The following is a 490,120-nucleotide window of genomic DNA, read 5'->3' as shown; positions in this document are numbered from 1 at the left end:
GACCCCGGGGTCAGCGTTTTTTTCCAATCCCCCCTCCACTGTTTTGGCTGCCAGTTGTTTGCTGGCCGATTTACCACATTAAAAGTGATCAATAACTGTTTTCCAACGGGTTTGGAGGTGGATGAGGCAAAAAAGAGGCAGCTTGGTGTCGGCTCCCAAAACGGGAATTTCCTTGACCCCGGGGTCAGCGTTTTTTTCCAATCCACTGTTTTGGCTGCCAGTTGTTTGCTGGCCGATTTACCACATTAAAAGTGATCAATAACTGTTTTCCAACGGGGTTTGGAGGTGGATGAGGCAAAAAAGAGGCAGTTTGGTGTCGGCTCCCAAAACGGGAATTTCCTTGACCCCGGGGTCAGGGTTTTTTTCCAATCCACTGTTTTGGCTGCCAGTTGTTTGCTGGCCGATTTACCACATTAAAAGTGATCAATAACTGTTTTCCAACGGGTTTGGAGGTGGATGAGGCAAAAAAGAGGCAGTTTGGTGTCGGCTCCCAAAACGGGAATTTCCTTGACCCCGGGGTCAGCGTTTTTTTCCAATCCCCCCTCCACTGTTTTGGCTGCCAGTTGTTTGCTGGCCGATTTACCACATTAAAAGTGATCAATAACTGTTTTCCAACGGGTTTGGAGGTGGATGAGGCAAAAAAGAGGCAGTTTGGTGTCGGCTCCCAAAACGGGAATTTCCTTGACCCCGGGGTCAGCGTTTTTTTCCAATCCCCCCTCCACTGTTTTGGCTGCCAGTTGTTTGCTGGCCGATTTACCACATTAAAAGTGATCAATAACTGTTTTCCAACGGGTTTGGAGGTGGATGAGGCAAAAAAGAGGCAGTTTGGTGTCGGCTCCCAAAACGGGAATTTCCTTGACCCCGGGGTCAGCGTTTTTTTCCAATCCACTGTTTTGGCTGCCAGTTGTTTGCTGGCCGATTTACCACATTAAAAGTGATCAATAACTGTTTTCCAACGGGTTTGGAGGTGGATGAGGCAAAAAAGAGGCAGTTTGGTGTCGGCTCCCAAAACGGGAATTTCCTTGACCCCGGGGTCAGCGTTTTTTTTCCAATCCCCCCTCCACTGTTTTGGCTGCCAGTTGTTTGCTGGCCGATTTACCACATTAAAAGTGATCAATAACTGTTTTCCAACGGGTTTGGAGGTGGATGAGGCAAAAAAGAGGCAGTTTGGTGTCGGCTCCCAAAACGGGAATTTCCTTGACCCCGGGGTCAGCGTTTTTTTCCAATCCACTGTTTTGGCTGCCAGTTGTTTGCTGGCCGATTTACCACATTAAAAGTGATCAATAACTGTTTTCCAACGGGTTTGGAGGTGGATGAGGCAAAAAAGAGGCAGTTTGGTGTCGGCTCCCAAAACGGGAATTTCCTTGACCCCGGGGTCAGCGTTTTTTTCCAATCCACTGTTTTGGCTGCCAGTTGTTTGCTGGCCGATTTACCACATTAAAAGTGATCAATAACTGTTTTCCAACGGGTTTGGAGGTGGATGAGGCAAAAAAGAGGCAGTTTGGTGTCGGCTCCCAAAACGGGAATTTCCTTGACCCCGGGGTCAGCGTTTTTTTCCAATCCCCCCTCCACTGTTTTGGCTGCCAGTTGTTTGCTGGCCGATTTACCACATTAAAAGTGATCAATAACTGTTTTCCAACGGGTTTGGAGGTGGATGAGGCAAAAAAGAGGCAGTTTGGTGTCGGCTCCCAAAACGGGAATTTCCTTGACCCCGGGGTCAGCGTTTTTTTCCAATCCCCCCTCCACTGTTTTGGCTGCCAGTTGTTTGCTGGCCGATTTACCACATTAAAAGTGATCAATAACTGTTTTCCAACAGGTTTGGAGGTGGATGAGGCAAAAAAGAGGCAGTTTGGTGTCGGCTCCCAAAACGGGAATTTCCTTGACCCCGGGGTCAGCGTTTTTTTCCAATCCACTGTTTTGGCTGCCAGTTGTTTGCTGGCCGATTTACCACATTAAAAGTGATCAATAACTGTTTTCCAACGGGTTTGGAGGTGGATGAGGCAAAAAAGAGGCAGTTTGGTGTCGGCTCCCAAAACGGGAATTTCCTTGACCCCGGGGTCAGCGTTTTTTTCCAATCCACTGTTTTGGCTGCCAGTTGTTTGCTGGCCGATTTACCACATTAAAAGTGATCAATAACTGTTTTCCAACGGGTTTGGAGGTGGATGAGGCAAAAAAGAGGCAGTTTGGTGTCGGCTCCCAAAACGGGAATTTCCTTGACCCCGGGGTCAGCGTTTTTTTCCAATCCACTGTTTTGGCTGCCAGTTGTTTGCTGGCCGATTTACCACATTAAAAGTGATCAATAACTGTTTTCCAACGGGTTTGGAGGTGGATGAGGCAAAAAAGAGGCAGTTTGCTGTCGGCTCCCAAAACGGGAATTTCCTTGACCCCGGGGTCAGCGTTTTTTTCCAATCCCCCCTCCACTGTTTTGGCTGCCAGTTGTTTGCTGGCCGATTTACCACATTAAAAGTGATCAATAACTGTTTTCCAACGGGTTTGGAGGTGGATGAGGCAAAAAAGAGGCAGCTTGGTGTCGGCTCCCAAAACGGGAATTTCCTTGACCCCGGGGTCAGCGTTTTTTTCCAATCCACTGTTTTGGCTGCCAGTTGTTTGCTGGCCGATTTACCACATTAAAAGTGATCAATAACTGTTTTCCAACGGGTTTGGAGGTGGATGAGGCAAAAAAGAGGCAGTTTGGTGTCGGCTCCCAAAACGGGAATTTCCTTGACCCCGGGGTCAGGGTTTTTTTCCAATCCACTGTTTTGGCTGCCAGTTGTTTGCTGGCCGATTTACCACATTAAAAGTGATCAATAACTGTTTTCCAACGGGTTTGGAGGTGGATGAGGCAAAAAAGAGGCAGTTTGGTGTCGGCTCCCAAAACGGGAATTTCCTTGACCCCGGGGTCAGCGTTTTTTTCCAATCCCCCCTCCACTGTTTTGGCTGCCAGTTGTTTGCTGGCCGATTTACCACATTAAAAGTGATCAATAACTGTTTTCCAACGGGTTTGGAGGTGGATGAGGCAAAAAAGAGGCAGTTTGGTGTCGGCTCCCAAAACGGGAATTTCCTTGACCCCGGGGTCAGCGTTTTTTTCCAATCCCCCCTCCACTGTTTTGGCTGCCAGTTGTTTGCTGGCCGATTTACCACATTAAAAGTGATCAATAACTGTTTTCCAACGGGTTTGGAGGTGGATGAGGCAAAAAAGAGGCAGTTTGGTGTCGGCTCCCAAAACGGGAATTTCCTTGACCCCGGGGTCAGCGTTTTTTTCCAATCCCCCCTCCACTGTTTTGGCTGCCAGTTGTTTGCTGGCCGATTTACCACATTAAAAGTGATCAATAACTGTTTTCCAACGGGTTTGGAGGTGGATGAGGCAAAAAAGAGGCAGCTTGGTGTCGGCTCCCAAAACGGGAATTTCCTTGACCCCGGGGTCAGCGTTTTTTTCCAATCCCCCCTCCACTGTTTTGGCTGCCAGTTGTTTGCTGGCCGATTTACCACATTAAAAGTGATCAATAACTGTTTTCCAATGGGCTTGGAGGTGGATGAGGCAAAAAAGAGGCAGTTTGGTGTCGGCTCCCAAAACGGGAATTTCCTTGACCCCGGGGTCAGCGTTTTTTTCCAATCCACTGTTTTGGCTGCCAGTTGTTTGCTGGCCGATTTACCACATTAAAAGTGATCAATAACTGTTTTCCAACGGGTTTGGAGGTGGATGAGGCAAAAAAGAGGCAGTTTGGTGTCGGCTCCCAAAACGGGAATTTCCTTGACCCCGGGGTCAGCGTTTTTTTCCAATCCACTGTTTTGGCTGCCAGTTGTTTGCTGGCCGATTTACCACATTAAAAGTGATCAATAACTGTTTTCCAACGGGTTTGGAGGTGGATGAGGCAAAAAAGAGGCAGTTTGGTGTCGGCTCCCAAAACGGGAATTTCCTTGACCCCGGGGTCAGCGTTTTTTTCCAATCCCCCCTCCACTGTTTTGGCTGCCAGTTGTTTGCTGGCCGATTTACCACATTAAAAGTGATCAATAACTGTTTTCCAACGGGTTTGGAGGTGGATGAGGCAAAAAAGAGGCAGTTTGGTGTCGGCTCCCAAAACGGGAATTTCCTTGACCCCGGGGTCAGCGTTTTTTTTCCAATCCCCCCTCCACTGTTTTGGCTGCCAGTTGTTTGCTGGCCGATTTACCACATTAAAAGTGATCAATAACTGTTTTCCAACGGGTTTGGAGGTGGATGAGGCAAAAAAGAGGCAGCTTGGTGTCGGCTCCCAAAACGGGAATTTCCTTGACCCCGGGGTCAGCGTTTTTTTCCAATCCCCCCTCCACTGTTTTGGCTGCCAGTTGTTTGCTGGCCGATTTACCACATTAAAAGTGATCAATAACTGTTTTCCAATGGGCTTGGAGGTGGATGAGGCAAAAAAGAGGCAGTTTGGTGTCGGCTCCCAAAACGGGAATTTCCTTGACCCCGGGGTCAGCGTTTTTTTCCAATCCACTGTTTTGGCTGCCAGTTGTTTGCTGGCCGATTTACCACATTAAAAGTGATCAATAACTGTTTTCCAACGGGTTTGGAGGTGGATGAGGCAAAAAAGAGGCAGTTTGGTGTCGGCTCCCAAAACGGGAATTTCCTTGACCCCGGGGTCAGCGTTTTTTTCCAATCCACTGTTTTGGCTGCCAGTTGTTTGCTGGCCGATTTACCACATTAAAAGTGATCAATAACTGTTTTCCAACGGGTTTGGAGGTGGATGAGGCAAAAAAGAGGCAGTTTGCTGTCGGCTCCCAAAACGGGAATTTCCTTGACCCCGGGGTCAGCGTTTTTTTCCAATCCCCCCTCCACTGTTTTGGCTGCCAGTTGTTTGCTGGCCGATTTACCACATTAAAAGTGATCAATAACTGTTTTCCAACGGGTTTGGAGGTGGATGAGGCAAAAAAGAGGCAGTTTGGTGTCGGCTCCCAAAACGGGAATTTCCTTGACCCCGGGGTCAGCGTTTTTTTCCAATCCACTGTTTTGGCTGCCAGTTGTTTGCTGGCCGATTTACCACATTAAAAGTGATCAATAACTGTTTTCCAACGGGTTTGGAGGTGGATGAGGCAAAAAAGAGGCAGTTTGGTGTCGGCTCCCAAAACGGGAATTTCCTTGACCCCGGGGTCAGCGTTTTTTTCCAATCCACTGTTTTGGCTGCCAGTTGTTTGCTGGCCGATTTACCACATTAAAAGTGATCAATAACTGTTTTCCAACGGGTTTGGAGGTGGATGAGGCAAAAAAGAGGCAGTTTGGTGTCGGCTCCCAAAACGGGAATTTCCTTGACCCCGGGGTCAGCGTTTTTTTCCAATCCACTGTTTTGGCTGCCAGTTGTTTGCTGGCCGATTTACCACATTAAAAGTGATCAATAACTGTTTTCCAACGGGTTTGGAGGTGGATGAGGCAAAAAAGAGGCAGTTTGCTGTCGGCTCCCAAAACGGGAATTTCCTTGACCCCGGGGTCAGCGTTTTTTTCCAATCCCCCCTCCACTGTTTTGGCTGCCAGTTGTTTGCTGGCCGATTTACCACATTAAAAGTGATCAATAACTGTTTTCCAACGGGTTTGGAGGTGGATGAGGCAAAAAAGAGGCAGTTTGGTGTCGGCTCCCAAAACGGGAATTTCCTTGACCCCGGGGTCAGCGTTTTTTTCCAATCCCCCCTCCACTGTTTTGGCCTGCCAGTTGTTTGCTGGCCGATTTACCACATTAAAAGTGATCAATAACTGTTTTCCAACGGGTTTGGAGGTGGATGAGGCAAAAAAGAGGCAGTTTGGTGTCGGCTCCCAAAACGGGAATTTCCTTGACCCCGGGGTCAGCGTTTTTTTTCCAATCCCACTGTTTTGGCTGCCAGTTGTTTGCTGGCCGATTTACCACATTAAAAGTGATCAATAACTGTTTTCCAACGGGTTTGGAGGTGGATGAGGCAAAAAAGAGGCAGTTTGGTGTCGGCTCCCAAAACGGGAATTTCCTTGACCCCGGGGTCAGCGTTTTTTTTCCAATCCCCCCTCCACTGTTTTGGCCTGCCAGTTGTTTGCTGGCCGATTTACCACATTAAAAGTGATCAATAACTGTTTTCCAACGGGTTTGGAGGTGGATGAGGCAAAAAAGAGGCAGTTTGGTGTCGGCTCCCAAAACGGGAATTTCCTTGACCCCGGGGTCAGCGTTTTTTTCCAATCCCCCCTCCACTGTTTTGGCTGCCAGTTGTTTGCTGGCCGATTTACCACATTAAAAGTGATCAATAACTGTTTTCCAACGGGTTTGGAGGTGGATGAGGCAAAAAAGAGGCAGTTTGGTGTCGGCTCCCAAAACGGGAATTTCCTTGACCCCGGGGTCAGCGTTTTTTTCCAATCCCCCCTCCACTGTTTTGGCTGCCAGTTGTTTGCTGGCCGATTTACCACATTAAAAGTGATCAATAACTGTTTTCCAACGGGTTTGGAGGTGGATGAGGCAAAAAAGAGGCAGTTTGGTGTCGGCTCCCAAAACGGGAATTTCCTTGACCCCGGGGTCAGCGTTTTTTTCCAATCCCCCCTCCACTGTTTTGGCTGCCAGTTGTTTGCTGGCCGATTTACCACATTAAAAGTGATCAATAACTGTTTTCCAACGGGTTTGGAGGTGGATGAGGCAAAAAAGAGGCAGTTTGGTGTCGGCTCCCAAAACGGGAATTTCCTTGACCCCGGGGTCAGCGTTTTTTTCCAATCCCCCCTCCACTGTTTTGGCTGCCAGTTGTTTGCTGGCCGATTTACCACATTAAAAGTGATCAATAACTGTTTTCCAACGGGTTTGGAGGTGGATGAGGCAAAAAAGAGGCAGTTTGGTGTCGGCTCCCAAAACGGGAATTTCCTTGACCCCGGGGTCAGCGTTTTTTTCCAATCCCCCCTCCACTGTTTTGGCTGCCAGTTGTTTGCTGGCCGATTTACCACATTAAAAGTGATCAATAACTGTTTTCCAACGGGTTTGGAGGTGGATGAGGCAAAAAAGAGGCAGTTTGGTGTCGGCTCCCAAAACGGGAATTTCCTTGACCCCGGGGTCAGCGTTTTTTTCCAATCCACTGTTTTGGCTGCCAGTTGTTTGCTGGCCGATTTACCACATTAAAAGTGATCAATAACTGTTTTCCAACGGGTTTGGAGGTGGATGAGGCAAAAAAGAGGCAGTTTGGTGTCGGCTCCCAAAACGGGAATTTCCTTGACCCCGGGGTCAGCGTTTTTTTCCAATCCCCCCTCCACTGTTTTGCCTGCCAGTTGTTTGCTGGCCGATTTACCACATTAAAAGTGATCAATAACTGTTTTCCAACGGGTTTGGAGGTGGATGAGGCAAAAAAGAGGCAGTTTGGTGTCGGCTCCCAAAACGGGAATTTCCTTGACCCCGGGGTCAGCGTTTTTTTCCAATCCCCCCTCCACTGTTTTGGCTGCCAGTTGTTTGCTGGCCGATTTACCACATTAAAAGTGATCAATAACTGTTTTCCAACGGGTTTGGAGGTGGATGAGGCAAAAAAGAGGCAGTTTGGTGTCGGCTCCCAAAACGGGAATTTCCTTGACCCCGGGGTCAGCGTTTTTTTCCAATCCACTGTCTTGGCTGCCAGTTGTTTGCTGGCCGATTTACCACATTAAAAGTGATCAATAACTGTTTTCCAACGGGTTTGGAGGTGGATGAGGCAAAAAAGAGGCAGTTTGCTGTCGGCTCCCAAAACGGGAATTTCCTTGACCCCGGGGTCAGCGTTTTTTTCCAATCCCCCCTCCACTGTTTTGGCTGCCAGTTGTTTGCTGGCCGATTTACCACATTAAAAGTGATCAATAACTGTTTTCCAACGGGTTTGGAGGTGGATGAGGCAAAAAAGAGGCAGCTTGGTGTCGGCTCCCAAAACGGGAATTTCCTTGACCCCGGGGTCAGCGTTTTTTTCCAATCCACTGTTTTGGCTGCCAGTTGTTTGCTGGCCGATTTACCACATTAAAAGTGATCAATAACTGTTTTCCAACGGGTTTGGAGGTGGATGAGGCAAAAAAGAGGCAGTTTGGTGTCGGCTCCCAAAACGGGAATTTCCTTGACCCCGGGGTCAGCGTTTTTTTCCAATCCACTGTTTTGGCTGCCAGTTGTTTGCTGGCCGATTTACCACATTAAAAGTGATCAATAACTGTTTTCCAACGGGTTTGGAGGTGGATGAGGCAAAAAAGAGGCAGTTTGGTGTCGGCTCCCAAAACGGGAATTTCCTTGACCCCGGGGTCAGCGTTTTTTTCCAATCCACTGTTTTGGCTGCCAGTTGTTTGCTGGCCGATTTACCACATTAAAAGTGATCAATAACTGTTTTCCAACGGGTTTGGAGGTGGATGAGGCAAAAAAGAGGCAGTTTGGTGTCGGCTCCCAAAACGGGAATTTCCTTGACCCCGGGGTCAGCGTTTTTTTCCAATCCACTGTTTTGGCTGCCAGTTGTTTGCTGGCCGATTTACCACATTAAAAGTGATCAATAACTGTTTTCCAACGGGTTTGGAGGTGGATGAGGCAAAAAAGAGGCAGTTTGGTGTCGGCTCCCAAAACGGGAATTTCCTTGACCCCGGGGTCAGCGTTTTTTTCCAATCCCCCCTCCACTGTTTTGGCTGCCAGTTGTTTGCTGGCCGATTTACCACATTAAAAGTGATCAATAACTGTTTTCCAACGGGTTTGGAGGTGGATGAGGCAAAAAAGAGGCAGTTTGGTGTCGGCTCCCAAAACGGGAATTTCCTTGACCCCGGGGTCAGCGTTTTTTTCCAATCCACTGTTTTGGCTGCCAGTTGTTTGCTGGCCGATTTACCACATTAAAAGTGATCAATAACTGTTTTCCAACGGGTTTGGAGGTGGATGAGGCAAAAAAGAGGCAGTTTGGTGTCGGCTCCCAAAACGGGAATTTCCTTGACCCCGGGGTCAGCGTTTTTTTCCAATCCCCCCTCCACTGTTTTGGCTGCCAGTTGTTTGCTGGCCGATTTACCACATTAAAAGTGATCAATAACTGTTTTCCAACGGGTTTGGAGGTGGATGAGGCAAAAAAGAGGCAGTTTGGTGTCGGCTCCCAAAACGGGAATTTCCTTGACCCCGGGGTCAGCGTTTTTTTCCAATCCCCCCTCCACTGTTTTGGCTGCCAGTTGTTTGCTGGCCGATTTACCACATTAAAAGTGATCAATAACTGTTTTCCAACGGGTTTGGAGGTGGATGAGGCAAAAAAGAGGCAGTTTGGTGTCGGCTCCCAAAACGGGAATTTCCTTGACCCCGGGGTCAGCGTTTTTTTCCAATCCCCCCTCCACTGTTTTGCCTGCCAGTTGTTTGCTGGCCGATTTACCACATTAAAAGTGATCAATAACTGTTTTCCAACGGGTTTGGAGGTGGATGAGGCAAAAAAGAGGCAGTTTGGTGTCGGCTCCCAAAACGGGAATTTCCTTGACCCCGGGGTCAGCGTTTTTTTCCAATCCACTGTTTTGGCTGCCAGTTGTTTGCTGGCCGATTTACCACATTAAAAGTGATCAATAACTGTTTTCCAACGGGTTTGGAGGTGGATGAGGCAAAAAAGAGGCAGTTTGGTGTCGGCTCCCAAAACGGGAATTTCCTTGACCCCGGGGTCAGCGTTTTTTTCCAATCCACTGTTTTGGCTGCCAGTTGTTTGCTGGCCGATTTACCACATTAAAAGTGATCAATAACTGTTTTCCAACGGGTTTGGAGGTGGATGAGGCAAAAAAGAGGCAGTTTGGTGTCGGCTCCCAAAACGGGAATTTCCTTGACCCCGGGGTCAGCGTTTTTTTCCAATCCACTGTTTTGGCTGCCAGTTGTTTGCTGGCCGATTTACCACATTAAAAGTGATCAATAACTGTTTTCCAACGGGTTTGGAGGTGGATGAGGCAAAAAAGAGGCAGTTTGGTGTCGGCTCCCAAAACGGGAATTTCCTTGACCCCGGGGTCAGCGTTTTTTTCCAATCCCCCCTCCACTGTTTTGGCTGCCAGTTGTTTGCTGGCCGATTTACCACATTAAAAGTGATCAATAACTGTTTTCCAACGGGTTTGGAGGTGGATGAGGCAAAAAAGAGGCAGTTTGGTGTCGGCTCCCAAAACGGGAATTTCCTTGACCCCGGGGTCAGCGTTTTTTTCCAATCCACTGTTTTGGCTGCCAGTTGTTTGCTGGCCGATTTACCACATTAAAAGTGATCAATAACTGTTTTCCAACGGGTTTGGAGGTGGATGAGGCAAAAAAGAGGCAGTTTGGTGTCGGCTCCCAAAACGGGAATTTCCTTGACCCCGGGGTCAGCGTTTTTTTCCAATCCACTGTTTTGGCTGCCAGTTGTTTGCTGGCCGATTTACCACATTAAAAGTGATCAATAACTGTTTTCCAACGGGTTTGGAGGTGGATGAGGCAAAAAAGAGGCAGTTTGGTGTCGGCTCCCAAAACGGGAATTTCCTTGACCCCGGGGTCAGCGTTTTTTTCCAATCCCCCCTCCACTGTTTTGGCTGCCAGTTGTTTGCTGGCCGATTTACCACATTAAAAGTGATCAATAACTGTTTTCCAACGGGTTTGGAGGTGGATGAGGCAAAAAAGAGGCAGTTTGGTGTCGGCTCCCAAAACGGGAATTTCCTTGACCCCGGGGTCAGCGTTTTTTTCCAATCCCCCCTCCACTGTTTTGGCTGCCAGTTGTTTGCTGGCCGATTTACCACATTAAAAGTGATCAATAACTGTTTTCCAACGGGTTTGGAGGTGGATGAGGCAAAAAAGAGGCAGTTTGGTGTCGGCTCCCAAAACGGGAATTTCCTTGACCCCGGGGTCAGCGTTTTTTTCCAATCCACTGTTTTGGCTGCCAGTTGTTTGCTGGCCGATTTACCACATTAAAAGTGATCAATAACTGTTTTCCAACGGGTTTGGAGGTGGATGAGGCAAAAAAGAGGCAGTTTGGTGTCGGCTCCCAAAACGGGAATTTCCTTGACCCCGGGGTCAGCGTTTTTTTCCAATCCACTGTTTTGGCTGCCAGTTGTTTGCTGGCCGATTTACCACATTAAAAGTGATCAATAACTGTTTTCCAACGGGTTTGGAGGTGGATGAGGCAAAAAAGAGGCAGTTTGGTGTCGGCTCCCAAAACGGGAATTTCCTTGACCCCGGGGTCAGCGTTTTTTTCCAATCCACTGTTTTGGCTGCCAGTTGTTTGCTGGCCGATTTACCACATTAAAAGTGATCAATAACTGTTTTCCAACGGGTTTGGAGGTGGATGAGGCAAAAAAGAGGCAGTTTGGTGTCGGCTCCCAAAACGGGAATTTCCTTGACCCCGGGGTCAGCGTTTTTTTCCAATCCCCCCTCCACTGTTTTGGCTGCCAGTTGTTTGCTGGCCGATTTACCACATTAAAAGTGATCAATAACTGTTTTCCAACGGGTTTGGAGGTGGATGAGGCAAAAAAGAGGCAGTTTGGTGTCGGCTCCCAAAACGGGAATTTCCTTGACCCCGGGGTCAGCGTTTTTTTCCAATCCACTGTTTTGGCTGCCAGTTGTTTGCTGGCCGATTTACCACATTAAAAGTGATCAATAACTGTTTTCCAACGGGTTTGGAGGTGGATGAGGCAAAAAAGAGGCAGTTTGGTGTCGGCTCCCAAAACGGGAATTTCCTTGACCCCGGGGTCAGCGTTTTTTTCCAATCCCCCCTCCACTGTTTTGGCTGCCAGTTGTTTGCTGGCCGATTTACCACATTAAAAGTGATCAATAACTGTTTTCCAACGGGTTTGGAGGTGGATGAGGCAAAAAAGAGGCAGTTTGGTGTCGGCTCCCAAAACGGGAATTTCCTTGACCCCGGGGTCAGCGTTTTTTTCCAATCCCCCCTCCACTGTTTTGGCTGCCAGTTGTTTGCTGGCCGATTTACCACATTAAAAGTGATCAATAACTGTTTTCCAACGGGTTTGGAGGTGGATGAGGCAAAAAAGAGGCAGTTTGGTGTCGGCTCCCAAAACGGGAATTTCCTTGACCCCGGGGTCAGCGTTTTTTTCCAATCCCCCCTCCACTGTTTTGGCTGCCAGTTGTTTGCTGGCCGATTTACCACATTAAAAGTGATCAATAACTGTTTCCCAACGGGTTTGGAGGTGGATGAGGCAAAAAAGAGGCAGTTTGGTGTCGGCTCCCAAAACGGGAATTTCCTTGACCCCGGGGTCAGCGTTTTTTTCCAATCCACTGTTTTGGCTGCCAGTTGTTTGCTGGCCGATTTACCACATTAAAAGTGATCAATAACTGTTTTCCAACGGGTTTGGAGGTGGATGAGGCAAAAAAGAGGCAGTTTGGTGTCGGCTCCCAAAACGGGAATTTCCTTGACCCCGGGGTCAGCGTTTTTTTCCAATCCCCCCTCCACTGTTTTGGCTGCCAGTTGTTTGCTGGCCGATTTACCACATTAAAAGTGATCAATAACTGTTTTCCAACGGGTTTGGAGGTGGATGAGGCAAAAAAGAGGCAGTTTGGTGTCGGCTCCCAAAACGGGAATTTCCTTGACCCCGGGGTCAGCGTTTTTTTCCAATCCACTGTTTTGGCTGCCAGTTGTTTGCTGGCCGATTTACCACATTAAAAGTGATCAATAACTGTTTTCCAACGGGTTTGGAGGTGGATGAGGCAAAAAAGAGGCAGTTTGCTGTCGGCTCCCAAAACGGGAATTTCCTTGACCCCGGGGTCAGCGTTTTTTTCCAATCCCCCCTCCACTGTTTTGGCTGCCAGTTGTTTGCTGGCCGATTTACCACATTAAAAGTGATCAATAACTGTTTTCCAACGGGTTTGGAGGTGGATGAGGCAAAAAAGAGGCAGCTTGGTGTCGGCTCCCAAAACGGGAATTTCCTTGACCCCGGGGTCAGCGTTTTTTTCCAATCCACTGTTTTGGCTGCCAGTTGTTTGCTGGCCGATTTACCACATTAAAAGTGATCAATAACTGTTTTCCAACGGGTTTGGAGGTGGATGAGGCAAAAAAGAGGCAGTTTGGTGTCGGCTCCCAAAACGGGAATTTCCTTGACCCCGGGGTCAGCGTTTTTTTCCAATCCACTGTTTTGGCTGCCAGTTGTTTGCTGGCCGATTTACCACATTAAAAGTGATCAATAACTGTTTTCCAACGGGTTTGGAGGTGGATGAGGCAAAAAAGAGGCAGTTTGGTGTCGGCTCCCAAAACGGGAATTTCCTTGACCCCGGGGTCAGCGTTTTTTTCCAATCCACTGTTTTGGCTGCCAGTTGTTTGCTGGCCGATTTACCACATTAAAAGTGATCAATAACTGTTTTCCAACGGGTTTGGAGGTGGATGAGGCAAAAAAGAGGCAGTTTGGTGTCGGCTCCCAAAACGGGAATTTCCTTGACCCCGGGGTCAGCGTTTTTTTCCAATCCCCCCTCCACTGTTTTGGCTGCCAGTTGTTTGCTGGCCGATTTACCACATTAAAAGTGATCAATAACTGTTTTCCAACGGGTTTGGAGGTGGATGAGGCAAAAAAGAGGCAGTTTGGTGTCGGCTCCCAAAACGGGAATTTCCTTGACCCCGGGGTCAGCGTTTTTTTCCAATCCCCCCTCCACTGTTTTGGCTGCCAGTTGTTTGCTGGCCGATTTACCACATTAAAAGTGATCAATAACTGTTTTCCAACGGGTTTGGAGGTGGATGAGGCAAAAAAGAGGCAGTTTGGTGTCGGCTCCCAAAACGGGAATTTCCTTGACCCCGGGGTCAGCGTTTTTTTCCAATCCCCCCTCCACTGTTTTGCCTGCCAGTTGTTTGCTGGCCGATTTACCACATTAAAAGTGATCAATAACTGTTTTCCAACGGGTTTGGAGGTGGATGAGGCAAAAAAGAGGCAGTTTGGTGTCGGCTCCCAAAACGGGAATTTCCTTGACCCCGGGGTCAGCGTTTTTTTCCAATCCCCCCTCCACTGTTTTGGCTGCCAGTTGTTTGCTGGCCGATTTACCACATTAAAAGTGATCAATAACTGTTTTCCAACGGGTTTGGAGGTGGATGAGGCAAAAAAGAGGCAGTTTGGTGTCGGCTCCCAAAACGGGAATTTCCTTGACCCCGGGGTCAGCGTTTTTTTCCAATCCACTGTTTTGGCTGCCAGTTGTTTGCTGGCCGATTTACCACATTAAAAGTGATCAATAACTGTTTTCCAACGGGTTTGGAGGTGGATGAGGCAAAAAAGAGGCAGTTTGGTGTCGGCTCCCAAAACGGGAATTTCCTTGACCCCGGGGTCAGCGTTTTTTTCCAATCCCCCCTCCACTGTTTTGCCTGCCAGTTGTTTGCTGGCCGATTTACCACATTAAAAGTGATCAATAACTGTTTTCCAACGGGTTTGGAGGTGGATGAGGCAAAAAAGAGGCAGTTTGGTGTCGGCTCCCAAAACGGGAATTTCCTTGACCCCGGGGTCAGCGTTTTTTTCCAATCCCCCCTCCACTGTTTTGGCTGCCAGTTGTTTGCTGGCCGATTTACCACATTAAAAGTGATCAATAACTGTTTTCCAACGGGTTTGGAGGTGGATGAGGCAAAAAAGAGGCAGTTTGGTGTCGGCTCCCAAAACGGGAATTTCCTTGACCCCGGGGTCAGCGTTTTTTTCCAATCCACTGTTTTGGCTGCCAGTTGTTTGCTGGCCGATTTACCACATTAAAAGTGATCAATAACTGTTTTCCAACGGGTTTGGAGGTGGATGAGGCAAAAAAGAGGCAGTTTGGTGTCGGCTCCCAAAACGGGAATTTCCTTGACCCCGGGGTCAGCGTTTTTTTCCAATCCCCCCTCCACTGTTTTGGCTGCCAGTTGTTTGCTGGCCGATTTACCACATTAAAAGTGATCAATAACTGTTTTCCAACGGGTTTGGAGGTGGATGAGGCAAAAAAGAGGCAGTTTGGTGTCGGCTCCCAAAACGGGAATTTCCTTGACCCCGGGGTCAGCGTTTTTTTCCAATCCCCCCTCCACTGTTTTGGCTGCCAGTTGTTTGCTGGCCGATTTACCACATTAAAAGTGATCAATAACTGTTTTCCAACGGGTTTGGAGGTGGATGAGGCAAAAAAGAGGCAGTTTGGTGTCGGCTCCCAAAACGGGAATTTCCTTGACCCCGGGGTCAGCGTTTTTTTCCAATCCACTGTTTTGGCTGCCAGTTGTTTGCTGGCCGATTTACCACATTAAAAGTGATCAATAACTGTTTTCCAACGGGTTTGGAGGTGGATGAGGCAAAAAAGAGGCAGTTTGGTGTCGGATCCCAAAACGGGAATTTCCTTGGTCAGCGTTTTTTTCCAATCCCCCCTCCACTGTTTTGGCTGCCAGTTGTTTGCTGGCCGATTTACCACATTAAAAGTGATCAATAACTGTTTTCCAACGGGTTTGGAGGTGGATGAGGCAAAAAAGAGGCAGTTTGGTGTCGGCTCCCAAAACGGGAATTTCCTTGACCCCGGGGTCAGCGTTTTTTTCCAATCCCCCCTCCACTGTTTTGGCTGCCAGTTGTTTGCTGGCCGATTTACCACATTAAAAGTGATCAATAACTGTTTTCCAACGGGTTTGGAGGTGGATGAGGCAAAAAAGAGGCAGTTTGGTGTCGGCTCCCAAAACGGGAATTTCCTTGACCCCGGGGTCAGCGTTTTTTTCCAATCCCCCCTCCACTGTTTTGCCTGCCAGTTGTTTGCTGGCCGATTTACCACATTAAAAGTGATCAATAACTGTTTTCCAACGGGTTTGGAGGTGGATGAGGCAAAAAAGAGGCAGTTTGGTGTCGGCTCCCAAAACGGGAATTTCCTTGACCCCGGGGTCAGCGTTTTTTTCCAATCCCCCCTCCACTGTTTTGGCTGCCAGTTGTTTGCTGGCCGATTTACCACATTAAAAGTGATCAATAACTGTTTTCCAACGGGTTTGGAGGTGGATGAGGCAAAAAAGAGGCAGTTTGGTGTCGGCTCCCAAAACGGGAATTTCCTTGACCCCGGGGTCAGCGTTTTTTTCCAATCCACTGTTTTGGCTGCCAGTTGTTTGCTGGCCGATTTACCACATTAAAAGTGATCAATAACTGTTTTCCAACGGGTTTGGAGGTGGATGAGGCAAAAAAGAGGCAGTTTGGTGTCGGCTCCCAAAACGGGAATTTCCTTGACCCCGGGGTCAGCGTTTTTTTCCAATCCCCCCTCCACTGTTTTGGCTGCCAGTTGTTTGCTGGCCGATTTACCACATTAAAAGTGATCAATAACTGTTTTCCAACGGGTTTGGAGGTGGATGAGGCAAAAAAGAGGCAGTTTGGTGTCGGCTCCCAAAACGGGAATTTCCTTGACCCCGGGGTCAGCGTTTTTTTCCAATCCCCCCTCCACTGTTTTGGCTGCCAGTTGTTTGCTGGCCGATTTACCACATTAAAAGTGATCAATAACTGTTTTCCAACGGGTTTGGAGGTGGATGAGGCAAAAAAGAGGCAGTTTGGTGTCGGCTCCCAAAACGGGAATTTCCTTGACCCCGGGGTCAGCGTTTTTTTCCAATCCCCCCTCCTCCACTGTTTTGGCTGCCAGTTGTTTGCTGGCCGATTTACCACATTAAAAGTGATCAATAACTGTTTTCCAACGGGTTTGGAGGTGGATGAGGCAAAAAAGAGGCAGTTTGGTGTCGGCTCCCAAAACAGGAATTTCCTTGACCCCGGGGTCAGCGTTTTTTTCCAATCCCCCCTCCTCCACTGTTTTGGCTGCCAGTTGTTTGCTGGCCGATTTACCACATTAAAAGTGATCAATAACTGTTTTCCAACGGGTTTGGAGGTGGATGAGGCAAAAAAGAGGCAGTTTGGTGTCGGATCCCAAAACGGGAATTTCCTTGGTCAGCGTTTTTTTCCAATCCCCCCTCCACTGTTTTGGCTGCCAGTTGTTTGCTGGCCGATTTACCACATTAAAAGTGATCAATAACTGTTTTCCAACGGGTTTGGGGGTGGATGAGGCAAAAAAGAGGCAGTTTGATGCTGGTGCTGGTGCTGGTGCTGGGGGGGTGGGGAGATAGATGGAAATACTTGGTGTTACAATATTAAAGTAAAAGTCACCACCACCATGAATACAAACAAATAAATAAGCAAAATAAAGATAAAATTTACAAAATGTTGCAGGTAAAAAAATAAATACAAAGGCGATGTACATCACCTCTAGTGTATTAAAGTTAGCAATATAGCGCACTTCAAGTGAGTGGCCCAGCCCTTTGTATGTTTTTCTGTATGTGGTCTTAAGTGAAAAAAGTTTGGACACCCCTGCTGTAGTCCCTTCATGCCACACACAGAACATATAGATAGAGATAAGATTAACAATATATAAGCAACAGCTATATACACTGTTGCCCATAAAGTTGGAATAATTGTTCAATACCCCCAATTTTGTTAAAGCCTGTTGTTTGTTTTTGGAAATTGCATCTGGATGAATGTAAACAGCAGCAACAAGATGTTGGTGATGATATTGTCTTAATCTTCACATTAAAATTTTGAAATCTTGGAAAGGTTTGCCGTCAATTTCGACTGCGTTTGAGCAGCAGGCAGCATTGACTTAAACACAGAGTCTGCCTCCCCTCATCCTGCCAGAGTCCCGTGCTCCGTTGGCTCAGAGCACGATCCGCCCATCAAGTGTAGTAACGTTAGTGTGATCCAGGCCGTTAAGATGAAGCCAAGTGTATGTAAAGATGTGGGCACAACAGTAGGAACCGCCTGTTGGAACGGCTTGCTGGTGGTGAAGATAGCTGTAGAATGAAATTAGACCAGATAAACACTTTATTTTTTGGGGGGTTTTTCAGGTTGAAATTTTGATTTACATTATAGTATGTCATGAACCATGTTTTAAATCTGTATATACTGCTTACAAATACTAAATGGGGGGATTGGGGTTCTACCTCCTTAATTCTGAACATGATCATAATGCCACAAAGTTGAGCTGACAGTAGACAAGTCTCCTTCATAGAACTACACATATCTGAGACTAAAAACAGGGAACATGATTTGGAAAAACTGCTTACTGTCTCTATGGTTACCCCAAGAGCTCTGTAACCATGGTTTGTAATTATCTGTATTGCAAGCAAGATTGAAACACAGCCTTGCACAGTTATATTTCTTGTAATAAACCCACACTACGTATTGTATTAAAACAAAACATCTACCATTAAAATAGCATTTTTTTTCTGAATTGGAAAGAAACCTTGACAGAAATTCAACCTCGTATATGCAGGTTAGCCCCACTGCAGGGGATTCAGTTTGGTCTTCTTTATAGGTGAGGCTGAAATCAAGAGTGATAAGAGGTTGTTTGCAGTTTATGTTTGAGAGCCTCGCAGAAAATAAGCTGGCAGTGCTATACTGCTCTAACAACTAGTGATTCCCAACCTGCAGACTTGAGCAGGTGACAGAGATGAGTGCTGAGGCTGAAATAAATTGCAGAGCTGTCAACTAGAATAAACCACAGAGCTTACTGGCAAACTGTCCCCAGTGCAGAATCTGCTCTGTGCATACTGTAAGACTTACATCACTGTGGATGAAAATATAAAATGTCTTTCCTGGAGTCTTCCCTGGATAATAGCTCTGTCTGATGCAAAACTATTTTTCAGTTATATGTTTCAGTATCTGTTTTTCGCATAAACCGAGACTGAGAGCTTCATGATTTCCAAGAATTTGTAGATTGGTTCAATACCAAATAGAAATCCCAGCAGTTAAATTATTTTAAGAAAGTCTCCTCTGCTAAATAAACAGTGGAAAAAGCAAAACCGAGCAGCCTTCCGAGGAAGTAAATGACAGCCACTTACATTCGGTGCAATGCAGTAATCCACCAGTAAATTACAGCCAAATGGCAGTCTGCGGTGAAGTTAGAAAGCATTTTACTTTGTTGTTTGGAGCAAATTGTTTTGATAGATTGTTGTCTGAAAAAAGTGTTGGAGGGGTAAACAATGGCTAAAGATAAACACGGAAAAAGAACAGAATGGAGCTTTTCCCTGGAGAATCACAGTTTTCACTAAGCATCTCTTAATACAAATCAGAGAATTGCTTAGAGAGCACAAATGGACAAAGAATGGCTGCTCTTCAAAATGTTTAATTCTGTGTGCAACATAACCCTTAAAAATGTTATTTTGACAATGAAATGGACAGATGGCTATAGAGAGTGCACTGCAGTAGTGCACGTCATACAGTCAAGATTTGAAGGATGTGTTTGTTAGATGCCCATACACTATATGCGGTCACATGCAGGGTAGGGTACTGTTGAGGCGGTGCTTGAAAGGCAAGTGTGCAATAAATAATGAAAATAAAATCAGAGTATTAAAATTAGAAATGGGAATATAAAGAAATAAACTTCAATGCAGAATTTATTTAGTGTTCAAATGCCACAGTGTATATTAGTCTGGTTTGTACGTGGGCAGTGCAATTTGTCTGTATACAGCATAATAAAGTGAAATGTACACATATCACAGATGGAAGGCAAACTTTGCAATAAACCTCTGCACATCATTGTGAGCATAAAAGGCTGAGCGTGTACAGAGGTCAGAGTTCACCTGCCTGATGGTCTGAGTCTCTATCTGGCTTTGCTGAGGTTCAGTAAGAGGCTGCTAGCACCAATCATTTCTGCTGACTCCATATAATGAGAATTAAACTGAAGAGCGAATAAGTCTTTTAAAATTACAGACACTTTTGCAGCATCCAGAGACAAAATGTAGGTAAGAGTCCTCTCTTTCTTTTACATTTGTAAGTGGACCTGTTATCAAGTATTCAATAAACTGTCATTCAGTCAGCTCATGCAGCATGAGATACATTATACAGCTATGGCTTAAACCAGTAAGTTATCCGCTGAGACTCACCAATTGGTCACAGCCTACGGTTTGACAAGCACATACTTATAGTATAAAATAAAATTCATTACGCATGTGGTTACAGTTTTTTAATCTTTAAAGGGTATAAGTGAATATTTTTCTTTGGAGGGAACCCTGGCTTTTTGAGATTAGGCTCCTTACAGCTCCAAAGGAATTTTAAATTTGAAAAAGTTGCATGCACTAAGTGACTGCAGTCTCCCATACACACTGCTATCAGGGAATACCTTTGTTCTCAAAGGTATCTGAGCTTAGGCCACAACTTTTTCCTCCAGGCCTGAAGTCAGAAAAGAGGATTTAAAGTTTTGTTCAAAGTTGATGTGTGCAGAGGCTCTTTTCTTGAGAAAATAGGAAATAAATAGGATCCAGTACACTTATTCTCTTTCCAATATGTGCAGTGCTTACATAGCATGATGCATTTGTGTAGAATTATTTACACGGTTACAAATTTGGCAATTCATATGCATTACTACGGGCAAGTCAGCACAGTTAACATTCAAACCATTACTTAAATCTCTGAGAATGATCAAGTTTGACTACCATGCTGGGAATGTTTCTCTTACAAGTCTCAGTCAAAATCATTATTTCTACCTTAGAGCAGACACATAATGCATAGCAGCGACAGGTATTGATCTGTGGGTACGGAATGCTGTTATACTGAAAAAGACCAAGAAGTGTATTACAGGATAGCAATTCAAACAGACTTTAGTGAACATCAGTGAGGAATTTTGACTATTTTTTTGCATGTAAGCCATGTTAAAAAGCTAAACATGGAGACAAAGTATAGTCCTGTGTATAGAATCCAAAAATGTTCAACAATAAATAAACAAATAAGATATTATAAATAAGTAATCATATGAATAGATGATATTGTAATCATGCAAAATATATAAATTAGCCAACAATTTGTAAAATATATAGAAAGAAATTCAGTTCAAAGAAATTCAACTCATTATTATGAAATAATACTTCATCATTTATTTTTTAGGAGGTTAGGGGAAAATCAAAGTCAAGCAATGAAATTAAGTCCCTTCAATGTAACAAATGAGAAACCTTTATTTTAAAAGGTTCAACAATGGAGGTGTGAACAATACGGCCCAAAAAAAATCAATAATCCTTACACAATTTGGTTAAGGCTGGCAAGGACCATATTGTTGAAGGATGTAAATGTAAGACCCAGAGGGATATAATAATTGCAAACACTAAAGTGCTGGATTAGTCATCAATTCAATGCATATAATTGTGCATAGGCAATGAATAATAACCTATAATTATATATATATATAATTCTCAATGCAATATGAAGACACAAAGGCATAAATAATAAAATCAATCCTAAATATTTGGTAAAAATGGAAAAGAACAACTGTATTACCTAAAAGCAGTAATTCTCACATGAATAATGTGTCCCACAATGAGTCACACAGTTGCTGTGAGGCAAGCACTGCATTAACACTATTCAACAGAAAAACTATTAAACTCCAATGTTTATTCTGTTCTTTGATTTTTTTTTTAATTCATCCACACTCTGACTGATCGACCCAATAATTACCAAAAGTCTATGCTATACACAGAGCTGTTTTATTTATCTTTTTCTTTGATTTCACCGGGTCAAAATTCATGTCAAGTCAAGCTTTTACGCTGTCAAGTCCTATCGAAACGGACCTCACATAAGAGAAAATATGTGATGATTGAATGACACTTTTAAGAGCCCTTTTCACTTTCCTTCCTTCCGTCTTCTAATAAAACATGTAACTAGAGCATATTGAGGTGAGGACACAGTTCTAAAATAATAGCGCACAAAATTATTAGCTTACTAAAAACCCCCTGAGAGAAAATCACATCTTACCGTGCTGTGGCCACTGGTGCAGCAATGAAAGTATGGAAATAATTGTCTTTGCAACAGAAACGTAATATTATGGTAAATGGTAAAGCGCCTTTCTTGTCTTTTCGACCACTCACAGTGCTTATATGAACATAATTACATAATGATCCTTTCATCTTATCTAATTTCATAAATGAATATGCTACGTACAATATTGGTGATATATCCAGTCCTGCACATGGAGACCTGCTCACCACAGACAGTACCGAGTCTCTGACTGGCACCAGAGGGTGGGCAGGGAACAGAGGAGATTCACAGCTTAGGGAAAAGTAAAGAGGACTCTCCTTGTAACTGACTTTTTTATAATATGAGCAGGCTTGTCATTTCCTGACGATTGACTTTGTATGCTGAAATGTATGAGCTGTAGCTGATTCATGTTTCCTGGTACTGCTGGCTTACTACCTAGCCAGGTAGGTGAGCATCTGCAGCTTACATCACAGCAGATAAATACATTCTTGAATCCATTACTTAAGTCTTATACTATTCTTTTGTGTTTTTGGTTAGGAAATGCTAAAAACATAGACACCACCCTTGAGGTTTGCTCTTATTAGAGCGCCATGCACACAGAGTGGAGAGCAGAGGCGTACTGCTTTGGAGCTTAAGACAAGAAAATCTCAAAGACATTTAAATACATGAAGCAACACAAAGAAGATCTTTAAATCACTGTCAACCACAGAGATGTGCTTGCAGGTAAACACTGCATCACAGCATATTATGTGAGCTAAAGATGACAGCTGTATAATAGACAGTAAAATTACATACAAGCTTAAATCACTGCAGACAGAGGTAGTGATTGAGCTCTTCTTCATGGATTTTTTCAGTAATTGTTGTTCATCTGTGTAGTGTGCAGCTGATGGTCATATTCTCAGAGAGTGGATACAATGAAACGTGTGCAAAAGCCTCCTTTTTGATGAGGATGTCAGAGCTGTTGATTAAAGTCCAAGTTCAATTAAATTTCATTTTTTTGTCTGCTACAGTTCAAATATACAGTATGCATACTCTTGTTGTTGCTGTTGTATCGGATTGCATTATTTTCTAGGTGTTCGTGTTCACTCGTCCGTCCTCTGTTGTGTGATGTAGCTGACTGAAAACATGAAGGTGCCATCAAAGTGCAGTTTAATGTGGAAAAAATCACTGTTAATAGAGCTTTTTTCAGCAAATTACAGCTTCAGTGGTGACCTGTGTGCCTGCTGCTTGGACCTCGAGCTGCTCTGTGAGAAAAACACAGCCACAGGCGCAAACACCAACACACAGAGGAGAAACACGCATGAGCTTTCATCTTTCCATGTCCCTTGCAGACACGACAACTGTGGTCAAACCCAGGAGGGGTTCAGGTTTTCATCTGTCCCAAGGGGCTTCTGCTCCAACTGAAAAAGAAGAGCTCGGTGTTTGATACAAACAGACTCTGTAGACAAAGCCAGAAGATTTCTTTTAAACTGTAAAAAGAAATGAAATAGAGATACATGATATAAATCTGAGTCTGTGTATCATTGGTTCATTCAGTTTTTGAATTCAACCTGGAAAAGAACAGAAACAGGCTAGGATTCTTTTTTCATAGGCTTCAAAAAAGGAGAATGGAAAAAAGCCAAACACTGTCCTTGCTGTGGCAGACAGAGAAAAATGATCAGACATTTGAATTCATTACTGAAGAAAATGAGTGTTTATGACCAAAACCACCACCAGGAACCAAATTAACCTCGCTATTTGGGTGACAAGTGATGACAGAGGGCCTGTTGTCTGTGTAATAATTATACATCTTTTATTGGACCAAATGAAATGCCAAATGACTACGTGCTTGTCATCATCATCTCCTGCAATGCCAAGTTAAAGAGGACTGCAAACTCCTGTATCTACAGTATCTTTCACATTTTGGCTTAGTTTGTTTGTGATGAATAGCCAGCTCCATTTTATGCTAAACACTGCAACCAGTTGTGTTTTAGGAATCACCCCAAGGAGATCAGGCACTGGTTAACATTCGCAGGGCTCGGAAGAATTTTTTACACTATAGCAAGATTAAGCTTAACCACAATTTAATGGAAAACCACAAGGGAGCTAATAGTGTACTTTATCCATAATAAGCCTTGCAGCAGGATACAGCATGGTAACCGTGACAAACTACAGGGAGGCTGAGCGGACACCGCTCCAGACTAAGAGAGCATTTAGTCATTCTGAGACGTATACAACTTTTACAAGTTAAGTAAAAAAAAAAAAAGAAGAGTGTTTTGCCTTTGGGGATCGTGAATGGAGAAGACTCTACAGGAAATGAGCGGATAACCAAAGAAAAAAAGGGATAACATGCAACACACGTACTAAGCCAATTGCCACCAGGTTGTCCAAACAATTTATTAAACCATGAGCATGTAAAATGATACTTCTTCAGTTTTAGCGTGTTTAAAAATGCATGAATAAGAGAGTTTAGAGGGAATGTGACACTTTCTATTTGTATTTACTGCTTGAAAATAAAATTAACAAGACAGAAATTTCCTACAATAATCTTCAGTGTTCCTTGGCTGACAAGTTTCACTGTATCGAACAAAGAAGCTATTTACTTTTTACAAAGTCATGTCTATATAGCGTACTCTATTGTATATTTAATGGGGTGTAGTGTGTGTATAGCTGTCTGCTATATTTTATTTTTTATAATCTGATACTGTCTCTCTGAGGTGGGCAAAATTCTGATCCTACACATAGCGGTTTTGAGGAAAGGACAACATCAAATGGAAAATAAATTCATAAAGGTCAGTACCATGTAGTGAAAAGGGCTTTTACCAGATGCTCATTATAAACCAGAATGCTTGGCTGTTGCAGATTCAGCCCCTTGTGTTTAACAATGCGCCTGAGGAAGTGGATATAGCAACGAGGATGCACTACAGACCATCAAGACACTGGGATGAGCACAGAAAACAGATAATAAGCATAACCCCAGATGAACAGTGCTGTAGCGCTGCGTGGAAGACGCCACAGCAGAGATCTCAGACAGGCTGCAGAGGCAGTGATGCCTCGGGATGGAGGTGGAGGTGGTGCCTGCAAACAAGTGTTACTCACTAGGGGGATGAACAGGACAGAATATATTGGGTCCATACTATCTAGATGACTGAAAGAGGGAGTTAAGACGATGGCTGGTGTTCTTATTTACTGGAGGTAAAGCCCAGGGGAACTCAGAAGACCCATCATCAGAGCAGTGGCAGCAGAAAAGTAATTAGACCTTTCCCTGAGAGCATTTCCTTTAATTGGAATTGTTCAAGAGTGACACAGTAGTCAGAGGTCAGAGGGAGGGTGAAAGAGAGCTAATCAAAAGAAGTGAAAGACAAAGGTTAAGAAAATAGTTTTCGTGTTAAACAAACCCAGGCATCATGGAAAAATAGATAATTGTATTGATTAGTGTAGCATATAATGCAATTTTTCATGCACTGAAGCTTATCTTGAACTTGTTTTTAAATGTCAGTGGTCCATCAGTAATTCAGCTTAGAATTTATGCATAATTATGCAAAAGTACATACTCTAAGGATGCAATCGAATTACCAGAATTTAAAATTTCGAAATAAATAAATAACATTTTCTAAAAAAACAAAGTACGATAAGGCTGATAGAGGAGATCAGATTGTACATTGGTGATTGGTGCCAAACCTAAGAAGTAACATTAAGCAATGTCACTTGCCATTCAGACCCATATTATTCTAATATCTAAGAATTTCTTTTGTAAGTTATGTGTGTTTGTCATTTCATTTTTGTGTGCACAGAGAGACATTTCAAATTGATCCTTGTTTGATTTTGACCAAAAGCTTACAACATCTCCAGCCTCCCTCTACCCTAAATCTGGCAGTGTCATGTTTTATGCTCAGCTTTTTGATGAGTAATCTCTTTATGGAAGTTTTAAATGAAGGCAGTGAAGTGCCACCGTACTTGAGGTGCTGAGTCACAGCCAGGCTTCTGTGTAAATGCCACTGATTCAAACACCAATAATTTCAAATAACTTATGTGTGCCCTGTGCAGGTTTAAATGGCCTCATCACTCATTCTTAGTCCCAGGCCAGACCCTCCTCTCTTACATCACTTCCACAGTACAAAACCTAATCAGAGACAGTCATTTATCCTGCTGAAGGAATATGACCGCCATTACTGGATTGAAAGTGCTGTGTGTGCAGGTACACCACACACTCATATATAATGCCTATCAAACTTCTCATTAATATTGTGAAGCTATTTCTAGCCTCCCTCCTGGGGTTATTATTCCAACGCTCACAGAAGAGCGCCACATGCTTTGTTTGGCAGGTAAGGTTGGAGATGATGACCTAAGATAGTGAATGCAAAGCAAATTTTGGAAAAAGTTTTGGCCTTCTCATGCCGGATTATAAAAACAAATGACATCATGAAAGCCAATTGATGACAATGGTGTGAATCTCATGGTAGCTATTCATACGTCCTATCCTTTTATTATCAACGGCGGATCACTTGCACAAACTTGAAATGACCACAACACCATGCTGCCTCTCCTCAATAATGAAAACCATTTCCATTTACTGCAGACTGTTCCGTCACATATAATTGTGCTTTCGGTTGTAGCTGCAGATTAAACAGATGTCAGGCAGTTGCTCTGGCAAAAAAAAATCTAGTTTGACATTTTCCATTTGTTGGCTCAGTGCCTTAAACCCTGACTCCACTGGGGGCCTTCTTTTGATGCAGGCAGATGGGAACAGGAGACTGCAGATAGAAGAATATAAGTTGCAGTAGCATGAAATGCTTAATATGGATCATTAATTAAGGAATAACCTCTGCACCACTTACTGGTTTTGTCTGTTGCTTGTGTTTTTTTAACATATGCACTCTCTTTTTCTTAATTAGAATAGCTGTGTAGTGTGCGTAAAAACATTAAACCATCCCCATGAGAAGTAGGACGCCTTCCCTGCACAGGCATTAAGTATTTGAATCCAGAAATTGAAACAATCTCATTGGTGTGTGGCGACAGATGCACAGAGAATTCCTGATGCTAAGCAGATATGAACAGCACTGTCAATACGAGGGTGCTGGCCTGAGTATGGAAAAGGAAAGTAAGCCCTTTTGTTTTTAAAGAATTGTAAAGTCTGGTCAGTCTGAATGCCAAGGCTGGCTGCTGGCTGCAACAGATGTGTGTACGAGGCAATAAGATTGAGGACCCAAACACAGACGCTGAGGCAGAACAGGTTGAAGAAAAAGGACTTTACCAAATCAATTTTCAAATTAATAGTCTTTGAATACGGTCAGGCATGAGAAGACAGACCTAACAAGCAAACAAACCCAGAGGGGCAAAGCAGACAGGCAGGTCATAAGCAGGTAGCAGATAGCAGGCAAAAAGATCTGGAAATGAAAACCAGGTACAGCTGACCTGGAGCACAAGTGTAAAACATGATGAGGTGGCAAAGGGAAAGAGGTGGTAAGCAGGGTGGGATGATTTGGTAATGTGAACCAGGATTGGTGGGAAAGTCAGTGGGCATCTGGTGGAAAGGTGAGGAATTGCTGGTCTGGGAAGTTTCCCAGAAATGCGTGGGCCTGGGGAAAGAGAAAATTGGCTGGAGGCAGGGACATGGGGGCTGACTGAGCAAAGTAACAATAACTGAGGGCAACGGACAGCAGCTATCAGCAGGGCAGGAAAGGTCTGGTGGGCAACCTGAATACTTAACAACTATGGAGCAGAACTATGGATCTTAATTCCCCTGTTTTCCCAAGATACATTCACCAAACTCATTACCAAGTATTCATCTTTGAAGTATTGTCTCTTGAAACATATAGTCTTAAAGTATTTCTAAACCATTTATAATATTTATCCGGGCTAAGCTTACAGTGGAAGGAGGATCAGCAGCCACGGGCTCCTGTATTTTTGAGGTGGAGTGGGAATTCCCAGCCCACATGGGATATATAATCCCTGCAGTAGGTTCTAGATCTGTTCCAAGGTCTCCTCACAGTTTTTCTTATCAGTGAAATACCTGATTGGTGTCATCCTGATCAGACCAGCCCATCTCATACTAGTAACTGTTCTTGATGATTTTTATGATTATCAACTACAAGTCACCTTTCCCTTATTGATCAAGTGATTCAGGGGTCTCACCTTAACATACTCGCAATGACACCAGAAAATAAATTCAACAAGGAACATGAGGTAGAAGTTGACACTTTAGCCAGCATAGGTTACCACTGCACTGCTACATTTAATCAGTGAAATTCAGCAGGTGTCTAAAAAGGAGGAAAGACAAACAGACAGCTGAGTACACACTGCCACACTAAGCAGGACCAATACACTCAGAAGAGCCTTATGTAAGCAGCACACACTGTCACACAGACAGCAGTCAGACAGTGAGTGTAATGATGCAGCAAAAGTCTGGGTTCCTAACAGTTGGCGGCTATATTAATGCTGTGTGTAGTGTAGGAGGTAAGAAAGAGGCCGTCAGTGTCATACTAGACAGGCAAAGGGTTGGTTATATGACAGTGAAAATGAACTGCTTTTGAGGTTGTGGTTTGAAGATTTTCAGTTTTGAAGAATTAGCTGGAGGAAGTTGGCTCCGGAGATATGGAGCTTGGCAGAAAAATGCTCTATTGACTCTTTATTTTTCCTCTTGATTCTTGACACAGCAGGAAAAATGAGATCCTGTGAGGACCTGAGGGGACAGAGAGGTCAGATAAATAGAATGGGGAGCACCTGCAGTGATTTACACTCTCCTTAAGTGTTTTTAGATGAAATCTAGCTTGATATGATGGTAAAGGTGTTCAATCCATGAATGAACAAATCTTCACGCTGAACTGACTGCATGGAACCATTATTCACCGATCAAAGCAGTAGCTTTTTGCACTGAAGCTTCCCTCATACGTGACAGGAAGTGCAGTTACACTATGAGCTTAACAGTGACTCATACAGGGATGAAAAGAATGTTTAAATATTTTAAATGTAAAATAACTGTTCTCACATAAAAGTCAAAAGTAGTCAATGGGAAAAACGGACTTTGAGTGGACATTACTGTGTTACATTTTCCAAGGGGAAACTTTTTTTCAACACAATCACTAATTGGTGGTAAAAAAAACAAACAAATGATAGTCAGTGACAATGAACTTTAATAAGAACTGAACCAGTTGATGTACGTAACAATGCGTTTGATATCTTTATATTTTGTATCTTTAATTATTATTCTTGCAGCAGAATGTTTTTGTGAGTTTTTAATAATGGACGTTTTGATATTGCCAGATCGTAACCCGTCCGACACACAAAGAACACACTGAGGAGGAGAGGCTGGGATCTTTGTTTTAAATCCCCCACTCCTAAAGCATAACAGGCATCCTTTTAGTATTTGTTTCAAACTTTTATCAGGTTGTTGTTGTTGTTTTTAAAGAGTTTTATATCATTTTACCTGTGCCCATACATCACGAGCTACACCCTCTGGATGTAGACCACCTTTCTTTCAACCTGACCCTAATGCTCTATGATTTGCAACTGTGGGGCTGTCTGGGTAATGAAACTGTAATGTGACATCTCTCAAATAAAATCTTTGCAGTTTGCAGTGGACAGAACTTTGTACATACGGTACATTACTGTGCTGAATTCATTCAAGGACGGACACATCTATACAATCACCAAACCCATTCATGCTCAGCAAGAACTTGCTATACCAGGACCTTGATGAAAATCAGCAGAAAGTCTCCAGAAGATGACAATGCAGACTGAGACATTACAATCATGTCAAATATGGAGACAAAATGACACTCAGACAAGGTTCATCATTATGAAGACAGGATTATTACTTGTTAACCACAGTGCAGCCTCGCAAACACGTCATCATTAATTTTACCTAGAAGAAGCTACCAAACAAAATAAGGTTTCCTTTTAGTTGAATAGTTATTTTCGGAGGAAGCTGAAAATAAGATAATCTCTTGTTTTATTTTCAGCTTCCTTTCAGCTTGCAAAAATGCAAAATACCAGCGGCAGCAAAATGGAAACTTGCAGAAAACGAGGCGAATGCATTGCTTTTACTGTATGCAGCCCAGTGGATCCAGGCAGGAAAAGATACATGGATATGAAAAATGAGAGGATCTACTCCAAAATGGATTCAGCAAATCCTCCTCTGTTTTGCACTGAAGTAGAGGTCCGTACCGAGGCCAGAAACAAGCCAGTGCTACAATACTGAAATATACATTTGTTGAACTGATACATAGATGCTTTACGGAGGGGAGCAGGCAAACACAGAGGATCATTTCATGAAATAGGGTCAACAAAGTCGGGGTGTTTCTGTGATAGCAGCCCACTGAAAACTGTTAGGCAGCAAAAGTGGGACGAATCGGAGAGACGTGAATCACTAACACTATGTTTGTCTGTAAAGAAGAACAAATAATGATCATAATGAATAAATATGAGCAACACCAAATTCTATCAGCAAAAAGTAATAGCGGATGCTGTCAAGCTCCAAGAAGATAGCTGAAGGAAAACTGCATGTGTAAGTAAATAGGCTTATCACTGCCAGGTCATTAGAGCACTGCAGGGATTTTTCCATTAATACAGTATGATGTCTTCACACTGAGGCAGTAGAAGGATTTTCAGTTCACAAAGCTTTGCCTTGCTCTGTGTCCCCTACAGGCGACGCTGATAGAATATGAGTGCAATCTACTGCTTCAGACACTGTCGGGACTCCGATGGAGGAACAGTAAAATTCATTCAGTAAAGATACTCAAACAGTATATTTCTCTTTTATGGTCTGAACAAACATTTATATTTGTTAGTGTATCATAATGTTCCCTGCTTCATTCACATTTCCATCATTTCATCATTTCCCACAGTGTTCAGGGCATTTTACGTACTTTGATCCCCACAGCCTGAGCAGGTTAGCTTAGCTTCAAACTTTCAAACTGAGTCATTGTCGTGAGACAGAAAAGCCAGGGCTAAGCCCAACTTTAGCTTGGTAACCCTCTAATCCCGCTTCGTGAGAAAGGCCCTTGAAAACAAAATCTTAATGTCACATCTAATCCGAGAAGGCTCCATCCCCCAAAGTTCTTTTCAACTAAGCTTCTTCATGTACCCTCTTGCAGTGCAAAGTTGAACTTGTGAGCGGAATATCTCTTTTCATCTTCCATAACCCTCGCTTTCACTTGTGTGCTTTACTTAGATGTTTACAAACTGTGGTTGCAAATTAGCAACAGCTTGTAGTGTATATACATACATATGCCTTACAGGACAAAAGGCTTGTCAAAGGATATGAATGCATGGAGAAAAACAAACCTTGAAATATGATAGACACAGTAAAAAACTAAAATAAGAACAATGAATGGTAAAACTGCTGTGAAACAACATCCTGCAGAGTTGCATTTCAACATGAGGACAAAGACTCTGAAATAAATCCTGATTTTATTTTACTCTCAGGTCAACAGAAGATTACACCATTGTATCCCAGAAATGAAAGTGAAGTTATTTGATCAATTTGCTTTCTACTCTGTGTCATTTTAAACTTAGACATATCCCACTGTCACACTGACTACTTAAGGTCAGTCTGTTGTGTGCAGGCTCCAGCTGTTACAATAGACAATGGCTCTTAGTGGAACCACACCACTGACCTCTAACTCAACTTTTCCAGCACACAAAGTCTTCTCTGTTTCTTTATCAGTTCACACAGAGTCATACTCTGTCCTCATTAACATACCAAAATGCCTGAGACACGTGAGATACACCTGCTCTCCTCTAATCTCACTCAGCACAGGTGTAGTAACATGATGCAGATCAGATTAGTCTCGTGTCTGTATTATATGTGCTCTTATCTAACACAGGTGTGCTATTTACAGTTATTATTTAGTGAAGCTGTGCAGTGCTTCTGTTTTAATTCCCCTGCACGCAGTCATATGTGAACAAGTTTCCCCTGTTTTAGGTGAATTTCAGTTGATTGACTTATCACAGCATGCTGTCACGCTAAATTATGATGCTAAACTAAAACCTCCCAAACATCTGCATGCTAGCATGGTCATTGTGAGTGTATAAGTGTGGTGGTGTCAGCATTTAGCTCAGAGCACTTCTGTGCTTAAATGCCGCCTCACAGAGCTGCTAGCATGACTGTAGACTCTTGTGTCCTATTTACATCATTGTGCTGATGCTGACCAGACATTCAGCCATTATGCCTCGAAACTGACATATCTATATTTGATATATTCTATCAGGCCCAGCTCACAGTGTGACATGCGATGAACCTGAAGGATCACGATTATCACACAGTAAATAGGGAGCTTTAAGAGGGAAATGTGAGACACATGTACATAAAGTATTCATGTAGATGATTTCTACATTTTAGCAAGAGGAGCAGAAAAAAAGGGAGTGAAAATGTACAAACTTTATATTGATATTTCAATTCTACAGCGTCATTTCAAAGCAAGATGATGGCTGTTCCCTTCATGACTTACTGGGATTTGCTGCTTTTTCTATTCAAGTGTTGCATCTGTGTGGACTTGTGCAAAGCCCCTCTGCTCTTATCTCCACCCTGAGCCCGGGATAAAACAGGACAGGACTTGCCATCTTAAGTTGGCCTTTTTTAGGTAGTTTGGCTCCTTGCCTACATCCTATGCTGACCTGGAAATGAAAAGCGCGGAGTGAGGGCTCTAGAGAGATGACAGAGCCGTGTCCCTGTCCTCCTGACAGAGCTGATCTTTAATGCCGCTTTGCCTCTCCTTAGCTGTCAATCAGTTCTCCCTCCAACCGATAACTGGCTGTTCTTGGCTTCTCCTAATTGTGTCTCTTAAGCTTAAGTTTGTCATAACATATTGGTGCATGGCATCGCAGCGGTTATGAGCATGGACAGCCTTGACTGCTCTGACAGCTTGGTGCTTTCCAAGCTTATGCCTCAGATGCCCTGTAGTGAAATTGAAGTTTTTTTTTTTCTTCATCCTTGTCCAGCAACATATTTTTCAGAGCAGAGGACAGAAAAGTGAGAACGCCTCCTCCATCATCATGCGGTGTCACAGCAGTCCAGCTTAGATGTAGCGTTTGCACAGCATGGCTGCCTCTCTCTGTGGTCTCTGGCATTTAGGAATCTCTTTTCCCTGGGAAATGTTCACATTAACAGGGGGCTTAATAACACATTAAGCTAGAAGGGAAATAGGTGTCATTAGCGTGAAAAGAATGAAGCTGGAAATAACCTGCATATTAGATATAGGTAGTTGAATAGATAGATATTTAAATGGATGATTTGAGAGCAAGGTGTGCCATATGGAAACTTCAACAGCATCAGTGGCTAATTCCCACAGCTCATAAGCCTCTCAATTACTGTGGAAATATTAATATGGATACTGCCTCTCTCAACCTGCCAGAAATTACAAACTAAAACTAATTAATTAGCGGAGACAGAAACCTGTCTTTCTGAATTGACATTATGTCTACCAAATTGTATGCAGATTACATGACACCTACCAGATAATGACTTTCTGAAATATCATGAGCACTCTGGAAAACACACAGAGGAGCCTAAAATACTGAATTTTCCAGCATCAACAGAGATCAAGAAACTGAGAAATCACTAAATGATAATGGAATGAGGACTGAGATCAGTGACATATTTAAACAAAAATATCTATTTAAGTACTTTAAAAAAGTGATTAACTAAATTGCATTCCACTTATAGCTTAACAAATTTCCTTATAAACTAACTGAACATAAACCTCTGAGAGCTATTTATTTATTTATTTTGGTCTGACACCCCAATCAGCAGTTTTACAAAATGAGAAATGAGACAAAAAAGTAAAATTAAATCAATTTGAGGCAATGGTTAAGGTTTGGTTAGGTTTGGGCACTAAAACAACATTGTTAGGTTTAGGGAAAGATCATGGTTTCAGTTAAAATTACTTTGTTAAGGTAAGGGGAGTTTAATTGTCATGTTGATGATAAACAACTGGTTAAGGTTCGGGGCTGATTGTGTGATTGGGGAAAAAACAGATAATACTGACTCTCATTTGGAAACGGGAAACGAACAGTGATATTCCATGTTTAAGATGTTTTGTTGACCCATCCAAACACCCCAATATCCTCTCCCAGGAGCGACAGAGAAGGAAGTTATATATAGAACCTTTAGGCATGTCCCTTTGCACAGGGGCGCAGGTCTAATAACTGGTTTAAGAGATTGGACAGGATAAGTTTCAGCATCAGCAACTCGACTTGCTGTGCTTACAGTGCAGAACAAGAACTAAACTACTGATATCGTTGGGTTTACGACCTGTGAGTCATGTAGTCTCTCAGGATTCGGCTTCTGACTGAACATCTGATAAAATTGTTTGTCCTGATTATTAACTTGTCTTTTGGCGTGCAGCTGTCTCATCCTTGAGGTGATAAACTAGTTTCAGTGCCCTTGCTCAGACTCTTTATCTGTATCTCTGTATAGAGGTTGCTCTTACCTCAGTTTCTCTCCATAATCTGAATAATCACAAACATGCATATTAAACTCTAAATTTCAGAGCGTTATCACTGAGAGTAATTATCTGGCTTAGTCCCATTATGGATGTATTTAGGGTGTTATCTTGCTTTCTGCCCAGTGCCCAGTTTGTACTGACTGCTGGCCAGTTTGGACTTCAGCCACACATACCTGAAAAAGGAAAGGACAACAGTTTAATCAGTGTGTGATGTCCTCACAATGGACAAGAAAAAAAAAACAGTAATTGCATAGTTGAATATATATTCAACATATTGAATAGTGACAAAGTCATCATGATGAAGGCAACATAATGAGATAGAAAAATGTGTGAAATAGCTCATCTCTGGCTCTTTTTTTGACTGCTTTTACTTTCAAAAGGGACAGGATCATTCTGTGTGCTCTATAATACATAAACTCAATGATAAACCTGAAGGGCTTGTCCTTACACTAATATCATTTTCAATATGCACACTGCCCTTGAGCCATATCATACACACAATAGATATAATATTGGTGTTTGCTGCAAGGATGACACTCAGCCGTACTTCCCCACTGACCTTAATAGCACAAATCAATCTGACACTCTCTGCAGCTGTCCCAGAAATTCAAATTTAACAATAAAGAAAAAAGTCCTGATGAGATATTAAGACTGGACTGAACCATGAAACCAAATGCACATCTCAACACAGAGGAGTTCAAAATAAAAGTATTTAATGAAAAAAAATTTTTGAAGGAAAAGTTCAACTGAAACACAAGAATCCAAAAAGACAAAGCACAAAGAAAATATGACTCAAAGGTCATTTAAACAAAAAAAAGGGGGGGATTGACAAAACGCTGGAAAATTTGACAAAATGAACTGGACAAACAGAGCTGTGGACTATACATACACACACAAGGTAAGTGAGCACAGGTGGAAACAATCACACAGGCGGGAAAACACACAAAGGCTGGAAGTGAAGCTAACAAGCGAGACTGAAACGTAAACTACAATGTAAAACGGGAAGACATTAAACAACATAGACAAGACTAAACTAAATAAAACAACTTTACAGAATTTACGAGATATGACATGAGAGGCCAAATAAGCTGATCTCAACAATTACTGAACAGGTGTAATTGTTATAATATTTGGTATGGACATTAATGGACCTAAAATCATTATTTTTCATTTTGTTGACCCCTATACTTTCCATGTTGTAGTTTTGAAACTACCAGCTGGATTTCCATGACATTTGTTGCGACTATTCATGGTTTTCTTTCGTCTAAACAATGGATTGCGTTGAATTGAGTTATTTTACTCAGTTATAAGATAAACTCTTTCCGATTCCAAAGACTACATAAGAATTCCTCTTGCAGCACCCTCGGGTCAAAGAAACACGATTTGTTGAGGGCACTAATGCTCCCACTGGGAATAAACCCATTTGTTTTTTATGATTCTACAGCCTCTGGCACTATTCTCAGAGCAAAATTTACATTTCTTGCTGCACGTAGTCATAACAGTGAGCAATAAAGACTGCAATGTTGCAGGACATAAGTCTCTGTGTCTTGTTTTTTTTTTTTGTTTATTGCAACAATATTTTAACCACTGTGCTTTATTATCTGAACGAGAGGACATCTACAGTGTAGTGCGGTCATATTTATTAAATCCGATTTAAAACTAAAATATACAATATGTGCTGCACTGTCCTCATTCTGTCTTTGTGTTTCTCCACAATACATATCAAGACGAGACAAAAGTGTTGAACATTTCAGGCAATAAATCATACAAAAAATGTTGTTACGGCCAAAGACTACAAGGTGTACCTACTTACCTTCCCAACTATCCACCTGTCTATCGTGTTTCTATTATTCTGTTCAATCTGTCTATTCCTTGGATGAATTTAATATCTGTCTGTTTCTTCAAATGTCTGAGCCAAAATTTGGTTCAAAAAATCTCGGCTATGACTTCATATTGGTCCAACATTCCAAATATGAGCGAAGACTGTGAAGCATTAAGCAGGTATCCATGGCTTCTGGTCAGCTGAGATTGAACAGCCACGGAGCTGTCAGTCAACCAATAAAGTCAAGGGAAGTGACCGTGTCCATCTGAATATTGTCCTCCAGCGTGGGCTCCTCAGCTCAGACGAAGAAGTTAACACCAACTCGTCCTCCTGGATGATGAACACAACAGGTCAGACAAGGTGGAATTGGTTTGAGTGTGCTGTTGGCTTGAAAACTTTAAGACCTTGCACAGAAAATCCAACTTTTCCTGCACTTTTTTTGATTATATAAGAAGTAAGGCATGAGCCAGGATTTGATAAACACAGCTTTGTGTTTTCCTTTCTAAAGCAGATAGTGCATATATTATTAATCCTTCCACAGCCTTCATAACTGCAGAGGTCTTGCAAACTCTTTGGGCAATTTTCACATACTGTTATTAAAAAGAAACTAATAATAAAAGAGGCTTCTGTTTCAACCCGTGTTCATTTATTTTTTGACCATTTGGGGCAGCTCAGCTTGATGCAGTATCAACTCGGATGCCAACCAATGTTAGCAAACCGTTGCCCACTGTATTTGTACTTCATGTAAACACATTTCAACAACATTAACATCAATATTAACAATAATTTAGAGTTTTCTTTCTTACTACCTGGCAAATGCAGGACCAATACCCGCTCTCCTTTTAGCTCTATTTTGGTCTCCACAAACTCATACGTCCACCTATTTGTCGCTGACTGCCTGTCTGCAGTTTGATGTTGAATAGGCAGGGTATGCTGGCTGTTGTGGTATTAAAAAAATGCTGATGAGAGCTATGAGAATGAACCAGAAGAGTAAAGTTGAGGGCCTAAGGAATCAGCGAAAAGTTTCTAAAATTAAAGTTTCAAAAATTCTCTGTAAGTTTGTTGAGTACAACTGACCTCTGTCACATAATAATTGTTTGTTTTGTATTTTGTCAGTTTATCAAGTCTCAGAGTCTACAACCATGCTAGCAGCTCTGTGAGGCTGTACTTGGTCACAGTGGTGCTGAAATACTAATGTTAGCATGCTACCATGCTCAGAATGACACCACTAATCTGATGCTAAGCAGGCATACTATATTTACCATTTCAGTGTGTTGGCACAAAAGCCAAAATACTGTTATCAACTTACTTTTAAATGTACTGTCATAAACCAAACTATTGAATAAATCAATATTTTTACCTGAAGATATCCCAAATGAAAAGTTAAGGGATCACAATCATCCTGAGTGGGACATTAATTTGTGTAACATGTTAATCTCATGTCTATACACAATTTTGCCCCAATCCATCCAGTAGATGTCTGAAATTCTACAGTATACAGTAAGTGAAAGGATGGGGCTAGAGGAAAGGTCAAGCGTCACCAAAAATCATAAGGATCCATCATGTGGGAATTACGTTACAAAGTACCATTGTAACAGATTCAATAGATGCTGAAACATGTCAGTCTGGATCAAAATGTTGGACTGATAGTCTGACTGCCCTGCAGCTAGAATAGATAAAAATATTGTTTAGCACAACTTTAAAGAAAAATTGTTGATAATTGAAATCATTAAGTTCTGTTGGTTGTTTGCCTGTTAAATCTGGCATAGCAAAACTTTAAGGACACCTTAAGGAGAGAAAGGTAAAGTGTGTGGTGTCACTTTCAGTGAGTGAGCTGAATTTTGACCGCATTGTATAAAAGGAACTGACAAGATAATTAACATTCTTCAAAAAGTACATTTTTCAGGAACAGGGATGGGCTTACAACATATTGATCAAAAGAATTAAATATACCATCATCCTGGTAATCGAGAAAAGCTTGCTCTGGCCATATCTGTCTACCAGGAGCTTTAATTATGATATGTCAGACAGAAACTATCACACTAGAGACAGAAAAACTCATTATGGGAGCGGGTGAACACTGAATGTCGCTGGTGAGTGTAACATATATACACATTGTAAGGTAGTTGGTAGCTGTGTAGCCAACCTTCTGTTAACCTAGTGTTACCTTAGCCGCCTCGCTAATGTCCATTCATACAAAGTATGAGGGCAAGCATCCTTCAGGTGGTGCTCATGGTGAAAAACTAATGTCGGACAAATACATACAGTCCCTGACAAAAGTCTTGTCGCTTACCGAAGTTGTTGGAACAACAAATAATAACTTGACTTGTAGTTTATCAATTGGAATCTGAAATGGCTTTGGATCATTTCATTGAGTTTTATCATTTAATTAAAACAGAAAGGTCAGATTTGGCTTGGACAAAAGTCTTGTCGCATACAAAAAAAATGGCATATTGGCATATTTGGCATATTGTGAGAGGTCAGGTTGCACTTCAGATGAAGGTCTGGTGTGCTGGGGTTCTTTTTATACACACCTGGGAATGTGTTAATTACAGTATTTGTCACAGGTGAAGCTCTAATCTGTGATTGGTTGAATCATTTAAAGGCACGACAAGACTTCTGTCCAAGCCAAATCTGACCTTTCTGTTCTAATTAAATGATAAAACTCAATGAATGATACAAAACCTTATTTTGATACAATACACATAATCCAGAGGCCTTTCCCTTTCATATAGGCCATTTCAGATTCCAATTGATAAACTACAAGTCAAGTTATTATTTGTTGTTCCAACAACTTCGGTAAGCGACAAGACTTTTGTCAGGGACTGTACAAATAGGTAATAAAAAGCAAAGGGCTGATGCTCCCAGCGCACCCAAACACCCTGCCATTGCTTTTCTGGCCCATACCGTACAAACCCTCCATAAAGCATCGGCAGGCTGTAGCCTTTCCTATAATTTATCACACTACGTGGTAGCAGAGGGGACCTCCACATACTGATAATTTGACTACTGTGTTACACCTGTAACATCAATAATATTGGATGAGATTAATGCAGAGGCCATAAAGGATTGTTGTGCTGAAGATATCTGCATAATCAATATGACCTGTGAGGGAAATATGATTGCATTGCACTTTTTCAAACAAACTTTAAGCATTTGTTTTTATATGACATGAAAGAAGCATATGATATGAAACAAAATCTCTAGATCTAGTCTAGATAAGTAAACACATAGTTCAAGGTATCATTGGTAGCTTTACAGCCAGGAGAAATATCCCTCAGTAAAAATCCACTGCGCTGTCATGAAACCGTCTGACCAAAACTTGACCAAAACAAAACAAAACAAAAACACTGAATGGGACTTTGAACCAAGCACAATTTTAAAAAATCAACCAAGACTAACATTCTTGTCAAAAATGAACACTGATTTTCTATGTCACTGCATCACTCAAAACTTTAATGCAGTTAAAGTCAAATGGGTTTTTCCAGATGACTGCAAACACTGCTAATTGTCACACTATTTCTTACCCGGCCATTTGTTTCCCCAAATTAATTAGCTCTATTGAGGTAAATTGTCCAGGCTCAGCCAGGCTGTGCTGTCTGTTAGGGAGCTATGGGTGAATGGGAAATGGTTTGGAGCGGGGGAAAAAAGCAGGGAAAACCGAACAATAGAATCCCTGAATGCAATTAAGCAAAAGAATTAGGAGTCTGTGCCGTGAAAAAGAAATGTCCTGCCTCGGTAGATCCTCTTGTTCATGGAAGGAAAAAGAACTTTGGTGTACAGATAAAGTAAAGCCTTTCATTCCTCTGTGCTGGGAGCTTCTGGTGTCCAAAAACTGAATAGAATTTCAGACTTCATTTTCATGCTAGAGCTGTGAACTCAGTGTGCATGATATTAAGAACACCCTCCTCAGTCAGTGGTACTATATTTTCCTCCCAAGAAAGCAGGTGCTATTTGAAACAATGTTCCACATGGATGCCAGCAAACACTGACCCTTGTGCCTTTCAGGTTCCTGCTAAATTTGCTCATTGTGGGTCTCCACCTCCATCCACTGATATGTCAAACTGATTGCACGCAAAGGAAATCACTCGCATGGTAATTGAACTGTTCCTGGAAAATGTAATCCTTGGGGAATGAGGAATTATCAGATTTACACATGAGGCTCTCTCATATTGAAATGCGGCTAATTAGTGATGATGTTATGATATGATGTTACATTTAAATGTGTCTCAGCACAATGTGTGCAACAAAGACACACACTTTACACATTATTATCACCAGTCAGTCAGTGATGCTCTGTCACAATCTGCTGTGCCAGTCTGCTGCTGCTGGTAATTTTCCACTCTCTGACCTACTTACCTGACCACACCTTCCAATCAGTGGCAATCACCCTCACCTGGTTCCCCAGCTGCACTCACCTGCAATCACCTGCCTTTTTAAGGTTCAGCAGTAGACTCCCTCAGAGCCAGATTGTCTTAGCTCCATGCCTGACCTTCTAGCACTCCTGTTTGAACTGATTTCCTGGTTTCGGCCCTGTTTGCCCCTGACTACAGCTCCTCGTCTCTGCCCTGGTAATTACCTCAGCCTTCTGTTCCTGACCACGAGCTACGCCTGTGTCCTTCCTGTCTTCTGTCTGCCTGCTGACTACCTGACCTCCCGCCTGTCACCGATTCTCCGCCTGTCTGCTCCATTTGGGTTTGTTTGCTTCGCTGTCTGCCTGCCTGTTGCTGACCTCGGTTCTGGATTTAACTACAAGCCTAGCCTGTCCCTCTCTGGTCCAGTTGCCTCCCATCTACCCAGCCAGCAGTTAATCATCTGCTCTTCCATTAACTGTGCTGCTATTGGGTCCTGCAAACACCCCGTTACATGCTCCTCGTGATAAATGTATGTACCAAGTTTCCCTTGACTTTAACAAACATAATCCTAGAAAATGGGTCAGTTGCATCTGTGTTTTTGTTTGTTTGTTTTTGACAGACCTGCTAAAAAAACATATGACCAAGACATGCACTACTCACAAAAAGTTAGGGATATTCGGCTTTCAGGTGAAATTTCAGGATGAACCTAAAATGCATTCTAACCTTTCCAGGTGAACTTAATGTGACCTTTTCTAAACTTTTGAATGCACATGTCCAACTGTTCAGTGTTTCAGTACTTTTTGCATAAGTTGCTGTTCTCTAACAAGGTTAGACAACAGGTTTGATCCATGAATCGACCAATACATTTCCTGCTTCAGTTAGAATTGGTATTTAAACAGTCCTCCTCATCATGCTGTTCACATTCTGACATCATGAGACCAAGATGACACCTAACAATTGATCAGCAGCACCTCGCCATTGCGAGGCTTCAAACAGGAAGTCCTCAGACGGAAGTTTTCACTGAGCTTAGAGGGTCACAGTGTCATCAGGAGGTTGTAACAGTGATACGGAGTGACTGGAAGAGTCACAGAAAGGAGAGGAGTGGACGTCCTTTAGCCACATCCCAATTTATTGAGACACCGAAAATTTTTTGTTGTGGTATACCCACCACTGTTAGCTTTTCTTCAAATAAATTGTTTAAGATGAAGAAATTACCATAGCATGCTTCTACTTAAATGCCCTACTTTCATGATATATGGAAAATGTAAAAAGTTAATGCGACAGTGATATTATATTTCACCTGAAAGCCGAATACTTTTTGTGAGTAGTGTATTTCATGCTATAGAAATTACATTATGGCACAAGAAAAACAAAAACAGTTTTCATTATTTTAAATCACAGCATGGTTTACTCCATTATACTCTATAAAATTGAATTGCACTGCGCTGCAACATAGTCAACACTCACATTAAGGACTGCAAAATTTCCCAGGTGAACCAGACAAACAGGAAACAAAAACAAACTTGAGGTTTAGAAAAATAAACTGAGGTAGTGGGGGCGTTTTGCAGCATTAGTCACCTACACTGTTTGTGCTGGATAGCTGTGTACTGTATGTGCTCTGTGCCTGGTCGCTTCAGCTTATGTTTATATTTCAGGGCTGAACGACGCAAATATTGTGCATTATGCACAACTTGTCCCTTATTTTTAAGAGATTTGGGGTGATCCAGGGAAAGAATAACAGTGTCCTGAGACTGAATGGAAAACTGTATGTGCATATGCTTTTGTCTAGTTTTTTTTTTTCATTATTTGTTGTTTTTTTTTTTTTTTTTTTTTGTAGCTGATGTAAACAAGAACGCATCAAAACAAAACTATCTGCGCTGTGACAAAATTACGATATAATGTTGTGTGGGCTCCAGGGTACAAATGAGGTGTTTGGGGGGGAAACAGCTTGGGATTATTTGGTTTCCAATTACAGAGCGAACAAAAAAAGCATAGCCTGGGGGGAAAATACTGTAAACAAGGAGAGGACTAACACAGTAATCAAGTTCTGCTGCGGAAGTTACGGGAAACAATAAGCTTGCTGACAATGCTGATTAGTTATAAAAGATATGAATAATTAAAGGTCAATGGCCTTTAATTGATGTTCACTCTGTGGATTACTGACTTTGATCAATGACATTTTTCTTTAGAATCATCTGAAGTGGTGCAGAAATAGTGGTTGGCTGAGGGACAATATTTACTGGAAAAACAAATGTATTTAATTGACTAAAAAACATTCAGGAAAAGTTAAGGCACAACTTTCAAAGCCCTCTTTCCAAAGTTGGGAGGAAATCACAGTAAGGCACCAGTCTTCTCAGGTTTTCATCTTCTTTTGTCGCTGTTGCACATCATCATTAATTCATCTTACTTTTGTTCTCGCTTAGCAGATATGACACATTTCAAGCAGAGAAGCAGATGTACAAGCTGATTGATGTGATTTGTAGAACAGAAGGATGCCATGCGTTGAACATTATATCACACAGTTTTGCATAGTTAGTCAGCTGGAGTAAGACAGATGTTGTCAGGAAACGGGATGAATGATCTCTTCTTGTTTTCCTCCGTGTTTGTAATTTAGAAATAGCGTTGACATTAATTGTTTGATTCCGTCAGAGGATGAAAACACCTTTAAAGGCAGGGTATTTAACATTGGGGAAACTGGCACGAGGAAGGGATTTTTGAAAGTATCCAATAAAAAAAAAAAAAAAATCCCAAACCTCCTCAGGCTTTTTCCAAAGCCACTCCCCAAAAACATATGAACAAGCACCGCCTTACTATGGCTGGAGAATGAGTCCATGATAGCAAAGGGAAGACGGGCCGTGTTTGTTCTGTACACAACCTGACCACCTCTCTCAGCCTTTTCATTCTGACAAATAAACTCTCTTTATTCTATCAAACATAAGCAAAATAGCTATCACCAACGTTAGCTTAAGCTTTTAATGCTCACTTGGCTCAGAGCCACACTGCCCATGTCTACATGTGTGTGACGGCGCACACAGTGGCTGCTGCAGCGCTGCTGTCTGCCAGCCAGCCAATGTTTTTACATTGAGTTTGCCTTTTGTTCAGTTAAAGAATACATTTGTTGAGGCTGTGATTGAAACCTATAATCTGATATAACAGACTGGATGTTAAGATATATACACCATGTGTTGATCGCGAAGTTTCTTTTGAACGTATTATTGAAAGCATTTCATTATTCATCAGTCAGGGGAAGTTCAGAAAATTTGGGAGGCTGTTATGTCTCGTCAAGTTTTGTTAGACTCAGTGGATGTGCTTAATGCTGGGTAACTCACAGTAGCCCGCACTGATCGGTGCGTAGGTAGGCAGGTAGGCCAGCCAATCATTTCATTTGACATGCTTGTTACTGGCCAGTGACAGATTGGATTTTTTTTTTTTTTGTCATGCTATTTAATTCATTGATTGCTGTTGCGCTATGCTTCCAAAAAACTTGCATACTCTGCCTTTAGATAAATCTTTGACTGTCTGCTGTAAATACCATTTATATTCTGGAGCCCAGTGAACTTAATGAACCTGAGCCCCAAAATCCCCTGCCAACACGCAGTACATGCCAGTTTGATTGGCTCTGCTAAATGAGATGTATCTGTGTATTATATGCCCACAACTCTGCATTGTTAGCCTTGAAGTAAAATGAGGCATGCACACTAGGATATATCATTCACTGGTAACTTTATTGCTTTGTTTTCCTTTTCATGGTTTTGCAGGAACAGCAGGCAGCAGTGTAGCATGCACTATTTATGAAAAGTTATTAGTAGTCCTGACAGCTTTCACTCCGTGACTTTGTTTTCTCTCTTTGTTTAGTGTCATGACAAAGTGCTGAGCATTGACCCTGCTGTGTTAGAGGCACAGAGAAATTCTGCAACACGAGCGCAGACATACATACAGAGGTCTGTTTTGTAAATCTTTTCTGTGCTATGACCAGTATTATTTAGTGACACTGATGAGCAAAGAGCACACCATTAACTAAGATGAAAATATGAATGATTTAGCATGAAGTGAATGAGCAATGATTAGTGGGAATGGTGGCGCAGAATAGGGAGGGCTTTGGGAAGGAGAAAGTGCGGCTTTTGGGAATCGCAAGCCCCACCTGGGACCATATGAGACATGAGAGAAGGGGAGAATGAGGGAAACAGGCTTGCAGGTCAGGATGTCCTTCATGGACATATGACAGGAAGAGGAGTGTTTCAGATGAGGTCTTGCTCTTGACCTTGAACTCCATTTCCATGACAGAAGCTTCAGTTAAAGCAACATAATCACCAAAACCAGGTAATAAATCCCACATCAAAGTAGCATCTATACATTTGCCGCAAGTCTTTCTCGATCACTCTGGTGTTATGATTACATGAAATGTATTAACAAGAGAGTCTGAAATTCATGTTTGCTGCATCAGTGGTTGACTGAGCCCATTATATGGAGGGTAGCCAGCCGATACCTACCAGTCATTACCAGTGTAGGTGGAAAACAACTGTGCTTGCTCTTTCGTTAGATCCGGTGTTCTCCTCTGTGCACTTTTATCTATATCAAAAAGCTTACAAACAAAAAGAAATTTTAATTAGGTTTCACTGACAAATTATCTCTCTAAAAAAAATAACAAACTGTATATTAGAGGACATAGCAGGCTCCAGGTGACCAGTATGTGTGAAAATTATGAACCTTTTTAATAAGATTCATTTAATAAAAAGCCACTGTAGAATACTATTAGGTGTGAGAGCCGTGCATAAGCAATTTTTGTAGCCAGAGTCTATGTGTTTGTGTTATTTGCTTGTTCAGTTGTTTGACCTCTGATAATAGCGTGTGACTTTTCCAATAACCTTTGCATTTGATGTAAAATCACATGCTGAACACAGTCAGTCAGCACAAAGCTTAAAGGACATCCTCTGTGAGGGGCTGAGCTTTAATACCCTTCACTTAGAGGATTAAAGAGGGTGCGTGGGTGGGGGTGCAGTCAGGTAAGTGAGACTGGGGTTCAGAGCGGTCCACACCTGAACAAAACACTGGTCGGTCAGACACGGGGTACTGGGCGGTAACATACTGCATGATCAGCCCTGGTGGAGTATCAGAGCTCACTGGAGCAGTAACATAAGATCCATTGAGATGCTGTTTGATAGTGAAGTTGGCCACAGAGAAAAGCGGCTGTCTTTTTTTTTTTTTTTTTTTTGTTCACATTTTTTATAGTTTTTCTAAACGTCTAACCTTTTTATTTTGAGTATGACTACTAAGTTATTGCATTTCTTGAAAAGACAGAATTCTTCATAATCTCTATTTATGGCATGTTTATTATGGTGGACTATATTTAAATTATTTCTTCATTTTGAAAGGAAGCATCAATTGTTTTTAAAATGAGCTATTTTTTGTCACTCTGTTACATATTGTTTTTAGGTAAGAGTGTATATTGATGTACGAGCACCTCTCAGCAGATTGTGGTGCTGAAAGTAGCTTAAAATGCTCGTGCTTATCAGGCTCTCGTGTCCTTCCAACCACAACAACAACAACATGGCGTTTAGTATCAGCAATTATACATGAACATAATGGAGTGTCTACTGTCCTCTACATCTGTTGCCACTTGGAGAATGACAAGTTGATTTATGGGGCTTGAAGGAACACTAATAAATTTAAGTGGATAAGATACACTCCTTAAGGTCATTGTCCAGTGATTCACATACATCTGCTCACCGACTGTAAATCTAATTAATACATGCAGGATGCGAAGCAATAATCAGCAAATGATCATTAAGAGCCTAACAACTGCCAACATTGTTATAGTCATTCTCATGTGTGCCTTATTTATAATCTTTAAATTTGGCTATCGGCTCCCTGGGGGCTTAAAAACTTGCCTTAATAGACAGTTTCCAGTTATTTAAACATTATTTAACTTATCAATTTACACAACTTAGTAATTGTACATAAATGCATCTTTAAAAAAACACAAACATGCTAATTCTTCTATATCTTATTTCTTACTGATAGCAAACATGAAATTGAGTTTATGGAAAAAAACCTTTACAAATGAGTTTCAATAGTGAATGGCTCTGATAAAGAATGGATATAATTAAACATACAGTAATTGGGCAAAACCAGAGTAGAATAGAGGTCTTAACTGAAAGACTGTAGTGTCAAAATGAAAATGTAGCTTTACAATTATTGTGCTGTCTTAATCAGAGCTTAAGCAGAGCACACACACATTTGTTTTAATGATTTGTTGATAAAAGCAAAAGAGAGATTTTTCACTATTCAGGTTTTTTATTTGGCTTTGACGTGTTTTCTAGTGCAAAAAGAACTGCAAAATTGGTAATAATTCTCTGTAGGTGAAGAATCCCTTTTACACACAAGTGGTCATATGATCCATTGTTAGTATAAAAGTAGTATTATTGTCGCTTTAAGAAAAACACTGGGAGAACAAAAACTTGAGCAACCAATTGCCTCTGGGATTAACAGCCTCTTTTATTTGCTGTTAGAGGCGTCCTTGGCGCCTACCTGATTTTAGGCTCTACTGATTCCTCCATGATACACAAAACTGTCCTCCTCACCCTCTGCTCTCAGAGGTTGTCCTTCATTTGGTGCATCCCTTTAGCAGACACACCACCCCCTGTACCTCTCCCACTTGGTCCTCGAGGAAACCAGATCTAATTTAGTCCCAAAATGAAACCGTCACCTGTGGTCACCGCTGACTTCTTCAGTTTAACTGATGCACCAGCAGCTGGAGAGATTCTATTGACCGGTCATGGGAAACTAAGACCCTCCACTTTGCTCAGCAAAATGCCTCAGACTCCTTCCTGCAGAGGCTATTAGCTCTCTGATCAGAGTGTAAAGACGGACCGGCTTTATCAAGGCTGAGGCTGTTAAATAGAGCCGGCCTGTGGGTTGCAGGTTTCACTGATGATGCTACTGAACGTGCTCAAGCTGTGTGAAACACCCGTAGTGACCCAGCAGGGAGCCCACGGGGAGAAACTATCCAGCCAGCTCAGCATGTATACCAAGCAGGCACCATTACATCCCATTTGCAAACATAGGCATTTGGATTTGATGCTGTTATCTGAGGGAGCCAATTTAATTTTACTGCTCACTATGCCTCAAGGACGATATAGTTAGTTTGTCTCCGTGAATGCCTTTGTGGTGCTCCTGCATCGCTGTTTCTGTACTGTCATTTGTGTTTTTTTTTTTTCTCCTTACTTTTTTTTTAACCCTAACGAGCCAGCAATATCTTCAGCATGTTAGCATGTGAATCATTTCAAAGCCTGTTCTTTTCCTACAGGAAACACCGATCTTGTATTCCCTCTTGTCATTGTATGATGAGACTTTAATGATCGGTGGGAAGAAATTCTCAGTCAGCCTTTAGATATAGATTAGAAAGATAGATATAATACAAAGATTCATAGAACACCTCCTAGACTGAAATATTCTAATTTCATTGGTAGTGCAGCTTGGGTACGTGCTACAACAGATATACAAAATCTAAATCTACAGAATTCATTAGTTACTGAAATCACAAGGTGTCATTTTACAGAAGTGAAAATGCATTTTGGGAGACACATAAATGCCATACCACTTAAATCATGCTTTTTATCAACACTATGAGGAAATGTTTGCACTGTGTTTAGTGATTGCTCTTTGCACTTTGAACTGCAAGTCACAAAATGTTCTTACTGAGCGTCTGTGCATTTAACAACATATCTAATACGTTTAATTTGTGTGCATCAAAACACAAGATAACTGGGAAAACAAATCATTAGTAGGCCCATATACACATAGATACTAGGAGACGGGGTTGTGAATCACACCAGAGGAGTGTTTGATTTGGTTCATTTGGACTTGAACTAAGCCTGACTGACTTTGCAGTTTACAGATCTATGCACACATTAACAGCAGATAATACCCTGGCAGCAGAGTAGCAGGAAATGTGTTTTCTTCTCTTGTGCTTTGTGGCTAAAATAGAAAGAAAGCTGTTTTGACATTGCTGATGTTGAACCTACGCAACATAAAGATGTGAATCATGGGAGCTCACAGGTTCAGACAGTGACTTTAGATGTCCCTGGAAATGCATGTTTCTGAGGTGTGGAGCAGCTTTGTTTGTCACGACTTCAGACTATAGAAGGAATTCAAAGGTAGCTTACCTAGCTTCTGAGAAAAATCTCTTCGCTGAATTGAGGACATTATAATGCTCTTTATTTCCTCCAATGTTGTCTTAGACAGCAGCAAAGTTGGGTTACTTCTATTTTCTGCCACTCTTGATGTAACAACTTCATATTAAATATTAATCTGTAAAGTAACAGTGACCTGGATGAGGACACCCACAACAACACATCCGACCTCATTACAAGATATTCATATTAAACTTTGTTTTCACGTGTGAGAATTATGTTGCACTTCACCTGTCATGATGAGGACACTGTACTGGATCATTTACAATTCATTGTCACAACTACCCTGATGAACTTCATTACGTTTTGCCTCAGCGGGCATCTGCCTTTTGCGTGTTTGCGTTGTTTTTTTATATACTTCTGTTTAATTACATCACAAGCCCAACCAATTATAGAATTTTAGTAGAAGCAGAACTTTACCTACTTCCAAGGTGCATGGACGTGTAAAAGTCTGAGGAGGTGAGAACTCCAGCAACACTTGACATATACAGAAAAACTTTGCTGGCCTTCGTCAGGGTCATCACTTTACAAAGAATATGTAAATTGGGTGGTATGAAGCAGAAAAAAAAAAAAAATGTATATGAAAGACAACCAACCATATACATCCACACACATAGACAATAGGACACCTACACAGATGAGCTGGGTATATGGTCATGGGGCTTCAGGCCCATCACACTCCCAGACTTGCAGAGAGGCCAGAAGAGTGCCCACTAAGTAACTCGGATGACACCTTTGTCCACCCACATATTTTGTGCAAGATTTAGTGATAATTTTCAGACTAGCCATTTTGATTAAATACTGTCACGGGAGAAAAACCACAGGTGAGGCAACGTTACGGGTGGTTTAACATTATAGGTCAAATAATAAAATAAGCCATGACAGAGAGCCAGCATAGAAAATACCAGCTCACCTAAATAGAATGTAGTCATTTTTAATCAATTACACCTGTTCTTGTCCTGCTTTGACAGGTCCATATGAATGGATGTTAATAGATGGAGAAATGTTTTGACCCCTGACCCAACAAATCCTCCAAATGCAATGAAAAAATGTTATTTGTCTATGCTCTCTAGAACGACACATCAGTGACACTCCAGTCAGCAGGACAACAACATTTTTATGTTCCCTCCAAGTAGTATTCATTTATTGTATTGCATTACTAGAAATATAATTGCATCACTAATTTAAGTGTAAGTATTCTGGCATGGAAATCGGTTGAACAGTTAGGCTGGCAGTGAGAACCAGCGGGTATGAAAAACGATACAAGTGTGTGATGCCAAGATTTGAATTGAATTAATGTATGCCTTAGCAGGTCAGACATACCTTTGCTCACAGATTCATCTTTTTCTCTTCTTAGAGCTCATAATGAAGACAAATGAAGAGCAAGGCTTGTTATTTAATGTTCCTGTTGCCTTAGAGTTACACCCTCTGATAATAAATTCAAAACTGAACACTGATTGCAATTAATGGGGTTCTGCAAACATGTAAGGAAGACAGCCTATTTGTTTTTCCTATAAATAGCCACAAAATACTCTTTGTTACCTCCCAGTGTCCTCTGATGTGCTAACGGGTGACTTTGGATGGTCGTTTCTCTCCAGCTTACTGTACATTTGAGCCAAGTGAGCACCTTATTCATCTTATTTCTGCAGACTGAACATCTGTGCCGTACTGTATGCTGAACAGTCAAGCAACATATGCTCGCCATATTGTTTGTCAGGTGTGAACGATTAACTGTACATGATAGGCTGATGCTGAATTAGCAAAGAAAAGAACAAAGTCAGTGTCTGGCTATAAAGCCTCTTTCAAGGCCTTCTGAAGTGTCTGTGTCTGCTGTGATTTATGGAGTAATGCTGTTTTCTGCAGCCTGTAGTGTTTATGAGCACACAGGAAGTGAAAAAACAACTGTGATGCATGGCCTTGTAATAACTAGACTTTTTTTCATCAGTTTGGTCATCAGAGTGTTATTTATAAAAGCATACAAAAATTCTTAATTGCATTATTCATGTGGATCTTACCCTGCAACCATGCAAAATCTGAATCTCTTGAGACAGTGGTGCATGGCACACGTAAATGTGCATGTGCGTGTGTGTAGTGGATGTTGTTCATGATCCAGTTTAAGATAAAGTATAAAGTAAATTATGCTTGCTATTTTAAGCTATTAGTGTGGTCAGAGCTATTTTAAGTACGCTAAGCAGCGCCTTATCTCTGAGTTTAGTTGTGTTTTATATCGACAAAGCACAGTTCACACACTGACTTCATAGCCATGTCTAATGAAAGGAAGCAGTGCGCTCTCGGTTTACAGTTCTAACAGAGGCAAAGGTTAGCTACTCGACCCCCCCCCCCGCCCCCCTAGTAACAAAGGAAATGAAGGAAAGAAACAGAAGGAAGCTGGAGATCGAGCCTCTAATCAAAACTGTGCATGGATGTGTAATTCTACCAGCTGGGTGTGGAGAGCTCTTCCCTGCTAGCCCTGATGCCAGAGACATGCTAACCTGCACTGACCTGAGGGGGGAAAGATTCACACGTTGATTCATTTTACTTTTATGTTCTTTAGCTTAATGAAAATCTGAATCAAAACTAGGCCAGCGGCCACTCACTCTCTCTTTCTTTCTCTTCCTCCCTTCCCATCTTCTCTTCCCCCTGTCTCTCGCTGCGTTCCTTTGAAGTGTAAATCAGATTCTACTGATGTATGAAAGCAAAGTGCAGACTGTATACACCAGAGACCATTTTACTGCACTGGGGGCATGCGGGGTGCAACCAGATGTAAGTATCTTTTTCACCCAGCGTATAGGTCAATAATGCTTTATATAGCTGTGTGTGTGTATATGTGTGTTGTATGTAAAGCCTCATACCAAAGGAACTGCCTATTAAAATGTATGAGGCTACACAGACACGAGAGTCACATTTTTCACAGATAGTTCTGCTGTTTGCAGCAGAGGGCAAAAACACAGTAACTATCAAGTGTCAAGTACTTTTTGTCAGGTGCTCTTACCTCCACAATATGATCCTTTCAAGTGAGTTTGAGTTTTGTGCTTTTGTTCCCTCAGTACAATCAGCCAGTGTTGCCTTTCGGGATTTAGAATAAATCGATCTTACAGTTGAGTGAAAAGAAGCAGAATCTATTATAATGGAGCTCTAACTTTCAAAATATGAGAAAAGTTCACCTGATGTTAAGTTCGGTCTTTTGTATACAGCCCATCACTTACCTTACACCCCTGTGACTTGTGCTTCCCTTCACTTACATCTCCTCCAATGTGATTCATAGGCATCTAATAAAGAAATCAATAAGATAAAGGATAATGACTTCCACCCGTATCAAATCTTGCATAAAGCATTAACATCAGCAGACTATCAGAGGCAGAGCAGAAAGTAACACTGAGCCAGACAGCAGTTTGACACGCAAGACAAAAGCCATGGACTCTGAACAACAACCCACATTAGCTTTCCCACTAAAGTCTGCTTCTTATCTAACAAACATGAGCACACATCTTGTCCTGCACTTTAGCTTGTTGAACGCCGGGCCAACATTCACTGAGGAAAAGCGCATTGCTCACAGTTTGCAGGTTGGATTGCTCATTAGCTGCTGAGGAGCACATTAAACAGCATGTAAATGTATCTGAAAATGTCACTTTAGTCCATTTTAGTTGCTGCAGTGGTCCTTACTCTATAATACCATGAACAGCACGCTGTCTGCCCACGACATGAAGGCTACAGAGCAAATTTGTTTACTTTGTCTTTTGTTCCCTAAGGTGTAACACCAGGATTCTGGCAGCAAGCCAGCTGCTGTCAATCAAAACACCTACACGCCCCTCTGGCGAGCTGAGACCAAAAACAGCATTTCCCCAAAAACCTTTTTCCTTCCTTTTATTAAAAAAAAAAAAAACTATTAACAATACATTTAGAAAACACATTGACATTATTTTTGGCTTCCAAAAGGGAGCGATTCCACCTGGACTTTAACAGCAGCTGAAAATCTCTCTGCTTCTCTCCTCTCTGCAGTCATGTACCAAACATTTTCTATCAACTTCACAGTGGAATATGTTTTTACTGAATCTTTAATTAAGCCAACCACATAGTATTTTCTATTTCACCAATATAGTCACATTCCGTCACAGATCAACATTTGACAGACAATAAAGCATTCAACATTATGTTAATCACTTTATACAATAATAAACAGTAATGTTTTATTGCTGAGGTGTTGCTTATTGTACAGGTATTGGCAGAACGGTCACATTTCAACTTAATGCTTGTTAGCTTATAGATGGCTGACATATCCTGATATAGCGTTAAGTATCCATTCAGTCTGTATCTATAGCTGTAGTAGGTTTTGTTTCAGCATCAACTGCAGCTGTTTAACATGCATCAGCAGTGGTAGCAGTACCACGTGTTCTTACGCTATGAAAGACTTCGATTTATATGTGAAAGCTGTGCAGTCAGCATATCTAACCATGCCTGCAATTGATTCATCACTGTCTTTGAATATCAGCACATTGTATCTTTGCATTTGCTGTGATTCAGGGATCGTGATATATGCCTGAGCAGCAACTAATGATTTAAATTCCAATAAATTAATATCACTTATTCAACATGCAGTACCATTTCTGTCTTGGAGGACTTTGATCGTGACCTCATTTATTTAGTTCTGAGTTCTTATGTTTCTAAATCCTGGCTTTGAGATAGAATTTCCCATTTATTTTCGCATCCAGGAGCTGGAGCCACACACACACGCACATGTTGGGTCGCAACTGCTAAAAGACTTTTTCTGACTCAAAAGTCTTGAACTCATTACTAAGTCAGACACCCACAGCAAAGAGATATCACCTTTGATATCAGTCAACTCTTTAAGTGGATTTGCTGCATGATTTTCTGCTTGTTGCACCTCATATTTCAGGAGCTCTTTTTGAAACAAACTGAGGTTCAGCATGAAATGTTTAGTCTTGTTAAGAATAGCAAATCTTTCCTGGCTTAAAAGCTTATAAACAAGAGGATTTATAACAGATTAATTTTTTCAACAAAACTCGTATTATCAGGATTAAACTTAAAGCGCCCACGGGTGAGTACAACAAAAGGACACACACAGTGTTTAAATTAGTGTAGGATGAAGACACATACTTTGTTCATTTACTGTAGTGATGACAAACAGAAACCATTCTGTATATTACAGTATTAAAAGCAAATATACAAAGAATATTCATTTTAAGGTGACTGGATGTGAGCAAAAACTGTCCTTAATTGACTTGAAAATGATCCAAGGCCTCATGATGCTACACAAAGGCTTTCACCATGACCATGAAAGGATTTACTCATCTTCACCCACGACAAAACATACAGTAGAGGCTTTGGGATTCCCATTTTGTGTGACATGTCTTTATACTCGATGTCAAATACTGGATGCTGCTTGACTCTGCTGGCCAGTTCACTTCAATCCTGCATGACAGATGTAAATCTGAAAGTAAAATGGAGAAAGTTGGGCAAGAAAAAGATATTTAATGCTGGGCATTAGATCCATTGTTATCATGGTCAGTAATGATGAGTTCATTTCTGCTCTTTAATCACTGAGTAGAAGGCAACCAGACTGAAATACTGAATGCAGGTTATGAATATATGATCAAAAAATGCTTCATCTTCTCGAAATATGAATATAAATGTGCTATCCAACAACTATGACAGACAAAAAGAATTTTATTAGTATTCACATTATGATGGTTGAATAATTTGTTCAATTGAGTTCCCTAACCCCCTACTGCTATTAGAGTTTAGGCTTAACATTAGCAACTGTGTCAGCTATTAGATTTTGGGAGGTTTACACTCCAGTAAACTCAGAGTCTAACATCAGTCTAATCTTTTGTCTTTATAATATTTTAGAAATTATCTAGCTAGCTTTGGCAAATAAAATCTGTAAGCAACACCTTTCATTTCAGTCTGCAAATTCAATGATCGCTGGCTAGAAATAAGTGAATGTTCTGTGTTCCTTTGTCTAAAATCCAGATCATTGTTTCAAACACAACAAAGACTTATAGGCGTTAATTCTGCCACTGTGGTTATCTTGAGGTGTATACATTTTGAAAAAACAGAAAGCTTGTAGCATGGTGTAGCAACAGTAAATAAGGTGGGCAGGCTTAGAGGGGAGTCAGTTTATCTTATCTTAACTGGATGGAGAAATGTTGTTAACATGTGCAGTATTGTTTTATTTAGATGAGTTGATGACACTGCAGTAAAAAAATGAAATTAGAAGTTTTGATAAATGTTTCCACAGACGCATTCTGTCGTTCATATTCTGTTCACCGTCACAAGGTGTATTTTAATGTTGTGATAATGAAGGATGAGGTGAATCATCACAGCATAACTAATCAGACAAAAGAGGAGTAGAAACAATGTATTTGGAGGTCATGTCAGTGGCCATTTTTTTCTGGTTCATTTTGTTGTTTTTCTTTATGTTTTCTCCCATTTTCAGTTTTTTATTTCAGCATATTCGACAAGATTGGTGAGTACGATAAAGATAAAAATACAGGGACAGCAGTTATGGTTATGCTTACTTTTCTTCGTGCTGTGGTTAAGCTTACTGTCTCCTACCTTAAGCACAGACAGTGATAACCTTTCTTGACTCCTTCCTGCCGGCATTAGAGAGCCCCCGTAGCTTCATTTTAAGGGCACCAAACTGAGCATGTGAACTCTATTTTCTATTTCCTCTCAAAGCCCAGGTGAGTTTGTCTACATTTCTCCTTCGATATTCTGCCAAAACCGACTGCTGCTACTCTTCACCCTCCCTGCAATCACTTTCTGGTACATCAGTTAATTTTTCTATATCAAAAAAACACTTCAGTGCATTCATCTTGCAAAATTATTTCTCCCCAGCTGAGAAAATTCGAACCAGTCCCCTCATTGGTTCCTATCTGGGTTTGGATTTTCATTTTCAACAATTTTCTGAGGTCATTCATTCTGCAAATACTTACCAAAATTAAAGACACAGGTCTTGTTTTCACCATTTAAGGCTCTGTGCCTTCTTAAGACCTGTGGTTTTATTTTTAAAAAGATGTACTGCTGCTGCTGCTGATGTACAGGCAGCCTGCAGAGCACAACATGCCATTGCCACTCAGAGCTCTGATCTCCAAATGCACACAGAGATCAGATTAAAATTGTGAAGATTAAAATTGTTCTTAGTGAAAGTATGCAATACTTCAAATGAGATTTCACCAGGTGGACACAGCTTTGTCTGTGACATTGGAAAATAAGAAGTTTTTCTTCACTGCTTGTGCAGGTTGAAGACTAGCAGTGTCAGGGAGACAAGGCTGGGCTCCAGTGTGTGGACACATGTCATGAATTACCTGTGCAGTCTAACACAATCTTGTACAGCGGTCTTGCAGCAACCACTGCAATGTAGAGCCTGAAATCAACAATCTCTGTGTGCACAGTTCTGTTCAGGTACATTACTGTTAGCTGTTGAAACAGGCAGGTTTACTGGCCTCCTGAAGTTATGTAGTTTATGTAATGTAGGTGAGAACTGACAATTAACTCCATTTCATGTTTTATTTATGATTATATGATGATTTAGGGGCTAAGCTTTTTTTTGTAAAACACCCTTAATTTCTCCTCTAAATATAAGAAACACAAGCTGTGTTTTAAGGGACCTTTTTTGTGGCTTTATTTCTAGAGCTTGACAGAGGGCAGCGTCCTTTGTTTGCAATGTAAGAAGTTATGTTCGTGTCTGAGAAATGTTTTAAAACTGCAACAGTACTTTTGGGTGTCTTATAAATCCACAGCAAATAACAAACAAACTAAGAGCAAATGACTTGAAATGTGAATATGTGTGTTTTGTCCCCACCTGCTCCTCTGAGCGCTGTATCATATAATTCAATCCCATATAATCATCACAAAGTAGAATTCACCAGTCAGCCCCTCTCTACTCTCCACAAAAGATAACATTATACTGTAAGATTCAAAAACTTTGTTGAGTTGGATTACATTAGATTGCGCAGGTACTTGTGATAGCGTGTCCACCTCTGAGTCTTGTTCTTTGTTTGCTGCCTTGCATTTCACCGGTTTCATCATGTGTTACAGCACCTCATTTTGTCATGTGAACAATTTTGATTAGATAGATCGAGAAAGGTTGTGAGAAGTCCTTCGAGACATACGTGTGATGAAAGGCTCTATAAATAATTGCACTTCAACTTAATGTGATTCTCATCTCACAACCCCTGTGTGAGGAAATATAGTTTTGCAGCTACTTACCGTAATATGTGGGCTTATTTAAAAGTACAAATATTCAGAACACTTAAGTGTGGGGATAAAAAAAAAAAGCAGACAAAGGGGTTTATTTTTGCATAAATCTATACATCCGCAGTACATGTCTGTGTGTAGATTACATGGGTGCAACACAGAAGTATCTGATTACATATATATATGTAAATCTATATATGTAATTAGATACTTTGTATGTGGATAAATCTGTAGATATTGGTTGTGTTTACAGCATGATGTAAGTCACAGAATGGCCTCATTTGTCTTTTAGATATAGAGACCCAAATGAATTGACCTTTTTCAGGCTCTCGTACAACAATCAGCAATGTGCTCCGGTTAAACATGAATTAATTGAAAGTGATCCTGTGTCTCAGGGGAAATTTCCTTTTTCTTGTCGGCCTCCCACCGACTGGGACTTAAGAGAGCGAAGGGTCAGCCTCCCACACACCATATGAAGGGTGGATTTGTGTCAACCATTTCCACCATTTAATGGGGGGATTGTGAGACAGTCAAGGTGGCAGCCTCAGAACAGCACCTTCTGAAGCTGGTCGGGATTCGGAGGCTTTTTCAAACCTCAATGTGGAGAACATTTTTATCAGCAAAGTCTCTATAAATTATAGTAGTTAATAAAAAGGGGACATTTCAGGAAAGGGTTTAAAAGTTGATATCAAATTTATTACACTCATTTACTTTCATCTTTCCTGTGTTGTTAAGGCCTCATGCTTACGTGGCGAGTGTGATGTTTGTTGATTAATGGTTGCCGTATCCACAGCTGAGGAACACACAGCGGTAGTGTCTTTGTCTGTGGGAGCTCACAGTGATGATTATGGGATAACCTCTCACACGGGGTAATTAATCAGCCCTGTAGAAGACCATTTGCCCCAACTACATGTGACAGCTGCTTGGCAGGGTGGATCACCGAGTGGAAGGATCGTAGGTCCCTGATACTACCCTCAAAGTGTCCCTGAGGCTGGCTCCAGTTCAAAGGAAATCAATAGAAGTTTCAGCTCTAAGACCTGCAGGTGTTTATGGTTTGTCAATTAAATATGTGCATGGCTTTGAGGTCATCTTCATGACAACACTCTGTGCTACTGGGACATCCAGCGATTGTTCTCTCAAGGACAAGTTTTGTTCTTCAGTTTTTGTTTTTCCCCTTAAGCAGAGGAGAGGGTCATAAACAACACAGTGAAAACCAGATGTGAAACTACTCACCAACGACACTCGCACTGTTAGTTATTTAACGAGCCACTGTAATCTTTGAATTGGTCTTCCAATGTGACTTAGCTGGGATATAATTTTCTCATTATCATTTCAAACCACTTTGTCTGTATTCATCTCCTCACTGTGCAGCGTGAAGTCTGAGAAGCATCACAGACAATTTGAACCCGGTGGAGGGAACTATCCCTGGATTAGATTAGAACAATTTAAGGTTCCTCAGATTTCAATGAAATATTTCTCTAGGTCACATTTCAAATGTACTCTTTAGTTGATCTGATCATGACAATATGGTAATGTAACTGTTATTTTCTTGATTAATGTGCTGGCTAATAAAAAGTCAAGAAGTTGGGAAAAATTCCCATCACAATATTCCAGAGTTGAAACAATCAATTGATTGATCCGGTAGTCAATTGACAGAAAAATAATGGCCATTTATTTTCATAATCAATGCATCATTTCATTTAATTTTCTGGGAAAAACACCAAATACTGACTGGCTCCAGCTTCTATGAGGTGAGGATTTTCTGCTCTTCTCTGTTTAGTATCAATGTAAACTGATTTTTCTGTTTTGGAGAAAAAACAAGACGTCCCCTGAGTTCTCACTTGACTGATGTACATTTTTGACAATCTTTCTGATGTTTTATAGAATGATTGATAATAAAAAAATAATCCAACCAGCAATCCAAAACCCAAAGATATTCAGTTTACAGAGCTGTAAAACAGCAGAAAATCTTCACTTGAGAAACTTATCCTGGGACATGTGCTTTTAATCTTTTTAAATATTTAATCAACTATCAACTAAGTTTGCAAATTACTTTCCTGTCAAATAACTGATCAATTAACAATTAACGGTTTTAGGTCTAACAGACTTACACAAGTTCATACTCAGCATTTCAACCTTTTATAATTGACCTTCAGTAAAGGAAAATGTGCACCAACGACTGCAACAGGAGCGAACAAGATCCCGCAAACAGTTTATTGATTTTCTATAGAATCTCATGGTTTAAGACAAGATCAAATGAGCAAAACAAGCGAGAAAACATCTTTTCATCATGTGCACGTAACCAGCAAATAGGAAAGCCTTCACGTATTGAAAACTAAAATAACTACCTATTTGCACTCTGGCAGATCTGTTAGCTGAGATGAATGGACTCGCTCCTGCACTGATTATCTCACAGCCACAGCACAGCATTCCTGCTGCAGAGCAGACAGGACAGAGGAGGTGGTCTGTCATTAGATCTGGATCATTAAGGAAAGGCTACGCATGTGACATCAATGCTCTTGAACTGACAAAATAAATGAGAGACAATAATTAATGCCAAAGCATGTTTTTAATGTGAAGAGATAGATGTGCTTTGGAGTTCAGGAACCTGGTTTAAAGATTTTGTCTGTTTTAAATGGTAGCACCAAATCTCAGCTGTCAATTCACTGATTCTGTCCTGCAATTCTGTCTAATCGAGGCGTATGATGGCAGTCGGCCATAGAGAAAATGATTCAATTACCTTTTGTTCTGAAAAGGCACTGACTATTGATAGAAATGCAAAGAATATTGATAGTACTGCAAAGAAGAAGTTTGTCAGTGTTTCTTTCCCTATCATACTGTCACCCAGAACACATATAGGGTATCAGGTGTCAGAATAATACCATTTATCAAAAATAAGTGATATATTACGTTGCTCTAGTATTAATTTTTTCATTACTGAATATATTTTTTTCACTCTGGCAGCCGTCTGTGTTGCGGCTGTGTTGCAGATTGGATGACAAAAGCTGTTATTAGCAAACAATCATCTAGCAAAAGAAAACACTGTCAAAACACAATCAAGTGTCAGCAAAAGACCCGACACTCATCCAGATACTGCCGTTTCCATGAGTTTCCATTTGAAGGATCCTCAGTTACATGTAAACGCCAGATTTCCATTAACAAACGAAATTATTTGATGCTCTCGGTGAGTAGGAGGGCGATTTGCAAGAAATGGCGTGTCAACCAGCCTCAGATACAAAGAGGAGAAAAATAGAGAAACAGCTGTCAGATGCACAAAATCCAGAGGCTCTGCTGTACAGAGCATATTAAGCTCCTGCGCACACAGTATGAGAAACAGTGCGTGGAGAGTGAGCATGGGCAGAACCCTCTTCACAATGGGAACATTTTAAGCTTTTCCCCCCTTTTTTTGCTGTGCCATTTAAAGAGCCTGTATTCTCCTCAAAAAATGCTGAAATTCAAATCTTCAAATAGGCCTTGACACCTTTAAAAGGAAATTTGCGCATTTTAAAACCTGCCATTCATTTCATGCCACAAAAAGGGGGACCTATACAGGAGCAGTAACAATGCAGTGTTCATCCTTTGAGCAGGTCTGCTGTAATTAGTCTTCCTGCTATCTTTTCCTGCACAGGTCTAATTACAGCAGCATGTGAGAGTGCAACCTCTTCCCTGCATCCTGCTTGTCTCATAGTGAGCTGGACCAGAGCCAGACCTATAGCATGACCCCACCACACCTTGGTTTCTCATTAAGACCCGTTGTCTCTATCTCGTGGCTCGATCCAGTATTACAGCATGGGCTCCAATTCACCATCGTTTCATTGCCCAAACACCAAAAGTGTTTTTTAGTCGTGCGTGAGACTATGAACAAATAATCAACAACTCTCACTGATCCTGCGCCTCGGATAGACGTGTTTCCCTGCTCTTGGGGAGAAATTACGCATCATGTGTGCAGTGTGGGGTCGGTGCGGCGCAAATATGTCGCCGTTTGGACAGAAATAGGTTAGAACTGTCAGAAATGTTCTGGATGTCCGGTCAGATCCACTTTCGCTGAGAATCAGTGCGCAGCGGGGACGCGTGCAGCAGGGGCGGCTGTCAGTCCTCACCATCCCTCCCATTGGCTGCTGCAGGATGCTCCGTGCCTCTCCTGTTTCCTTGATCCTCAAATGCAACTGGAGCCGACGGAGGTTTTCAATGGAGCGACAGAGGGAACCTTCACCTGTAGATGTTTTACATTAACCTGCGTCTCACCATCGCTCCAAAAACCCACACGGCACTTTTGAAGTGAAGCCTCCGCGCTTCGGATAGTGCATCGCTGCACAGTCGCTGGAAATAACTTCATTGTTCCAGGTTTTTTTTTTTTTTGGTTTATTTTTTTCTTGCGGGCGCCTGTCGCCCTGTCCTCCGGTTTGACGGGATACTGCAGGCTGCATGGAGGGATGTCGGCATGGCTTGCACCAGGAGAACCAAAACTTTGGTGTCCACATGCGTAATCCTGAGCGGCATGACCAACATTGTTTGCCTGCTCTACGTCGGATGGGTTACTAATTACATCGCCAACATTTACATCAAAGTCCCGATGCCTTTACCGGAGAGAAAGTTAGAGGGGGACAAAAGAGGTGATACTCTCCGGATCATGGAGAGGCTGGATCGGCTGGAGAATGTGGTCAACCAACACATACAAGGTAAAGCGTCCATCATTTAAATTTGAGAAAACTGAACTGCCTTTACCTGCACCTCCACCACCTGGGCTCCATTTAAAGAAACTTATATTAGGCGAATAGCTTCACTTTTATTCCACTACATCGTCTGTTTTTGGAAATGGATACAGCAGGAACTTCTTTTGTCTGCTGAAGATCAGGTTATTTGGAGGGTGCGATAGAGGTCAGAGGACTGTTATGAAATGATTAGTCCAGTGAGGATGTTTTATAATGGCACTACATAAGCACAAGCAAAATAATTAATTGCAGGTAGGCTGCAAAATAAGAATACCTGTCATAAATGAATAAATGTAATTTAAAGTGCACGGCATTGCTCTCCTGATTAACAGACAGTGAAGGAATCTTATGTGTCATTCATTAATACAGTTAAATACGTGCTTGTGCAATCATCAAGGTTAATTTGAATGTTGGCTACACTGAAAACAGATGTGTATTCTGTAGGAAAATACACAACATGAAGCTCCTCATATCATGAGCTGTGCTCCATCTGAAAATGTAGTGTGTAGTGCATCCACAATGAGAGCCGAAATCCAAGAAGGTGTTTAGTAGAAGAATTCTACATGGAAATAGAGTTAGGACACTGAACTGTATCATTCAGACTCCATGCTGGAGTACGTATGAGTATAATTGCAGGGAAGTTAATTGTCTGATCTGTTGATTCACTCATCCTTCAGGTACCTCTTATTTCATCAAAGTTAGTTGGGAAGATTCGTGAACTTTGAAAAACTGAAACTTCACCTCCTGATACATTATTTAACACAAACTTGTTCCCCACTTTGAAGAATGTCTGGAATCCTTTTTCTCAAATTCCTTCAAGCCTTTCCTCCACTCCTGGCGTACAGTTACTTTACACTTGATCACACACAGTTAATTTCTCTCCACTCTGTGTCTTTAAAGGAGCTATTCTTGTCATCACAGGGGGGCTCATTTTGGGCAGGTCCCAATTTGAAATGGCACAGAACTGGTGCAGAAGTGAAATGCAGACAGAAATGTACTCATGCTGCTGTGAGCAATAAAGGCTCTGTGCTAAGCTTGGATAAACATTCCTCCTGGAGGCAGGTCTCCATTTCAACTTGGCACCCATAGGCATCTGTGGGGCGGAGTTTTGTTCAGGTGCCCCCAGTGACTTACCTCCAAAGTGCACGTTCCAACTATTTCTGTTACTCTGACAGAAACGATAATTTCATGCTGGATTTGCGCTAAAAAATCAGCATGCCAGGGAACACTTCTACAGTGATTTTCCACTTCAGCAAGCCTTCATCTAAAATTAAAGATAAATATCAAAAAGATTACTCATAAACATATATAATTTTCACAAATCTATGCCTTCAGGAGTCAAGAGGCTAATGTGTGCTTCATTACATTTTGCTAAATACGCTCATTCGCTTTTTCGCTGAATGCTAGATGAGAAGGTTGAAATTCCTCTCATTTCTATTTGGTAAATATGCAGCCACAGTCAGCAGCCACTGAGATTAGTTCAACAAAAAAGGGGACTGCAGCACACCTGGCTCTGTCTAAATGTGTCTGCAGCATCTCTAAAGGTCACTAATTAACACGTTATATCTCGGAAGTTGCTGCACCCAGCCAAGAATTAGTCCCAGACATACTGTAAACCCCAGTAAAAGTCCTGCTTGCTGTTTTCACATTTCTGTTTTGGATGGATTTAACAAACAAGCTGTAACTTGTCAATTAGTGAGCTTTAAAGGTACTGCTGGGTGGATCTTCTACCTTTGGACAGAGCCAGGCGAGCCGTTTCCCCTGGTTGCCATTCTTTGTGAGCTACACTAACCCGCTGACTAATTGTAGCTTCGTGTATCACTGCAGTAAAGAGTGGCATCAATCTTCTCATCCTATTTCCCATAATGTCAAACTCATCCTTGAAGAACTAACTGTGGCTCTTTATCTTTTTATGCTTCTTTTAAAACTAGGACAGTCGTTCTGTAATTAGTTTAAAAAAAACATTTTCATTTTCATTTTTTGCACTCATATTTTCATGAGCTCATGCACAGTCAGCTGACATCATTATTAGCTTCTTTGGGTATTTTGCCCTCATTTCAGTGAATGGATGTGTTCTCAGGCTCCTGACATACACTGCAGGGACTTGACAGAGATCACACTAATACCAAAAGTAAGTCACTGCGCTTGAGTTTGGGGGCGCACCATCATTGTTGACAACAGAACCTGTTTGGGCTTATGCTGGGGGAGACTGGTAATGTCCTACATTCGTAACAACAAAAACTGTTCCAACAAAATGACCTGTCACTTTAAGTATGAGCCATATTGTCTGGATTTCCTTGATAATTGCTCTGAATGCATCGGCTGCAAATATAGACCCATAATCTCATTCTGTAAGTGGCCGACGGCATCAGCAGTCTGTGAGCTTTGGGCAGAGCCAGAGTCATTAGTGCGCCTTCGACATCTCTAAAAATACATTTCCTTCTTATATCACGGAGTGAGACAAGTGTAGAAATGGTATATTCTAACTCCTGCATTCTTTAATTCAGCACTGTGACTTTCACACTTGAGAGGGTCCCGATGCACTGTACAACCACATGCAGTCTTTTAGTGCACCGTAAAGACCAGCGTTAGCTCCCACACCACAGAACATTACTGCACAAGAAAATGAAACATTTACTGCAGCTGACTCACTGTGGACAGTCAAGAGAGATGTCTTTGGTGTCAGCTTCCCACTCTGGGATGAGACTGAAATATTTCACTCCTCTAACTGTGTGATGTGATGAAGTGGCCTGCTAGCAGGACAAAGCAACGTGGCAACTGCACATTAACTGGCTGAACTCTTTCTTGCATTAAGTACAGTCAGCCGAGGAGAATTTATTGGATAGTTGGACTGAGCAGGTTCACACATGCCCACCATGAGGGCTGTTTGCTGCCAAAACCAAACTGCCAGCAGTAGTGACAGTCTACAGTACTGAAGACCCGGTCAGGTTATACTTCAGAATGTCCTGTGGAAAAGCATGGCTATGTTACTGTGCATACGTTTAAATACTTTTAGTTATTTATATTTCTGCACTCAGTTGCCAGTTTATTAGGCACACCAAGCTAAAACTAATGAGTCTAATACGGCACCCCTGCAATGTTATGATGTCCTAATGTTTAGTTTTTGCAGAAACTGTTTTTCAGGTGAGGTGTAAACTCAACTGTATGGTCATTGTGGAGGATAGTTTGTGGTGCTGTTGAACTGTACTGTTTTATATTGGCTGGTGTTTCTATTATTTTGTCCCCATTTATATCAACAAGGGTAAGCTAAATAACAGAAATGCCTCACTGTGTAATGCAACACAGTTCAACAGCACCACAAGAAGAGTTTCAACAAAGATGAACATTATAAGCTTCCTTATGGTAGGGCCCTGCATGGACCTAAAACTCCAGCACCAGTCCGACACCAATATCACTTTAAGCAATCTCCGGTGCGTGCAAACACACACACACACACACCACTAAGATGTACATTTTTCATCTGCCTCAAACATACCAGTGCTACCGGTGCCACCAACAATCATGCCCTCAACTATTAATACTGACTTTCCATTACAGAGAAGCATAAGCATGAAGTATAAAATACAGCCAAGCTACGTGATCCAGCAGTAAATAAAAGATTTACGGCCTACTTGCAGCTTTTCCCGAAGCGGTAGGAACTTTAAGGAACCCACTGCTTCAACCTCTTCCTGATGCTCTGCATCGTCAACAGAAGCTCAGAACTATATAATCAATATCACAATATTTCAAGCAGTGGCTGATGTGTGCTCTGGTGCGCATATACGGGCACAATGAAAGGAGAGAAATGAGCCTGAGTCCAACCCGAGTCCGGTCTATTGCAAAAAACAAAGTGGCCCGAGGCCGGCCCCAGTTGACTCAGTGCGTCGTCGGGACTTGACGGGCTTGCAGACTCCTACATGGAGGTAGGATTTGTTGCAGGGCTGTTGTATTAGACTGCATTAGTTTTAGTGAGGTGTCCTAATAAACTGTCAGTGTACATAGCTTGTTTTTGCCTTGTCACTAAATAGTGTTTCTCAGTGACGCAGCAGTGATGAGCCGTTACAGTTATTATTATTAAAGCCATGTTAAGCTGAAGTAAATATAGGCTGCAACAAACAAATGTGTTTTCTTGATTTATCGTTAGTCTATGAAATGTTAAAAAAGTGAATAATGACATTCACCATTTGTCAGAGCCTCGTATTTCCTTGTTTTTGTTTATATTTTTGTTTGTTTATTTTTCTTAACTTACAGGACAAAATATTCAGTTTACAAAAAAACATCAATGTGTCGCATTTTAGAAGCTAAAACCAAAATGTATTTGGTATTTGTGTTTAACTGGGAGTCGTTGAATGTAATTGAACTGAATAAAGTTGATGCGATTATTATATGTTAACAAAATAAAACTATATATGTAAATCCTGATAATAGTGCTATTGTCAGTGCAGGATTTATAGTGTTAGAAAACAAAACCTATAACAGAAGCAAATGTGTCCGAATGTATGTTGTGCTGTTTTGACAGAGGCCTGTTTAATTAGGACGTTGTTCATGAAAAGGCAGCTTGTTCCACGGCTTGCTTCAACCTCCGAGGATGTGTATTACCAGCGTGTAGTCTGACTGAATGGCCACGAGGGCTGCGAGAGCCAGTCATTAACAGAGTGCTGATTTAGCTCAAATGATAGCGACAGTTCCCAAAATGGCTTCAAGCAAATCCACCCGTCAAGTCAACTGAGCAGCTCAGTAAATCAGTGTTTTCCTTGATGCTCAGACGACAGTTATATTTGGGTGTTTATCTAATGTGATATTCCAGAGCAACAATGGGTGCAGCAGTAGAATAAATGAATGAGGAGGAGAAAGGTGAAAGCACACGTGTACACATGGATGTATGCAGGTGTTTGTGTGCATGCTTGTGCATGCAGGCTGTGGTATGCAGCACAAAGCACAAGTTGCACTCACACATACTTCCAGTTCCTTTCAAGCGCTTAGTCCTTTGGGGGAAAGAACAGTTAAAAGACTCTTTTGATTCAGTTTTAGAGGAAGGCCACCACGTTTCTTATTAAATAAATGCCCTTTTTATTAGTATTCTTATTTCTTTTGACTGTGGTATTGAATGATAATGTTATATCATCCTATCAGATATAAGATGTCTGAATGGGCGTCGTGAAGGTATTAAATCCAAAGTTATCAAGGGACAATCAGTGTATATTGGCTGAAATATCTCCACTAGTGACAGAAATAGGTGAAAACCACATGCAGGGACCTACAGTATTTACTGGCAGCGTTGATCTCGACTGTTCTCGCTCTGCCGTGTACCTTAAACTAGTTTTCATCTGGCTACAGAGAGAGCTCTAGAGAGCTTATTTTCTTTCTTTCTTACTTTTTCTCACAGATACAGCATGATGGTAGATTTATTCCTAGGTGGTGATGATTATTTTGTCATTTTGTTTTCAGTTTTAAAAGATAACTATATGTGAGCCTGTTTATATGCTCCGCTGACATGGGAAATTCACCAAAAGTAAGAAAGAAGGGAGTTGCCCTTCCCTTAATAAAGTTGTTAATTTTTTGGTGCTTACGTCTATGGGGGCACATTAAAATCAGCCTGACGGCTCTGAGAGTGTTTGTGGGCATGAAGCGAGTGGCTAATTAAGGCAAATGAGGGGCAGGTGTGCTGGCAGGTGATGGTCAGGTGACCGGGGATCGGCAGGAACAGATGAGGACTAACTGCTGGGTGCAGAGTGAAGCATCCTGGGTATGAGGATAGCTTAGAACTGGTGGGGGAGGTTGATGGACAGAAAAACACAAAAGTATATTGATGGAGCGCGTTGGTAGCCAAATGGTCACAGCACATGGTTTGATTCCAGCTGGCAACCTTTGTTGCGTGTCATACCCCTGTCTCCCTGTCCTCTGTTTCCTGTCTGCCTCCTCACACTGACTGATCAATAAAGCAAAAATGTCTTAAAAACAGTACATTAAGATGAAGGTTTACAAGTAGTTGAAGAAATTATTTTAACTATAGTATTGCTGCAGTTGAGTCACAATACAGTATCTTTATAAATTCTATGTCTACAAAGATAATGTTATAATGTTCATTGACACTGTCAGAGAGACATTTATGTTATCATAGTTTACAGGCGTATCGAACTGGACAGCAATATATTGCGAGGTGTTTCTAATGTTTTGCACATTGCATTTATGAACAGAAAATTTAAAAGTAAAAAATGTAAATTTAAATGAAAGTTTATTTACAATGCAGTTCAACACAACACCAACACTACCGATGACCTCAGTAATAAATGTATAGTTGAACCTCAAGGATATGTAGAATACATGTTGGTGAGTAGCACTGTACGGAAACACAACTTTTGCCACAGGGCACCTTTATTTTAGTGTGCTAGCTTGCCAATATTCGGTAATTTTCACAATATAATACGGCTGAGGCTGAAGGAAATGTCTTTAATTTTCCCTTAATTTTAAGATGTACTAAGTTGGTTACTTTACATTTGAAAAATAAACTTGTCACTGTGGTTTCTAAGTTACTGCAAAAACATCTTTGGCATTTCTGTACTGAAGTTTCACATGACACCCCAACATATATGGATCTGTTGTAATCATATATCTTTTATTATCAGATATTAGCAATTATCGGCTAATATCGACTGGCTTTTATCAATGTGGCTCTACTGTAAAAAGATAATGTATGAAAAATATTTGTTGAGGAATATTCTAGTCTTGCTGGGTTGGCAGAATTTCATGCCTTATTCACTAAGCAGCAGGGTAGGACACAGGGCACATTTAGAGAGACACTGAGCTGTATGCAAATTTGAGTTCTATAAAAGGCCCTAAAGGTTTTTTGTGAATTCATCAGTGTACAGTAATAGTGACTCTCAGGATTGGCATCCACTGAAAAGGAAGTTAAAAGAAAAGGCTTTGGTGTTCTTCACAACTGATGAAGATGAAATTCATGTAACAATGGTGTCCACTGTTGTGGAAATTTCTAGGAGATGAAGTCTGCTGCATGGAGTTCTTGTGCGCATTTATTTTTGCAAAAAGGAACAGCTGTTACAGAGACAGTCATGCAGTCAAAACAGTTCTGAAAACAGTGCTCCCTGAGTTTCTATCTGCATTGCTTTTTATGAGGTGAGGACCTGTAGGCTCGGGGGTTTGGCTTGTGGACCCTGGGATATGCAAGACAATACACGTCCTGTTGATCAGACGTTACTTTGACACCCCTTTGTTTCATACCTCACTGGGATGCATCCTGAAAGACCAAATGTTTTAACACCTCTTTCTTCTGTGGTCTGGTTGGGACACACCCTGGTGGATCAAACTGTGAATTTACATTTCTTTGTCTTCTGACATGCAAATTCCCATCACACCACAAACATGCTAAAGATTTATCACAAGTCTGATTCATCTGTCAGCACTTGCAGTTTGCAGCCTGTAGGCAGGGATGCTGACAGTGTGCGAGAGAGAGAGTCTGTGGTGAGGAGTGGGAATATAAAACCGGAATCGAGAGGATATTGAAATACAGGGATATGAATGCACTGGAGAATGTTTGGTAATGAAAACAATTAATTATTCTCGCTCCAGAGGGCAAAATCATCATGAAGAGAATAAATTAGACGCGTAAAAGCCTCTTACAAGAGTGTCGATTCAAAGGTCGTCCCCTGACAATTTCTCCTAAATAGATCAGTTCACGATAGCAAATGTTCTCTGTGTAGCGTTTTCCCCACTGATTTCCTGCAGCCACAACAAAAGTATGAAGACAACCCATGTAAGTCAGACTGATTCAGTAAAAGTCTGACTGATCTAGTTTATGATAACCAACTTTTGTATATACCGATAAATGTACTGATATGAACTTTTCAGCTTGGAGTTGCTTAAAGCAACACCATAAATATAAAATATAACTTACAGCTACATTAAATAATTTTTGACCAGTAGGGGACAAAAAGTCAGGTTGCCAGGCTAGCTGTTTCCCCCTGTTTCTAGTCTTTGTGCTAAGCTAAGCTAACTGACTGCTGAACTATTACTTTTAGCGTACAAATGGACCATTTGTAAGAAAATAACAAAACTAAAAAAATCCACCGTGCCGCATGTGGTAGAGCTCCAGCATACAGCAAGTTGTGATACATTCATGGTGAGACAGTTCCAAAAATTATTTTGGTGTCTGTCTCAGATAACTACTACACCTCTGTAATTAAAAAAAAAACCCTTAGATGTAATCTATTTTCCTGGGGTGTCCAACAGCCTGAAAGACTCTACATCATATTTTCTCTCCTGGAAGGACATGACAGAGGACACTTTAGCACCTTTTGTTACACATTGGACCACTGCAGAGGACACTTTATATTTTTTCATCTACCATAGGGGTATTCAAGAGGGCACTTAGGGGGCATTTTTTTCCAGCATCTGAGCACAACCTGCAGCCCCTTCCTCCCTCCCCGGTCTGACAGTAGTTTCTCTTTTCTGAGTCAACACCAGCTCTGCCAGTGTGATCTAATCTGTCAGAGCACATTTTGAAATCCAATGAATGTTTTTTGACAGCGTAATATATTTGCCTATTCTTGGAGTTAAGCTGCAGATGGACAATGTTTAGTGCAGACATACAAAATCTGCAGCTCTGACCACTTTTATGCCAAAGTAATATTATTATTATTATTATATTAAGCAATTCCTTCAAAGAATGATGTCAGAATGTGAATGAACCAAGTAACAGGACTTTTTAACAGAAAATACATTAACAAAATGAATTGTCTATATATACATACATACAGTATATATGTTTGTGTAAAATTGGATCACAGTGTTGTAGTAGAATCGATTATGGTTATCAGCTTTCCATATTGAGATATTGATCAGTGGTGTAATGAACATGAATGTATATTTATTGTAAATCGAATGAGAGAGCTCCTTATTTGCAATAAAAAGCCATTATAAGACTGATAGCTTAGCAAATCAATTCTGATGACATAAATTTAATACAAACCAAAGTCACTTTACTACCTAACCCATCACAATTTCATTCTCATAAGAGTCTTAAATGTTAACTGACTATGGTCGCTTCATATACTTTCATACATATATACTTTCACCTACATCAGTGATTAATTTATTTAGTTGAGAAATTGGTTAAAAATGGCCATCACTATTTCCTAAAGCCTAAGGTGACGTGAAATGGATAATTAGACTGACCAAAGGTCAAAACTCCCCAAAAATCCAGTGAACTATTACATAAGACATAAACAAATTCAGAAATTTAATGAGCTGGAAGGTAATATTGGGTATTTCTTGATAAGCAATTAAAATGATTGATTACCAGAGTAGTTGAGCAGTCATTTTCTGTTGATCGACTAATTAACTCAATGACTTCTCTATACACAGTCCTAGAAAAGTGAGGCAAATTGTGACAAAAACAGGGCCCTGTTTCCTGATAACAATCAATCTCAGAAGTTAAGAGATTCACTCAAATTTCTGTTGTGCAGACTTTCTGTTGTCAGTCTTTGATGGTAAAGATGATGTTGAGAACACTTTTAAGTGACTTCACATCCTTAACTTAGCTGTACTTGATAGTAAAAATACATAAATCACAAAGTGTAAGTGTTGAAAAGGGCACAGACAAAAATGCTTATTCTTTGGGTTGAAAACAAAGCGTAATGTGCAGGCAATATGTGTGGCAACATGTGCACCATAAATAAAAAAGAGGTGGAACCTGAAAATATCCCATCAGTAAAGTTTCATAGTTATATGAGGTGAGAAGAGGGAGAGGACGACGGCGACAACAGATCGTTGCACAAGCGATTGTTGAATTCATTTGTGTGTATTAGTTTTATTTTCTTATTTTCAAATTTTAACATTATCATTACAATATTATTTTGCATTAAACATCACTTAACAAAGCACATTAGCATGCAGGACAAATAAATAAACTGAAAAATTCACAAAAACACTAAAAACTTCAATAAACTGTGTAGTTTTAGGTTTCGCCTGCAGGTTATGATTTTATTAAGATGCTCCTGGCCTCCTATGAGAGAATAAGAGGATTGTTAATATGATCATTTCTAACAGTGTAATTTAAAATGCTTTGGGGGAACACTTCTTAAACTTCAGAATGCTCGTAGTGCTGATTTTACAATCAACTTAGCCGTAAAAAAAGAAACTTGGCCCTGGTCTTTGCTGCTGCTGGTGTGCTCAGTGTCTGTCTGGCTATTTGTGCTCAGCCACCATCACCCAGCTGCCAGCTGCTTGGATTTGCGTTTGGAGACCATGTGGACAACCATGCAGTGTGCGTCCTGCATGGCAAATTTGTAATGTGCAGCTTGTGCGTGCAGTCAGAAGACAAAGGCAATCTGTTCACACCCCAACCAAAAACAAGAAAAAATTCAGTAAAATTCTTCTAACTAACCTCACAAACCTGACTGCTACTAGAAACAGCATTTTTCATGCTTTAGATTTAAGCTGCATTTTCTCCTCTCAGCAGATCCTTATGTCAACATGACAGTGGGCTTTAGCTGTCAGTATTCGATTTGTCTTTATTGAGTCAGCTATTGCTGATGTGAGGTTATGATGGGGGAGGGTGGAGATGGATTACAGGGCAAGACTCAATGAGACAGAAGTGAATTACTGAGGCTGCGAAACGAGATTCATCAATGCTAACTATAATTTAGATCTTCTATCAAAATACATTTTCCCAGCCTTCACTCATCATTAACCCATTGCTGATACAGAAAAATGGCGTACTGTAGTCATCTACTGCAAAGCATTGCATTTTAAATCTAGAAAAAAAAACAGTGGATGTTTATTCCATCAAAAAGGTTGCTTCTAAGGGCCTCTCAAACCTCTGATTCCCCAGCATTTTTGAATGCATCACCAATGTAAATTTTCATCTTTACAGCTTATCAGATTTAAGCTCTGTCCACTTAGAACAAGTATTACTCAGTCTCCTCCTGTCATGTGCAATAATTGCAGACGTTGTCTGTGTTCTTTATCCTGTGTAAATCTGCTGGGTTTGTAATCTGTAAGATAAAAAAAATGAAGCTGTGTTTGGACAGGATTTGTCTCCCAAATAGGTCAGGTGATTTTAATATTTCATGTACTTAACAGAGTGCAGAGTGCGTGTGTGTTTGATATGTCTTGCACTGCCCCTCCAATAATTACATTCCTAATTAATTGCTTCCTTTTTACAGAGAGTACGTTGCACAGCCCACACAGATTACTTGAAGCTTACTAAATCCAGTCACACTTCTATCATCAATCATATCTTTTCTTATCATTTGCACAATCCTCTCCAAAAATGCATATGCAATAAAGACAGAAGCACTCCTCACCGCTGACAGACAGTGTGCTTCACATCACAAGCCGACTGAGAAAATGTGCCACCAGCAAGGTGCAAAAGTAAATCTTGTCGTTAATCACATGATCTCCCCAGCTAATTTTATTCAAGGTTGATTTGGGCTTTGTGCAGCTATTGTATAATCACTAATCACATTGTATTTTCTTTCTTTCCAAGCATGAATCACATCCCTCATCATGCTTGGACTCATATGTTCAATCATATGTTACAGTACATTTTACACGAGAGCTGGTGCAAGGCAGCAGAGAAGGGACCCAAATGTAGGCAATCCAGGCAGACAAGAAGAAATTGGTGACTTTTTGGACAAAGTGAAGATACACAAGCTTGTAGGCAGGCAGGTACAGGTTTCAGGGTTAAGGGTTGCAGGGCTCAGAGGAGGCAGGCAGGCAGGTTCAATTGGCTGGACAGCAAAAGCATAAGCAATGTCCTTATTTCACAAAACACATTCTTTCAAAGGGTTTAAAAGTGGGTGTGTTTTGTCTTCTAGAAATGTGGACTTTTTTTGACATGCATCTCTACCACAGCCTTACAAATTGTTGACTAGTCTTTTTGTTTATAAGGCACAGTGCTGGACATAAACAGGCAAGAGGCATGCATGTTCCGAATGCACTGCAGACATCTTCATAGAAAGCTCCTAAAACCTGAATGATATCGGCATATCCCACATGTGTTAATTGCCTATGGCCTAATTCAGAAAATCTAAACAGACTATGCTGTTTACATGACCCATAGTGAGTACAGAAAACTTTTATATTCGAAAATATCAGTGGAATATGAGCATATGATGCATTCAGTCATTGACTATCTGGCAGAATGAGTAGAAATGGGTTGGTTGTATACTGCACGACTAATGAGTCTGGTGTTTGGGACAGGTGAAAAAGTCTGAGGGCATCTGGTAGAGGATGGCACTGAAGGGGTTTGGGGGAAGTGGAAATGTGGCTGCAGGGAGGGACAGAAAGGCAGACTGTGACAATATACAGGCCCAAACATGTGAAGACATCAAACATCATCCATTCATCAGCTGACATTGGGCAAGAGGCGGGGTATACCCTGGACTGGTCGCCAGCCAATCGGTTTCAAACCTGCCAGCCAGCGGAATCGAACCTGGAACCTTCTTGCTGTGAATATTGGCAAACCTCCTCTGACATTCATGCAATCCTCTCTGTAAAGGCTGTAACTTAGCCTTGGTCCTTGGTCGCAGATATAAAGTGGAAAGCTACCTTAATACTTTGTTTTCATCCCAGAGTGAAATGCCTGAGTAAACGGCAAATATAAATGACTAGTTTAACTGAAGGCTTCACTGTTTTTTTCATATGGCTCTAACCACTAAAAGTTCAAGGCTTCTCTTCTAAATCAAATTAACAAAGGGAGAAAACTGCTTTCAGACAGACAGACAGCATTTTCAAAACATAAAAGCCAATAGAAAATACACAAAAAACAAGTTTAGAAATGATTTTTAAGAACATTGCTCAATGAACTCTCATAATCATTTTCATTTTACATTGGTTACAGACAGATTCACAGTAGGGAAATAGGGTCAATACATCCAACTTGCCTACTTTATGAAAAACATACACCTTTTTATTACCTTTACTAAAATGTTAAATAGTTCATATGTAGGGCTGCTATGGTTATGTACGCACAATAAAAAATCAACATCTGAGCAAAGTATCGAATTGGCCAGTGCTTTATCCTCTTTGCTCTTTGTCTTGTCTGAAAGTCTTTACATAAGCATCCACAGCGAGATCTAGCTCGAGTACTCTTGAGGTTTTTACGGCTCTGCTAGGGTTTAAATCACTGAGAACAACTTGAAGTCACGTTCACCAAATGAAGAGGTTGTAAAAGTATTTTATTCCCAAATTCTCTAACCATTCAACTGTCTGCTCTGAATGAAATTTAAGACTCTGTACAGGTCGCTGTTGAATAGCATCTAAGGATCTGTTAAATGTGAGTTTCTCCATTTTCCCCATGTGAGTGTCTCCATGACTCAGCTGTCGCCTGCTGTTTCTAAAGCATGTGTGTCAGATGCCTCACGTTCATGTCAGCCTGTAAGTGAAACTACTGTATAAATCAGAATTCCTTTAATAAAGGAATAAGGTGTCTATTTACCTGTTAATGCTATGTAGATGCGTGATTTAGAGCTGAAATGCTCAGTCAATTAATTATGCTGTAGACTGAAAATTTATCTGCAACAATTTTGAAAATAGATCAATAATGAATTGCCAAAACATGCTGGTTCCTGCCTCTCAGATGCACAGATTTACTATTTATCCTCTCTCCAATATGACTGTAAACTGAATATATTATTTGGGTTTTGTTGGTTCACACAAAAAAGTAGTCATTTTTTACTCCAGAAACTTTTGAAATGAAAGAAAACATTGGATTGATTAATTTGATGCATTCATTGTCATCATATGAATCCATGCTGAAAACAATCAAATGCAGCTCCAGTGTTGCTGCAAACAGACAACTCTTTTGTCATAAAGAAAGGCGTTTTTTAATGGAGCACCTTTAAATACTAAGACACTAAAGACACATTCACTTGTCTGCTTTCTATATTAAAAACAACATTTTCCTTTTAAAACACCACTTTCATATGATGTCACTGTATGGTTTAAGTTCTGCCATCCAAAATCTGACAGATTTGCTGGTATTTATTTAGTTAGTTTATTAGTCATTTGTTTGTTTTCTACATTAAGAAATACAACTGTTGTAATATATTTTACATATAACATATAAATTACCATGAATTTACATAAAGATGATTTAGATATAAATAGAGGGATGGAAAGACTACCTTAAGATAATAAAGAAAAGAAGAATGCTGCTGTCTGTATTGTTTCTGAATCCCTCTTTGTTCTTGATTAACAATAGTGTCTGTACACAAATGATTTTGGTTTAATTGTGAAGCAGTTAGTGTCTTAAGTTCTTCACCAGCCGCCGCACTCTTCTTGCCTCTTCCTGGTGCAAGCCATCAAATATTCACAAATGCCTCAAAAATGCAAATGTTAAGCATAAAAGTAGGTGCAATCCATTTAAAGGAGCTTGGTTTGTATTTGCATAGGGATGTCTCAGCTGAATTGTACACTGATGAGAACAACAATTGATGCATCGCAGCAATTTCTTTACAACATCTTCAGTTCCCATCTGTAGTCCTCTGAAGGAAGATGTGGTGTGTTTGTTGCTGTCAGAAACGTGTAGGCCAACTGTGTAGTGTATGTGGTCCTGAAAGATGTGGTTTGTGGTTTGCCCCTTGTATATTATTAGTCACATTTTCAAATAACATGAAAGAAAATGTTCCACCTTTTTATTCCATTTCTTTTTTCATTCATTAAGTAACGAAATTCGATCTTTAATTGCAAAATCAAATGGGGTTTAATATACTTAAATGCTGATATTCAAACTAAAACTGCTCGATGTGCCCTTTTTTCTTGGATCTTCTGACAAAGCATGATGGGGAGATACAAGCGGCGCTTTGTCAGTTTGGTAAAGAGGGCAGTGGCTGCCATCAGCAACCAGCCAGCAGCCATTCGGTCTGCTTGGCTTGAGGTGCAAACTAGCTCTGTGTAAAAACTCCACTGTCATGTGCTTTTGTGGGGCATCTGCTGTGTGGTGATAAGGATAAGGACTGAGCTGTTTCACTTTCTGCAATACAGCATGGAGTTTTTGAACTAATTATATATCTTGTTGTATTGTTGCAGGAATTAATGTTAGATAAAATTCTCCCCCCCAACCTATACGTTTTGCAGCAGAGTCATGACTCATGATAGTGTGAGTACGGAACAGAATGTAAAAGCCTTTTTTCAAAGTGATGTGCGAAACGTAAGACCACATCTGCAATGCTCTGATTACAGAGCTGAAAAACAGAGCAACTAAACCTTCATATCTCTGCACTGAGGGCTCGCTTTCCAAGTGCCTCTGAATCAGCAGCCTCAGGTTCAACAGATGGACTCTCTGGACTTCTCAGCATCACTGTGGCTCTATGAGCTGAAATGCTGATTGGTGCCTCCTGGGAAGAACATTTACTGTTGGTTGGAGGGTGCATTTTGCGTGTTGCACTGGAACAGCCCGCCACACAACCAGAACATTTAGCTACCTATTCTGTGTTGTGAAGACAATAGAGACATTATGTTCTCTTTGGTATATTTTAGGATGATGCGGAAGAAAAATCAGGATATATAGATATATCCTTTATGTTTGTTCTCACCTTTTACACATCATCGGCCCCCAACCTATTGCTTTAATTTCAACGGCCAAACAGGCCTTTAACCAGCTGGGGACTGGTGTTGTTTGCCGTCAGTCTGTTCCATTTGTGATATGACTTCCTGAATTTATACAATGGAAACTCCTTAAGCAAGCTAGGCTAACTAACTTTTGCTAGCCTCCAGCTCCAGAGTGGAATCCAAACTGAGCAGCAGGTTGGGTCCTCTCAGATGTTGAATGCAGTAAAGGGTACATAAGCAGTGCTATGTGGGCTTGTTGAGAAAGGGGAAAAAAATTTAGAATATGCACCAATGATATGCTGTTCACAGTAGTGCTTCGCTAAAGTTACGGCACATCTTCTGACAGAGGTGGTTCTCATATGTCAAATATGTCAGAATAAATAAATAAATACATTAAAAAATACATAAATAAATGCACAATAGCTGCAGTCTCATTAGTTTCTATTTCCTTACAAAGAGTGAGGTGAATTAAAATCTCACTTCAACTTTGACATGGTTACTGCATCCCTTCCCCAAATAAGATAAACTCTTTTGTAACAGACTCACAACCTCTATGATATTTCTGGTAGTTTCACTCGTTTGTTTATCACTGGCAGCCTTTTTTCACTACAGGCTTGGTAAACCTCATTACTGGCCCTTAGCTTGTTTCTTTACCCTTAACGGCTGATGTGAAAGGAGCAACACATTTAGCCAGCACGTTTTGCAAATGGAGACAGCCCGAAGCTATTTTCTCATGAGTGAGTACACCAGTTCATACTTTCTTGTGGGCCTTGAGGTTTTATATGACTCAGGTTAATGACACCTATGATAATAAAATGCATTTTATTTCATGTCAGATCCGATTTTATCAGTTTCTTTATTTTCTATTTTAGACATTTCTTTATTGTGTTTTATCCCTATTTTGTATTATTCAGTTGTACAAGGCTGACCAAGTAGCGTGGACACAAAACCTGGAAAAAAAGGTCTAGTGTATTTCTTTACAAGTGGAAGCTGTCATTCCTCTGCAGTAATATGTACAGTGCATGCCTGGTGGAAAAAAAACAAAAAAAAAAAAAAAAAAAAAAAAAAATATATATATATATTTGTTTGTTTTTATATAGTTTGTGATGTATTTTTCAACCTACATCACCATTTTTGTCTACTTTTTCTCACCAACAATTCAGCGATGCATGGTGATTCAGATACTGACATATCCATCAACAATGGAGCATTGTTGGGAAGTTGTATTCAGTGTCGTCGAGTCATCAAGAGCTGAGATTTCTATTCCAGCCAATCGCTGCTCCGTCTGACTTTTTGACGTGTGCACCCTCAGTGACAAACACGGGACAAGTAAAAGACATGAGCCTGTGTTGTAACTGTTAAGGAATTCTCCATTGCACACATGCAACATACCAATACTGTCACCTTTAAAACATTCAACGTAAACTGTACCCATTACAAAAAGTGTATTTTTGCTGTTAGAGGTTTAATTTGTGCAGAATTTTTGGGTTAGATTGGATTCAATTGGATTTAGATTCTGTTTCTGAACCTTCAGTCCACGATTCTGTCTTTGATTTCCACAGCTCTTAATTAACATGATGCCATGTTTATTTCTACATGAAAGTGATAAAACAGAGGAAAGAGGAGAAAATTAAAGCACACACACACTCGCACTCACACACACACACACACACACACCCAGATGAAATAAAAAGAAACCTCAAAGGGCTCATTAAAACAATCTCTCCAATAAAGTCAAGGGCAAATAACAAATGAGGACACGGACTGAACTGGAAACTAAGTGTGGCAGATGTCAACAAGGAGAAACCTGTTCACGTTTTGTCTCCATAAGCTGTATATTTAAGTAATGTAAGCAAAGGAGATACGAATAGAGCTCAATGCTGCTTATATAGTGAAAGTCTTATCCCTTGAAAGTCTTATCCCTTTTCTGATCAGTGTAGTGTGGAATGGAAAAGAAGTAAAGGATCATAGATAAGATAAACATCAATGTATTGTTGAAAAGTCTGAATGTGTGGTTGTTTTTTGGTTGAATTTTGCGGCTCCTGGATCTGACAACAACTTCACGTTGGTTTTTATCCCTCCTCCACAGTTGGCTCTGCAGTTTGACCCACAGGTCATTTCTCCTCCTTTGAAAAGAGAAGGAGAAATCTTTATTGATATCGTTGTCCAGGCCTTCGGCTAACTTGCAGATGTTGAGAATGGATAGTCAGTTATCAAACCTTAAGAGCTTGACAATTATTTTTGTGAGCAGATCTGCCCCATGAGCCCATTTCTACTCCCCAGCATTTGTCTCACTTTCTCTCACTTCACTCTTGTCAGCGTTTCCAGCACCAATAATGGCACTTGCTCTGCTGGTTTTAACCCACAGCATTGACACATCTTATTCATTATTGTTACACAGATGCTTTTTCTGGCTTTGTTTACCCAGAAAGGCGCAAATGTCTGCTTTTCATACTTCTTCAAAAATTGCACACAAAAGGTTTCATTTATGTTTTCATGGGAAATATAATTGCTGCCTGGGTTTTATGTTCTGTGGCTATGCTTTTTTCTCCAGTGAACAAGGTGCTTGAAGTCTGTGAGTTGTAGACAGGTGGTCTGGTGGATGTCAGGCGCAGGAGGAGATAATCCTTGGCTTAAGGTTTGGGAAAGACTGTTTTTGATCAAATATCAATAAAGAAAACACAGCACAGTTTCCTTTATGGCACTGTTGATTTGCTGTGTGAGAGGTTAAACACAACTCCAACAAAGTTTGATCATGCTTTAGTTGCTGTGAGCAGATATGATATTCCAAGAGCAGATATTTTACAAAAATACAAATATGTTCAAATATCCACATTTTGCAATTTAGTAGTGTGATTAAGTGGAATTAGGTTTCCTCAAAAATATTTTCTGTTGCAAATTAGTAGTATATAAACATCATTTTTAAAACACAGAGTTGGTGTTTGTGTGAGGGGGCTGATGGTGCAGTGAGAGAACGGGATCTGTAGTATTTTACGCTTAAGGCTCCATCCTGTCACACTGCTGTCACGGCCACACTTCGATAATATTTGTTAGTCCTTTTGCAAATTCATCATGTGCCATACGTCAATCATCAGGCACACAAACAGTCAACTGACAGCCACTATGACAACAGCACCAACAATAAACAAACACCTCAGCATAGTCAGATCTGTGCACAGCATAACACCAAGGTGCTCTACATGTTATAGGGTAACTGTTTGTTATGCACACGTGTACATTTAAAACGGCCATTAGAGACCTGGTTACTTATACATGGCTAGAAGGATATTTATAGTTAGAACAGTTCAGAAATGGTATGAGGCTGATGTGCCAAACATCTAACAACAGAAAACTCAATCAAAGTTTCTCTTGTTCAGTTCCTATTCATGGTGGTATAGTGGTGAGTGTGAATGGCATATTCTTGTATAAAACCTCAGCACAAACCCCTGGAGAGGAGCAGCTTTGTGAATAGAGACTCACAAAAGCTGTGGTTGTTAAGTGACCTGTGCCTTATTTCACTCAAAACTCCCTGAGTGAAAAATCAAGGATTTCTCCACCTGAATAATTGATACATGCCCCATACCAGCCATCAAGAGGCCATGATCAAAAACAAAACATAAAATAAAATACTGGATGTCTGCGTCTGCCATCCAAATCGATGGAGACTTCATTAATACAGAGCAGAGACTTCTGTTTCTACAGGCAGCGGGTAAGAAAAAGACAAACTCTACAGCGTTTCAAAGATTCAGTTACTGCTTGTCAGTGAAATATTAAACATCATATGTCAGAAACTTTCACTTATCTTAAGATCTTTTTCTATTCATTAAAAAGATCTCTTTATGGAGCGGTACCATTGCAGGTTAACATTTTTGTGGCTGGAATAATTTACATTGCTAGAAATCCATGGAATCATATAACTAGCAGAAGTGGAGTAGTAGTCATTACTATATTTTCAGTAGTGTATAATCACTTGAAACTAACAATAAACTTAGAATGAGCCCTTTATATCCACTTACAGAGCAGCTTCTCATTCATGGGGTCCGCCATATTGTTTCTACAGTAGCCAAGAAGGAACAAAGAAGGGCTTTCTGCTTTTTTACATTGAATGGGCAGCTTGAATTTGGGGGTGCGAATACACTGATCGGAAGATGGAGCAGAAGAAAGAAGAGGAGTAGCATTTTGTGTTGTGACAAATGAAGCATCATACTTATTATCTAGCACAGGAAAAAGCAAGGGAGTGTGAATACTTGTCGGCCATTGTAGCTTCTCTACGTGCTTAAAAAGGAAGGGGTGAGGCGAGGGGTTTTCAGTTGGTTGCCACTAATGTCTACACAGTGGAGAACTTAGTAATCCCTCTGTTGAATGCGTTTAGTCCGTCTGTAATACCAAAGGTTAGATCATTTATGACAATTTAACAGTCACTGACAGACCTTGACATATTGCTCTTATAAAAAATTTGTATTTTAATTAGATGAACTGGCTGCCAAGAGCGCTTTGATATTGATTCATGTACAGTTGCTCAACCAAGTGTTCATTTGCTAAACCTTGTAGCTTAATCTTATGGATCAAGACCATTATGGACCAAATTCAAAAAAGGGAAAGGGATACAAAAAGTGTTTTCCCTTTCAATCTGTCACACACACACACACACACACACACACACACACATGGAAACACAAACATTTTGGTTTATAGCCACATTTACATGCATGGCTCTAAGGATGGCAATGTCATTTGGTAACTGAAATATTTCTACAAATATTGGGTGGATTGCTATAAAATTTTCTACAGACATTCATGATCCCCAGAGGCTTAATCTCACATACTTTGGTGATCCTCTGTTTTCCTTTAGTACCACCAGCAGGTAAAAGTTGCCACTTATTTTGACCAACTCTTCAACATCTATTCAGATGGATTGGCAGAAAATGTTATACACGTATTCATGGATCCTAAACAATGTGTCCTAATGATCCTGGTGGTTGACATTTGGGGTTTGAGTGAAATAGGAGTGAAATGCCATGAAATTTGTTACAGACATTCATGTCGCCCTCATGATTAACTATAATAATATTGGTGATCCCCTGACTTTTCCTCTCAGGTTAAAATTTCCAACTCCAACACTTTGGTTTAGATACCTGTGAAATTAATGACATTCCCATCAGCCTCAGTTGTGCATGTTGTTAAGCAAATGTTAACATGCTAACACACTAAACTAAGATGGTAATCATGATTAATATTACCTGCTAAACATCAGCGTGCTAGCATTGCCAATGTGAGCATGTTAGTTTGCCGCTGTCCACATTCTTCTTAGGGCTGAAATCTCATATCCCACTATTGGTCATTTTCTGTCCAGACAACGATATGTATAACAATATAGCACATTTCCTGTAATTTCAATGAATAAATAGCTTTTGTTAAATGACCACATGGAAAGGCCTTTACTGTTTGACATGATTGTGTGTAAATGTGGTTTGTGATATTTGAGTCTGTTGTTGGGACCACTTTTACAACAGGGCTGTACAACAGGAGAAGCCCCTCTTTTAGGAAGGATCTCCTTCTTTTGTCTTGGCTGTGCCACTTTCACTTTCCTCTGAGTTTGTTTGTGTTTCCTTTATGCAAATATCCTGCCTGCATCCCTGCTGTGTTTAAGAACTCATCCAAATGAGGGAAAATATCACTCTATAGATTGTGATTAGCTACATAATGAAGTGAAATAAATGGGAGCATGATTTGAAACGATCAATGTTTTTCTGTCATTATATGATATATATGGCCATATTGTACAGCCCCAAGATCAGTTTGATGGGAAATTATTGGAAAAATAGGTCTTAGGGGTTATACTTTAAAATATCATTGCTAGTAAACAGAAAGATAGATGTGATGTTCTAAGTGATAGATTAATGGTTGTGCTCTCCCTGTACTTTCTCAATGCCGTAGGCCATCAGTTTATTTTTCTGCTCCCAGGTGAATGCTCTGAAACATTTTTGATATAAATCCTACTCTGATGAGTGCTTTTCTGAGAAGAGGCTACACCTCAGACTCCAGTTTATGAAGAAAACAACCCCCTGTAAAGGACAAATAACGTAAAGCACAAGGCACAGATAAAACCTCGGAGATAAAAGCTGAAAAGCTACTCTCAAGAAGCATTTTTTTTCCCCCACTCAGTTCCAAAGCAGTCAGAACTGATAGGAGGTCATAGAAAAGGCCTCTCAGATGACTGAATTTAATGGAATAACAAATCTAGCTTTTCAAGTTGAACAGTGGGAATGAGAGATGTGGCACAGGAGCAAAATGTCCAAAGCTTGAAATCAAATAATGCCAGCACTGTCTCGTAATATCTGCTGTTGTTCAAAAGACGGAAAGTATTGCAGCTAGTTGCTCAGAATTTGTTGCCGTTAATGACATTGAATTTCTAGAGGAGATTCCTTCTCCTAAAGGATGAAAAAGCTGAACGAAAGCCTTTGTACCCCTCTGAAGGGCACGGGTGATTTCAACGCTTTAATGAGGAGAAATGAACAAAAGGGGTAGAGATGACAAAGGCCGCTGCAAGTAAACACGACCCTCCTCCTAAATTCTGCCACTGCATATCCACTCTTGGGAATAAACAAAGAAAGACAATGCCACACACCCCTCTACTCTTTCAAGAGGAAATGTCAGTGTGACGTGCCAGCTACTGATGCGTCCTAATGAGAGGATTTCCCCCTCCTCCAGACCCATTCGCAGGGTCCCATACAGCACCTATACAGTGATGTACCCTGTAAACAGACTAATTGGCTATTAGTTGTTTTTAACTGTCAGGAAAGTGGGGGACTTCTAGTGAGAGAAGAGCAATAAGATAGTATAAACTGTTACTGTGCAACTAAGCACAACTAACCATGGTCAGTGTATAAGAGTGTGTGTGTGTATGAAATAATACACACACTTCATTATACACACTTACATGAGAGTGTAGGTGGATTTTTAGGCCTTTTGATGGCAAGAGTTCCAAGTGTTAGGTCATTTATTTTTTTTTTAAACAATATTTTATTGAGTTTTACAAATAAGAACATACAAAAAACAATAACCACAGCAATAGTTATAATGTATAAGTGTACTATACAACAATTCTAAAGATAAAGATAAAAAGAATAGTAATAATAATAATAATAAAATAATAATAATAACAATAATACAAATATACAGTAGTAACGGAAGTAAATAAAAAAACAAACAACTGAAAAAGCAGCAGCAGTGGTAACTTGAAGACCTCAAGTTATAACAACATTCTCATCCTCCAGAAATTCCAAATTCTTCCAACTTCCAGATTTGGAAGACGAAGGCCACCTCTCTCATATGGCAAGTAAAGCAACTTCAATCGCAGCCTAACTTTTTTATTATTCCAAATGAATTTAGCGAGAATGTTGTTAATTTTATCAAAAAAACACTTGGGAAGTGGGAGTGGGATTGATTGAAAAAGGTACACGAACTTTGGCAATACATCCATTTTTATTATAGTAATACGGCCAATCATTGAAATTGGCATTACTGTCAAGCGATTTAATGTATTTGTTATGTTTTCTGTTAGCGAGTCATAATTTGAAGATACAATAGTTTGGATTTCGGGTGTAATTTTAACACCTAAGTAAGTAAAGCCATTTTTTGCATTGGTAAATGGTGTCTTTATAGTTGGTGTCAGACATTCACTTTTATTTAGAAATAATATTGATGACTTAGAGAAATTTGTTTTATATCCAGAGAACTCTCCAAATTTTTGAATTAATTCAATTAGATTGGGAATACTATCCTTAAGCCTGGTCAGAAAAAGCATAACGTCAGCGGCATACAAAGATATCCTATGTTCTTGTTCGCCTATCTGGATGCCCGCGAGGCCATCGTGGGCCCTGACAGCCATAGCAAGAGGTTCAATAGCTAAAGTGAACAGAATCGGTGATAGTGGACAGCCTTGTCGGGTTGAACGCTGCAGGTGGAATGGTTTTGAGACAACAGTGTTGGTCAGAATCTCTGCTACTGGGTTTGTATAGAGAACGTGAATCCATCTAAGGAATCCCTCTCCAAATCCGAATCGTGGAAGCAATTTAAAAGCGCCATTCTAATCTGTCAAAGGCCTGTTGGGCATCTAATGACAGTACCGCTGTATCTTCATCACCAGCTTTTTCATGTAATATATTAAGGACTCTTCTGATGTTATGGAAACCTTGACGATTTCTTACAAACCCATTTTGATCGTTATGTATAAGTTTAGGAAGGTGTGGATCCAATCTTCTTGCTAGCATTTTACAAAGTATTTTAGTGTCACTACATTGGCCTAAATGATGAGCACTCTGTGGATGGTTTTCCTGGTTTTTGGATAAGAGTTGTCATAGCTAGTCTCATAGTGGGTGGAAGAGTTCCTTCCTGGAAGCATTCTTTAAACATATAGTGTTGGGTCATTTGATATGTAGCCCAAACCTCCTTACTTTGTTTTTGCTCTGTCAACAAGCAGCTTCACAAGCAGGGTGTCAGCTTTTTAAACCTGCATTAATTGATTCTTTTTTTGCCACTTCGGGGCAGCGCAACAATATTTAAATACAACACTGTCATGTCATCGTATTATTAAGTTCATAAAACATGAATAAACATGTTAGGCCTGTTTACACATCCAGCAGATGCAGAGCTGTATTAGCATTTGTTTGGAGTTTTTTGAGCCACCCGTTGAGTCCAGTCCACTGTATTATAGCTCTGTTCCACCAACTCCTGGGAGAAATAACTGGCTATTTAGCTGCTAAATGCTTCACAGTGTTAACCAGCAAGTCGCTAACTTTGTGTCCTGTTATTCTGGTCAGGTAGCATAATGTGCAGAGGTAATAAGTAAAATAGGTCCAGTTAGAGAAAATTCCCTCAAGGAAAGATCTGGACATCATAATGTCTGACTTGCATTATGATTTAGGGCCATAAAGACTCATTAGGTACAGCCAGCTAAAATGAATGTAGTCTAATTCAACAGCCCTATAAAAAATCCTCCCTTCATCAATGCTCAGTTTTTGTTGAAACTGTTTTAGAGAGGTGCAGATTCACTGTATGGTCATTTTGGAGGCTGTAGTTTGTGGTGCTGTTGAACTGCACCGTGTAATACAGAGAATTGTTTCTGCTTCTATTCTCAATCAATCAATCAATCTTTATTTATATAGCGCCAATTCATAACAGTGTTATCTCAAGATGCTTTACATAAAGAGCAGGTAAGACCAAACTCAACGATTCAGGAATTCAAAATTAAGGATTCCCCCACATGAGCAAGCATCAGATATTCTATTAGGCAACAGTGGCAGGAAAAACTCCCCTTTAACAGGAAGAAACCTCGAACAGAATCAGGCTCAGATGTGGGCGGCTTTCTACCCTCATTGACAAACATGGGCTGGACAAAATAATAGAAATACCTACAAAACAGTTCAGTTTAACAGAACCAAAGGCAACATCCTCCAAAATAACCATACAGTGAATCTGCAGCTCTCTTAAACAGTTTCAACAAAAATTGGTCATATTGGGCTGATAGATCGTTTATTTTCTGTGCCTTCACAGTGAATTGGAGTAGGTGTGTTTGCTCAAAAGATTTGTGCTTTGTCTCATTGTGGCGCTTTACGATGCCACTTTTGATAATAACCTCGACCTCAAAACTTATGAGACACCCTGATTTTGAACAGTTGGAAGAGACAGTCCATCCTTGACTATAAGCCACTTTCGTTGTCCACTTTCCTGTTTTTAGAGCATGCCATGAGAAACTACTTTTCTCTGACTCACCTCTTTCTCCAACTGTTGTCTCTCATGTCTCCTATGTGTGTATTTGACTCACAGATTTGATTGGTTGAGTAGCATCCTATTATATAACATTGTGGTTTAGAGCACAAGCAAAATAGTCTCTGAGTTTCCTGGGCCGCTAAACCAGTGCCATAACGGCTAGAAAATCTGTGCCAGTTAGAATAGAAACGCTCTGTCAACATTTGATAATCTTCAATAATTTATTAGTTATAGGTCTGGGTCCGGATAGGACGGCAAAGATAAGCAAACAAACTGTGTTGTTTGTAATGAATACTGCAATTTGACATTAAGGAAGAAATTGCAGGCCAATTAAGTGCAATAAATAAATAAAACTATGCAGTGGTGTTGATTTCATTCCTGACGAATACACTCAGGACTGACAGGCAGCCTGCATCAATGTGTCCTTTTTGTTTATACTCAGTTTGTCTGATTTGAGGTACGTATGCTCATACCCAACCAACAAAGGAGTTAATTAATTTTTTTAAACTTTCCAGTTGCAGTAACAATAAGAATAGTAGCTGCATGCAGATAATGAGCAGTTACAGTATATGAATGTCTGTATATGAAATAGAGCGTATGCACTGAGGCTCAGTTCCCCTCAGTCTCAAGTCTAGACTGGACGAGCTGGGAGGTGTTTTCATGAATATCTAAGACTCTCGCTGCCTGGCTGTTTAGAAAGCTGAGATATGATTTGGAAGCAGGTGATGTTGTGATCAATTAAATCTTTGAATTAATTAGTAGCCTATCAGCAATATTTCCTACCACCTGCAGCTAAGATGGTACAGGCAACAATGGAGCAAGTTTAATCATAAACTGATGAAACCCTCTCTATGTCCCTGTAAGATAAGTTTTATCACAACAGTATTTCTGAACTGAAACACACTTGAACCTCCTCTTCACCTGCTAATATGTCAAGTAGAGTCACAAACACAGCAAGCTGTACATTTAGACAAGTATATGAGGGCCGTGGGAGGGAAGTCATTTGTGTCAAGCTGTTACAAAATGCAAATTGTTGTATTTTTCTATGAACTACTCTTATGTGAGTACTCTGAGGGGAACACAACTTGATGAAGTGGAGTCATGTAGCTGTAAGTTTCTGTTGCTGTTAAAAGAACAGTCACCACAGTGTTACACAGCCCCATCATTGCTGCCCTCTGCATATATTTAATGCAGGGCTGTTTTCAAAGGAAGCTTGTGTTATATTGAGATGTTATTTTTAATGTCCGTTGAGGATTCTTAATGCCCAGATTCAGGATATGCACAAAAACAGCTGGATGGAAATTTGCTTAATGATAATATTTACCTTGGCTGTTTCACCACAGTTTACACCTCCACTCACTTGAGATTCAGGCATGTGTTTAAGGTTCCAGGGGGATGGTTTGGGTGAGTTATGGCAGCTATATCTGTTCTGTTCAACCTTGCATGTTGGGGATGTTGTTTACTCACCAGCAAGTCCTGTAGCCTTTGAAAAATTGCTACTAGATATCCAATGTACAGATTAATAGAGTTATTGTCTCATTTCTGAGTGAAATAATAGTGTTTAGAAAACCAAATAAGCAATTTCAGCTCGCATATTTAATCTTGTAGTAACATTTTGAGACATATCTTGGTTCAGCACAACTATGTCATTTGTAAAGACTACTTCTGAATTCTGTGGCCAATGCACAGACTCAAAAATATTGTGCAGATGACAGAATTGCAGTGAAAAACACAGGTGATATGTGCTGCAGGGCATGAGGAGGCCATGTTTGTGTCATGTGCTGTGTGCCTGTGTTAAGAATGAATGTCACAATATTAAAAGAGTCCTTTTTTTTCGCTATATACTGCCACATACATGCAGTTGATGGTGAATTTAATGAACTGTGTCCCACTGCCATGTATTACATCTCACAAAGGTCATCACATGTATAAAACAATAATCATCTTTGTTAGAATCTGCTCAGAATCATTCATTTGGACAACGGGATTTCCTTAATCAATTACAATGTGCTCATATCATCACTTTACAACTCCGCTGAAAGTAGACAACCAATATTATTGACTTATCATATTGATTAGATATACAGTATATTGAGGATATAATTGTATTCAAATATCCATTGTTATTGAAATAACAATATTAATATTATGAGGAAGATGACACGTGACAGGACAGGAAAAGAAGTTCAAAGATCGCCAGCTGTTGTAACAAGCTGTTGTTAAGATGTGCAGTCTTGAACTGGTCTGCAGGAAATGCATTTGGAAAACTGGTAAATGTGACTGTGGCAGCATGCAGAGGATTTTCTGCAGTATTGTCAAAACAGCTTTGAAGGTGGAAAGTTTTTTTGTAAAATACTTTATCTCCTTTAGCTGACAGCCTCTTTGATATCCGGTTGTAGAAACACCGGTGTGTCCTGAAATTTTCATGTGCGTGATGAGACATGTTTTTTTTCTTTACACACTAAATTCTACGTCAAGGTCTTCTCCTCCCCCTCAGTCGTTGTCAGGATGAATATACAATGAGTATTTTGACTACACCACAGGGCTTGATGTTGGGGCTTCATGCTCCGCTCTCATTATTCTGGATGTAAAATGACACAGTGATAAATGATAAATTGCAAACTGTCTGCTGTAATTGGAGTGTAGTTACAGATAGTGAAATCTGTGGAAGAGACAAAGAGCTACAGGCTTGTTTCTAAATAGTTGTCTGGTGTCAAGGTCAAGCGGGGATCTTCATCTGATTAAAACAATATTCACTGTCAGCTTTACTTCGTAGTTAAATACCTATGATTTCCACAGAAGCTTCCTAAAGTACAAGTATCTCTCCATGCAATAGTGAGAATTTTGTTGCTCTGCATCTCTATGAATGTTCAATCGGGATGCAAGTAGTCTCTAAATTATTGAGGCAATCCACAGAAGGGAACTGTGTTTGGCTTACTTTTAAGTATGGCAACATGCAAGCCCAGTATAAGGTTGTTCAGGGATAATGTGACTGTTTACATTAATCATTAAATTCATGTTTTTTGCCAAATATTCCTAAATATCTCAGGTCTGTAGAGACGCTGCAGTTAGCTATGCGACACAGAATGAGTTACAAAATAACATGTGAATTGTAATACATCTTTATGTTTATATAAACATATAGAGTGCTATACATAAAATGGTGAATCTGGGCCTGTTTCCCAATAACAAGATCGAGTGTTCCTACAAACGCTTTTGAGTTTCTACTTGTCTTTCCCAAAGACGATGCTGAATACACTTTAAAGTAACTTCACATGTTTAACTGCATTTAAACTGTGCTTTGTATTAGAAGTGCATCCATCTCAAAGAATAAAGGATACAAAGAAATGCTTGATAGTCTGAACAACAACATTTATTTTCCTAGTTAGAAATCAGTTTAAGAAAGTAAACTCTGATTGATTTACCTGCTGTTTGAGGCAGACATTCATGACTGATCGCTTGGCAAGAAAAATATAATCTTCATCAACAGCTGCCTCAGACCTGTCAGTCATCAAAAACCTCCAATATCAAAGGAAGTGCTGCTCTGCAATATACCTGACACACCACTGCTGCACTATCATGTTACTGTGACTGTAGGCTAGAATAAAGAAACACATTACCTGTTATCACCTGCTATTAACATATAGTGAAAAAAAACACCAACACTCGCTGCATATCTCAAGTCAGAATTGTTAGTACTACACTCCCAGTAACATGAAACTGGTCGTCCATTTCACAGTTTGCAGCATTTGATATACACTAAAGACCTGTCGACCGAGATTTTACACTTTTATTGATTTTCACTAAAATTGTTACAACAGCCCAGTGCTTCTCTCTTCTCTCCCAGTGTACAATGGAGTTTAAAGTATCAAGAAGCAGGTAACTGCCTACAGCAGTTTTATCAAGTGTACATCTGTATTGTAGCACCTCAAGTTAGCGTTACATAGCATTAGCGTTATCGCAGTGGTGTCAAAAATGGAAATGACTTGCGTTTGAAATTCAAAATATTTTCCTCTTCACCGACAGGATCGGGTGAATAAACTTAATTTGATAAAATCTTTATGGGGCAGTTTCATCACTGTGAATTATCTTTTATAGGATCACATTTAATAATTCAACATGTGCTGCTGTGCCTCTAAAAAGTAAGTTCACGTAGGACCTGGGGGTTTATTGTTCTCTTTCTTTGTTAAGTTTCTAATTTTGTTCTCCGGCGACTTTGTTTTTTTTTTTTTTCTTCAAAGTTATGTTAATGGCAATGGGTGTGTACAAGTGTGCATGTCTTTTCTCCTGCCTCTCCTCTGTGACTGTGGGAGCAGGCAGCTATAACTCAGTTGTCTTGCTGTGCACGCAATGGAAGCACACTTAGTGCTGTACTCCACACACGCCTGGAGTGATGCTGGGAAGCTTGGGGAATACTTCACCTGTCTGCACACACACACATACACACTATTTTTTGCCTCAGGTATTTGGCTGTGCTTTACTTGAGTTAGCACCAAGGTTAGTTGATGGAATGTGTACTCAAGAGGAAACGCTTCAAACAGCAAGGTTACAGTAAGTCACGTGACCTGCTCGATGTAAAACAAGTTGTGTGATGTACTGTGAAAATGGACAGTATGGATGTAATTCATCTGAACCCTTTACAGTAAGGTTGTAATGGCATTTTTGTCAATCATCATCTGAAACAACACTCTAAAAATGTTGCCAAGGTTACCCTATCCAAATATTACCAACCTAACTGCTGCATTAGAGATTCACCACTGAGGAGACTGTCTCTTGACTTAACTAGCCTCTACCACAAACAGTCAAATGAATTGGCCTTCAGGCGTATTTGCCTGGACCGAAAGAGTCTCAGAACTTCTATCCTGCCGTTAGTCTAATCAAACTATTGTCTTATCAAGAGCTGAGACACTTTCCCTCTGCTTCACAGTAGTCAAACTTTAACAACTGTGTGTTGAATGTGAGAAGTGGAAATTATTCCGCCTCAGGCTTGCCCCGTCCACTGTTCTCTCAACTTTGATGTTTGTTGAATTTTTGATTTGTTAATGTTTCACTGAGCTTCTTTTAAAATAGAGCCTCGTTATTGAATTATGTAAAAGATGTATAGTTGCGTGTGCTATTGCAAATGTAACTGATTCTTATCCACCTTATTAGCTGCAGTTTAAGAGTTTACCACAGTTAAAATAATGTATATTATCATAGAATAATAGCATATGGGCAGTTTCCTATGGCAAACTCTCACATTTGGTCTAATAGGCGGCATTAAAGGAGACATATTGTGCTCATTTTCAGGTTCCTACTTGTATTCGGTTGTTCTACTAGAATATGTTTACTTGCCCTAATGTTTTAAATAACACATTATTTCTCTCATAATGTGCATCCTGCATAATGCTCTTTTCGCCCTCTTTCTTACCGCGCTGTCTCTAGCTCCTGTCTCCACCCAAAACTAAACAGAGCATTTTTACACATATTTACTGACATTACTCAACATTTCAGAGTCTATTGAAAGCGTCTTTTGGAGCGTGTGTAAAGGTCAGACTTAATGTTGAGGTAAATATAAACATGTCATGGCATGTTTTCATTTTAAATTTAGGGGGACACTGTGACTTCCAAAAATATTTACGGTAAGCTCAGACCTTTTCAGAGGCAGTTCTTTTCATTTTGCCTCATAATATAATCCCTTCATGCTTCCATATTGTTGTCTTAGTTTGCACTTGGCTCACTGTTTGTCAGTTGTGTGTAAAAGCAATCCGCTCATGAATATTAACCTTCCCCAATCTGCTTAAAACACATGCATACTACACACACACACACACGCACACACACTTAACCTTGTCTCTTGCTTTCACCGTCACTGAGGACTCAAAGCCTTTTCTCTCCTCTGTGGGTGTTTGAGGCTTCTTAGTTTATTCATTCTTCAATCTTAATTTACTAGCCTAAACTGTTCATTCATCTTTATCGTGGCCTGAAACTTTAGACAACTATTCATTAAAGCGTCAATAAAAACAGAAAACACTGTTCTGACAAATAATATTGAGTAAAATAACAAATGCTTCTCATCGTACTTCTTCTAGTTTGCGTTTCATTTTACTCTGACAAAGAAGTAAAACTGTTTTTTATGTGGTGCGGGTAGGGTGTGGATTATTCCTGATAACCTCAGTCTGTCAGCAGTAACCTGAAATAATGAAGCTTTATAATGAAATTGGTCTTTTTTTCGGTCGTATAGCCTCAATATGCTTCAGGGGACTGATGCCTTCTCTTTTAATGAAATTATTGTATAATAACAGATGATACCAGCGCAGAGTTTCATTAGATTTCATTTCTGCTGATTAGGGCATTTTAATTAACATTATGCAATTATTATCCATGACATATAATTCAATTTAACTCTTTTCAGTGGGATAAAATAGTATGAATTAAATTATTTTTAGTTTTTTTCCCTTAGAAAAACCCTCTGTTAGCAGTAGTATAGACTGTATACATTTGAGTCAGTTTCTACCACAACCCATCAAAGAGTTTACAGTCTTTGTCACTGATCTCAGTGCACATGAGATGACATTCAAGATTTTTCTCAACTTCACTTTGTTACCACCACCAACCGCTCACCCACACCCCCATATTTTTACACATCATAAATATCAGTGTGCTGTTCAATAACACTAAAGCTCTGCAATATTCAGACCAGACTGTGGCACACTATTGAATCCCCGCATAATGTCCCCACAGCACTCAATGAAATTGCTGTATTAAATGAAAAACCTGGGAAAGGTTTTGCATTTAACATGTTTTTTATTTGCGGTCCAAAACAATAAAGAAGCTACAGAATGTAATCTTGGAAGTTCAGTTGGGAAACTTTTATTGTATATTCTTCAAGATGATATCATTTCATTTTTATCTCCTTTCTATGCAGTATTTTTGGCATTTAAATAAATCACTTGTGAGTAAAGCTCCCTGACTGCTAAGCACACTCAGAAGTTTACCTCTGAAGTGCATTAAAACCTCTTGGCAGCACAACAGAATTTTTAACAGAGCCCACCAATGTTTTATGGAGTCTGGACATGAACGGAGTCTATCAACAAGGACCACAAGCAGTAACGTACTGTTTGTCACACTAAAAGTGTGATTTTTAAATGTCTCTCAGCTCTCAGTGCTGTCAGTGTTGCTCAACTATGAAACGAGTCCCTTCAGCTTTCAGCCCTTAAAACACAAAAGGAGTCCTTCTACAACAGTGCAGGACATTCAGAGAGAAAGGTTCACTTACTCCAAAAATGATCACACATCACCACTTGATTAATTATTAAAGAAAGGGTATGTTTTTTCTCTAGCAATACCTTTAGGGAAATTAGCTTCACTTTCTCCTTTCTGCCTAGGTCAAAGAGCAATGACAGCCACAGAACAACCAGCTGCTGGCAGGGACTGAATCTTTTGTTCAAGGACGCCGGAGCTTCTCTTTATGTTTATGAAGTCCCAGTATTTTTGTTGAAGGACAGCCAATCAGTCACTTTGAAGAACAGGCCACCCTTCTCCTGCTAACACGTTACAGAACAAGGAAAACAGCATTTATCACAGTGATTATATCATTTTTCCACATTCCTTAAATGTCTCCTTTACGAACAACCTCACCTGTAGGTTGAGAGGCTGTGGCTCAGACAAATATTCATGCTATTTGTCTTCCTGTGCTTCCTAGAGACTCCAGGGAGGGGAGAGGACGGTCAGGCGGACACATCATTCTCTGATTCGTCACTGTTCGCTCACTGGGGTCAGGAGCTTGGCCCAGACAACCGGCGGGTGGCACTGAAGATGTTCCAGTACTATGGATATAACGGCTACCTCAGTGATCGTCTCTCTCTAGACAGGCCGATACCAGACCTCAGGCCTGATGGGTAAGACTATCACCCTACCCTATATGCTAGCTGTTGATATAGAGCTATGTTTGAGGAAATTAGATATTTTCGGACACATTTGAATTACAGATTGAGACTGAGTCATGTGCCCAAATGTGCATCTGATTATGATTATGTGCACGCAGATTTTCACCTCACTTACACCTTTTGGTGATTCATTTGCACTTAAATAGGAGGAGTTAAAAAAAAAGTGTCGAAACAAATTGATAGTACAGTGTATGCAACGAATGTTTGTGTCTCCACTCAGGATTGATCAATGTGGTTTATTCCTCTATCACAGTACATGTAATTTACAATGTGATGTGTTATATGATATGATTTGATGTGATGTGATGTGATCCAGCAAATTAACACCTAAACAAACAAGGTACTATGGCACATTGATGAAAAACAACCATCTTAGTTTAGCCAGTTTGCCTGGTAACGTGCTGACAAAGTGCTGTTAAGGCTGAGGGGAATGTCGTTGGCTTGCAGGTATTTGGTCATAAACCAAAGTATTGAACCAGTTACAGTTTGACCTGATGGTGGTAGCACTGGATGAAAAGTCATTACAAAGTGACTAATTTATCCTGACTGAGTCTTGAATGTGTGTAGCTGATTTTATAGTAATCTATTCAACAGTGGTTGAGATATTTCATTCTAGACCAAAGTGGTCCCTAAAAATCTTTTTAGAAATTGACAAAATGGCAAGTTCTGCTTGGTAATTTTCAACATTGGCCAAAATGGCCTAACACACCCAGAGATAGTAAAGGGGTAGTCACCACAGTATAGATGGTATGCCAAAATCTGTGCTGCAACTAACAATTTATTTAACTGTTTTCACTGTTATTTAATTTGTCTATATTATAAAATGCTGATATATGTAAGATAATCAAATTAGTCATTATCATAATAGTTGTGTGAAATTATTAACTGACTAATCATGTCAGCTCTTGTCTTACTGTATCCATCCTCATTCAGTCAGCTTACCGTGGTGTTCTGTGCAGTTTTTAGCCCTGGGGTCTACTCACCTTTAAGTAACAAACAAAGGAACTCATGAAGCCGAATGGAAATGCACATTGAGCACCTCAAACACACTGAGCGTCTCTAATCAAAAAACAATGATTAATTTATTGCTGCCAACAGCATCCAGGCACAAATACCTACTGCCGAGTTAATCATATAACTTAGGCAAAGGTGTTGTTTGTAATAGGCTCAATTAAGGGGGTGATTCTTACTCTGCGAAGTATCAGACAAAATTGTCAACTGGATTCAAATATCTGTCACAAACCACTGCGGCCATCTGAAGGTGGCAGGACAGTGTACCCGCCTTCCTATGTGATGCATTTTCAAAGCCTTGTGCAGATGTTTTTGCACTGTGAGCACTGCAAAGTCAATACACCATAATCTTAAACACTAGTTGGCTGTGACTTGGTTTTCAGCACAGCTTTCATCTTCACATCACCAAGGTTACAGAATGTGACATCCTGGTGTGAAAGTTTACACAGCTCGAAGATCTTCAGGGCATATTCTCCACTGCACATCACTGAACTCCCTTCAGGACATCCATTCCTACTAATATTGGCTCTACACACTCATCCAAAAGTCTTATGGGGGTATATATTGATGAAAGACATTTTGCACACATCTTCTGAAAGTAATGTCTAAGCCACTGTGATTTGTACTTCGAAGAGGCTTTCGGCTGTAATGAACAGCATCATGTTGCTGCAACAGTAATGTGATTTTGTTAGATTTGAGAAGCAGGACAGGAAACAGGTAAGAGAGCACAAAATTTAGTCAATTCACTCTTTGCAATTGGATTAAATTATCATGTCAAGAGGATTGTTATGGCACAGATTTTGTTACCGCAATCCACACACTGTTATTAAGGGAAACACATTTGAGTCGTTACACACAGAAAACATTATGATCAGGATTTCAATTTCAGAAACCTTAATTCAAACTAAATGAGACATTACCAGCAGCATTATCGTCATATTTTTACAGCTTGCTCTCTCTGCATTTCTTTCAAACAGGCATCAGTTTTCTCCTGGGAGAAGAGGTGGGGCTCTTTATACACAATGAAAATGTCAGCATATGATGGCAGAAAATAATATTCTAAAAGGGAAAGAGGAAAGAGGAGCCTGATTGATGTCAAACTTAACTACCAGTTATTTATTCCTCCTAAATGGATCCCTTTTGTTACTGCATTGCAGGTGCACCACAATCATAGCAGTCTAATTGTTAATTTTCCAAAACTATGCTGGCCACTGGTGCCAGTGCTTACATTTATACCTTTATTCATGAAAACAGGGTCCTGATATAGTCTGCCAAGTATCTGAGTTGGCATGAAATCTTACATTACCCTGCTCTTTAGCAATCAATGTCAACTTTATCCTTTACTCCTTTAGAAAAGCTGAAGGCCTGAACGACATTGCCTCACCAAAGGTTTGTTATTTGTCCTCCACAGGTGCAGAAACATCACTTATCCTTTAAACCTCCCTCAAGTGAGCATTGTGTTCATTTTTGTGAATGAAGCCTTGTCCGTCATCCTGCGGTCCATACACTCTGCCATCAAAAGGACGCCCTCCCACCTTCTGAAAGAGATAATCCTGGTGGACGACAACAGCAATAACAGTAAGCAGCAGACATGAGATCACATTACATTAGCCAAACACTTTGGTTCATCCTTGTTGTAAATGCCTTTTCTCTTAAAATGGTAAAGATGAAAATATACTGTTTTAAAATACAAGTAAGAGCACATTAAGGAGCCAAACAGAGTTATGTTAAAACAAAATAACAAGCTGATTTATACTTCATTGTCCTCATCACACCTATAATACTAGATTTAGCCTTTTTGTACCAAAGGGAAATTTGTTTTCAACAGCCAGAACAAGACAGAGACATACATATTTAAACATAGCAGCCTACACATAAAGACAATACATTCATACATACTGGGATTAATTAGCTCTACACTGCAATTAAAGAACTCGATTTCTTTGCCACCCATTGGTTTATGGACCGCCATTTTGAAACCTCGAGTTTGGCATTTTGGTCGTCTTCATCTTGGCTATGGAAACCAGAAGTGACGTTCATTCTGTGAAGACAAAGCCTCTGATAGGTTAGGTTTAGGCGCGACCCGACTCTGATTGGTTAATCACAAGGTAGTTCTGCCTTAATGCATATCCTGCTTTATACTTCGTCTATTTTACTCCAAGTGGGATCATAATTTACAAAATGAACATGCTGTATTGACAAAGAATTTATGCTAGCAATTGAGACCATAAACTCAAAAGGAAAGTGTTGACTGAGGTAATAATTCACGTTAAAAGTAGGATCACTCTTTTCATACCTCTTGATACAATTGAACTTCTTTTTGGAGCCAGAATAGTCGTCCCCCGCTATTTGCCTCACTTTTGAGACTTTTTTAGAAGTTATGTCCACTTGTTTTGTACAGACTATGTTTAACTGCAGTCTTTTAGCATGCTATCATGTTCATGTAGCCATCAAGTGCATATTTAAGATCTGATATACAAGATTATTGTTTTATAAAAAGTCATCTGAGAACATTAAGCAGTCAACCAGAGACTGGGTTTTTGTTAAAGGAGGTCTATAGTTTACATATCATTGCCTCATGTGTGGAGAAATCAGTATCTGTGATATTTACTGCTCCACTGATGGCCTCCAGACTCTTTCAGTGTTTTTTAATTAAGGGCTGTGCTCACTGGATTGAACTGATAGATGAATAACACTAATTAGCTGCAAAGCCAGGAAATTTGCCTCAAGGCAAACAACAATTCAGCAAGGTGATGTAGTGTTCAAACATATCTTGTCTGCATTTGCAACTCTAATTCTAACATCTGCATGCATTGCATGTAGTGTAAACACTGTCAGGTCTAGAAGATGTTCAGGATATGTGTAGCTGCTGAGCTCTGTTCACTTATGACTACTGAGATGACTGAATGTATGAGGAGGTGATTTTAGTCTGCCATGAAGGCACAAGAAATATACTTGAAGTCAGCTGTGAGAAGTGGACCATGTAATTTACTGTGTAAGACTTAACTACATTACAAAGGCAGAAAGCAGGCTATAAAAAAGGCAATGATACTGTGCCAAGGTCATTTACAGGCTATACAATTTTAAATGGGCTGTGCAGCTTGCAACAAGGACTAAGACAGCCATTAAAGGCAATCAACATGGAAAATACTGGCATTGGGAAGAGTATGTGTACCAAAGTCAATAATGCAAAACATGTACCATGGCCTGCAGTCTGCTGAAACAGAATATAGATTACTGTAGTATGGTAACTTATCTCAAGACACTGGGATAAGAATAATCACTCTCCCTCGTGCTTCTATTGACCACAAAGTTGAACATATCCAAAGTCATCTGATTATAAAATGTAAAGATGAAATCCCCAAGGTTGTTCCCACTTCCTCATAGCGCGGTATTGAATTATCACATCAGATCTCACAAACATTCATATTTCATCACGTAATTGAGAGCTAGGGAGTCGCCTTTAGCCCCTGCAGGGACCCAAGTCACGCATTGACATTTTGCTGATGGCATTTCACCCTGTGTGCCTGAGCACTCTGTCACAGTGCGTCTGATAGGCCTGGTGTTATCATTATCACCATGACTGTGAATCTTATCTGTGCTAAATGTCATTAGCCTGTTGACCCGTGATGCTGCTGAGATTGTTGAAGGGGTCATCATCCACAGCTAACCTCCTAGGCATCCACAGCTTTACATTAGTCATCCGCCATTGTCACAGCTCACCTCCGACAGGCATTAGCATGCAGGAGAAGGTGGTGCTATCAAGGGAGAGAAGGGCAAATTGACCTAGCTGATTCCTCCTTAATTGGATAATGTCCCAAGCTGTGGCCGGAGAAAGGCTCATCTGTGGAAGAGTGGGGTTTGGAGAAGGGCTTGTTTATTAGACAGGCTGTCAGAGGGCTTATGATTCCATACTTTGATGATAATGCCAAGGAGTGTTGTATATATGAGGGTGACAGATTTTGTAATGAGCAGTTAATTCCAAGCAAAATGTAGACAGCAGGAAAAATTTGATGCCTTTATCCAATTCCCATATTCCCATATTGTCTCCCGCATCACTAGTTGTCAGGGATTCATCCAGTTCTTTAGGTGCTCATCAGAGAGATTTGAATATCTTAGTTGGCTAATTACTTATGTAAAGAGTTTGGCTCCTTGAGGTTAGCACAGCAACTTACAAATGCTTTTATAATTACTTGATTAATTGTCTGCAAAATGTCAGGGAATTGTGGAAAATGTCCATGAAAATCTCCCAGAGCCCACATGTCCTCAAATTGTTCAATTTCCTTCCCTTTGAGACTGAAAGATATTCAGTTTACTAAAATAGAAGTCTGAAAAAACAGCAAATATTCACTTTGAGAAGCAGAAACCAGTGACTTTTTTGGCTTTTTCCCTTCGCAATCAGTGATTAGGCGATTAGAGAAATTGTTGCTAATTCTTAATTTCTGCTGATCAACAACTGGGCTAGTTGTTGAGTCAGTCATTTCAGCTGTTGAAATGTCTGTTTTGAAACTGACCAGTGTATAAAGAGGATTCAGGCTAAATGGTGACATCTGTGTAGCAGATGCCACACAGGCTGCTGTGCATTCCTAAGAGTTTGCGGCGTGATGTGGATTCAATCAGCGACTCAGGTATACGGGGATGTTCCAGCAACTGTTGATATCCGGATGGATACCCAGCAAGCAGTCTAGCCAGTGAAAGCTGGAGGGCACACATCAGCTTCGACAATATCAGCAAAAACCCAACAAAGCTGAGTTTACACTATGTACTGCTAAACACTATGTACTGCTTACCATAAAATTCAAGCAGTGCACATTTGTACTTGAACTTCAGCAACATGCGTTCAGAATATTTTTAACAAACTGCCAGTCTCGTATCAAAACCCTGGAACCAGGATTTGGATATGAGACTGGTGAAACTGTGGAGGAAGAGTGAGTATCAGTTGGATATTTTAAACAGGGATTTTCACACCTGCCGAGTTGTGTAGTGAAAAATTGCCAAGTAGTGTAGTGCAAACTACACAGCAACTGTGAGACCTGTATCCATGCCGATTTGCCATCTGCTATGCAAGCAGTACCGCCTGTGTTGTGATAAATGGTGTTTAGTTGGAACTTGCACGAAGAGAACATGCAGTATCCGAGGCTTAGACAGACAAGTTCAGTTCAAATATACAGTTATGAAGCCGCAACATGTTATAGATCAAGGGAGGCAACTACTAAAATCTCATTCATCAATCAAATATCTTTTCCCTGGATATACATAGAACTACATGATGGCACTGCCACAGTTAAAGTCTCTGCACACTTAGAGAGAAGTGAGACAAGAGGATTTTAAGCTATTACACTGCAATTTTTAGCCATTAGCTGTTAGACAACATATTTAATTTAAATATAGAAAGCTGTCATAGTGTGTTGTTGTAGTTTCAGAAACACAGTATCCGTATTCAGGTCATTATACTAAATTGTTAAGCAAAGTTATGTCTCACAGACGATAGAATAGAGGCAAGCTAAATGGCCTATTCACCATTAGCTTTTTATCATCTGAGAAAAACCTGTCTACCTGTTAGATTTTAGATATTTTACTGAATTTGCTGTTTGACTGCACAGCGATGTTAGAAACCTGTTTGTTTGTTGTTCCAATCCATCTCCATCCCAAAGCCCATTGCTTTCCATCAGAGCTTCAGCAGGATATCAGTCCTGAAAGATTGATGACTGTTGGCCATCAGCCATTCCTGGTGTAATGAACTGTGCTTTATTATGATTTGTTATGAGGCATAACACATCGTCGTTCTTATTTTTTCAATTCATACACGTCAGAAAGTCTTAATTATTGATGGATTGAAATGATTATAGATTCAGTAATCTGGTGGGACGTCACCAACAGCTGCTCACATAACTAATTACGGTCGCTTTCCAGTAGCCAGAATGAAGAGTTCAAAGTGAAGACATTTTTCCACGACATGTACATACGCTAAACCTGGAATTAGTAGAAATGAGTGTCTCTCAGCTCTTGCTTTTGTAGTTTTGGTTATCTAATCAAAGGCAGATTTACACCAAGGCTGTCTACTGAATGCAATTGGCTCTTCTGAATGGGATGCTATCATATTTAACATTAATGTGCTATAGAATTTCATGTTGCACGTGGTGTGTATAGTGTGAGTGTTCTTCTGCTCCAGACTTATTTATAGAAAGCAGCAGCAGTTCTCTGAGTTTCGAGCACCAGCAGCATCCACTGGTGTAATAAGTGTTTTTTATGAAATATTTGGATGTATTTTCCCAGCTGACTCATGAGGTCAGTTCATACCCAAGGAACAGTTTACATAAACCAAGGTTGTCAAGCAAAGTCAAGAGTTTTTGTATCTGTGGTGTTTTGGGTTAGTAAGAATATACTGTAACTATACTATATAGTGTAAGAGACATCCTGTGAATTTTTTTTAAATATTAGTGCAGCAGCAAAGGTGGTAAAGCGGCAAACTAGCAAACATGGATATAAGCACTGCACAATTTAAAAAGTTTTTATTAGGATCGAGCTACATTCGACACATTTAGACTGAAAACAGGGAATGTGAACATCATACTGTTTACAAGAACAGACTCCACAAGACACAGGCCTTTGGGCATCATCCAAAGTTCATTTAACTTTTTATTAACTTTTCTTTATTTACCTTTGCAGTTTGTCTATATATTTATAGTACATAGTGCAATATTTCACATCCTGTGGCAATACTGTTGCTGTGCATATCTGTAAATTACAAGAAAGGAAATTAGCAAGAGCTCTGGAACAAACTGATAATCCGCATACGTTAGAAGATAATTGCTGCTCTCCCTTCTTCTGAGGGGATTGTTGATGAAAAGATATGAGGTAATGTAATTTCCAAAATATGTTCTTGCATTCACTATTATAGCTGGACAGATGGATATACTGAGAGACATGTCTACAAGCAGGTGCCAATACTAACTATCACACCAAACAGCCTATTTTGTCGGCGGAGAAAACAAGGCTGCTGAAATCTATTTACAAAATAAAAAAGTGCTGAAGCAGGTTCATATGTTGCTGTACAGAATTTCGAATGTGCTGCTTTAATCATATTTTGTGTAATTCAGTGAGTTTTATGTTGTGCACTTTGGTAAATGGGCTGTACTTTCTAGTCTTTTTGACCACTCAAAGCGCTTTAACACCACCTTCAAATCTAAGTAGGAAGAGACTATTCTCTCACATACATTCTTTTAAGTTGGGGTTCAGTGTTATCCCCAAGGGCACTTTGACATTTAGCCTGGAGGGGCTGGGGATCGAACAGCCGATCTTCTGATTGATGGATGACCCACTCTACTACTCTACCCCCATCCCCCCTTTGTTTCAGTAGCAGGTCTAAACTTCCACAATATAGCCAATATCTTCATAGACGTCATGATCAGATGCACTACTGATTAGAACACATTTTTTCAGTTTTGTTGGTTTTGAAAATCAAACTTTATAAAACACCTCACTCTGCCTGAGAAGAAGCCAGACACAACATGATTTCACAGCGCCCACTTTCTGTCTGCTTGCCGCTGCTCTACATTCCCTTTAAACTCAAAAGTTACCAGCAGTTAAAAGTGAAATAGTGAGCACGCAGCTGAAGGTGATTTATACAAGGGATGATGAAACACAGTGCTGATGAAAATTTTATTTTTTCCCCTTCTTTTTATTTGGTTGAATATAGAGTATAGAGTTGTGAAATAATTATGTTTTCCTCACTCACTGGCTTTTTGCTCAGCCAACTCCAAAGCATTGCCTTTTTTTAAAGGCACAAAGATGAGCCCAAGTTTTTTTCACTTGGCTTGAATTTTTTCTGGTTGAATGAAACCTCTAATACACTTCAGTAAGTTATTGCATTTTGGAGAAGATTAGTAGAATTCTTGCTAACACTTATAACTTAAGGAGAGCTATAATTCTTTTTCATACCTAGCAAAGACTCCTTTATCCTGCAAGCTATGACTCATCATATAGTATATAGCTCAGGTAATAATGGAGGTAAACTTTGAAGCCAAACATTAAAACACATGGACTTCTCCATCTCCTCCCTGCATGTTTTGAAAAGCATTGCAGTCTGAGGCCTCAATATTGCAATATCCCGTTATGACTGGTAAGCCCCATGGAGGTCTGCAGTGCTGGCTGAAGCTGCTGCCTCTTTGGTCCACTGATCAAAGCAGTGAAGCATGAGTACTTCTGGCCTCCTACCAATGAAATACTGCCCACTGGAGGAGGACATGATGGCATCTTGTGGGTGGAAGTTTGCTCACAAGTAACTCTCGCTTTACTCACCTATCTCATACAGGATCTTCAAAACCTCTTTAAATATTGTAATAAATTCACATTCTGTGTGTGTGTGTGTGTGTGTTTTGTAGATGAGTTAAAGGAGAAGCTGCAGGATTTTGTGTCTGAGACTAACAGCCAACGTCCAGGATTCATTAAGATGGTGCGTCATGGCAAGCAGGAGGGTCTGATCCGGTCCAGAGTGAGTGGGTGGAGGGCTGCCACTGCCCCAGTTGTTGCCCTGTTTGATGCCCACGTCGAGTTCAACGTTGGCTGGTGAGTCACTCACGAGTGCGGCATGGGGTTGGCACAGCTCAGCACTGGTCATATCACTCTCTGTAGGTTTACAGGGAAAGTGTTTAATTTAAAAACAAAGACTCTAGCGGCTGTATTCTGTGTTAGACAGATACAATACAAATGAATACGATATATAAACAGAATATACTCTTCATGAGAGTTACTTGCACCCTACTGGATAACTCTGAAATCTGTCTCAAATCTGTCATGAGCATCTAAATAACATGTAAACCTTTATTATACTTGATGATGTGGTTTTAAATCCTCCTTGGGCTAATATCTAATGTGTAAACTGGATCTGCTTTCTTGTTCCAGACATGAATTTATGAAAGAGGTAGCTTGACATTTGGGAATTTGCTTATTCACTTTCTTGCTGAAAGTTTTGATATCACTTTCATATCCGTCCATTAAATTTAAGGCCATTTAGCTTAGCTTAGCATAATGACTCCAACTGAGGAAAAAGCTTGCATGGCTCTGACTGAAGGAAGCAAAATCTGCCTCTTTATTTTTTACAGTTTGAACAAAATATAGTATACGAATATTAAGTGAGCTTCAGAGGTGCTGCCAGGAATATTTTGTTTAACCTATTGTGTGTTCATATATTTTCATTCCATCACTCATCATTCCATATTTTCCAAATCCATCACTTTATCAGATGTGAAATAATGTTTTGTCAGAGTAATGAATTGGTTTGAAATTGTGAAATTGCTTTATAAGAAAAGTGCCCTTTACATGACATGTATGAAAGGCGTGATCACAAATGTAATGGAGAAAGCCTGCCAAAACAAATACTCACAGTAAAATTACTTTCTCTTTCCACATTTGAAGGGCTGAACCCATTCTCCAGAGAATTAAAGAAGACAGAACCCGCATAATTTCCCCATCTTTTGATAACATCAAGTACGACACGTTTGAGATTGAAGAGTATCCGCTGTCTGCCCAGGGCTTTGACTGGGAGCTGTGGTGCCGCTACCTCAACCCACCCAAGTCCTGGTGGCACAAGGGCAACAAGAGTGCACCAATCCAGTAAGTGAACGCTACCACGCGTTGATAGCTGGGATCAAATAATTTAATATGATATATTTATTGGGAAAGTTAGCAAATGTCAACCTTACTAAAAGGGTAATCCATGTAACATTCAGTAAGAAATGATATGCTATGCAAGGTCATATTCCTCTGTTTAAACCTGCTGTCACCATAGTAACTGTGCCAAGCTAACATTACCTGTGAAGAGGAACATAACTGATCTTCATCTTTAATGCCCTAGGAGCCCGGCCCTGATTGGCTGCTTCGTGGTGGACAGGCTGTACTTTGAGGAGATTGGTTTGCTGGATGAGGGGATGGAGGTGTACGGGGGAGAAAATGTGGAGCTGGGCATCAGGGTGAGTAATAAGGTCATCTCCTGTGGGCATGAACGATTGTTCATCCAGGTAATGTGTGGAAAATTAACCATGATAATGACACTTAATGTTAGGAACAAGGTCACAGAGGGGCTCATGGTCGTCCTTTTCTGTAAAATACTTAACTCTTCGAAAAAGCATTATTTGTCTGCAAGTGATGTGGGGGTCTGTGCATTTTCAAAGATGGTGGAGAGGCAGTTAAAAAGAAATGAGAAGATTTTGGTCAGTGAAGGACATCCAGCCAATGTGTGTTTTTATTGTCACGATAGGTCAGTGTCCTGTACACTGCTACAATGCTACTTTCACTAATATACAGTGCTGTCTTTTTTGAATGCAATTTTCTCCTCAGAGCTACATTATGATTATAAGCTGATAATATTCTATATTATTCTATTTTCTCCTGCAGATTTATGCACATTTGGTGCTCCAGTGACTATTTACAGCTTTAGTTTTTAGACAAGACCCCATTGCACATTGTAATGAGTTATAACATGCAATACTTGTTACTAGGTTGAATTTATTGTTAGTTTTGGTCTTTTCATGGGATTTGTTGACAATAATAAAAAGATAGAATATCACCAACCAGTATTGTAATGACAACACTGGTATTTCCATGCTCTGACAGAGAAAAGAGGACACAGTGGATACTGTGACATGTTCTTTCTTGTCTGGTTTTAGCCTGACTAAATAATCACTGCTAATTAATTCTGAAGTCTGAGCTATCACCGTCATCCCCCAGTGATCCCACTGAAGCACACATGAGAGTTGTAGGACTCAAAAAGTCATTGTTGCTGTTAGCAGCAATGTGTGAAGAGAGCGCTGACATTGTTCAGAGCTGACAGCCGTACTGCATTTGTAGCCATCCTTAGGTTGTACACCGTCACTAACTCTGACTCGGTTGGTGTTCATTCAATTCAGCAGTAACACAAGCAGATGGACCAGAGAAAGAACTGAACTCCATAGGGATATCTAATGATGGCACACATCTACTGTACAGAGTCATTAATACAGCTATCAGCCTGTTCAATAACAGCAAGGGGCAAGGGACATCTCCTCCTCTGCTTCACTCTGGCTAGATTGCGCTGTGAGAGGGAAATGGAGACAAGCTTACGGCAGGACGCAGAATATGGAAATATCCATCCTCACTAATGACAGAGATGCAATCATCAGTATAGAAGGGAGATTAGTCCCGTAAGTCATTTTCCTCCAGAAATTACATGCTTTTAGAATTCCTGGGCCTGATAATAGCCCCACTGATTGCTTTATAGCTTGACACATTGATGATTTTATCACATATATTATAAGCCTGTGTTTAGCCTTACGTCTGGGGCCAGGACCCACAATTTGATGAATACTTTTGGTTTATTGCTCTGTATCTTAGTGTGGAATTTTCAGTGTTGTGCTCCATGTTGTTTACATGCTTGGTTATGTTTGACTGAAGGAGCTCGCCCTTGCCTGGAGGTTAATGTAGTTTAGAGTTCAGTAATACTTTTGAAACAGAGGGCGACACAACAATCCAAGAACTACAAGACCTGAGGAACATGGCATGGCCCCAGATTAGCAGTCCCTTAGTGCCCCAGCAGGGGCTGTCTGTCTGTCTGCCTGCCGGCAGTATATTGGTCATGCCTCCAGACCACCTGCCAACACACAGACTAGCTGACGGATCCTTGGAGACACGTTCAAACCAGGCCAACAGCTACAGGCTTTGGCTGAAGCTTGAAAGGGATGTCTTGGGTAGTGCAAGGGTGAAATGAACCGCTGCTCACCGTTCACATTTGGTCGCAGTGGAAGTGGATGCTGAATATTTCTATTATAATGTACAAGATTTGTCATTCTAATTAGGCATAATGACACAAATATTTAATTTGTTATATGTGTCATTATCATAAAACTTGATAAATTACGGGACAGGACATTATAAATTCCTCTCTACAGCAAACATTTATTTTGAAAGCTGCACATCAACACATTTTCCTGTTTTTCTCTAGTATTTGTACATTTTCCTACAGATGAACCTGGGCTGAGGGTGGGGGTAAACAGGTAATGCTCACTGGGTTTGATTACTATGCAGAATTTCCATCCCGTGGAGGTCTGACAAGGAAGTTAGCTAATACCTTTCCCCACCAAATCTGTCATAACAAATTTCTAAATAGTTGTTTGAGACTGAAAGATGTCACATCGATATTAGTCACTGATGACAAATGCATTCTGTTCAATTCCACACATCAGTCATCTGGCAGATTTATCTATCGAACAGATTGTTTTACCAGGAAGTCAGCCACTGCTTACTGTACAGTATGCGTTGTGCTTTCACTAGCTTTACATCCCTGTTTTCAGTCATTTATCCAATGTAGGAAAGTTATGATGAGGCCACATAGTGTCGCTGACATTGCTGAAAGATGGAAATTCCTCTATAAAACACAATGCAGAGTTAGACCCACTGCACAACTTGAGCTGTCACAGATGTCCGACAGTACTGGCTGTGTGTTTGACCTTGAAGTCACAATATGTTGATTTGTGTTTTTTTGAATTGGTTCATGGATGTGCAGCAAACCTAAGATACAGTCTTTGAGGGATGGTGCTTCAAGTCAGACCAGACAGTAGAACACATAACAAATTGGACGGGAAACTGAAACAGAATTGTAATAGAAGAAATGTCCCAAAACACCTGTGAACACTGGGTACTGTGCCAGTGAAGATAGCCTGGAACAATGCATCACAAGAACACCAGAGCAGACATCCGTGCCCTCAACAAGTGCCAGGAAGGTTGTGTTGAGAAATGCAGATCATTGAGGACTATGAAAAGTTTATGAGACAGGCTTTGTGCACAGTATTTATGGAAGTGGCAACAAAACATCATTGCTGTCATAATGATGATTTACACTCATGAGATTTCATCCAAATATTCACATGCAATTTGTATTCAATGTAAACACTGTGTAATATTATCTGTGTGTTATTCTGCTATGATTTTTTTTTAAAACTACCAAATAAAAAACAAGTCATACACACATTAAAAGTTCTTGATCTGTTGCTCTCACCAAAGATATTAAATCTGCTGCACTATTTAGATTTGATAGAGTAGATAGTGTTGCACATATGTGTATGAGGCAGACATATAGTACGATTGAAGTCATAAATGCTAAACATATATATTTAGATTTAGATTCAGCATATACAGCATATTACAGCAGTAGTACAACATGATGTAAAACATTTAAATATTTAATCATGTGAAATGTAGACATGTTGGAATTTTCAAGCAATTCAATTCAAGCAAACAGGGGAACAACCACCGGGTCACAGCCATGTCGCTCAAAAACTCAACAGCCAATAGGAACGCGCCCTTGAAAGAGCCCGCCCACATGATAGGTTTGTGTCAAAACTCAAACAAAGAATCTGGCAGCGCAAACGAAAAAGCCAGAAGCGTAACCAAAAGAGAGAGAGGGCAAGAGCAAAACTACATCCTTGAACAAAATAAAAGACAGAGTTATTTGTTTTCAAGAGACATTTTTTATTTTGAAGGTTATAATTTTTTGCTTGAGTTCATTTTTTTCTCTCTCAAATCCATTTATTTTGATTGACTTTTAATAAGTTTTGCTTGAAACTTTTGAAACCAATCTGATTCCATACACTATCAGAACATGCATTAAAACTTGTCAGTTATCAACTCTACATCACCGCTTTGGCAGATTTAAAGGTCTGCGTAATCATACAGGGCGAACACCAAAAGTTATACCGTGGTGATTCGGTGTGTAATTGAAGAAGAGCACTTATTGAGTTTCATGACCCTTCTGCTACTGCTTCAATACTCTGCTTCATTGTTTTAGAATTGATTTTAAAATTATTACAGTCACCTTTGAGGTGAGGCATTACATGGTAGAGCTCCAGAGTGCATTACTGATCACATGATCAGTAATGCATGATTTTTAAATCATGTAATCATGATTACATGATTTAAAAATCACACAACCCTCCATTTTATCTCAACTATGTTTGTGCCTATCCTGTCCTTGTTTATACAGCCTTTTTAATCACATTGTTGACTTACAATAAGTACAAATTGACCTTATTGTTAATAGAGTATTAAGATTAACTGCAGTATCTCTATTACTCCACATTACTATGAACAAAAATATTACATATAAACATGAACTAATGGAAATTTCTGAAGTGTTACCATAGAGACTAAAACATACAGTATCAAATGGTCACTGTGGTTTACTACAATTCTAGTACGGTATTATATTTCAATGTACAGCTCATTTTCTTCTAGCTTTTTTAACTAAATTTAAATCGGGTGAAATTACACCCTATAGTCACAAGATAGCTGATTGATTTATTGAAAAGACAGAATATGGAGCTGATGTTGGGAGAGTTCAGCTGTTTTAAGGGCTGTGGGGAAATAATGTCTCTGTTGTGGAGAAAAGACTGGCTGGAGCCAGGACAAACCTCACCCAGAAAAGGAAGACCAAAGAGAGGTTGTGGTTTCCTTTACGGTCTTGTTGCCATGGCCAGGAGGAGAGTGATATAGGGTGAGCACACTGTAACTGCAGCAGAGTGGATGAATTGTGTGAGTTTCAAGACACCCTCTAGATGGGTGTCAGTAGCACAGAATGGAAATTCAAACTTGAACATGGACGGCCATGGAGGGGATGGATCAGATCTGACAGATCTCATCTAGATGGCAAACCTGCTGGATCGACTTTTGGTGACAGAATGAGTTTCATGCTCTTCCTGAACTATTATTCATGGTTTCATTCTACTCTGAATCAAGTTAGATTTATTGTATATTGTAATATGAAAGAGAATATGCCTTGATTTACATATTCATTACCTCAAGTAAACATCAAGGCCACATACTCTGCAAAACGCACACAGCTACAGGGGTAACTAGAATATTAAAGTATGAAAATTTTATTCCAAATTGGACTGTTTGATACCAAACAACAAAATAGCTCATTGTCTTATGTATAAACTGCTAATGAAGCTTAGTGTGTAGATAGAGAACTTGCATGATGATTGTGTGAAATGTTTCACCCCAGAAGGTGTTACTCAGCATGTTTGAAAGTTTATCTCGTCTCAGATTCACACTTGTCTTGAGCTCATGATAACAATTGTGTGGAGGAAGGAAATTAAAAAAATAAATCAAGTCCTTCGTCAAAAAGATACTTTTGTTCTCTCAGGGTTCAATTTCATATTGACACAGCAGAATTGTGCTTGCCTGTGTTCAGACTGCAGGCTTTTTTTTGTAATAAGTACCACTCAAGTGGTTGCAACTGGTGGGATTTTGCCAGTGCAGACATGCCAAGAGGTACTTGTCATTAGGACGGCTGAATTAAAGTGTTCTTTCTGGAGGTAGAGTCAGTCGACTGCAATCACAGCAGCTTTTTTGAGGAAAAAACTGTATTCTTCAGTGGAGTTTTTGGCTAGATTAGAGTAGTGGACAAAAAATATTTTTGTTTCGAATTTTTTGTTCATTTAGTAGATATTGTTATAAGTGACTAGCTTGTGAAACTCCAACAGATGTTTGATTTAATTTTCTTCATGTTACCAGAGGCTGTAAGTGTAGCACTTAAGTGTCCATGACTACATAAAGTAGTGCAGCAAGAGTCAGATTTCTAAAGATATACTGTAAAAATTAGAGACAAGGATAAGGGTAGTTAGGCATAACATTTATAGTCCCTGGATAATTAAATAACACAAACAACCAATCAAGAAACACTTCAGCATCTCTACCCTTCTAGAAAACTCCATGTTTTTCAGTTAGACGAGATGTGATGGTAAGTGGTGCATAAATAATGCAAGACTACGACTCTTCACATGGCTGTCTGCGTGGAATATTGCAGCTCTGTCTCCTACAAATTACATTTATATGCATTTATTCTTCATTAGTGATTTATGTTCAAGGGCAACGTTCAAAGCCAAGTGAGGGTCAGCGAAAATATAAAGGATGGTGTATGGGCATATGGAGCATTTAGCCTCAACACTGGCAGCCCGGCTACATTTCCCACATCAATTTAACAATCAGTGTTGTGATTTTTAAGATTTAGAGGCTAATTGACCAATTTACAGAAACATATTTTCTCACTTACTCTTAAAGGGATTGAGTCATGCAAATAGATTTGGCTTATTAAGTCTTTATCTGATATCTGCTTTAGACTTCTGCCTCCACCCAAATACAACATAGCTGAATGAAACTTTCAGCATTTAAACAATTATTTTAAAGCATAAGCAGTTTCATATGGAGAACATGAATACCTACGCCAAATTTTAGGACTGACTGTCAAGATACTATACCAATACAAGCCCACTTCCCCCTTGACTGAAGTGGGAAGTGGGAAAAAGGTTTATTGTTGGACCGCAACTAAGGATTATTTTCATTATCCATTAATCTGAAGATTATACGCTTGATTAATACATTAATGAATAACTAAAAGGCCAAGGTTTGTCAAAGATCTTTTGTCCACCCAACTCTTCAAAATTCAGACATATTCAGCTTCATATAAGAAAAAGAAGAGGCAGTAAATCTACAAAGTTTAGAAGCTGGAACCAGTTCATCTTTGGCATTTTTGCTTGAAAGTTTTAGAAAACAATCAATTATCAAAATTGTTACCAATACATCTCTGTTGGTTAATCTCTACAGTCATTTTCAGGACTTTATCTATCTGTTATAAAGTGATGACTGTAAGGCTTTTAAACAAAGGTCTGGCACAAGTGGTTCATAAAAACTATCACAATATGGTTACAATGCCTTCACAGTGTTTGGCATGCAGGGTAACACCTTCTTGGATGAAGCATTTCACACAATCTTCAAGCAAGTTCTCTGTCTACACAATAACCTTTATAAGCGGTTTATACATACAAGACCATGAGGTATGAGATAAGCCCATAAAGCATTTAAGAAAAGTTTTAATGAAGAGTCCACTTTGGAACAAAATTTATACTTGAACTTAAATGTTTTAGTTACCCTTTGAGCTGTGTGAGTTTTACAGAGTATGCGGCCTTGATGATAATAGCTCAGGAAGAAATGTGAAAAACTAACTAAAGAGTTGATCCAGCAGGTTCACCATCTAGATCAGATCTCTTGAATCTGATCCACCCTCTCAATTAGGATCCATGTTCAAGCTTTAGTATTTAGTAACTCTGTGCTGCTGATCCAGATCCTCCATCCACAGGGTTGCTACGCTTCATAAGGGAGTGAAAGGATTTTAAGACTAATTTTAGCAGTTGAATGCAGTTTATTTATTAAACCACAGTTTATTTCCTTGGTTTAATTAACAACCACACTGCGTGTGAGGGACGTTCACCGCTTCTCACTTTAAGAGAACATTTTCTGGAATAAATATCTTACTGGTAATGTAATGAGAAAGCACAGTTCATATATACATACATACATACATACATACATTTATCTATCTATCTAAAGGTTTATTTATCAAAAGGTTAAAAATACTCATTGAAAGAAACAACAATAACGTCTTGAACTACACAGTAGATATTTCCTTGTTGCAGGTAATGTTTTCTAATACCACATTTCAAAGATAACGGATCATGAGCGCGATATTGAAACAAACCATTCGTATGTCCGCTTGTCTTGGCTTACAGATCTCTGTCACACACAGAACTCAGAATTGAGGTTGCCATCCGTGACACCATCTCACATCATCTCCATCTCGATTTTGGATATTGACTATAGAGAGTTGAAGGTTTAGTGATACTGACAGTCTGATGGCGTGAAACCAATATGCAAAATTGGCAGCACATAATGAGAAATCACTCCGATCAACAAGACTGCACGTCAAGATTTGGTCACAAATACATCACTTGAGTACCATCCTGCTTGGGTGTTTGTGGAAGGTGAAGGACTGGGGTGGAGATGTATCATGTTGATTTAGGACTGGGGAAACGTACTCCCCTTTTCAGACAGCAGTCAATGCGAGCTGATACACTTACAGTGGAAACTCTCTGCCAGTTGTCTGCAGTGCTTCAACTCTGCTCTGGGCAGCAAAAGAAGCTCAGAATCTCAGCTTTACCTTAAAAGTAAGTCTTCGCTTTGATGTGAATGTTTTTATTATCACAAAATACTGAGGAAATGTGAAATGAATGAAGTCGGAAATATTAGGATGTTTTTTCTTTGTTTTTTTTAACACTTTGACACTTATGGTTTCTGGAGGAGCAGGAGGAGATGAAAGCTGATAGCCTCAGATACACAGATGAGTATAAAATGAAAAAAGAAAAGCAGCATAGTAAATCACAGGAATATATGTTGCAAAAAGTTCCTGAGGTTTTATCATCTTGTCAGGGGGGCTGTAGTTGTGCTTCCTTTGCTGTTGCATTTCCCCCTCGTGTTTGATAGTTATTCATCAACAAAGTGTCAGCGTGATTTCACATTAGAAACTGTCAGGATGCTTTTAACATAATTGCTACTCATTTCATACTAAATGAACAAAGGAGGTTTTGGTCACATGCTTGCACTTTTAGACTCCAGCTCGCCATTTTCATTCGATTTCTGTATTGTTTGGAGCACAATAATCTCTGTCTCACAATGTGTATTTTATGATGCTGACATGGTTTCAGATGTAGTGACTGAGCAGACTGTTACAAAAAGAGAAAGATGCCGTGCTTCTCCCATATCCTTACATCTAGTGGTATTCAAATGTCTGTCAGCTTTTATTAAGGGGCATGATGTTTATCGTGAAAGAAAACGCACCCTACCTCCTCATATCCCCACCTCCAGCCTGTTGTGATGACTCACAGCATGACTGATGCATGAACTCATGGTTCTCATGGTTCTTCTCAGTCCGCCCAGCATGAAACGAGACCGTATCATCTTCTTAAAATCCTCTGGTGTCTAGAGTACTTTACTCAGCATGATTGAGACATAAGTGCTCTATCAGAGACTGTAAAATACCTTTCAGGAATGCATTTGTAATTTTATTTCATGATTTAATGACAAAAATAAAGAGTAGCACTTTATAGTTTAGTAATAACAAGTTAATAAAGGGACAAAATGACGTAGTGACAAGGTAATAATAGGGTAAATGGTAAATACAGATTACCAGGCATTAATTTGATTTGATTGATTAATTAATTTGATAATAGAGGTTTAATTTTAGTAGTAGTGTAATCCTAAGGTAATAAATGAGGTATCCTCTTGATAATATTTTAATGAGAGGCTAACATTTGATTGTTCGATAAGCTCCACCCCTCTTGTTACTGTTGCTACGCTTGTCAAGCTTAACATTCCTGCATGTAGCAACAAGCAGTAATTAGTTGATTTAGTCTATGATACGCTAACATTGGCCTTGGAAGTAGCGCAAGGTTACTAGTACTCACTAGGCAGTACGGTAATTAGGCAGGCATGCTAACGTTTGCAGCTTTCATGGTCCATTCCTTACATTTTGGCCATTTTGCTTTTGGTTTTTGGGAGGCAATACTGGAGTATCACTCTTTCCCAAGCTTCAACATGTAGAGAAAACTAAAGCTTCACAGACCTGCTGTGCCTAGTAACAGTTGCTAAGCTATGATTTGATAATCATAGTCTTTCCATAATAACTGAGCATTATAACATTGGGATATTAGTGTCAAATGTGTTGCCTAAATGCTCTGCTTCTTGTTGGAAATACAGAACTTGGGAGGTAAACAGCAAACCGCAGAAGCCTTGCATTCAGCCAGTAGAACAATACTGAGCACAGATGAGCAGCACAGAAATGTTTCACGCCGCAGGAGAGGTCTGAGACATTTTGTGTACATCTTTTTTTGGCTGCGAAAATGTTCAGATCCGTTGTAAGAGACACAACTTCAAGCTGCTGCTGTTCTTAGTGAAGAGCAAAAACACAAACATGTTAAAGCCACTCTTTTAAGCCTGCAGGGGGTGAGTGCATGACACTCTAAAGATAGAGTGTGGATGGAGTGCTTTAACACAGTGAACCATACACAAGCCAGTGGCTGCAAAAAGTTCATGAAATTAAGTAGACTGACAATCCAATTATTAAACTTAAGATTGTTCTGTAATTTGATTTGACATATTTCTACACCATAGAGCTGCATCATTTTTATGCTTCATATCATAGATTTTGTGAAATAACCTTGTGAGTACACACTCCATCAAAATCCACTCTCAGCCCCTAAATGCTCTGCTTGCTAACTGGCATGACTGTAGACAGAAAAATGAGTGAAGCACTTCCACTCATATTACATTTACATTAAAAGTGTTTAGCTCTTGCTCTTATCCAAAGCAAATTATGATGAGTGCAGCACTAAAATTAGCTTAGGCTCAGGCTGATAGTGCCCTGGTAATAGATCTAAGCAAGCAGCGCTGTAATGTGAGACTGCTTCTCTGTCAGAAAAGTTCCACATAAAGAAATTTGAGGAAGAACAGCTAGATAGTGAGTAAGATCGGCTTTAGAAAGGAGCATCTTTGCAGGAGGATATGGCAGAAATGGGTGTGATACAAGTGAGAGCATGGGACGTGAGGTATTTCTTGAGGAGATGAGTTTATGTTTACAAGGGAAGGGAGTGGTGGTGCTGTCCTGACTGAGATTGTTCCATCGCTGAGGAGTCAGGGAGATGGCATGGAGTGAGGACCTGACTTTTAATAACACAAAGTAGACTCAAACACGGACTAAAAGTGGTGGAGTCGTGACCAGATTTGTTTGTACCACAGTGTGGGTGAAGTATGATACCACCCCTAAATGTAATGGATAAAGTGTCAGAAGTTTTTAAAACATAATTGCTATTTTACAACTTTTTGACAGCCTGGAGGTGGAGTGCAGTCTCTCATCAAGATCATGCCGACATCTTGGAATAAAGTGTAGTGTAATTGTTTGTTTCAGCATCACTGACTCGGGCTTTCTGCTTCAGCAGCACACTGGATAACAGATATTATGAGTCACTATGCAAATTAGATGGTGGGTTCGATCATTCGAGGGGAGTGCACCATTACAAATATACAACCGTGTAAAATGGTTGTATTTAGAATGGAATAACAATAACAATACGTCCCTCCATAGTAACGGAAGACTATCTTGACGGCAATTACCAATTTTTTTATGATTAATTTGGAAAAAGCCAGCAGACAATCAGTGGTTAACCACAGGGGGCGTCACACAGGCCAAAATACAGAGGCACTTGTGTTATTGTCAGAAATTAAAGTAAGACGCTGACGAGTTAAGGGAAAATACAAGCTGCATGTGTGAGGTTGGGTTTGGCGGAATAAAACTGCAACTGATAATTGTCCTTGTCAATGAATCTGTTGAATTTTATCCAAAATTAAACGGCTCAACAACTATTGGAGGGATTGCTATGAAATCTGGCACAGATATTCGTGGTCTCTAGATGGTGATTCCTGTTGACTTTGGTGATCCTGTGAATTGTCCTCTACGGCCACCATTAGTTTGACATTTGTGGGTCTGAGTGAAATCTCTCACCAACTATTGGATGGATTCCCACACCTTCATTGTCCCCCACAGGATGAACTGTACCAGAACACGACTGCAGTTTCTACAGCTAACCAGTTTTTCACAAGGTTTTGCATTTAAACATGATGATTCCCTTCAGTGTTACCTGGAGAATATCTACTCAGACTAGGATAAAACACTCTTAACATTGGGAAGAACAGTTATATGAGATGTTCCATAGATTAGCTTCATAGTCTGGACTGTATTATTGATATTGTAGTTGTTAAATGGTAAATGGTCTGTATTTGTATAGCACCTTTCTAGTTATTTCAACTACTCAAAGCGCTTTTACATCACATCCTCATTCACCCATTCACACATCATTCATACAGGAGGGATCTAATTTGGGGGAGAATATTAGTCTTAGACTCTAGTTGTTCCTAGAGAAATCTCACTGTAGAAATAATAAACATGTTCAGTCTTGTCCTGCTGCCCGTTAACAACACAGCACCTTGAATATGTGTTTGTATATGTGGAAATACATAAAGTGCATGATCATTATGTGAATAATGCTCAGCTGATTGCCAGCTACATAATCTAATTGCCTCCAACAGGTTCAGGGTTTAGTGCTGCTTCTCCTTTTGAATTAGATTTAGCTAGAAATAAAATAGTCAATAAGGACACTGAGAAGACTTGAATAATTGTCAGCGACAGCACACCGACAGGCCATGGCCACATCTGCTTGACAGCCATTTCAGTGGTCACAGAGTGTCCCAATCACATCCTCAGTTTATGTCACATCTGATGTTTGTTGTTCATCCTCGATGATGCTCATCTGCACCAAACACTGTATATGTTCTTTGGCAGCAGGTTTTTTTTCAGGATGTCAGCTGTGCTATTTGGTCCTGACATAACAGCACAGCGTGATGATTTCAACCTTATTCATACTGAAACAGCAGGTGTCCTGGACTAATGTTAAGCTCTGTACATGTAAGTGATTTCTGAGCATCCTCCACAGGCATCTGGTAGTGACATCTCCTTTGATGACCCAATACAAAAGTGAGCATTTAAACAGAGGAGCATATCTTCACTGCTTCTGTGGGGTATTTGCTTTAAGATACCATTCAGATTCTTCAGATACTAATCAGCAGCATTGTACGGCCTGATTCATTTTCTAATTCATTTCCCTCCAAGCTTTATTCTCATCTAGTTCTTTACAAAGTTTTTGTAACCCCAGAATTCAAAATTCAAACACTTTATTATGTATTAATGACAAAATTAATTCAAGTATTAACAACTTAAATGTGCAAATAGGGCTGTTAAAGATTAATGGAAAGAATGTAAGTTAAGTGGCTTTAACAAACAAACATAACCATATAACCAATTGTTTAGATTGTTAATTGGAAATGTATGGAGGAAAGTATGAAAAGGGTGAATTATGTATCAAAGGGTGTAATTGCATTGCTTTCTTTGGTGCATGATATTTGAAAGCTTTGAAATACATTATGATGCTGCAAAGAAAGTATCATTGCATGCACACAAAATATACTTAACAAAAATTCCTTTTAGTCTATATGAAGGAATCTGTTGGGAAAAGTTTGCAGAGATCCCTGCACCAGGGTCTCGAGCCTCCCAGAGGTCTTCATTATTTGAGCAGCTAGGTCCACTGGCTTTTAGTTAACAAGGACTAAGGGTTCTCCTACTGGGCACAGGGACATTAGCGTATTCTCCCTCCTCGTCATCAAGGATACAGTAGGCTGCAGAGGTGATGAAGGGTCTCTGCTTGTTGGCCCAAATGTGTTTAAAGCAGCTTGGAAATGATGCCATCGAGGTTCGCTGTAATTACTGTGTTAAGATCCTCTAGCTGCTCTCCACTTGTCAAATAAGGCCAGAGACACATGCACCAAAAAAGTCCAAATATGAGGCAAAATATCTAGTATATAAAATAAATGAGGGCATGTCGTGGTTAGCACTGTTGCCTAATAGCAAGAAGGTGCCAGGTTGGAATATGCTGGCCGACAGGCTTGTGGTTTGAACCTTGAACCTTTCTGTGTGAAGTTTGCATGTTCTCCCCGTGCTTGTGTGGGTTTTCTCCGGGTACTCCGGCTTCCTCCCACTGTCCAAAGACATCCAGGTTAGATTAATTGGTGACTCTAAATTGCCCGTAGGTGTGAGTGTGAGTGTGAATGATTGTTTGTGTTAGCCCTTGATTGTCAACCAGTCCAGGGTGTACCCCGCCTCCAGCCCAAAGTCAGCTGGGATTGGTTCCAGCCTCCACGCAACCCTTAAGGATAAGGGGTATAGACAATGGATGGATGGATGGATAAAATGAATGAATAAAAACAAAAAAAAACAAAAATAACAGTGGAAAAAATTGAGGATTCAGAGCTCAACACAGAGATTTTAGGAATTCGACATTACTGAAACTTTTTACTCTCTACATCAAACATTATTTCAGCGCTCTACAGAAGATGTCACAGCAACATGTTTGCAGCCTTTGGTATAGCTGCGGTTTCAAGTCTTGAAGGCTGTGAGTGTGCTGCAACTTTATTACCGTGAGACCACAACTGAACATTTTCAACTCAAAGTTCTTTGTTTCTGTAATGTCTAAAACCAGGTGTGGCAGTGTGGCGGCAGTGTTGAGGTCCTGCCTTGTGCTCGCATCGCCCACATAGAGCGCGCCCATAAACCCTACACTGAGGATCTAACGTCTCATGTGCGGCGAAATGCCCTCAGAGCTGCAGAAGTTTGGATGGATGAGTTTAAAAGTCATGTCTACATGGCCTGGAACATTCCCATGGAGGTGAGCGATCATGTTAATCATGTTTTTCTAACAAGTGCTAGTCTAAGATCATACATATTAAGCTGGTGAGTTGATATAATATCACAAAATGTTATTCACGTATCACATTTGAGTCACAATACAGGTGATTATCTATGTTTGATCAATGCCTACAATATAATTTTGTTCTTTATTTACCAGATATATGTAAAATTTAGTTTTAAATATACAGCACTATGTCCAGCACTACCATGGAGTACTTAAACAGTTATTTTAGGGACGTGTTAGGGGTGTGTAATCATAAACTCATTTAGATTTGACATTTTTTAAGTAAAGATTTCTGTATGGTTTTGGCATTTGGCCTTTAATAGATGCATTAAGGCCACTGATATGCCATCAACAGACTGAATACGTTAGTTTAAGTTATTTGCCATGCATCTTAACCAGTCGGCCACTAAAACTCCTGCAACATTTTCGGATTTTATCTTCACTCTGTATTAATATTAGAGTTTTCTGAACTGCACTTCCTACTAGAGGACCATTTTTCCTGGTCTGTAGTGTCGTCTTGCTGCATTAATCTATGTAATTGAATAGAAAAATATACCCCCAAAACAATTTTTCATAAAGCAGAAATCCATCAAAAGCTCATTCATTCATCATGAAGTTCCCTCAGTTTCCCAGCTGAGATGATTTTTTGTACATTTTCAACACAATCTTCAGAGTGTCCATGTGTCCAATTTTTCAAACGTCAGATGTCAGCTACGAACTGGCCACAGGCTGAATTGACAAATAGGAGAAATGGTGAGACATTACATGTGTGCAGAAGACAAAGAAAACACCTCTGCCTCAGTATCACAAATGAGCATAACACTGTAGGTGTCACTGTGTCTATAACCACAACATCACAGTATGCTTTTTTTGTTATCTGCACAAAGGGCATTTTGTTGCAGCCTTTTGTGTAATAATCCAAAGGGAGTATTCATACACAAGTCCAAGTCAGATGAGAAAACATTATGTACAAACACACAAACATGAATATAGATGATATCAGACGATGCCATCATAAATCTACAGGCAGCTCCATTCTGCAGCCACCTAATCTAAATGTTACGGGGTTGAGTGTCATCTGTTATCAGCTACACTCCTCCCATCGCAGATGTTTAGTTGAATCAGGCCCCTGACACCACCACGAGGCTCAGATGAAATCATTTCTAGTCACTTACAGAATTGCTTGAATTAAATACGTGCCACAGCATAAATAAATATTTGATATGATTCAGTAAAATAATCTTAATTGATGCATTATCAGTTAGCTAATTCAATGCGAAGACCGACAATAACATTTTAAAAGAAAGCTGCCACTTGGGACAAAAAATATTAATAGTAAAGAGAGAAAATATGGAAAAAAAGTTATTTTATTTTTTAAATCACTTCATTTGAAGTTTTCTTATATTATTTGACGTGTTGAATAAAGGTATCTTCATTGTCGACAACTCGTACAGTACAAAGTGTTTCACAGTTTGCAGCATCACCATGAATTTGACTGAATTGGCCCACCATTGGTCGGCCCTATGCTGCGAACAATACTCCACCATTGACCCAAAATTTCACTTAACCACCACTTTTTAAAAAAAAGCCCATGTCATAGGGTTTGTTAAATAACACAAAAGACATAAAGCCACCAGAATCAATAAACCTAAAACAAACAGTCAAAAGACAAAGACACAAATTAATACAAAATCCGCTTCAGGCAGCGGGACCAGGTTTACAAAACAAGAAGCCTCCCCACAAAAGGAGCCTGGAGCTTTTATCCCCTTCCCTTCCTGGACCAGGTGCTCCTCATTCAAGGAATTGGGGCTAATCAGGTGTAGATAACCTGGGTGGAGCGATAGACACAAGAGGAAAAAAGGGACAACAACACTGGCACAAAACATATATGCTACACGCTGTCTTGTGTTTTTTACGGTTGTATTAGTGTTGGATTTCAGTGCTTTCATTAGATATTGATTTTTATTTGATCTCAACGTTGATTCAATAAATTGATGTAAATAATGGGACTATGTTGTCTTATGTTAAATGTAGCATCCCTCAAAGGCAAAGTCAAATGTTTGTTCAATGAAGCTTTTTTTCTTCTCCTGCATAATCAGTTTGAATATGTTAATCCACGTTATGAATAGATGAACATCTGCAGGCAATTCATTCAGTCAATAATGAGGCGTTTAACAGAGTCTGTACTCAAGAAGCATGAAATTTAGCCCCAGCTTTAGCCCCATGAATTAACTACAAAGCAAAATTGTCAGCGTTAATTTACCTCTGAGAGTGTAAAAATCAACACAGTGCCAGTGTTCGTATTAAGTCTGCACACATCTGAGTTCACATTTTGAGTTTTTGAGCACCAGAGAGCCCCGTCAGCAACATTTGCACCCACTTCAGCTTTTGAGTTATTAAAGAGAGGCATCAGTGGTGTTAGATGAGATACAGCGAACATAAGGGCAACTTGCATTGATGGAAGAAGAAGTCAGATCCTTCAGTACCCAAAACACTCTGTAGAAATACTGCATTTCAATTCCTACTTACATAAAAGTACAGAATTATTTGCAGCTGTATGTACTTAAAGTATCAGAAGTGTAAGTCTGCATAATATTTGCCCATATTACTGATACTATACATTTTTATGACATGTGATGTCGCTGTTGTTTCTTTACTTACAGCTTTTATTTCATTGGTTGGTTTAATCTTAAGAATGCATTTTATTGTGCTTTTCCACTAGTAGGTACAGTGACAGTGTTAAAATGAGACTGCTGCTATGTGTGTTTGTGTGATGTGGCAGCTGGAGTAGCTCGGTAGACGTTTTTTTTTTTTTTGTCAGAACAGGAGAAAATCAAAACCCTATAGAAGCTATTCAAATTCACAACAAATGGCTGCACAATGCTCCTCGATGGCCCATTATCTGATTTGCTTCTCCACAAGCCACAGTTAATCAATTTAATGCTTTGTGTGCATCTGTGTGCATCTGTGTGTTTCTGTGCGTGTATGTGTGTGGCTGTGTGCTTAAACCCAGGACTCAGGGATTGATATTGGTGATATCTCTGAGAGGAAGGCTCTGAGGAAGAGGCTGCAGTGTAAGACTTTCCGATGGTACCTGGTCAACATCTACCCTGAGATGAGGATGTACAGCGACACCATCGCATACGGAGTAGTAAGCCGCCGCCGCTGCCTCCTCCTCCTCCCTCCTCCCTCCTCATCCCAAATTCAGTTCAATGTCTGCAAAAGCCAAAACAAGGCTAAACCGTGCCTGAGCAAATCATTTTAATCCCTTGTGTTGAGATCCGGATGGCTGCTGTCAGGAACACAAACACTTCACAAAGAGGAGGTTTGCTGCTGAGACTTTGACTCTCTCCCTCTCACAGAAGTTACTGAAAAATATTTCTCTGTCAGATTAATGTGATGAAATTAGATACACAGATAAATTAACTGACGCTTACTTTAAATATAGATGTAGTATACCCAGCTAGAGGGCTTTTGCAGCACAGTTTTTTTGGTTAGTGAAGCCAGAAAAACAGCCAGCGGGGCATTCTGGCAGTGTTTTTATTTGCCCATTCCTAGTTGTTCTTTATTTCCATGGTCCTCCCACCTCACATCACTGTGGTACTCTCTAATACACAGTGACACACAGGCCGCAATTTTATGGTACCGCTTTTATGTTGTATGTTTTTTTTCTTGAACAAACTGACAAATGGTATAAGCATACAGTGAGGAAATATGCTGTCCTCATTATATTTATGTCAGTGAGTTAGTTGACCTCATTATTCTATATTTGCGACATGCATTTGATGGGCCAGTGAGTCGTGGTGGTTTCAGGAGTCATTACATTCCATAAACTGGCTAGGCTGGAAATTATTTTTGGTGGCAAAAACTTACTTCACATTTCAGAAGAATATGCTTATGGTCTAATTTATTAATCTCTCTTTTATCCTCCTCATCTTGATATAAAAATGAGGGTCACCACAGCTCTGCATCGCTCCGTGTTTACTAAGCCAAGATCCATGTCGGAGCAGTGCAGTCGAATCTGAGGGGTTTTATTTAAATTCGTCTTAAGAGATCAAAACTCCAGCAATACTTTTAGTACACAGAAGAACTTAAATGTCATGTCAGACCAGTGTGTTTTGGCCCTTCATCGGGGTCATCGCAAAACACATTACAAAGAGCATTTAGATAAGACAGATGTGGAGATTTAAGGCAGAAAAAATATAAAAAGGTAGAGAAAGAAAGATATATAAAGGACGACCAAACATATACATCCACACACATATCAGCCAGTGGGGGACCTGCACAGATGGGCTGGGTGTATGGTAATGTGGCTACAGGCCAATCACATTCCCAGATTGGCAGAGAGGTAAGCGGACTGCCCACTAAAGGACAACTCTTGCAACTATGCTAGACCAGTGTGTTTCATTCATAAATACATTACAGAAGCTAAAGACGCTCTAAATGTTGTTCACTGTGACTGTAAGCTAATGTTGTCCCCACAGGTGTCTTTATTTAGTATTTTTTAACTCTCCTGCACAAAACACGTTAAGACCTGAGCAGTTGCACGGGACAATGTGCTCGCCTGTGGATTTACTGATTATCAGATACAAATAGACATCTCCTGAGCCAATGGGGAGCTGAATCATTCCTAGCTGTGTTCTTCTGATCTCACATCTTTACCTAATTCACCTCCCACACAAACCACCATCCCTGGAGCTCCCTGCGGTGCAGTTTGTATCTTGCAATCAGGCAGACCTTTTTTCATGACGCGCATGAATAACCCTCTGGGCCTCAAAGTCTGAGTCACGTTCATCAAGCGTAACAGTTCTCATTTACATTTTTATAAAGCAAGAATGAATTTAAGAGGATTCAGAGTATGATTCAAAATTTTGATGTTTCAACCTGCTAAGGTCTAGCCTCCTCTGTAAATATCCTCTAATATTTATATTCTCTTTATGTGAATGTCAGAAAATATGCTTGACTGATGCTGGCATTAGATGGTTACTGTGGGATATAAATATCTTATAGCCTTTCTCTTTTTCGCCTGTCCACTCACACAATCTTGGCGATGCATTTCATATTGACAGGAAGCACCCAATTTAATGTTTCCCCTATAGAAGCAATAATGTACTGCAGAGCTGAAGAGAGCAGGTGGGAGATACACCATCTTCGCTCTCACTGTGTTTTGTTATCAGATTATGTAATCTGTGGACCGGACATCACACGTGGCCAGGAATTATCTATTTCTATTTTTCATAGTCCATCAAAATTTTAAAACGTCTGCAGTACACAGTGCTGTATTCACCTCACCAAACATTTTCAGCTATCTTTCCTTCATCCAGGTGGTGCCTATGGTTGTTTCCTGTTTCAAAGTCTGTCTTAAAAGCCCCTGCAAACTTCAGATTGTTCTTTAAAATGTTTTATATTTATGGCTGAATAAGCAGCAAGGAAAATAAAGACTGATTTGATTGACAGTTGCCTGGCAACCCACTAACTATCATCACATTTTGCTAAATTTTGATTGGTGTATTGAAGTATGTGACATCACTTTTTTGTTTCCTTTCAGTTTTCTTTATTGCTTTCTCAGTAAAGCATAGTGTGCAGGAGGAGAGTTGTGCATCATGTTTTAATTGTGATGGGTTTTAATTGATGGTCACACCGGTCTGCACCTCACTAGAGGTGTGTTCTCAAAGTTAGAAACATTCATAGTAGCACAAATGCTCACAGGGTCAAAGGGTATCAAAAGTTCATGTGTTTTTTCTCATTGTGAATAATATATCTCAGTTGGTTTGTGCATGCAAATCCACACACACATTACAGATTTGAATCCCAGACAACTCGTATCTTTTCTGCCTTTGTCTTCATGTGTGTGTGACTGTGTGTGTTTGTCTTTATCTGCCAGCTGAAAAACTCTCTGAAGACTGATCTGTGTCTGGACCAGGGGCCCGACAATGACAACGTCCCCATCCTGTATCTCTGTCATGGGATGACACCTCAGGTTAGAGCACTCCCCACCCTACCCTACCTATCTCTCCGTCTCTCTCTCTCATGCAGCGTGTAGCCGGATTTAATATAGCGCCTCCATATTTTATTTCCATCTTGGGTTTTTCTCACTCGATAAAACCTGTTCCATCTCAAGGAAAAATAACTTGCCCTTCCTCTTCTCTCAGATTGGATCAAACTCAGTAGTTTTACCTCATAAAGTAGGATCAGGTTTTCTATTTTCCCCTTTACAGAAACAGGTTTTAAATACATATTAAACTCGTGTCCATTTTTCATACACCTCCATTTAAGGGTGACATGTCCCAAATGAATCCAGCTGAGAATAAAATGCCATGTTATTGACAAAACATAAAATAAAACCCTATTTTTTGATTAAATTAGATTGTGCCTGTACCTCCAATAAACAGTTTCAGATTCAGTCTGATAGACAGAAGGGAGGTTTATTTCAACCACTTGCGTACTATATGTGTTTTCCATCAGTCGATGTCTTTAAAACCACATCTTTGGAGAACTTGTTCAGGATATATTTCAGCCCAAATAGGAGTTTAAGTTTTAGTTTAAGTGCCTTCAAATGTTAGCACAGCTTGATTATCATTTACTTTCTCCAGCCTCTTCCAGCTCTTATCGATCCCTCCATCCCATTATGTCTGAGCAGATTGTTTTTACAGATAGTTTAACCTTGCTGTGACAGCTGAAAACTTGCCTTATAGAGTGGGGCTTGATCTGACATTAGCCCTCTCAATTGAATGAATCTATTGGACATTTCACACTCAGTACGCCTGTATTGATATTTACAGCACAGTGCAAATGAAAACACGCTCAGGAGAAATCTGAATAATCTTGTTTAATCTTAGTAACACTTTCTTTAAAAAAAAAAAAAGTTTATTTCTACGGCTCTTTCTGAGACCTAGATACCTTTAAAACTTGATAATTATAAATCTTTTATATGCTAAAAATCTCTTGTAAATCCAGGCATATCAAACAAAGGATTGGAGTAGCACCAGCGTTCCTAATGAGATTAGGGATCTCCTCTGCAAGACAAATCCAGTCTGCTCTATTTTTATGTTTCAGTGTTACATCATCAAGAGGAATTAGTCCCTGGATTGCCTCTATAATGATAAATGTGCATAGGCTGCTGTGAATGTTTGCTGTAATCAGTCAAAATGTGCCACTGTAACTAACACTTTGCTTTGGGAGAGCTAGACGTTGTATCTGAGGTCCTGCAGTAAATGCAGTACATTACACACTAAAAGTAAATTGCGCAGGCACACATGAAAAGAACCTGGGTATTACAAAGCTTACAATCTAACGCGTGACTGCCATTACAAGCACATGTCAGCAAATATACTGTACAGCACTTCAGCTCCAGCCTGTAATAAAACATGCCGACATAAAAGAAGGGTCTGTGACACTGGAGAAACTAGCATGAGCAGCTAGATTTTGGAAGCACTGAGTTAAAAATATCCCACCCTACCTCTGTGACTCAGTGGTAGAGAGGGAGAGTGGTAGAGTGGGTGGAAGATCAGTCGTCCGATCCAGTCCGCATGTCAAAGTGTCCTTTGGTAAGACACGGAACCCCAAATTGCTCCTGAAGCACAGCTTCACTGTGCGAGTGTGTGAATGTTCGCTCCATAGTTCCTTCGCTCCTCCTGATTGCAGGGTTGGCAGCCTCCCATCAGTGTATGAATGGTGTGAGAATGGGGGAATGTGAATGCTTTGAGCGGTCGAAAAGACTGGTAAGACCATTACCGCCACCATTTACCATTCCCCTCTCTTCAGGCTTCCCTCCAAAGAAACTCTCCCACAACACATGAACACGCACTGATTGACTATGAGCTGGCACGGCTCTGCTGCCTAGCCTTTTCTGTAGACACCGCTGACTGACTGACAGTCTCTCGTTGCTCAGTCTGTCAAATAAACAACTCTGTTAAATGTCACAATCATATTAACACAAGTCGTCAAGAACGTTAATGTTACCTTTAGCTCACAGCCTCTGTTCACTCAATTGAGAGGGTTTGCTTTGTGCTAACAGACTAGCTCACTAAACAACAATCTATCATGGTGCACAAATTTAAGAGGCTGTTAGGAAAATTTGAGCAATTGCTTTAAAAAATGCTTCTAAAATGAGTTGCATAACCTGCCTTCAAGCACAGCAACAATAGAAGCCACGGCCACATTCAGCCTGGCTCTAGAAATGAGCAGCACAAATAAAATAGTCCCTGTCGTCAGGCTGCTTAACGCCTGGTGTGAATTAGGGAGGAGGCTGTTTTGGCGCGATCAGACATATAGGATTAAAGCAAGAGAAAGATAAGAGTAAAAGTAAAACAAGCTGCAGAATAAGTAAACTTGGCGCTGATTTTCTTTTCATTTTATTTTCAATAAAAGAAAATATCATGGGGTGCTTTGGCAGCTAATGGGCTGAGTCAGAGACAATATTCATCTCAGTCTTACTTTTGAAATGTATAGACTGAAGCTGAAAAAAGTTGTCTGCTGTTAAATTCTGCTCTCTATCCAATTTAATGAATGTCCTTTATTCAAAATTCTTAACGAAAAGCACATTATCACCAAACTGTGTGCAAAATATCAAAAGTAAAAGTACTCCTCATCAGTCAGGGTCCCCCTGATGAATTATTGTATGACAATATTAGATTGTCCATACTGGTGATAGTAATATTTTGCTGTTGTAGCCGGTGCAGGTGGAGCTAATTTTAACTATTTTATGCAATAATTTAGAAACTAGAGTCCAGCCAACCCAGAGGTTGGCCACAAATAAAGGGCCTTGACTTGTTGTGAGAGTATCAGTCAATTAATTACTTAATTAATGGAATGGGAAAGAAGAAAAACATACATTTGTCTTTATTTTTTTATTTTTTCTTGGCTTTAGACTAATCTTTGATTTTTGATTTTTAAATGAAATATTATATAATCATACGTCTTTGGGCTGAGAACATCTGAAGGGGTCATAGATAAATAGATTGAGTACTTCCCACGTGTAAGATGTAAAAATAAGCAATTTTGTATCATCATTTACAGTATATCCTTGTTTATCACTCTGTGTGCACTACATTAAAATAAAGCTAGCGTTACCCCAACAGACTCCGTCCCTCACTCTGTAAACACTCATTCTCTCTTCCCTCTCTCTCTCATGCTAATACCACCGAGCCTTTTTCTTTTTGAATAAAGAACATGCTTCTCCTGCTTTATTCCTTCAAGTGATTTTCAGCTTTTGTTATCTGAATAAGGGCAAACAACTGCTCTTTTTTCAAGAGAGGTTTGGAAGTGTTCCATCAGAGAGGGCACAATTATTTGGGTTTTCTCCCCATTCCTGAATTAATAATGAGTTTCTTTAGTGCCTTGTCTTTCCTCATCCTCCATTCAGTCAGGATAGCTGTATAAATATGCATATTTAGTGTATGTAAATCCACCTCATAGATGTCTCTTTCATACCCAAAGACAACCATAGAGCAAGCCTCATTTGCTGCATAGTTAATTACTGGTTTGGTCATATAGAGCTCTGGAAGGGCCATTATCTAAATGTCAGCCCCAGAAGTCTGAACGTACAGTACATGTTATTCAAAGCAGGATGTGGTGTTCTCTTGCAGAATGTGTACTACACCAGTACTCAGCAGCTTCACGTCGGGCTCCTCAGTCCCACTGTTGACGACGACGATAACAAGTGCCTGGTGGATGTGAATAGCAGACCGCGCCTCATGGAGTGCAGCTATGCAGCAGCCAAACGCATGAAGCTCCACTGGCTCTTCACTCAGGTGACAACCAGTGACACAGCTCCCATACATAGTCACAAAACACAAGGTTAACATTCAGCTCGCTCCGTTCATATTCTGCCTCAGTGAAAGTGATATGTTGTATGTGGCAGGAAAACCAACTGTGTGGGAAGCTTTTAATCAAGCAAGTGGTTTAACTCACTGTTTGACCAGAGTTCCTATCAAAGTCACTGAATCCTAATGCTTGTCTTTCTTCATTAGAGGCTCCATGCTTGCAAACTGTGTTTTTAAAAAAGAACAAGCAGCCACCTCACAAAATGCCCCATGACAGTGGGTGAATTGGATTTACTGCATGCTTAAATTTGCGCTCAAAAGACCTCATATTGTTGTCTGCTATGCTGTCAGTTCAGTGTTAATTAAAGATTTTGTTTCTCTTTCAGCCAAATGTGCATAAAATCCCAAATTTGTTTCATATTAGATGCTTGTTATAACAAGTAAAATATTCTTTTGACTGTGTCACCTCTGGACAGCAGCTACAGGTGTGTGTCTGTTCGGTTTTACAGCATAATGGCCGCAAAGCATGAAAATGTTTTATATGCTTGAACTCATACGTCACATATCCTCAAACTAAACTTTAAGTGGTTATTTTAGTTAACCTTATATAATTTAGTATGTAGGATGGAGACATATCAGCAAGGCAGGAGCATATCACGTCTCTGAAACACAGCATCAATTATTGACACAGTGTTGACTGCACATGTGCAAAGTGTCAAGCTCAAACAGAAATAGATTTGCTTGATGCAGCCATAGTAACTTTGGGGAATGGAGCATTGTACAAATTAGAGGAAGAGCTTTTTTTTCTAATGTCATTCAACTTTTGCACCATTCTGCAGAAAACCTGATTAACTAAACACTTTCTTAATCTCTTCCCAGTAAAATGTGCAAAAATTGCCTCTCTTCCCTCATTCACAGTAAGGACCAAAATATACTTGCATGTAAAGACTAGTCAGGTGCTGATTTTTCTGATTAGAAAACATTCACAAGCAAAGCATGTTCAGTGGGTGAGACTTCTGTGTTTCATTTTGCTTGTGTGATTTGTGGATGTGTGTGGGTGATGCCTTTTTATTTTTTTTGTAACAAATGCCTATTGTTCTCTATATAGCATATAGTGGATTTTAATGTAAATGCTAACAAACCATAGCATCGTTAATCAACCTTCCCACATGCTATATGCTCACATATACATTCATTAGCCAACTCCTGGGGGCTGTTTTAAGAAGCAGCACCACTACTAGCATTGTCTGAGTGAAACCCAGAGCAGCTTTTATCAGTTAATGCTCCAGATTTGAAGGGATTCTGGGTTTTACGTTGGTCTCGTTCCACACTCACATCATCGTTTTGTTCAGCGATTCAAATAGGGCTGTTGTGCTGTTTCCTCTGGTTCAAGAAGCAATCAGCCAATCATAGCTTTGTACGCAGGATTAAGAATAGGCGTGTCATCCTTTTGCACCAGAAGAGCCAAAAAATAGCTAAATATATAAAATGAGAAGGAAACGGACTTTATGAATTCCTTCTCCAGAAATGTATGGGACGAATATATCTGTTCCTGCTTGTTAGTTAAGGCAAAGCAAAATAACTTCCACCCCAAAACCGTAAGTGAAACAAAATAACAATTCAGTCTAATTATTGGGGCTACTTTTGGACAAGTTACCAAGACAACTCAGTTAATCCCATTCTTGGAGCAGGCCCCTGCTCTGAATCAAGCGTTTTCAAAATGCGAGAGATGATCCCATCTCCGAGAAGAGCTTAAACAGGTGGTTTAACACATTTGTTTGTACGCCTTGTTAGGCTCAGACGTGCTCCTGCAGTGCTCACATCCAGGATTTGATTCAGAATTTGAAAACAAGGGTTGCAGCGCTTGTGTCTGCATCAATAATTATTTTCTTCATCTCATTCATGAGTGTTTCTTAATTTGGGGTACTGTTCTCTACTGGGCCTTTTTCACATTCTCAGCTCCCATCAGAACTTCACACTGACTGAGCTTTATGGTTCATTGTTGACCTTGCAAACAGCAGCTCTACAAAATAATGTCCGACTTGTTGAATTTGTTGTTTCCCAAAGCTTTCAGCCACAACGTGCAGCCTTCCTCAGCAAATTGAGATGAATGTTCTCACATTAAATATAACTTTTTATTTCTGTCTTTCCTGTCTGTCTAGTCTTTTTTATTTCTGCAGTTCAGAACTCATCTGAAAAGCTGGTGGTACCCAGAGTGGGGACTCAATAACATAGGATCTGAGACAAATCCACTTAGGTTTCAGTTTTCACTGCTTTTTATGGGCTGGCTCAGGACAGCACCACACAGTGGTCTATAAATGCCCAGTTTTAGCCATTATTACCAATCTGTCATCTATAAAAAAATGTCTCTGGGACTTCACACACAGGCCAAACTCTTTTGGAAATACAGAAAGAATAATTTAGTTTGCAATCTGTACAACCTGTCCAATCCTTTGGTCTCTCACCCCCACATCCCTCTGCATTCCTCTCATAATATTGGAAAGAGCTCTCCCCTCACATCTCTCTCCACACTGTATTGACGGCCTTCTCTTCAGTCACTTGCCCTTGGTCTGCTGTGACAATATAATGAGAAAATCCTGCCCCATTTCATCAGGACATGCTGGAATATTTTTCCTGAGCTAATGTGCTCACTCTGCTCAGACTGTGCCAACAGCTGTCATATCAAACTTTGTAAATTGTTGGACTTTACTTTTTCTCTTTGTACTAATGGTTTTGCTCTTCCTCCAGGTGTATTTCTCACCCGCCAATAAATTAAATCATTGATTTAAGCAAGATTGTGATGGCTCTGAAGCTTGATAGATTTTCGTGTCCCTCATGCTTTTGTTTCAATTTCTCTTCCCCCTCAATAGCAGATGTTTTGTATTTGTGTCTTGTTTTCCTCATTTGATTCTTTTCATCCGGTGTATTCTCTCAACATCTTGGCCTTGCTCGAGAGAAAGCTACTGACTGGCAATTGCATTGTTGTTTTTGCCTTGAAACCGTGATGATGTTATCTGCTCAATGAGGACGATGGTGTGTATCAGCCAAAACACCCAAAGCTCAGAGCACTTTAGCTGCTCACATCCGTATCCATTCAAAGCATTGTGGGTTTAAAGGAGGGAAGTTATATTGTGCACACAAATTGTTCTTCCCAAGCCCGGCAATTTTAACCAGCCTGCTTTTATCTTTTCAGGGAGGATCCATTCAGAACAGGAAATCAAAGCGATGCCTAGAGCTTGTAGCGAGCAGTGACAATGAGTTCGGCTACCAACTGGCTCTGCAGAAATGCACTGGACAGAAATGGTTCATCACAAACGTGCTGTTTAGCAACTCCTTATGATCGACTGCTGAGTGGAAAACTGGAGTGAATAGCACACCGGACTGGATGGAGTTTCTTCTTATACATACGCACATATGTATAAATCTGTGCACGTGTGTGTGTGTGTGAAAGGATAAGAAGCAGGAGTCCGTCAGAAGAGCGCCGCATGGTTGAACACGATAATTTTGAGCACCACGATGTCCTGTGATGAGCAGCTGACATCACAACGTAAATGTTAAACATTTTATTTTGCCTACAGGATCAGCCATAGTTGGCCAATATTTTGCAGATTTGACAAGGTAGTATATTTGGTATATTTTGTGGTAAATACAGTACAGTCAGATTTTCGTTGACTTAAGAAGATGTAATGGGTCCAATATGTTTTTGTACTGTTCATAATTGCTACTGTGTAGCAAGCTCTCCCTGTCCCTCTGTAATTATTTTATTTTAGTGTCTCAGGTTTGTGGGTTTATTATGCGATTCAGCTGTTGAGTTGTGGGAAAATGTTGGAATAAATCAGAAAATGATAGATTATTTTCTAAGTGTTAATATTTCAAATATTTGTAATATGTAACTGTAAAATAACCAATGTAAACTACTGAGTGCAAGTGCCTTTTTTTCTTTTGTTGTTAAAGGCACAATCAGTGATTCAAAACTTAAGAAAAACAGTTGCCCTTTCATTGAAATTAAAAGGACTGGAATCTACCATCAGTCCCAAACAGATTTTTGATTGTCAAGAATTTCTCTTGTTACGGTGGCCCTGAGAGTTCAATGCACTTCAACTAAAGAAAACACATACAAATAGAAAAAGTATAAGCAAATATAGGAAACCAACCACAACCAACCAAGCACAGAAAACACAGTCAATTAGGAAACAAAAATGCTGCAAGTTTCAGACAGCATGAACATTATCTATCTGCATTTATTTTCTTCAACACATTGCAACATGTTGAGCTGTCAGAGCCACCATAGATTTGGTCTTTAAAAGGGATTTTTGCTTTTTTTGTCCAATACAAGTTAATGGACAAGCACACACACGCACAGCATTTAGAAAATACAGAGTCATGGAAGTGATGTTGTCAGTTTGTAATGACAAATGCAGGGACAGAAGCTGAGAAACGGGGCTGCTATCTGCTCTGACTGTGCACCTGGGGAGGAGACGAGTGGCACAGCCTGTTTTCAACATGCCAGTCCTCATTACCATCCACATTCAAGCAGAGCTTGGCAAACCATGGCATTAAATATACATGGAAACCCACTTTCATCAAAAGGACCTCCCTCACTAACACATCTTAATATATGCAATAAGAGCGCCTCTGCATGCTCAAACTTTTGAATGAAAGAAATTCAACAAAACAGTTTTCCCATGCTCATTACTTACATCCTCTTTTAGTTGACCCCTCATCCTGATTTCCTGCTGGTGCACTTTCCAAACATTACTTTCATCTTTAAAATGACTGTAGATAGGGAATCTGTGTATGTACATTTGCTTAATATTCTATCATCATACATACATTTATCACCCTTGTTGATTTAGCATATCATCTTGTGCCACAAAATAACTTTTTTTTAGGTTGGTAGAAAGTACACTGCAGAGAATTAAATTCCCTGTGAATCAAAAGTAAAATATACATCCAATTGAGCTGTGTCTTACAGAGCATCAGTCACGTACAGTATCACAGAAAAGTGCTGGCCTGATTTTGATGAAGCAGGGGTTAGCAGGTTTCCCTTTGAGATCTAGCATTTCCTAATTGCAGTCATTTGCCTTGCTATGGAAATTAGATACTGTCTTTTAACAGGAACATCTTCTGCTTCTCTGGAGAAAATTGTATTCATATGAGCAATCCGTAACAGGAGACAGGTGCTTTTTATGAAGAGAACTTCCTCAATTCAAATTTTCCAGAAATATAATGATCTGATTGTTCCTTGTATATAAAAAAAATGTAGTAACCAAATGGAGCAAAAGGGCAACGTGTATAATTTTTGGGAAGTATGATGGTTACTGTTGGTTGTAAAGAATCACTCTCTGGCTGGAAATGTGTCCAAGAATGTATTACTCACTGATTCCCAACAGTGTTGTGATTGTCCTTGTTTAACTGTTTTGGCTTTGCTACACTAAGTGCAGAGAGCTCCAGCTTTAGTTTAATTATCTTGGACATTTGGGATATCAGTAAGATACTTGCTGGATACCAATACCATGACAATAATGTAAGTACAAGGGATAAAGACAAGAGTTAAAGAGGTAACAACATTGTGTTTAAATTACTATGCACCTGTGTAATAATCAACCACGTAATCAATTTGTAAGTTCTGATTTTAGGCAGATTTTGTTGTTGCAGGGCAGAGCCAGGCTAGCTGTTTCACATGTATCACACGTGCCTAGCTAAACTAACTGGTATTGGCCTCATATTTACCATACGGACATGAGATGGTATCAGTCTTCTCATCTCACCCTCCACAAGAAAGGCAAATAAGCGTATTACCCTAAATGTCAAACTATTCCTTAAAATAAAATCAAAGTAACCCCCCCCCCCCCCTCATCTCTCCCTGTATTGCTATAGCTCTCTCTCTATCTCTATAATTCATCTTCTTGCTTCTTGTGGGAGAAGGCTCTGAGAGGAAAACCCATCATGCCTTGTCATTATTTTCTGCCCCCGACACAGAGACATAAAACATTGAGGAATATATTCCTGGCAGAGCTTGTGGTGTGATCAGGGGAATCAGCTGAGTTTTGAATACCATATGGCAAAAGGAAGCAGCTTGTCAGAAGTGAGAATATCTGAATACCCCTTAGGATCCGGAGAGGAATGTTTCTGTGTTCTCTCTCCTGCAGGTGAGCCACAGGTAGCTGAAGGAAGCTGTCAGTACCACAGGGCAAATGGGACAACACACACAGAAACAGACTAAAGTGGGAATAGTCTAAGCAGCTACTTCTTAGTTGAAAATAAACATAAACCCTGCCAAAGATGAAATGACTCTTCAGTTAAAATCTACAGCAAGCCAACATTGTTAATGGGAACGTTTTAAGCAGAAAAACAGATTTACCCAAACAATGCATGTGGGTGTAAAATTTGTGTTCACCACACAGCCAAAATGCTTCAAATGCGGCTAAATGTCACTGTTAATTGTTTTATGTGAGAATGAATCTGAGTTGTAGCTGTGTTGCCATGGCTACAAGTCCTAAACTGCATATTCTCAGATATCCTCAGGCGTCGGACCGTAGGTGAGCATATGAACTAAAAAGAACTGACAGGATGTAATTGCCAGCAGATGCAGATGTAACTTTAATCTTTGCCCTTTTTATGCCATGCTTGGATGCTTCGACCTATGCAAATGAACCAGCTGACGAATCTATTTGTTTTTGTGCATATCTGTCTGTTCTGTATGTGAAGTAAAAGAGCATGAATAAGTTATTTGCAAAAGTGCAAATGAAGTTCTTCACATGGAGAAAAAGTAAGTGGAGGCCTGAAGTCATAATAAAAAAGGCTAAAAATGTAGGGCAAATCATTGTGAACCAGCCAGGCAGACATGTTTCAGCAAGAGAAATTTTCATAGTAAACATTATTCTAAACAGTAATACACTGGTACTCTAATATAGTGAAAACCATCTCCAGAATTTGTCATATAATTCATCCAATCCTAAATATAATCACAAATAATTTAAAAGCATCAGCAATCAGTGAATAATAATAAATCAGTTCTTTCCATTTAACAGAACAAAACATAGAAATGTCAGTAATTTATGTGAAAATGGATTCATATACAGACTAAAACTGAAATGCAGTTTTTTTGGGTACATTGTAGTTTAAATTGATAAATCAATCAATAAGATGAATGATAAATAATTCACTGCTTTAACTTAAAAGCTGCATTAACTAACATGTCACTTTGGGACAGAGCAAGTTGTAAACATCACATTGTATTATAAATTTGTAAAGTTGATTATTTTGAGATTAGCTAATCCAGCATCCAGCAGTCATGGAGCAACATTAGCCTTTTTTATTTTATTGTCCGGTCACCTGTCAAATGTCAATATTCATCCTCAAGTTAGCTCAATTTTGGTCTCCGCCAACTCCTGAGAGAAATATCTAGCTCTTTAGCCTCTAAATGCTGCACCATGTTCATCAGCTAGTTGATAACTTTGTCTGTCAACCATTTAGTGCTGCTTTACAGCTTTAAGCCAAAACAATGAGCTGAAGGATGCTGAAATGTTCCGTAGAGCTGAGAGGAGCTGCAGTCGGGTGACGATTCTCCGTGAGTTCAACACTATACGACACATTTCACATTACACAAAATCTTTTGAGCGAATGTTAATTAAAAAAATTATTAGCGCAGCTTTAAAACCTTGTATGAATTTGTCAGGCCATTAAGAGTCATTTTGTTTCCATCAGTTAAAACAACAAGGCTGAATATTGTTTATTTCAGCTCCCTGTATCTCTCTCAGTCGACTCAATTATCAGCACAGATTTTATAAAGCCATGAAGCTCATTTCCTGAGCAGCTGGGATCTCACTAGACTATATTTGTATCACTATTGTTATTTTCAAGACGCATTACCAAGTGAGAGGATGTAAGTATTGTGGCATTTTATCCATTACAATTCAACTGGCTTTTGACAGTGATGGATGAGGCTCCACAAAGAAGACTATAGATCAGATTAAGCAGAGAAAATATTAGTATTAGTATTGACTGTATCATCTGCAGTCTGTTTCCTTTTAGCTTTTTGTAACTTCTTACGGAAGTTAAATCTGTCAGCCTGTGCGGAAAGTCTTTGTGAGTATTATTGCTCTTTTGAAGCAGACATCAGCTGCCACTGAATCCACCACTGATCATGATCTCTGGTTATTTATTTGGCCTAAATAAAAGCTGAGTCAAACCTGATGAATTCAATATCCTGAATGAAAACCTCTGTTGGTGTTGCAACAGCTTGTGTCCGTCAAATCACAGGTATGTGACCGTTTCATAATTCATGACCTATTAAGCTTATTCTAGAAAAAATTTCTCCTAATTCAAGCCGAAATAGATTCAGTTATTCTATATGCTGCAGTAATTCATAATTGTTGCTGTACAGCCACCTGGACTTCATAAGACACCAAATCATGATCACTCCCACATTTATTTTTGTTTAAAGACCCTGACATTTTAAAATAAGCTTCTTCTTGATCTTCTCCTTGACATGGACAGCTGCTCCATCTGCTCATCCAACCTTGGGAGTCACTCCAGACTATCTATCCAAACTATTATCTATCTGGACATGAAATCTATCTCCAAATCCGCTTTCTATCACGTCAAAAACTTCTCCAGACTCCAGCCGTCACTCCCAGACTCTGCGGCAGAGCCTCTCATCCACACCTTCATCACCTCCTGTCTGGACTACTGCAGTGCAGTGAGGTCCTGTCCGGGGGACCCAGCAAAGCCCTGGACAGGCTCCATAATGTGCAGAACTCAGCTGCCAGGGTTCTCACCCGCACCGAGCCCTGGCAGCACATCACACCCACCCTCATCCACCTTCACTCGTCCCCAGCCAAGTCCCACATTTCCAACAAAATCCTCCTCCTTACCCATAAATCCCTCCGTGCCCTGGCCTCACAGTACCTTTCAGACCTCTTCCCACCTATACCCCGTCCCAGAAGCTGCAGCCCTCAGACAGTACGGCCATTCCTCATACCAGCCTGTGCACTTATGTGGACAGAGTATTCAGTGTGGCAGCCTCTGTAACTCTCTCCCACCAAAGATCTGCAGCGCCACATCAAAACCTTCCTCTTCATCAAGGCCTATAAATCATGAATAATTGCTGTTATCCAAGAAACTTGTACTTGTGCTTTTTGCTTTATCTTCATGTTTCCATGAAAAGCATCTTTGTGTTTCTTGAAGAGCGCTAAATAAATGCAAGTTATTAATCTTATTGTTGTTGTTATTATTATGGATGACATGTTCATGAACACGTTTTTTTTCTGCCAAAGTTAGACAGTTAGAACTGTTTTGCTTATGGAAGAGATTTCTGTATTTCTGATTCTGTCTTCTCACTGGTTGAAGTGGGCAGGCTGCTGGTTGCAAAATTCTATGGCACATACTTCAGTGCACCAGTCGGGATTTAACAACATTTGAATCAAAATGCGGTGACAGGTGTGGGATTGCTTGCTTATCTTGACAAGCTGCTGTCAGTCAAACCACACACGCACAGTCCTGCTGAAGCAGATTAGGTGGCGTTTTGACTGAAAGTGGTACTTAAAGGATGTTTCTTTTTTTTAACTTTAACTTTGTATGTTATGGAGAAATATTTCAGATTTAAAACCAAGTTTTTAGGAGTGTTTAAAGGAAAAATGTGACATTTGGGGGAAAGGTGCTTATTCCCTTTCATACTAAGAGTTAGATAAGAAGATAGTTACCACTCTCATATCAATCCCTCATAAATAATCTAACTTGCTGCAGGTGGCAACTTCACATTTGTACCATACATATATGAGAGTGGTATCAATCTTCTTAGTGAACATCTTTTCACCTTGCATGAGTATTTTTCCACTACACTACTATTATTACACCTTTTGGCCACTTTTTATAGTGTACATTTATTTTATTGGCAAAGGCTGTATTCTTATTGATTGTTGATTCTACTGTTGTTTGCAACTATACTGAGACAGTATCTGTCTGTTTGTCTGTCCTTCGATTTACTCATTTGCCACATTTGATCAATACATTTGAAATAAAATCAATGAATGAACTGCAAGTTTTGCAAGTAGACCCTACAGAAGGTGATCGGAGCTGAGCCAGGTAACCGATTCTGAAGACAGACATTATGAAAACATTATGCTTCAGTGAAGGCCGGCTTGTCAAGTCACACAGGAACAAGGAGGGTCTGGGACAGCATAGGTTAATCAACATTTAATCACACCTCAAATGGTGATTCAAGCTGTGCTTGTCACACAGTACATTAATTTAGACCAGACATATATTTATAGTTCATTTTGCTGTGACAATAGTGTGTCTTCTGACTGCTCTCTGACAATACCTACCCCTGACCTCAGAAATGGCAGCCACTTTCATCTAAATGAGCAGAAACCTCTGAAGTCCCTGAATTCACTTCCTAGACACATTCCAACATTGTCTAATCACTGCAATCTGGGTTTGGGCTCTGCCTCTCCGCTCCAACATCACGGTTGAGAAAGACATCTTGTGAGCATTGGAGCAAAACTCTATTTCTATTCTTGTCCTCCTGCACACAGAGCTGCATTTGATACAAGATCCTCCCGAACAGACGAATTGATCATGAAGGCTTCCACAGCTAAAGATTATCTTCGTTCTGTTCCTCCGCTGGATTTAGATTTCTCTGAAAGATTTCAGTTTGTCTAAGCAAACACAGAGAGCTCTGCACAGCATATGTATGAAAGATTTATCGTTGAATGCTGATAATCGACATCACAACAGTTTTGTCATCCGTTTTTTGGGGTCTGTGTTTTTATTTTTAATTCACATGAATCCCAAAGACAAGTGACAGTCACATTAAGGTGTGCGCGATCCTGGAATTCTACTCCTGAATGCAGATAACATTGATAACATCTCTGCACCTTTCTTATGCTATCTGTCAATCAATCTGTCTCTGTCTACCTTGTTCACTGACTCTTCTACTCCACCACATTTCTTTGTACTTTCTTAAAAAAAATTTTATAGACCAAAGAATTAACAGATTAAACCAAAAAAACAATACATAATGAAAGTGATAATGATTTAGAGCCCTAATAGTTTCATGAAAACACATTATTTTCGGGGAAAAAAATTGACCATGTGCTTGAGATGAGTCTGAATAACCAGACATATTTAACACAGTTTAAAAAGTAATTCTGTAATTGATGCGAAATATTGGCTCAATTAAGGCAGAAAAAATCATTTGTATCTTTCATTTGAATCCCTTTGAAAGTAATCTTTTTTTGTTATTGTGTGTTTGATGTGCAAAGCTACAAACAAACGTGCTGACCTACATGCAAAATTGATCATTTCTGGCAAACGGCATCTGTCAAGCAGATGGAGAGTAATGAACTAATGGCATGTGCTTTAGAAGGAGAGAAGCTCATTTCTGTGGCCACCTGGCTCTGAACTTATCAAAGGTACACACAACACAGTAAGCTATAATCCGCAGTATATTGCAGGGGAAAATCCATCAATACCCTATTTCTGAATGTCCTTACAGAACTCAATTAGATGAGCCTTAGAAAACAGATTGCTTGCCATACTGAAACTCAGAAATAGGCTTCTCTCTGACAATTTAGTAATATTTACTTACTTCTCACTTCACTTTGCAACGTGATGAACACTGAAACCCCTGACCAGCTGCCTATTCGTTATGCAGACTTTAAAGAAATCCATTTCAGTTTCACAAATTCAGTGACAGAGCAGGTTGCATTTGTTTTGAAAGATGGATACAAAGATTGCAGATAGTCAAAATAATACAGAAGAACACGTATTTTTGGAGATGTGTATGGAATATCTACCTGAAAAACATACAAAGTTCAAAATTTTGGAGAATTACACTTATTTGCTTTCTTGGCAAGAGTTAGATGAGAAGAAGAAGAAGAAGAAGAAGATTGATTCTTCACCTCTGTAAAGTAAATATGAAGCTGGAGCCAGCAGAAGGGTTAATTTAACTGAATTTAAATAAATGCTGGAAACAAGAGGAAACACCTAGCCTGGCTTTGAACAAAGTTAATGAAATCTGCCTACCATCACCTCTAAAGCTCACTTCTTAACACGATATCTAGTTTGTCTAAATCCATACAAAAACTGACAATTTGACATTTTACAATGGGTAATGTGGCGGATTATTTCTTGGCTGAGAAATAGCCAAGCACATAGGCTAATCCAGATGCTATGCTAAACTAACAGACTGCTGGCTACAGCTTTATATTTAACAGACAGACATGAGAGTGGCATCGGTTTTCCCATCTAACTCTTGACAAGAAAGCAAATAAGGACGTTTCCTCAGATGCCAAACTATTTCTTTAGCAGGTCAAATTATGTTGTCCTTTTGGTCACAATCAGCAAGCAGCTAATTTATGAACATAAAAGTTGCTGGAGGAGAAAAGAGGAGACTTGCAGGTGACAGCTAAGTCAATGACTGTAACAAGTGAGGATCCATTAGTTTAACTCCGTCGAGCGTAGAGGAGGTGAGAGCATGTCAGGTTTTTCAGTTGGGGGGGGTTACGGTAAAACAGAGGTTAGGTCAGTGTGTTCATGCAGCTGAGCTAAGGTTTGTGCTAATTGGAAAACGAATGGAGACACATCTGTCAGCGCATCACTGTGATGAGACACATTTCTGTGTAGCATGTACAGCCACAGGGTTCTGACAGAGATCAGCGCTTGCTGGTAGGTTAGATTAGATGCCACCAAAATCTCTGTGTGAAGCAATCTTTGCTTTTCATCTCCTATTTTATTCCCTTTGAACTTTGGTCAGTCATTCCCACAGTATTACTTTTACAGCTGCAGGTTATTGGGATAATTTCATGAGCAAGAGATGCTCAAATGATTTAATTGTGGCCTTAGTGAATGTTTTTGAATGTGGTTACCCGTTTCTGTTTCATAATCAGCAGCCTACATTTTCATTTATTTTCTGAAGTTGCTGATATCTCACAAATCCACCAGTGAAATGTTCCCATGTTCTTGTTCATCCACAGAGGCTAGTCCTAAGCGCTAATTGTATAATTAGCTGCGCTTTTGTGCAGGAGACACTACATAATCTCGAACAGCAGGCAGAAATTAAACAGTTTGTATCCAAATCCAGCATTTAAGTCTTAATTGTTTTGACTGGAGTATGCATGTAATACATGCATATACAAATATCTGCAAAGTTTATATGACATAACATGAAGGAGTTAAAGTGTCTTAGCATGTTGTTTTAAAACTGGCCACAGTTTTGCTATTGTGATATATTAACTTTACAAAATCACAAAATGCTGGTTTCAAAGTACTGTATGGCTGCATCAAAAGCAAACACAGTTAATAATGAGTAGTTTCAGCCCTTCTCATGTTGTTACATTCAAAAGAAAGAAGTACCAGGATGCCTAAACTTGGATCACCAGTGTCAGTTGTCAATCTGTGCATCTGCGCATAAAGCGTATGAAATTGAATGTAGTTAAAATGCAGGAATGCAGGCAAGAGATATTCAAAATACCTGATGCAAAAGTAAGTGCTGGTGTGTGCACACATTTATCATTACCCAGACAGCAGATTTGGACACTCTGGAAGACTCTCTGGCCCTGTTTATAAATGAGGCCAGAGTGCCATTTGGGAGAACTTGAAACACCAACAGCAAAGCAGAGGGCAATCCGTTAACAATCACTTCTTTAATATGCTTCTCACTCTGCCATCCTCAATCAAAACAAATGACCTGAGCGGCATGAGACACCAGGGTGAGCAACTCTGATCTTGTTTTGCTGGAAGAAGAGATGTGACAGATTTTTAGATGCTGAAATTGTTTGAAATGCTAATGAACTCAAACATGAGGGGAACACCAATAAACATCCACGAGTTTATGTGCAGAGTTGCATGCACGCAAAAACGAAGACATGCAAAAACACACGCACAGAGCTCACAGTGTACAGTGTGTGATGGATGGTCAGTATTGTGTACACCACTGTGAGACTGCAGTGACTCCAGAAAGCAGGGCTCCAACTTCTTCTGTCTCCTTCCCACTGCAGCTGAGCCCTACTCTTCGACTTACAGGAAAGGTTGCTCATTTGAGCTGTGTTTGGCACAGTTAGAAGGCTCACCCAGGGTCATGAGCAAGGGCAAGAAGAATTGTGTGATTCATAGCCATTGGGGTATGACAGTTCTGCTACTGAAGCATGCACCTACCTTGGTATCAGACCTTGGTATTAAAGGAAGAGCTCAACGACAAATTAAAACTCTTGATTTACTGGCCGATCCGTGTTACGACCATCACCTGTACAAGCACCTCGAATGAGATGCCTCTGAAAAGGAGCTAGTCATTCTCTGAGTGACAGGATGAGGAATTTGCAATTTCGGAGGACCTTGGCATCCAGCCACTTCTTCTCCACACTGACATAAGCCAGATGAAGTGGTCTGAGCTCCAAATAGGGACACCCCCTGGTGGAGGGAGACAACATTGTTTAGGGATTATAGGATCTGCTGGTCCTCCTCACTGAAGCCCTGACCCGGATAATTGGCCAGAAAATGGACGAATACATATTTTCAGTCATCTGTACGACATTTTTTCAAGAATCAGCCCAACAATATTCAGAATTACTGACTCTCCGTAGCTTTGGCTGCACCAAGTAAGATTTTACAAATGTCATTTGAGCCAAAATTATTGAACACCCAGAAAACCAATTTAGTTTTAATTTCCTCTGTACTCTTTTTTTTTACTGGTTTACCAATATTTGAATCAAAATGTAATGACAATTGGGGATGTACTCAGACGTGATCAAATCACGCCCACACAGTCCTGCAATCCTGCTGCAGCAGATCAGCCGAGAAATCTGAACGTTGCATTTTTTTAGCCACAACCATTTATTGTTATTGATAAATGCGTAGGATTTTAAATCAAATTTCTAAGGGCTTTGAGTACAACTAAAGCAACTGAAAAAAGTCTGTGTTCTCGCTAATTTTAGGTATTTTACCCTTCATGTCCCTTCAGTGCCGTTGGCAGATTATTAGCGTTGCGTTCATAGCATATGAAGTGTAATCATGTAGCAATTGAGCCAAATGTAATAGCCACATATACATGCATATTTAATAGCTTGAAGCATTAACACTTTGACCTGCTCCATTTCCAGTGGATCAGTACTGCCTAGGGCGCCAGTGAGTGCTACAAGTCCTGTGCTATGCATATTTATCGTCTATCTCGACCGCCTCTCTACAGCTTCTCTAGAGTACAAGTTCTGCACGTCCTTCTTGTTGCTCTGCATAATCCTAGCAGCTCTCAAAACATAAATGTGATTTATCATTATTATCTTGTCTTATTATCCTGTGACATCCCATGTTCACTGTGAGAGTGATCATATGAAAATCAAAAGATACATTTTGTGATGAGTCTAATGTACGTAACTGCCTTTGAATGTAATAACTGAGACAATGACATATTAAGCGTTATGACTCTGGATGTAACTGAATTACAGCAGTGGCTTACAACATAGTGCCAGGTTGCAGGATACTGATATGACACAGTCTAATCTAAGACTATAAATTGTTGCATTTTCGTTTCATTAATGGGTTGATAGGAAATTGTCTCCACTGACACAAAAGCTACGCAGTGAGACAAAGATATATTTTACCTTTCAGCATGGAGTCATTTAGCAGTGAGAGTTAAAGAGAGACGGAGGAGTTTTTTTTTTGTTTTTTTTTTGAAAATAACATAAAATGAGCCTCTCATCTAAAAGAAACAAGAAACATCTTGTTCTTCTAGCACCATAATTAGTATGTTACACTAACACACCCATCCATAATAACATGGTAACATGCTAACTTGGGGGCAAACAAAACTGGGATGAGGGAATAATGAGGTACATCATTCTCACCACGATGACTCCTGTCTATTGCTGCTTTGTGTGAGAATAGATCCACTAATTTTCCCACTCTCTTCCTTCAGTATCATGCAGATAAACATCTGTTTTTGACAGATATATTGGATTCTTAATTCAAACTGGAGAGGATCATTAGAGATTTAATGGAGCACAGCAGACTTCTGCGATCTTAATCGAAGGAGGCTGATTCAGTCCCAACAGCAAAAAATTAGTGGGAGGTGCTGAACCAGCGTTAGATTAGGTCGCAGTTTTTGACCCAACTCCATACAAATTGCCAAAAACTTGCCACAATGAAGAAACACAAGTTTTGGAAGGATAGAATTTTCCTCATTTTGCCAAGCTCGCCTGCAAACATCTCAGAATACCCAGTTCGTCTCATAGTTATGTTGCAGAATTGTTTACTTGCTATCACTACTGGAGCCCAAAGCCTTTTGCCCTGTGCACATAATAACTATAAATCTCTCCTGAAGGACAAAACAGAGTTTCTGTTGGTTTGCTCTGTTTGTTTTTAAATGCTTCTAGGTATGTTGTGGAAATGTAGTAGGTTCCATTGAAAATATGCATTTGTTACAGTGTTGAATACATTTATGGGGGTTATTTTTCTGAATGTGTTTGTCATCTACACTTCACTGAATATTCATAAGTTAACCGTGTGAGTAATTAGGATTCCTTTTGGGACAGGTTGGCGTTCAGCTAAAAGGTTAGTGGGAGGGGTGAGCAATTAGCAGTCACTAGCTTCATTACTCTGAGTGCACTGCATTGTGTGACATTGAATTGTTTAAAATTACTCCATTCAGACACCAAAAACTACAAAGCAGGAAGAAATTATTTAGCTTTAAATCTGCACCCTGTACATTTTGCGGTTGGCTGCAAAATCAAGAGAAATCTTGACAAATGTTCCCGAGCCACTGCTACTTTTCCACTATTTTTTTTACATTTTCATACCCCACATGGTCACATAATGATACTGTGTCCACACTGAGAAAATGAAATGAGAAAATATCTGTCCAGTCTCACACCTTAGTGGCTGGCCTTGTAATTTTGAAAGGGACCAAACATTAAGAGGATTTCAAGGTGACGTTTTCGTTGACCATAAATGGAAAAAAAAGCAATACATCCACCTAGAAAAGCGTGCAGTTATCAAATATCACTCAACTATCTGCTTGTCACATATATGGCATGAACTGTCATTACCAAAATGTCTCACCTGTCACCTGGAAGGGCTCTTGCTGGAAAACTCTGCTCCCATCCCCAGAACAGAAATCACATCACATCAAGAAAAGAAAATCACAGAGCAGCAAGAGGCTGTCAGGAGCTGACAGGGGGGTCAGCGTCATGTCTCGCTGATATGTTTAGTAAAACAAAGGAAGAAAACATTTACTCACACAACTGTTCAGAGAGAGAAGTGGGTGTAGTGACCAAATGTGAGGAACTTTTCACACACTGCAACAAAATGTTTGCGCTGTATAGTGTCACACTGTGCTGTAAAAAGCGTTTGGTTATCCATGAGCCAAAACATCCCTGTGGATTTACCCCCCTCCTGATGAACAAGCGTCAGCACAACAGAGGGAGGTGGGTTTAGCAGGATACCAGTTTATTTTTAATAACATGAAGAGTGAGAATTTCCTAAGAGATTAACTCAGTTTTCTCGGCTCCAGTGTGATTCGTCGCATGTTTGTCAGCAATCCTTTCACTGTATTAGTTGTATTTACACTGTATAGTTATATTTAACTATACAGTATTTATTTTCAGCGAGTCAATGTTGAAAAGCAAGCTTGTTAGAGGATTAGTATAAAAACGATGCATGTGGGGTGCTGGATGAATACAATTAACAATAAAACAGCTATATAGATTCCCATTTGCCCATTGTTCTATCTGTTTTCCATATCTTTGTTATTGTCAATTAATTTCATAAAAACACCAACAATGTGTCTCTCAGCTACAACCCCATTTGTTCCTACTGTAGTCAAAATCTTTGAAAACAGGTCATAAAATAGAGATTATATTCAAATTTTTCAACACGGCTAAATAATTTCCAAGACACTGAACAATACTCAAACAGGAGTAAAGGTGCTATTTTCTGTCACATATCTTGTGTGCTGGTGAGCAGTGATGGCAGCAGCACGGTGAATGTGGGATTTACTCAAAATAAACTGCAATGCTCATGTTCATTGTTGTGAGGGAAGATGTTACCCGGCACAGTATTGTGATTTTTAATTGTGTTTGTCCAACAATGTACTTTTATGGCACTGAGGAATAAGACTTCTCTTTGGCTACATAGACAACACTTGGTAGTGGGATCATTTCATTGTTGCTTTTGGTCTTTTTATGGGATCTGTTTTTGATAAAAGCAGATCGAGATAAGTTGAAAGTATAAATAAAATCAAAATACATTTTAATAGGTTTTTGAGTTTTTTCTTTCTGTCCATTTTTCTTTCTAAACAGCAGCATGATGGTCCGTTAGGCCAACAGAGTTCGGGTTATGGCGCCTAAATACTTTGGCTCTGTATCGAGTGCTACAGGAAATGGTCTGTACTGATCACACAACCATGTAACATTTATGGCTCAAGATTTGCTGTTGCGTTGTTAAACGTGGGGGTAAAAAAAAGCTTCCTTCCAAGTGCTTTTGTTCCCCCTTACATCCCCCTTTTCACAGCAGAGGTGTTGGGTGAAAAAAAATAAAACCACAGCAGACAGCAGTCTTTCTTTTTCTTCCTGCTACACTGCGTGGATGTCTGCAGGCGTAGAACATCCACACAATCAGACCACAAGTGGTATGACAAGTCAGTGCCACACCAACAGCATAACACAGTGCCTGGGAACAACTTCACATCCTGTCAAACAGTGTGTTGTGCTAACTGAACTCAAAAGGATGAGTAAGGCAGAGACTGGAGCGTTTACTTGATAGCTATCCAAAGTGACACAAAATCTTCCCTCCACAATAGTGTCATTGTGAGGCAGACACACACTAATAACAGTGATCTAAAGGAGGCTGTATGTTGTGTGACACCATCACAGCTTCCCCCGTCATGGATTCATTTGTATCCTCATGACGTTTTTGTCACTCATTATAACTGCAGGAGTTTTATTAGCTGCTCTCAGTTTGCATCTCACCAACAATGATGTTCTTGTGTAAGAATTGCTTATTCCTACACATTTATAGTAACTAAATATATGAATAGCAATAGTTAATGACTAGAAGGAGGGAAGATCACATCATATCTGGAGTAAAGAATAGGTTTAATTTATGGGCTTAATAATGTGGATTTGTTCAAGTATGGCTGCAGTGAAACTGTACAGTTCTTGTGTTGAAACAAGACACTGAAACACTGAAACTGATATCATCTAGCAATTATTAATAAACACCTTATGATTTAGAGTGCTGCAGGAATGAGTCCTCAAACTCTAACCTAAATGAATTTGCATTTTTGTACTTCTGCTTCCCTCAGCTTGAAGTTAATGGGTTTTTTGAATGTGTTTTTGGTTAGTTGACTGAAATCAAGGTCTGTGGTTAACATAAGCCTAAGAGACTTTTGCCTTTTGTTCTACAGCATAAAATATGTCAGTAAATGCCTCAGTCTTGAATTTTTAAGATTTTACATGTCTTAAAAAGACTCTAAGTGGCTAAATTAAACTCAGGAGGTTGCCAGGTTGCAACGTTTCACCAAACATAGAAATGTATCAACTCATTAGTTTGCCATTACAGCCTTTAGTTGTGTGTATTTATAGTATTTTACAGTTGTAGTTTTTTTTAAATTGTGTAGTAGCTTAGAGGCGGTGACGCTAAAGTCATGCAACCGTGGTGTTTTGTGTTTGTAGCCTAACTTTGCATTCTAAAATAGTGTTTATTTGTGAAGATTATCTTGCTGAACAAAACAGTATCACAAACGTACATGATGCCATGGATCTTATTTTCTGCAGTAATCTAAAACTCATTTATCAAGGGAAGCAGGGCAATGCTAACGTCCCGGTTGGCCCACAAAAATATAACATCCCTGCAGCAATTTACTGGTTTTAGTGCATCTTTTTCTAACGTGCTGCACTCCACGTCAAGAGTTTATGCCTGTCTTGTCAAGATCAAATACTAGAATATTATACAGTAAATGGATGGAAAATATCTTCTGTGAGAAGCAAAGATGCTAAAGTGTGTTTTCTTTTTTATTTACAGCTTATTGCTATATTTCTTTTTGCTCTCTTTCATCTATATTTTCATTACTGATTTATAGATTTTTGCATAGATTTGGTTTGGTTTTTTTTTAAGGTAGTAACAGTTGTCCATTGATACAATAATATAGTTCTTTGCAGAAGTATAATAGCTGATACAGAAGTTACTCATCAGAAATCAAAAGTATCTAATTAAAAAATAAATCACTTAAATTCACAAGTCTTCACAAGCTGTGTTAACAGTAATTGATCCACACTTTGCAGGGAAATCAGTACATTTCAGCCTCTTCCAGTGATATTGAATGAGAATACTGAAGGGGGTCCTGATCTTCTGAGCCCGAAGATGTGGAATTGATTGCTGGAGTCTCCTTGAATCTTTGATGTTCATTATGATCCAACCTAACAAGCCTGACATTGATCATTGAGTTAGAAAGAAAATCATTTCATATGAAGCTGGAAACTGGTTATTTCCTACGTTGTACTCATCATGTGTGGATGCAAACTTTTTCCACATGTGGGGTTTAACTATATACTCATACTGCAGTGATTCCCACAATGGGCAACTTGCCCATCTATCTTTATTGAATCTATCCACATATTTGTGCTAAGGAGGAGAATAGACAGTCAAATGGGATTACAAATTGGTGTGATGCTGATCTTTACCGTATTTACAGTGAGCCGTGACCTCGAGTCATTAACACAGCCTAAAGAGAGCATGAAAACTAGGTAACAAATGTGAAGTAAAAGCAATATATACCAGCTGAAATACTAATGAATGTACTGTAGATGGCTAAAACTAATTAATAAACTGATGAAATAGCTATCGCCTGATGCTTGCTCATGTGGGGATTCTTGAATCCTCAATTTTGAATGCTTGAATCATTGTCTCTCTTAATTAAAGAGTTTGGCCTTGACCTGCTCTTTATGGAAAGTGTCATGAGATAACATTTATTATGAACTGGCGCTATATAAACAAAGACTTATTGATTGATGTGCACTCTTGACATCATTGAAAATGAGGGCGTGCCCTCAATGATTCCTCAAGGTTTGAATAAAGGTTGACTGAATGAATGGATAAGGAATAAGCTGCTGAAATAGTAAAACAGTTGACATGCCTGGCTGAAGGTGGATAAACAGCAAAAACAGATGGATAAAACTAATAATTCAATGGTGTTACTTGTGAGCTAAAAGCATGGATAAAGTGACAGCTGAAATAGTTTAATGGATAGTGTGAATGCAAACTTGGCTAAATTAAGCAACCTAAACATCGATAGTTAGATTATATGAAATTATAATAGAACACAGATCAGAGCAAAAAAGGTTGGTAACCACTCAGCTACTATATTAACTATAACTGTAACCAGCTGTAAAGCAGGTTGTGCTGTGTAGATAAATCACTGAGGCTGGGGGTAAATTTCAGGCATGTCTACAATAACTCTGATCTGTGCTGACAGACTCATAGTGCAGATAGGACTTCAGTGCTTCCCAGAGCAGACTTCAGTACCAGGATAGACAGACAGATAGTTAAATAGAGATAGGCAGACAGGAGTTCAGCTCAGCCATCCCTGTGCTGACCAGAGAGTCTCAGGCCTGGTCACATTACCTCAGCCTGAATGGAGTTTGTCTCTCAGCTGAGTCCTCATCCTGTCACTCCACTCCACTGGGATCTATCCCTGTCTGAGTCTATGCTGGGAGACATCTGTCAACATGTGTAACGCACTCCAGGAACAAAACTAAAGCCTGTACCAAGTGGGAGTTCGCTATCAATGCCAATACACCTCAACCTGCACAGAGAAACAAGGAGGGTGATAGGAAGAAAGAGAGAAGCATCAAAGGAATAAATTCTTGAATTGTCACAAATTTCTTGAGATAATCTAGTCATTCTTTAGAGAGCAAAAAAAAAATCCATGAAATACAACAAATCCCATAATCCTTATCTCAATGAAAATCCTTTGAGATATTTAATAAATTAAATATGTTTAACATAATTTCCATAAATACATCCTGACACAATTTGCAATAAGCAGCATTATGAAGCACAACAGCTGCTGTGCAATTTCTGTACTAATTTTCCAAATGTGTTCTGAAAGGGATATGTTGTTTAATGTGACATAAATCCCATAATGTCAAAATCCAGGGCTATTTCCATCCTGCCACAAACCAGCATCAGCAATACTGATGCCTCCGATGTGTTCTGTATGGATGGAGAATATTCAGCAATTTGGTGAAAAGACCTTTCAACACAGCGGAGTGATTGAGTGATACTCTGACCCTTTCAACCGCCTGAAATCTCAGCGTTTTTTTTTTTTCAAAAACTTCTGCCTGCTTCAGTGTATTAGTTAATGCTGAGTGGCCTCAAGAGCCTGCCCCAGCAAGGCAAAAGAAATGCCAGTGCATCTAATCAATATTTATATGATTAAAGCAGTTTCATGTCCAGCCTTGCAGTACTCTCACCTGTTGTGCATCTTTTCAGATTCAATACTCAGGGAATGAATGCAGGAACCAGAGAGCAGTATCTTGTACCTTTATGCTCAATACTTTAAAATCTGCTGATAAACAGAAAGCCAAAGAGAGGTGCGGTGAGCAGAAATATGAACATCAAATCACACAGAGTACAAAAAAAGCAAGTGTATGAGCCTCTGCATGTTCTTAATATTTTCCTCATTAGTGGATGCATGACTGATGACTCCCCTCAGGGTAACATCCTTGGCGCCTAAGTAAAACCCTTCAAGTCTTGTTTTTTATTTATTTAGTTATATATTTATTTATTTGGTAGAGTCAAATGTGGTTTTAAGGATGTGTGTGAGAGAGAGATGGCGCTGCTCGGAGCTAGCTCTCCTTTCAGTTCAGTTCATAGGACATTTTGCTGTACAGCAGTCCTTGCTATGGCAAAAATGTATTCATTCTTATTGCTATTTGATGCTCTGAATACATGACATATTATTCCCCGAGCCATAGTCAGCCATACACACCCTATGGAATCCAGCTTGTCCCTTTATAAATCAAATAAGAACATGTAAAGAGCACTGAGCAGCAAAAAGACACGAAATGAGAAAGCCACCATCTGTAGTGAGTGCAATTATGAAATCTAACACAAAAGAGAATATAAAGAGCATTAGACCCATGACAGAGTTGTTAAACTTTTAGTTATTCTGTGCATAAAATAACTCTTGTTGCACGCCGCAATAAATCATCTAGCTCTTAAATACGTTAATAAAGACTTGAGGGCTTTTTTATTGAATAAGATTAACAGCAAGACATAGCATTAAAACATCCTGTATGTTTTCATGATTCTTAATCATGTATCTCCATTTGCATCATGCCTTTGTTAGTGAATCCTCATGTGAAAGCACCAATAAGCTCTCATTGAAAAGCTAATAAACCTCAATTGGCTGCCTTTAGTTTGGACTCAGACTAGAGCACCGGGGTTCAGTGCGGCTGCCACAGTGATTTTGATAAATGGCTTTATTACTTGTTTGTGTGTTGAGGGAAGAAGTTTTTGTGCTGCCCAGTACATTACTTCTTTGTCTATACAGAATGATGCCAGTAGACTTCACCCAAGGCAGACAGTACATTATACTGACTGGTTTCATACAGGCCAAGATGCAGCTCTTCTATTTTTCTAGGCCCACAGAAACTGTCTGTCCCACAATGATGCCTCGGGGCTTTATACAGTGGATTGTCACCTGGATTAGTAGGCTATCCTATTTTGGGAATGAGCACTTCGCTACCTTCTGGCTGTAAGATGGCTTGATGGCTAAGGACAGTGTCCCAAACAAGGTCACAGGTAGAGCGCACATGACAGCTGGTGTCCATCCTACTCAATATGTCCTGGACTCTCAAGATCTCAGACACAGAATCTCTGGGGGATCAGTTATACTGCACATGAAACTTTCCTGAAGGGGGAGAGGGTTCTCTGGTGCCTTTGATCGTGCAGCCAAAGACTGCTCTTAATTAGATATAAAGCTAGCACTTCTGATGGACAAGGGACTTAAGATGGTGTCCATGTACTCCCATCCTCTGTTTGAGTCTGGACAGGGAGTTCTTTTGCATTTCCCATCTAATCAAGCTCCCAACATTTCCTGTCTGCTCTGCTGTATACCACACACTCAACTCATCTCAAATAACTTAAAAAAATACAGTTTTTGTCTGTGTCCTCTAGAATGACACTCTCTGATCTGATGCCCCTATCAGCAGGATGGTGTGTTTAATGTCAGGGCTAAAGAGGGATTATTAAGGAAGGTCATGTTTTAAAAAAGACTTTGACTGGTGGTTGGAAACAGGAAACAAGCAGCATACTAGCTAATAAAGGCAAGTATAGCTGACGGGAATGTTATTAATTTAGCCATAATTTGGTCATAAACCAAATTATTAAGCAAGTAGAGGAAAGGTCAGGGGACCACAGTCATTAAAATTCATCCTCAGGGGACTATGAATACAAGCACTGGTGTCATGGCAATCCAAACAACAGTTGTCAAAATACAACATTTAAAATCAAAAATGACCCTCATGGTGGCACTAAAGAATCTATTGTGCTTTTTCAGTTTGGAACAAAGTGGTGGACAGACCTGCCGTCAGTCCCTTCCCCAGAGGCATGCAGCTATAGCATAGAAAAAGAAAAAAAAAAGCATTTACATCACTCAAAACAGTGTAATAGAAAAAGAAACACTTAAACCGCAGTGTACACATAGATCTGGATCCCTGATAAATTGTATTTTTTCATGACACGAAACTGCTTTTATGACTCACAAGATTGGATGTTCAGTATGTGGTCTCTTTTGTGGTTCACTTTGGGCTTATTACAGAGAAAACACTTTAACTTCTCCCCAGGGAGTGCTTTCTTCTCCAACAAATCTCATGCTAATATCATCAGGCCATCAGGTAGAGCCTTGCCAGAGTGTAGGCATAGCTGGAATCAGACACAGGGCCTGTCACCGGTGACTCAGACAGTCCCTCAAGCCCAACACAATTTGGCGCATAGGACAGCCACCATTGCTTTACCTCAGCATATTCATCCAGTGTGTGCTCCGCATATTAAACTCACAATCTACGCAAGCAAGTTTGGTAGTCATGTATGTTAATTTGCGATGATATCTGAAGCAGCACGCCCTCTCAGCGCACCGTACAAGCTCCTCTATCAACAATAAATAAAGAGCCAATTAGATACCAAGCGTGGAAACCCTCATGTAATAAATGAGAGGCATGCTCTGGATAAACCTGTCGGACATGAATATTTCCGCCATGCTATGGTTGTTCTTAATGTGATACATGTTATGTATGCCGAGAGTTTGGTCAAATAGATTTGCAACCCAGGGAGGGTTTTACCCTGCTGTCCAGATTCCTTAATGGATGATTTCTAAGCGTGTTGACCTTTTCACCACTGATAGTATAGAGTTCTAATAACCCTGAAGTGTTTGCACGTCCCTGGAATGTGCTTGTGCTGATATGTGCACATGATGTGAAGTTAAGACTGAAGATTGTAAAGACAATCTCTCTCTATATATATATATATATATATATGTGTGTGTGTGTGTGTGTGTGTGTGTGTAAAATTGATTTTCAGTCTGAAAGTTCAGGCATCCACAGACATGTGTGTTTGCATTTGTGTGCATGTGTTTATGTGTCTCCATCAATTTCCCAGCATTAAAGACCCAGAAGCAATGAAACAAAACTAAGCTGGTCCACAAAAGGAATTCCATTATTGTAGTTGATGGCCACATTATAACTTATGCATGGTCATAATTCTCACATTTGTAATGGCTTTGTATGAATATTTCATTTAGTACTTACTGCATGTGCAAGAATTGCCATATAAATATTAGTTTCAATCTGCATATATTCTGCACATTTAAAAATATTCTATTTTTCAATTTTAAGGACAAATGGTGAACAAACAAGAAATGACTCATTTAAACAACAAATGAAGGAAGTTTATGGGTGTGAATATGAAAACAAAGTTTAATATTTAAACTACAACAGACTTTTCTTACAGCACACATTCTGACCTCTCAAACATGGGTCTAACAAACAATTCAAGGGGTGCCACTGTACCACGTCCTGCTATTGTGAATCCTCAGGTACAGTCATATCAGATTATGATACCTGTGCTGTATATCACATGTCAAAATGTTTGTGAGACATTCTTTCACATTTGATGTTTAAAACCGATGTAAATGGCACTCAACCATACTTATAAGTCATTCAACAACCAGTCTACCATTTGTTTTTAATGGAGGCTGATTTCATTGTGTGTTTTTGTGTTCAACTATTTTGCAGTTTAAGTCTTTCTGGTGTTTCTATGAAAAATGAAACACACAAATTTCACAAAAAAAGGTTTAGACTTTCTTTGTGCATCATACAAACACATGCAGTGACCTCTATTTCAACAGCACAAAAAGTCAACAGGAGAGACTGTAGCACCACCTACTGGCTTCAACATGTCACAGGAATTAAAAAGAAATAAAACTCCGATTAGTTTTGAAGTTTTCATGAGTCATTTTCTTCAGCTTATTCTGTATTTTATAAATGGTTTGACATTTGCTCAGTTGAAAAATGGAAAAACATAGTCAAGCTTTTTTTTCTGGGGACCAAGTTTAATTAACTTGAATACGTTACACAGTAAATTTAATAAGGCTCTCACAGTGATTTCTATTTTCCTTTGTCAGGGCTAAGATTAAATTCCCTAACTTACTTCTTGTGATTACATTTTACTTCTCAATAATAATTTGTCTCATTGAAGGCCATATGACAGATATGCAAACATTAGGATGATTTGCCTGCTTGCAAAGAACAATTAACAAAACATAACAGGATATACTATAATTATTATAATATAATTCCCAAGAATTGCCAGAGAGTAGTTTTTGGGTGTATTTTCGTATCATTGCATGCTCTGTATCACTGTTACACACCGTATAAATGAACGTCTTCCCACAGCAGAATATTCCTAACTATAATACTTGGACGTAAAGCTGGTGCAAGATGGATGCTGTGTCTTAGTCTCTGACAGAGCCCTTTGTCTCACACCTTGCAGGGTTCATTTTCATTTCATCTGAGTCTTTTGCCTTTTTCGAAACTCCTCATTCTTTGTCTCCATCACGCCAGTTACAAAGGCCACAGCTTTATCACTTGGTGAACTGACTGTTGTCCCTCTGGCAAAAAACACAGTGAGACTGTATTTGTATCATTGCTTTCCTTTGGCCCTGCTCTACTCCGTGATTAGCATCCTTTATGGAACTACCCCAACTCTAGCTTGTTCCATTGTTTATTATTTCCTAATCATACAGTGACACGGTGCTCCTTTAAGCAATCAGTGCTCTTTTGAATTTAAATGATTTCAGTAAATCTCTCACCAGATGTATGACTTTTCATACACCAAGTCTCTGAAATCATTTCAGTGGACTTCATGGCAGAGTTTGGGCTTCAGTGACACAATGGGGGCATGTCTGTTCGTTCATATCCTGTCAAATGAAAGAGTGACAGTTCAAAGTTCAAAGGATGTTTTACCCAAAGGAATTTTGATGCACTCTCAGTCCCTTTGAGGCGTCACTGTGGTGTAGTTGGCTGCTTATTAATTTGATGGATTTCAGGTTTTTGAGTTAAGTTTTCACTCATGTGTTCTTCTATAAAAATTCACATGTTGAGATCAAAAAGTTCATTCTTGACTTTAGAAACAGCAGCTAATGAAACCAGTCTTCCAAAGGTCCTCTGTCCGGGAGCTTTGGAAGCAGATGGTGTTGCCCTGATAGATATATACTAAATGGTCAGATTTCTATTTTTTTCTGAACGCTTTAAGGACCTCTCATCCAAGTTTGGTTAAAAGCCAAGAATGGATTTTCAATCTCAATTGGCTTAACACTTTTTGAGGCCACATTCACTCTCTGGGGAGAAACACAACAGTTCCCTCTATCGTCTCAAGGAAAGAAAAGCCTGGATATAACATCCATAAAGCCTTTCTGTGTGGAGTTTGCATGCATGCTTTCCCAAACTTCATGTGGGTGTAAAATGTAAAATATTGAATAAGCTCAACATTTAAGTGAACTCTAAATGGGTAAGTCAGTCATAAACACAAACAACATTTTACATAAACATGTTACAGTTTTGTGAACAGCACATTTAATGTCTTACAGCATTGGCCCATAGTATTATTGCAGTGATGACCGAAATGTCAAAATATAGTTTGCATTCAGCATCTTTGTACTTAATAGTAAATAGTATAAAATAGTATAGGATTGGAAAAAAACGCTGACCCCGGGGTCAAGGAAATTCCCGTTTTGGGAGCCGACACTAAACTCCTTCTTTTCTACCTGATCCACCTCCAAACCTGTTGGAAAACACTTCCTGATCACTTTTAATGTGGTAAATCGGCCAGCAAACAACTGGCAGCCAAAACAGTGGAGGAGGGAATTGGATAAAAACGCTGACCCCGAGTCAAGGAAATTCCCGTTTTGGAAGCCGACACTAAACTCCTTCTTTTCTACCTGATCCACCTCCAAACCCGTTGGAAAACAGTTATTGATCACTTTTAATGTGGTAAATCGGCCAGCAAACAACTGGCAGCCAAAACAGTGGAGGAGGGGGGATTGGAAAAAAAAAGCTGACACCGGGGTCAAGGAAATTCCCGTTTTGGGAGCCGACAGCAAACTCAATCTTTATTCATTCATTTAACAACTGGCTTCACTTTGCTTTTGATGAATGATTGATGCCCCTCAGGGTTGATGCAGAAAATGAGTGCAGACAAAGCAAATGGTCTCGTGCTTCCTACACTTACAGGGAAAATGTTAAAATAAATATGCTGTAGGTATATTACTGTGTGTCAATAAGAATGCCTACAAGAAAAAATCTTCACTTAGGCATTATATAAGGTACATATAAGTGAATAAACAAGACACTCTTACAGTGTTATTATGTTATTCATACCTTGACTGGTAGCCGGAGAGTTTCCAGTTCTCAACCTGGGCACTTATCAAGGTGTCCTTGAGCAAGGCACTGATCCACCAAGGGTACCATCCTAAGAGGCAGCCCTTCACTCTAACATCTCTTCATACATTAATTCATGTGTATTTGCTCTGTTTGTGTACATTCCAGACCTGTGTGTGTATAATAAAAACAAAAGAGGGAAAAAACTGACTTTCCCTCAGGGGATTAATAAAGTATGCCTCATCCTCCTATTCTTCAAGTCTTCAGCCTCCCCTCTGATGCATTATTCATCAGACCACAAGCAGAGCTTGTCATTATGGATTTGAGGGTGTGAAGAAAAACTAAGATAGTGGAAGGCTGGAGGTGGGGGACATCACAAGGTGTCACAAGATAACTTTGAGGGATCTCAGGGTGCATAAATACATAACAAATATGAAAAGACTTCTGCTAAACCTGTGTAAAGATGTGTGAAATATGCTTATTCGCCTTCTGGTAGAGTTAACTAGATGAGAAGATCAATATCCCTGTAAACAAGATACTTCATGTTAATTGTTGAGCTTTAGAAGCGCTGGTAGGTCAATTTTGATACACTTTTAACAGACCCAGGCAGCCTATTACCCCGTTAACAGTCTTTCTACCAAGCTAATATAAGTGGCTGCTGGCTGTTGTCTTATATTTCACAGACAGACATTAGATTGGTATTGGTCTTCTCATCTAACTCTGCCAGAAAGCAATTAAGTTAAGTTCCCCAAATGTTCAAATATTCCTTTAAGCTTTAAGTCTCTACATTCCGTCTAAATATTTATGTTTTTTACCTTTCTCTTACTTTTGCTTTTTTTTGTAATTCTGAAATGCTGTGTAGTTTTACCAGTCTTCAGGTCTGTAGAAGTATTTAAATGAAACAATAGGGATCATGATTGCTCTGAACTCATAGAAATATGGGGTCACAAGACACACATGGATATATACAAAGAGTCCCAGACATGCTGAATATGCAGGTATAATCACATCACACCAAGTCAGATTTAACATTGCCTTTGCACTAGTTACTCATGGGGACTGTAAAACGTCACAAGTTCCGGAAACAAACTTTACCAAAGTCTTACTATGTCCCTGTCTTATCTGGATTACGTTCATGATCATGACAGCTTATCTTGCATAATGGGCGGCACAGTGTAACCTGAGCCACAAAGAGGCCGTACTAGTCTGGTCTCGCCCAGTAGTCATTTACTGGCAGATGGAGGAAGTGACTCATGTTACCAAGTCAATGTGAACAATAGCACGGGTGTCATATTCTCAACACAGTCCACACAACCTCGTATGAAACTGTCACACCCCACACCTTCTACTCAACTACAAAATAGCCTGAGAGAAACAAAATTAGGTCATGAAATAAAGAGCAGACTGCATCAGATTATGATCTTACACTCCCCTCCGTACACAGAGTCTCAAAAAGTCTACAAAAACTTGCTCTGAACAAAGGGGAAAAGGGGTTGACATTTTGTCCTAATGATGGTGCTGCAGGAAAGGTCAAGGTGGTCACCACAAACATTAGAATTCAGCCTATGGAGCCCATGAACATCCACTGCAAATTTTACTTTCAATTAGTTTTTGAAAGGTCAGGTAGTCACCAAAATCATTAGAAGTCCTCCGGGGATCATTAATATCTGTGACAGCTTCATGGAAATGTGGCCAATAGGCCCGTACTGGTTGACATACCTTATTCTTTGCATCCCCACACTGGTGGGCACAAAGAGGAAGGATGAGTGTGGAATCAGCCTGTTAGTACATGTGATTAAACTCAGTAAATATAAGTGGTTTAATCATGTGTCCTTGCCACAATAGATTCAAAATAACAACTATTACTATTCTTGATTGGTTCTTAAAGCATTTGAGCATCAGGGTGGCAGACTGTTGTTTTTTCTGGACGGTAAGGGCTGAGTCCTACATCATCAGCCATCAATCCTCCTCCAGTAGCATCCTTAAGTAAAAACACTGAAACCCTAACAGCTCCTGAGTCGATGCCCTGCAGCTAACCCTGTGCTTGGACATTTAGTATCCTTGAGAGGATCAATATAGTTTCACTAGTGAATTTACCATCCAGTCGGTCTTGTTCTGCTGTCGCTTTCCTATGGAAGTCCATTTAAATCAGGAAAAGAAAAAAATAAATGAAAAATAATGCAAGATTAAAAAAAACTAAACAGTCAATCAAAATCATAGGATAAAAAAAATCATTTTATAATACAATTTTCACTATATGACTAGTTTCCCTTAAGATTATGAGGTGCTAAATCCCATTTATGAGATGAAAAGTCAAAATTGTGAGAGGGAGAGTCAGTACTATTATTATTACCCAATCATGGACAACTGTGCAATAATCCATATAATGTTTCCATCCCATCCCACCCTGTTGTTGTTTCTTTGTAATTATTGTGTTCTGTGTATATAATGTTTCTTTGTATATATAAGGTTTTTTTCTGCATATATCATGTTTATTTAATTTTCTAACTTTAACTGTGTGCTTTGTCTGTCCCCTTGAGCTGCAGTAACGGCAAACTTTCTCCAACGAGGGATCAATCAAAAGTTTTATCTTACCTTATCTTATCTTTACCGGGCAAAAATTGACATCCCTTGTTTCCTCTATATTCAACTTTTATAGATGACGTAGGTTATAGATTGACAGGAAAGTGTCTGAAACAAGTATGTAAATCAAAAGTGTCAAAATAAGCGTAAAATTATATACAATACTATGATACTAAATACAAAAATACTAATTCTGCTGTACACCAGAATCATATCAGGTGGTCAGTAATCCTCGATTACTGCCTGCCCTGTGACTGAGTGCTCTGCTGAGGATAGCTGACATGTTTTTATAATGAGAGTCAATTGCGAAATGTACGTGAGTTATTTTTTTCGTCCGTGACGTCGGCAGGGTGGGATGATGACGTTTCAGACAGCCTTTAAACAAAAAGCGGCTTCCGGGTGACGTAGGTGATCACTCAGCATTCTTTCCCTGCTGACGCCGGTAGCCGCCGTCGAGTCTCTGCTCTTTGAACAATAATACTAAACCATCCAGGTTTTAACACAACTTTTTAGCCTCTATTTTCTATTCTGTCCTTATTTTCTCTCATTTTTTGACAAGACAACAACTACACTGACGTCCCTTTCGTAAAGGTAAGACACACTGGTGTTTTCTCTGCCTGGCTAACGCTAATTAGCTAACCGGTCTAGCTTGTAAGAAGTTCGTTGTAGGTTGATTATGTGATTATGTGTTTGGATTTTCACGTTTGTTGTTGAGTTAATTCACATCCTTGGCTTAAGAAAAGTTGAACTGAACTGGTTTTATGTTCAGGTAAAGCTGGACTGGTTTCAAAGAATTGTTAAAAGCTTGTTAGCTGTTAGCATACCGGCGGCCTAGTGAACAAAACCCCTCAAGATGTCGCTGTGTGGACATCCGGTATCTGAACAAAGACCTCATGAAATCAGCTGATGGGATTTTTTTTCTCGTTTTACATTAATGTCATTTTATACCAGAATTCATGCCGATTTCGTTAGACTAAGACTATAGAGAGCAACTATGAATTAGTTACATATGTGTGCTAAATGTGTTGAACGCCGTGTGTTTTAGCATTTATTGTCAATCACATAATCAGGAGATGGGTCAGAACCACATACTTATGATTACATGTAGTGTTTTTACTTGTTTAATTTCAAATTGTCCATAATGGATCGGGTACAGATTACGCTATCATGGGGACTAGATAATTAAAACAAGGCACATGTAATCCAGGTCTTGTGTCGACGCTTCCTGTGGAGCTACGTGTATGGGCTCGGGTTAATGTTGGATAAGGTTAGCTTGGGTCCCTGAAGGCGACATGTGGGGATGTTGGGTTGGGTTACGGTAACGTTAATAAGAAACGCGAATCGTTTGGGGGAAATGGCTTGGATGTCGACACGACACGTAACATGCTAGCTTCACTTAGCACCGTGTGCTAGGTTAGCACTGTCCCAGTTTCACATTCACTTGCATTGGCACGTGTAGGCGCTCATGTGCTCAACAATTTGGCTGGACGATGCTAACTTAGTTACAGTAATATAATTATACTAGATACTAGTTATACAGTATGCAACTTACTCTACCAGATATTATTACCGCTCGGTTTGCTTGTTAATGTGTGTGTATCTTTGTGTTTAGCAGCCATTAGCCGCCTGCTAACTGTGTTGCTGTGTCTCTACTTGCAGGTCGCTCTTTCCTGCCCTACTCCCAGAACATTATTCTTTTCAGATTTACTTTGTCAAGCCGCCAAAGTGGAGAGTGTCGTTGCACCGGGGGGTCCTTCTCGTTTCAGGTATTAAACACTGCCCAGTTGCACTTTTGTATTTTACAGAAATACCTTTCTGTATTGGAAACCCTCTTCAGCAGCTTACATTGAGGCTTAGGCTCACATTTCCTTCTGTTTAAGTTAAAACCTTTCCCTTTTTTTATCACAGTGTAGGGGGAGGAGGTGGGGGTGCACCTCAGCACTATCCCAAGACTGTCGGCAACAGGTGATTTATTTATTTATTTTTCCAAATTTTCCTTTTTCATATAACACCTGGGCACTATCAAATTTGTAACATAACAATCCTCTAAGTACATTCCCACGTATGTATTCTATCACATCTGGGGAGGTGTCTCTAAGTTGTAACCCTTATTTTGGAAGTGCATAGTATCGAGTTTTTACTCATGACCTACCACTATGGCAGTGGTTTATATGTTACCAGTGTCAATTTGATACAAGAGTAAGCGAACAGTCTGTTGTTGTGATTATTTTCCTACAATGACATGCATATATCAGCCTTAAGTTGACTCCCCCATCACTCATTAAAATACAGTTTAAAGAAAAGGAAAAAAAGCTAGTAAGTTCAAGTGAGGGAAGCACAGAGTCAAATGACTCTTGGCTGCCAGCCAAACGTAATGTCACGGAGCCTAACTTTTTTTCCAGAGGAGGGGGAGACCTGGCAAGAGAATCATTTATTACATCTGTAGTATTGCAAAACAGTACAGCAGCTGATTATTTCACTTGCTGGAATTGGGACTACAGTCAGAAGGAACTTGATCATGGTCACCCCTGTGTAATGGCAAAAATCAGTTTCAGTGGCAGAACTGTAAGATGTAACAGGATTTGGAGCTCAGCCACCATGGATCAGGGCGAGATACCTGTGATATGATGATTTCCTGGAACATTTCTGCATTGTAACTTTGTTTTCTGTTTATTGTAGCGAGTTCCTGGGGAAGACCCCAGGTTCTGGCGTTCAGAGATGGGTACCTTCTCGAAGCACTAGACGAGATGCCAACTCCTCCAACGAGAAAGGGCAACATGATGCAATCTTCAGGAAAGTGAGAGGGTAAGTTTCTGATTCAATTCATATTTATTCCAGTTGCATAGATCATAACGTTCTTGAACGGTGCTATTTTAGTTCTATGGAAACAGACCTCATGTGCGGCCCAGTCCCCCTCCTTCCTCTTGCATTCTGATGCAGGCTCACTTTCAAAGCTAGAGTGCAGACCAGACGTGGTATCATGAAACTAGACAACCTAAGGCATCCTTTGCTACCAACCATGACACGCTAGCTTGTTGGGCAGGGGGATGAATAATGTCCCAACTTAAAGCATTCACATTTTCAACACCTTCATCACTCACTTTTTAGTGTAGGTTGTACAGCTTTTAGGGATGTAACGCCCAAGATTTGCCATGCAAAATGAAATGATGGTGGTGTTGGTATATTTTCTTTGTAAAGTGTGACGTGCTTTAATCTCTTGTCCTTCCTCTTCTTCTTTAGCATACTTAATAAGCTGACTCCTGAGAAGTTTGACAAACTATGCCTGGAGCTCCTCAATGTGGGTGTAGATTCAAAACTTGTCTTAAAAGGAGTCATCTTGTTGGTGAGTATTTTCCCTAATGGTACTCATGTATATCAACCCAATAAAACTGGCACCTAATTTGTTATTCTATTTCTCTTTCTTTAGATTGTTGACAAAGCCCTCGAGGAGCCCAAGTATAGCCAATTATACGCTCAACTATGTCTACGCTTGGCAGAGGATGCACCAAACTTTGAAGCCCCAACAACAGAAAATCCAGCAACACAAAAGCAGAATACTGTAAGATAGGATCTGCACAAGAATAGTCTCACTTTACTACTTTCTAGTATTTCCTGTCTGGATTTTGAACAAATTCTGTTTTTACAGACCTTCAGACGGCTTCTCATTTACAAGCTTCAAGATGAGTTCGAGAATCGTGCCAAAAATGTTGACAGTGAGTGAATTCCATTTGATACATGCAGTCAGTTGCAAAATAAATTTGGTCATGTCTCGCAATAACGGTTCCTCCCTTTCTACTTTCTTTTTTCTCTGTAGTCTTTGACAAACGTGACAGCCCACTCTCCTCTGACGACGAGGAGCAGCGTGGTATTGCAAAGCTCAAGATGCTGGGCAACATCAAATTCATCGGAGAACTTGGCAAACTCAACCTCATCCACGAATCTATCCTTCATAAGTGCATCAAAACAGTAAGTCCTGTTGACATTTAGATCACCTGGTGTAGTTATGGACCTTATTTGTTTTCACTTGTGATTCCAAAATCAGAATAAACTGCCAGTCTGAAAGCATTGTGATTTGTGGAAGATATTAGAGTTGATTGTATTGAAAGTGTTTTATTCATAACCCCCCCCCCCTTTTTTTTTTTTTTTTAAAGCTTTTGGAGAAGAAGAAGAATGTCCAACTCAAGGACATGGGTGAAGATTTGGAATGCCTCTGTCAGATAATGAAAACAGTGGGGCCTAAACTTGATCACGACAAGGCTAAGGTGAGCATGAGAAAAACAATTGAATAATAATCTTTAAGTCTTTAAAATCCCTTTGTTCCATCTAATGCCGAATACTTTCTCCTTCCAGTCTTTGATGGATCAGTACTTTGGCCGCATGCAGTGCTTAACGACCAACAAGGAACTGCCTGCTAGGATTCGCTTCCTGCTGCAGAACACGGTGGAGCTGCGAGGCAACAACTGGTCACCTCGCAAAGCTCATGTTGACAACGCACCAAAGACGATCAACCAGGTTCGCCAGGATGCAGTTAAGGTTAGTCCACCTGGTCAGCTATGAGATTAACTGTCTGCCCATCTGTTATAGATTATAAGGATCATTTGTGAAATCAAATACTTAATGAACTCAAGAATGTTTTTGCTCTGGTTTGGTACTTCATAGTTTACCCATAACCTTTAGATTCTGATCGGACTTCTACTGTTCGTTGCAGGATTTGGGTGTTTTTATTCCACCTCCAACCGATTCAATGAGGAATGACTTCTTCATGGAAAACTTCCTACCATCAAGGATGATCAAGTTTGACAGGGAAACTCTTGGTGGGCTGGCTGATATGTTTGGACAAATGCCTGGTATGTTGCCGTTTTTCCCCTCTAGCCTGCCACCATGACTCATTAATGTGCGTCAACCCTTTTTTGTGTTTTAATGTTTAATAATTAATATTTGTTGCATTGTTTGTGTAGGAAGTGGCATAGGTACGGGTCCAGGAGTCATTCAGGACCACTATTCCCCTACCATGGGACGACATCGCACAAACCCGCTCTACAATGGCCATGTTGCAAACGGCAACGGCTCTAACCAACCTCAGTTTGAAATGGGAGGCAAACCGTTCATAAAACCAAACCAGGTACACACAGTACTATTGCAGTGTAATCATTCAGTAGCTTTGTAATGGTGAATCTGGAGTTGTCATGCCTAAACTAAACATCTATGAAATCTCTTTCAAAGGGGCAGCGTTCACCAGTTTTCAACCACAAACAGAATCACTCAGTGCAGATGCAGTCTAAGGATATGGCTCCACGGTTTGTCAAGAAAGGGAAGGTCAACGCTGATGAGGTACACCTGCTCCCATTGATGGACTGATACTGTATTTCATTTGGCTTCTTGAGTTATTAACCTGCGTTCTTCACCCTTGTAGATAAGTCTGAGGCCAGCACAGTCCTTCATCTTGAATAAAAAACAAGCTCCAAAGCTGCAGCCACAGATGACTATGATGCCTTCAAGTGCTCACGGTTCACCACTCGGACAGGTAACACTTTTTTTCATTCAAAACACACATTTTTAACTGCTAGTTCCAGTTTGTTACTAATGTGGTTTTCTTTGTTCAGTCTCCACAGCTTGGCCTGAAAATCAACCCACCTCCAATTCAGGAAAAACCTGTCAAGTCCTATAAAAAAGCTCCTCCTACAAAGGAAGAGTTGCTCAAAATGACGGTATGTTCCTTTCCCTCGCTCTGTGCTTCCTTCATGCACAATATGCCCGCATGTCCAGCTTGCTATATCCGACTGTCCTTTTTTGTTTTTAGGAAACACTGATGGCAGATTACCTGAACAGCAAGAACGACGATGAGGCAGTCAGTGCTCTGAGAGAAATGAAGGCTCCAAAACATTTATTATCCGAGATGCTGAACAAGATCGTGGTCTATTCCCTTGATCGTTCAGATGAGGATAAGGAACAGGCAAGCACCCTGATCCATGCACTCTGCACAGAGGGCGTTGTCACTGGTGAAAACCTTCTGCAGGTCAGTGTTGTTAAACGCATGTACACCGCTCAATGTTTTGTTTTTACTATCTGAGCATGAAGCCGTTCAGCTCTAACCACACTGTTTTTATTTGATAGGCCTTTTTGGGTGTTCTGGACCAGTGTCCCAAGATTGAGGAGGAGGTCCCACTGGTGAAGTCCTATCTGGCACAGTTTGCAGCACGCGCCATCATCGCTGAGCTGGTCACCGTCGCAGATTTGGCCCATCAGCTGGAGAATGGTGCACATTTCCCACTGTTCTTACTGTGCCTACAGCAGATGGTCAAACTGAAGGATCGCGACTGGCTGGCAGACCTGTTCCAGCAGAGCAAGGTCAACATGCAGAAAATGCTACCTGGTATGTCCACGCCCACTCTGACCATATGTTTACCTCATGTCATGACTCTTCAATGACAAATATTCATCTTTTCCTACTTGTTTTTTGTTTGTATAGAAATTGACCAGAACAAGGACAGGATGCTGGAGATTCTGGAGGGCAAAGGTCTCAGTTTCTTGTTTCCACTCATGAAACTAGAGAAGGAGCTGCTGAAGCAGATCAAAGTAGATCCTTCTCCACAGTCCATCTACAAGTGGATCAAAGACAACATCTCTCCTAAACTCCACACTGACAAAGGCTTTGTCAACATCCTCATGACCAGGTACAGCAGTGAAATCATCCTCTGCTGATGGAATATACTTAGTCAGCCAATGCTTTGTTGGTTGGTCAAACCCCAAACAATATACATGTAATTTAGCTCCTCGCATTTTTAAAAATAGTTTTATTTCTTGTCTGCCAGCTTCTTGCAGTACATCTCTTATGAGATCAACCCTGACGACGATGAAGAGCAGCTTGCAGCACCCAGTAAAGAGCAGCTGGATGAGGAGAAGCAACTGCTGCTGTCCTTTAAGCCAGTGATGCAGAAGTTCCTACACGATCACATCGACCTGCAACTCAATGCACTGTACGCCCTGCAGGTCCACTGCAATGCCAAGGGTTTCCCCAAAGGTATGCAAACACACATTTAGTATAGCAGCCCCAAGTCGGAGGGTATTTAGCTTTGGTGCAGAAGCTTAAAGGTTTGGCGTTTTTTGACGTGGGGTCTGTTGAGGTTGTTGTCCATACTTGGTGTAATACTTACAACACAGTGCAGTCAGTTCCACGTCACAAAAGTTGATCACTGACACGGATCCAATCAAATCGTTGTGATAAATCTTATCCCATTATAGCCATAAAAGCACCTCATTCAGCCCCACTTCAAATTATCCGAACTATCCCTTTTAATGATTACTCTCCTTTTCCAGGCATGTTGCTGCGCTACTTTGTGTACTTTTACGACATGGAAATCATTGAAGAAGAAGCCTTCCTTTCATGGAAAGAAGATGTCACCCAAGAGTATCCAGGAAAAGGAAAAGCATTATTTCAGGTAGGTTTAAAATATACGTGTTTATACAGTTTTTCAAATTGCTCCTCAACACATTTACATACTCGGTATCGTAGTTATGATCGGGTCCCTGGAGTGTTCCAGATATATTTGAACACTTTGTTTTCAGAAACCTTGATAAGCCCTTTATACAGGTTTTGAGAGACTTTAAACACTGGCTAGAGTACCTGAATGCTGATATTATTTATGGTGCAGGTGAACCAGTGGCTGACCTGGCTGGAGACCGCAGAAGAAGAGGAGTCAGAGGGTGAAGATTACTGAGGAACAGGCCAAAGCCATGTGTTATCAGGATGCAATGAATGACGTTTTTTTTTTTTTTTTGTATGCGTTTTCTTTCTCAACCTAATCCCTACCCTCTCTTGTTTATATTTTCCAACCACTGTTACAATTCATTCCACTATGAGATGTTTTGCCAGATCAAGCCAGCATCATGATCTTATTGTATTTATGCTCCTCTTTCTGAGTTTTAATCTTATTTGATGTCCTACAGCAGATGTTTTATACATTTCAATCTCGGGTTATTTTTTCTCTAACAGTAGGCAGTATTGTGCAGGAAACCGTACCGGCACCACAACCTGACCCATTTTATCACCTTTTACATCTGGTAGGAGTCACCAAGTGCTGCCCTAACTACTAACTTAAAACTGTTTACAAAAGAGAAAAGGCTCTAACATATTGCAGCGAGACTTTTCGAATTGTTTTATCTGCATTTGTTGATCAGTTTTTAGATGCACTTTGCTCAACATCATGAGTCGTTGCAATAGTAATGATACACTTTCTTGATTTGTTGAAACAATCCTGAGTTGCAGTTTGGCCAACGTGGTTATATGTATAACGGTTTTCTTGTGCTCGAAAGCAGACCACCGTTATTAATCTGGACCTGACAATGTCTAACAATAATGGCCTGTTTTATTAGCCGTGTGATTTCAGTTTAAATCGAGAGCTTTTTTTTCCTTTTTTTTTTTTTTTAAAAAAACATTTAAAACTTTTGTGCTGTTAGGAATGAATCTGTGTGGCCTTTTTTAATTTATCAGTTCATATGGATATACCTCTAATGTATCTCGGACTATACTTGAATGTCTCGGTTTTAACACTGGGACAGCCAAAGCTTAGTTTCCTGTGCTACAGTTGTTCACGACCACACGTGGAACCTTTTACGTCGGTTTGCCATATTTGTCAAGTTTTTAAATGGTCTTTTTATCTTCATGAAATTATAAAGAATGTACTGTATGTGTACACTTGAACCTTCTTTTGGAGTTTCACTGTAACATTAAGAACAGGAAGTGGAGTGTACAACTACAGATCAACCTTGAATAAAGTTTAACCGTTCATTTCATTGTGATCATTTCTGGGGAGTTGTTTGTTTTATTTTGTTTTTTTAAATACACATCCTGAATATTTGTAGTCTACTACTCGCCTGTCTTGAAATGTTGATAGATATCGCACAACCACTGTCCTATAGTTTTGTGCTTTATATTCTTAAGCTTATCTCTAACTTAAACTAACCTTCTGAGGTTAGTTTGGAGACTTACAGATAAGATGACATCTTACAAGATGGCACAGTTCTGAAATGTAGAAACATTTGTACAGCACTTGATAGTCCTAATTTTAGGTTGTGTTGATTAAGACAGCTGATTGGCTCCAAGTACGTGGAGAGGTGCTCATTTAAAACGTGGGACACGACAGACATGATCTACTGCTGCTTAACACCGTGAGAGTACAGTAACTAGATGCTAATTTTAAAGTTCTGGGTTAGTAGGAAAATATCTTTACGGTTTGTTATTAAAGTGATTGTATTTTTGAATGGAACTCATAAGGCTGTTATGTGGAGGGATGCAAATGTGTTTTAAGAGCTAATTGTGATGATTTTCAATTAGCTGCAGATGGAAATCAATACATTGAATGAACTTTCAGGTTGTGTGCAGTTAAGTCAAGACTATCAAAATATAATGAAAGACACTGATTTAAGTTCTCCCTGTAGTGGAACAACACATCCACATCTTATAATTTTTTCCCCTTTTAATTTCCAGCTTCTTGACATTTCACAAAAGTTATAAGAATGGACACGAAGGAAAAATTATGGTACTAGCAATTATCACAAAATTGCCAGTATTTGACCTCCCTGTTAGTACTATACAGGAGCAGAATATAACAATCCACATCATAATTCACAATTCTTGATTCTCTTTTTATTTGACACTTGTAGCATCTAACCATTACTGGGCCAGTGTCTCATCTGACCATTGGGGATAGAAAATAGATGTTGACGCCTTTTAGTTCACTTCAAACTATTTGATCTGTCTTTAACAAAACGTCTTTAACAAAACACAGCATCAGCGAACAGACATTTCCAGTAAGTTGTGAGGAATACATAATGCTGTGCCAGAAAAATAAACACTACACTTTCCTAGGCTAATTCTGCAGTATTAGACGGACAGAAATCCCTGCTTTTAATAGAAAATAAAAATGCAGATGTGGAGAGTTTTCTCAGCGTTACATGGGACAAGTCTGTGAGGAGGATTTAATCGCTGTCGTCATCCTCGTTGTTGGAGCGTTCAGGTTCGGAGCCGTTGTCAGAGTGGCGAGGGGAGCCGTTGTCGGAGCGGCGAGGGGAGCCGTTGTCGGAGTGGCGAGGGGAGCCGTTGTCGGAGCGGCGAGGGGAGCCCTCGTTGTCTGAACCCGCTTCAGATCCCCTGTCTGATCCTCGGTCAGATGCTGCGACGGGCGATCCGGGCCGGGAGTCGTCGTCTGATCCTGACCGGCTCCTCTTGCTGTCGTTGTCCGACTGCTCGGAGTCGGACTGTCGCTGCACCCTCCTCTTCTTCACTGGACGGTCGCTGCCGGAGTCGTCGTCCTCTGAGACTGCGGAGCGCCGAGGGCTGCCGGCCTCGCTGCCAGAGCGGTTCCTACCTCCATCTGACTCACTGTCAGACGCAATGCGCTTTCTGTGGCCGCCGTCCTCGTCAGATCCTGAACCGCTGTCTCTTTGGTGTCTGTATGGGAGAAAGAGCACCCATCAGTTGTCCAATTAATGCTCTCAGCACTTGTTTCAGTGCAAAGTCTCACTTTAAAAGTTGATGCATGTACCTGTCTTCGGCTATTTTCAGTCCGTCCTCATCTGAAGAGGACTCAGAGGAAGAGATGATGGCCTTAGACTTGATCTTTCCTTTGAGAGACGGTGGCAGGCGCTCAGGCTGGGGCTAAAATGAGAGAAACAACACATTTATACAAGTTAGGCCTGAAAAAAGGACAGAGAACATCACCCGAAACAAAGGAAACTGGAGCAGACCCTTTCGATCCTCTTGCGCTCTTTGGGTTTACGCTGCTTTTTGGGACGTGATGTTCCTTCCTCATCATCGCTGTCATCCCCTCCTTTAGCAGGTCTGAAATGTGAGACAAAGTTGGCTCTGAGTATCTCATGTGTCTTTGTCAGTTGTCAAAACAGACTACAGTGCAGCGGACTCACCTCCTTCTCTTCTTGCGTGGTTTCTCCTCGCCCTCCTCCTGCTCGCTGCCACTGCCGCCCTTTCTCCTCTTCTTTTTCTTCAATGGCAGGTCCTCATCTGAGTCATCATTGACAAACTCATCCATGTCACCTCCTTTCTTACGCTTGGAGATTTAAAAAAAAAGAGAGATATGTTGTCTATGCTGCATTCAGTGTAAGTTAGAGTCAGCTGATGAGTTGCAATTATTGCTAACACTCACGCGTCCTCCACCACCGCCGCCTCCCTTCTTCTTTTCTTTTGCCATTTCCTTTGCTCCCTCTGCGAAGGTGAGCAGGTTTTTGGTCTTTTCCACGTACAGAGCTCTTTGCTCCAGGAGCTTCTTCTGTTCTTCCACCTCTCTGCTCCGCTTTTCCTCCTAACAAGTTTTGAGGGTGACAAGCCGACCAATTAATGAGGAGCACTTTATTGTAGCCCAAAAGTGAATCAAAATCTGATGTCAAGCAAAAACAAAAAAATCAACCCTACTCACGATGATTTACTAGCAATTGTAACACTTTTAGGATGGTAGCACCAGAAGTACCTGTTCTTTCATCATCTGCTGACGCAGCAGGTCCCTCTCCTGTTCTTGTTTGGCCCGAAGCTCCTTCTCCTCTTCGTCCTGCTTCCTGGCTCTCGCCACATGGTATTGAGCCTGACTCAGCAAGTCAGAGCACTGCCTGCAATCCCCCAAAACACCCACACCCACAGTGATGTTACAACCTGCACTAAAGAGTACAACTCCAGCACAAACCCCATGTAAAGCACTGTGATTAAATGGAACAGAATCCTGTCAGCTTAAAAAAAAAAAAAACTACTTTTTTTTTTTGAGAGTCAATGTATAAGTTTCTCGCAAAAAAAAAAGACATATGTAGGTTAAACAACTGCATTTGTAGTAAGAAATAAAAAAAATAAAATACATGCAGTTAGTTAGTTAGTTTTCTTAATTTCTTTACCCTTCGGCTCGTATTAATTAACCTGTGATGGAAATTAAGTCAGACTGACCTGGCCTCAGAAGCGGCAAGAGCGAGGTCAAACCTCATCTTGTCTCCGGCTTTGCTGAGGTAGCTGAAATACCTGTGGGGGGTGGAGGAGGAGGAGGAGGAGGAGATAAAGTTGCAGGATTAGGCACATAACAGCCAGAGGATCAGATTGGGAGAAGGAAGAGACATACAACAAGTCTGATACCTGTGAGCCAGCTCGAGCTCTTTGACAGCGCTGAGTACAGCCTTCAAGTTGCTCTTCTCATCTTTCAATACGAGAGTGGCCAGTCGCTGAAGCACCAGGGCCACATTGAACATCAGCACCGTGTCGCTGGGCGCCACGTGACGGGCCTTTTTGGAAACATATCAGTAAGACAAAGATGGACTCCACTCATATTGTACCACACAATTAAAACCTTGAATTTTTTTTATGTTACCTTCAGCAGCATCTGCTTGCACTCTTGGAGTTTCCCACATTTGAAGAGCGCTCTAGCGAGGTACAAGAGCACCTCTGTGTTCTGATATTTGTAAAATTTCTTCAGGCAATTCTCATACTGTGGAGCAGAATTAAAAAATGCAATGTAAAAAACAACATATGAACAACGACAGTGATTTTTAAGAGCTCATCACCAGTGAGGGCCTCACCATCTGCACAGCGCTGATGTACTGCTTCTGTTCGACGTAGATGTGAGCCAGATTTAGCCAGACGTCACTGATGTCTGCTGTGGCCTCCCTCACCTGCGCAAACACGTCACGAGCCTCTCTGAAATAGCCCTTATGGGCCAGGACGGCACCTGGACACAAGACGGAAAAGTTTAATGCGTCATACATACACAGTGGAACGAATTACATGAATATATGACAGAATGGAGCTCAACAGACCGATGCCATTGGCAGCGTAGAGGTTCTTGGCGTCGTTTCGCAGGACTTGTTTGTAAATCGCCAGGGCTCGATCCTGGTGTCTCTTTTCCTGTCAAGACAAAAACACTATTATTCCATTTGGGTGATCTTTTATTTCCCTTTACACACACACACACACACACAAGAAAAACCATGTCAATTCAGGAATCCCACTGCGTTTTATCATGGATAACTGCTGTATGAAATACAGAGTGCCCCTACTAAAATCAGACAAACATTATATTAGGCCAAATAAACTTCAGGGAAAACAAGCGCTACATCCCAGAAAAGAGACTGTTTGGAACATCATCCAGTACATTGATGATGAGATGAGGGGCTTTAATGTCTGTCTGACTCATTGACTCATTTTGCTTTTCTTAGATTAGTTTCATGAAAAAAAAGAAAATGTTGAAAAACATGACAGCTAGCTTATTTCAAGCCTAAAAAGTTAGCCACCCTTTCCCCAAGCTAACTCACAATGTTTCCATGGTAACCTTCTATCTAAAGTCTTATTATTAGTTTACTCTAAGCTACGGCCACGTTTGTCTGTGAGAAACCGACCCCAGGCTGAAGTTAGGTTAATGATCACCAACTGGACACACATTTTACTCAACAGATTGTAGTTGCCTGGGGGAGTCTCTGCCATTATTTAGCAAAAGCATTAAAAGTGAACTACTGTGTTTTCAGTTAATTCAAACAAATAAAAAAAACAAAAAACATCTGTCTGTACCTTTTCCCGATCTCTGGTGGGCTGGTGCAGAGTCTGCAGCCACACGTTGCCCAAAGCCAGCATGGAGTAGGTGTCATTCTGTGTGGACGGCTGCTTCAGAATTCGCTCAAACTTCTTTTGACCCGGACCCCATTCCTGTTTTGCCAAGTGAAGGTTCCCTATCAGGGACCAGGCATCTGGATGATCCTGCACCAAACAGACGATGATAGATCAGATAATTTTGCAGAGTTTACCGGATTTTATTGAATTCTGATCTTATAATGTTTGCACAACGACAGGCGGCAAAGTACCTGGTTAATCTGCAAGGCCTCTTTGAACCAGTCAGAAGCTTCGTAGAAATTTCCTTTGTCGCGAGCCATCGCTCCAAGACGCAAATAACCTGCAGGCCAAAAATTCAAGCGATTCGTCACAGAGTACAAGCGTTTTTCTTATTGCTCCCACTTTCTACTGTATAATACTATATGCTTACAGTCCACGTAGTTAGGGTGCTCTCTCAGGATGTTTTTGTAGAGTTTCTCAGCTTCGTGGAATTCACACATTGCCTCGTACAGGCGGGCCAGATTGTAGGAGGTGGTGACAGAAATGGCGTTATAGTAATGCTCGTCATGCTCTCCTTCAGCTTTGGCTCGGTCGAGGGATGCAAGGAAGTATTTCTGTCGGAGAGAAGACCTCTTGAAATACCACTGTTGTTTATGCTAAATATAGTGTACCTCACACTTCATGATCATGGAAAAAAAAAAAAACTTTTAAAAAGCTGCACTGCATACTATTGGCTACCTTTGCCTCCCCGAGGTTCCCCAGTCTGAAGTGAAGAGCCCCCAGGTTGTTGAGGATCTCAGGGGGAACGTCTGCCTGCACCTTCTCCTGCAGGATGCGGGTGGCTGTGCCGTACGCGGACAGCGCTCCTTGAATGTCAGTTTGCTCCAGGATCTGTGCCAACTCGATCCATGCCTCCACATCATCTGGGTACTGCTCCGTCACCTTCTTTAAATGACCCTGGGCAAACAAAGACAGAGGTATTTCAGCTAATTCCAGACACGTTATTGAGATACCAATGTTGTCAGATCAGCAAGCGTCTTACTGAGCCATGTGATTACAACTGTGGAAAATGAAATATGTACAGATACGTACTTTGGCAATGTCTCTCTTTTCCTGATCGTCCGATGTCGCGTAGAGAGACCCGAGAATTTTCATAGTTTCATAGTTGTTGGGGTAGGCCTTTAAAACCTTTTCGAAGCACTGTGCCGCGTTCTCCTTGTCCCTTCGATACACATACATCTGTCCCAGGCCAAAGAAGGGCAGCACGAAGGTAGAGGAGGCAAACTGAGTGGCCTGATAGTAATACTGAAATGCTTGGTCGTAGTCCTCCTGAGGAGAAAAAGAGGATAGAGAGATCAGAGACGTAAAGTGATAGCACAGCGGGCAAACAGTAAGCTGCCTCAGGATCAGTCTGGATCTTACCTGCACATGAAATGAACGAGCTAACTGGTAGCAGCTCTCAGCCTGCATGGCCTCGACCTCTGTGTTATGGAACGCATGGAGGGCCAGATGCTGCACTTTGCTGTAATCCTGATAGAGAAAAACACACAGGTGTGAATAATGGTTAAATGACATTCTGGTTTAGAAATGTGCCAGTTTTTCCGTGACAACCAGGATACCTTTTTGAAGAAGAAGTGGTTGGCGAGGTGGTTGAGCACCATGGGGTTGCTGGGGTCGATGGTGTAGGCCCGCGACAGGAGCTGCACTCCGTTCTTGATGGAATCCGCTTCCTTGTTGTTGAGCTCTAAAACCGCCAAACCAACGAGAGCTCCCACGCACTTCGAGTTAAGCTCTAGGGCTCGACCAAAAGCCAAACGAGCCTTCTCCAGTTTGTTGAGCTTGACAAAACAGTGACCCATCCCCAGCCTTACCTCAGCTGGACAGAGACACAAAAACAAGACAAGAGGATTGATGAGGATGTGATCTGTAACGCATGATAGTGAAAACTAGTCTGACTGTATTTTTTCCCCTTTATTCATTTCATTACGGTCGAGGTTTTGTATTTGTATTTTTAGTTCTTTACAGTAACCTTCTGTCAATTTTCATTTAGTCTCCTGTTTGATCATCAAGGTTATGGCTCAAATGTATCACACCTCAGTACTTTCTGCATTTTATAACTCATTATAACTTAAATTTTAAAGATCTTTCAAGAAGTTTATTTCATTTGTTTATGTTAAAAAAACTATTGGCAGATATATCATCACCAGATGTTTTTAAACACAAATATTGATATTTTGTATTGTCCAGACTCATAGTAGTAGTCGTGGTCATGTGTTTACCTGGACAGCCGGGGTTTGTACGTAGAGCCTTTTTGTAATATGCCAGCGCTCCTCTGTAGTCCTTTTTATTGAAGGAGATGCAGGCCTTACCTGTTGAACAAGGACGGTGTCATTATTTCAGTCAATCCATAACAGGGCTCATTATTAATAACTTAATTTTATATTCATCTTGCCAAGCAAAGCAGGGATGTTGTTGGTGGACTGATTGAGGACAAAGTGAAACTGAGCATCAGCCTGGTCCATCTTGTCTCCTTCCAGCAGGCAGAAACAGGCTCGTCCCAACAAATGGTTCTGTGTGAGCCAACACCATATTAGATTTTATTTATACTTATAATGCAGCATTACAGGAGCCATAGCACTTTTCTCTCACCATCACCTGTTCTGACAGACTTTTTTTCTTACCTGATCATACATGATGATCTTGTCCGCCATTGTGTAGAGCAGCGTGGCCTGCGTGATGAGCTCTTTCTTGGCATCTTTGTTTTTCTCTTTACGCGCCTGCTGAACATAGTAAGCCGCCAATGTGTCCAGGCAGGTCATCTGGTCCTTCTCGTGGTCTCTGTAGTCCAGGTTTCCATCGATACGGGCTGCCTCTAAAAGCTTGACAAAGTCCTCTGTTTTGCCTTGCTTGTAGTACTCCAACTGAAAGAGACAAGAGTGCAAGGTTTTACAACTAAATGTAACTATGTTTGACATCTGGACTGTGTTCACATCATTCATCACGATAACATTCTGCTTTATGACAATAAGTGTCGCCGCTGTCTGTGGCAGCTCCATTGACTCACCGCCAAAGCGATCCATATGTGCAGCTGTGTATGTTCCTGCTTCAGGATACTGATGACCTCATCTCCCTCTGGCAGCTGGTCAAAGTCAAGCTCAATAACCTGCAAGATACAATTTATTCAAGCCATTAAGCATCAACATCAGCAGACTGTGAGACAATATCAATTTGGCAATCATCAACGTTTTTCCAATATCATTTATACTGTACTCTCTAAGTACATTAGGTGATTGCAGGTGTTGGTGCGAATGAATGTGCATGATTAATAGACTTTTACATGACTTTCACATCATCACAATGAATTACCTTGTTTTATAAAGGTATTCAGTTCAACCGAGAAGCCAAAACTGACATTGATGTTGATGTATTTTAAACCATCGGCTGTTTATGCATTGATTCGACAGAAAGGATATCATATCACACAATACGCTCACTTGTCAGTTAATTAAGTACACTTCACTTGAACTATGCAGTCTAATACAACAGCCCTGCTTCAATAAATCCTGCATCAATAAAAGTTACAATGCCCAATTTTTGACTGTGTTGCTGTGAAATTATATTGTTGGTATTGTGTTGTGCTGAGAGATGTTTCTAATATGTTGCTTTTTGTTGCTGTGTTGTTTTATTAATAGGGTATAAACTTCACTAATGTATCACAAACTAAAAAGGCCTGGTAGCTGTGTGCTCACCATCACAATACAACATTACGTTTACTCTGACAGAGTTTTATCCACACACTGTTATTATGAATCTTCCAATTCTTTTGATTCTTTCATAGCTTAAAATAAATCTATAGCGGTGCAGTAGAAAGTAAATCGTAAGTGATGTAGAGTAAAATACCACAGATATGATAAGTTATGGCATCTAATGTCACCAAGATGCTTTAAATTAGAAAGGATCTCTGTAACAGCTGGATTCAATGTGGACTGCTTCATGACAGAAAACACCACAATATCTGACCCACTGACTTCAGCATCATGTTTCTTCACACAGCAATAATATTTGCGAACTTGAGTAACTCTGTGCTCGATGCTCAGTTACCTTTACTGGAGTTTACGTTTCATTCGCTAATGCTAGCTTGGATTAGCATACACGGCTAGCAGCACAGCGAGGATCACTTAGCCAAAGCGCCACAATAAATGAACCAAGTTTACACATTAGGCGACTTTTACCTCATCTGTGTCCCGTAAAGGGATCTCGATAGAGCCCCGAGACATCTTGACGGAGGAAAAATCCGCTTGAAGCTAAATTTATAAAAAGTAGAAAATCTCCAGCCCGTTGTCTGTTGGTAGCTACTTCATGCTTCCGATAGGAAACAAACACACGGACGGTGCAACTGGAAATGTGTCCGGCCAGATCACTGGGGATCCCGGAAGCGTTCCGTCTGTGGTCTCACGATGTTCTTAAGTGAAAACACGGTTGTTAACAATGATAATGGCGGTAACAAACTAAATATTCTCACGAAAATGTGTCTTTTGCGTATCTAGGAATAGGTTGGGTGTGTTTCTTTAAGCTAAATGAGATTTGGTATCAGTGTGCTTACAAACAAAATTAAACATGTAGATGAAAGTTGAAGAATATTCAAAGAACCGCCAGTTTCAGTAGCACCTGTGGTGGTTTTTAATTTTTATTTCCGTTGCTGGAAACTGACCAGCAAAGGAAATGTACTCCTTTGACATTTACATTTGCTGGAGATCAGTTTGTAGAGGAAATGCTTGGCAGACTTCGTATTTGATATGTTAAACTGGTGAATTTAAATTGAAACCCATTGACTGCACCATTGTGACAGACCTCTGCAGGGCAGCGTTTTAACTGGAGCAGGGTGAGGTGGGTGTTGATGGGGGAGGAGGGGTGGGAGAGGGGCCTGGGAGATGTCAGCTGGTTTTGATGTGAAGCAGAGAAAACAGGCACAAGAGCATCTTGAAGACTTCTTGTGCTGATATCACAGTGGATCACTGGAAGGCTGGAAAAATAATAATGAAAATGAAAAGCTCCTAAATTAAGGTTTGACAATCGTATTTTTCTTTACAGAGGAACTTGCCCGGACTGAGACTTAAGAATTAAATTTTTATGACTCATTTCTCTTTTTAAAATGCTATTTAATGATTGTTTAACCATGAGACAAAAAAAGTACCCTATAATCTCATTGTGCACCATATTTAATGGAGCACTGTTGTTCCTGTTTATTTAAAACATGCAAATGTATTTTTTAATAGTGGAGACTTGGTTTTAGTGATATTTGGTTTAGCTGTTTTGTGCTCCACCTTGAAATGTATTGTTGTCAATTAACCTCACATTTTCTACCACAGTGTAGGATAACAATAAGAAAACTATAATATTAAGCCCTCTGATTAGATCAAACTGCATACATGTAAGCATTAGATTAGCAGCCAGATATGGAGAGGAGTTATTAAAATCATGCATATTTTGCTTTACATCTTAAATATTCATTGATTTCAATCTATGGTTCAACTTTTATTTGTATTTCTAATTTGAATTTTGGTGATGTTGCATTTAATGTTTATTCAACTATCAGGTCATGTAGGAATGTGACAGCAGGATTCAAGAAAAACAATCACAATGTCTGACGGCAATGATGGTAAGTGTTGAAGTGACTTTGTGCTTTTATAAAGGTATAAAGCAAATATATATTATTATTATTTTTTTTTTTTACATGTTTTACTTCCTGTGCATGAATCAATGCCAACTTTTGCCCATCTGTGCATGTTCAGTGTGGGAGTCACCCGGCTGTGGGACGAGGGAAGTGCTTGAGGACAATAAAGACACTAGTGGGTTCTCTGAGCATGAACTCCTTGACATCATGTATAGTGCATGTAATACGTCCAACACAGGTACTCAGGCTTCTGTCAAACAAATCAAAAGATCAAGGTAATGATGGGAACTGTGAATCATTGTTCCTGCGTCTCGCTCGTCTTCAGGAGAGGTGTCGGCCTCCACGATCATACAGTACTTGCAGACCATGGCGGCCGACAGTCCGGAGCAGGACAGACTGGCTTCCCTGCGACGTCTGCTCGATCCAGATGGTCAGAACCCTCATGTGAGCAGAGAGACTTTCCACTCCACCATGAGGGAGTGGATCGCACAGTGCAACCAGGACAGGTGAGTCAAAAAACTAGACATCATGTGGGGTTAGAGTTCATAATCAGGAGTTTTAACCTTGACTTAGTCACTACCTTCATATTAATTAATCACTTTCACATTGATTGACAGTAGTCATCTAAATATGATTGAACATCAGCAAATCCAGAAGCATCTGAGTGTCACAAGAATCATATAAAACTATGTGATGTTGTGAAATTCAATGAACACGTCTCTTAAAGAAAAAAGGCGTCAGTTTGTAAAGATGACTTTCTAACAGCTAATCTTCTCAGCTGGATATCAATGTGCAATATTGGTCTCAAGTCTAGTCTATATTTGATATTGGTGTCATTTCTTTCATAAATCACATCCATTTAGGTTATTATGATAATAATTTTTTATTATTGGATAAATCTTTTATTAATCAGCATGAGCTGTGGGAAGTATTGACTCCTCCTGTGTTTCAGCACTGATGTGGATGGCAGTCATGTGTCTTGGCCAGACTCTCCTAAAGTGCCTTCAAACGGTAGGCTGTCGCTGTTTTGTTCAGACCTCAGAGAAATGTCTCAAGCACATAAGACAGTATTTCACTCAACCTGATTGTCCTTCAGGGCTGGATTTCTCCAGTTCTCAAAGCAAAGCTGCTTCCTCAGAGAGCCACCAGTGTTCCTGGTCAGTTATTTCACTCCTTTAATCACTGCAAGTGTTCAACTTCTTTAATCAACGTGTTGTCATACTTCACCACTAACTGTTTGTTTGGCTTCAGTGATGGAAAAGACCTATTAGGCACCGTGGCCGAGCTGAAGCAAGCTCACCGCAAGCTGAGTGAGCAGAACAGCGGCCTGTTGAGGGCGGTGGCTCAGTGTGAGGACATAAACCTGCAGCTCACTCTGGAGATCACTGATCTGCGAGCAAAGCTGGCCAGGTGAAGGTCTTCCTCATTCACCTCCAGTCATGTTATTTAAGGTTACACTGTAATTACAAGTCCTCACAAAAGCACGTCATTATAACATTTATAGAAGAAACACCAATATGACACCAAACAGGCCCATTTTCAACAATGTTGTCAGAAGTAAGAAGCATAAAACTTCAGCAGAATAATTGTAATATCAATCAAAACAGCATTTTCTACTTCAACTGTAGTGAACAAGTTATACAAACACTCCAATGAATACTTCAGAGTCTCTGCCTGGTCAGCACACCTTTTGTGCCTGAGTTTAAAGACACGATGAAAGTGTCACACCCCACATTAACGGGTCACTGTGTGGGACTTAGAAAAAGTAGGGGAGCATGAATCTTTCGGCCAACGCAAGGGGTATTCAGCTGGTTGCAATTTGCAGTCTCACGTCTACGTGACACTAAATGTTACATACGGGTCCTTTTTATACAGAAGCATGTATTGTGTACAAGGTCCTGAAATTCTAACAACTGAAATATCAGTCACTTAATTCATCTTTTCAGGACCTGTGTCACTGCAAATTTAGCAAATGGACCTTTAGGGTTTGTACTGGAGTAATTTATCATATTCTATGTTACTGTATTTGTTTATTTTATTTTTCTTTTATTAGCAACATTACATTAATTCATGGAGTGACTCATGCATCTATCAAACAATATTATGCTTTGGAACCAGACCAAAATTTTTGTTTTTGGTGTGTACAGTGCTCAGCGGTCAGCGGTGAGAACCAGATCCCTGACAGAAGAACTAGAGGAGACCCGTCGGGCGTTTAAAGATGCCCAGGAGAGAGCCAGTCGCTCCCAGAGCAGCTGCACCAAAATGGTACATCACACACTCAACGGTCTCCCAGTAATGCTACCTTCCTGATTGATTTTTTTTTATGGCTTATGATTTTTTTTAACTCTTTGCATGTAAATGTTTTTCGTCTTTAGAGCAATGAGGTTGAATGCCTGAAGGTTCACATTAGGAGGCTGGAAGACAAGGTAATGTGCATCTCAAATGGAAATCCAAATATGTGCACTAAATTTGATATTCTTTTTATGTAACAAAATGTTCCTTGTGTTCACACAGAATGAAAAACTGACCTTTGAAAGGACATGCTCTGAAGATAGCATCAACAAACTGAGGAAGGTCAATGCTGAGTTGAGGGTAGGAACAGATCACTGAAACACTCGTGTGTGCGTCTCCATGTTATGAGTTTGTTATGAGAGTTAAACATCCAAATGTTTACAGGCTGAACTCGAGGAAACCCTGGTTATGTTGACGCTGAGAGACAGAGAAATCTCTAAGGTTGGTCTGTCTGGGCATTGTCATCATAAAAACTTGTCAGTTCACATTTTTGTTTCGTCTCTGATCTTCACTTGCAAATGTTCCCATGTAGAGAGACATTGTGATGGATAAGATGAAGAACTCGCATGCGGAGAATCACAACATGATTGAGGTATCACCATGTAAAGAAACCAATTGCAAATACAATGTGGTAACACTAATAAGTTCATCAAAGTGATTGAAAAATATTAGCAAAATCACAGCCTCATAATTTCATATGTTTCAAGAGAACCGACCATTAGTTGTATGTCAAAGCTGATATATGTTTAGATTTTATTAAAAGGTTTTAAATGTACGTTTGCACTATTATTCAACACATGAAGTCTGTTCTGCTGTTGCAGGGTCTGCAGTCAGAGCTGACGAGGTTACAGGAACATTCACACCAAGTCCTTTTGAGGTAGTTTTGATAAATAAACTCTGTGGTTTGAATTGTATCTCATTTGCACGTGGCTTTGGATAAAAGCGTCTGCCAAGTTAATAAATGGCAATGAAAATGTGTAAATCTACATTTCTAACTCTAAATGTCTTCCATTTACATTTCTTTGGACTAATTAACAAAAACTGTAAAATTGTACTTTATTCATTAATCTTACCTACTTGTAAAAAAGTATGAAATTGAGCAGTGGTCTTGCTCCAGAAGTTAGTATTGCACTTATAACACTTACAATAAAGTTAGGGGATGAACAAGAGTCCGATTTAAAAATTCAAAATCAAAGCAGCAGAGGCAGAGATATCCTGACTTTTGTCTTTGGTGTGGATAAACGCCAGAAAGAGTGGATCCCACATTTCCCATATTGCAACTCAAGAGCATGTCTCGCATGTGAGTGTCAGGCACAATCAGCACTAACCTCATGATGTCATTAGGTTAGTACTGCCTTGATGATGACATCATTAGGGTAGGAGTGCACCTTTAATAGAGGCTATCATAGTTTCATAGGAAAGTTGAATGTTTGAAAAACGTTTTGGAAAAAGAAAAATAGTTGCAAGCTATTGAGCAGGAAAACAATATAGACATTATATTAACATTAGAGTAACAGAATAACTTAGATTAACTAACTTAAATTCTGTATGAATCCACAAATTATTTAAAGTGTTCGAGCTCCATTTTTAATGCCGGTTTCTGACAGGTATGACAGACACTGTATGAGTCCGCAGAGTCTCTTCAGTCGAGATCCTCCAAACCACCGCTCTCTGCAGAGTGAGATGCAGGATATGCAGCAGGTAGTAATTGCTCATTGTCCACAGGTTATCTTTTCATGATTTCGTGTAGACTATTACGGCTCTACCATCTTTGTCTGCAGCAGCATCACAGAGCTCTGGATGACATAACCCTCCCATCCATTCACACGCAGAGCGATGATATTCAGAGTATCATTCACAGGATCAAGTCTGCAGAAATAGCTCATCTTCTGCACAATAAGTATCCTGAGAGGGTGAGGAGAGACTAGACACTCAACAGAGGATGATCATTACAACAAGCAGTGACATGTTTGTGTAGAAATCTGTCTCTCTTGTGTCCTCTCTAACACACAGGACTCTGCTCCTGTAGAGGCACAGGAGAGGCCTTTTCCTCACCGCCAGCAGCAACAGGCAAGCATCAAGCAGCAGCTTGTCAATGTGTATGTGAGTTTTTTACCTCCCTATCTCCTGTTATGGTAACAGACTGGATGTGGCTGATGTTAGTATCTGTTCTGAGAATCTTCCCCCGGCTAATAAATGGGGTATCTGCTTGTGACAGTGTATTTATGGGCATCCCCGTTACACAACCCATAGGAGTTACTGTCTTCTGTGTGTTAAGCTCTATCGGGGATAAGTGCGGTTTTAGTGCCCCGTGCTAACTACAGACATAACATTGTGTAAAGGAGATGTTTATAAAAGCTGTGGTGGTTTCAGGCTGCAGGAGCTGGAGCTGCACAAGTGTGTGTGGGAGGAGAAAGGGGAGAAGGTTGAGGAGCGTTGGAGAGGTTGGGAGAAGGAGCAAAAGCAGAGTCAGACTGGGAGCCAGACTCAGACCCAGGAGGCCAAGAAGGTGGCTGTGGTGAACTGGTGGAAAGCCCGCAGCATAGAGGGGGCTAAGTCCCGCACAAAAGAAACTCAGTCGATCCAGGAGCTCTCTGAGACACAAGCAAAGCTCCAGAAAGCACAGCAGACGATCACTGATATGAGGGAGCAGGTCTGCCACCTGCAAGCCTCTCTTCGATCTGCACAGGAGTGTGTCGCAGAGCAAAAAAAGAGCAGCGGGGTTCTTTATATCGACAAGGGAACCAACACTGAGAGAGAAGAGCCAGACAGAGCTGTGGAGAAGGTTGTGAAGGATCAGAGGGATGCAGCAGTGGCCACTGAGATTACAGGTGGAGCTGCCTCAGAGCAGGAGCAAACCCAGCTTCAGGTGACTGCAGGTGGGCTTCTGGCAACCCTCAGAAGGATGGAGGCGATGGTCAACAGCGCCCTGGAGACCGCCGAGCTGGTGAGGGAGAGCGAGCAGAGAGTGAGCCAGGTGAGAGTGAGGATGGAGAGCATCACTCAGAGGGTGGAGGAGGCTTTGGACCGAGCAGCCGACACTGATGAGCAGCTGAGCGCTCTGGAGGCCAAGATTACAGAAGAACCCCCAACTCAGGTTTGTCTGAGTTTAAAAACTGTTGACTTTACAATGGCCTTGATTTCAAAATGTCACAATGGTTAAAGCTTTAGGATCATGGCTGTTCTGCTAAAATATATTCCTAGACATCTTCCACATAATATAATGCAGAAAATCATAAGCAAATTATAAAAACATATAAGTTAGAAATCAAATATATTATTTCCATGGCTGTCATAATTAGGGATTCATTTTGTTATGTAAAGTTCATAATACTCCTTCTGGAACAAAAGAATACACCATGCTGGTGGTGAAGGTGGAGGTTATGACATTAGTACAGTACACTAACATACAGAAATGTGATCTCTGAGCTGCATGATACACACTTAACATGTTACTAACAAACCTTTTTTGGCATCAAGCAAAGATTAAGATTGTCTTAGTGAAGCTTAAAAACATGTGTATGAAATCCTTTCATAAGTCACATCACCTGTTAACTTTAAAGGCAGAAGTACCCAAACTTATTCGCCTGTAATCCGGTAAACTACTTGCAACACTTGGCCTGAAGAGGTAAAACTTTGCAGTATCTCAAAGACATTCGAGAAATATCCAAAAAAATCACTTATGACCACTTATGGGGTCTGTGTCCTTCTACAAAACTGAAGAGCCATACGTGTGTGTGTGTATTTTGTGCGTGTATATAGTGGTGTAACATAATCAGCAAAGAATTAATCAATTTAGATATTCTTACACTTTTTGCCAACAATAACAATAGATAGATAGATAGATAGATAGATGAACACATGAAACTGATTTGTCGCCTCTCTTAACATCTTGCATGTTAGTCTCCAGTCCCCAGTCTGCCAGCTGATCCAGGAACAGACGGCACAGGCTTTACGGATGAGCCTAATGTGCAGCCTGCAGACGGAGACAGAACAGAGAGTCCTCCCCCGTCTCCTGTAATCCCAGAAGTCAGTGAGCCTCCACAGCTACCCATGAATGGTATGATGGCTGCATTACAAACGTACAGCCTCAGAGTTATCATGCATATGTGGTACACTGTGAGACACAGATGAATTAAAGCCACTTCCTTTTCTAATGGCAATCCCTGAGGATGTCTGAAAATAGGCACAGCCGATATTTACATTGCACACAACAGCTGGTACAGTGAGGACGAAGAGAGAATGAGCTCCGAGGGAGTGTTTGCTATCCATCAAAGGGGCCCATGGGGGAAATTAGGGGGGGTCAGAATCTTTTTTTTTGTAGACACAGTAACTGTCAAATATTTTTAGCTACATCCCATTTTTAATTGACATAACTTTCATACTTAGTCAGAGCTTTTGAGTCGGTGGGGCTAAATCAACAACTTCTGAGATATTAGTTCCTGTTCTCAATGCCTGTGGTTCAGCCCATTTTACATTTACGTCTGAATTGTTCTGAAGTGCTCTGAGAAGGTTTATATAAAGAGAAATCTGAGATCTGTGGCCCCCAAAGTACACAGTGCAGGCTTTTAGGTGCATTACAGGAGGGTTTTAGCAGAACCAGAACAAATGAAACGTGAACAAAAGAATATTTTCTATAAAGGAATCGCAACAGCCTGTAGCGCTTTTATTATAACGGTCTGAGAAAACTTTTAACTTTCTTGATAAGAGTCATTGACAGATGCCACTGTCTGTACAGGAAATGTGAAGATACAACTAGCAGCTGGCTAGCTTATCTTAGCTTAGAGACATCGAGACAAAAACCATTCAAAACCCCAGCTATCAGCACCTCTTAAGTTCCCTAATTAACACATTATATTTTCTTTGTGGAAATCATACGAAAACCATACAAAGAACTCAGTGCTCCAAGAAATAGTCTGGCACATACCAGCACACGCACCTGTAAAACCACAATTTTGTATGCTCTGACTACACAGATTAAACGAAGGAGGTATAATGTGTTATGTGATCCTTCGAGGTGCTGGTATTTGCTGGATTTTGTTGCCTTTAGACAGAGCCAAGCTAGCAGTTTCCATCTGTTTCCAGTCTTTATGCTAAGCTAAGCGTATGACTCAAAACGTCAAACTATTCCTTTAAACATTTCTAAGATCTATTTTACTACTACATTGAATTTTTTTTTTCTAGCTACAAAAAGGTGGAGTACAGCATCAAATCCTTTATCTGCTTATGCTCCTGAAGTCATGTGAAAAAAATGTTTTTGGCTAAAGGAAGTGTCACATTTCCTCCAAAGGTCATGGCAAATGTGTCTAAATTCTCCATCCCCGAGAAACAGTCAAGTCCAAATTATATTGTTTGGGATGTAGAGGAGAGTGGGTAGCCTCAGAGAGGGAAATTATATTCTAAATGAACAGACATTAGTCGTCTCCATGTCCATTTATTTGTTTATTTTATAGCCTTCTGTCTAATGTTTGTGGTCTTTCTTTTGCTTACCAAATGAAGCTGCATTCAGATCTCAAAAAGCTGCAGCAGGATGAACAATAAGCATTATATGTCGGACATTGCTGTCATAAAAGTTAATATGTGCGCTGCCAGTCTGATGTTCCTAAAACTTGGGATGTGGATGGTGTTGTAATACATTCCAGTCATTGTTATTGTGAGGAAGGTTTCACCTCATTTGGAGCTTTCCTCGTGCAGTAGATGATAGATGTTAGCGTTGTCTCCAGTATACTGTGCTTTACTTTTTTATTTATTTACAAGGGACAGCATGTATTAATTAATACCAAAGTGATTGTAATCTAAAGGCCTCATCTGCATCCCTTGATGTGTTAATGTTATGCATTAAAAGTATCAGCAAGACAAGAAGTAGACAGAACAACATCAAATCACATTATTTAAGGATGCTGCTTTTATAAAACAGATACATACAATAGCATTTGACAATCGGTTTTTAAAATGTCCATCAGTGCTGCAGTACCCCTGCTAGTGTTTTTGTATTTTTGATGCCATCTAGAGTACATTGCAGTACTCTGCCTCCATTAAGGCTTTTAAAACTATTTTATATTCCTCCTTTATCTAGAGATATTAAATCAACTTCAGGCATATCACTGTAACATTACAAAGGAATAAAACCTGTTTTTAGGTTTTATATTGCTGTTAAAAACAAGACACGGTCAGGTTGTGTGATGATTAAAGATCCATTGGAGACTGAATGTAAATAATTTAGAAAAGCTCTCTAATGCTCTGTGTGTGTGGTGGCTGTAAACAGTGGGCTCTTTGATGGGGAATCTATAAATGGGAGAAAGGTGGAAATACTAAAATCACTCTTGCTGGAATGTGAACTGGGAGGCCAAGTTGAACACTTCCAAGAAAAAAAGAAGAAGAAAAAAAGACTGTGATCTGGAGAGAAAAACAAAAGTATCTGACAGTGTTTGAAGTGAAAATGAGGTTAAATTAAGATGTTAACACAGCTGCCAGCGCATTCCAAGCATCTGTTGTACATCCTCATCACCTTCACCTCTTCAAACACTGCTTCAGCTAGTTTTCCAACTTTTTTCTCAGTGATTTGTGTATTAATTCATGAATTAAAATGGCTCTAAAATGCTGCATTACTCAAGTAGTTTTCGAGTCTGATTTGTGCTTTGTCAGACTCAAAAATGTTGGAAGTGGCACCATCAAATAAGCAACATAAAAGCAGTTTTTTATTCATATCCTCTCATATTTGAATATTACTGACTCATTTATCGTTCCTCCCTCTTCAATTACCTTTAGTGCTTTATAGCTCTACTGGCACTCTACATAAGCATCTGTGGATTACTGGTGTTTAGCCCTTTGCTTGGTATCACAATATTACCGGCCTTTTCCTGAGAGCACCTCAAGCAGGCGACACAGTAGCCTTTACTTGGGCCAACAGCTTTCAACCAGCGGATCAAGCACCTCATGTACTCAACATGGTTGCCAGGTTATTGTTGCCCCTAGTTATAGTGGTGGAGTGGGGGGTGAGATACTTCCTGAAACAAGAGTTACAGTAGTTCCACCAATCAGATGAATATCATGCTGCCAGCGTTGGCCGCTCAGGACAGAAAACTCAATTTATTTCTTCTTCATTTGTTTTCTCATTCGGTTTCTCTCTCACACACACTCTCTGACCCAGTCTTTTCTTTTTTTATCCGTCTCATGACATTTGCATTGCACATGCCTTCCTGTTAAATGCAAATCACATGTTTTCACTGTCTGTGTGTGCTCTGGCTCCAACAGGTGGCACAGAACAAGGCAGCTGCAGCAAGGTAAGACTCCGTTCTTTCCCGCAGTGGTAAAATATAATGTTATTTCTGCATGTAGAGGCATGTTGTAATGTGTTGTGCGTTTGTGTGTCACTGATGTTTTTTGAACTGGCTTGCTGGAAATGTTATTTCTTAAAAGAATATCAGACTGATTACCGCTTTCTGTTCAGCTTACCAATTTAAAGACAAAGTGCAACCTTTACTTGTCGTTGTGGTTTGGGCAGAGGTGGAAAATAACAATGATACAATAACTCAAGAGCGATTTTGGCGTATTCTATTTGAGTATTTCCATTTTATGCTGCTTTATACTTCTATGGTACAACGCAGAGTACATCAACGCTACAATGCTACATTCAACTGGCAACTATATTTACTAGTCAATTTTCTGGGTAACACATTAAAAATCCCCTTTAGCATTTCTAAGCATAATATAAACATTTAACATCTCACAACCCCGCAGGTTTATTGTGTGACCTTCGGAGGGTTTACTGTAATTACTGTAAAAAAAGTTCAAACTAGTCCTATCTCAACCAGAAAGAGCAGTAAAATGCTTCTCACATGAACATGTTTAACTTGTTGTATTTGCTATAGTTGCACTGGTACTTTTACCTCCGTAAAAGATCTGAAGACTTCTTCCCCTGCCAGCTTTGGGTAAAACAACACAACCCCAATACCTGAAGAATCTGAAAGAAACTCCTCACTGGAGTTGAATTATATGAAAAAAACATCTGACTTTTTTGCACAAATTGCTCCTTTGATAAGCCGTTTCCACTGTAGCACTTCACATTATCTGCTCATGTTAATTGAAATTGTGATGCTGTAATTCTCCATGAATGTCAGCTGTGTTTCTCCAAACAATGTGACTGCTGTGCTCTTTTTTTCTGCACAAAATGCAAGACGATTGCAGCTCTTAAAAACCCAAATCTGTCACCGCTAAAAAGCAGCACAAACGGTGCATGGTCGGACAATACAGTTTACCAAACACTGATGAACTTCAAGATCTCGGAAGTGGACGCGTGGATTCCTCTCGGCCGTCAGAGTAAACACAGATTGGACGGACACAATCTATCTATGAATCAATGTCTTACAAACATGCCCTCGCATACAACAACACACAAAATATTCTCCTACTGCTCCCACACTATGATTAGAGAAACAAAACAAAGTCTGCATGAAAAAAATAACATTGCTTTCTTCAGGTTTTGGTTGAGGGATGATCAGTGGAGCAGCAGCACACACACATAGACACACATACACACACACACACACACACACACACACACACAGCAGCTCAAAGAGGCATACAGAGCCCTTCTCCTTAAATGGTCAAAGCTCCCAGGAGTGAAAGAGAGGCTGCTGCTGAAAAAAGACAGGGAACAGAGGGGACGGGAGAGGGAAGGAGAAGCCCCGAGGATAGAGGAGTTTTCTGAGGAAAAGGCTGAGAGTGACACTTTAACTGTGGGTAGTTGGAGAGATCAGCGGGAGTGCGTGTGTTTCTCTGCAGCGCTAGTGGTGGACTCAGGTAATGTGCGTGCTCTCTGTGGACAGGTTCAGATGATTGCTGTGTGGAGCTGTGGGGTCTTAGTGGGTGATGGTTTTAGGTGGACACATGCAGCTCTATCAGTCTTCTGCTAGCGTCTCTGCAGCTATCAGACTTGTGCAACAGGTTGTGCTTTTGGGGCTTTTTGACAGTTGTCGGCCTGACTTGTATCTGCCGGGGTGAGTTTACGTAAACTAGTGTTTGTCTAGAAGCGAAACTCTGTGTCATCTATCCTCCTCTTGTGGCAAATATGTGTGATCATGCATTTTTAAAGTCAGTGGATTTATCTGCTCCCTCACCTGACTGTTCATCTATCTGTCCACCCTTTCTTTTTCTTTCTCACACTTCCTCTGCCCAGTTATCTGAGATTGTGGGTTTGTAGCAACCACTTCCTCTGCTGGCCCTGTACCCTGTGCTTCACACAACCAAATTTTAAACAAATCTGGCAAGAGGGAGCGGGCTTATGTAACAGAGGAGGGGAGGAGGGTGCCGGTCCCCTTGTCTCCCTCTGAGGGAAAAGACAGCTAGGCCTGAAACTGATGGTTCCACTGGACAAATACATTTTCTTTCAGAAGACGAGTGTATGCTGTAAGAACAAGCTTTCTGTGTCCTTGGGTTGTGGTGCAGGGCCTGTGTGTGTTGGGTCTTGTATGTTCTGCCCTGTTCCCCCCACAGGAAGTAATCTGAGTGATTCAATTACTCTGCAATATTTATCTCAGTCTTATGGTCTGACATGGAAACAGTCTGCACCGTTGAGCCTTCTGCAGTGCAGGTTGGCACCTTTGTTTTGGCTTAGTCATTTTCAAGATAGTAGTTTCACGTGCCGCTGTCAGCACTGTGTAGTGGTCTGGTTATTCTTCTCTTGAAAGTGTGTTCGCAAGTGTGTTTGGTTGCTAAGAACGATGTTTTTTCTTTGCAGTGGGCTTAAACAAACTCATTCCTGCTAAAATTGTCAGTGATTTCTTTGTTCTTCTTCTTTCCTCATCTCAGAATCTATTGTTACAGCTGTGAAAAAGAAAGTTGAATATTGATGAGAGAATAAAACAATTCATTTGTTTAAACAGTCACAAAAAATGCAGGTGGTTGTTACCAAAGCTGCTGTGAACTCCAGGGGCATTCAGATAATCACATTAGAAATATTTGGTGACTCACTCTCATATTAATATATGCAGCAGAACCTCAAAGCTGCTCTCTTCTGCTCTGATTTTGATAAATAATAACAGAGGAAGCAGACTGAGAAGACAGTTCATACTTTCAGGTATGAGAAACAGATAAAACAAATAACAACTGAGTGATTCACCATAAGACACATGTTCTTGCTCTCCTCACCAGCAAGAGACACTTAATAGTGCTTAAACTCTGCTCAACAGCAGTGCAGCAAAAAACACTTTTTAAAGTGTTAAAAAAGAGCGGTTATTTTAATCCTGTATGACGGCAGTCATGTAGTCAGGAAATATGCTCGCAGCTCACTGGGAGTCAAGTTAAACAACCCATTTCCTCCCCAGTGACTCACAGCCTTTCTGTCCCTATGCTGTATGTTCCCAAGGACTTGGCATGTTTGTGATGACACTGAGCAGCACACCACATATACTGGCTCTGAATTCAGGGAGGATTTGTCCTGCATAAAGTGCATGCCATACCTCTGAAATAACCAATAATTCATCACCCTTTACTCGCTTACACATTCTTATTCATTAGCTAGAGAACATGGTTACAAGCACTGGCAGTAAAGACACCTGTGCCGCTGGTCATGCATATGGAAACCTTTCTGTTTGGCGAGACCAAACGAATGGAGACTACATTAGCATCCCATACACACACCCTGACAATAGTTTGTGCATTCTGAGTGCGCTGTGCTCCTTCAGAGGGTTAAATCTGCTCTGCAGTTAGATTTGCATAAATGTGTTACTACAAAGGGAAGAGCTGTCAGTTCAAACAACAGTTCAAACAAGTTGGACACACACTATAACTAACTAAATTAGGTTGCACTTAAGCAAGCCAGGTATCTGCAGCAGTTTCATCAGTGGAAAGAATTGGTTTTTTGGTCATCAGTTGACAGTTTAGCTAACTGAATAATCATTTAAGTAATTAAGGCAATTTTTGTTGTTAAAGTGAAAATCCACTGGTTCCATCCCCTCAAAAGTAGATATTTATTGTAACAGTAAACTGAATATCTTTTTTGACTCGTTGGTCAGAGAAAACAAGGCATTTGAAGACGTCACTTTGAACTATGGGGGACTAAAGTTTGATAGATTTTTCATTATTTTCTCATGACTGAATGATGAATTGAGAGGATAATCAGCAGATGAATCAATACTTAAGCCTTGAAAAGAGCACTCAGCAGAGTGCAAATCTTCGTTAGGCAATCTCTGCTTTCCCTAAACCTAACCTTAACTTAAACCCTAACCTTAACCTAACCTTAACCTAACCCCAACTGCAGAGGGCAGCGCTACAATAAACACTATACGATGGGGGAACAGACTTCAGCTGTTAACACTGGCTCACTTACAGTCATGATGCAGAAATGCGGATTTGTTTATGTCGTATTGTGTGTAACTTTAGTGGATCATAACACATCAGGTGTGGAATTAATCCGCAGATGCTCCAGTTCAAACAAGACCAAACGTTTTTTGTGGATGTCAGTTTTTAAGACTACAGCAAAGGCCAAAATGTGGCCTGTAACAGATTAAGGTTTGTGATTTGTCTTTAGTTCTGTGATGTCAAACTGAAGCAGTTTTTGATCACAGTTGCTGAACGGTCAATAAAATTGTTTTATCAAAACATTTTGAATCACCGCAACCACAAGGAGTTGTTCAACATAAAGGTATAAATGTGTACAAAAACAGACGTTTACACGCACACACGGACACACAGACACACACAGCCAAACCCATGATCCCCTCCAGGCTAACGTCTGGCTGAGATAATGATCGTGAGTTACATCCCTGCTATATGTGCAGCATAGCACAGCCTTTGTTTTAATTTGAGAAAGATTTGAATATAAGCAGATACGACAGAAACACATATTTGCATGGATCATTCATACCTCACATTATACCAAGAATATGTTACCATCATCCTAACTTTGGCTCAAATAAGCTAGATGAGAGCAGAATATGTTTTATATCATTTCCTTTGTTGCAATGGCTGATCAGTTTGTTTGCTGCTAGCTTTCCACTTTTATATTTTTTGTATATCTTGGCAATTGGTTTAATTCCAAGCTCTCCTCCATCTTGGAACTTTATTAAATGAAGCTTTAATAAATTCACAGTGTTGATTAGCTTGAAGTGAAACAAACATTTCATGTAGAGAAATGCTATTGTTGACGTGCTATCTGAGCTATCTTACTTGCCACACAGCCGCTCTGTTTGTTTTACGCTGTCCCTCAGGAGCCTCAGTCAGCCTGTGAGAGCAAATTACACTGAATGTTTTATAACAACCCGGTGCATCCCAGGCAGTGTGTTTCTGATCAAAATGGTGAATGCCTGGTGAAAGACACTGTGGGAAGAAAAACACACATAACTTTCCCTTTGTCATGAGTGGTAATTTATTGCGCGTTTGATCACTCTTGTTGTCCAGATAAAAGTGATAAAACACCAAGACATTTAAGACATTCCCCATGTGTAGGAAATTAAATATTTAGAATACATATATTCACAAACTTAAAGATGCCATGTGGCGTTTTCTTGTAAACAAACAAAAATGATGCTACCGTTTAGCATTTCTTACCAAAACACATAGTTTGTATCGTTGAGGTCTAACAAAAGTGTTGAATACATTTCCCTCCTCATAAAACATTTGCAAAGCCAATTGTTGGTGTTTTACTGCATTCCCTGGTGTGCTACTGCCACCACAGTGACAAAACAACAGCATGATGTGAATTGTGCTTCCTGCATTCTTGCATGCAAGCATATGTGTCCTCGTGCACAATACAAACAAAAGGGGATTTTACTCATTTCTCCTTAGCAACACTAGTGGTCAAAACATCCTCAGGATACCATTTTCCATGGCATAAATGAAGAAAATAGATTTTCTTTTTTACTGTGTGTCATCCATTGTACCTTATTTATGGCATGACTGATTGGAAGTTTCATGACCTTTTTCCGCTACAGTATTTAGTGCTGATAAGCCATACAACTGAGTCACAGAGAAATACAGTTTCACATTTTGTTTTTGGTAACAGCCTGTTGGGAAAACGTGCTACTGCTGTACCAAGGCCATGCAGAGTGAAGCTATTTTGGGATTTGTTTATGGTGTGACGGTTTTGTTAGTTCGAGTGCTTTAGCTTTGGTTAGCCACCAAAGACTTTCCTCAGAATATCGCCATTCATGTGTTATTTCATTTTCTCAGACATAAGGGTCAGCAGCTAATGTACCAGTTCAATAACTACCGGCAGTGAAGGAGGAGTTTCCCCTCAATATTCAGTGCATATATCATCATGCTGAACATACACACGTGTTTGTATCTTCATGTGTGCGTGATCTTGCTTCGCCAGGACGAGGAGAAGCACGTGCCGCAGGGATCTCCTGTTGAACAAACTGATCACAACTCCAAGGAGTCCAGTGACGTCCCTTACACTTCGGAGAGACCTTTTGTTTTCCCCCACACCCGCTCACGCCCTCCACTGCTCCCAAGCATGCCCACACTGCCCGAGGAAGAGGAGGACTCCCCCGAGGAGCTGGACAGTTCCTCCAGCTCTCCCAGTACAGTGAGTGCTCACTGTTTCACTTTTTGTAGCACATATCCTGTTTTTCACAAAAGCATGTGAGGCCATAAAAACTGGCCATAAATAATGCATTTGGCCCTGGTGAGGAAATTATTTCAACGTTGCCACAGAAGTCTGTCTTCAAAAGATAAAAAAAAAAAGTTTAGCAGCAGAAGCATTTGATTAATCCTTCATCAGTGAAAGGAGAATATTTATTTGCATTAACTCCACACTTGTTTTGATCCTAGTTAGAAGTGCTGTGCAGAGAAGTTAAAAACAATCCGGGCCACAAATTCTAGACGCCATATTGAGATTTGAATTGGTGCATATTTCATTTCTTTGGCTCTGCACTCTCTCTCTCTCCCTACTATATTTTTATAGTTTCCCACATGATGTTTACAAAATCATCTGTAATTCCACTGATTCCTGGATGTTTTCCCTGGAGTCTTCCAGGGTCACTTTGCCTGCCCTTTACAGTAAATCACCCACAGTAGAGCCACTGCTGAAGTCTCTAAAAAGATGTATGAAATTCAGTAGATCAGTTCTGGGTGAGTCTACTTTTTGGTTTTTCACAGAGGCCTTCTCTGTTTGGTGAGTGCCCTGTCTCTATAAAATGTCAGATTTATCCCCATGAGGTGAATGTGTGATTTATAGTGTTGGGCTATGTAATTAAAGATGGACTTGACTTTAAGATCCTGAGAAAACTTTATTGCTTGATGATCCTGACATTATTTTGAGATCATCACATTGGCTATAATAGGATCTGGGAACTGTTGCAACCCCAGAAGCAAGTTATCCTTTGATTGAATTTAAAATTTACATTTAAAAATGCATTTCATTCCCAATTTTTCTCAAATGCTGTCTGTCCTTGCAGAAAGGTCTAACTAAAACGTCTTAACTTAAACTATGTTTAGTTTGCTTAAATGTTTTTAGACATTATTTTGTTGGAAGGACACTAGAAAGTTTATAATATATCAACTGTTTTATTATTCAAATGTCATTTTCAAATGCTTTGAGTACCTCAAATTCAATTCATTGTACTGGGAAGGTAGCAGAAACGTCTGAGATGGATATCTCGAGCAGACAAAACCAAGTAGCATACCAGTAGCAGTACATGGAAATTAGCTATTAGATAGAGTTGTATTGTGTAGTTTTCAGTATATCGCAACAATATGAAGAATATAATCTTAAAGAGGTCAAATTCAGACTTTGATTCACCAAACGTGGCAGAAAGCAAAGTGTTAAAACATCTCGGAGGCCTCAGAGAACATTGTCTTCCTCTGCAGTCGCTCATTAACACACAGGCTAGATAAGATATCTCTGCAGAATGTAATGAATCTGTGTAATTTAATCTTCAGGGCATATGCCAACACTATGAAAAGTATCCAACTTTGTTACAACACAGCCGTGGCCTTTCTACAGCATTACCATGAGAGGGGATCCTTTTATTGGGAGTTTAGTCAAAGATAAGACCTGAGAGGAGCTCTTAGGGCACTAGTGTTTGTTTTCAGTCTTTTTTTACTTCAATATTGACCTTTAATGTTTGGACAAGGTGCTTGGAGCTAAATTGTCTGCGGAATTTATGAAACAACTTATAATTTAAGAACGTGAAGTTTTCCAAATGCGAAAAAGTACATATTTGAAATAGTGAAATTGACTTAAACTGATTTTTGAATGTGAAGTGCAGTTTACTCATCACTAGGAATGCAAATTAGCCTGTGGAAATGGTTGCAGGGGGGTGGGACTAATGAAAGCAGCTATTGAACTGCTTTATGGGAAATGTAGGATTAATGATTTAATGATGCCTGACCTACAGAGATATTAAAAGTCAGGGTTTCTAAAGCTCTGCCTCTTTTTTGACCAATATTTTTGAACATCTGTCTCTGGTGAGTGCTCTAGCTTTACAACTCTCCAATCTGGAAAACTCTGCAATTACAAATCTCCTGTAAAGAGCTTTGTGACATCCATATTCAACATAATATGAGTTTTGATTTGTTCTCATTCATTTGTTCTCCAGCTTTAACAAATGACCGATCCTATTTCTTCCCACCTTTTACATCATTCTCTGCATAATCAAAGCTGAGGTTTATTACAACATTTAGAGAAGTACTGAAGTCTCTTGGTTTAAGACGGATACAAACATTTAAAGTTTCATGAGTCTCTGTAGTTAAGACAGAATTATCAGCAGGGTCAAAACAGTTAACTGCCCAGAGGCCAACCACCTTCAGGGGTCCCTAAAGGTACACAGGTTCACTGTTTGCTGGCAATAGATTTATTGCATATTTGTTTGGGAATATGCACCAATGAAACACAATATAAGCTAAATTGTCTTGTCTTGTTTAGGAACTTTTTGTCAAAATCTAGTGTTTATATTGTTGTAAGTTTTGTTTAATGTGACTGACACAGCAAACCTGAAGTGGGGTATTGCTCCAGCAGCAGGAATACTGGTTGGTTTAATATAAAAATATAATTGCTATATTCTGCCCTGCACTCAGTACCTGATGGGTACTTAAATCTGCAGTTTTTTTGGCCACTGGCAGCAGAAACAAGCTGTGAACACAACATTCTCACATCATCACATATATTGTATCTGTTAAATAACAGCAAAACATATACATCTATTTCAGTTTTGCTGTACCCTTGTTTTAACTTTGATACTGTTGTTTTCTTGTGTCACAGTCTACACCCAGTGAGAGTCGGGCTGTCGTCATGACCGCCCCCACGATCGTCTACCCACAGCAGGCCACTATTGTCCAACAAGATGGACGTCCCCTGGAGCAGGCCAGGTAATCTTCCACCATCTTAAACACTGAAGTAGTTTTTTTCCTTTTTGGCTGTAAACAAGGACAGTGTGTCTGAATCACTACGGTTTCCTCCATCAGGCCGCACAGTCCCAGAGCTCGGCTGGCCAGAAACTCGTCTGGAGGTCCCATCACAACAGTTGGTGGGTGAACCCTGTACACACACACACACACACACACACACTCATATACAGACAGAAAGACCCACACATAAACTGCAGCTATAATTACCACAACAGTATGAAAGCTAGTTTGTTGTTACCATTAGCAGCATTTGCTTTAGTCCAGCACCAACCTGAAGTCAGAGATGTTTCTCTTTAATGATTCTCCATATATTAACTTTTTTTTTTGGTTTTTAAATAAACATTTGTGACACTGTTAACACTCCAAATTATCCACTTTTCAAAGTGCCTTCGTCACCGGACTGCAATGTTAAAACCACTTTGATTTTATTTTGTTGAAAGATCTGTCTTTCTAAGGATGAATAAGAGCATAATAATGCTCTCATGCTCTGTAGTTACACAAGAAGCTTCACACCTTTCGACTAAGTTTGGTCATTGGCGTCTGGCGAGATAAATTTGTCGGTGTGTCTGCCCACATGCCTGAAATGCTTTTGCTGCTCTGATTACTTTTGTTTAGTTTGTTGCCCTTTTCTGTGGATGGCGAGTGGGTAAAAACATCCCTGACTCAGCCAAGCCTCATCACCTGATTTACTGGCTCACATCCATTTGTGAGGAATCCCACTTTTATCTTCTTCAAATACCAAGTCAAGTTTATTTATACAGCAAATTCCATATAAAATGTGTAGGCTCAATGTGCTTCAGAATAAAAGGCAACCAAAAAAAACCCACTAAAGAAACAGATAAAATGAAAGCATAAAAAATAAGAGGACATTATAATGACAGGAAAATATATAATAATAATACTAATAATAATAATAACAATAATAGTAATATATGAGAATAAGATAAGAAGGTATTATTATTAGTATTATTATTATTATAAAATAAAACTTTGACAGAGTTCGAGAAAAGCACACAATGTGTTCTTTTAAAGCTGAATTAAGCTGATATTTAGCTAATAAAGATATTTTTTATGTTATAATATTTTTTGGCATGTTGTAATTGTAAAAGTGTTGTAAAAGTGTCAAAATGTAGAGAAATATGCAATCAAAACAAGTGTGTGTGTGTCTCTCTCAGACAGCACAGGTAATGTGATTGACCTGGTGAAAGATCAGCTGCCAGAGCTGACGCTCTCTGAGGAGGATCGACAGAAGAACCTAGAGCTCCTCGAACAGGCCAAGAAGGTCAGCGACCGCTTCCTGACGCGCCGCGGTCGCCGCTCCACCGGCAGCCTCACTGACTCGCCCACAGGTAGTGAACACACAAACGCACAGAGACACAAACACTGTACATAACATAGCACATCATTTCTTAATCATAAGTTGATTAGTAAGAAGTCATATGTTGTGTATCCAGGCACGCGCCGCTACACTCATATATCATATACCCTATATAGACTTTGTTTGTTACTTTAAAAAGTGTCAAAAGTCACACTGAACTCATTCAAGAACTAATCCGATCAGCTTTAATTCACAAATGTTTTTTTCTCAAAGGTCTCTCTCCAACTCCAACACCGTCATCCTCACCGTGTGCATCTAGAAGCAGCTCAGTGTCTGCAGTTCCTCAAACTGGTAATTTACTTCAGTCTTTGTCTGACTTCTCCAGCACTGTTGAAAACAAAATCCTATTTTGCTATTGATTTTTGGCTGTAGGAGTTTGGTAGAATGATTTTGTTGGTTGTTTTCTGCAGGACCCTCAGAGACCACCCATTTCAGCTCACAGTCAGTTGGACAGGTAAAGAAATTATCACAGCAATTACTTTTAAATAATACAATTACATCTCTCATGATGGTGTTAATTGCACATATATTTTCATGCATAGTCATTTTCTTCATTTAAAACTGTTTTGTTTGTTGTGTTTTTAAACGTTCCTCTAATTTGTCTGCGCAACACCTAGTTTCTGTGCAATATACTTTAATATTCTTAGTTATTATTTCATATACTTTATACCTATACTTTTTGGTCCAAGCAATATTTATTAACACAAGAACATTGGTCGTCCTCTGTTGTAGCATCTGGAGGTTCCTTCAGTACGAGAACAGTATGATTCAACGACGGAGGATCAGGAGGTCAGACTGAAATGTTGACTTACTGCATTTCTTCTTATAAACACACATATGACAAACTAAATATTGTCGGATGCACCTCTGATAGACAGGTTTGTAAAAAGAAAGAAAATAATCTCTATCAATGAATTTGCTGAAGAAGGACCATTTCACTTCAGATTGACATATCTCAACAACCAATATATCGCCATGAAATCTAGTAAATTTGGATGTTCGTGCTCCTCAGAGGATGAATTTCTTTGCTACGCTGAATTTCCTGTAGCGTCATCCACCGTCAAGTTTACATTTGTGGTTTTCACTGAAATGTCTTGACGACTAGTGAATGGATTGGCATGAAATTTGGTAGAGACATTCACGTTCCCCTCAGGATATATTCTAATGACTTGTCTGCTAGTGTCATCATTTTGTCAAAATTCAAAGTTGTCCAGCATTTGGGTTCATAACCAAATACCTGCCAAACTCATGACATTCCCATCAGCTTTACATCCTGTAGGTGGTGAACATCACCATCCTACTGAACAGCAGACAGAGTTTACCACCTTCTTTATCCATATGGAGTTCAAACATTTAAGGTTTATTAACACAACAGGAATGCTGAGTGTATTATTAATGGCTATTATCTTGCTAACTTCAGGGCAACAGACTTTTGGTGGATTGGAAGCCCAGTGAGAAAAGGAAAGTGTCCTCTGGGACTCTAACACCCCGTTTTGCTGCTCAGAAGGAGAACTGCGATCCTGCTGTACCTAAGAGTCCTCCAGCAGTCGGTAAAGGAGATGAGGGAGCTGGGACAGGCCGAAACCCTAACCAGGCCCCAGCCACAGGGGTGGCAAAGCCTGTTCCCCGGCCTCCTACCCAGCAGGCCCCCTGTACAGCAGAGATCAAGACGATTGGGGCGTTCCCCCCACTAATGAGGGCTGTTTCCTGGGATGCCGTAGGGAGCCTTAATTCTAGAAATGGAGGCCCAAGTTTCCCTTCGACATCGGAGGATACCTTCTCAGACAAGCCCCGGGATGCTGTCTTCAAATCCTCAGGGTACAAGGACCTCCCCACTCAGCCGGGCAGTGTGCATAAACTGTCTAAAATCAAAGAGGTAAAGCATTGGTCATTACTGCCTGCTTTTGTTGTGAATTGCCCCTTCTGTAAAATGCGAGAAAGACTGAAAAATGTTTTCTTCTCGTGCATGTGTTTGTGTATCCAGGAGCACAAGCTGATGCGTAACCAAAGCATAGTGGGATCCAAGCTACCAGACTTGAGTGAAGCGGCTGAACAGGAAAAAGGTAACAGTCCTTGTTTACCCTCTGATTCATGTAAGACAGAAAGTACTTTAAGCAGTACATATCATCTAGGGTGTGCACTTCCTCAATCTCAGGGAAAATCTTTTCCAATCTGACAATTATGATGATCTGTTCTTGTTTTTTTTTCCTCTGTGCCATCCATTTACTGACAACCTCATAACAGAGACATAAATGCTATTTTCATTTCCCATCAGCAGATGGCATGGTTGTTAAAGCATGTGTGACCTGTGGAGGAGGAAATGATGACATGATTTTATGGTTTTTGTAGGATTGGAAAGAGACAGATTTATAGATTTGGAACAATCGGACTGATGTCACAAAAACTGGGACTTCGGATTTTACTTGGACTTGACTTAGTTGAGACTTGCCAACCTACAGACTTGACTCGACATTTGAGAAAATTTTGACCAAATAAAATCTCTGAAAAGTAAACACAGCTTTGAAGGAAACTTTATACAGTTTTAATTTAATTTTAAAGCTCAGTATTTAGAGACCTTAAAGTGAGACAATGTTAAAAGAACAAATAACACCTTCATCTTCATAGTGAAAAAAAACCTTTCTCAATCCAACACACTCAGGGGTTTCTACAGCCAAACTTGACCTTGACTTATGATGGCTAATGCCAATTAGATTAATTATGCTGTGTACAGTAACATTACATCTGTTCACTGACTTCATGACTCTTATTTAATTGTGTTACGCTACATTTCAGTATTTATCATTATCCTACAGTTGCTATTTGTGGAAAAATTTGACTTGAGACTTGAATCAAAACTTCTCGGGGAAAAAGACCAGTTAATTCCCTTTAGGTCTCATTTATGCAACAATGTGCCTGCAGGCTCTCCACCCGCTACAAACTCAGCCAGTGAGGAGGCGAGGGAGAAGTCTGACGCCATGCCAAACATTTCAGATGTGATGCTGAGAAAGCTCAAACTTCACAGAGGTCTACCAGGCTGGTGTGTAACAAACCATCTGTTGCTTAAGTTACATTTTACCTTTTGCATCATTCTTCCTGACTAGTCGCTCAAAAGTAATCGTCCTTACATCTTAGTTTTACTGTGTACAAATACTGCATGTGCATTACCTACCGTTCTAACAGTTCGATATTGATTTATTGCAGTGCCCCCCCACTCACTGAAAAGGAAGTTGAGGTTGGTGTCCGATCTGCACAGATGTTTGTGTGATTTTCACACATTATTTTGCTGTATAACATCAAATCATTCCTATTCATGATAAAGTATTTAAAGTGTTTTGTGCATGCATGCTACAGTTGTCTGTGCTTGTCTGCAATTTAAATACATAGTGTCACAGTTTGAGAGGTACGCTTTTTTTCTTCCCTCCCAGGAATTAGATGAGAAGATATATACCACTCTCATGTCTATATGGTACATATGAAGCTGGATTAGGCTTCTGTTAGCATAGTTTAGCATAAAGACTGGGAAAACAGCTAGTCTGGCTCTGTCCAAGAATGACATATCATGAGTATCAATCTTCTCATATAAGCCTCCGCAAGAAAGCAAAGAAGTGTTTTAACCGAACCACTAAAAGCCCATTTGGTGGTAAAAGCCTGAATAGTATACAAATACAGTATACTGCATAAACACACTTAAACAGTCATTGACCCTGTGCATCAATCATGATACGTGGGTCATAAAATTGATCGCCATCGGTAATTTGTTACTTTGTGCAATATTGCACCGTTTGAACCAACCACTGGTTCAAACGGTGCAGCCAGAAGTATTGTTCCACTCACTGCTGCTTTAGCTACGTGTTGTGTTTATAATAACCTGTTTTGTTACCAAAGTAGTTAATTACACAGTCGTAAAATTGGTTGCCTGGATTTGGCCGCGTTTTGTCAACAGGAAAGTGTTTTTCTGTTCCTGATCCGACCGAAGAGACTCAGAGTGATTTCCTGTGGAGAAAATGCAAACATTAATGACGCTGTGAGGCTCTGGCTGCAGCCTCTCGCCGTTCCCTAGGGGATGTGTCTGTATCAGGACAGTCAGAGGTCATATATTTCCTCTAAGCTATGGTCCATGATGGTTGGAAAACTGTGCAGACTGACTTTGATCAAAACAGCAAAACATCAAGAGGTCAAATGTCCAAATCACAGCTTGTTCCTCCATGCTGGTCTCAGGGCTGCCTGATTCTCCCCCACATGTTAACCAATAAAAATGCATGTTTGTATTACATGAACAACCACACTGACTCTCATTTAGCCTGCATATGTGTTTGTGTGGCACTGTGGGAGAGTTTTCTATGGATTCCTCTGATTTATTCCAGTTGGCGTCTTGCCATCACCAGAAGCTCATCTGTGTTTAATGTGCTGTTTAATGTGCCATTCGGAGTGTTATATTGCAGGAACTTCCTCCCCACAGAATGCATTTGTCCAGCTGTCACTGGCATTTCGCAATGACAACTACACTCTGGAGATGCGTCTCAAACAGTCGGAGAGGGAGAGGAACCTGACAGAGGAAGACACTGAGAGAGAACTAGAAGAGTTCAAAGGAGCACTGAAGGTCAGTCAGCGAAAACAGCAGTTCATATTAGATTAACTTACCAGAAAAGAAGACTTCCCTGTGGCTCTCTAGTGCTTGTTCATCTGCTTAATGTTTCCTGGAAGTGTCCCCCAGTAAATATTTATCTTGTTCGAGTCCAATCCCAGGTACAAAGGGGAGATTAATGCACACTTTGTTTTGAGAGAATTGTGACAAGATGTTTTTGTGCCACTTGCAGATGACTTCACCACAGTGGCAGAACCTGGAGCAGCGTGAGTCCTACCAGCGCCTCATAGACACGTTAGCGGTGCTGCACCGATTGGCTACGCGGCTCTCCAGTCGAGCCGAGATAGTTGGAGCAGTTCGACAGGTGCGGTTATACAAACACGTGCAGATGACAGAAGATAAAGCTAATGGCGCGTGGTGTAAATATACATCGTGTTATTGTTTAAAAGATGCTGTCTTCTCCAGGATGTCCTGAGACCACTTGAATGTCTGTTTGGCAGCGTTTTAAAAACTATGGTGAAGATTTTTATCTGAGTTCATGTTTGACCTCATGCCGGCCAAAGCAAACATCAGTTAAAGAGCAAATTTACTGTTTTTGCAGTACAAAGGTCTTGAGCTACTTATTATCCCAAAACACTCAGTTGAATTACTGCCATTTTGTGTCTTTTCTTTGTACTGCTGCCCATCTATTAATAATTATACGGCTCTATCTATTTCAGAGAAATTAATGCTCCTATAGCATGTCATTTTTAATCCATTTCAGATGGCTAGACGTTTCTCAGGTTGATTCTTTGTTTATATGGCATTCCAATATGCTTAAAACATTAAACTGCCTCAAAAAGTTTGTGAATGATTCAATGATTTCAATAATAATATTGTCAAATGTTTGCTTGTAGGTATTAACTGTAGAGAATTTTTGCGTCTATGGAGATTTTTTGCCTCTTTTAGCTTGTTGATCTCACAGCCCATTTTAATCAATGGTTCAGTCTCACAGCCCTCATCAACTTTGTTTCCAGCAGCTCTTCTCTGACAAATCCACTGAACACTACCTGCCCAGCACCAAACAGTAGACAGACAAACTGGACAAAACAAGCTGGTGATGAAAGTTGAACATCTGTTAAGAGATGGATATTTTTCTCAGGGAATTTGAAGAGACCAAACCATGAAAAACTGTCAGTTAACATTGGACATCTGTTGATCAGGTGTTGAAAAACATGATGCTAATGGGATGATGAACTGATCTATGTCTGCTTGGTGTGTTAGTAGGCCGTTACTTAGCTAAATATGTCAGGCCTGTGTGTCTGTCACATTATTTTGAAGCTTGTCTGCCCTCTAGTGGCCAAAAAACCCAAATGATTCAACTTTAAAAAGACAACTTTTCATTTAAGAAAAGAAAGTCAAATGATGATAAATTGTTTCATAGGTCTTCGCATAAATAACCATCTGTCTGTGCTTAAGGTTTTTGGGTAGTTGGGTCATGCAACAGTTTTTTTTTCAGCAGAAATTACTGTTTCTCTGCTCATGGATTTTAATGCAGGCTTTATTTCCTGACTTTTCGTGGTGCAACAGGAGAAACGTATGAGCAAGGCCACTGAGGTCATGATGCAATATGTGGAAAATCTGAAGAGAACGTACGAGAAGGACCATGCAGAGCTGATGGAGTTTAAGAAGCTGGCCAACCAGAACTCAAATCGCTGTTACGGAGGGTCTGTAGACACTGGAGGTGAGACTACACTGATGTACAGGGAAACACAGAGAAGGAAACTCAGCCAACCTAACTTAATTTTTCTCCTCTACAGAGGGTTTCATGTTTGTCAATAGAAAATCTTTTAAACTTTATTTATATAGACAAGGGTTTGATAAAGCAGGCCCTTTTTTTTTTAGCATTGCTGCTGCCCAGCATGAAATTAATGGTTTCTGTGCTTATGAAAGTCTGTGTTTTCATTTGTTGTCTTTATAAAGATGATGGCGTTCCACGGCCGTCAAGATCGATGTCCCTCACCCTTGGAAAGGTAGGCACTTTTTCTGAGTTATGTTATTAGTGCTGAAATGATTCATCAATTAGATAATCAACAGAAAATTACAACAAGCTTTTTGATGATAAATTAATCTGTGGAGTAAAATGTCAAACATTCCTTGGTTCCAGCCTCTCAAATGTGAGGATTTGCTGCTTTTCTCTACATCAAATGATAGTAAATTGAATGTCTTTGAATTTTGGACCGTTAGTCAGTGAAAACAAGCAATTTGAAGACTTATTGTGTTTATCTTATAACAAGCCTCAGTTCCTGCAGCCATGCTAGAGGTTTTGTAAGGCTGTACTGAGAGCTAAATGCTAACATGAGCATGCTAATAATGCAGGTTTAATGTTTGCAATCATAGGCTAACCTTAGCTCCAAGCACGTACAAGATACTTCACTGAAAACAACAAATGTCAAACTCATGGTGGCACTAGATGCAGAGGCAGTGGTTCACCAAAGTCATTAGGATTCATCATCAGGGGACAATGAACATCTGCACAGAATTTCATGATTCCTATACATCTGTCCATGCAATAGTGTCTGACCTTATTCAGTTTTATGGTCTTGGCACTGACAGTTTTATGTTCTGTCTCCTGTCCAGGCTCTGCCCAGGCGTAGGGTGAGCGTGGCTGTGGTGCCTAAGTTTAACCTCCTGAACATCCCAGGTCAGACCCCAGGTCAGACCCCAGCCACAGCCGGCCCGGGCCCCACTGTGGGCCCCACCGTGGGCCCCAGCACTGGTGCTGCTCTTCCTGCCGTGGTAGGTCATCCTGTCCTGTCAGGAAATAATGGGAAAAGACATTTCAAGCTTTTAATGAAGTGACACCCACTCTTTCAGATTGACTGCAGAAGGAAAGTTGTCAATAATGGCTTAGAAACACAGGACACTCATCGAAGGACACTCGATCATGAAATTGTTCATTTTTGGGTCATCAGTTATTATTTTTCAAATCCTACCTGATACGTTACAAGTGTTTCTCTTCATTTCAAAATGGTTAAATTGTGTTTTGAAACGTTAACCATCTCTCTTGAAGCCATAGCTTTATTGATTATCAGGAAAATATTGTACTTTTTAATCCACTACATTTGTCTGACAGCTAAAAGTACTATTTAGTTTACAGTTTAACCCATTTTAAAAATCATGTGACGAGGATAGGATAAATACAGTAAGCAAAAAGCAATGTCTAGTCTTTGTCAAATGTCTCTGAGTTGCACTGAAGAGATTTCCTATTTAACTTCTCTGATGGTTTCATTCAAATAACCAGCAAGATTATCCATTATTTCACTTAAAAGAAAAAAATCTGAGAAAAGTCCAAAATATGAATATAAATTTGTATTGCAAAACTTATTTCTTTCTCTCCCTTTAATCATCTCACAACCCCTTAGATTTACCTTAGAAACCTGACCCCCAGTTTGGAAACAACTGAATAAAACTACCCAACTGTATACAAAGTAGTTAAAACTAGTTCCACTTTAACCAGCCACAACAGTGAGATGCTTTTTTCACGTTGATGTATCAGTGTTAACAATCGAATAACATTATTTATGTAATGTCACGCGGCTTTTACTGAAGTAGGATTTTGAATGCAGGAGTTTAACTTTTCATTTTTTATTTTTCGAGCTATGTGAATACTTGTATCACGCCTGTTAATTGTATGTTATTGTTAGAAGGTAATAATATTTTTCAACACTCTTCTTTTAGTGTGAAGCAAATGATGTGAAAAGCAGCGCTGCTACAGAGGCGGCACAACCTGCATCAGAATGGTATGTTTTGTGTAATTGTGGTGTTTTGCTTACACACACGACTTTGTGTGCAGTACAGTATGTGCACATACCATTCCTTGATTGCCAAGGTCACTACCAAGTCCTTAAAACAATGGGCCAAGAGGAACCTGGACTTGTAATCATTCTTATCAAAAGCATTTTGTGCTGCAGTGGGACTTTTGGCTTTTTTGCGTGACCTTCAGGATGTAGAGAGAAAGCCCCAGTGAGGTGAAAATAACCCTGAAAGCATAAAAAATAATCAAACCCTGCTGCAGGATATTCTATCCTGGGTCGCAATCTAAACATTTGTGCAAGAGTCTGACAAAGTCCAGGCACAGGGCTCCAATCATATCCTGGTTATAAAGTGAGCTCTCAAGTGTCTGGGCTAGATGTTCTGTGAGGAGACGAGAATAGCAATAACAGATGTTCAAAGTGCCAGCTCCATTTTTTTCTGATCGTGTTCGCCGTGCCTGTGATGGTGTCTGTAATGCACACTACCAATCAGTCAGTGCTGCACTTTGTCCACTACAAGACAAGGCCGCAGTGCTGTGATGGAACCTACATGTGTCCTCTCTCCTCTCAGTTTTATAATGTCTGCTGCGCTAGTAGAGGTGTCCAAGGCTGAATGTTCTTTCCCATCTGAAACAATGCAGTGGAAAGAGTGCGTCGGAGCAGGAAAGTGAGCCAGCCAAGCCTTCAGTCAACTTAGAGGAGATCAGAGCCGAGATCAGAGCCGAGATCAAGGCAAAGATCGAGGAGGAGGCATATAATAAAGGGTGAGGCCATCTCTCCTGGTCCTGAACAGCACACAAACACACATGGTGTGATGACATTGTTGTAGCCCATCATAAATTACCACATTTATGGGACCTGTCACTCATGTTGTTGTACAGGTGATTTTTTTTCAAGTAGATAATGTTCCAGAGACATTTAGACATTTACAGTGATTGTAATAACATTATACATTATGTACTGCCGCCTGATGATAGAGCCTAAATGTTTCAGGCATTTTATCACTGTTTGTGCTTGCTGGTAAATTTGAATATTTTTACTGCAGCTACCAAGAGGGACTGAGGCAAAGTAAACTGCTTCAAGAGAAGCGCGAGGAGGAAAAGGCTGCAGAGAAACAGCTTGAATTGAAAAATAAAGATGAAGAGAGTGGAAAGAAAATAAAGACAACCAGGTAAATCTACGTCTTAAAAACATATGCAGCATATTTTGTATGTTGCTCCTTGACTGTGGTGAGGTAAGCGGGCCGAATGACAGCTTCGACAGTTTCATGTACCTGAATTTCATCCACACCATGAGAGCACAGCTCAGTCCGTCTCTATGTGGCACATCTCAAACTTTCACTTTGCTGCATTCAAGTCGTTAAAGTACATCAAGAGCTCCATCGAATAAACCACGTTTGATTGTAGAAATGTGACGAGGTAGAAATCCTTATCTTATTTATATGAATCCTCAAACTTTTAAAATATAAAGAGTTATTTTGCACACCTAGGAGATTTATTACAGCTCCAAAAAACTGGATGTTCATTTGTGAGGAAAAAAACTGGTGAATAATGGTTAATAATGATGCTGATTGATTAAAGATACTCTTTTTTACACTCGATACATTATCCAACATATAAACAATCCATTTTAACCTTCAATCCCTTATTTTATCCTTTGAATGTGCAAATGATGTCGTAGTTTAGTAGTAAATCAGTCTTTATCAATGCATGGATTCATATAAAACTGTTACGAGGTCATTGTCTTCACAGGAGAATGGAGGAGGTCCTGGTTCTTCTTGGTCGGATTTGCCCCAAGGTTTCTTTGAGTCGGCGACTTCTCTGCATCGCCCTGATGCTGTTTGTGGTGATGTGTCTGGTTATCAGTATTTTCACATTCTTCAGTGACTACTACAACAGACGTGAGGACACGTAAGCCGAGAGGAACTTTGTGCAAGGCGAGATGAAGATCTTTGGACTGATTGTAGCAGCACAACCAAAGAACAGCAGAGAGGCAGTCGCCCTCTGTCGGTTTACCATATCACCACCCTAGGACTCACTTGAATCCATGACCCTGACTCTCGAGGGCCAAAGACGTTTTGGGAGGCTTTGTGGATAATGTTGCCTTTGCCTCATGATTAACAGCATTGAGTTATAATTTTGTTTGGATTGAAAAATTGACTGATAGTTTGCTACAGCAAGAAAAAAAAAGGTAATCTGTTTAGGGACCAATTATATATAGTGTGATGAAATATATATAATATATTTAAGTTAGATGCATATGTAATGATATGTTCTGGTTTGGGTACTTTTTCATCATGAATATGGCATTTTCCAGTAAATGCCACAATAGGAAAAGTGTGTATTTATCTACACTCCAATATTACAGTGTAATCCCTCAGGTCCAATAGATGATGAAGTCCCTGAGAGATTTTGACGCCATATTTAAATATTTAGAAAATAAAGGAAAGTTTTTATTTTTTCTTTAATTTCTATAATGTGTATTTAAAGACTTCAAAATATAAGCACATTCCAAAGTAGTTCCTTAAGTGCAATATTTTGCAGTTGATGGTTCTCATTTGTGCCATTTTTTGATTGTGTCTTCAGAGCACTGAGAGATTTTCTTCCTGTATGAGAGCACTGTTTAGATGGCATGAGGCTTATTTTTACCCTCTTTGCATATGTGTGCCTACCTGTGTTTTTTTTGTTCTCTGTGGATTTTATGCTCTGCCCCTTCACCTTTGAATAAAGGTGGCTGAAAGCATTTTGTAGTCATTTCAAATGAGAAAAATAAAAGCAGGTCGAAAGTACAGTATAGCCACAATGACGTATCAGTCAAAGTCAAACTTGTTAGCAAACAGTTGTTTATTTGTTTTACTGAGCAACATTATCATGCACTCTTTTTTTAGCTCTGTTTTGGGTCTCCACCGAGGGAAATATCTGGCTGTCTCTCCACTTTTCATCACCGGCTAGTCGCAGACAGTAACAGTTATGATGGCTCTATAGGAGCTATGAGAGGGAGCCTAACTTTGCCGGCTGGAACAATAAACAATGAGTGGAAACATAGCTCCTTAAAGCTGCTGATAATCTTCTGTAGTTTCGTCACTACAAGCGAACCCTTTGACATTGTCACATGAAAATGTCATTATAGCCCCTTTAAAAGAATAGTTTGACATTTTGTGAAATATAATTAACTTTCTTTACCTCTAGTTTGATGAGAATATTTATAACACCATGTCTGCGTGCGAGATTTGACGCTACAACCCACAGCTGATTAGCTTAGCTTAGCATAAAGACTGAAAATGAGGGGCTGCCGCTAGCCCGACTCTCTCCTAAGGTCATAAAAGCCACCTGCCAGTAGCTCAAAAGCTCACTAACTTATGAACATGTTATGTCTCATTTGTTTATATAGACTAAAACTGTTGGAAGGTTGTTGTGAGGTTGCAGCAGCAGAAACTTAACAGAAAGTCACTGCACCCAGCCAACAAATAGAGCTATGCCAATCAGATTTTCTTGTTCTCACTGTCCAACACATCAAAATTCCATCATATGCTCATTTAACTCCAGAGGGCCTTAATATGACACCATAGATGCACAAACCCCACCCATAAGAGAAGTTAAATCCATGTCTGTTTCCGTCACTCCGGATTGCCATTTATTATGCCCACACACCTCATTGACACCTCACATCTGACAAAAACACTGCTGCGTGTTCGTCAGAACTCTTTGCGTCATTTCCTGCCGTTAGGGCTTGTGTAGAGATGTTTTTGTGGAAGTGGGATTTTGTCGTGTGCCAAAGGCTCATCAGAGGGTGCCAGAGATCATAAGTATGTTCATGACTGAGTAATGCCCCATGGGAGGAAATCATTTTGGACAGGCTACCAGATGTCACTCACTAACAGTGCAAATCACTTGCTCTATGAGGACAGGGCTTGAAGTGTTATACAACATTTTTTATGTGCTCTATTCTGAGTATTATTGTACAAACTGTATTTTCACTTATATCCAACACTTGTAATGCTTATGTACTGCACTGAAAATCACTTGTTTAAACCAAAGAACAATCCTGTTTAAGTCATTATTTACTTAAATTCACTGCGTTTTGCCTCACACAGACTCTTCGTAGCTTTGTCTCCTGTTTACGTATGAGTTTTATCTTTTTTCTGGGCCTTGCTCCCAGAACATGGCTCTTGATGTGACCTGTGAGCGGTACTTCCCTCTTCCTTTTCCTTTACTTTCTGGAAATGACAAGAGTCCACACGCCCCAGTGAACAGAATCGCCTCCATTTAACCCTGTCATTTGGCACACATATAAACTGTGCAGCACTCGTCATCCCCGGCATTCATCCGTCTCTTCTCTGACCATCATCATGAATACGATCTGGCTTTGCATCACATCGCTATTGATGATAAATCCGGTCATCTGTGATCAAAGTATTGACACAACCCACATCAGGGGTAGGTAAATCCAGCTGTTTTAATATTTGTTCATTTGCTCATCCTAAATGTAGAATTTGTTATGTTTTATCATTACTGCTTCATCATATACAGTATAGACATCTGAAAATGTTCTATGTGCTGTGTCTAGTTTTCCCAGCAAACCAAAGTATTGCTGGAGTTTTTCAGGTTAGTCACTTGAATCACCTCAACCAGCCTCAGTATGCCTTCAATGCCTCTGAAGCCCGGATGCTCTGCTCGTCCCTCGGAGTGAACATTGCCTCAAAAGCACAAGTACAGGAAGCTCTCACTAGAGGTTTAGAAACATGCAGGTAAGGCCAGAGAAGAAATGCACAAGATCACCTCAGCGGAATGTAATGAAAAGTGACTGACTTTATGTTATGTCTTGTTTCGTTCAGGTTTGGATGGGTTGATGAACATTTTGCAGTCATTCCCCGCAGCAAGGCCCTTTTTAATTGTGGCAAAAACCAGACGGGGCTGGTGACATGGCGAGCCTCTGTCACAAATAAGTTTGATGTGTTTTGCTTTAATGAATCAGGTATGACATTTTTATGTGCATATTTTTGTTCAAAGCTTTACACATAAAGAATTGATTGAAGACATCACGCACGCTGTTTTTAATACAGCGCTGGCTTTTTGTTTTTTAAATAACACAATCTAAAAGGTATTAACTCAGACTGATGTGGATGGATATTCCTGACACTGGCTGTGCTAAGAACTTCTTGCATAGACATTTGGACTGAAAAATTTGGATTCAGCTACATTTTTGGTGTATTTTATGTATTTTTTTTTAATGGGAAAACTACGTAGCCCCAAAATCTACACGGAAATGTTATAATTGTAGAGAATATAATTTTTTTCTAGACAATTGTGTTATGTTTATTTTACAGTTTGTTTGTTTTTTTTGGGGGGGGGGTTATTTTTTTTGTTTTTTGAAATAAAGACACAAACTAAATATGTGCCCTTACTGGCAGAAACCCTTCCAGAAATAGCTTAATATTTTCCTACATCGCTATCAGAACATAGTTGCAAATGAGTTAAAACAAATGAAAAAGAATGTGAACGATACAAACATACATTTATCTAATAGCATGTAGCTTAAATACAGTAGTGCTTATCTAATCTCTCATGGCCTCTGTGTATATGCACAGATGCTGCGTCACAATTGAAGGATACAACAACTGATAGCCCTTTGAACGGTATGGATCACTTGGAGGAAACTCAGTCTCCAAAGGCAGCAAACATGCACTCTACGTCTTCCTCCTCCCTTCTTTCTTCTTCCTCCTCGGCTCCTAAAACCATGGACAGTGAGGCAGAACCCTTCCGGTTTGTTGGCAGTGCACAAGGCCCTGCTGGAGGTAAGAGAATTAATGCTGTGGATGAAGTTTTTGTCATATTCAATTCAAGACGTACAGAAAAGTAGAACATACAAGCGACAGTAAAGACCTTTTATCTGTGGATGTGATTTTTATTTTGTCTGACTAATGTTTTTTGTCTTTCTTCCATCAAAAGCCATACTCATCGCCTTAACTTGTGCCCTTCTCCTTATTGCAATAATCATCCTTGCATACATCAAAATGTGAGTGGTTTTCCACATGAAAATACTGCATAAAATACTGTGGGGAAAGTGATATGTGAAATGCATGTCAAATGCTTCTCCTTTTGTAATTGTTCCATCTATTAGTCTGATTTGTTTCTGTCTCTGTGTGAAAAGGAGAAATATCTCTGGCAGGAAGCAGCAGCAAGAGTACATCGAGACAGAAGAGTGGACGTGTGTGAAGAATATAAAGCAAACCCAGACAGCTGCTCAGGAAGATGAAAGGATAGAAGTGGGCGATGATGCAAGTTAAACATTTTTCTGATGATATGTAGATATTTTCAAGAAGCACTCCATGGACGACTAATGAGCAACGTAACTTTTAAGGACAAGGACGGGTCCCTTGTTATGTTCTTTCGTTTGTGTGAAAGTAATGTAACAGAATTGACTTAAAATGCATTTATTTTTTTATATGTTAAATGTGTGCATGTATTCTGAATTATCTGACTGAATACTAAATAGTGCATTTTAGCCACTAGGTGGCAATGTTTGCAATACAATCAATGTGAAGACTGACGACTTTTTATTCTTTTTAAATACTGTTTGATGCTTCATATAATGAACATACACTTAAATGCAACATTTATGCAACAATCAAGCATTTTTTGAAATGCATATATCATTATGAACTTAGGTATCTCCTAAATCTTTATATATATATCAATAGCTCCGCAAAAACTCACTCTTTAAAACAAGCTATTTAAGGAAGAGACAAGGGAACTTTCCAAGACATCATTAATCTCTTCTGCAACGTTGTGTAAATCTCTCTCAACCATTAAGTGTTCTTATGTCCGATGTACAGTGTATACAGTAAAACTTCAAGTTTATGACATACCCCCATCACAAAATGGAGCGTAAGGTACAATTGTTTATACATAGTTGGTTTGTGTAATGACAAGCTGCATGCATGCCTGGCTCTCCACAGCTTTTGTCTAAACCTTTGAGAACCAAAGTGCCATCAGTCATCCAGTCGTCCAAGCCATGTGTCTTCACTTTACTGGCTCCTTTGTTATGACCAGCTCAGCATTGCTTTTAACTGACACAATATCCACCCATCCATCCGTTGTCTATAACGATTATCCTTAAGGGTCATGGGGGGGGCTGGAGCCAATCCCAGCTGACACTGGACGAGAGGCGGGATGTACCCCCTGGACAGTTGACACAGTATTTCATTTTTAATTTAACCATCGCAGTCACTCACTGGCACTTTTAAAAATAAAGGTAAATGATGATTACTGAGAGCTTGCATGCTTGGATTCTGTCTGATGCGAGGTCTATTTCACTCACACTGGGAATTCATGGCATCAGACTTCACTGCATCGACTATGAAGCTAAGTTCATTGCACAGTGTCTCGTGTCTGTAGGCCATGCGGATCTGGGCGACATTGGTCCGACGGATGTCGTTCCCTTCAGGCCCATCTTTCAGATAGTTCACTCCTAGGAAGTGCATTTTATCCTGCAAACAAAAAATAAGACAAGTGGGATCAATGTTGATTAAAAGTAATCTGGATGTGGCCATGCCTGGTACGAGAGAGACAATGCAAAAATGAGGTGTGAAAGTGTCAGTGTACCTGGTGGGACAGCCCACTTTGCTGCACACTGTTCCTGGCTATTTCACACACATCACAGGTGCTGAGCTTCCAAAGCTGAGCTGCTATGGCGTACTCTTCCATCAATGGTTCCTTGAATCAGGACACACAAGTAATATATAATAGCAATTTATGCAGAAGAATTAAATCCGTCTAATCCATGTTTAGTATAAAACACCATGTTTCCTGTTTACCTTGGTGTAGTGGAACTGCATGGGATCATCTGTGGACAAGGACACACACAGGCCTTTGTGCAGGAACTCCCGGAGAGGATTTTTGGAGTACTCCAGGAACAGGCTGTTGTTGCTGAGTGGAGACATTGCAATTGGCACCTGGGCCAGGTAGTACAGGTACTGCAGCACAGGGCTCTGAGGGAGCATGAAGTTTAAAAATAAATACTGCTCTGGCAGGCAGACAAACACTTACAGTTACACACTATGTATATGTTACAAGCTTTGCTCTGACTTGAGAATCATCACGCCTCTTTTCATAAAGTGATTTTCAACTGTTCACATACCAGATGCTAGTTGTATCTTTCAGTTTTGTAGTGGTGAGCTGTGTTTATTCTGCAGTTCCTACTGGCTGCACAAGCATTCACAAGTACTGTATTGTTAAATCTAAAACATTAAATTTTGTTCCAGGTTCCCCATAATGAACAGTAACATGAGAGTTTGTAGGACTTTATCCACACTGTCCAAATTTCCAGTGAGATAAAGTTCAGTTATTACGATTGTAATGAATAAATGACACAGATTAAAACTTGTCTTGCTATTGCATTGAGCAAAATGATTCAAACTCAGTTTGGGTTGTATTTCAATACCAATGAGACCTTGTCATCAGTTTTTCTTTCTTCAGGACTCTCTTTCTGGTCTCTCTTTTTGGAACATAATGTCCATTCACTGGAAATTCAAAACATCCAGTTTCCTTTCTGTCCTCTGCAGTTCTCATATTTTCAGCTGCTCCATAATTAACCGGAGAGCTAATGGTGAGAAATCTGCAGGACATTTCAAATACAAAGGCTGAAAAAACTTGGTCTCAAACCAGACTTTAAAGCATCCAGAGGGAAGAAAGGGTCTATTGTAATGCATTTTGAACAAGGACAAAAAATATAGAGAATAGACAACAATCCAGTCATGTTATTGATCTCTGGCTGGGGCTCAGCCCGCACAGCAGCAGCCTGATGTTACCCCCCCCACCACCCTTCTGTAGGATGGGTTACTCAGACAAATTCTGCAGACAACATCTGAATACCACACTTAAATTAGTGTAGAAGGGTAAAAAATGACCCTGTCAACAGGTGTGAAGTACCTTCTTCAAGTTGAGTCCATGTGAGATGTTGTCAGATGTGAGAAAGGCAGAGACCAAATGAGTGATTGATCCAGCTTCTCCACAATGGGGACGGAACTGGAAGGTGCTCAGTCCACGCTCTCTGTAGAGGACACAACAGGACAACAAATAAGTCGACCTACGAGCAAATCATGGAACAGTGTCTGTTTGTCCTTATATTCACTATACTGAGAGTATTTATAGGTATCGACTGTACTGCATATTGAGATGTGTTAAGTGGTTCAGTACTTGTAAGGTTTGATACTTCACTATGATTGATTAATCACATGTTCCCTCTACAAAGTAAACTGTCCACTGAGTGCTGGACCCACAGTACCTCGTCAGGTCCTGGACTCTAAAGTCAAACATTTTCCTCCATCAATCTCACAGCAAAGCACTAAGTGAGTGTTTGGAAGGACGACAGCATTAACTCTTACTTTCTGAGGTTGTTGAGGACCATGATGTTTGCATACATGTGGAAGAGGTAGTAGCTGTAAGGAGGGTTGTCATCTGTCGTCCACTGTTCTGGCTTCGGGCTCCTGAAGGAGAACATGTGATCGCTGTGTTTGGACTCATCGTCCACGCTGTCAAAGCCTGATACCTGCACAAACACCCAAAAAAAAGATTAGATAGTTATTTACCACTGAGATAGGTTTATGATGCCAGGTATCATACACACACACACACACGCACACATATATATAGTTCTAGGTATAGGTATACATTTAAAACGTGAGGGAATTAATTATAATTTTTGTGAACTTAAGTTATTAATTTAAAGGGGTGAATCACAAGTTTATGAGCACAATTTATCAAAAACTCCCAACACCTAATGGTCTACGTAGGTTTTGCTATGATTAACCCCAAAAAATACAACATCTTACATATTTGAGGAAAACGTGAAGTTCTTTGTGCTGCTGTGGGTTAACAGTGGCCTCAAACAGAGGAAGGAATATGTTCTCCAGCATCTTGGCAAAGTTAGGTACCAGCTTCTTTGACTTGAAAATATCACTGAAACACATTAAAACACGGTTATCTTTATATTTTTAAGAAATTCTTTTAAATTAGAAACTTTTTTTTTAAGGCTTGAGCACTCACTATATTCTGGGCACTTGAATGACCCATCTCATGTTTGGAGAGTGCACTCTGTGGTGAATAAACCACTTAGCCAGACTGTCCCATTCCTCTGGAGAGCGTCCGTAGATGGAAAGGCGTGGTTCTGCATGCTGGTACTTACTCTCCTCCAGGTCATGGGCCACTTCCTTGTAAAAGTGAGATTTGGAGTGTGTTAAACTATCTCTGCTTTAGTTCTGACTTGAAATGCAGAATTATGATGATATGATACCTTTGTGATGCGAGCAAAATACTCTCCATTAATGAGGTTGTCCGTTTTCAGGAAGATCTCTCGAAGCTCACTGGCTCCCACCGGATTATACTTTGAATTGAACTTGTCAAACCGGTGGAAGGTTTGTCTCCCCTATAAAATGTATGAATGACAAATGGTCAATCATGGAAAATTATCTTGGTATTTACCTGCACAGGCAGTAAAATGAAGTGACATGTGAGGCAGTGAGAGTATCAGACATCAAATTCACATCCATTTATGCCTTGAAAGGAACATAATAAACTGTATATAGTCACATTCTGATAAAAGTGAGGACTACATTAATTTACTACCTGAATATAGCTACAAATGAACACTAAAAGCATAACTCTTGAAAACATAATGCTAACAGATGGTGGCATTTTCTACTTTTCTTACAGCATGTACATCCAGAGAGTCCACGGTAAGGTCATACGGGTCCTTATTGAGGCTGTGGAAAACCTGCTGGAGAGTCATCTTTTGTCCAGCCTTTTCCAACACCACACGGTCAGCATCAGTCTTGTATGTTTTCTGGATGAAGGTCAGCAGGTGTTTCTGAGACATGCAGGCAGCTGCATGGATATGCGTGTCCACCTGAAAAAACAATGACTAAGGTCAGTCTCATGGCTTTTCTAAGCTTTTATTTTACAAATAGTTAAAGTTATGGAACAAGTGACAGTATTGTGTCTTGTGTATTTTAGAGTTTTCACATAGGAAATCTTTGGACATGTCTTAAACTCTCTTTATAACACCTATGGATAAAACTCTAACCTTTCTAACATTGTAGAAATCTCTGTGAGGCACACTTTTCAGTTCCTTTAGTTCAGCCATCTCATTGAGCATCTCATGCAGGTAGAACTTTGAACTCAAGAAATTTAGTCTTCTGTGACAGTAGGTCTTCCTGAGAATAAGAGTGGACCTCAGTTTAGGAAGTGTTGCACTGCATATGGCAACAACCGGTTTTACAACCAGGACTGTTTATTCAGCCAGCATAGCTGTGGGGTCTTTTTGTTTTGACAACTTACGTGGGCCCATCTGCGATCATTGCCAGCACATGACTGAGGTCTATTGCAAAGGTCTCTAAGTCTGGGTAAGGAAGGTCATGAGGCTGGTTCTCTCTCAGAGCCTTGGCATTGTCATACACATACACTATCCCATCCTTCATCTTCAGTTCATAGTTCAGATTGTCTGGGATGTTCTCCGTGCTGTAGGCATCTTCTCCATCTGTTGGATGCGGGCACATATCTGGTGGCCATAACATTGTTCTGTTAATGTAACATAAGCCAGAATAAAGCATCAGTGAGTGTTTCAAATACTGTAATGGATGTACACTTCAAACCTGGTAGAACCTCGTCTTCTTCGCTCCATCTCATGTTCTCAGCACTGCGGAGGAACTGCGCCGTGGTTCTGCAGAATCTATGATAGGCTAGCTTTGAGTATTTCTCACGAATAAGTAGGGCCTTAAACAGACTTTTGGCTGCCTGTTCATAGTCCTCCACTGTGATCTGAAAGGGGAATGGACATGACACATACTTTAATCTTAAATGTCTTATCTAAGTTATCTGGTAATTGTAAAAATATATCATGGATTACATCAGTAGATGAGAACTTACAGTATGCAGAGTTCTCTAACTGTGATGTGCACCAGTAATGTCCCTGTTTATAGTACTTACTCCTGCACAGTAATCGCCACTAATAGTGACCCTCTGGTAATCAGGGCAGTTTTCTGGCACTGACGAGCAGGTGGAGCTCGGGGACAGGAATGGTGTAACTGCCACTGACCGCGTACAGTCTGTGTTTACTGTGATCTGCAGGGACAGTGACTGGGAGCGAATCATCTTCAAGCTCTTCTTCCTGCAAAATTAGCAACATAACTAATGTAAGAGAGCGTAACTTTTCCCTAAGTCATCATACAACTGTTTGTCTTAGGATCATTTGTGACATCGATTCGACTGATGACAACATCATCTGTGATTTGGTGCCTGTCCAGTAGCAGGGCCTACCTCTTGGTACTCTCCTCTGACTGTTGCTCTGCCAGCTCCTTAAGCAGTTCATGTTCCTTTGCTTGCTGGAGTCCAATCGGGCAGTCCTCAGACACAGTGAACATTGATAAGGCATCCTTGTTGTCTTCTTCCTTCAGCGCTGATGCATATACTTTCTCTGCTAGCAGTTGTGTCTCTTCCTCTGCTTCACTCAGAGTTACCTTCAGGAACTGACGAGGCATATCTGTAACAGGGCAGAAGCTACCGTAAAATGCCTGAAGACAATGACATGTAATCATAGGATACAAAGAGGACCTGCCCTCCTTATCAGAATTTAACTTGCTCTGACCAGTTTGTGCTGTTTTGTACACAAGCAAATCTAGCTGTCTAAGGGTTTTGGTGCAGGACATTCAAGAACTATTTGCAGAACAGCATCACCACCTGCAGAGCTCTGTGTGAATTGTTCATGTGGCTCAAGTAACATTCAGTTGCTGCAGTTGTTCATGTTCACTTCTTATTAAGTTTTCTGGTTGTCATTGAGAATTGTAGCAAATTTACATCCACTCCCAGTTGATTTCATGGCCACTATTAACATTTATTGTCTATATTACATTACCTAGCTTTACTATTAATGGAAATACTTTGATTTTTATGTTACTCTGTATTCCAGTTTGCTATCTTTTTTTGTTGTACTTTTTCATTCATTCTCTACTCTTTCATGCGGTATGAGTATCCATCATACCGCAGTACTTAAGATGAAAGTATTTTTAGTTGTGTACCAGCACAATGACATTTTGGAAATAGCTTCTGTCAGATTGTTACATTAAATTTACTTTAATGTGGAAGTCCCTTTTCCCCCTTAATAAAAACAATGGCAGTAATTCTGTTTTAGCCCTTTGAGTATAGCTGCAAACACACACTAAAACAACATTTTACTACAGTATGTAATCTTGGATGTGCCTTATCTGTTAACAGTCACAGACACATACAGTACAGCAGCTATGTCTAACAGAGAACTGTCTATTTCTGCATGGAGATAACCTGGGTGAACTGACAGTGTCTTGTTGATATCCTCAGTGATACGGGATACAGAGCTGGTCACTGGAGTGCTGAAGCAACAACAGAGAAAGGCCATGTTGCATAGTGTCATATAAGCCAATTTTCCGCCCTGCCAGGATGCTTCCAGGAAGCTTATCATTCCGGACACACAACACTATCCTGACAACAGCTGTGTGCATCACCGCTGCTCTGGAGCTTTTTGGTACCACATGCACACCGTGAAAAGGGATAGGCTCACAAAGCTGTATTGATCTAGAGATGATGGCCTTATGAATTATTAAGTGCCCTCCCATACACCCCAAAATAATTTCTGTGAAACAAATACTTTCCTCACTTTTTCCACACACACACACACACACACACACACACACACACACACACACAGCAGTAAAAACAGCTCTATTGTAACAGTTAGTTCCAACAACTGGAACTAGTTAATCACAGAAAAATTCTTAATACAAAACAGGGGGGGGAAGCATTACAAGTAAAAAGTATCAACTTTTTCCAAAAAGATTATACAGAAATCTAATGTAAAAAAAGACTGCTTTTGAGGAGGAAAAGCAAATAGCCATTATCACATTATCACACAACCTATCCACACATTGTTAAAATCAGTCCGCGGCTAATGTTAGCCTAACATTAGCTAATGAATTAGCACTACTTCAATGCTAACGGTAAAGTTGCTAATGGTTAGCTGCATCCTTTTTTTTGTTAGGAAAGTACGGTGCAGTTTTAAACCAACAAACTGGCTAAAGTTAGGTACAATATATGCAATGTTAACATTTAGCTAAATAATTATATTAGATACTGTATTGTGGTTAGCTACTGACCTCTATTCGTAGCATGTTCTTTCCTTTGGACACGTTTTATTTGAGGCTTAACTTTAACTTTACCCATCCTGTCGGGATGTCGCTGTTGGTAAATTCATTACAAAAGCTTTGACTGGTATTTTAGCTTAATTAGGTACGGATAAATTACCTTTTGAGCACAGACTGTATTTAGTCTCAATTTATCTCCCTGCCTGAACGTCTGCTTTCTTTGACTGTTACCATGACAACCAGGGTCAAGAGCATGTCATGGCTGAAAAAAGGAGTTTTTCTGCAGACAAAAAAAGCTTTGTAAACAAGAAGTATTGCAGGAAGTGTTGAGCCTTTTTGTTAACCTGCTGAAAATCAATGCAATAAATGAAAAAGAAAGTAAAATGTATCTGTACACAGTAGTTATCTGCTACCTGTTACCTGTGTATTTGATATAACTTTGTTTTATTCATTTATCCATTTGTGCATCAAGTCAACATTACTTTAATTCTTCTAGAATTAATTTAGGTTTTTGCAAACTCTCGTTTAGGTCATAGAGTCACCACAGATGTTGTCAGATTTTGACCCTGTGCCTTCAGTTATGGCAGATGTGCAGTGATGCAGAGAAGAGCCAGTACTGCAACCTGACTTCATAACCATTTTGCCTATTATCTTGTATTACACTGATTTGCCTCTCATCATCTTACCTTCAGTGATGCTCAGAGCCATAGCTGGAGGTGTTGTCTTCTCTGTACAGATTCTGTGGCACCTTGAGGGATTCTCTCTGCATGTATCTGGATCAGACTCAGACCGTCTGTGAGTCTACCGAGGCACACAACTACAGTTTTATTTTCCTGACTGCCCATTGCTCTCTATTTTAAGGAGCCAGTGGCATCATGTTGACAGAGCTACTAATCCTGAGAATATGACAAAACTGGCTGTCAACAAAGAGAGGGCCTCATTCAGAGCAGATGGAGCCTGCTCTCTGCTGCTCTGTTTATCTCTCTCTTAGACACACACACGCACTCAAACACTCAAACAAAATAGCACTCCTGTTGCTCACGCTTGCACTTACATTGTACAGTGTGCACACATAGAGAGACACTTCAGTGTCAAAGAGGCATCACAACCAGGTAGTCATCACAGTTGTCCTTTTCACTCAGTAAACTGCTTCACAAGCTGCTCCTCATTTTACCCCAGTGAGGCTAGCAGCCTTTGCCCATTTATTTTATTTCTCTTGTTTATTAGTACTATTTTATCTTGGTTCTGACCATGGTCTAGTCCTTGTCTGTTTGAAAATACATATAATCCTGGCAAAAGTCACTTTAAAAACAAATAACTGCTCACAGAAGACATTAGGCTACTTTACACTCTGAAATTATAACTCACATTTGTGTGATAGCAAAGACAGCTGACCCCATAAACTATTTGTTATCTGTAAGTGAGGCTGCACAGCATAATGCATTTTATTTATATGTCTACACTTGCTGTCACAGCAATTTATAACCAAGTGGCTAGACTGACCCTTAATATTAATGGTGAGAATGCTCCTCTAGCAGTCAGTGTGATAAAATAATCTCCATATTGTATGATTCTGGTGCTGTTAAACTCTCATAATAAAAATGCCCTTACCCTCACCATTGCTTGGACCCAGATGAGTGCCGATAAAATCACAGGCTGTGACAGATTTTATAGTGCAGCATTTCCCCTGAATTGATCAACAATTAAAGAATTTATTGACTATAAATTCATTATTTTTTATTATCAAATCTAAAGCATCTACAGAGGTCCAACAATTCTTCTAAACAACCAGGTGTATTTTCTTAATTTCAGTTCATATCATATCGGCTTGTGTTGTACGAGTCGTCAGGTTGCTTGAAGTAAAACAGCAACATGGCAGAGAGTCGACAGATGCTGCACATGCTGCATCTCTGCGTGCTTCGTTTCTCTAGAGAGTTACACTCATTCATGAGTTTATCATTTGCAACACGTGGCTATAATCACACATCAGTGTTTATTTCTTTTAAACTGCACTTTTCACATTTAGCGAATGGATGCTTTAAACATCATGATTTTCCTCAGTCAATCTGAAATTGTAAAAAAAAATCGGTATGTATTGAGGGCACCCTAATAGAATATTTCATTTAGCATCACAGGAGGCTTTATCTTATTGATCAAAGTGTCTGGTTTAGGAATCATCAGATCAGATGGCTGAGAAAGCGTTATGGTGTAGCTCTCCAGAAAGCATTACTAGACACTAATGTGGGGAGTGTCTTAATGGTGCTCACTCTTGGCTGTGCTAATGTGGGTGTGTGCGCGCTCGTGTTCGTGAGTGTGCTTAAAAGCACTGTAAATGAGGAAATGTGGAAGTGGCCATATCATCTCCGCAGTTAATTTGGAGAATAAGGATCATCATTCATTATTTCCCATTCACTGTGTAAATCCCACAGGAGGCCCTCAGAGGCCATTATCTCAGACCCAGCTCGCCATGTTCTGCTGTCTTTATCTTGTCTTTTTTTGGCTTTTCTCAGACACGTCACTGCTGTTATTGGCTGAGCCCCCAAGCTGGCTCTTTGACAAAGTCATATCTGAGAGGAAGGTCAACAACACAAGAGAAAGCCATTTACAATTCATAGAGATAGCAAAGAGAAGGGGAAAGAAAAGAAGCTCACTCTTTCCCAAGCAAGGATTTGACTGCTGCTTTAAAAGGGGCGTTTCTCCTCTTCTCATCTTTGGCTGTGACTGGGCCTGGAGAGGAATAAAGATAAAAGTGAAGGAAGAGCACTCACCCATGAATGCAAAGCATCCTCCCTTACAGCTACTCTAACACTTGTCAGATACATTTGGAGTCTAGGTGTGTAATTTTTGGCACCAACTAATGAGTTTTGATACTGATGCACAAGATAACCACAGCATATAATTCTAAATCAAGAATATTTTTTTTGCAAGATATAAAGATTGAAATCCCCCTTGGGCTAATTTGTAATATTGGGCTACATAAACAAAATTGATTTGGCCTGACTCCCATAGTCAATCCATGGTCATCACTGGCTCTAGACCACTAATATGTCAAATAAGTCCACTCACCTCCTCAGGCTCTACTGTCTCTGATGTGCGTCTGAAGTTCCCTCAGAGAAACATCGAAGTCATGCTGTGCTCTTGTTGTGACTGGAGTATATGATATCTCATCCACCACCCTGCAGTGCACATCACTCCATCCTTAACTCCTTCATTGCCACAGCTTTGTACGAGGACATCAGCTGAGCAAATGCTGAAGTCAGCTGTCATTGTCATTTAGCTGTTTTCAGGCAGCACTTAGTGAAGAATTACATCCAATTATGTGTCAATATGTAAAATATCAGTGTTTTACTCGCTTTACTCTTCTTTCTTAGAGACTAATCTCCCCAAGATGTGACATGAACAGACTAGCAAATAATAACAACAATGTAAAAGGGTACTCTTTGGATTAGATGAGCAATAAATGTACAAATAATATGATAGTTTTCATTCGGTAGACTTATTTGTTTCAAAGCGTGAAAACCTTCTTCTCACTTCTTTCTCTTTAACTGCAGCCCCTCAACTAAGTTTAAGACAATTAGAGTACATCCAGTCCAATCTGTTTGTACCATTGGTAACACCAGTCTCTGGCAAGAGTCTCCCAGACAGATCAAGGCACTTTCTCTGATACCTTAGCAGAGCAGAATAAGCAGTCTAGTAGTACAGCATGAATGAATAGCTCACACAGTCTTACTGCTTTACTGCTGTGGTCATAAGCAGCAGGGGGCCCACAGTCCCGGATTTAGCCTGACAGTGTTTGAGATTATGAGGCTAATCCTCTCAGCCCAGGCTGTCAGGGTACTTTTAGAGTCTGCTACAGAGGACTGACTCTTAGCTCTGGGCCTATATCATTTTGATTGACAGCAGAGTTGTCTGATTGATATATCAACTGTCTCCTCTCCTCTCCTCTCCTCTCCTCTCCTCTCCTCTCCTCTCCTCTCCTGTGACCAGTGACCACAAACAGTATAACTAGTATAACTCTTATTAATACCTGAATTCCTGATGGGTATTTTCCAGATACCCCATTTTCACTCAGCTGCATTTTGCAAATACATTTACAATGGTGAAGGCATTTTAGCTGATATCCTGCTGGAAAGAGCAGGTCCAACAAATAATCCAGGTGAAATATAGCTACACCACAGCAGTAAGAAAGGCTGGGAGCTTAGTATACAGTAAGTCCTGAAAAGTGGGTATTATTTTTATTGGTTCAACTTGAATGCTGCTCAGTTTCTTGATGTCATCATCACGTCACTGGCGTCCCCAGTTGATTGGCTTACTGACACCTTCACATAGTTAGTACACTCAGTGGGCCAGATCCAGATCCATTTAGTCTATTCTTAGGTTGCTTTGACCGTGGTGAGAAACACTGTGCTTTTTCTTTACTTAATATTTATTTAATTTTCCACAATGAGACTTTAGTGTTGAAAATAAATCCCCATTCAAAATGTAGAAACACACATAATTTAATCAGCCACTAGATGGCACATCACTTTGTTTTACTTTGCAGTATTTGTTGATGGCCCATGACATTCATCCATAAGTGGGACAGGTGTTGTGTTACTGACATGTGGTTGCTATTGTGCAATGTTCTGATTTAATGTAACAGAAGCTATGCCTACATTACGCAATATCAGAAAGAGATAAGCCGCCCACATCTTCATGTTTTATTGTGGTAACATTGGAAGCTCATTTTATAAGTATAAATCTCTCCATGCAAAAGAACAGGCTGCAAACAAACACAGCAGTAAACCATGAGCATACTTGTGTTCTGCTGATTAATGATTGTGTTTTGCGAATGCAGTTAAACACCTCTGCAATCTATGAAAGTGCAAAACTGCGTATACTGTGTAATGTGAGTGAACGCATAAATGCCTTACCTGTATTTTATCAAGATGAAAATAAACTTCGAAAATGCATAATTATTATTTATGAGATGTACATTTAGATTTTGCTATCTCATCTTATCCAATAAGTCACAACCACAAGCACAAATATTGCAGTTTTACCCATCCAATTTCACTAGATGGCAATAGAGAACATACAATTACAGTTTTGAAGCTCACTCTGTTTCTCCTGCACACAAACATAATACAAAGTTTTGCAAAGCTGTAATTGGCTTTTCTGGTCAATTAAAGCAAAAGCAGACACCATCTCCAGCCAACACTTCTAATTTCTAATCATCACATTTTAAATGGGTATAAAATGCTTTGGGCTTTACAAAAAACTAAGGCCATACATAATTGAATTCAGTCACAGGCTTATCGCTCATTTCCTGGATGATTTCACTAAGTCTTGTTTGTAAAAGCCAAGTGAATATCCAATTAGTGCTTGAAGGAAAAGCTGATAGACGTGCTAGTAATGAGCACTGGGGACGTGAAACAAGTGGCAATGAATATCCTACCCTAAGGATCCAGTTAGTTGGACTTACTTAATACCATTATTGAATTCCTGACTTTTAATTGTAGTGAATCTGCGTATGTGAATATCCTCAGTCTGACCTGATGGCCTGTCATTCTGTGAAGTGTTTAAACTACTGTATGTAGATTATCAAAGTGCCTTGTTGAGAGTTGTGCCCTTTGTGGGACTGGTCTGAAGAGAGAAAAGGAATACAGCCAAAAGAGAAATCTGTGTACATGTCGCAGGTGGTGTAGTCTGAGAGAAGGCGTGATAATGTGTCAAGGAAGGATGTCTGCAGCCTTTCAGTGCTGTTCAGTCTCAGGGGGCCACTTGAATGTGAAGGTCATGATCAGTGCTTTTTTGGACCCGTTTTTGCGATGCTTTCGCAGGAATGTAAGGCCGGAACCCCCCGCATCAGCCTTCTTGTGTCCCAACCATCTACCATTGAATACAGATGGAGCTCAGCCTCCTCTGATGGCTTTAGGGCTGGTCTGTGGTGTGGGGTGAGCCAAACAAATATGAGCTGAACCAAGCAGGAATGCGCCTGGCACCCTGTCTGCCCTTTTTCTGAGGGGAAGGGGGGGGGGTGTCATAACTAGGGGAATGTAGTGAGAGGAGGGGAGGCTCTAATGAGACCCTGTAATCACTTAACAGAGGCCAGGTGCTCTGTGTCTTGCTATAGCAGTGAACTCCAGACAATAGAATGCCACTTTGAATTTACAAGAGCCAGGAGCAAAGGAGGTCTGGACAAGGTCTAGGTTTTGTATGCAAAATGTTTATTGAATAACAAAGTTATTGCTTTGACACAAATAAAATAGAACACATTTACAAATATATAATATACCTATAAAACAGATATCCTATTACCACAGTTTGCAAAAGATAATGACAAATAGCTACAATGCCCATATACTGTATATTTCTTCCTGTACAAAAATAGTCCTATCTGCATAAGTACTTTAATGTAACCTCTATATAATATTTAAATAAAGGAATTCATATATACATATACCTGCAATAAAAACAAATATAGATTGCACATGTTTTTATACAAACAATAACAATTTCAAGTATATTTCAATCCATTGTGGACTGGCACATATCTCACAGAATCTAAGGCATTTTCCCTTATACAGTGTCCAAAACTTGGTATAAACTGAGAGCTTCAGAGCTCTGTAGCCTATCTTCCCGTTTGGCATTGTGATGAAGATGTCTTTTCCTGATGATTCATTTGACTTTAAGTCCAAATGGAAAAGTGCAGACAAGTGCTGACAGTTTGGAACATGGTGTATAATCCTTAGAGGATAGCACTTATCAAAGTCCTGGCCTTGAGGAAGAAATGTGTAAAGTCCCAGAATGTTAGAAGAGAGTTCCCTCTTTGAGCCAGAGGATGTGTCCACTTTGCCAGGTGTTAGCACTCTTCCTTTCCCCCTGCCAAGCAGAGAGCAGCACCTGTAGTTTGCTCCTCGCTGTGCCATCCAGTGTCTGTAAGCCAGCTGCAGTTGTTTGCACGCTCTACATCGCTGAGCTGCAAGAAGCTCAGTGCAGCCAGTCTTGCTCTGACTCAGTCCTCACGCCTGGAAAAAATGCACTGGAGAATACTTGGCAGCAGTCAGAGGCATTTCGAGAATTTTAGAACAGAGCAGAGAGGACACTACTCCCTCGCTTTTGTTCCCAGCTCCTCTTGCAGAGTTCTGCTCATGTCCGTCTGAGGAGAGACTCAAGCTTGTGAACTTGCGAGTCAGTTATGCTCCACACGGGCCTCAGCCTGCCCTGCTCTAGCCTCAGTGTGACTCTGTGCGCTGGAAGAGATCGACGCCTCCGGCCGTATCCCTGTGGGCTGATCTTGTCAACTGGGGCACTCCCGATCTTCAACTTGTTATTGAGCTGGTGCAGGCGATGTGCCAGGTCATGCACTGTGCAGGTGCCCAGCGAGCAACCGTGTCTTCTCGACTGGTTGGCTGAGTTTTTAGACCTCTTGGTTCGGACATTGATGTCAGTGCTGGAGGACAGAGACAGAGAGAAGAGCACATTAATTCATGCTGTTCACTCCTGAGTTGTTATTGTCTGCTTAAATTTTGTATTCCTTTTCTATGACAAGCAAAAGTACATTTACACACATGGTTGTGTGGTTAGTGCCTTACCTGGAATGTGGCAGCAAAGTATCCCTGATATCTTCTGGTCTGACAAAGTGCTCCATCTCCTCTGTCTTCTCTACTGATACGCTGTCAAGATCCCGTCTCAATCTGCTCCCTAGCCATATGCTGAGCCTGGGAGGGGAGAAAAAAAGGTCCATCAGTCTTAGGGAGATAATTCAGTAGACAGGTAACTGCTGTCACAGCCTTGACAGACTGTTACAACTTGGTTTCTTTTGATTATTCAGTGAATTACTTCTTTAGATAACTCACCTTTTTTTCAACTCCGGATTCACTTCAAGTTCCACACAGTGTGCTACTGTTGCCATCAGACAGCAATAGAGGAAGGAGTGGAAGATCATTTTCATTTTGACTCCTGAAAGTAGAGAAAACATTTGTTAGTTATTAATTCATGCTGTAAAGTTTAAGTCCATTAATTTCCTTCTATCTCTCTATGCATGCAAACCTCCCTTACACTGTGTTTCCATTAAATGCAACACTGGGGCTTGCTTACACAAGAGTCCAAAAGCCAAGTTATTTGCACTTATCATTCATTTATTTAGAATGTTAAGCTAAGGTCAGATTTTGCTCAGCTAAGTAAACCAACAACCATGCTTTGGGCCCCTGGCCAATACAGCGAAGGACATTCTACCAATGAGGGGTCCAAAATAGGCTCAGCTCAAAAGTAAAAAAAAAAACTAAAATGCTCAACTCAGTCACCCGATTATATAGAACATAACATAGCAAAAAAAATTGCTAAATGTATGATGTACTGCCTCTGTTGGATGCTTTACACCTTGAGGACAATTCCTCCACAGACACGCACATTAAGAGCTGAACTGCTTATATAACCAGACAGATAACCTGTCCTTGTCTCTACACTTGTGCCCTGACCTCAAAAAAGCAAGGATAAAGCCATCAGCTGGGAGCAGTGCAAATCACAGCAATATCCTCTTGAAAAGAAAGTGCACATACCTGTAGTTCTCTGATAATTCAGCTGGAAGAGAAAGGTCTTGTTGTAGAATCAGTTGTAAAAGAGTACTCCACAGGTTTCTTGAATTTGCCACTGGCTCTGTAAGGCAGCTGTGTCACTCTGCTAATAGCTCCTACACACCAGACAGGGAGCCTTTATACAGGAGGTGGGAGGGGCTCATTGACTGACACACACAGTTTCTCATCCTTTTCCCCCACCCCATGCAGTACATTACTGCTGTGCTGCTGCACATGTAGTACAACAGCGCAACAAAGTAATGAGATCAGGAATGAAAATCAAAAATTAAAAAATAGTTTTACAGCTCAGAGAGTAATTGCAGCCATTGTTTCCTGTTTAAACTGAGTCAAAGCATGAACTTTTTCACAGCTCAGTATGAATGATGCAATATCAAAGTTTTAATATTGTCATAAAATGTTGCTTGTTTTGCTTCAGTATGTGTATATAATGTTCAACAAATCAATGGTCATAAGTTATGCAAGTGAAATACCACACTCACTGTCCCTGTTAGAGAACAATTTGTTCATCTCTTCTATGGGTGGGGGAGTACTAGAACTCTAAATAATCACAAAAGAAAAGGCTTAAACATTCATCTCATTATATTTGAACTTTAACATAAGTTAGTTGTAGTTTTTGTTAACCCTCCTTTCAGCCCAACTAGCTAATTGTGTCGAATAAAATTTAAGGAATGTTTCCACAATCTGCTTTTCAGGACACTCCCCGACACAGTGAAGTTCCATGTGAGCCTGAAGTGCCCTGAATGATGAATTTGAGATGTGGAAGGAGACAAGCATTGAGTAACTGATTAAATATAGTAAGTATGCCAAACTGTAAACACAATATATTCAATGTATTTGTTTGTACAAGGCAAATATTTGACTCCAGACTCACCATGTAATTTATTTGAATATTTGGATAAATGTGAAATGGAATTTTACAATTATCTAAAAATAAATTTAGAGTCAGAAAAGGAACTTGAACAACAATCTATGACGTATGAACAATATTGGCTTAGACATTTTTTAGAAATAATTCTACTGAACTGTTGCTGTTATAAATTTGAAGTTATATGACTTCACTTTTGGCCTCAGGAATGCATTCACAAGAATCTGGTGGTTGATAATGGGAGAGACATCCAGTCTGCCTGTACCTCTCAGACAATATCAGTCCCTCACATTATTTTTTACTCCATGTGATGGCCAGTACAGAGAGTCACTGTAAGCCTGCATGCAGCACGTTTGGCACGTCCATATATGTTTATCCATCCATTGTCTATACCTCTTATCCTTAAGGGTCGCTGGAGCCAATCCCAGCTGACACTGGCCGAGAGGCGGGGTGCACCCCGGACTGGTCGCCAATCATGTGTGTTTTTATTAAAGATAAATAGGTTAAAGTAACACAGGGAGGAATATATTTAAAGAACAGTGAGCTACAGTGTATTCTGTAGGGCTCTAAACAACACCTCTGTCAGTGGGGTTCATGAGGCAGATGTAGATAATAAGCCCCAAAGGCGAAACATACACAGTCAGAAATAATGTCTTTGTATCACATCCTTCATCACTGACCCACAGCGTGTGTAGATCTGTGTCTGTGCCAGAGATAAACATTTTGTTATGAAGAGATAATGTACACTTCAGAGACACTGATTCCAAAATAATTGAAATCATACGCCCTTTCATTCCATGTATGAAATGCTGTAAATACCAGAGAAAAACCATTTCATTTTACTAGTGTAGAAATCCCAGTGCTGTAATTTCCACAAGGTGCAATATGGAATAGTTTGAGAATAGGTTTAGAAAATGCTTTCAGTTTTGATTTTTGTTTCAGTTTCGGTAAAGGCGAAAGTCGGTGCATTTCAACATAATTTCAAACATACTCAACACTTGACATTCCACTCAAGCATATCAACATCCTATAAATCATATCTTATCGTCTTAAGTCCCTGACACAGAACCTTCCTTCCTATTTATATCTCATGCGACCTCATTCCACACATGGTGTCATATTTTAAGCTAAAAAAAAGTCAGAAATGTCAAACACATGTTCTGTAAAACAGCAAAAGTTGTGTAAGCACTTTGTAATGATAATTGCCTCCGGCAAACAAGTAATCTCCTCACCAGAGTTTATAACAGGAGATTGTGCAATAATGACAACAAAATCCTGCTGCTGCTTTTTGGCTCCTTATATAGAAATCTTTTGCTTGTCCTCTGTGAAGTTGCTGTCGTAGGATGACTGACACCTTTTGTATGGCCTTACACTCTACGTGTGAGCAGGTACGTGTGGCAGGAAACCTGAGCAATTAATGTAATGTGTGCCAGGAAGAGGAGGGTGTCAACCCCAAAGGCACAAATTTGAAAGATGATTCATAATAATTACAATGCTATTGACCCTAGAAATATATGTCAACTGGGAATGTGTGTTGTTTGAGGTCCCATGACTTCCCCATCATTCTTTTGATATGATAAGCACAATATTTAAACACCCACTCTGTATTTCTTCATGGTTTGGCTTGAGTTCAACTCTTTAACGACCACTGTCTTCATCTTCCTTTTACTAGCAAGCCAAAACAATAAGTGGAACAAGAGAGGGAGAGAAACAAAGAAAAAATAAATTAGCAAGATGTTGGAAAGAGAGATGAAGAGTGAGAGAACATACAGTGGAAATTGCATGCTGTGTTCCTGCTATTGTTGACAGTGACGTGGTTTGTGTGTTCCCCTCACACACATTAGCTGTAGGACTGATTTCCATGTGCTATTGCCAGTGAAAGCCTCATAAATATTCAATATTTTGTACCAACCACATGAGTTTGCCCTGTCCCTCTAACTGTATGTCAAATCACAACCACATTCATTTTAATTGACCAAGAAACCAAGACACCATTTCTCTTTTGTTGCGCTTACCGCAAAATCAAAGCATTCAGAGGAAATGGGTTAAACACAGATATATTATTTTTTATAGGAATAACCACCAATCATTTTGCTATTGCATTTGGAGCAGCTTGTTAAGGGGGAAAAATGAACCTTGGCTTTATGAAATTTTGCTTATTTTTAAACCAGTTTTCTTTTGTACTGGTGGCAGACTCGACTAGTGGGTCATGAAACATGAAAATCCCATCTGCTGAATGTAACATGATAAATATTCCACATGACTCTGTCAAAACTGCTTTCCCACTTATTTGTTGCTTACATTTATCTACCAATGTGGCATAATAATAATTTAATTATTCCCATCTATTGCATTAAAGCTCCATAGATGTATGTTAGCCCACTAAATGGGAGCCTGTCACGGTACACATATATGAGAGACGTATCTCTCTCTCTCTCATTCTTCGGCTAAGTGGGTGGGTAACCGCTGCCTAACCCGGCGGGTAAGTAGGCAGACAGACAGGCAGCAGTCCAAACGTTTTATTCAGGCTGAATGCTTTGCAGTCTGGTTTTATTAACTATATGATTTATTAATTGTTATTGGGCTGTTATGAGAATTTCAACAAATATGACAAAAAAATGTTTTTAAAATAAGTTGCACACCCTTCCTTTAAAGCTGCACTAGGCGATATTAGTTATAATTTGGGTTGAAATAACCTATATTGACCATTGCATGTGGCTAACAATAATCAATTGAAGGGTTCCTTTAAAAAAATTGTGCATCTGTGAGCACTTTTGTATTTAGTTTTTAAAAAATGGGACCCTGTCTGAATGAAACAACCAGTCAGGATTAGAGGAACCCTTCAATTAAATACTGTTAGTGAGGGAAACCCCAGGTTGCACAATGGCTGTGATTTGCTAAAATGAAAATATAAATATAAAAAGGAGCAAGCCCTCACAGACACACTTTTTTTTTTTAATAGGGAATCATCGGATTAAATATTGTAAGTGACATGCAATGGTCAAAATAATAAATAAAATTGCCTACTGCAGCTCAGGCAGTAATCACTGTTGCAATAGCAGGCTTCCCATCGTGGTTGTCAATACATTTCCCACAGTAAAAGCTAGTATTATGCAGGCGTAGTGGCTGTCAGTGTGTCCCTGATGTTAAAAAAAAGGGTGGGGACCCCCTGCTTTGGAGCCTCTGCTGGGGACACAGGGCTGTATTTGTAAACTCCAGGGCCCACGCCCATGGATGTCTCCCGCTCCTGCACGCAAGCGCAGTGACACTCCTTCTGTCAAACATGGCTGTGCTTTGGAAGAAGGAAAAATGCTGAATTGTGTTGGTGTATCTCGGGAAAAGCAGCAGACATGGCTAGATTGGCAGACTATTTTATTGTCGTGGGATACGATCAGGAGAAAGCCGGTAAGTTTGGCGGAGGGGCGGCTCGCAGATTGAGGAGCGGCTCCTGAGTTTTTGCGTCCAGGCCGTCAGTCAGTGTGTGGTGATGTTGATGCTACATAGCTTTGCGCTTAGCTTAGCCGCAACAGCTACCAGGCGAGTCTGGAAACACTTTCGCTTTTTATTCTCATTAGCCGGACAGATACTGAACATCATCTGGCCGGCGTGTGTTTACAGATCAAGCACGCGCCTGATGGCAAGTCACCAGCGGATGTTTGTCCACGACGAGATGCGATATTTGACTTGGATCAATCGAAACTTTTCATGGATTCAAAATCTGTCACATCCTGTCCCTGTTGATCGTGCTGCTGTCAGGTCCGGGGCTGCTTTCTCAGGGGCTGAAGGGACACCCTCTCTGAATAATGCTCACTCAAGATCGTTTAAAACCAAATGTAGCTCTTCCTTGATCATACTGGTTTTGCTCACACTAGCGAGGTCAGGATTGCTATTAATGTTTGCATCCATTGTTTGTATATTTGTTACGCAATGTAATGGTGATGGGTTGCTACTTGCCTGTCCTGCACGCTCTGTTTTGGGTCTATTTTTACCCGCTGCAGCCACACTTGTCAATGATTTGTTGCGTTATATTTGTTTTTGCCGGAAGAGTGCTCAACTTTTTCATGATGGGCGTAACGTTATACAGCTGCGAGGAAAGGCAGTCCTTGTGCACGGCCAGATCCCCTCTTCCCTCCTCTCCCTCTCCTCTCTTGCTCTGTTGAGGGACACAGAGCTCCCCATGCCTCAGGTCCAGCCTCGCATTCTTTTCATCCAAGACAGGAAACAGCTTTGCACACATTTCCAAGCACTAATAGACAATTAGATGACAAACTTTTGGCACTGCGCTTATTTTCAGTTCCCACATTTCCAATTTTCCATGTTCCCTAATGATAAAAGGTGCTTTGTACAGTAAAGAGTGCAAATCAGTGCAATTTATTGCCGTTCACCCGCTTGTGAGGATCCAACAAGAACTGTTGCTCTGTGAGCAGCCTGGAGAAAGTAAAAAAAATATTCAGCAAATCTGCCTTAAGGGAACACATTCAAGCCTTAGCCTCTTTCAGTGGCGCCCATCCAGCACCATGTGTGACCAAAGAGGGGCCAGAGCAGCTGAATCCTCTTAGTCACCATAGCTTGCTATGCACAATAGGTAAACAGTGTCTTTCATCAGCTCTGTGCATCCCAGCGCCAACTGACAAATGAATTTTTTGTGCTCCCGGGACAAAATGTTCCTGGCATCACCAGAAGAGTCTGAATGGATTCACATTCACCACGAAGGAAACACAGGGACCATAACTTTAGTTTTTTTTTTCCCCACTGGCCACTGATGATAATGATGAAGCTGCTTGTGCAGAGAGCAAGCAATAAAAGTCGGCCATCTCAGACTGTGGTCGATTAGGACGCTGTGAAGGCTTATGCCCCTCCGCAGGACAAAAATGATCCCCTGCTGCTTATTGAATTGTATTTGTCTGATTTTATTTTGTTTTTCTGACTGTAATGTAGCGTATCAGTTGTTGGTTTTGGCTGGAGCCCTGCAGAGATGCTCTCGCTTGTAAGTCAGAGGGATTTTCTCAGAGCTCGAAAATTAAAATGACTTTTACCTTCGAAACATGGCGGGAAATAAGATGACTGTTTATTTCTGTGACTGTTCAGAAAGCAATGCCTTTTCCCAGTGAAGCTGGCTCACAGAACCAGTCTGTTCACAGTCATGTGCAGCAGGTTGTCTAGACAACAGATTTTTCCTGTCCACCTTGCTTGCTAATTCAAACCAGGGATCCCTCTGTGGGTCATCACCAAGCCTCCTGCTCTGCACTGGCTTTTGCTCCACTGGTCTGACCCAATTCTCATTGTTAGATTACTATGGATGGACCAGTTGGAAAATAACGCTAACCACCAATCTGTTGAGGAATGGGCTTGGTTCCAGTTTGTAGTGATTCAGGATTACACTGTAAAAACAAAACCAGTAAACTCCAAATTTAAACGTTACCACACAAAATAGTGTGGTGTGGAGTTTTTTTTGTCCATGTAAAATAATAATCTTTGCATTTTAAAAAAAAAAAAAAAAAAAAAACATTGCTTACAACAAGTGGTGTGTGGCTGCAGTCAGATGCAACAGTGTGCAGTAGTAGTGGTGGAGAAGCTTCTCTTTGGGTGACACAGGGCGGTGTGGAGGTAGGAATACATGCAGGTGCAGTGCAGTGGGCTTGTAGTTTCAATACTGTATAGTAAAGATTAAGTATGAAGGTAGAAAAGTGATCAAGTACTGTGTAGTCACTAAATTCAGTGAGAATTGTTACCTTACACGACCCAGTTTCATTAACTTGCTTATATTGCTCTTTTATTGCTGAATACTTTTTCCCCTTCAGAATGAATATAAATCCAGGATACGTGTCTCCAGCAAGAACACTTGTGATATTTTCAGTTGGAGTCAAGTGACCTATTTACAAAAAAATGTATCAAAAGCCACATAACTAATGGTCAAATCATTGTGCATGGTGCAGCACACTGAAGCAATATAAAGCAAATGGAAAAAAAAGTCAAAGAAAAGTAGGGCGACTTCCAACTCCATAGTTCATTGTTGACCTTAAAATGTATCGCAGGAATGCTGCCTGTCGTTTTTAGTGCGTCAGATATGTGAAAATGAATACGCAGTGGCGAGTACGATAAAAGGGAACATGATCTGAGAGACAGATTCCTCCATTAGGCATTGGACCAGATTCTGCCTCCCTGGGGGCCAATGTCATGGGCCACAAACCTTGGAATTATTTTCATGAATAATGTTGGAATGTGATAAAGCTGGCTCAAATGGAGGCATGTATTGAACTCTATAATCTGTATTTTCTGTCTGCAGTAGGACACTGTTTCTATTTATTGGCAAGAGTTTATATACGGCCTGGCGTGCTGCTCACCATAAACTGTAATTTGCCAAGTGAAGGAGAGGAATTTGCCCAGCTGCTTTTCTCAAACAGTTTACTGGATGGATATCACCATTCTTTTCTTTTTTTTTTTTTTTGAATCAAACTGCTTTTGGAATGTGTTTCACAGTCATAGTGCCCAATCTCTAGTGTCTGTGACTTTATGGTCTGGATTTTCTGGTCTGGAATGGCTTATGTAACGCAGCACAATCCTGCAAAATAGCTGGTATACTTCCAAATGTTCAATAGCAAAACACTTCCATCTGCAGTAATCATTCGACAGAGCGATGCTGCTATGTGTCATTAGATGTTTATCTGCAGAGATGTAAGTTCGCAAGCTTTAGATGTGGAGTCATTTCTTAATCGGCCTGCCCTGTAATGTCGCCTGACTCAAATTCATTAATGCCTTTTAAGCATTATTGTAACAGCTGTAACAAGAATGACTCAATACTAGGTTTTATCCTCTGAAACTTTGATGAATTGACCTTCTGTTACAACTTCTCAAAGAGTGTTTGTTTTTGTGCTGGCTCTTTTGACACACCCACAAGGAAAGTGCTTTGGCAAAAAAAATAACACCCTTTTCTCAAAGAACAAAACCAGCATTCGAACCTCCAAGAGGTTTGCGTTTTTGTCTGCTATTTTTGTTTACGTATTTCATCTTGGTGGAAATTCTATGAAAATAGCGCATGTTGGTGCGTCTGTGGTTTGTCTTGATGGTTGTCTTCCTAAACTTATACGCTTAAACGATCTCTTGCCTTTCACTCCGGGCTATAAAGTGGTTTTCGAGCTTGTGTTGGTCTGCACCAGCTGGGGATTCATAGTTTTATTTACTGGATCTTTTTGATTAGTTTCAAGTACTGTTTGACTAACGATCACACATCTGCTGGCTTTGGCCTGGCTTCTGTGCTCATTCATGGTCTCCTCATGTCAGAGAATGCCCGCATCATGGACTGCATAAAACACAGTTGAGCTACATGTTACCTAGAGTGTAAAATATTGAGCTTTTTCTGATTGCAACAGTAACAGTGTGCATGCTTTTTTTTCATTTGTTCAGTTTCAAATATGAGACATTTCTCAGAACTAAAACTTGATTTATGAAGATTGTTTTCACAGGATCAGAATGTTGTTCAGGAAGTTGTCTGGAACCTCATTTTTACATGTATACAATTTGCGAGCCTTTGTCTAAAAATATGTCACATAAACAAGGTTCTTCAAAGCATTAACTCTTGATAATCAGTCCAAGATTATATTTGACATCTGTTTGCTTACGCTGTGGTGATGGCTAAAAGCCACGTGTTAACTTAGTAAGTACTAAGTTTGGCTGGATAACGCCATAAAGTAAATAAGGTTTGGACACACTGTCTTCAGAGATCTGCTCTTTCAACACGAGATGTTGATTTCATGATGTAGATGCAAGATCTTGAAGTGCCGCCATGTATTGTGGTTAATTTTCTAAATCATTAGTTATCCAAGCCAAGTCAAGTTGTGTAGTCTGTTTTGTTTCATCAACATCAGCAGAAACACATGTTCAAATGTTGGTCTGCTTAAGGAACAAGATTCATAGCTGCACTATCATACGCATATACAACCTATATACTACTTGTATTATTTATGGGGAGGTAGTAGTTTCCGATTCAACTATTTTAGCAAAGTGAGTTATTGGTTTTCTTGGTTTTATTTGGATGATCAAGTGCTGCATTCACTGTGCTGTGTTTTCACGTGCATAATATACCACTTTTGCCAATACTGCAAATGGCTGATTATCACGTAATAACAACCTCTGCATGACCATTGCATTATTAAAATTATCCAGAGGTTTTCAGTTGAAAAACATTCACCTCCATTTTGAGTTTCACTTTCTTCACATCTGTGATTTGACCCTTTGATAACTATAGTGGTTTATCAAAAAAAAACCCAAAAGGTTCTCATACATCCCTCACACAGCCGTTGATGCCAAATACCATTCCTCCTATTATTTCAGCACCAACAGGCTGCTTGTGGTTAACAAAGGTGTCACACTGTTGCAGGGAGTAAGATGGGGCATTGTTTCACTTCTACTTTACATTGTGGATTTGCTGCCTCCATTGATTGTTTTCTTTTCAACTCCACATTTGGCAGCATCTCGTTTGGATTCAGACTTGGTGGTGAGAGGCATCCTGACCACAATGGAGGAGTTCCTTCCTCTCTGCTGTAGAGTTAAAAACTGATTCGTAGGGAAACTCCAGTGGCTACTGTTACGCTGCTCCCAGCCTGTTGATAAGGTTATACAATCAGTGCTTTGTGATTTCTCTGGCCATGCAAATGATGCTAAAGTTCATGCGAGGAAACATTTTAGTCATGATATTTTAAGAGTAAATAAAATGTGACAGATAAGGTAGGTTGGTGGTATAAAGTTGGAAAAAGTACCGTAAAACAGTAGGTCATCTCCTTCTCCAAAATAAGCTAACCATTTCCTTAATCTGATGTAATTCAATAGCCCTGTGACTGCAATATCTATGCCTTAAAACTGCTGCGGCGTTGAACTAAAATGAACTCAGCCTGGATGTGATGAACACAGACATGTTTCTGAGCTCAGACTCATCTGAAAAGCATTAATGTAAGTATACCAACAGACGTTACCAGGGACTGTAAAATGAATTGCATCTTATTGTTTGTTGAAAGGAAAAGGGAGAGTGATTTTTGGATGAACTGTTGGCCTCCACATAGCTTTTCAAGAAGAAGGCAGAAGAGACTGAGTGATGACCGTGGCATTGATACTGCACAGCTTTTTTGATCTCGAGCTGAGGAAAACAGCAAGTGATGAAAAGATGACGGAGTCGTTTATTTAGAGATATTAAAGTTGATCATTTCAACCTGGCTCGTGATGGTGACCCACTCGGGAACCACAAATCTGAGGAATGTCAAAATCGGCCTATAAATTTAAAGCTTTCTGTGTCAAACAATTCAAAAGAGGAGGCTGAAGAAACCCAATGCTGTGAATGTGGCACCGCAGCTCCTCTCCTGGCTGAAAAGTTTTCCCTTTCTCCCAACATTTTGACCGGAACATGACCTTAAGTGGTCAGTGTCTATCTTTTTACACACGTTTCCTGCCCAGCAGCTGTCTTCTTAGGCTGAAATGCTTCCTGAATTTGATATTTATGACATCATCAGCTCGCTAATCTCTGATACCCTTTTGCCATGTAAACGATTCCTTTGCATATCATCTGCACAGAACATCCAGAGCAGTTTAGTTTCCTGATGATGGTCACCCCTGAGGCCAAACTGGGTTTTCCCTTGCTTCAACAATGATCCTGGCTCTGATACAGAATTTAATTAAGAATTTAGTTAGAATTAGTGAATTTGAAACAGGTCTGTCCTTAAGCTTAACTGCAGAGTGAGGGACTGAAGTGATAAGACAAATGGAGCTGCTCTATACACAGCAACTATTGGAATAAAAGATGAGGCAAGATGACAGCGTCTGTGGTGATTTCACTGGGCTGTAGCCGCATTGTCTGACACACAGCTGGAAGCTCTACATTTAAACTGTTTTGGATGTAATATGTCAAACAAAACTTATATGATCCCACAAAGCCAGGCACTGTCTGGATGTGGAGTCATCCTCAGTCTCTCGAAATAGCTTGATGCAAATTCTATCTTTATGTGGATTTTCTCGTTAAACTGGGGTCTTGATATTGGAGTGGAAGATAAGGAATAAGTGATACCTGTGAGCTTGGTCCAGGGTGATCCACCTGTGTGTGTGGCTGGGCTAAAATCAGGTTAAGTACTGACGTAAATGTTACATAAACTGGCTCCTGAGTCCACTGGTGGCCTCTCCATACATGGTAAAATAAGCATTTGGCTGATTTAATCAACAGTAACAGCACTAAGATAAATCAGGAAGATGAATGGAGCTTTTTTCCCAAGAGGAGAAACATCTGCTCTAATCAAGAAAGACTAACAACTTTTCCTCTGTGCTTTTTCACTTGTTGTTGAAACTATGCTAAATCATGAAACTCGGTAATAAATTATTAGGGTCATTCAATCTTTCTGAGTGCTGAAGTCAGATATTTGTGTGTGTGTGGGTGGGTGTATGAATGTGTGTGTGCTGACTTGCAGTAATGGCTCAAGTCCCAGTGGGGTTGCATAGAAAGGGAATGTTAGATTTGAAATATCCCTTTTTCTGAAAGACTTATTTTATGAAATATCAAAACTTTTATTATGTTATTAGAGTCAGCATTGTGTTGGTAATATTGCTTTTATGCCCATATCTTGTTGAAAGTAGCTAGTTATTGTTCACCTAAAATTCAGCCTTGAACCAATACAATATTCTTGATTTTGCTATAAGATGTGTGGAGAACCCTGTTTCAGGTCCTGATATGAGTCGGGGGGCTTGCCTGTGTTCTCAGATCACTACTGTACCACCACACAGCTGTCACTGTGTTACAGACATGCAACATGCATGTGCTCTTAAGTGCAAGAGTGTTAGGCATTGTTGGGCATGGCAGCCTGCCATGGCAGGTGACAGAAACTGATGTAGACTCCAGTTTAACAAATCAAAATCAGTTTATGAGATGAGAAACAGGAGGCGTAACTAGTTACATGTCAGCCCTAAAGAGGCTGGGTTCAATGCCTATTTTATACTATATTTTTGCTCTTAATGTGGAAAATATTTAGTAAATAAAACATTGTTTTATTCCACATATCAAGGAAATTGTTGAGCCCTTTTTATATGCTAGAACAAACCGCTAGTAAACCTAATAAAAAGTGTTAAAAACTGCTAATGCCGTTGGAATATTTTATATCTAACCGGTATTTCCCAATGGTTTTGTTTTATAAGCTGTTTCATGGCAGAGAACTTGCCACAAACCTCAGCCAGATTTTGTGAGCATCACGGTATCAGTTTACGAGCTGCTCTAGATATTTTAAGAGATATTTTGTTTTCCTATTTTGGTAATAAAAGACATTGATGAATCCCACACAGCTCACAATATTTTTGTATGTAAGGATAAATTAAAAAAAAAACAAAACGTGTGCATACAAATATTTCATAAAAGAAGCCAAATGTTTGCACTGGACTGCAAATCTTTAACGGCACTGATAAGGCTGGTTAATGTATAGTTATTGTTCCTGATCATAAATATGAACCTAAAATCATTTCAGAAAAAAACATAAATATGTGCATACATACATATGTTGTGCTACAATGTTCGGTGTTTCTTGCTGAACACCGGTTGGCTGTGGGGGCAATATGAAATGGCAGTGGTGGTGAATTGGGTGAGGAGATACTACTGTCTTTTTGTCATTCCACGACCACTCTGCCTCCTCTCTCTCTCTCTCTGTGTCCTCATCTGTCCCACCCTGAGTTCTCCTGTTCTTTTCTACCCCATATTATACATACAATTACTTACTTTCAGTGACGACAATAACGGCGTCCAGTGTTATCTGTAAATGTGACTTGGTCTTCCTGGTTTGTTGCAAGAAGCACCGGCACATTGTCGTAGCCACAGAGAAGCGTATATGCCATTTGTGTTAGTCATGTTACTTTAGTCAAGCCATAAGGTGTGTAGATAAACTCAAACATTGCAGTATTGTAGCTACTGAAAAGCTGTGTGTTAGGTGCCACAGTAAAGAAATAAAAAGTTTGTGAAAACACTTTGCATACTTTTCACCAACTGTAAAAAGTTATTTACCAGCTACCAGTCAGGTTAAAAAGTCAACTAAAATAGCCTAAAACTGGAGGTCTCCCAACTATGGTTTGGAGCTCCTAGTCAGGAAAGGTAGTGTGCGTAATCACTTTAATTTAGGCATCTCGCCTAACGAAATACCTGCTCTACTCTCCTACCTCGTCTCCTTTTATTTTCCTTGGAAAATATCTGAGTAAGCTCATTTTCTAAAAACTTTTGAACTGACTGAATTCTGTAATTCATGCTCAGTGCAGGTTGTGCTGTATTGACTTTGAAATAAGCTCTCTTAAACGTGCACACACATGCTGTGGGCTTGGACAGGTATTCTCCCTGTTTTTTAAATAGGCTTCTGCCAAAAACTATGTACATAAACTTGATTTTGGACTTCATCCCTCCTACATTTTGCTAGCGGATGTTCAAATTAGCATGTTCCTTTTCAGGCCTGGGCTCTATTATCCTCACTGATGGGGTTCTTTATAGTTATCAGGGGGGTAGTATTTGAAAGCATGGCTTGTTTTAATACAAGAGTGCAGCCTCGTGGAATGTGAGGAATTCTGTCATTTATTTTCATCTGTGGTTGAAAATTTGAACTTGGAGCACTTACGGCATGTGATTTCAATTAGAGGAGCTGTAAAGACCCGAAGACACGTAACGGTCAGACGGACTGGTGTTCTGCTAGCACCAGTCTCCATGCAGTGTCTGGATGCTCTACTCTCCTTTACAGGTGAACAAAGTCAAAAGTTCTGTTCAAACAAACATACATACAATCCACGATCAAGACCGGTCGCCTCTCAGGCCCAAGAGCCTCATCATGATCAATTGGGTCTACGTTTCAAAGAGCTGTTGACAGCAGACTTGAGGCACTTGGTGCAGGAGGGCTGCGGCCGGCTGCTGAGGACCGCATGTCATTATGATGATGTGCAGCAGTTCATTCTCCTGTTTGTTGAAGCAATTCGCCTCACTCGTGCACGGTATCTGACCTCTGGCCAAAGTGTGACATGGGGGCTATGTGCTGAGTAGTTAGCTGAGTCATGAGATTTTCCTGTGTTGAGATAGGACTGCAGAAATGCACTGAATGGCAGAATTGATCGATTACCACCAATTTTTAGAATGTCCACCTGTCGGGGGAAGCTAAAACCAAAATATTTTTGGAAGTGAACTTAATTGATGCCATAGCTGCTGGAAACATTAGCAAGTCCTCACAGGCGCGTGATGAAGAAGATGACGTACATGAACAAGAGATCTGTTCGTCTTCTGTAGTAGTAAAACAACATATGGTCTTGCCGATAACTGCTGTATTCAGAGCTCCACTAGATATTTATGGCTGGCAACCAGTAACGTTAACGCCAATAAACAGCTGGGCTATGACGATGTACTGGCTCTTCCCAACACGTACACACCTGGATATCCTCATATACTGTAGGAGAGCCGTAGGCCCAGCTCTACAGCGCAGGTACCCACACACAAACTCTCTCAAAGGGTCATAATGTTATTCTAGTGACTGTTCAAAGACCACTGGCCTCCTCGTGTTTCCAGTGGAAGCACAGAGATCCCGACAGTCACTGCTCATGGTTTGTTGGTGCTGACAACCAGCCCTGCGGGAATGCACATTGCTGTTCATGCACACTATGTGGTTCCCCATGTCCTCACACTCGATATAGAATATCTTTACCAGTACAGTGGTGTCCCTGTCTGACTTTTTTGTTGATGAAATTTTTATATTTTTGAGCCAAAGTTGTAGGTTGTAAGTAATTTGAAAAGCACATGCAGCATACCGATATATCTGTTTTGATTCCTCTGACCAACATAGCAATTTGACATGGGTTCAGTGCTTATGTAAAAAAAAACGTGTAATTCTCTGCATTTTTGCGGATGGTAAAATCCATGTCAGTTACAAATAGTTGTAAGTGTTTTGTTTGATATAAACAGATTATTGTGTAGACTCGGCGATAAAATGACCTCTATCTTAAGTATATGTAATTTTATACCACAGTTAACATAAATATCACAATGCAGTAATGGTTTAAAATAACCGTACCACTTGGCTTGCACAAGGAAGTACAAGCCATTTTTCCTACTGCAAAACATTGTTTGAGCCACCGGTCTAGAAAGCAAAAGTAAAAGTGGATGTCTCTTACAGTCTATAGTCATCTGGAACAGATGAAAAAGATGAGTGGAATCGAGAGGTACGAAAGTGAATTCGTGTTATCCTCATAAGATGAAGAAATTGTTGAGGAAAAAAGGTAAAAGGTATGATGGCAGTTATATGGAAATAATTTGGAAGTGTTTTGGGTTGGGAGTTTAGGCTTTTATTGATTTCATAAACAAAATCCCCATGTATAGGGAATGAATATATCTGTATATACATCTGCATGAGTTAAATTAACTCCAAGAAACTTTTACTCTCTTGATAGGAGACAATATTCTCTGGGCTGACAGATAGAAAGTGTGCTCTTGACTGTCAAAGAGTGACTAAGAGTTTAAAATAACGTTCAGATGAAGTCATGCGGTCAGACAACGCAGTGTGACAAAGTGCATATTGTGAAACAGGCCTTAAAATGATGTTTTTGGCATGTTAAATGAGGGACATTTTTCTTAAATTAGATAAATTTTCCATTTATTAACTTTACTGATTGCTAAATAAGAATGTCATATATCAGTATCAACTCCTAAATATGTTGTGTTTGCACTCAAGTTGACATGAATTATTACATCCAATAGAGTTTTGCAAGACCCAGCCATATGGGCCCCCTTAGGGAAATCTATGTGGGAGTTATTTCACTAGTAAAGCTCTTGATGGTCAACCTCACAAATCTGTGCAGCTGAATGTGAAGTTGACCACACCTGCTATACATCAGTATCCCGCTGTCTCTCTCAGCACTAACTGCTACTTTAACTGTGCACACCTATGTGTGCTGTCATACATCTACGACCAACACAGACACACACGTCAGCGTCACGTTTGGTGTTATTTTGCTCTGTCATCATATTTAGATCTCTCTTTTTTTTCAATTTAATCCTTTTCACAATTTCTCGGTCCAACTAAAAATGAATTATTTTAACAAAATCGCTTCCAAGTAGCTTTTTTGAAAGTAGACACAGGTCAAGTTAAGCAGCAGTCGCACTGAAATGACTTTACCGCTATCTTAGAGGTATATTCTTTGTAATTATTGTGTACATAATGTTTCTGTGTATATAGGTTTTCCTCTGTATATATTATGTTTATTTAATTTTCTATTTCTTTAACTGTGTGCTTTTGTCTGTCCCCTTGAGCTGCTGTAACAGCAAACTTTCCCCACTGAGGGATCAATAAACAATATCTATCTATCTATCTATCTATCTGTCTATCTGTCTATCTTTAAGCAAGCTCCCTATTTACTGTATTTGACCAGCAGAGTTCATTCTGGCATCTCTAATATTTATTTTGTTCTGTTGACTCCTCTCTGTCTTGTTTTGCGATGTAGTAATGTTGGGTCAAAAGTAACAAATAGCTCGGACGTAAACTATGACTGATAAACTGGAAATCTGTTGAGACCATTGCAAGCTTTATTTTTTTCCTCAAATGTCTCTGTCCATTACTTTATTGTATACCAGGATTAATCTGCGTGACAAATCAAATGTTACTTAGGAACATTGGCTCTGAGCTGCAAGCCTATTAGAAAACAGCGTACGTTGATTAGAGCATTGTTAATGGCAGAATGCATCAGTTTCATTCAAGATTCAAGATCTTTATTGCAGATGCAGTTCCTGTTAGTTTTTTTTTCTTTGCAGATGAAGTGAGATCTCTACATATTTTTACGCAGTGTAAGCTGATGTTAGGGGCGAATGATAATTCAAAATGATTTATTGGCTCTCACTATATATAACCATGTAGTGTATAATCGTTACATGTCATCATTCTAAACATTTTTGTTGTCCGAATGAATTATTATGACCTTGCCGCACATGTCTGCATATATTTACCTTACCATGGCATATCTTGGTATTGGAAAATATTAATATTAAATTTGTTACAATAATTTCAACTGTGTCACCCTGCCCTATACTGTACAACATATGTTAATTAATTGGCTCATTTATTTTGTTTATGTCCTTTTATCTGCAGGTTCAGGGGAGGGATGTGGAAAGATCATTCAGCGATTTCCCAAGAAGGACTGGGAGGGAACGGCCTTTCCTCAGGGGGTGGAGATGGTGAGTCACACCAGCCTGAAACTGAAGACCTTAAGTACACTATCCATAGTGACACCCAGGAACATAAGGGTGCAACAAGGTTAAAGATAAGATGCCTACTGAGATGTTCTTTTAACATCTAACATCAAACATGCTGGTTGGAACCTGTTGGATGTGTTTTGGTAGTTTATGATTCAGCACCAAACTTTGTCTTTGGTACTACAATGTAGTCTTTATACAATTGTAGCATAATTACCTTCTGTTAAGAAAAGTTATTGATCAGTCAATGATTGAAATGATCACTGCGTGTCCCTCTGTCTGTTTTGCTTCCACCTACACAAAAATTACACTGCAAACATTGAATTCCTCCTTTTGGTTTGTATGAGCTCATGACTGGTAGAAATCTATAGAATCAGATTTGTTTCAAAAGTTTCAAGCAAAACTTATTAAAAGTCAATCAAAATAAATGGATTTGAGAGAGAAAAAAATGAGACTCAAGCAAAAAATTATAACCTTCAAAATAAAAAATGTCTCTTGAAAACAAATAACTGTCTTTTATTTTGTTCAAGGATGTAGTTTTGCTCTCGCCCTCTCTCTCTTTTGGCTACGCTTCTGGCTTTTTCGTTTGCGCTGCCAGATTCTTTGTTTGAGTTTTGACACAAACCTATCGCGTGGGCGGGCTCTTTCAAGGGCACGTTCCTATTGGCTGTTGAGTTTTTGAGCGACACGGCTGTGACCCGGAGGTTGTTCCCCTGTTTGCTTGAATTGACTCCTGGGGATCTATAAAGTTTTTTGAACTTTTTCTAATCACCAAGCGGGAGAAAGAATCTTTCATTCGCCACGCAAGGCATGCATGAAGAGGAAGCATAGGGGGGCATACAAGCAACTGCTTCAAGATTAAAGTAAGTACTAATCACTGTATGTAGTTTTTTAAAAAACTTTAGAGATCCCCAGGAGTCAATTCAAGCAAACAGGGAAACAACCTCCGGGTCACAGCCGTGTCGCTCAAAAACTCAACAGCCAATAGGAACGTGCCCTTGAAAGAGCCCGCCCACATGATAGGTTTGTGTCAAAACTCAAACAAAGAATCTGGCAGCGCAAACGAAAAAGCCAGAAGCGTAACCAAAAGAGAGAGAGGGCGAGAGCAAAACTACATCCTTGAACAAAATAAAAGACAGAGTTATTTGTTTTCAAGAGACATTTTTTACTTTGAAGGTTATAATTTTTTGCTTGAGTTCATTTTTTTTCTCTCTCAAATCCATTTATTTTGATTGACTTTTAATACGTTTTGCTTGAAACAAATCTGATTCCATAGAAATCAGTTTACAGATTGGTGTCTGGGTGTTTTTGTCATGAATGTGACTGAGGCCTTTTGCTTGTGCACAGGTTGTACAGTGTTTTTCTTGTTTTCTAGAGTCTTCTTCTGCATGAAATACTGTAATATAAGAAAAAAAAAAAAGGAAGAAGAAAAAAATTGGCATTTTGGCATTTCCTGTTTCAGATAAATTCCTAATGATTGTTTACTCTAAAGTTTGTTTTTGAACCCTTTCCATGTTCACTAATTGGGAAACCTTGTTCCTCACCATTCTTTTACACATTATGTCTAGCCAACTATCTGGTTTCCATTGCTGCCCGTCTCCATCTTCCTCTTCAGGAATATTAAGTGAGTAGTTGCTTCTTAGTTTTTTCTCTCCCTGTGAGCGGGGTGACCCTAGGGGGTCTGCCGCAGGGGGTCTGTTATCCTTACATGGACAATGCAATGGATGGACAAATATTTGCTTATCAGGACTGGGAAAAACTGTCAATCTCAAGGGCAACATTAAACAGTATCATGCTGCACAGGACATTAGTGCCTGCATTATATCTGTTTTTGTTCATTTATAGTGGCTATTGCAGATAAGCTTTTAACGACTAAGCAGAATGATTTTGGCAGTCGACAAAGAGGGAAAACAGCAAAATAACACAGTACTTGATCCTTTGATGTACGATCCAGCACATACTATTTTTCTTTCCTTTTCAATAGAACACAATGGGAATATACAGATTTCTGATTATGTTTCTCTCGTATTAAAAACTCAGTTGCAGTTGAAGGTATGTTTTGTGTTTGATGGCGGGGTGATGCTGAGAAGCAGCGGGTGTAGAGGCCAACAAGTTGCATAATATGGGTCAGGTATCTTAGCCAAGATTAATGGAGAGAGCTGATCTGAGAGCTGAGCATCTCAGATGACAGAATCATTTGTAGAAAGTAGCAAAATATAATCAACATTTTTAATAGTATTTGCAGATTTAGAAGTTTAACATTAAACTTGGGTTGGAAATCAGATATTTTGGGTGAATAGCGAATTCAGATTTGTTTGCCTTTTAATGATTGATAAATGGTGACCCAGAGTTATTGTAGCTGCAGCTGAGATCTTTGGCTCTGTTCGCACACTGTCAAAGAGGTACTTGTTATACCATGACTCTTGTCTTTGCAATGATATTTATAAGGCAATTGAGGACAAGTGAGTCTGTTATTCCGGCACAAATAGACATATTGTGAGTGGGTGGTTTGAATGTCATGTAGGCGTCTTCCTGTGTAACTAACTGAGTCTGTTGGTGGTCATCAAGTATCCCGTTTGACTTATTGCTTAGTGGCAAGCAGTGCTGTGTCATACGGGAAAGCATTGTGCGCCTCGAAGCCAACAAACTAAATGTGACTGGGGAAACTATTAAAAACTTTAAAATGAAAGTATTTCCTGTCCAGACAAAATGTCGAGTAGACTTTCGGAGGTCGAATTTTTGTTAATATGAGGCTGAAACCTTATTACTGGTCTTTAACCTTTCAGTGACTCTGAGGAATGGACACGGATGGATCTACTCTCTCAGCATCATCCCTCAAGTATCCTGTCATGGTTTCTAGGAGTTTAAATATAGAAACACTGCCACAAGTTTAGCTAAATCTATTAGGTTAGTGTTTCCAGATGTCATTTAGGACCAGTGTACCAGTTTTTGTGTGTGTGTGTGTGTGTGTGTGTGTGCGTGTGTATGTATGTATTCCATCTCGCTGAAGTGATCCCCCAATGCTTTTTCATTATGTATCAGCATACACTGAAATTGAGACATACTGCAATCCCCAGTGTGCAAAGAAAGCACAAGGCATGATGTTTCTCATTGAAGGCAGTAAGCCCGAGCTGAAACAAGAGGATGCATTCAATGCTAAACCCTTTTTTAAGTCCTTTTTTGGCAAATACTGTGCATAGTTACTGAAACTTAGACAGATTATGTTCTTCAAAGATGTAAGTACAAGTATGGTATAGAATAGTGGATAACATGCTGAACAAGGTTCACATCTTCAATGTACTCTATGAAAAACACCCAGAGGAGTAAGCAAGGACAGGAAAAGGGGGGGGTTTTCCTACTACGTGGTGTGTGACAAACTTTGGTCAAGAGCCAGATGACTGAAATTCCAACTTTGAAGCTTTAATGAAGATACACCATAGTGTTTAACAGACCCACTAAGCAATTTGCATTTTGGCTCTGTCTTGGGCTGGTATGTAAACCATTATTATTTGCAGATTTTCTCAAGTCCGTGAAAAAGAAAATGACTCATTTACAAACACGAAGAAACACATCTGTAGAAAGGAGTGGATGAAGCCGAGCACGAAAAGCATTTTGCGGTCACAACAGGCCCCCAGCAAACTAAATAACCACAGATGAGGAATGCACCAAGAAAAAGCGTTTACAACTTGTGCTAGGAAAAATGTGTTTCTAATCTATTCAGCCAAGTGATGATGATAGGAACCAGCTCAAATCCTCATCTGTTATGGATGAGCCAGGTCTACGGATGGAGGTCAGTCCGCTGCTCACCTAGTACATTTCCATCACCTCGCGCTCCAGGATCGAGGCACAGTCATCACGGTGTACTGTAAACGGACACAGTCTGGGGATATTAGCAGGGTCACGTAGGGGGTTTTTAATGAGTAAAATCCACCAAATGTCAACAATAATGGCTACCTATTAGTCATTATCAAATAAACAGGAGTAGGGTTTTCTTCTATCAGGCCTAACTTTTTTTTGGTATGGGCGCATTTTTGTCAGAAAGTGGTTTTGTATTAGTAGTAGTTCTAGTAGTAGCAGTTTTTTTCTTGATTTTGACATGATTTTGATTTAACTACTATAATTAGCAGACGTGGATCTCTCTGCAAATAAAAGTAGCTGAAATGAGTAACACAGTGACAGTAACGTTAACTTGAACTTGAGTGTAATGATTGAATTAACAGCAAATTGGGGGCTACACTCAAAAGGAATATGGTGACCTCCCTCGCTGTCACAAGGAGACAAAATGTGCCACACAAATGCCAAAGGACTGCCTGGAACTACTTTGGTGTTCACTATTTAATTGCTAAGTTTCCTTCGTTTAATTACAAGCATCATTTGTTTAACACTTGGAGTATGTGAATGTCCCTTCGGCTGCCTGTAGACAACATATTTGTAGAAAATGTAGATTTGTGAGACTCTTCCTCTGTTATTCCTTTCTCCCTCATGTGCACTTCTTCCCTGCACACGTTTACTGCCTCTATCAGGCACTGTTTTTGTTTCATGTTTAATGGGTTGTAGTAATGGTAGATATAAAGTCTATATTGAAAGACAACCAGATGGACGCTAAGATTTTAAACCCATCTAATCCAAGTATTGGTGAGTGTTTGGAGTAACATACACCTCGTCCAAACCAGTTTTTGCAGGTTACAGTGCTTGCCAGCGAACGGAGTTGTAAATTTTTACCGCTAACATCACCTAAATTAAACCTTCATGGTTTTTATTTTAACACAGTGGAAGCAAAACGCCTCCAGTATATAGCAGGAAAGTTTTCGTTTAATGCTCTTTGCTGCATGTAATAAGTGAGGTACATAAAACAAATTGAGTTAGTATTTTAAAACCGATTGTTTCGATCGTGTTCAAACTGGCTTTATCGCTACAGAAACTTTGTAAAACATCCATTAAAATGCACAGATGTAGCCATGCGGTAGATACTTTGATTTTCATATTATTAAGTCAAAGTCGCCCAAAAACTCAATATTATTAGCAATATTGCATGTTATTATGCATAAGGATACATTTTGCTTTATACAATCATTAACCCATCACTGGTCATACAAAAGAATCTTGGCCATCAGCTGGAAAAATAATGTTTGTAGAAAGAAGTATAACCCCAAAAAAGAGCTACTGTGCACTTAACTTGACCACACGGTATTAATTTGGTTGTGGAAAATAACAAAGCAAAGTGCTGTGAAATTTCTCTAACAGAGAATGAATAATCCTTAAATTGAAATGGAAATCACCAAACGCTGGCCGTGACAACATGCAGGTATTGCTGTTTATGTTTATGCTTGGCCTTCAATCTGTACGTGTGTGTGTGTGTGTGTGTGTGTTGGGTGAAGAGAGATGTCTTGACCGACTTTGCACGAGAGGTCAAACACATTCCAAAGCACCACAAAGTTCAGTGTTGAACATGAGGGTCAGTCCCTTACATGTAGCCTGCAGACAACAATCTGTCAGCAGACTTGCCCAGACCACAGTCACGTTTCCCAGCAGGAAAACAAAACGTCTCCTCTAATAACATAGTTTAACTTGACTTGATAACATAGCCTCAAATCAGTCTTTACATTTTGGAAAACTGATCTTGAGTTTGAATCAGCTTTGATCCGCTCTGCTAATGCGTGAAAGACAAAGGGTCCCTGTACAGTAAGAAGACCTCTGTCCATTCAGGAAGACTTCAAAACTTTGAGCCAAGCTTGGGGCCATGCATTTTATACTGAAGGTCAAAATGAAGGTTTAGTGGTATTTATGTTACTACGGAAACAAGTCGTCAATCAATTGACTAGTCGAACTAAAGCACTGACATTTTATTGCAATTATGAAATAACACTCTTTATTGGGAGCCCCATAATAATTTTTCCTGTGGTCCAAATTCAAATAAAATGCACAAAGTCAACAGTGTTTGCACTTACAGTTAATACAGTAAACAATTGGTTACATTAACAGCAGACATGAAAAACATAAAAAAAGTTAAGATCGATTTGACACATAATACAAAACAGTAACAATCGTAGTGTGTCTAAATACCCACTTTCAAAAATTTCAAAGGTAACCTATGTAATTAATTTAACCAATTTTTAGTCGTTTTTTTAGTTGTTCTTTAGTTGTTTTTTTTCTTCAGCTGCTTCTTAAAACCCTTTGCTATACATCCTTGAGACACAAAGCCACAACCGTCTCTGGAACCTTTTGATGGACATTTTCCCATCATTTCTAACATCTAATAAACCAAATGATGACTTAATTTTCACTGGTTTGCTTAAATTTCCATTTGTCTACTGTGTAATTCATAGATTAATTAACGAGGTTATGCAAGTCAGACATTTTTGAAAAGCTCCTTGGTCAGCAGTTTGAGGCTGACCTTTGTCAACAGTGAAACATCTTCAAAGGATTTGTTGAATGTTCACCCTCCGCTTGTTGCACGTCATAGCTCCTTGACGTATTTCTTAGTTTGTTTTGAAAGTTTGAAAGTGACCTGTACTCACCTTTTTAAAGGCTTGTAGTATTTAGCTTCTGGTGTTTCCCAGTGACAACAGTGGGAGTCTCAGCCCAGTGTTTGGACTGCCCTATCTCTAGTGCCACAGTTGGCTGTGGGCGAGAGGCTGAACAATAGTAATCCTGTACTGGTCCAGTCCAACACACAGTATGTGGTGTGGGTTTTCTGTTCCACTCAGTCAGCTAGGCAAGCAGAGTTGTTTCTCTGACCACATACCATGCCGGTCATTTGCTTTTTTGTCCCACTGCTTACTCGGATATATACTGGTAGCCATAATTGTTACTGAGAGAAAAACATTTGTACAAGTGGCCAGCACAGTGGGCAAAGACTAAAACCAATATGGAAGTACCTTAAGATGCAGCTCCACAAATGGCCACTAGACTCTTCAGTCTTCCCTTTTGATCAAAAACAATGAAAAATTCTATGATATTAAAGCACCATTAATTTTTCCATAATCACTATGAAGCTTCCACAGGTGGTTTGTGATATGGAAAATGTCATTGTATTTGAAATAAATATGCTTTATTCAGTGTTTTAGTCTCACTGTACAGAACAGTTTTCGTAAGAAGAGGTTATATGCAGTATGATAATGTTTGGGTTTTTGGAATGAGAAATATATAAATGAAGGAGTATGTCATTGTTCAAGGGATATGTCTTAGTTATGTCAAAAATGTGGCATAAAACCATAAAAGAACCCTACCTGTCATGGATTTTGTCATTCCTATTGCGTTTAGAAAGAGTAAGTCAGTAATCAGTTACTTTAGATAACTGCAGGAGTATGTTTATGATGTGTTGAAGTTTGACTCTGAGAGGAAGGGGTGCAACTTTTGTCACGTATTGTGTCAATCAGGTTCAAAAGTTTACTCAAGATGTGCGTAAAAGATGTTTTTAGGTGCTTGTGGAGTAGCACCATTAAATGAGTTTTCCTTTGTTAGTGTACTTGTTTGTTAATTGCACACTACTGAACAACAGTGTAAGAGTCCCCCAACCCTCCATCCAAACACAAAAGCAGTTATTTAGAAGTAATTCACTTGTTTTTCTCTGGAAAAAAATGTATGGGCATGAAATTAAAAAAATTCCTCTTGGGGCCCAACTTCCTCTGATGAAGGAATTTGACCTGAGTTGACCAGACTGTAAACATTTGTGTCATATCTCTTGTCTAGAACTTTGACTTCTCGAACTCCTCCCTTTTCCCTCAAATCCCTGCTGTAATGAGGAACGTGGCTCGCACTTCCGGGAAGGACGCTCGAGTTATTCAGAAAATTTGTAAACTGCTTGTATCATGTGGGCTGTTGGTATGACTGTCGCGTTGGCGTACAAATAGACATTTTAACAGAAAGTTAAATGGGTACTTTTTTTATACACATTGATTCAGAAAAAGTACCTAACTCCAGTGTGACCCGAGCTGGGCTGCGGTCAGGCTCAGTTCACTGGAGAAAAGAATCCCCCTTATTGCTGTGGGGAGTCATTTATCTGAACTCAGCAGGTTGGATAAGCAAATCATGACAAAGCTTAACTGCATTGTTCATAATCAGCAGCCTTGGTTAGTCAGTTTTAGGCTGAGAGCCAAACCACAGGCAGATGAAAGAATGCAGCCTAATTGTATGACTTGATAGATTGACTCAAGTGACCATAACTTGACATGTCGTGCTGCACGTCGGTCTTATGATGTTTGTAAAACTATGAGAGAAAAACTAAACAGTGCATTCCAGATAGCAGGATGCCGTCCCAGCCAGGGGGAGAATGGGATCATGTGTTTGTCAGGAAGATCCACACATGAGTAATCAATGCTTCGTGTGCCAGTGGAGCTAAACACATCAGGAAACAAAGCTGGAGCTGTCAAGCAAGCAGGACTTTCCATGCTGAAAAGCGCTATGAGCTCACCAGGAAATGGGAATACACAGGACGAAATGAAGCCTCAGTACACCGTACAGCATAATTTCTCAAACGTTTAAATGTAATACAGTAGAAGAGCTTGTCCTTTATGACTACTTTCTGGTTATGAAGTGTACGCTTACCGAAATTTTGTTATTTCCTGATAGAGTCTGAGAGTTACAAAGGAAATGCTGCTTCCCAAACAAACAAAGCACAAAAGGGAGGATTACAAGTCCCCAACTCTGCGGCCAGCCAACAGCAGGGTAAAAACATGTAGTTTGAACTGGTGCCAGTAGCCAGGACCAGGAGCAAAGTTTTGGGATACCCCGGCTATCCTGTACATTTCCTCCCTCTTGTCTAAAGAGCTGGCTGATTCCAGATATCCCTCTGACTGGCTACTGGTAAATGCCCCTGCTAGTAAAAATGCACAGACGGCTGCTGGCATCAGGGCCAATGGTCTGGGGACCGAACTTGGATTCTTACACCCACATACTTCTAGGAATCCACATACTAATTTCCTCCATACATTCAATCCGTCTCTGTCAAAGATATTAACTAATTTACCCCAAAACATTTTTCACCTTGTTATGAAAGTATTCCAGTATTGTCTGATGTATGCGGTCATACATGGCCAGTTTCTGGTTTTGTCCTCAGTGTTAAGGTTCTTCAACAGGTTCCCTTTTGTGTTGGCGTTGTATACATAAGATACGGTCCAAACTGCGGTATGCTGAGCCCGCAGAGTTTCACCTGAGGTGAAGTACTCTTATTGACATGGGCTGGATGTTTGAAACTGTAAGTGAAAAACAGTCTGATTCTCTGGAACGGTCTCAGCCACTGACAGCATAATAACATGGTGCTGTAACACATTACATTGATGTTATTCATTGACTTTTTTAGCCATGCTCCTAAGAGTGTGGGGCTCTGAGGATGGCAATGTTGGTCGCTTGTCAAACCCTGTTTGGGTTTGATGAGCAGCATGGAGTCTGGAGGCTGGTTGCAGGGCTTTTGGAATAATACCCCCAGTTCGTACCGTGTTTACCACCATAAAACCACCGTAGTCTGTCGCTAGGCATTTTTGTGCTAAACCATGAATTTACACATCCAGCTCAGATTCGACAAGAGTGACCATGTTGAGCTTTTTGACCTTAAAACATAGTTAATCTAAAAGCTAGAGAATCATTGTGTACTTTGCACAGCGGCTGTACAACACATCCTTTAATATTTCCATTTAAAGAAAAAATGCTTGGAGCGCATTCACATGATATGATGACTTTGGAGCGGAGACATGAGGTTGGACGTCACATTTCACGTAACATCACAGACGGCATGACTTGTTATTTTAGAACAGTACCATGTGTGGTCAGATGCCAGGTTTTTTTCTTCTTGTATTAATGCACTGATTATTCTTCTTCTATATTCAGAGGGTAGCTTGTCCAATTTAGTCCAGTTTTCAAACATTTTGTGGGGTCAAATTACAGATTTAGACACATCACTATCCAGTAGCTTATTGTGTGTGTTTTTCTTCAGCAGGAAATCTTATATTAATATTAATCACTGAATGCATAAGGCCTCTTTTCACATGTTGTCATGACACAAAAAGAGCACAGACTCACATTTGCTTTTCACACTGCATTAGTGGATATTCAAGAGAGGAACAAAACTTGTTGCGGTTTGAACAGAGTTTATTAATGGCAGAAGTGAGACTGAGGTTTATGGTGAACACTGACACTTAGCCACTGCCCCGACAAGGCGGAGGAGGAAGCACCTGTTCCACAGCCAGGTCATTATCAGCCATTATCTTACTGTGCTCTAAAGGCCGGGGCTCGGCAGTCTGACGCAGGACAGCCATTGTGCTGATCTACAACCTCAGGACAAAGCTGTTTACCCTGTTCTTTCATTCATCACTCCATGTGCTCACAAATGTGTTTTGATGTTTCGTGTTTACTTTTTACAGATGAAATAGAAAAAAAAAAAACATGTTTACCCGCCATCAGCTGATGTACAGTAGGCAAAAAAAAAAAAGGTTGTAACAATGTGGTACTGATCAGAACTGATAAAACAAAATAATAGTGGCCAAATACTGCATAAAAGATAACTAATAAGTCCCAAGGATATATACGTATATAACATAAGTGTTTTAATAGCTGTTCTTAAAGCCACTATGCAGGATTTGAACATTTTCTTTGGCACTTTGGCACCCCACTGATATTATCAAAAAAATACAGTGTAGCAAGACATGAATGCTAGCCACTAACCCCCCCACAGGTCTGACCCGGGGACATTGCCTTCAGAGTGAACACAACTCTAGACACCCTCTTATTGTGCTCTATGCTACAGCACTCAAGTACAGACTGTATAACTGTATATAAAGATGAACGCTTCGTCACCGCTTCCTCCCACTGTGCAAAAATAAAGCCAAAGTGTCTTGGATATGGCTGCCACCATCTCGCGCTGTTGACGTCATTTGGAGCCAGAGTCTGCACAGTAGTAATCGGGGCTGGAGCAATGTTTTGGCTGCACTTTTAGGGAGCCGTCATGTCGTCCATCTTCATCCACGGTCTATGATGCAGATCCACAGCCTGGTCGCAGTCGTGTAGATGTGCGTGAAAGTGTTTGAAAGCCAAATGCACAGCTGCAGGCTGTCGAGGTGTAGACACCAGATGTGACCCTGCAGCAGGTCCTGGGTAGACATCCTGGTGCTTGTTGGAGCAAAAGGGTAAATATAAATCAGACCGAGCTCATGTGCTTGTCAAAATGTTAGCTACGAAGAGCAGACAAAGATAACCCATGGTGTCATTAATACTATAGTTTGCACTGACGGAAAGGATAGTCTGTCTATCATTTGTTAGTCATAAGTTAGCTGTATTTCTTACAAAAATGACCGAAGACCAGTCTGTATGCTAGTGAGAGTCACTTATGTAATGGTTTATGTCAGTTATTTAGGTGTATTTGTAGTAAAATGTGGCTCCGTTCTCCTTCTTGACATCCCAACTCTGAATGCTGATGAAACCTAATCGTCTGTTTCACAAATATTTATGTCAAGTAAACTGTTGCAAATATTCAGTAGAACAACCTGTTCGGCTGAAAGTCTCCATCCTTTGCTTCCACATCCTGTAAATGTTTGAAGACAGTTATGTTTGTGTTTTTCACCAAGGCTGTCACAAATGCCAGCATCAGAGGTGGTTTTTATGGTCTGTTGGTGTCCGGTGTGATTTGGCACATGGGGGAAAAATCGTACACTGTCTGTAGTTCTTTTACAGTTTTCTTGAATTTTTTGAATGTTAAATGTGCTTAGTGTTGGAAGTTTCAAGTTTTGCTCACCCACATGGGACATAATATGTGCTGTACTCAGTGGTCGTTGTCACTTATCTACCAAAAGCTAAACTCATAATGAGTTACTGTTCAAAGCTAACCGCACTGTCTAGCCAGTTTTCTGTTTATGTAAGACACTTCACATGGCTTTGAAATCATTTTAACTGTCAGGCTATGATTAACTCAGGTCTATAAGCTGACATGCTGATGCATGATAGACCAGGTCCTTCCTTAGCAGAAGTCATTGATTGATTGTTTTTGCTTTTATTCCATGAGCTCTACTCTGTCGATCTTACAGGCTCTGCTTGCTTCAGTTTTGACAGTTCTGTCACAGCAGTGGTGAAATTGATTGAATTATGCTTGTTTTTATACTATTCAAGTGGTTTTGATATCAGTTTTACCACTAGGACCTGCTATTTAACAGTCCCTGGAAAATCTGTGGACTTTCCTTGAATTCTGAAAGGGAATTTTTGTACTCGACTATATTTCACAGTCGATTTTTCCCTGAACTGTGATTCAACTTATTAATGCTTGGAAGATATTCTGTTTATTAACTTAATTTTGACTAAACCAACACACAGTAAAGTCCATTCAATGTTATGGACTTTCATGCCAACCATAAACATCTTGCAGAGGCTTCAGGTTTAGCTTGAGTGTTGAAACAGCACAATGAGTTAATCTGACAGTGGATTGATTTAAGCACTGGAATGTCTGATTCTCTAAAGGGGTCCTTTTTTATTTGCCTCTTTGGGCATCTCTGTTTTCAAGTTGCATGTGGTGAACTGGTTGTATGTTTTTAATTTATGCTGTGTTTTGAAATAAACCAAAGTATTCGCTTTGAATTGAACAAATCTTCCCAAGGGATGCTGGGGATATGGGGGTGCGGCAGAGCTGTCCCTATGATCTTACTGCTCAGACGTGTGTGGCTAAAAAAAAAATCTCTTTAAATCTGCGCTAAAAATACATGTTGTAGTAGGTTGTTTTTCTAGTGTTACATTTCCTACACATATGGCATTTATGAAACTTGAAATTTTGTGTACGGTATAGTTTGCAGTATTTGCTAGATGACTCTTCCTGTCCTGCCTGACTAGACACTTTTTCAAATTACTGTGGTCCATCATGATCATCTAAAAATATCTACCTCTAAAATGAACCATATGCGCCTGGTATTGCATAACAAATCAGCAAAGAGAAGCAGGAGTGCTGGTGACAGCGAGGAAGTTGAGGAATGGAAATAGAGGTGAGATGCCACCTCAGCAGAGCATTTTGTGATGGAGCTAGGTAATTTAACTCACTAAAACCACTAAATAATATTGTAACAGTGCTTTTGTGGTTATTTTGTTGACAGTTAAGTGTCTTATATCCACCATGCTGACCTTGAGCTAAGCAGCCGTCTCCAGTTGTTTTGTCCGCTGCTCATCCTGCAGACCTGATAAAGCAGGAGTTCTGGGCAGGCAGCACGCCACTGACCTTTTCACCTCTGGCCATCCCCTCTCTGGGCCCTGACACCTCGCACTTCACTTTCCGTCATTGTGTTGTCTTCCTGGCATGTGCCTCTTCCACATAAATGACGAAAGAACAAGGTAGAGGGAAGAGGTGGATTAAATCTGTTAAGTTTTTCTTGGCAGTAACATTACGCTGAGGCTCCGTCTACAGTTCAGCGCTATTGTCTCAAAGTTTTTGATGATTATGGATGCGTGTAGTTAGTTTTCGTTTCAGTAACACCTGTTCCAAGATTTGAGATTGTCCAGCAGCCTGTCATGTTTGCAATTGTTTGTATGTTTATGTTGTATGTTATTTATTACATGTATGTTATTTATGTCATGGATGCTGTCCATATTTTCGTCACGGGCTGTTCCCAAAATTCATTCATTGAGTACATTGTACTCAGGGGAGTGTGGCAAGCGTTTTGTTTTTTTTCTCTCATTCAGTTTAGTTCATTGTTGCTGATGTTCAGATCAGTGGAGACAGCTTTGTCTGCACACATTTTATTGCTGTGGAGAGAAAACATGGAAGAACTTTGGTGCCTGAATCATTTGGGTTTGTAACCCCACCAAATTATGAAACAAGTCCCTCTCTCCAAAAGGATTTGTTGGATTGAGCTCATTTGTGGTAACGGGAACTCTTTAAAGGTTTTATGACCCTTCAAAGGCTGTTTGCATTTCTCCAAGTACAGGACCCCAAATGTCGGAATGATAATAAAAACACAGCAAACCTGTTTCCAGTCATGTTCCAGCATACTAGAGGGAGACAACGCTGACTTTAAATCTGCTCTGTCTCTTTGTCCTGAGTCATCTTTAGTAATGGCTGTCGCCCCAGTTATATCTGGCCTGACCGGGCATTAATGTCTCGTCACTGTGTGGGAATGTGGCCCTGTCCTGATCAGATCAAAGCAGCTGGGTGTTGTTTTTTTATTCTTTTCATTAGTGCTTCTCTCCAAGCAATCTGATGCTTAACAGGTCAGACTGCAGATCCAGTGTCGCTGGCTGAGTAGGTGAATAGTGCATCTGAGTGGGAGTCAGTCATACCAGGCTGCAACATGTGATGTGGGGCAGAGGGTTTAGCTGGAGGGCAGCAGTTTACTCGGCTTTGACATTAATACAGCGAGTGCGTCCCAGAGTTCCTTTGTCACTTGACTATGGTCTAATTTGGGAATAGGAGATGTACTTTCTCTCTGCTGTGTGTGTGCGCGTGTGTGTGTGCGTGTGTGTGTGTATTAAGACTTCGTGTTGACCTTTGCACCTGTTGCGCTGCAGTAGATTTCTGCCTCATGCTATAGCTGAATGTACAATACAGCTTGCGTCTGATCCTGTCAGTCAGTGCCTTCACTTGTTCCTGTTGAGTATCATTCACTGTCGTTAGTTGCAGAATGTAGAACAGCAGCACATAAATCCACTTGCAGGAAGAAAAAAAGCCTCAAACACTTGATAGTACTGTAGTCGTAACTGTTTTGATATTGCCATTAATTCCCGTCTTTGTGATTCATCCTTCATTCTTTTCTTTTAAATCTTAAACATTGCATCTTTATCCATTCTGCCTACCAGGAACAGCCTCAGAAATGTGGCAGCGTGTGTTTATGTCCACACTGCACTCTGTGTTTGACTGACCGACTGTTTAAACAAATAGCATAATTGTACTTTCTCTGTTTACACACAGTTGTGCATAGTTGAATTTAAAATGATAAACAGCATGTGCAGAAAGCATTGCGGCCTTTCAGAGGTTTCCCTTCTTTCGCAAAAGTTGCCGAAATGCTGGGCACATTCTGAAATCATCAAGACACTCAACCTGTTTCAAATAGTTTATTCACAAGCAAACAGCATCACATATAAACCCATTTGTGTGTGGGATTCATGGTCAGTTGTTGTAGATACTGAAACTCATCTTGAGTCATAAGCAGAAAATGTTGCAGGAAAATATGTTCCAGCACAGCACATGTTTTAGTAAAAATGTAACAGGGAAAGATACATGGGATTAGCATTTTACTTGACTTTGGTCTCATTCATTTCATCGAATTGCCCTCTTTGTAAAGTCCTCATGGGATCCAGCAACATTTAAGTTCGACAATCATTCATCTTTTTGTTAGACAGACATAAGTATTTGTAAAATGATGACTGTCTGGATGCAGTGGTCCCTGAATAAAACGATGTTTACTAAATGCTGAACTCCCCAAAGTGTCTTTGAACCTGCGCCAACACTCAAGTGTCTCTCTGCAGACCTACAGGGGAGATAACAGCTTTAAGGAAACACTGATTTAATATCAGGAAAGTCAATTCATCTTCTCACCATCACGCCTCTGCGTGCTCTCTGCATGTCATGTTCCCCCACAGTTAGCCCCCCCTCACACATGCATACACTCCTCCAGACACACACATGCATACAGCGTACACACACAGGATGTTACATCTCCTGTGATCTTTTGAGCTATGCAGTCCCAAAGGTGTTTATCTCTTTTTTGACAACAATGAATGGCATACTTGGAATAGTTGAGGACAGGATCACAGTTATCTGCACTTGTCCTTGAGTCCTGTCTGGCCTGAGTGTGTGCGGACACACTCTCACACACACACACGCGCGCACGCGCGCACGCACACACACACACACACACACACACACACACACACACACACACACACACACACACACACACACACACACACACACACACACACACACACACACACCACAAAGCAGGTTTAACAGATTTCCTGCGAGCTATTGTATCTGCTGGAAGATGGTGGCATCCTGATTCAGACCTCCAGGTTGAACAAGCCAAATACCCCCCCTCCCCCCCGTTTCCTCCCTTCCTCCTCCATCTTCGCTCCCTCTTCTTCTGGCCTTCATCTCTCACTTCTCCTTCTCTGTCTATCCTTTTCTGCCCAAGAGACGCCACCTTGCCAGCATATTTGTCTGTGGCTGCACACAGACTCATCTATCCAGCAATCCATCTGTTTTTGCCCTCACCCACCCCTCGTTTACCCAGTCTCCTCTCTTCCTCCGTGTGTCCGGTGATCCCCTGACTAACCCCCGAGGAGCAGTCTAAACACTGTTTTCAGAGCCAGGGCCAGTTGGGCCTCCAGCAAAAACAGAGAGACCAGACACAAACACCCGTCTCTCTGACCAAATGCCCGCCCTGCCTCTGATATTTGGCTGATATGTGCCACTCTCATTTTCAAAGTTTGTCTCTCAAATGACAGTTTCCTCATTTCCTCATACCTCACCATTAACTCCTCATTTATTTTGTTTTTAGATAGCAGTTCTTGCATTATGTCGCCATTTTTCAGTCGTTGTTTTATTTATATTGGCTTACAGAATTGACATTTCTGTGTCAGTGCACAAGGAAGTATCTAAAAAAAAAAAACAGTTTACTGATAAACCTGTATATGTCTAACAAAACCCTGTATAAGAAAAGGCTTGTTTTCCACTCTTTGCAGATGTTTTCTGTCAGGACTGGTTATGACTCACACTGTTGCTTTGAGACCTAAAACCTGTTTGATATGCTTTTTATTATGGTAACAGTCTTTCTGAGTTTCAGTGCCCACAATTTGCTGAAAATGGCCCTGTTTTGTCATGCATAGAAAATTGTTGATTTGTATGATTCTTAAATTCTCAATAAACAGAGTGTTTGGAAACAAATAACAGGTTTTTCCAGGAAGATTTTGGAAGAACTTGACTTACTCATGGTGAATTGCAATACTTCAGAATGCAAGTTGAATTCAAACCTCAGGTCTGAGGCTTAATCTTTAATTCAGACAGTCAGAATTTAAAAGTACAGAAATCTCTTTAGAGAGATTAACCTCTTCTAACATATATTATTTTCTTAATTGGTGATGAACACAGTTATTTTCCAGCAGCAGGATAAACAAATATTTGCTGTTTGTCTCAGTTTTAACAATAACTGACTCTACTCATTTTCTGTTTTCCATCAGCTTGTATGCCACTTAATTCCTGGGCATTTTTCCATTAGTCGTATTTAAGATATTTCGTTTTATGATGAGACAGTTTATGAGCTCAGGCAGTTCGGCCTGGCACCTTTGCTGATGGCTTTCAAGGAAAATAAATACACAACATGCCACTTCCCGCTCTGATGAGCAGATGTAATTGCTGCCCTGAAGCAGGACATCCTGCCTATGCTCTCCGTGGGGGCATTAGGTTTAGACTAGCTACAGTAATATGCGGATGCCCTGTCCATTTAAGGTTTGAATAGGTTACTGGCAGAAAGTCTCAGCAGTTACAAAAAGCAAGCAGCTTTTAACCATTTCAGATCCTTTGACAATCATGCTTAAAATTTTGTTTCTCAAATGATTAGAGCTGAAACGCTAGAAGCATTTCTTGTCACCATCTCAGTCACTTTAACACTGTGTATATGTGACCATGTGTGTGAATTATCCTCTGCGACGTTCTCAGGTAATGGTATTTTGTTGAATGTCTTTTCAGTTCTGCCAGCCTGGAGGCTGGAGGCTGTCCAGGGACAGGAAAGCACCCACCTTCTTCACTGTTGTGCTGACAGACATCGATTCAGACAGACACTACTGCTCCTGCCTCACTTTCTACGAGGCTGAGGTTAATCTGCAGGTAACACACAAATGCAAAACACACACACACACACACACACACAAATGAGTATGTTAATCAGTATCTCTGTAAGCACAAATGACTTGGCTCTTTCACTCCATCAGGCAGCCGTGCATCAGCCTCCTTATAAGGTCATCGCAGTGATAGTGATGAGCACGAGGGTCACATTCTTCTTTATGTGTCTCTCCATCAGGATATTTATGTTGAGCATTTTCTGTTTTCCAGTTTTTTTTGGTTTTATTTATTTATTTATTTCTAATTTTAAGTGTTTATATAACTTCTAGGAATGTCTGTCACGTGTGTGATATCTTCCAGAATTTGAGGCATTGATAGAAAACAAAGCCTGCTCGGTTCAAGCCCAATAAATTGTGAGCTGGCTGAGGGATGCTGTTGTAAAGGAGAGGCCGGATCCACGCTCCCCTCCAGCACTTTTTCATGTGATTTACTCATGCGTACAAGATTGGGTTCGAATACAGATTAGTAGTCACGGCACAAATGTTCAAACCCCCCATAAATTATTGATTACAACAGATTTGTTTGGGTGGGATCATTTTTATACTCATGAATGATCTCGATAATGTCTCGTTCTGCCAAAAGCCCACAGAATACCAAGCTAATTGTTTCACTGTGTTTGACTTTGTTAGAGGCCTTAGATGACTCCTGTCGCTCTGCCCACTGTTACTTCACATCTTTTCACGTTCACCAATCAAACTCCTGTCAGATCAGCAAAGCATCAACCTAAATTCAATTCAAAATGCAGTCGTGGACGAGAAAGGTGTCAGCTTTTCAAGAGTAAAAGAGTCACTTCGCTGGAATGTTCAGGATCAACAGGGTAGTAGTACATCCTTTTCTCATTACTTACAGCTTCTTGTGTGAATCAGACCATAATTACATAAACATTCCTCTGTTTGCACAACATGGCACATTTTTCCTTGTTTGTTCAAAACTATCAGGGGGGTAAGGATTTAGGGCAAACTGTCACATCAGAGGAGGAAAATAACCAAAAATAGCCCAGTTGTTAACTGTTACAGGGAAGAAGCTTCTAACAGACTTAATTGTCAATGCTCGTAACCGGCTGGTGAAGTCTTTCAGCTGTGTAAAACATGTTGGAGATGACATTCAAGTTGATCATCCTGGTTTAGCTTTGAATCCTTCTTGGTCTGCTTTCTTTCTTTACACTCTGTCTCAGTGGATGGAATCTGAGTGGTCATTAACATCCGATTAAGACTTGTAATTGTGATTTTGTTTACTGTTATCTGGGGACTTGCATCTGGCTGTCAGGGAGGGCTAGAAACTTTTTACACACACTTTCACACACTCTGCATTTAATGTTTATTAGTCAATTAGAAAAAACAAAATAAAATAAGACGTGGAGACGCTTTTTTAACAGAAGTTTAGTGCAGTTGGTGAATCAGTTTAATCAGAAATTGTGCCAGACCTTTACTATGATAGACAGGGACTTTCATATGGAATACTTAGTAACTGATAATGTATAGCTAGCCGGTCATTATAGCAAAACGAATCCCGACAGGCTGATGCAGTACCCACACACCAAGTGGAAGGGCTTTTAATCATCCTGAAGGGATTAGTTTTGAAATAATGACCGGATTGCTCTTCATTATCCTGCTTATTACACAGCTTCTTACAAAAGAAGTCAATAACTTGACACAAATTATTTTATTGATTTTTAAAAATTATTTTATTGCTTACGCTATGAGAAGTGCCTCCACAGCAACGGTTTGCCGCACAGCAGATTGATCAATTAGAAACAAGTATTTCCCTTCTCTCATTTTGTGAGTGCAAACATTTGGATATTCTTACAGCTTGCGACAAAAACACAATAAAATCATGTCTGCACAAATCTCAGAGAGTCAAAATTTAAACTTTGCTCTCAACACCTCAGTTTCTACTTGATCATCAAACAGGCTGTAAAAGTTACACTAATGGGAAAAGAAGAGGACGATAAACTCACCAGGAGCAGGAAGTTGTGCTAAATAGGTTTGTGGCCACTTTTGTTAGTAACACATTGATAAACATAACTAACTCTGCTGTCCAATCTTTCAAAAAGATTGGATATTCTGCTTTATAGAGTGAGAGGTTATTAACTTTTTAGCATCATAAGCAATGCTCATGTCTAGAATAGCTTTCACTTTTTGAGTTTTGTGTTCGCCAAAAAGACACATGGTTACTTTTTGTGATTTAGTTTCTGTATTGTGAGCACTGAACTCATGAACTTAAGAATTTGATACACTCCCCAACCACAACACCCCCTTACCTTTTCGTCAGCCTTGTGTTAATTAGTAGATTATGCTATATTTGGCCTCGTCCAGACATCATGTTCCTGCAAAATAAACGCACATTCCTGGATTCAGTGTATGGCACTGAAGATCTTCTTGAAACGTGAGGGTGTTTTAACAATCTTTACTCTCTAAGCTGACATCCTTATCTGCTCAGATGGATTCCAGAGAGCGTCCAGACAGGCGGCAGAGGAATGTATTTTGTCTAATAATTGAACCAAATCCCAAGAATAATGGGGAAATGTGACCCCCATCTGAATGGGATATTTTGATCCCATACTCCTTGGTCCTGAGATACTGAAGCACTTATGGCATGTTTTCACTGCCTGGAGAAATATACCAGATTGTGATAAGGGCTTTAGTTAGGAATGAGCACTGAGAGGTTGGTGTATCAGTGTCCTGATAGGGCTCATGGATCCACGCTAGAGACAATTAGAACCAGATTGAGATTGCTGCTTGTGCGACAAGCTTGTCCTGATTTTGTGGAGAGGTAGATAACATGTTTGATCATGACTACATGGTGGACAGTTGATTTGACAGACAGTAAAGGGTTGTTTCATGCCAGACTTTTGTCATTACTTATCTGAATGCGGCTAACAGGGCATTGTGATTTCCTCCAGTATGTTTGCAATATTCAACAAATTTCGGATAAAAGTGCTTTAAAACATCTTGTGATCTTTGATGTCTCTGATGTTTTGCATTTGGTGTTAGTCTGTGACTCTCTGAGGGAAGCATCATTAATCTCCTAATCTCATTTTGGTCTATCTCTAAGGAAATCTCTGTCTCTGTGTAGCTGAGATCTTTTATTAACCTCATCGTAATTTTAGAAAGGCTGTTGTGTTCTTGTACTCAATGGCTCCAGTGAGTTGAGCAGATGCGCTAAATGGGGACAGATTGGGAAACAAGATAATTGTTAGTCCAAACTTTGATAAACTCCACTCTGGGGACAAAGGAGGATTTTAAAGATTTTTGGAGGCTGAAGCTATGACTTTGTCTGATGCAAGAGTTTTATCATGGCTGTTTTTCTTTTTGTAGGAATACAGTTCATTTTTCACTACTTCTACTTTGAATGCCAATTGTATGACGCACCCCTCTTGTGAAAATGGATAGCAGTTTGGTGTTTATTCGTGAACTTGTATACATCAACACTGAGCACTTGTCTTGTTTAGTCACACCAGTTATTTTTTGCTGAAGAATCTGGAAATTACATATGCGATGTGTAGTGCAGGCCACGTACTGGACAACACGATGGGCTCAAGGCACATGATGTATTCACAAGCTAAACTAGTAGCTCAGCTGTGCTGTTATGCTCTGCCATGCAGCTCAACGTCTATAGTCAGTGGCACTGTGTTGAACTCTTCAACTGAAATAGCTTCTGTTTTTTTTACGTTTCAGGGATCAAAGAGTATTGAGGCTGATGGAGATGAAGATGAAGAGGCAGAGGAGGATGGCCTGATCCAGCCAGCTCAAGTATTTGCACCAAAAAGTCTCATTCTCGTGTCCAGGCTGGATTATCCCGAAATATTCCGGGTAATAAGACACCATATGATTAAATCTTGATTAAAAAAATATTTGTCTGTCTTGTTAAGAAGGAATACTGAGAATTTTTGTCATATCAGTCCTTTCATCTTGCAGCTCTGAGATGACGCTAATCTACTTTCTACCGTCTGCAAAATAAGCCTTAGTTTGCTTAAGTGTGAGCGTGCACTTCAGACGAGTCAAGGAGAGATAGGAACATAAGCACACGTGATCTTTTCATCACAGACTGAGTTGATCACAGGTTTTGCAGACTCATGGTCAGCCTTGCTGTGCATGTGCTATTAGAATGATGTATGCTATCAAATCTTACCTAAATGGCACAGACCATATAAAGTGGTTATCCTCTGTACATGTATTTGTCCATGTCTAATATCTCAGTTGCATTTCACATGTTGTCCTTCCAGGGGTGCCTGGGTCTGATCTACACGGTGTACATCGATAGCCTCAGTTTCCCTTTAGAAGGTCTGGTGGCCAACCTCTTTACATTCCAGGTTCCTGTTGCCGGTGGATCTCAGGTAAGTCGGCAAAGCATGCCCAAAGTACCACAGTCTGCAAGACATGCGTGTTCTGCTCCTCACAGACCAGACAGGGTGCTAGAAAAGGTTGATGTCAGCCCTGTTTGACTGTGAGTTAGCGATCGTTTGAGGAGGTGATGGTGCAGCTACTAAAATGATTTATGTTAGCTGCACAGTCAATCAGGAATGTCATGTTCAGATGGTGCCAGAGATTGTTGTTCAGCCACAGGCAGTAATTTTCTAATACATATTCGTCATCATGTTACTTGGAGCAAAATACCTCAGCCTAGAGTAGAGCAAAAAACAGCAGAGCTCTTAAACTGTTTATAACAGTTTAGGGGAATATATATTTAAAATGTCAGTGCAATAAATCCTTTATTACTCAGGCTTAAAAGAAGCATTTTGTTTGCTGCATTTTTGTGGCCAAATGTCAGAAGGTGAGGATATCAATGCAGCAAATCAGATGACTTATTCATACCTTTAAAAAAAAAAAAACATGGAGCCAAAATGTGTCTGAATCATATTGGGAAAATAATTGTAAGTTTGCCCTTTCTACTGGGGTAAATCCTCATCACTGAGGTAAAAGTCAGATTTAATTGTACACATGATGGCTAATGTGCTGTAAGAGGGAAGAATTTGGCCTCTTCCCCAGAAAGACACCACTTAGAATCCCAAGTCCTCTGGCCTGCCTTTAGGCACAACCTCAGCAGTGGAACAGACTCATTTGTCAAAGCAGCACCTAGTTAAACATACAAGCATGTCAAGAATTGTATGAATGGAGACCCTTCATCTTAAAGGTCTCTTTTAACACCCTAGTAACCTGTCTATGATCTGAACCCATTCAGAAGACTTTGATCGGTATGTCTCGACTAATCAGTAAATAGTCATTTTAACAACAACATACATAATATAAAAGATGTGTTTTTAGATTTCTTTTATACAAGAGTCTTTTTAATGCAGTCTGTGATGTTGCTGCAGCTCTACCAGATACATTTTGATGTATATGTAATTTATGGGCTTTTTCGCTCTATGACAAGCATTCAAATTGATAATTTAGTCCTACAGCTGCAGTGTCTGTGCAGCACCAAGCAGCATATGTCTTCTTTATTTGATACAGCCGCAGTACACTCAGCTATTAAACTTAACAGATGACCGTCAGTTGCAGCGCTGCTCGGCCCTGTAGGTACAAAGGCCGTAGAAATGTTCCATGCCTGTTTTCTGACCTGTACTGCTTTCGTTTTTCTTTACAGAAGCTGTTTAGCCTGGGAGCAGGTGACCGGCAGCTCATCCAGACGCCTCTAAATGACACATTGCCTGTCACATGCAAAAGTGTTGCTCTGCTCTTCCAGCAGCTGGGTGGGTCCTGGCACTGATAACTAATAACTAGTAATCATGAGACAGGAAGAGACCTCTTGAGTCAGCCCATGACTTGGTAGTGACTGTATTACTGTGTCTCTTCCTCTTTACGATGTTGTGTCATTTATTTGCGATAAACATCCCGCTGTGGAGTTTAATGAATGCACAATAGTTTCCTGCTGCAGGTTGTCACGTCCACAAAGTATCCCATTTAGGTTTTGAGACATTTTGGGTTGTTATAATCTGACAGCGGGCACTCAAAGAACATTTGTCTTACATATTACTGGCATTATGCACCATAAGTCTTGTTTTCTTTAATAAAGCAGCTTAAGGTGTGTGACATATTTTGCATTCACACAGTCTTGATCCTCATCAGATTTTTACAGGCTCAGTTCTACTTTGTTAGTCACGTGGTGGTAAACTACAGCATGTAGGACTTTTACAATCAGGAGACTTGCAATGAGCCACTAAGAGCTTAGATTAATTCTGCACTGAATGTGTCTGAGGCAAGATTATGCAGTTTTTCTCTTTGTCCCATCAGTGTTTCTGCACTTTTGTCTGGACTAGAACAAGCACATGATGAAGATTTGATGCAGTTTGCTGGTTTCACGTTGCTGTGTTTGCTCAATATGTTAACAGTTCAGACTGTAAACAATTTGCACAGGCAGTTCTGAGCTATTCTGCATTACATTTTTAGACTTTCAGGTCATTCTAGAAGAATGAATCTTAGCTTTTTCAATTTTTTTTGCTAGCTTTTTGCAACTCTAGGCATGCGTCTGTGAGAGCTGAGACAGAAATTGGATATTGGGCTGAATATTTTTCACCTGAACTTTGTAATGGAAAGTTGGCCTTCATTTAGCCTCATTTGATTAGAGGAATGTGTTTGAAAATAGAGTGGATTTTATTTCCTGAGTGTATTAACACCGTCCTCTGTTTGTTTGGACTGAGTGGTGAACATGCACGTGGGGGGTACTTGCACAAATCACATGTGATCAGGGTTATGTGGAAGTCATGCATTTGTAGCCAATCTGGATACAAAAAACAAAACAATCTCGACACAATGCCATGGCCTGTCAATCTTCATAATCCTGTTTCCATTAATCACTACAGTGCATTATGCAGTGCTGCTTGTCCTCAATGGAGCATTATGTACATTTAATGGCTGAGTCTATCTAATGATCATACCAAGATCAGAGAAAAACTGTGCAGATATTTGTCTATTGTCAGCCCTCTTGCTGCTGTTTTAGCAACAAGTAGCACATTGTTGCAATAACTGGCTTTGTCCTTAATCCCATATATTAACTGTTAATATATGTGTTATTTTGATTGTGTAACAGGAGAAATGTATGTAAGAATAAGTGACTGAAAGTTAAGCCCTCATGCTATACCAGGTGAAAGTGACTGACAGAGTTAATCATTCTTCTGCCCTTAAAACTGACTTCTCCGTTTGCTGACAGGAAGGTACATATCATAAGTCAGCTGATCAGCCACACGTAAGCAGAGAGAACAAGTGCATCGTTTCAACCCATTAGGTCATCCTCATGTCCATATGAGGATTGGCTAGTAGCTGTCGGGTCGGCACATCTTTCTGTTTGCACAGGTCACCCGAGTCACCAGAGAGGAATGTGCGTTAAACATTCACTCCGCACAGGAAGTACATCCCCTCTAGGCGAGATAAACCGACCATCAGCAGCCCTGCTGTTTGTTGTTTGTTGCCTTTGTCTCTTCTGTTACCCGGGGATGTTGCTGTCACTTTTTATTTAGAGCTCGGAAATGTGACGCTGTTTTCCTTAAGATAAGTAAACACCTGAGCCTGAGGTGTGATTATGAAGCCGGAGCCTCGGCGGTGACAGAAAAAGGTGCTACCAAAAATAACATTGCATTGCATTTGGATCCGCTGTGTCTAAAAAAAGATGAAACAACTTATTTGGTTTAAAAAGCCTCTTCACCCGCAAAACTCAGAATTTGTTGTGGCTGGTGTTCAGTTTCCTGTTTATCTCTGAAGTGCTCCACTCTGGCAGCCAAACATCCAGACCCAGCGCCCCCAGTGGCGCGGATATGTCTGCCAGGGTTCCTCTCTCTTTATCACTCCAATGTGTGATGAATTGGTCCGTCAGTTGCTTGATAGGAAACAATAACAGGAACTGTAAACTTAGAATTCTTCCTGATTGTCACATTGGTATTTGAAATATTTATACTGTATGAGACTGCGTAGTTTCCTTTGTTTTTCAGAGATGAGGTTTTCTATAGGTTTAACATAAACTGTCCCACTTGAATGTGAAAATGTATTGTTTTTGTCATCATAAGCCAGCAGGTTACAGTAGACTGATTAGGATTCTAACTGTTATTATTTTAGTCATTGTTTAGCCGACTCCTCAGCTCTTTTTCTGCAATTACAAATGAGAAAGCAACCCTGAAGTAACTTAGTCATGGAGAAATACACTAAAAACTCCTAATTAAGAAATCTGAACAATACTTACTCCAATAAAAAAACTATAGTTTCTCTCACATCACTCATGGCTCAGTATTCCTGCCTACATGTATTTGCCCCATGCCATGGAAAGGAAATGTACAGAAATGTCAGGCTGCAGTAGCCTGTGCAGAGTAAGTGATGCTCTCTTCTGAAGTAAAGTCAAGAAACGGCACAGCTCAGCCTTTTTGGTGCTGCATAGGACTTTAATTTGACAATTGAAGAGACTGTGACATCAAGCAGCAGCACTTGCCGACCAATTTTCAAAATGTGATCAGTATACTTACCGGTACACAAACATTGCCATACGTAGCACGTCAACCTTCAATATTAAAATTAGTATGGTTGATCTACATAGCACTATGGTAATTACAAGAAGATTTTACAGAATGTGGTATGTTTTGAATTGCAGTAATCAGTCTTGAAGCTGTTATGGATACGAACCAAACTCCCAAATGAATATTGTATGTTCTAATCTTTGTCCACAAATAGCCACAAATGTTTGATGAATGATGTGGAGCAATGTGGCAGTCACTCTCCAACAAATACCTCATTAATTTCCTTCTCCGTTGTTTTCTTGTTCCAGGAATCCAAAATGTTTTGAGCCTGTTTTGTGCGGTTCTGACAGAACACAAGGTTTTGTTCCACTCCACCAGTTACCAGAGGCTCGGAGAGGCTTGTCGTGCCCTTGAAGCCCTCATGTTTCCCCTTAAATACAGGTTAGTATGTGTTTGCCCCCAGTGGCAGGATGGATTCTCATGTGACTTTCCACTAGCACTGTGGCAGGTGTCGTGACTTCCAATGGCTTGTGAGTTGACTGATGATTAACTTTGTTCATCATTGTATTCATTTGTAGAAACAGGTGTATCGACTGGATAAGAAAAGCCTTAAAGATCATATTATTTAACCCTTTATTAACTTTATTAACATGGAGTAACTTGTAAATTTTACACTCGCTGTCTTTACAGAATTCACTTCTCCTAGAAGTGCCTTTCACTAGTACGGTGATTCACTTCCTTCCACTTTTAGAACAAGTGTGGGCAGTAGTATCTACTAAAAAGGATTGTATTGGGAGTTTTTAGAGAACCATTTTTTTCTGCATCATAGCAGCTGTTTGTAACTTTTATAACAACATATTTGCTGAAACTGTCACTGTACCCCCCCCCCCCCAGTGCCCCAGTAAGTCTTGACAGTATGACAGAGTGCAGCATGCATAATATCAGGACCCTGTGTTTTCCTTCTGTAATATGTCAGAATATCTTCCATGGAAATGGCTGATAAAATGTTAATGACAGCATGCATGTGCTGATTTGATAATGTGGCGTGAGTGTTGAGTGGGACGAAACCTCTACACGGGGGTGGGGAGTATAGTCTTGTCTGAAAGAAAACAAAAGAAAGGGAAGACGAGAGGTCAACAAATAGAAAGAAAACAATAAAATGAAATGTGGTGGAATTGGGGCTTTGTTGCCAAGCTGGACAAACTCCTTCACAATGCCTCTCACTGAGCTATTCACACACAAGCAATAGCAAACTGTGATGAAAGGCACTGTTTATGTCTGCTAATCACAAAGACACTAAAACATGTGGTGAGGAGCTGGGGGTATAACCATCAGCCCTGCACTTAATGGACAATCCACTCTACCTTCTAAACCACAGAAACCTATCAGACCCTATTTTCCCTTTATTTGGTGTGCACTGACGGCATAGTGGTTCATTTGCCTGTCTTGTCTAAGTATGCATCCTATAACTCACAAAATACCATTTTGAAACGTAACATTCACTGTGCTCAAAACAAGCCCTGTAGTAGTAACAGTGGAATGATACGTGATCCTGCTCTTCATGAGTAATTTAGTGTAACAGGAGGGGCTGGCTAATGTAGTAATATCATATCGTGATGTGAAACCAGATGTCATTAGTGATTTTGTTAATCATATTGTGAGACATAGTAGGTTTTTCTATTTCTAAAAGGCTGCTTTAGACAAGAAGCACATATTTATGAGATTATCTGACTGTAGTGAAATTAGCTATTTATTTATTTAATTATTTATTATATTATTATATTATTTTTAAAGGTTATTTGGGGTATGCTATGCCTGTATTTGATAGCAACTGTAAAGACAGAGACAGGTAATATGGCGAGAAAGATTAGGGTAATGAGCAGCAAATGGTTCTATCAGCTAGGACTCAAACCGGGGACTTGCTGCTCACGGCATCTGTGCCCTAACTGCTCAGCTATCTGGTCACCCCGAAATGAAAAGATCATTTCATCATTACTGATTCTCTTTCTCAGCATTTTCTTATTTGTACATGTCCTGTGAAGGCAGCAATAGTCCCTCTATCATTATGTTATTAATATTGAAGTAATTCTGACATTGTGCATCTCATGCAGCCCTAATTTGTGTTAGATTACGATATAAAATTTCCAAAACTTGTAAATGATATAATTGCAGAATTTAGGAACATCATGTGAGTGCTGTGTGCAGTGTCTATCTTTATCTGCTGTCTTATCTCTTAATGTGAGCTTACTCAGAGTTTCAGTTTCATAATAATGTGCAGTCAAACACATGCCCTTCCCGGCAAGGGAGTCATATTTTAGCCTCTTAGTTACCCTTAGTTACTATTTCTCAGTTCCATCTGTCTAGCCTTATTGAACATATTCTGTGCATTCACTGTTATGTCCTCTTATGTGTTCAGTTACCCATACATCCCCATTCTGCCTTCACGGCTGCTGGAGGTGTTGAGCTCACCTACTCCGTTCATCATCGGAGTGCACTCCATGTTTCAGACTGAAATCCAGGATCTGGTGAGTGCAGATGTGTCACAGGCGTCCGACAGTCTCTCTTACATGCATGCAGAGCTTGACGATCATAAACTGTTGAATGCTTTCAAACACCTGTGAATCATTAACAAATACTGAAGTCTTTTAGAGTTTATTTTGATATCCTAAAAGTGAATTGTGACATGTTAGGACTTGTTCTTTCGACTGACCAGGAGAGTTTTAATTTTGCAAGCCCTTTGGTTTCAGGAAGTTTTTACACAAGAAGATTAAGTAATCTGCCCTTCACCAAGATGTTTATTTAGCTGGTTTTGGCTGAACCTCATCAGGCATGAGTGTTGTTCCTCACAGCACTCCCTCCCGCTGCAATCAAACCACCTGACCTGTCAGTGTTTTATGTGTGTTCACCAGTTGGATGTTATCATTGCTGACCTGGATGGAGGAACAATAAAGATTCCTGAGTGTATCCACTTGTCCGTGCTCCCCGAGCCCGTGCTGCACCAAACACAGACAGCTCTGTCCCTGGTAAAGACAAACAAACACATGCACACGCATACAGGTGCAATTATATTACAAACACATTAGTACACTCATAAAATACAAAGTAACTCTTGGATTGCAATGCTCAGACATACTCAGTGGCTGCTGGTAAAATGGATGTTCATACTTAACTTTCTTAATTAACAGAGACACATTCTCCTAATTTCCAGTCTTATCTTTGTATTTGGGGCTTCTGCTAGAATATGTTTACATGCTGTAATGTTCAAAAAACACATTCTTTGTCAGGCCCGTCTCCCGACCAGCCCCAGCATCAGCTCTGCCATCTCCAAAGGGGAATCACATTAGCCAAGCGACATGCTAAAGCCAAATTCAACAGACTAAAGTGGCACATAAACAGAAAACAACATGAAACACAGCTTCACGTCTGAAGGCAGGTCACAGACAGTTGGTATTGATCCAGATTAAGAGAGAACAATTAGCACGCTTCGCTCCACCTTCAACGTCTTATTACCAGAGCAAGTGAGAGTAAGATCACAACAATGGTGGACAGTGAGGTGGATTCAGGTTTTCAGTGGGTGGGATCAGCCTGGTGAAGGACTGAAGTTATGTTCATGTTAAATAGGTCACTGTCTGTGATGTCACAAGCAAGGCCAAATCTAAACAGAGCATTTTCACACACATTTACTGAAAGATGGAGCAGGAGAGAAAGAGAGAAGTGTCTTTTCTCGTAGTTTGAGGGTCTCTTAAAAACACCAGGCACACACATTTATGTTAAAAAAGTGCATTTTGTGTAATATGTTTCCTTTAAATCATATGACACTTTTTTTTCGTGGTAAGCTGAATTATCTGGTTACTCATCTGCGCGAAAAATGTTCACTTATGACGCTGTTGCACTTACTGAAAGTTTTTCTAGATAAGAGTATCTGCTGCATGAAAGCTGCTAAATCATCTGAACATGAACGTATTCTTTGTAGGTTTTGCACCCCGATCTGGAGATAGCAGACAATGCGTTCCCTCCGCCTCGCACTGCGCCCTCCAACCTCAAGCTGTTGGTAAGTGTGCATCACTATCACATGCCATCCATTCATTTATGGTCCTCGGGGTGTCTCGTTATAAGGAATGACGTCCTCATCCTCCCCCATGAGGAGGACATAATTGCCGTTATAAAAGGTCTCTTATCGCCAAAAGGTTAGCGTTGGAGTTAGGGCACTAACTGACGATAACACATTACCCATTGCACCAAATAACATGCCTGTTGCATAATTAATTTATCAGACTGCTTTTGTGGCATAGCTGTTTGATGAGTCGTGTGTGTGTGTGTGTGTGTGTTTTCCAGGACAAGGAGGTGAGGGCTGTCTTTCTCAGGCTGTTTGCACAACTCTTCCAGGGCTACAGGTCTTGCCTGCAGCTCATCCGCATCCATTCCGAACCTGTTATCCACTTTCACAAGGTAAGATAACTAGATAATGTAATTCTCAGTGCTGAAAGTACTGAAAAAGATTTTGCAAAAGCCTAATTTTCCATTGTGTGACCTTAGTATAAACTCCTCAGGAGCAAGTGCTCCTCAGCAAACACATTGTTCTTTTATCTGCCAAGAATGTTTTAGCTGCAGTCCAGCAGTGAGGGTGGAATTACATGTAAAGACATGTAAAGGTCGCATACAGCGTGTGTTTGTGTGCTCATGTGTGAGTATGCATGTTGTATTAAATGTGTTGTAGAGCCTCCATGACTCTTTCGTGATGCTATCCCTTTGTTTATGCAGTCTTCGGACAAAATCCCGTAACCTTGGGCAAAGCCCGGCAATGAGCCATATGAAACGTATTAGGTTTACATTTTTGTTTTGTGCCGGAGCTTTTGTTTGTTCGTGTCTGTGGTGTCTCCGTGGTAACCCCTCAGCACATCATCCTCAAAGTACCCCACATGGATCACATTATAAACAAACGCTCTGCTTATTTGCCTGGAATCGCTGACTGGGGAAGGCTTGAGTGAACTGTGTTTTATCTCTTCTACCCACAAGCACAAATAATTATGCGTGAAGTAAATTAAATTCATTTGCATGTAGTCAATTTTAACTAGATTTATTTCCCTTTCAGTTCATGCTGAAGAACTTATCCATGATTTCAACAATAAAAGATGCCGATCTCAGGCCCCCTTGCAGAGATATTTTTGAAGATGTTGTAATCTTATTCTAAAAATGGTTGCGATCGCTATGCTTGTTTTTCAGTCTGCAGCATATCCATATGAACCAGATTACATTGCTCCCATCTGTGTGGGATTGTAACTGCTCTAACTCTGACATTATCCAGACTGCCTTCCTGGGCCAGCGAGGCCTCATTGAGAATGATTTTCTGACCAAGGTTTTGGATGGCATGGCCTTCGCTGGCTTTGTCTCAGAGAGAGGTCCGCCTTACCGAGCCTGCGATCTCTTTGATGAGGTACTGTACCACGATGCTCCACTTAAAGCTAAACTTAACTACCCTTCACTTTTTAGCTATACGTATAAAAGTCCATACACAAACATTTTTACACTTAAGAGACTAAGAACCATTTTAATGCCGACTGCAACAGTTTGAAACTTTTGTTTGTTGGTTGATTGTGTGTTGTCGTTGTAGCTGGTGGCCTTAGACATTGACAGCTTCAAGGAAGAAGAGGTCAGCCCTGTCAAGCTGCAGAAGCACATCAGGGAACTCTCTGAGCAGCTCTACAGAAATGTAAGGCTTCATGCAAACATCCCCAAACATCTCCTCTGTTGCGTCGGTGTTGTACCATATACATGTTGGACAGATGTCCTCATTTAAGCATGCTCTACTTATGTTTTGCTGCGTATCCGCTGTGTATACAGCTGTGCATGCTATTAATACACGTGACCCCTTGGTGTGTGTGTGTACTGTAGGAGAACCCAAACCCCCACATGGCATTCCAGAAAGTGCCTCGGCCGTCAGAGGGATCCCACCTGCGTGTGCACCAGGTACCCTTCCCGCTGCTGGATGACGAAAAGGTGGAGAAGATGTTGCAGGAGGGAGTGGCAAAACACAGCAATATACCTCCTTCCACACGATCTGAGAGGAAGTGTGTTGTACCTGCAGGACCACCTGTCGGTATGGACAACTTTAAATTGCTGTAATGTACAATACATACCGCTGTGATGATACCTTTAGTGTTTAGTGTAATCTCTCCCACAGTGATAGGTTTAACATAGCTGCTATCTGCAAAACATATCTTTGACTTATGAAAATACTCTGATGTTTGCAGCAGCTGTAGTTTTAATCCACAGTGATTCCTCTTCTCTGTCTGTATTCCAGTGTCCATCATGGGCAAGAGCGGCTCCGTGTTTAACAGCGCTCGCAGGCTGGAGGTGGTGCGGAGCTGCATTTCCTTCATCTTCGACAACAAGACCCTTGAGACTGAAAAGGTGATGCACATTGTCTGTCATCAGGGGAGCTAATCAACCTTTAAACAAGCTCATTAACTGGAGGCATCTGCCCTTTGTGTTACACCCACCCAGCAGGCTTTTATGGAGCTGTGTAGATCTCTCCTCACCTTCATCATCTTAATATCTCCCAGCTGGCGCACAGGCGCTATCAAATGTTCTGAATCCATGTTGATATTTTGCTCATTTTTCTAAGCAATAATTTTAGTTTTAAGACAGGCTTTATTTACTTCCTTTCTCTTTATGCCTCTCCAAGCATTTACTCTACACAAAAATGTCTGCTCAAACTTTCCTTCGTTGTGGCCCCATGTATGTGAGTTCAGAGGTGACCAACATGCATCCAATGTGTTTCAGATGGGATGGTTGCCAGTTACTTTATGTATCCCTCCGGCTTCATATAAGGGTTATATAATCCAAGCCTGCATCTCTGTGTAAATGAAAGAATGCATAGCTTGCATCTTCTAAACCCCCTATGAGCGTGTAAATCCTTTCCTGCCAAATCATCAGTGTCATTAACCGTACAGTAAGTTGATATAGTTGGAAGTACCGCGCTACATAGTAGAGGAAAATGGATAATAATATCAAATTACTACCAAGCCTGAAAATCTCTCTTTACCACCGATCGGCTTCCAGGTCAGTGACTTTATTCTTTTCTTTTCTAAAAACCCTTTTCGCCCACCTCTGTCTTGGCAGACGCTGCCGGCTGCACTGCGCGCTCTGAAAGGCAAGGCAGCTCGCCAATGTCTGACTGAAGAGCTGAGTCTCCATGTTCAGCAGAACCGCGCCATCATGGACCACCAACAGTTTGACTACATCATTCGTATGATGAACTGTGCCCTTCAGGTAAGTCACGTAATAGATAGTAAGGCCAACACAAGTCACTGACAGCCCTTTCTACTACTTCTATACTGTAAACTGATAGGAAACTTGCAGCAATACTCCATCCAGCCATAGAGGCATATTACATTTTAAAAGATTCTTTTTCTTGTGATGTTAAGATTTTGACCTAATCTATTAGCAAATTGACATTAACTTTCATATTATTCATATATTTCAAATTATTTTTCAAACAAAATTGCCAATCAGTTTCAGTTTCTTCAGTGTTTCAGATTCAGTGCATTTCACTGTTTTATATCTGAAAATTACATTCATAATGCAACACTAGGTGAAATTGCATCATACATCAGTAACTGATGTGTGGCAAGTTGGCTTCAGAACTTTAGCTTTGTGTTCACTGTTGAAGGATATGAGTTCAATTATTTTAATGTGCCGATTGAATTGACAATTTAAAACTTTTTAATATTTTTTACATTTTTATTCTTTCCAAACAGGAGTTTGACCTTTATTGTTTTGGTCCAATGTGTTCGTGTGAATCTCATTTCAGACTCATTGTGTTAATTTGAAAAAAAATATCACTATGATTATTGTGGAAAGATTAACTCATCTCAAGTCAGATCTGCACAACAGATCTGACCAGAACTGATCTGAATAACACGCCTAGTTTAATATGAAAATGTTTAGAACGGTATCCCAGATGCCATATTTTATGAGGTACGATTAGTTCTAATTCAATAAAAGCAATGTGTAAGTGGGACAGCAACACTTATGCTCATGCATTATGCAAGCCTGTCCTTGCCCTTAAACCTCCCTTTTCTTTATTCTGAAGCTTGTTGTTGTGTACAACAGTCTAGCAGCATGTCGTGAGACTGAATCTCAACGATGCAGCTCATTGTTTATCATATAGTGTGTTTGTCCTGGTGCCCTCATGCCTCGGCTACTTGTCAAAGTGAGTAAGTAATTTGTTTTTGTTCAGCCCATAAAGAATCAGTGAGGCTTCACTCAGACAGAGCAGCCGAGTCTTTATTGGTAGTTCCTCATGTTTTACTGCCTTGAACCAGCCTTTAACAGGGATTTTAATAATTTTAAGCAGTCCTCACAGAGTGCAGCTTTTATGGAGTGGCTTTAGATTCCAGTCATTCTTCTTTCCCCACAAATGATAGAAAGCCAATTAATCCCACCATCTGCCTGGGCCTAGAAATGCAAGGTCATTGGATGTGTCATTTGCTCCAGACTTCTACACCGGCACAAAATGAGGCCATGTGCAGCACTGATAACTTTGGCCAATATAATATCTACATGGCTACTGATTTGCAGATTTAGTTATTGATGTGTTTCCACATTTGCGGGAAGACGTAAAAACAAAAGCTTGTTGCTTCATCCTTTTTATGGCGTGTATCGCTGACTGTCTGCAGTTCTTGGAGCAGAGATGAACTCTGTTCAGAAGTTTGTCAGTGATGTGCTTTTGAAAAGCCAAAAAGTGAAAAGATGTCTAGATAATACCACCATTTATTCTGCATAATCTCTTCAGTCAAGACTTGAATTATGTTTGGACACAGCTGATGGCCAGGCAACCAGTGCATCTTTTTTGTGTTAAAAAGAGATCCTGATATGTAAGCTTTTGTTGGAACAGAAGAGTGATATGTTTTTAACACAAAATGGTGAAAAATACAAACTTCAGGGAAGAGATGAATATGAAATGCATGACACAATGCAAGTTACAATTATACAGTCTTTATTTTGTTAAGGACAGATTCTGTACAACAGGTAATTGTTATGCACATCTGGAAAAATGCAGATGTAATCTGTACCTTATCTGCTGTTTACAAGACTAGCTAGCTGCCTTAGCTAACTTACATTTAAGTTTCCAAGTGAAATTTAAAGACTTGACTCCCGTGCTTTGCTCTGACATGCTGCTGAAAAGCCAACGATCCACAGCCTCACGTGGAAAAAAGTAATCATTTTACACGTGGAGAAGAGATTTGATGTGGCGTGTGCTTAAGTTAACCACAAAGTGGGATAAAATATAGTCAGCCTTTTTCTGATGGCTTTTTGTTTTGGTTTGTTGTTGTTTTTTTTAGATTTTATTGTGCATTTTTTGTCATTTCTATACTTCAAGATGAGAGCCAGATATTTGTTCCTGGCTTTCATTTCTTGGTCTCAGCTCGGTTGTGAGGGACTTGTCTCAGTTGAGCTGTGAAAGGAGTATAAATAGTAAATTGCAGGGCCAGTAATTACTTTCATATTCAGCACACTGCCCTTTCTTTCAACGCCCAGCCATGTAAGAACCCCAAAATGATATTACTTTTGTGTGTGTGTGTATGAGAGAGAAAGAGGGCTCCTTTGAGCCTAGCAAAGCCAAAGTGACTTATTCTGTAAAAAATGTTGCTTGCTCTTTGTTCAATGACAGCATGTTGCCTCATTGGGATTTCTGGCATACATGTTGATGTGACAGATTAATTTCCAATGACATCATTATAAGGCCAATTATCGTTCAAACATTTATCGTTTAACTGTCAACATCAGGTTAAGTGACAGTTCTGTTGTCTGGATGCAATCAGAAAGGTTCGCAGGGGAGCACAGCCGCAGGAAGCGGTATGTAATACAAAAATGTATAACAGGTCAAAGGTTAGGACATTAGAATCAGGTGATACCGTACCTTGTCAGAACTTGTTCATTTGTTATTCTTTCTTAACATGTTTTTATAATACTTTAAAAAATGTTGATATATTCTCTGGAATTAATCGATACGGCCGGAAGAAGTGATGCATTTTTCCTGTTTAAACATCTGCTGTAACCCTCCTATTTCTCTGCCATGAATCATGCGCAGTAACGACCCTCATGAAGGTATTTGACTTAATTGCCCATTTATTTGTCTGCTTGTGTGTGTGTGTGTGTGTGTGTGTGTCTCTGCGCGCGCGTTTTGGTCAGTGCTCCAGCTTTTAGAAGTGAGCGTTGCGCAAGCCATGTGGGGGAATGAGTCCTGCTGTGGATGTATCCTGGCATCCCAACCATTTCCTGTCAGATAGGATTATGAGCCCTCTGTGCTCTGCTCTCTCATGGCCCAGGGCCTCATGATGGTGCTCAAAAACACACTCTGAAATGCAGTTTACTGTGAGAGGGGATTAGGGCGGGAGGTCCATGGGAAGCGGCTGCGACAGCATGGAGTCCATGAGTTCCGCATGATCCTGAGCTTGACGGTCCGATGTGGAACAGTGTGCAAGAACACACGTTACACACAGATGTTTTTGGTGAGAGCGAGGCACTTTATCTGACTGTTCTGTCTGAAACACAGACTGCTGAACTGTTAGCTTATGAAATGGTGCGCCTACCAACTGAGCCTGTACCCTCCGTCTCCCTTGGAGCCTACAGGCTGGCCGCTGCGCTTTCATCACTTTGAACATCTCCTTTAATAGTGACTAGATGAGTTCATCACATTTTTACATTATGTACATCATAAATAAGTCTCTTGCTGTGAGAACATGGCCCCTGTCTGCCTCAATGGCTTTGATGGACTGCCTTTGCGTAACACGGTCACTGGGAATCTGCGCTGGGTATCATTCCCATGTACAGATAACTGTTTCTCTAGGATGTCCACCAGTATGGCCAGGTACATCTGTGTTAATCAAATTTCCTGTTTTCTCTATGGAATTTGTGTTTGTTGCTCATTTGGACAGCAGAGAGACCGACTATGTGGCTCATTCCTCTTCCTATTGGTGATTCAAGCCACAGTTAACAATAAAAAACTCTTAGTTTAAGAATTCCTTTAGCTGCAGAAGTGTCATAATAGTATGTCATGAATGTCGATTCAACTCACAGCTTTTCCTGGAAAGAGCTAACTTTTCTGGAACACACAGGAAGCTGCTGTTTGTTCACATCCTCTATCGTTTTTGTCACATGCTTAGGCTTCTTGTTTTTGCTCGCTATACATTTCTGAGAGAATAGCTGTGTTAGTCATCATGGCCTATCATGGCTCCTGCTGAGCTTCAATTGGGAAAATGGTGAGATATACAGTAAATAATAGCAGGAAAGGAAGACAGCAGGGTGTCCACGCAAATAGAAAATGTGGGGATGCACAACACCCTCCTCCCCCTCGATTCTTGAAATCCTAAATAAAGCTAACATATGTTCCCCACCCTGCACCATGTGGATCTATTCAGCTCCATGACAATGATGAAGTCCTAAATGCAGCACCTTTACCTTTGTTCCTCATGTGATACTACTACTTCTCAGGTTTCACTTTTCATTCACTGAAATCTCAGACCTGCTATAGATTTTACTGCTTATCTGTATTCTTTGTTCATTGACCTCCAAATCTCATGAGCTGTCACTTAGCCTATCCGTCGGCGATAAGTGTGGCTTAAGTAAACCTGATAATGTCTACCTCGTATGAGATGAGCCACTGGGCAAAGCTCTGAAGCATGACTGTGGCTGTGGTGCCGAAAATGTTTGTCGTCCTACGTTTCTGTTCCAAAGAACCGATGACACGCATCACTGAATGTCGCTCTTTTTGTCAGAATAACGCTCCCTTGTTAATCATTCACACTTTTCTACCTGTGTGTTTCCACTTGTTGTTCTATTTTGACCGGGGTCCATGAACTCCTGTGACCTGCAGCATTCTGAAGGATGCCGGTAAACAATGCTTTGGTGCCGCTCCAAGCTGGAACATTTTACCGCAGCCCAAAGAAAAACACTAGCGACAAGAAAAATAAAACAGAAACTATGTTGCTTAGTCGACGGGGGTGCTAGGCTTTCATGTGTAGCTGTGGAACTTGTGTTTTACATTTTCTCCCCGTTGTACATTCTTGCGTGCGTGTGTGTGTGTGTGTTTCTTTTTTTCTAGGAATGGCAGTAACAGAGGCCCCCCATAATAGACCACTATCAGAAACTGCAGCAGTCTTCTCCCTATCTGTCCCGCCAAAATTAAAGACTGCTTTTATGTTGTATAGTTTTAGAAAAACTCAGTAACAAACTTGAGATTTCTGTATGTGTGTGTTTTTGCATTTTTGGGTGACATAAAAAGAGAGAGTTGTTTAGAAAGAAAATTTGTGTTATTTACACATGTATGAGGTCCCATTGAGGGTCATGAGGTGCGCCACAAGGTCAGAACCAGTGCTATTGTTTGTACTTGGTCTTAAATCAAGTTTCCTCTGGCCATTCTCATTTACAGAGTTCAACAAATAAATCCCAACAAAGCTTACCAGGGATAAGTACCAATTTCCTGTGAATTAAGTACATTTAAGTCCAATTCGCATCCTTTTCTCCTTTTTCTCCTGTTCTCATAGTTCCCTGTGATCTCTGAAAGAAAAGTTTTGTTTGGGCCCCCAAGTCCCCTGCTCTGAGCCTCTTAACGTACTATTCATCTTAATACCATTCTCTTAAAAGTACCATTAAGCGCCGCCTGTTTAAACCTCAAACAATCCCAAATGCAAAAACACTTCGACGTGGTGTGTAAAAGCCAATAAGGGGATTTTTCCAGCTATTCCCAAAATTAAAAATGAGAATTAAATTTGCTTTCTCACTAGTCATGATTACTTAATAAATGGACACAACATTTTATGGTCATGACTCAATTCTGTGCAACGCCTTGCAAGTTTCTTCAGTGAAACTTGCACCGTAATCTAGTTCAAGAATGTAAAACATAAAATTACCAGTAAATTGAAGACTGGAGCACACTGACTATTGTGTCAAGGCTTAGATTATATAAGGCTATTGAAAGCATATGTACCAATAGTGGAGCAGAACTGAGTGAGTGGTTTTGGCAGACGTTTTTTTTTTGTGCGTCCTACTGACATTAAATGGGACAGAGTGTCTTTATGTAACAGGAAGTTACGTTTGAAGATGGATTTTTTGCCCCCCCAGTGCTCTCCCCAGATCCCATCTCTGTGTTGCTGATTTACAGCAGAGCATCAGTCATCCTAAAAGACATTTAGTTTACTCTCATATCTTAGCAATGAATAAAGTATTTTAAAAATAGACTGCAGTGACAAAAAGGTTTTCCTTCAGAAATGTCTTGAGCTGAGAGTCCCCTCTGACCCCCGTGTGTGTGACCTCTCTGTTGGAAACCTGTGTTTCTCGTTTTGGGGCTCCAGTGAAAAAGGTGTGTAACATGTCTCCTGCTGTGTCCTGCCCAGCTCTCACTGCTCCCCTGTTGTTTGACCCGCAGGACTGCTCCAGCTCAGAGGAGTACACGGTGGCCGCCGCACTGCTGCCCCTGTCAACAGTCTTTTACAGGGTAAGGAAATAAATTAAAAAGGATGTATGTGAGTTCAGTTTAACTCCTCTGTTATGTTTATTTTCATTATTATGCATGCAAACCACTGCTCGGTCAAGTGCACAGTGTCAATGTAGCATCCAAAAGATCACTGCAGCCAAAAAAACCTCAAAATGTACGCAGATATTTTTCATCATCCCCCAGTGGTTTTTATAGCCATGCACATACTGCAGTTTGAGCCACAGCAAGGTCTGTGGCCAACATTAGCATTCTGTAGATACTTCAGTATAACAAGAAATGTCAGCACAAAAATGCCAGATATATTTGAGGTAGTTTAGAAGCACTTTCTCCAGTACAAAGTTTGTCCACCAAATGGCTCATACAATTTTATTTTTCAACTGTAAAATGTCCAGCGCGTACGATCACTGTCCTGGTTCTCTCAAAAAAACAAATTGAAGGGATCCTTATGAAATTGTTTGTGCATTATGTGTTAATATATTGTAATATAATTTAAATTATTGTCAGATGTTTGTTACACTCAAATATCAATATTGGTGTTGGCCTAAAAAGATCTAGTACCTGTCAGGCTATAATTAATGCTGCATTATAGAGAAGGTCGTAGGCATCGAAAAGACAGAGGACGGACGGCTTTCTCAACCTTTGACCTTTCTGATCCTTGCAGAATGTTAAAACCTCCGTACCAAAATGTAGTGGACAGGCTATGCCCTTTGGTTTCCATACCCATTATCAACACAGCGTAGCTGTATTATTTACCACAACTATGTCCCACAGCTTGCTTGTTGCTATGGGGACAGACACAACTGTCAGCAGTGGCTTTTTCTTGGACCCGAGTGCCATACCCTGATGGGCTGGACTGGGATCTGGGCCGCTCTCTGCCACCACATGACTCATGCAGTTCACAAGCCACAGGCTGATGTAACACTCTTAGATAAGTCCTATATGTTGTTATTCTTGCTTCTCTTCAGGGTCACTAAAATTAATCAATTATTTCAGTGTCTCGTGGCTTAATACGTACTTGTTAAACCCTATAACAGGAAAACACCACTAAAAAGAAATGTCTCTTTCATTAAGATATCAATTAATGGTTAGTCACAATTATGACACAGTAGAAAGGTTTGCAGCTATTTTAGTAACAATATTATAAATGACTTTAGCCTGGTAGTGATGGCTAATTAGAAGGAACAGAAATTTTAGAAGGCAACACTTTTTTCCATGTTATTTAAAGATGATTGGAACTGGTGACAAGCTTGAGCCCTGCCTCACCCAAAGGGTGAAAAGTAAAGTGAGGTCAGGAGGGAATCTGCCAAAATCATTCTGTAATCTCTGGTTTAGTATTGCAAGGATCATGCAGTGAAAATGTGAGAAAAACAGAACTTGGTAATGGAGCATCTCAGCAGCTGTCATCATGGGTGTGGACTGAGAGGCATACATGGTCCTGATATCTCACAACTGATCCATCATGGACTTTTCTGTGTTACAAAATGCAGCGTTAAAAGTTTGGTAACATGAAACATGATTTTACACAGAGCAATATGCGACATGACACTGCTGCATGCAGAACATATTGAGCTTGGAAAGCAGGCCGTTGTTTTTCCAAGCATTTCCAATATCCAGTCCGTCTTTCAGAACCCCCTCACCAACCACAGTCTCTACTCTAACTAAACTTACATACCGACCCCTGAGAGATCGTTAGCATGGTCTCTTGGCCAGGGCTTATACAATACAGTGACTGTGTGTTCTTCAAACAGCTGTGAATATTTTATACAGTAAATGATCAACCAGTCCTTGAATTTGACCAGACAAGACAGTGAAGGTCAATGAAAAGTATGCGAGAGTAACTGAGCCGCTCTTTGACTGTTGTATTCTTTTGTGTGTGTGTGCATGTAGCACCTACTAACATTATTTTCATGCTGCATTTGTTCCTTTATTTCAAAGAAACATGTTTTGGATAAGAGACCTTTTATTAAAGCTAATCTCACGTAGCTGAACTGATATTGAACTCCATACAAGTCTAATACCGAAGATACTTTAGAAGTGGTTTGGTGGCATGGCAGTGAAGTGTGATGCTGCAATGTGACTGTTCCATTGTGTTAGACTCACTTACTAGTAAATATCAGTAGGAAAATGATTTGAAAGTCAGAAGGTCATTTGTACTGTGAATCAAATTACTGATCTGCTCAAAACCGCGAATCCTGCACTGACCCACTTAATTGCATGTTGACATTTACCTTGAACCTCATTGTCAGAGCCAGATTTGCTATTTAATTTCTTTGTTTTAAATCAGCAATCCATAATTTGACTTTTATTTTGACAACTAAAAAATGTTTTTGGCTACTGCATGCCAAACATCGGGTAAAAAATTGTCTTCCTCTGTCTTGGCTCCACACATTAAAGACTGTTGGTTCAAGTTCAGGAGTCAGACATTGGTCAAGTCCCTGTTTGGTATTCTTGGCCAGACTTTGGCAGGCTCACACTGTGCTGTTCATGCTTACAGTGGTACTGTCCCCATGGCCCTTAAGTCTCCAGGTCGGAGAACGTGGGAAGCTCCCTTCCACTGCCACTGTCTGCTCCCAGAATCTACTGGACGGAGACAGACAGTGTTTAGTTTCATTACTGGCCATACAGTATGGTGACACTAAACAGCTTATGTTATTGACCCACATTCTATGTTCAGCTGTTTTACTTTCTTTGGTTTCCTCACAGCTTGACCCCTCTTGAATGTTTTACTTAAACTAAAGCACTCCTGGAGCTATATTTGACAGATGCTTGTTAAGATTTAAGATAGAAGGAAGGCAGAACTGATTTGCAAAATATCTTTTGGCTTAAATCATGCATGGATAGTGTCATTTGGCCCGTGAAGGTAAAGTTTATCTAAATGCCACCCAACCTTTGTACATTGGCCCTTTGGTTAGAGGTGAGGTTTTGCATTTTGTTGTGATTCTCTAATCTGCGGACGGTTCCTCTGGCATTCATTATCATAGTGAGGGGGTCGGTTTATCAGGACACGAACAGGTGTCATTGACGTCTGGGTCTGTTGTTGTTCGGGGGCTTTGCAATCTTACATTTGAATGTGTCACCAGAGTGAATGTCTCTGCTGGAGGGAAAACAGAAACAGAGGTTGGTTACAGCAACAAGTGAAAAACCCAAACACAGTTCTGGATGACTTGCACAACAAGAACACTTGACTGTTAGCATTCTTTCAACCATAGTTTATGCATGGGGGGATTTGGCAGCTCGCTCCGTCGAACTTCTCCGCCACGTCTCTGCGAGGAAAATGACGTACTGCGTGACCCCTTGTATATCTCAGAAATGTCCAGCTCTTGACTTACCGTATCTATGTTTACTTTGTTTTGGAACATTTATGTTACTTGTACGTGGATGCCATGATGGATTTGTTTATTAATCTGACTTTCAGCATGTTTTTCTCTGTTTGTTTTAGGTGACTGAATACTGTAAATACATTGTTTGAATAGAGATTTTTTCATGGTTTCAGGAAGCAAGTAGTTCTCCTCACAATACCCTGACTCATGGTAGGAATATAAAAAAAACTGCAGAGATGGATTGTATACAGGTCATGCATGCATTCCCACAGAGGACTTGTCCAGAAATAATGACTGTTTTTGTGTCTACAATTCAGGAATGCTATGAATTCTTCCAAAACACTTGTAAATAATGTTGCTGCCCCAAGGCTGGTGACATATCAGTTGCAGCAGTCTTCACTCAGCGTCTGCTTACAAGTATACGCACCCTTCAGTGACAACATGCACCATCTCTCAGTCTCAGAGAGACACAGTTGACATGTGTGATGCTGTATGGCTGCACAGCTGATGTTTGGAGGCCGCAGTCAATCATACTGTGAACCCTGGGATCATGTCCCAGAGTTCAAAACAAGATCTCAAATCCCGATAGCCGGATTCCTTCGACCTGTACACAACATTTTGTCTTCTCTGTCGCCCTTTGTGGTTTCTCTGCTTGTTTTTCACCCTCAACCCTGCATTCCTCCTCTTTACTAGTCCCACAGCTGGATGGGTCTGATAGTGGTATACTCCCTCCTTCCCCTTCATCTTCACTTCCTACTTTCCTTTCCTCCTCCCTTTCATCTCCTCTCTCCTCTCTTTCCATGTCCTCCTCCTTGCCCATCTGTCTTGTGAATGTCTCTGTAAGCTCCGTGTATTATCATATTAGGAAGAGATGACCTCGGTCAAAATGACCTGCACATATCTGACAAGTCAAAAAAGAACAGCCAGGCTGGGTATACACAGCAAACACAAATCACGCACACATCCTCCCCTACACAAACACACACAAACACACACACACATCTGGGGCAAGACACATAACACACTCATGTGACAGAAAGGTGTTGTTGTGCTACTATATTAGGGTGTCTTATTGCATTTGTCACTATTTATTTATGAATATGATTGACTGGAATTGTCTGGAGACCATGTATTTCACAGGCTCTAAGTCTCTTAGCTTGAACAGTGACAGGGTAGGTTACATTACAGCCTCTCTTGAAGGCGTTTCTAGTCACAGCAGATTTGTCCTTTCATCCAGTGTTTCTCTGGCCTAATTCCCATATACTCAATTAAAGGTGGTGTGTTTGGTTCCGCAGATAATAGCAAATCATCACCTAATCGTGTAATTGTCTCTATTCATGGAGGGGAAAAAAACATTAATCTAAACAGGCTCATGTTGATATCGTCCTTACGTTGATGATTGAGTGCACTCAGGCATGCCACATGTTCATTTCAGGTGAAATCTTTATTTAGGGAGAGTGGTTTAGGAAAGAAGGTGGATTTATAGTTGAGAGGTGAGGTGTAATTTAGAAACAACTGACTGAGCAAAGCCTGCAGGAGAGCCAGGCAGCTTAAACTTTCCTGCTCTTAAACGTAAGTTTTTCGGTTGTAACCACTTTGGTGATCGCTTCACTTTTCCTCTAGCGCCACCATCAGGTCAGAATTTCAGTTGGCGCAATAATTTGTTTTATAACCAATTACCTGCAAACGTAATTATATTCCCATCAGCCTCAGCTGTACTTTAGTTTTGGGCTAATTGGTAATTATTGGCAGGCCAACACAATAAACATGATAAGCACTATACCTGCTTATTTCATTGTGAAGATACTAGCATGCTGACAGAATTATTTAGCTAAAAGCACCACTGTGTCTGAGTACATCCCCCCCATGTAGACTGTTGGTGTTTGTCTCACACCTATTTGGTTTGGTTAAAAGGAGTCAAAACTGCAGTGTGTTGCACTTTTATCCACATGTTCTATGCTCTTTGGTAACTCATTAAGTCCATTAAAAGTGTGTGACATAGCAATTCCACAGAAATATAGAAATTACTGTTGTTTATATCTTGAAATGTTGCTTACTGTTGTTCCCATGGTTTCCTTAATTGAATTTTTTTTCTTGTTTGCCTCTGTCATTAGCCAACAGGATATCCAAGGCTCTTTCTTGAAACACCTTGAAAACCGATGAAAATCTGTTGAACTCAGCAGTTCAACAGTTCATTTCATCACGTTTCCCGAAAAAGTCGTTTAATTTTTTTCATCTAATGGTAGAAGAAGAGCAGCAGGAAATTGCTTCCGCTGTTGTGTAATAACGTATTGAAGCATGTTTCACTTTGTCAAAATGTTTCCTCTGTCGACTTCAGTTTTATGCAAGTTAATTGTAGCTGTACAAAATGATTCAATTCTGTTGCAAATGTGAAAAACTAAATATAACAGAATCATATTCAAGGTTGAAGACAGTAGTAGCTCATGTAACTGGGACCTGCATGTCAACAGTGTTGAACGTTAGCTGCTGTGTGGGCATTGGCTCTCAGTTCGCCGCCTGTCTTACCGGCTCTCTTCCCTCTTGGATCCTGGCCCATCACACTGGGAATAGAGCTGTTTTGGTTCTGTCTGTTATAATCACTGTAACCCCTCCAGTTCTCGTCCTTCAAAGGGAAACTATGAAGCGATAATAGAAACCACTGTATTGTGTCAGGCTCAGGGGAGAGAAATCAGAAGCTAATCAAATAACAGACTTGAGCCTCACACATGGCCTTCAGACTCTGCAGGGAGACGGCCGGTTGGTGAATGTTGGTTTGTGGCCGACCATTTATTGGCACACTGTGTGCTTCTGTGTTATTTGTGGTGTGATATTGTTTCTCTAGCTTTGCCCTGTGGTCTTTACAGTATGTGTTATACAGAACGGTATGGACTGGCGTTAATGCCTTTAGCTGAGCACTGTATGTTCTCTTTTGCTGCTTTTTGTAAGCAGCAGGTGCTTTAGTCTTTAGCCCTTCGCCAATGAAAAATAACAGCACTGCTTCCAAATATATTGAGACACAGAGGGAAAGAGGGGTGGTCCGTTGCTCCGTTAGGGGTTGTTATCTGTTAAAAAGTTACGACTCTCAAGGAGTGATTGATTTCACGTTAAATCCCACGGCTCACTTGTTTTTTGTTTTCCCATTTCTCCCCGGTACTCTGGCAAAGTCCTTTTCAAAGGGCACTCACTGCAGCCTAAATTCCTTCTAGCTGGAAATACTCAATGAGAAATAAACCTGCACCAACTCTGGCTGCCCACACAGTGCAGTGCTGCAGTGGTTAGGATCCAGTATTACAGGCAGGGGATGTATTGACTCTAGGCAGGAGCAGCTGGCAGTATCATCATCGCAGAAGAAATGCAATGTAATAATATAAGAGAGACTGTTATTATAGGACAATCCAGCATCTGGTTTCTATCTATTGCTATGGGAGACAACATAAACTATCAAAGAAACAGGGATGCGAATCACAATGACTTGGTTTTTTTTCCTTTCACTAATGAGCATACAGTATTGGTCCGATATCCACAGACCTTTCTACTCAAAGGCATAGTCAGCTGTTTAATGTTGCTTATTTTCATTGTCCTGACTCTCTGAACCACATTTTACCTTGCAGAAATTGGCTGCAGGGGTAAACCAGTTTGCCTACACCTGCATTCAGGACCATCCCATATGGACCAACCAGCAGTTCTGGGAGGCCACTTTCTACAGCGAAGTCCAGAGTCAGATTCGAGCCCTTTATCTTAACACCCCAGAGGAGAAAGGGGCCATCACTGCCAAGCTAAAGGTAAGAAAATTGACTAATATATGTAAATCCCATGTAAGACTTCATAAATAGTCTGTTTAATCCCATTATTTCTAAACCACATATGCACTGAAAAGACTTAACAATGGAGCATTAATAATAATAGTTGGTCATGTTTCAAACAAATATGTCAAAATGCCCTATTTTCTGCTTTTCAATTGCTGCTGTACCACTGGCTTTTGGTTGTGCAAAGCAAGACATTTAAAGACACTTTGAGCTTCAGGAAATTAAGATGGACATCTCTGTTTTCTGACATATTATATACTTAATTCACATTAGCAAAGAAGACACAATTCCAACTTCGTTTTTGTGTAATGTGTGTGTGAACAGTTGCTCTCAACCCGGAGGGGTCACAAGATAATACAGAATTTATAGTTTTTGCTGAGTCTCTTAAAGTTTATGCCAGGATGCTAAAAGACGGCTCCGACCTTCTGGTTGCAAAATAGTGGACCAGCTCTTTACCCTTACATAATTACTGCAGGGGTCCTGGGAGTTTGCGTCTTGTGGGGCACCAAGGCCGTTGCTACAAGCCATGCGGTCCTTTTATAACCGTATAACGTGAGTGACAGCTGTGTCCAGTGTTTTGAGTGGATGTTGGACTCCACCAGGGTTGTCCATCGTCACTGAAACTGTGATTTTCATGGACTAGCTCGCACAGGGGGGTCCTGTTTTGGGACCTCAGAATTGCATCTTTGCTCTTTGTAGATGATGTGATTCATCAGACATTGACCCTCAGTTTGCATAGGAGGGATTTGTAGTCAGTTTATAGTGAAGCAGCCGGAATGAGAGTCAAGTCTAAGGCCATGGCTCTGTGCTGAAAAATGGTGGTTTGCTCCCTTTCGGTTGGGAGGGAGTTGCTACCTTAAGTGAAAGAGTTCAAGTATCACAGGGTCTTGGGGTAAAATGAAAAAATATGAGATCGACTGGCGGATTGGTGTGGTCTCAGTAGCAATGTTGGTATTGTACTAGTCCGTTGTGGAAAACAGGAAGCTGAGCTGGAAAGCAAAGCTATACCAGTGTATCTACATTCCACCCTCACCAATGGTCGTGGGTTGTGACCAAAACAATGGGATTGCAGATCCAATGGCAGAAATTAGTTTCCTCTGTAGGATGGCTGACCCACAACATGCTGGAAAGATTATATATCTTCATTGGCTTGGGAACGCCATGGTATACCTCAGGAGGAGCTGGAAACCGTGGATGGGCAGAGGTATACCTGCACTACTTTGCTGCCACTGCTACCCAGATGAAGGCAGAAAATACCTGGCTCTTTGTATTGATTCTGTTTATGTTCTTTGTTTGTGAAATACAGAATAGTTTACCAAAATACCCAAATAAAATAAGTTTAAACCTTAAAGGGGAAAATCATTCAATACTCTCTTGCTAGTAATACACAGTAATATAATTAGGTTTGGGTTTTTTTACAAAGTCAAACCTAAAAACTCTATCAAACTCCAAGTGTTTACTCTGACCTGTCCAGGATGCAGGCCCCACACCTTCAGCAGGCAGAGATGAGGAGCACACAGCCATGGACTTAGCGGCAGAGCAGCTGCGCTCATGGCCCAGCCTGAGCAAGGAGAAGCAGCAGGAGCTGGTGAAGAATGAAGAGAGCACTGTTTTCAGCCAGGCCATTCACTACGCCAGCCTCATGGTTTACCTGCTAGTTCCTCTGGACACCAGCAAGAACAAGCTGCTCCGCAACGCCCCCGTCGCTGACTGGGAGAGCGGCAGCAACAGCATCGTCACAAACAGGTCAGCAGAGCACACCATAATGTGGTTCACTGTTTGAGTAGAGAAAAGATGTAATTAACTCTTGTCTTTCACAAGCAGAGCTGTTTAGTATTTGTCAGGTAGAACAATCACTCTTATCTGGAGGATACCTCAAGTTAAGGTTTAATGATTTGGGAGTATGTGTAGCTCTCTTAATAAGGTGATGATATGTATGTGGGTGGCTGTGGCGTAACTCACAGTCTACATGATACCTTCCTATTCAGCCAAATGGAACACAGTACCTCTCCTGTTTCCGGCCCACATCCATCCTGTGGGCTTACGTTGCTACTGCACAACACAGAGTGAGGCTCATATACTTCTGTTTGGACATTAAAAACCCTCGGGGTGTCTTTAATGGGGCTACACCGTACTCACCCAAACCAAACAAAATAGCAGTGGAAGTGATTTCCGGCTCTCTGCAGTAAGTGTAGAATGGGAGGTCTGGGAAGATCCCCAATGTATGTCTTTTCTTAGAAATAAAAGGCATGCAGGCTCTGTAACCAAATACTCTTTAAGAGGCTTCATTAAATGTTTAGTTCTTAATTTTACATTTTATTCCCAAATTGCAGCAAGAACACAACGGTGCTATTTGATTCTGGTGTTTTATTTCTTTTTCTGATGAAAAGATAGAAATGCTGCAGCCAAGAATTTGTTTGTGTGGAAATTATCTGTTATTTTTTCTGTCATTTTTGCCCCAGACTTGTTTGTTTGTCACAGAGCACATTTGGATCTCATCACTCACTATTTGTGAATCCAGAGGGAAGGTTGCATCACCATCTCATGTGAAACATTTTTCTTGGCTAATAGAGTCTAAGCGATGGATGCAGGCATCAACACTTGGCTCATGCCAGGCTGCAAATCACTCTTGCTTTCACTGCTCTTTATCACAGTGCATCCTCAAATGCATTTCTGTCAACACACAACTCTCAGCTCTCAGATCAGATCTCCTCTTGGACTTGACCTTTCTCATTTTCATTGTGTCAACATTTTTATTTATTTTTTTTTACAGCATTGCTGGTAGCGTCGCTGAGAGCTTTGACACAGAAAGCGGGTTTGAGGACTCTGAGACCAGCGATGTGGCCAACTCTGTGGTCAGGTTTGTTGCTCGCTTCATTGACAAGGTGTGCACAGAGAGTGGAGTAACCCAGGAACACATCAAGAGCCTGCACAGCATGATACCAGGTACATGCAGCACTCACAGTGTTCATTCACACTCTACAGCTGCCCTAATTCCCTCAGCTTTATACAGAGTAACCCTTGGATGTGTGTATTCTCAGCTTGGGCCAACAGCAACAGAGGCCTCTGAGCTGATTAACTTCTGACATGTTAAATGACCTTAAAATCTGTAAATACACAATCTGGTCGTAGGAGCATGTGGACTGGCATGTGTTTCTCTGTACCAGCTCTGTGTGTGCACTTGTGTGTGTACATATGGTGACTGACCCCAGCGTCTGACCCACAGGAATCGTAGCGATGCAGATGGAGGCTCTAGAAGCAGTTCACAGGGAGAGCAGGAGATTACCTCCCATTCAGAAGGTGAGTGTTGCTCTACAGTTGGCTGCTGGGACTGAAACTCTGTGTACAGTATATATACACAATTATATATGGGGTAGCCATGGAGAACTATAATGAGCCAAAGTGGGACTCAAAATTCCTGTTCTGCACTACATATTTAACTTGTGATATAGCAAATTACTAAAATAATGTAATATTGTTGTTGTCTATTTCTGTTTCAGCATTCAGTTAACAACTTCTCCCACAAGCCAAAAACTCTTAAGTTAAATGTCGTCAGTTTTAGAGAAGGACAGCAAATTGAGTGTTAGGCTGTGATAATGGAAAAGGAAGGACCAAACAGTCTAGATGTTTTTAGGAAACTTATTAAATTACAGCAAAAAGGTTGGAAAGAAGATACAGAGCGTTGGTTGATGTCATGGGTGATGGATAAACAATGACAATGACATAATGCATACAAAAACAAGCCCATTTTTGTTGAACTTTTTTGTCAACAAACCTTTTTGTTAGCTTGTACACTTTCATGAATAGCAAGCACTAGATAAAAGAATAGATTTTAGACTATGGACTAATAAACCTCAGGAAAACATTTAACTTTTTCTGAAAGTTGATTATGAAAGAAACGAGAACAGAGAGATCGTGTTAAACAGTGGTTAACCCTAAAGTGACATCAGAACTATAAATTACATATCTTAAAACCTCGTGATGAATATATACAAATATCCACTCTGTTGTTCACTTAATGAAGGTTTTTATTGACACATAATCACTCTTAGTTGTATGTCCTCATGTGCAGTTTAGTCTGTTCAGTTTTCCAGTCATCATCGCATATTCAGATTTTACCAATTGGCCTTTTGGACCCTGCTGTGTGATATATCGACCAGCTCTTGTTAATTCCTCTTGCACTCGCTCATACTCATGCACACGCTGATGCACACAGACAAAAACCATGCCAGTATTGCCTCGGGAGCAACCTGGAGACCGCGGTGAGCAGTCTGGGCAGACTGTCTTTTGTGCTTTGTGGCTAACTTCTCACACATTTTTGTGTTGGACAAAGCTTCCATCCTGGACTCTGAGCAGCAAGCAGCATGCCAAAACATACTAAAAAGTGTGTAAACAACAGTGACTGTGGATTCACGGCATGTCAGAGTAGTAGTAGTAATGGTAGCAATAACACTGAGAAGGAAAACAATGAATGTATTTAAGGTGCAGCTCCAATAAGAAGTCGAACTCGCAGCAGTAATGAGGTGCAGAGGGACTCTCTTCTTGGTCTCGCTGTCCATTCAAGGACAGATTCAAGGAGTTCTCATTATCTCCTGGCCAGACCTCAACCTCCCCCAGGTTGGGTTTGGCCTTAATGGGAAATGCTGTGAATGATCTAATGTTCCTCCTCGTTCATATCTGTGATGGTGGAACAACTGAGTGTTTCTCTACTGGCTGTGGAAGCCACCTTGGTCATATGGTGTTATTGTATTAAATAATGTTAATAATGTATTAATATGTTAGTCATGTAGCACACTGCATGTTTTCGGTTATTCTCCCTTTAGAAGTGTGAGAGTGTGATTGCTGACAATAATGTTGGCAAATCACTATTATTAAACTTCTAAAATTCTTCTACCTTTAGTACTAACATCTGATTGCTGATTACACCCACTAAGTAGAATAAAGGTAGTTCTTGTGTATACAGCATTTTGAACAATTTAATGTATTATAGTGATCTGCCATTGTGTGGAGAAACTCGGCAGATCAATAAGCCTTATTCCAAAAGTGGAGACGCATCATGTCAGTCAGTGTCCATATGATTACATTTTAAAAACACAAACTTTGTAAAACAGTGATTACACAGTTCAATAAACTGGATAAACGGAACAGATCATGAGTTTTCCTTGGAAGGTTGAAATGAACCATTGGTCTCTACAGAGAGTATCAATTCATTTTTGTTGGCAAATTTATTGTTTTAAGGATACACTCTAATGTTTAGTTTGCTTGCAAGATGTGTGTTTTTCATGATGACGAGCATGTGAAGCTAAAAGTTTTCCAACAAGGTCATGTGTTGTGATTTGACATTACAATGTTGAATTGATTTCCTGGTTTTTTAAAATCTGATTCACGGATGCAAATGTTTTTCTCCGTAAGTCCCTTATTTTGAGTACCTTACTGGTAATGGGGAAAAAAAGCTCAGACGTGCTCGTAGACAGGTACAGTTTGTGTGGCTGTGTCTGACCCTTTGTGTTATTATGTTCTTTGTTCCCGTCAGCCTAAGATCCTGCGTCCAGCACTGCTTCCTGGAGAGGAGTTTGTATCAGAGGGGTTGCGCGTGCTTCTGGACCCTGACGGCAGAGAGGAGGCCACTGGGGGGCTCCTGGGGGGCCCACACATCCTGCCAGCAGAGGGAGCTCTTTTTCTCACCACATACCGCATCATTTTCAAAGGCATCCCCCATGATCCACTGGGTAAATGCCACAAAAATGAAAAATCACATTTTATATTTCTTAGCTATTGTTCAGTTTATAAAGAAATGTTTGTTTTTTAACATACTTTTTTTTTTCTTGGACTGCAGATCAGTTGTTACCTGATCACATAACAGAAGGCATGATTTGGTCCCATTTATTTAAAACATACCATCTGCTCAAATCAAATAAAATGTTTTTTATTTTTTATCCCTTGAGTGATCTTCATGTTGTTATTAAGGTAACAACATCAAGGCAACAATGCCTTCTAATTCTGACTAAATATGATTACTGCAATGATTTTCTATACAATTAAAGTTATTTGTAGGTGGAGCACGTCGGTGGTCAGCATGTTAAACCACGACTGTGAACTGAAACGTCATCACTTCACACTCAGCTCAGGGACGCTTGTTTCATGTAATTTCCCATCTCTCTTGCCGCCATCTTAGTAACGTAATGTTGATTTTTGCTCCTGTTTGTGTGCAGTGGGGGAGCAGGCAGTGATCAGAGCGTTCCCAGTGTCCACGCTGACCAAAGAGAAGAAGATCAGCATCCAGAACCAGTTGCAGCAGAACATGCAGGAAGGCCTGCAGCTCCGCTCTGCATCATTTCAGGTAAACACTGAAACACTCTCATGTTACTCTAATATGGACTCAAGTCACTAAAGATGTTTAACAGATGGGTGGACGTAATGCAGTGTATTTTAATGAGCGTCATTTTCATCGCGATTTTTAGATTAAATTAAAAAATAAACTCATTGTTTGAGCAAATCATAGCAATGAGGAAGTAGCATGTAATGTCACCTGTGCTTCTTTGCTCCATGTTTCTCAATAAATTCACATTATTACATTGACTCAATGCTTTTTCTCAATTCACTGGGCTTCCAGGGGATTCACAACCTGCACAAGCTAGTATATAAGCAGTAACAACTTAAAATTATAATAAACAATCAGTGTGGTGCATCTTTTAGAAACCCTGCTGTCTTGTGTTTCATAACATCAGCTTTAACAAAAAATAAAAAGCAATTTTCAGCCAAGCATGTGTTTTTAGACTTTAGATGTGCTGCTGTAAAAGTTTTTATGGTTCATTCCTGTCTTTTTACTAACACGGATGATGAAAGTGACCATATTCTTGGAGTGTAGGTCCTTTGGCCGGTGTGGACATCTCTTAAGTTTTGTTGTGCTTCCACACTCTTTGGACAGTGGATGTGGGTGTGTGTTGTGAAAACCGTACGTCGGCTGTTTTACCAATCACCTGTTGATGTGGAAGTTGCAGATCTGCACGTAGCATTTGGCAATATCATAGTAATAATTTTTTTATTTGATAATAAAGAGGTAATGATTAAGTAACTGCCAAAGCAATAACCAAGAAATTGCTTGGTATTTGCAGTTGTTTTATCTGGGTAATATTAAACTGAAATATATGTAACAGGGTAATAAGGTGCCAAAAACTAAGGGTAAATATAGCTGCAAGTGGCAAACAAGTCCACGTGGTTCTTGTTTACATGCTGTAAACAGGATTGTGAGGAAAAAAAATCACAAAAAATGTCATTTTCAGAGCAGAAGACGACAGAGCAAAGATGTAGATGACTTGAGAGATGAATATAATGAAAACAGAAGGCAGATCACAGAACTTAAGATATTCACAGTTTCAACTGTTGGGGCTACAGTTCTGCTGGTTTCAAGTCTGTTGTCAAATATTTAATTGAAATTTATTTAAAAATGAGATGAAATAGAAAATGTTGAGCACACAAACTGCAGCAAGATATTTAATATCACTGTGGACTCAGCGTTTGACTGATGTGAGCACCATTTGAAACACTTGATATCAAAGAATGTCTGTGTCACTTCTGATAACGTATGAATGAAGACTTGTGAAGATATATATCTTTATTGATTTTTTTTTTATAGTTTGAAAATTATAGAGTGAGCCATGACCCTAGAGAGTGAGAACCAGTTTCGTAAGAATCTCTTTAGCCAATTACGGGATATAAACTTGTTGCATAAGTGGCGCCCCTGGTAGCAGAATATCTCAAGACTGCATAGCAAAGCTCAACATCTGAATGTGTGCATCAAGTTTGGTCGCAATCACTGACATAAAATAGAATTTGACACAGATATAATAATGCATCATTTCAAAATGAACGTCATATCAAATTTTCCTTGGTAGATGATCATGATCATAATGTTTTCACAATATTACTGGCTACTGTCAGCACAGTACATTCTTTTTGAGTCAAAGTCAAAATTGGTCATTTCCATATTTCAATCCTAACATTCATCCTCCTTTGTGTTCCAAACATTCCTTTTTGTTGATACTGTTCCCAATACCAATACAGGACTGGATCAGTCTCAGCTCTAGTAAATATGAAATGGTATGTCTGTCTTGTTGCTCGTGTTGTTAAATAATGACTTTCACTAATATCTCTTACAGTTGATAAAGGTGGCTTTTGATGAGGAGGTGAGCTCTGAGATGGTGGAAATCTTCAGAAAACACCTCCAGAGGATCCGCTACCCACAATCCATCTTCAGCTCCTTTGCCTTTGCAGCAGGACAAACAGCACCTCAGCTCATGCTTCCAAAGCAAAAAGAGAGGAACACTGGCTTCAGGTCTGTGGTACAGCAGCAAATTCTGGACCTACTGCTTATTGTGAATAGAGTTGCGGTTCCAGTTGAAAAATTTGTGCAAATTAATATATGGCTCAGAAGTTTCTCCACTGGAACCGTTGAAAAATCCTCCTGTTTTGACACTAAAACTACACACAGTAAATTATGTTGCTGTCTGCCTTTTGTCCCTCACAGAACACTGTCCAAGACTATTGTCAAGGGGGCAAAGAGGGCGGGAAAGATCACCATGGGCCGTGGTAGCCAGACCACACTGAAGAAGAACGACAGAGGCAGCAGGATGACCTGGCACGAAGATGATGACATTTCAAGTGAGGGACATGACACCTGATGTTGTGGAGGGAGAACGAGGCCGAAGAAAATATAATGAATGTAAAAATGTAACTGACCTTTGCATGTGTGTGTGTGTGTGTGTGTGTGTGTTTCAGTATCAGACGATGGTGAGCCGCCGCCCAGCAGCACTCTCCGAGCGTCAGAGAAATCGACCATGGAGCAGCTGGTGGAGCAGTCTTGTTTCCGTGACTACCAGCGTATGGGCCTTGGCACCATCACCGCCAGCTCGTCTCGCTCCAAGTCAGGCGACCAGTTTAGGATCACAGCCGTAAACAGACTCTACTCCCTCTGCCGCAGGTAAACACCTCACAGGTTGCTGCGGCAGTGCAGCTAAATGTGCCTCAAGATAAAATCCAGAATCCTGCTGATCCGCTCTGATTCCATTAATCGTAGCACAGCGGTGACGAGTGTATTAGCTTCCACGATTTGTAGCCCTGCCAGAAAGTTTGTAAGCCCCAGTATCTCAAAAAGCCAGAGGGGAGTCCTCCTGTACCTGGCAGACAGATGTTTGACTTGTTAATTGAGACAACTAGATTCAAATTCCACCTGTTATACAAAAACCCAGATGCTCTGACTAACACAGTAATAATCCCACTGAGAATTCAATAAGAGACCATTTATTCAGCTGCATCTTCATGTCTCGTGTATGAACAAGTGGCTCATTAACGACATTAGACATTGTTTCTCTTAATAGTTGTGTTTGAGATTTCTATTCTGTCTCTCTCCACCAGTTATCCGGGGCTGTTGGTGGTTCCTCAGGCAGTACAGGACAGCAGCTTGCACAAAGTGGCCCGCTGCTACAGACACAACCGTCTGCCTGTCGTGTGTTGGAAACACCCTCGTACTAAAGCCGTGCTGCTCCGCTCAGGAGGCTTCCACGGCAAGAGTGTGGTGGGATTGTTCAAGTCGCAGAACCCCTCCTCAACAGGTGTTAAATAGGCACAGCTATGCTGTCTTTCTGTACTTTTAACATGTTACTACAGCTAACTAATGCTAATATTAACAGGAAATCTTTGAATGGTTTGTCTCGATATGTGGCCTGAAATTCAAACTGATTTTAAAATGATGGTCATTAATTCCTGTCTAAACTAAGTGCTGTGTTTTGCCTTTAGCTCCAGCCTCATCCTCAGATTCCTCCAGTAGTCTTGAACAAGAGAAGTACCTGCAAGCCATCCTCAACTCCATCCCCATCTACTTCAAAATGAACGGAAACAACACCCTGTCCAACCGCTCCCTCATTGGCCTCTCACCAGGTACATCACGACACTGATCATAACGAAAATCCTTTTTTTCATTTATTTAGTTCACTCTGCTACTTGACTGTTTTGAACAGACGTCAAACAGACAGATTGTAGAGCCCTTATATCTAAAGACTTTGAAACTATATGAACATCTCAAATAAGTCCAACTTGCTTTTGGATAGTAATGAAGCAAACACAGGTGGGCACCTCACAACAGCTCACATCAATTAATGATGACATACTTACTGCTAAACTAGTTAAGTGTGATATACCACCTTCACATTATTTGAGACAAAAGGTATATTGAAAAGAATTACAGATCAAGTGTCCGTACCATCATAGAACTCAAGATTTGTCTGTTTTTAGCTCCAAAACTGAAAAGTACAATAATTTGGCAAAAATTCCAAACATTGTCAACACAGCGTTACTCTATAACCAACATAATTACAACTGTTGGATTGGTGACGTCTGCAGGGACTCAGTAAGCAGTGCCTGCGAGGCTTAACTGTCCTTAAACCAAAGCTACGTCACCTGACTGCCAGTGATCCTACATGACCTGAATTTTCTGTGCAATGGCCTTGGCTCCACCGTGGGAAAAAACTGTGTTTGTTTGCGAGGGACCAGAGGCCACATGGAGTTCATTTCTTCTGATAAAGAGAAAAACTGCAGATTTGCACTCTCCAGAATTATTTTTGTTCATGCGACTCTGTTTTTTCTCTGCCACCAGGCAATCACTCTCTTCCCTTTTCTGTTTGCTCTGGTCAGCAGTTTGGGTTTTTTTCTTTTTTTTTTTTTTTGCCCACTTATCTTAATGTGTGTGTGTGTGTCTGAGGCGGTGAGAGAAAGAGACTGACTGTGTGGGAGAAATACTATATCTTATATTTGGTAACATTTGGAAGGAAATTTGTACAATAAAAGGTTATGTAAGAATCACAGGACAGCCTGGGGTCACTGTCCAACCCATCCATCTCCTCTGACTTCACCCCCTCCTGTCTGCATCCTGAACACACTGGACAACATACACACACACTCACAGGACCCACGAATGTCTAGGATGCTCATACACATGCACACACACACACACACATTTACACACACACTCTACATTTCTGTTATTCATTTAACCATCATGTATCTTGTGTTTAAACTGATCAAATGAGATTAAGGGCACTTATTATTGGATTTAGCTTTAATTCTGCAGTGTTACAGTGTTCAGACTGAGGCTAAAGGCTTAACTAATCATTGGAATCAGTTTTGTTTTCGCTTGTAGATGTTGGGAGTCCACATTTGTCATCGTGTTTTGTGCGATCACTTTATGAAAACACTTGTTGTAATGTCCTGTGTATTGTGTGAATGTTTTGCCTTCAGGCAGTGACAGGAGGACATCCAGGATACCAAAGATGGCTCCAGTCCATTTAGACATCCCTTTCTCAAACAGCTTTACCAGAGGAGGTGAGTGTTGTGCTCTGGTTTCCTACTCAGCTCACCATGTGTTCTCCTGCTGCCACATTAAATATGAAACACCAGAGCTGTCGTCTCTTAGGTCAACAGCTATGAGTCTTTTAGCATCATTTAGCCACCAAAGCAAAGGTTACAACAGGGGTGGATTAGTTTCAATTAATAATTAATCACAATAGTTTATGGAGGCACTCCTGGTTTCACTCACTTTGGTCTGCCAGGGTCCCTTAGTCTCCCATTTTGGTCTTGTTATTCAATTCAATTTGAATTCAATTCAATTCAATTCAATTCAATTTTATTTGTATAGCCCAATATCACAACAGAGTGTCTCATAGTGCTTTACAAAGTTCACTGAAATAAACAAGTGTAAGCGAACAAACAATCTAATAAAGAATCCAGCAGTCGATGAGGCCAATGGATCAGTCCGGTGGATCAGTCTGAGGCATCACCTGCTCTTTATGACCCTCCTTCTTCGGGAAGGAAAAACTCAAAAAAACCCAGTGGGAAAAGAGAAACCTCTGGGAGCACCACAGTGAAGGAGAGATCCAGCTCCCAAGGACAGACAGGCTGTAGCCTGGACAGACGCACATCCATTGGCTGGTGGAGAACCACATCAGCGGGACCAGGACCAGGATCCATAGGAACCAGGGAACCAGGATCAGGATCCACAGGAACCAGAAAACCACATCAGCGGGACCGGGACCAGGATCCACAGGAACCAGAGAACCACATCAGCAGGGCCAGGACCAGGATCCACAGGATCCACAGGAACCTGAGAGATGAGAAAGCACAGAAACGCTCCGGGGAAGATAGCAAGTTAGAGGCAGACATTCAACATATTCCCTCACACTTTAGAAGTACGAGTGAACGCCCATTAATTTAGTTAATATCAGAATATAAATGATAAAATAACTTTGTTTTAGTAGTTATAATGCCATGAATATAACACATGAATGTGAGCAAACATAAACCCCATATTTGTGAAGCTGTTGGAATCATGGACACACAGGACAAATAATTGTAAAGCTACTTGGACAGTATGAGTGAGAAAAACGAACAGACTCTAAATACAACCACAGGCTGAAAACGTTTTCTTTATTTTGACCTGTACGGTTTCTGGCCACTGAGCACTACTGTGATTGTAATGTCAGAGATAAAAACGTAATGTACTGTTAAATTGGCACGTCATCATTACTGTGTTAACTGGAATGTGAACCCTTCAGAGGAAACCATCAGTACTGAGTGTTTTGTCTCAGCCAGATGTTGTGCTTGGTGTCTATGCATGTCTGAGGTGTTAGTCACCGCGTCAGATGAAGGTTGAGGGTAAAAGGCTTTCTTAAACTGACTCTGACTTTTGGCACACTAAAAAGGATGACGAGTCACTTCTGATTATTTGGAATATGAGTTTTATCCAAATAACTGCAGCAGTAGTCAGTAATAATTACTGGATTCACTGATTTGTTCTTCGCCTTCTTGGAACTGGGAGTTTTATTTTGATAAAATATTTATTTATTTTAATGTAATATTTGATATTACATTTTGAATGATATCCTCAACAAAATAAATGGTACTTACTCATATTTGATTATTTTAAAATCTTAGTTCAAATTTGAAATTAAGCCCATAACAAAATATAACATATTAATGTATAAAGTATGAAAAGGTAAACAGAAATCACTTTGAAGGCCTTTGTGGGGACTGTAATTTGCAAAGTACGGCTCTCTGCTTCATGTCAGACTTTTCATACCCAAACCGCCTCCATGCAACCGCAGTAGCCCCTCATGTAAAAGGAAAAAAAGTAAAGAACAAGCTCTTCGTTTTGTCTTCGTTAGTCGGCTGGCTGGTCTTGGCCGTGATTTACAGCACAACAATAGAAACAATAGACTATAAGATTTGTAAGACAGACATTTTTCCATCGTCACACGATACATAACGTCACATCGCACAGTCCTTTACGTCCGGATAGCTAGTTCACTGTTAAGCTCACTCTTTGTTTGCGGACATGGACATTTCTGTAAAATAAAGTTTAATCCCATTCGATTTTCCTCCCTACAGTCTTTTGTAAATCCCATTTATTACTGACCTCTGCAAACTGTGGTAACTTTAGCAAAGTGAAGTGGAAAGTGGAGTACAGAGTGAACTTCTGTGAACATGTTTCCACCTGAGGAGAGAGAACAAATAACCTGTTCGATACAGACACATCTGTGCCTGGTAAACTGGCACAAAAGACTTCCCATCCATCAGTCATAACAATGGACAACATATTCATGCATGCTATGACAATCAATCATTCTCTTGATCATTTAAAAACCAAGACGTATTTCTTCTTACTTTACGGGGACCAATCTTTGACCCTCTACTGTAACTCTTCATTTGCATGACTGTTTCTGGTTAGTTGTGTAGGTGGTGATGTCCATATGATGTTGACATGATTTATTTTTTCATGCCCCTCTCCCTGCCCTCATCTTTTCTCTCTACCTTCTGTACAAACAACCACCCAGTGCTTGAGTACAGAGCTAAGCTATTCACTCACTCAAACCAAAAACCTGCCAGTAAGGAGAGAATTCACCAACAAGGTATAGTCAAACTGTCTCTCTCCCCTCTTAAAGCGCTCCATTTCTTTCTAACGCTTCCTCTGAGCCTCATCCTTTTTCCTCTCTGTAACCTGCTCACTAACCAGGTCACGTACTCCACTGCATCGCGCTGCAAACCTCTTACAAAGACCTTGTGAGACATAGTACTAATCATCGCTGACTTTGTGAGCGCTCTTCTGGGAGCTGTGGTTTTTCACAAACCAAAGTGGCTGCTCTAATGTGGCCTTTTCCATTGTTAAAGAGTTGGCTCAGCAGGCCTAGCTGTGGTCAGTTAAGAGCCGGGTCCAGACTGAGGAGGAAAGGAAGCTGTTTGCCATGGCAGACAAGTCATGAATCACACAAAATGAGGCCCCCCTGGTCCTGCAGGATAATGAAGAGAGCTCTGGTATTCTGTAAATGTGACTCAAAGGGAACAGGATCCAGTTAATATAAAAAAAAAAATCCTATACATGTTCTGGTATTGTGTGTGTGTGATGACTTGTTTACGTCAATGTCATATCAGCTCTAAAGTCATGCTAATCAGGTGTAAACGGTTTCTTTACTGATCGTTTCTGTGAAAACCATCGCAAAGAGCTTTGGGAACTTTCCGTATGAACATGACCTGCAAGGATTTTAAGCTACCTGGCTAAATTCACTGTGAGTCCATTTGGTCAAAGGCTCTCAGATAACTGCCCTAGTTGCAGAAGCTGACATTAGTACCAGCCAACTGAAAAAAAGGCTGAAAGTGATTACTGTGAAAAATCATGTCCTTCCTGATAGTGAATCATGCCGTTTGGAGGGTATTGCATGCTAGTTTTCAGAGAAGTGGCTTCTAGACTTGTTGACTTGCTAAGAAATTCCAACAACTTCTGCTTCTAATATCTGAACACACCCAGTTTGTTGAGGCAACTGCTTTGTTGGTGGACTGAAAGAATGAAGGTCTTTACATAATCCCTGTTGTACCACTCTGCATGTAAATGTAGTCCGCATGTCATGTGTTGTTCATCATTCAGTCTCAGTTTGTTTGACAGCATGTGTACATCAGTGGCTTTCGAACAGGCCAGCTCTTGTGTGTGTGTGTGTGTGTGTGTGTGTGTGTGTTTGACTTGTGTTTGCTTGTGTGTGTTTGCAGGCATGTGGGCTAGCCTGCGCTCCAGCAGCAGACTCAGCCATCACCCGGCGACAGGAGATGTGGGCGCAAGGCTAGCAGGGAAGGATCTGGCTCCCCCTGCAGGTAGCAACAGTCTGCAGGCTCAGCTCCTGAAACAACAAGCTGCCCTCTACGTCTTCGGGGAAAAGTCCCACTTAAGGGTGAGAATGAAAAGAAAGCTGCTCTCTGGGGGCTGAGAGGATATGAGTTGTTCTAGCACCGTATACTGTTTTAAATCCACACTCACTGTGTACATTCTACTGCAATCCAATGCAACTGTTTTGCCACTCAGTTGGCTTTCATGTATAATTATGTATAATATTCAGTTTTTGTTCATACTGATAGAGGTGTTAATTAAATTATATGTTTTAGCATTGAGGTCATAGTTAATGGTGGTGTTATGGCGGACTTCATATTCATATTCATAACATCATATTCAGAGGTGTTTCTAACATTTAGAAACACCCATCAATAAAACGTAGCCTAGTATAACCAGCATCCACTACATCCTTAGAAGTAAACATATGGTTATATTTTCTGACCATGTTACCAAAAAAACAAAAAAAACTTTAATACAACAATTCAATATCACAATCTAATACAATAAATACTTGTTGTGTTGGAGATTTTGATAGATTGTACACTAATAAAGTGGCTACTGAGGATATATTCAACTTACAAATGCACATTCTGATTGCATTGAAAGGATTTGGAGTTGCAAAACAGCATTGCAATAGGTATTTTAATTCAGAAAGAAAATAACCCAATAATCCCATGCATCACGAGCACACAAAGTATTACTGTAATTAATAAGAGCAAAGATATTGTGAAATAATTTGATTGTTTTAGAATACATTCATCTTCAAGGAACGAATAGCTATTAAACTTCAATGTGTCCATACTTTGTGAAAACTCTTATTCCACGTAGTGCATGCGTGCACCGTCAGCCTGATAATACATTGTAGTTGTGGCTGGAGGTCAACAGTTGACTCGCTGTTGTGTTTAATCGTACACATAAATCAATATGATGTTATCTTACGTTTTGTAATAATAACACATCGACAGCCATAAAACAAAGTAAATCAAAACCTGAGTTCGTGAGGCGTTCATCGTTTACTGAAAGCAAAGGGAGCATCGTTTCTGGAATGATTCGAGCCTGCTTAGTTTCCCAAGAGGACAATGTTCTCGCCTGCGCCAGCAAGTCATCTGTACACATCAATTGAAAGTGATGTCTTACAGAGTAACAGTGCTTACGCCCATAAGACACAAGAGCAAGTCAGACTTCTCCAGCAAGATGTGCACTTAGATGCACTTCAGATCTTTTTTTTGAGGGTCTTGCCGTTAATCTGCAGCAGCATCAACGACTGGAGCAGTGGTGTGACTGTACTTTGTTTTGTTTTTGCAAATGTGTTATTCCTCCTCCATATGTGTGAATGAGTTGGACCAAATATTGTAAACACCTTTCTATATATAATGCTAAAGACAGCCTCAAAACATCCCATAGATTTGGGGTTAAGACACCAACCGTGGAGTGAGAAGCGTGCGGTTCAAGTCTGACTTTGTGCCTTTGTTCACGCCACAGTCGCCTCATCAGTAACTGAACATTAAGCATTGTTTTACATAGTACATGTGTTTGTATTTTTCTGGTAACTTGCAGTTTTATTCTTAGTTTGATATGCTTTAATTGTATTATTGTTTTCTTTTTACATACCTACAACTCCTAAGAAAGGAGTTTTGAGTAGACTACCCTTGTGAAATAAAGTCAGCTGACCACACCCACTGCTCGCTGTCTCTTGGCAGGGCCTCCGAGTGGATTCCTCTCTGAACTGTGAACTGGTGCCGGTGGACTTTGCAGACACGAGGCAGGTGAAAGCTTCTTTTAAAAAGCTGCTGAGAGCCTGCGCCCCCAGCGCCACCTCGTCCGACTCTGAGGACTCCTTCCTCAAGGCCTTGGAGGACTCTGAATGGTTCCTGCAGGTGAACAAACTCACAAACCGCAACTGTTTTTGTATTTTGTGGTGATTGAATGTTTATAGCAGCACTCTGAGTCAGAGCCAGATTTCTATAAAGTGTGTGAGAACGACCCAGCAGTCAGCTCCTACTGCTCATCCTGTGTATCAGATTCACATAATGAATAAATCTACTCTGAACCCAGTTTCCCAAGGGAAACAGATTCACATCGATGGGATAACAGCAGAGCACGTATCATGCTGGTGATCTGATTGACCCCCTGCAGCCTTTGTCCTTACATTGAACATATCATAGACTGTCAAAAATATTGTCTGTGGGAAACCCTTCATAGGCACCAAGCACTACTTGGCAAGTAATTTAGCAGTAGACCAAACATGGTAATGAATGCACAGAGAGGATTGATTATGTCTTCACGTGCATATATGTTGATGTCCCACAGCTTCACAAGATCCTGCAGCTGGCACTGATCCTGGTGGAGCTTCTGGACAGCGGCTCATCTGTCCTGCTCAGCCTGGAGGACGGATGGGACATTACCACACAAGTGAGAAAAATGCACAAATAACCTATGTGAATAAGAGGCTGAGCACAATATCTACACCAGAGAAAAAACACAGAGAGTGCACAGCTTTTCTCTACAGATTTAAAAAAAAAAAAAGAAGCAGGGGAAATACAGGAGATTAAAACAACTGTAAGAGCTGATGAAGACTCACGTCATGGAACCACTCACTGTTGCATCCCTCCACTGCACCTCAAAACCCATAAACGAATGAATAAGAAGAAAGTGGTTGTTACATGTGTGTAACCACAACATCTCTGGTACAAGTCCAGATGGGGGACCACGCTACATTTAACTCCCCTCATTATAATCATAGCTGTCGATAAAAGAATACAGCGCAGGGAACAGGGGGATCCCTAGAAGCGCATTAATTCATTGAAACTACAGTGCCAGAGTGTATCATAGTTATTGGTGCTTGGTTAATTTTATGGTTCTGTCCTGTCCACTTGAATATATTTTAATGAAAAATGACCTAGGAACCTCGGCAACATTTTAATGAAAGTAAAAACTTGCCTGTGGGAGTGAGCTGGAGTTGTAAAAATCACTTGTTAAAGATGAATTACTGACTCAAAATACTTGACTGTTCATAAAACGCTTGTTTTCATAATGAGTAACTTTAAACAGTTTTTTTATTGTTTCTGATGTAAAAAAAAAAAAAAAAAAAACCACACAAGAGTAACTCTTTAATCCCTACTGATCTTCACCAGAGCAGAGACGTAATCAAACCAATAAATGCAAAAAGATGAAAAGAAGCAAAAAAGAAAACAAATCATATAAAAGGATCTTAGTGCAGCCATACAACTGATTTACAGAGTTCCTCAGTACTGTACGTATGGGCAGCTGTTTTCAACAATAGCCAAACTTTTGGTGTAATTGTACTGAAGCTGTTGCCCCAGAGATGCCCCATCGCCCTCCACTCTTAGAATTTGGTGCCACATATTGAGAATGAAAGCAGAAGCAAGTCATTACAAGCAGTTTAAATGGGACAGTAACTTTTTTGGGGGATTCTCCACAGAATCTGTTTACTCCCACTTCAATCAATCAATCAATCAATCAATCAATCTTTATTTATATAGCGCCAATTCATAACAGTATTATCTCAAAATGCTTTACATAGAGAGCAGGTCTAGACCAAACTCTTTAATTAAGAGAGAGACCCAACGATTCAGGAAGTCAAAATTAAGGATTCAAGAATCCCCACGTGAGCAAGCATCAGATATTCTATTAGGCAGCAGCGGCAGGAAAAACTCCCCTTTAAGGGGAAGAAACCTCGAACAGAATCAGGCTCGGAGGTGGGCGGCTTTCTGTCGGGGTCCGTGTTGGGTGGAGAGAGAGAGAGACTTCTGAAAGGGCCATGAGCAAATCTTAAATCTGTCACATTTTACCACTCCTGCTTTTCCTGCTCATTTTCTATTCAGTTCTGTCATCCATCCATCCATTGTCTAAACAACTTATCCTTAAGGGTTTGGGGGTGGGGGGGGTGGGTACACCCTGGACTGGTCGCCAGTCGTAGAGACAGACTCCGTTATGTCAGTAGTGACCCAGTTGCAGAGCTTAGATAAGGAAAAGGTCTGAAGTCTTGAAGCCTCATGTCACCGATTTGTGCTGATTTCAATCATGAGCGTTCATGGCTCTGATTTTTAGGCATGCAAACAAAAAGTCCTGATCGTCAGTATCTATTTGCCACTGCATTAATTATTTCATCGCATGTTTGCTCTCTGAGCTCATATTTTCCATGCTGACCTGTTTAAGTGCACATGTTTGTGTTGCAAGCGCGTGTCCTTCCAATGTGTTTACGGGGGTTTGTGAAGCCCTGGGCTGCTGTTTAAAAGCACACTTAGTGGAGCCCTTATGCCAGGCACGTGTTCGGCCCAGAGCATCTCTCTCCACGGGCCACCGGCTCCATCATGCCAAGCCCTGCTCTGCCTGCACAAGCAAATGGGCTCCATATGCTCTGGCTCTCCTGCCTCTGTCCACGCACCATAGACACCCAGCAGACAGGATGCAGAACCGTCTTTGCTTTCTTTCTAAACCCCGTTTTCTGTTTCTCCTTCCTCGGCCTCCGCTCTCCTCTCCCTTGCCTTGCTTCCACTCCTCAGTCTGCTGGAGTCTCACAATAATTAGAGGGGTTTATTTCAGTGCCGGGGTTGCAGCGAGCTTTCTCTACCACTCAGGGCTGGATGTTCTTTTAAACCCCATGGGGAAGCCGTGAACTGTTTTTCTCGCTCATTCCACACGTGTCAGGGCTCATTAGTTGTGTTGGAGGAGACACGGGCAGGGAAGCAGGCCAAGCATACTGCATGTGTAGACAAGTGGTTCTCAAATGGTGTTTTGTGGACTGAGCTCAAGTGTGCCTGAAGACTCTGCTAAAATGTTATATAAATTTAATTGACGGCAGATGATCAGTTAAACATTGTTCTGTCAGAAGATGGCTCAGTTAGATTTTTGTCTTCAGGTTTTGAAGGGATGCAAAACAAAGTCATACAAAAAACATGTGTGCCAAATCCTTAATCGTGCGTGACGAACTGAATCTGCACAGCAGTGGTGAAACAGCTGCCGCTCTGCTCGTCCTTTCGTGGTAAGACGATCAAACGGCTTATTTGCCAAAATGTGCGGGATTTTCATTTCATGTATTTAGCATAATGAGAAGCATCACAGTCAGTAGGTCTCAGTGGCATCAACAGCGAGTTGTTGATCAAATGCTTTTGCATTAACTGCTAAATCAGATGAAATAACAGATAATCTGGTATTGACATATACAGTATGTTAGCAGTAAGTAATAAGAAAGAGAACAGAAATGCCAAAGATTTGTTTGAGGAAGTTTTTTTGCTTAAGTGGACTTAAACAGGACCAAACACACACCACAAAATGTGCAGAGAATGATCTTTTTCTTGTCAATGGATGGTTGTTAATGCTGCAGATAAGTACTGTACATGTCTGTTCTACAGATTGACCAGACATCCCTTTCTTTTGGTTTCTCCCACCACCTCTCCTCCTCTCTGCAGGTGGTGTCTTTGGTGCAGCTGCTCAGCGATCCTTTCTACCGCACCCTGGAGGGTTTTCAGGTGCTGCTGGAGAAAGAGTGGCTGTCCTTCGGCCACAAGTTCAGCCAGCGGAGCAACCTGAGCCCCAGCAGCCAGGGCAGCGGTTTTACACCCATCTTCCTGCAGTTCCTGGACTGCGTGCACCAGGTGAGGGTCTTCCCCCCACCCCACCCCCACCCCCCACCCCCACTGATCCTCACTGCCACAGGTGCTTCGCTCAGTCAAACATCTCCGCCAGCGCTACGTGACTGCTCTCCACTCTCCCTCCACGACTTAACACCACTCATGCCGTCTTCATGAGCTCATCACATTCCTCAAAAGCGTATAGGCGAGAGGGCGAAAAATTCAGCTGTCACCATCTATACATTTGGTTCAGTTTTGCACTCTGCATTCCCAACAGTAGATGTGTAATTTCAGCAGTGTATTACACACTACACATGGAGTGTGCAGAGAGGCTGCTGCCCAGATGGTCCGTGAACCCAGTGATCAGTGTGGAGCTGTCTGTGCTCGCGTGTTACAGCATCCCTTCACATTTCAGTGCGTGTTTAGGGCTGCATGTGGAAAATTGTAGTTTTGGGGATTGAGGAAGGTTTGGTTGTGCCTCAGGGGGGAGCGGAGTCATGAATGAAGCTCATACAGCAGAACTATGTTTGCTCTGAAATGCTAACTGCAGAGAATGTCGTGTTTTTTATTTCTATTTTTGTGTCTCCTGGGGTCGCACAGACCCACTCCCATACACTTACATCAACACATAGTTTCTCCATTTGTCTTTTGAAACTGTGGGCTTGGCAGCTAAGACAGTTTGGGGGGGGGGGGGGGGGGGGGTCTGGAGAGCTATAAACAGGAGGGAGAAGGGATTCGGACAAGAGCTGAAAATAGAAGTGCCTCATCTCCAAAACAGCTGTTGTTTTTGCCAATAGACCCAGGTGGCCTCAAATATTCAACGCTTTCTGTGTCGTTGGCGACCTCGCTGTCCTGGATGGGAACAATGAAGCTGCAGTCCCGCTGGCTCTGTCTGGATTGTGTCTGGCGGCGATGATATCACTGACCTTTGCCCCCCACAAGGACAGGAGAGGATCTTTCCTGTTTCTAATTGGTCATTTATGCACTGGAGGGATGTGAAGCTGCACCACGAGGACACGATCCAGCTGTCACACAAACACTCTGACCCTCTCTCTTCGTCTCTTCCTCCCTCTCTGCCTAGAACTCTAATCGTCATCCATCTTTTCATGTCTTTGCAGATTTTGGACCAGCATCCTCTGGAGTTTGAGTTTAATCAGTACTATCTGAAGTTCTTGGCCTATCATCATGTCTCTAACCGCTTCAAGAACTTCCTGTTGGACTCGGACTATGAGCGCTTGGAACATGGTCAGTGTCCTTTGCAGATAAAACCGGGGGGGGATTGCTTTTTTCAATATCATCTCTTTTTATATTGAGGAAATGCTGCATTACCGTTGACTGTATGTTACTTTCATATAACCAGGCATGTTTTCACAAAGATTACTAGTGGACTTAACTTGTATTAAATGATTTGCATAAATGAGTTTTCCCTTTTCTTTTAAAAAGTCCACATAAAAAAGTGATGTATTAGAGTTCCCAAAACCAAACGCAGCACATAAATGATGATTCCTTTGCTGCAACAGCAGCAGACGTCTGTAATGTTTGTGCTAGTTGCTACCTGACCACATGTGCAGCTACAGTCGATTAATCTTCCAACAAATACATTCATTTGGTAAAATATATCCCATAATAAAACACATAAACCCTTCTGTTTAAACTTTTGTGGCCAGTTTTCACTAACCTGTGAGATTCATCAGCCCATGTGCTCAGCGGTTTCTCCTCTGTGTTTTGTCGCAGGCTTGTTGTTCGAGGATAAAGGTGATAAACAGGCCCGCAGAGGCATCTGTATCTGGGAGTGCATCAACAGGATGCACAGGAGGAGTCCCATCTTCTTGAACTACCTGTACAGCCCCTCAGAGAACGAAGTGAGTCCACCTGTCTGCCTGTCTGTCCTTCGTGTAGCAGAGCTTCCTGCGCATTCCTCCGAGTGCATTTACTGAAGTACTGTATTTAAATACAGTTTAACACAGGTAGTGTTAGGTCGTGACTTTATACTTATACTCCACTACATTTCAAAGGTAGATATACGTATTACTCTGCTACAATTATTTGACAGTTTTAGTTACTTAACAGATACAAAATATAATCAACACATAAATTATGATATATTATTATTAAACATTTAGCTGCCCTATAGTGTATAAAGCTTTGACAAAATGGGCTTTTTTTTCTACCTGTCTAGATTTGATGTGACCCAGTGACATAATTTTAGATCATTTAAATTCACAAAAGTCACAAGACTCGTGTTTCGAGGTAGAGCAGCTTTTAGAGGGCACAAAAGCTTTGTTTTTGCTGACTAACCTCTTCATCCCACGCACTCTGTCATGATTTAAAAAGGATAAAACATTTATGACAGTTCTAGAGACAATGTGCCCGATGTGGTCCTTTTTATTTGTCCCGCCGTCTGCGCTCTGAAGGCTTTTTATCTCCTTTGACTGACGACAGAGGGGCTTGGATTTCCTGAAATATCTGCTGTTAAGAATGAGTTTCCTGTCCATTGTTTACTGTCACTAAACAATACTTAGCATATGAACAAAGTAGAGTTGAAGAAATATATCAGACTTTAGTCTCTGGAGTTTTTTCTTTGTCATTTGATTTGATTGATTTTTTGTCGTGTAACAGTTTTTTCCGTCTCTAATAATTTAGGATTGCCTCTGTGATCTCTGAGTTTCCTGACAGATAAGTTTATGATTTCAGCGTTGTTTTGAAGAATGAGCGTTTGATGCTGTTGATCTCTCACATCACAGAACACATTTCTGACTCAAAAGACACCGTCTTCGAGATTCACATGTCGGAAATACACTAAACACACAGTTATGTCACACTATTTGACTGTCCCCATCAAGAAATGACAGCGCGTGATATTGTACATGATGGCCGCCATAAGATTACAGCTGACTCCCATTAAAACGTCTCTGTTCTGCAGGTGATCCTGAAGCCTTCGATCGGCATCCCCAGCCTGAATAAATGGGACTTCTTCACGGACGAGACTCTGTCCACGGGGCCGTGTTACGACTGGAGGATGATGGCTGTGAGGCAGGACAGCTCGGAGGAGGCGGACACCATCTCCAACAGCAAGAGGAGGATCGTGTGGCCATGTTACAGCAGCGTGGGCCGCGCCCAGCCCCACGCCATCACCAAACTCCTCGCTGTGAGGGAAAAACTTTGATCTCGAGTTTTATCCTGTTTGTCCCGTTCTTGTATCACACGTCACATCTGTCGTCTTCCTTGGCTGTTATCGGTGCTGCAGGACATCGAGAGGCTGGAAGGTGAGCTGAACCAGACCCCTGAGAAATGGCAGACGACTCTGGAGAGAGTCAGACTCAGCATTCAGGAAGACCTCACGCAAGAGGGAAATGTATGTGTCACAAGACTAAGATGACATGTTATATAAAAAAAAATACAATGATTGTACGTCAAACCTCAAAGTTAATTTGATTAATTAATTTAGTTCATTTGTGTTTTTTGCAGCTCCGTAAGGAATCGGTGTCGCTCTCGGGCCTCATTCCAACGTCCGGCCTGCAGGCCTTCCAGCGGCGCTCCATGCTGCACCTGCCAGACAGCGGGCTAGGCGAAGACCGCAGCCCCACCGCGGCCAATGGGATCAACCGCCGCGCTGCGACACTTTACAACCAGTTCACCCCCAAGAGCGAGGAGAACAGGTGGGTCATGAACTTCCTGAGTGCCGGAACAAACAAGAAGTCCACATTTGATTCAGTAAAACTGCTGCAGAGGGGCCTGTCCAGTTTTGGAAGATGAGTCAGGGCTGTGGTATGCTGTGTGTCATGTTTGTGAGGATTGTCTGTACTCTGTTAAACTCTGGGTGTGTAATTTTACAATTACTGCGAGGTTAAAGTACAGTCTCTTGGCTCTAATATCTGGGTATTTTCCTGAGTTTGACAAACAATGATTAAAATCTATTTTGTGTGAAATATTTTTTGACTTTTCTCGTATGTGTTTCACATTCCAAATCATGTTTTGACAGACAAAAGTTTTAACAGATGACTTGGTGTATCAGATTCACACAGTATTTTGAAGCTTAAAACCACCGAACGCACCAAGATATTCTGGTGATCTGTATTTCTTTGTATCAGTAAGACATCTTTTCCATAAAACATGTAACCCTCTAAATTATTCTAATTTCATGTAAAATACCCCGTGATTGCATGCTTTAGACTATTACTCTGCTATATTATAGACTAACTCAGATATTTTGCTCCATTTTTGTACTTGTGGGCATGAAAAGTAAAAACTGTCTGTGCTGAAGCCTCTTGGCAGGTTGTTGACAGGTTGAGGGGGATCATTTAAACCCAGTAGTTCAGATGTAAATGTGTTCCACAGCTTTCAGAAATATGACAGTTGAAATCTCTATAAGAGTCCCATGAAAGAACATACAGTATGTAGAGACTCTGTGCTTTACTATTACGGAGAAATACAGCTACCCAGTTTTGGCCTCTTCACACATATGGGAACACAATGTACACACAGCGCAGGAGATGTTCTTGTACGTATGAAGAAAGCAGTCAGACTTTGTGTCATCTGCTACGCAACAAAAATAAGGATAAGCTCCATCTAACTGTGATCATGAACAACAAAATTAATAATTAATAATATTGTTCCAGCTGATTAAACTCGTATTTTTCTTTTTCAGGTCTTACGAGGGGATCCTGTATAAACGTGGAGCGCTGCTGAAAGGCTGGAAGCCTCGCTGGTTTGTATTGGACATCACAAAACACCAGGTGAGCAGGTTACACTACATTCATGTTGAAGAAGAACACCTGAGTCCTCCCCTGAGTGACAGGCTGCAGGCTAACGTCGATGTCTTCACAGCTGAGGTACTACGACACCGGGGAGGACACTAACTGCAGAGGCCACATCGACCTGGCGGAGGTGGAGTCCGTGATGATCGCTGCCCCCACCATCGGAGCCCCCAAACACATCAGTGAAAAGGCTTTCTTTGACGTGAGTGCACGTTAGCACTTTGTGGGGCACTGTTTCACAAATGATTCTTGTTCCTCCGGGGCTCTGGCATGCTTGTGCACAAATTGAAAGTGTAGAATTAGTTTTGATTGGCGAAATAGTGTGAAAATGACTGGAGGAAATTATCTCATGCCCCAGCAGAGGAGCATCTGTACCATTTCCAATAGTGTCAAGAGCTGTTATGCTTGCATTTCCTGTTTTACAAGCACATCGAAAACACATTTGCAAGTCATTATGAGTGTCACTTGTGTTTTTGGCTGCACTTTACTTTCTGAAATGACTGCACACAGCATCTTATTGACATTTTGTCTTTTGATTATCTTTTTAATAGTGTTTAATAGCAAGAGAGGAGCACTGACGTCCTTGTGCTTCACAGACTGGATGAAAAGTGATGTTTGTTGTATGGACACAAAGTTACCTAACTTATTAAGGCATCCTTAAATACTCAAATTATGTCAATTTAGAAAAGTTTCGGGATTTTTATACATTGACAAGTACATTCTACTCTTCAAAGATTAAAGCTGCTCCGAAAAAAAAATAGAAGATAGTGGAGCTTTCGGTATCGAGAACAGGAGAGGAGTCGGTCGGCTTATTTTGTCCCACATTAAACCCTCGTTGTCTGATCCTCCTCTAGCTGAAGACCAGCAAGCGAGTCTACAACTTCTGCGCCTCAGACGCGCCCAGCGCCCAGCTGTGGATGGACAAGATCCAGAACTGCATCTCTGACGCCTGAGCAGCAAACTTCAGAGCCCGAACGCTGAGATTAACATCGCGGACACTAGAGGCGGCGGCAGCGTCAGGTGGTTGAGAGCAGGGACGGTGACACCCATTGGGCTCGGCTTTCACATGTCTTAAACTGGGGGACCACAGTGAACAAAGTGCCTGGTAGTGGAGGATGAATACTGTCCATCCTCCTCTCTGCCTGTTACCCGGCAGCTGGTCAGGCTGTCGTCACTCCGCTGCAGTCGGAGTCGGTCGGACGCTCTCGTCTCTGCTGTCAGCTCCCTCCTCTGTGCCTCCAGCAGGGATGAAGCGAAGATAAGCTGATGTTTAAGGGGACTGCACTGCCGAGGAAATGTTATCCTACTTAGGCTGTAAATAGATCAAAGCAATATCACTGGCCATTCAAACTGTGGGTTCAATTTTAGACTTAGAAAAAAAAAGAAAAAGAAAATAGCCTTTAAAAGAATTTCTATCAGATATTTTACTATGAGGAAAGGTTATTGCTGCTTAAAGAAACATATGAACCGCCAAAAACTCAGAGATTTTAATGCACAACATGAAAAAGCAATTTGTTTGCACTTAGCTCTAAAGTATGCACTCCTTATCAAATATAGATTTTGTAAAAGATGCAGACAGCGAGGCTAAAGGCATTACTTTACAGTGTACATACGACGTTTCCTCAAGACAGACTAAACGAAAAGAGTTTGCACAGTGAGTTCAAAAGAGTCACCTGACATTTTTCTATTTAAATAAGTGATGTTTTCTCTATTTTTGTTGAATGTTTATTGACTTCTGGGTAACACATTTGTCTCATGTAATGTAAATTATTATTTTTTATTAAAAGTGTAACTGTGCAAGTGTGGTGGCTTCATGTTTTTCTTTTGTAAATACCTGTGTGACATTTCATTTTATATACTGTTGTACTGAACATGAGTATACTTTTCTAATCTTAATTCTAATGTGACCAACAAGTCTTTTTTTTTTTTTTTTTTAACGTGTTGTTACTGGTGCAAAAACCCGAGTGGCCTGTTCCCCGTTTGTGATGAAACGTTGTTCTGAAAATGAAATGAAGACTCTTTTTGTTGTTGTTCGGACTGTCCAGGCAGGCTCTGTGTCTTTTAAGGGCTTTTAAAGAAGTAAATGGATATATCATTTAGGACATAGTGGTTTTCAGAAATCCTCGTCTCATCTGTTCTGTTTGTGCAACCTATAAAGTTTGATCGAAAAAGAAAGCAACACAAATGAGACTATTCAAAGATGTCAGAGGCTTTTTTGTTACTGTATCTTTGTACCTTGTTTTGTGGTGGCACTAATTTTTTTGGAAATAAACCAAACGTACTTGAAACTACCTGCTGTCTGTGTCAAATGGTTTGCTCGTATATTGTGGTACTACTGGCAGTGCTGGAAGAAGTATTGAGGTTCTTTATTGTAGTAAAAGTAGAAAGAACACAGTGTAAAATACTCTGTTACAAGTATTCATGTGATTATTGGCATTTTAAAAGTATTGATAATCATTAAGAAAATGTGTGAAAAGTAAAAATAGCTTTTTACCCCTTTAACAGTGTTAGAAGTATTATATTATTTCAGTTATTATTGATGCAACATAAATACAAGAGGCTTTACGTGTTTTAGCCCATAAGTACAACTCTCGGGTTACTTATTAACTCAACCAACTGCAGACTTTATAGTCTGTAGCCTTTAATTATTGACTTATAATATAAAATATTACAAACATCTAACATAGACCTTTTAGCTTTACGGTATCGTTTTCTCTACATTTTAAGGTCTGAAGCGTGTTCATCATGTGTATCCTAAAGTAACTAACCGTTTACAGCTAAGAACATGGAAGCGCACCATGTGGAAATATAATCTCAAAAGTATGTCTGTGATAAATTATATTCATCATCAAAGAATGATAAACAAGTGCTCAACAAAACAAACAGTGTGTGCTGTGTAATGGCTGCACTAGAAGGATGGTAGGAGATTGGAAATGACACACAGCTCAGACTTGGTGCTCACTGGGTCATAAGATACAGGAAGAAATCTTGAACTATTTGTAAATGCCTCAGTTTCCTGGCCTCTTATGAACACATCATCTCTATTAAAGATTTTCTCTCAATGAAAGGTAATCAGACACCGCTGCAACTGGAATTTTTTTTTAACTCGGAGCCAGCAACAGGGCCCAGAGAGGATGATCATGGCCGTCTCGTGTGCCAGCAATGAATATGGGACTGGGCAGGAGCCCCAGCTCAGGCTCTGTGGCGCCTGGTTGGCGGCTCAGAACAGGACTGTCGTGGCCTCAGGAAGGTTTGTCCGTGTGGAGGAAGCTGAGGGTCTGAAGAAGAGCAGAGGGGGGCTTTTTTTTTTTTGGGAGGGAGGCGGTGGATGTTTGTCCCTCAGAGCGATCTCCCAGCTGGCTTGTACTGGCAGCAGGTGCAGAGCTGCAGCAGGCCAACATCTGGGCAGAGCCTCTGGCAGTCCTCTCCATATTTAGCCTCCTCCTCCGGGTACAGAGATTAGGACCTCTGCCCACGAACAGAGGGGTGCAGCGGAAGTTATCCAGCAGGATTGTGTGGAATGGCATGACAGGAATTGTTTCCACGAATGCAAGTTTTACTCAACAACCATTTCATTCAATTTTTGATTCCACATAGGTGCCCTCCACTGACTGGATCATACCATATTCATGCAAATGAACTGTATAAAAGGCCAGGAGATGAAAGAGCCTCGCTGTTACATAACCATGACGTGAGTTTGGTGAAAGAACTGCCTCCACGAATTATTTCTTCTCTGATGTTTAAGACATGAGACTGATGAAAGCATCTATTATCTCTCTAATTGTGATCTTGAGTGACCTGAGTTCAGTGTGATTAGTCTTGGTTGAGGCGTGCTGCTCTCACATAAAAGGACAAATCAAAAGCACTGTATAAATTCAATATTGCGTGAATCTGTTGGTTTTGGATCCCGCAGTCTTCATGGAGTCACAGCTGCAGCGAATGCCTCTTGTCCGAGAAAACAGCTTGAAAAACAAGCTGATTGGCCTTTCCGTGGGCCCCCAGAATGCTCTAGTGACAGATGAAACTGATTTATTTTATTGGTGCTCCAAATCCCATTATCCATGTATCCCCGCGGTTGCAATGAATGTGGGCTGTGTAACAGTTTCCATTTCCTGGGTGCCTCTGCAATGTGAGAGCCGATTCGCTGCTGCTGCTGGGGGCCTCCTGCCTCAAAGCCCTGTGGCCCCTGAGTGGGCACCTGCTCCGAGATTCATTGCAACAACTCCAAACACTGATCTCACTGGCTCGACACACATCATCGAGTCCCACCCTAGAAATCAGGATGATGTCAGCTGCCTGCAGCGCATGGGGGTCTAGTTGGGAGATTTTCAAATGCATGAATCAACTGAGCTCCAGATGATCTTATCCGGACACCGCCCGCACATCCATGAGTAGAAAAGCACTATTACACGTTTGATTAATAGCTTTAAGGAGTAGTGGAGGGAGTTTCTAACGTTTGCATTACTGTCTGTTTCCTTGGTCTGTTTAAAGTTGTTTCTCTGAGGCCCTGATGTTTTTCACTTGCCAGCATAAGTGACCCTCAGTTTCCCTGTGCAGCTAAACCCAGCGTCCGTTCACCCATGTGAAATGAGGGCTGTGAGGTCACTGTGGGAAGTCATCTAACCCAGTAAAAAAAACAACAAAAAAAAAAAACAAGCATCTGCCAGACATTTTTTCCACCAGCAAACAATCCCAAAAAATGTTCCTGTTTCAAATCAGTTTCGATGAGGATATTCTGGACGGGAATCAGATGAATTGGTTATGGGCATTAGGGTACTTTTCGCACACATGGGGCGAGGGTGAGACAGCATGAGATATCCTTATTTTTGGAATGTCGAGGGCTTGTGCAATTTAGCTACGGAGATTAAAATCATCCAATTCTGAGAATAGTCTTTGCAAAAAAGGGCGCCACGTTCTTCTCAGATATTTGAGATATAAATATCCATTACAGAAGAATGTCAACAGCAAATCTATTTATCATACACCAGATTAACGATTCAAGTCAACACTGGGTTCTGTCGGTCATTAATGGATATTTATGTGTGTCCTAAATGTTGTCTTGCTGCACAAATAAAAAACTGTAAATCATCATAGACGTCCATAAAAGGAGACGCACACATACCTGAAGAAAACTTGATCTGTTTCGGTGGTTAACCACATTCCTGGTTACAGTATTAGCTCAGAGATTTGGGCAATCTGTCTCTATATCCGATCTTATCAGTGACTCACTGGTATAAAGAGATCTGCATGGTGTTGATTGTTAGATCGTTGTATGAATGCAGGTTCTTATCTCATCTCCTGCTCTGACAACTCTGAACTCGAGATGAACTGCCTCATTCCCTCCACCTCCTCTCTCAAGAGGCACAAATTAAGGTGGTGTGAGAGTTTTTACAACAGAAAGTAAAGACGCTCATTGTGCGAGCTGGCTGGCAGACGTGAGGCCAACAAGTACCCACAGCTGATTCACTGTAACCTTGTCTCCTCTCTCGTTGAAACAGGAGGGCGGGGGAGACAGAGGTGAGACGTACGTGTGAGAACAGTGGGCCTTTGTTGCACTAACTGATTTGTTTTGACACTGAGACGCAGTAAAAGCGAGTCCTGGCTGCTGCACGTGCATCAAGTTTATCTGTGAGTGAATCTTGTTTTTGTGATTACTGGAACAATGAAGTCATATTGTACAACACATACAGACCTGTCATAGAAACAGGCAGGTAACTAGGCATGCAGCGATGCATCCACCTATTTCTCTCCCGAAACTGATCCAATACCGGTGCTGTCTTTTTCTTAAATGTAAAATCAGACTGAGTGGATCTTATTGGAATCCTTTTTAAGTAGAGTAACATGAGGCCAGGGATCGCTGTGGCGCTTCAGGCTGAGCTGGCAGCCCACTGAAAGTGAATGAACGCAACTGATAGCGGAAACACTGAACTTAATAATGACATCGACCGGTCAGTATCGGCGCTGATATTCATCTGCCAAATCAGATCGGTGCAGCCCAGCAGGTACAAATCTAAAATTACTTATCAAATATCCTGAGTGCAACATTAAATATTCCTCTTATTGTCAACAAATCCCATGAAAAGGCCAAAACCAAGTGAGTTGATTCTACTAACTGTGCCTCAGTCAGTGGCTAAAAATAGTCCCCAACAAAAATCTACTAAAATCTCCACCTGCTTCAGAGGATGATTTAGCCTTTTTTAAAAGTGAAACTATGCATGTGTGACCTGTTTCTTAAGAAGTTCGTCATCAGTGGGAACAAGTCAAATTAACACGCTGTTGGTTTTGATTAGAATAACACCAGATTTATCCTTCAAGAGTGTTAAATAAATAAATAAAAAGAACCTTGAAACATCTGGACAGCAGAGCTCTTTTTAAGAGTACCTCACACTCCTCAGTACACTCTGCACCCCCAGTTAAAGGCTGTGGAGACACACTGAGGCCCCTAAAACATAATGTTGTTGTTGTTCTTGCACCCATAAACAAAGAATATTGTGTTGGTCAGTGTTTCGGGGATTTTGCTGTTGGTGCACTTGAAGCAGCTGCTCTCCTGCTCAGTTTATAACTGACTGAGGATCCTGTTCATGTGGCGACACCTGGTGGACTCATTCATCGTGATCAAAAGGCAGAAAAGTCCTCATGGCAGCAAGTAGGAACCTCTGAGATTAAAACAGCATCCACGGTCATAAAAAAGAGATGGTGTTTTATTATTATTTTTATCATCTTGGTTATGACTTTAACAGACTTAGCCAACAAATGGAGCTAGAGTGGAAAATGTTTTCTTCTGTTATACTCTGCTGGATGTCAGTAGAAAGCTCTGGGGTTTTTTTTCCTAGTTAACACTGCAACAAACAGGTGTATGTCACAAAAGCATCAAAAAGTCATTAAATTAAACATAGTACATGGAATCAGAAAGGATGGACTAAAATTACAAAAGAAAAAATCCCATTAAAATAAAAAAGTGAATGAGAATATTAATGTTTGCTAAAATACTCTTAACTCAGAGCTTTCAATGAGAGGCTCCAGGACAAAAGCTAATAAGTGGCCCAAAAAGGTTAATTCCAATTGTTCTGTTAAAAATCACCCAAATCAAAGCAGTGAAACTGTTTTCTTGGCAGCTATTGTGTGGCTCAGTAAGTTCATCAAACCTTTTCAGACCTCAAATGCGACGGTTTGGGCTCCGAAGTTAATTACAGGCAGAGTCTTCCTCATCAGTGTGTGATCCAGCTGTCGCGTTCACTGAGCCTGAGGCTCCCTGTTCTTCCTCTCCTGCCACGACTTCTTCCTCAGCTCCAGCTCGATGTCGCTGAATGAAGCCGGCCCCCAGTTGGTGATCCTCTGAGGTCCTTTATGACCTATTAGATCAGGTTAAAAGAGACGGGCGCAAAACGTTTTAACGAGATGGACATACAGATACATCATTTACAATGGATTTAGTGGTACTTAACATGTGCAGTGACGATAAAGGTTAATCTAATCCAATATAATAATAAACTGTAAAAAAAAAACAGCTTAATCTTTGTAAGACTCAGGGTGTAAGGTCTAGGCATTGCTCTGCACTCTGAAGCAGAATAAAGCACTGGAGCAGGGCAAATTTATACCTGCACACTTGTTCCAAAACAGTGGGAAAACCAGTTGTTTATGGACCTTGTGTTATGCATGGGAGCACGTCACGGTGAACAAGAAACAGCAGCATGTGGACAGTGGTGTCCACATACTTTTGGCCGTATATTGTACCTTGCTTGAGGTGTTTTTGTAAATTCAACCTTAATTCATAACATGGAAGATTTTTTAAAAAATGCATCAAAAAAACACAAAAAATGCACAAAGTTCTTAGATAATGTTAAAATACACGTCTAATATTCATTTATGAATTAACCACCATTATACACGGTTTGGGTGAATACTTATATTATATTTCCCCATCGTGGGAATAATAAAGGAATATCTTCTCTGCTTCTCAGTTCTCTGCTTCCCTGTCGTTCCATTAACTCCTGATAGTGGACCCCTCATCGGGCGTTACCTCTCACATAACTAATCAACAACAACAATCAGTTTCTCTACCTGGCTGGATGAGACGCACCAGCCCCTCGTGTTTGGCCACCTTGTCCTTCCAAGTCTTTGTCTTGTTTGCTGCTCGTTCCAGCTTCCTTGACACCTCCTGTATGAGACGAAGAGGAGGTGAGAGAAAAAGACAGATTGAGATCATAAACGTGAGCTGAGAGGTGACAGGTGGATAAATGGGATGAGGGACACTTTGAGACAGCTGAAACACTTCAGTCAGCAGGGGGAGCAGCTGCTGGTGTGACCAACCGTTAGTGATTCGTAGTGATGTTGATCGGTTTAATGTAAACATAAAACATCACTTGAACATACTGGTAGGCAGAGATGAGTAGTTTTATTACTTAACAGAAGAACAATGCCCTCCGCTAGATGAAAAAAAAACAGAATAAAACTATTTCTGACGCCAAAGGACAATTTCCACACTTCCTGGATTCCTGGATAAAGTCTCTGCCTCGGGGGGGGTTCAGATCAGAGCAAACCTCCACATGTGTGACCTGACCTCGTACTGCTCCACTGCTCCACGCCGCTCCTTCTCCAGTCTATCCAGCTGCTGCGTGGCTGCCTGCAGGTCTCTCTCCTTGGCCAGCTGCACGGCCACCAGCTCCTGCTTCTCAGCTTTGGTCTGAGACAGCGCCCTCTGCTGCTGCAGGTGGATCTGCTCCAGCTCTCCCCTCTTTGCTGCCTCCTCCTCCAGTAGCCTGAGATGGAAAACACGGCAATGATGCATGAAATTCCTTTAAGTCGTTTATTTTACACACTTCAATACTTTTCCAAACAAAGGGTAATGAGGAGCAGGAGCCAGAATACAAGTGTAAGAGTGGAAAGCAGTAATACAACAGTAAATGTGGAAACAGGAAGCACACACGAGCACAGGGAGAACTATACTACATTATACTATACTATACTATACTATACTCATTATTAGGCCTATGGGACACCAGTGTTACAAGTCCAGGCCACTGTGACACCAATGCTTATGTATAAACAAATGATAATTTTTGCAGTTCTGTATTTGTGATGTAGTCGTACTGTACATGTATACAATGACGCTGCACTGGCTGCTGGAACGTACATCAACATCAAGATTGGCCTGTAAGCATTACAAGTAAACCGGAAGCTAAAGTGTATCTGGATAAAAAGCACTATAAAATGTATATTTCTCACCGATTTCACAATAAGCTGTTTTTATATTCAAGAGTTTATGGAGTAGAAAAACAGGCTTTGAAAAAAACATTGCAAATAGCCTATGTGGGCTCACTCTCTGTAGGTAACCTTTTCATTATAGCCGTCTCCTGATTTCTGATCTGTTGATTTAGTTTTCCACAGTTCACTGCTAACACAAATAACGACATCAGCCACCAGCTTCCTCAAGCTAATGTGTTCCTCTTTCATTGGTGATTATCTGTTGGTTCAGAACATGATGCACAATGAAACTAATCTGTCAGCTCGTCTTTACTTTTGTGAATCATTTTAGCAATACCTTTAGTGTGACTCTTTATTTGTTTTTTTCCTCTCAGGTCCTTTATGACCTATTAGATCAGGTTAAAAGAGACGGGCGCGAAACGTTTTAACAAGATGGGCGTAGAGATACATCATTAACAAAGGATTTAATGGTACTTAACGTGCAGTGACGATAAAGGTTAATCTAATCCAATATAATAATAAACTGTAAAAAAAAAACAGCTTCATCTTTGTAAGACTCAGGGCGTAAGGTCTAGGCATTGCTCTGTACTCAGCTTGTCAATTACTCTGAAGCAGAATAATGCACTGGAGGAGGGCAAATTTATACCTGCACACTTCTTCCAAAACTTTCGCAATACCTTTAGTGTGAATCTTTATTTGTTTTTTCTTTGACAAAATAATGCTGTTATTATCCAATAGAACATAACTACAAACCACAGTCCTCAAATGAAATGAATCAACAGCTCTCTGACAGTGCCAACAAGTAAATACTGACAGCTCAAAAAAGACTGTTAAACTGGTTATATCATACAGGTGCTTCTATTCCTGTGTTAAATTCCTGTATTTGTCCACATGCAGTCCAGTGGTCCAGCGTGTGTGTGTGTGTGTGTGTGTGTGTGTGTGAGACCTGGCCTGCAGCTTGCGCATGGCCTCCTCATCCTGCTTGGCCTGCCTCTCGTCCTCTAAGGCCTCCTCCAGCAGGTGGTACATGTCCTCCAGCTCCCGGACGCGCAGCAGGTACTGCTCCAGTTCACTGGACTTCTGAGCCACCTGCTCCTCCATCTGCTGACGAACCTAAATGAGTCAAAAACACACACACACACACACACAGTGTGACACATTCATACACAGGCAATGATCTACGAATCAACCGTAAATCTACATATTTGATACTTTATTGAGTGTATAATAACATCTAAAGCTTATAGTTTGGGGCTGGCTCAGGCCTTGGACCAGCCCCTAGTTATGCTGCTATAGGCTTAGACCACAAAGGGACTCCCCATGATGCACTGGGCTCCTCTCTCCTCCTCTTCCTCTCCATCCTTATGCCTCATGTCTCTTTAATGTCTGTTACTAACTTGGTATCTTCCCCTGAGCCTTTCTGTGCTTTTCTCATCCCTCAGGTTCCTGTGGATCGTGGTCACGGTTCTCCTGCTGTGGTTCTCTGGCTTCATCAATCACTGCTGCAGATCATCAGACCACTGACACTTTTTAGTTACTGTTATTATTATTATTCATATATTAACTATTGTCAGTACTGCAGTGTCTGTTATTATTGTGGTTGTTGTTTGTTGTGCAGCCTCCCTAGACCTGCTCTTTATGGAAAGCGTCTTGAGATAACTCTGTTATGAATTGGCGTTATATAAATACAGACATAGATATAAGCTAGATTGAGATTGATTGGTTGATTGATTGATTGATTGATTGATGCCTCTGTTATGTGCTGCTGCAATGTCACAATCTCACATGAGCAAACTATAACGTTTTTCTTATCATACAAAGGCATTCATCTGTTTAATCCTTGACATTAGATGATGATTAATAAGTGGGTGCATTTGAGTCTCAGATAAAAGATGACTCAACATCATGGGATCCATCAATGTAAACCTTTTTAGCTTTGTGTGTTTTCTGGAAGGACGGAGCCACGGGCAGGTGATGGTGACGTAATGAGGAGACAAAATTAGAATAAAAAGTCTTAGTTTGCCTGACTCATTCATTTTCCTTCTGAACTTCTGACAAGACCATGTGTCACCACATATTCCATGTCAACAGCCCACGTGATCAGGACAAAGGAGAAGAATCATGGGAGGCAGACTCTGGCACAGTGGTTACCATTTTTTCCCTCTCCAGGTCCAGTTTGTAGCGATCCTGCAGGTCTAACTGAGTCTGCTTCCTCCTGTGCTCCTCTGATGCGGCTCTAGCTGCAGCCTCTTCCATTTTCTGTGAAGCACCAAAAAGGGAAGAGCTGTTACTTCTTTGTCTGACTGAAGGCCACATCAGGCTACAAGGCTCAAATGCTTTGAAGACAAACTGTATTAGTGGGAGGCTACAAGGAAAGAGAAAAGTTGTTGACCTAGAGCTGCATGTGAACCAGATTCCTCCATAATCAGTCCTAAGGTTCTTTCCACATAATCTGTAATTGGGCTTTTACGTATAAATGAGTTTTTTACATTTGATAAAAAAAGCCATCTGGCAGGGTAAAAAGAGAAGTGAGAAGTCCTAAATAATCTGTGTGAGTTCTGAAACAACAAGTCCCACACTGATAAATACAGTGGTTTCCTTTTTATTGTTAATGCTCTGCTGAATCATGTATTTTGTTTTCTTTTTAAATAAATTGGGCGTTCAGGTTATTTTTAGACCATTATATACTGTATATATATGAAAATTAAGGGACACAGACTAAAAACTCTCTTTACTGGTAATGTTATACTGTTATACCGACTAGTTCATAAATAGGATAGGTCAGTGTTTTGAAAGACCATTTTAAAAATCCTGTAACAGACAAGACGGGCTGAAAAGTTAAGAAATGTGAAAGTGAAAACTCTTTATGAGATTCAGTTTGTTTTGTCATGCAGATGCAAGATTTACCTACTTTAGCTCCACATTTGCACCTACAATAAAGAACATCTTTCACTCATACGGATTTGTTTAATTCTTTTCATCATGACATTTCAAATGTCATGTAAAGCCTCCCTGCAATAATCAGATATGAATAGGAGGAAAGAGCTTCCTATAGTAGTGATAAGATTGTTTACTGTAACAATTTATGTCCATGTTTCAGCAAACAATCTATACTATATGAGACTGAAGGCAAATTGACTTGACAAGGACTCCAGTGTGTGACATCTGAGTTGTGCAAATGGTTACTGGACCCAACAAGGTGCAATAACCTCCTTCACAAAGCCAGTTTTTAAGTTTTATGAGTTGAGTGGTGAGCAGTACCTTCCTCATACCCTCCAGCTGCCTCTGTTTGTTCTCATTGGCCGCCTGGAGCTGCTTCATCCTCTCTGCCAGGTCCTCCTCCTCCACCTGCTGCTTCTGCCGGAGCTCTCTGCGCCTCAGCCGGGCCTCCCGGTGAGGGGACGATAGCCCCAGCCTCTGCAGCTGGATGCACGTTTGAATAGCTGCCGCGAGACGGAGCGAGAGGGAAATAGCCGATTGATTTATCTCCCTAACAATCCCACCATAGATGCACTGCTGAGACACTAACAGCGACAACTAAATATATTCAAAAGCCAAAAAAAATGATGATGATGACGATGACAAGATGGAAAATAACTATTCAATACCTTGAATCCATTCCTGCTTCTTCTTTTTATCTGATGCACTGATCTCAAAGCTTTTATCAATGCACTTGATAATAAACAGGCATTTCTTCCCTTCTTTATCTGGCAGAGACTGCAGGAAAGAAAAATATGGCACAAGACCATGTGCTGCTGTTTAGACCGTGCTGATTATATTTCTGACCTAAATCAAATCCTTCAAAAAATGTCAGTTACAACGTACGCCTCACAGTATTACTTACATACTGTATAATATGTATATAAATAGATAACAACACATCCCAACATAAACAAAACTACACAGCCGGACCTCCACACAGCAGTTTCGGTCCAGGATGATGTCGCCTTTCTTCTCCTCAAGATCCTCACAGGCGTAGTATGACAGTGAGGTGGGTCGAAGGACAAACCAGCGCTCGGTCCAGTTCTTCCTTTTGTGGCCCTTTTTCATCATGTATCCCTTCAAACACAGTGCGGAGGTGGACAAAGACACTTAAGTCACCTAAATGTTCTGCCATAGTCACTGTAATACATTTAATATAAATTATGCTACTTAGATAATTAATCCAATAATTGATTCATTGTACAAATGTACATAACATATTACAGATGTAACATATTAAGTGATATATCCAAGCATTAGAGTTGAGTAGTCTAAGTAAAGTCCATTTTTCTAATATAGGATACCTGAGATCAGCGGCCTGTTCTCACCTGCTTGAGCACATCCAGTATGAGTTCCTGGAAGACCTCATTGATGCCCATGGACAGGGTCTGGCGGTTCATGTCCTTGCTGAAGTACCTCATCCCAACCAGTTCAATCAGGTCCCAGACAGTCAAGCAGTGCTTCGTTATGCTCAGATTTAGCTTGTAATCTGCAAACTTCTCCTCACTCCATCCGCTCCCCATGGCCTCCATCAGCTTTTGCAGGAAGTACTCAATCTAAGGAGAAAGGTGGACAAGGGTGGATGGCTAAACCTGTCCTTCTTTCCTCGATTGTTTACTTGCATGTTAGAAAACCCACAGAAAACGCTGTAACCCTTCCTCACCTCCTCAGTAATGATGACTAGTGGGTATTTGTCCTCTGACAAGAAGTTGAAAATGCACCAGACTTTGAAAACATCCTCATCTGAGATGAGCAGATGTTGAGAACAGATATTCTTCTTGTAACACAGTGTCCAGCACATCTTGTTGAACTCCATTACATCAAAATCCTCCCGTACCTGTGAATACATGCAGCATTCAGTCAGAGTCAAAGTCAAACTGGTCAGCACCAATGAGGGCAGTGTGTTTACAAATGCTGAGCAGGAGACTGGTGTTTGTCCCCTTTCAATACCTCGAGTCTGCAGGATGTGAGGTACAAATCTGATGTCATTAAATGCCTCATTTTTATTCAAGTCAGAGCCCTCAAGAGAAAGGCAAGAAAACAGCTCCCAAGTACAAAGAGTGAAACTCAAGCAGTTTGCTTACTGAAATGAGAGTTTGTGTTATAACTCATGAACAGATGTTGCAGTGTATTAGACTGTGCTCACAAGACTGCAGGGCAAAAACTCTAAAAATCAGCCCATTTTCTCTACAAATATCCAAAATAGTTATTGTACTCATAATGACTACATAATAGACAAAACACACTGTACTCTGGATACAACAGTGAAGTGGTTGTAACAATTTCCTCGCCTACAGAGCAAAACAGGTCATGATTAGTCATCTTAATCTGTGTCATACAGTCTTCACAAGAGAAGAACTGTGTGTTTTTTCTATTTTTACTGTTTGCATAATGGTTTCCAGAAGTTTGAGTCTTAAAAAAAAAAAAAAGACTCTGAGAGCTGTTCATGGTAATATGTGACTGTATAAATAGGGGCAAATATCATTTCTTTGTTTCGACTCAAATATATCTGTCACACCATATCTAGAAAAGCAGAAAAAATACCAAAAACTGGCATTGAATATCTAGTCAGATTAAAACTGGCATTGAATATCTAGTCAGATTATTCTCCTTGTTTACTTTTTCTGTGATCAGGTAATTCCTCATTTAAAGGCATTTATTCAAACTTCTTGTACAGCTGCTTGTGTTTAGACAACATTTAATATTTTAGAAGGTCATTTTCTTTTGTTAGTTAAAAACAAAGTCTTGCCAAGCCAAATGATAACTAGGTCTCTTACCATGCCCTAGTTATCATTTAGGCACATTATAGCATGTTGACAGGATGAAAAACACAAGATTCTGACTGTCCCATTCACCTACACCTTCAGCATCTTTGTGCTCACCTTATCAAGAATGAACCTGTTGAGGTAAGGCATGTAGCCCTGGTTGGACAGAGGACCTTTGTCATCATGTTTGAAATGCTCTTCTAGGGCCACCGGGTCATGAGGGACCTTCATCACCGTGCACAAGCTGTGAGACAGCACCTAAATTAACACATTTTGATTGTGAATTAGACACTACCATAAGACAGGACACACATTAACTCAAGACTCATTGCAATACAGTGATACATTCCTGTTATATATACCGTATATGGCAAAGTGAAGGATGAAGCTTCAGATCAGTATCACAGATTTCAGATGTTTGCTGTGCATACAAAAACCTGCTGTGACACTCACCTGCATCACTGGCCAAGCGTTACTTCTGCTCTTGAAAGCATACTTTCACTTCTTAAATTAAAGGTTCTTTCTACTGATGATCTATTACACCCATTTCATTGTGACAACGCTGCAGTTTCACATCAACAAGGAGATTAGATTCAAATAACCTGTAAGTGTGGTGGTGGATAGGTGGTGCGTAGTTGGCTGTAAAACTGACCATCACAGTGATATACAGACCATAAATAAATCTCCAAAAATAGGGACTTTTACAATTTTCCTGGCCACTCTGCAGCGTTGAGAGAGCATATGTGCGAGATGAAAATACACTGCAGGATCCTTGAAGTCAGACAGTGTCTTTGTCAGGCTGGGCACACGGACAACCGACCCAGCAGGAAAACAAACTCGGGCTCGGGCTGTCATACAGCAAAACACCACCGCTCTGGGGCTTTTGCTTCAGTACAGAACAGTACACAGTACAGACTGTCACACATTTTGTTTCTTTGACAACAGCAGTTGGATTAAGTTTTATCCATATACATACATACATACAATACATGCTTAAAACTCCCTGCCATGAGTGTTAATATGGAAAACACAAATAAATAGCAGCAAAAGTGAATGAATGGTGGATAAATCGGAGAATTTAACAAGTGTAATACAACATATTTGCACGTCTGCAGAAATCAAATGGGCCTTATGCGGAGATTATAGAAATCCCTTGTGCACAGTAAGTAAAAGTACCATTAATCATATAAAATTACTACTACACGAGTAGAAGTCCTGCATTCAAGTTTTACTAATGTTAAGAGAAAGAAGCAGAATCTAAAGAAGAGTATTAAGTATTATTACATCATCTATGTTACTGGGTTATCACTGACAGGTGAATGTTCGAGCAGTATTTTTAATGTAGTATCTGGTCGAGGTGAAGCTACTTTAAGCTATATAGTTACACTGTTGTGTGGTTGGTGTTTAACAATAGGCCCCATCATATCTTATCATCATATATCTTGTAGCTAAAGCTGAATCAGAAAAATAACAGGAAACAAAACATGCTAAATTAATGCAGTTGTAAAAAAAAAAGTCCACTGGTTTTCCCTGAAATGAAGCTAGTGAAGTATAATTAGCATAAAATGGAAGTAACAAGCCAGAAGCCTTAAACCTGTACTGAAGTATGAGTACTTCACGTTACTTTCCGCCACCTGCCATTAAAAGTTAGACACTGAAATAAAGTTAATTGTGTTTATCATGACGAACACGACAGACAAAATGTCCACCGTTAACGGTGGGATGTGATGGATGTAGCCGAACGTTAGCGTGGAACGTTGGACAGTCATCCGGTCAACGGTCCTGACGTAACGGCAGGGATCAAAGTAACGTAACGTAACGTAACGAAGTAAACGATGAGTTTACGACGGCGTCTGAACTTCCACATAAAAGTACAAAAGAGGGGTGAAACGCACCTTTAACTGAGATTTGGAAACTTTTCCACGCTGGTCCACGTCCAGGGCTGTGAATGCGTGCCAAATGGACTTCAACAGCTCGTCTCTCAGCCACATTTTGTCCGGCTGTGTGTCACCGTGTGTCTGCGCGGTTTCAACTGTCCGCGACACAAGCCCGCAGTTGGTGGCGCAGAGTGAGGACAGCGCCACGTAACGTTTACCTCTTACTTAGTTTTCACCGTGGTACAACAGCGATGTTAAGCTGCTGCCAAAACCAGTCAGTTTGTTTTCTCTTCACAAACTCAACAGCATAGGAACCACGAACTCTAACTGCGTGCCTTTAGTGGAGGAAGTATTCACATCCTTCAGGAGTAAAAGTACTAATAGCACACTGAAAATACGAGTACTTGTCCTGCATTAAAAAAAAAAAAAAAAGGAAATTAACTTATGTAAATTTATGCAATTCTCATGCAAACTCATGCATTAATGTAAAAGGATTTTATTTATTTTCTATGACATTCATTTTGAATTCCTCTGCTGATTATTTTAGCAATGCATGGATTGTTTGGAGTGTACACTGATCATTTAAAAGCCCCTTTAACTCTTAACAAGGTAAATGAACAATTCATTTTGAGGGTGGGAAACTAAATTTGACCTTTAATGTGGGGCCCACTAGTAATCCCTGTTCCTCCCATTCTCTATGCAATGCTTGCAGTTTTTCAAAGCTACAATACCAGACTTACTGCATGATAGACTATACATGGTACATAAGAAATATACAGAATATAACAAAAGAAAAACAAATTAAACAAAATCTTAAAACTATACTTTAACATAAAACAGGGTCTCAAGATTAGGAAATGAAGTAGGATCCACATTAAGGCATCGTGTCAGCTGATTTTGCTGAACAGTTTGGTAACAGGCATTGTTTTTATGGTAGATATTTTCTCTCTTCATAGTAGGAAAAGCACTCGCATTAACTGTTGTGTTCAAGTGTCCAAGTCATGACAGTAGTTGACATGTCCAATACAGTGATCCGGGGCAGGTAAAGGTAAGTCAGCCACTGTTCATTGTATTTAGATCTGAGCTTTTCCAACTGAGATGAATTAAAATTTGTTAAAACTGCCTTCGCTATGGGCTTAATCACACTGTTTATACTGCAGTGCCTGTTTCGTTGTTCTACAGGTGGCTGGACAACTCACTGGGCTGCTTGTCTGACCTGAAGAAGATGTTATGATCAAATTGGCAAGTGTGATATTAATTGGTATTGATAGTATTAATTGATTACATTTTTGCATCAGCTGTTATGTGGAAACCTACACAGGCTTGTGTGTACAAATACACCATGTACTCTTTAACAAGTGACTTAAAAAATAAAATCAAATTAAAGGAGACAAAATATACCTCTAAGGAAACACTCGAGGTCATGGATTCCCTTAGCTTTTTTTAATATGTTGTTGTATATATAGATGGTTCATCCATACATCAACCAAAAGCTTGAGACCTTCACGATAAGTCCAATTGTACATGCTTCAATGATGTATTCAATTGTACTTTCAGTGCTCAAAAACACATGTCCTGTAGCCATACTGAACACCAAGAGCATTCTCTGTTTTCCTGAAATCAATAATGTTTCCGAGTTGCCCACTGATCCTCTCTGTAACCAGATGCGTGACAACCAGCCATTACAGAAGTCGCTTGCAAAGTAACAAAGTTACAGCTGTTTTCATTTTAAATAGTCTTCAATTTAAAAAATTTGCAGTCTGATACAGAAGGCTAGGAGACCTGAACAATATGAAAGTGCTAGTCATTAATTTACAGAGCTCAGGCATCACGTAGTGCTATGAAGTATCCAATATGCTACATATGAATACAGCCGTTAACACCTTACAAATGCCTCTGGTTGTTTTTCAAGGCTACTTGAAAAATCAATAACCTTGGCTTGTATGTACATAAACATGAGTGTTTGTTTATGCAGAAAATAACGTAGATATCACCACTACCAGAGGTATAATCATATTACAGCCATTTGGCCACAACAGTGATAATGAAATATTTAGTCCCATTATCAATTTCTAACTGTTAATCCCCCAAATTTGTTTAAGTGGGAAAAAAAACAAAAGAGTTGCCGTCATGGTATCCCCTCCACACTGGGCTCCAGGAGACAACGTTGTTCAGAGCATCTTCTCTTGCATCGTGCTCAAGTTCTTGGTTTGTTTTCCCCAGCCATTGGTTGCATTTTGGTTGCTTTCCCACATCTTCTGGTGCTATTTCCCATTTGACAGATTGAAGAATGACTGAGAAGAACCAGTTCTGGAACCACTACTTAAGGGAACAACACAAGCTTTTTTTCACTTCACTACAATCAGTCACAGAGTAATAAAAAGTAGAACAGATGACTCAATTCATTCCTGGAGCAGTGCCTCCAAAGTTGAAAGTAGATGGCACCACTGGCGCTGTGAACTTATACCCGCCGTGTTTCTCGATCATCTTGGATTCTGTAATTAGATAAGCAACAATACTTTAAAAATCAAAAAGAAAATTGTTTTCCTTTCTTTTTTGAAAAAAAAAAAAAAAAAAAAAAAGTCCAAGACAAATTTCATAACATTTTAAGAGCATGGCTTTCAATCTTTCTTCCCTGCATCACGGTACTCAGACCAACAAAAGGAACGTAATTCTGAGACCGGGTTCATAAAACTTCTCAGCCCGTCAGTGTAACCAAAATGGGGAAAAGTGTAATTAAAGTCTTTATAAATTGTATAAATTAGTGCAGCCCATACACACTCCTCTCTTGTGCCTTATTCCCCCTCTGCACATCACTCTGCTACTCTCAGCTCAAGTGCTGAAGGCTTGCAAGGTTGGTTAGAAAACAATCAGACCGCACCAGATTCCAGCATAGCTTCATCTGCTGCCGCCAATTAGACCAACACTTTTTTGGGCATTTTATGGCTTTATTATAAGTCAAAATAGTAAATGAACAGATTATTAATAATCACACTAACGAGAGGGAGTGTAGAAAGATGGGGGAAAAACGTGCAATGAAAGGTTCCCAACAAGACCTCGAACCTTGGACACTGGTTCCTCGTCAGCCCTTAACCTCTAGACCATCATGCAGACAGGGCAATCCACAGCCTACACACTTATTTAACAGAGGTGAAATTATGATCATCATGCCAGACTCATGTTTTTGCGGCCAATTTCAATGCTCTAATCCGTAGTGTAATGGGATAGAGGCTATGAATACCGTGAATATTTTATTGAAGGTAAATGTACAGATGAAAAGGCATTTGGTAATGTTAGATAAAATGAGGCAAATACATCAACGCAGCAAATAAAAACAGGAAATAGCATGCAAAAACAAAAATGGCTTTATTGTCAGAGAAGAGCCGCATCAGAGTTTAATTGGATAATTGAGTTGCATTCTCAGGCGGTGCTCACCGTGTGCTGCCCGTCTCTGGTCTGCAAGTGTGCCAATGTCCTGAAGATGTTTGCCCTGGTCTTCGTCAAGGGCCTGTGTTAGTGCCTGGTACCATGCTGGGTCACGGTTCTGGATATCTACGGCATAGCAGAGCGAGATTAGTGACGAATGTACAACCTGGAAGTATTTGTTTTACAGAATCATTTGATTTGCAGGAAAGCGATTCATCAAAAGCCCGTCGTCTTACTCTGTAGTATGGCTTTGAAGATCTGATACTCGTCCACTAGGTTGTCTTCATCATCTACAGCTGTAGTGTAGCCCTCAAGTGCCGTCTCCTCAGCATCGTCCTCCTCCCAATCTTCGTCGTCTCCGTCCTCTCCTGCGTGCTTCGCCAGCATCTCCAGGTACTCCTGGCCCTCCTCATCAATGTCGTCCTCGTCACTGCCTAGCTCAGCTACATTCAGACATTTGAAGAAAAGTCTTTCAACATCACTTAATTCACACCTTGGCTGGTGCTGCGCTAAACACGTCCAACACTAGAGCCTTACCGTTTTCCTCCTCGTCTTCCCCATCTTCATCGTCGTCATCTTCGTCATTCTCATGCTCTGCTCGACAGGCGTACGCCCTCTTCAGGCCATTGAACAGTAGGATGGCTGCTGGAAGAAGTTGGCCGGCCACCTGGTTGACTGCCTGAGGTCTGTGCTCGAGGTCAATGAGTGCACAAAGTCCAAGAATGCACATCTTCCTGTCATGGAGGCTGCGAGGGGAACAAAAAAGTTAATGCGATTTCTAATAATATCAGTTCTAAAATTACTGATAATTGATTGACGAATTGGTTGATAAGATGAATATTTTGGCTAGTGGTCATACAATGTAAACAGCTTGATTAAAAATAGTTGCAGCCAGTTTACACACACCACAAGTATGAAAACGAATGACTGGTTTCTTCCATTAAGGCCATCTAAGACATGTATTGCCAGATTTAGAAAACATCGTTTTAGCAGTCAGGACCAGGTATACTGTAGTGATAACTTGCACTACTGAGGCACTCATGAGACTCTTACCCAAGGAAGCAGTCAACATCTTTGAGCCACTGGGTTATGAAGTGGTTAGTGATAGGCTCAGTGTTGTTTGGAAAGCGCAGATTCTCCAAAGTGTTGAGGAGAAGAGGGGGGCTGTAGTATAGTGCAGCGATGGCCACCTGCAGACACATGGTCCTCAGCTCGCTGGTCTTCACCTCCCGCGTCAAACGCTCCAAAGCAGCAGCCACAAACAAGGGCACAACCTGCGACGACACCAAGTTCACCTTCAATAGAGCTATACGTGTGCATTACAAACATTTAAAATTGGGAGAATTATTTGAATTTCAGCAGTGAATGCATCCTGTAGATCTACATTTTGTAGCTGTGGCTTTAAAAAGGTTCTTTATGAGATTCTGAACACTATTGTTGCAGTGAACAACCATTTGCTGTGTAAAGATATAGTAGAGGAGGTGGAGCCGAGCAAACCATGTGTGCATGAGTCACTGCCATTAACAGCATTACAAAGATAGATAATTATGTTACATGGATTTAACTCAGCAGATCAAAGAAGCTGATCAAGCTGAATACATCTCTAAAGCTACTAAAATAGCAATATTCCAGGCCACAAAGTAATAACCAAGATGTAAATCCTTGTGCTGTGAATCACAGAAAGGACACCTGAACACGGAAGAAACAATGGAATAACGTTGACCCTTTTGTGAACAATATGAAGTGACATTTCTGAGAACACGATGGGACGGACGAGGATATGCTGATACTCTATTGCGGTATCTAGTGGTTCTGAATGTCATCTATGGCACCTTGAGGTCTCTATAGTCCTCTCTCTTTAGCTTAGTAATTTGAGGTGTACATTTGTAGTATACTGACCTGGTCGATACCGCGACCTTTGCACTGCAGAATGATCACCTCCAGCAGTTTGGCTGCATGGCACTCTGGGTCCTCGCCTGGATCACCTGTCAGGACCTGTGTGAAGTGACACGGCCAGGTGAGCTTCCCAATCACCACTAATAATTAGCTTGAAAACACAGCATCATCAACTGCACTATTTTACCTTCTTGCACATGTTATAGATGATCTCCAGGTATTTGGTGTCAGATAAGAGGGTGTCTGTGTCAACTGTGACATAGTTGTGGAGAAGAGGCATCATATCTGAAACAAACACATTTGCCTTTTAGACAGCTGAATTTACAGCAAAACAAAGCCCCCCTTTTTTCCCCTCTAAACCTGGATATTGGCAAAGTATGGATCAGGTACTAGTGTTCTTGTTATCAGATCAAAATGTTTTTAACCTCACAGAAACAAAACAAACATTCTAACATGAAGGCGTACCTGTGAAGTAGTCAAATCCATCTTGCTGGAAGACTTCGTACACCAGTGGAAGGAGCTGCCACATCTGCGGTGACACCTGCTGGCAGGTCAGGCTGTGAGCCAAAGACAGGATCTCCTCATAGAACTCTGGGGGGAAAAAGAAAGAGAAAAGTGAGTCACTGGAGGTAAATTTAGTCTGTTTATTACCTATGGGTCACCTCTTAGTCAGGCAGACAGAGACCGTTTTAATGCACCATGCAGGTTGAATGTTTACACACAAGAGGGACCGGTCCTGCTTACCCAGTACATGTTGCTGCAGCACAGTGCCAATCACCTGCAGGCAGATGCCCTCCAGCTGCTGGGTGATCTGAAACAACACAACGGTTAAAGGCAATAAGGATTAAATCATTATCAAAAAAATGAAGATAAAGCTGTTAAGCTAAAAGCTGTGTATAGTTTCATCACTAAACAGCATGTTCCTGAAAGTACAAATTGGAGTGAATCATCCAACACAAAAGGTCTCCAAATTAATAAAACCGCATGAGCCATTTGGGTGTTTTTGAAACATTTGGTTAAAGTATTTGAAAAATATTGTTTTCAAACAATGTTATGTAAAAAAGGGAACTTTCATAGAATCGGTCTGAATTATAAACTGGATCCTGAAATCATATTCTTCATTTAATGAAAAAACATGATCAAACAGTGCATGTACAAACCTATGAATTTAATGAATACATAAAGGACTTTTGAGTCAGATTTGTCCTCTACATCAATTCATCAGGCCAAATTATGTGCATCAAATTCATTGGTCAAATAAGACTTCCAATTCTTTGTAGCAAAGTGATGTAGAACTGAACTACTGAACTGTTGTGCAATCAAAAATATTCAGTATACAGCAATGCTCGGTCTAATGGCTTCTTGGCTTCGAGCACCAGCAGTCCAATGTTCGGCAGACATGGTGGCAGCATGCCCCGCCACTATTTCTAGCGCCTGCCTCAGCCTCTGAGTCATTTTGAACATGGCGAGAACAGAGCGTGTTCCCAGGAGTTGGTGGGAGGCTGAAGTGTGTTGGCAGGAACGCTACAGACCAGAGCTGCTTCTGCAGATGAAGTGGCATCGAGCTGAGTGATTAGGGGTTGTGGGGGGGAGGGGGAAGCCGGTGGGAGGGGGGGAGAGGAAGAGGAAGAGAAAGAGAAAGCAGAAAGGGAGAGATGCTTAGTGGCTATGCTGCTAACCTCTTTATGGTCCTCCACCACACTGAGCAATGTGTCAATAGTGTTGAGGATGCCCATAGCTGTTACAGCCTTGTCATCTCCTCCCTCCTCGTCAGGCCCCGTCTGAATCACCTGGTTGAACGTCATAGCCTGTAAAAAAGGAAAGATTTATTATCTAGTCCGTGGAGTTTTAGTACCCATACATTTCACCATCAGGCTGGAAGTCTCTTATCTCATACATTATCAAATTAAAGAAACCAGTCAACCTTCCAGTTGACTGCAGCTTTCTTTTAAAAAGAGTATAGAGCATATGCATGTGGCATGACTAAATCTGTCTGCTATCAGTGCATTCACATGGCCAACAAAAGGGAAATCTGCTAAAATGGTAAAGAGCTGCTGTGCAGCTTCTAATGGGTGAAGAGAAGAAAAGCAAATGCTTTCTTGGCAAGACATTAACATGGATATGTAGTTACCGTTTCTGGGTTCATCCATGAGTGAATCATCATGACTCATCATCATTCATGAGAGAATGAAGTCTGTTTGTCATGCAAGTAGAGGATCATTTTCGATTGAGCAACCTTTAGATAATAGTTTCTTTTTCGGCCCCTCTGCATTCACAGCAGCCATAGGGGGAGTTTTGGACCACTCAGTAAAGCGATTACATGTTGATGTCATCCATTTACCATCACTGACTGCACTTACCAAGTGCTGCGTCATTTCCACTGCAATTGGGGTGACCTCCTCACTGTATTCACAGATCATCTTCTGTATGACATTAGTGAGGTCATCGTTCTCCGTCTCCCTGACAATGTGCAGGAGTGCCTGCATCACTGGCCGGATGAAGGGGGTGATGTATTCTTTGGCTAAAGAATACAGCACACGTTAATCTAGACACCTAAAGGAAACTTACATTACACATTTCTTAAAAAGAAATATCATATGTAAAGTGCTGTCAGTAAGTGTGTAATTTACCTTTCTCCTGGTTGCTGATGAGAACCTGCAGGGCAATAGCAGCCTCCACCTTAACCGGCATCTCGTTGTCATTGATTAGACAAAGGCGGGTCAGCTCAAGAGCAGTCTGCAGGTTCTGGTCACTTTTGAACTTAACCTCACAGAAGTAATGCAGTACCCAGCAGGCCTGAGTGAGAAAACGTGGCAGTAAATAACTTCAAGAGTCAAGTAATGTGGAAATATAACATTATGTCACTTTAAATCGGTAATAAAACACATGAGTGTTGTCTGTTGATGACTTACTCTGGCTCTCATGTAGCCCAGTTCGCTGCGGAACAGGGGGAAGACATGATTCTGCAGCATGAACTCCATCTGGTCCTTATATATTTTTTTCTGTGTAGACAAAGAAATAAAAACTGTCAGGTTTCACCAGATCTGGGTTTTCCCTCCCTAACTAACTCAAAGGCATCAGCTGCTTTGTGTTTTTGGCTGCCACCTTTGATGAAAATTCTGATTAAAGTGTGTTTTTACATCAAACTATTGTGCCTTTTATCTACATCTTCTTTGTACATTATGCATGACGCTTGAGTGTGGAGGCATTGGGTGAATGGCACATTCAATAAGTAGTGTAATATGTGTCCATAGCAAGTGACTGGTTGAGCGAGAGAGTTACAATAAAAGGAGCACAGGGGAAGCAGTGAAGTTGCTGGTCTTACAGTAAATGTAGGTTGTAGGTGAGAAAAAATGATTCATGGTAGAATAAAAAAATACCTGAGAGCAATGCAGAATGTCTTAGCCTTAATGCATTACATTTATATTATATTTGTCACCCGGACCTGAGCTTTGCCTTTTCCTTTACATAAAACATTTCCACCACAAATGGACGGAGCAGAAAAGGCACGAATTGTTGCATTAATAGAAAAATGAAAATACAAGAAATTATGTACTGAATGCTAAAAATTTCAATGTGCCCCACTGTTGCCTTAGCTGTGTATGACATGCATGCCACACACTTTCAGCCTATACCATCTATGTTGTTTGACACTCAAAAATGTTGAGTGAATCTACACCAGGGGTGTCAAACTCAATCAAAGAAAGGGCCAAAATTTAAAACAGGGTCTAAGTCGCGGGCCAAACGGGCTCAACATTTAGTGAAGACTCTAAAAGTGACTCTTTTATTGTAGCATATAATACAATATAATATAATAATAATAATATATATTTTATCCAGAAATATGAATTTAAACAGCCAAACTTCAACAACTCTTCCTCAATAAAATAAATAGAATTTTAAATAATTTTTCTCTTTTTTGTACCATCCTCATGTTTTGTCTCAAAGTGTCGTCTTATATTTATATTCTTTAATTCAAGCCAAATCAGCTCCACAAATAAGACACACAGGTTCACCTCCGACAGACAAACAGGTAAAACACCCCCCACCTGCTTTGAAAGTCTCTGTTTTCAAAGTCCACTTTTCGTTTGGCCATTTATTTTGGGGGGGCTAGCTTAATGGCGCGTTTCCACTAGTACCTACTCCGTACCTACGCCGAGTAGAGCTGAGTAGGTACTAGTGGAAACGTGTCATAAGTGTCGCTATAACAACGCTGATCGATGCATTGATCCGCTGATCAGTGTGTCATTATACCTGCGGGAGGAGGGGCTGCTGCACGGGTCCTGACTAGCGTGGCAGCTGTTCAGTGCATTGTGGGATTTGTAGTATGAGAGGTGGGAATGCTGTTTACCGACGGGCCATTCGTAATAGTCACATGAAATTATCTCGTGGGCCGTATATAATTGTATCGCGGGGCGGATGTGGCCCGCGGGCCTTGAGTTTGACATATATGATCTACACCATCAGCACTTGAATATTTGCTCCACAACTATTCCAACATCTCAATGCTAAGCCAACTTCTGCAAAATAAGTCTCTTGCCACACTTGGAGACCATAAATTACAACTGAATGCTCATGGTAAAAACAGGAAAGTGTGATGATGAAAATCCTGTTTGCTGCACCATGTTACAAATGTTCGACACCATTTTGCTCAAAATCAATGCTCTTTAATCTGTGTGTGGGAAAGAAGAATCGCAAACAAGTCGGCGGAGAGCCATTTACCTTCAGCAGGATTTCAGCCAAAGAGCCTATCATGTGGAGGGCACCGTCCTTTTTCCTGGGGTCAGAGGCGGGATCAGTGAGTATCTGGTAGCAGAAGCCCATAGTCTTTTGCAGCACCTAAACAGAGCAACAACATGTAGGGTTATTCCTTAGGCCTCATTGATTAGTGGGAACACAAGAAGAATGTTTTATTTATTTTTCAGTTAAAAAAGGAGAATTTAAGTTTCAAGGAAATAAACCACAACATAAATTCAACTCACCTCTTTCCTCTTGTTGCAGGCTGTGAACAGGAGTGTCTGGGCTGCAGTTGTTGGAGAGATGAAGTCCTCAAACACGTCTAGAGGGGATAGCAGAGATCGGGTGAATGGTTTGTCATCAATGATGCAGACGGTTCCTTTTGGATTACAGGCACCAACTTCCTTTGCTTACCAAACTTCATGCGGATGTACTCGTACGGATCCTCCTGCCACAGTTCCTCATCACTGTCTGTGTAACACATGAGGGGGAACACCACATCCTGAATGATGCCCTGAAAGACAAAAAGTCACAATTAGTGTGTGTTATTTACACAGCCGATGTCAGATTAGAGGCCATTTGTTGTAAAATTTCTACAATGTCCAGCGACTACAGATTGTTGAACCTGAGAATATGTTTTAAACTTAAACATGACATTTTACTGTCACACAGTACTGCTTCATTTGTTTGCTGGCTGAACCCACACCGCTTAGAAGTGCTTTAGCTTAATGCATCCATCAGTACTCAGTACTTCAAAACAACTACAGCTTCAGTGTTCTTACTGCATCAACGCTTAAGGCCTGTCATATACAGTACAGTGAAATGTTTGCTGGAGTGTCAAATATGTATTTATACCTGGATGTGTGGTTTGAGATTTCTCCACGTCAGAGCATGTGCGATGCCTTGGTTGATGTAATTGAGCGTCTGTTGGAGTACTCTGGGAGCCACATATTGCTTTTCCTTGAACTGGTATAAGACTTTCAGCAGCACCTAGTAGACAAATGTACAAAAGAATTCAGTATATTTATGAGGCAAACTCCAAAAGACACAGTTCAGCCTGACTAGAAAGCTGCTGCTTACATTACACCTTTTGAAGTTCTTACCTGCTGAGCAGCGACTGCATATTCCTTGAGGAAAAGTTCAGCAAACTCTGTGTACTCTTTGGTTGTGTTGCCTGGGCTTCCATACCTGCAAAGCCGATTTAATATAGCGAATGTTATTATTGTTAAACCCGTTTGTACAGTATATTCAACACATTGAGGGAACAACAGGCTTTTACCTCTCAAACAGCCGAGCCAAGATGTGTAGGGCCCACTTCTTACACTTCCACCATGGCAACTCAGGCCGCTCATCTTCATCTATCTGCATCGTCTCCTGCACAGGCCGAGGACAACGTTGGTAAGGTCAGCTAGTGGAGCACTTAGATGTGCACATCTCAGAAACCAAACAATTTGTAAAGACTGATATTGTTTAAAAAAAAAAAAAAAAAAAAGAAAAACTAATTTTGTCTGCTCACCGGGGGCACATCTCTATCCACTACTGTCTTCAGGATCTCCATCCACTCTGTCAGGTTCTGTCTGTTGATGAGCTCCAGGGGGAGGTTGTACTGTGGAGACAAACATGAAAGTCCGTTTTGAAGAAAAAAGACAAAATCTTGCTCTAGTTAGACCAGATATGTTTCACTATCTTGTTTTTTGTCTTCAAAAAATGAAGTACGTGCTGCGATATTACCTGGAACAGGGCATAGAGGATTTTGAAGATTTGCTTCTGTATGAGGACAGAGTCACTGGAGTGGTCAGGGAGCAGCTGGATGAAGCGTTCTTTCAGCATGGGCATAAAGATGTGCATGGCAGCCACCAGAGGTTGACGCTCTTCAGGTTTCTTATATCTGTTTCACACACACAGGTTACATGAGCCACACAAGCACAACGTTGACCCCTTGTCACATGCTATGATGCAATAGAAATTTATAAACCATTAATTATATAGTAATAGTTTATGAGGTCCGACTTACTCATAGTTTTTGACGAGCTGGTAAAGGCAGAGCAAGATGCCCAGCCACCCTGCACTGTTGTCAGACTGCAGGTAGAAGCCGATCTTGTCCACGATGGCCGTCCACTTGCCGGGGTAGTCATGCTTGATCATGTGGTGGATACATGTGGTCAACTGCACCCTGATGAGATCAAAAGGGCAGTTTTAGATTGCGTGATTTTGAAAGTGGCAGAGGTGGAACAGGGTGACTAAGCTCCTCTCACTCCACTCAGCCAGCAGGGTGTGTGGTTACCTGATGCGCTCGGGAGAGTGGATGATGGCCTCCACTATGTTGTCTCGAATGAACTGCCTGTCCTCATCAGGGATGTTATTGACAGGCGTCTCTGTGGCTGAACCGTCTCCATCACTCCAGTGCTGGGTTATCATGTTCTTAAGGTAAATCACACCTAGATGGAGGTAGAGAAAACAAGGGTCAGCCCTTTATGGCACTTTTGTGAAATTTCTGCTCATAACACCAATGAAATAGCTCATTAATAAAACCATCAAGATGGAAAAAGTCACAAGGAGTCATTTGCACTTTGCACCTCACCTAATAGCAAATTTGAGAATCAATAGATTCGTTTGCAAGATATATCAGCACCTTTTCTGTATTAATATCTATTTGAAGTTTGACAAATCAATAATGCCGCACCCCCGTCCAAATACATGGTGATTTAGTAAGTAAACTACCATGTATGCTTTTAAAATTCAGTTGGTGTACAACCTCCTCCAACTCCCGAAAGCTCACCCATCATATTGACTGCATTTGCATCATGACTATGCACAACACAGTAGTGCAAATTCAGATACACCTAAAGCCTAAGCCGCAGAAATAAATTCTTCCATCTGCAGTTCAGTAGTTTTGAATGTGGCACAAGGGTGTCAGCTGGGTTCACATCTACAACGTGGGGCCCCACAGAGTTCTGTGGCTCACAGGGAGAGGCATCTGAGAGAGAGGAGGAGTGAGGGCTGGGAGGCGGACGTCAGACTGCTGACACAAATGTCTACACCGCTGGCGAGGCAATCATAATCCAGCCTATCAATGCTGACAGAGCATAAACCCCCTCCCCTCCGCCAATGACCACCAAACTACACAATCGCCCGACACAGCAAAGCCAAGAATCTGCCATATCGATTTGATTCATAGAGAGAGGGGGAAAAATTGACTTACTGAAAAAGTCTAGCTGAATGAAACTGTTGCAAGCTTAATAAATGATTGGAAACCATGAAGAGGGCATACAAATATAGTAAAATGCCCACTACAGGTGTTTTATCAAACGTGGCTATTCTCCTCCTCCTATATCCTCCTTCATGTAGTGTAATATCTGTTTGAGATCATATACTGGGGGCTTAAAAAAAAATTACACAACCAGTGAACTCAAGTATACGATCACTTTCCTTTAACCAGTGTTTATAATAAGCTCTTAAATCTACTCACAAAATTGAGATTATCTGAAATAAAAACATGAAATAAACACTAACAAGGCACCTATGTTGATTTTTTTTTTTTTATTGTGTGCCAATTTTTTTTTTTTAGGACATCTGCTACACAAATACATTTGAGGTGAATGTAATTTTATTAGTGGTCCTCAAACAAAAAAAAAACAGCCATTTAAAACGTCGACAGCAACATGTCAATTGTTGACAGAAGTGTCATTTTTCACTGCTTTGAGCAGCGCACACAAAAATCAATTTACCCATTTTGTATTCAGTTGGCAGCAGAAATCTAAGCAGCAGAGATCCCAAACTCACCACATACTGAAACTGCTGCCAATACTGAATCAAATACAACTCAAACCCACATTCAATCATTCTGTCTAGAGAGCGTTATAAAACTACAATGCACTTGGTCAACCTATTCACAGAAAATTATGTAATGACTGTCAATCACAGTGCTTCTTTTGTGATCATTTTATTTGATTGTTTCCACACACACAAAAAATAAACCACAGCATTTTTTGTTGGTCTGCCAGCCAACATGGAGCCAGACAGGAGCTAACCAAGAATAATCCGATCAGCCCAAATGATTGGCGAAGAGCCAATATAATAAATTAAGATGCACGATGTGTATTTGTTATCAGCTCCACTCGTGATATTACTCGGAGGAGCTGTCTGGAGGAGCTGCTCCTCCACTATTCTGCTCTAAACACATTTTTCCTACAGCTGGAAAAGTAATTTATTGCACCAAAGCACAGCACTACAACAGCTTAATTTGCTAGTACAGCTATGAATACTTGGAAGGTGGGCACATAGTGATTCAGAAACTATCTGTGTACTTTGTGCCGCAACTTTGGTCAAGATTTTAACTTTGAACATTGCTTTTTCCCCCACCACTGACACCTTCCTCACAGAGCAGCATTTGACTAAAGCAAAACAAGCTATATTTAACCAACTCCACGTGTCCACTGCACTTCAGCGTGGCACTTTAGCCTCTCAACAAAAAATAAAATAAAAAACGAGTGTGAATCATGTATCCTCGCTAAATTATCTTTTTAAAACCATTATATAAGTGGCCTGTTTAACTTGGGGTCATGAAAAATATCCAGCCTTTTTCTCCATTGCTATGTAATGCCATCTGACAAAATTGGAGTCGGGTGCAAGATGAAGTGGTAAGCCACACAGTGCCAGGGTGTTTTGGTAATTGTATGTGGATCCAGTTGATAGAAGGGGGGGGGGGCAGCATGGACTGATGTGTCATCATAATGTTTTATAATAACACTCCTTATTAAGACATAAAACAGACACACAGAAAAGGACAATAACATTTCCCAAGTGTTATTTTTTCTAAGCTCAAGAGTTAAACTAAAAAAATTTTTTTAAGTTTTAAAAAAAATGCTATGAGCAGACAAGGTGGTGGTTTTTATTTGGGGATTCAATCTCAGTCTCAATCTAAGATTGAGCCTCCTAGAATATGAAAGTTTTGTCCAAACAAGCATAAAACTGTTTACAGGGCAGAAAATGCACTTCCCAAATTAATTTTACCTAAAAGTGTTGCAATCTTATTATCAAGCCAGTGTCTCTGCTTTTAGACCGTTTGTGAGAATTGCATTTACTTTCTATGTTTTTTTTTTGTTTTTTTTCCCACCAATCAACCATTTAGTAGGGCACATTTAGCATCTGTTTGTGTAGAGTCTCCACCTCAGCTTTTAAATTCATCCCTCAGCCAACTGTGATTACACAAATCAGTTGACTACAAAGATGCCACCCCTTAGGCTACTAGCAGAGACTGAATCTGAGCATTTCTCTCAAATAAGACCATTTAACATTTATAACATGTGCAGTCTTTTTTATGTTCTGTCTAGTTTTATATAAAACATATTTTGCCAGCTGTAGCTCTATTATCACATGTCTTAAGTGTAGACTCACCTGCTTGCCTGACAGGCAAATCCAGCTGATCAGACATGGTGACACGCAGCAGAGTGGACACAAAGTTTACCTGGGTGTGACCCTGTAGATCAGAATTGAAAACAGCTGAGTATAAATCAGACACCAAAACAACATTTGGAATCTCCCATTTTTCATAAGATCTATTTCCAGTTCTTTCTGTTCTGCTGCAATTTGCTGTTGTAGCTGTAGGGAGATGACCGTGAAAGAAAAAAAAGGAAAGTGAGGGGTCATTCAGGCGCTTTAAGTCATACAATCACCAACTGCTGAGCAACTCACAACATAATCTGATATACAGTTACCATTTCATAGGTGATGAATAATTTCATGCTTTGTTGCATTTTTACATTACATTTACAAGACAAAGAAATCCCATGCGCCCCATTTTTAAGCCATCAGCATTTGTTACCCAAAGCTGTCAGAAGAGTATAAACTCGCTCTGGATACATTGGTGACTTGTTCAAATGAATTATTCTTATATTAGCCTGCTGTGATACAAAACAGTGCAGGCCTTTTTGGTCAACACCCTGGCATTACAAACCCAAATCAATTTTCTGATGCGAAAAAGAATAAGTGGTAAAGTGACCAAGTACAGGTTTACAGCCCATATATTTCTGGGTTACTGCCTCCTCCACAACTCAAGCAGCATTGGTGTGGTACATGTAAGCTGGTAAAGGTGATAAATAATGAGATAACCAACTAACATACCAGATATTTGCAGCTGGAGCAATAAACATACAGCTGATTCCAAATATGCTGGTGTCCATGGTTCTACCACAAACAGTACTTTCCTTAATATGCGCTTTCAACCACAATGCAGCTCCAACGTGTCTACATATTTTTAAAAGGTCATGTAAGGGTATTTGAGCATTTTGTCAAGGCTTAGTCATTTACCTGGCCTTTTTCCATGAAAAACAAAGTCAGAGTTTATGACTAAGCAAAGCACTGTATTTAGAAACTGTGCACACCAACAGATTTACTCCATCCTCCTCCAGAAGGCTTGTTTTTTGTTCTATACACAACTCAAATAACTCAAGCCAGCTACGTAAGAACACCCTCCTAGCTATGCCATTCAAGTGAGCCATCATTGTTAATGCATATGTGGGTTAAAAAAAAATAAAAAATGCTTCTTGCACTGCCAAAAATAAACATGGAAGTAAACAAGGGCTACTTGATTGGGACAAAACATATGTAAGATGTCTGCTATGGCTGGATTATTCTTAATACTTGAATACAAAAATAAATTAGACCTTATTTTGTGGCAACAGTTGTCAGGGACTAAAAAGGCAGACAAATGTAGAGGAACATTTGAGTTTAACCATGCATTATGATTTGACTGAACAATGCCAACTGTCTGACATGAATAAACTGCCCATAAAAACAATCTAAAGCATCAGCCCATAACCTCCATAAGCAATTTCTTACAGAATCACTGAGCACCAAGTATCTTCTGAAAGACATTGTTTAAAATCATGACTTGAAGGTTTCAAGTTGTTTTATGCAACACACTGTTCTACTAAATATTCATTTTCCCCCAAGACAGAATGGCTCATAATTAAACTGCCATGGTAATGATCAAAATGATCCTGCTCAGTCTTAACCTTTAGATTTATTTGCCACTTACTTTTCTACAGCTTAAATGATTAGAGTTACAGAACATAAGCACTGCTAATGAAATGTTGTTAAGTTTGGTGATCAGTACCTAATAAGAGGCGAATGAGGAGAGTTAACTTTTTTCAGTTCAATTCAGTGTTGCTAACTTACTTAACATTAGCCCACATGGAACTCGGCTAACGTAAAACTCAGATTTAGATATTTTTAACAAGTACCTATAAGGCCGCCGACCATATATTAAGTGTGGCTATGGCTAAAACGAGCGAGAAGTCTGCTGTGGTATATTTTACTCGGATGTTAAAACATGCCATCATTTCAGGGCTTGTCACAGTGACACGTGAGCAGCAGCTATGTAGCAGAGCTGTGGCAGCTCACCCAACAAGTAGCGGAGTTAGCTAGCTGCTATTAGCCACACGGCTAAGGAATCAGTATCCTGCTTTAAAATACGCCAACTAGCACATTCCCCGCACTCACTGGGCCTCACTGGTTGTTTAAAACACCAGCCGTGCTGTTCGTGTGTCGTGTCAGCTCTGGAATTAATCAAAACTATAGCTAAACTGTGTGCGACTAGCTAACAATTATCTTCCGGCACGGCTTAGCTTGTTTAGCATTAGCGCCACAGCTGGCTGGAGATGAAGCTAACGTTGACGTTAGTTACTGGCACATGAGCAAGAAATAAAAAACGCACTTGAATTGGCGTTAATGGCGCAACATTAGCGGCAGGAGTGAGGGCGTAAGGAGCGGTGTAGCTGTCGAGTAGCGGACTTTAGCTTTTGATCTGTCACGGTAAAGGTAGCAGAGCCCAGTCTGCGTGATCGCACCATCTTGATGTTGTGAACGGCCGAGGCCCGATCCGAGACCGCGCCACAACCTCCATCACAGTCAGCGGCTAATCTCAACTTTTACCTCGTTCAGCTGTCTCTCCGCGGCCTCCCGCAGGTTGGGGTCCATCGTACCCCGAAGGGCCTCGACCAAAGACTCAGGATCCATTATGAAAACTCTGTTAAGGGCTCGGATTTTAATATTTCAGAGGTCTATCAATTCCCAGTCACTGCGCACATGGACGCACAGCTCTCCGGTTACCCGGCGCGAAAGGAAGCAGTGAATGAAGTACCCGGATAGATCAGCGCCAAATTTGTGCAACACGAACATCCGGCGGCGACCGCAGAGCCATGGGAGTTGTAGTTTCCTGCAATAACTTTAGTGCGACCTACTCATGTTATATAATGTAATGGTATGGTATGTATGCATCTATGTATCTATCTATTATGGCTGCTTTCATTTAAGAAAATATAATTTAATTTCAATGTACTAAAAAGATTACAGATCCACTTTAGACCTTAAAGGCGTGTTCACACACTGAACTGGGGAATTTCAGCTCTGCATGATGTGTTTGTGTTTTTTTACGAGTCTCATTTGATCCCGATCCCAGCTATAAAACTTGTGTAATATTATTGATGCAAAGTGACCTTTAACTACATCAGAAAATTATTCAGATTATCGAGCTGCAATACCCATTATTTGTGACTGTTGAATAAGGCATTATAATAAAAAAAGATACTTAATAAAGGCTGATAAAGAATGGCAGAATAAGATATTCCATGCAAAAGTTAGTCTCTGTTGCTAGTTAGAAGACATTTCCTTTAGTATTTTGCATAATGTTGTAAAATATGCAAATTCTGTCATAATGAATTTTCCCATTGTCTCATAAATCATTTTACTACAAAACTGAAGCACGCAGAAATAAATACACTAAATGACTGCACCGGACACTGGGATCAATATGGGTTTTCTTAATGCTTGTATTTATCTATTTGCAAGGACTATAGACTGTATGAAATAGGGATAAGGGAATAAGGCATGTAATTAGTAATAAGGGAAGGACTGATGACGAGGACAGCTCTACATCTTTTACATCTTGTACAAAGACTATTCCTCTTCCTTCTCCTCCATAAAAGGAATAATGTGCATGTTATTCCTACAAAACTATACAGCACAGATGTAATACAGCTGAGATGTAATGTGTTCGAACAATCTGTCCTCGAGATCAACAGTGAAGTAGTAGTGCTCTGAATAGTTTGTTCTCTAAGTCAAGTTGCATATTTGCAGGATTTTACAGAATTTCAGGATTCTTTACTGATCTTTAAAATGAGTTAATTACATATTAAGTAACTGAACGTACATAATAATGAACAGTTGAAGTGAGACTCATGTTGACTATAACAAAAATCTTAAACAATATTTGTGACTCCGCACACTTAGATATAGATTAGTTATTGTACCTCTCTGTCAAACAAATAGGAATATACACTATTAATGGCCGTATCATACTGATTAGAATTAAATGTCCAGTTTCCAGAGATGGACTTTGTGTAAGTCTGACATTTTACAGGAGAGGAACATGTTCTCTAAAGTGAGTCCAATTGGACTTCAGCTCACTGTGTAACTGGGCTGAATGAGGCAACTATTTAGGGAGTAAAGCTTTAGGACGCATTCTTTAGGGGACTGAACATTCAGTAATCTGTAGGTATTTGGACAATGTTACATTTTATAGGGACAATAACCACAAGGACGAAGTGCAGATTATTTGTTTTCCCATGTGAACAGTGAAATTGTAGCCCTATCATTACCCTACTGCATTGTTCAAAATGGGTACTATAAACATGGCTTTGGTGGACGTAATAGGGAGAACTTTTACCAGAGCAAAAGTAGCAACAAAACTTTGTAAAAATATTCAAAAACAAGTACGCAAAATGTTCAGAACATGTGGAAACACTAACAGTAAAAATCTTCTTTATGGAGCAGAGTTTCTCTGTCAGTCATATTATATCAGATTGCATCATTGCATGATCATTGCAGATTAATGAACATGTAAGTAGCATTTTAATGATCGAGTTGGAGCCAAATACGACTACTTTTGTACTCGTAGGCAGTTTGGTCTGTAAATATGAGCCATGTTTTTATGCTCATCTTTGCATCTTTGTAATGAAAACCTTAATGTGCAAATAGGCTGGATGAAGCTGTTAAATAAGCTGAGCTGAGTAATAAAGGTCTTTACTCGTGTATCTCCATGTAACTTTATGTTTCACCTCCTCAACGTTTTGGAAGCACATATTATACATTTTACTTCAATAAATTGATTTGATACCTTTAGTTGCCTTGCAGATTTAGATAATCAATACAAAATATAAAGCATTATAGAATAAAAAAAGTTATAGATTATAGTATATGATTATGAGTTATTATAAGTTAGCAACAAGTAAATAAAGTAAATAAAATCATCCCCATTTTCATCAACTGCATCATTAAAGTGATTTACTCATTAATCCATCAATGATCATAATCCAGTAACATAATCTGAAATGGGCCCTTCTGCATATTGAGTTGTATGCTTTTACTACTTTAAGTGTTTAAATCCATGACTTTCAACACGTTTGACTTGTAACAGAACATTTTTACCCTGCAGTATTTCTACTTTCTCTTAAATCAACGATCTGAGTTCTTATTTCTTCAATGGTGCAATGCTCGTCCATCATGTAAACACCTCCTACAGCACGAATAGCTGAGAGTCAGCTCTTAAATCTCAGTTCCTACCTCACAGTGGTGGAGGAAGTATTAAGATCTTTTACCAACACCACACTCTGCAAACACTCCAATACTAATAAAAGTCCAACAGATTACAGAATTTTACTTCTGGAGCTAATTTTGGCTGTTTTGTAAAGGGGCTGCAACTCAGGATTAAATTCAATTATAGGTTAATCTGCTGGTTATTCTTTCTTTCTTTCTTTCTTTGGTTTGAAGAAAAAGATTGTTTTCTCAACTGAGTGACTATTGAACACTATACTGAATACACCCATATCCTACCTACCTCATGTATATCGATATATATACACTTCCTTGTATGTGTTTACACACTTGGCCAATAAAGTTGATTCTGATTCTGATTCTGAAATAAATTGATTAATCATTTAAAATCAGATTTCCTATACTGTTTGGCAGTTTAATACAGCTTCTGTGCTCAGGTAAAATAGCCTACATTTACCTTAAATTGTACCTGTAGCTGTAGGTAAGAAGAAAGCATGTCCCTGTTCAGGGGCCTGACTGTCACCACACCACCACCACCACCGTGGGACTGCAGGGGGCGCTGTGGCGGACGGGCCGAGGTTTGCCGCTGGGTGTGAAGGTAAAAGGTCAAACTGTGTAACGTGTCAGCAGCCGGCTGTTGCTGTTACACACACAGACACACATCGGAACCTCAGCTGACCTCAAGTTTTATCCCAGAAAATGGCCAAAAAGCGGAGAGAAAGACGAGAGACCGACGGCTTGTCCTCGGCCCAGGAGGAGGTGAAGGCGGCTGTTGCTGCCGACTCTCAGGGCCCGGAAGGTGGGTGCTGTCTGAATGTAAGGTGGGGGGAAGCGGGTACCTGCGGGTGACACACATAGTTTAAGGTTGAGCAATATAACGACATGACAGCAGCGTCGTTTCTGCTCTAAGGTCACTGTGGATTGGAGAACAGGAGCTAATGTCAGCTGTCCTAACCCTAACCCTAACCAGAAACTGTTTATTAAGATCTGTGGCTGTGACACTGACAGCTAGCGAAAATTAGCTTAGCTTAGCGTTAGCTTAGTAACAGCATAGCAAATGGAAAAACATTGAACGCTGTCGTGTTGAAGTAGATCAAATGCACTCCAAAGCCTGTTAGAGGGTGTTAGTACGGTGGTATATTTGATTTATTTACCCCAAACATATAATTAGAGGAACATCTGAAATCTTTGAATGTTTATATTGGCTATATTGGAGCTTTAATCAACAAAGCCTGTCCAGTGTCCAGTGGTGGGGGAAGTATTCAGATCCTCTACTCTACTAAAAGTAACACGACAGTGAAGAAATACTCCAAAGACCTGCATACAAAGTGTTACTTGAAGTAACTATTGTAATGATTGTGTACACTGAAAGTATCCAAAATGAATGCACACAATGCAGATAAGCTCTTTTGAATGTTTTATTATTACATAAAGAAGCATTTTACTGATGCATTTGGTCAATGCACAGCTAATTTCAACAATGTAATATGCTGTTGCAAAGTTTAATCTGTAGGAATGCACCATGCTTTATACGTTTTTCACGTCATGTGTATGAAATGTATTTGATTTGTAAAGTAACTAGTATCTACAACTGTAAGATAAATGTTGTGGAGTAAAAAATATAAAATTTCCCTCTGTATTTTGGTGGAATATTGGTATAAAGTGGGAAATAGGAAATACTCATGTACACCACAAAACCACACTTAAGTGCAGTACGTGAGAAAATGTACACACTTGCATTACACCACTGCTGATGACATGTTTGCCAAAAGTTAAACAGACAACAGGAAATGCAGAAATTAATGCAGAATAAAGATCACTTTATTCAACTACTCAAATATACAGTAGTTAAGGATAGATATCTATTTGGTCTAGGTATAACAACAAAAAACATGGGGGAAAAGTTTATGGTCTGCCACCAGTCCCTTCCTTTGTGTTGAAGTCTGTTTACCCCAGAACAGACACTGCAGATAAGCCAGAAGTGGGCCAATAAGAAATAAATCAAATGGGGGGGAAAAAAACCCACTTCTGAAACCATGACTTCAAAAGTTTCAATAAATATTTTCCAGTGTCATATGCACTAGGAGAAATATGTATTAATAGTTTGCCGATGTTTATGGGAGCATGCTGCCCTAGTTCCTTTGTTAATTTGTTTATCACCAAAATTAGTGTTAATTCGTTATGCATAATTTGCCTCTAAATCTCTAGAGTGCTGTAGTTGGTAAAAAAAATGAAACAGAAAAACAAAAAGCTATATACCCTAAATTGCTGAAATTAACCAACATTACAGTTGTCTCCAGCCACAGAGTGTTTACTGAAAGTTCAACGTAACAGGCCATCTCTGAAATACCCGGAGTCTGTCTCAAGGGGGAGACTCAGTTCCCTGTAGGGGCTTGAACAAGTGATGCAAAACTCATAAGCAAATTACACGAGGCTGTGGTCTGTTTTCATTGTAGACTCTTTTTTTTTTTTGGAAAATAACTTATTCTTTTCCCCCACAGAGGCTGAGCATACTGCCGGGGGCTCAGCACGCATGTCTCTCCTGATTCTGGTGTCCATCTTCACCTGCTCTGCTTCAGTCATGTACCTAGTCTACAGGAACTTCCCAGAACTTCCTGAGTAAGCTGCTTTATGGATTATTACACTTGGTTAAACGGGGGTGAAGACGATGTCCATCACTGGAAATGAAGACTTTTTTAAAATTCACAAGTAATACAATAAGTGTTTGTTTAAAAAGTTAATTCCACACTTATTTTTGTTTGCTTGATTCACCATGATATGTTAATCATTACTAAAATTAACTCCATGCTGCCACTTTTCATGTGGAAGATGCATGAATATTAAGCAGCAACAAGGCCTGAAAAGTGATGTGTGGTAATAGAATAGACTGACAAATATTTAAAAAAAAAAATTGTTACTGTAGTGCAGCAAAGGTTATGATTTGGTTATAGTTTGTACTAAATGCAAAACTGTCATCATTTTGTTGATGCTTTTGACCAAGGTAATGTTACTGGGTGCTTTAACCCTGTTTATTTACGTTGAAAAACGATAGTTACATATTACTTTACAAAGAGACCGGAGAGGGAGAAGACCAGGTAGTATGAAGGCTATAACATAGACATGTACAAGTTACAGAATATAACAGAATTAATCAGACAATTATTTCATTGGAAAACGTTTAGCTAATGTGGAGATTTTAAGGCAGGCTGTTGCAAAATCTTGTTCACCTTTAGTTTTCAGCCTGGACGTGGAATGACCTGGTAAATCATTGCAGTAAATCCTTAAGTTAACAGGTAACCAATCAGGTGCATTGCTAGATCTACATAATGCTGTTGTTAGGAGCTTTGCAGCAGAGGCCTGGCTCACTCTGAGACAATCTAGTGCAGACTGACTGAGGCAGCAAATGAGACTGACACAAAACAGTAGTGGATGGTTGACTTTTCTTCAATCCTTAGATTGCATGAGGTTCCTGAGTTTGCCAGTATTTCTGTTGTCAAAAATCATTTTGACGTGAGTTTTGGTAATATACATATAACAGTATGTAGACCATCATTCACATCATGAAACCTGTAGTCTCTGAATGGTGAATAATGGCTTGTAGAAGGCATAATGAAGCTGTTCTGGCAGCATGTGTGTGTCAAATACTGTATGTGTGACTGAAGATTTGAATTTTATTTTATTTCAGTGATGAAATGGAGAAAATCAAGATCCCTAAAGACATGGACGATGCCAAAGCTTTGGGGACGGTGCTGTCCAAATACAAAGACACATACTACACCCAAGTGTTGGTGGCCTACTTTGCAACATATATTTTGTATCCTTGGAGAAAAACATACACACCTTTTGGAAAAATGTATCTCAACTTTGCTTACAAAATCTGTCAAGCAGCATCCCCTCCATGAGAAACTGTCAGCTCGAAATATAGTATAATATTAATAGTAATAGTAATAGTATAGTAATATTCACATGAGTGTTGAATCTACCAAAGCAACTCATGATGATGATGATGCTGAAATTTTGGCTCCAACTCATGCCGAATCTCATGTAAAGAAGTGTCCGTGAGCATTGGCTGGGATGTGCAGAAGGTCAAATCTTAAACTGCTTAAATTCTAGACAAAAGATGACCAATTGCTAATACTGGTTTAGTTGACCTTTTCTAATATAAAGACAAATTAGCTCGAGAAATCAAATCAAAGATCCTACAGAAAGATCAGCACGCTTGATCGCGTAGAGGAATATCCTTTTGATGTATTCACTATTGCTATTAAATGTGTGTTATAATTGGATTGTTTTAGCAGCCATTAACCTTGACACTTTTGACAGCCTCCAGACATTTGCAATCCCTGGATCTATCTTCCTCAGCATCCTCTCTGGGTATCTTTACCCTTTCCCCTTGGCTCTTTTCTTAGTGTGCTTGGTGAGTAAGGAAGAACAACGTGACGTGCGATTTAAAAGCAAATGTTGTGATGTGTAAGGAACAACTGTGCACAGAAATAGTTTCCTTCAGTGCACAAACAGTGAGTATATCTGTGACGTTCAAATCATTTCAAGAGGAGGGACAGACAAGCGATAGATGTCGTGTGTACAAAGTGTCATGTGGCGTTATAGCCTCGTTTGATTTCATTTGTTTCTTCTCCTCTGCAAAAACATGGTGATTGTTCTTCCTCTTAGATTCTGACAGACCGACACTAAAACGTGATGTTTTTTACCACGAGAAGCAGGAAGGGCAGTGGTTAGCGTGTGACAGAATGGACCACAGCGAGTCCTGTCAGCCATCATGTGCTTTGTGTGTTGCAGTGCTCTGGCCTGGGGGCTTCCTTCTGCTATATGCTGTCATATCTGGTGGGCAGACCCATGGTCTACAAATATCTCTCAGAGAGAGCACAGAAATGGTCCCAGCAGGTAAAAACCTTTCTGTTTGGATGGTTTTTTTTCCCCCTGCCATTTTGTAAGGCACATTTGCAAGTGCTCTGCTGTACAATGCTTTATCTCAGCTCCAAGGAAATTTGAAGGCTTAAGGTGGTTTCTCCAAAAAGTAATACTGGTATAATACATAATTTAGTAGCTGTTGCTGAAATGAATGCACTAACAAAGGAACTGATACTGTTTTATTATGTAACGCCAAAGTCAATGGCTGCGTTGCATTATATGTTATAAAGTTACAATATCTATCTTGAGACAGGTTTCTGTATCAGAGAACAGTTAAATCAACAAAAACTGATGATTATAAACTTCCCAAATTGGATTTGTTATGGATTTATTTTTTATAATTGGAGCTTTTGTATTGGATTGCAATATTTTGCACCAGTGTAACAAATATAGAAGCAATTCAGGAGATATGACTTAAGAAACATTCTGCTGCCATTTTGCTTTCAGGTTGACAAACATCGAGACCATTTAATCAATTACATCATCTTCCTGAGGATAACCCCGTTTCTTCCCAACTGGTTCATCAACATCACCTCACCTGTCATCAATGTGCCTTTGGGGGTTTTCTTCATCGGCACCTTTCTCGGTAAGGCTCTCTGTTTTCCCTCAGATTTTGTTTTGGCACTATTTGTTGTCGCCGACTCACCTGCATTCCACCTGGCCGATTCACAGGAGTGGCGCCGCCGTCCTTTGTAGCGATCAACGCCGGTACAACACTGTACAAACTGACCACAGCTGGCGAGGCAGTATCCTGGAACTCTCTGGCTGTGCTCGGTGTGCTCGCCGTGCTCTCGATCCTGCCCGTCTGCTTCCAGAAAAAGCTGCAGAAGAAGCTAGAGTAGCACACCAAGCACCTCAGCACCTCATCTGCTGGCTGGTCCCGACATCCCCTTCCTCTCGGCTCAGGAACATGCAGCTATTAACCAAGTTGCTTCACCGTTCTCGTACACAGCTGCCGCCGGTGGGAGAGTCTCGGACCTCCGGCACGACAAGCACTCATGTACCACAAAACGCATGCAGTGGTGGGTTGTCCCTGATATTAAGTAAAGTATAAACTGACCGCTGCTTGCACAGGTTTTTTTTTTTTGGTTTCTGTGAATTATGTTGACGTTAGTGGCACATCTTGTAAATGAGAGAATTTGGGTTTTTTGTTTATTTATGGCACTGTTCATTATTGTATGATTATTGCCAGAATATTAAAGGTGCTACTCGTAGGATGTTGTACAGTAAAACACCTTATTCTGATACTTGGATTTTTTTATTTTTTTTTTTTTTATATTATGAAAATTGTTCCATATGGCCTACGTTTCTAAAGCAGTGTCATCAGTAACATTTGTGTTTTTTTGTTTTGGTTTTTTTTTTTACATACTGGAACAACTTCTACAATTATTATGTTTGCTTTGGCAGTAGCATATCAACAACTACATCCTGTCTGTAGCACCTTTTAAGTTCCGCTCCCTTTTTAATTTTTATTTTAACTTTTGCTTCTGTCTTATTTCGATCCAATGAAGTGTACCACCACAGCAATAACTGTCACACTACTGTTTACTGGATTTTAGTCTTTAAAAAGTCAATTTTGCTACCTGGTGCTTGCCTCGGCAAACATATGCAGTGTGAGGAAAGACTGAAACTGTGCTGAAGAAAAATGTTGTGAATGATCTTAGTAAGTGCTACTTTTGTCGACATGTGGGTAAGTTCCCATGTTCTTCCTCGAAAGGTGCCTGGATCCTCTGCCACAAAATAGGCCTTTTTATTTTCACCCATTTCTGTTCACATTAGTAGCCTAAAGCAGCTCTTTGCCACTGTAATTTGCACAGAGCGGATTAAGGTGATATAATAGTTCCTCACAAGACATCTAAACTGCAGGATGCCGAACCCCAAGCGTTACCCAATTTTAAACTAGTATTTTTGTTTATTGAGTGAATGAGGATTATGCCAGCTTTATGGTAAGACACATGCAGCCCAGAATAGTCAGTGAAAAGCCAAACAGAATCATCTTTGTTGGTAAATGTAAAACCCAGGGTGAGATGGGTTCTCAAGTTTTGAGTATGGTGATGATAATGTACTTCTAGGTGAGTACGTCTCCACCCCACAATATTGTTTGCTCCAGTATAGAACTGGAGATGTTTTCCATACCATACACCAGTGCCCTCAATGAGACTGCCAACGGCCTGAGGTATCCATGACTTGCCTTGCATTTTATTGCTTCCATTCTTCACCAGGAAAAATGCATTATGATGCCTGATTTATGTTGTTATTTTCTGTTCTTTAAATCATTTTGAATTGCTAGTTTTGTCCTGTGCTATGAAGGCTTACAGATTTTTTTTTTTTTTTCTTTTAGATGTTTTTATTTTTGCCTGTGTACAAAGGTAACTTATTGCTGCTGCTTAAAAACTTTCTGGACGGTTACCAGAGACGTCGATGCAGTGAATGTACATGCAGGTAAATTATTTAACAGAGTTTTGCTTTAATCTCTTAAAATTGCACATTTATTAAGGAAGTTTGGTTTTGTGTAGTTTGAGATTTCCTGTTTTAACTTTCTTCACTGTCTTATTATTCAACAAATTTACTGTGTACTGCTGTAATATTATTAATCTCTCAAACCCAGATTTGAAATGATTACATAAGTATCAGTTTATGTGAAACTTGAGCAGGTCTAGTTTAAGATATTTATGTCTGAGCATTTTCTGCTCTCATAGTTTTTGTAGCTGGAAAAAAGCTATTTTAGTCAAATACTGTTGGATTGTTTTTATGGTTTTTACTGGATTATGAGAGACCTGCATTTTTACACCTGAGGTACATTGTTGTTTTTGGAAAATACTCACTGAGGTGGTTAAGTCAACTGGTAAATGCTATAAACTGGTCCTTCACATGCATTTCTGTCTCAATAATTAAATACAAGCTAGATTAAAGTACCGGAAGTTCTTCATAATGATAAATCTACGAAAACCCGAAGTATGAGTGATATTTAACTGACCCCCCCCCCCCCCCCTCCAATTTATGAAAATATTTAATCCCAAACCTATACTAAACTTTACTCTGAACATACACTCAAATTGGATATATTCTTACTGTTTTTTGTCCTATTACCCTATAAGATAAAGTGGGATGATCTTGTGTTAACCTTCTGTTAACATCTCAGAAAGCAGTGTTATTTTGTACTGAGCTGTGATGTATTGCAGTGTGAAGTGTTTACAGATTGCACATTTCTGTCCCTTAATCTTTAAAAAAAATATATATTTATTGAGTTATTAAAATTGTCTTTACAGAATATGAATATGAATCTGTTAAAGAAAAAAAGATCTGTAAAGGGCACATGTTTAGTCACGCTGTATCGGGGAACTGTTAGTGTAGTATAATTGGTGTTTATGGAGGCAATACTATAAAATAGATTATAATTGATGAATATAAACTCAAGATTCTTCAAGAACTTGGGGTTTCATGGCCATCTTGTATTCGGTTCATGGATCGACTTTGCTCTCTTTTGCATGTAGGACCACAGAACATGCGGTAAACATCAATGACGCATAAACAAAAGCATTTGTCTCTCTAGCTCAAACAGTTGCTTAGTTGACACCGACATTTTAATGTGTTTAATTAAACCATTAACAAATGATCTTACATGCTGAACATATCAGGGCTCACTAAACAAGAGTGAGGGTTTAGTGCCACCAGGTGGTGATATTGAAATATAAATGCAAGGCGGCAGTCTATTTGAATACCATGACATTCACACATGCACTCCAACATACTGTTGTGTGCGCTGCAGTGTGAATGCAAATAAATGTTCACAACTAATTCAATAGTAAGCATAAACACTTCAACACTGACAGACATGACCACACGTTGTGATGTCTCTTAGTAATTAAAAAGCAGGAAAATAGGATCAATGTGTGGATTTGAACATAGTTAATATTACTTTACTCTTTTAACTGGACATTCGGATGATTGGTGTTGATTTTAAAACTGAGTGTGTGAGCTTTTTCCATAAAATGTCAAATAACCTGGTGAAGAAATGTGGAACGGCCATTTTGTAACAGTTGAATCTAGTATGGATGTACCAACAAAACAAAGACCATTCAAAAGGGTAACAAAATCAGTGAAATGAACACATTTTGCCCCAGTTTTCTTCATTTAACATTCAGTATTACAGTCAAGCACTGTTCTCTGTGAACATTTTACAGCTATGTTCTAATCTACACTGAGAAAATGTATTGTTGTACTGTATGGTCTATCTAATCAATCAATCAATCAATCAATCAATCAATCAAAATTTATTTATATAGCCCTTTCCAACAGCCCAAAGGGTGACCAAAGTGCTTCACAGATAAAAATCAAAGGAATGATTTTAAAACAAAACATGACTTAAAAATAGCAGATTAAATAGACAATAAAAATAGACAGTATTAAACTAAAATCTACATATAAAAGTGAACACATACTGTATCTAACCAAAATAAAAGACAGGATGAAATGAAATAAAATGTCACATGCAGCTAGGTATTAAAAGCCTTTCTAAATAGTGAGGTTTTCAGTTTTGATTTAAAAAGACCAAGGTCGGTGATGGTGCGCATATCAGGGGGGAGCTTATTCCAGAGCTTGGGCGCAGCAGCAGAGAACGAGCGGTCACCCCAATGTTTATAATGTGTCCTTGGGACCTCAAGTAGGCGCTGATCTGAAGACCTCAAAGCTCTGTGTTGGACCCGTACAGTTAAAAGCTCAGACAAATATGGTGGGGCGAGACCATTAAGAGCTTTAAAAACAAACATTAAAATTTTAAAAACAATTCTTGACTGCACTGGCAGCCAATGGAGAGAGTTGAGGACGGGGGCGATGTGCTGTCGTCTGCGGGTGTTTGTTAAAAGCCGAGCTGCAGCATTTTGGACGAGTTGCAGATGGCTGATGGATGACTGGGAGATGCCAATGTACAGAGCATTGCAGTAGTCTAGTCTTGAACTGATAAATGCATGTATGGCTTTTTCAAGGTCAGTATGTGTAAGAAAAGGCTTGACTTTGGCCAGGAGATGCAACTGGAAGAAACTAGCCCTAACCACTGTGTTGATGTGTTTATCAAATTTCAGTCCTCTGTCTAACGTCACCCCAAGGTTTTTAACTGTTGGTCTAAAGGTTATTGACCCAACATCTGATGTATCCATATCCCTAAACACAATGTATTCCATTTTGTCTTCATTCAAAAGTAAGAAGTTGGACGACAACCACTGCTTAATATCATTAAGACAACTGGTTAAGCTACTCAGAGCATCACTTTTTGTTGGTTGCACTGGTAGGTAGATCTGAATGTCGTCCGCATAAAGATGGAACGACAGATTATGCTTTGCCATAATCGACCCCAGCAGCAGCATATAAAGGGAAAACAGGGTCGGGCCAAGAATAGAACCTTGTGGCACCCCACAAGAAAGAGAGACACAAGAGGAGGACAGGTCACCAATCATCACCTATCTAAAGGCCAGTGAAAGACCTTTACATCACATAATAATCAGAGGATAAAATTTTGATGCATCTCTGTCTCAAGAAATAAACAGCTGCAACTATTAAATAATAGAAGTGCTAAAATTATTAAGAATTAAAAGCTGATAACAAAGTAGACCACATTATTAATTATAATAATAATAATATGATGTAACTCTTTGTGCTGACAAGTCTAATATCAATCCCTGCCAGGTTCGTGCATTCCCAGTATCAGCCTGGTGATGCCTCTTGTATTTAAAGCAGATGATTACAGCTGTGGTGCTGTTGATGGACCACAATGCATTTCGACTGCAACGCTCTGATTTCTATGGATATGTGAAGGCTGTTAGAATAACTCCGGAAGTAGTGTAACTGTCCTTCAAAATAAGACAACCCTAGGTCTCAACCACGAAAACAATAGATAAAATAGTAATTAAAAAAACTCAGTATTGATAATTAAGAAGAATTAAGAGGACAGTACACGAGTCACGCTCAAAATGTAATGTAGCCAATGTTGATTACAGTCTTTATATTATTATAAACCAGGAACATATAGAATGACATATAGAACATTACAGTCAATTTTAAAATCCAAATGTAGCTATTGTACAGTATGGCAGTATTCTTACTACTAGACTTATAGATCTACTCAATATTGCACAAATTCTTGTTATATACTAATATTTTATGTATATGTTATTGTTTTTCTATATAATTTCAATTTGTTCAGTGCGTTTACTGTTTTTTTTTTTTTTTTTTAACATTTTTGTTTTTAAAAGCTTTGTTCTGATAAACCACGACAGATTAAATAGCTATTTGGAACAGTTTAAGTTCTCCTGCTTTAATAGTCGGAGAGGACGTTTTATTGTGAAGGGTCGCAGCCGGATGTGTCGTGGCCGTTGCCGTTAGCAGCGCAGGTTAGCTCAGTATCGGTGCTGATTTTCGAGCTTCGCAGTAACGTAGCATCCGTGATGGCAGAGAGAAATCACTTCTCCGAGGTCCTTTAATATGCTCCCTGTCGAGGGGATAAGGGAACCACCGGACCAGTCTCAAAATGACCACCGGCTTCAGCTCCGGTTCCTGCCGGTTCGCAGATTATTTTGTGATCTGCGGACTCGACACCGAAAGCGGGCTGGAACCCGACGAACTGTCCGGTAAGCAATGTAGCCATCGGGGTAAATGTCGGGCTGATGCTGTAGAAAATAAGGAAGGGGTGTAATAACATCAGTCCAGCCTTGTTAATTGGTTTTACTTAATTTTAGCGTGCCTGTCGTGTATGTGTTGGCCCCCAGTGATAATGTAGGTTAAGAAGAAGAACACAGAGCGAACATAACGTCGGGCCTAGCTCATCTTCTCTCCGCCTGTTCGTCTGTAATGCTCGATGAGAAGCGAGGGGATTAATGGCTTGTCATGTCTCTTTAAAGCACTGACATGAATTTTAATTCAAATGTTGTCGATAAATTCCCTTCTGATGTTTTTTTACTCCATATGTCAACGTGACTTAATGTTGCTACCGCGCAGTAATACGTAACTAGCAAGAGCAACACCACTCTGTGCTGTTAATTCAGGCACTGGTGGTGGTTCATGTCCATATATTGTTATTACAGCTGTAGATGTTGTCACGGTGGAGCTACAGTAGCTGTCACAGATCGGGTATCAAGGTAGCAGAACACAGGGGCAGATTAACCTGTCAGATGCCCCAGGGCAAAATACAAGAAGTGCCATTCCCCTCCATCGACCCCTGACATCTTCAGCATCCACCAGAGCGCCACTTTGTGCATGCAGCCATCCTCTTCATTAGAAGGGCACACCCTTCCCTTCACCAACAACTATATTAATGGCGTTAAGGTCTAATAAGAGTACAATAGGTTGTGACACTCCTGGATCCTGCTTATTTCTGGGACTGTGACCTTTTCTGTTATGGTTTTACCTGCATGCGCATGAGTGTCTGATTGAAAGAGAGTGCATTTTGCATATATCTGCATGTGAAACTGTGCCCTGAAGGTCCCTGGATAGTCTGGTTCTTGAGCATGAAACTGTGGGAGATGTCAGCATGGCAACAGTGCTGTTTATATTCTCATATTGCATTAGCCTAGTCAGCAGCTTTTCCAAAATGTACATTTGATCATACATGAGAAAATATTTTAGCATCTATCAGTAGGGGTGAGCAATATGACTATTGTTGGAAGACATTCTTGGAGGCTCCACATGGATCAAGACGATGAGTCCCAAATCTAGCCTGTCAAGCGATTACATGAGCTGTTACATAATTACAATTATTAGTTATTAGATGACAAGCTAATTCCAAATGTGAACAAGTGGTGGAGCAGTCACTTTGCGAAGCCGGTCGGGCAGCTATGACAACTGACAAAAGGCCTGTGACGTCTAAGACTGTATGTTACCATAACCGCATATTTTTCTCAAAGGAACGCGCCCCAACAAAGGCATCCATTTTGTCTTGGTTCAAAGCATTTAAACTACTTCTTTCAAGTGACTCATTTGTTACAGCAAAGAGCCCGCCCTACGTCTTGGCTCCACAAGATGAACAAAACGTGAACTTTAGGTTGTTTGTAGTCAAATCAGTGTGTTTAATCAATAGATTGGCATGCCTGTTCTTGCTCATGTATGTCTTTCCTGCACGTTGACATGTTCACTGTGATAATGTTGAATTTCCCCCATCTGCACAGATATTATTGGAATTCCCCTCAGAAGTTCAGCTTCACACCAACATGTATTAAAACACCCAGTGACTGTGTAAACAGTGGATTCTGCTCATAGTTGGAAAGTTATTATTCTAAAAACACTTGAAATGTTTTTTTATTTTCTGTGACACATATGTGCATCAGAGTTTCTGGAGTTGTGTGGTTAATATAGTTGGCTGTGAAAGTGCCTCCACCTAGAAAACAACAATGTAATAATTAATATTTTGAGTCTTTGTCACCTCTGGGAGTTACAGCTGATCCAATATGTCAGTGGAGATGGTAGTTGTCTTTGCTAAATAATAGTGTTTAGATGTTTAATAGTGTCATTGACACGGAGTATAATGATAATGATAATAATAATAACAACAACAACAACAACAACAACAACAATAATAATAATGATTATAAAATAAAACCCAATATGAAATAAAATAATAATAACAATGTTAGCCATGCTAACCAATGTGTTGAGGAATCCCTAAACGGCGAAGGGACCAAACAGGTCTACAAACACATTACATCGTTTGGACTTTACATAAGAAACGTTATGTATTTCACATTAACAAGGACGACGTGTTCGCTCATGTTGACGGTTGATGTGCGTCAGTGAGGCGCGCGATCGGAGTGCAAATCTGCTAACATGAAGCAGCCTTAAGCCTGTTGTGAGTAAGTGCGTTAAGGTGCCTAAGCTCTCACTGACCCGGTCACCGCTCCTGTACTCTTCTGGCTTTAGGCAAACAATCCAATTAGTTCTGCCATTTTTACAGATTTTTTAAAGAAATGTTTTTTGCACAAGTGCTGTTCAAGCCACAGCGAATAACGGGGATCGACTTCAGCGAAGAGTCTGTTTTATCTCTATTTTCAGGCCCTTTCTGTGTGATATATTGTGACTCAGCAGGTAGTGAGAGGCCTGCGGAGTCGGCTGTCGTGGCTGAAAGAAAATTCTTTTCTCCCTTTAAGCAATGATTTAACCAAAAAATCTTTCAGTTTTCAAAGGCTCAGCCGCTGCACTTCCTACTTTCACTTCCTTAGTTCAAGTTCCTGAAAGTAAAGTTCAAGAAAGATGCAACTATTCTGTTTTAAGAGACTGAATCCATATGAAAATCGTCAGAGTCGCATCAGCTCTGGCGTGTGATTATCTTTTCTTCAAAATGTGGTTTGTTTCATTGAGAGGCAGCAAAATTAACATTGCGACTTCTAATTTTGTGTCAGCCGATTAGACAGCTGTCTTGTTTGTCTTTGTTTGACTCTCAGACACTAAAATTATGAGCTGCGTGACTACTATGTTCATTTTTCACTCATGTATAAGACCTACATAAGTAGAGGTTGCTTTAAAATACAAAAACCTCAGGAATAGAAGTAGGTTGTTATATGTCAAAAAATGTCCCATCTCCAATCTTGAAATGGCTCTGATGTCATAAATGAAATGTTTTTTTTTCCCAGTTATTGTAAATCTGCTGTTGGGGATGTGGTAGGGTTTCTTTTAAGCCCCCCTGACTAGACAGAAATGTAACTGGTTGAAAGTTTGCACAGAAGAACAAACGGGGGTTCTGTGGTCAAACATCCCTGAAGCTGCTCTACTTACTGCAGGTTGCTGCTGTTTACTGTAGAAAGAGACTAGGGGCTTGCCCTGAAAAACTTTCAGTTTTGAGAGGAAACAGTGTGGAAAGTCCATTGTTACAGGTTGTATACGGTTATGTCAGCTAAACATTAGAGAGGTATTCTAGAGGTATTTTCTACAGTTCTTCGACCTTCTAATTTAAGAAAAAAAAAACTTGAGGGAAAAACAAAGGTTTGTGCACTTTGTTGCAAGCATGATTCTTTGTGTCAGTCTTTTTCACAATTAAATCAAAATACTGTAAATGCAGGGTAATGCAGTAACGTTTCAGGTATCATGTGTTTGCAGGTAGATTAGTACAAAATGCAAATCCTGAGAAATCTCTGCTGTAAACCCAATTTGGACGAACAAATCTGTAAATATGTGTACATTTGCAAATTGTAAAATACTCTAATAATACTGGCATTAAAACAAGAGCCAGATGTAGTAGTTGGCAACTACTTTGATAACGTACTTTGATTAATCAGTCGTTTTCTGGTTCCTGCTATCGGGGGCTTGGGGAAATTATAACCTATTAATCAATGAGGCAGCTTCTGACTTGTTTGCTGCTTTTGGTTGTCATATATGATAGTAAACAAAATATCTTTGGGTATTTATTATGCTGTTTTGACAAAATGAGACATTTGAAGACTTTAAGCTTTAGGAAATTCTGACAATTATACAGTAATATAATTTATAAACAATTGAGAATCAACGTGAATCAATACTGAAGATACTGGAATGAATTGCAGCACTAGATTTTTTGCACTGGGCTTTCATGGACAAAATAATTAAGCAACAAAGGGAGAGAAGAGTCATCCCACTCATTTATGATGAAAATGATCATTAGGTGCCGCCCTGTTTAATGCTGCACTAGTTTTATTCTGAACAAATGCTTAATTCAGCCGTAACTGAAAGACAAAAAGAAGTCATGAATCAGTTTAGAGGCAGATCATCTTATCAGAAACAACAGATACTAAGGATGTTAATTTAAGAACCTCATTGTTATTACTGAATTATTATCACCGATCATTAATCCATAACTGTATTCAGTGATTATTAATCATCAAATGATAAACATCTTAACTTAATGTAAGCTCGTCTCATTGCCATTGATAGATCATAGGTGCCGTGAATGAAGTGAGCTAAATGAAACTTGTTTTCAGTACGGTGTGGTGGTGATTTATGTACAGTGAAACACAAAGAAACCACCGAAACTTTCTTTAAGCGCAGTGTTTGGCAGCACAGGGAGGACCTGATTAGCATACGTATGACCCTGCAGCCTCACAGGCGACACTGGAAACACAGGGAGCTGAGGGACATAAGTACACTCGCACACAGGCTCCACTTATTCAAATGCTAAATATCCTTTTGAATTTCCCAGGCAGCCTCTCTCCCCCGATCCTACTCAGCAAACAAATGGGGATGAATGGCTCAACATGAAAGCTGGCTTTAAATGCATAATGTTGGCTTTCATATTTTCACTCAGTTGTTTATTTATGGGCCTGTAAAGGTTTTTCTGTCAGTTCTGTTTTAGAAAAAAAAAAAAAATCTGCTTGAAAATGCATCGGGGGGAATTTTTCGAGGCAGTTTGAAGATTTCAGTTACAGATTTCACGGCGCGTTGAAGCTGCGTTGTATCTTGACCTTTACTCACAAAATCATTACAAATTCAGAGCCTGATCATAAGGAAACTCAAAGAAATACCAGCTCATAGGGCTGTAATTAATTATTACTTTGAGTGCTATGGATTTTATTAATTAATTTCATCATAGAGTGAAACATCAGAACAGATTTAAAGGTCTGAATTATCTTCACCACAGACAATTTTACATTACTCTCAGTTTCTCTACAGCTTGAATTGGCAGTTTGAAAACTCTGCCGGTTGAATCAGAAGTGCCAAAGATGAACAAATGCTTTTGGAAATGCCTGATTTTTTTTGTAAATATAAAAAATCAGAAGAAAAACCTCTGTGAACTTTGGGTTTACTACTCCCAAGGTGCATTTTGGGAAGAAGCATCCAATCACAGAGCTTAAAATTCTGTGACGTGCACCACAAACAGCAGGTTAAGCTGAAGATTACAGTGTTTTGAAAAACATACTTAATACAATCTACAGCTTAAATTTACTTTGATTCTGGGTCAATTTTGGATGAATTCAGCAACTACTTGGCTGCTTTCTCAGCAGCAGTGGTGACAGAGGCTCATGGGTATTGTAGTATTTAGACCCCATCTAGTATGCCAGAATGCTGGAGAGAGCACATACATCTGGATTTATTTAGCTGACAATTTATCAGCTAATATTTTCAGATGTTAATTATATTACCACTTTGCACTGAAGCCCTCATTGATTATCTGGTTAATGTATTATCTGTTGTATTAATTTGGGATATTTTCTATATTCAAGGTTGACTTTTTCTCTGAATAACGACAGTTCTCATTGTGCCCTGGCTAAATTAGATGTATTTCTCATCAGTGCTGCTCCCTGTTTGGACTTTGTGATGGATGTCAGTCAGCAGTGTAGACGTGCTCCTGAATGGAGAAGGTTTATATTCATTCCCATCACGGTAAAATAGTTAAACTGGCTTGTTTTTGACTAGAAGAGTGCGTATTCCTGTTGGTCAAGTTTGTCAGCAGCCCAATCCTGCGGTTGCTAACAGATGTTTTGTGACCTGGATTTTCAGGCCGCCATGTCAAAGCAGTGTAAGATTAAAACATCTTCCTTTTGGCTGTCTGTCTGGTGTAGATAGTGGTCTGGCTGGGGTTTTTAATTCTCACTGACTTCATTTCTTACTTCAGGTTCATGATTACATGCCCAAAGTGTATTTTGACTGAATATTTACAGGTTGATCCTTTCTTCCTTCTTCGGTGTCTGGAAACAATATGCCTCCTAGGCAGACAACGTCACAGTAGGGAAAGCACAGGTACAATTATTTACAGTAACAGTGACTGCATTGCGTTTGGACGAGCCAGTTTCACAGCCCTGGAGCTGTTCAAGCTGCACATGATCTATTACTGGGACACCTACATGTAACAGAGCCATAATTATGCTACCTGTACTCTTCCTTGCATGACAAGTCAAAGTGTCTGCTGTGAAAATGGCTTGTTACGGTATCAGCAGAAGTTAATCATGTCAACGTATCAAATGTCTTAGGTATAACATCAGATTCAGACACTGTGAATTCATAGCGTTGATATTAAACTCGGGAGATTTTCATAGACTATTTTGACGGTGTAACATTAGCAGGTTGGCAGGCTGAATGGGCATTTTGCTACATTGAACAGAGATTGCTGTTACAATAGTTGGTTCAGATGTTAATTTGCTTCTCAGTAGCTGTGAACAAATAAAATAAATTAATTTACTGATTTTGAATATGCAGGCTATTGAACTTGTCCTTCCTTTATGTTGTCAGCTAGTTCTTTTGTTGCGGATTCTTTGGCAAGAAAATAATTTCTTAGATTTATAATTCTGAATAAGAGGAACTGTGCTGGGTTTCCAACAAGACCAGTGCAATTAAAGGAACTCCCTGACATATTTACATTTTTCTTTGCAAGTTACTTAACCACTTTGCTGCCCTAAAGCTACCCAAGAACCACGGTGTGGGTATTTTTGGCATTGAGCCTGCGGAGTGTTGTTCCCCACTGATTTTAATGAGGAAAGATGGCGATATTGTGTCAGTGCCAGTTTTCAGTAAACTTATGTACCAGTTTAGAAGCCTTTCCCACACTGTAGGAAGTGAAAAAAATAACATTGCAGAAACTATTAGTGAGATTTTATCCTTTTAATTGAAAAAAAACCCATGTTGTCTCTACTGGGAGTATATGCTGTGAAGGCTGGAGTTTAAGCTGAGAGTGAGCTATCATGTTCTGTCAGCACCGGGTCCTCTGGGTGAATAAGCGTTGATGTTTTTGCTGCTGAGCTATTTTGAAGTGTTAGCAGTGTCCTCGGCACATTCTGCTGCGGGCACTCAAGCCGAGTCGTGTTTGAATTTAGCTTCATAGTCAGAGACGTACATCCCTTTATGTCTGAGCCTAGTGGGCCACGCTACAGCTGTAGGTGCGAGGGTGTTTGATCACAGGAGGGCTGCAGAGCTGTGGGTGGTCCCTGGCCGTCAGGATGAGGGAAGACGGCGAGGAGCCAGAGCCCAGTGACGCTGCACTCCCACTGCTACCGGTCCACACTGTCAGTCCCTTTGGCGGAAGTGAATAGCAGATCAAGCTAATGTTTACGCTGTAGAGTTTGTTGGTGCTCGTAAGTGTCGTCCCCCTTTGAGCCAGGTAGCTTGTAATTAGCACTAATTACCAGGTGAAATGTTGAAAGGAACACCTGTGTAGTCTCAGCCTGGCAAACTGGGAGAGACCATGTTATCCTACGAGGATACGAGGCACAATGGCAGCATAAAAAAAAAAAAATAAATAAAAAGTTTATATGTAATTAATTTGTCCTAGAGAATAGTATATGATAAGAAGTGTATATAAGGACCACCACTGTGATCATTTTATGAGAATTGAAATTAAAAGAGAAATATTTTGGCTCTTATATCCTAAAAGCCATTTTTCAGTTTTAAGATTTCGGCTTTTGATTGGAGCATTTTCTTTTATTTTCCGTTTCAGGATTTTCAGTCTCTCTCTTCATTGTAGTATTGCCATCCAAAAAATATATGGCTAAATAATATATTTTAGGTCAGTGTAAAATGATTCTCCATGCTCCACACATGATGCCAAACCTTAGTGTCTGTGTCGTCATCTTTTGTTTTGTCAGAGAAGTAATCACAACAGTCAAATTGAGTGAACCCACAGAGGAAACGTTTTGTTACATTATTTTCATCATTTAGTAAATTTACATTGATTTAGGCTTTTTTGTGCTCTCCGCATTTTGCTTGTCAGACACAAATGTTTTGGACACAGCAAGTCTCCTGTGGCTTTCTGTTGGCATATGCTGTGATAATTAACGTGTGATTTTCACAAGCAACAACCTGTCCTATGGTAGTGCAGAGGCCTATTGTGTGCAAACTGTGGTGGTGATTTATACAAATTGAACTTTAGCACAAGCTATGATATGTTAAATCTTAAAACTTCAAAAAACAAAACAAAAAAACAGTAATTTAGGCTGTTGGTCGAGCACAGCAACATGTCTCCTCCAACTTGTTCCACGGCCAGATGCGTCCAGATGTTTGTTGTATTATTGTGGGTCTTGACTTCGTCCTGACAGAGTTTACAAACAGTTTCGCTCACATCACCGTGCTCCATGTCTGTTCACAACAACAAAAGTCAGTTTGTTATTTTAGTTATGTGCTTGAAGGATAACTCCAGTATTTTTAAACCTGGGCCCTATTTTATTTTATTATTTATTTATTTATTTTTTACATATTTTGTGCCCAAAATGCGTGGTTGGTATAAAAAGGTTTGGAATTGGTCCAGTTGGGCGAATGGGAAACAACGGCTGTAATGCAATGATGTAATCCTTCAGCGCAACAGCCACAGTCAAAGCACGTCCACTAAATGTGCTTGTTTTTGCCAACGACAGGCTTCAGATTCAAAGCTACCAGACTCCACTGACAAATACACTAGTTTTACCTCGAAGAGCACAAAAGTTACTAACACCAAACTAAAAGAGGCAGTGGTAAACCAACAACGAGTATATTTGAGAGGTAAAATTAACCTTTTTGTCAATGGAGTCTGGTGGCTTTGAACTGAATTAATGGCCGTTTCTGGTGTAACTAAAGCTCCGTCTCTGTAGAGATCCTTTCAGTAATGTTGTCAGATGCTTTGAATAATAAGCTGAGCTTGTCAGTAGCAAAAACAAGCACTTTTACTGGGCGTTCTGTGACTGGAGTAATTGGCCTGAAGGATTATGTTGCAGCCGTTGTGGCCCGCTCACAGCCCGTTCCCAGCTTTCAGCTGAAACTTTTTGTACCTACCAGCCATTTTGAAACTAAAATATGTAAAAAAAAAAAAAAAGTTATCCTTTTAAAACATTTTTGTACTCTTAGAACAAAGTTTAAAAAAATGCATACTTTGAGTCATAATTATGGTATAAAAATGTGAAATAAATGATGAGAACCTGAATCATTTTCCCCTCATCCCTACCTATCATAATAATCTCACTGTCTGATTTATCTGTGGTTGCTGATGTTTTTGTAGTCTGAGTTGCGTTCCTGGCGTAGTTTCTTCCCCGTGGGCACTTTGGATATGAAAGTAACCAACAGATTAAACCACCAAATCCTTAAGATTTTTATTCCCATGCCAGGATTCGCTTCACTGTACTTAAGAGTCTAATTTAAACTTGTTTGTTCCACTCAAGAATAATAAGTCTGTGGACTTACATGGGGGATACTGCGTGGTTGATATATTTGGGAACAGATTATTGTCAACCTTTTTCCAGAGAAAAGACAGATCTTTCATTCATCAATCCAACCAGGATTGTCAGTAAATGATTAAACATACATGCCTTGCTCAAATAGAGAGAATTGATGTAATCATCAGGGATGAGAGCTGAGGTATTCGTCATGTTTTGTCTGTGTGTGTGTGTGCTGCCACTGAGTCATATTAAAAGTGCAACGAAGACTGATTTCCCTCACCGGTAACGGCATGATCCACAGAACATCCAGGAAGGAAAGCCCCACTTTCACATCTCACAGGCCCGAGAGCAGTTTTAGTTTGAAGCTGACATGGTGTAACTAGAAAAGAGTTGACGGCATGTGTCACACAGCTCACATTTGGCTTTGACATGCTGCATGAATGTGTGTGTCTGCCAGCAGGACTGTTTCATCGGTGCCTGGCAAATGTTGTGCATGAAGAGGACAGCAAAAAGCACTGCCTGGCTGCATAAAGGGTCTTTTTTTTGGTAAAATGTTAGATAATCTAACTCAGCTCTGGGGGCCAGTCAGTATGCAGTAAAAGAACAGCTATTTAGTCTGTCAGCCTCATGACTGTCTGCTGATGGGATATACATATTAGATCAATTTACCACACTTGAAATGTTTATTCACATTGAGATTAAAAGGGCAAAATGCCATAAAAAAGACCAAAAACCAAGAATGATTTGGTTTCTCAATAATTCGCAACTTCCATAGCATGTCTGTGGCATTCATTCCTGCTGACGAACAAAATATTTAAAAATTAGAGATTCTTTTTTTTAATAAAGGCTCAGTGATTCCCTAAAACAGTTGCATAATGTAGCTTTTAGTAAACATTACTCAAATAGGAGTAAATAGTTCTTTTGTTGGGAACTATTTTCAGCTATGGATGAATACACACTTGGTGCTCCAGTGAGTATTCCCGCCTGCAGGACAGATGTGTAATCAGCGCTAAATAAACGATAATGCCCGTGTTCATCATAATGAACATGTCCCCTAATGCAAAACAAAATATAGCTACAGCTTTGTGCTCTTGGTACTAAACACGTCAAATGTCATCTACTGCCATCAACAGGTCAAAATTCTTGTCCAGTACACTTAACTAAAATGGTGAACATGTTAAGTGTTATACTTGCAGCCACGAGAGCAAGCAGCAACGTTAGCATTTAGCTCCAAGCACCACTGAGCCCAGGTACATCCTCACAGAGCCGCTAGCGTGGCCGTGGACTCTCTGTGGTGGGAATATAATCCATACAAGAGAGGTATGGATTTGCATGAGCTCCAGACGATGAGGAAACTGTGACGCACAGAAACACTGTATCCTTGTATCATAACTCCACCAGCTGGCTTGAATTAGCATAACCACCTGACTGGACATTGTCCTGTGTCTGTGTGCAGCCTGTTCTTAGAGCTGAGCTTTGAGAACAGGGCTGTCCGGATGTGTTCACACAAACTGAGAAGTGATGCGCTACCCATCCACAAGCAGACTTTTAATTATATTTTTGTTTTATTTGTTGTGTAGCTTTATGCCAGTATATAGAAGCTACTAAATTCAGAGATGGGGCCAGAGGAAATTTGGCAAATGAAGGTAACCCTCCCACCACACACACTCCTCCCCCTCTTAACCTGAGCTCAGCTTCAACCCTTCAACCTTTAACCTGGCACACCTTTTTTTTCCCCCTCAGCAGCCCTCTTTTGTTACCGCAAATTCTGAGTTTTTGCAGTTATTTTCTGCACAGGTGTGGGGACTTGGCCTTTCTGTTTTGCGCACTCTGATTTGTCTCCTCCTGGTTTCTCCTCTCCCCTCCTCCCTCTCCCTCACATCCCTCGGCAGCATCTGAACAATGAGCTGATGTTTGACAATCACTGCTTCACTGTTTCTCTCTCACACACACACATGAATCCAGTGCTGCCTGTGCTGGCATTGCTTGGTCAATGTTTACTCTCCCCCCTACACTCTGAATGACTTTTCAGTACTGCCTTGGTGTGTGCATCACTTCTGCTTCACTCTGGGTTCAGATCAACTCAATTTGTGCTTTCTATAATTGATTATTTTGTTCCTTTGTATTGCCATTAAAGCTGTCAGGAAGCATTAAGATCCATAGATTTAGTTTTTCTCCAATAAAAAAAAAATCTATTTTAGAGTATTAGATGCCTGTTTGAGTATTTTATTTTGTTTACTTTCTAGAACAGGATGCAGATGACAGCTTTATATGATGCAATACAATCTTCCTCTCAAGACAAATATGCTGACTTGCTCTTTCCTCTGGAGTTGCGCCTGGCACTTAAAACCTGCTTCTGATCAAACTGTTCTTCTTCTGCACCTCCATCCACTTTGGGAGACTTGTACTAACTGTTTGTCTCCATTTTTGCTTTTGCTCTTCTCTCTGTTTGTTTCACTCTCAGGTGAGAATTTTGAGCAGAGTCCATTGCGGAGAACCTTTAAATCCAAAGTTCTAGCACATTTTCCAGACAATGTCGAGTGGAATCCATTTGACCAGGATGCAGTTGGCATGGTATGATCTCTATACAGTCATGACATTTACTTTATATTCGAGGAATAATAGCATGCCTAGGAGATAGGCACTATCATAAATTAATATAAACACTGGCAAACATATGCACAATCACTTAAGTGAAGTTGGTGTTAAAAGCATTGAAGTGTGTTCCTCTGATATGCAGTATTATTACACAGCTTTGTTGAATGCTGATTGGTCAATTCTACAGTCCGTTGTTTGCTATGGACACAATTCTGATAGTGGAACCATTAAAGTCATCTTGAAGTTAATAAATTCATATTTTATGTGAAATTATTGATTTCTTTAATATGAAGCTGTGTAGTAATATGGATAATGTACAGCCAGCCGGTCATTATTCAGACTGATTCAAGACCCCTCATAGCTCATGGTGCATTATCCCTTACTTAACACATATACAAGACAAACTAAATTTAGCAGTGTTCTTAGAATCATTAAAGGATGGGTCACCATTTTGGAAATCGCTTTCTTTCGGTGTGTTAGATGAGCGGATTGATACCACTCTTGTGTGTCTAGTATGAGTCAGGAGGAAAATTACAGAAAGAGTCATGGCATAACTGCTGAAAACCAGGCTAGTCGTGTTGTAGTTACCTGATTTAACTCCCTAAACATAAAATTGTTTGTTGTTGAAAAAAAAGGTACATCATGGTAATGAGCTTTAGAAGTACAGGTAGGTATTTTTTTTAGCTTTGGACAGAGCAAAACTAGATGTTTCCTCCTGTTTCCTGTCTTTATGCTAAGCTAAATTAATCGCCTTTTGACTCCAGCTCTGTTCTTAGTCTGCAGACATGAGAGTGGTATTGATCTTGTCATCTAGCTCTCAGAAAGGAAGAAAATTAGCATATTGCCCAAAATGATTTGCTAAGCTTTAGACAACAAAATTGAGTAAAATATCTCTGGTTTCCAGCTTACTTTTTCACCATAAACTTAATGACCCTTTTCAACAAAAGATTAGGTTCTGATGTTGTCTGATTTCCCTTCACCTCTCCTGTCTGTCCTCTCACAGCTCTGCATGCCAAAGGGTCTGTCGTTCAGAACGCAGGTTGATTCTCGGGAGCCTCAGTTCCACTCCTTCATCATCACCAGAGAGGATGGCTCTCGGACTTACGGCTTTGCCCTCACCTTCTTCGAGGAGGTGACCAGTAAGCAGATCTGCAGTGCCATGCAGACTCTCTACCACATGCACAACGCAGAGCAGTACGACATCTTGCACACTCCCACCTCACCGCCCGAAGACCAGAGACACCCACACTCCCAGCCTCGTCCCGTACTCCACGCTGCACCCGCCATATCCCGCCTGCAGCGCTTCAACTCGTACGACATAAGTCGTGACACGCTGTACGTGTCAAAGTGCATCTGCCTGATAACACCCATGGCCTTCCCTCAGGCCTGCAGGAAGGTGCTGCAGCAGCTTCACCAGGCTGTCAGCTCCCCCCAGCCCCCACCCCTCCCGCTGGAGAGCTACATCTACAACATCCTCTATGAGGTGCCCCTGCCACCCTCTGGGCGTTCCCTCAAGTTCTCAGGCGTCTACGGGCCCGTGGTGTGCCAGAGGCCGAGCACATCTGAGCTGCCACTCTTTGACTTTGCCATCAGTGAAATGTTTAATCTGCTGGGGGTGGAGAACATTCTCCAGCTGTTCACCTGCGCCCTGCTCGAGATGCAGATACTGCTGTACTCACAGCGTAAGTAGCTGCTACTGTTACACTCGATGCTCTCATGTAACCTTTAGCATCCAGTCCCTTTAGGATCTATTGATTATAAGTACCCATATATCATGCTCACGTTACAACCATAATTTTAAAACAAATACAAGTAGTTAGGCTCACGCTGAAATCCTTTGTGTAATTCATTAAAACTATTTCTCTGAAGAGCTGAAAGTGGAGAAGCAAGAAAAAAAATCATGCATTATGTGTAGAAAGTGTTTTTTTTCTTTAGAACAGTGAGATCATGCTCCTGTTAGTAGAGGCAGTCTCAAGAGATGTCTTTGGATCAGGGGATCAGGATATATCAGTGTCATGTCATGAGACTAGGTATTATCTGGGGACTTGGTTAAGCTTTAAGGCTTTCTTCCCTGTTGTTATAGATATACACTGTGAATGGTTGGAAGGAAGGCCTCAAAAATATTATTACATTATAGATCCTTAGTTTTATTATCTCATAGATATGATATGATTAAGTTTCAGAAACATAATGGTCCTTGAGTAGTTTAAAAGCGTAATGTCCTCGAGAGAAATTTTTATTTAGAAATAGGGCTGTGCATTATGACCAAAATCTCATATCCAGATAGCCTATAGGTCATTTTAGATCTAAATAATGATATGTATCACACAATTTGCGTGAATTAATAGTTTATATTGAATGACCAAATGGCAAAGCCTATTTCTCATAATGTTTTGAATTATATATATAATTCTTATATACTTAGAAATTTGATTATTTTTCTCCTTTTTAGTTTTTGGTTGACGTCCTTCTCCTTTTCAAAATCACTGCATTTTGTGTCAACACAACAAAATAAGCAAATACTATAATGTGAAATTTTCTGTTTTTCTGTTGTCACTCAATATAATATCATCATATCGCACAGTCCTATTCAGGAATAGTTTCTCTAAACTGACTGATATTCTGGTTTCATGGGTTCTCTTTGAATTGCATTTGAATACCAGGACTTAACTGTTTGGCCGCTGATGTTTCATGGTCTGACATTGTGTCACTGCTCCATTGCCGCTCCATAATCCAGCTCTACATCCAACATCAGAAGTGCTTGGATCTAAAATGTCTGTAACTTTGTCGTATAGAAACAAAACTGCAGCTGTAGGCTAAGACGCATGTTTCATATGCATGGTGGAACTTCTATTCAAGAGATTACGTAACCTGTTGAGTGTTTCCATTTAAGTGATGCAGTTTGAGTACCAGCCTGTGTGAAGGATGGCCCCCCTCACCCATCACAGGCAGATCCTACTGTCAAATGTGTGTGATTTGCAGTGTAGGTTTGTCTGGTTTGCACAGTTGAGCTGCAAGGCTAAACAGGCCTCTTCTGGTGGCTGAGATTTGTCTTTTTTGTGATTAATCTTTTAAAGAAAACACGCAGTGAGAGTCCACGACTTAATTTCATTAATTGCTTCATCATTGCTTTGATCTAAAAAAAAAAAAAAAAAAAAAAAAAAAACTCCATTAGCAATGTCAAGGTACAGAGAGCCCTATCTATCTCTATCTACCTATTTATTCATTAGTAGAAACTGCTCAGTAAAGATCCATACGATCATTTAGTAAGCAGAATAGTATAGAAAAGGTGGCATTCATGTCCTTGTCAGCCATTTGAAAGTTTGTGTGTGTGTGTGTGAGGAGGAAATCATTTGAGGATGCTGGGTCTGGTGTGGTGATTGGATCCATTACATTGGCAAGCGAAGGCAAATGGTTTACAAAACACTAGGGGCTGGGGGGGCGGCGGAGGGGGGCTCCTGAGGGGGAAAGCTGTGGTGTTGCTAGGTAACCCAGAGACAGGGAGGATGGCAGTGATGCAGGATGATTATTATTGGCTGGAAGTGACATCATGCCTCCTTTTTTTTTTCTCCCCATGAGGCAGATCACTGCAGAACGTGTGAAGGGTGTTGTGCTGTGTAGAGTTAAGCCCTGGCAATCTTCCACTGAGAAGAAATGAGGGATTGTTAGGAAAAGACGCCACACACTCAAACGCACACACTGAGGAGAGGGATGCTCCACAAATAAGGAGACAACTGTACGTGCTATGTGCTAAAAATAGCACTGGAATTTATTGCTCTGGCTAAAAGAAATCAAAAAGACTGGCCATATTATTTCCGGAAAACCATAAAAGAAAAGCTGTTCAAATGCTGTCTGCTGCTTCCCCCGTCCCCCACAAACACGCGTCAATCATGTGTCAGCCATTGCGACATCCTACAATTAAGCCTTTGTTTGTTCCTGTTATTTCAGGGGCATTTTCTGCCTTGATGTGATTTGTGCAGTTGGGAGTGACAGGATAGACGAGGGGAGAAGGAGATCAGGGACTTAGCTGACGATGATGCAGTTACACAACGCACATTTTAGCCACAGAGACGCTTCATCTGGAATTAAGTTTAAAAGCACAAATGTGAAGCTGGACTGTTTGCACAGTGGGTCTGGCTCTGGCCGGATCTAGTTGTCTTTTGGCCATGCACAGACTGTACTGTACCTTTTTAACTCAATAGATTTTTCACTTCTATCATATTACTGCATATTTTTGTATATTAGGAAGTAGCGTAATCATATTGTGCCAACTTTGACTGCAATTGCAAAGCTGCAAATCGAGGCTGTTTGAAGGAACACTGAGGACATTTTGTCAAACAAGTTGTTTGATCAGTATGGTGCTGAGATGTAAGCTCGGTAGCAGTTTCACTTCTGTGTGTTCAGTGTATTTATATCCTGCTGTACTGCATGCGTTTGCACTCAGTATGTAAACTGGATAGCTCAAGCATCACTTCAAGTGCAAACTGCTACCAGATGCGGACAAATATGCAAAATGTTGCATCTGTGTACATGCTCAACAGTGCTTGACTCTTGAGTTAAAGTAGTTTCTTGTTATGGCGGCCTAGTTTAAGAGCAGGACGGTGATGTTAGTATTCTTGTCCTCATCCTGGGAGAGAAAGCCTGATGAGAAGGGGGGGCGAGGGGGTGAAGAGGAGGAGGTGGAGGAGGAGGCCCGGGCTGGGGTGAGAGTCTCTTCTCATGGACCAGCACATGACCAAATGAAGGAATGGTATTTATTTTGGCACCATAACAGGAGAGGCAGAGCTGCTGCTGAATGTACAGTAGGTGTCAACGGGATAGAGTAGGAATGCAGATGAAGAGGACCGGATGCATATTTGCATGTACATCAGTAGACTTAAGTGTGAAACCCTGAACATGAAGTAGTGTTGCTATGTGGAGTCATGACAGAGGAATTTAACATTAACCAGAGGGCCAGCTGGCTGTATCTGTGTCATAGCTCAGGCCATAAAGGTCCTTCAGAGGACCTCCTCCTTCACAGAGACCAAAACTGTTCAGGCAGTCAAGAATTTCAACAATTTTGTCACTAGCGCGGTGTTCTTAAAATGGCCTTCAAAGTGTAAATACCAGTGGTAAACAGGGGCAAGATTACAGTTTACACATTGTGACTTTTCCAGTGGTGGATCATGAATTCAGATCCTCCACTTGTGGTGAAAACAGCAATACAATAATATCAGAATACTCAATTACAAGTAAATTACTGCTCTAAAAAATTCATCAGCACCAGTTTTGTCACATTTCTTTACACATTTACTAGAGCCTTTATGTTAGGACAGACTGTATCAGCATGTCAGGATGTGTTTGGTTCACAAATACGGACTTCGGAGGATCCACTCCCTAAATTTGGGCATTTTGTCAAGGCTAATTCCTGAAAGGTTGGTCACTGGTCCAAGTCCACTCCTACATGTCCAGAACAGAATGACAAAAATAACCAGACGAATGAGTTAGCGGCGTACTAGGGCTGGGTCTTTCCTTTTGTCGAGCCCAGTTAGTTCCCTTCATCTCTTTTGGGTAAAGTTGAACTCCGGCAGCAACAGCAGATGAGCTGTGGCATAAACAATGTAGCCTTGCTTAGATAACCGACACGTTGCACAACTCCTCTGTCATGTGCTGTTTTGGAGGAATAAACAACATTTATCAGGTGATGGCAGTGAAGCCCACAATGTTTTAGGGAATAAAATATGACAAGAGAGTTGTGCAACCCATTTCCCCTTTATTTTAAAGTCAGGAATTTGTCTCAAAAATGCACTTTGAAAGTTTAGAATAGTTTCAAGATGTCGATTTCTGCCCTCTGAGTTTCAATGAGGCTTTACCTTTTTTAAGTTTGCTGAAAATACTGGAAATCCTCCACTCTTGTCCAGTAAATGTTGAATTTATCACTTATCGCATTAAATAGGCATTTGCATGTGGTGTTTTTCATGCAGTGAAAACCACCAATCAGAAAAAAGAGTCATTACAATCAGCAAGACTGTTAAGCAAGTAAGGAAATTAACCCTTAAATCTGAACTGTATATACTGCTGGCACATATCTTTTGCACAATCTTTCCTTCACCGCTGTGCACTTTGTGTGTGTGTGTGTGAAACAGATTACCAGAGACTGATGACAGTGGCAGAGAGCATCACAGCCTTAATGTTCCCCTTCCAGTGGCAGCATGTGTACGTTCCTATTCTGCCTGCCTCCCTCCTCCACTTCCTGGACGCTCCTGTGCCGTATCTCATGGGCCTCCACTCCAATGGACAGGATGACCGCACCAAGCTAGAGCTGCCACAGGAGGTACAAACACAGCACAGTGTCGTCCTGTACTGAGTTCTTCTTTTGATTTATTAGAATATTTTATCCCTCCCAAAGCAAATAACTATTGGGTCACTGTTGTCGGATTATCAGCACACTGACAGGTGTTTATTAGTCCCACTTTTAAAATGCGGATAGCAAATCAGCCTTCGTTTCTTTTGTCTGTTAATGTGATTTAGTAGCTAGTTAATTCTGTCTGTGCAAAAATACAACGGGAGAAGATTGTCTTGATTTTAGTGATGAATCCTTCCTTTATTTTAGTTTTCTTTGGGCACTTAAACATGTTTGCTCTCTCTCTAACAAGCAGTTTTCTTATTGTCATTGTGCCTAGGTAAGGCCTTTGTTATACTGCTGACACAAGCCACAGAGGACAGTTTCTCTTCTTCTCAGCCCTCTTGTGGCTGCATTTTTAAGCTTCTTTAAAGTATCTAGTTACTCTGGATATTTTGAACCTAGGCTTTTTGTATTTAATCTGCACAGTGCCCTCCAATGTACTGGGGTATTTCAAGGTCAGCTACTGCTCTCAGCATGATGTGCTGATTGATTCTTCAGTCATTAGTTAGGCCTTTTTGCTTCCAATTTCACACACAAACAGACGTGTAAAAGGCGTAATGAGCTGTCATTCATGTGAAGTAAATCGGTTGATCTGTCAGACGTAAAGGGATATGAAAAAAGGCTTTGTTAGCTTTGTAATAGCATCATTAGGAGTCATTACACTTGTTAACATTAGCGCAGTTAGGCTTGTAGGACTAAAAAGCACTGCTAATGTTTGTGTTACACCTGTTTTTGTGCGTTACACTTTCATACTTAACCATCCTGTTCGCCGCCTTCCTCTAGGCTAACCTGTGTTTTGTGGACATTGACAACCACTTCATCGAACTGCCAGAGGAGTTGCCCCAGTTTCCCAACAAACTAGAGTTCATTCAGGAGATCTCAGAGGTGCTCATGTCCTTTGGCGTGTCTCCAGAGGGAAACATTCACTCCAGCGACAGCCAGGCCAAGTATCGGGGTTTCCGATCTGTTGATATGGTCTCTGACAAGCGTAACGGCAACCTGGCCTCACCCCTCAACTCCTACCTGCTGAGGGAGAATGAAACTATCGCCAGGCTGCAGGCTCTGGTCAAGAGGACAGGTGTCAGCCTGGAGAAGGTGAGAAATGGTGTGAAAATGAAATGGTGACTGGAGATTCAAAAAATGCAATATGACAATCAGGCAGGTGGCAAGTCAGTATGAGCAATTTTAAATGACTGTAGAATTTAAATTTGTGATGCACAACCAATTAGAAATATTTGATGATACAGTGAGGTCACTGTAAAATAAATGTAATTAGATCTGTTTGTACCTGGAACTCAGTCTCAAATAATACTTAATAATTAACACATTCAGTGTAAAATCAGCCTTACAAATGTAGTTTTTGTGTACAACTATATTTTGCCAGCTTATAAAATCAAAGGTAGGAAAACGATAGCAAGCGATAATAGGTATTACTACCTGAGCTGGAAGAATACAAAGGTTTATTGTTGTGTTATTACCGTCATTAACACAGTCAGGAACCATAAACAAAATGATGCGTTTTTTAAAATGAAAAAAGATGTGTCGTGTTGTTGTGTCGTGTTGTTCGAGCATCATGTTAGTAGAACATTTAATAAATAAGCTAATAAAGTGCCACCCACAGCTGTGTGGAGTCTTGATGATGTTTTGCTGCATCAGTTCAAAACATCACCTCCAGTTGCCTTTGAAACGCTGCTGGTCGTTGTCTCGCAGCCTAGACGACAGAAAGCCTTTATAGGCACTGATATCAACAGAAGCAGCTGGCATCTCGACGGCCTTGTTGCCATTTGGTTTGAGTGTCTTACAAACTACTGCAAACAGTAGTAGATAGTATGGAGAAGTACTCATTCTAAAGACTAGATGGATTAATTAGCTACTAATTAGAGAAAGTCTTTGCTTGTGCAGCCTAATCAGCTTATGCACTAGTGGCCAGCATTAGCTTTCCATGAACAGATTAGCTTATCGTCTGTGTATAGTTTTCCAGCAAGGAGGGCAGACCTCATTTTTGATTATTCTTATCTAAACTCACTGCCGCACAGTCACATGTTCATACAGTGGTATGCCTGCTGTGTGTTATTTTACACCCCTACTGCTGGCATCTGTCCAGCTGACCCACTGACATGCTAAAAAAAAACAAACTCAGTTTGCTTTGGGTCATAAATAAAAACCAATGTCCTTGACTTCCTTTCCCACAACCCGCCCGCTTGATCAGCGGCCTGTGATAACAGTCAGATAAGATAGCATGAAAAATATACACTGTTCTCCTTCTTTTCTTTATCTGGCTTTTTTTCTCAAACACTTTTCCCTTTTTGTCTCTCTCTTCTTTATTTTGATATTTCTCCTGTATGTATGTGTGTGATCAGCTGGAGGTGAGAGAAGATGCCAGCAGCAATAAGGACACACGCTTTCAGTGTGATGAGGAGGAGCTGAAGATGCATCAGGTGAACATTCAGGTGCGCGAGGTCTTCGCCAACCGGTTCACCCAGATGTTCGCAGACTATGAGGTGTTTGTCATCCAGCCGAGCCAGGACAAAGAGTCCTGGTTCACCAATCGAGACCAGATGCAGAACTTTGACAAGGTAAAGTGCTAAAGATAGTTTGTAAATAACATAATAGTGAAGGGTGTTTTCCATAGCATATGACATTTAAAATTTGTGTGTGTGCAGGCCTCCTTCCTGTCTGACCAGCCAGAGCCATACCTGCCCTTCCTGTCACGGTTCTTGGAGACACAGATGTTTGCCTCCTTCATTGATAGTAAAATCCTCTGTCATGATGATGAGGAGAAGGATCACACGCTGAGGGTGTTTGACGCCCGCGTGGATAAGATTCGCATGCTGAACGTGCGCACACCGACACTGCGCACTTCGATGTACCAGAAATGCACAAACATTGAAGAAGCAGGTAAGGAAGAAAGATAAGCCCTGAAAAGCCATGAAAGCTAAAAAAAAAAAAAAAAAAAAAAAAAAGGCTTTGAGAGCAATCTAATTAGGTCTAAAAAAAACTCTGTAGACCTGTCTCTATCTTGGGATATAAACCTCCTATCTGGAGGAAAACTGTCATTGGCTTGCCACAGGTTTTAGTTTCAAAATGATTAGCTTTATCGTAGTATCTTAACTTGAGACAGTAAAACATGGACTACTGTAGTGTTAAATTGTGATCCTGTGAAAAGCCAAAACATTTGCAATTTAAGGTTTTGTGAATGTGAATAAAGGCCTTAAACTGCTGTAATTTGAAGTCCAACAGGTCAGGCAGAACGTGTGACCTGCTGAAATACTTGGAGATTTGCTCTCTTTAGTTAACTGACTGGTAATTTCTGTCTTATTTGCAGACAACTTGCTAAAAAAGCGCTATAAAAAAGCTGATTTTGTCGCTCCTGGACCTCATGCCATTGGGCTCGAGAACAACGAGACTCACCTCCGTAATATTTGCTCTTGCTACCTCACACAACCTTGGGTGGCACCTCTCTGAACGTGTGTGCAATGCATTACGTTAGGTACACTCACAGAGGATATCTATTCACCGTGACTTATACAGAAAACCTTCTAGTTTGCAGCTGCTTAATGCGGTTTAATTACTTCATGATAAATGTAAGGGTCCTCTGTGAGAGCCTTTATGCATTGCATGCATGTCAGTTATCACAAAGCTTGGTGGACACCGTGTTCTTAATGATTAAAAACACTTTCGCTAATCTTTATGCTGGTGAGCTGATAACTTGCAGCATGGAGGTGAATGGGTAATAATAAATTCTTTTCAGGGAATCAAATTGTTTTCATCATTTTAATGCGCCGTGTTTCATCCTGCTCTTATGATAGACATTCTGTTCATTTTTCTAAACTCATGGTTTCTTTTGTTAACACAACTCGTGTGGGTTGTGTTCATGGATGACTCTGATTTGGTCCCTTTAAAGAAAAAGAACATTTATTCGGAGCCTCTATTCTGCCATTTCTTTTGCTTCGTGGGTGTTTGGGAGGAAATTTCTTTTGCTATTTCATTCTCTTTCTTCTGCTGTCAGTCATTTACCAAAAGTGTGAAGTGTGAAACTCTTAGTCTGATGATTGATGAGAAGATGAAAAAAGGAAAAAAAAAAAAAACATGGTCTCTGACTAAGGAATGTTTTGGACATTTGGCTCCCTGATAATCATCATTAAAAATCCTCCCTCACCAATCCCAAATGACTAATTGTTGGAGAAGAAGCTTAGACATCATGCAGAATTCATGACTAGATGATCTCACAAACTTTAATTGTTGGTACTTGATTACTCAAGATGAAACCATCTTCTGCACCCCTACCACACCTCCCCTTGCAGAGAAAGCCATTGAAATGAGGGTCACAAAGATCGACCACACTGCCCTGCACCCACACCTGCTGGACATGAAGATCGGTCAGGGACGCTACGAGCAGGGCTTCTTCCCCCGCCTGCAGTCTGACGTGCTCTCCACTGGGCCCACCAGCAACAAGTGAATATCTCACATTATTATCAAAACCCTGCACTGTAATTTGTATTTATTTGAATTAAACCTTCGCTGTCTGTATCCGATCCGAGCTTGTCGGCTCTTCTACTATATTGCTGTGCAAAGTTGATCAACTGTGTGTTGCTTTGTGTTACAGATGGGCCAAGAGGAGCGCTCCTGCCCAGTGGAGGAGGCGGGATCGTCAGAAGCAGCACGCTGAGCACCTTTATTTAGACAATGACCAGAGAGAGGTGCGTGGTCGCCGCAGTGTTTTCTTCTCTCAGCTCATATTCACACAGATTGACTGCCTGAGCTTTGTCGTCTCTGTTCATTTTGCATGACTTGTTCTCTGTTTGCTTTGTTTTGACTTCGCTCTTACCACCTTGTCTGCTCTCCCATCTCACACTTCTGGTGACGTCTCTTCTTGTCTTTCTCTGCCTCTCCTGCACTCACGCTCACACACTCTCAGCATGTAGAGTGTTTGTTTCCGGAGCTGCAGCTCCTGCTGTTTCTTGACTACTACTGGCTCTCGCAGTCCTACAAGCCCTGTCTAAAGTCGGTGACTGTGGACGTGGTATGTGTTGCTAGTTTGTGAGGCCTTGAGCATTAACACTGGGACCACATGACTAGTCCACCCATGTGGTCTTTTCCTCCCTCTGCTTCCTTCACCACCACCAGATCAGCTTTATCTGATAATCCATGTCACTTTCTAGGGCATGTCATGTGTGGGGATACAGTGGGCGGAAATGAAAATGCCAACAAGTTCACAAAAGTACAATATGATATATACATTGTTTTTACATATACAAATGATAAACTTGTTTTGTTTTAGACCTGAGTAATCTTCTTTTTCAGTTAGCCTGTATTTTTCCCCATTTAATATTTGACTATCTGAATAATAACCACAGTTAATCGTACAGCTGTTTAATATGATGTCACTTAATGTTGTGAACAACGTCTCGTCATATGTAGGACAGAAATATAAAAAGCACAGCGACCCATTGTCAAGAAAACCTAAATTACTGTAGAATAACCTGACTGATCTCCCATAGTTTTCCATGTTCCTCTGTAGTGACCTTCACCAGTGATGTGAGCCTGCCAGTGAACTGGTTGATTTTTTTGTTCTTTTGTGATTCGCTAATTGCTGCGTGAATTTTCTGTCTTTTTATTAGAAATACATCCAGGAAGCCAGGAACCTGGGCACGACCATCAGGCAGCCCAAACTGTCCAACCTGTCGCCCTCTGTCATCGCTCAGACTAACTGGAAATTTGTTGAAGGGTTGCTGAAGGAGTGCAGGAACAAGGTTTGTGTATGACTGTGCTCTAATTGTTATACAAACCTATTTTAAAAAAACACCAATAAAGTTGACAGAGAATCTCAATCCTTTGGTGTAATGTCCACATTTAGTTTTCATTTAAGGGGAAGCTGCTTATTTTCAGCCAGCTGTGTATCAGAACAGTGTGGGTAGTACTCTATATTCAAATGAACCAAGTTTAACTTTCATTTACCTCTTGGGCTGTTGTTCAAACTACAGATTTATTTTGTCTGCCTGCTGTTAGAAAACAATTTTAACAGTTTAATGCTGGAGTCAGACATGTGGCGCCACTTATATGAGTCAGAATACAGTATGGAGGAAGAAGTCGAAAGTCGAGCACCGCCAGCCGGTGAGGACAGAGGCGCAGTGCATTCTGGTTGTTGTAGATTTTCTGCCTTTTGTTTTCTCTGGTCATGTAGCACCAATTTAAAAAAACATTTCTATTACACAAACAGCCCAGTTTTGTGAACATACCATCTTTCTAGCAGTGGAGTACCTCTTTAATCTTTTTGAATTTTATGCTTTTCATGTCAAAAATACACGTTTCATTATGTCAGACCTTGCATGAAAGTTACCGCTGCCTTGGCAGAGAAAGATTTCATTAGAAATTCATTCATTTGATAAACTGTTTCCTGGTTGAGACTTAAATTTGAATCCTTTTGGTATTTAATAACAATAAAAGAACATAATGTGATCACAGAGTATGATTCAATGAAATGAAATTGCCTGAAATAAAACACTGCAAACCACTTAAAGCCCTTACCAACATTATTCTTCTGTTTTGTAAGTTATTTCTTCTGCTGTACAAACATTAATATCAGGACATGGCTAGTCTGAAATTATGAGTTTGACTGCTTTGTCACCAGAACGTGCAGTAACAACAGTGTCTGTGTGTTAATCTGTTTCTGTCTGTGCAGACGAAGCGGATGCTGGTGGAGAAGATGGGTCGGGAGGCCGTGGAGTTGGGTCATGGAGAGGTCAGCATCACCGGTGTGGAGGAAAACACTCTGATCGCGAGCCTCTGTGACCTGCTGGAGAGGATCTGGAGCCACGGGCTGCAGGTTAAACAGGTCAGCAAAAAACAAATCAACACAGTCACCATTTAACAGGATTGAACTCGTACAGCTGGCGGACATACAACGCTCTCAGAGAAAATAACAGCACAAGTGAATGCTTTCTTTTTCAGGGTAAATCTGCACTGTGGTCCCACCTGCTGCACTATCAGGAGAGCAAAGAGAAGAAAAATGCAACTCCAGGCAGTTTGGGACCTCCAGGTAAATACTGAAACCAGTTCACATTAAGGAATTAGCAATTATACTTCTCCGTCATCAGGGACTACACTAACATCTTTTTTTTAAAACTACACCAGGTTTCATTCACGACACTGAGAGACGTAAATCTGACGGCGGTGGATCAGCCATGGCCCCTCTTAAAGTCTCCCTGATCCAGGACATGAGGTGAGGGGGACTGGAGGTTATTTAGATGTGAGCTCAATGAAGGAACGAAGGATGAAGTCTAGCACAATTTCATCCAATGCACCCAAAGCTGGTTCACAAATGTAGGAAAAAAAGTTGGACTAAGACTGCCCCCTTGTGGTGAACTGTCAAACAATACCTACATGGAGATTTCCATATTGCAGTCATAATCAGTTGTCTGAATGAGGAATGATCATTTAGGCAACACCAATTAAATAGTGTATTCAAAAACTGAAAAAAAATGTCTTGGGCCACATTCTTAGTGCCCCTGTATGAGTCAATTCAACAACAATCAACAACAAATAGGTTGTATGGGGTTATGGTGTAAGATGACATAAGATAAGACATTCCTTTATTAGTCTCACAATGGGGAAATTTACAATGTAACAGCAGACAGGAGGAGATATAAAAAAATATGTTCATGTTTGTCTGTTTTGATTCAGTGACTGAATCATTTTTGAGATCCCATGTCCCCCGTTAATAAGGGTGTCTTCATAAGTTTCACACTTGGTTATTAGATATAGTTGATTCTTTACAGTGCATGAAGTTTTCTTGTTTCATTCTGTCTTTCATCAACTGAAGCAGTAGCAGAAGCACTCAAACCACCACAACATTAATATGAGTGCAAAATATCTAAGACTGCTAGTACTCCAGAGACACATAGTTATTTTAAATGATTGTACAGACTTTTAAAATGTTAACTCACACGTTGCTTTTCCTCAGTATGGCTCTTACATTAGTTATTCTAAAAACAAAAGTGGTTCTACTTATTTTTCTCAGATGAGATTTGTGTTTTTGTGTTAATGAGAGCATTTATTTGTATAGTACTTATCAAAATCAGCAATTACAAAGGGCTTATAGGGGAGAGCAAAAAGCAATAAGACCCAAAGGACAAAATAAAATGCCAAATAAACACACAGTATAAATATACACAGACATTCTTACATCATTAACTTCGCATACACACATGTTTGCCAGATTACAATACAATTATAAGAATATCTTACAGTAAAAGTGAGTTTTCTAGAGCAACTGAAAAGAAGATATGCATTCCATAGTAGTGACGCTGTTACAGAAAGAGCTCTCCTCCAGTTTATTTCCAGTCCAGTCGTATTTGTGTGCACTTTCAGCCTTTATAAGATAATAGGTCATGAGACGTGTGCGTGGAAATGTGGGGAAAGAGAGAGGAGGTGACATGCAGCAACAGTACCCAGCCAGACCTGAACTGGGAACAACTGTACCCAGACAGAGTTTAGGAGTCAGGGCTTGTGTTGTGAGAAGCAGGCTGCGAGTGAGTCTGTGTAACAGCACGTTACTTCCAACCTAATTACCAGACCCCCCGCCAGGCTGACTTAGAGGAGAGGAAGGGTCAACTCAGGGCACAGACACTCATCTCTGCCCCGCTGATGGATAGACCCTCCTCCACACGCCATCATAAACACACTCAGATTTTTAATAATTGATCACATTGTTTTAACAGGCAGCCAATAATTTTAAGAGTTGATGACAATACTTCATACCCATGTTACAACTGCAGGTTAGACACAACAATAATAGTGCATTCAGTAGATAGTAGTTTTCCTCTGTTGCCGTGGAGACAGGGAGGGGTATGGAAGGAGGAGGAGGAGGAGACACGAGGAGCTCTTAGCAGACCAGCCGATGGCACAGGTGGAGTGGAAGGGAATGTGTCTGGACATCAGAGGCATGATAGTAGCTCGGAGCGATGACATGGGACCACGGCTGTGGTTAAAAATGCCAGTGCAGAGGCAGACTGAGCTGTTTTGTGACCTGTGCTGAATGCCACAATCACGAAGGATCATTAAGGGTTTAAAAAAGCCAGAGCCAGAGTTTTTGAATAATATTTTTCTGTGCCAAAACAATATTCTGATAGATAGGAAGAAAATAATTGCCATCATTTCTGAGTTAATCAGTTGATCATTTGTTATCAATCAAAAAATCTAGTACCATTCTAAAATATGAAATATCCATTTAATGCCGCTTTTCAAATGTGACGCTTTGCTGCTTTTCTCTGTGTTAATATTTAATATTATTGAAAATTGTATGTTTTATGATGTTACTTTGGGTTCTGAAAACTTGTGACAGGCACTTTTCACTATTTTATAGCATTTTATAGACTTAATCATAATAGATTAATAATAAAAAAAAAACAATTATTATTTGTATGCATTATTAAAGGTATTGTGGTGGAACAGGTTGATGTTGGATACAAGATGTCTCCTACTTCAGTAAAAAATCTGTCCTCAGTGCTTGTGCACCAAGACATCACATCACACTTACACCGGACCAGGTTTAGCTTCCAAACTAGTTGTGATTTCAGGATTTCTGGAGAAACTTCAGCAGATGAATCTGAAAGCAGCCTTCTGAACTCTGAACACACATCATTCTGCAACAGCGAAGCTCAAACATCCGAGTGAAGTAACGATAATCAAAGCGCGAGTTTGATTTTGGCCCATTCCTACACTGTCTCAGAAGACTCCTTTAGCTCTCACTTGATGAAAACAGGGGGGAAACAGGGATCCCGGTCTTTGCTCCTCTAACTCCTCGATCTCTGCTTGTATTTGCAGACACATCCAGAACATCAGCGAGATCAAGACCGACGTGGGTAAGGCCAGAGCCTGGGTTCGCCTCTCTATGGAAAAGAAGCTGCTCTCCAGACACCTGAAGCAGCTGCTCTCAGACCATGAGCTTACCAAGTGAGCAAAACAACACACAGATTTAGTTAGTCACTACAACAATGAGTATTGAAGATCCCGGAGCGTCTGTTCCTACCTCTTGCATTTCCTCATCATGACCTTGTTTCTGTGTTTGTGTAGGAATGTCTGCCTCATGTGAAATTAAGCTGATGTGTGATCTACACATTTATTATACATTAACCCCTTTGAAATTGCAAAGCATCATACTTAAGTCCACCGCTGCATAAATAATTCACAGCCTTCTTCATAATTGATATCTGAGTGGTGAACTGGGTCAGGCGGATTTCTGTCTGCCTTTGTGACCTTATGTTGTCATTTGCTCTACTTTATATCAAACAGCACTCGCTCTGTTATCCATTTGCCCCAAAATTCATCTGTCATGTTAATCTGTTAAGCAGGTTATCTATTTTAAATATAACAGAAATCATTTAATTTGGCATGTCTAAGTATTATTATTTATTTTTACACTTGTCTCAAACAGTCTTTTTTTTTTTCCTTCTTTTTAGAAAACTGTACAAGCGCTACGCCTTCCTCCGTTGTGACGATGAGAAGGAGCAGTTTCTCTACCACCTCCTGTCCTTCAATGCTGTGGATTACTTTTGTTTCACCAACGTCTTTACAACCATCAGTGAGTGCTACTTTGATGACAAACAGCCCGACGCCACTTTCGATTGGCTACCGGTTTTATTAATGGTGTTATTTTCATGACATGGCCCCTTCTCTGTCTCCCAGTGATCCCCTACCATGTGGTGGTTGTTCCCAGCAAGAAGCTGGGCGGCTCCATGTTCACAGCCAACCCTTGGGTGTGTGTCTCTGGCGAGCTGGCAGAGACCGGAGTCCTGCAGGTCCCCAGAAATACTCTGGAGATAACTTTTGAGGTTTGTGTTAATTGTTGGATAAAGGATAACTCCACTTTATTACAACTTTGGTCTTAGTTTTGTAGTTTTAGTCATCATATTGCTGTGATGAAGGTTATCAGGGCAGGAAACACGAGTGTTTAGCCTGATTAAATAAACCACTTTATTTGAAGGTGAAACTGAAAGTAAGCGTACCTAAAATGCCAGTAATAATACCTTATTGCACAGAAAATTGTGTGCGTGACTACGAGATGTCCAAATTGATCTTGAACAGACAGTTTGGGTAATAATTTTAAATTTTTGTCAGTCAAATTATAGATAAAATTGATGACCAAAACTCTGAGAATAAGACCAAATTGTATTAAACCGAAATTGTACTTAAACAATATCAGCTATCCGCTTGTGTAAATAAAAATCTTTGGTTTGGGGGTTTCACCATGCTTCTCTCCCCCTCTCAGTGCCAGAACCTGGGCAAACTGACCACAGTGCAGATGGGTCATGATAACACGGGGCTGTACGCAAAGTGGCTGGTGGAGTATGTTGTGGTCCGCAACGAGATCACAGGGCACACGTACAAGTAAGTGTGTCTGTTGAGATCTACCAAATATAATCTTCTTTTTTCGATACACAAGTCTTATAAAAACTGAACAAAATGTGTTTGCTGTGCAGGTTTCCGTGTGGCCGGTGGCTGGGGAAGGGCGTGGATGACGGCAGTCTGGAGAGGATCCTGGTGGGAGAGCTGATGACCCCCAGCACAGAAAACGACGAGAGGATGTGCCGCACACCCCCCATGCAGCAGTCCCCGGGGATGATGAGGAGGTTTGTTACCATCTCACCAAACAGCAAACCAAGTAAGTTACTCATCTGCATAACCACAAGTCACCTTTACCACCCCCTAAATAATAGCAGCGTATGTGCCTTTTATTATGTCTTCTCCTTAATATGGTAAAGAAATGTGGTAAAGATTCAAAGGCATGAACGAGAAAACACAAAAACAAATGGATAAAACCTGAATGGGGATTTTTCCTTCCCTGTCTCTGCTCATATTGTCTTACAGCATCTTTGTTTTGTTTTTTTTGTCTCATCCAGAGCTAAACACCGGTCAGATCCAGGAGGGAGTGGGAGAGGCCATCAATGGGATTGTTAAGCACTTCCACAAGCCGGAGAAGGAGGTGAGAGACAGCAGTCTAGACAGGCCCCAACATGTACTTCTATTATTCATCACAAGCGAAGAAAAGCAGCTTTCTGCACCGGTGGTCCCCGAGCCGCTCAGAAACATGTTAGCTGTGCAGTATAATTGACGTTGTTAAAACATATTGAAGGAGATTTTTTGTTAGTTTTAACAAATTTACTTTATTATTCTTGATCATGTTTTTTCTGGCCTAGAATGACACCTGCTAATTTTTTCTGATCTGGAGGCACCAATACTGTTAATTATTACTTATAAGGGCACACTGAGTGATGTTTGGATTCGAAGGAGATGGCTATTGAAGATTTTTTTAAGTACATTATAACTTAACTGATTACAGGTTTCAAGAGCCATTCGTTGTGTAGTCATAGTACAAAGGATTTTTCAGGGAAATCCCCTTCACTTCTGCTCCACCTCTACAAAACCTCTACAAAACAATGTAAGGAGGTGGCTAAGACTGAAAATTTTCTCTAAATTTGAAAAAGACATGGTATTCTGTTGTGTTTCATTGCGTCTGTCACCATGTATTTCTATCAGAGGCCCACGATGACCTCCCTACATCCCTCTCTCACGCATGCTTGTATTCTCATGCTGATACGATAGCTGCAAAATATATCTGACATGGTCTCATGAATTAATACAACACTTGGCAAACTTTCACTGCTGCCGTTATCTCTTGTCCTGACGATTAATTACTTGGAAGTTGTTTTGAAATAAAATAGGACGTGTGAGACACTGCGTCCTGTGTATTCTGCACAGGGTCCCAAACACTTTTGCACCTTAGCCCTCTTTCCTTGGAAGATATTGGGAAGTAGGGTGTTATTTTAATGAGATAACTAGATGTGAGAAGCTCAAAAGAATTGTATCTAGAAAGTGCTCCATTTAATTGTCATTTGTGAGAAATCAGCGACCTTACAGTCTCTAACTTAAGGCATTTTCCTGCTGTTTTTGCTCTCCACAGAGAGGCAGCCTGACCCTTCTCCTCTGTGGGGAGTATGGCCTCGTCTGGGCTCTGGAGCAAGTTTTCCAGCACGGTTTCAAATCACCGCGACTCTTTAAGAATGTCTTCATCTGGGACTTCTTGGGTAAAGATTTAATACCATTATTATACTGTATCATTACTGATGCTCCCTAATATTGCACTCCAAACCTTAATATTTTGACTGTCAAACACGGCTGTTGTCTGTTGTCTCACAGGTAAAAGTTTGTTCTTTTAAGAAAAACAGCAGCTTAAGTTCCTGATATTAAAGCCAGTTGCAATGGACTGCATTTCTTTTTAAACAATACAAATGTTTTACAATCACCTTTCAAGCTTGGTGTGTCTGTTTGAAAGATTTGGGAATCAAATATTCTTTCAAACAAGTCTTCATTTTACTGTAATCAACTGTGTACCTGATGTGTCTGTTTAATATTTTTTTGCCCGAACAGAAAAGTCACAAGTGTACTTTGAAAGTGCAGAGCAGCGGCAGGTGGCCCCCGATGAAAACTGGCAAACCAGAGTGCGACACTTCTGCCGCTTCATGCGCGCCATCAACAACACGTCCAGAAACATCGGCAAGGACGGGAAGTTCCAGATGCTCGTCTGTCTGGGTGCAAGGTGGGTAACGCTCAACGATAAATCAGGCTTAAGCTCCCCTTGATACAGATCCATCCTTCCTGCTGAAATGTCTTTGGTTAAGACACTGCATCTCTAATGGTTGTGGATGCATGCACTGCAAGTGAAAAGGATCTCTCCTTTGAGGATTCTTGAAGTATCAGATATTTTATTGGTTTCTGTCAGTTCCTCCTCCCTGCAGAAGAGTTGATGTGCCTGCGTATTGTGTGCATGTTTTTTTTTTTTGTTTAACCTTTTCTATTCATGACTCCTCTACACAAAATAGCACTACTGCAACAATTCATCAAATTGATAGAAAATTAATCGCCAACGGTTCTAATAGATTAATTGTTTATGTCATTCATCAGGCAAATGATAACACACATCTTCATGGCCTCTCTTCATTGGCTCCACATACTTTTTAGGATTAATGTTAAGATTTTATTGCTTGTCTATAAATCACTAAGTGGCCCAGCTCCAGTCCATCTCTGACCCTTAACAACCACACCTCCCATCAAGGTCACTCAGATGTGCTGACCAGCTGCTTCTGGTTGTCCCAAGATCGAGACTGAAGCACAGCGGAGGTCGTAGCCCCCAAACTGTGGAACGAGTCGCCTCGACATGTTAGGCTGGCCCCCACACTGCCTGTTTTTAAATCCTGCTTGAAAACACATTTTTATCCCTCAGCTTTTAGCTCCGTATGAGAGCCCTTCCTCTTCTTACTGGCCTGATGCTTTTATTGTTGTTTTGTATTTTAAACTGTTTTATGGTTTTTGCTAGTCTGATTGTACAGCGCTTAAATGTGCTTTATAAATAAAGTTGGATTGGATTGAATGAAGCCTTTGTAGAGGAAGAAAGCCTTTGAACTGTATCTACACCGCCACAGGTTCAAGTGATATTTTTTTTATTGGAAAACTGGAACATGCAGTGATTGCCGACAGTGTCAAGCTGTTGTGTTGACTCAACGTGTGTCTGTGTCTCCTTCTCTCAGGGACCATTTGCTGCATCACTGGATCGCTCTGCTCGCAGACTGTCCAATCACCGCTCAGATGTACGAGGAGACGGCACTGATCAAGGACCGCTCATTGGTAAACTCTCTGATCAGAGTACTACAGACTCTGCAGGAGTTCAACATCACCCTGGAGGCTTCGCTTGTCAAAGGTGTTGGTATCTAAACCGAACCAACTTCCCATCAGTTGCACCTGAACAGGAAGAACACCGGGGACCACTAAAAAGAATAACTGAACCTTTTATATGCAGGAACTGACTTGAACAAAGGACATTTTCTGGCTTATATTAAAGCTACTGTTACATTTGCCATATATTAAGTGCAATGAGCCTTTCAAGATATGTTGTTATTTTTATCCTCAATGATGTTGCCATTAGATGTTAAAAATATGTTTTCTATTATGAACCATGATTTTCACATTATTGACCTACTTGTGCTATAATGTTTTATTGAAAGCTAAATATTTTCATTGTTATCGTGAACTGCTGACAATGGCTATATTTAAGGGGAAAGTGAGGATCAAAACTGTTAATATATTTTCAGAGAAAAACAGTATTATTTTGTTAAATCGGTCAAGTTGCTTGCTCTGTTGTCAACTCAGATTCCAATGTCATTACGCAGAGCTTAAAGCAAATGATGTAGAAGTATGCTTTATAAGTATGTGTATGACAGGGGGTTTGTAGTGTGGAAGATGATTCACCCACATGGAAATAAAAAGGCTGTTACATTTGGGCCTTTCCTTGAGAAACGTACAAGTATGCAGATCTTTTACATGGAATACCTTCAGTGGAGAAAATGGTCCTTCTTGCATGATAATAAGACTGTGTGGCTTGAGCCTGCATCCAGTGACGGACAGTATATTCAGCTGGATAAAGGACAGTACCCCAAGTCTTTGGTTTGTGTTCCAGACACGAGTCCTCAAAGAGATGCTTGACCCAGCTTCCTGTGCAAAGTGGATCACGATGACAGCCTTCATGTAAATACCTCCAACCAGCCATTCCCCCATACCGTCAGCCCAACACTACATCTGCCCTCTTCTCTGAACAAAAACAGTGTGATGATCTGTGCAGACTCCTCGTGATAAAGGATGATCTCCTGCTTCCCATGTGAGGAGCAAAAAAAGAGACCGCTCTTTCCCCCCCTCCTGATTTTGTCATCATGGTTTCTTGCTATGCAATATCCACAAGAGAAAATTCAACCCACTGAAAACTCCACATCGGACTGTCTTTGATGTGCTACCGGGCCCTCCTCCGTTACATACATTGAACTTTACTGTGCAGGACAAGAGGTTTGATATGTCAAGGACTTCTTTTCTGTGCCAACAACGTCTGGATTGACTGTGTTGTACCTGTCTGTGTGTGACCCACACATGAGCATCTTGGGAGATATATATTTTTGTTTTCCAATACTGTTGTACATTTATTGACATAGCTGTGTAATGTAGTGTTTACTAAGTGAGCAACAGTGTACAGTGTAAAAATATATTAAGAATAAAGCATCTGTAATGCGTTCATGTGGATTTAATTCTGTTAGATTTAACCACTTATTCACTCAGTAGGTAACATTAATAAGATCAACATAAATAGATCTTCTGAATGTGCTTTCTAGCTTCAAAGATTCACTGGTTTCAGCTTCTTAAATGTTCTTTAAGGTCTTATCAGTCTTGAATTATAGTGAGCTATAGTTATATCTAGTATTACCTTTGGCTTCTGAGCTGGCAGCCAGACAAAACACACAATTTTAATATGTGAAACTAGGCTTTAGGAAATTGTGATTTTTTGAAAGGTATTTTCTTATGTTTTATTGGTCAAACGATTCACTAGACCATGGTAATAATATTCAGATTAATCAGTAATATAAATACTTTTATGTAGAATCCCTAAATCTAATCTAAACTGCCCACCGTTGCCCTACTTTGTATTTATCTTTAATAAGTAGAAAAGATCTCAAAATATCTAAACTGAATTGAATTTCCCACCTACAGATAGTCACTTTTAAAAGTAATGCAGCAGTGATTTAACTGTGTGGGCGCCAAAAGCTGTAAATGAACAGATTTACATCCTCGGATCAATGTGCTTTCTCAGCTGAGAAAATGTCAACAAACGCGTTCGCGCCATGTCAGATAGCTGTTTTTCTTCAAAGCCTCGGGCCAGGTGGCTTATGGGATATGGAGTTTAAAAAGAAGACCGTTAACGACTGTGACGGCGGAGATCTCCCGCTCGTTCACTACGTCTCCCGGCATGCATCTCTTCTGAGGAGCACGGCAGGACGGCAGCGATTGGCTGCATGGGGTTCAAACCCGACGGCTGCACTCCTTATATGGTCACCGTGCGCTCGGTCCTTTCATTCCGGCTTTTTATGCTAATCTATTCTAATGACCAGCTGTATGCATTAGTAGTAAGAGCATGCGCACTGCGACAGAAGAATACGACCAAGATTCAAAGTTTTTGTCTGGTGAGTACGCTGTTATCTCTCCCGTTCTCAAACCAACGATACATGTGTGAAATTCTACTAGTTTGTTATGTGTGGCGAGACAGGTTTGGATGTGGTTTAGCCGTAGCCTGACCTGTTGTAGTAAGACTAAGTCGACTTGACAATGGGTTAACGTGGAAGTGAACGAGAGCGTGGCGTGGTGATGGTAGCGCAGTCGGCTAGCCAACATGCTAACAGCTAACAACAATGAACCATATTTGGCGCTCTAGCGGGCAAAAGTTTGAATTTAAAGGGAAGGACGGGCTCAACGCTACTTTCTGCATTTTTATTAAAATATTTACAACATGCACGACGCGCACTGAGTTGATGGTTGTGCGTGTTTTTAGACACGCGTGTTGCACATATTTCAACGAATAGCCCGGTAGCTTTTTGTTTGTTCACTTCAGAGAGCGCTGCTGTCCGCTTTTTGTTTCGACTTCTCGCTGCCAACAAATCCACAGCTGAACGACGTCTTACACCAAATGTGTTCCGTGTATTTTTGAGCTAGAAAATCCGCAGAAAGTATCCAGTCGATTTGACCGGTGTTCAGAAAAGTAACATTGACGCCAGATCACGATAGTAAAGCACGATGTTGTGGGTGTAACATTTCTGTGATCCACCGTGCGGAGTGTTGAGAAAGTTTGCCTGCACCACTCACCACGCCACCAAATATAACCTGTATGGACATTTTAAGCGTTGTTTCTTTAACAGAATCGATAACATCAGTTTGTAACACCAGTATAATGTCAGGCTTTTTGTTTTTTTGTAACTTTTGCTGTTCCCGCGAAAGTGGCTTTAAATTCCAAAGATCCCAGGATGTTGCTGTTTTAGCCAAACTTAGTTATGATCTTTCAGTCATTTATGCGCAGTAGATGTGATGCTCTGTATACCGAACAATGTGGGCTTCATACAGGATGTGTTAAAAATTACGATTTAAGAGTGGCGTGTGTGTGTGTGTGTGTGTGTAGGGACCGCCCCCTTGTCCGTATTAGAAAGCACAACTGTCTGCAGACATCCACAGTGCCTATCACGAGGGCGACCACACTGACCGATCTCTATTTCTTTACGATTTCTAGAGTGTTTTTCTTTTTGCCACAACACCGACCAACAAGCAGACTATGTTTGGCTTTCACAAGTCAAAGATCTACCGGAGTAACGACGGCTGCTGCATCTGCAAGACCAAGTCCTCCAGCTCACGCTTCACAGACAGCAGTCGATATGAAGAGACGTTCAGGCTCTGTTTTGGGTAATTAAAAAAAAATAAAATAAAAAATCTCATTCATTCATATTGTGCTTTGTTGATCTGTGTATTTTGCTTGTGTAGATACATTTAGAGATTAATGCATCAGGGTGTTTTTTAAACTTTTGTTTCATTTTTCCCCCCTTAAAGGCTGTCAGAAGATCGTGTTGGCGATATCTGCAATGCCTGTGTGCTACTGGTGAAGAGGTGGAAGAAGCTACCTCATGGCTCCAAGAAGAACTGGAACCATGTGAGTGATGTGTGCTTGCAGTGTGCCAGGATCATATTTGTGTCATTATCGAGCTGCGCCTTTTAATCTGACTGGATGCTTTGCCTGACCTGACTCAGGTGGTGGATGCCAGAGCTGGGCCGGGCTTCAAGGTGACAAAACCCAAGAAGATCAAGAACAGCGACGGGAAGAAGAAGAGCAAGCTGAAGAAGCTTCACAAGTTAAAGAGACAAAGTAAGTTGTTTAAATATATTGACTAGAAAAATCGCTGTCACACAAAGAATATTAGTTGTTGACTTTAAAGTAAGTGTACGGCATGCTTAAGGGAAAAACTACCTAATATCACGGTCCTGCAAATACTATCAGTGTCTGTGTTTTTCTGCTCAGCTTAAACCTACAACCCGATTTTAAAAATGACTGATTAGCAGCATCTTGTGGCTCTTTGGGTTAGAGCAAGCACTGTGTGACTGCAGTGTCATTGGGGCTGAAACAAATGCTTTTGAAAGTAAATTGGCAATTATTTTGATTTAAAAAAAAAAAATTATGTAAAGAAAATGTCATTGTCACTGATGCCTGCCTCATGTGAACATCAGTTGTTGTATAATCGTTAACTGAAATTTGTATTTTGCACTGTTAGTCGTTGGATTGCTACATTTTCATTATCTTGCATGTTGTAGACTAAACAATGAAATAAGGGGGAAAAACAGCAGATTAACTGATAATTAATTGAACAGGTGTTGCCTTAAGGTTGTTGACCTTTAATTGTATTTATTCAACAGGAAACATTAACCAAAACATTAAGACTTTGTGAATTCCACATCTGTTCCCAATTAATCAGACTGGAAAAATAAGTGTTAAAATTATAATCCGTAATCCACCACACCATTTTGCTGACTGTGTTTTAAGTGTTGTGTTTTTTGTTTTCCAAGCAGACTCCGATGCCCACAGCACAACTTCCAGTGTGTCTCCTGCACAGTCCCCCAGTTACAGCAACCAGTCAGATGACGGCTCGGACATCGAGTCCAAACAAAGACGCTCTACTCCGTCCATCTTCTCTTTCCTGGATCGTTCATACTGGAAAAGGCGAGCCACTGCTTTCATGGAACCGCTTTGTGTTTGGACAAATTAATCAAACTGTTTTGTGTGTCTTTAAATATGATGACTGACTCAATGGGTCATTCTGATCTATTTCTCGGTCTCTTTTTAGGCAGAAGGTGTGCTGTGGGATCGTCTACAAGGGGCGGTTCGGAGAGGTGATTATTGATCCCCGGCTCTTCAAGCCCTGCTGCAGTTCCAAAAAACAGAAGACACTGGCGTCCACGCAGGTGGCCACACACCTTCCAGACACGCTTCCTCCGCAGCTCCCAGAAGACATCAAAGAAACCTGGTGATCACTTTTGTTGAATCCCCCTGTAGGGTTATCCATGGATTTGTCTCCAGTGGCAGACCTCCCCACTCACTTCCACTCCCCCGATTATATCAGTTAGTTAGACGTTTCTTTTCTGTGTAAAATTCCTTTTTTTATATGGGTATTTTTCTTTAACTTTTGTATAGTTGATTTTTTTTTTTTTTTTTATAGAAAGCAAAAAGGAAAAAAAAAAGTACAATGGGCATTAGTGTTATTTATAGGATCAGGAAGAACATTTTGTTGAGGCTCCGTTTCTTTCTTTGAATTGTTTTTGGTTATTTTGTATTAAGTGATTGACGTTTTGTAAATATTTTGTCACTTTTCCATACATATCAAGACGGTTCTATTTTTTTTTTTTCATAATTTGTCAAATTGTAAGTGTGCATATGAAAGACACCAGCTATTTCTAATACCAGCTTTTCTGTGCGTGTTGGAGTGTCTCTTCAACATGCTGCCATGTTTTTGTCCTATCTGTGTGCTCCATATGTGCAAATGTCTGTCTGTAGGATTTTATCTTTTAGTACAAACAGCTGTTGGTTACACCAGGCATCCTTAGTGCAACTGTTCTCTATGAATTTAATGAGCTTTTAATCTATGCGTGTACAGGTAAGAACAAATGATCTCTGAAATTTTCTCATCTTAAGCATTCCTCAAGTTTGAAACACTCCGTTTTTAAATTGTTCATCTGCTGATGCACATTGACTCAGATGTATTTAGACCATGCATGCAGTACATTCCTCTCCCTTGGAATGACCGAAGTGATTTATTTATTTCTGTTGTACAGCCTCCAATGAAATGACGGTGCATGTTGTAAAGCAAATGTTTTTAAAATGGATTTTGTAAATACAGTGTTTTGGCTCTCGGCACATCCAAGCCTTCTTAAAATACAGAACGGCAAGCCACTACTTCTGTTTGCTCTTTTTAAAAATGTGTCTGAAAGGTGCTGAAAACATGTACTTTTACGCTAAGCCAGTTAAATTTAAAGCACATTTTCACATCTAATTTTCTCCGTGTTGTGTTTTAGAGATGTGCATAAACTGCAGGGAAAGCTTGATGCTTAATTGCAGCATCAGCGAGCTGCGATGTTTCTTACCTGTTTGCTAAAGTTGGACACGTAGGAGACGCATGTTTTTACGGTTAGTCTACATTTTTGCCAGAGAAATGCTGTTAGGGAAAATGTATTTGTGACTCATTGCTGTGATTTATCTTCCGAAGCAATTGTCGAAGTTCAAACTATGCAGACGTTTTGAATGTGAGAAGTACTCTGAGGGTTTTCTATCACTTTTGCTAATATAGTATCAAGTGATGAATCCTCGTTCGACCAAATTGGCTTGTATAAAGCATCCATTATTTCAGCAATAATTTTACAGTTTTCTAATCACACTTCATAATTGTCTCAAGATATTTCATAGGTATGTTAAGATTACGCTCAGATTGCACCGTCTTAACCATGGTGCTTACTGTCTCAAATTAATACTGTTATGAAAACAGTTTTTCCAGTTTTTGGTATCTTTTTGTATTACTGTAACCAATTTCAGACTTCATGAATTGACAGGCAATGCTCTGTAAAGTTGCTTAATATATAAACGTTTCTGCGGCAGGGTAGTTAAATGCTGAACATGTTTTGATTCTTATTGAAAGGAGAAATGCTGCTCCCTTTTAAGCAGGGAAATAAGCTAGTTTTTGTCCTTAGGGAGTTGCCATATTTTTATTTTTTTTGCGAGGTACATTTTGGGATATGACGTGCCTTAATGAATTACCTGACCTTTTCATTATGATTATCATGTAATTTATATTTATTTATTGCTTTTTTTTTTTAAACTGAATTTTTGATAACTGGTGTAGAGTCTTTCGGAAAATCTATTAATTTTGTGCACTTCCTTTTGAACATGCAATGTAGATTTTTTTTTTTTTTTATGCTTTTTGTATATTGTACCACAAAGTAGATATGCATTGTAATAAAAAGATTAAAACAACTTGTGCCTGTGATATGTGTGCGCACCGGTAGGAGGTGCACAAGAGCCACATTTGAGACATTTTACAGACCTGAATGATGCACATTGAACTCACCAGTGTGGAGGAGTTTGTTCTCTAAACCTCAACAGCATGTGAAGTTACTCATATGTAAGTCAAACTAACCAATAAACAGTAAGTGACTTTGGCCACAATGAGTTAGATGTGAAATAATAACGAAAGTTACGAAGATGCATCCAAACTTAAATAGTAAGATTGGACAGGAGGACTGAGCGCTGTTGAAGACGCACAGTGAAGTTTGGCCCTTAGAATTTTTAGCTTCCATCATTATTCATGTTTGAGGGGAGAGGAAGGCTGCGTTCATCAGTGTTTAATGTTAGCTGCCGTTTTCTTTGCCTTTAAAGATGTTTCATCCTCCGCAGCAGCGGGACAAAGACGTTCATCACAAAATGGAGGCTCTCTAACATCACCACGGCTCAGTTCGTTGTAAATTAGAACTGTTAACGAGTGTTGCTTAGCAGCCACGTTATTTGACTAACGGTGCTGTTCAAGGTTTGCAGAGTTGACTTTAAAATAATCTATATTTACGATAAAATTAAGTTTCCGGTCATAGCTTTCAAAATAAAAGTCTCGTCAGCGCACTGGCGTTATTACATTTTACGCAAATCTTCTAAACTTCCGGTTTTCCAGTCGGCATTACGTCCTCCAGAGTACCTCTCATCACCACGCCCCCTCTTGGAGGAAAACAGTCCTTTGAAGCATGTAGATGGCGACAGTGTCCACACTTAAACAGGTAAATGTAAAAATACTAAGCTAATGCTATGCTAAAAAGATGCTGTGGAGTTGTGATTTGTTCCCTCCCATATCCTGAAAAAGATCCTTATAGAAGGGTTTTATGGCTCCAAGCTACATGCTAACGCTACATGCTTGTGCGCCGCTCATGTGCCCATGTGTGAAACAAGTCACGTGTTTCTTGACCCTGTACCAGCTTAGTTTAGATGTGAGATGCTACCCTGACTGTATCATTGTCCTGAGATCCGGCACTACATAAACAACTAGTGTATAGGAGCCCTAACAGAGTGCCTGTTTCTTTGAGCCACACAGAGAGCCCCTTACTTTCGGCCAATTAGAGCGGTTCTTTTTTTCAGCCAATCAGAAAGACCCTTACTGTCAGCCTAGCAAAATCAAGGTAGATAATATTTGCACAAAAATTGCTCGTTAAAGTATCTTATAATTGGACCAGTGTTCTTTAAAGGCTACCGTTTGGTTGACAACTGGTCTGAGCTCAGGCTACACTGACCGAGCTAATGTAACTTAATTCATAGGCTATAGCATAATCTTAGCTAGGTTAGGGTACAGTGCTGTTGCTAGCTAGCATACCGTTAGTAGAACTGCATAGTAAAACACATCTCTTGTAATTTGCTAACCTGGAGACTCAATAAGGTAAACCAGGTGTTCAGGTAGGACACCTCTGTTAACTGAGGGAGGTTACTGACGGACTTTAACACACCATCCTGACGCTGGAGGATCAGGGGATTTGACTGAAGGTGGACCAAAAGAATCTTTTCTGTGTCTCTTAGGCTTCTGGGTCAAGCAGAGTGTATGTATATTTGCCTGACATGGTGTCTTCAAGTCATTTATAAAGTATTTCCATTCAGGTGGTTTTCTATTGGTTTTATTTTGTACCGCTATTTCACATTAAACTCAGCGGCGGCTGTCGTTTGTTTTCCCCCAGAAAGGGGCGGGGACTTGTCGCCAGCTTGAAGTTCCCGGATGTGCCGATCTGATCTATGTGACTTGACGCAGCTCCGGTTCAAAAGCGTTTTCTTTCACTCACACGTGTACGCGCACGCACGCACTCATTCTCACTCTCTCAAACACACACACACACACACACACACACACGCACTCAGTCACTTACTCACTCCTTTCTCTTTTCAAAAGCCCCTTGTGAAGCAGATTGACAGGCTAGAATGAAAATGAGGCGGACGCTCGGTCACGACTTCAGTGCGTCCGAGTCCTTTTGAGAAGACCTCTAAACTTGGATCATATCACCATGGGAGCTATTTGGGCTGCAAGGGACTTTTGTTTGTTTCTGCTCTTGTTAAATAGTCGCCAAAGCGCAGCGCGTCCAGAGATTCGAGGTGGGACTGTAGTGAGTGTGTGTGCATGTGTGTGTGTTGTGTTTTCCAGTCGTGGAGAGTGCTACTTTACGCACGCTTTCAGGAGTGCGCTCTTGTTATTTCCCCAGTGGTGACTTTTAAACTTTCTTTTTGTTTCTAAATGTGTAGCCATATAACAATTACTCTTGTGTAAATTTATGTGCTCCCTGTTAACATGCGCTTGTAGAATAAGTTTTGTTTTGTATGTAACTTATTAACCATCTGGTTAGTTTTCACTGGACTTCTGTGATTGCCTGCTCTAGGCTTGGAAAGTTTATGTTTTACCCTTTAACTCAAGTCAGTTAAATGAGCTTTCTTGCTTGTCTTCTTTAGTATATTCTCATAAAACATGACAAAATTAAAAGTGCAGACACGGTTAAAGCCACATTGTTTGACTTGTTGACTTGTTTGAAAGTGTTTTAGTCATTATGGCCCATAAGACTCATTTGGATTTCAACAGATCCATGTGCAGAGGGAAGTGATGGCTGTCATATTGATGCTATTTGTCAGACAACCCAAGGCTCATACAAGTGCACGTGTAAAGCAGGCTTTAAAGGAGATGGAAAACACTGCGAAGGTAATGTGTCTCCTTTTTGTTGAGCTGTTTGATTCACATTCATGTGTGGTTACCCAAATCTTCTGAGTGTCACAGTGGGATCACAGAATTTGGATGTTTAGGCACACATTTTAATGCAGGATGGCATTTGGTTGGGTTCTAATATTAACTACATGTTTGCGTTGTGGCACCATTTCTGAATTCCTAATGGGAATATAGGTAATTTGTTCTGTATAAATTCTTTAAGATATACACTGTACATCTGCCTGCTGCATTCAAGTTCTTGATCTCACTGTTCAAAGACTAAAAAGTTTAGGATTTTAACTTGGAACGTTCATTCCCGCGACCCTTAAGGATAAGCAGTATAGACAATGGATGGGTAGACATTCATTTCATGTGGTGTTTACTTTTCAGACATTGATGAATGCGACTTGGAGTACAATGGTGGCTGTGTACATGAGTGCAATAATATACCTGGCAATTATCGCTGTACTTGTTATGACGGATTCAATTTGGCACATGACGGACACAACTGTCTAGGTAAGTTCAGCATTACACCACAAAGTAAATAACCTTTTGCGATAGAGAGCTTGAATCATCAGCTCTGATGGTGAAGAGTTCATGTTTGTGTGGGCTCGACGTGAGGTTTCTCACACTCGCTCAGACTTCTTTCCTTGAGCCATCTTTGGTAAACATTTCAAATGTAGCCAAAGACAAACAGTTTTGGTTTTGTTCATGCAGCGAATTAAAAGACTTATAAATATTTATGCCTGACATTTGATTTGCAAAAAACTTTATGTTCATCTGCAATGTTTGTAACCAGTGGACATAACAGCCACAAGCTCATTTGTGAATATAGCAAGTACTTTTCCAAAGTTTTGTAAATGCTGTTTATCAATTGATGCAATCAATCCACTGTCCTGTAGATGTGGATGAATGCAAGTTCAACAATGGTGGGTGCCAGCACACTTGTGTCAACACCATGGGGAGCTATGAGTGCCGCTGCAAAGAGGGCTTCTTCCTCAGTAACAACCAGCACACATGCATCCACCGCTCCGTGGGTGAGTGTCCAACACGTCACATGCCTCCTTCTGTTTGCCTCACAACACAGTTGCACTGCACCTGAAGCACAGGATTACTGCCGATATTCTGGGTTCGTTCCCACAAATATAAATTTGTTAAAAAAAAAGTGTGGTGGAAGCAACATTTAAAACAATGTATGGTTCATTTATAAAAGTAGCTTTTAAGTTTGTATTATGTGTGTGTGTGTGTATTTGTGGACAAGTGTGGACTGCTAATTGTATTAAGTTGTGAAAAAAAGGCAGAGAATTATGCAGAAAATTCTCCAATATTCACATACAAATCAAGATTGACGGCACAATGAGGGGTGACAGGTATAAGCTGGCTCCCGTCACTGAGCTTTTATCTGCAGCAGCGACATGCTGTGGGAAAAGGATCTCTGTGTCCCAGAGAACAAAATAAGTTAATAACTGCAACACTCAGGTCTATATGGTCTATGTCACAGATTAGTCTGAAGTGCCTTTGTTTTGTCTTTTTGACTGAAGTCAACTTAAATGCAAGTGCTTTCCACTCCGTCGGGTCTTGACAACCCTTTTAAATCCCGTGGGCCTATCCACTCAGTTGTGACCCATCTGTATTAATGGTGCTTCATCTCAGCTCATTTGTTTATCATGTTGGAGATACTGGAAGAGTTTGCAGAGATTTTCTTTTCCTCAGGGAATGCACGATTGAGCAACTTCTGCTTTGCTTACAGAGTTTAGTTTTCCTCTGTAGAAGTGCTAAAAATAACACAATGGTTGATGTTTTGGGATTGTGTAAGGCGGGAGAACAATCAGTGTCTTTGAGGATGCCAGACTAATCTCTCAGTGTGTGTGCCTTTGTGTGTAGTCGGTCAGTCACTGTAGGAGAGTTTCATTGTGTACCTCTCGCCCTCTTTCTATCCCAGAGGGCCTCAACTGTATGAATAAGGAGCACGGCTGCGCCCACATCTGCAAAGAGACGCCCAAAGGGGGTGTGGCCTGTGAGTGTCGCCCAGGGTTCGAGCTGGCCAGGAACCAGAGAGGCTGCATCTGTACGTGCTCAGCGGCATGAAGCTAACTTCGCACCACACACCCACCAAGTCACACACACACACCGTTTGCTTCAAATGTTGCGCTGATGATACGTCTTATGGTTACATGTTGTCGACCCTGTAGTAACTTGTAACCATGGCAACGGAGGCTGCCAGCACACGTGCGAGGACACAGAGAACGGCCCCATATGCAGGTGTCACGTCAGGTACACCCTGCAGCCTGACAAGAGGTCGTGTGTAGGTAAGCACACTGTTTGTAGACTCCACTAATACAAAACTGATCTGTCTGTAGCTCAGTCATTTCATAAAGCTAAATTATATCCAAAAGTTTCCAAAGACACCACACATGCCACACACAGTTTTGGGGGAAATGTATACAAAAAGTTGCGCAAGATGTCTAGAATATTTTAATTAGATGAAATTTCTCTCTCAACCTCGGTAACAGTAGTTTTTTTTTTTTTTTTTAAACCAAGGTCCACTTACCAGCTTGGATGTGGTTGAGAAGGTCGGTAAGTAGACCTTGAGTTAAGATTTTCTTTTTTTTGGGTCAAATAGAATAGAGTCCAGGGTTTGAAGAAACAGGATGTTTATAACATCATCCATAGAATCATCTGTTTTCATCCATAGTGTCATCTGTAAAATATCTTCTATTCATAACGTCATCTAGCTTCAACGAAGAGCTGAAACAAGCTGGTAATGTGCACTGTGCTGTCAGAGAGTGTGGAATAAGATGATTTTAACAACCCCAAAGTGATATAAGGCAAAACAAAACAGGAAAACTGGATGTTTAAACTGCTTGTTTAAACTGGTTGTTGACGTATTTTCAGTGTTCAGTAATTTCTGTTCAAAATATAACAAAACTAGACCTCCGCTCAATGAGTGCACATTCCAGGAGCAGCTTACAGTGTGTGGGACTTTGTTTCTTTAGTAATGCGTAGACTATCTTGATGAATGAATGAAAACACAGCAACTGGAAACATCTCTCTGTCAGTTCGTCTGTTAGGCAGTGTGCATTTTTCTACACAATGGTTATGAAGGATAAGGATCAGATATTGGGTAATATCTCTCGTTCCAGCAGCAGCGTGTGTGAGGTCCAGGCATATCGCTGCAATGTTGTCTCCAGATTCACTTTACTGATGTGGTGTGCTATGTAACGCACACCGAGCCCCTGCAAGCTGAATATCTCAAGTGTAAACATGCCTCTGGCTACTACAATGTGACCAACACAAGCACCCAGAGCTGAAGTCAAAAGAAAAGTCATCGCGAGTGTGTTATTTAATAAATGTAGTGAATTTGCGCACCAGTTCCTACTCTATTGATGATTGCTTTCCTGTGTCACAGAACGAGATGAAGCCACCACCGAGTCCTCAGACCACAACGTCACGTCCTTCACTGAGGTGGACAAACGGGTCAAACGAAGACTGTTGATGGGTAATAACCACACTCCTACAATTAGAGACTAACAGCTCGAATTTGTGTTTTTCGTGACAGCGTGTTGAACTGCCAGGAACCACTCAGGGGGAGAGGACTAATGTCTAGTAAACCGATGCATTCCTCAGCCCTTTGAGCAAACTGTGAAATGACTCCGCACTCGCTTTCTCGCCCCCGCTTTCCACCCTGAAAAATATGTGCATTTGTGACAGTGTGGTACATTTCACGTTTTCCTTCCATTTGGGAGGGGCACAGTGTGAATCTTTTCTTGTATAGTTAGTATTTATCAGTTGTGTGATTCTGGGTCACTCAATGCGTGTAAAACATTATCTCTTTGGCACTTTACCAACTACATGGCTGGCACTGTTTGGTCCTGTCTCATAAGTAATGCATGTTGTTGGGGTGAGCCCAGATGTCAGCATGTACCTAACCTGTGCACTCTGCATCCAAACATACAGCTGTGCACCATACAAATGATTCCCTGGAGCCTCATTTGTCTGTTTCCGTCAGCCTTTAATATTTAAAGCAGTATTTTGTATGTTCAAAGCAATTTAGACAAGAACTAATATAATATATATTGACTCTGTACTCCAGGTGTTTTGAAAGCACAATGTTGAGAAAATCAAAGTTCAGTTTTAGGATCTAGTATCTGACATTGAAGAATAATGTAGCATATTTCATAAGGATGAAGGTCACTCGCGTACATTCATGTTGCGTGTTGTAATTTCAGAGACCTGTGCGGTGAACAATGGGGGATGCGACTGCACCTGCAAAGACACATCCACAGGCGTGCGCTGCAGCTGCCCCATCGGCTTCACGCTGCAGCCGGATGGGAAAACATGCAAAGGTCAGACTGCCAGTCCACAAAAAAAAACATGCTCTACTCAAACACTGATTCGGTTTTGTGGAGTTGTCAGGACATTCACCTGTTTCTCACAGATATTGACGAGTGTGAGCTTCACAACGGCGGCTGCGAACACTTCTGCAGGAACACTATCGGCAGCTTTGAGTGCAACTGCAGGAAAGGCTTCAAGTTACTGACAGATGAACGTTCTTGTCAAGGTAGATGTGGCTCTTGAATTGTTTTGTTCAAACTCTGCACAGCCTGCAAAGATTGGAACAAAATTGGACCTGCTGGCAGATGTTTGTGATGGCCATAGCTTCTTTGTGCATCCTGTACATGATTTCTTTCAAGTCTAAAAGGCTTAACCTGTACTTTTATGACCACATGTGTTAAGGAAGAGCCACATACATAATTGAAGAGTTAAAGTTACAGGGATTGAACTATTTTCCTGTGTTATGTTCTGTTTTTGTGTTTTGATTTTTGTTAACTTGGATACGCTTTTGTTAACCTTTTTGAAGAATGCTGACCTGATGCAATTACAGCTACATTTCAGGCATCTGAATGAAACACCGCCCTCTTTACACCTGTGATTACTATCAGAAACCAATGCTATTTTATCTGATGCAACATACTGTACAAGCCACATTTCACTGAGTGGGAAAATTCAGGATCAAATGCAAAAAATGTGTCTGTGGGTGGGAAGTCCCTCCTGATGAAGATTGCAACTGACTGCCCTGCTATTATGTCATCTGCCTGATTCTGATTACAGATATAGATGAGTGTTTTTTTGAGCGGACATGTGATCACACATGTGTGAACTCCCCCGGTGGTTTTCAGTGTCTGTGCAACAAAGGCTACACCATGTATGGACTGGCCCACTGCGGAGGTGAGTCTACACTGGGCGGAGGGAGCTACGCCTAACAACTTGAGCGAAACACTGAAGAGCTCAATTTAGTGATGTGTTAAAGGGTAAAAAAATCATACGAAAGCTGCTCACTGATGTGTTTTTGAAAATGGACCTTGTAATTATAATCATGATTTTCCCCTTTCGTCTCAGATATAAATGAGTGCAGTGTGAACAATGGCGGTTGTGAGCAGGGTTGTGAGAACACCATGGGTGGATTTGAATGCTTTTGCCATCCTGGTTATAAGCTACACTGGAACAAAAAGGACTGCATTGGTAAGCCAGCGCCTCTTCCTATATGAGAGGCGCATCTATTGAATGCTGATGCTCTTTCTGTCTGGAAATTGTGTGACAGTCGTTTTTTTGGACAAAAATTTTGGGGACAAAAACAGGAGATACTTTGAATTCTGTTCTCTTTTTTTTCTCTTTAATTTTCTGCCACTTGGTTTTCTTGTGCTTGAGTAAAACATCCGAAATGCTACGATGCTGACAGGATGTTGTGCCTCGTCTTCACGGGCCTCTTCCTCCTTGTTACAATCAAAAGTGTTCTTTTTTACCTTGGAGTCTTGTTGTGGTTTCTATCTAGAGGCTGAGGGTTTACCACCTGCAAAACCCCCCTCTAAACCTACCTTGAACTGTAGTAAGCAGGAGGGAGGGGACCGCTGCTTCCTGACGTGCCAGTCCCAAGTTCACATCAGCAGTGGTGAGTTGATCGAGCCAAATCTTCGTATAGCACAATTTACCCGCCACGGTGACCCGTTGTGTTATTGTCAAATCACTTTACCTGCAGATCCATCTTCTTTTTGAGTGTTTTCTTCTTGTGAACTAAAGCTGACCCGCAAAACTACTGCACATACACTACAGTCCCTGACAAAAGTCTTGTCGCTTACCGAAGTTGTTGGAACAACAAATAATAACTTGACTTGTAGTTGATCAATTGGAATCTGAAATGGCTTATATGAAAGGCAAAGGCCTCTGGATTATGTGTATTGTATCAAAATAAGGTTTTGTATCATTCATTGAGTTTTATCATTTAATTAGAACAGAAAGGTCAGATTTGGCTTTGACAAAAGTCTTGTCGCATACAAAAAAAAATGTACGGTAGAAATTATATTTTATTTTGAATACACAAACATGGTACAATAACATCACAGCATAAAGCTATGGTCCCTTGGGAAAATGAATTAACATCGTGTATGACCCCCATGAGCTTGGAGGACTGCATCCATACGCCTCAAATAATTTATTGATGAAGTCATCTGGAATGGCAAAGAAAGCAGTCTTGCAGGACTCCCAGAATTCATCAAGATTCTTTGGTGACTGGGCTGGCCAATCCTGGAGCACCTTGACCTTCTTCGCTTTCAGGAACTTTGATGTGGAGGCTGAAGTATGAGGAGGAGCACCATCCTGCTGAAGAATTTGCCCTCTCTTGTGGTTTCAAATGTAGTGGGCAGCAAGAATTTGTTGATATTTCAGGCTGTTGATGTTGCCATCCACTCTGCAGATCTGTCGCACACCCCATACTGGATGTAACCCCAAACCATGATTTTTCCTCCACCAAACTTGACTGTTTTCTGGGTGAATCTTGGGTCCATGCGGGTTCCAGCGGGTCTTCTGCAGTATTTGCTGCGTTTGGGATTCAGTTCAATGCATCAGAAAAATCTACCTTCTGCCACTTTTCCTCTGTCCATCCTTTCACCAAGCTGTGGGCCTTTGCAAATGCAACACGATTTTTTAGTTGCCTTCTGTTTAATGCTAACTTCTGAGCACTAATTTGGCCATGGAGACCACTGCGTGAGAGAATTCGACAAACTGTTCTTCGAGATACAGGGGTTTCTGGTGACCACTTCTCATGTAGCTCTGCTGCAGTTGAAAAAGGGCTGGCCCTGGACTGTCGAAGCAACAAACGGTCCTCTCGAACAGTTGTCTTACGGGGTCTGCCTGACCTGGGCTTGTCATGAACTTCAGCAGTTTCTTTTCTTATCCTCTCCACTTGATGTTTGGATACACTGAAGATGTCTGCCACCTCAGCAGCAGACTTGGTCTTCAGGTTCTTGATGATCAGCACTTTGATCTGTGGTTGAATCTTTGGCATATTGTGAGAGGTCAGGTTGCACTTTAGATGAAGGTCTGGTGTGCTGGGGTTCTTTTTATACACACCTGGGAATGTGTTAATTACAGTATTTGTCACAGGTGAAGCTCTAATCTATGATTGGTTGAATCATTTAAAGGCACGACAAGACTTCTGTCCAAGCCAAATCTGACCTTTCTGTTCTAATTCAATGATAAAACTCAATGAATGATACAAAACCTTATTTTGGTACAATACACATAATCCAGAGGCCTTTGCCTTTCATATAGGCCATTTCAGATTCCAATTGATCAACTACAAGTCAAGTTGTTGTTTGTTGTTCCAACAACTTTGGTAAGCGACAAGACTTTTGTCAGGGACTGTAGTTCTTGCATAACATAGGAGTCACTGTGAGTTCTGTTAGGCTCCTGCATATTTTCCTGCTCTCATTATTCAACAAACAGATAAAAGAATCACTGTGTTCTCACTGCTCTGCTCCCACTTGGTGTACTTTGTCAGAGCTGCAATGGGGTCAGTTTCACTCTTGCAATGTTTCAAACTGAAAATTAGAAACCTAATCAGTCCTCCACAAAAAAAACCTTTCATGTTGTAATTGTGGCCTAAAAGGTGACATCAAATTTATAATAATCCATCTAGGTTTTCTTTTGTTAAAAACTGAGATGATGTTGGACCAAAACATTTAATAAAAACTAATAGCAGGCCTGAAGTGGGGAGGTGGCTGCTGGAAGCGTTGACTTATCCAGTCACCTGTTAACTGAGCCTCTAGCACTAATTCTCCACTTGATTTCTGGCAATCGTTGGATCACGTGATAGTCTGAAACATTGCAAGGAGTTAATGGACGTCATCAGAGCTGACAAAGCGTAGCAAACAATGGGGCTCGTACATGTTTGGTGAATAATAAGAGCAGTAACTTGTATGACATGTTTGATCCTATCAGATGGCACACCCCAGTCAGGTGCACCACTACTTCGATGGCATGATAATACCCAAACTGCATGGTACAGTACAGGTGCATGCAGCCATGTTATGGAAAGGTGATAAAACATGGCGAAAGCATGCTAATGGAAATGGAATTAGTGAGTAAGTCAAGCTGTTTTAGATTTGCAAGTGTGTGAACAGCCGCCAACATCGGTCTGCAGAGCGACTCTTCGTGTTCCTACATGCTGCCTGTTTGCTCTCTCTGACTTGGCTTTTGTGACCCAAACTTTTGTCTGGGTTGGTCTGTGTGTCACGGCCTCTTGTGTGTTTTCAGGGACGGAGGATTCCTACACGGTGACCTGTGGAATGCCTCTGCCCTGCTTGGCTGACGCACAAAAGAACAACAGTGGCTTGTATTGCTTAGGCAAGTACAAAACATCACAGATTTACATCTATCTTTCCGCTCTGCCACACAAAACGGTAACTCCAGAACAACTCAGGCTTTACTTGTTGTCAGTCGATACAGACGTTGAGCTAAATGATTTTGGTTTTCTGTTCCTCTGTCCTGCAGGCCCAGAAGTAGCCAGTGTTCCACGCATTAAGACCACGGCCACTTTTAAGTCCGGCACTGCGAAGTGCAACTTAAAACGAAGTCAGGAGAAACTCAAGGAGAGCTTAAACTCAGCCCACTCAGGTACAGAGGTTGCCACACAACAAGCATAACATTGCCTCCAAACACACAACCTAGATTACAGATAAACAATGATTACAATTACAGCTCCGTCACGTCATTGGTTAAAATACATTTTGGGTTTACCAAGAACTGCCAGCATCTAAAGCCACAGTCTTCAGAAGATAAAGCAGACCTGAAGGCTGCATCAAAGTAAACCAAAAACCAAAGGCAAATGTGAAAGAAATTTGTGGGGAAAGTGATGTGGTTTTGACTGTCTTGAATGTCTCAGTGCAGCACTTTGTCTGACTGTGACAGGGGAGGATGTAATTAGCCGTAGCATGCCTGTCAGTTGCGTCTGACCTAGCCATCAATCAAATGGGTTTCCGATTGTAGGACTGTTTTGCTTCTCCACGGGGTTTCGGCGTGGCTTTTTACATCCCTCACAGTCACTGAAGGGGCACATAATTGCTTCAAATAAAGGAAATTGTTGTTGTGATGTAACATCCTTTTTTTTCAGCTCTCTCGTCTACATGAAAAAAAAATGACCAAGTTAGCCGCATAAGAAGGCTGTTTTAATGTCATGCCCATGTCCACAGATAGCAGGTTCCTCTTCACTGAAAACGTCCAGTTCAGCTACGTGAGCCTGCGCTGCACCTCGTCTGGACAGCGCACGCGCAGCCGCCACGGCAGGAAAGCTGGTGAGGAGGACGGCTCCTCGATAACAGCTGAGTTTGAGCTGGATGTGAACCTAGAGGAGGTAACAGGTTGGTCTCTCTGCGCTTCCTCTCTGCCTGCCTGCCTGCGACCTCTGCTTCTCCATCTGTCTTTCTCCGCTGTCTGTTCGTCACTAAATGTACCCAACTGTTAAAGTATCTCCTGTTTTGACTTGGCTGTGGTGGTGGGCTTTAGGCTGGGAATCTGAGAATCGAGGTGTTTTTGTTTTATACCCTTGAATTCTTCATAAGAGGTGGCCTAGATTGCCTTTTCCCTGACTTGATGGTGCTTTTGTGTGAATGTCTAGGTAAGCATGCGAGCACCAAGGCATGAATGTACAATTTACGGTAGGTGTGGGAACGTTTTCTTGTGGAAACGGTTGTAGTATTAAATGCTTCTCTCAGCAGAGAGCTGTGACCTGAACTGCGTGCGCCGGCGCTCAGAGAAGAAGCTCAGGAAGACCATCAGGACGCTGAGGAAGTCCATCAACCGCGAACAGTTCCACCTCCACTTTGCCGGCTCCGACTACGAGCTCGGCCGGAGTCTGGGCCAGCCAGCAGAACTGCCAGGACACTGTGCAGCAGGACAAGTGCTGATGGGCAGGAAGTGTGGTCAGTTTGATTTTTGTATTTACCTTTTATTCAATACAGAAACCGCATTAAAGATCAGAACACGCACCATTCAACCCGGAATCACTTCTGCTGGAACTATTGATGCTTCTCATCTCTCCAGAGCGCAGATTTAAGCTGTTTTTGCTACACCTAACACAAGGCAGCAATGGCTCTGCCTCTCAGCAATTGAAATGGTCCATGCCAGTAAGATATATTTAGACAAGCTGGTTTAATGATTGGATTTGGAGCAGGTGTGGGCCAGATGAGTGCCATATTTGGTTTGCAGACATGCTGTAATGAGCTAGTTGGAGGGGAGAGCGAGCTCGCATGGAAGAACAGAGAGACTGTTGTTGGCACTCCAAGCCGTGAGATCTTCCAGCATCTCCCTGGAATAAGAGTGTAACATGAGGGCTGATGGCAGGTCTCCTGGTAGCTGCTGCCTCTTGGTTGGGTTTTTATATACAACCTGTGATGGAGAAAATGTTCATTAAATAAGACCGCACACTGTCAGTGTTGGAGAGCTGAGCGCTGGCATGTGTTTTCTCTGGCTGTTGGGACTGCGCGCCCCTGATTTCGGGCCTCACAGTGAGTTTGCTGCCTTCTGCACGCCTTCTTAATATCAGCGAGAGGAAACTGGTGCCTTTCTTCTGTTGAGACGTCTAAATATTTATTCAAATGGTATGCGTTTTGTTCAATATATGCACGTCTACTGCCAATCTTGAAGATGTTTGAATCAGATGTAGACCCAGATCTTCTGTAAACCTCATACAACTCTTACAGTGTGTTTTGGTTTTGGTCTTCCCCCTCGAGGAACAGGGCTGGTGGAAGTGTTATAATTCATTTTAATGTCTTTGCACTTCAGACCAAAACGTGTCAGAAGCTATACATATCCTGTAGTTTGTTGAGGTAGCTTTTTTTAAAAAGCAAATCACGAGTTTTATATTGTATACGTCTCCTAGTAACACCATATTTTTTTGACACGATTTAAACCAAAAGCGCTCCTGTTCATTACTTCTATCTTGCAGTAACACCGGTCTTAAGTGAGTTGATTCCTTAACTCCCCCGCTATGCTTTCAGGTCAACATTAAGCGGTCTATTGGCCGTGGCAGGGGAGTAGACATGTAATTTGGGAGCGGCATGGGGGGGGGCTGAAAGGCATTCTTCTTAACCTCCAGCTCTTTAAAGGAGCTATATTTTCCCCCTCCTCCCCCACCTCCCGCTCTGGCTTAGCTCGGAGTGCAGTTTAGTCCTTTTCAGTTTGCCCACTCCATTGAAAACCTCATTTGGGGCTTGTTCTCACTGCCTCAGAGGGATGACAACACAGCCTCCACTGCATTTGGAGAAAATACTTCTGTGCACTCTTCAAGGCATTTCTCTCGTGATTCTGTCATTTGTTTGCAGCGGTTTATATTCAAGGACGATTGTTCTATTTACATTAATTCTGTGGATGATTTAATTTATCAATTATGTAAATATGTTGTTGTTCAGATGTATGTTTGGAGGGTTGGAAATTTCTTTTACCTAACATCGTCAGCAAGTGACCGAAGCACACATTTATGTATTTACGTGCAAATGGGTCAACGGCTACGATGATCCAGAGATGCTGTGAATGGTGCGTGTCCACGTCTATTAGACTGTTGTAGTCGACTTGTTTGCGTGTTTGTTTTAACATTGAAGATGTTTAGGAAGTGCTGTTGATTCAGGCTGGCAGTTTGAGTGTTGCGTCCCCCCTGCCCCCCAGCTGGGGCCACTTTGCATGACCCCCAGCCACTAAACTGCTAAAGAGAATTGACTTCAGCCACACCATGGGAATCAATTAGCATCAGTTGTTTGGGCCTCCGCTTGATGGGCGCGAGCAGCGATTGGGCCAAGCAGAATGGGGGGATTCAGAAATCTGACCCCTTTTATTGGGTTCAGCTCCTTACCACTGTGATACCGTAGTGTTTTCCTATGTCATCAAGTAGGCAAAGACTGGGGACTTGAATAGAGGTGAAAGGTCTTTTAAACCTCTTTGGGGCCATCAATTCGAGGACTCTATAGAAGCGTTCTTTGCATTTGAAAGGCTTCAAGGTTTTTTTTCTCTTTCACTCTCACTCTCTCTCTTCTCTCACTGCTTCCCTCTGTCAAATAAAAGCTGTTAGAGGACAATGCAATGATGGCTCCTCATGGTCTTTCAGAATAAACAATAGGTTTCAAAAAATGAACTGCTCTTGAGAGAATTACATTTTCTTTCTTTAGAGGAAAATCTAACAATTTGCTGAGCCACGTTTAATGGATCTACGTTCAAGCTTTTGTGCGTCGAGCTTTTAGAGATAGAGGTTTCTCTGCTTACAGACAGCTTAAAGGCTACAACTGAGGCACATTTTGTACTAAAGGCTCGGGATTTAATTGATTTATTCTTGTGCGAGATCAGCTCCAGTTTTCAAGTGAAGTTCTAAAGACCATCAGACAGACGCAGTAATTCCCAAATTAATTACAGGCATCACTCTGAATGGGAGGACCCAAAGCAAAACAGCACTTTGGTCCCTTTAATCAAGCCCTGGCACTTTTGGGAGATAAGAAGGAAATACTCTCTTTGATTTGCTTCTGTGTTTGCCTTTAAAAGCGGTGATGGTGCTTATGGTGGTATTAAAAGTTCCTCCCTGATGCACAGCCACGTCGTATCAAGTATTAGGATGTGTCGGATGTAGGGCACAAAGGCAGCTGTGGAGAGGGTTGGTGCTCTTTTGTCTCAAAGATTCTGGCTGCATTAGGTTGGTCTGAAAAGCATTTTAACAGCTTAATTCTGGGTTTTTGTACACGTGTTTCTGTCTCTCTGCATTTGCTTGCAATTTGTGTGTGAGTGTCTTGAATTGCCTCCCAACTGAAGTTACATTTTAAGTAATAATGTAACGGTTACCAATTAAAAGTGATGCTTTTTAATCTTGAATTGAAATTCAGTGATTATGACTGATTCTTCTCTTCCATAATCAATAATCTGTAATTTTATAATTATTTGCTAAGACTTAAAACAATACAATCTTGGATAAATGTTCACTTTCTCTTGTTGCAAATTTATGTCAACTTAGGTAATAGGACTACATTTAACACGAGTAACAACCAAATAAGTTATGCTGCCTTATGCAAATGAACTGACAGACATAACTCATAAAGATACTTTTTTAAAGGTTTTGCCTTTTATGAAACTGTGAGTTTAGTATTTTATGTGAATATTCACTGCATTTTATGAAAATTGGAATCTACTCCTTCGAAGAACCTTTCATAAGATCAGATAAGATAAGATATTCCTTTATTCGTCCCACGACTGCGAAATTTACAATGTTACAGCAGACAGGAGGAGATATTAACAAAATATATTTTGCACAGTTAAGACAGACAAAATATAAAAACAGAAACAATATAATATACATAGGGGCAAATAGCATATAAACAAAGAAGGGGGAGATAATAAAAAGTAAAGCACATTGTGAAGTACTTTCAATAAGAGTATTCATTCAATTCAACCAAAACATTAAGGCAATATGGAAGATCGACATGATTGTTCTGTCGAACTCACACTACTTATATTTTCTCCATCTTCATGCAAATGCTTAGGACTCTTTTAGTTTAACGAGTTGCAGCATTTAATCTCCACTAAGCTGTGCCGGTACATTCTCAAGTCAATGATACTTAGAGTGGTCATTTCCATGCAAGTAAAACTCTCAGATCTGTCAACAGATTGATAAATTAACCAGACTCCGCTAATGCCTTTGATGTGTTAAGGATGCTCTTCACTGTGTTTATCCATTTCAAGTACGTACGCGGTCCTGTTTGATTACACTTGAGAGGCAGCTGATGAAGTCTGGGTTACTTTACTTTAATGATCTTGTCATGCCATTGAACTGCTGTATTTATAGTGTAAATCCGCAGTGTGGTTAGGACTGTTTGATTATGTGCAGCCACAGGGCATGCTGCTTTATTTGTTGATTTATGTCTGCATTTTATACTGTCTATCTCCGGCTTTGGTAGACAAGCGTTACATGACACTGAACTGTCTGCTAAATTGATGGAAATTATACGTTCTGACACATCAATCTGTTTTGGGTGTCTTAACTATTAGTGTTTGTTTTCAGTTTAAATAATTAAATTTTCTTTTAACTTGATTACACATAACAGCAGCCTTTTTCGAGACAGTAATAGGTGTGTTTAAGTATTTAGAGATGTTTCATTTTTCAAACTCACCGCAGCACCGAGACAAAACTATCAGATCTCAGAGATGTGACAAACAACCACAAACTTGGCAGCACCTTGAAGAAACCTTGCGGGCCTACGTAAAATTTGCTCTGTTATAGTGAGTCTTGCTACAAGTAAATCATTGAATTAATTTGCTCTGTCTTGCTGTCACCCCCCCACCTGTCTGTTAGTGAGCTGCGGTGTTGGGACTTACTACGACGCAGATCAGGGAAGGTGTGCGTTGTGTCCAGCTGGAACCTATCAGGATGAGGAGGGGCAGATGTCTTGTGAGGTCTGTCCTGGACCCGAAGGAAGAGAAGTCTCCAAGGTGGTCGGAGCTCGAAACATGTCAGAGTGTGGAGGTAAGACTGTCAAGTCATGTCCCTTTCATATATGTAGCTCAAAATGTGCTGTCTGTGCAATCTGCACGACATATGACAGTCTATCTTCAGATCCTCGGTTCTCATAACTTTTCAAAAATGTTCATGCTTTTAAACGTACTAGTATGTGAAAGAAGACACAGCTGTAAGATTGACAGCACATTATTATATTATTAGTTCTCTTCTTATCACTTAAGCTAGAGACACTATTTTAAGATAACTGGCACATCTACAGTTCACCTGTCTTCACTGTAAGTAGTTATGACGGCTGTTTTGTGAGTCATCAAAGGTCTGCACAGTTTGTATTCCCTGACTGTGAACAGTTCTCTCTATAATCATAGGAGAGGCATTACAAATATGAACTCATTAAAGGAATAGTTTCACATGTTTTAGGCAGCTTTAGCGGGGCTGGTTGGTGGGTTTTGGTAACTTCTGTCAGAGCCAGGCTCACTATTTCTCCGCTTACAGTCTTTGCTCTAAGCTAATTGGCTGCTTACCACAGCTTCATATCTATCATACAGACATGACAGTGGCATAAATCTTCTTGCCTACGTCTCGGTAAGAAAGCACACAAATGTGTTTCGCAGTGTCTTAACAGTTGCTTTAAAGCTCTTGAAAAAGTTGGCTGATTGGTTGGCTTTTAGAATTTCATCCTGTTGGTAAGGACAATAAAAAAAAATGAAAAATCAGAAAATGCATAAGCCAAAGGCAAATACAATGTAAAATCCGCAACAAATAAACCAAAAGCAGAAAAAGCAATGAAGGCACAGAAGGACACGAAATGTAGATAACTGTTTTGTAAATATAAGCCACACAGGAAGCGATGGTGCCCAGATAAAGATCTCTCTCCCCGGCAGATGTTCTGCTTTGTGTAAAGCAAAATAAGCCCGAGCTTAGATGTTGAAGATGTATTTGAATTCAAAAGCTGAACTCGGCTTCTTTGAGTCCTGAATAATAGCTGAAGGAGCCACCAGGTCTCCTCCTGTGCTGTTATCGGCATCACTTTGTGGCTGAATCCCAGATCCCATCTCCTCTGTCAGACTAAACAACAAGAGCTATCAGCAAACTCCCGCTAGCACCCAGCTTGTATTAGTCACCCAAGAGTTACACTATGTGAGGAGTAGTTGCACTCTAAGATAAAACATGGCATCATTCCATTAACATTTGCTCGTCTTTTACCATAGGCTCTTATCTAGGGGAGAGCATTTTGTATTATATTCCACATGAAACATAATAAATACATCCCATTTTTCTGCAGACATTTCTGCATCTAACAGTTCACACTCTGACTCGACCAAATGCTTGTTTGTCTTCAGGTCAGTGTTCCCCCGGTCAGTACTCTCATGACGGCTTCATCCCCTGTCTGCCCTGTCCACTGGGGGCGTACCAGCCAGAAGTGGGACGCACCTCCTGCTTCCCTTGTGGAGGGAACCTGGTCACCAAGCGCAGTGGTGCTTTTACCTTTCAGGAGTGTGAGACCAAAGGTATGATAGTTATGTTGTTGTAAGTGCAGTTCAGTTTAGTAGAGTTTCTCATCTATTAACATACATTCTAAAAAGAAACTCAACAAAAACCTGACAATTGTATGAAAAATGTATGTGTGTACATCACAGTAGTATCACATGGTTGTTGAGTCTGTGGAGCTCTTTTGGGTGTTGATGGGACTTTGCTGCCCTCTGCAGCTGTTGTATTGTCTGTACATGTAGGCGCTTAAGCCATTTAAAAACTATGCACATTTGTTTTGGTCGTTGATGCTGACATATAAATGTGACATTTAGAAAACCTTTAACCGTGCATATTTGGAACAGTATACAAACTAATTGTTCTCTGTGACTGCTGCAGTCCAGTGCTCTCCAGGACATTACTACAACACCAGCACACACCGCTGCATCCGCTGTCCCATGGGCACGTATCAAGGAGAATTTGGGCAGAACTACTGCGTCGCCTGCCCTGGAAACACCACCACGGACTTCGATGGCTCAACTAACATCATGCAGTGCAAAAGTATGTAAAGATTGTGTACATTAAAGCCGCTGGAACATGTGCACATACTAAATGAATGAATGGGATTCAGTTCCAAATAATTCACCAAGAATAAAAATAACTATTTGTCACATCTGTGTCACGCTACAGATCGACAGTGTGGAGGACAGCTGGGAGATTTCACTGGCTACATCGAGTCCCCCAACTACCCGGGGAACTACCCATCGAATGTCGAGTGCACCTGGACCATAAACCCACCGCCCAAACGCAGGATCCTTATTGTTGTCCCAGAAATCTACCTGCCTATTGAGGACGAGTGCGGAGACTACTTAGTTATGAGAAAAAGCTGTAAGTTTTAACTGTGTGTATGTCAATCATGTTAAGTTTAAGAATTGTTATGCTTATGTTGAGATAAGTCAGGTAAGGTAAGATTATGGCAAGATTCACCTTTTTTAAGTCATAATGTCCTCAGAAGTGACAAAAACTAGTTTTTACAGTCTGCGTATGCCAAGCAGCATTAATGTAATTTTGTATCAAAGTGTCCAAAATGGTGTAAAAATGTTACCCAGGAGAACCAAAATAATGTGTCATTATTTTATCTTAATGGGATTACAGCCGACTACTCGCAATAATGTTGTAAGATAATTATAGATGCCGTCCTGTGTGCTCATATGCTCATTTCACAGCTCTCCCCAACTCTGTGACCACCTACGAGACTTGTCAGACATACGAACGTCCAATCGCTTTCACCTCCCGCTCCAAGAGGCTTTGGATACAGTTCAAGTCCAACGAGGGAAACAGTGGGAAAGGCTTCCAGGTCCCATATGTGACATATGATGGTACGAAGAAATGTGATGTATTCTGGTTTAAACTACGATGCTGCTACCTCACCGTCTTATACAAATTTGATTTGGTTATTTGTAGTAATGACCTGCTTATGGGCTTTATTTGTTTCAGAGGACTACCAAGAACTGATAGAAGACATAGTCAGAGATGGAAGATTATACGCCTCAGAGAATCACCAGGAAATTCTCAAGGTATGCCGATACAGATGTTTAATAAAGAGCTAAAGTGACGAGTGGTTGTGTTTTACAATGTTTCATGTATAATTTGGTACTTTACCTGCGTTATATCTGTTATTCTCCGTCCACATTAAATAGAACACATAAATTGAAATAAAAAAGTGTTAAATTACTGTCTTTTAAAATATATTTTAAAAAATGTTTTATTCATAGCTGTTATGTCATATCGCTAACCAAGAAAAACATAAAAACATAAAACAAATGCTACATCCTGACATTCATGTGCACCATATTCACACAATAAAGGAAAAAAGACAAACACAAAGAGAAAGCTGAAAAAAAGATTTTGAAGTGTCTTTCTGACCTTTTACATCTTTATCAGAGAGCAAACAGTAGAAAACTGATGGCAGACAGAGATGGTGAATGTCCCTAACCTAAACAGTGCCAATGACATTACAATATGGTTCCCAGCAGGCCTCCTTAACCTCCACTTATTGATTTGGGGTTGTGTTTTGTCTGTGCTTAGGTCCTGTGAGCATGTAGCGCCCTCTTTTGAAGGCTTGCGGAAGTACAGCTGCTGCTCTGTTTGGCTTTCATCGTATGATTTCTTGCACTTTCCGCTAATGCAATATGTTTTCTCATCAGGACAAGAAACTCATGAAGGCGTTGTTTGATGTGCTGGCTCACCCGCAGAACTTCTTCAACTACACAGCACAAGAATCAAGAGAAATGTTCCCCAAATCCTTCATCCGCTTCCTGCGTTCCAAAGTCCTGAGATTCCTTCGCCCTTAGGATGCGGCCGGCTGAGTAGATACTGGCCAGAGTATCTGTTTTATCCATTGACCGCTTTAAGATTATTCTGTAGTTACCTGTTTTCACACTGAGCGATACTAGAGTGGACTACACACATGATAAAACTGATCCTGAAGAGAAAGTGGACAAGTCAAGCAAGTGGGCTTTGAACTGGAGGTTTGGGAGGGAGAAATGATCGGTGATAAAGTGGTACCGAGTGTAGACCCACGTGGACCACCTCAGATTGGGATCTGGACCTCTTCACTTTGTTTGGAAACATGTTTTGATTACCAACAGATGAACTGTAACGACTTTATAACTTCCTTTAGATTTTAAAGTCACCGTCTCGTGCTTCAAATCCAAAGTGCAAATATATGGATCTGAATGTTGCTAAATACTGTAAATGCAAACGTTACGAGACATTTTCTAATAGCATCATGATGAAAAACAAATGATGGTAGCTTAAAAGATATATACTGAATGTCAGTAATTCTGTATATAGAGTGTGTATCTAGTTTTAACATAGGCTACTTTCACAGGTAGAGGTTAATTGACAGAAATACTATGTAATGTCAGAAACAAATATAGCACAAATGTTTTCTTGGGAACATTAGCACTACTAAAGAAGTAGTGGCACCACAAAAGCAATTATTCTGATGAATGTTTTGTATATGATGTAAAAAGTTTTAGGTGAGACACTAATGTATTGTAGCAATTACGTACATTTTTGACAGTATAGCATTGCTGCAGTTGCTGGTGGCCCATGTATTTGGCGTTCTATGGTGTATGAATTAGCCTTTTCACTTTCCCAAAAAGGTTCACACTGGCTTTTATGCATTCACGAGACATCAGCTGCTTCAGCAAAACATCAGCTCAGAGTGCATCAATACAATTTGTATTGTGAACTAGAAACCAAAGACAAGTGTTCATTGTGCAGACACTCAGAGGACTGGGAGGGAAGTGATTTTGAGAGAAAAGAAATGAAAAGTGCTGTAAAATAGAATTGAGCTATTCTCCTGTCTTAGATGACACATGTATGTATATTTTTTATGGTTTTGTACATCTAATATGCTGTAAATAAAGATAGGAAACTTATTTTGTGTTCTTCATTCCCTTTCTCTGCTTCTCTTTTATCTTTGATGATGCACAAAACGGAACTTTTAAATTATTTAAGCTGCACTTAATTCACACATTGACATTTCACTCTCACACACCAATGCTGCTCTATTAGACCTTTTTTTTCTTTACTTATTTAGTAAATTCATTGCATACACTCATTTGGGGTAACACACTGCATCAAGCTTTCTAACTTGATTTATTTGTATAGATTTTTTGTAATTACCTGTGCCCTGTACATATCCATCTGGTCCATTTCTGGTGGACCGCTAGTACTTAATTTACCCTCCTGGGAATAAACTAAGACTCCAAGGGCTCTTAAGCAATTAAACACAACGCGGATCAATATGGATCAACCATCATCAAATAAAATATAGTATAGTAAGTATTTTTGTTATATAACTTATACACAACAACAGGACTACATATATTATTTATTGTTCTGTAATGATGTGTACCACTACAGGTGCTCTTTCTCCCCCTCGGTCCTCCTGGTGGACCAGTTTGATACTAATACATGCATTCTTTTTAAATGCAAGTACCTCCCAGTTACCTGCGAGGGCGGAGAGTAGCTTGGCTCGTGTGGGCTTTGGGAAGAATTACCAGAAATATTTATTATATTTTTTTTTACTCAAAGACCAGGCTTAATACAAAACCAAATAATGTTATTAAACACACCCGTCGGTTACAAGTATTTGACATGTTGCCGCCCGCTGGGGACTCGTCATACCAATAATGGAGCGCTTCCCTGTGGTCCTGCCTTTGGAGACCGGCCGCCATTTCCGGAAACTGCCAGTCAGCTGCCAGGAAGCTGATGGTGTTTATCCCTGAGTTAGCTGGATGGCAAACGTCGTTAGTGTTTAGGGAGTATTTTACACTGCCGGCGTTGTTTCTGGAAACATTTTGAGCGGTTATTGTTTAGAAACTGGAGGTCTGTGACAGGCTGTTAAGATGAAGTCCGTGTTTGTGCTCGAGGCTTTTTCCGTGGCTTGTTTTGTGTTATTGAGCCAAGTGACAGCGAAGGTAAGGCTAATGTTAGCCGGGTTTGCTTGCGTTGTACAGAAAATATTGATAAACATCTAAACAATTGGGATGAATCACCTCTCGAGTCTTATCAGCTAGCTTAAGTCTAACCCAGCTAAGCTAACCCAGACGATGCTAACGCTGTGGATTGCTGACATATGAGGATATGTTATCATATAGTTTACACTCGGTGCCTGTTTAGTTGGTACATGTAGCTACAGATTCAGAGCAAATCTGGTCACTGTAACCCCCATGCAGGCAGGATGTACTGTACAAGATCACGTTAGCTTTAGCTAGTCGGTGTACCAAATGGACTGTCAGCTGTAGGTGTGAAGGCTAGCTAGCTAACAATGCCTTTAACTAGCTTGTTGTCATTCACTAACCAATGTTATGATCAATACTTTTGTATTAGTGCAGAATGACATAACAATAAACACGTCATGAATTATACAGACATAGAGTAAGAGCTGAGGAGCTAAATATATGGACAGCAACAAAACAATAAACAATACACCATGAAATTTATACAGAAATAAAATGTGATTCAACAAGAGGACAGTAAAATAATGAAATACACAAGACAGACAGACAGGAAGGTGTGTAAGTGTAAAGAGGGAGAAGATGCTTAAAATAAAGGGAAAAAAACCAACCAAAAAAAAAACCAAAAAGATGTGATGCATGTGGTCTGTCTGTCACAGAACTCAGAGGACATTCGTTGTAAATGCATCTGCCCGCCGTACAAGGATATCGAGGGTCAGATCTACAAACAAAATGTGTCTCTCAAAGACTGGTATGTTGAGTGAGGTGTCACTAATATTCCTCCGATGATACAAGCTTTCCCGCTTTCCTGCTTTCCACTCGCTTGTTAAAGGTATTTTCTTGTTTTTCAGTAATTGTCTCCATGTAGTTGAGCCCATGCCGGTCGATGGGAAAGATGTAGAGGCTTACTGTTTACGCTGCGAGTGTAAATATGAAGAGAGGAGCTCAGGGACCATTAAGGTAAGTTGACATTGAAGTTTGTTCCGCAGAGAGTGATGGATCATCGATTACTTTGCTTTTGTGTTGTCTCTTCTTCACCGTAGAGCTCTTAATGCTTATGTTGATTTAAAATGATTAATTTGCTGTACAAAAATGTACAAAAATAGTGAAGAAATGGTCATCACACACAAATTGTTCACCAAAAATAGCATTTCAAAACCCAAAGATATTCAATGTGTAATCATTTTAAAATAGAAAATAGCAATCAATCATCATCTGAGAAGCTACAATCATGAATGTGTGGCATTCCTGGTTGTGTGCCATACATTTATATTTGACTAATTTATTATTTGTCACTGTGTTTTCTATGCTTTGAAGAAACCAGTCAGTAATCATTCTGTACATTCAGGTTACCATCATAATGTACCTCTCCATTTTGGGCCTGCTGCTGCTCTACATGGTCTACCTGACTCTCCTGGAGCCCATTTTGAAGAGGCGTCTGTTTGGACACTCACAGCTCATCCAAAGTGATGATGATGTCGGGGTATGTGTTCTTCTAAATATTACAGCATTGCAACACAAAGCAAATAATTACAATACTGTTTTAAATTGTAGTAATTAAGGTGTTGTCCCAACCCTTCTACACAGAAAGGAGTCCATCTGAATTATGTCAGTAGCAAAACGTCACATGGGATTCATCCTCCAAGGCCTCTGAGGAGGTGGATTTAAAAAGGGCTGTCCAAATTATACATGAAAGGCAACAAAAAAAATAATTAGAAATTAGAAATGTCAGGTTTGACAGTGGCTTATTTAGGCAGTGCTACAGCGGTCCTTTTAAACAGTACAGCGTGATGAGAGCTACTCAGCACACGGGGAGTGATGTGTAGTTTTTAAAAGTGCTGTCTCACTCTGTCAGATCCATTAGTCTCCAAAACCACAGGTAAAGAGCTGCAGCAGGGAGACTTTCAAACTAGTGCACGATGCAGGCTGCTTTTACCATTTTCAGTTCAGTTATCTCTGCATGTTTCTGGCCTGATTCTTAAACATCATCAAAGTTAGAGGTCAGGTTTCTTTATCAGCCCATGTGATTAGAAGAAGTTGGTTTAATGAAGGAGGGACAAGGTGAATTTGTTCAAGCAGTAAAGACTGCTCACCCTCTGTTCTCCCACCAGAACAACTGTGCCATCACTGAAACAGACATTTCTTGCTGCAGTAGCATAAAATCTCAGAAAACATTAGATTAGAAGTGAGTAGAAAGGAAAGCTAATTACTGACCAACTTGAAGTAAACTGGGGTTGTAAAGTAATCTTTGCATTGCAGTGCATTCAAAAACCGATTCAGATTTCTTTCCTTGAATTTATAACGGTGATCTAGTTGCTGCAGCTATTTCAGGCAACAGAAGTACCATTGCACTTAAGTGCACTCAAAGGGCAGGGAATCGGTTTGGCCTCCTCCAGGATGACACAGTGTTTAGATCTTAACAAATGAAAACAGTGGCTGCCTTTGCCTGCGGGCCGAGGGGGGAATGCGGCTGCAGAGTTTGGACAAGAGGAAGTGTTACATGAGAGGCTTCTTTAAAAAAAAAAAAACTGTTCCTGTAGAAATATGACTAAGCAGTAGTGAAGGTTTCATATGGTTACTGCTAAACGATTTCACTTTTATTAAATACGAAAGGAAGGTGATGGCTAAATCCAGACCAGATCACTGTAAGAAATGGTCAATGTCCTGGTTACCTGTATGTATGGCACAGCAGCAGGACAGAAGAACCAGTGATGCTACAGAAAGCCTGACATTACAGTTATACTACAACTATCTGACTGACGCAAAGCACAGTAGCTTGCAAACTGCCACTGGGACCAAAACAAAGGGAAAGAGAAAACCAATTCCACCGGAAGCGCCGCTGGTACATTAATTATAGAGGAAATGTCGGGCTTGTAATGTAGATACAGAGCTGCCCATCTGATAATTCTGGTTTACTTTCTTCATTGCATTTGTCGCAGATGTGGCTGTGATCGTCCTGATGTTGTTCCTGCGTGTACTTTTCCAAAACAAACGAAACAAAACACTGCAAAGAGACATAAAATCAAGAAAACGTTACTTACTGTCAATGTCATTTAATGCGGTAGAAGGCCAGAAAGTCAGGAGCTAATACATGCTTTGCAAGGGTTCCCTCAGCACATCATCTAGGTTCTGAGTCACCCAAATCCTGTCGTGTCTCATATTTAGATGTTGTTTTGTTAGTAGATAACAGCCTAAACAAATGAGAGCTTTTGCTCTGTGAAATAGCTCCTCTGTTTTTTTTCCCCAAAACCTGTTGTATTTTGCTAAAGTCAGTAGTGGTGGTCTTTGTTAAAGTGAGACTGACCACCTTTACATAATGTCCTCTACAGGCAAGCACCGTAGGAATGCTGACATTTGGGATTAATGCATTTTCCTATTAGATCTAGTAAAGAGTCATAACATGGACAACATAACATAACATGGACAACTTTGACTTGTATATCAAACCTTAGTTGGCCAATCATGCTTTTTTTTTTTCCCTTTCTGTGTTTTTAGGACCAGCAGCCTTTCGCCAACGCTCACAATGTTCTGTCCAGGTCGCACTCTCGACCCAACATGCTGAACAAAGTGGAGCACGCTCAGCAGCGCTGGAGGAGGCAGGTCCAGGAACAGAGGAAGTCTGTGTTCGACCGCCATGTCGTCCTCAGTTAAACTGCCCCGCGCGGAAGAGTTACAGGTGGAGCAAAAAAAGAAAAAAAAACACTGTGACGGAGCCCTCAATTTATATCGCTTCCTTTTTCTCATTTGTGGTTTGTATCTCATCAAGTGTGACACTTCCCGAGGTGAACATGGTGAAGAAATCTGCATCTGTAGCGCTGGCAGGTCCCTGGCAGGTATATAATCAAAGCTGGGAACTCTTATTGAGTCTGCAGGCAGCACAAGAGATAGAGAACAGTGAATTCAGTTTTTGCACAGTCTTGAATGAACAGTCTTAAATAGCGTTTCCAAAAGCAGAATTTTCTCTCTGCCCGCTGTCTGGTTTGCAGAAGTGCCAAGTCACCAGGGAGTTTGCAATGAAAAATTCGATGGTAATAAAAGCAAGATCAAAATAAATCTTTCAAGTGAATATTTCATAACATCCTCCAACTCTTTCTGGCCACAGCGTCAGGTGGAGTCCCCCTCAGTCAGTCTCTCAATTTTACAAGCCAAACCGAGGCCCTCAGAGTAAAACATCCAGATGTTGGTTGGTGCCACTCATCATGTCTGGACTACTGGATCGGCAGTAACGATCTGTAAACGCGTAGCCGGTGGGCGTTTTCCACTCAGAAACTAATATAACTTGGAACTACTGCTCTCACCACAGGAGAAAGGAAATAGTGTAAAGTAAAAATCTCTCTCAGCCTTCTTTGAAAATGCATGTTTTATAATAAACCTTTTATAATGTGTTTTCAATCCTTCATTCATACCATCATGTTTAATGTCTGATAACTGGTGTTAATGCACTACATTAAATTTGATATTTGGAAGTAGTTTCCCTGAACCTTGTTGCTGAAATCGATGCAATTTCTTGGTGATGTCATAGTAAACGTAGCTGTGTTATATTGATCCTTATCATTGAAATCAGTGCCCTCTTAAACTGCCTAAACGGATCTAACAGTCTTTTATTTTGGCACTATTATGAAGGTCCTTGTTGCTCAGCAGGCAGCATTAGTGCGACACAGTGGTGTTACTCAGAGTAGGGTGAAGTTTATTTTGTGTATATTGGGGCTGTGTACATGGGCGGAGTGGGTGAAGATCCACTGTTGGGAGACCTATGAAAGTGTTCTTAACTATTGTATATGTGATACCTTTAACTTTGAATTAAATTTATGTAATATATGTGATGTCTTGAAATTTCTTCTTCTTCTTCAGCTGCATGACCCAACCAGCAACTTTACTTTCACTTTCACAGGTTTTAAGTGCATTAGACAAGAACAGATGATACCTGCGGATAGTTTGATGCTATGCCAACAGGCCTCGCCACCACAATGAGAAACGATATGTAGATTAACTTTGAAGTAAGTGGTATGTCCTTCTCATTGCTTTGAGTGATGCACATGTATTTGAATTAAAGTGTAGAAATGCTCTGGTACAGGTAAAACGTGTCTATTTGAATTAAAGTACATAAGTATACTACTGTATATATAAGAAACTGGAAATACTCAAAGTTCACGTACCTCAAAATTGTACTTGAGTTAATGTATTAAGTTGTTTTCTAACACAGCTGAAAACTCACGTTGCCTAAAGCTGTAGAAATCAAGCATTCAGTATTTCTACAGCAGATTACCACCATGTCTCAGATTTGCTTTACATTTGTGATCATTTAAACACAAGATTGTTTTCAGGTGTACATTAACTTCAATATTTAAGGTATTCAAAGTGGATTTTGACACAGGATACCCCCAGAAGACAACACAGGACCCTCATTACTAACAAATCTACAGTTTTGTTGTGCGTATCATTAAACAAATTTGTAGTTTGAATAACTACAAATAACTACGAAGGCCTGGGACCTCGGGACACTTACCCACTTGCACTGTTAGTAATTCAGCCTTGGATGCACCCTTGCAGACATGTAGATGCCTGTGTGGCTGGGTAAGTATCTGTTCACTGTGTTGTTGGCAGGTTGACTGCACTGATCCTCTATGGCTCTAGACTAGTTCTGTCAATCCAATTTCCTATTAAAGAAAAAAAAAAAAAAAACCTTTACAGGCATGTTTACAGGTTAATTTAGGGTATAAATAATTTATAGCACTTTCAGCACATAGAGGTCTTTCTGTTACTTTTATTAACTCAGACACGTCTGGAAACTCCTGGGAAATTACCAGTTAAACTCTTCATTAAAATCTGTCGGTGTAAACTGTGACTACATTAACTTGCCTGCAAATGTCTGATAAGCTTCAGTATCTTCTTTTCATTAAGCAAAGTGATTTCCATACAGCTGCGTCACCATTTCCTGTTCTGTCCACTTTTCTTTTTTTTTCTCCCCCCTCTTCTCATTGCATGCAGTTATACGGAGGAGAATCTTTTTCCGCAGCAAAAAAAAAAAAAAAAAAAAGTCAGTTTTCAGGCTGCACAGACAGAAAGCGACTGAGACTGTGTGGAAGAATGGATCACTGAACAAACCCTGCAACGACACAGAGGGACAGGTAGGCCTTTTGTTTCAGCTCATCAAGTGTTAAATACATAGAGATCTAACGAAGTTTTTACTTTTTTAAAGTAACTTAGAGTATTTGAAGCATCCTTGGATAGCTGTGGTCATAGGAAAACAAAAAAAAAATCCTCTTGTATTTTGCAATCAGCTGTATTGTTGATAATATTAACATGGCTGAGCATCTAACTTCTTCATAGATGCTGACTTTGATCGCTATTGGTAAACTGTCTGATCCACTGTTTGATGTTTAGCAGGAAAAGTAAGTTCTTCTCAGTTTTTAGTGCTGCATTTGCATTGGTCGGCCCACAGGGGGCGCCTCAGCCTTTGAATTTGATCCATCCAAATAATCAAAGTCTATGGCACCCTCCAGACATTGTAGGTACACTCACCTGTGTTTGCTTTCCCTTTCATGTCCCTACAAGTTTCAGTTCACTTATGTGTTTTTTAATGTCTTACTGAGACATTTTGCCAAACCTATCACACACTCACACACTCACTCACATAGACACACACAGACACACACACACACACACACGTGCACGTTTGCCTTGAGGGTTTTTGAGTCAGTAGTCACTCTGATGGTGGAGCAGCTGTGTGGGGACGAGCTAAAAAATGCCATGAGATAAAGGAATGTCCTTGTGCTGAACCGTCTCCACTTGGCACAGTGTGCTGTGAAACTGCAGCTGCAGTTATTCAAAGCATTTTTAGAAGCCGTTACATGGTGTTACTTGTTATTGAGCGAACAATGATCCTTCTGGTTTCCAGACGGAAACATTCCAGTTCCTATTATTCAGTCGTTAATCAAAGAGTGACCCCGATTGTAACAGATTAATGTCGATTAAAATGAATCAATTCAATTTCTGTTACTTCTGCTTCTTAATATAGCGTTTTTGTGTCTGTGACTTGATGATTGGTAATGGTGCAAACTGTAACACACTATGGATGTCTCCATCCCTGCCATCCATCTGCAGTGCGCTTCATATCCTGCTGGGTCAGCAACATATCGTATTTTGCAACATCATTGTATGTTTGTGTCGTGGAGTAACACAAAGCTCTGTTTTCAGCTTTGTGACAATGCAATTTCCAGCTAATCCAACTGGATTTTAACTAGTTTATTGAGTTTAAGAAGTAGGAGAAGAGTCTAAGCCCATAAAAGAACACTCAATCCTTCATCTTACTAGAAAAAAAATCACATACCAAATCACCAGATTTGAAGATGCATGGTTTTCCAGTAACCATAGCTGCTGGACAAATATAGTGGAGTAAAAAGTTCAAATATTTGTCACTGAGATGCAGTGGAGTCGAAATACAAAGCTGCACAACATGGAAATAATCATGTAAAGTATCTCAATGTTGTAACTAAGCACAGTACTTGAGGAGATGCACTCATTTACATTCCTGCACTGATAGTCAGTATTATTTCAGTATTGTTTTCTATCCTCTCCACAGGTCATAGACTGCAAAATGGTGTCTTTATGAAAAACAAACAAACAGTCAGAGCAGGTTTGAAATGCGCCCGAGGCTGTAAACTCTTGGAAACTCAAACGATCCAACCGTTTAAAATCCCTGGTTATTCTCCCTGACGGACGACAGAACAGCGACAGTGACATTTCATGAAGCAAATATTACAAAAAAAAAAAATGCTACTCTGCAGAGGACACTTTGAGTTTTAAAGAGGAGAGGATGCCTTTGCTCGTCAAGCTGTGTCTTTTCTGTCGGTGCTGTCAGGAGTATTGACCAGACACGTCCTGGAGTCCTGGAGTTTAAGAACTGCCTCAGGTCTTTTTCTGAAACCTGATATTGTGCTTATCGCACTAAATATATTCTTATCAAAAATGCAGGCAGACGAATGTGCAGTGACTTTGACTTCAGTCTCAAACGAGTTCAATATCTCCACACTTCCCTCAAACCCTTGGGAATGTCCAGAAGCCGAAAGAAAGAATCTGAGGTGAATTTTTTGGAGTGTAGGTGGAAAAATCCCCACAGAGCTGTGGAATAATCCCCTTGAATGTTTTAGGATTTGGGATTCACAGTAGATCCATAACAAACACACATAAGGTTAAGGGATTTTACTTGAGAAAATAAACACTCGCTCCCTTGTGACCGAGGTTTTAGCAGGTGTTAAATCATGCGAAGAAACACCTAAGATTTACAGCATCAGAGCTCTGCGGTCAATCCTTTAAGTGACTTTGAAATAATCTATATTAGGTTTTTAAGGCCGAAAAGCACAATACGGGTAGAGAGTCACATTATGAGCGTAAGGAAATTGTGTACACACGGAGCAGCAGCTGTTATGTTTTCATTTAAACTTTGTTTTCTGCTTCCATGTCGTGCAAGAAGAGGATGTGGCTTTTAATGAGAAATGCAGATGGCACTGTGATCAATGGAAACAATGGAGCTCCATGAGAGCATGAGCTTAGGTTACATTCTGGTAAAACATCCCACAAAAAGCAGTCAGCGCCTCTGTCTTTTGTGCTCAGACAGTGAGGAGTTGCTTGTGTTTTCAGGAAGGGCAATCTTTTACAAGACCTTGAAAGGTTTGGAGTGGGTCTCTGGGAAAAGCAGCACAGTGGCGGAGCTGTATAGGCTTCCTGCTGACTTGGTGTTACGAAGTGTGGTGACGGTCGTCTGGAGTTTTTGTGACTTCCTCTGTTCCCAAGTCTGTGGGATGATAAGACACCCCGAGAGACCGAGGGGAGCAGGTTTTATGGATGGTTAGAGCTTCGACATTTGGCGTAAAGAGGTTACATGAAGCAGCACAGACAGACAGACAAACAGACGGAAGGATGTCATGTTGGATATCATGAAGTTAGTGATCAGGTTTGCTTGATATATTGCGAAAAGGAGCATTTAGTGGGAGCTTTCAACCTTATTGCGTAGCCTTCATCAGCAGATGACATTTGCTCAGTTGTCGTTGATGTGTGTGTTCAAATTTTCTATTATTTTATGTTTTTCTTTTTTTAATGAGACAAGGAGTTGAAAGGAGTGAAAGTTAATGAAAAATCAGGTTCAAAAGGGCGTAAAGAATTCTGAGTGTGTCGTAACAGTAAAGCTCTTTATTTGAGATGAGCACTGTCATTCCTGCTGTGCAGATATATTTTGTTAGGTTTGATCTGTGTGTAGCTAGAAAACAAATTGTTTCTGTTTGGAAACATATTGTCTTTTGTTGTGAATCTTTGATTTATGATCTAGAGAGGTGCTGTATAAATACATTTTACACATTTATGTTTTATATTGAACAGATGAGCACCGTTTTATGGGGACTTGACCACTGAGATGCATACTGGGCAAGTTTTGAATTCATGTGGCTTTCTCATCGCGTTGTTGTCTGGCATCATTTTTTTTTTCTTTTAGGTATTTGTGGAAAAGCGTCCAAACGAACATGCACAGTACACAGTCTGAGATGGTTTACGAGAGCTGACATTACAAAGACGCTCTGTAGTATTCAGAGAACGCTGCAGAACCACAGCACAGAGAGAGTTAAGTGGTTTAATTTGGTTGGACTGAGCTCAAACCTAGAAGAGGGATGTTACATTTTGGGTGAATATTTTCATTTTTGTGGTCACCTCGTGTTTGGGCCTGTGGTTCAGCTCCAAAGTTGTAATATATGCAACAGTGGAATGTAACTACACACTTTTACTAAATTACTCTACTTCAACTGTGACTGCACCTAACGTCACTAAAGACAGACGATTAGCGCTTTGTTGCACCTGTAACCACACCCACAAGTGATGTCATAACGTCCTGGAGTACACGTCTGCATCACTGCAGCAAGAGCGGTGTTAAACCACCGGAGGTCAGCAAAAACAAGACTGTGAGGGGGTGTTAAGTGACTCTTTAAGTTGTGTTTTGATTTATCAGTGCTTTAGATATTACCACTTTACGTTTTTACATATCGAGTGCTGCAGTACTCAGTTACTTTGCAGTAGCAAAAGCATTAAAATTAAAATTGCATGTTAATGAATGAGTAAAAGTAATCTAAAAACATCATATTTACAACTATTTGTACAGTTATGCTGCTTCACTTGTGATATTTAGTTTATATTGTGCTGACTATATGAGTACTTTTCTACTATTTGATTAAGTATATTTTTGAGGCACATGTATTTTACTGCAGTACTTCATTTTGTGTTACTTTATACTTGTGGCCCACTACATTTCAGAGGGAAATGTGTACTTTTATATGACAACTATAGTTACTAGTAATGTTTCAAGTTAAAATTAGCATGACCGCTACCATCTACAATGTTAGAATTAAACATAGATAACATAATGTAGAATAATATATTAGATTATTCTACCGCATAATGATTGCTTTTACTTTTGATACTTAATGTACAGTTTTCTCATGATGATATTTATCTTCTGTTCCTTAAGTAAGATTTGAAATACAGTACTTTTACTTGTAATGTAGTAATTCCACCTCATAGTATTGCTAATTTTACTTCCTTAAAATTATGCCTGAATCAGTGGTGGAATGTATCCAAGTAGTATACTGTATTTAAGTACACATTTGAAATACTTGTGGGATTACTTAATTTGAGTGTTTTCTTCTCATGCCATTTTTTACTTCTACTCCATTTTATACTTCTACTCCACTTTATACTTTATACTTCTACTCCACTTTATACTTCTACTCCACTGCATCTCAGAGAGAAATGTAGTACTTTTTACTGCACCACAATTATCTGACAGTTTTAGTCACTAGTTTGTTTCTTTTCCTTTTAATTAGTTTAATTGTTTAAATTTACTTTTAATATTTTTGAGGTTTGGACTGTTGGTTTGACAAAACGAACACTGTTAAGGTTTCACTTTGGGCTCTGGGTGACAGCAATTCTCTTTATCGTCAGACATTTTACAAACCGAACAATCAGTCGATTAATGGAGAAAACAATCAGCAGATTAGTCCCCAGGGAAAATAATCACTAGTTGCAGTCCAGTAGAAAACAGACAAAAATGAGCTCCTCCTCACACAAGCGGAGCCCTAAAACCCTGCTTCTGAATGAATGCTCACATTACAATAATCTGATGTTATAGCACAATAGTCACAGGAGACGTTTTCCTGCATGAAGTAGACCCACTTTTATCTTTTTATCTAAAGAACATTTTCCTGATTGTTACTTTTACTTAACCAACACTAAAGATGGTTCTTACACATGAAGTATGCTCAATCTCTGCATGCACCAATCTTCTTGGCTGCACATTCATCCCTGACAAATGAAAGACATCTTTGTGTGGGTGAAATATGTTCCCATCGACCACTGGGGCCAGTGGAGAGTTTCAGCATGACAATGTGTCGCAATTCTGGCAACATGGTTTCACCCCATCAGCAGCCTCCAGCTCGTGAATATTCATCCCCACTCCTCGGCCCACCGTGACAATAAACAAGGGAGAGACAGAGAGGGAGGCTCAATGCCTGGCTGAGGAGGGCAGGAGGGCAGAAGGGAGGGGGGGGGCAAATCCTCAGGAAGGTGGGGGGCAAACAACCCGTTTCCATGGGAACAAGTCCTGCCTCCCACTCTGCAGCAGGCTGTGAGAGGGGAGGCAGGAGGGCTCTTTTTTTTTCTTCCTCTTTTTTTTTTGTCGGTTTTCCTTGGAAAGACATAAGTCGGAGTTTATTGAGAAGGGCAGGTATCCGGCAAACCCAGCCAAAGTTTTTCAGCGCATAGACGAACGGGATTTGTGCGTCGCAAAGGGATTATACTCTGAAAATGTCAGCAGCCATGGATGTGAGGAGAAACCCGGAGGTAAAAGACGTCTGCAGTTTGAATCGTTATTGACGAGGAGGGTGAAACTTTAGCTGGAACAAACAACAAGGGTCCGAGCAAAGAAAAAAAAAAAAAAAAAAAAAGCCTTAAAGTTGTTTTTAAAGTGTCGTGAAAAAGTTACAAGGTGCGTTTAAATGTAGTCCTGATGTCCATGTGACCATATTTGGTCATCGGTGTGTAAAACCATGAAGTGCAGTAAGCAGGCTACAACACCAGACTGTGTGTGTGTGTGTGTGTGTGTGTGTGTGTGTGTGTGTTTTTCAGCTGACCCTTTGAATGAAGAAAAATGTCCCAGCGGATTCAGGCAGTAACTCTGTGGATTGTAATTAGTCCAAGTTATCGCTTAAACATCCAAAAAGTCAAACCAGCAGATAAACAGAAGGAGCAGAGGACTCTTAGATCTGAGCTGAACACTTCTCCTCTTGGTCTTCAGGGGGACATTTTTTATTTGTCTGTGCAGATAAAACTCACATGAAACAACCTGTGTGAACTTTAACTGTTTGCTGTGTATTTAGTTTTACAGTTTATACAGTTTATGCAGTTTTCTGAAATAACACTTTTTTTTTTTTTTTTACTGTTCATATTTACTGTATGGCAGTAATGTACAGTAACTAAGTGCATTTACTCAACTAAGTTATATTTCTACTCCACTTCATTTCAACTATATATGTAAATATATGTATATATATGTGTATATACATATACACACACATACACACACACACTTCAGCTTTACCAGCTGTAACCAACTATAATGCAAACGCCTGAATGCATCAATTATTATAATCCTATAATATAATATACATTATTCTGCAATAGGCATCTTTGCATAATGTTTTGGTACTTTAAGTATACTTTAATACTTTTACTTAAGTAACAGACTTTTATTGTATTTTCTACACTGTGATGTTGCTACATTTACTGAAGTAAAAGTTCTGAGTACTTCTTCCACCACCGCTGTATGGCATATATAGTACAGACATGAGTATAGCACAGACCTACTTTATGTTCTGTATAAGACATACTGTAGGCCTACATGTCATGTACAAAACAGTTAAGGTGTAATATAGTCATCTAAAGGGGTAATAATGTATGTAAGATGAAATGTACATACACACACTTTACTGTATGTTCACATCAGTATTCTGTGTTTAAAAATAATTTTCTAACACTCAAACATTCGTATTTTTGATCATTTTCTCCACGTTCTCATGACCTCCTTTAAAATCTGGTTCATGTAACGTGTGATCCTGGTGCAGACCCATTGACAAGTTCAGAACAACACTGGCAACAGCATGCTCTCGCTGAGCACTTTGTAGTTTGAATATGTGAAGCTTTGTGTCTATCACAGATGTTTACATGAGTTTTTTTTAACAGATTACAGCTTAAATCTTTATGATCTTATCTTATGCACCATAATGCATGGCCAAGACACACAACAGGTTTTCTTTAGCTCTCTCTTTTTTTCTTAAATGCTTTCTATTGTGCAGATCAAACAATGACCTTCCCCTCTCACTGGACGGGCCTGTCAACACAAAGCTATTGAGGAAATTCTTCTCTGTTCTCCATTCAGTTTGACAGGAGTGAGCCTGGCCTATCACCAGGCTCTTTTGAAGGGACTGTTGTCCACTCAACATCACAATGAAAGTGATTTTCCTCTCTCCTGCATCTTAAAAACTTAACAACTGTGTCTCTTTGGATATAACTCCTGATAATCTACATGTTGTTGTGAACAGTTTCGTCCTTCTGCACATTTACTTTGTGTAAAATGTAGCTCTCAGGGGAATAGTAGAGTGTGGATTTTCATGAGTAATTAAACTGTCATATTTATAGAGACATAGCTGCTGCATTATTCCAAATTTACATGAGCTGACGCTCAGTGCCACTGGGTGTGTTGTGTTGGATCTGCAGCCAAATACTCTAAACGGAGCTTCAGGTAAGAGAAATTTGTCGGGTGTTAAAGTGAATCGTCCCCTCAAGCATGTCTGATTGTCTCTGGTGATGAAAATAAATGGGATTAGTGCGTTTTACATTGAAATGTGAATCTTTACAGCAAGAAATGTCAGGAAATCATGAAAGTTTTGAAGCCGTGGTAGCTGTTATTCCCTCAGGAGACGTGAGGTGATAATTTGAGCAGCCTTTTCCTCACTGTGGTGATGGAGTGAAGGAAGAGACTGTGGTTAAATGGAAGCGTTATCTCTTTATATCCTATTAGGTCCTCAGTAAGTTGAACACAGGTACTTGCTGTTCGCCAGCACTTTACTACACACTCTCACACTTCAACACACGCTGGAGAGTTACTTAGTGTGAAAAATCTCATGCTGTTGGCCATAGAAAAGTTTTGAAGAAACAGTTTTGTTCAGGGTCTGGATGAAAAACAACCTCAGCCACAGCCTTTTAGAGTGAAGTGTATTTTCCTTTATCATTTCTCCTAAGCAGATTTCTCAGCACCTACTCGAGTGATTTTCATGTCATAAGACCATCTCGCTTAACTTTTACCCCCCAAGCTCAGCTGAAGTTATCAACCACTGAGAGAGAATGCTTCCTTAGATAAGAAAATTGACTTCCATTTTCCATTGCCCCTCATGACGCATATATGCTGGTGTTCAGTTATATTTGTAACCTAAGATAAGTGCCTGGCGGTAGCATGTGGTTGTACTGTTGCACAGTTGGAACTCAATTTGAAATTATTTTTGGTTTATCAGCTTGCAACACCACAGAAATGTCTGTTGAAATACTGTTTTGGTTATCCCTCTGTCCTCTTGGTTTTTTGAAAGACGTTTGACTTTGTTTGCTGATGAAAATATGAGCGGCTGCCCTGTTGTCTGCCACTGCTTTTGGAACACTTGTATGACGTCCCTGACTTATAACCCTAAGTTTGTAACCTCTGACATGGCTTTGACACTATAGATGTTCAACTTGATTCATTGACATCTCTTTAGATTTACTGTAAATAGTAATAATAAACCAGCAACTACAGTGTAAATCGTCCGTGTCACATTTGAACCAACGTCTTTATTTACTGTACATTCAGTGAGGTGCAGTGATTTGATGGGATCTGCATGTCACCATAACTTGACATCACCATATCAGCATGCACACACCATGAGATGTTCTGCCTTCACTGTTTCAGGATGTTCGTTCATGTAATGTATTAGATTGAAGGACATCACCATCAGCAAATACAAACACCGTCAGCTGTGTTTGTGAAGCTTTCAGCTAATAAACATTAGTCACAACCTGTTGATAGTCAGAATAAATGGTGCATGCTTTTTCTTAAAGTCCGCGATTTGTAAATCCGCTATAACATAGACAGACTGTAGCACATTATAAATAGCTAGTGGCTTTATCAGACAGCATACTTTTTTTATTGTGCCATTAATCAGCACACCATATCATTTAATCCAAAGAACTGAAGCTATTTCTTTATGTAACTCAAACCAGTTATCTTAATTCATTCACTGACTGCTTCTGCCAAGAGTATTAATGTGACTGTGAGCACTTGAAGGACTGGAGGACAGTCTAAAGCGAGTGTCCAGTCATTTGCTTTTTGTTGCATTTTGAATCTGTGCATTAGAAAGTCTGAGATACAAATCTGCTCCACATATAGCTCATATAAGTACTTCCTGATCTGCCTCCTCTGGTGTTCAGTTCACCCAACAAAAATAGCTCATATTTATGGTCACAAGAAGCCAATGCGTGTAAGATTTTATGACTGGCTGAGGTTGAGTGTTTGTACTGATAAAAATAGGTTTAGCAAAATAGTGATGGAAACAGATTTTTGAATAAGTGATGATACTGCAGGCCCTTGACCCACTTATGTATCTTCTTGCTCTGTCTCCAGAATAATTACATTAGAGTTGTTTATGGACAAACGCACTGGTTTTGCTTTTTGCTAATATCTTGAAAATTCCTGTGAATTGCACATTTAGAATTTTAACCTGCTCGAAGCTGCTTGAACACCAACAAATATGCTCATAAAGGAGGAAATGAGCAACAACACAGGTATCATTGTTTTTGTTTGCTCAGCCAACCTGTGGCTTTAGACAGAAGCAAATAAGAATACATCCTATCTGCTTTAGGTCCTTGGAAAAGTCAAAGACTGTGTGTCAGAGGTCAGTTCTGTGACACAAATTCTAGCCCCCCTGCTGCAGCTCAGATGGATATAAGCCCGTTTTCCACATGCCTGCCTCTGCAGCTGTGCACGCTCATATCTAGGTTACACAGAAGGGTTTTTCCTCCTTTCCACAAAGAGAAAACATACCATGATTACTCTGAAAAAAAAAGCTGAAGTGGCTAAAGAAGGAGATAAAAAAAGATTCCAAGAATTGGTTCCACCTGGTCCATTGAGCTATGTAGTGGCAGCATGGTGAACCATGTGGTGGAGTGTGGGGGTAATTATATAGGCTTGGCTATGTGCTACTGCCAGTAGCATCAACCTTGGTGGTTTGTTTTACAAAGAAACACATTGAGGCTGTCAGAACTTTAAACTGCTATCTAGAGACAGCAGGTTATGCACAGAACATACATCCAGCATGTAATACGTCCATCTTTTAGTTTACAAGGTTGTTCATGTGCACACCTCATGTGTACAGTTTGTACAAGTGTTCTAAATGCTTCTATATGACTTTATTATCCTGGTCTGAATATCAAGTGCTTGATTCCCTTTCTATCAGGATATTTATGCAACTTGACTCCCACAATGCTCAGTTTCACGATTTGACGTCAGCCAGCTCAAGTCTCTTTTTGTCTATAGTGGACAAAACTGGTCTTTCTGCAGATATTTAGACAAAGGCGTGGATCAGTGTGTGGGCTCATGTCTGCCAGTGAGTTGTGACGTCTGCAAAGGGTTGAGAATTTGCAGAGATTTTCACTCTTCCTCTCTCCATCGCTTCTTGGCTGCTTGTTAACTCGGCGGTGGTTTGTACCTTGATGTCAGGTCGCTGATCAGCAGAAACTGAGGAACAGGTCAGCCAGAAAGGCTGAGTAACAAGAGACAGAAGGAGACAGTGTTAGCCTGTGTTTATGCAGCCTGTTGTGTCTGCTAAAGATCCGAAAGTGAACCCAGTCGAAGGGTAATGAAAGCTTGTCCGTCATGACGTCATAAAGTTGTTACATAAAATTGCGCCGTGCTCTCATTGTCTGAACATCAAGTGCCAGGTGCTGAGAGAGTGCATATTTGAGTGTAGTCTTTATTGAATGAAAAAGAAGCTCTTGGCTTCAGGTCCAGGTGTTTCTGCTCCTCTCCTCTGCTTTCTTTCACCCTCTGAAAACATTCTTTAATATTTTAAATGCAGCCGCGGTCTGATGGATAGGGCAAATATTAGTACATTCCTCCATGGAGTGGAGAGAACTGTGTATCAGATGATCTGTCAAATGTGACAGGGCCAAGGACATGTGGACTCTCTTTTGAAAGATATTTTACCTAATAGAGTAACACACACACACACACACACACATACAGCTGATAAAAGACTTACTTTTTAACCACATCTCCCTCTCAAGGACGTTTCAAACACAAAGGGCTCTTTTATTCCAGCCCAAGTAGTCTAATGGAGACTCTGTTGTCGTCTCATTTCATGAATATGCTCTTGTTTCTGAGGAAAATATGCATCATTGATATGCCTCTCATGTAATCAATTAGTACTTCTGAACATGAACATGACAAAACCCGGAAAAACCCTGAAACGGCTAAATAAGGCCATTGAGATGACGGTGTCTAATATCTTAAAGAGACAGTTTGGCTGTGGAGGATTTGTTTTTATGTTAGAGCCAAAGAGACAAACTCGTGGAGGAAAGAGAACTGTTAACTTCTCCGAGGCTGGATGTCATGTTTGAAAAAGCAATAAGAAGTAAAAGAAGAGCAGCTGGGAAATGTATGATTTGGTAGCAAATGTGTGTGTGTGTGTGTGTGTGTGGCATAGAAAACAATAGATGTGGGTGTTTTGACATGCGTTATATGATGCCAGTGTGTGTTGAAGCTTATACTTGATCTTGTTTGTTACCTGACCTGGTTGAGTCATTTACATTGTCACTGCAAACCATAAACAATGATTACAAACCACTTCATAGTCAGAACACTCCACCCTGTTGTCTTTACTTTATAACAATCTGCTTACTTTCATCAGTGTTTTTATATCAATAATGGAACAGATGGATAAGTGTAATGTAAAAGGTGTTACTCATTGTGATGAAGTTACTGAGAACTGACACCTGATACCTGACTACGTAGTTTCCAGCAACAAAACCTACTAATAATTCTTGAATAACACCCTCTGGGCGAAGTGTGCCCTCATACATTAATGTCTTTTTGTACTTTACCTCATTCTGTAAGACGCCAGACTTTATAACACCAGTCAGTGTCAAGTGAGTCACTTCGTCACCGCGGTGACTGAATGCCTCCAATCAGCATGAAGTCTTTGACGTCTCACTGTTGACCGTTAGTTTGCCTTTGGCTCTGACATCTCAAGAGAAAATTAGTGTTGAATCTGGTTGAATGCACTTTAAAGGTACTCTAGAGCTTTCTTAGAAGAGGTTGTTTACAGCCTGTGATTTTGTGTAGGGAGATGGTATCAGACCTCAGGAAGTCAGTTGGCTAACGCCTTGGTGTTTACACTGCACAAGTCCATCCTGGGTCTCTGTGACCCATTTTTGTGACCGTGTTCCTCTCGGTCCAAAAAATAGAAAATTATAGATTTGTACAAATAAACATTAGTCTCAACATAATGTAACTCAAGAGTGTAGAGCTGACCTAATTCGAAATATTAACAGTTTAATTTTTCTAGCTCCTGCCAGTTGATTGCAGTCTTTCTCTAATTGCTGTATATTTGATTTAAGGTGTTACAAATAACAGAAGCTTTTTGCTTTCAATCAGACAGAGACAGTCAGACAGGATATCAAATATCGCTTTCAAAAACATACAATATTGTTTCAGCAGGAATTCATTAGAAATAATATTTCGCACAGCTGCCAATGTGTCTGATTTTTATGTAAGCAGACTATTTCCATTTGGTTTCATTTAGAGTAATATAAAAGATTGTATGCCTCAAAGTTCTGCTTATTTTTGTCTCAATTTCCCTTTTGTTTTCCCTTTTCAGAATGATTTGTTTTATCACACAATAATGGACAAATTATTAACTTGTTTTTTATTCCATTTGCCCAGAAAGTTGTCATGTTTTCAGAAGACAATCCTCAATGCAATCAATATCTCTGGTCCCAAATGTGGCTAACAGTCTCTGATTTATAGAAGTCATTTGGAAAGTTCTAATTTTGGTACAAATGTCATGTTTCTTGATGAGAAACTGGGTCACCTCCAAACTTGACACACTAGTTAACACATGTCTGTACACTTTAATGTTGAAATTCCATTTTTGAAAATATCCCATTGTCCGTGCCCCGATTTGTGCCAGTTTTCTGTAAAAATACACTCTGGGTGTCGTGGTCTTCATTGTTCACAGAATAACAGCAGTACTGGAGAGTTGTAAGCAGGACGGGGTAACATCATTCTTTGAGCTGGATGAAAATAATGATGCATGCCCCGTCCTCTTAGCATAGTCCACAGTCACAGGAAATAGCTGACAGCAGGAATGCTCCCTCTCTCTCCTCATCTGTCTCTATAGGACTCAGCTCCACTACTGGTTGGCTGTCTTCTTCATACAACAACTTCCTGTAAACAAGTCATGCTGCCAAGCACCCTCCCATCCTCCACCTCTGATCTCTAGGGATCTCCATTTGACCTCCTTTTGCACCAGAACAATCACTTTGAGCTGTCTTGAAAGGGTCATTACTGCATTTCGAGGGGCAATGACCTGCAGTTTGAAGGGAGGGTTTAACTAACTGTTGGTCTAATTTGAGATCAAGTCCAGGAAATGTTTATCATAAGGAAGATGTTTTAACAGGTTTTTCTGTTAAATAGAGGATGTTAAATCAAGCTGATCCGCAGTCCATAAGTTATAACAACATGCATCTGTGACAGCAAGCTTTAAACAACTCCCAGCAATGCCCCTAGCATGGTCCTCCATTATATCACGGAAGAGGCATAAATGTCTTGGCAAATAAAGCCAGAGCTATCTGTGTGGGTAGATATTAGAGGTAGACTGATAGAAAAGTATCCACCTGCAGGCAGCCTCTGAAGCTAACCCCAAAATAACTCCAAAACCGTAATAAAACCGTCAAACATCAAACTGACCAATTAAAGCTCTGCATTCTCCCGGCTTATGGGTTACTAATACATCAACAGGGTGGCAGCCATATGAATAAGGCCTTTCTTTCCAAAGTCCTCTCTGGCTATGATCCTCATGCAGATCGGGACCTTGTTTGCAAATCAGTTGAGCTCTTTTAGTGGCACAACATTGTCGTGCGTTGTTTGATGTTAAAATAGACGGTTTTTAGTGGAGGAATAGCTGTGCTCGAGGCTCCAGAGCTTCTCTGGCACAACATTGTCTACATGCTGTGTTAATTATTCCACTTGCTTTTGGCTTGGTCAAATTTGTCTGCAGCGTTTGCACTGAAGATTCAACATGGCATCTGTGGTGAAAAGAAGGTACTTTGCATTAGCTTGCCATATGAAAAGTTGTCAAGTTGTCAAGCCCTTTTGCCCTTCTCTCATGTTAATCAGGGATTGAGAAGAGTCAAATTTAGGGTTGAGAGCGTCAGAAATAAAAATCCTATTGTTGTTTTTGGGAATCTGCATTAAAGTGAAGCAGTGTCAGACCAACATTAAACACAGGTGGTGAACAGAGCTGCAAAGCCAAGTCAAGTAACATGAGTTGACCTGTTCACACTGTTGGCTCACCCAGTTTTTGCTTTGGGTCCTGGTTGTGGTCTTACAGGAATGTTGGCCATCTGGTTTTAGATGTGGTTCTGGATTAATGTCCATGTTCATGAGAGGATTGGATTGGACTTTTGTGAATCTCAAGACTAAATGCAGTAAATATTTTTGTAATAGCCCAAATTCTAAATTCCTAAAAACACCCACAGACAAAACCAAACAATCTTAGAAGAGTTTTATTTTGCAGCAAGAGTTTTTGTTTGTTTTTGCTTGTTTGAGTGCTGCAACTTTTTAAATACTTCATATCCTTGTGTTTGTTCATCAGGTGAGTGGGCGGTTTGCCGACCAACATGACTGCCAACAAGAGTTCGAAGGCTGTGCCTCGTGCAGAAGCGGGTAAAGCTCCGCGGGACGTCCCCGACAGGTCAGTGACATCTGCAATAGGAATGGGCTGGTTAATGTTCACTTCCAGCCACCTCACATGGCTTCAGAGTATCCATCTGAGTGGACTAATTCTTCTTTTGATTTGAAAGAGAAACAAGTGCTGCACTTATCAGTTCATTCATTTTGAAATACGTCTTTGCATTGACAGTCAGGTGTAGTGGGTTTTTTTTTTTTCACCCATGGGAAAGAACAACCGATTGTCAGTCATGAGAAGACATCCAGAATTTTTGCAAGTACGATCCTGTATTCTGGATGAGGGCCCCATCCAACTTTAAACTGTGAGTAGTGAGCTGAAGCTTGTGTTAGCATGTTGAGAGCTGACAGTGTCCCGCCGGGAGAGAACAACAAACATTGAGGATGATATGTGATATCTAGACTTTTCATTCTTATGGTTTATCATCCTGTCCGTTTTTATCGAGTGCAAACTGTTTTTAACTAGAAAGTCTAACAAAAGATTTCATGTCACATACAGTAGTTAGACATGATCATTGTGCGATCATTGTCTTCTGTTCGCACTGTCACACCACCATGATTTTGAGAGAGATAATTGTTAGCAATGGTGCTGCTGTATCTGTAGTCTAATATAATGTATGATAATGCAACTGTTTTATTACTGGTTGTGTTGTAGGTTAAATCACTCCTCATTTTCTTTGCTAATGAGACACTGGTGGAAAACACACACAGCATAAAGTCACCTGTGGCAGCAGGTTCCTGTAATTGCTTGTGGTGTAAATTAGGCCTGTTGGAAGTGGAAAACCACATAAATGGTAATCCTAATGTTACTATTATGATAAGTCAGCACGTTTACCTCATACTTGTCCAAGGCACACAATTCCCAAGGTAAACCTGCTGACATATAAGGAAAACATTAATGGCAGTAGCACAAAGGTCTCTGCATTCGTCTAACATGATAATTGTACATTTAACCTCAGCCGCTTTTGATGAATTTAATTGTCATTGAAGTAGAGCCTTATTAAAAGCTGGCTGTTCTCATGGGCTCATGTTACCCTAGATTCTTAAAGACTGCATTTAAAGCTCATGAGGCAGAGATGCTTTGCAGCTCCAGGTTTTACTGTAACAGAGAAAGAAGAATTAGTCGCGTTTGATAGTGCTGCACAATGCATTCCCTCAAACTATGGAATCAACCAGGGATCGGTTTCTAGGACAAATTACAGCTACACTGAACTGCGTAGCCTCAAGAGGTTCATATGGCAACATGCAGCAACATGGTGGAAAAAACAATACAAAGCATAACAAAAAACTTGATCTGTGGGGGGAAAAATTTGAAACCATATAAAGGAACCTCCTTGCCCCTGCACTGATGTTATACTCCAAATAGATGCCCTGCACATCAAAGAGCACAAGTATAAGAGAGAGGTGTTTTAACAACACAAAACATGCTGACAAGGCTGTGAAAGATAAAGTGTTTTACACATGCAGAAATGCACCTTCACTGTCTTCATCTTATTTACTGGTATGAAGAGTTTTATATATGATAACACATAAAAGTGCTAATGGGTGATGCAGTTTACATATGTTGAACTATAATAGCAGAAGTGCTGTTTATGTGAGCAGTCTGCTACCTCCATCATGGTCAGTAACAGGAAGTGGCTTGTGGTTAGTATACCCTGGAAGCCTGAGTGAAAGCCAGAGGCCAGGTTATGACTGGCATCCAGCTCTTTGTACAGTACTGTATGTGTGGCCGGCCCAGCTGAAGCTGACTAAACTGGGCTTATTTACACAAGCATGATCCAGACCACCAGAACCCCTTAAAAGTCCCCGAGCCCTAAATAGACATAAATTCTGCACATATTTTCTTTTTGTGTCTAATTGAGAGGTTTTTACGGAGCCCCTAAGGGGACATGGGGGAGAAAAAAAACATGGGGGAGGAAAAAAAAATCAATAGATGAAATAGAAAAATAGAAACACTCTTGCATTCTCTTGCAAAACATTTGTGTCACTCAGGTTCACTCATGTACATGTGCACTGTAGTGAAAATGCACTTACTTTAGTGCTCACTCTACTGTAATGCATAAATGATGTTTTCACATTCTTGGAATGACATTCAGTGTGTCATCTGGCACACCAGGACAAATCCCATTGAGCTGCTGCGTTGGTCAGTGGACTGCTGCCCCCCCCCCTCAAAGTGTTGGTCATTCGAGGTGCACATGAGAGCGTTCTACATGTGTATTCTGGGACCTCAGTACTCCCAGGTACCAGTGGATGTACACTAAATACAGAGAACATGGACTATGTATGTGGAAAGAGGATGTGCACTTGTTGTTTGGGTCATGCAACATGCTGTTATGCACACCCCGAATGACAAGCACACAGTGAGGGCTGGTAAAGCCAAAAATGGGCCGGTCGACAGGATTTGCTCAGGTGTACCACATGGTTAGTACACCTCTTCATGTCATTCCGAGCCATAGTAAAAAAGTAGTGTGTGGTTTACAGTAGGGTGTGCACGAAAATACAGGACAATTTCAATATGGAAATGACCTGAATGAAAAGTTTTGCAAGGGAATGTAAATGCTTCTTGGGAGAACACAAAAGTATTTATTTTATCATTTATTCTATTATTATATATTATTCATTCTTATTTTAAAAGTGATTTTTCTCCCGTGTATCCCCGTCACAGGCTCCATAGATCTAAAACCTACAAGTAAGGAAGTCCAAGTGAAACCAGTCTACAAGTTTGTAAAGATTCACTTGAAAGTCACTTCAGTCAAATGAGCATCTCACACTGAAGACACTACAGTGTAATAAAACATAGATGCAGTCTCTATGAAACATAAACCAGTTTCCTCCATGTCATCTTGTTGTTTACTAGCACATCGATGGAATCGTGGTCGAGGGTGGGGACTAAATCCTCCAAATGTTTTAGATATGAAATTAGAAAAACATTAAAACCTCAGAGGCCCTCAAACCAAAGAGCAAAACAGTTGTGATTAAGTCAATGCTACTGGCATTAGAATTGCATTACTGAATGTTTGGTCTGGTTGCTACTAAAACATTCCCATTGATATTTAGCTTCACAGACACTGCTCCCTCTCTGGCTTCCTGCATCAACTGTACTGCTTGGCAGACATTTAGTCAGGAGTTTTACCAAGGAAACCAGAGGGATTTTAATTTGCTTGATAAGTTCTAATAACTTCCCTCTGAACCACTGCAACATGTCATGTGCTGGACTAATTAATATCAAAAATTATGCTCAAAAAGTATTTTCTTCATGAAACCACATGATCAACTTATTATAGGGTTTCAAATGTCTGGAAGTCTTCTCATGTGTTATGAGTTAGAATACATTTGTAATTAAAAATATGAGTAAGTATTAAGCACGGGGCTCAGAGACCGGGTGGACTTAAATGCCCGAAGTGAGACAGGTTCTATCAGATGTCAAACTCTTTAATACAAACAATACTTACATGGACAAGATACTTACTAAATACATGGCATGGCAAGCTATGGCTTGGTTTACAAAAAAAACACAAGTGACCTATGATGCTCGGACAAGATAAGACAAAGGGAGACACAGACTATATATACACACAAGGTGATGGGGAACAGGTGGAGACAATCAGGGCGGGGCAGACAATCACCAAGGCGGGAAAACACACAAGGACAGGAAGTCAATTGCCTGAAACGAGAGGAGAGTTTAGTTTTCAAAATAAAACAGGAAATGAGAGATGAGACAAAACACGAGTGAACCAACTTAACAGACACGACGAGACATGACAGTAAGCTAATAACCAGAGGACAATTTATTCATAGTGTGGGAAAGATAACAGAAAACAGCTGCAGTGTAGAGCCTTATGTTAAGTAGCTATAGTAACTCTAGAAACAGGCAGGTTAAACAGAGATAAAAGGTTTTCATTGTTATGTGATTCAGGTCAGATTGAAGTCCATTTCATGTTTTATTGCTCATTCTATCATGATTTAGAGGCTGTACATCACATCCTCCCGTTTAGCATTTACAAGTACTATATAAGCATTGAATAAATTGTTTATAACACACTATAATGTGGTTTTAAGCTGATTTATAGACAACTTTAACCCCTCCTGTGGTTACCCATAAATGGAAGCTGGTGTATAATGAATGACAATATAGTGGACCCCAGTTGTAAAAGTATGAAATATGCCTTAATAGGAAAAGTTATAAACATTTAGGAATGTCCTTATGGCTGCTTAAAACTACTTTATAATGTGTTACAAAATATTTATTAAATGGTATTATACTGCTTATACATGCTAAATAGATAAATGTTATCAAAATATTCAGAATTAACGCCAATCAATAAATATCAAGCAGCAAACTGTGGTGGGATCTGGCTTCATAGGAACTACAGTATTCAGTTATTCCTTGCTGACCAACCTGGGGGAAAGTCATGTTCAGTGATCACTGAATATATCAGCCTGATTAAAGTCTATTCAATAAATACAAACCAACAGTACAAATCAGCAGACACGAGCTGCCGTCTCAGACTCTCATATTTCTTCAAGGGTAGTAAGATAAGATGCATCCATCACACTTGCAGCCTGCAGGTTACTAGCTGTTGTAAACGTCTCCCCACCCTGGAGCAGGAGTCATGAAATCAGGGAAGGGCAGATAGGTGTGAAGCGAGATCTGTCCCAACCTGCACTGCTGGATCACAGTCCGCTGCCCTCAGCTTCCTCCTCCCATAACGCTTGTTATTCTAACCATGGCTGTGACATCAGATCTCCCAACGCTTGACTTTCGCAAGACTCAGCCAGCTTCCAAGTCATGACAACACTCCCGAAAGACTATGAGTAGGAAGGTGTCACGGATTTACAGGGAAAGTTTGTCTGTCTGTGGAAATCTTAAAGGAGCTGAACACTGTGAGAAAATGTGTGAGAAAGTGTGTGTGTGCATGGTGGTAAAGTCAGCAGTGACCGTGGAACTGCGGTAGCACCTAGTAACACTTAGCTTCAGGGATCTGAAAAGACTTTGAGGACCAGAGAGGAGCAGTGAGACTGTACCAGGTAAGGCCGGTGTAATAAATCTTGCCCGGCATACTGTTTTCTGTGTGAGGTCCACAGTGATTCTCCTCAAGTCATTTCGATTATGTGGAAAAATCCACAGTGGCATTTTAATGTAGTCTGTATTTCCTTTGGCCTTTATTCTAATGTCATGCTGCCAAAGACAGAATACTTTCCTGTGGTTATTCTAAATGAGTGGCTCAGGTTTTCATTCTGTCTTTGATCTTGGAAATGAATTCAGAAATTTAACTGATTCTTTACAGTTTTCTACCATCTGTTCCACACTGAGTCTCTAGTACTGAGGACTGAGTAGATATGTTGGCATGATTAGCCTCTTTTGGTTTATTAATATCTGTTAGGCTTTGTTTTTTTCTTGTTTTTCAGAGAAGCATTAAAATGTGTGTTTTCACACCTTGCTCTGACTTGTTTCAGGTGCCAGTCTACGTCACCGTGTCCTGTTCTCTCTGCCAGCCCGGGACACAGCCAGCAGCCTCTCCTCAGTGACAGTGAGAACTCTGGGAAGCAGAGTAGGTACGTCCGGACTGACGGCAGGTACCTGCTACGTGCCGGCTGGAACAACAAGACCGCCAGCCTTCTCAGTGGTGCATCCCTGACGGGGGACCCTGACTCCCAAGGCCGTCTCACCAAGTCGAAAAGCATCAGCTGCCTGGACAACAGGCTCTCCATCTATAAGCCCCCGGCTCAAGCCAAGTCCTGTCAGGAAAGTTCGGGTTTCCAGGAGCAGAAGGAGAAACAAGGGGATTTGACTCGGGGAGATGGACTTAATGGTAGACCCCTGAGCTGGAGCACACTCTCACTGGGGCCTTCCTCTAAACAAAGCCACAAGCGCACCCTCTCTCTCACCCGCTCAGTCGCAGGTGTTCCCCCCGCCACAATCCGCAAAAAGATCTCAGAATGGGAGTGCAGAAGGGTGGCTCTGCCTAGGATGAGCTTGTGTCTGGATAAAAGAGGAGGGGAGCGTGTTGGGGGCAGTGAGGGCTGCCCCAGCCTGCTCTCCTCTCCCTGCAGTGAGAAAACTTTTGACTTTAAAGGGGTTCGCAGGATGAGCACAGCTTTCTCTGAATGCTCCTACACAGAGACAGAGGACGAAGGACTTACAGACAAAGACGGCGTAGGTCGCTTCCAGAAAAGGATAGGCAAATCAGAGTCTTCAGGAACTTTTGTACGTTCCCTGTCGGCACGGAAGGAGACGTCGGCCGTCCTCAACAGGATACAAAAGATAGAGCAAGCCCTGAAGGAGAACCCCAACCCTTCCCCTCCACGTTATCTGAATAATTGCTACGCTCCAGACAAGACAAGACAAAAGACTTTTGTGATTGGTGACGACCTGGACAGCACATGTGCCAGTAAGCGCAGCAGCATTTGTTCAGTTGCCACAGAACCAGATCCTGTTTTGGTGTCTGATAAGCTCAGTAAACTCAGACAAAGGTTTAGTGTGAGCTCAACAAGGTCTGAGAGCCCAGAACCACCCAGTCAACAGACCTCTGTCGGCGCACCAGTCAACCCCTTACCTAAGCCCAAACGCACTTTTGAGTACGATGCCAAACGGGACCAGAGGGGCGCGTTGCCAGCCAATGGACTACCTCCAAACGGCGCCTCTGAGTCTCCTCCGCCCCTTCCCTCGACCCCTGCACCCAGCATGACACGCACGCTGAAGTCCGATGGGAGCACCCCAATAAGACTCCAGGACAGGTGAGGATATCAGTGTGTTTATGTGTCTCCTTTAACTGACATGAAAATACACAGTGCTATCGGAAGTCAGCTCAACACGGCATTTGTGTGTTTTCACAGATTAAGTGATTGTTGTTGTGGTAGTTTAATAAGTGACTCTGGTTCTCCTAAGTTTGTTTTTTACTAGGATTTGAAGTGGAGGTCAGAGTCGAATCCATACTTTATCTATACCGCTTATCCTGAAGAGTTTTGGGGAAATCAGTATTTATAGCAAAATACCTTTGAAAAATAATAGTTTTAAATGAAATTAAAGAACATGAAGTTCTTGTCACCCAAACTGTCCTAGTTCAATGAAATCTGATAATGCCATCATAGGTTTATCATGAGAAATGACAAATGTCTACTGGGTATCATAAAACCAGCTCATACCAAAAAGAACTGATTTATTGAAGTCATTTCAATTCATCTTGGTCCATGAAAAGTTTTGCCAATTTAAATCACTCCCAGCAAATCCATGATATTTTCTTACTCATGAAATAGTTCACTCATATTCTGCCTGTGAGTGAAGATACTCTCTTTAAACTAGCAGCAATAAATATCATCTAGAAACCAGTGAAATACCAGTGGACACTGTAGTCTGCTCTTGTTTTTGTTCTTAACTTATAGCTCTCAGGATCAGATGTCGTCCTCAGTTTCTTTGTGTGAGGGTGGGGCCTCTCCAGATTGGCCCTATGTAAAATGTGGATGAAATCCTTAAACGTTCATCCCTTGGACTCTGTGTTTAACATTCCTGTGGCTCCTGCAATTTCAGACCAAGCTTAAAAGCCACAAGCTGTCGATGGTGCGACATGACCGTACTGTAGATCCCTGCACTAATGTAGCAGAGTTCCTCTGCAGTGCCTTGACATGTGATGTTTGTCTTATATACACTCAGGAATAGTAAGATATCTGCATGTTTACTTGTGACTTATCAGGAATTTCCTTATGATCGGAGCACATGTTGATCATGGTGTTTCTGTTCTTTCTGTGTTTTATAATTAGTGGCTTCTGGTTTAATGTTTTTTAAAGGATATGCCAATGCTTTTTACTTGTGTTTATAACCACCAGAAGTGTCCTAACCACCTGTTTAGCCTTTCTCTGCTCCTTATTGGCAAGTGAAGAAGAAGTGAAACCGTAACTATGAAACTATTTTCAATGCCAGCTGGATTTTTTCTGTTTACTCTTAACGTATCTGTATCTCTCCTTTGAGGTAGACACTGACTCTTACTGGCTCGTCCTCCTTGTAATTTTGTGTATGCAACATTTTTCCCCAACTTGGTTCTGTTTTGACTTTCTTCATTTCTTTCCAGGGAGTCTTGCGAGTCGGAGGATGCCACGAGCTTGCCATCTTCATATCCGTCCTCACCTACAGAGAATGGCACACTGACCACAGGCGCGCGCAGTCGGCCCAATTCAAAAAGCACTTTAGAGGAGAATGCCTATGAAGACATAGTAGGTAAGCACTCTGGTTCACTGGCTTTGAAAGTTAATTGAGTTAATTGCCAAGTTCTAATTATTGATTAATCATATAAGTCTCTATTTCAAGTAAAGATTTGCTGGTATTCTTATATGATAGTTAACTGAATATTCTTGTGTTTTGTGGACAAAACAAGACATTTGCACATGTCAGCTTTGGCTTTGGGAAATTGTAGTCAGACATTTTTCACTATTTTCTGATATTTCACAGACCAAACAATTAATTGATTAATCAAGAAAATAATAGACAGATAATTCAATAATGAAACATTCTTTTAGTCTCATACTTAACAAGTCATGTGATCTTAGGCATTGATTATAAATGAGATCGTAAAAGTGCGTTAGGAATCGCTCATTACGTGTCTGACAGCTGCTTTGCAAACTCTGCAGCACTGTGAGGGATTGCAGCCTGCTTTTTTGGCACAGATTTAGTATTTATGATTATGTACTTGCATCTTTTTGGACACGTAATGACACATTTACTATGAACTGAAAGTACTTTACAACCATAGTAAATCAAAGCATTGTATCAGAAGATATTAACTTCATAAAAATCAAATCTGTGTTACTTTGTGTTCATGTTCAGAGCCTTCCGTGAAGAGTAAATTCATACATGGTACAGTTATTGTGAAAGTAGCAGTGGCCTTAGAAGACATTAGTCAGATGTTTTAGTGAAAGTGATAGGCCCTTGCAGCATGACGTAATGCAATAAGAGTGTGAGGGTTGCTCCTCCTCTTGCATCTGTCTCATGTAGAGGTGTGGGGAACAGAGAAAGTCTGAGCGGGATTCATGGATAACATGTGGTTGTATAGGTTGTATTTTATGTTTAAGATTGTCTAGTTGTCTATATATTTCACACTACTATCCAGCTCTCATATTCATAGAGAAAGCATAGAAGACGCTTTTGTCCACAAAGATATTGCAATCAGTAATAATCAAAACTGTGCAGCCCCAAGATCAAGCAAAGAGCGAATATCTGTATTTTTTGTTACATTTTGATTGTCCAGCATCATCCTCTCACATTGCAACCCTTTTAGCAACACATTGTGTAGCTCACTGTAAACACGATCGACTCCAGTGTTCTCAGAGATAATGTGCGTATGAAATGCTGGACATGTTGAAGAGCCAAATTCCTTTCCACTAGCAAATGACCCCAGGCCTTCTGCCCAGTCCAATTGCCAGTTCCCCCGGTGCATACTTAATGTGGTGGAAATGTGTGTCAGTGTGAGTATAGTCTCATGATGAAGCTTGGATTTCAGATGCAATAAAAAGTTTTCACAGTCTGAAATTTCTTTCCTGATAAATGCTCAGTGATGACCAAATAAGGCCTGATGCAAGTATTACATTACCTCATGGTATTTCTTCAAGTAGCCATGTTGTTTTCGAATCAGTGATCAGTGTCGTGCTCATCAGCATTTTTTTTTTTTTTTTTTTGAAGCTGAGGATATGCAGCAGCCTCAGAGAGAAAGCGTCAAGGCATGACTGATTTTCATGTGAATCCAAACAAAGCCCCCATTGTTCCTCCAGCACCGTGACTGTAGAGTTTGCAGTTTGGAGACGCGCTTTCGCCTCTGTTTGCTCCTGACAAAGACGTTGTCTTTGGGTAACTTTGAAACCGCTCAAGTTATTTCAAACTGAATGGAGGAGAGCAGTGGTTTTCAGCACTGCTATGTGGTAGATTGCAGGTCAGATGGTTCATGTGAGCAGCAGCCACAGCAGTAAATGAGCCATGTTTTGGTCCCTCTGAGCCCCTATTTTAACAAGCATTTCATGTAGAGAACCAGAAGTCCCCACACATTTCCTGAACTCCACAAAGACATCTCGGCTTTCTTAGCTGTCTTGGTATGACATTCACTCGCACCATTTTTGTTTTTGGCACCTTTGACACCAGAATTTTACCGTAACAGTTCAAGTCATCTGTAACCTGCAGTGTTGCCACTATTGATTGATAGATTGTGATATTAGGGGGCTGTTTTAAGTGCTTCAGACTAGTGTAGTCGACAAATGACGTGTCATTGAGGGATTGTTTTACAGGCAGATGAATCACACCCTGTGCATAAGCGATGCAATGATTCAGCTGTCTGCATCATGGAGTCCTGGTTCAAACACTCATCTTTGTGGTACCTTCACTGACATAGTCTGCTGAAGTGTTGTCTGCCTTTACTCTTGTGAGTAAATCTTGGCGACTGTCTGGTAAATGTAATGAGTAATTCATATTTTAACAAAGTCACACTTTGACAGTTTCTCAGTTTCAGTTGGATTGTTGATTTTATTCTTTGGTATAAAATGTGCCAAAAACAATGTTTCCTCCCCTGTATAATTTCTCCATTGTGGTCACAAGCAGACTATGTTGATAATAGACACACTTTATGGCTTGTGGTGCTGCCAAGTGTAACTTATTTTTTCATCCCGTGCACATTTATGTTTACAGCTGAATGGGTGAGCGGGTAATCTGATGCTGACACTGTTGGTATAGTTTGCTCTGTGCCTCACCCTGCCCAGAAAGTCCATTGTGTACACAGAAATGTACAATCATAGTGTGCAGACGAGGTGTGTCCCCTCCCTGCATAATACTGTGTTTCTGGGGGTGTGTTAGAGAGAGATCTGGATGTTTGTAATCAGAGGAGTAGATTAGTACCCTCCAGTACATAAGCAGCTATACAGACATATCATTTTCCCAGCAGGCTCTCATTACAGTATTGCTTCAGTTTAATGGAGTTGCAGCACGACGTGGGGTCAGACTAAGCCCTCTTATTCTGCTCCTCAGCTTTAATGATGCACAGAAAATCACTCCAGCAGGCTAATTTACTGTGTGACACAACATAACGCTCCAAAGATCTCAGGCAGCTCACATAGTCTGTAAATATGCCTATGGGTGTGTGTGTATTTGCCTCACACAGGTTCAATAATTAACCTAAGAATAGATAAATGAACAAAGCCCTACCTGTAGGTTAATCTTAGATGTTTTTAAAACACGCTCTCATTGTTTGAGATCCTGAGTTCATCGGGTTTTCCACCAATGCACTCAGGAAGAAGGAACACTACCGAATAGATTTTTGTTCTTTCCCTTTCTACTGACAGATAAGACTGCTTTTCTTTCTTTTAAAAGTTCCCCTCATGCATTTCGACGCCATCTGGCTCTGTTTTTATTCTTCACTGTGGTTTATTCACTTTCTCACAACCTTTTTCAGACCCTGCCAAAAAGCTATTCTCAGAGCACATGTCTGAATAGACATGGACTGTGGTGTTACACAAGTTTTCTCTTTATTGAAGTTGGCCCTCTGCCAGGTGACATCAGTGAGTGCTGTGCAATGCTCTGTAATGTTCCTTTTACTTTTCCTTCCTTTTTGTTATCATATATTGACTGAAGGATATCTCCAGAGCAGTAGCAAAATCTCTGGCTATTGTACTTTGCTGAGGCACAGTTGCATTTTTAATGTTTAAGTCTCTAAATCCACTGATAATTGAGACCTTAATCTGAGTATGAACTGTTCCTTTTAAACTTTATTGCTCATGCCCTAGTTGAACTGAGATTTGACAAGAAAGAAAAATATGTATTGCAAAGGTTATTATAATCATATATCAGTACATTGAAATATACCTCTTCACAGCAGTTGAACAAAGTTATTGCCAGAATCACAGTCTAAGAAGATGACCCTCCTCCTCATCTCTCACAGCAGACACTTGGCATACCTGAACAGTGACTCACCAGCATTGTTGTGTCCAGAAGTTTCAGCTGGACCCACTGGGGTCCACTGCCAACAGACTCTGTTTGGAGAAGAGGGAGTTCACTTGAGCCAGGAGTGACCTTTGACTTACCTTTCATGACTCGCCCCTTTTCAGACTAACCATAGAGAGGCCCACTTGTGCCCCTGACACCCTTTACTGGCCCCCGTTCACCCTTTATGACCCCACAGCCTCGCCGTCTGTCTTCTGTCGAAAACATCCTCTGTTCACGGGCAGTTGTCGGCTTCACTGCTGACATTATATTTGAGCTACACTGAGTTCTTACTTCACCCCCACAGAGAAGGAGAACCCATATGAGGATGTTGACCTGAAGCGGAAGAGTTTGGGTCGGAAGTCTTGGACCACCATGGACAGGAAGCTGAACTCTCCACCTCAGGTAAGTCATAAGCCTGTTGGGATCAACAGCGCTGATGTGTTTTCCTTTAGTAAACATAACACATATGTTTTCCCACGGTAACGTGAATCCTCTCACTAGGTGTTAGTGCTGAATCCTGGACAAGATCTTTTAAAGAATCTCACACCTCATTTGTAGCACTACAGGAAACTGGTTGATATGTTTAGACCTGGAGATTCTCCACAGAGAGGCTCGGCAGAGTTGGCCCCATCACTTCAGCACAGCAGCGCTTTTCTCCCTATAGACAGGGAAGACAACAATGGTTACTGGTTTCAACAACAAGTGCGGTTTAATACACCAGAAAATACTTGTTAGGGCCTCTCACACTGCATATTGTTAGCCCTGCGCTAAAGCCCAAGCCTAAACGCTTCTCACTGCACTCCTACAGGCTACATGTCTGTGGGGACATGACTTAATGTTTACATTCTGGAAAGACGTTTGGTGTCACCAGCAAGAACGTGAATGTCTTTGGTTATTTTAGCACAATTTCACACACTGGCACCTTTTAGTGTGCCAGTGTTTAATCGATTTTCAGGGGATAACCTCACAAACTCAAGGCTAATCCTGTTCTATACCAGGGCCAGCAAGCCCTAATCTAAAGTTGAGGTTAACCCACTTTGTAATGTGCCAGTATTGTACCAGTGTGAAAGACTTCCTCAGCCTGAGGCTAGGGGAGATGTTAGCCCCAGGCTAAGTGCAGTGGGAAAAGACCTCTTTAGCATTTATTTAATTTTTTATTTTGCCGGGAATGCAACTTAAGCTGTATCTGTTTGCAGTGTAGCCAAACAAATTCATGTTGCTTTAATGAAGAAGTCAGTCAATAATTGGCTTTTTTCCATCATGCCACAAGCAACTTTAATCTGATTTCATGGTGCACATGATGGGAATACTTTTCCACTCAACAAGAATTATTAATACAGTCTGTTACATTGCTGAGTAGTTGAAGGTGTGCAGTCTGTTGCCTGCAGGTCTTCATTTAGCCGCTCACTCTGGCGGTTCCTTCTCGTTCCATTACTCCATATGATATTTAAGACTCTTCAGCTGTCCAAAATACAGAAATACAGAGAATATGTTGTCAGTGCTAAACTCAGAGAAACATACAGTGAATTTCCTGTGACAACTTCACAATAAAAGTTTCCCCTCGTTGAAAAATTTGAATGCTGTCAGTGTTTGTTTTGGTTTGGCATTAACTTGATACAGCTTTGATCGGGCGCAAGACAGTAAACAGTGAGTCTAATAGCAATGATTTTGCATTAGAAACAGTTGCACGGGATTACACACGTGCACCATTCCCTGTAAATCCTTCATGCGTAGAGAATAAGGTAGGCAATTTGACTTCACTGCAGGAATGGCTGACCCCACCACTAACAATGAAAACTACTATATCAAAAGAGGTTTTTACTTAAATTTTTTCATGAAAACCTTAAGATTTAGAACTTAAACACAACATTATGCAACTATTTTAATAGCTTCAAAATCATTCAGTCATGATGGTACACTGACTCATATGAGGGAGAATGTCCCCTCTTTCATTCCCACTCCGTGCCCTATGTGCCTGTTCTTGCAGTGTGTAACTCGGGTTGAGCGGGTACTGTTTCCTGCAAAAAGTGCATAACCCTTTATGGCACTAAGCCACACACCACCAACTATGGGTCTATGGATCGAAATGCAGCGGATGCAGATGTTTTCAGTTTTCTTTTACTCTGCAGTCTGATCTTGTATGGAAGTCTGTTCTCTTTCAAATATTTATGCTCTTGTTAAAATTGTGCGACGCCCTTCGTTGCTAACATCCTGTAATTACCATTTGTGGCAGCTGAGGTCGCTGTTGATTCTGCTCATCAACAGCTTTAAAGGAAAATATCCTGAATGAATGAATTAGATGAACTATTTGTCAAAACTTTGCAATTGAAATGTACCAAACCTTCCATTTCTCCTCTCTCTGACTAGTTGCCCTCCAAACCCAGTAGCCAGTCCCTTCGCCTCTCTGGTCCGAGTGACAGGAAGAGCCACCGATTGTCACAGTTGTCCAAACGCTACAGCCACGATGAAATGCTTCTCCCTCAGCTCGGTGTATCATCCTCACCTTGTGGCCTGCTGGATGATAGCCTCAGTAGCACCAGCGATACCCTGGCCTCACACAGGCACTGGAGGATCCCCAAGGTGCATACTACAAGATCTTATACAAACACCTACACTAAGTCTGGCTGTGTTGTCTTTCCTTTCACAAACCACCTCAGGTTTCTACAGGGACCAAGTCAGAGCCAGAGCAGCTTTGTAATTCCTCACTTGGGAAAGACGTTTTTAAAACACAGTCCTTCACTGTATGTAATTGCTGCTTGGGTTTCAGCTCTTGTAGTACCTTTTCCCCAAGAACCTGCCTTGACGTTTTTCAGTTGTATTTTTCAGCAACCCTTAAAGCACAGTACTGTATTACTTTTGGCCAGGTACAGCCCCGTTTTTCTATACTTAGGATCAAAAGAAACAAAACTTCAGATTCCCCAACAGAGAATTTCCTCTTTGCTGTGTTTACAGCTGGTCCAGAGGATCAACTCCATTTACTGCACTAAACGTGGGAAGAAGAGGCTGAAGAAGCTGTCCATGACCAATGTTGAGACTACATCTCTGAGAGGTAAGGGTTTTCCATATTCCCTTTATCCAGTGGCCAGATAAGTGAGTAAATATTTGTGTCTCAGCCACCCACATAGAGTTCTTGCTGTATTCCTCTCATGACATAAACACATGTTTGTGAAAATGCCCCCTGACCTGTAGAAAACCCTCTTGTCTGTCTCATGTCTACCTCCAGATGACAACAGTGAGAGCGAGAGTGACTCTGATGACAGGTTTAAAGGTGAGTGATGATGGCATTCATTTGCAAGGGTTGCAAGAGGTGCTACTTCTCTGTCAGCTCTAAACTTTTTCTTAGCGCTGCTTTATATATATTTGTTATATTTAACCACTGAAGTCGTGTAAGACCACAGACTTGTACCTAAAACATTTACAATATGCACAAATTGTCAGTCGATCATACAACATTTATCTCATGTCTAGATTCAACACCAGCAATAAATCCTAACAAGATTCAGTGATGTTTCCTTTATGTTTCGGACACAAACTTTAAGTGAAAGTGAACCACAAAGTGTGAATTTTGTTTAGACACTGATTCACTCGAGTTAATGTTCGCTTCCCTCCTCAGCTCACACCCAGAGATTGTTGAAACTGCAGTCCATTCTTCGACGGGCCCCCAGCTACCGCACACTGGAGCTGCAGCTCATTGAGTGGCAGGAGAGAGAACTCTTTGAGTATTTTGTGGTTGTCTCTCTAAAAAAGAAACCCAGCAAAAACTCCTACTCCCCAGAGGTCACCTACCAGTTCCCGAAGGTAAAAGCATGACAGACATTCCTGAATTTGTCTCCTGAAATGCATTAAAGGGCATCACCAGGATTTCAAGTGTTATAGTTTACTGCTGAGTGTTAGTGGGTTCAAATGACTGCAGAAGGTGGGAAAAAAAACAGTTATCAGTTTAAAAATGTATGGCACGGTTTGGGAAAAGATCAACCATAAAGCTAAATGGTGATTTGAAGTTAAATGGAAAAAAAATCATATTAATGATAATGATAAAAATGAAAGAATTAAGGTTATACATGCTGATAACAATAGAGCTCACACAGGTGCCAGCAGCACAGACAGGAGTAGTGAAAAACTTTCTTGACATAGTTAACAACAACTATAGGACAATTAGAGGTGATGATGGAGAGATTATGAGCTGCTGATCCAGTTAAGTAAAATTTAGACAATCTAGATGATGTAACTGTTAATGTCACGCATGAAGTGGGCCAGTGTCATCTAGAAATAATATGTTAGAACAAGAGTTGATTGTGTACTGCAGGGTTTCCAGAGTTTCATTATTGTGAGCTTTTAGTCATGGATTACTGCAGAAGTGTGTATGAAAATGATGATAATGATGTATTATGTAGGACAGTGACCCGTGCCACTTTTTTAATGCTTTAACTTAAATAAAGATAAATATTGCTGTGAGATTTTCACACTTGGTTGTGTAGTTTGTTGACAATTTAAAACTGTACAGGCAATTAGGATTTATAACCTAGAGCCTGGGGAGTCTTGGGAGCCTGTGTACAGTTAAAAATAACCAGGATCCATTTCTGTGGCAGGGAAGTGTTTTTAGTTATTCAAAGATATATTTTAAGTGTCCCTTGGGAGAAGTACATCTCTGCCAGCCAGAGGAAACACTAGCTCTGTTGTAGAGCTAATGAGGACTGGAGGGGGCAAAGGTTTAACCTTGTATGGGAGAAATGTTAGTCTGGCCATTTATTGGTCATGTTGACATCCAATGGGACCTTAAAAAAGGAGGACACGGTTATCTAAAGGAGAGTGAGATAACTGCTCCTCTCCTCTCCTCTCCTCTCCTCTCCTCTCCTCTCCTCTCCTCTCCTCTCCTCTCCTCTCCTCTCCTCTCCTCTCCTCTCACAGCTGGAGAGGCCCACCAAGCAGATGAGGGAGGCAGAACAGAGACTCAAAGCCATTCCTCAGTTCTGTTATCCTGATGCAAAAGACTGGAGTCCTGTGTCTGAGTACACCAGGTATGGCTGAGACTCCTCTTAATTAATAACTGTTCAGTACCATAAAGTTTGTGGGCTTGTGGGGGACAAAAAAATAGTAACAATAAAAAAAAAGGTTGTTAAAAAGATCTAAACATGTGTAGATGAAGGTTTAGAGGGACTATAATTTCAATGCAATGGATAACAGAAGTAACAACTGTCTACACAACATATTTTAACTACAATGATGTTATCATATATAATCATTTTTATGATGTTGATACTTATCATGATTATCTTTCAAACACCTCCACTGTTGTTGCCAGCTGGCAGGACAGAATCTTTTGTCTATATACTTGAATTATTACATGTGTGCGTGTGTTGTGCTGATTCTCATGTGTATAAATTTGTTTTTCGCTCCAGTGAGACCTTCTCCTTCATGTTGACTGGAGAGGACGGCAGCAGAAGGTTTGGATACTGCAGGCGCCTGCTGGTGAGTTCAACCCCTCATCCTCTGCTCCCTGTTCACACCCTGCTGAGCCCTGTTTTGTTGTCACAGACCTTTTTACATGAACATGTGATACGGTTTTCCTGTGGGGCCACTGATGTGTTGCATGGCCATCCACGGTGGCAGCAGGAAAGAGGACATGTAAAGCAAAAAAAGACAAAAAAAAGCAAAACTGTGGCGCGCAGAAAAAAAGATTCACCCACCCATTGTTGTCGCTGCTGGATCAGCAGGAGGTTGATATACAGCTATCTCTCGGCCTTAGTTTGTTCACCTTTGCCCAGGAAATACCTATGGCAAGCAGGACAAACTATCAAATATATCATTAGAAATTAGAATTTTATGAAATTACATAATGTATCCTATAAAATGAACAGAAATAAATACGCACTAAGTATGTCGCATATTATTTAAATTCTGTTAACTGCAAACACTCATTAAGTGCATAAAGACATAATGAAAATATAATAATTCATGATAAAACCCCAGTTAGGACTGACTCACTGAATTTAACAAGAGTTTCTCAGGAGAGGCAAGACAAAGAGAGACCATGAAAAATCCTAACATTGTCATTGTGCAGCATTTCCTCTTCATAATGAGGCTGCAGAGCGCTTTGAAGTTTTCAGTTCAGCTTCCCATTTAGCTTGTGGGTAGAGAGCATGACTGTGTGGGATTCTGTGAATGTGGTGGTGATTTTGTTTGCCGTTTGGCATTTCTGAGTATGTTTACAGTACTACAGTGTGTATGTTCACAGAGGTTTACTGGGAGTGTCTTTACCACTGCGTATGTGCTGGGTAACAGCCGGACGTTGGGGGAATTCTTTGACCAGACAACAGTGGTTTTAAACTCCATGTGCTCTGTTGATCTGAGATTCATCCTGATAGAGGCAGATTTTAATGACGGTAGAGGAAGAGGTGAGCTGCTCTCCTCCAGTAACTTTGCTTCCTCCCCGCTGTCTGACCAGCCGTTGGCAGTAACTGAGCATTCCTGAGGACTTGAATCAAGCTCCACATAGTTGATTTAATCATCCATTTGGAAAAGCGGAGGAGAAACAAGAGGAGAAAATTGTATACCTAATATGGACAAGTGGATTGGCGTTTCTTGAGTGCTTGTGTTCATTTGTGTCTGTGTGCTTTGAGTGTCTGCGTCCCGAAGCACATAATGGTCTATGAGTGTACAGAGGAAGGTAGATACGATCAGCAGGAGCAGATAAACCACCTGTGTTTAGGAAGTAAGTATCCACATAAAAGACTTTCACCTCAGATCACAGCCTAGATTTGAAGACTTCAGCTACAGTGTTTAAACAACTTATCTGCATATAACCTTATTATGGTCTTCTGGTGGCACACTTGATAAAAAATAACCCTTTCTGACATGTGCACTCTTATCTTCGGCTAACGTTGCAGGGTCACTGGAATATCATTCAAGCTGTGAAAAGAGATGTATAATCACTTCTGTTTCTTTTGAGGAGCTGTCTAAAGCCTGAAAAGTGGCCGTAATGATGTTATCACGACTTGGGCTTGGAGACTACAAAGAAAGCTTGTGTTACAAACTGGGCTTGTGAATTGGGGGCTTGACCTATACTTGAGACTAAAAGCCAGGGTATCTTGTTGCTGCTGCTGGTTCAGTTTTGACATTTTTTAAAATCTGATTCTTGTAAGTCCCCCAGCTTTACTAAAATGCAGTGCATATTGCTGGACTACCCTTTCTGTGAATGTGTCTCCATCAGTTCTATTAACACCAGTGCCCAGTGAGTCTCTGTGAGTCCAATGAGTCTGCTTTCTGTTCCAGCCCACTGGGAAAGGACCTCGTCTTCCAGAGGTGTACTGTGTCATCAGCAGACTGGGTTGTTTTGACTTGTTCTCCACGGTGAGTTCCCATGCATGTGCATGCTCATACACATGTTCTATGGACAGACAGCTGCAGTAAGCTAGTAAATGACTTTCAGCAGACCTTCTGCTCAGCGCCTGGTCATTCGTAAACCTTATTTCAGGCCTTTCTGATTTTCCAGAGTAATTGTTTCCTTCATTCTTGTCTCAGTGGTGCTAATACAGACCAGAGTAGTCACTCTGTTGGACTTTTTCAGTTTTATCTGATTACTTGTTAATTCAACATGAGTAAGTCCAGACAGCTGACACAGACTGTGACCGCTATACAACATGAAAATAAGATACCATGGTATATTTCAAAGACAGTGTGCAAATATGACCTGTATTCATTGTCGTCTCCAAGCCTGGAAGGGATCATGCATTTGGTCTTGTGTATGTCCACAGCTAATCTCTCATACTACTGGAACAATCAGCCTAAATTTGTGCCAGTATGTTGAACGACCGCTCATGCTTGTGTTGATTCACAATTTAAAAAAAAATATGTATTTTATTGACTGGTTTATGCCATTATTGACTGCTGACTTCTCCGTCCTTTTAACTGGTCATTAGGGCAGCAAGTGATCATCAACTGCTTTAGTTTAAAATCACACAGCAAAAGGCATTCGGCTGGCCTAAAACAAGTCTTTGGCCTTTTTTCGTGGCTCAAAAACTGACATCCATCGAAACGTTTGGTCTCGATTTGAACTGGAACATTTGCAGATTATTTTCACACCTGATAGGTTATGATCCACTAAAGTTTCGCATGATTCAACATGAATAAATTCCTATTTCTGTTATCTTCACCCCCATTTTGACTGTAAGGGAGCCAGTGTTAACAGCTGTTGTGTCGAAGACTGTTCCCCCACCAGATAGTGTTTCCCATAGTGGTGCCCTCTGCAGTTGAGGTTAGGTTTAAGTTAAGAGTAGCAGTGATCACCTGGTGGAGATTTGCACTTTACTGAGTGCACGTCTCTAGTTTTATGATGTGAAGCCTTTTGAGACTTAATATGGGTTAGTCTCAAAACCTATAACATGGTTTGGGAAAAAAACCTGAAATGAAAAATCAGAAATCTTCATTTTGGAGTTTGTCTAGTTTTACATCATGTGATATTTACATAGACATACACATACAGATGCAAGAGGGCAAGAGAATGCCTCAAATGTCTCAGCAGCAAACCTGAGACAAAAAGGAAAATAATCTCTTTTACAAGTGCTTTGATGGTAAATGGGATAGGAATACAGTGTTTAATTTCAGACGGAGTTGTTTGTGAAAGAGAGAGACAGACTGAGAGATGGAGAGAGGAGAGGTTATATCATATGACCTTGAAAACAGGCGATTCTCCAATCAACTTTCCAGACAGGAGGCAGCTTGGACCAAAACAGGCAGACAGGCACACTGGGTGGAATTTTCCAATCACAGAGGCATGGAAAGAAATTCATTTGCTATCTTTCAAAACAGAAAATGAATACAAAGTTCCAGAAAATTGCTAGTACTCAATCACATAACAATATGTTTCCATTAATTGTTGCCATGGTCAATATGTGACTGTGCACTTTTTGGGTCTTGCTTAGCCATTTATTCAACATCAATAAAAACAGATTTCCGGAGACTTATCTGCTGTTGATTTTAAACCTGGTTGAAACATGTTAATGAAATTGTGGTCTGTTCAGATCCTGGATGAGGTGGAGCGGCGGCGAGGCGTCTCAGCGGCCCTGGTCTACCCCTTCATGAGGAGTCTGATGGAGTCGCCCTTCCCTGCACCAGGGAAGATCATCAAAGTTAAGACCTTCCTGCCCGGTGCAGGAAATGAGGTCAGAGCTGCTGGCAAAGCAGAAACCATCTTCTCTTTCACTACTTTAATTAGGCCCATTTACCCAAAAATATTTTCAGATACAGTTGTGTGAAAGAAAATGCCGTTAGTCAATAAGATCCACATACTGTGATGACTTAAATCTGAAATATTATGTGGTCATTCAGGTCATCGAGCTGAGGCGGCCCACTGACTCCAGATTGGAGCACGTGGACTTTGACAGCCTGTTCAGTTGCCTCAGTGTACGGCAGGTGATCCGAGTCTTTGCCTCGCTGCTGCTGGAGCGTAGAGTCATCTTTGTGGCTGATAAACTCAGGTGAGTCTCCACCATGACTCTCAGTCACTTTGCACTGAGAACGTCATTGTCAAATTATCACTTAAATGAAACAAAGCCATGTAATTTTGCGTCCTTGCCCTGCCCAATACATGTGATAACAATTATGATCACACAGATAATCAAAGGATGTACTTATGTCTGTTAGTTTTGCTCCAGGGGCTTAAAGGCATTATGAGCTTTGTTTTACCTGCCCTGGCACACTGCTGTAGTTTTCCATGCCTCCTGGTCATCAGACTGAGAAACATTTATTCCACAGACACATGATAGTAGCATTGTGCTGTGGTTTTATCTCCTGGGATTTGACAGATGCACCATGTGTGGGACTGTTTCAATTATTATGTATTGATGAGTATCAGAAATTAAGACAGGTCAGTCAGTTAGCTAGTCAGTCAGTCAGCTGCCAGTTTTGCTACTAGGAGTAAAGTGGGTGACACCAATGAGAGTCACCGCCAGAGGAGAATAGGGTGGAGCTGATAAGATGTGAGGAGTCTCCAAGGACTCCTTGTCCTAGTCTGGTCTCTCGTTACAGAAAAGAGAGGGGTACTTTTAGAGCATTGGAGGCAAGGGTGGACTGGGAGGAGATGTGAGTGGAGAAGTAATCTCTCCATGTATCAAAGCCCAGTTTAAACAAACATCAGTGGGGGCAGTGACTGTGAGGAGAAGGAATGCACTTCCTGTGAGCGCGACTCTGCCCTCTGTGATCTGTGGCTCGACGGTCACCGTTTGACTTACGATGCCACGTTCGCTCCCTACATATGAGCTACGGCACTCTCTGCGTCCCTGGAGGAAATCGGTCTAAGCTGCTCATTATCAGAAATGATAACATCAAGGAGTCACTGGGTGGGATTCATGGGGTAGCTCATGATACAATATTATCGTGATGTATTGCCCAAGACAGTGATGGTATAAATATACAGGCAATTTGGCAATTTTATATCTTGCATAGCAATCATTTATGATGTAATACAATACAATGTCTGTGTACCCAAAGAGATGAGCGTTCCTCCATAGTAATTATTTAAAAAAAAAGTTCAGTCATCACTCACTGTTTGCATAACAAAGTGGATTCAGTCATGGTCCTCAGAGGATGTACCCTACTGACTTTAGTGATTGTCTTGACTTTTCTTCTTTCCTTCTGCTGCCACCGTGAGGTTCACGTTTGTGGTTATGGGTGAAATTCCTAACCATTGGATAGATTGTCGTGAAATTTTAGCTCACACATACATGTTCCCCACAGGATGAATTGTGATAACTGGCAATTTCGTTTTTTTCCTCCAGCACGATCATCACATCAGAATTTTAATCTATGACCAAATACATGCATTAAATTCCCATCAGTCTCAGCTGTACTTTGTATTGTGCTAATTAGCAAATGTTATCACTAACTAAGATGGTGAACAAGGTAAACATTAAACCAGCTAAACATCAGCATGTTGGTGTTGCCATTGTGAGCCACCATTCAAATTCAGACTGGCCACAGGTTAGATTACTATAAAGCAGCACAACAGATAAAATATCTGCAGTAAAGGAAGGATGCATAAAGGAAAACTTCAAACAACAAATTAAATTGCATCTTAAATATGCATATGCATCTTCAATATGCTTACTGTACGATCTGCTCAAACTGTGTGCACGTGTGGATTTAAATGTGCAAACACGCATGCATGCATGCAGAGCTTCCGTGTTTTGGTTTCTTTTGAAAACAATGACAGGGCTTCACTGGAACATTAATGACTCCTATGATAAAAAGGGCCTCTCCCTCTGGGGCTCTGGTACATAATCCATTCCCAAAATACCTCAGCAGCAGAACATGATGTATGTTTCTTTCCCTTGAAATGGATCCCCAATACAAGCAGGAAGCGAGAGGAAAAGCCATGTTAGGCAATAGTTTTCTGTGAGGTCCTCTATCACTCGTTGGTGTTACGTTCACTTAACTCTTGTAATATTACACCAAAGCCTTTTGTTGGTTTTTCCAGAGGGGTTGTTGCCTCTACACGAAAAGTCTGCACAGACAATGTCTTTTAAAGTAATCATTCACCATCCACTGCCTGTAATAACAAGTTGGTTGCCTAATCAGATAATCTGTAACTGCGTAACTCAATTGACCTGCAGATGCACATTGAGTTTTGTCAGTCCAGCAGACTTGTATAAACAGCCTCTGTCAGCCCTCGGGCTAGAGTTTAGGATGGTTACTGAATTGTATTGTATCACTTGGCATGGGATTGAAATACTCTTACAGTAAGTGTTAATACATATTACATCTAAATGACTTTCCCTGACATGACTCCATTTTCAAGATGATAAAATCTCACCAACTTTCCTCCATTATTATAATCAGAACTGCCCCATTCAAACTGAAATTATGAAACAGTCTCTCATTGCAGGAATGTTCTGTTGCGGGAGGACGTATCACAGGTCGATTTAGGTAGCAAAAAATAAAGGCAAGAAGTACAATGAAAAGATGGGAAGTCTGTGTTGGAGAGGAAGAGAGAGAGGAAGAATAGAAAGGGAGGAGACTGTAGAGGGAAACTAAACAATGGCTTCTTAAAGCTTTTCTCGTGGCCATGGTGGATTGATCAAGCTCACTTTTTTGTGGTAGTGGAGGCTGTTTGGGTTCTTGTGTAGACACTCGGAGTCGGAGGTATGAAGAGGACCAACACGTTTTTCAGCTTCAGTATTATGATCAGTATTATGATTTTAAACCTCAGACAGGTAGAATTATTACCATTGATTTATTAGCATTGAATGATTATGGCAGCATACTCATTTAATCAAGTCCTCTGTTATTCTCAAACACTTTCTGTAACATGTTCTGCAGAGCTGGAACGAAGCCAAAACCGCTTTTAACAACTTAACCGTTTTCCCATGTGGTATTTAACTCAGAGGTAGAGTGAAATCCACACACTGTAAACATGTGAAATGTTTCTGTTTTTCAAAGAATCAAGAAAGACTACCAGAGCCCGACCAGCTGATTTTTACATCAGTATCGTTCCCGTGAATGTTTACGCCCACATGTAGAGGCTCACATACACATGTAGATGCTCATATACACAAACACCTGCACACATTCATCTGCTCTCTAGACAGCGCTGATCAAACTCAGACGTTACTGCGGTTTAAATAAGAACACGTATAGAGTTTCCCACCGGGAAGCCATTTCTCATTGTAAAATGGCTTCTGCTGTTGCCTTCTGTGGAGCCGGAGAGACCGAGGGCTGGAGATCCTTAAAGACAGGAAGTGAGGGAAAACGATTTGGGGACTAAGGGAGCAGAGAACATTCTGCTTGAGAATAAAAATACACCATGAGCAGCTTGTCACATGAATCCTATAGGCCCATATGTGCTCTCCTGCCTCGTTATATGACTTCTATGTGTTATTTTGAGCTTTAACATTGAAGAAAGGTTTTGCAGAGCTCTGTGGCACAGCTGTTGTCTGACAGCTGTTGTTCAGTTTTCTGTCAGTTGAGTCCTCTTTGTCCTCGGCCTATGGAATCAGTGTTACCCATGCCAGGACCGGCAGACACAGTGTAGTGCTTCAGTGAAGTTGTGAAGCGTGTGCAGATACCACACTTTTGTCTCCGTTCCTCTCTCTGTCTCGGACACTGAAATTTTCCCTCCTCCTCTGGGCTTCACAGACTAAGCTTCTGGATCCCATGTTTCCTGGAGCATCTGCCAGTTCAGCCTCACACACACTAAACCAGGACTGGCAGACCTACGAGAGCTAATACGTCAGGATTAGCTCCCAAACCTCAACACAACAGCTCTGCAGAGACCTCACCTTAGCAGAACCGGTTCTTCTCTCTTTTCTTGAGAGTGGGATCATAGATTGACATGACTTTTGAGTGTGCAGTCAGAATCAAATTAATCTTTAAATCTTAGTTTATGCTTTCATGGTGAAATTTTGGGGTTTAACATTTAAAAAAGTTTTGTCTTGCAAACTTTTGTATAATCTTGCCAGTCCACACAAAGGTAGACTTTGGGTTTCTAAACACAAAGTGCAGCTGAAACTGATGGTAATGCCACTAGTTTTGCCAAAGAATAGACGAAAATGTTATGACCACCCATCTAATAGTTATTAAAATATTTCAGTCTGGACCAAAGTGGTGGACCAACATTTCCATCCCTCGAGCCACTCCTCTGCTCTTGGTACAAAAAACCATACAATCTAATATGGTACAACCACAATACTTATCCACATACACAAACCCAAAACAATAAATCAAATTCATAAGGGAAAAAGTTTTGTATAAAATTTCCCTCTGCCGACGCTGTCCTATTAAGATCTTTCATTTATGATGTTTAATTCTTTCACATATTTGTTATTCTCACCTATTAGCAGGCACAAAGGCCACACAGCATTTTCTCCTTTTTTCTGTATGACCCGTGTGATCCGAGGAGTTTTTAGTCGGGATCTAATGGGAATGTCCCTCTCTCTCTTTCCAGAGTTGAGTGGCAACCTCTGGTAGTGCAGAGTGTTTTCATTGCAAGTTCATCTTCTCCCAAGAGTGTGTGGTTGGGGAATGAGTGTAATTGATCCTTTTGGTATCAGTGGTGTGTCGGGCCGCGTGTAGCCTGTGGCGAAGGTTTTCAGAGATCTGTGCCCCATCACTCCCTGTTGGAACTCGTCAAACCCAGGAGACGGGATCTGTTAGGAATTATCAAACCCTCCTCAGGCAAATGGAAATCAGACCGGCCAAAGCAAAGCTGCAAGTGCTTCATGTTATGAGTGAGCTGGAAAGGGCCTAAAAAAACTGAACGCTGTGGTTATTGTAGCCTTTGGGTTTCTGCTGGTGTAATTCTATTTTACCCTGTCAAGAAAACACATTTTAATCTTGGCAATTTGACTCATGGGAAGTTAAGATGAAAAGGCCTGCGGCAAACATGTAGCCTGGAGTGGAAAAGTTTGTGGGAGTTTGTCATCTATCTCAGTACATTGATTAGGGTGCTGATCTCTGTATGTTGCTTTAAAATGTAGTTAAAAGTTTCTCCAGGCAGAAGCTGAACCTCAGTGTGAATGAGGTCACACAAAAGGGAGTATCTTGTGTTTACATGGATGTTCTGTCTGCTGCTGATGACAGCGACCATGGAAAGCACTCCTCATTAAAAGTGTGTATATCTCAAGTGGGGTGCGTTTGCATACCATTTTTGATCCCTCGTCTCGTTCTTGATCCATACTGATTTAGTGCTCCACTGTGTGTGTGCGGGTGTGATTGGACCCACAGTTTATTTTCACTCTCTTTGTGTACATGGATTGGACAGTATGTAGAGGACAGAGGGGAGGAGGGTCAGCCACTGTCAACAAGCGACGGATCGTGAGAAAGACGGGCTGCTATGCTATTTCTGATCCCGATTTTATACCACAGCTGTCGGAGTTAAACCGAATTGCTGCCTTTTGGTATTGCGTCAACAAGTCTCCAGCTTAACTATAGCAACATGTCAGAGTCACGCCACCCCTGCAGACAAAGTAATGTCACAATAATGCATTATATTGGGCTCAACCATCCTTGTTGTGGTTTTTAGTAGATGTTGTTGGAGAAGGGGAGGTGCAATAGATGAGAAAGAACAAAGTGTCAAAGCCAGAGCACATAGCTGTGCTCTTATCCCTCATAGAAAAGTAACTGTTTCAAGGAAAAGAGGATCAAGTAGTCATTTAACCTAAGAAAATAGCTTAGTGATTGAAATATAATGTTCGTGCTCTTATACTTCAGTATAATGATCAGTTAATGATTTTTTTTACTTTATAAAAGCTTATGACAGCAGTAGGCGGTATCTTTAGGAAAATGTTGTTACCACATAAACCACCACTCCCCTTTCATTGTGGAAAAAAAAAAAAGTTTGTCATTATCTAGTGAAACATCTGCCCTGTTTTGACCGTGTGCAGTTTAATCTGGTGTGGCCTCTTGTTGTTGCGTGAAGGTGACTGATGGCGTGTGTCTTTTTCTTTGTTTTTTTTCCTCCTATCATCAGCACCCTGTCCAGCTGCATGCACGCAGTGGTGGCGCTGCTCTACCCCTTCTCCTGGCAACACACCTTCATCCCTGTGCTGCCGGGGTCCATGTTGGATATTGTTTGCTGTCCCACTCCCTTCCTGGTGGGGCTGCTGTCCAGCTCTTTGCCGAAGCTCAAAGAGTTGCCTGTGGAAGAAGTGAGTGTCCGTGTTTTCTGTGTCCGTCTACCTGAATCACCATCTAGATGTCCCTGATTGTTCTGTCTCTGTCTTCTGTTTTTTCTCTAAATTAAGCTTTTTTCTTGGAATGAAGCAGATGAAAGAGATCTTAATCTCAATGACAGTGCCCGACTAAATAAAGATTGAAATAAAATACAGTTGGAAAGGTAGATATTATTTTCTTGGCTGATAAATTACAACTATGCAGATTCAGAGTAATTCCATTATGAATTAGCAGACTGTTGCTGTGTCTGTTTGACACCCTCTGCCTCTAGTCTTATTATATTAGGTGGTGACTTCCAACCAAATGATTCAAAACTGAGGTCACCTTTTTAGAAAGTATCTTTCAGACCAGAGCAATTTAAAAGGTACCGTCACTGTTTTAGGTCCCCTTATGGCAGTTAAATAAGCTGTAAAAACAACACTGATATTTTATCACCTCATTAACTGCAGAATTGGATTTTTTGTTCCGTCGATACAGTCGACATTACTTTCACTCTCAGGTACTCTCACAATACATATGGTCATTTGATTCACAATTAGTGCACCTTCAATTTTTAAAAAACTAGTTTAGTGCTACATCTTAAACTATTAGATGTGGTTGTTGATGTGATTGAACAAAAAATAATAACAAAATGCCAAACATTTCTATACATGTGATTGTATGACATCATCAAGTTGTTTAATAAATTTCAGCAAAAATTGCAAAAACTCATTCCAGCTTCTCAAATGTGAATAATAACTTTTATTACAATAGCATCATTGTGTTGGATCAGACAATACAAGACATCCTAAAATGTCACAAAAGGTTCTGTGAACTTATGATGGGCATTTTCCATGATTTGCTAACATTTTAAAATAATGAATCAATTGAATGAACCGCTACACATTGTATTTACACTGTACATGTATGTATAAGCATTTAACATACATTGAGAGTGACCTCAAGTAGTAGTAGAGGCAGAGCAATGTCAGGACAGGACCAGCCAAAGATCTCTGGCCCTCTCGTTCTAGTTTTGGCCCACAATTAAGATTTTGGCAGAAGAAGTGAAACATTGTCCTTAATTAGTTATACAGGTATTAGCTTTGCACCTGGTGAAAATCTTTAACGTTTTGTGTTATTTGGCTACAAGTACATCTATCTCTCAGACTGAGAGGTGATTCATGTGAAAAGCCTCACAGTCACACACGCTGACTTGTTAATGGGCCGTCAGCAACATCTGCTGGGTGTTTCTTTCACTCTACCTGTTTCTGATTGACGTATTAAAACATTTCTAAAATATCCTCAAGAAAATTGCTTTATATAGATTTTTTGTGCTGTGGCCTCTTTGAATATGAAGCTTGTTTATTTTACATATTAGGCTTTGCAGAGAGCAAATGTACGTTTGCACTGTAGATGGAATAAACATTTCTCTTACGAAAGATCAAAGAAGTTCTGAAGAATGATTCACTGTTGTTTTCCTTTTCTTAGGCTTTAATGGTTGACCTGGGAACTGACCGATTCATCCGACAGGTCAGTCTATGTCTCCTTGATCTTTTCATTAGATTTTTGGGATAAAACCATTAACTGTTTATCATGTGTCATGTAAGTGTTTATCTATGACATGTAAAATGTAGCAGTAACAAAGGTGTTAAAAGGTCCCATGTTATACAAAGTGCAAAATGTGTTTTCAACATAAATGTGTCAACAGTGTGCTTACAGACCACCAAACTATGAGAAAAGACCACCTTCTCTCTTTTATTTCTACTCCATCTGTCAGTAGACGTGTGAAAACACACCATTTAGATTTGACTCTCTTTATGATGTCACAAGGGGATCTGTCATGTGACCTCCTCCAGCCCTTCAGCAGGCCGGCTGTCCCTTCCCACTGAAAACCTTTTGTGTCCTTCTTGCTGTCCGCCATTATTTTTTCCTCACTTTGTGGTCTCACAAAGACATTGAATGCAAGAGCGAAACAGCAGATTGTTCTGTTCTTTGACGAAACGTTCAGACAAAGGCTGAAAACAGCAGCAGCAGCAGCAGCAGCAGCCATGTCTGCTATGAGAAAAAAATCATGCAAGCTTGCTCTAGTAGGACGTCCAAATACTGGTACAAGCTTGAAAATCAGCAGAATATGGGACCTTTAAGTCAGCAAACAGTGTCTATATTGTATATTGTGTGTACAGCAACAATATCAGTAACAATACGTTTTCAAACTAAAGCTACTAAACATTAGCCATCACATTACATTACTGGTCATACCAGACCAAGTAAGACTGAAACATCAAAACCCCTCAATGTGCTGAGTTGAGTGAGTTTGTATTTTATTGCTTATGAATTGAAGTTTTCATTTGTAAGGGAAAGATTGTGTTTTTTCTCCTTTCAAAAGTGACATGGTTCCGCTTTAAACAGGGTTGTAAAACATGCGGTTCTCTGTTGTAGGTCTGAGCCTTTGAAATGTATTCTCCAAACACTGTTGTTTATCACTGGTGACTGCAGTGTTTTTGGTTGTTTATAGATGGACGACGAGGCCTCGTTGTTGCCACGGAAACTTCAGGCAGCTCTTGAGCAAGCTCTGGAGCAGAGGAATGACATCATCAATCAGGACTCTGACAGCGAGTCGGATGAAGGTGAATAAGTGACAAATCATCCCTTCCTGCTCAGACAGATGTTTTCCCTGTTAATTAGGGCAACAGTTTCTGTTCAGTCTCAGTGAAACTCGCTCGAGGTGACGTCCTCTGAAGAGTCACGACAGTGATTCACAAAGGCTGTGAAGATAACATGATGTTACTGTTGATGAAAGGTACATATCGAGCTGACCGATCATGCCAACTTTTCAGCTCAGTGTTCCACTGAATTTTGATTGTGAGTAATGTGGTAAAACAACCTTGAAACAGTCACAAGTTGTATAATTATGAGAAGAAAAGCAGTCAAACACACTACATTACAGATGTCTTCCTTTTTGAAATGAGATGGATGGATTGGATTTTAGGAAGGTTTACCCACAGGGCATTTCTAAATCACCTTTTCAAAAGGCAACAAAAGTGCTTCACAGAGCAAAAATAAGACACAAATATGGATAATAATAACTAAAACCTGATCCTTTTTTTTCAAAGACACTCACGCTGTTTAATGTTGCTGCATTTATCACGAGGAGAGCCGACATGGGACGCACTGTCTGACTCTGCGCTCCACATTCTTCAAAATAAAACCTCCAGCCAACAGTGTATGTGGTTGCATTAGATTGAATTAAAAGGATGTTTAGACTTGACTTTACACAATACTACTACACACAGCAATTCCCTCGTTTAACTACCTTGCATTAGTGTGCAAGGCCTACGAGCCGGTCATGACGCCTCACACTTATCGGACAAAACAGCCGATATGAGAGGAAAATGAATTCTTTTCTCTCGCCGTGATGGTCTGTGAGCTTGCTCAGATTTTCCAATGGCTCTTGTCTAGTTCTCTACTTTTGACACACTTTGACAACACCAATAAAAAGACAACCGCATTGTTATTATTTCTGATTTTATGGTTAATTATATTCGGGCTGATTTGACCAAGCATTATGGGATACGTCCCCGAATCTCCACGTAGTTAACAATAGTTGTGGGCACATTTTATTACTTATGTGGCTGTGAATGCTGAGCCAAACCATATATTCTACTTTAATCTGACTTGGCCTGCTCTCAGGATACTTTAACAACTATCAGACTATCTCTTGGAAAATATCAACATGCCATACTTTATTATGAATACCAATGTAAGTAATATGAATAACTAAGTCCTCTGGTTAATCCCATCTCCCTTGTGCCTACAGAGTATAATTCCCTAAACAGCCTGGTGTCAGAGGCGTTCATCCGCTTCTTTCTGGAGACCATTGGCCATTACTCCCTGTTTATCCATCAGAATGAGCGTGGAGAGCGTGTTTTCCAAAGAGAGGCCTTCCGCAAGTCTGTGGCGTCTAAAAGCATCCGTCGCTTCCTCTGCGTCTTCATGGAGTCTCAGATGTTTGCAGGGTTCATTCAGGATCGGGAGCTGAGGAAGACCCGGGCTAAAGGTAAACTGTCCTTCCCCGAGAGTCACTTCTTTCCATGAATGTCCTCCTTCTGCCTTAAAAGTTTGATGAGAAGTCTGTACACTATTCTCTGTGGGTTTCCACCCCTGCACTGACTGTAACACTAACTGTGCAGGAGAGGGCACTGCAGTAATACTGATCTCTAGTGGCTGAAAGTTATCGTCAGTGTGTTTTTAACTTAACCTCCTGGAATATCAAGATGACATGTTATATATATTTTTTAATCTCTTGTATTGTGCTGTGGACAGGTCTGTTTGAGCAGAGGGTGGATCAGTATCTGGAGGAGTTGCCAGACACAGAGCAGAGTGGAGTCAACAAGTTTCTGAAAGGCCTTGGTGAGTTCTGCAGGAGACTTCAATTGCAGGAATACAAAAAAAAAAAAAGAAACATTAAAGCAGTTTTAAAAGGCTGCTTTAATTTCTAATTATGTTGAACACCCTCACTACAAAAAAAATCTCGCCAGAGGGAGCCACACACTAACTGTTCCAAACTTCAGTTCCTGCCACTCATTTGTTCTGCCCAGATTTTAATTTATACATATCAACAAATCATGAACAAACAGATCATGAAGGAGGTCCATCAGTAGTTCATCATAGTTTTTTAAAAACGTGTTTTTCTTATAGCTACTTCACTGCAGTGCTTCACTGTGGACATTGATGCATGTGTGCAGTGGCTGTTTCCACATTTGTCACAAATTATTGCTCAAAGTGAGACTATTCTGTACATCTTTAAACATGTCGTGGGGATCTTTAAAGGTTTTATCAGGAAAGCTTACACTTTAGCAGATATTCAAATTTCTACACAGGGTGCAGACGGATCAGTCATTGCTAAATCAAACCAAACCATGTTTAATCTCAGCCTGACTTAATCCCCACACACAGTATAATCACCTCAGTTAAGTTCAGAGATCTGTCATCTCTCTCAGACACATTTTACTTGATCTAATGCATTTGTTTTAACTGTTTTTAGGAAGTAAAATGAAGTTTCTCCACAAAAAGAACTGAGGGGGAAATCATCCTGTTTTCAGCCATACAGCAAACTGAAGACCAGATGTCTCAACTCTCCCATTATGATGACTGTCACGTTTTTGTCTTTTGTTTTTTCTGTAAACATGTACATATTATCTCACTGTAAGCTGTCTGTGATACTCTCAGTGTATGTTTATAGTACCTTATGAGATAGTAATAACAGGACGGTACACAGCGAGTGAGCTGGAAGTAACCACTGATGTCCATGTGTGCTTGTGAAGAGTGTTATCAAGATGTGTGAGCGTATGTGACTTGACATGGGCATAGATGTACAGTTCATATGTTTTCATTTTGCATTATTTCACGACAGCGTTGTCCTCTGTTTAAGGAGTGTAAAACCTATTCGAAAACTGTACATGGATCAAGACAATGAAGAAAATGATTGTAACTCTTCATGGAGTCTTTTGCAATCTTTTATTAAAAAACGGTAGTTAAAATGCTTCAAATGCTCGAGTATTGAGTTTACTAATAATATACATGTTAAATAGCTTTGTTGTTAAATGCGGGTTAAAGGTTTATCTGTGATTTCTGCTATTTTAACACCCCAGACCTCATAAAGAAACAGACTGTGACACCTCTCCTGCCAGACATACTCCAGAGCCTTTTGTTACCTTGATTTGTCATCTCACAAACACAAGGCCCAAAGCATACCGATATCACTTTTGGAGACAGAAATATGTAATTCACCAATTTGCCAGATGCCAGAAATTACCTCTCTTTACAGCTGACATCTCAATGACAGCTTTCCCCAAAGCTATGCATTAGGAGAAGCTGTTAAGATCCCAAAAGGCACAGTTAGTCTGGCACCAGCTACCACATGCTGCTGGTAACCTTATTACGTCTGTACACATCACTCTGGTGGCTGTCAGTGCCAGGCTGTTATTAGCGCTCCTGACTGAGAGGCTCACTGTTGATTCCAGCCGCCATATTACTCTTCCCCTGCTTGTGTCCTTTTTAGCAATTAAGGGTGACATTTGATGGGACTGAGTGTTCGCATCAAATGTCTCTGCGTAGGATTAAGCTGAACACCTACTTTACACTTTTTTACCCTTTTCTTGTCCTACAGGGTGGGAAAGTTTGTTAAACAATAAGTCAGTCACTTTATTTTCATTTTGTGAAACATTGTAATCGCACCTGGAGATGATGTGCCTTCACTCCACCTCATTGATCTGATGGGTGCTACTTTACATATCAAAAATCCACACATGAAAAGCATGAGCACTGCTACACGGCCGCACAGTGCATTAATACTGAGGGTTAATAAGGGAGGCCGGGGTTTGTTGTCATCCTTTTTACTGTCATGTGAACTGCTCATCAACAACACGTGTTACAACAGTCCTGACAACCAACCCCATCACAGGTTTGTATGGGGTTGGTTGTTCCTATAATTGGGGTAATGGGGTTTAGAGACGCCAAATCATTTTAAAAATAAATAGAATCACCACTTCTATAATACTTATGGTGTTTGTCAAATTGTTCGAACCATTAATGTGAATCATGATTACCTGTTTGAATTATTCTTTGTGATGAGGAGTAAAATGAAGGACAATACGCGGTGGTGCGGTGGTTTGCACTATTTTCTCACAGCAAGAAGGTTCCAGGTTTGAATCTGTCAGTCGCCTGGGGCCTTTCTGTGTGGGCTCTCTCCAGCTCCAAAGAACTGATTAGTTGGTGGCTCTAAATTACCCGTTGGCGCGAGAGAGAGTGTGTATCTGTCTCTCTGTGTCGACCCTGTGATTGACTGGTGACCTGTCCAGCTGCGATTGGCTCCAGCCCCCTCCGCGACCCTGAAGGATGAGCTGTATGGATAATGAATGGAAAAAAAAATTATAGCTCCGATTAAAGCCATATTTTCAGTATTATTATATCGGAGCAGTGAGGCAACCTGACCCCCAGACAAATGTGGCGTGCTAGCTACCACATGTCTTAAGCTAACAACTGAAAAGCAGACTAAAATTAAAGTTATAAGCTTCCTCTTTTCAATAAATGTTTGTTTTATAAAATTCCTTATCTCCTAAATCACAAAAACAGCAACATTAAAAATTATTCTGACCTATAAAACTACAAAATTTCTCCTCACCTGAAATGATGAAACAGCGCCCTCTAGCTTGGCTGTTATAAACACTGTGACAACCAACCTGCGAGACAACCAACCCCATTCTCCATCCTCCCCTACTGTCACTTGAACATATTTTGCTACTACTGCTTTAATATGCTGAAGAAAATTGCTTGGATGTTTAAATGCTGTTTTCCTCATGAGAATAATTCTACATGGTGTTATTCTCTACCTTAAAAGATATCATAAACTTTCCC

General features: G+C 40.5%; 18 protein-coding genes across 26 annotated transcripts; 13 read left to right on the top strand and 5 right to left on the bottom strand.

Moving 5' to 3' along the window:
- Positions 1–61,065: 61,065 nt before the first annotated feature.
- On the top strand, positions 61,066–132,944 carry galnt18b (UDP-N-acetyl-alpha-D-galactosamine:polypeptide N-acetylgalactosaminyltransferase 18b). Its single transcript, XM_070829426.1, has 11 exons — positions 61,066–61,303; positions 94,365–94,560; positions 97,031–97,197; positions 104,004–104,187; positions 105,037–105,234; positions 105,476–105,590; positions 119,628–119,813; positions 122,854–122,991; positions 125,725–125,820; positions 129,428–129,592; positions 132,798–132,944. The coding sequence occupies exons 1-11, from the start codon at positions 61,066–61,068 to the stop codon at positions 132,942–132,944; spliced, it is 1,830 nt and encodes a 609-aa protein (XP_070685527.1).
- Positions 132,945–162,782: 29,838 nt separating this feature from the next.
- Positions 162,783–169,920, top strand: eif4g2a (eukaryotic translation initiation factor 4, gamma 2a). The gene is made up of 19 exons (XM_070846433.1): positions 162,783–162,887; positions 163,801–163,926; positions 164,362–164,464; positions 164,549–164,680; positions 164,768–164,834; positions 164,936–165,087; positions 165,273–165,383; positions 165,472–165,654; positions 165,830–165,968; positions 166,080–166,243; positions 166,345–166,452; positions 166,535–166,645; positions 166,725–166,829; positions 166,922–167,137; positions 167,236–167,494; positions 167,591–167,795; positions 167,934–168,142; positions 168,439–168,560; positions 168,774–169,920. Exons 6-19 carry the CDS (start codon positions 165,004–165,006, stop codon positions 168,837–168,839), a joined length of 2,082 nt encoding a protein of 693 aa, XP_070702534.1. The 5' UTR covers positions 162,783–162,887; positions 163,801–163,926; positions 164,362–164,464; positions 164,549–164,680; positions 164,768–164,834; positions 164,936–165,003; the 3' UTR covers positions 168,840–169,920.
- A 659-nt stretch (positions 169,921–170,579) lies between these two features.
- On the bottom strand, positions 170,580–179,087 carry ctr9 (CTR9 homolog, Paf1/RNA polymerase II complex component). The gene is made up of 23 exons (XM_070833832.1): positions 178,945–179,087; positions 177,777–177,875; positions 177,394–177,633; positions 177,165–177,282; positions 176,992–177,081; positions 176,332–176,588; positions 176,135–176,242; positions 175,805–176,041; positions 175,451–175,669; positions 175,143–175,326; positions 174,964–175,052; positions 174,674–174,859; positions 173,926–174,013; positions 173,689–173,837; positions 173,481–173,597; positions 173,249–173,394; positions 173,066–173,137; positions 172,605–172,740; positions 172,284–172,439; positions 172,045–172,187; positions 171,868–171,961; positions 171,666–171,778; positions 170,580–171,571 (listed from the first exon to the last, which is right to left on the bottom strand). Exons 1-23 carry the CDS (start codon positions 178,987–178,989, stop codon positions 171,100–171,102), a joined length of 3,558 nt encoding a protein of 1,185 aa, XP_070689933.1. The 5' UTR covers positions 178,990–179,087; the 3' UTR covers positions 170,580–171,099.
- Positions 179,088–180,352: 1,265 nt separating this feature from the next.
- LOC139202568 (inositol 1,4,5-triphosphate receptor associated 2) lies at positions 180,353–184,817 on the top strand. The gene is made up of 13 exons (XM_070832098.1): positions 180,353–180,371; positions 180,505–180,624; positions 180,712–180,892; positions 181,339–181,397; positions 181,483–181,543; positions 181,638–181,796; positions 182,534–182,651; positions 182,762–182,812; positions 182,901–182,978; positions 183,063–183,119; positions 183,211–183,270; positions 184,460–184,591; positions 184,692–184,817. The coding sequence occupies exons 1-13, from the start codon at positions 180,353–180,355 to the stop codon at positions 184,815–184,817; spliced, it is 1,221 nt and encodes a 406-aa protein (XP_070688199.1).
- A 337-nt stretch (positions 184,818–185,154) lies between these two features.
- LOC139202532 (uncharacterized) lies at positions 185,155–190,636 on the top strand. Its single transcript, XM_070832054.1, has 4 exons — positions 185,155–185,775; positions 186,582–186,738; positions 189,933–189,961; positions 190,550–190,636. The coding sequence occupies exons 1-4, from the start codon at positions 185,320–185,322 to the stop codon at positions 190,634–190,636; spliced, it is 729 nt and encodes a 242-aa protein (XP_070688155.1). The 5' UTR covers positions 185,155–185,319.
- A 715-nt stretch (positions 190,637–191,351) lies between these two features.
- mrvi1 (murine retrovirus integration site 1 homolog) lies at positions 191,352–211,549 on the top strand. Its single transcript, XM_070833102.1, has 21 exons — positions 191,352–191,480; positions 195,994–196,206; positions 198,883–198,989; positions 199,086–199,147; positions 200,204–200,377; positions 200,620–200,697; positions 200,817–200,860; positions 201,139–201,195; positions 201,827–202,282; positions 202,391–202,469; positions 203,326–203,443; positions 203,608–203,638; positions 204,866–205,006; positions 205,224–205,355; positions 206,561–206,714; positions 206,954–207,003; positions 207,611–207,769; positions 208,712–208,773; positions 209,427–209,549; positions 209,831–209,956; positions 210,537–211,549. Exons 2-21 carry the CDS (start codon positions 196,135–196,137, stop codon positions 210,697–210,699), a joined length of 2,388 nt encoding a protein of 795 aa, XP_070689203.1. The 5' UTR covers positions 191,352–191,480; positions 195,994–196,134; the 3' UTR covers positions 210,700–211,549.
- Positions 211,550–213,103: 1,554 nt separating this feature from the next.
- Positions 213,104–215,731, top strand: lyve1a (lymphatic vessel endothelial hyaluronic receptor 1a). The gene is made up of 6 exons (XM_070843171.1): positions 213,104–213,221; positions 213,352–213,532; positions 213,620–213,759; positions 214,373–214,579; positions 214,734–214,800; positions 214,936–215,731. The coding sequence occupies exons 1-6, from the start codon at positions 213,134–213,136 to the stop codon at positions 215,069–215,071; spliced, it is 819 nt and encodes a 272-aa protein (XP_070699272.1). The 5' UTR covers positions 213,104–213,133; the 3' UTR covers positions 215,072–215,731.
- A 142-nt stretch (positions 215,732–215,873) lies between these two features.
- Positions 215,874–223,717, bottom strand: ampd3a (adenosine monophosphate deaminase 3a). Its single transcript, XM_070832797.1, has 15 exons — positions 223,642–223,717; positions 221,100–221,322; positions 220,770–220,950; positions 220,436–220,601; positions 220,122–220,341; positions 219,868–219,997; positions 219,496–219,690; positions 219,079–219,210; positions 218,832–218,995; positions 218,618–218,744; positions 218,171–218,334; positions 217,716–217,836; positions 216,602–216,775; positions 216,390–216,500; positions 215,874–216,274 (listed from the first exon to the last, which is right to left on the bottom strand). The coding sequence occupies exons 1-15, from the start codon at positions 223,661–223,663 to the stop codon at positions 216,098–216,100; spliced, it is 2,307 nt and encodes a 768-aa protein (XP_070688898.1). The 5' UTR covers positions 223,664–223,717; the 3' UTR covers positions 215,874–216,097.
- Positions 223,718–229,141: 5,424 nt separating this feature from the next.
- Positions 229,142–231,609, bottom strand: adma (adrenomedullin a). Its single transcript, XM_070828916.1, has 4 exons — positions 231,499–231,609; positions 230,797–230,899; positions 230,533–230,658; positions 229,142–230,390 (listed from the first exon to the last, which is right to left on the bottom strand). The coding sequence occupies exons 2-4, from the start codon at positions 230,889–230,891 to the stop codon at positions 230,087–230,089; spliced, it is 525 nt and encodes a 174-aa protein (XP_070685017.1). The 5' UTR covers positions 230,892–230,899; positions 231,499–231,609; the 3' UTR covers positions 229,142–230,086.
- Positions 231,610–235,687: 4,078 nt separating this feature from the next.
- sbf2 (SET binding factor 2) lies at positions 235,688–323,338 on the top strand. 3 transcript variants are annotated; one of them, XM_070833804.1, is made up of 42 exons: positions 235,688–235,804; positions 248,518–248,603; positions 266,272–266,409; positions 270,102–270,236; positions 270,650–270,760; positions 272,011–272,116; positions 275,173–275,305; positions 277,281–277,389; positions 277,774–277,887; positions 278,838–278,915; positions 279,200–279,313; positions 280,170–280,298; positions 280,476–280,574; positions 280,757–280,961; positions 281,166–281,275; positions 281,987–282,136; positions 288,297–288,365; positions 295,297–295,467; positions 296,966–297,237; positions 298,265–298,437; positions 298,718–298,791; positions 301,025–301,220; positions 301,704–301,831; positions 303,651–303,826; positions 304,019–304,152; positions 304,270–304,471; positions 304,906–305,102; positions 305,287–305,427; positions 306,784–306,867; positions 309,375–309,449; positions 310,579–310,757; positions 312,397–312,573; positions 313,007–313,108; positions 316,129–316,314; positions 317,409–317,535; positions 318,025–318,152; positions 319,214–319,438; positions 319,538–319,645; positions 319,759–319,949; positions 320,939–321,026; positions 321,118–321,249; positions 321,902–323,338. In XM_070833804.1, exons 1-42 carry the CDS (start codon positions 235,750–235,752, stop codon positions 321,998–322,000), a joined length of 5,706 nt encoding a protein of 1,901 aa, XP_070689905.1. In that variant the 5' UTR covers positions 235,688–235,749; the 3' UTR covers positions 322,001–323,338. The 3 variants fall into 3 exon arrangements, with proteins under 3 accessions (XP_070689905.1, XP_070689914.1, XP_070689921.1); XM_070833813.1 differs by lacking the exon at positions 309,375–309,449; XM_070833820.1 differs by lacking the exons at positions 235,688–235,804; positions 248,518–248,603; positions 266,272–266,409; ... (2 more) ...; positions 272,011–272,116; positions 275,173–275,305 and adding an exon at positions 275,905–275,956 and having other exon boundaries at positions 277,215–277,389.
- A 4,392-nt stretch (positions 323,339–327,730) lies between these two features.
- Positions 327,731–338,091, bottom strand: swap70a (switching B cell complex subunit SWAP70a). Its single transcript, XM_070835431.1, has 12 exons — positions 337,894–338,091; positions 336,116–336,256; positions 334,897–335,070; positions 334,562–334,789; positions 334,164–334,310; positions 333,860–333,968; positions 333,513–333,694; positions 332,403–332,510; positions 331,198–331,364; positions 329,608–329,806; positions 329,109–329,205; positions 327,731–328,399 (listed from the first exon to the last, which is right to left on the bottom strand). Exons 1-12 carry the CDS (start codon positions 337,987–337,989, stop codon positions 328,281–328,283), a joined length of 1,767 nt encoding a protein of 588 aa, XP_070691532.1. The 5' UTR covers positions 337,990–338,091; the 3' UTR covers positions 327,731–328,280.
- Positions 338,092–339,303: 1,212 nt separating this feature from the next.
- Positions 339,304–356,051, bottom strand: ipo7 (importin 7). The gene is made up of 25 exons (XM_070840992.1): positions 355,870–356,051; positions 353,332–353,413; positions 350,219–350,372; positions 349,949–350,107; positions 349,666–349,822; positions 349,451–349,540; positions 349,214–349,308; positions 349,038–349,122; positions 348,790–348,924; positions 348,349–348,448; positions 348,180–348,256; positions 347,920–348,036; positions 346,110–346,199; positions 345,828–345,993; positions 345,558–345,718; positions 344,877–345,005; positions 343,942–344,008; positions 343,663–343,788; positions 343,385–343,482; positions 343,201–343,296; positions 342,355–342,575; positions 341,839–342,047; positions 341,538–341,744; positions 341,311–341,427; positions 339,304–340,370 (listed from the first exon to the last, which is right to left on the bottom strand). The coding sequence occupies exons 1-25, from the start codon at positions 355,951–355,953 to the stop codon at positions 340,273–340,275; spliced, it is 3,120 nt and encodes a 1,039-aa protein (XP_070697093.1). The 5' UTR covers positions 355,954–356,051; the 3' UTR covers positions 339,304–340,272.
- Positions 356,052–359,174: 3,123 nt separating this feature from the next.
- On the top strand, positions 359,175–406,367 carry tmem41b (transmembrane protein 41B). 2 transcript variants are annotated; one of them, XR_011584483.1, is made up of 8 exons: positions 359,175–359,347; positions 361,050–361,167; positions 362,234–362,362; positions 362,872–362,965; positions 363,346–363,450; positions 363,925–364,063; positions 364,150–364,551; positions 406,353–406,367. XR_011584483.1 is itself a non-coding variant. In XM_070836197.1 (7 exons), the coding sequence occupies exons 1-7, from the start codon at positions 359,248–359,250 to the stop codon at positions 364,317–364,319; spliced, it is 855 nt and encodes a 284-aa protein (XP_070692298.1). In that variant the 5' UTR covers positions 359,175–359,247; the 3' UTR covers positions 364,320–364,717. The 2 variants fall into 2 exon arrangements, 1 of the variants encoding a protein (XP_070692298.1); XM_070836197.1 differs by lacking the exon at positions 406,353–406,367 and having other exon boundaries at positions 364,150–364,717.
- On the top strand, positions 369,912–404,641 carry dennd5a (DENN/MADD domain containing 5A). 2 transcript variants are annotated; one of them, XM_070849154.1, is made up of 24 exons: positions 369,912–370,100; positions 381,125–381,190; positions 382,009–382,118; positions 383,146–383,824; positions 388,268–388,455; positions 389,311–389,622; positions 390,888–391,103; positions 391,191–391,425; positions 391,853–391,942; positions 392,832–392,982; positions 393,134–393,227; positions 394,149–394,280; positions 395,210–395,362; positions 395,479–395,566; positions 395,662–395,749; positions 398,353–398,481; positions 398,988–399,109; positions 399,214–399,359; positions 399,797–399,915; positions 400,008–400,189; positions 400,428–400,510; positions 401,489–401,612; positions 401,956–402,124; positions 403,113–404,641. In XM_070849154.1, the coding sequence occupies exons 1-24, from the start codon at positions 370,001–370,003 to the stop codon at positions 403,294–403,296; spliced, it is 3,960 nt and encodes a 1,319-aa protein (XP_070705255.1). In that variant the 5' UTR covers positions 369,912–370,000; the 3' UTR covers positions 403,297–404,641. The 2 variants fall into 2 exon arrangements, with proteins under 2 accessions (XP_070705255.1, XP_070705339.1); XM_070849238.1 differs by lacking the exon at positions 391,853–391,942.
- Positions 405,501–410,447, top strand: sinhcafl (SIN3-HDAC complex associated factor, like). 2 transcript variants are annotated; one of them, XM_070836217.1, is made up of 6 exons: positions 405,501–405,584; positions 406,679–406,848; positions 406,993–407,092; positions 407,191–407,305; positions 408,004–408,154; positions 408,279–410,447. In XM_070836217.1, the coding sequence occupies exons 2-6, from the start codon at positions 406,721–406,723 to the stop codon at positions 408,460–408,462; spliced, it is 678 nt and encodes a 225-aa protein (XP_070692318.1). In that variant the 5' UTR covers positions 405,501–405,584; positions 406,679–406,720; the 3' UTR covers positions 408,463–410,447. The 2 variants fall into 2 exon arrangements, with proteins under 2 accessions (XP_070692318.1, XP_070692312.1); XM_070836211.1 differs by having other exon boundaries at positions 408,001–408,154.
- Positions 410,448–412,341: 1,894 nt separating this feature from the next.
- On the top strand, positions 412,342–432,917 carry scube2 (signal peptide, CUB domain, EGF-like 2). 3 transcript variants are annotated; one of them, XM_070836185.1, is made up of 23 exons: positions 412,342–412,597; positions 413,076–413,192; positions 413,586–413,711; positions 414,098–414,232; positions 415,138–415,263; positions 415,388–415,504; positions 416,605–416,694; positions 417,425–417,541; positions 417,634–417,756; positions 418,308–418,424; positions 418,596–418,718; positions 419,029–419,145; positions 421,788–421,877; positions 422,025–422,147; positions 422,723–422,890; positions 423,245–423,451; positions 427,855–428,025; positions 429,360–429,527; positions 429,886–430,047; positions 430,177–430,374; positions 430,713–430,865; positions 430,984–431,063; positions 431,694–432,917. In XM_070836185.1, exons 1-23 carry the CDS (start codon positions 412,510–412,512, stop codon positions 431,838–431,840), a joined length of 3,063 nt encoding a protein of 1,020 aa, XP_070692286.1. In that variant the 5' UTR covers positions 412,342–412,509; the 3' UTR covers positions 431,841–432,917. The 3 variants fall into 3 exon arrangements, with proteins under 3 accessions (XP_070692286.1, XP_070692271.1, XP_070692278.1); XM_070836170.1 differs by lacking the exons at positions 419,029–419,145; positions 421,788–421,877; positions 422,025–422,147; positions 422,723–422,890 and adding an exon at positions 415,737–415,772; XM_070836177.1 differs by lacking the exons at positions 419,029–419,145; positions 421,788–421,877; positions 422,025–422,147; positions 422,723–422,890.
- An 847-nt stretch (positions 432,918–433,764) lies between these two features.
- On the top strand, positions 433,765–438,348 carry tmem9b (TMEM9 domain family, member B). The gene is made up of 5 exons (XM_070836220.1): positions 433,765–433,979; positions 434,678–434,769; positions 434,870–434,978; positions 435,367–435,501; positions 437,514–438,348. The coding sequence occupies exons 1-5, from the start codon at positions 433,908–433,910 to the stop codon at positions 437,667–437,669; spliced, it is 564 nt and encodes a 187-aa protein (XP_070692321.1). The 5' UTR covers positions 433,765–433,907; the 3' UTR covers positions 437,670–438,348.
- Positions 438,349–440,059: 1,711 nt separating this feature from the next.
- dennd2b (DENN domain containing 2B) lies at positions 440,060–488,268 on the top strand. Of its 2 annotated transcripts, none has more exons than XM_070855892.1 (20): positions 440,060–440,146; positions 455,015–455,113; positions 460,564–461,844; positions 463,173–463,318; positions 467,364–467,461; positions 469,427–469,639; positions 470,012–470,108; positions 470,283–470,327; positions 470,673–470,857; positions 471,968–472,077; positions 472,459–472,528; positions 474,332–474,409; positions 476,080–476,220; positions 476,387–476,535; positions 482,523–482,700; positions 484,193–484,234; positions 485,220–485,331; positions 486,522–486,761; positions 487,028–487,114; positions 487,749–488,268. In XM_070855892.1, the coding sequence occupies exons 2-20, from the start codon at positions 455,040–455,042 to the stop codon at positions 487,781–487,783; spliced, it is 3,381 nt and encodes a 1,126-aa protein (XP_070711993.1). In that variant the 5' UTR covers positions 440,060–440,146; positions 455,015–455,039; the 3' UTR covers positions 487,784–488,268. The 2 variants fall into 2 exon arrangements, with proteins under 2 accessions (XP_070711993.1, XP_070711921.1); XM_070855820.1 differs by lacking the exon at positions 440,060–440,146 and adding an exon at positions 445,676–445,898.
- The last annotated feature ends 1,852 nt before the right edge of the window (positions 488,269–490,120 follow it).

The sequence above is a fragment of the Pempheris klunzingeri genome, chromosome 1 (assembly GCF_042242105.1).
Source record: "Pempheris klunzingeri isolate RE-2024b chromosome 1, fPemKlu1.hap1, whole genome shotgun sequence".
In the NCBI taxonomy this organism is placed as follows: domain Eukaryota; kingdom Metazoa; phylum Chordata; class Actinopteri; order Acropomatiformes; family Pempheridae; genus Pempheris; species Pempheris klunzingeri.
This window is presented reverse-complemented; position numbering and strand designations above follow the sequence as displayed.

Coding starts and splice junctions, on each gene's coding strand:
- galnt18b (XM_070829426.1), top strand. CDS start 61,066: ATGGCTTGCACCAGGAGAACCAAAACTTTGGTGTCCACATGCGTAATC. Junction 94,561..97,030: donor CCAGACCTCAGGCCTGATGG/GTAAGACTATCA, acceptor TGTCCTCCACAG/GTGCAGAAACATCACTTATC. Junction 122,992..125,724: donor ACACCATCGCATACGGAGTA/GTAAGCCGCCGC, acceptor TTTATCTGCCAG/CTGAAAAACTCTCTGAAGAC.
- LOC139202532 (XM_070832054.1), top strand. CDS start 185,320: ATGAGGGAGCAGGTCTGCCACCTGCAAGCCTCTCTTCGATCTGCACAG. Junction 185,776..186,581: donor CAGAAGAACCCCCAACTCAG/GTTTGTCTGAGT, acceptor CTTGCATGTTAG/TCTCCAGTCCCCAGTCTGCC. Junction 189,962..190,549: donor AACAAGGCAGCTGCAGCAAG/GTAAGACTCCGT, acceptor TATTTGCTATAG/TTGCACTGGTACTTTTACCT.
- tmem9b (XM_070836220.1), top strand. CDS start 433,908: ATGAAGTCCGTGTTTGTGCTCGAGGCTTTTTCCGTGGCTTGTTTTGTG. Junction 433,980..434,677: donor TGAGCCAAGTGACAGCGAAG/GTAAGGCTAATG, acceptor TGTCTGTCACAG/AACTCAGAGGACATTCGTTG. Junction 434,770..434,869: donor AATGTGTCTCTCAAAGACTG/GTATGTTGAGTG, acceptor CTTGTTTTTCAG/TAATTGTCTCCATGTAGTTG.
- ampd3a (XM_070832797.1), bottom strand. CDS start 223,663: ATGGCTCTGAGCATCACTGAAG. Junction 220,951..221,099: donor TCAGAGGAGAGTACCAAGAG/GTAGGCCCTGCT, acceptor CTAATTTTGCAG/GAAGAAGAGCTTGAAGATGA. Junction 216,275..216,389: donor AAAGTGGGCTGTCCCACCAG/GTACACTGACAC, acceptor TTTTGTTTGCAG/GATAAAATGCACTTCCTAGG.
- mrvi1 (XM_070833102.1), top strand. CDS start 196,135: ATGCCCACACTGCCCGAGGAAGAGGAGGACTCCCCCGAGGAGCTGGAC. Junction 200,698..200,816: donor GTCTGCAGTTCCTCAAACTG/GTAATTTACTTC, acceptor TGTTTTCTGCAG/GACCCTCAGAGACCACCCAT. Junction 202,283..202,390: donor AACTGTCTAAAATCAAAGAG/GTAAAGCATTGG, acceptor TTGTGTATCCAG/GAGCACAAGCTGATGCGTAA.
- LOC139202568 (XM_070832098.1), top strand. Junction 181,398..181,482: donor TCCTAAAGTGCCTTCAAACG/GTAGGCTGTCGC, acceptor ATTGTCCTTCAG/GGCTGGATTTCTCCAGTTCT. Junction 182,813..182,900: donor TTAGGAGGCTGGAAGACAAG/GTAATGTGCATC, acceptor GTGTTCACACAG/AATGAAAAACTGACCTTTGA.
- swap70a (XM_070835431.1), bottom strand. CDS start 337,989: ATGTGGCTGAGAGACGAGCTGTTGAAGTCCATTTGGCACGCATTCACA. Junction 333,969..334,163: donor ACCGAAACTGCTGTGTGGAG/GTCCGGCTGTGT, acceptor TCTTTCCTGCAG/TCTCTGCCAGATAAAGAAGG. Junction 329,807..331,197: donor ATGCGCAAGCTGCAGGCCAG/GTCTCACACACA, acceptor TTTCCATCTCAG/GCTACTGGAGGAGGAGGCAG.
- sbf2 (XM_070833804.1), top strand. CDS start 235,750: ATGGCTAGATTGGCAGACTATTTTATTGTCGTGGGATACGATCAGGAG. Junction 301,221..301,703: donor CATCCCCCATGATCCACTGG/GTAAATGCCACA, acceptor GTTTGTGTGCAG/TGGGGGAGCAGGCAGTGATC. Junction 313,109..316,128: donor GATGGGACATTACCACACAA/GTGAGAAAAATG, acceptor TCCTCTCTGCAG/GTGGTGTCTTTGGTGCAGCT.
- sinhcafl (XM_070836211.1), top strand. CDS start 406,721: ATGTTTGGCTTTCACAAGTCAAAGATCTACCGGAGTAACGACGGCTGC. Junction 406,849..406,992: donor ACGTTCAGGCTCTGTTTTGG/GTAATTAAAAAA, acceptor CCCCCCTTAAAG/GCTGTCAGAAGATCGTGTTG. Junction 408,155..408,278: donor GATCGTTCATACTGGAAAAG/GCGAGCCACTGC, acceptor GTCTCTTTTTAG/GCAGAAGGTGTGCTGTGGGA.
- adma (XM_070828916.1), bottom strand. CDS start 230,891: ATGAAAATGATCTTCCACTCCTTCCTCTATTGCTGTCTGATGGCAACA. Junction 230,659..230,796: donor AATCCGGAGTTGAAAAAAAG/GTGAGTTATCTA, acceptor CTCCCCTCCCAG/GCTCAGCATATGGCTAGGGA. Junction 230,391..230,532: donor ACTTTGCTGCCACATTCCAG/GTAAGGCACTAA, acceptor TCTGTCCTCCAG/CACTGACATCAATGTCCGAA.
- ipo7 (XM_070840992.1), bottom strand. CDS start 355,953: ATGGATCCTGAGTCTTTGGTCGAGGCCCTTCGGGGTACGATGGACCCC. Junction 346,200..347,919: donor TGGCTGAAATCCTGCTGAAG/GTAAATGGCTCT, acceptor TTGTCTACACAG/AAAAAAATATATAAGGACCA. Junction 340,371..341,310: donor CCAGAGACGGGCAGCACACG/GTGAGCACCGCC, acceptor ATCTAATTACAG/AATCCAAGATGATCGAGAAA.
- ctr9 (XM_070833832.1), bottom strand. CDS start 178,989: ATGTCTCGGGGCTCTATCGAGATCCCTTTACGGGACACAGATGAG. Junction 173,138..173,248: donor GAGCTCGAGCTGGCTCACAG/GTATCAGACTTG, acceptor CACCCCCCACAG/GTATTTCAGCTACCTCAGCA. Junction 171,779..171,867: donor AGCGCAAGAGGATCGAAAGG/GTCTGCTCCAGT, acceptor CTCTCATTTTAG/CCCCAGCCTGAGCGCCTGCC.
- scube2 (XM_070836185.1), top strand. CDS start 412,510: ATGGGAGCTATTTGGGCTGCAAGGGACTTTTGTTTGTTTCTGCTCTTG. Junction 430,375..430,712: donor CTTAGTTATGAGAAAAAGCT/GTAAGTTTTAAC, acceptor CTCATTTCACAG/CTCTCCCCAACTCTGTGACC. Junction 431,064..431,693: donor ATCACCAGGAAATTCTCAAG/GTATGCCGATAC, acceptor TTTTCTCATCAG/GACAAGAAACTCATGAAGGC.
- dennd2b (XM_070855892.1), top strand. CDS start 455,040: ATGACTGCCAACAAGAGTTCGAAGGCTGTGCCTCGTGCAGAAGCGGGT. Junction 455,114..460,563: donor CCGCGGGACGTCCCCGACAG/GTCAGTGACATC, acceptor GACTTGTTTCAG/GTGCCAGTCTACGTCACCGT. Junction 486,762..487,027: donor GAGGAAGACCCGGGCTAAAG/GTAAACTGTCCT, acceptor TGCTGTGGACAG/GTCTGTTTGAGCAGAGGGTG.
- lyve1a (XM_070843171.1), top strand. CDS start 213,134: ATGAATACGATCTGGCTTTGCATCACATCGCTATTGATGATAAATCCG. Junction 213,222..213,351: donor TGACACAACCCACATCAGGG/GTAGGTAAATCC, acceptor TGCTGTGTCTAG/TTTTCCCAGCAAACCAAAGT. Junction 213,533..213,619: donor AGAGGTTTAGAAACATGCAG/GTAAGGCCAGAG, acceptor TGTTTCGTTCAG/GTTTGGATGGGTTGATGAAC.
- eif4g2a (XM_070846433.1), top strand. CDS start 165,004: ATGCTGGGCAACATCAAATTCATCGGAGAACTTGGCAAACTCAACCTC. Junction 167,138..167,235: donor CTGGTGAAAACCTTCTGCAG/GTCAGTGTTGTT, acceptor TTTATTTGATAG/GCCTTTTTGGGTGTTCTGGA. Junction 167,495..167,590: donor CATGCAGAAAATGCTACCTG/GTATGTCCACGC, acceptor TTGTTTGTATAG/AAATTGACCAGAACAAGGAC.
- dennd5a (XM_070849154.1), top strand. CDS start 370,001: ATGACCACCGGCTTCAGCTCCGGTTCCTGCCGGTTCGCAGATTATTTT. Junction 381,191..382,008: donor AGGAAATTTGGCAAATGAAG/GTAACCCTCCCA, acceptor TTTCACTCTCAG/GTGAGAATTTTGAGCAGAGT. Junction 399,916..400,007: donor ATCACAGGGCACACGTACAA/GTAAGTGTGTCT, acceptor TTTGCTGTGCAG/GTTTCCGTGTGGCCGGTGGC.
- tmem41b (XM_070836197.1), top strand. CDS start 359,248: ATGGCCAAAAAGCGGAGAGAAAGACGAGAGACCGACGGCTTGTCCTCG. Junction 362,363..362,871: donor TACTTTGCAACATATATTTT/GTATCCTTGGAG, acceptor CACTTTTGACAG/CCTCCAGACATTTGCAATCC. Junction 364,064..364,149: donor CTTCATCGGCACCTTTCTCG/GTAAGGCTCTCT, acceptor GCCGATTCACAG/GAGTGGCGCCGCCGTCCTTT.